The sequence below is a fragment of the Betta splendens genome, chromosome 8 (assembly GCF_900634795.4).
Source record: "Betta splendens chromosome 8, fBetSpl5.4, whole genome shotgun sequence".
NCBI classification, from domain to species: domain Eukaryota; kingdom Metazoa; phylum Chordata; class Actinopteri; order Anabantiformes; family Osphronemidae; genus Betta; species Betta splendens.
In genome coordinates this window covers 8,085,914-8,625,713 of record NC_040888.2, presented here as the reverse complement: position 1 = coordinate 8,625,713, position 539,800 = coordinate 8,085,914, and the positions used below count along the sequence as shown (strand labels likewise).

The 539,800-nt window shown below is 46.6% G+C and overlaps 32 protein-coding genes, 3 long non-coding RNA genes and 6 other non-coding genes across 87 annotated transcripts; 24 read left to right on the top strand and 17 right to left on the bottom strand.

Annotated features, from left to right (window-relative positions):
- Positions 1–5,153: 5,153 nt before the first annotated feature.
- On the bottom strand, positions 5,154–16,160 carry LOC114860764 (C1q-related factor). The gene is made up of 2 exons (XM_029159600.3): positions 14,976–16,160; positions 5,154–5,565 (listed from the first exon to the last, which is right to left on the bottom strand). The coding sequence occupies exons 1-2, from the start codon at positions 15,591–15,593 to the stop codon at positions 5,386–5,388; spliced, it is 798 nt and encodes a 265-aa protein (XP_029015433.1). The 5' UTR covers positions 15,594–16,160; the 3' UTR covers positions 5,154–5,385.
- Positions 16,161–18,182: 2,022 nt separating this feature from the next.
- On the top strand, positions 18,183–21,233 carry LOC114860610 (uncharacterized). The gene is made up of 3 exons (XR_003786638.3): positions 18,183–19,613; positions 19,953–20,111; positions 20,408–21,233. It is a non-coding gene; the product is annotated as an uncharacterized LOC114860610 (long non-coding RNA).
- A 20,763-nt stretch (positions 21,234–41,996) lies between these two features.
- On the top strand, positions 41,997–43,610 carry LOC114859798 (uncharacterized). The gene is made up of 3 exons (XM_029157788.2): positions 41,997–42,154; positions 42,336–42,444; positions 42,972–43,610. The coding sequence occupies exons 2-3, from the start codon at positions 42,341–42,343 to the stop codon at positions 43,408–43,410; spliced, it is 543 nt and encodes a 180-aa protein (XP_029013621.1). The 5' UTR covers positions 41,997–42,154; positions 42,336–42,340; the 3' UTR covers positions 43,411–43,610.
- Positions 43,611–44,192: 582 nt separating this feature from the next.
- On the top strand, positions 44,193–45,140 carry apnl (actinoporin-like protein). The gene is made up of 2 exons (XM_029157787.3): positions 44,193–44,433; positions 44,507–45,140. The coding sequence occupies exons 1-2, from the start codon at positions 44,330–44,332 to the stop codon at positions 44,961–44,963; spliced, it is 561 nt and encodes a 186-aa protein (XP_029013620.1). The 5' UTR covers positions 44,193–44,329; the 3' UTR covers positions 44,964–45,140.
- A 3,896-nt stretch (positions 45,141–49,036) lies between these two features.
- Positions 49,037–53,986, bottom strand: ramp2 (receptor (G protein-coupled) activity modifying protein 2). 2 transcript variants are annotated; one of them, XM_029157784.3, is made up of 5 exons: positions 52,315–53,986; positions 51,910–51,975; positions 49,947–49,979; positions 49,632–49,806; positions 49,037–49,549 (listed from the first exon to the last, which is right to left on the bottom strand). In XM_029157784.3, exons 1-5 carry the CDS (start codon positions 52,472–52,474, stop codon positions 49,300–49,302), a joined length of 684 nt encoding a protein of 227 aa, XP_029013617.1. In that variant the 5' UTR covers positions 52,475–53,986; the 3' UTR covers positions 49,037–49,299. The 2 variants fall into 2 exon arrangements, with proteins under 2 accessions (XP_029013617.1, XP_029013618.1); XM_029157785.3 differs by lacking the exons at positions 51,910–51,975; positions 52,315–53,986 and adding an exon at positions 50,102–51,903.
- A 756-nt stretch (positions 53,987–54,742) lies between these two features.
- ezh1 (enhancer of zeste 1 polycomb repressive complex 2 subunit) lies at positions 54,743–64,367 on the top strand. 6 transcript variants are annotated; one of them, XM_029157781.3, is made up of 21 exons: positions 54,743–55,336; positions 56,098–56,317; positions 56,475–56,600; positions 56,808–56,930; positions 57,131–57,248; positions 57,358–57,582; positions 57,683–57,785; positions 58,022–58,185; positions 58,262–58,353; positions 58,448–58,610; positions 59,527–59,711; positions 60,781–60,872; positions 60,953–60,981; positions 61,064–61,189; positions 62,139–62,317; positions 62,396–62,491; positions 62,585–62,666; positions 62,745–62,825; positions 62,908–62,992; positions 63,141–63,186; positions 63,278–64,367. In XM_029157781.3, the coding sequence occupies exons 2-21, from the start codon at positions 56,102–56,104 to the stop codon at positions 63,290–63,292; spliced, it is 2,346 nt and encodes a 781-aa protein (XP_029013614.1). In that variant the 5' UTR covers positions 54,743–55,336; positions 56,098–56,101; the 3' UTR covers positions 63,293–64,367. The 6 variants fall into 6 exon arrangements, 5 of the variants coding, with proteins under 5 accessions (XP_029013614.1, XP_029013615.1, XP_029013612.1 ...); XR_003786545.3 differs by having other exon boundaries at positions 54,745–55,336; positions 62,908–63,035; XM_029157782.3 differs by having other exon boundaries at positions 54,746–55,336; positions 62,908–63,035; positions 63,141–64,367.
- A 48-nt stretch (positions 64,368–64,415) lies between these two features.
- Positions 64,416–79,010, bottom strand: cntnap1 (contactin associated protein 1). Its single transcript, XM_029157778.3, has 24 exons — positions 78,290–79,010; positions 75,217–75,318; positions 74,940–75,133; positions 74,540–74,693; positions 74,148–74,351; positions 73,652–73,836; positions 73,414–73,563; positions 73,065–73,326; positions 72,803–72,952; positions 72,546–72,720; positions 72,363–72,469; positions 72,154–72,276; positions 71,792–71,995; positions 71,562–71,718; positions 71,355–71,482; positions 71,020–71,193; positions 70,693–70,911; positions 70,374–70,613; positions 70,064–70,303; positions 69,860–69,987; positions 69,685–69,778; positions 69,381–69,611; positions 69,244–69,288; positions 64,416–67,514 (listed from the first exon to the last, which is right to left on the bottom strand). The coding sequence occupies exons 1-24, from the start codon at positions 78,348–78,350 to the stop codon at positions 67,315–67,317; spliced, it is 3,927 nt and encodes a 1,308-aa protein (XP_029013611.1). The 5' UTR covers positions 78,351–79,010; the 3' UTR covers positions 64,416–67,314.
- Positions 79,011–86,702: 7,692 nt separating this feature from the next.
- On the top strand, positions 86,703–111,158 carry plekhh3 (pleckstrin homology, MyTH4 and FERM domain containing H3). 2 transcript variants are annotated; one of them, XM_029158054.3, is made up of 13 exons: positions 86,703–87,306; positions 91,729–91,784; positions 98,209–98,303; positions 101,117–101,299; positions 102,330–102,487; positions 104,208–104,331; positions 104,410–104,707; positions 106,191–106,398; positions 106,556–106,683; positions 107,058–107,178; positions 107,505–107,948; positions 108,026–108,217; positions 109,128–111,158. In XM_029158054.3, the coding sequence occupies exons 1-13, from the start codon at positions 87,172–87,174 to the stop codon at positions 109,287–109,289; spliced, it is 2,304 nt and encodes a 767-aa protein (XP_029013887.1). In that variant the 5' UTR covers positions 86,703–87,171; the 3' UTR covers positions 109,290–111,158. The 2 variants fall into 2 exon arrangements, with proteins under 2 accessions (XP_029013887.1, XP_029013888.1); XM_029158055.3 differs by lacking the exons at positions 86,703–87,306; positions 91,729–91,784; positions 98,209–98,303 and adding an exon at positions 98,327–98,768.
- A 181-nt stretch (positions 111,159–111,339) lies between these two features.
- tubg1 (tubulin, gamma 1) lies at positions 111,340–118,611 on the bottom strand. Its single transcript, XM_029158062.3, has 12 exons — positions 118,472–118,611; positions 117,423–117,657; positions 116,980–117,092; positions 116,629–116,796; positions 116,463–116,531; positions 115,149–115,228; positions 114,926–115,052; positions 113,850–113,936; positions 113,223–113,372; positions 112,981–113,133; positions 112,736–112,897; positions 111,340–112,278 (listed from the first exon to the last, which is right to left on the bottom strand). The coding sequence occupies exons 2-12, from the start codon at positions 117,469–117,471 to the stop codon at positions 112,081–112,083; spliced, it is 1,356 nt and encodes a 451-aa protein (XP_029013895.1). The 5' UTR covers positions 117,472–117,657; positions 118,472–118,611; the 3' UTR covers positions 111,340–112,080.
- Positions 118,332–124,483, top strand: retreg3 (reticulophagy regulator family member 3). The gene is made up of 10 exons (XM_029158056.3): positions 118,332–118,441; positions 118,526–118,781; positions 120,035–120,141; positions 120,523–120,553; positions 120,662–120,788; positions 120,944–121,028; positions 121,535–121,672; positions 121,782–121,861; positions 122,372–122,504; positions 122,595–124,483. Exons 1-10 carry the CDS (start codon positions 118,420–118,422, stop codon positions 123,140–123,142), a joined length of 1,527 nt encoding a protein of 508 aa, XP_029013889.2. The 5' UTR covers positions 118,332–118,419; the 3' UTR covers positions 123,143–124,483.
- Positions 124,484–124,605: 122 nt separating this feature from the next.
- On the top strand, positions 124,606–126,486 carry psmc3ip (PSMC3 interacting protein). The gene is made up of 8 exons (XM_029158066.2): positions 124,606–124,758; positions 125,122–125,222; positions 125,297–125,386; positions 125,461–125,572; positions 125,685–125,830; positions 125,936–125,989; positions 126,167–126,226; positions 126,307–126,486. The coding sequence occupies exons 1-8, from the start codon at positions 124,740–124,742 to the stop codon at positions 126,361–126,363; spliced, it is 639 nt and encodes a 212-aa protein (XP_029013899.1). The 5' UTR covers positions 124,606–124,739; the 3' UTR covers positions 126,364–126,486.
- mlx (MAX dimerization protein MLX) lies at positions 126,307–131,025 on the bottom strand. The gene is made up of 8 exons (XM_029158064.3): positions 130,847–131,025; positions 129,961–129,997; positions 129,714–129,803; positions 129,077–129,174; positions 128,903–129,005; positions 128,715–128,814; positions 128,160–128,361; positions 126,307–128,079 (listed from the first exon to the last, which is right to left on the bottom strand). Exons 1-8 carry the CDS (start codon positions 130,883–130,885, stop codon positions 128,023–128,025), a joined length of 726 nt encoding a protein of 241 aa, XP_029013897.1. The 5' UTR covers positions 130,886–131,025; the 3' UTR covers positions 126,307–128,022.
- A 337-nt stretch (positions 131,026–131,362) lies between these two features.
- On the top strand, positions 131,363–141,303 carry fmnl1a (formin-like 1a). The gene is made up of 26 exons (XM_029158053.3): positions 131,363–131,378; positions 131,771–132,224; positions 134,511–134,594; positions 135,401–135,487; positions 135,595–135,668; positions 135,794–135,874; positions 135,970–136,113; positions 136,424–136,529; positions 136,604–136,680; positions 136,809–136,902; positions 137,086–137,160; positions 137,240–137,350; positions 137,506–137,655; positions 137,739–137,840; positions 137,938–138,565; positions 138,659–138,783; positions 138,893–139,095; positions 139,183–139,417; positions 139,506–139,574; positions 139,654–139,734; positions 139,815–139,944; positions 140,024–140,187; positions 140,269–140,370; positions 140,451–140,546; positions 140,650–140,764; positions 140,847–141,303. The coding sequence occupies exons 2-26, from the start codon at positions 132,039–132,041 to the stop codon at positions 140,909–140,911; spliced, it is 3,384 nt and encodes a 1,127-aa protein (XP_029013886.1). The 5' UTR covers positions 131,363–131,378; positions 131,771–132,038; the 3' UTR covers positions 140,912–141,303.
- Position 141,304: 1 nt separating this feature from the next.
- On the bottom strand, positions 141,305–205,230 carry srcin1a (SRC kinase signaling inhibitor 1a). Of its 17 annotated transcripts, none has more exons than XM_055510918.1 (22): positions 204,721–205,229; positions 172,294–172,323; positions 171,195–171,571; positions 167,758–167,784; positions 162,978–163,173; positions 162,562–162,573; positions 161,961–162,256; positions 160,193–161,004; positions 159,993–160,094; positions 159,493–159,620; positions 158,409–158,429; positions 157,622–157,782; positions 155,415–155,590; positions 154,619–154,749; positions 154,152–154,299; positions 153,576–153,882; positions 153,242–153,503; positions 153,026–153,165; positions 152,748–152,900; positions 150,890–151,651; positions 149,331–149,453; positions 141,305–145,940 (listed from the first exon to the last, which is right to left on the bottom strand). In XM_055510918.1, exons 1-22 carry the CDS (start codon positions 204,740–204,742, stop codon positions 145,935–145,937), a joined length of 4,392 nt encoding a protein of 1,463 aa, XP_055366893.1. In that variant the 5' UTR covers positions 204,743–205,229; the 3' UTR covers positions 141,305–145,934. The 17 variants fall into 17 exon arrangements, with proteins under 17 accessions (XP_055366893.1, XP_055366888.1, XP_055366884.1 ...); XM_055510913.1 differs by lacking the exon at positions 204,721–205,229 and adding an exon at positions 203,523–204,253; XM_055510909.1 differs by lacking the exon at positions 204,721–205,229 and adding an exon at positions 194,312–195,101.
- Positions 205,231–211,162: 5,932 nt separating this feature from the next.
- On the bottom strand, positions 211,163–216,424 carry arf2a (ADP-ribosylation factor 2a). The gene is made up of 5 exons (XM_029159315.3): positions 216,280–216,424; positions 213,688–213,842; positions 213,475–213,585; positions 213,227–213,351; positions 211,163–213,150 (listed from the first exon to the last, which is right to left on the bottom strand). Exons 2-5 carry the CDS (start codon positions 213,830–213,832, stop codon positions 212,989–212,991), a joined length of 543 nt encoding a protein of 180 aa, XP_029015148.1. The 5' UTR covers positions 213,833–213,842; positions 216,280–216,424; the 3' UTR covers positions 211,163–212,988.
- wnt9b (wingless-type MMTV integration site family, member 9B) lies at positions 215,343–222,962 on the top strand. The gene is made up of 5 exons (XM_041071950.2): positions 215,343–215,435; positions 217,427–217,793; positions 218,317–218,570; positions 219,716–219,981; positions 221,130–222,962. Exons 2-5 carry the CDS (start codon positions 217,708–217,710, stop codon positions 221,589–221,591), a joined length of 1,068 nt encoding a protein of 355 aa, XP_040927884.1. The 5' UTR covers positions 215,343–215,435; positions 217,427–217,707; the 3' UTR covers positions 221,592–222,962.
- Positions 222,963–229,647: 6,685 nt separating this feature from the next.
- On the top strand, positions 229,648–233,014 carry gosr2 (golgi SNAP receptor complex member 2). The gene is made up of 6 exons (XM_029159873.3): positions 229,648–229,869; positions 230,125–230,189; positions 231,070–231,178; positions 231,400–231,532; positions 231,640–231,780; positions 232,130–233,014. Exons 1-6 carry the CDS (start codon positions 229,841–229,843, stop codon positions 232,289–232,291), a joined length of 639 nt encoding a protein of 212 aa, XP_029015706.1. The 5' UTR covers positions 229,648–229,840; the 3' UTR covers positions 232,292–233,014.
- A 230-nt stretch (positions 233,015–233,244) lies between these two features.
- gpatch8 (G patch domain containing 8) lies at positions 233,245–256,735 on the bottom strand. Of its 9 annotated transcripts, none has more exons than XM_055510618.1 (10): positions 256,583–256,621; positions 253,635–253,712; positions 252,807–252,842; positions 249,450–249,468; positions 246,538–246,610; positions 239,604–242,011; positions 239,010–239,096; positions 238,768–238,911; positions 238,546–238,676; positions 233,245–238,273 (listed from the first exon to the last, which is right to left on the bottom strand). In XM_055510618.1, exons 6-10 carry the CDS (start codon positions 239,628–239,630, stop codon positions 234,409–234,411), a joined length of 4,254 nt encoding a protein of 1,417 aa, XP_055366593.1. In that variant the 5' UTR covers positions 239,631–242,011; positions 246,538–246,610; positions 249,450–249,468; positions 252,807–252,842; positions 253,635–253,712; positions 256,583–256,621; the 3' UTR covers positions 233,245–234,408. The 9 variants fall into 9 exon arrangements, with proteins under 9 accessions (XP_055366593.1, XP_029015700.1, XP_029015699.1 ...); XM_029159867.2 differs by having other exon boundaries at positions 239,604–239,671; XM_029159866.3 differs by lacking the exons at positions 249,450–249,468; positions 252,807–252,842 and having other exon boundaries at positions 239,604–239,671; positions 256,583–256,735.
- Positions 256,736–258,070: 1,335 nt separating this feature from the next.
- On the top strand, positions 258,071–267,006 carry map3k14a (mitogen-activated protein kinase kinase kinase 14a). 4 transcript variants are annotated; one of them, XM_029159300.3, is made up of 16 exons: positions 258,071–258,181; positions 261,296–261,568; positions 261,652–261,733; positions 261,853–262,078; positions 262,417–262,824; positions 262,914–263,048; positions 263,143–263,272; positions 263,593–263,721; positions 264,632–264,736; positions 264,826–264,983; positions 265,069–265,219; positions 265,343–265,648; positions 265,723–265,820; positions 265,923–266,061; positions 266,172–266,272; positions 266,392–267,006. In XM_029159300.3, the coding sequence occupies exons 2-16, from the start codon at positions 261,310–261,312 to the stop codon at positions 266,551–266,553; spliced, it is 2,589 nt and encodes an 862-aa protein (XP_029015133.1). In that variant the 5' UTR covers positions 258,071–258,181; positions 261,296–261,309; the 3' UTR covers positions 266,554–267,006. The 4 variants fall into 4 exon arrangements, with proteins under 4 accessions (XP_029015133.1, XP_055366855.1, XP_029015134.1 ...); XM_055510880.1 differs by lacking the exon at positions 258,071–258,181 and adding an exon at positions 260,136–260,290 and having other exon boundaries at positions 265,926–266,061; XM_029159301.3 differs by lacking the exon at positions 258,071–258,181 and adding an exon at positions 260,136–260,290.
- Positions 267,007–267,307: 301 nt separating this feature from the next.
- LOC114860604 (apoptosis regulator BAX-like) lies at positions 267,308–270,287 on the bottom strand. Of its 2 annotated transcripts, none has more exons than XM_055510881.1 (6): positions 270,122–270,287; positions 269,417–269,465; positions 269,175–269,336; positions 268,956–269,091; positions 268,775–268,879; positions 267,308–268,677 (listed from the first exon to the last, which is right to left on the bottom strand). In XM_055510881.1, exons 1-6 carry the CDS (start codon positions 270,156–270,158, stop codon positions 268,579–268,581), a joined length of 588 nt encoding a protein of 195 aa, XP_055366856.1. In that variant the 5' UTR covers positions 270,159–270,287; the 3' UTR covers positions 267,308–268,578. The 2 variants fall into 2 exon arrangements, with proteins under 2 accessions (XP_055366856.1, XP_029015137.1); XM_029159304.3 differs by having other exon boundaries at positions 270,128–270,284.
- A 17-nt stretch (positions 270,288–270,304) lies between these two features.
- rps11 (ribosomal protein S11) lies at positions 270,305–272,391 on the top strand. Its single transcript, XM_029159305.3, has 5 exons — positions 270,305–270,457; positions 270,906–271,046; positions 271,234–271,309; positions 271,621–271,750; positions 272,199–272,391. The coding sequence occupies exons 1-5, from the start codon at positions 270,443–270,445 to the stop codon at positions 272,320–272,322; spliced, it is 486 nt and encodes a 161-aa protein (XP_029015138.1). The 5' UTR covers positions 270,305–270,442; the 3' UTR covers positions 272,323–272,391.
- On the top strand, positions 271,092–271,175 carry LOC114861221 (small nucleolar RNA SNORD35). Its single transcript, XR_003786764.1, has one exon. It is a non-coding gene; the product is annotated as a small nucleolar RNA SNORD35 (small nucleolar RNA).
- LOC114861222 (small nucleolar RNA SNORD35) lies at positions 271,457–271,540 on the top strand. Its single transcript, XR_003786765.1, has one exon. It is a non-coding gene; the product is annotated as a small nucleolar RNA SNORD35 (small nucleolar RNA).
- On the top strand, positions 272,021–272,104 carry LOC114861223 (small nucleolar RNA SNORD35). The gene has a single exon (XR_003786766.1). It is a non-coding gene; the product is annotated as a small nucleolar RNA SNORD35 (small nucleolar RNA).
- Positions 272,392–284,888: 12,497 nt separating the features above from the next.
- On the bottom strand, positions 284,889–284,960 carry trnac-gca (transfer RNA cysteine (anticodon GCA)). The gene has a single exon. It is a non-coding gene; the product is annotated as a tRNA-Cys (tRNA).
- Positions 284,961–285,203: 243 nt separating this feature from the next.
- Positions 285,204–285,275, bottom strand: trnac-gca (transfer RNA cysteine (anticodon GCA)). Its single transcript has one exon. It is a non-coding gene; the product is annotated as a tRNA-Cys (tRNA).
- Positions 285,276–285,503: 228 nt separating this feature from the next.
- On the bottom strand, positions 285,504–285,575 carry trnac-gca (transfer RNA cysteine (anticodon GCA)). Its single transcript has one exon. It is a non-coding gene; the product is annotated as a tRNA-Cys (tRNA).
- Positions 285,576–288,757: 3,182 nt separating this feature from the next.
- Positions 288,758–294,940, top strand: lfng (LFNG O-fucosylpeptide 3-beta-N-acetylglucosaminyltransferase). The gene is made up of 8 exons (XM_029158848.3): positions 288,758–289,338; positions 292,158–292,206; positions 292,372–292,474; positions 292,561–292,714; positions 292,792–292,877; positions 292,966–293,131; positions 293,288–293,373; positions 293,448–294,940. The coding sequence occupies exons 1-8, from the start codon at positions 288,907–288,909 to the stop codon at positions 293,512–293,514; spliced, it is 1,143 nt and encodes a 380-aa protein (XP_029014681.1). The 5' UTR covers positions 288,758–288,906; the 3' UTR covers positions 293,515–294,940.
- Positions 294,941–298,552: 3,612 nt separating this feature from the next.
- On the bottom strand, positions 298,553–314,636 carry ttyh3a (tweety family member 3a). 2 transcript variants are annotated; one of them, XM_029158846.3, is made up of 16 exons: positions 314,495–314,636; positions 313,849–314,067; positions 311,459–311,628; positions 310,289–310,400; positions 309,919–310,139; positions 309,113–309,208; positions 308,625–308,697; positions 307,953–308,028; positions 305,764–305,819; positions 305,169–305,261; positions 304,345–304,437; positions 303,502–303,638; positions 302,345–302,518; positions 301,923–301,998; positions 301,337–301,438; positions 300,338–300,468 (listed from the first exon to the last, which is right to left on the bottom strand). In XM_029158846.3, the coding sequence occupies exons 2-15, from the start codon at positions 313,972–313,974 to the stop codon at positions 301,358–301,360; spliced, it is 1,584 nt and encodes a 527-aa protein (XP_029014679.1). In that variant the 5' UTR covers positions 313,975–314,067; positions 314,495–314,636; the 3' UTR covers positions 300,338–300,468; positions 301,337–301,357. The 2 variants fall into 2 exon arrangements, with proteins under 2 accessions (XP_029014680.1, XP_029014679.1); XM_029158847.3 differs by lacking the exon at positions 301,337–301,438 and having other exon boundaries at positions 298,553–300,468.
- Positions 314,637–314,783: 147 nt separating this feature from the next.
- snx8a (sorting nexin 8a) lies at positions 314,784–322,080 on the top strand. Of its 3 annotated transcripts, none has more exons than XM_055510745.1 (14): positions 314,784–314,918; positions 315,885–315,951; positions 316,581–316,708; positions 317,337–317,466; positions 318,028–318,218; positions 318,352–318,472; positions 319,129–319,265; positions 319,390–319,470; positions 319,542–319,702; positions 319,839–319,968; positions 320,039–320,107; positions 320,518–320,667; positions 320,804–320,953; positions 321,084–322,080. In XM_055510745.1, exons 2-14 carry the CDS (start codon positions 315,915–315,917, stop codon positions 321,162–321,164), a joined length of 1,566 nt encoding a protein of 521 aa, XP_055366720.1. In that variant the 5' UTR covers positions 314,784–314,918; positions 315,885–315,914; the 3' UTR covers positions 321,165–322,080. The 3 variants fall into 3 exon arrangements, with proteins under 3 accessions (XP_055366720.1, XP_055366719.1, XP_029015150.1); XM_055510744.1 differs by lacking the exon at positions 314,784–314,918 and adding an exon at positions 315,554–315,776 and having other exon boundaries at positions 316,560–316,708; XM_029159317.3 differs by lacking the exon at positions 314,784–314,918 and adding an exon at positions 315,556–315,776.
- A 12-nt stretch (positions 322,081–322,092) lies between these two features.
- On the bottom strand, positions 322,093–325,444 carry nudt1 (nudix (nucleoside diphosphate linked moiety X)-type motif 1). Of its 2 annotated transcripts, none has more exons than XM_029159324.3 (4): positions 325,327–325,444; positions 324,324–324,484; positions 323,357–323,502; positions 322,093–322,445 (listed from the first exon to the last, which is right to left on the bottom strand). In XM_029159324.3, the coding sequence occupies exons 2-4, from the start codon at positions 324,473–324,475 to the stop codon at positions 322,273–322,275; spliced, it is 471 nt and encodes a 156-aa protein (XP_029015157.1). In that variant the 5' UTR covers positions 324,476–324,484; positions 325,327–325,444; the 3' UTR covers positions 322,093–322,272. The 2 variants fall into 2 exon arrangements, with proteins under 2 accessions (XP_029015157.1, XP_029015156.1); XM_029159323.3 differs by lacking the exon at positions 325,327–325,444 and adding an exon at positions 324,592–324,833 and having other exon boundaries at positions 322,097–322,445.
- mrm2 (mitochondrial rRNA methyltransferase 2) lies at positions 324,948–327,718 on the top strand. Its single transcript, XM_029159322.3, has 2 exons — positions 324,948–325,413; positions 325,981–327,718. The coding sequence occupies exons 1-2, from the start codon at positions 325,125–325,127 to the stop codon at positions 326,415–326,417; spliced, it is 726 nt and encodes a 241-aa protein (XP_029015155.1). The 5' UTR covers positions 324,948–325,124; the 3' UTR covers positions 326,418–327,718.
- Positions 327,719–337,635: 9,917 nt separating this feature from the next.
- On the top strand, positions 337,636–342,658 carry LOC114860617 (uncharacterized). Its single transcript, XR_003786639.3, has 3 exons — positions 337,636–337,773; positions 339,481–339,541; positions 341,414–342,658. It is a non-coding gene; the product is annotated as an uncharacterized LOC114860617 (long non-coding RNA).
- A 27,304-nt stretch (positions 342,659–369,962) lies between these two features.
- elfn1a (extracellular leucine-rich repeat and fibronectin type III domain containing 1a) lies at positions 369,963–415,157 on the bottom strand. The gene is made up of 3 exons (XM_029159056.3): positions 414,267–415,157; positions 386,186–386,275; positions 369,963–375,125 (listed from the first exon to the last, which is right to left on the bottom strand). Exon 3 carries the CDS (start codon positions 374,743–374,745, stop codon positions 372,391–372,393), a length of 2,355 nt encoding a protein of 784 aa, XP_029014889.1. The 5' UTR covers positions 374,746–375,125; positions 386,186–386,275; positions 414,267–415,157; the 3' UTR covers positions 369,963–372,390.
- Positions 415,158–437,703: 22,546 nt separating this feature from the next.
- On the top strand, positions 437,704–439,410 carry psmg3 (proteasome (prosome, macropain) assembly chaperone 3). Its single transcript, XM_029158943.3, has 3 exons — positions 437,704–437,884; positions 438,421–438,649; positions 439,126–439,410. The coding sequence occupies exons 2-3, from the start codon at positions 438,431–438,433 to the stop codon at positions 439,276–439,278; spliced, it is 372 nt and encodes a 123-aa protein (XP_029014776.1). The 5' UTR covers positions 437,704–437,884; positions 438,421–438,430; the 3' UTR covers positions 439,279–439,410.
- A 139-nt stretch (positions 439,411–439,549) lies between these two features.
- Positions 439,550–451,893, top strand: tmem184a (transmembrane protein 184a). The gene is made up of 9 exons (XM_029158937.3): positions 439,550–440,297; positions 440,513–440,734; positions 443,406–443,571; positions 444,316–444,406; positions 444,840–444,915; positions 447,873–447,964; positions 449,186–449,355; positions 449,436–449,633; positions 450,333–451,893. The coding sequence occupies exons 1-9, from the start codon at positions 440,295–440,297 to the stop codon at positions 450,560–450,562; spliced, it is 1,248 nt and encodes a 415-aa protein (XP_029014770.1). The 5' UTR covers positions 439,550–440,294; the 3' UTR covers positions 450,563–451,893.
- Positions 451,894–452,000: 107 nt separating this feature from the next.
- On the bottom strand, positions 452,001–460,240 carry mafk (v-maf avian musculoaponeurotic fibrosarcoma oncogene homolog K). Of its 2 annotated transcripts, none has more exons than XM_029158941.2 (3): positions 459,964–460,240; positions 455,597–455,674; positions 452,001–455,516 (listed from the first exon to the last, which is right to left on the bottom strand). In XM_029158941.2, exons 2-3 carry the CDS (start codon positions 455,639–455,641, stop codon positions 455,082–455,084), a joined length of 480 nt encoding a protein of 159 aa, XP_029014774.1. In that variant the 5' UTR covers positions 455,642–455,674; positions 459,964–460,240; the 3' UTR covers positions 452,001–455,081. The 2 variants fall into 2 exon arrangements, with proteins under 2 accessions (XP_029014774.1, XP_029014773.1); XM_029158940.3 differs by lacking the exon at positions 459,964–460,240 and adding an exon at positions 455,815–456,085.
- A 4,224-nt stretch (positions 460,241–464,464) lies between these two features.
- ints1 (integrator complex subunit 1) lies at positions 464,465–478,863 on the top strand. Of its 3 annotated transcripts, none has more exons than XM_029159447.3 (48): positions 464,466–464,655; positions 464,966–465,102; positions 465,206–465,496; positions 465,615–465,811; positions 465,935–466,072; positions 466,158–466,317; positions 466,415–466,520; positions 466,611–466,797; positions 467,016–467,161; positions 467,240–467,381; positions 467,520–467,696; positions 467,788–467,896; positions 468,020–468,140; positions 468,238–468,315; positions 468,403–468,560; positions 468,778–468,874; positions 468,956–469,047; positions 469,140–469,200; positions 469,276–469,473; positions 469,696–469,825; positions 470,076–470,255; positions 470,372–470,521; positions 470,609–470,788; positions 470,943–471,047; positions 471,144–471,311; positions 471,535–471,646; positions 471,818–471,976; positions 472,089–472,235; positions 472,326–472,424; positions 472,528–472,649; positions 472,758–473,012; positions 473,101–473,260; positions 473,339–473,470; positions 473,569–473,737; positions 473,908–474,031; positions 474,141–474,256; positions 474,375–474,462; positions 474,583–474,833; positions 475,945–476,074; positions 476,315–476,448; positions 476,556–476,748; positions 476,852–476,967; positions 477,044–477,153; positions 477,274–477,387; positions 477,482–477,552; positions 477,643–477,734; positions 477,855–477,964; positions 478,052–478,863. In XM_029159447.3, exons 2-48 carry the CDS (start codon positions 465,048–465,050, stop codon positions 478,165–478,167), a joined length of 6,546 nt encoding a protein of 2,181 aa, XP_029015280.1. In that variant the 5' UTR covers positions 464,466–464,655; positions 464,966–465,047; the 3' UTR covers positions 478,168–478,863. The 3 variants fall into 3 exon arrangements, with proteins under 3 accessions (XP_029015278.1, XP_029015280.1, XP_029015279.1); XM_029159446.3 differs by having other exon boundaries at positions 473,905–474,031; XM_029159445.3 differs by having other exon boundaries at positions 464,465–464,655; positions 472,528–473,012; positions 473,905–474,031.
- Positions 478,864–483,368: 4,505 nt separating this feature from the next.
- On the top strand, positions 483,369–485,431 carry si:dkey-43p13.5 (paired mesoderm homeobox protein 2B). Its single transcript, XM_055510891.1, has 2 exons — positions 483,369–484,217; positions 484,304–485,431. Exons 1-2 carry the CDS (start codon positions 484,167–484,169, stop codon positions 484,658–484,660), a joined length of 408 nt encoding a protein of 135 aa, XP_055366866.1. The 5' UTR covers positions 483,369–484,166; the 3' UTR covers positions 484,661–485,431.
- A 341-nt stretch (positions 485,432–485,772) lies between these two features.
- micall2a (mical-like 2a) lies at positions 485,773–493,211 on the top strand. 3 transcript variants are annotated; one of them, XM_029159297.3, is made up of 17 exons: positions 485,848–486,126; positions 486,228–486,276; positions 487,185–487,326; positions 487,404–487,570; positions 487,650–487,780; positions 488,085–488,534; positions 488,621–488,703; positions 488,781–488,841; positions 489,207–489,376; positions 489,445–489,546; positions 489,700–489,764; positions 489,925–490,048; positions 491,129–491,231; positions 491,517–491,590; positions 491,665–491,779; positions 491,858–491,904; positions 491,991–493,211. In XM_029159297.3, the coding sequence occupies exons 1-17, from the start codon at positions 485,984–485,986 to the stop codon at positions 492,068–492,070; spliced, it is 2,106 nt and encodes a 701-aa protein (XP_029015130.1). In that variant the 5' UTR covers positions 485,848–485,983; the 3' UTR covers positions 492,071–493,211. The 3 variants fall into 3 exon arrangements, with proteins under 3 accessions (XP_055366864.1, XP_029015130.1, XP_055366865.1); XM_055510890.1 differs by having other exon boundaries at positions 486,026–486,126; positions 486,228–486,584; XM_055510889.1 differs by lacking the exon at positions 486,228–486,276 and having other exon boundaries at positions 485,773–486,126.
- Positions 493,212–513,952: 20,741 nt separating this feature from the next.
- On the bottom strand, positions 513,953–524,387 carry LOC121202387 (uncharacterized). 3 transcript variants are annotated; one of them, XR_005897969.2, is made up of 5 exons: positions 523,618–524,387; positions 523,253–523,420; positions 522,837–523,104; positions 520,835–521,035; positions 513,953–520,756 (listed from the first exon to the last, which is right to left on the bottom strand). It is a non-coding gene; the product is annotated as an uncharacterized LOC121202387 (long non-coding RNA). The 3 variants fall into 3 exon arrangements; XR_005897968.2 differs by lacking the exon at positions 522,837–523,104; XR_008695392.1 differs by lacking the exons at positions 522,837–523,104; positions 523,253–523,420 and adding an exon at positions 523,461–523,537 and having other exon boundaries at positions 523,618–524,386.
- Positions 524,388–539,800: the final 15,413 nt, after the last annotated feature.

Genomic DNA, 539,800 nt, shown 5'->3' with positions numbered 1-539,800 from the left:
CTGCTTTATTTGTTAATCTTTTAGTATTGCCTGTTTCATATTTTGCTTATGACCAAATATACTCATATAATACTCATGATAGTACATTAGGTTATAGTACATTACTGATTGAAGACAGAACCTTTGGCTGAGTGTGTACGGCTGCTGAGAAGAAACCAGTGACATTGACAGGCCCCCAAAAAAAGCTTCCGTATCAGCAGCAGCGCCAGCGTGTTTGTGTGTGACTGCTCTGCGAAATCCGAACATATGGCATAAACGAATAATGGAATTGTCGTCGCAAACCTCATTACGCTGGCTCCTCTCCAGAGGTCCTTCCACGTCTCCAAATAAACACAGCAAATGCTCGTTTGGGTCGCGCGACTGCGGGGCCGCACGGCCCTTCAACGCGTCAGGCATCGGGGGGGGGGGGGGGGGGCGGCGGGTGGAGCTGCATGCGGGGAGGTGTTAGTCAGAAGAAGCAGCCGGCTGACGTCGCGCCAGAATCTGGTGGCCTTTCATTTTATCAGCCGTTTGGCACGAGCGCGTTCCCCCGGTTGCGCCGTCTCCCTCAGACATCTTGAGGAGGTTCTGTGCCTTATTAAGAGCTACGGTGGCTACTTCTACTCGCTCGTGTGTTCCATGTGCTCGCCCCCCCCCACTCTAGTGGGAGTAACGCGGAGGGCAACATCTCCTCTCCGACATCTGCCCCCGGCGACTCCGTGCTCGTCCACCTCGCTGCGGTTCCCGCCGTGGGCCGGCGAGCTGCGTCTGATGTCCGCTCACGCAACACACACACGCACGCACGCACGCACACACACACACACACACACACACACACACACACACACACACACACACACACACACACACACACACACACACACACACACACACACACACGCACGCACAGAGATAGATTCGCTGCAATTAGAGTCATATGGTGCAAACTCACTGCCTCCCACGATTCTAACCAATAAGGTCATTTTGTAGATGAAGAAAACAAACGCTTCCATTTCTGCAAGTAAATGTACTCCGTAACCTTGTCTCCACTCTGAGTACAGCAGCAAATTGAATCTGTTCTCCACCATTGTGTCTTCATCTCTTTCCCTCCGCAGCGGACGATTCTTCAGCGTTTATGAGGCGACGCAGGTAAATGCAGACTCAGGTGTTGTTTTAGGTGATGAGACGTTGAGCAGCGCTGTCTGAAAAGTCGGACCCCGTTTTAAGGCATCAATGGTGTTGTGTTGTTTGTCTCTGCTACATAATTGAATAGCATTAATACACCAAGTGCTGCCTCACAGCTAAGAAATGGTTTGATCTTCGCCTAAAGTGTGTCAGCTTTTTAGCCGCATTTGTAGCTTTCCTCTTCTTTGGTCGTGTGAGCGAAGCACCGGGGAGAAAGCACTTTAAAAGGTCACTAATGCACTCAGCCTGTTAAAGGGTGGGAAAAAACGGCCTGGTGGATGTTTGTGCTTCTTTCAAGTCTCTTTACAGCGAGCTCCTCCGGAGATGCGGCGCTGCAAACGCGTGGACGGCGCCGCGTTTTTTCACCGCCGAGGGGGCGGAGGACGCGAGGAGCGCTCACTGTGTTTCTGCCTGGAGCGAGTAAAAGGCCGGCGCTCGGACGCTTGTGAGCAAGCGTAATGTAAGCAGCGACGGAGGATGAGACGGTGGATGAGAGAGAGAGAGAGAGAGAGAGAGAGAGAGAGAGAGGAAGGGGTCGGAAGCGTCTGAAGTTCTGTGAGACAACTTTCTTCCTGCCGCGGCCGGGAATTTGTTACCGCAGCGTTGAACAGCACGCAGAGGCAGCGGAGCGGCAGCGCGGGGGTCGCGGGGTCACGCGGCGGGCGGCTCCGGCCCGGCCCGGCTCCCCCCGGCTCGGGGAGTGACTGCTCGGTACACCTGGGCTGGCAGCTCGGGCCCGCGGAGGGACACGCGCGAGAGGCCCCCTCCTCAGCTGCAAAGCGAAGTGACAGAGGGAGTCACGCGGGGCGGGAGGAGGCCACGCAGCGCGGCCGACAGCCGCAACGCGCGACGGCGCCGTCGTGGAGCGGCGCGCGCGGCCGTGCTCATTCATGCGAGTGCACGGGGGCGGCTCTGGGCGGACGGGGGGAAACCAGGCCGCTAACAGCTATCTGCTTTGCCAACCTTTGCCGTTGTCATTCCGGGTTAAAGGTAACGCGCGGTAAGAAGGTATGAAAATAGGTGGGGGGAAAAAAAAAAAAAAAAAAGCGGAACGAGACAAAAGGTCAGACTTGGAAATAGACCGAAAATGATGGTGCTGGAGTGCATGCGAGGGACGGTTGTAAAAGTTGAGAGCGCCTCCTCCCCTCCAGGCAGCTCCTGCCCATGGGTGCCGCTGCCAGACGCCTTCAATATGCTAAATAAAATTAAATATAACCATCCAGATAACATTAATTAACACCTTAAATAGGTTTTATTCTCACACCGGCGGTGCAGGAGCCTCCCATTATACTCAGACGGCTCGTTATTTAGCCTCGTGACAGACGGATGTTGAATTGCACGGGTTCGTTTTTGCATCTATGGCATTTGACGCGGGGGGATTGTGAGCTTGTTAGCAGGAATCACAGTGAATCATATGCATCCGACATGAAAGCGCTGCATTGTGTATTCTATGCACTTCACATTTAGGCAGTAAATAAGACTTCAAAGATGTGCTGTTGGGACCATTGTTTCACGTACAGATGCCAAATAAATACAGTGACGTGAAAATCAGATCATTCTGCGTCCTTGTTTCCTTTCACGTGACTGTTTTTGTTCGTCCGGCATCACCATCGCGTCCATAAAGGCGTTATTTACCACTCTGGGAGTTGTAATGCGCTTCATGAAACAGCTGTGTCACACACACGTTTCGGCGGCGTGACATCACACGCACGCTTCGCCGGCGTGGCACTTTTTATGCAGACGATGTTTTGCTTTTTTGTGGCAAAGCGGGTTGTTTTTGCTCTAATGCTGAAGTCATTCTTCTGCTTCAACAGATTCTAACACTAACAGAACATTTATACAGAACCTGAGCTGGTGTCAAATGCTAAAGCAGTGACTGATTTTTTAGTAGCATTGCATTCAAAGTAATTCACAAATGCTACTACCATTGGCTCTTTTCCATGGATCTGCACGTGATTGAGTTGTAATTGACCAAAGGGGAGTGTATGTATTGAATGATACCGGGGTTCTGCCTCCCCTAGGAGCAAAGCGGTGTGGCCCAACATAGCGGCTGGTGTCACATCCCATTCCTGCCAGGACCGAGGAATGTCCAGTTCCTGACACTTGTCCAATCCAAGTTATCTCAAGCGCGCTCCTCCAGCTTTACGCCAGCTAATCTCTCCTGACACCTCACACAGGCCCGACAGGGAATCACTCTACCCTGAAAACAATCCGGCCCTCCTCCCTCTCCAGCCCCACATCGGTACCAGCCACCCTCTTCTTCTGTCGCTCTTCCTTATATTCGTCTTCACCCTCTCCATCCCCAGACATGCCTTCCCCATTATGTCTGTGCTCCTCTCCTTTTCTCAAGTCCCCATCTGTCTTTGTCAAACTATATTCCGCCTCTCCTCCGTCTCGCCCAATCTTTCCTCCCCCTGTTTTTCCTCACTTCTCTGCGCCTCTGTTGATGACAATCTGTGAAAAAAAGATGCTGTGATTGCCCGTTGAGGAATAGCCTGCATTTCCTTAAGGACTTATTGATATTCAAAAGCTGCATTTTACTCCAGCTGTGCGCGCTCTTTATCTTTGAGTACACCTTTACAGATGGAGCAAAGCTCCAGAGGATCACTTTGGGAAAGTACAGTGGGAGTATAAACACAGACATCTTTCTCCTGACACCCATCACCCTAAATATACTTGTATTTTTAGAGGGGGAAAAAGAGAGACAAGGGACTTGCAGATATGATTCTTTTTAATGTGTTTACTGAGAGGCCATTGTTAAAAATCCTATTTAAAAACAGCACAGTTCCAGTTGTTTGCACTGCAGTTATTTCGGCTCACAGAGTAATTTGGGTCTTTTCCCTAATTAGCCCGTTCGGGCTATAAGAACTCTCCAGAGACAAGTCACTCAAAAAAATCCCATTTATTATTTAAATGTATTCAACAATTTCAAAAGATAAGATAGACAAACATGTCATAGATTTCATTTACAGGCTGTTTGTTCTTCTCATCGTATGTATAGAGGCTCTCCGCCCCGCGGGGCGCAATCTCATTGGCTGCTGAGTAGAATATGTGTCATTGGCTGTAGCACGGGAGGACTGTGGCACGGGAACGGTGGAGCTATGGCACGGCACATGCTGGGATGCAGACGCTCACGGCACAGACGCGCGACGGGCCCGAGTCACTCACCCGGTCGCTTTTGTTCTCAAGCAAGCTGCTGCCAGGCCGCCATGTTGGGTAAATAATGCCTGTGTGTCAGTGGATGTGCAGCAAAAGAACGGAGGACATCCAGGGAAGCTCAGAGACGCCCAGACTGGAAAACAAAAAAAAGTGCCCGTGTACTGTGCTGTTAGCGTGCCTGAACGCCCCCTCATGCCCCCCCACCCACCCCCACCCACCACCACTTCAGATTCCCGTCTCTTTGTGGCTTCCACTTCAGAAGCAGACGTCGCGTCGTTCAAGTCGGAGCATCTGCGTGGAACTGGAGCGTCTCAGAGAGGCGGCGTGAGGTCGAATCCGAACAGCAGCAGGACCGTGTTTGTGAGAAAAGTGCGAGGTGGCCTTTTTGTGGGATACAGTGCAGAGCGTATTGTCCACATGAACAACATATATACTGTACCTTTGCTGAACCAACGAGAAGGAAAAACACCCAGCGAAGCTGTAACGCGCTTCAGACAGAACATCCCCTCAAATCCACTCGAATCCCAGTCAAACATTGCATCTTCACAGAGGACAAATATATATTTCTTAAATCTCATTTGTGTAGAATATTATGCAGGTCTACCCCCCCCCCCCCCAAAAAAAAAAAAAAAACACAATCTAAGGGAAGTTGCACGGAACAACACTACGAGTTTCATCCCGCTGAGTCCGCTGGCAGCGCAGCCCGCCGCTGTGGAGGGGGGAGGTGAGAGCGTCCACTCTTCATTTTTCTCCTCGATGTTTCTGTGCAACGGAGCAGGGCCGAAGAGGGGAGACAACCCCCACCCCCCCCACACATCGCCCCCCCCTCCTCCCGCCGCGTCCCCCTCCTCCCACGCCGCCCCTCTCAGCGTGTCCTCGGGAGCCTCGCATCCAGGCTTGGCTACGGAGCCTGGATGTCTCGGCTGATGGATGCAAACCAGAGGTGTCCATGGTGATGGAGAGAGAATAAGGAAAACTATAAAGCATTCTGGTTTTCAACACGCAACCCTTCGTTTCCCCCGCGACGCTTCCCTGTCCGGCTGTCTCTGCGTCTGCCTGCTCTCAGTCTGCGTAGAGGATGAAACCAGAGAAGGTGCTGTACTTGTTGTTGTTGCCGCCGTGGGCTTTGCCGCCGTCGAGCTTGATGTAAACCTCGTCGCCGGCGTCCAGATGGAGGATGACGCTGTTGGAGGCGTAGTCGTAGTTCTGGTCGGCGTCCTGGGCGATGGCGCTGGCGCGAACCTGGGGAGTGGAGGACGTGTTAGTGGACGGAGAGCACGTCAGAGGTTTAGTTTCTCTCCTTTCATACAGACCAGCTACACTACAGTGCTACACTAAAACCCACATATTACAGTATATGTATTGGAAATAAAAACCAAGTGTGTGATGGGAGAGGACAGCAAAGGTGGACGATGCATTTGTGTTGGGAAATGAAAAGTCCTTTTCATAATGGTTTCTGAAATAGTAACCCACGCATGAAAAACACTTAGCAAACACAACAATGGCACGAAAAGTAGCTAATATTGAACATTGGGCATATTTACAGCATGTTGATGAAGCACAGCCGGGAGCGATGAGCATTGTTGGCTTAAAAAGGGAAAAAGATAAATGTTTGTCTGTGTGTCTGTGCGCATGTCTGGCTGCACTTATAATAATAACCTGTCCTGGCTAATTAAGACCTGCACCACAAACACTCTCTCTCTCTGGAGAGCAAAATGCGGCTCCGGTGCCAAATGGAAACAATAGCGGTGTCTTTTACGAGTGTTTTGTGACAAAGCTTCATTTCAGCGGTTACTACACGATGTTTTCCTGAAGATGCTGAAGAGCTGCTTCCGGCGTTCCTTTTGCCAAATGAAAACTGGAGCGAACCTCTCGGGAGACGCGCTGTGAAGGTCACGCGGTGCGTTCGTGGCCCGTGGTGCGTTCGAGCGTCCGCTGAGTCACCGGGCCTAATAAATGTGATCCCAGACACTAGTTGGGAGTCTTTAGACTGTGACACCACACCCTGGGTCTCGAAATAACAACAATACCACGGTAACCATGACAACCAATCGAGCCTTTTCATGTTTATTTGATGTCGCTGTTGCCAGAGTTCACACAACTCCCAGTAAAGTGAAAAATGAGTTTAATCCTGCTGTTTTTTGTTTTCTTATACATCACATTCACTTTAAGGGTCTTCTCAGTAGCAAGATCATATTCACAAATCATTTCAAGTCAAACACTTGCAAATAAAGTTATTTTTCTATATGTCCCACCTTAAATACCCACTGGTATTTTATTATTGTTATAAATATTGTTACAAATACAGTGCGTTGGTATAAAGCGCCAGACAGCGAAATATCTGCTCAATACAGTATCTCAGCGCCATCAAACAGTCACTAACAAGCAAAAAGCAGCCTAAATAAATTGTTATTTTCCCCCCGAGATGAAAGACAAAGTACTGTACGTCATTTAAAGTGGCCACTAAACCAATTAGTCACTTAGACCGGTCAGCGGGGTTGAATCAAAATCAATACGTTACGTCCACTTGAAGTGTTTTCTCGTGGCTCATTATTGGGTCCCTGCTGGCCTTTCGCTGCCTCCGCGTTCGTCCGCGCAGCTTTAAATCGGGCCTTTTCCAGCAGGTGTTGACAAGCTGGGCCAACAGGCTGCGTAAAGGACGCCCAGTAATTAGTTGGCCTCTTTAGGAGCACGCACATATCGACAGTAGTGAGGAGACGTGGTGCTGTTGCCAAGGTTTGCATGGAGCCTGAACTGAACCTCCTGACATCTAAATATCTATAAATCATAAATTATGAATACTATATTTGTGCAATTTGAAACTTTATATTTAATATTTATGCACATTTAAAGTTTTATGCTTTTATATTCTGTTTATATTCTGCTTCTGTCATTCAGACTCTGCTCTGGATGCTGTTAATTTTATTAAAAACGTTCTTTCTGTTTAGCCTAAAACCTCAGCTCATGCTTTGTTGACTTTTCCTGCTCTTGGTGGGTAAAAAAAATAAATTAACAAAGAAAATGAAAAGCGTGGAGCCTCGAATGCGACAGTTTGCATCAGGCTGGTTGAGACAGATGGTATTTAGAAAATGATAGCTTGGAAACGTGGATATTTTCACGCTGTAAATGATACAAGAGTTAAAAGCCTCTGATAGAAACAAGCAAAGTCCTTAAGGGAAGCGTTTGAGTGTCTTAAGTGCTTTTCTCCTGAGCAACACAATGACAAACAGACTGATGTACACTAGAGGCTGCAGCGGGTCAGCAAATAAAACACAGACTCTTCCCAGCATCGCCGCTGTAAAAAGCAGTTAAGTGCTGAGGTGCCACATCGGTGACACCTTGTTTTGAACCCGGCTGAACTGGACTTCATGCTCCGCTATGTTGATAATATTGCATTACTCAACCTCTCTCCACAGCACTCTATCATAACTATAATAGCTGCTTCTCCTGCTCTGTAGTCTAATCATCTGTTCACTTAACTTGCCTATTATGACTCTGATCACACAATGAATGCAGAGAATAACCAGAGCTCTGAATATTCACTAATGAATAATTGTTTGACCATCATAAAAATTGCATTTGAATTACTGCATTTGCTGAAAACCCTTCTTTTTAACTCTCTTTCTTAATGCGAGGAATGTATTATATATGATTATATAATATAATATTGTTATCCTCTGGATTTGTGATCAGATGTTCAATTCTTTGACTGATATTATTTATTTCCTTTTATTTCTTTTTCAAAGAGACGAGCTGTTTTGCGCCTTCTGCTCAAGGCGCTGAATTATTGAGAAGAGAGGAACAAGGTTGGCACTTCTTAACACTGTTTTGTAATCTGCGCGTAAATGAATAGGAGGAGGAGAGCGGAAAAGGAGAGCACCCAGCGCTGGCACGGCCCTTTAAAAGAGTACGTTCACAGGGAATGGTGGGTTTAGAGGAAGAGTTGAGTTCCCTCGCTATCTGTAGCATCTCACCTGGCATAAGTGTGACATCCAATAAGTAATTAACTGTGAGACAGATGGAATGAGACGGAGTCGAGTGGAGGGCGTCTGAAACGCACACACACACACACACACACACACACACACACACACACACACAGACACACACACACACACACACACACACACACACGGCTGCACAGTCAGGAAGTGCACTGTAAAGATTAATCCTGGTATTGAAATCGAGGGGAGGCTTTAAGTTGCGGGAGAAATATATGGAATATTGTACTTTTTTTTTTTTACTGTTTATCCTCTTGATTAAATCTTGCCCCGGCTCATATCGATGTGCAAACAACGCCTCCTGCTCTGATTCGGAGACGCCGGCGTCCAGTGCATATTAATATGATGTGATGTGCCCTGAGCGAGCAAAGTCAACACCATCTTATTAGAGGGGTTACTGCTCCGGGCTGGGTGGGGGAAGGACATGGGGGCGATGGGGGAGGGGGGTGATGACGGCTCAGGAGGATTTGTCAGTGGAGATTTTAATGAAACTTTATCACAATATTTGCTTTGAGGTGTTCACACGGAGCCAGGGTACATCCGGCAAAGTCACCTATGTGCAATGTGGCTTAAACCGTCCCTTCATTTGCTCTGGAGGCGGCGGATTTGAAGAGATTCTCCTTTTGCGGGAAAGAGGAAATATTAATGTAATGCGTTATTTTAGCTGAGGCAGACTGAGCGAAACCCTGGTGGAAATAAACTTCTCTGAAATCCTGCTTGTTCTAGTTCTTCCGCGATGATATTTTTGTTTTGTTTTGTTTCTTTGCTCTAATGGTTTTATCCCCTTCTGAGACTAACTGCCGCAGTCTAGGCCTCCTTCATTTGCTTTCAATGATAAGCACGCATGAATAAAACCTCTTACTATTTTTGAAATAATGATCAGGGAGCTCCTACTTCAGCTTCCTTTCCTCTTTTGTTTTTTATCTCTGCTGCGCACAGAGAGCTCGTTGGTGTTGGGGGGGGGGGGGGGGGGTTGTTTATGAGGCGAGGGCGTGAGTGCAGGATGTGCAGCCGACGTGCAGCGAGAGGCGGACGGGACAAACATCCGACCGGCGGCGCGTGACCTTGACACCGAAATATGTAGAGGAACTCCGGCAAAGCAAACAAAGCATGAGGCCGCGAGGCGCCGGCGATGCTAAATGAGGTGTCAGGCCGTGTTGTCTTCCCCGTGGCTGCTCGTGCGTGATCGCATCCGTCGTATCGCCGACGCGACGCTTTAGATTGAATTAAAGTCGGAGTGGAGGCGCTGGAAATCCAAGGCTCAATAGGACACTGGTAGGAAAAGGGAAATGTGGATGTAAAGTGGAGTTTATGGCTAAACTACTAACGCGCTATCGATGAAAATCCCCACAATGTAAAGTTGCATCAGTTGCGTGTGGTGCTGAAGTCTCGCTGGGACAGAAAATCCATCGTGACAAGGACGCGTCTCGTGGCGCCTCTGACAGGGATTTGTTGACTTGATGTCGCGCCTCCATTTTGGATCAACGAGTCTATTGGTCCTCCTTAAATCAAAGTGTACTGGCATCTAATTGTGTTTGAACGTCCCAGTCGTGAACGGCATGCTTAATAGCGGCTTAGGAGGCCCGCCAGCGCCGCTGAGCCCGGTCCAACTTGTCACCGCACCAGACACGCGTCGAAGCCGATCGAAGGTCGGGGTCGTCGGTTTGTCGCAGGTTTGTCTGTTGGAGGAGTCTAAGCGAAAACATGATAAGACGAGGGAAACGGCGAGAGGAGATTTGCCATCTGTCAGACTCGAGTACAAAAGGCCCCTGAATTAATTTCACCAGCTGTTCTCTTTGGACCTGCTCAACCTGCTTTAAAACACAATCATTTCCCTGCGCAGGCCTCTTTGAGAGATTGCTCACGGCGGCGCTAAAGGTGAGTGCGGTGCCGGTTGTGCTGCGTCTCGCTCTCATCCCCGGACCCGAACGCCAGGAAGCCACAGCAGCGGATCGAATCCAGACGGCTTCTGCCCAGAGCCACTGAAAAACACTCACGGGTCGGAAAAAGGAGGAATCGCCTCTGACCCGCAGCCCAGACGCTCTTTTCTTTCCTGTGTCAAACTCATCACGCTCAGTTAATTACGGAGACACAACCGGCTTTGGCTCGTGGGGTTGTCGGAAAAGACACTTTTATGGCCAAAAGCTCAACCTGCTCCCGCGCAAACCTTGATAGAACCCTGAGGCTCCGGGCTTTTCAATGCACACTCCTCTAAAACAAAGCGACGCCGTCTTCATAGTGGCACAACTGTTGCCCGTCCAGGATGCGTTAACGCGCATGGTTACGTAGCGGAGGCTGAGTCATTTGAAACCGCTGACTCGCTGCCTCCCTGTGAAGAGGGACGGGATAATTGCGGGTATCACTGAGGAGAGAATTCAGGGGACAGCTAAATGTCAGGGGCGTGGGGAGCGAAGAATAGAGAGATGTTTGCATAAGAGGGCCAGGGGCACTTGTCTATCCCCCGTACGGCCCTCATTATAATGAAGAAGCCTTGTGAGTCAACACTATAGCATCCTTGAGTCAGCCAGACACAGGAGACAGCGCATAGACTATTTTAGATGCTTAGTTTGAGTCCTTTAGTACATAAAACATAATAGCTATATAGTATTTCGTGAGCTAATTAATGTGAGTCACCAGTACAGTGAGTACTTACGTCGCTCCGCTGAAGGAGGTCGGCGTAAAACGCCTTAAAAGTAATTGATCTGCTGCAGACGAGCAGTGGGCAGCGGCGGAGGAAGTTTTCAAACTCCACCAATAAACGATGGATTTCTCCTCCGCGCGCGCGCCCGCGGACGACAGCTCGGTGTCGTCTTGACATTTCCAATCTGCGCGTTGCCTCCTAACAACACGGGCCAATCTTCATTTAATGGCCCTCGCACCTAATTAGGCCGCCTCTAATGTTCCACTCGGCAGAGTGTCAAATGCAATGTCCAATTACGCGGCAGATCAAGGCCAAAGGTCCGCCTCCACTGCCTCTCAGGCTGATTATAGAAGAAGTGCCATGATATACATCACACGCAGCGGCGGGGGGGGCACATGTAGATACGCGGGAGGGGATCGATAGCGCGGGCGAAGAGGCCGAGGGGGCGGTCTCTCCAACCCCTCCAACAGAGTGTCTCTGTTGCACCAGCCACACACACAGAGCTCCCTTAGTGCTGAGGTCTGGCCACAATGGAGAATAGCAGGTCAGAACATTTCCAGAATGCTAAAATCAATCAAGTCTAAGTGTCCGTTTGTTGATAACTCATGGATGACAGCGTCTGCTCCCTAATGAAGAAAATATGTATTGTAACAATATATTGCAACGTGTCAGTGAATTGACGAGCTGCTGGATGGAACCTCTTTCTGTTGTTCACACTGTTCATTAGGACATATGTCAATAATCAGACGGAGCGGACTTCGTCCAGATGGCTCCGCTCCCATGTTTAATGTCGAGATTGACGCTAAACACAATGTGTGGGTTTTATCAGGAGGCGCCGCCAGTGGCTCAAACCGGAGCGGCCCCGCGTTCACGCGCACCGCGGCCGAGGGCGAAGGCGTCCGCGCGGCCGACGATGGGCTGGAGATGAGACGAGCAACTCCTACACGGTGGAGGAAAACCCCATCACTGCGCTCTGAAGCGAACGTCAGAACCACACCTGGCGAGGTTGGGTTTATTCTGTCACGCTGCGACGCAGATTCTCAAGATTATTGATGGAGAATTCACCCTGCGACGCTTCAGTTTGGGTTTATTTTGAACCACTTTTTTCATTTAGGGTAAAAACTTTGAGCTCCTTTAGAAAGAGGAGAGATGGAGGGCAGAGCACAGTTGGGGTGGGTTGAGGCAGTGGGTCGGGAGAGAGGGGCAAGCGTGCACGTACCCGTGTGTGTGTGTGTGTGTGTGTGTGTGTGTGTGTGTGTGTGTGTGTGTGTGTGCAGGAGACTGCAGCGGTAATTGCTAGGAAGGAGCCATGTGCACGAAGGACATTGAAGCTTATTAAAGGAGGAGACAGAGTGATTATTCACTATGGTCCTCATGAGAGACTGACGCTGAAGTCATTGCTTTTAATTAACTCTGAAACGGTTTTGCGGATTAATAACAATATTAAGGAGGAGGAACAGCGAGGAGACGCGCAAACACCTCCTGGATCTGATTCGGGCTGTTAAATTACAATTAAATGGCCTCGATTGCACAATAGCACAATAACAATCTCTCTTTTCCTCTTTTGCTTCACCTCCTCCCACTCTGTCCAATAAATTTGTCTTCATTGTCACCGCTCTGACCCGTTGGACGTGTCCGAGACAGGCCGCAGCGAGACATTGATTTATTGGAAAGCGTTTAGAATTTGTGGAGATGCTGTAGCGCGGCCCGGCAGCAGCAGAAGAGACAGTGGAGCGAGTCTAGCCAGAAGCGAGTGTGGAGAGGAACTTGGAAAGCGGATAAAGTGTGCTGAGCTGAAAATAGATCCCTTATTTGTTTGTTTACCAGGAAGCCAGCTTTTTTTTTTTTTTTTTTTTTGGTCTAGTTTGAAAAGTGTCAAAGTTCTGGGGGACAATACTGCAATCCGCGTGTTGCTCTCTCTGCCGAGTGAAAGGAGGAAGCGGGGGAGGAAGAGGAGGAGAGGAAATAAAGTAACCCGTGGATGTCGGTGTTCTACGGCGCGGAGAGGGAGGAGCACGTGCGCTGCGGGAGCTGGGAACCTGCAGCTCCACCACAGCCAAACGATGATAAAACACTGGTATTGTCTCCAACCCACAGCCCAGCTCTTTGCTGCCTTAATGAGCTGAGGAGAGCGCCAGCGTGACCGCGGGGGCCTCGCTCTGACTCCCGGCCCTTCATCAATGATGTAGCGCGAGCCGGCCCAATATTTATAACCATTCACAGTCATTTACCCGGACCGGAGCTCCGGGGCCCGGCGCACGAGCCGAGCGGCGCACTCAGGACGGAGGAGGACGGAGGCAGAGACGCAGTCGCCACTTTATAAACAGCACGCGTGCCTCTGGAGACGCACACTGTGCTCGTCTAACTTAAGTACCCCCACACCCTCCTCTTGGGAGCACAATGAAGCGGAAACAGAAGGCGTTTTATAGGAACATATGTTCTTCTTCCCCTATTATATATCAATGTTTTTACGCCCACCCATAAACATTACTGTTGAGTAAGACATTATATAGAGGGAGATTGCTTCAAGTCGCTTTTTCTTAGTGGGAATGAACTTGTCGAGGGCGAAGGAATTAACCTCCAGCCGCTTTGGCGGGACTGCAAGTTCACGCCCCAGATGCCAGCTCTTATTTTATCCACGCACTGCACATCACGGTCCCACACACTTATTAGGTGGCTATTCCACTCGTCGGGGTGCAGAGACGGGAGCGTTTCCCAAATATTAAGTTGTGTTTCTCCGCCAGCGAGGAAACGGGTCATGACAGAGGCGGCGGAGCTGCGGCGGCAGATGACGGTGCGTCGATTTCATCTCGTTCCCAGGCTCTTTCTGACTGGAGCCAGCTGATAATGTCAGATCACGAACAGACCATAAATTAAACATTGGCCGCGACTCAAATGCAAAGTGAGAGGAGTGTCTGTCACCGGGCGCGTTTCTTAATGCTGCGTCTCCATTAGTACAATTCAGAGCGTAACGATGACGGTGGCAAAAAAATACAACGACGGTCTGGGAAATGTAATAGAATTAACCCCTTCAGTTGCTTTTACTTAACGTGCATTTGTTATATCTATCACAGGAGCACAGCGACAGGAAATAGTGACTCCAGTAACTGTAACATCGCCTCAGTTTTTTTTTTTTTAAGCAAAACTATTTCGGAGCCACTTTAAACAAAAAAGATCTGTCCGCTGATCGGAAAAGCATCAAACCACAACGGCGGACATTATAAACCTGAGAAGACCCTTATGGGCGCAAAATGAAATTAGCGTCCCATTAAAGCGATGCATCAAAGGAGCCGAGAATAGATCATGTACAAGTCCTAATGCTTTTTACGCGATCGCTCAGTCGGATGCAACGGAGACAGAAAACATAATACAGCGGATTTGGACCCAAACCCACGCAACAAGAACAGGAACAAGAACGATAATAATAATAATAATAATAATAATAATAATAATAATAATAATAATAATAATAATAATAATAATAATAATAATAATAATAATATAATCGCGGGTTTGTATTTGTATCAATCCTCGATTACAAGTCGATAAAACAAAGTTTTTCTTTCAAAAGCTGCCGTCACTCCTGTCTCGCTTCCCACGCTGATGATCCGACACAACTTCCACTCAATCCCACCTGACATTTGCTCCAGTCCAAAGAAATAACGGATCGCCTAACCGGGTCTCACATTTACAGACACCGTAGCCAGACTTGTCCCAAAACCGCGACCGTCTTTCGGATCGCGACACGCGCCGGCGCCAGGACGCATCGCGCGGTCCGCGACCGCTCCACGCGTCTTTATCCCCACCGCTGTGCGCGCGGGGCTTCGGGTGGAGACGCGCGCGCTCGCTTTTACGCTGGATTTCCTTAAAAACCGGCTTCTCGCAATGCGCCGATAGTTGAAGGACGGAGCCGAGGAGGAAGCGAGGGAGCGAGGGAGCCGTGAGCGTCACGGGAGACGGGCGCTGTCACGGGGGGAGAGGAAACTTGGACAAAGTTTGGAAGCACTCACCTGGCCGTTCTTGCAGAGATCTGCCCACATGCTGGTGCCGTCCCCTCCTCTCATCAGCACATGGTAGATGAAGAAGTAGGTGCCTGGTATGCTGCAGATGAACTTGCCTGAGATGCCGTCATAGTTGTTGCCCAGGTTGGTGACCACGTCGTCAAACTTGAGGATCTCATAGCCTTCGTGGGGATTTTTAAGACCCGCATAAAAGGCCACGCGAGGCACCGTGCTGTAGGTGGCCGTGCTGATAGCTCCGGTCCCGCCCAGACCCAAAATCCCAGTCCGCCCTTGATCTCCTCTGTCGCCAGGAGGCCCAGCTGGCCCTGGTGGACCAGGCTCTCCAGGTGGCCCCGGTGGTCCGGGCGGTCCAGGTTTGCCTGGCCTGCCAGGCTTCCCCTGCGGGCCCTGCAGCAAGGTGGAGGGTGGAAGCACGTTGCTGTGGTCGCTCAGCGCCTCCGCCTCCGCCTGGAGACCCGTGGAGCTGGTGCTGCTGGCCGGAGTGCCCTTGTTCAGGTAGGGGTCGCACACCATGCGGCAGGTGCCGAGCATCTCATAGTGGCCGGCGTCTGTACCCACAGAGCTGACGAGCACCGGGATGAGGACCACCAGCACCAGGACCAGCATAACCCCCACGGCAGCCGCCACCAGGGTCTTCCTCCCGATGCTGAGTCGGGGAAGGGGCTGCGCTGCCAGCGTGGGTCTCCCGGGGGCGGAAATGGTGACTGCTTGGTGTGGGGAGCCTGTCACCGCGGAAAGGGACCCGGAGATCCCGAGAAGAGGTGCAAGAAGAGCGGCGAGCGTGTGAGGGTGAGACAGAGACCCACATACACTTGATACACCTCACTGCTCCACTCAGTCACACTAAAGTAAGCAATCAGTCACTCACACATACATAAAGACTCGAGGAAGCCCAAGCATACACGGGGAGGCATTCGGAGCTTACTTACAAGCACAATCTGACTTGTGAAGAGAGGCAAGAAGGATGCAGAGCCCAGAGGAATGAAGTGAGAGACAGAGAGAGAGAGAGAGAGGGAGAGAGAGGGAGCGGGAGAGAGAGAGAGAGGGTGAGCGAGAGGATGAGGAGAGTGGGTGAATGTGAGAGCTACACAGCAGCCACTGCTCCTGTGTGTGTGCGCGCACGAGTGTGTGTGTGTGTGTGTGTATGTATGTGTGGCGAGTTTGTGGTGCCGGATTCTCAGGCTCGGCTTTTTATACGGCGATGGCAGCGGAGCCCCTCAACGCCCCCCGCCCCCCCCCTCGGCTCACTCGCAGAGCGAGGGGTTGCTGTGGTTGCGTCTCCTCCTCTCTCGCCAGATCACTCAGAAGAGGGACTCTCATCACGTTTCATCTTTTTTTTTTCTGCCTCTCTTCGCAACCACAAAGGGACCAACACAACCTCCCCCTGACCATTTTGCCCCCTCCCTCTGCCCCCCCCCCCCTTTTTTTTTTCTCCTCTTGATTTCCCTCCCCGTACCTACTTTTAATGCCGTTTCGCACTCCCCTTGCTTGCTCCTCTCTCTCATCAGCATCCAGCCTCTAAAAATAAAGACGGAGCTGTGGAAAGACATTTTTTTCTTCTTCTTCTTCTTCTTCTTTTCCTGGAGGTGGGTTCTGAAGACTCATGTATATGTGTACAAAGACACAAGACAACATTTAAATGTGCAATGCCAGGAAACGCTAGCAGCTTCTCAAATAAAAAAAAAGGTGTTAATTACAAAAGTTAATTCCAAGCATGAACTCTAAGCTAAACTGGACTGTTAGAAAGAAATTCAACCACAGCCTCACTTTTGAATGGAAACGTCCAATAGCACTTATTATTTTCCCCCATGTCAATAACCCTGCTTCTCCACCTGAATGCGCTGACACCATTTTTATTGGTCTTTTGTTGAGTATTGATTTCATGGCTTTTATCAAATTATGGGTCCTGGTTGGTAGCAAAAAAAAAATCCATATGCAGCCAATAATGTCACTTGTTTGATATTTCTATCGCGCAGAGTGATGAATGAAAAAAGTGCGAGAGCAAAGGACAAAGCCTGTGGATGAAACAGGAGGCGCGTGTTTGCCGAGCGGTCGGCGCCGGGCGTTCTTCTGGTCCGGGTTTCGCACAACGCGGGCACGGCGGCAGATGGAGGGGAATACGGCACCTCCATGTCAATACGAGCTGCCAGCGGAGGAAAAAGTGTTCATGTCAGCCGCGCAGAGGCGATGGATTGAAAACAGCAGAGGCGTGCGTTTTCTGGCTGCGCATCACAACGGTGGAGCCAGTGCAGCTGCTGGCACCACACACACACACACACACACAGACACACACACACACACACACACACACACACACACACACACACACACACACACACACACACACACACACACAATCCATGAATGTGCAGTTCAAGGTCACCCAAATCCAAATTATCTGTTGTGTTCGCTCCCTCACGCACTCAAATGCTCATCATCACTAAAAACTGCACATGTTCAGTGTATTTGATTCCCCCCCCATAAACACAGGTTTGGATAAATGTGCGTTGGAAGAGCGAGGACTTGAGTCCACGAGGCTTTTTCGACGATTTATTCCACCTCTCTTTTCAAACCGGTGTCACTGCGAGGCATCAGCTGCGCCAGCGACGGGTTGGACCGCGGCTCTGCAGGCGCCTGGTTCTGCCTCCGACCGGACAGTCTGTGCTTGAGCTGGACCGGGCTCTCGCGGCGGATTGAGACGGATCAATGCGCCCGATGCCCAGCTATTTGTCACCGGATCGCTCTCTCTTCATCATCATTTAAGTTGAGTCGCAAACTTATGGCGTTCCCCAGTTGGTGTCTAATTCATCACTGAGCTGAGTCGGTGAGACACACCGAAATAACTGGCACAGCAGGTGTCTCTGTGATGCATATTTGCCCGTTTTGTTTTATTCTTCATAACAGACATGGAGTTTGCCTATACGAGGGAGCACACACGGCCTAAATTGGTTTTGGGGTTTGTTTAGGGGGCGGCTGTTTGTTCTTCGCACCTGCCGGACGTAACTGAACTGCCAGCGAGAGCTCCGCGCCCCAAATCTCTAAATCTCTGAAGCGCTGAGATCAATGCACAGCGGAGAGGACAAACAGAGAGCGATCACGTTAAAAGAGAGATGAGGCAGATTGGGAGACAAGCAATGGAGGAGCAAAACGGATAGATACAACATGGGGGGGGGGGGGGGGGTGGTAGTTGCTCCGACAGCTCAGCTGTATGTCAGCGGAGCGGGTTTGTATGGGTGGATCGTGTTGGAACGTGGCGGGAGAGAGGCCGCGAGCGTCGGCGAAGGCGGGACGGATGTTTGTTTGTGCGTGCGGCGCAGCCGAGATGGATTTTTCACGGAGACGTCAAAATTTCAAAATATGCTTCAGTGCTGGAAGGGTGATTTGTGTCCTTGTTTTTTTTTTATGTATCAATATCAGTGTTACTTGGCATTTAACCCTATTAAAGTAGAGGATCCACCTGTGTTTCCTGAGGTTTTGCCACTGGGGGGCGGCTCAAACATGCTGCCAATTACAAATTATCATTAAACGAACAGAGGGTTGGTTCTGTAGCATCGGCGACGTATTGGTGGTGTGTGGAGAGGCTTTTGAAATACATAAGCCGGGCGGATGTGAGAACAAGGCGAGAAGAGGAAACCGCTGCCTCAGTGACGCTGTGTCCAGGCGTCAGCCACATCCAAACACACCTCAAACGGTTTTAATCACTTTGTTGTTCTCCCCGGTTACAAAGAGACCGAGAGGCAGAACAATTGTGTTTCCAAGAGTTTCTGAAGTGCACAGGGGGAATCCATAAAACATGGAAGAGTAGAAAGAAAGACTTTCAAGGATTAGATTTTTTTTCTTACAGGAAAGTTTAACAGGTCAAAGGAACACAACAACATCACAAACACACAAGCAAACACAGTAGATGCCTCATCTCTAGTTGAGTTTTTGTCTCTGATTGCTTCCCTTGTGTTGCTCCTGGCCGAGGCTTATCAAAGAGCTCCTTTCATAAGTGCCAGGATCAAGCCACTGCTGCGACTGCTTGGCACCCACTGAGGTGGTTTGGAGATGGGGAGGAGGAGGTGGGGAGGGGGGTTCAAAACAAGGAAGGTGCAGCAGAGGAAGTCGAAATTGAAGATGGCGAGCGAAGAAGAGACGGTGCATTTGTGCATTTAGAAGCAAAATGGATGAAAGGAAACGGCTTTGGGTTCAGAGAGACAATTGCGGATGGCGTGTGCATCGTGTGTGTCTGTGTGTGTTTACAGAAAGTGGGCACACGCACACACACACACACACACACACACACACACACACACACACACACACACACACACACACACACACACACACACACACACCTTTACAGGACACTATAGCCTGGTGAGCTCTTCATTTGTGCATTGTAGACCCCATTAACCCCTTTGTGCAATGATCTGCTTACATTTGCATGAATGCCAAATATTTACTACCTGAGAGCTAGACTTTGTACAGATGCAGTGAAAGTCTGAAAGTCCTTTCCTCCGCCGAACAGCTGATCCCTGTGAGTTGTTTAACTCTGTGTCCTCTGTGCAGACTGAAAAAAACAGCTGAGAAATCATGCGCCGGCCCTTTAACTGACCTGCTGCAGCGCCGGCTAATGTAATCCAGGTATTATGATGAATGTGGAGACTTGGTGTAATGTTCCCCATACGTGTGTGTGTGTGTGTGTGTGTGTGTGTGTGTGTGTGTGTGTGTGTGTGTGTGTGTGTGTGTGTGTGTGTGTGTGTGTGTGTGTGTGTGTGTGTTTCCGCGTGTCCGTGTGTGTGTGTGTGTGTGTGTGTGTGTGTGTGTGTGTGTGTGTGTGTATGTGTGTGTGTGTTTGTGTGTGTCCTGTGTTTGCGTGCGTCTGTGTGTGTGCGTGTGCATGTGTGTGTGTGTGTGCGTGTCTGCCTTTGCCTGCAGCGAGCAGCTTGTGGCTTCACTCAGTCTTGACTCCTTTCCCTGCAGGCTCCCAGAGGATGCGATAACCTTTCCACCTTGGCCAGGACTGCAGCGTCACTCACAGCATGAACTGAAAACTCTCCTCGCTAAACACTCCACATCGCTCGCTCCTCTCTGTCTTCCTCCCCCACACGCTCCTGATTTGAATACTTTCCTACGCGAAAGGTCACAATTTCATATTCTATATTCATTTTACAATAACATTACTTCACATTTCCCCTGACAATAGCTGAGATTCCTAACATTAAATGTGTTTCTCAGTTTGTGTTACAGTCTAGTCAGACTATTTTATGGATCCTATCCCCCTGTTAACCCAACAGTCCTTCCCTTCTTTATGCTCCATCTACTGCTACAAAGTCAAAATTCATTGTTTATGCATATCAATAACAAACATGTAACTGAGCGATCTCCTGAGCAGATAATAGATTTTTTTGTCCTGCTGTGGGTTTTTTATGACCCAGGGGAAGACCCAAGATGTGTTACTGCATCCAGGCGCTGCACATAAGAGCCTGTTGAAACCTCAGCAGGAGTCCAGCGAAGGCTCTTTGTGGCCCGGTCCTGCTCCCAGCCAGGCGAGGCTGCAGCGGAGGAACCAGCCAGGAATATTCCGTCCTCGGAGGAAGGGAGTACAATAAAGAACATCCCCAGAGGTGAGATAAAGGGAGCAGATGAAGATTGTTTGGAGCGAGGTGTGAAACCCCACGGGCCATGTACAAAAGGGTGTGTTTAGATGTTGTGGTATTCAGAAGGCACAGGTAGCCAGACTGTAAAAACACCCATTGTATTTAACTGTATGACCTGTTTATATGCTGCTGAGCCAGTAACAGCTGTTTTCCTGGTGTCCATCTGTGTAAATACACACATGGGCGTGTGTCCAGCTTGTGCTTGTGAATGGGATTTCTTAAAATGTAATTATTTTTTAATATGTGACGCAAATGTCCCATTACAGGCAAGGATGAAACCATGATTGTAACTAGACTGCTCAGTTTCAGTTTGTTTGAGATTACACATTTTATTACTGGAACGGAAACATGACTTTTCTCTACCGTTCTCTACAGACAGTTTTCAGATACAGTAGATATTGTGAGATGAAACTTATTAAAATTGAAAATAAGTATTTTAAGTAAATAAATGTTACTTTTGGATGCAACGTGCTTCTCTCTACTTTATACTTTATCACTTTATACATACAGAAATAATATTAAAAGACTTCTTGGCTGGTCACCCAACTGTACATGTACATTTATCCCTGAAACTTTTAATGGGCTTCTAATGATGAAGTCAATGTATTTGGAAATAAAATCTCAATGATTGATTAGATCACATGTAGAAGCTGGTATGTGTTGTAATTATGACAGATGTCATCCATTTATGTTTTCACAGAGTCTCTGCTCTCACCGGAGGCAGGTCTTGTAGCTATCAAGCTTTGAAATCATAAGATACAGGTTTAGAAAGTCTCTTTAACTTAAACATGGTTGAATAATTCTTCTTCTATTTCATTTGTCCTGAACCAGCTCACCAATAGTTTGACAAAATCGATCACTAATTAGAATTTTTAATGATAATAAAATGATTTAGTAGCACCGTATGCAGTTGAAGTGTCCACAAGCATTACACGTCAAATACCCATAGAAATAACCGCATAATATAGAACAACAACAACAACTAGTTAGAGTGACCTCATGTCTGTGCTGTTCTTGTGAAAGTTACACAATGAATACGTGTAGTGTCCACTTGGACTCACTGATGAACTGATTCGATTTTGGCTTCAAGTTAACAGTGCTCTCGCCTGTGTCCAATATAAAGCTGTGTCTCAAAACTGCTTGGAGGAACTATAACTTCTGAACTGAAGCTCCTGTGCTGCCAAGCGAAGCTGTAACTCAAAGATGGACTGATAACACTTTAGACTCTAATTAGAGTATGAGTCCGAAAAGAACTATAACTAGACTGATTGTTGGAGGTGAATAGGACGTAGTCAGATGATTGCATAGTAAATAAGAGCAGTGATGGGAGAGGTTTCCTGGATCTTTTCTCTATACTTATACTTGAAGTTTTTGTTTTGCATTCATTACCTTAGTGCATCACTGTCCCTAAAACCCAACACAGAGCAGAACACAGAGAATCTGAAATCACTGTAATTTATTCAAACTAAGACATGTATTCTCTCATAGAGATATTATTATTAAATGGCAAAGATATTGTGTACAGTAATAATAGCATTTCTCTTTTAGCCCAGTAACAAACAAAATTACACAAGAGCACAAAAGGTCAAGGTGTTATAAGGGAAAACAGATGCATAATGAAATCACCACATATTTCGCTGTGAACTCACTGAGCCTCCAGGAGCAAACCAGGAGGTGTGTGCGTGTATTTGTTTTGGGGGCAGAAGCAATAAAGCCGCTGAAAAAGCAACTAAAGACAGATCGCCAAAGAGAGAGAATATAAGAAAAGGCAAATATCTATATATCCTGCTGGAAGAATAAACTAGAAGTAAAATATGGAAGAAGTCACAGTCACAGCATTAATATGTCACGTAAACCTCTCCGTGGGCAGGATGGAGTCATCACCTCCTGTACCCACAGCGCCCTCTCTCCCCTCTCCGTCACCCCAGCCTCCAACCTCAAACCAAAGGCAGCTACTCACTCCCCTCCAGCTCACAGCCTCCGTTTCTCAGCACTCCATCCATGTAGCATTTAGTAATATTAAGTATGTATTAAGTCTGCTCGGTGAATCACTTGCAGCGTAAAGTGAATGTTAATAACCTGTGATTAAATCATTGTCCCTTAGGTCTTCGTGTCTGCAGGATCAGTTATATATCATACAATATAGCCATCCGGAAAAGGATACAGTACAGGACAAAGCATCATTAATATTAAAATAATTAATATGGATCCAGAAGCAGGAAGAACGAAGAGCAACATATGATTAGTAACGTTGTATCTTCATTAGGTCACAAGTTATTTATTATTAATCATTTGAAAATAAATACAGGAAATCTTGTGTATACACTCGCAAAGTCAGCATTAGAAATGTGAACTTATTTGACTTGCATCAGCTGCTCCACACTTCCTGCGCATTAACTGCTGACCTTGACCTTGAACGTGTCTTTTTAAGATTCAAATATCTGCTTCGAGAAAAAAAAAAAAAAAAAAGAGGGCTTCCCGTCTAGCGGTCATGTTTTTCAGCGAGATCTGCCGAGGTTCGTGAGTGAGCTGCCCACCTGACAACACACCTGGAGCCAGAAACGTTCCAGATTCCTCCTGCGAGACTGAGAGAGCGAGCGAGCGAGAGAGTGAGAGAGAGAGAGAGAGAGAGAGAGAGAGAGAGAGTGGACAGAGTATGAAATGAAAGGCGGTAGAAGGGGAGAGAGAAAGGTGGAGAGCAAAGGGGAACAACCCAAAAAGAAGTTGTACCCTCCCTCCTCCCTCCTCCCTCCCAACACCATGGCACTTAATTTAAATTCTGTAAAGAGACACCCCATAAATCACCTCCATTCTGACTAATGGCTTCTGCACTGAGGGAACACTCTCGCCTCTCTACCTGGAGACACTCAGCGCCGCCAGAAAATGCAGGCTACACTTGCTTTATGTGAGAGTCTCCACACACACACACACACACACACACACACACACACACACACACACACACACACACACACACACACACACACACACACACACACACATCCATTCTCACACAGACTGACAGTTTTTGAAGGAGTCAGCAGCACGACCGCCTCCTCCACGTGAGCAGCTTCCACTGGGGGCAGACCCCCCCCCCCACCCCGCGTTGCTCCGTAATTAGCTCGCCACAACTGCAGCGGCTGACGTCAGGCGTGTGTGACACGATGGCTGACCTTGGACTGGATTCCAAAGAAATCACCCAGTGTCGGCACACGACGAGCTCACCCAGATACGTGAGTCATAAACGCTCCTCTAAACGTTCTAAGTGCTGCCTCCATGGAGGGATTGGACAAAGCTAGAGGAAATCTGAATATTTTCAAAATAAGAGAAATATTTATCATTTTCCTCCGTGTGTGTGTGTGTGTGTGTGTGTGTGTGTGTGTGTGTGTGTGTGTGTGTGTGTGTGTGTGTTGGCCATGACGGGGGGGCCGTCTGTGGAGGACGGAGTGGGTCGGGGACAGCGTGTGACTCCTTGCTGAGGGCACTGGGTCGCTCGTGTTTCGTTCGCGGGTCCCCGTCAGCGGCGCCTCTCGCTCCCGGATGAGACGTTGCACCTCGGGGCCCCGTCTGCTTCCTCCCCGGCCCCTCGTGACCCGTCACTGCTCGTTTGCGTGGTGCGGCGATATGAAACGTACTCCTGAAACGTAGTCGTGCTAGATATACTGGTCACGTGACCTGGATGCCTCATGCCCCGTGGAGTCATCAGTGTGTACATGTATGTGTGTCACAACGTATTTGCTTTTCTTTTTGACCATAATGATAAACCAAATATACAAAGTTTCGGATTTTATTCATTCATGGCTAATAAAGTCTCTTTATGATGGCTGTTGTTCCATGTTAAAATCAAACAGATAATTATGACAAATGCTGTGTGCAGGTGCCCAATGATGGCCTTTCTGTAGACCCACACATCCACAGAGAGTGTGCGTTCAGCTCTGCAGGCATTTAGTCCACACACTCCAGATGAAATGGGCTAACACTTGTGCAGTGACCTGCAGTAACTGCCTCGCCTCCAGTAACACGGGTGACCCCCGGCTCTGATTGGGGCCTCTGATCCCTCTTGTGGGTCATCCATGTGTTTTAAAACTCTCCTACGCTCCTCGCCCTTCATCCGTCCACCTTTAGCCCTCCGCTTTAACCCCCCCCCCCCCCCACACACACACACCTGGAGGTTATGGTGGGTTGGCTAGACTCTGCTTCCTGCCGGGACCTGACAGAGCTTTAGAGGAGGTTTGAAACAACATGTGGTGTGACATAGATCACCGGGCTAAGGAAAAGCACCAGCCTTCCGGATCGCCAGAGTCACGGCTCCCTGCTGTTCCTTTTTATGTCCGGCTGCGGTGGAGAGATGTGAGCTTCTGGCTTTCAGATCCCGCCCACCTTCGCCAGCGTCCGTACCCCCTCGCCGCCCCCTGCAGCCTCAAACAGCTGGACGACCCGGGACCCCCAAACAACTGCAGAGGCCGGCCGCAATGATCCCTTACTCTGTTCAGCACCCATCCCACTGGCTAATAATGACTATGATCAATCATAAGCGATACTTCACTGCAAGAATATCGCATGAGATAAACGGAGGAGTGAACCCCCACCAGCCAAGCAGGTGTTGAAAACTGCAGCGGGAGTCATTTAGAGACATAGATTGAAGCCATTATTTACATACGACTCCTATAGCCTATATTTACATCCTCGTGAAACTCCCTCTCTTTTTTTCCTGTTATCTAATGGACACACACTTGAGTTTCTTCCTGTGAGTTTTTCCTCCTCGCTCTGAAGCACCGGTGCTGTAATCCAATCTCATTAGCCCTATGAATGGAAGGCTCTCTGTGTGAATCCGGTAAGGCTGGCTCGCTGTAATCTCTCTAAACCTGTAGGGTTAATCAGCCACGGAGAACAGAAATCAATCCATTTAATCAGTAAAACATGTGACAGAACGCCACAACTTAGGGATATAGGGAAAAATTATTGGCCAATTGAAATTCAGTGAAGAAAAAGGGAAGTGAAGTGAAGTCAGAGGGTGGTAAGAGTTAGAGAAACAGTGCCTTTAACAACTTAATGAGGCAATTATTCGACTTATTTGCGCTATGAATTTGAGTAGCCGGTGTAATTTGTTCAACAACAACAGTAACAGACAAAAGAAAATCAATGATTAACTATAAAACAGCCCTGACAATGAGTTTGACCGCAACCGACCTGTTGTGTGTTACAGATAAACAAGACTTGTCTGAGTATGTGTACGTCATGTTTGTGTCCCTCATCTGCACATTCCGTCAAGTCGCGTGTTTGAGGAATGAGGCCAGGGTCCGTCGAGAAGTGGAAGGTTTAAGGTTTGACGATGCCTCCGCGAGCCCATAATGAGGAGGAATGAGGGTCGCTCGCCAACGTTAACCCAGTAATAAAATCTGTCTTCCTTTAAAGGGTGTTAGAAAACCACAATTACCCCCCTGACATTTTTTTACTGCATGATTTATGAACTGAATATTGCATCTCCCTCTCTAACCCTTATTCTGGCTGTGGAGTAATAAAGGGAAGTTAAGGGGAAGTATTGATCGACTAAAAAGTAGCCTTTGATTTGCCACAGGCCTGCCGATGAATGGAGAGGAGAGGAGAGGAGAGGAGAGGAAGGGAAGGGAAGGGAAGGGAAGGGAAGGGAAGGGAAGGGAAGGGAAGGGAAGGGAAGGGAAGGGAAGGGAAGGGAAGGGAAGGGAAGGGAAGGGAAGGGAAGGGAAGGGAAGGGAAGGGAAGGGAAGGGAAGGGAAGGGAAGGGAAGGGAAGGGAACAGGGGCTTTGGACGTTATCACGCCATTCAATGGTCATTATCAGTGGTTATCAGCCCATACATATGAGCTAGGTGCTCACCTACCGGCTGGCACCGGTGAATAGGTGCAGTAGGTCGCCGTCATTGACCCGTAAGGTTGATCATGGCTCGGATGATTTAACCAGCAGGGTCAGTAGGGGCGCTGTTGAGCAGATGTTGTTCAGACGGGAGGATCGAAGTTTTTGATTTTGATTTATTAGCGAGCATAACTTAGCAAGTAGCTAGCTGTATTGTGTTAGCTAACTGTAACCTGAACCCCCCCACAATAACGTCCGAAAGCCGCTGAACGTAGCAACTCAGCTAGCTGCTAGCTGTTAGCGAGTAGGTAGAGCAGGCACCTACTGGCCCGTACGAATGCGCAGAAAGTTCAGAAATCAGAAAGTTCTGATTAGCCCATTCGTTACAGGTAATAACATCCGAAGCGGGAGAAGGAAAGGAAAGGAAAGGAAAGGAAAGGAAAGGAAAGGAAAGGAAAGGAAAGGAAAGGAAAGGAAAGGAAAGGAAAGGAAAGGAAAGGAAAGGAAAGGAAAGGAAAGGAAAGAATAGGAAAGGGGAGGAGGAGGAGGAGAAGCTATTGATGAGTTATTCTCTCCCACGGCCCTCCACCATGCAGTCTCTGGCCGTCTGGACACCCGCCACGTGTGAACAAGCTTTCAGCTCACATCATCTTCTCCACTTCCACCTATAATTGGCCATATGTGTCACCAGCACCCTGCTGCTGCCGCTGCTGCTGCTGCTTCTGCTGGAGGGAAGGAAAGGGAGATCACAGCTTTGACAAGGTGATTGTTGGATGGCTCTCGCTTTGACGTGTCAGGTAAAGCCTTATTTTGGCAAGCACTTCTAAAAGTTTGAGCCCCTCGACCACTTAAATTAGCCGCAACCTGTTGACGGCCGTCAGGGTGATTTTAACCTGTGTTTAACTAGCGAGGAAATATTGCCGTGGGCGGAAACTTCAACCATGTGTCCTTCATGTGTAGCTCTGACATAATGAGATATTTATACCTTCTCTAGAGGATATTTCTAGTAGGTTCCCATGTGGATGGAAAACGTACAGTTGATCAGCAGTAGGCCGGCCGCCGAAAAAGCCGAATGCATAATAGGCCAAAGGCATGTGGCATTCAGGGAGCATTCATTAACCTTTACTGCTGCTCCAGCAATTATCTGCATTAGGTAAAGCAGTTAGGTGCAGCGTGCAGGCAGGTTATCAGGTAAAGATAATTGGATAGGGGAGCCGAGCTCAAAGCCAAAGCACAAGTCAAATGCACACGCAACGTGCAATCAAATGTCATCTCCAATTTGCGTCGGAGTTTCCCCCCAAAAAAGTTGGCCGCGAACACGTCACTGGTGCCAGAGAGGGGTGGGGCAGGGGGAGGGAGGGGGAGGTCAGAGTTTGGACGAGGGTTCGTCACTCGTCCCTGGTCTAAATGGCAAACGTCACCTGGCGGCTGCGGCGGAGCGCAAGGGAAAGGTGAGCGCAGGGGAGGAAGGGGGAGGAAGGGGGAGGAAGGGGGGCGTCAAAAAAGGCTGCTAAGACGATTCCTGGCAGATGCTAAGTGGCGAGGCGGGTGGAACCAACAGCGATGGCGCCAAACGGAATAGCGAAGCAGCCAGCCTGAGGCGGCCGGGGTTCGGCCCCGGGGGAGACGAGAGGCGAAATACATGAGAAGCCAGATATGCACACACAGAAGGCGTAATGCGTCTCCACCAAGAGAAACGGACAAGGGGGGAGAGAGGAGGGGGGAGAGCGATTACTCCCGTGACCTTAAATTGGTTTCATGACAAATATATGACTATACGTGAGGATATTTATTAATTATTTCAGATGACATTAATATGAACCACCTACATCCCACATAGTGTTTTTTCACCTTCCTTTTCTCCTGCGTTAATTTATTTATAGCAGGTTACGAAAACACAGTCGAGGCCCGAGGGCTCGAGATGTCTTTGTGCCATCGACCGCTCACAGACAGCCTGCTGCGAACCTGAACCGGGTCCGAAGGTGCTCTAGAACCAGAACCAGAGGCCAGACAGAGGTCAGCGGTCTCTGCGCTCACGTCGTCCTTGTTGCTGCTGCTTAAAGATGAGATCACACTCATTTAAGTGTTTCTCTGTCTAAGCGATGATGAGTGAGCGTCTGCTCCGCTGGGGCGGATTCACTGTGCAACATGATGAATTAAGCTATTATCTGATTGTGAGGAGGAACGCTGGGGATATTTGGGATGTTTTCTTTGTTTGACACAAAAAAAAGAACTGATGGAATTGGGATGGAAATCAGCCGTGTCGCCGGCGTGAGTCTTGGCAGGCGGCACCTGCCGGCGTCCAGCGGCTCCGGAAGCAGAACCAGGCCGAGGCATCGGGGAGCCCGGCGAGGTGGCTGCAACTCCTTCTGAAGGAATGGCAGAGGAGGAAACTGGCACGGCGGCGCGGCGCGACGCGTGGGACCCGAGGAGACGGGTCACCATCTGCCGCCCGCCGTCGAACGCGAGCCCGTCGCGCCGAAAACACCGAAACGCCGGCTCCCTGCGTCCCTCATTGTTCATCTACTTCTGCCTGGCGTCCGTCATCTGTCAGCCCCCCCCAACCTCCTCCTCCCTTTTGTTTTTTCACTCCTCATCTCTCTCTATATATCTCAGTCTGGTCTGAAGATAGCAGAATCTGCTGTGGGATTATGTACTGTGAGCTGCTAATAATGTTGAAGAGCCTCCTGGGCGCCTGCTCCCGAAGCAACGGCGCAATAAAGCCAGGAGCTGAGAAATACATGGCTGCTTAATGGAAAGCGAAGCCGGCGGGCTCTATTTACAGGCAGCCTTTCTGCCTCGGCTTCTTCGCCCGTCCGTCGGCCCCCTTGGAAGGAGACCCGGCCGCTGGTCGTGGCGTTAGCCGCGAACCAGCGCCGTCTTCGTCGCGGTTCGTTTGCCGCGCTCAGTGCTGCTGCCCATTTTCCAACTATTCAAATCTTGCCATTTAGTTGGTACCATCTGTCTCACACCGAAGTCAGGACGGCTGTGACACAACAGGGCCACTGTTTTGTTGTCTTGCGCTATTTATTCCCCGATAATGAGAAATCAGCAGAGGAACTGGCACGGCGCTCAGCCCGTAAAGCCCGTCCTGGCCCATATGGCCCGTCTACAGGGGGCTACTTGACTCTGGTGACTCTGAGGCACAAGAAGCACAGATCTTGATCCACGCCACCATTCATCCTGGGTGAAACGGAATAAGTTTGGGAAACTGTGTCATATATTTACATATATATTTATTTCTCTGTAGTCACACGTGGCTTAACTGTCAAAAAGAGAGCTAGCGTAAACGTAGTTAGCAGGGAAATGGTCCCAACCGGCGGATAAATCTTCTTGATTGATCCTGCCCATGCGAGTCTCTTTGTTCCGGGCGAGACCTCACCCATGACACCCGAGAGTGACAGAGGTCAGTAATTGAGAGCCGCCGCTACACGGACCTTTTGTCACGCTTGCCGCATCAATTCCCCACGTGCTCTTCCTCCGATCTCCATCTCCCGGCCCATTGTCTTGCACGGACCCTTATTTCCCACTGAATTACCAGCGCCGCCCTCTCTCCACTCAGGATCCTCCCAGTCCAATGAATCTGTCAACTAATTGTCATGTTTGATGCTTCGTCTTCATCACGGCCGTGAGATACTTTACAGGATTCCAGTGAATCTGAATCCACTTCATTTTGTGCTTAAACCATGAGTTCAACCTTAATCACAATCCCACTAACTTTGCTCTTGGCATAAAATGCAGCTTGAATGTCTCTGTACCATTTCAAGTCAGCCCTATTTACGACGACTTTGTGAATCAGACGTGAATCATGGACAATCTCATCTTCCCCCCATTGTTTTTAGCTCGAGCAGCATTTTTATTTGCGAGTGGACGGGTTTGCGACACAGGGGGTGGCGACTTGCGGTACCAGCGCCGTCTGGAACAAAGAGCACGGCCCCATGGGGCTCATATAGGGAGAAGGTCAGGGCCCGCGATGAGCGGCATCGGCCGCCCTGTCTGAGACCCGTCTTGCAGAGCCGCCCCTGGTTCCGTTCTAGACGTTCCCCCGGTTCTAGACGTTCCCCGGTCGCTCCCTTCCAGTCGGTGGATGTTATCGTCACCGCCCAGCGCTCACCCTAATGAAAATGTATGGAGACATTTAAGTCACATGAAATCTATTCCTCTAACAGAGCACACATCCATGTTTGGTTCAAGCATGTTTTCCTCATTCCTCTATTTGACATGTTAATCCTAATTATCTGGGATGCACTTCAGGGAGGGAGCTCGAATTACGGCTGTCTTACTTGGACGCGTGGCTTAGAAACCTCCGGTACGGCTCAGTGTCCCCCGGTGCACAAGCCTTGAGCTGTTGACATTGACTCATCACAGCTTAGAGCCACATCCATAGCTGCGAGCCCATTCTCCCCGGAGCCCGGGAAAAAAATGTATTGTCCTGTGCTCCTCATTCATGCAGCATCTAAAAGAAATCACTGTATGAGCATTCCAACATGTGTGTGTGTGTGTGTGTGTGTGTGTGTGTGTGTGTGTGTGTGTGTGTGTGTGTGTGTGTGTGTGTGTGTGTGTGTGTGTGTGGCAGATTTGACTCGCAGGCTCAGACTTCCCCCGGATGCCAGTTATTATTTATTTTTCTCACCACCAGAGGTTAAACTTTAAGGTCAGCCGTATCGTCTTTTGTTGAACGCGAACCCGAAGAGGCCCCTCTCATTTCGGAGCGTGGCTGTATAACAAAGCGCCGGGCCGCCGCCGCCGCCGCCGCCTGACAGCGAGGAGATGAATTCCCCACTCAAAGTTAAACCACGCTGATGCGTGAATCTTACACACCCAATCAACCCCTCCTTTATCCCCGCAGCCACGTGAGACAGGCGCCCTTGTGCGCCGTGCGCCGGGGCTGAGTGGCATTTTAAACTGAGCCCAGCCGCTCCTACCTGCACCTGCATTGTGTCTCCAGAGCAACTGCTTTCCCATTTAGTGCCTGACAATATCCAAGCTTTCTATTCATTTCCCGTCTTTCAGGCGGGAGGAAATGAATCACGGGGCTGTCAAGGAGAGGCACAGGAGCAATAACGGCGGTGGGAGAGAAAAGAAACTTTGATATGTGAGGTTTACTCGCTCTTTATTCCCACAGACCCTTGGGATGTGTTGTGGGACATCACACTGCTAGACGCTGGCTGCTAAAGCTAACAGACCTGCAGGTGTAATTTCATCTGCCCGTCTACTTCTTTCCTGCCTCCGCCTGCGCTCTCTCGCTTCCTCCCCGTTTGCTTCACGCACGCTGTCTGACTCTCTGTCTGTCCACTGTCACTTCCATTACACCGACGTTGACTCGCAGTTTAGGCTTTTAAAGAAAATGCTATTAGGTCGAAATTACCTCACCAATCAAAACCTCATTATGTCTGGAACCAAATCGTACGTGCAGCCCGTGCACACATCACTGGTACTGAATATTAATCATTTATTTGAATTGCACACACCTGCACATGCACACAAGAACTCGAGGACTCTTACAGAATATTTTGTAGAGCTATGGAAGAGATGGGCACAGTCTTAAGCACAATAAAGTAAATTGGCTAAATGAAAAACTCTTCAAAGTTTATTGAACATTTTTTTTGTTTATTTAAACTGGTGTTATCCAATATTCTCGAACACATTTTCAACCAATGATTTAAGACATGATTAACAATCGACTGTATTTATATTCCTACTGTATGCACACAATCAAGGTTCTGAGGAGCCTGGGCACCGCGGTGCATGTTATTCTCTCTTCTTTGACAATGTGTTGGTGTGAGTTTTCCTATGAAGCCTGGTGCTTCACTTTCTCAAGCTCTCACCTCTCTGAGGAAACTGATATTTTAAGGTCTGCCATCTGCACAGGTGCCAAAGCAGCCTGGGAGTTCTACTGGATGCCTATAGATTAATCTTAGATTATTCCCCAGGTTCCTCAGGCTGAAGGATCGCTTGCCATGCACACGCAGACACACACAGACAAACACTTAATGATTTTTTTTTCTGGAGTGAACAAAATAATTAAGTAAAGCCTGCAGCATCAAAGTCCTTCAGTTAATGCTCAGAAGCCTGTGGGGAGGTGTAGTGGAGACTGTGCAGACAATCAAAGAAATCAAAAGCTAAGTGAGTGAGGAGGCTCTGAGTATTTATTCTCTAGCCTCAGGCTTTTATGTAGAGGGGAACTCTGGGGAATATCCTCATGTTCTTTGAACACCTTTGTTCTCCAACACGAGCAAAAGCTGCAAATGGAGGCTAAAGACCAGTGAAAGCTTTCAATATCAGTCATCAGAGTACTGTAGGTGCTGTTGCATGCGATTTATCACCGTTTTTGTCTCTGAAGTTTGTAGTTACTGCATGTTTTGACTTCTTGGCTTAATATTTAGTAACTGTATTAAACACACTTTAAGATGAGGATGTCAGTCCCTAAAGAGGATCGCAGATTTTCGACTGCACTGTATAAAACAACAACATGCAACATATATACATCAGAGCAGACCTGGAATATACTGGAGTTCTGAATACAGAGCAGTTCGGCAGCGTGATAGTAATAACAACATGGTGTCTGCAGCAAAACGCCAAGAGCCGTCACTTCATCCACAGCCTCTTTGCTGCTTGACGAGACTAACACATACAGTATCCAGCTCAAACCACATACCCACCAATTAATACTTCAGAATATTCCAAGCCTGTGATTTTTCTGTTCCAGCCATCTGTCTACTTGCTAAGCTGACTCGGGGTCTGCCTGGCACTTGCAGTCATTTGTTGATGACTAAGGAGGTGATTAAACTATCGCGGCGAACACACATGCAGGAACGGTTTCTGTTTCAGCTTGTTTACAGTAAGTGCAATATCCTCAGTATTTGCATTGGTGTCTTTAAAGTGCAGTTACATGTTGTACAGTAAGTTCCTGCTTAATATTGTGACACAGCAGAAGGAGCGGATGAAACATGCTTCAGTGGGAAGCAACGTGAACGCACTAAAGATGAGCCTGAATGTGTTTTTGAGTTTGTGGTTTTAATTGGCTGGAACTGATTATTCAGAATCACTTCTCATCAGTGTGTGAAATAAAAGTTTATGCTCTTTCAGTTAGACTTGGGATGAACTTCACGACCAACCCTCATGCTGCTGCTAACTGAACCACTAACTCCGGCCTTCGGGGGTGCTGTTGTTTAGGTCTGGTGTGTCTGCAGGTATGACATCACTTCCTGTATCTTGCTTCCTGCTTCCTGTTTAATCTTGTCAACTACTTACACCTGTGCTTGTATTTAAGCTCCAGTTCTTGTTCATGTTCTTTCTTGCTACTCTGTTTTATTAAGTGAGTTGTAGTTAGTTGGTCAGTGTGGCCTTTAATATATTTATTTTAACAATAACAAATCCTAGTCACGTAGCAGATACTGCTGTGACCCAAGCTTGCATTTATTGGACTTGCCACAACCATTGTGCTGTTTCCAAAGCAAAATGTTTAATTTAATGTGGAAATAAATAAAAAGGTTTATTTGCTGAACAAACTTCAATCACGTAACAGACAAAGGGTCTTGTTATGCAGATTTCCACAGAATAAATACAGGACTGCCAGTATAAAACAGAGTTTAGAAGTACAAGCAACACCAATCCATCATACTTGATATAGCAGGAAAGCAATATTATGTAAGACAGCACAATAACACAGCAATACAGCGAAGGCAGGTTACAGCTGGCTCCGAAGCTATAATAACAAAATATCCATTTTGAGCTCTGATTTGAGGAAAGTCTGTTTAATCATTTTTTTTTTGGCTTGTGCTCTTATGAGATCGTCTTTTCTGGACAATTTACAAGTTTGGCAAAACCAGCCATTTTCAAAACAAACAAAAGCACAAGCTCAATAAACCTAATAAATAATGACGATTTAGAGTAATTGTGCAACAGTAGGATGGCTTCTGTCCATTTGTTTAATGATTCAGATTTGGATTTGCCAGCTTTCTTTTTATAAGATCACCCTGCTGTTAAAGTTATCCATATTCAGCTTTTTTCGGAGCATATGGAAATCATTTTCCGTTACGTTCAGGACTCTGGATGATAACGGTGGATCCGCTGGTCAATACGCGTGGATCTTAAGACGCATTTGATTATTGCTGACTGGGAATATCTGAGGATCAATTGTCCTCATTAGTCAGGTTTGGTTTGATAAATGTGCTGCCAGTTGGTGTTTACCAGTTAGAACAATAGAAAGAAACTATTGTTATCGCCTGCCTACGCTGTAAGAAATAACATAATGGATCCAGCTAAAAAAGGCTTTTTCTTTATGCTTTTCCTCAAAAATCATTCATAATTTCAATAAAATTATTATTAAATGCAAATCAATATTATTTTCCTGAAGTAAAACTGTGCATCCATTCAAATCATAAACATTTTTCAGTGTTTCCAAACAGCTGTTTCTTATAAAACCTTAAATTATTATTTTGCATGTTCTTGATTATACAACACATTTTCAATTGGTCCAATATACTGTACACACATGCTTCAGGAGAATGACAGAGCCGCTTCCCTGCTGCGAATGTCATGTGTTTATCCAGAGGAAGTGGTTCCAGCTCAGCCGCCGACCTCATTTTGAAGTGGAGGCCTGCTGCTTTGTTGAAGTCACACTCACAGCGAGCGTTCGCTTTCTGCACGCTTTGCTTATTGTCACTCCGGCTGATTACAGGCCGGTCCAGCACATCAACGACTACTGCAGATTGAACCCGGGGAGGTTTCATTGTGTTGAGAACCGTCTGCATTCTGCTCGCGCCTGCTCCGAGTTGTCACATTTGTAGTTCGTTTGGCTTTCGGATTAAAGAACTCCAGCGATGGCGGGTTTTCATGTGCACTCACACTCTGTTAAGAATCCGAGTTAGACGAGGTCACAGCATCGGTATTGACGGAACCGTTTGTTTTACAGGTACTTAGCCAGAATGTGGCTTTGACCTCACGGCCTCTTTCGGGGCCCTGGACCATTCAGATCAATACAGGGAACGTGCCCATGAATGTGTGTGGCGGTTGTTGCTAGTCATCACCTTTCCCTTCAGGATTTGCCGCATCCTTTTAATCTATATGAATTAACAAGACTAATTATCAAATTGCAACAATACAGCTTGTACTTGTGTGCTGTAAATGTGTTTTTTTTTAGTATTGCTATTTTTATCTGGTAGCTTGCAGCCAATTTCTTGATACTGTATGTCTCATCTGTCAGTTTTTATTACTGAATGTTTCTTTTTTTTTTTAGAGCGACCAACATTAGAAGCATTCACTAAGCTGGATCAATAACCTGACTACAAAAATCCATTAATGCACGGGCACCCGCCACCTGTGACAGGAGGTGGCTCGGGTTGAACAAAGTTCAGTCTAGATGAAAGCTGCACCTCCTGGATCGGCTGAAATCCGACTCACGCTCTCCCTGTAAAAACGTAACACCCGGGAATTATCCTAATTTTGCCCTTCTCACACATCTGCCCCAACCCCCCCCCCCCCCCCCCCCCCCCCCCCCCCCCCCCCCCCCCATCTAGGTGGCGAGCCTGTGTTGCGCTCTCTCTGTGACAAATGACCTTGACACAGAAGCGGCGTAAGTACAGATAGAGCCGCTCACTTTATCAAAAAGCACAAAAGGGAAAGGGTTAAAAGAAAGAAAATAACCATGGAAACCGAGGGAAGAAGCCATCCATTGCTGTGTGCCCTTTTAAACTGTCAAGTAATGATTTAGGATGAGGTAGGGTGTGGGGCACACTCCCTTCCAACCAGACCCCATCACCTCAGGAGGAGGCAAAATCAGACAGCAGGAGAGTTACTGTGGGGGGGGGGGGCAGAGGGGATAAAAATGAATCCATACCAGTGCCTGGATGCATTTGTCCATCCTGTTACTCTAAATACATCGTCAGTCAAAAGTGAAATGTCACACCTTTCATCCGTTCACCCTGAGCCGCAGACTTTTAATTGCCTGGGTGGAAGGAAGTCTGATCGAAGCGGAGCCGAGGAGCGAGGCTTCGCCGGTGCAGGAGGGCCAGGTGAGGGGCGACGGTGGCCGGCACCAAGACAAGAAAGCAATAAAACTGATAAATGATGCCGGGGCACACAGATACTGAGACTGACCCCCCCCCCCCCCACACACACACACACACCACCACCACCACGTCTCCCACAGCCGCAAGCACCCCTCTTAGAACCCGCCCCCCTCCAACATCCACCATCTGTCTGTCACCTCTCTAGAGAAGTGGACAGCTCTTATTGAACACTCGTCTGTTTACAGATCATCACTACCCATTGGGTTTCGGATCAATAGGATATTACATATATATATATATATATATATATTTTTTTTTTCTTTTTATATATTTCTTATGAAGTGGGATGGAGCAGGGGACGAGGGGTTGTGTTGTGGAAGTGACTTAATAGCAAATTTTGCAGACGAGCTGATGGAAAATGTGATGACATGGGGATGATTTGGGCAAAGACGGGTTCGGGGGGGCGTCCATGTCTTTATGGAGAGAGGGAGGAGGCCTTATTGATCTCGCGTCCATTTTGTCTACAGCAGATCAGTGGCAAACAAGGACCCCGGTGTTTATTATTTAGTCAATGGGAGAGCGGGTGTATGGAAATGTACGGCCAACTGGATGTTGACGCTTCTGTGGCGCCACGGAGGTCGAAGGTCAAGATGTTTTGCACAGAGCAGAGCAAGCGCTTGAAGGACACGACAAGCATTAATTATTCACGTTTGTTATTTAGCGAGAACCAGCCCGCGATGCCGAGAACAGATTTGTTTTCATTCCAGTCTTTTGACATGCTGTTGAGAAAAACACACACACACACACACGGTTTCTCCCACTGGGACCGTTGTTTGTGTTAGAAATCATCCTCTCGTCGCGGCGCTGGTGACGTGCACGTGTGTGTTTTCGACGCTTCTCGCGAGCCGCTCTCCAACATCAGCCTGTGTTTACATGGATCTGGAATAAAGGACTACATGCATTTGCATGTACGTTTGAATAAAAACTCCTGTCTGCTCGCTGATAATTTAAGCGGAGCCGTCCGGCCTCCGTTGGCACCGGGGTCCAATGTGGGGGAGAGTTTGCCAGAACGCAAAGCACTCACCCGAACAATGAATGATGGATGTGGTGAATTCATCTGCATAGTTTGATCACACACTCGAGCCTCTAAAGTTAAAGATTTCAGACGAGCTGTGAGACGGAGAGCGATACTGTACGAAGGGGACCCCCCCCCCCACTGACGCTGCTGGATGGGTTTTAGTCATGCTGATGTGCTCCCACTTCCCCGTCCCCAGGAGGTGACACAAATGTATTCCTATTGCACGCGGCGCTATTGATTTTCCTTAGGTGGGGGGATTAATCCTCGCCGGGCACAAATCATGTGCGAAGCAGCCGTTCGGTCCCGCTCTCACCTCCAGTGCAGGACCCCGGACGCGTTTGATCGCGCCGTAATTTGAGCGGGCGGATGCGCCGGCATGCTCTGTCAGCTTGAAGCGCCCGTCTCCAGACCCTTGGCCTCTTAAACACACATTAGCACTACATAAACACACACACACACACACAGATTAATGTCAGGACTCTGAAACATACATACATTATACATGCAGATTAAAAGCCCAGCTCTCCACGCACCTACTCAGCTGTGTGATTTCCTCCGAGCATGTTCCCTTTTATTTCCTCCCCTCCTCAAAGTGGCACCGAATGTAATCCTCCCTAATGGATGTGTAATATTTACACTTATACCATAATCGCTTAAACATTCATTTACGGGGCCATATTTCGTTGTTCGCGCCGCTGACAGCCTATTCATCAAAAAGTAAATGTGCAGAACCTCGCGCCCCCCGCAGCAATCAATCAATATGCTCCTCTCCCGGCTCCCATCAGCGCAGATACGTCTCTGGCCAATATTAATCACTGTGAAGTTTGCATAATCCCCCTTTTCCCCTGCCCGTTCCTGTGGGTTTGAGGACCTTTACCTTTACAGGACGCTGTCGAGGACTGAAGGGATTAATCAGGAATTCCTCCTCTCAAGGCTGATGAAACGGAAGGTTTATGACGCAGTAATGGGATATTTAAAACAGGGGATATTTATAGGAAGTGATTGGATCACAAGGTGAATTGATTATCTGGAATTCGGAATTCCTCCGTTGAATTATTGTCTGTGGTCAATGTACGGATGACATTAAAAAGCTTCTGTTTTACATTCTCTATGACAAAACACGAGACTAAGCTATAAATCTACCAATTAAACATAATAAGCTAATAAGCTGTTCAGACCTTTTACCACTTCATACTGTAGCTATAGCTTATTAGAGCTTTTTACATTCTGAAATTTGTCGATTCCTCTAGTTCAGTTCCAAAAGCGGCTGCATTTCTGTGCATCATCCTACTGCATCCCACTTATCGTATTGATGACAAACTAATGACTGTAATCCTTCAGTCAAGAAAACATCTCTGCTCCACTTGTCAGACTCCTTGTGTGTAAACCAGCTCTAAATGAATTTGCTCATAAAGATTATTATTGTCATCACAAAAACGCATGCGCTGTATTTCAGATTCTAACCATGCCTGGGTTTATTACGTCTCCCTCGGACCTTTTGGAAGCAGACATGTAATGTAGTTCTGCAATCCTGAAACATATGCACTGTAGTCATTGCCCTTTTCATTTGGTCCCATCAGGCACACGTCCTGTTGGATTTAGATTTTCACAGAACAACTTGTTTAATTCAGTTTTGGTCTCATATTTGGAGACTTTTGTTAAAGGTTCGCTAACTGCGCTGGATCAGGAGAAATGATTAGCATCAGGTATAAGAGCAGAGATAAAGCGCTGCTGTGTGACTGAACTAAGTGTGGCCCAAAGAGTGAAGTGTCACTGATGTTATGCATCATTAGAGCTGCACGGTGGATGACTTCATATGCAGCAGGAATGTGAATGTGCCCATAAATCATGCGGCCTTTCTTTATCATATTTCACTGCATGATTTAAAAAAAATATGTCAACCTTAAGGTTAATAAATTATCACCGTTCAGTCTAAACATCCACAGAACAGCAGGGATGTGATCATCATTCTACAGTATGTTGCAGCTCTTTTTTTTTAACTCTGGCACAACTACATCAGAAGAGTGCTTTACCCTCATGGTTGTTTTCACAGATCCTAAGTGGGCGTTTCTACATCACAGCCCGTGATGTGAACATCACATGGACGTAAAGGAATTATTTCATAACCAGGATCGTTTGACAACCAGTCTGCGATAATGAACATAAGAGCTGGGGAGCATCCTTGAAAGCCTCCTACATTCAGATAGAAGAAATGATCAGTCACTTCCCACTTCAGTTCATAAACATCATTAAATAACTTATTTGTTTGATTATTTCAGTCAAACGTGGAACCGTGTCATAAAATAACATCATTTACTCCTGACCTGCCTGCTATTAATCAGCAGCCTGTTCCTGCGATACAGTATGTGGCGTGTTTCGGGATATTTGTGTTTCTTTCATTCTCGATATGTTGTATAAACAACACGTGCTGTCATAAAAAGCTGCAAAGTCAAATTGTAAACGTGCAAATTGAGCACGAAAACATCATTTGGTGGAACTGATTCTTCTGCTGCTAATCAGTGTGGGTGCGAATAATGACTCTTTTGTAGTGGAGTAAACGACGCCAGCCTCCTGCTCCACTGTTACATTAGCTTACAGCAACATGGAACTTCACAACAACAGCTGTATAACTCTGCACCTGCATTGAAAATGAAATGTCCAAAATATACTGATCACAGCTGCTGTTTCTCACCTGACCACCAGGGGTCCTCAGTCCGTCACCTGGCTGCTGCTGTAACCTGCTTCTCACAGAGAATTTAAACCAAAGCATAAAAATAATCCGTGCAGGCTCTAGCTTTGAAGTGTTATCGTCACATTGTATCAACATAATAAGAGGAGACATAAGACTAATAAGTGTTGTGTTATAGTGGATAATTGTATATAGCGGCTGCTAGCAATAAATTGCAAAATCGTAGTTAACATGTTTAGTCTTGCACGTAACACTTTAAAAGTCTCTGCATCCTATGAATGCAGTTTGTTGATTTTGCCTCCTTCCATCATCCTCTTAATTGCCTCGTGCAGACAGTAAGAGCGTGCAGAGATAACACTAGTGTGATAAGATACAACAGACCTGCTTAGCATGAGGAGGAAATCAGGCTCTGTTCTGGCATAAATCAGGTGATGCGTTTAATATAAACACACGTTTTTGTGTGTCATTCAGAATTAGATTAGTCTTAAAGCCCACGGTTCAAGACTCTTTGTTGTCTTTCCTGTTATTTTTGCAAGCGAGGGCGATGTATTTATTCCAAATCTTACACCTTTAACTGCTTATATCGCCCCTCTTTGCACTTCTAATCGTCTCTTAGACGACTTTTGGGGCGGCGGCCGTGCTCTTTGCACAGGACGCCGCTAAGGCCGCTAATGCCGAGCGCGTCGTGTTTGTGGAGGACTTCCTGCCGCAGCCGCTGGCTCGCCATCACAACGCAAACATTTACAGACAGACGTCTGTGTAGTGCAAATGCACTTTTTTTTTTTTTGCAAATGTATGTCTGGTGCCATCTGGTGACTTCAAACGCCGAAGCTCAACGATTTGAATCCACTTCCAGACGCCTGATGTATAGAAAAGAACAGCTGCCATAATATTACTTCAACTGGCTGGCGGAATAACGAACACATCTCAAAATACATAACGTCTGCAAAACACACTTAACTGGGGGATACGCCGGGGCCACGTAATCTTATGGATAAATACAGTACAACCCTGCACAGACGCCAGCGTTGCATAATGCTCCGCTTGCACAGTGGAAGCCGGTGTCTCTTCTGCTTTGCTCTCCAGTGGGAGCGGGGCTGGCAGTGAAGGGACGGATGCCAGAGACTGTGTTGAAATTTGTGACTAATGTAGGGGAGTTTCAACAAGCCAACACCTGTAATGAAAACAAACAGGGAGCTGAAAAAAAATGTCCGGGAGATTAAACTTTCATTCCGAGCGAGTGGGAACATAAAACACACCTCATCAGGAGCGCAGCGCAGGCCCCCACAGAGCGGAGAGGAAAGCTCGTTAAAAATATATGAAATGAAGCCAATTACCTTAAGGTTTAGTCTCACTTCTAATAAAACAATAGTTTCAGATGGAGGTGATGTGATCTCTGCAGGTTGTGGTTTTTGTGGCCTCTCAGTGGCCGAAGCTAAAGGTCGATGAGCGGGGAGACGTGCAGAGCGAGCCGAGCCGGTTCCAGTGTTTGTACAGGAACCCAAAACGCCCGCGTGCTTTAATCCTCCAGTCGGTGGTTCCAACTGTAGAGCATCAGCCTGTGTTCTCACTGTGGAGCAACTTCATGACCGCAGTAGGTGTGGAGGACACACAGTCAAACCCCATTATTAAATGTGTCAATAATACGTGAATGAGGTTAATAACTCGAATTATTATTGTTATTATCACTTTATTACTGATAACTGTTTATGCACACTGTGGTACAGTTGAGTGCAGTCGGAGCCCTTGTGCTTCAAACAGACAGTGTTTGCTTGTCTGGTGGTGGACACGCCTGTGCTCGTGTTGGAACGAGTCCTGTGAAGGTGGAATCACACGCTGGAGACTCCCTCCAGAACCTGCGAAAAACCGACTTGACGCTGTTGTCTAGCAGGATTGGAGCACATCTCCACAAGGTGACTATAATAATCTGACTTCGACTGTAGCAAGAGCATAAATGAATCATGTGTCTAGGTTCTTCTAAAAAAAAACTACTGGTACATTTGTTTGTAGCTCTTGTAAAATAGCAATTGGGGTGATTTCCTTCTTAACCGAATGCATTGGGACGTAAATACTTCACTCCTGTTCCTCTCGCAGACAGGATGCCAGAAACGGCGGAGGCAGTGTCAGCGACTCTCACCAGCAACAGGAACTGCACCGTGGAAATAACGAACGTCAGCAGCGGCTACTGCCTCATCAACCCCAGGTAAATGTGCAACACAGCACACGAAGAAGAACGCGCGTACGTCACTGATTCTACAGGTTGATCGTGTTCTTTAGAGTTCGTGTAATTAAGTCTATGAAGCTTTTGTAGAAATCCCCCCTCATCTTGGTTGTGGTCTGATCTCTGGAGAGTCAGGACAAAACAATAAAATGAATAAAAGCACTCATCTGCCAGAGTTTCTCGGCGCCTCCACATTTATCCGGCGCCGGGCGCGTCTCGGACGGCCGCTTCTCATGTGTGACATCGACTTCGCCGGGAACATCCGCCGATCCATCACGCCGTGACACGCGTCGCCTCATTGCGCATTGCATGCAGGTGCACTTGGAAGTGCACGGCGGCACGGTGCATCCATCAGCGCCGGGCGCTGCGCCCTCGCAAAGTGCGCTGACAATCTCCGGCGAACTTACAAAACTGCTTTTTTTTCCCCCGCTCGTCAAACGTGCGGGAAGCGTGACACGGAACTGTCATTTGCCTCTCGCTAAGGGACCGTCTGTCATTTCCCCCCCCAGGGTCTACATGTCGAGCGGCTTCTGCCAGCACCCGCCGCAGCCCACCGTGCGCGTGGGCCGCACCGAGGTGTGCTCCTTCACCAAGGACGACAACACGGCCACGGGCGCCGTGGGCCTGCTGACCTACGACCTCTTCCACATGCAGAGCCGCGCGTGCTCCGAGCGCCTGGCCCTCATGTTCTCCGTGCCCTTCGACCACAACCTGTACCGGAACCGGCTGGCGGTGGGCGTGCTGGAGCGGGCCTGCGCCTGCGACAGGGCCCTGTACGAGCGCATGTACGACGGGAAGGACGGCGGCGGCGGCGGCGGCTTCGCCCGCGCCGACGCCAGCGGCGGCGGGCTGGAGCACGCGGCCGCGTCCGTGGACGTGAGGGCGACCATGTCCACCGTCGGCAGAGCCATCGTTAAAGTGGAGCTCTTTGATAAAATGGGCCGGTAGCGCTCGGCCTGGGCGGTTCCACCCAGACGGACGTCGGGAGACGGGAGATGAGTGATTTCGCTGTCATCCCCATTTTGTGTCCGCTGAAAGATATCAGTATCTGACAGGCAGCCCATTGATTCTCCATTAGCTCATTCCTTGGGCTCGTGTACACTCCACGCTCCCTTTTCTGATTATGGTAATAAAACATCAAGATCCAATGGCTGTGTTTGTTTCGTGTTTTTGTCTTAACAGAGCGTGCTTTGATTATTACTGATGAACAGTGATCATTTTTTAATCTCTTAGCAGGATCCGTCCAATTCTAATGAGCAGCAACAGATGGAATATCTGCATAGATGTTTTTTTAATCGGCCTGGTAACAATATTGTTCTTCGCTGGCAGTGAAACACTCCGTCTTCGGCTAAAGTGTGTGTTTCTGTGTGTGTGTGTGTGCGCCATTTGCAAAGACTTTTCAACAAAAAAAAAAAGACTGAGTCTTGATGATTGTGTTGGCTTCTTTTTTTCTCTCTGTTGCACAACAGCAGAGGAATGAGACTCTCAGACCACCTCAGTCAGTCAATCACAAGCCACGTGCAGGAGAAAATGATTGTGCCGAGTGAATGATCGCGGCTTACGGAACAGCATGAGGCCTAGTCAGAAACAGCTGGAAACGCTTCAACTTAGGGCGTGCTTGTTTTACCCCAGAGGGGAAAAAAGCAAGGTTATTTGTTCTCAGCGTCGCTATTTTGCGTGCGGAGGGCGGGCGTGTACCGTCGAACTTGGGCCGGGCTGCAAGTGGGAGCGTTCACATCACCTTTAGAGAAGGGAGGAGGAAGCAACGCCAGCAGCGCCTCCCTTTACAGGTAGCTCCGCTCCCAGTCCGAGGTGATCCTCAGGGCGAAACGCACCGTTTCTCGCACAGACCCCACACACGGCGAACATGACGGAGTCGGCCGAGGCCGCGGCGGCGGACGTGACCAGCAAGCGAAGCGTCACCATCGAAATCTCCAACCTCACCGGCAACTACTGCCTCATCAACCCCAGGTGAGCCCTCGCCCCGGCCGCCGCCGCCGCCGGCGCCTACAGCCGCTCAGTGTGTGCGTCTGTGATTTCCCAGGGTGCACCTTGAGAACGGGGACACCTACAACCCGCCGCAGCCCACCGTGCGCCCCATGAAGACCGAGGTCTGCACCTTCACCAAGGCCAGCGGCAAGGCCACGGGCAGCGTGGGCGTGCTGACCTACGACCTCTTCGAGCGCTCGCGCAACGACTTCATCGAGACGCTCGCCGTCATGTTCTCGGTGCCGTGGGACTACAACCTGTACAAGAACTGGTTCGCGGTGGGCGTCCACAAGAAGGGCCGCGCCTGCGACAAGGAGCTGTACAAGGAGATGTATTACGAGAAGAAGCAGCAGGAGCACGGGTTCGTCCGCGAGGAGGCCGTCGGGTCGGGCATCAATTACGTGGGCGACTACCTGGATGTGAAGGCCACCATGTGTCCCATGGGCAAAGCCATCATGAAGGTGGAGGTGTGGGATAAGCTTTTCACACCCGTGGGTCAGCAGGCGTACTAGTGTGTGTGTGTGTGTGTGTTGGCTTATAAAGACAGGAGGTAAAATCCCCCCCGTTAATAATCACGATGATCTCTGCTTCAATAGCGTTTGCCTTCTTAAAATGGTTGAATATGGAAATAAAAGGATGAGTCACTGGAGGAGGAGGGCGCGCGGCTCAATAAACACACACTGAAGCTGCGTCTGTGTTTACCTTCACACAATAAACCTCTTCTGAAGCTGTTTGTACATGATCGCCAGCTCCTCGCGCTCACCCGAAGCTTTGTAATTCTTTAATTGAGCAGCAACCACCTTCCTTGATGTGTTATCTCATCATCAGAGAACTTGTTCGGTGCTACTGGCACGTCCAGAGTCATTAACCTCAGGAAAACAGGGGGTTCGACAGCGTGAGGCGCGGCATCAGCTCTTCACGTGCGCCACGGGCGACGTCTGCGGCTCTGCTTCCCGCCGCCAGGCTCGGGATCCATTCGCGGCAACAGCAGCTCCAGCCACGACGGCGCCGAGATCAAAGGTTCACGCTTAGTGTCACCGCTGCGTTTGCATAGAAGTCGAACACAATGCCAGGCGTGAATGTGGCCTGGTTAATCCCCCGGCACCGTCAGGTGGTGCATAGGTGGGCGACGCCGGCTCCCTGTGAACAGAATGGAGCACTAAGCACAAACCTTTGTTTGCTGGAGCCTTCAGTGTTTACTGTACCTGCACGTAAGTCTGCTTTCATGTTTTGCATTAGGCTGTTTGCTAGTGTTTGCGTCTCGGCCGCTACAGGTACAATGCGATCCGCCTGCTTTTGTGATCATCTGAGCAGATGTGGATGTTGTGTATCAAAACCATGTGATTTGTGTTGAAGTGTTTTTTTACGTACCCACGGCAGATCAGCGTTTGTGAAGCGAAGCATAAACGCATAAACCGCAAAAATGTTCCGCTTAATGTAGATCCAGTGAGGGAACGTGAGCAGATGTTGAGTAGAACAAATGAGGATATCGGTGGATAAAAACCCAGTTCGATTCGAGTAAACTTCAGGCCTTTGACAAAACAAGCTGCTTGTGGCCTGAGCTACAATACAGTCATCTTCATATTCCTCTCTTTTAATGTGCGGAGATGTTTATTAGAAGCTAGACGTTCCCTCAGCAACACAATGCGCTCTCAAACACTGCCATCTAGTGGCCAAACCTTGTATAGGACATGATCACAGCTCACTGGTGAACTGGTTTTGTCACTCAAACCAGTCAAGTCACAACCAACTCTAACAGATACTTTAAAGTTCAGAGTGTGCGCTTTAATCTCCTTTGTCCTTCATCACGAGGAGACTGTTGCAGCTCCCTTGTCTTGACATCCAGCAGGGCCTGGCTCTCCCCGATAGCCCGCTCCGTGTTCTGATCCGCGTCAGCCCGCAGCCCCGTCACCAGAGCTCTGTTTCAGGCCTCCAGAGATCCTACGGGGCCCGAACAATGAAATCAAATCTTCTGACGCTAAGCTGGAGCTACGTGTGCCCGGCCTGTTTGCTCCCGGACTTTTCCACGGGTCATATTTTGCGGCCTGTTCATGATTCCTTCAGATGAGACGAGACGCGCAAAGGTCACGTTGCTCTTGGCGGACTTTGAAACGCCTCAGCGTCATGTGCTGTAACATTACACATAACGTCTGGGAGGAAAGCGGGCTGCCGGGGTGTTTTCTCTGTAAAGCTGTTCTGTCTGTCAACAATCGGGAGGATTGCATGTTAAGGTGTCAGTGGTTTTATCTCACACAGTTCTTTGTTGTGTTCTGGAAGATGAGTCGAGTTAAAAGAAACTACCCTACTGTAACTGAGAAGAGAAAATTCTATCCAATAAAAAAAAAATTATTTTGTTGTTGTGCCTTAATTTTAGAGAACACGTTATAGTTACACAATATTCAGCTTTAAATAATGTACATTTTTTTTGTTTTCATGCACCTTTTGTTATCATTGGCGATCAAAGGTACTGTAGGACACCTCACCATCATCATCATCATCATCATCATCATCTTTATCTTTATCATCATCATCATCATCATCATCATCATCATCATCATCATCATCATCATCATCATCATCACAAACCAGATCAATTATTCTGCTGTCAGTCAAATGCTCAGCTGGCGGCAGGACGCAGCTCCTGTGTTTCTTTGGGTTTTTACGGCTGATTGAGCCGCTCATCAACGTACAGTCGTGCTGCGGGCTCATACGCAGCAGAGCCGGAGGCCTGGGTCTCACACAGCAAAGTAATTCCATGTGTCACAGCGAATGACTCGCATCAGTGGGTGCAAACTTTTCATTTTCAGGTCAGGTCACTCAAAGCGTCAGCATGGGCGCACTTGAGTCTCTCTCACCACTAGTATTTCAGAAAAAAACACCCAAACATAAATTAAATTAGGGGGCAGCACCGTCCCCTCACAGCAAGAAGGGCCTGGGTTTGATTCCCGGACTGGGGGAGTTTGCATGTTCTCCCCGTGTTCGCGTGGGTTCTCTCCGGGTTCCTCCCACGGTTCAAAACCATTAGGTTCCTTGGTCAAGCACCTGTGCATGTTCGTACATACAATATAATGGTTCAAGAGCGACTCGATGAATTATGGCATTAATAAACCTTCATCTTACAAATTGGTAATTAATAGTAATTAACAGATCTATTTTTCTTTATCTTTGTGCCGTGCAGTGTTTGTGCCCTGTGATCAGATCTATATATACCCCATCTATATATAGTAATACAATGTACAGTTATATAAATAAGAATAAATAAATAAAGTTGAACACATATAGTCTATAGTGTAAAACTGTTTAAGTCTCCTCAGTTTCAGTTCAAACTGGTCGTGGTTTGCCAGCTTTTTCTAATTTGTCAATCAAAACCTACCCCTGCCAGATTTTATATAACAGAGTATCTCTTGGAGAGCGTGAGTATACATGAAGTGCTGCCTGATGCATTTCAAAAAGGATTCCAGCCCTGCGGCTTGGAGTCGGCCCCCTTCAGTGTCAGCGCCGAGCGTCCGAACGGGGACCTATGGGATCGTGCTCAGATCATGTGATTTGTGTATAAGTTGATTTATCTCACAGTGTTATGTAATTGTGCTGCTGCAGAAAGATGGACTCATACTACGTTTCCCTGGTGACAGTATACTTAAAAAAAAGAAAACATGAACCACTAGAGGGCGAGGTTTCCTGACTGGAAACGCTTGAATTGTGCGATATGTCAACATGGACTGTTTGATTTTTGTACTAAACATGTTGAAGCAACATATTGTTTTGTGCAATAATTTATGTCATGTGGCAGCTGGCCTGGAGAACGGGTAATGTTTTCACAATCACACACACGCATACGCAAGCAAGGAGCCCATCCTCGCACCAAACCAGCCCGTTTCCACACAAAACGCCACGCGGGCTGACGCTCACACCCAAACGCAGGCCCGCCCTGCCATGGTGGTGCCAGATGAGGGCGTGATGCACGGCCGCCGCCGCCGGCGCCGCGGACGCTCCGGCCGAACAGCACCTGAGGCCCAGAGCGGTGCCGTCTGCTCTGCACCGCAGGGGGGCCGAAGGTGGGGAACCCCAATCCCAAAATGAGTAAAATGGAGTCAACAATTCAACTTAGATTGGATTTTATTGTATAAAATAGAAAAATACATATCAAAATGAATACAGTACACAGTGAGGGTACAGTAAGTCCTGATAGAGACAGAGAACAGTCTATAAATACATATTTTAGTCTAAATCTAAAAGCTTACAGGCTTTATGGTCCAAACATAAGATTATCCAGACATTACCTACATCTTTTGTCGTTGCTCAGTGTTCATCACCGTGCCACACACACAATAAAAAGTCTTTTGTTACGGGTTGGAGCTTCATTTAACTCGTCGTTACACGACCGTGAGAACGTTTTGGGAGGGAGAGTTTAGGACGGAGAGGACGTGTGTCTGGTGAGAAACAGACAATGCCAGGAAAGAGATCAGCTTTCTGGGCGTCTCCCATGTGTAACCTTTGACCCCCCCCCAACCTTTCCTGTGTAATGACTTACACATTGTGTGTCCTCCTCCCTGCAAACATAGTGCTTTTTCCATATATCAGACATGCGGACATCGTCGTGTTCAACACGGGTCTTGTCGCAGTCGTTCATTGAAAAGCGTCAACGGCGCACAGTGCATGAGTTCGTGGTGTCACAGCTCAGTCAAACGCAGGGAGTTTGCCCGCAGGATCTCGGCCTTCGTCCGTTGCTGGCGTCCTTGAAACCTCTGCTCCTGTTCAGGGTCACTGTGAGATGGAGCAGCGTCAGTCTGTGTTTAGCGCGAAAGGGGGGAGCGCCGTCTATAGATTTACATGGCGGTTAGGTGGTCGTCACGAGCTCCCGTCCCCATTCTTGGTCTTGAGCACCACGAGGCTGACCATGATGGGGATCAGGCAGATGGGGGTCATCGCCAGCGCGAAGACGACGGCCTCCGGTGGGTCGCTCAGCTCCTCCGAGGGGCAGTCCCTGAAGTACTCGTGGTGGACGTCCACGAACAGCCGCTCCACCTGAGAGTTGGGCCACGGGATCCGGAGGCAGTCGGACATCTCCTCCGTGCACAGGCTGAAGTTGCTGTAGGACCTGCGGAGCGCGGGGGACAGAGAGGGGCCTCAGACGCGTGTTCCATCGGGGAGCGCGGGGAACGCGGCGCTCCGGTACTCACACTTTGACCAGGCCCCAGCTGCACCGGTCGGCGCTCTGCAGCGAGCCCATCGCGCCCACGAAGTTGGCCAGGCACAGGTGCTGGTTCAGCGTGGACAGGCAGTCGAGGCTCGGCTGGCCCAGCGATTGGCACAGGTCACAGATGTCTGGGCATCTGTCGGTGGCGTCCCCGCAGGCTGTGAACCGATCGGCACGAGGGGAAAAAGAGGTGAAAAAGGCAACTTTCATGCAAATTATGAAACTGCGGCAAAGGTGCGTTTGTCTTCGGACCATCGTCGGGCTCTGGATCTTTACAGGACCCGGTTATGTCACCTACCGAATGGCTCCGGCGTCACTCCACGCGTGGGTTCTGAAAGAAGGAGAGGGTTTTCAGACTGACGTATTTGCCTCATTCCCTCCATTCAGAGCACATGTCAGCACAAAGTGAGCCTCCCGCTCGCGGCGGCGGCGGACGGGAGACCACACACTCACCGGAGAGGAAGGAGAGGAATACCCCAATGAAACCAAGCGCTCCCTTCATGTCAGAAAAAACGAACGGAGCTGCGCTTCCCCCGACTGGTGAGCGTGTACCATAAAGCTTAACCTCTTCGGCTCTGCGCGGCGAGGCATAACAGGAAACCCGGCAGGATGGAGGAGACGCGGGGTAACCGTCGGTTACCAGATGTCCAAACAGTGTTACCCGCGGTTACCAGATGTTCCTCGAAGATCTGTCTGACAGCCCCTGTGCCTTGGCAGGAGCTCTTCCCCTCTCCAGCGCACGTTTCTTTGGGGTTTTCTTCCTTTTTTAAAGGGGAGGAGGCAACAGAGATTGTCCTCTTCATTCTCCCAAATAAAAGAGAGCACACCCAAGCTGGGCTGGACTCACATCTGAAAACCCTTACTCTTTAACTCTTGTTCTGCTTTTTAGTCTCAGTTTCTCACAGTCGAAGGGCCTGGCCGGCGCACAGCATGGGATTTATTTGCCTTTTGGGCCGCCTCTGCCAAATAGGAAACATAAGTAAACATTTAGGGCTTAGCGTTTTTCGGGGGCGGCTGCGATCGTGACTGTGCAGGGCGAGCGGCGCAGACGGCCGCGATTTTCATATCTGGGTTAATTCCACCGAAGCCGGAGCACAGTGTTGAGCAGCTGTTTTAAAGGCTCGCCGCATTCGCATGCATGAGAAAAAAAAAAAGCCCTAATAGTTCCACCACAAGTGTGGGAAACGCTGCTCTTTGTTGTCCTGAGGAGCTCGTGACTGTTCCACGTCTGTGAGGTCATTGCTCACTGTCGCCACTCACCACTTCTAAACGCGCTGGAAAGACTGGGCTCCATTGATTAAGTGAAAAGTGAAATGTATGGCGCATGTTTTCTCACGGCCGAGCTTGTTAATTTATGTCACCGAATCCACATGCTGGGCCTCACACAACATCTGTTTGCCGAGCAGCATTTTGATTTAGTAATGACATCAGGAAATGTGTCTTTTCAGCGGAGGAGGAGCCGAGAGGTTTTTTTTTTTTTTTTTGTGGGGGGGGTGTTGGCAAAGGGAAGTAGGGGGACAGTCAGGGGAAAGAAAAAAAAAAAAAGAGAAGGTGCAGGATGACGAACAGCGAGAGCTCCAAAGTTCCAGTTGTTTCACAACCCGGAGTTCACGGGTCGATCGCAGACGTTGCATGGGGTGAATGACGAACAAACGCAGGAAGTGGAGCCAGGTGGGGGCCGCTCATAATGAGGTTTCAGTTAACCCCCGACCCCGAACCATTGGGGGGGGGGGGGGGGCTTGTGTCTACTGCTGTTGACCCCCTCGCGGGTGGAGACCTCCCCGGGAGTTTGTCTTGGACTCTCACGACACTACGCACGGGGAGATCTTGGCAGGAAAGCTGGATCTCCAAGCGTTGCTTGCAGGGTTCGTCCGTTCCAGGCCCGGCAAACGAAGCCCGAGGAACTGAGTCAAAACAACCCCACAGCGCTCGCAAACACACAGAAACTAGTTGTACTTGTAAAAGACGTGAATTGTATTCCTCGGGGGTCTGAAGGCAGGCGTCTGTGATTGAACCACATTTTCATTTTGAGAATAAGAACAAAACATTGTTTGGGAAATGGATGATGTTTCCATTAGAACGTGTTATGAAATATTGCTTTGTTGATCCTGTTTTTATCAGATACTTTACAGTGAAATTTAAGAAACATGTTTAAAATGTGAGTGAGGGGTTATGCTTGTTTTTCAGTTAAGTAGGAATGATTCACACATCCTAGTGTAGTAGAAATAGAGTGTGTGAAATCGAGTGTTTCTTTCACATACCTGTAGTTGTGTCAGGCTGCACAGTCACCTTCTCATCCACCAGACAAACCACCATCGTGCATCCTGCTGCAAGAGCAAGAAAAGGACAGCGAACCTGAAGATTACAGAATGAACTGAACTATGATCCTGAAGGAACCTGTTTCAAAAGTCTGGGACCGAAGCAAAGCTGAAGGGAAACGACAGGACGTGGACGCATCCTCCCTTTGTCTCGCATCGTTCAGCGGAACTCTTAATATGATCGTGACATGTTAAGGTCAAATTTTCACAAAAATCACTCTAAAATAATGATTCAACCAAAATAATGTAAAGAAATAATATAGTATAAAGCCTATCATGGAATTCTCTAAGCCCCATTGTTTTGCTGCAATAATAAGCAAGTACTTATATCATCAACCTTCAACTTACCCAAGATGAGAAGCGTCACAAAACCCCCAGAAGTGATATGTGAGGAACTTGTGGCCGTCATGTTGCTTGACAATGCTCTGTCCCTCTTCCCTGTTGGGTAGGAATTAAATATCTCAACCTTTCTGCAGGAAGAGTCTATTAAACAACAGGAAGCCCTCATTTCCGAGGATGGGCGGTTTCACCAGACAGAACAGAGAGCCTCTGATTGTGTCCACGCCGCTGTGGTCCATTAGTTCGCTCTCATCTCTCGCTCTCTCTATCTGCTGCTTTCACTTCTACCACCTTTGTCTTTCTCGGGAGAAGCCAGATGTTCTTTTGATTCGGAGTTTTATCAGTGCAAGCAATTTATAGACGCCCGTAAAGTTTCACGCGGCAGTGGCTCCTAAAAGCAGGTGACGCATTTTGTTTTTTTGTGAATACAGTATCTGAAATCTGCATCCTTGGTGAGATTTTGGTGATGTTTCACGTGAAAGGAAACTTGGAACATTCATTTTGTACTGAATGTAAGTTTCATCCCCAGCGGTTCTAAAGGCTTTTTATTCATAGAAATCTAGTACTTGATTGAAGCACAAATAAAACACAGAAGAAGCAGAGTTGGTCCTTTGCTCCATACATTCTTCCTTCTTCTCTCACAGTCTAACTCCACCACTGAGTTCGGGGTGTGTTTAGCTTTAATGGCAGACTTGGCTTGAAGCTGCTAGCCTCAACCAGAGGTGAGGGGTGGGCTGCAGAGGTCTGCTAAACTCCACTCGACCCAGGCTCCAGTGACATAATTCTAGGCAGTTTATCAGACTCTGGGCAGCTGCTGCTGCTGGAGCCGCAAAAATGTAATTCAACGTTATCAGAATATGAATTAGTAGCTTGCAAAAAACAGCCTCGCTGCGTTTCAGTAGCGTCTGTGTCGTGTGTTACTGCAGATCACACTTTCCAACCCCTCTTCCTGTCTCTGCAGTGTGGAAATCTGTCTTGCGGTGACCAAGTAATATATTAGTTTTTATCTGCGCTGTGTTGCACCATGCGTGGCTGACGACAAGCGCCCACTTCCCACCACGTCTGAGTTTGACGTCACGCTGAGCTTCTGCGGTAACAAAGAGGCAGCAGGGATGTCCAGCGTGGAACCAAAAGGGCTCGTCCGCGATGGGTGTTCTTCCTCAGCTGCTGCGCTTGGGACACGGCCAAGTTCTGGAGCGCTCGGCCAGAAATTGCTTCCACATTTCATTTTGGATAAAGGAGGCTGCTCTTACTTGATGTGAATGATTAGATGTTTTTTTTTCTGAACTCTACAGATACACGCTTAAAAACGTGCCAATCAAAGCTGCAAAGTTGCCAAGACACACAGATAATATTACACAGAATTCAAAACTTCCTGCGCACTTGTCTGCCGACGGCTGTTTGGCTTTTTGTTCACTACAGCTTCATTTAATGGTGTTTGATAGAGTGGGGTGCAACAGCAAACACAAGCAGTCGTGTCTGTATATATGACATCATATCAGAGCAGGCTCAGCTAGTTTCCTTTATCCAAGGTGGACGTGTGTATGAGCACATGCGGTCCCACGGTGAAAAGCGGCTGTTGAGCGCCACCCTGTGTCAAACAAGTCACATTTGTGTGGTTTCTTCCTTGGATTTGGAATAAAATTAACTAGTGACACTGACATTAACAAAAAAACTAATAATAAATAGACTAAGTTTTCAAACATACAACACTACCTGCATTTTTTTTTTTGCTGAGTATGTAAGAAAGTGTAAAAAAATTATAAAAACATTTTAGAAAAATAAATTTAATTTAAAGATTATGCTGAACATTTGGTGGCTGTTTTCCCATGAGGAAACTATCATGAGGTGCTGTTATTTGCCAACACTTTACCTGTTGTTGTTTGCTCCAATCTTACAAAAGGATGTGACGTTTGGGAACCGTACACAAGCAATTTTCAGTACAATCTGTACAATTATTTTCAAGGGGATAATGAATCTAAATCGTCAAATTCCTCTGCTAAATGTGGATCTGGGGTGTTCCGCTGTTCGAGGAGTGATCGATTCGAGAAATTAAATTGTGATTTAACCGTAATTTTTGTCACGATATCCTGTCAGTTTTCAACGAATTTGGAAATTTACGCGAAGTCCGTGAAGGCATCACTGGTGCGGGGAGCCACACAGGATCCACTGTGACGAGCGCAGCCTGGAGGAGAGGCGCGGAACAACAACGGGGCTGTTTAGCATCCGAGGGTCCAGCGGAATGTTAAGCAACCGTAGCTAGGATATAGTTTTCAACAATTAACTTTATAATTTTTGATTCTTATTTTTTTTTGTTCATTTTAAAATCTGCACGTTTATGAAATGTTTTTACATACTGTCCTGATTCTGTCTCTTTCCCCAATAAAATATAACGATACCATAATTATTATGTAGCACTTCTTTTAATGGTGGTGGTTTCACCGATTTCATCCCATCGTGTATTCCCACTTCGCTGCTCTATTGCCGATACGATTACCGCGGACAACCCGCTCCAACTTCTTCCCGAACCTGACGCTTAGTCGCCGACTGCGCCGCACACAGCGGCTCGCTGCCCGCACGCATTTAAGATGGTGATCTAGCTCCGCGGACAGTTGCATCAGTTCCTGTGTGTGCGCGTACATGGCCGTGCCGCGGCCGCTCCACGCTACTTTTTAATTCCCAGGACGCAGAATAGTAATAAATCCTCCTCGGCAAGGAAAGGCTGCGATCATAATAAAGACGTCACTCCGCCGCTCGCGTCGCCTCAACCGGACCAAGTGCGCAGCTATTTGTGAGCTACAACAACAACAACAACCTCCAGCACCATGCCCGTGGATAACGCAGGGATTTCTCAGAGATCCCCTCGTCGTGTGGAGACGATATCTGCGTCAGACCCGAAAACAGCCTTTAATTGTTCCGGATCTTTCTACTAAAAAAGAAAGAGGAAAAAAAAAAAAGAAAAAGACAGAGGGACTTGGTCGCGCTGCAGCCTCTTGTCGCAACAAAGAGGACGCGAGACGTGGAATTGAAGGTATTTAATAACTGCGACACTGGATGTGCACGCGCGTCCGCCACAGCGAACGCGTCGTCATTGTGGCGCTCGGTGCGCAGGTCTTCGCAGCGATCGCGTTTAAATGGATACTGTGGGGCTTCGCACGGGGCTACGGCTACAGGACGTAGCGCACTTCATGGCGTGTGCGCCAATCTTAGTGTTGGGAAAAATGACCGGGGGCAGTTTTTGCAGCGCACTTCAGGCCTTCGCACTTATCTGCCGCTGTGTTTGATCCCGGGGTGGGAAGTTGATGCTCATTAAGGCATTTACGAAACGAATCAAACTGTACTACGCACTTTTCTGCTCCGCTTCGTATTGCTTTTCTGAAGAGGCACGCCCACTCCGGAGCAATGTGGCTGCCCCGTGTTGTTGAATCCAAATGTGTTTTTTTAATTTAAGTTGCACAACATTTACATTGGGAGCGCGTTTGTTCCATATTCGGACAGGTACGTTTAAAACAGGCTAAATACACTACCGTCAACAGTTTAAAGCTTTTCTCTTTTTTTTTACATTACATGTTGTTTTGTTTTGCCAACGAAAGGGGGCGCTCGTTCAAGTACATTCCAGCTAAAGTGAATGGGGAAGTTTGAGGGAGGGAGTAGTTTATACTGTGTATGTCAGTAGCTAGGATGTATTATGATCATTCAACCACATGGAAGAAGCCCATCGACTGTTGAATATGAGCATAAATACTTAATTCTGATTGCAACTTAACCGTTTTGCCACTTCTGTTCATAAAGAATCATGGAGGAAACGGCTCCTGCAGCTCCACCTCCACCTCCACCTCCACCTCCAGCCCCGTCTCCGGCTCCCAGCGCTGGCGTCGCCCCACTGCCTCCGAGGCCTCAGCCTCCCTTCTTCATCCCCTCCCGCAGCCTGCTGGAGTGGAGACGGAGGGTCAAGTCCGAGTACATGCGCCTTCGCCAATTAAAACGCCTTAAAAAAGCCGAGGAGGTTAAGGTGGGTTGACGTCACCGCTGACTGTTCTGCTAATTTAAAAATAAACACTTTGTGTGCGTCACGTGGGTGAAATCGCACTAGGTGTGTGTCTAACTATGCGCCTGGTGCACGTGTCTTACAGGATGTGTGATGAGCTCTGTGTTCTGTTTGTTCCTAGACCTTGTTTATGTCCAACAGACAAAAGATTGAGAAGCAAACGAGTCTCCTCAACGCCGAGTGGTCCAAGCTGAGGATCCAGTCCATCCCTCTGTCAACATCTGCTGGAGCTCTGGCCAATAAGAAGGTGCGTGTTCGATGTGCTCTAATTACCAACTCATTGGTAAACATATAAGGAAAACTATCAATACAAGGAATGGATCCCAGCTTCTGCCCTCTGTTGTGTTTGCTTGGTGTATTTTCCCTGCTGGGGGGTCGGGCCGCGCGTTTACCCCCATGTATAAATTCCAATAATAACTGAGGATGACTCACTCCACATCTGGCGTCCGCACAGACGTGCACGGTGGAGTTCGGCTTTCCGGGGTTCAAGGCTCAAGCCGTGGCCTCGAGGTCGCTGCCGACGGTGGCAGGAATCCCCTTCATGTACTCATGGTCACCTCTGCAGCACAACTTCATGGTGAGAACTAAAAAGCCTCGGCCCACTTTACATTTGCTGCTTCCAGTTGAGAAGACATATTAATGAATGATAATTATTGTATTATAGAACATCCAAACCAGTCAAGACATCTGCTCACAGAACAGAACTAATGACAACTCAGCACCTTGGTTCCAGCCCTTTTGTGCACTTACTCTAGGTGACAGCCGTTTTATTTGTAGGTGGAGGATGAGACGTTCCTTCACAACATACCCTACATGGGTGACGAGGTGCTGGAACAGGACGAGGCCTTTTTAGAGGAGCTCATTGACAACTATGACGGTGTCCATGGGGACAGAGGTTTGTGCTCCAGCTGATTACGCCAACACGGCTCCTTCCATTACCCAACATGCATTGCATCTAATTTTAGCAGATCACATACTAATGATGTCACTGAATTGCGTCCCAGAGGGGGGCTTCATCAGTGACGAGATCTTCAAAGAGCTGGTGGAGGCCCTGAGTCAGTACTCTGACCACGAGGAGGAGGAGGAGGAGGAAGCCGCGACCCCGGCGGAGCCGGCGGCGAAGAAGGACGAGGAGCGGGCGATGCGGAGGAGCTCGGCGGAGGGTTCGGAGGAGTCCAAAGCGGGCGCCGTGGCGTTCGTGAGGAGGAAGAGGAGGAGCACAACGGAGGGTGAGCAAGACTCGGACTGCACACAAACCTCAGATATGGCCTGGCTCTAGTTACACAACCTACTGAGCGACCGGGCCTCTAACCTATGTGTCTCCCAAAGTGCGGGACTCGTCCGGCAGCAAGAAGATCCCCAACGATAAGATCTTCACAGCCATCGCCTCGATGTTCCCCTACAAGGGCACCATGGAGGAGCTCAAGGAAAAGTAAGAGAAGGGGGGGGGCAGTGAAAGCGGAGACGCGACAATGCCGAGCGGGGCCGTTGCTTAGCGTTCACCATGGAGACGGGAGCTGTCCGGGAGGAGAGCGAGAATGGCGGCTCCCTTTCAGGCGCCCTGAGTCAAAGAAACGGTCGCATCAGCATCTGAAAGAGCCTCGGTTGGAGGAAAAAAAAATGTATAGCCTCGCTAAAGAGCCCCCCCCCTCCTCCTCCCCCCAACAGGTACAAGGACCTGCTGGAGCCCTCCAGCCCGGTGAAGCTGCCCCCCCTGTGCACCCCCAACCTGGACGGGCCCTTCGCCAAGTCCGTGCAGCGGGAGCAGTCGCTGCACTCCTTCCACACGCTCTTCTGCCGCCGCTGCTTCAAATACGACTGCTTCCTCCACCGTAAGAGCGCCGGCGGGCGTCTTTTAGCCTAGCCAGCCGCTCCCCGCCGCGTAACTGATTGTTTCCGCCCGCGCAGCCTTTCACGCCACGCCCAACGTTTACAAGAGGAAGAGCAAGGAGATCCGCATGGAGGCCGAGCCGTGCGGCGTCGACTGCTTCCTGCTGCAGGTGGGAGAAAGTCCACAGAGGCCTCCTGCACGGTGTGTGTGGCCGTTGTCACTTCATCGAGTTCTGCTTTCTTTTAAACCCTGCGCCTGTGAAGAAAGGGGCGAAGGAGTTCGTCTATCAGAACATGTTACGGTCGCAGAGGTCCCGGGGGCGGCGGAGGCAGCAGCGTCCCACCAGCTCCAGCTGTGCTGGACCATCTGGCTCTGCTGAGGAAGGGAAGGAGGACGACAGTGACCGCGAGACCACCTCCTCCTCAGGTAAGAAGACATGGACGTCTATCTATGAGGCTGTTTATTAATGGGAGACTGCCCCAGACTTCAGTGAGCAACCGTACAGTAAAGGCACAGTGTTACTGAGACTCTGAGTCACCGTCTGACTGGACCAGTGGGAGGAACGTTTACCATAATGCGCCCCCCCGGTTCCTGGAAGGACCACGTGTCCGACCGTCTGCACCTCTTCGAAGAAAAAAAAAATTTGGCTGGAGATGATAGCCTCTAAATCGCATCCTGCGCTCTCTCGCCTCGTCCGTCCCGTCCCAGTACCGCGGCTCAGGCCAAGCAAAATAAACCAACGGTACGTTCCGCGCCAGCGTAAACACTTTGTCCCCTCTCGCAGTGGTCCCACCTTCATCATGTGACGCTGCAGGGGAGAACACCCCCCCCCCACCCAGAGCTCCCAGGTGGACGCTCTTTCCCTCGCCGGACGTCTCTGTCAGCTTTGGAAATGTGCTCAGCCAGTGACTCAGCAGACGCTCGCACACGTGTTGAGCTAATGTGGAAGAAAAAACAGATTGTGGAGCAGATTAATGAAGATACTCCAAGCTGGAGCATGTGGCCGCAGCAGCGCTGCATTCAGCCTGTTGCCAGGCAACGTGGAGCTCTCTGCCTCTGGCTGTGGGTGTACAGCATTAGTCTGAGTATCCGAAAAGCTAAGCCGGAGCCCGTGTTCCCTGTAGTGTGTCTGCGTGCACGCTCACGTGCACAAAAACGGCGTCCAGGAATAACAGAGCGTGCACCGACGTGGGGATAAATTACAGTGTGGATGAAAAGCCGTCCAACAGCAGATAATAGCAGTGTTCCTCGCTGTATGTCCTGCACTGTGTGCGCGATCGGGAGCTCGTTTCAAAGCGTGTCCGACACTTCCCGTAGTTCACTGTTTGTGTTGGTGCACCAGAGGGGAACTCGCGGTGCCAGACGCCCACCAAGCCGCGTCCTGGGGACGACGAGCGGGAGCAGCCGGCGTGCTGCGTGGTCCAGTGGAGCGGGGCCGAGGAGTCGCTCTTCAGGGTGCTGCACGGCACCTACTTCAACAACTTCTGCTCCATCGCCCGTCTCATCGGCACCAAGAACTGCAAAGAGGTCAGAACGCTGCTTAAATGTCGGGTATCGGATGTTTTCCTGGCTCGCGGTGGGCGGTTTAAAAGCAGAGCCAGGTATATTGTCTGTTCTCGTAACACAGAACTATGAGCAGCACACACGCAACCCGTAAGCAAGCTGGAAAACAAGTGGATTTAAGCTAAATGAGGGGAAAAAGCAGTAAAAGTGCCACAGCTGTGAATATCGTGGTGCCTCATCTGTTGTGTAGTATCTGCAATACCAGCTAAATGTGAGTAATAGCTCCTTTTTAATATGAGGCCTAGTTGTTTTGAAACAAGAAGTTGAGTCGTACGTAGCATTTTAGTCGCTATTGCGTCTTTGCACGTAATAACACACGTAACCTGCGCCTGTGGTTTTTATGGTGTGGATAATTAGGCTGACTGCACCCAGAAAGGCATGTGACACTATAAACAGGATGCAGACCAGATGTGACATCCCTCGCGTTCTGGTGCAACGCAGCCGTTCGGCCGCTCGTGTTCCTCGGACGTACGGTTGGCGAGCGGCGCGGCTGGAACAGGTAGAGCAAACCTGGGCCCGCGGGACATGAGATCTGTGGAGGCCGCACGAGCCCGTCGGACTTGGGCCCCGCTGGTATCCACAGGGCCCCACCCACTGGTTTACTGGGCAGAAAGGCTGGAACCAGCTGCATCATTATGCATGTCTGTCCTAGGGAAGAGGCCAAATGTGGGTTTTGGCAGCCGTGTGTGTGTGTGTGTGTGTGTGTGTGTGTGTGTGTGTGTGTGTGTGTGTGTGTGTGTGTGTGTGTGTGTGTGTGTGTGTGTGTGTGTGTGTGTGTGTGTGTGTGTGTGTGTGTGTGTGTGTGTGTGTGTGTGTGTGTGTGTGTGTGTGGTCAGATCAGAGCGTTCAGAGGGTTCTGATAGCAGAGGAGAGGGCAGGATGTTCTGTGGCGTGATGTGCTTTTCGGCTCGGGCTGCACCGCGTTACACAACACCAGCCGCTGTGGAGGGAGGAGGATTTCATCACAGCGGACCTCATTCGGGGTTTTTTTCCACACGCCGTCATTGTTCCCATTGATTTCGTCTGTCCGCAGGTGTACGAGTTCGCCGTGAAGGAGGTTCTGATTCATCGAGTCCCTTTGGAGGACGGCGGCATCTCGCCCCAGAAGAAGAAGAGGAAACACAGGCATTGAAGAAAACATAACCATTAAAGTGAAAGAAGCAGATGTGGGAGCGTTTTTGACATTTGTTTGTTGGTCTTTGCAGGTTGTGGGCGAAGATTCAGCTAAAGAAAGGTGCATAATGATCCTGATAGTAGGCACCAGTGCTCGTGGGTCTGTTGTGCCTGGCTGAGAGCTTTGTCCTCTGTTACTCCAGATAACTCGTCCAATCAGGTGTACAATTACCAGCCATGTGACCACCCCGACCATCCGTGCGACAGCTCCTGCCCGTGTGTGATGACCCAGAATTTCTGTGAGAAGTTCTGCCAGTGCGAGAACGAGTGTGAGTCACCTTTTTTTTTTTTCTTTTTTTTTTTTTTTTTTTTTGCGTGTTCGTCCCCACCCCTCACTCGTTGCAAATAATTAAGGAGCCTTTTGTCGTCATACTTTCCAGTAAAAGCTCTTCCGCGGCTTTAAATTCCTTTTCATGCCAGGCCACAATAGAGCGGGGCATGGGAGCGCAGAGCACATCTGCAGCCGTGAGAGGGGATGCTGTCCTCCGGTGGTGGGAGTGAAGGGGAGGGGGGCGTCTTTTGAATGGAGAGTCACATAACGACCCAGGAGTGCGATTTCAAACACGTCCACACGGTGGAGAAACCCTTTTTTTTGCTTTTCACCTCTGGGGAGCCAGGCGAAAAGCCAAATAAACATTTTGACAGTGGGATCCACCCCCCCCCTCCTCCCCCTCCTTCTTCCCGTAGAAGAGGAGAGCCGGGTCCAAACAGGAAGCAGCTCCCCGCTGCACATGTGTGTGCGCTCCGACGACTTGGAGCGAAATCAAAGGGCTTCAACAGGCTCTGTGCCTAATGCACAACATCATCTCCCAACATCAGTATGAGTCAGGCAGCTCCGGCTGAACACTGATGATACAGACACATAAAACCCACACAGCTGGGGAGAGGTGGGGGGGGGGGCGCTCAGATGGCACGGCATGGAGGACGACGGCTGTTTGAAAGGCCCCGCAACCGACAGTTTCCAGCAAAGGTTGCTGGAACCGAACTTGATTATTTTCCCTGCTCCGTCGGCCCAGAGGGCGTTGCGTTCCACCCTGCAGAACTGCACTTTGTGGCATCTGCCAGCAGAGGTCTCTGGCTGATGAGCTTCCCAGCTGGGCTCAGCCCTCCAGCTTCTGTGCTGCAACTGTATCGAGAGATCGAGTCATTTACTGTGATTCAAAGCGTATACATAATGTATTTCTGCATTGAGCAGGTGCGTGTCTTTATGCTTTCCAGGCCAGAACCGCTTCCCAGGCTGCCGGTGTAAGACTCAGTGTAACACGAAGCAGTGCCCCTGCTACCTGGCCGTGAGGGAGTGTGACCCGGATCTGTGCATGACCTGCGGCGCCGCGGATCACTGGGACAGCAAAGTGGTCTCCTGCAAGAACTGCAGCATCCAGAGGGGCCTGAAAAAGGTGGAGCATCGACGGGTTGCTGTAGAACGGGTCGTCTGTGGGCCAGAGTTCTAACCCGCCGCCGATTTTCTCTCGTAGCACCTGCTGTTGGCCCCGTCGGACGTGGCCGGATGGGGCACCTTCATCAAAGAGCCCGTTCAGAAAAATGAGTTCATCTCAGAATACTGTGGAGAGGCAGGTGTAGGCTGATTAAAAAAAATAAATAAATAAAAAAAGCTTTGCTAACGGTACTAAGGTTTGATGTATAATATGTGTGTTTGTGAGCAGCTGATCTCCCAGGATGAGGCGGATCGACGTGGGAGGATCTATGACAAATACATGTCCAGCTTCCTTTTCAACTTGAACAACGGTAGTTGTCCCTATGATGTAATAACAGACCCCTATGGAGCCATAATACAGAATCCTAAACGTGATCTGTTCTTCCCAGACTTTGTTGTGGATGCCACACGAAAGGGGAACAAAATCCGCTTCGCCAACCACTCCGTCAATCCCAACTGCTACGCTAAAGGTGAGTCTGCAGCCGCCACCGCCGCAGCCGCCACCGCCGCCGCGCGTCCGTAGCTGATGCAGTGTCTCGCTGCCGTTGACAGTGGTGATGGTGAACGGAGACCACCGCATCGGCATCTTCGCCAAGCGGGCGATCCTGCAGGGAGAGGAGCTTTTCTTTGACTACAGGTAGAGTCACGGGCCCTTTTTGTGACTCTCCACCAGCTTCAAAGTAAAATAAATACTAAAAGAAACCCCAGGCTGCCGTGCCGTGTGACTGGATAACTGGTTTCCACTCATGCTGTTGGCTAACGCTGGCTTCATCTTCTCCCAACAGATACAGCCAAGCCGATGCTCTCAAATATGTCGGGATAGAGAGGGAGGTAGAGATGACTTAGCGACACCCGCTGCCGCCTCCAGTAACCCCTTCTTTCCTCCATAGTCGCCCACTAATGCTTTTGTCCCTCTCTGCAGCAGCAGCACCTCTAGCTGACAAGAAACAGCCCCCTGTGCTGCACGTCCAGAAATAGAAAGTCCCCCGCTCGCTGTTTGCAGGCGCTCGTTCCTCGGCCTCCTCCTCCAGTGAACCCCCCCCCCCCCTCTGCCCAAAGCCACCCATCGCATAAGCCAAGCTTCTGAAACTGAACTATTTAAATGGAAACGCTATGAATTCGCACCCCCCGTCCCCACATCACTCAGTGTCCCCCCCCCCAGTTTTGTTACTGTACTGGCTTTAGTTTGACCGCTCAATACGTAAAATGCGAGCTTTATCACCGCGCCCGAAGGCGATCGGTGAACTGCATGTACTGTCTCTTGGAACCATTAAACACAGCGTTGCAGCATTCGCTTCCGTCAGACGCCGCTCTGTGCAGTCCCTCAGTATCGTACTGTGACGTTGACCCCTCGACCCCCGGCTGTTGATCGGGTCTGAGAGCTCGACCTGTCCCTCGAGTAAACATTTGCAGTGGCTCGCCTTTATGGTCACATAAGTAAATGGTGCATTTACAGCATTGTTCATGCGAAAGGAGAAAAAAAAATAATAGGCAACCAGACGAGAAACCGACTGACTGAATGTAACCTAGACGATGGCGGCGTTGATCTCATTCCTCTTCTCGCTTCACACATCACCCTGTTCTTTTGGTACTCTGACGTCTATATGCACATGAAGCATCATGTTTACATGCTGGTGAAGCCTTCACACCTACTAAGGCGAATAATTAATAAATAAGCAAGTCACAGAATAAATGTCTTCCTTTTTAAGAAGTGCCAAACGAGGTCATGCAGAAAGAGGCTCGACAGCAAAGGAAACAGCACAGAGAGGAAAACCTCTGCACGGCCAAAACCACAGAAAAGGCAAATTTAGCAATGTTTGACCAAATAATATTCCCCCCACATGTGAATAGAAAACATCATTTGTTCTGTTTTTGATTTTTTGTAAGTCCCACGTTTGTTTTTCACGTGCAAACATTAAAGCCCACGTTGAAAGGAGATGAGCAAAAAGGAGTTTACTGCTATGTACAGTGTATGCCTATAAAAAATAAAAGTTTAACTTTATACATTAAAACAGTCTGTGTGCGTCTCTGTGTGTTAGATCCGAAATCACACAAACACGTTTATTTCAAGCTTCTTTTATTGAGGTGACAGTTTGGCTGTGCCTTTTTTTAAACACAGTAATGGTCATTTACAGTGGAAGTAGTAACAAAACAAAAGTCAAGCTCATCGAAGAACAAAGAATATCCTAAGTTTCAGTGTGATCACAAACACAGCTGTTGATATTTCTGGTACATCTTGCAGAAGGATACAGATTGATGGTGTAGTGGAGTCTTAACCAACCTGCCTGCTCTTCACTCTGGTCCTTGACTTCACTAGATTGACATTGTGGTGAATTAACTATCACATACTGTGTGTTTCCCTATCAGCTGAAGTGAACCAGCATTCGTAGCACCTCCAGTACATGATGTGAACTCATCACACATCCTGTCTGAGCCAACAGCGTCTTGCTCGTCTACTCCCTCTGCTGGACCACAGCATTGGCTCCAGTGCATGTAGTCGGGTCGCATTAAACCTCTAACTTCCAGTCACGCTTCACCGACGCACAAGTGAGTTGGACAGCTGATATCGATGCACATGGTGACTTTTATTATGACTTATTGTTTCATACTGAAGTAGCGGCTGTCCGGACAAACTACAAATACAGCACCTCCTCCTTTGCTCCCAGTCAATCACACATGCACACGCTCCAGGGACCACGCTACACAAATAACAAGTGAGTTGCTAGAAAGTGACAATAAAAAGCTAAATGTTTCTCTACATATTTACTCTAGTTCTGCACAAATATGACTTAATGTGTGATCTGATTTTCATGCAAATCCACAAAACTGAGTAAAGGAACCCCATATGAAAGAGATGTCACTGAGATCCTTGTAATCTGAGAAATATTTGGATCCTTCATTTAGTTTCATGACTTGCATGAAAATATAATAATGTTTAAAGTCACATTTGCGCCTAAATAGAGTAATGGAAGGTTAGATAGTTGACAAACCCTCAGGAGGAGCTGTATACAGTATAATATGGACTTTGACTGGTGATTGTCTGTGGAACAACACAACCAAACCGCTCTGCTCTGTTCATTCTTCAGGATCATTCATCTTCACTGAACATTCTCAAAAATATAGCTTCTAAACGTCAGCTTTGAATCTGTACATATTTCGTATAGTAGTAACAAGTCGCGCCTTTACAGTTTATGCATTTTTTTTTACATCTACTGTACAACCTGTCAATGTACAGTACAAATTCGCACAGTCCTGCACGTCTGTAAAGGAAGAAACCGACAAAGTTACCTTTGGAGTTGTACTACACAGAGAGCAGGTACTGTACTTTCTTTATCCTGAGCATTCTACAAAAAAAACTACCATGAGTAATTTGACTTTCAGTGCCAAGCAGCTTACAATGGAAGCATGAGAGCAGCTCTCTCTACTGTAGCGTCTGGTAGTACATTACAGAGTCAGAGGTTTTACATTCAGATCACTCCATCAACTCGATTTGCATAAACAATAAGATTCAAAACGTTGCCTAACACAGTTTTTACGTATACAGTCATTACATCCTATTTGCAAACTAAACTGAGACATCAACATCACTGGTGGCCGATATAAGCTCATATTATTGCATGTTACTGCAAAGTGCGCTCATGCTCTATACTGTATATGCATAGCTGATGTGTGGCATTCTGCTATTTTCTTCACATATGCAATAGTGTTCTAGTATGGGTGAGAGTTGCAGGCCTAAGCTTTTGGCTGCGCCACGCATCCAATCAGATGTCCTTCCGCTGGAGAAGGAGAGCAACTAAACACATAGCAGCAGCAGCAGCAGCAGCAGCGATGACAGCACGATCAACTGTCCTACAGCTTAAAAAACAAACTCGAACGGAAGTAAAACTCGCTCTTGTGGTCCTCTGTGTGTATGTGGTCGCGTGTGCACTTGTGTGTGTTCGTATCTACGCCTCGCCGCACGGCCGCAGGGAGCAGCTAGTTCCTGGAAATGCTGGAAACTGAAAGGATGAAGAAGACTGGCTCTTGTTAGAGATGTCCGACAAGTCAAACATTTTTGTAGCACCGAGCTATTGGCAGCTTGACAACAACATGAGCAACCACACGACCCAAAGGAAGGAGAACTCGGGGAAAGGTCTTCAAGGTCACTCTGTCCATGTGAGCCATCATCTCACTGAATTGATTTTGACTTCTACACTTATGAATGTGAGAATCCTGGAATTGGCAAAGCTCCTACTGTATATCTGCTGCCAGCCTGTGCTGTTGTGTATGGCTAATGCACTGTTATAGGCTGAAATATAAACATAAGCGTACAGTATATACCCTTTACAATCCTTACAGTATGTATCATCTCACATTTTAAAGCTCCATGCTCAAGTGTTGTGCACTCATCACTTCCGTACAAAAACAAGCTCTCAGATGTGCTCGAACCCCGTATGTGTGTGAGCTATGTCAAAAATAACCCCATGGTCGATTTTAATCAAACTATAGATCCTAGATACGATAAACTGACAAAGTGAGATGACGACGGTTTTAGCAGGTTTTAAAAATGGCTCAGAAAATCAATACAGTTTATTTAATTCTGATGTGTGAGCTGCAGTAAAACATTCTTTGAAATCCTTTCCTGCCAGTGTCCGACTCGAACCCGATCTGAATAAGCTAGCGTGGTCAACTGGGGTCAAGCTTGCTCAGATGAGGCACTTCAGTTTTTCACCCTGTGACACAGTGTGAGACTTGCTGGCTGCTCACGCAACGCGGGGCTTGATTTGAACGTCGAACTCGCCGAGATACGGACAATGTGGAGCACCAGGCATCAGATCCCACTCAACCGAGGAAAGTTGAAATAAATAAAATAAAATAATTAGAAAACCTAAAACAGGTATCTATGGTTGTTGTAAGTGCTATTTCCCGCTCCCCTGTCCCCAGTCGAAACCCAACCCGCCTCCCACAGGTCCTGTGATGCTAGTCACTCCTGAATTCCTCTTCAATTTCCGGGAGGTTCTTTTTTTCTCTCCGCAGGGTTTCGGTCAGCGGCCTGGAGCTGCTGGGAGACTCCAGGTTCTTGGGCTCGTTGGTGAGATAGCTGCCCTTCTGCTGATACGCGTAGACGTAGATGCTGTACAGGCCGAAGAAGAGCAGCAGCAGCGCCAGGAGGACGATGACTGAAGGAGAAAGAGGAGAACATTTGAGGAAAGGAGGTTAAATGCTGTAGATGGTAGCTCACTCTGCTACTAGAGGTCACAGTTGATCATAAATGCTATACAATGAATGTTGACTTAGTTCAAAGCTGCTCTATCTGTAAAACACAGCTATAACGACAACAGTATAATCGCAGTGCATTATTACTTTCCTCTCATTTTAAAGTCAGACATGCACATACTGTCTACACGCTGTGAATCCCAACATGTCTCCTGTGGCTCATGTCTGCAGCTTCTACTGTGTGTTTGCACTCTGTGCCTCTTTAATAACATCCAGCCACCAGTGACATGGTTCCTGTCTTTTCTCGCTCTCATTACATAAACACAGACACAGTAGACTGGCTTGTAGATGGCTTCGTGTTTAGAGCTGCATAGGATATGATTTGTTTTGGTCCGTGACGCACCATGAACAGAGTGGCGTGAGCGTGACATAGGCCTAGATGAGCTTTTGAGTTGGAGCCTGGGACAGGAAAGCCCTCACCCACCCATCCCTGCCTTGAAGCTATTTCTAGCAAATGACTCAACCACCACCTCTGGGTCTTGGTACAACCAGAACTGTTATTGCTTGCAACAAGATGGCCCAGTAATTCAGGCTACTGCTTCAGCTAATGGTTCTCTTAGTTCAGGCCCCATCCCCTCGGGTCTATCCTCTCAGTGGGTATAAGAGAATGGATCAATGCGGTTGATGCTGCTACTACAGTATTTTTCTAGGAAGCATATACACCTAACAATTGACCTGCTTAGGGAAGAACTGAAGCAGTAAACTGACCATATGCTCCTTAAGTATCACAGATTTGTGCGTTAGAAAAACAGACTGTTCAATATTATCAGCTACCTTTTAAACAAGAGGCATAATTTTTCATCCTGTGCCGTATATTAGACGAGGACGATGTCTGATAACCAACGGGGTCCATTGCTGTGATGCCCGAACGGTGCACTAATCTTTAATGACATGCTGATTTCCTGCATTAGCATAATATCTCTGGAGCTGAATGATCTATTAAGCTGCGGCGTCTATCAATGATGAGCAGTAATCCGGGCCCATGCAGACTAAATATAGCTGATCCGGTAAAGGTCTCAGACAGGGGCTGGAGCAGGGAGACGCTGTGCTGTGCTGCAGATAAATCCTCAAGCTACAGCCTCTTCGGCTCAACAGGGGAATCTGCACTGCATTTCTGTAATCTGCAACACTGTGGTGCAGACTATTCTGTCCCCCCCGGAAATGTCTGCTTAAAATAAAGTGTTTAAATAGATTAAATAGACAAAATAAAAATACCAATTGTATTGTAAAATTATACTGCCTTTGTTATCGCCACTAAATATAACCATCAATAAAATACAAATGCTTCTCTTTTTTCTGATTTGTCCCACATGTAAAAACACTTTAGCCTGAAAGCAGGGCGCTTGACTAAATACTCAAAAGCCCACAGTAGAATCTGACAAACCTACTCTAATTTTGGATGAGAGGATTTTAGGAAGAAAGTAAATAGATTTTTAAATGGTGGATTTGTGTCATGTGGGACAGCAGGGAAACGGCGAGTGGAGCAGAAACGAGAATCGGAGGTTTAAATAAACTGCAAAATGTCAGACTGCTTGGTCGTATTTCAAATGCAGCAAATATATAGCAGAAATAATAGACATGCAAGGGTTGAGACTGAATAAAATGCAAGAGATATGTTTTTCTTAATCCTACCTGTTATCCAAAATAGACCCAGGTCATCATGGATATAAAAATACTCTGTAAGACACAGATAAACAGTTGTTTTGGGGATAAAGAGAAAATTATATTTTGCTTATACAAAGAAACAAACACTGTTAATATAACCTCACCTATGCCAGTAAACCAGGGGTCCACCTCCCACGGTACGTAGCCCAGCACAGGCGGGAAGGCACCGCAGTTGGACTCGGAGACGTAGCCTTGTGTTGTCACCGGAGGTTCTGTTTCATTGGGTCGAAACAGAGCCTTCAACGGGGCGTAGATGTTGTACCTCACTCCTGATATGCAGCCTATGAAGCCTGGAGCGTTGTGTCTCTGGATCTCATAGTCTATGTCACCAACCTCTGAGGGAGAAGATACAAGCATGTAAAAACAAACCTAATCCACAAATTTGAAATGTAAAGGGGTCATAGTTACCCATTACTCTGCCCAGAAACATTGACTTGGGTGAGTCAAACCTGGCATCCTCCACCAGCGTTATCTTTTCAACAATGGGCTCCATGTAATCCACCTGCAGGCAGTTTCAAATGTGTCATGGAGCTCTTAAAAGGAGAACCCATAGTGACTCAAAAAGTGTGGCGTAAGCATGGACCTGTGTTTTGATGGTTCTGTTGTGTCTGGTTATGTTGACGTAGTGGGGGTAACCATCCGCAAGGTTCCTACGCGTCAGCTCGTACTTGTGGGTTATGAGTCCCAGCTTATACCGCAAATCCACGCTGCCTGTGAGAGTAAAGAGAAGTTAGCAGGAACGTGGTCTATTTTTTTTCCTTCAATAAAGTATCCTCGCCTATTGTACCATCATTCTTGAGGATGACAGCGATGTAGTCCTGGACAAAGGAGCTGATGTAGAGCAACACCGCCGGCGTGTGGACAGTGCTGAAGCTGAACTCAATGTCGTCCGCCGTGTCGTTGTAGCCGAGGCTGAAGTTGTCGTAATGCGGGTCAACCCAGGTGGCCCACATCGCCTCGTCGGACACAGGCTTCTTCTTTATGTTGTACCGCAGCCATGAGCCAATTTCAAAGTAGGCGCCGATGTCTTAGAAAAGAGCATCACAGATTTAGACAAGATATTTGGTGTCTGTGCACTGCATTCAGTCTGAACTCACCTTTATGACAGTAGAAACCATCGAAGGCTGTGTTGTTACAGTCACAGGTGTAGGCCGCGTAGCCCTCAATGCACTGGCCGCTGTTTCTGCACGGTATGGTAGCATTGAGACACTGCCCAGTACAGTTTCTCCTTATACCCTGCTCCTCATTGACTTTAGACTCTAGGTCAATAGGCACGCCGTTCATCCGCAGTCCTCGGAGACACCCCAAGAAAGGTCTCAGGGTCCGGTTGGCTGCACCTAATGCAAGCAACAATTAATGCTTACACATTGTCTTTAGTGATGAACCAAGATTTCTAAATGTCCAGGGTCAACCTACCTACTAGTATAGGATGAGTAAACTGCATGGTGACAAAGGTTTGACCTGGGAACCGGGTCACAGCCCAAGGTTGATAATCAACCTTGATGCGAGCCAGTTTCACGTTAATCTCGGCCTGAACAAAGTGCCACTCGTTGTCATTGAGCGGCACGGGAGAGCGTAGGGTCACGTTAAGAATCCCGTCACCAACCATGAACACAAACACCAGATTATGGGTGGCTGGGAGGAGAAAAGCAGGAGGGGGAGATAATTGCAAAACTCCAAAGCAACTCTCTGACAAATGATGAAAAGGCCCACGCTAACAGAGAGACAGTTGGGCCAACTCACTGTTGAGCTCTAATCGAATGAAGTTCCGGAGCTGGTCATCCGAGTTCTCCAAGAAAACGCCATGGTCACGATAGGTTTTGAAGTGAAAGGAGATGTCTGCACTGGAGCCAGGCCTGAAGGTGGGGAAGGTTATGTAGGTGGGTTTGGTGAATGCTATGGTGTTCCAGATGTTTCCTGTAGAAAAGTGAAGTACTGTATAAGAATCTGTTCTGAAGCTGCTGTTGATGGGCTGGGTTATTCAAGCCACCCCACAGCAACTCTGAACATTAATACACGACTGCAGAGGGAACCAAAAATTCAGAACTTTGGACCCCATCACATATGTTAAAACTCACTGTCGCCATGGCAGCGGAGGGGTCCGACGGTGAAGCGTGCTTCGGAGCCGGTCCTGTTGGTGTCACCGACCACCACCTTTCTCACAGGCAGATGGTCTCTGAAGTCCAGGTAGCCTTTATCATTGTACCTAAAAATCCACAATTGGGATGTTACAACTCCAATATCAGGGTCAAATGCAGAATCTGTCCAGTGTAGCTTCTTCTCACCATTGCCTATAGTCTGCATCACAGTTGCACTGAAACTTGGGGTCGACGCAGGTTTGGTTAATGTAACAGCCGCACTTGTGGACTTCTCTGAACGTTCCACCCCAGTAATAATGAGACTCGTTGTTGCGGCCAATCCAGAAACCAAAAGGCCTCCCATCTGTTGGGTAAAAATAAATGTCTTTTCATTCTTATCTATTTACCAGTGCGGTGTTATGAGGAATCCCACTCACTGGGGGTGTTGAGCAGACGAGACTTATAGCACGAGTAGTCGATCCACTGCTCACAGTACATGGAGATGTTGGCCAGAGCAGTAACTTCATCCCAGGAGGCGTTCCAGTAGTTGACACTGCCGATGTATGGCTGGTCTATCGAACTCCCACTCACTTTGGTGCCTTCCACACGGTCGTGCATTATTACTGTCCACGCTTTATAGGCTGAAGAAGTGTGAGGTGTTATAAGTTGGAATAATGTTGGGTGTATATTTTAAAGTCCTAAATAGTTTCTCCACATGAAGCTTTTCAGTAAAAACCCATATTGCATGTAGTAAATACTGAACATATTGCTGATGAGGCAAGTGACGGCGTTTGCTTACACTTCATTTTGCAGTACACCTCAAATGGTTTCAGGGGTCCACTCAGATCCGGATCGATGGTATAGTTTCCCGACCAGTACTTGCCGCTGAGGCGGTAGGCCTCACATGACTCTTTATAAACCGCTGTTCAGGAAATGTGCAAAGTATTATTCCATCAGACAGAAACATAACACCGACCAAGATGAACAATTACATGCTACAACACTCACACATGTGACACACTTCTCCTTTATAGCCTGTGTTCTCACAGACACAGATGAAGTCGTCCCAGGACTGGATGCATCTTCCTTCGTGCTCACATGGGTTTGGAGTACATCTGTAAAGAAAAGACTCCAATGGGTTGCATAAATGTATGACCATGGCCGCCAAATGTGCACTGGGCCCTACTGTACCTGTCAGTGATGCCACAGGTGCCTAACAGCAGCTCAGCGTAGCGTCCCCACTGTCTTTGCAGAATAATGTCGATATCAAGTTGTTCGTTGTCTATAAAGATGTGCTGCATGCAACCGTGGAAGTGGTTCAGCTTGGTCTCACACTTCCTTATGGTGTTATTAGTCTTTGGACAACCTGAATGCAGGAACTCAAACGTATGAGCGGAACAGTATAGATTCACAACATAGGCGTGCAGATGTGTGAGTCTCCACCACACCTCCAAAGAAGTAGCGGTCCCCGGTCCGAATGGTGAAGGGGTTGGTGATCTTCAGCGGAGAGCCCTCTTCTTCATCAATGGTGAGCGTCAGCAGGTTGTCTCTGGCTGCCAGATCCACTGTGTGCCAGTATCCATCATTGAGCCGGTATCCTAGAGATTGGAGAGGCGTCTGGTGAAGTGGTTTTACTTAAACAGCTGCTGATGTCTACTGGATGAGCGGTACAGTACAGTCCTGCGTGCTCCAAAGCCTGAATGTTCCAACCTGCTGCAAACTGGAGCTTCTTCTTTCCCGGCTGGAATATAGTGACGTTAATCTGGCCCTCGCTCAGACCCAGCTCGAGGGCGCCCAGGTCGTCGGCGAACCGCGTGAACATGAGCAGGCCCGTGTAGTCCCAGGAGCGGAACTTGAACTTGACAAACATACGAGGCCTCCTGAAGAAGCCAGGCACCTGGAGGTAGTTGTTGGGCCCGGCAAAGGTCATTGGTTTGAGGAGGATGTCACGGCAAGCGTAATGCATCTTTTTCTGGAAGGAGGAACGAGATATTATGAAACACAAAGAAAATAATAAGAAAGTAATACTACAAGACAGTTGTTAGCAGACTAGCCCAACCTTTCGAGGTATGCGGATTTCGTCATCTTCTCTTTGAGCCTTGTCAATAATGTTTATGCCATTGATGAACACATTCTCCAGGCAGCCTCGGAAATTAGGTGTAGTGGGAAGGTGAGGCAGGTTTGGCTCTATCACTCCTCCTACGTACATCTGAGAGGTGCATAGAGACAGTCGTCCTCATTCAGCCAGAACTGTAATCCCTGTGTGGTTGGTGGATTTCTAGAGGAATAGAATGTACCTGTGTATCGAGGTCAAGGTGTGTGAAGTCTCCATTACAGATGGCTGTGACTGTGTGGCTGTCCACAGTGAAGTTCACCTGTCTCCCATAGCGCTTAATGGTGACATAGTGCCAGTGCAGGTCGTCAAGGAGGCTGCCAGCCGTCAAAGTAGTGCGACCGTTGACTTGGTGCACGACACTGCTTCCTGGGAAATAAAGAAATAAAAAATGATCAAAACAAAAAGGTGAATATATACTGTAACATGCTCCTCCTCAGGTGGATGTAATTGTCAAGTAGTTTAAGTCCACAAAGAAATCCCTTCTATCATTTTCAACCTAAAAGCTTTCCTCTTTATTGATTTCGCCGCCCACTCCTGCTCCGCTCTGTGTGTGTGAGTGTGTGTGTGTGTGTGTGTGTGTGTGTGTGTGTGTGTGTGTGTGTGTGTGTGTGTGTGTGTGTGTGTGTGTGTGTGTGTGTGTGTGTGTGTGTGTGTGTGTGTATGATAACAGCCTGTACCCAGGCTGATGTACAGGTACAGTCGGCCCTTCTTCAGCTCCAGGGTGAAGACGTCTCCTTGGATCCCCTCGCTGTGCAGAAGCAGGCCGTCCTGCTCCAGTGTCTTGAAGTTGATGGCGATGTGGTCCTGCAGCGTGCGAGACCTTTTCCCTGGGTACATGTAGACGACCGAGTCGTCGCCATTGTACTGTAGCACATAGGAATCTGCAAGATAGAGCTAAATGTATGAATGTAATCAGGGTGTGCTACAAAGGATTTAATGTTGTTTCAGATAAGACGTATTTATTGAGCATTTAGGGATTATCAAATATGAGTAAGTGCTAGGATTGTAAAATGCCCCTGAATCTGTATCAGGCGTAACAAATCCTGTGGCATCCGTCAGTCATTTTTACCATAAGGGCATCCAAAAAGCTCCAGCCTCACTCCGATCTTCCCTCCGTTCTCCGTGTTCCATGCGAGGGGCAGCAGACGAATGTGTTTAGCGGTGAAGGCGTAATGGAAGACGTTCCTCTTGATCTGATAATAATTCCAGTTCCCAGGCAGCGTCTGCAAATACATTGACACGAGAAGGACGGCGTGAATGACTTAATAAGCGACTGGAGATGAACCGATGATGAGATTAGCTTTGTCAGCGTTGCGAGTGAGATAATGAGTTCTGTCTTTGTTTCAGTGCCAGTGAGCGAAAATACAATACAATAATACAATAGAACAAAATTGAAAAGACAATCCTTGATTCTTCCCTGTTTTCGCCCACTATCCCTAAACCAGCCGCGCTGGCGGACTGACACCTACAGAGTTTCCTCCTTTCATGATGTACGGCGTCCAGGAATCCGGTCGGTCTCCATAGAGTAGAGTGTACTTGGTGACCCAGTCGTATGAGTTGAATGTGCCTTGGGTGGCAATGGCTAGCAATCGATACTTCCTGCCCAGGTTGACCTGTAGCCATGGCTGCCTGTCCCTAGGGGACGGGGACCAACCACTGCTCCCTGAGGGGACGAAAGAGGACCGTTACTGTAATGTGATGCTTTTCCTGGTGGATGGATGAAAGTGTAAAATTTCTATATCTTACCGTACAATTTGGCAAAATTGGCTGAGTACAGAAAGTTATATCTGGAGGAGGCCAGGAAAGAGGAGGCATAGAGGCTGGAGACCAGAGGATCAACACATTCTCCTGCAGTGATAAGTCAGAAAAGACCAAGGTGAGTCATGGCTTTAAAAGTGATACAAGTGAAGTGGTGCACAGCCTGATGAGAAATCACCAAGGGGTGATTAATTAGAGTCAAGTGTCTGCACCAAGTCTCCTTAGGGATTCACAAATAAATATATAAATATGCTGAGTTTTGCGTGGACCAAGAAAGGAATTGTGTTCCCACTTTGCTTTGCCTGTCAGTGCCTGGATCTCACTTTATTGCTGTGTAATATCCTGCAGATGCAGATTCATGGGCAGGAAAAGTCAAAGTTAAAGCGACACTGTTGCGGGACTGATGAGGGCATCACTCATCTGCCGCGTCTGCGCCGAGGGGCTATTACAACTGACCATAACTCAGTCTTATCTGGCCTGCGTAAGTGCCGTGGATGAATCTGCAACGAAGGCGAACTGAAGGCGCAAGAGCAACACTGTCTTCTTTTAGTGCCTATGTATGCTTTGTAATACCCGAAGAGATTTAATGCACCAGGGCGAACGTCTAGTGGGGTTCACATAGTCAGAGCTTATTTTGTAAGTACAATCCTCTCAGGATGACTGCAGCTCTGTGTAGAGTCTGAAGATGGAGGTGAAGGTGATTAAGCTCATCGGAGCAGAGCGTTCTGTGTAGAACTCAGAATTCAAGTCTGTGGGAGTCATTTTGCTCAATCTGTCGAGTCGCACGCCGTTCGTCGGGGCGGGAGGAAACTGCTGAGCAAGGGAAACGCGACCTTGTCTGCGCATCCGAACCCAGATCGTCAATAACACAGCACGCTGTTTTTCCTTGCTTTCCTTAAATAGCTTTAATAACAAAAGCTCATTTCCTGCTAAAACACTAAGACGTATGGATTTGCCTTGAATCCTCATTTAGTGCTACTGGGAGGAGAGTTTGACTCCATCCCAGACTGCAGCGGTTGAACCCAGGCCGCTGTCCTTTCGCCGACGCCATCGCACACGCCTCACCATCTTCCCCCCACCTCAACGCTGAACACCAACCGCCCCTCTGCGCACTGGCTGCATCCCATTACATCACAGGCTGCTCTCGCTCATCATGATGTTGCTATTTTTTACTGCCCCCCACCTCCACCACTGGGCGTTGTCATGTCGCAGCAGCCTCGGCGTACCTGAAGGCTGTGCCGAGCTTTCTGTGCCCAGGTTTTGCCTCCCCCTCGTTGCGATCGTGCCCCCCCCCCCCCCTTTTTTCCTCCCTCTCTCTCCTCTCCCTCCCTCTCTCTCCTCTCCCTCCCTCTCTCTCCTCATTCATCATTGAAGGCTTGTGGGGGGCTCTACGGCGCTCCTGCTGAATCATCACTCGCCTGTAACTGCTGGTCGGCGGTTCAGAGCTGACGCATCACTCCATACAGTATGCAGAGAGGCGCCTCCTCCGCCTGTCACTGCCCGGCCACGCGTGGCCATTGAGGGTTTCAGACAACAGCCGTGTCTGTGGACCACCTCCACTGAATGCAGATGTGCACCAGCTCATTTTAAAACATGGCGCCACACAGCTGCAGATATGAGCTGTAACGGTAAAGCATGTTGTGCAAATGGTGTCACTCGATTGGGTGGTGTCCAACTTCTGCCAATCCACATTCATGACATTCAGATTAAACAGGCTGTCAACTCAGTTTCCCTCCTACAAATGCAGCATCGGATGCTCACAATGACATAATGCCCACAGCATCAGACTGACATGTATGCTTTTAAATCACATCGGTCCAATTCGAGGTGACACACCCACGTCTTGCAGAGCCTCCACCCTGGCTGGGTCACAGTGTACTGGGATCTGAGGCTCTATTTTAATCTGGCACCGCTCCACTCCTCACATGCACACAGCAGATATGCACACAAAGTATGGGCAAGCAAAGCCAAGCCTACTTCCCTTCAATTAAGCTTCCACACCACCAGTGCAGTGTTTGCTTTCATCCTTTATATCACTTTGCATTACAGCAGGAGCACAATGCGACAGAGCATTAGTAGTACTGATAATAATAAAGAGCATTCTATAACTTAACAGGATGAGCTCATAGGTAGAAATGTAGGAAGACTGTGCATTTATCAGTTATTGTAATTCCCTCTAATTTGCACCATCCATAATTTCACATCACAGACCCCCCACTGTTTACACCTTTCAGTGCGCGTGACCGACTCAGATCGTCTGAGGACGTTCTGGCACTGACATCACCTGCAGGGCTTCTCGTTCCATATCCAATATTCGCCCCATCGCCGTTTACCCTAAACCCACCGCACCACGCGCTTCCCCGATCTCACAGCGCAGTGAATTCACGCTGTGCGGCTCGCGGTGCTTCGTGGACAGGTGACCGAAACGCAGGCTTCCCCAAAAAAAACTACTGCAGTGGGCTGGTCCCGCTCAGGACGCGGAGCCCTGCTCGTCCAGTCGCCACTTGCAGAATGTGCTTTGCGGATTTTTCAGCAGCGACATACGCCATCAACGGAAACCGGAGCTTGGACTGTGATAAAACAGCACGGATCGCCCTGGAGCGGTCGCGCTTTGTCGTTAAGCCGCAAACTGAAGCCATGCGGCGCAGAAACTTGCGTGCTTGGCCGAGAGAAAGCGCCGCAATGCAGACAGTCCAGCGCGACGGGGACCAGCGTGCGCACCTTCCGCAGGACCTACGCGGCTTCTTGTTGCACTTTTCTATGGTCCCGAAAAGCAAATTTGATTGAATGCGCATTAACCAGAACATATTATCTAATAATCTGCAAAGGAATACGCCTGGCGTCATCGCAATGGTCCTTGCCCTTCAAAAAACAGCGATTTGCCCTCCAGTGGTATTTTCCACTTATTACCGATCGTTAACCTGCAACTTTTTACCCAAATGATCACAAGCTAAGCGATGTGCAAATAATCCATGTGGACATTGACCTTAAAATATGCGGTTATGATTCAATTCTAGTAGCCACCCGGTAATAGATGAATAACTGCTGTTCTTTCACTTACGTGATGAGCAATGTTGAAAACCCAAAAACAAGAGGCATATGCTCAGTATTTTGCAAGTCATCCTTCACTTAGGGCACGTTTCTCCGTGTGGTTTATGTTAATTAGATCGTGGATCCTTCTGCAGCATCCTCTCGCCCCCCTTTTAGCCCAACTTTAACTCGCGCGGCTCCAACTCCTCTTGCCGGGATCTTGGGCAGCCTTCACCGGGGCGGGGACGCGCACCGGAGGCTGGTGCTGATGCTGCGCTTCGGCGAGGGCGCGCAATTCGTCTTTTATATCCTTAAAATTGATTTATATTTACATGACTGTCATGTAGCGACGCGGCTTCTGTGTGAGAAATGGCAAAGATGACTGGCTGGTGGGAAGCTCTGAGCCCAGTGGGGGTAAGATTGTGTTGCATCCCTTCCTCAGGCGTCTGGAGTTTATGACGCGTTTAAGAAAAGAAGGAAGAAAAAAACTTATAAAAGAATAAATGAACTGTATGAGGAAAATTGCTCAGAAAATAAACAAAAACACATCCAGCTCTTTTTTAGATGATCCGCAAACAGAAGGTTTTCCTCCTCTTCTTCTGTGCCCTGGCATCCTCTCCTCGGCTGTCACAGTTCTTATAGCTGCACTGCGTTGGTGAGCTCCCTGTCTCTCCAGGAATGGATCTGAGCTCGCCCCAAAAGTAGAATCCAAATCCTTAATGTCCTGTATTATGAGGGGACTCACACAGAACCACAGTGTTGCTGGGGCGTTTGCTCGACCTTGTCCAGGTATAGCCGGCTCATGCCAGTGCATTGACAAATATGCCCCAGCTGTGCCTTAACTCTCACAATCATCTCTGCACACACACACACACACACACACACACACACACACACACACACACACACACACACACACACACACACACACACACACACACACACACAGAGGGGGATGGGGGAGAGTAAGAGGGAGGCAAAGGGGGATTTGTGGTGATGGGTGGCACACTGACCACAAAATAAAAAGGCTTTGGGATTAAGAAGTGGGTTTATGGGACGGTAGTGTGTCTGTAATGATGTGAGATTGAATGGCTGGGCCAGTGTGGGATTTACTATGTTTTCAATCAAATCAGACTGTCACATTATAAGCTCCCCGCCTCTGCATGTCCTCCTGAAATACCATATCAGTATAGAATTGCATCTGCAACAAGCAGACAATGACGGAGACAAGATATAGTCATAGGAGTCTAAAGTAGGACATCAAATCAGCAGGGAAAGGAGCAGATGGGACCCAGGTACTGCAGTGGTATTTATTTAGGTAGAGAGCAAGAGACAGGTAAAAGAGGCTTCTTATTGAAAGTTAAATGTTATTTTAAGGATGCACTTAATCCAATAATATAGAATTTATTTTTAATATTTGACCCAATCAGTATACAACCACACATCTGCATCAGCACATACTGTGCATCCAAGACTGGTGTTTAAAGCGGATTACTGGTCGAGGAGGCCTAATTTAATCTGATTGGGTTAAACTACATCTGGATAAATCAACACAAAGGCTGAAATACTAAACTGGTAAATGAGAGCAACCGTGGGCAGGAATCCTAGAAAAAATCAAGGCAAATAAAAAATATTTAATATTCCACACTAGTAAGACGGAGCACATACCAAGTATGTTTTTATGTTTATATTGAATCATAACAAATCATTTACAAACAAAAGAAATTCAGCAGGTCAGTACATGATTATCAAGTTCTATTAGCCACATTAAAAAAATGTTTTTATTCTACTGAGTTTAATGTGACATGAAGATTTGCACCGTCTGACAGGTTTCTGTACTTTTGATTTAAGTTTATCAGCTATGATGTCAAACTGCAACTGACCACTAGATGTCAGCGATCGCCTACTCTTGTGTCTCTGCTTCTCACACCGTTGCAGCTTTTCCATCGATGGGTCATTATCTCAAATGCTTTTCAACACACACTTTATTCTACAGGTCTACATAAAATAGGGAAAATATAGGAAAATTATAAATGACAACAACAACTGAAGAGTCCTCTGAGACAAACATTTCTAATCTGCAAGTCAAATCTGAAGATATGCATCTGTGTTGAAACACAAACAGAGAGGACGAAGGCGAGGTTCGCCTGTCTCCCTATTCTTTTTAAAACACATGCACAAAGTCAAGCAAGTGGAGACTCATGACAGCCTTTCTCACAGGGATCCAGTATCAGATTGTCCCTTGGTTTGTTTAGCGTTGTGTGTGTTTTCCATAAGGGTATAACGTGCACTGAGGGCGCAAACAATGAAATGTACATAGAGACGCAGACGCTGCCACAAACACAACCGCGCTCAGTTTAACGTACGAGAGCGTGAAACTGTTGCTGATCTGTTAGCACGGCTCAGCGCTCCTTGTCATGGCAATGAGAGAAGGCGTCTGCCGCCATGTCGATCTGATACGTCCGCTGCACAAACAGAACAGACGGGTGCTGGTGCAGGAGCCAGACTCCAGGACAGGTGTTTAAACAGGGTTGTTAGAACCAGTCAGGTGTTCACACTCTGGCACGGACCCCTGCCGGTGAGAGCCCGTCCCCGCTGAGAATGAGCCCAGCAGGGGTCCGCGGGCCGAGTCCGACCTCTGATGACCCCCCCCCTCACAGTGTTAGCTTAACAGGTGTGTCCATGACAGTTGGACACACATAGAGAGGACAAATCAACACAACAGGCATGAGAGACGCATAAAATACACACAATTGGACCACAAGGAGAAAACATCTGACAAATGTAAAATTACAGAGACACACAATAGTGTAAAATGAAAAGTCCTTACAAATATACACACAAAATACACACAAGAGCCTTATATAAGATGTGTTACATCTCTTTCAGTCTACGGATTTGCTATTTATGGAGACAAGTGTGTTTGGATACAAGTCACATCAGTGCATGGTTTCTAAGTCATCACACATGCAGGAGATTGTTAATGAGCAAACACGCTGTGTGTTTACTGGAGACTCTGAGCCGGTGACACACACGGCTGGCCTGTGTTTGCCCGGCGCAGCAGACGAGCCACACATATTTAGTCTGCCTCCCGGTTTGTTTGCCCACAGCCCTTTTGCCTTTGTTGCCTCGCCTCGGGCTTTGTTCGGCGTCGAACCGCTGTCTGCGGCGAGCGGCTCCGTCCTCAATGTCCCGCTGCTGCTCCCTGAGATGTCTAGATAGACTCCAAACTCCCCGTCCTCGGTGTCTTCCAGCTGATCTCCACTAAAGTACCTTTGGCAGCGAGGGGCGCAGAACAGCTTGTCCTCTTAACGCTGGACCCGGTCCACTCGCAGCCTGCAGGTGGGGTGGGGGCCGGTGCATCTGCGGGGCAGCCATTTGATGGAAAGGAGGCCTGTTACAAGCCTTTAGTGTTTTTAGTGCAATTATGTCGTACAAGACTCTTGGAAAATGGTCGCTTTTAAAATGAAGCCCTGTGCAGAACGCAGGCCCAACAGAGCTGGACGTCATCAGCTGTGTTGATAGACTCCATTGTTCCCGATGATGGGCCATTAGCGAACAAGCGCTAGGCTCATGGGGAGTTTGTGGTATACAGTTTGAGTTCGTGTGTGTTTGGCTTAGGGGGGGAGGGGTGCAGAAATAAAATACGGCCCTGCTCCACCTTGCGAGGGTTCACCCTCCGCTTCCATGAATGTTGCTCTCAGAGGTCACGGCACCTAGCAACAGCCTGGATTAAGGCCGGAAAGAAACGTGAGACTACACACAGGCAGGCGCACAACATACATTTTCTTAAACACACCAAGGTTAAACTAACCCCACGCTGCTAGCGTGGCTTTTTTTTTTCTTGCGATATGATGACTGACCTCAAGTGCAGAGTGGCATTAAACGCATTTTGACTTTCCTGGGGGGCCGATTTGACTGTCGCGCATCAAATCACGGACTTAACGCCTGAAAACTCTCTCGAGTCCCGTGCAGTAAATAGCACTTCCACCATCACATTAGGCCTGATGATTCCCTAGTAATAACAAGTGAAGTTAATTTACACGTTTAAAAGGAACAATCATGATCTAGCTACTGTCTGTAGCCTTGGCTGCCTTCATTCTTGCTTTGAGAGGTGTTTATGTACAGTAGGTCTTTTGAGTGTTGACGATCACAGGAATGTGCAACTCCCTACTTTAGGGTGGGTTCCCCCCAATAAAACCACCCACAAATGGCACCAAAGGAATATAAACGTGCAGGGTTCTCTGTGAAACGCTGCCGTCCAGACTGAGGTAAACCCACGGGCACGTTTTCCACGTTTAGTAATTATACTGCTCGAAGCGGCTCTCGACGATACTGCCACTCATTTGGCCGCATTCAGTGAAAGGTGCTGGATGAGTACACCTTCATGCTCCGGCGCCGGAGCACACGGAGTGCGTGCGTGTGCACATTTCCAAATGGAAGTGAACGCAGACACCGCTAATCCGGCACAGGTTCCGATGTTGGCAGAGCCCCGTCGATTCTACAGTCGCGTACTTTCACACAGTCAGCATCCTAAAAATAACTGAAGGACTCTGGCTGTCTGCCCAGCCTCCCTAACTGTCAATAAGTTATCTTCCCTCTTGCACGAGCCTGAGTCCAACACCACAAGTTGAGCCCACGTTTATATTTTACTGTGGCGCACCATTAAAATTAAGGGGACATTTCCAGGAAGGAAGACACTTTATTAAAAAGCTTTATTATCCAGTGCCTTTTCCAGATCATCATCGAGAGGAGATGTTGTGCATACGTATGCGTAACCTTATCTGCCTTTTATTTTGATATGGAAATCCCTGACACTATGAGGGCACGTATGTGCAGTTTGTTTGTTTTGTCGGTTGTTATGTCTCCTCTCCGGGTTGTAGTCTCGGCCCACCTCACATTTTATCTGCTCTGACTTGCGATCCATCTTTTAAAGCCTACAGTCCTTCCCTCTGCCTGTGTGATTCCAGGACAAGTCCTCCTCGCTTCCCTTTTGATGCCAGTAAGTGATAATAAAGTTTTTAACGCGTCATATCTGCTTTTATTCTTCTCCACGGGAATTTCTGCTGTTTAAATTCCAGTTAAAACCAGCTGGCTGCTGTTTTTAAATTAAAAAAAAAAAAAATGGCACTCGTCTCTTAAAACCTGAGAGGCTCAGTTTGACGGGCAGTCAAACATCAGCTCCAGGAGTTCAATTCCCAATTTCCAGAACCGTGGCCATGGGACATCAGGCATTTATGCATAACATAAGTATACCATTTAAAGCTCAGTCATTATCATTAAAATTATTTATCCAGTGCATGTTCTGCTGAGGGCGGCCGTGTTGACATGCTGAGCCCGTGTGCACGGCGCTGAGCGCTGAGGGTTACTGAAATGCATCCAGGCAAAGGGGGAAATGGAGAATGCGAGGGGTTAACTGGGGCGAGAGGGTCAGGAGTTGAAGCGGGGAATGTTTTCCCCGGCCTGGTCTTTCCTTGACATGATCGTGTGTGCCACGCCGTCCCCGGGAACAGATGTGCCCACAGCCAGGGTTAGAATCACCTCCCTCCCTCCGTCGTCGCTTTAGCCCGGGCTCCACGCCTACACCCTGCCTGTCACAAATGATGCACATGCACAGCTGGATGTTGCACAGTGGGAATTTCAGGTCAAGTGCTGAGGTGGTTGAAGGGCTCTGCAGCCGCCCTATCGCCTTACGCGGGCCGTCACACAGCGGCCTTCTGTGCGACCCGCGCAGGCTCCGGCCTCTGCTGGAGCAGGAGACACTGGGACGGCGGTGGAGGGGGTGGTGGCACAGCAGGATGGGGGTTAAGTTCAATGCTAGAAGCTGCAGGGAGGAAATCCTGTCTGAGTCAAGGGTGAGGGTCACCGGGGGTCAGTTTCCTATCCTAAATCCTCCGCTCGGGCTTGTCAGATAAAACTCTGCTTGGTCTTCAAGACAGACACAACAACATCATGTTGGAGCATTTCTATGCGGGATACATACAGAAATCCCATTAAGATGAACTGTATGATGTGATTAATCATCACACAGTAGAGTGACTCAAATGAAAACACCCAAATGTAAAGCATTCACGCAGCTTCTACTATAAGCAGAGAGAGTTTACATCCCTTTTATCTGGTTCAGCCATATAATGGTCTGGCTGTGATGAGGGCTGCAGTGAAACAGGATCCTGCAGGCAGAAACTCAAAGGGAAGGAGTGAACGACACATAGCCACAGAAAGAGAGAAAGAGGATGGAGACAGGACGCAGCTCTGCTCTGTCTCCAATCATCTCGACATGTGTGACTCGTGTCTGCGTCTCCAGTGGAAACCCCACGTCAATTGCAACAAAAGGGTTTTGAGGGCTGGCGGAGAGGAAGTGGGTGGAACCAAGTCTGGAATAAAAAAAACAACATGGAGGGCAAGCTCTTATAACCACCACATCAAGATTATTAGGTACTTCACAGCTCTGTTGTTCCCAGCAGTAACGTCCCACCACGCTGCGAACCTTCGATGACTATTCTTTTACTCCGGATCGGCACTTTTCTGTCTTCTGGCAGCGCGGGCCCAGCCGTGCCTGGCCTGCGTTAACGCTGGGAGTCCAACCAAATCATCTGCCTTACGCCTGATCTGGTGCCTCAACCTGACACACTGTATCAGGTTGTCCTGCATGTGTGCGTGTGTGTGTGTGTGTGTGTGTGTGTGTGTGTGTGTGTGTGTGTGTGTGTGTGTGTGTGTGTGCGCGCACATGTGCCTGCGTGTTAATGGAGAATCATGTGTCATCTCCTGGAAACAGAGTAAGAGGAGGACAGAGGAGGGGGCGGAGGAAGACAGTGAGAGAAAGACTGGGCAAAGGTTTACAGATAAATGGAGACAATATCACTGGAGTTTGTCCAGGTGAAAGATGAAAAAGTCAGACAATATTTGAATGATAGACGTTATTGATCCAGCATGAGGGTATACTTGGACTGTGGATAGATGTCTTGCCTTGTGTGGAAGGAGTGCGTTTCTCTTTTTTCACATATTAGTGTGGGCTGAGGGAGAGAGCTCTAAAAATAAAACACATGTTCCTCCAGGTCTGTGGGAGCGAGGGCCTCCAGCGTATTGTTTTGGGATATGGGGGAGGACCGGTATCTGACCTAGAGAGCGATACTGTGGAGTGGATTCAGACAGACATAGAGCAGAGGGGAAGGACAGCCATGGTGGACGTGCGTTCACAAAAAGTGTCTGAGAGATATATGACAGGTATCCTTTTTACTGTACATCCTGAAGCCTGCTTCTTCTTCTAACTACTGGGTTACTGGGATGTGGGCCAGTGACTTAGTGCGGATGCTTTTGTCTCTCTGAGATGAGGTCAAGCTTAAGGGCCGTGATGCTGAGTACGCCCCGGCTGAAAAGGTGCATCCATGAGCCGGATTTATTGATTTACAAATCCCCCAAAGGCAACGGCGGGGATCGGGGTTAAAACGGTTTCCATTTAGAAAGTCCTTCTGAAAAAAAAGGCGTTTCCACCAACAAGCTGAGGCTGAGTGGCGTGGCAGCTCTCGCTTGGTGAGGAATGAGTTAAAGTCGACTGACTGGGGTGTGTGGGGGACGTTTACACACAGCTCAGAAGGGGAAATGAAGGGATATTAAGGGAGAAATGAGCTTGAGCACTGAGGGGGCTGCATATATCACGTGTCTGGATTTAGCACCGGTCCCCCAGCCTCCTACTGCTGTACCTTTGTAGACTGTTCAGCAAAACAGTGTGTGTGTGTGTGTGTGTGTGTGTGTGTGTGCGTGCGTGTTTGAGCTCATTAGGTTATTATTATGTTATATATTATTGTATAACATGTAAATGTTGAGGATGTACCAGTATGTCCACAATATGGACATAGTATGCAAATATCTACTGGCCAGTAGAGGAAAGCACCTACATAAAGTAAAGTCATTATCACTTACTTGTCCATTTTACACTATACTATATTGCTCCATAGTAAACACACAACTGCAGTTAATTAAATTATAGTGTCTGTTCAGATCAAGATATGTAACGTTTAATGAGTGTCATTTTAAAGAGTTGCACTATAATGATGATGATCTGGTTTGTGTATTTTGACAGGCAAAGCATAAATATAAGTCAGCAATTATGTTAATTAAGACTGGATTACTTGATTTATTTTAATTACAAGTCTATGAGATTAAATAAAATCTTAATCAGTCATTTTCAAAACTGGAAATGTAAATTCATTACTCTGTCACTTACATTATGTACGATTAGAAACTAATAATTACACACCGTTCTAATAGGAGTATCGCCGGGACATCGTGTTGATGTGTGTGATTTGATTACTATCGTCCCCTGCAGGACATGTGATGTCAGGGGCCTGTCGGTCCGGGGAGTGTCTGCGCTCGGCCAATCACGCGTTCGACTGGAGGCATGTGGGCGTGGCCTCCGCCTCTCACTATCCTGTCCCAGCTGCAGCACGCTTTTGTTCAAACTCCAGTCAGACAGTCGATCCTTCATAGAGCGGCGCGTACTACAGGCGTTTGTGTACCACCAGCAGCAGCAGTAAAGCCAAACTTCACAGGACTCAACCTCAGCGCCGGTTTCTCGCCGGGGCTCTTGAGGTTTTAAGTGTTTGTGTGGAACTGTTGAAACACGCACAGTGTGGTGTCGTGGGCCAAATTACTGGAGTTTAGCGCACGCGGAGGATCTTCCTTGAAGCAGATCTGTTGGAATATGACTGCTGTCACTCACCAGCGACCCGGCGTCTTCTTCGTCAGACATTAGGCTTATGCTCCCCATCCTCCTCCTCCTCGCTGGATGTCTGTGGAGACGGACTCCCGTGCGCTCTCACGCAAACCTTGGAGTTACTGGCGGCCCAGGACGCACCGTGAATGTTGATTTCACCGACCTGGAGAGCAGAAAGCGACTCGCCTAACCCGATTTGAATGCCTTTGCAAGTGGTTTGCTGGTTTCTGTGCTGCAGGAAGGGCTTCCGTTTGCTCGGACGGGACTATGGGGAGAAAGAGGAGGAAGAGTCTCTTGAATTGCGCAACAAGGAGGACCTGACTCCCAATGGACGGGTAAAAACTCCACCTGCACTAGACAGTGCTCCGCGGATGAATGCTTTAAGTGTCACTATAATGTATATGACTATAGCAGGTGCCATGTACGTCATCATAACACGTCATACATACAGGCTCATCTTCAGAAATAATCAGCTTCCTGCAGATACTCTTGCACTGATAAGAACATGATTAGTTTTTATTTTTGAAATGGAACCATCAGCGGCATCTTGTGCTCCTGACCCACATACTGAGTCTCTATAAGCTGCGATGCCCACATCTTATCTGTCCACTGTGTTATCTGCCTGACTCCATCGCTGATGCACTGCTGCTGCCTGATTGGACGCTTAGCTTCGCATGCTCTTAGAGCTAGTGGCCCAAAACCCCTCTGATCCCGGCTGCAAAACCCCATCGCGTTGAAGCGACCCTGTGTGTTTCGCCTCTGTTCGCTCAATTGCAAATAAGACTCGCAGCCCTTGTATTCGCTGTAATGTTAGTCATCTGATCGGGCACAGAGAGTTCAGCATTGTCCACCCGCTTGTGAGGGGGCATTGTTGCCTTGGATTGAGGTAGGCTCTTTCTGTAGGACCCAATGTACAACTCTTTAAGTACTTTCCAGCCTCATACTTACTGAAATTCCCCCAAGCATCTGATTTCTTCTTCATGTTGAACTTCCTGATTATGTTTTAGCCTTTAGGCCCCCGTGCAACAAAACAAAACTGCCTGAAACCATTACTTGCACATCCTGCTTGTCTGTTTTGCAAGCAACCAGTGCAGCACCAAGGGGATTTGCATGAAAACGTTGGAGACCGATATGTTGCACAGAGGTACGAGCTCGACAGACGTTCGGTTCTAGCAGGTATCGCATCAGAGCAGCATCTGTTGCTCAGGGGTAGGCCGGGAGGTGTTGCACTATTTTCCTAGGCAAACATCCCTGCCTTGGCCATAATGTACCATCTGCCTGCGCACCGGTGGTCACAGGAACACAACCGTGCTTCATATTCACTATTGGAACAAGATCCTTGCAGCATGTACCAGTAGAGGCTTCCCCCTTTCTGTGACTCGCTCAGAACGCTTATTAAATTACAGCCTGCAGTATGGTTCCGTGCACAGCATTGTCTTCCTGTGGATGGGTTTACTTTTGGTTTATTGAAGTGCAGATGTATTTTTGGACATGGAGAGATTCTGCAAGATGACCTTGATTGAGGGTTTGTGCTCTGGCCTACTTCAACGCCCTCTGAAAGATAGCTCATATACAGAACGTAAAGGGTGGCCGATGTCGACAACCTTATTTTCTTACTGTCGTAAACGAAGCCCAGCGTTACTTTTATGTATCTCATTGTTGATAAACTTGAACACATGCGTGAGCAGATAGTGTTTAGGATGTAGGACATTGTCTCTTAGTTTGGAAACACTGATGTGCCAAGCCAAGCTCAGTGAACTCGGTGTCTAGCTTTTTATTCTAAAGAAGGAACCACTACATTGATTTCTCGGTCATGAATGTTCATAAATATATATTGACTTGCTCCCAGCCATAAAAACAAATAGTCTGCCTCTATTATTATGACTAATAGATTTCCCCTTGGAGCCGTTTCGCCTTAATTAATCTTGTGGTTTGGGCCTGTTCAGGTAATCGGATTACTTACTTAATGCGAGGAATCACTTTATTGAATTCTTCAACTGGCCGCGTTTAAGCAAGCCAGTAAGTGAGCTGCTTCTTTGGTTGTGCTAAATTCTCCAACGTATGTTGAGCGTATTGATATCTTGATGCTGGCAGGTAAATATTTGACTTCCACAAAGGCCATTTGCTCCTGATCTGTGTTACAGATATTATCAGTTGACCCAGGCCTGGCTAACTGGGTCAGTGATTCTTGGTCGACACCTTGGGCTATGGACATGATTACACTCTAGAATCATTCCCAGGGAAGTTCGGTCATTTACCCAGAAAGCTCCAATCTGTCCAGAGCTTTGATACCACATTTTACCATAGCCGGTCAGACCTCCCTGGGTGTATATGTGAGTTTGCAGGGCTTCCTAATCCAGAAATACCCCATTTAGCAGGCCTCTGTCCGTCTGCCAGGGATGACCACAGTAGCCCACAGATCTGGAGTCTCCCTTGCTTAAATCATCCATCGCCTTCACCATAATCCTCCCCACATTTCCCCACATGTTGCCAGAGGATGTACCATGATGTGTAGCATCCACAGGACTTAAGTCATATGTGACACTGTTCCCCGCCAAAACTGTTTCGCCTGAGGTTGGAATCGTGAGTCAGTGCTGACGCCTGTGTAGGCTTAGCACTTAGGAGCGCCGAGCGCTTTCCCTCCGTGTTTACAGGCCTAATTCAAAGAAACTGCTCTGCAACAGCTGCCCAAACAGTCACCCCGAGCTGAATGCCTCCAGTGTAGGGACAGCAGAGCACTAATTATAGGACAGCACATCCGTCATTCTCTCTTCTTTCCATGTTTCCTACTGCAACTTTATTCAACTTGGATGCAACGTGAAGTCGCGTTCGCCAGCGGAGCGCCACCTCCTCGGCCCGACGCAGTTCTGAACCGCAGCGCGTCCTGTTGCCCGGCCTGCTACGAGCAGCGGGTCCCGTTCGCCGCCACTGCTGCCCTCTGTCTTCAAAGGTGTCATGGTACGCCGGTTTATATTTGGTTTCCGTTGCATCTCCGCCTCACCACCTCCAGGCCACACATCTGGTCTTCAGGCCGACACTGGCTGAGCCAAAGCATTTCCTCCTAGTTACTCAGCCTCCCAGGAGAGCTGAAGGGAGAGAGAGCGAGCATAGACAGAGGGAAAAGCGAGAGCGGAAGTCAGCCATGGAACGAACACATCACGACTTCTTTCCCTGCATTCTCCTCTCCGGTCTGGAATGATTCATCCCCTGCCTGTCCAAAGGGGGAGCTTTTGCCAGGACGCTGCACTGCACGCTATCCTTCTTCCTCATCCCACAACCCATTAGCGCCATTGAGGAGCTGTTTTCCCGTAAATCGTCACGCTTTGTGGGGAATTCCTCAAAATATTTTAACCCGATCGCCATGACTCATTGGTGCATTGATGTTTACTCGTCATGTCAGGGATTTTCAGCTTTGTAATTTTTGATGTGACTTGTATTGGTTTGTCGTTTTCAGTCGAGGCAGGCTGTCTGAGTCTTTCTTTTTTGGCCTGACTGAATCATTCATAGTGAACAGGCCGTGGTGGGAAGTGACCGTCCACACCCTGACACTGTTCACCTGTTCTTTCTCTGCTGGTTTGGCCTTTACAGTGCCTCTCCTTGAGTTAAATATTAATCAGATCTCATTATCCACGCTCCCATTTTTCCCCCGTTTGCCTCCAAATGTAAATATAACACGGCTTCCGCACCGGCCTATACGTTTACAGTTCATGTTTTCTTTGTTATTTTGAGCCATCCAAAAAGAAGCAGTGGACTGTTTTTGCAGGGCAAGGGCTATACTTAGGCTAGTTTGCCTAGTAGTAAAGTGTGGCGTGAACCGTGAGGGGGCCCAGGGCTGACCTGGATAATGTTTCAGGTAGGCCACCACCCCTGAGCTGGGCCACAGGTGCTGGCTCAAGGCTGTGGCCCACAGAGACAACAAGTCCGGCCGCGGGGACACACATCGCCGCCCTGCTCACCGAGGAATGGGTCTATATTGCGCACAGGCACAGCGATGTGTCATGGGGATTTCCAAGGTCAGGTCGGGAATCCAGGGGCCAGAGTGCCAATGCAAGGAAGCGTCCACTCCCATCGTTCTGCTTGTCAACCAGGAGCAATATCGTACATATACCAACTGATCCCATTCAAGAATGAGGGAATGTGATATGAGGAGCTGACTTGCTGTAAAGATAACTTTGCTGACCTTTAGAGTAATTAAGATCTGGCTGTGTTCATTGGCCGGTCATCATTAGTGCACATGTTTCACTATACAAGGTGCTGTTTTAAACGGCCCACAGGGTTCCGTGCCCCACTCCCTTCTCCCCAATGAGCTAACAGCATTTACCAGCAACTTGTAAAATGAATATGGATTAAAGGAGGAACGCAGCTGTTCCCATTATGAGTGCAACGTCCAGGATCAAGGTTGCTTTTAGGTTAACAGCCTTCTCAGGAAAAAGTGCGGAGCGCGAGTCTGGGTCGGGATGCACATGCTCCGGCACAAAAGATTCCTCTGTTCCCCCACTACTATATTAAATGAGGCCGTTTTGCATGCCATATTTCTCCCCACCAGCTCACCCCTTGCAAGTGAAAGCCAAGCATTACAGGAACAGAGCAGCTATGTGCTGGGGCTGCCAGGAACGGCTGCGTGCTCCAATGTAACATGCCCACTGAAGGCAAGCTGCTGAGCGATCTCTCCGGCCTGCGGACCAGTCCTGGGGACAGACTAGCGCTAAGTGTTGCATTATCATCTGTTTACCCTATCCTCTTTCTTCTGTTGACAGAGTCCAACGGAGGTGACTGTTTCTCAACCAGCTCACACAGCCAATGGAACAAACGGGTAAGGAGAGAGACATCGATTTTTTTTTTTTTTTTCTTTCCCCGTCCCCAAAATTTTAGGAAGCATTGGTTCCTTTTTCACTCGTGTACTTCCTCTGAGTGCTGGGCATTTCTGTATTTATCCTCAGGCAGGTCTGTGAGAATGTACAGGCCCAATCACTTGATTTTCTCACTTCCTCTGTAATATATGTCCTGTGTCTCATGGGCCTCTCACATGCTTCCCCAGCACATGTGCCTGTCCCCATATGCACACAATGCAGAAGGTACAGTCACATGTACATGTACAGATCATCTGGCATCAATAAATGATTGTGGTGCTTTCAACGGTCATGTTTTTTCACTAAGTCTTATGACTTTTTTCCCATCAAATGTTGCCTCAGCTCTTATTTATGGCCAGTGAAGCGTTTTCAACCTAGATAATTGTGCCCAATCACAGCTGTATATCTGGCTAACTTTATTCAAGTCCCACTAAATCTAATCAATTTGCTAGTTACAAGGCCAGAGGGTGAAACCGCTGAGGGGTCAGTTACTGAGAGTCACTGTGCGACTCATAGAAATCTAAATTTGAATGATCATGTGCTTTAAAAGTGAGCGTGCTCTGCTTCACTCACGCCTTATCATCCCTGCACCCATCAATCTCCACTGCTCATGTGGAGACAGCGGGCTGTGAGTCACGTCGCGCCCAGCGTGCAGGACTATCGGAAGATCCAGATGCAAATAAGAGGGTCCGCGTCCATTCTGGGAGCGTGCTCGTACAGGACGTGCCGTCTGTTGAGGCGCGAGGGGAAAGGAGGAAGTAAAGCGAGGTTGACTGGCTGGACTTGGTGACTCAGTCCTACCTCAGCAGCACACCCAGAAAAGGTGTGGCTCGTGTGTGTGTGTGTGTGTGTGTGTGTGTGTGTGTGTGTGTGTGTGTGTGTGTGTGTGTGTGTGTGTGTGTGTGTGTGTGTGTGTGTGTGTGTGCCCGAGGCCACATGGCATAATAAAGTGACTCTGAAGGGAGTGTGTTAAATGCCTCTCTGCAATCATCGCTTCGTGAGCTTGCTGCTTCATTACCTGGCCAGTTCAGCTGCAGGGAGGCCCGGCTACAGTGTAGGTCCCGATAAGTCCCATCATCCCATCATCATCAGGCCGATCTATGCTCTGCGTTGCCGACCTATTGAATTAATCAGCCCAGATGGAGACGTTAATCCCGAGCATTAGTTAAATGTCGGCTAAGATGTGAGGGTGATGAATATGGGGGATCTTTGTTTTCTGTGGCAGACGGAGGTTAACGCGGTAGTGCTCCGAGAGTTTGTCACGCAGCAGAGCCTGATGTGGTTAGAGAGGCAGATAAACCCGCCTTTGTTTAAACACACTGGCACCAGACGCACACACATCTGAGTGTGCACCATTGCAGGAGTCCTCCAGACTTGAGTTTTATATGTTGTGTGTCTTCTAATTGCGTACACATTACACTAGCATGCTGCAGGACACATGCACGGTATTATCTTTATTAATCATTTAGCACATCAACTGTCCTGAAGTGTGTGTGTGTGTGTGTGTGTGTGTGTGTGTGTGTGTGTGTGTGTGTGTGTGTGTGTGTGTGTGTGTGTGTGTGTGTGTGTGTGTGTGTGTGTGTGTGTGTGTGTGTGTGTGTGTGTGTGTGTGTGTGTGTGTGTCTCTCTCTCTCTCTCTCTCTCTCAGTGCCAAGTGAAGCCCGCTCTCTTTCCTACTGCCCTCAGATCTGTCTTACATCACCGTCACTATTTATTCATTCCACTTTCACTGCGAGGTCCCCTCTCCCGCTGCTGGGGCGAGGCACAGCAGGGTACGAGCTGTACCGAGCGACAAGTGGGCACTTGAGGACGTCTGCGTTTTTCCAGGTTTTCAAGGCAGCCGTCGCTCGGCGGGTCTCGCTTTCAGAATGCTTTTCACTATGGGGCAGCATGCAGGTTTGTGCATGAGACGCTTTAGGAGTGGGCCCCTGCTAAGGGCCTGTGTGAGTGTCCGTCGGCTTGTCTGTCAACCGTCCAACCATCACAGCCCCAGTGGACACTGTACGCGTTTCAATATGACAGTGACAACTTTAAGAAGGGGAAAAAGCTCTGTATCATAATATCTTTTTGCTGAGCAACACAATCTCTTTCAGTCACTTACTTCCTGTCTCTCACACACACACACACACACACACACACACACACACACACACACACACACACACACACACACACACACACACACACACACACACACACACACCTTTCCCTACTTTCTCAAAGTTTTCCCCCTCCCCTCTGCCTAGTCCAGAGCTTCTTGGCAGTGGTCTTGAATAAACAGCGTATTTTTAGCTGGAAGGTCATATAGGCCCAGTCTTAATCACCACATTCCCATTTTCCCACCAGCCCAGCTTCAGCCAGAGGCTCCTGCAGCCAGCCCATGCACAGCACTGTGGGGGAGGGGGTGGGGTCTGTAGAGCGAGAGAGAGTTGGACTTCTACAAAGAGAAACTGTGTTTATTTAGTGCTACATTATGACCCACTTTACGGAGGCTGGTCTCAGATAATGCTGTTTAGCCTTGGTGCCGGCTCAGATGTTTCATTGATTTGCAGCTGTCCTGTCTGCGCAGCACGGGAGCGGGTCATCAGCAGCGAAGGCGGCTAGTTTGAGGTCATACGCTCGAAGGTTGTTCTAAACCCATCTGGGCTTTTCATCAGATAAAGCTCCAAGTATTTCAGTGACACATCCGTCCAGGGGTCAGCTTTGTAACCGGGTAGGTTCTTGCGGTGAGAGCGACCCGTTTCTATGTCTCCACCATTTCCACTGCGGTCATCCGAGCCCAGGAGCAAGGACGCTGCTTTTCTGCCTTTAATTAGACTCTTGGCGTTTTTGATTGGACCCTGAACCGAAATCAATTACATGACGGTCCAGCAGCTACGACCAGACAAACCATCACTAACTAATCAACCCATTGTTCTGCTGATACTTGGGGGAATTTGTCACCATAAAGGGACTACAGACAATACAATGACCCTATTTAGTTTAGCTTTAACTTTGTGCTTTAGACAGTGTGGCCTTCACCAACATCTGATGACAGGAAATTAGTCACATAATCCAACTCTGCCAGAGTATAATTTAGTCTATTTGTTCAATTCAAAGCAAACACAAAAACCCTCAATCAGTCAATTAATGGTGTTTATATTATATGTTACTTAATGGTCGTAATTCATGATTTGCAGTATTTTGCCACTGAATTGTTGATGCCTGCATAGTTGGGGGCTTTGGTCACTGTCAGGATCTCCTGGTGATAAGTGCGAACAGATGCTGATGTAAGCGTTTTTTTCCCACACTGTTGCTCATTTTCAACATTCTGGTGCGTCTGCTGCCCAGCGATTCATAGACGGTGGGAAAAAGTCTGCAATACCTTGTACACCACATAGTTATTAACCCACACATACTCAGCTTCAGGGGCCAATGCAATGACTAGGTAGTGATGTTGCATTCACAGAACAGGAATCCTGGATAATTTCTAGCACATTGGTTTTAAAATCGATTCTTCCTCACGTAGGAAAAGAATACACACACACACACACACACACACACACACACACTGACTCCTGACCTCAAAGTGACACAGGCCCATTAAAGAACTTGATGAACAACTCCTGGGGCCTCCTGACAGTTTTGTTGCACCTGTTTGGGTGGGGCGTCACACCCTCGTACATGGAGTTTGGTGACCTCCTTTTATTCTGTGGAAGTCTGAACCTGAACACAGATTAGCTCGCTTTAACTGAAGACACGTCTGATTCTGATTTTATATAAATGTTAATGTTGTTTAATCGTTACTGCAGTAAGTAAGTAGGGTTTTTCAGATTCAACATAAACTAGTAAAAGTTATTAATAATATTAATGCTGTTTACAGTAGTAAAATTGGTTGTAATTCGTACTTTATGGATCTTTTTGATCCTTTTTAGAAACCGGTTTCATCTTTCTTTGACGTCTACTTTGTGGGACCGCCAGCATGTTTTTCATGTGCTACCTCTCGCTGCTAGCGCTGCTCATATTTTCTTAAATTGCATAAACAAATGACTCTGAGGGTGTTTTTCCTGTTCCCGGCGCTGCGCCTTTCCCTTTTCAGGCAAACGCAGCGACGTGTCACGTCACGGAGCAGCCAGCGTTCGTTCGGAGCGGGACGAGTCCGTCGGCTCCATCGTTTTTTTTTTTTTTTTTTTTCGGCCTCCGCGCTGCTGATGCTGATGAGAGGCAGACGCGGGGAGGGGAGCGCCGTCTGTGGATGTTCCCCCTGCTCTGTTCTCCGTGCTGTCTAATCCCCATGTCAAATTGTTTCCTGCACGCCACAGGAAGTCACCCACTAAAGGCCTCATCGTCACGGCCTCTGGTGGGACTTCTGGGAATGTGGGGGCGGGAGCGTTGGGGGGAGGGGGGTTGTATGGCTGCTGCACAGCTGTGGAGAGCCAGAGCCCCCACATCAGCAACCTCCAAATATTTACCACAAACTGTACAACATTTAGTTTACTTGTCAGGCATATTTTATACCGTTACACTTTAGACTGTAATGTGACTGGAAAACAAGTTGGATTGAATCATGTCGCGTGTTAAAGTGTCCAAATCAAAGAGTGTTTGCGTTCAGCGCAGGAAGCGGGCTGCTTCTCGGTGGCTGCGGGCCGCAGTGGGCTGTTGGTAAACGTGTCATCACACGTTCACGAAGTCGCCATTAAATGATGAGAAATAGATTTTAGGAATCTCGTCGTGGCACTTGACGCCGGCCTGGTCTCGAAGGAGAAATCTGGACGTCAGCCACTATTTGGACACAATGCTTATACTGATTTAGCTAAACCACCATTGAAATTGAAGGTCAAGCTAGTTTGTCCTGCTAAAGGTCAGAATCCGGGTTTGGACCTTTGTTCTGGTCCCATTTGGAAGAGGTACTAACAAAAGTCCTTTGATTAAACATGAGACTTTTTCAGTTACGGGAAGAGAAGAACAACTGTTGCCTACACTTGTGATTCGTATGTTAAAGATTTAATATTCTAAAATATCAGATATTAAATTGAGATTTATTAACTATTTATAACCTTTTCGTACTGTTCTTGACATTTTGGATGCAGTCATTTGCAAACAATAGTCCAAGCTGTTGAGCATAAACACCCCCCGCCGTGCACAGCAGTCTATATTCTCTACTATAGATCTAATCCTGTTCCCATTCGGGCAGCGTATCAGCTAACGGCCCGTCTGCATGCATGTCTCCGTTATGTAGCGGGAGTTATTAACGACCTCAAATAAGAGGTGTCCTCACATTTCTGTGTTTATTTTAATGCCTTTTAGTGGGCTCCGTGGATGCGGGGCCTCCGCAGGCTTAGTGGAACGGCCTGAGCGTCTGGGTGTAACGTGACGGGTTTCGGACTCTGTCCTTCTCACCTCTGCTTTGTGATGATGCCCTGGAACGGCCCTGGCGTATAGAATTTCCAGGCGTCCGAGTGAGTGTGTGTGAAGCTTGAATTAGAAATGCCAATCACTTAGTGTATGGATAATAGTGTTGCAGACAGGTTCAGGCCAGTGTGCACTTAAAAACGTGGCCTCTCCCCTGATGTAAGATGAGACAAAGCAGAGGGGATTATATTCAGACTTATTGATTATCGCTGCCTTCCGTGAGGAGGAACCTTCCGGACTATCGGATCAATAGCGACATAAATCTGCTGGCGAAGGAGTCTGTGACCGGAGGGCAAATATCTCTGGGGGGATGGGCTCGATTCACTTGCTGAGACATGATGCAGAGGAGGATGCAGGAAGGAGCTAAGGGTTCGTCACCTTGGTTTACATGATACTTAGACCAAGGAAACAGGGAAGATAAACAAGTGATTAGAAAAATAAAGAGAGGGAGAGATAAAAGCTTCAAGTTCTGGCTTGAGATAATGTGTACAAAGTCCGAATTTGGCCGGATCAAATGATGTTTTCGCTAGAAGGGAATAATTGTGAGGCATTAAAGGGGACAGAGAGCGAAAGAACAGCGGTCGGCTGATTTACAGATGTTTTTGATCTTTAACTATCCCAGTCTGTGACCTCTTGAACTGCTCGGCCTGACGAGCGCTGGCTGGCTGCGAGTCCGGCCGGCGTCTCTCTGTCACGTTTATTTTCAGTCGCCCGCTCGACTCGCCGGTCGAAGTGATAAAAGGGAGACGAGCCGTCCGCGGTGGCGGGGGGGGGCAACTGGGGAGACGCATATTCACGGAAAACCTTCCAGTCAACCCCCCACCCCCCCAACATGTCACCCCCCAACTAGGAGTATCTGTAGTTGGCATGGTGTCACACAGGAGGCTGGAGCGGGGGGTCGGGGTGTGGGGGGCGTGGACGTCGGCTCAGGCCCGACTTGAAGACTTCCAGTCTAGAGAGAGAGGAGCAGACCTTCACGTTGTCGTTCTCGCGCAGGCACGCGGTCCCCGACGTGTCCGACGAGATGAAGAGTCTGATCATGGAGAAAGCCAAGATGGGCCTGGAGGACGAGCCGGAGCTGCTGGTCAAAGGTGAGTGGGACCGTCGTAGGAACCTGCGAGCCAGTTCTAACCTCTAATGCTTTGCACCGATGCATCCAGCTGTTGTGCTCAGCTGTAGCGTTGATTGTCATGCTTCTAAAACACTGGATTGATTATTCAATTAGAAAACTCTATATGTGTGGAGGGAAATCCTCTCATGTTACTGGTTCCAGTTTCTTAAACAAATACAAACTTTACAGACTTAATCACTTTATTATTGCTGCTGGACAATCATCTTTACTTGGAGCCTCATCTTGTACCTCTGATATTAAATGAAGTCCTTGCAGGGCTGTGCTGCTGCTGTTTGTCTCATTAGACACACTGTGTCTTTTATTACCTAAACTGTCTTCTAATAAGCACTGTCGCAGCTCCATGCTGTGCTGTCGCCATGTAGCCAGCCCCTCTCTGACCACATGTGGACCACAGCTGCTCCCCGCCCCCACTCGCTGCGTTCATGTAAGAATAGCTACCGGCATGTCCGATGCTTTTGAGTAATGATCTCATAAGATATTTCAGTATGATTTTCTTTTTTTTTTCGCCCCCCCCCCCCACCCCCCACCCTCTCCGCTCTCCTACTGAAGGGAGCAGGAAAATGCCAGCGCTTGGATAAGTTACGTCCTGTTTGGACAGGCGACAGTCTGATTGCCTAATTCTGACAGCAGTTACCATGCGCCTCTGGCCCGCGCCCCCTCCCTGGCTGCTTCTGTCTTACTGTTGGAGTTGCTTTCCCTCCCAAACAAAGAACGGCTCTTTTCCTTTGGGCCACTGACTATATGGTCACTTTGATTTCAGCTTGAGCACCGCACCCCCATCCTTGAAGACTGTAGGACACCTCAGGGTGCTGGCTAATCCCTCATATGTCTCTCTCTGTACTACTGCACAAGAGTATGTGTTCAGGGGTCACTGCATTAGGGCCTTTGAAACCTTTTTTTTTTTTCCAGGGCATCCTCAGGCTACACGGGGCAAGCATTGCCCCAGCATCTAAAATAGGCCACCAACAGTGCAGATATAGACTGATGAGTGGAGGATGAATAGTAGAACTGATGAAGCGCTGACAGATAGAGATGTCGACGTGGTTTTATTGACATACTGTTGTTGATTTACTCCTCCAATGAAGAGCTCAGTGTGCACATGATGCGGGGCTTCTCATTGGCCCCCAAAGCGGCCAATGCGACGTCCGGAGCTGCCTTTTACTCGCGGCCTGGCGTCATTTCAAAATCTGGGCAATAAAGATCCAGCGCTTGGAGTGTAACAAGAGGCTTTCAGTAGAGAGATGGAAATCCTCCGGGAAAAACAGTTTTCTCAATCTGAGTTCGTGGGGGCAGGGTGTTGGCAGGTCAAAGGTCACGAATGAAACAAATTAAGGGCGGGCTGTGGCCCCCACGGGAGACATTAGCAGACTAGAGAGATGGGATCCAGATGGAGGTCCATGCGAGGGCTGCACAGGAGATCGCAGCACTGCTCCTTGTCTCTGGTTCTGTCTTCTCCTTATCGCACTGTTTAAAGGGGTACAAAAACAAATGCAGATGTGGGGTGTCCTGTGCCTGAGAGATAGGCGTCAAGGTAGCAGCTGTGTCTCTTGCCCAGTCATCTTGTTTGATAGACATCCAGTCTATTCAGCACGCTCAGCCCGACTTACCTCATGGTTTTTATTTATCTGGTTTTGATCCTGCCCCCTGTGATGTGGTGTTAAGTACCACCAGGGTGTTTTACTTTGGGCTATATTGGGTGGGTTTATGGTGAGTTCAAACCTGCCACTTATATCATATAGAAGCTCTCCGAAACAGGAAACAGCCGGAGAGGCAGAGCGTCCGCCCCCTCCTCTGTCTTTCATTTTTTATTTCGGAGTCGCAGCGAGGCGGTGGAAGCGTCGCGCCGCTTGGGAAAATGGGCTCTGAAGCAAAAAGACAAAGGCAGGGAGAGAGGAGGAACGGGGCGGATGAAAGCCGGCGTTGAGCGAGAGCGGGCCGAGCGCTGGCTGGCAGGTGGCGCGCAGCTTGCTAACCGCACAGGAAGCCGCGATGCCGGCGTGGCGTCAGTGCCGCGTTCCCGGGATGGGAAGCTGAAGGTATATTGGGCTAATTGTCCCTTTTTAAAGCAGCCCCATGCTCCCTCACATGGTCCCTCCCAGTCTAGCGCCAGTCCAGGTGTCCTGCTGTGCCCCAAACCCGCCCACCAGCCCTCTGAGTGAACTCTGACCCGCCGGCCGCGCTCGCTCATCCGCCCCGCTCCATCTGGAAACTTTTTTGGCAAACAGGTTTATTTATTTATTCTGGGAATACATATTTATTAGGAACAGATTGCCCACATTGCTTCGAGTGCAGAGGAGGTTCGCCGCTGTTTGGAAACAGCCGACCTCGTCTTTCCCAACCCCCGGGGGAGGACACAGCTCGGCCCGGTAGGATCAGCAGGCGTTCCCACGTCCTGCCTGAAGCCACAACTGTGTTGCACCCTCGGCCTCGGACCGTCGCTCTGTTCCAGCGCCTTTCACTTTCTTTCTCCCTTCATTCGTCCCTCTGTCAACCTCTTAAGTGGTAATTATGTCGACTGCATGCAGACTTTATTGCCTGTGCCATTAACCGGCTATATTTTTATCCCCTGCTATTAACCCCAGCGAGGCAGTCACATACAGACTACCTCAAACTTTATGGACAATTACATGCTGTAGTCTGAGTGAATACATGGTGAGGCGGCACTGGCTAAGAGGCTCAATGGACTTGAGTGTGTAGTTGTTTTTGTTTGATAGCATAAACCTGTAATTGTTTTGAAGCTGAGTCATCGTGTGACCCGTTTCTTATTCAAAGGGTGGCTGCTGCGGGAGGTGCGCGGAACCTGGATCAAGCAGCGCCGCTACTGGTTCGTGCTCAGCCAGGACTCCCTCGACTACTACACCGGACCGGAGAAAGGAGCCCGCAGACTGGGAACTCTGGTCCTCACCAATCTCTGCTCCGTCATCTGGCCAGACAAGCAAACATTCAAGGAAACAGGTGAGCAGTGCTGTCATAGCTGCATTGCTGACGCATAAGTCCGGTAAAAACCTGCGCTAGTTCCAGTTAGAGCGACCAAACGTTTTCTAAAATTCCTAGGAAGTTGTTCTGGGTTTTTTTGGTGTTCGTGACGTCCTGTGGTCCCCTTTCCCTTCCCATGGGCGCTGCAACGCTGAGCAAGTCTGGGAAGCCCCGGCTACATTTGGTCCAGTCCATGGCTGGCGTTTATTTCCACAACCTCACATTTGAAACTTCAACAGAAGCATCTTCGGCAGAAGCATAAAGAAAAGTATTCAATTGTGCGGGAAAAGACAGAAGATGACTTGGATTTTTGTTAGCGTTCTTAAACATGTCGCAGCCTCTGTCTGTCAATCAGTACAGAGAATTATGGTTTCACCAAACCACTGAAAATCTCCAACTCATTCTACAGAACCCAAGCATACTGTAGTTCTTACTAACTTGGGGGACTTTTCTAGATTTTCTACTAAGCCAACTGTTGCACAAACTATTGACTTCCTCTGTGCATTTTCTGGTCACCATGTTAGTTCCTTTTAATGTGCAACACACTTGTTGAACCAGGTCAAGTTGGACGTGAGCAGTGGCGTAAGCCCAGTTATACAACCTTGTCCTTTTGGCTTTGCACTGCACCCGAAACAGAAACGGAGCAGCACGTAGCCTCGAGTCACGTAACAGGAAAGCCTGACATCAGCCACGGGGCTGCAGATCCAACCAGGCTGCCTGGGCTGTGTCTGATAGTGGGAATCCCACCTTTTAGTCCAAGAGCAGACTCGCTGAGGGGTTTGACACTCGTTTCCTAGCTCATCTCCGCAATAACTTGTCCTTGTTTGGCTTTGGCGTGGTCTGAGGCTACGCCGGTCCTCAGTGAAACCAACAGAGGAAGTTAGAGGGATACGGGACTCTCGTCAACCACGCGGGAAGTCCCTTGCAGTGACCATTGCGCTCGTCTGTTCCCCATTTGCATGCATTCAGGTTGACTTCTGAATAAGTCCTGTAACACGTGTCCTTTCAGGCTACTGGAGCATCACGGTGTACGGGCGCAAGCACTGCTACAAGCTGTACTCCAAGCACTTCAACGAGGCCGTGCACTGGGCGTGCGCCATCCAGAAGATCATCGATACCAAAGCTCCGGTGGAAACGCCGACACAGCTCCTGATTCGAGACATCGAGGTGGGTCCCAGACACCGGGTCTACCTGCGATAACACAAACCGCTGCCAGGCTGCACGCACTGTATTGTTACCACAGAAACCAGATGGGAACATTGGCCCAAGAGTTCAAGGGTTCCTCTGCTTGCCTTCCTCTTTTGATATGACCTCATCTTCCCTTGCCACACCGAGACACAACTTAACATTCCTGAAGCAGAACAACCCGTTAAAGATAAAGGTGTTCGGGGAAATTTCGCTTTTTGGGTTTCTGCTCCCATTTAAAGGAGGCCCGTTTATAAAGGGCAGCCATATTTTTAGACCAGGGGTTGCTAGAGAACATATCGTGCTGGAATCTCATTGAGCAGACGGATGACTCATCTTGCATCAGTCTACCCCTGGGCTGAGGAGATGGGGCACTTTTGGCAGATGGAGGAGGGCTCAGTGAGAGGCAGCGGAGCCAGATAAGCAGTCCTGTGCCTGGCCTCTCGCCTCTGTAATCTCCCAACGAGAGTCTCTAATCTCAAAGAAAGTGGTTAATCTGCTTGCCTCCGTCTGCCCCTGTCTGCTGCGACGGGAGGGGCCGATCTTGTATTTTGGAGAAAACGATGGGGGGAAGAAACGGGGGGGTGCTTTTAAAGTGTTTCTAATTCTTTGTTTTGGATTTTCCCCTTGACTGGTCGGCACACTCTCGCTTACCTTTATAAACAGGCACACTTTTTCCGGCAGGAGAGGTATTTTCCCCTCATGCAATTGTGGGATTAAGATTCAACAAATGAGAGAGAGAGGAGGTGGTGGAGGTGGTGGTGGGGGGGGAACAGACGAGGCTTTGTGTGAACAGAGCTGCTCGGTTATCTTTAAAGCATAGATTTATGTTCTAGCCACAACGGGAGAAAAGGCACTTTTAGCCTTGACCCTGCAGGAGGGGGGGGGGTACATGAAAGAGAATAGTCTGTCATAAATCTGCCACATGTTACAGTTCTTGAAGTTCCACTAGACCCGCTGTTGCTGTCCGTGGGAGTAAAATACAGGAATCAGGGTCATTACCGACATCCACATGTCCTCATCCACAAGTAACTGGCTTCACATCTACTGTACTGATCCGACAGTGGGCTCGGTCTCATATTCAGTTCGTAGCAAGGCCTTCCCAGCATGCCGAGGGCCGCACGTGTCGGGCGGCGAAGGCCAAAGGGGATGGGACCACCTGTGGACCCTAATCATGCGCGTACAGTTCGTGACCATCATCCGGGATGCTGCGGTGCTGGATTTCACTGAAACGGAGAAGCCTGTCACCAGCGTGGACCCAACGTCTTGAGAGGAATCTGTCAACTTTGCCCCACTAAGGAGCGGGAGACCAGTCAGTACTGGTGGGGGGGCTCACAGAGTCAGAGGAGAGCCAGAGCGGTGGCAAAGTTACTAATGAGCAACAGGTGCTGGAGGGCAGTAGCCTGGAAGCCATCTGCGGCGCTGGAGGCCATCGCTCCACGCAAGCGCACGCACGCTAAACCCACTGACACCGGCGGCTAAAAGATAATGTGTCGGCCGTGCTAGCGCGCCTCGCTGGGTCATCACTTGACCTTCCTGCTGTCTTGAAAGTTGCCAGAGCTGGATGGTTGACCCCGGTCACCCCCTCCTGACAGACAATCACCCCCCCCGCTGCCTCGCCGTGGGGGTTTCCTGCTGGCATAGCGATTGCACATTGAAGTTTGTTGAATGGTCCCGTTTCTTACACGCACGTGTGCTTTAGGAGAACAAGTTCAACCCCGAGGAGGTGGAGAACATCTATCAGCACAACCCCATACTGAAGTACACCCAGGGCCCCCTGTACGCCCCTCTGCTGCCCTTCCCCTACGGCAGCCTGGAGCACACATGTAAGTGGGGGAGGCGTAAACCTCATACAGCGGGAAGTAATGACACCGACACCTCAGCTCTGCTCCGCTCCTCCACAGATCACAGCGGCAAAGGCTACGGCTCGGTGCGCGAGGAGGCCGTGAGGCTCTTCAACTGCCTGCAGCAGCTGGAGTCGGCGTGGGAGCCGGTCGCCATCATACAGGGCGTGCTGCAGACCTGCCTGGACCTGCGGCCGCTCCGCGACGAGGTCTACTGCCAGCTGGTGAAGCAGACCAGCCACGCGCCGGCGCCGTGCACCGCCGCGCGCCTCCGCTACTGGCAGCTGCTCACCTGCATGAGCTGCACCTTCCTGCCCGGGTCAACGGTGCTGAAGTACTTGAGGTTCCACCTCAAGAGGTGAGGCCTCGGAAAGGGGCGCCTTCTACTTTAACAATGCGGCGGGGTCAAAGGTCGATCTGACAGACGAAGGTGACTAAGCGGCGCGCGCAAACAGTGAGAACCTGTGGTGTAGACGGCAAACAAGAAGCAGGCGCCGACGTCGGTGACCACCGGTTTAGATATAGTAGCGTCACACGCCTTCGCATTGTTAGCGCGCCGCCCTGGACAGATCCGGTGTTTTAGGGCTGGATTTGCAGTTCCGAATTAGCAGCACGCAAACCTGAGCTAATAACCGCGCCAGTCTCCTGCTCCAGATTCTCTGCCTAGCGTCTGTCGCGCCCGTCGACCCGCTCTCCGTCTGTGTTTTTGCACTGGGGATCACCCTGCAGCTAATGGAGCCGTCGCATGCGACGGCGAATCATAATAACGCCGCGGCGCTCGCTCGCTCGCCAGCGTGTTTTGATACAGCTCGCCCGGCGCTCTCACGCACTCTCTCACTCCATGAATCAGTGCTGCGGTTGCAGCCGGGCAGGGCCAAGACTGGAGCCGGGCAGTGGGCCCAGAAACCCTCCTCCACTCTCTCCCAGTGCCCTGAGAAACCCCCAGGGAATGTCTGCTGTCAGGGAGAGTAGGCCAGAAGAAAGAAAGGCACAGAAGGGGGGGGGGGGCAAAGAGGGGTGAGAGAGGGAGAGTATAGCAAGGATCACAGAGACTCAGTGGAACATTCCTAATTATGTTTCAGCAGGACAAATCCCACCCTGTGGCCGTACAGTTATGAGAGCGAGGCATCTGTAGGAATGAGATGCCGCTGGATTCTGCTCGAACGGTCCCAGGTCCTATTGTTTGCCTCGAACAGAACCCTGTACTATAATCGTTCCCTTCCTACTTTCCCCCCGTGACTGGGCTCATAACACTACCGGTTCACACCTTTTCACAATCTGTAAAGTGTGTGAGACTTCAGGGTCCAGTCGAAGTGTGTGTCGTCCCCTCTTTTAGAACACACACACACACACACACACACACACACACACACACACACACACACACACACACACACACACACACACACACACACACACACACTGTGGGCCACTGTAGTTCACATGAAGCGGAAACAGCTTTTCCTGTGTCGTGCGTTCCCTCTTTTAATGTTTTCTTTGCACTTTTCCTCTCCTTTTGAAGGTTTGAGGAATTGTGGAACATTTTAAGAACCCTATGAGCTACAGTGAGAACGTTTGCCATTTCTTGCCTCATTGACTTTCGTGCGTTGCCAGCCCAAAGAAAATAAAGAACTCGGCTGAATCACAGCGATGATGTAAAGTCCATAATCACAGCATAACACTTTGCAGACTTGGAGTCACTGTTAATATTACTAGCATTAACATCTCCTCCATTCTAAGTGTTGAACACTCATTTTGCTGGCGAAACCCAGCGATTCTGAATGCGCTGGCGTGACCGCACACGCATCCCACTTTCTCACACTCTCGCTTTCCCCTCGCAGGGTCCAGAGCCAAAACCCTGAGTCCGAAATGGACAACTACGCGTCATTCATCAGCGAGGCTTTGCAGAAGACCAAGTGTCGGGAGTGCGTGCCATCGTGGGAGGAGATCCAGATGCTGATGAGTCGGCAGGAGATGCTGTGCACCGTGCATTATCCTGGCCCGGGCTCCTGCCAGCTCTACATCAGCTCACACACCACCGCCAATGAGGTCCGGGCACATTTGTTTTTAATGTATTTAGTAGCGCTGCATTTCTCAGAGCGTTCAGCTCCCCTCACGTGTTTCTGCTTAAGACGAATCCGAAGTCTTAACGGCATTTCGCTGAACGTCCGCCAACAACCCGTCTGCGCGTTTGTCTCCTCGTCAGGTGGTTCGGAGGATCCAGGAGAAGCTCGGCCTGCACCAGAGCAACAACACGTTCGCGCTGTACGAGCAGAACGCGCTGTGGGAGCAGCCGGTCGCGGGCAACGCTCTGATCGCAGACGTCCTGACCAGGTTCGGAGAAAAACCAACAAATACAGACACTGCGTAGACGTCAGACACAATAAAACCCAACAGACAGACGCTAGCAACTCACTAAACACTAGTCTACCAGGAATGTGTCACTCTCCAGACTCTTTATCTCAACATGTCCGGCTCCCATGCTGAATGTTATCCACTGTCCTTGATAAGAGGCGACCTTGTGTAGTGATAGTGGTCAAACACAGCGCCCCAGTGGGAAACCACCGCAAAGCCAAGGTGACGCTGATGTAACGGATGAGGCGACGGGGCGAAACCCAGCAGACGAGTGTCCTCACGGCGTTGAACCACGGTCGACATGAAACTCGGCAAACATTGTTGTGTCACTAAATGGCTTCTAACCCTCGCAGCTTCTCCAGCAAAGAGGCCGAGACCAAATCCCAGTGGAAGCTGTGCTTCAAGCTCTACTGCCTTCTGGACGCTGACGGCATATCAGTGGACAGCATTGAGTATCTCTTCCTCTTCGAGCAGGTAATGGGGCAGAACACGGCCCCGCGGGGGGTCGAGGCCCGCGAGATAGAGATCGCTGTCCTGCAGTGATTCATTCCTCGCATTTCGTTGGATTATTATGTTTTTACTTGGCAGTCATCGATGTCTCGTGGGCTGTAATTGCAATAAGAGTGTGTATAAAAAGCGTGACTAAGAGCACTGGCTGTAGAGCAGAGAGGGCAAAAGGCAGCCAGCGTTGGCTTCATTAGAGCATTTCTCCCGAGGACGCCCATAAAAGAGTTACAGGACAAAATAAAACAGGGTGGGGTGAGAAGGACTGACGCATTGTACCTGCTTATTCCCCACAGTGCCACGAGATGGTGGTGCGCGGCCAGCTGCCGGCCTGCGAGGACGACCTGCAGGCCTTGGCCGCCCTGCGGCTCCAGTGCCTGGTGGGGGACTTCGGCACGCACGCGCCGTGCCCCCCCCTGGACGAGCTGTTCCCGGCCCACGTGCTGGAGGCCCGCGTCCTGCTGGCCCTGGCCGCGCCGCAGGCCCCGCCCCCCTGCCCGCTGGCGGGGCCGCTGTGGAGCCACGCCGCGGCGGCGGCCGCGCGCAAGCAGAAGGCGGAGCAGGACCTGCGTCTGCGCAGCCGCTGGAAGGAGGAGGCGGCCGCCGTCATGGGCGCCATCTTGGAGCGTTGGAAAGGCCTGGCCGGGTACAGTCGCCGGGACAGCATGGCCGCCTACCTCGCCATTGCGCGCCAGTGGTCCGGCTTTGGATGCACCCTTTACGAAGTGGACTTTTATATTGTGAGTGTTGCTTCCTTGTAAGATTTTAAATCTTGCGTCTTCAGTTCCTGAAGTCACTCGAGTCTTTCTCCCTGCAGAGCTCGACAGGGAGCTTCTCGCAGAAGCTGTGGCTGGGCGTGGCGTCTACATCGGTGTCTCTGTATCGGCAGGGAGAAGCAGAGGCCTTGGAGTCCTTCCCCTACGGCCAGATCTGCTCTTATGGCATATCTGACAGCAACACTTTCAAGATAACAGCTGGGGATCGGGATCTGCTGTTTGAAACCACCAAGGTACGGTTTATGTCCTGTAATCAGGATTGGGCTTGTGCACAGTGCACGGCCTTGTGGCCTAGTGAGAGAAGCATGCTTTCTGCTCATGGTACCTGCCTCCCTCAGGCTCTCGGACCCACATTAAAAACAATCATTAATTGCGTCTAAATGTGGAGCCCTCGAACTGCCCCACGCCAGCCACAAAGGTCAAGCTTCCTGGCATTAAATGCTGACCGGGGGTGCGTTTTATTGCAGTGGTCAGATTAAAATATTAGGCAAAACATTTCTCAGAAACCTGGATGCGCTTCCAAATAGACCTTTTTTTCCCACAAGAGAACAAATCTCGTCTTTCATGGGGCAGAGTTTCTTGCATCTTCCCACACGGGACAAAAAAATCCCTATGTGATCTCTCGCGAGGCACAAAAGTGGCTTTTATTGGACGCTGAAGCAAAGTGAAGCGCTAACACAGAAAGGCTTCTGCTTTTATGGACGCGAGGCCTCGTATTGCTGACGTGAATTTGCATGGTTTTGAGTTGCTGTGTAGGCAAAGCAGAGGGAGCAGATTTCTGGGGGGGGGTGGCTATGGCCTGGATTGAAGGGCGAGGGCAAGATCGTTCCGGTTAACGTTTAAGAGTAGGTCAGGGTTGAAGCTCGCAGACCGTTTCAGCAGAGCACATTGCAAGAGTGGCTCCTGGTAGTCACTGTAGTGATGGTTTGGTACAGAGGTGCATTAACAAACTGAAGAGCAGCTGCTAATCTCAATCAGTCTAAGTGCTGGAGCATGCACACACGTGGGCATCAGCATCAGCTCCTGCAGGATCCAGCGCTTCTAGCAGCTGGTTGACATCACCCTTCTGCTCCCAGCTGTGACTGTGCCAGCTGGACACTCTGACCTCTCTCTCTCTGTCTCCCCCCCCTGTCTCTGTCACAGCTGACTGAGATCATGCAGCTCATGAATGCGTATTTCAGTGCCACCCATCGCCGGCGAGGCAAAGGGGACAACGCAGACGTCACCATCGCAGACAGCACAGAGGTGGGCTTCCCTCACCTGCCGACGCCCACGCTCCTGGAGCTGCCCTCGCACCCCGTGTGAGAGCGGCCCCACGTTTGGACAGAACCCGCCCGAGCACCCACCCACCCGCGCCGTCTTCCTCCACATGGCCCCCGAGAGGCCATAGCCCAGTCCTCCGGACCCCGCACCGCCTCCGCTGGGAGAGCGGCGCAGCAGCCAAAACAAAGAGGGGGCTGTTTTCGCTCCCCCGTCCGTGAAAATAAAACCCTCGCAGAGCTTTCCAGCCGGAGGAGCTGGCCGAGGGCGGCGGGAGGGAGCGAGAGGCCGAGGGGTCCGTTGTGCAAGTGAGTCCAGAAACCCACGGGAACCAGCGTGGTCGCTCCTGCCCCCGTCCCGTCGCACCAGCACCTCCGTGACCCGCACGCGGCCGCCCTCCTCCCTGCACAGACCCGCACCCCTGACAACGTGAGACATCAGTGTGGGCCTCCATCGGGGGAGAGTGGGGAGCAACAATACGCTGTGCTACTCCCCTCGTGAAAGCACGGCTTACAGTGAAAACACTACTTTTGCGAAGAGCGTATTTGAATTTCTGCCTTTCCTACGAGACTGTTGTCCCTCATGCACTGCTGGAATAGTGTTGGGAACACTGAATGACAACCACACACACACTCACACACGCTTGTGCCCTTATGCTGACTTGTTCTTCAGTTTTCACAAGCTCCCAGTCAAGCGTTACCTAGAACTGTTGCTGCAGTGAGCAATGTGAACTTGGAACTGGAACCAGATGTTGAACTCTGCAGCTAAGTCACTTTGGCTGCCACAGCCATATAGACTCTTCCTTATGAGATTATCAGTTGTCCCTGTGTGTGCGTATGTGCGTGTGTGTGTGTGCACGGCTGTATGTGTTTCATCCAGAAAACCATTTCCTGGATGACACATCCAGGATGCGGTTTAATTGTGTCTCACAGAAACCAAAAGCTTTTGGAGCTGTTTGTGCATTGTTTCCACCCAATGCTCTGATTTGGCCCCGGTTGTGCTGCTTGTCTTGGCTGAAGTCTGCAACATGGAACTCGGTTAACCGTTTGACTGATTGGATACTTTTGCCTAAGTTTGTTTTTATGCTAATGCAGCTCTGCTCTGCTGAAAATAACAGGTGCTTCTCTGTTCAATAATGTTTTTTTTACATTGGACATTTCATTTTAAAATTTGATTTGAAATCCCAGTAATTGGTGTCAGTGCCCAACTATCCCTTTATTTAAAGCAAAGACTTTCTAATCTGGCCATTGATGCTTTTGTATTATTTGGACATCTGCTTTTTTACAGTTGTTCTTGTCTTAAACGCAGACCCAGCGTTGACTTCTAGCTTTTGCTTTCCCCGATCCACAAATGTTTTTGGTTCTGCTTTAATATGTAACTCCTGTGTAGCTCCCCCAGTGTGTGCACAATTTGTGTACCCGTGTAACGCCAAAGTTTGCCAAGTCATGTGGACCAAAGAAGTTTTTTAGTATTTCCTTAAAAATAAAAACTAATCCTAAAGCAGAGAAGAGCCCCCCTTTAGATTGAATGACACATCCTGAAGACTTTTGTATAAGTTGTACACCTTATTTCATAGAAGTAGATGACATCTAGGAATCTTAGGCCATACAGTACTGTCTGCTACACAAACCACGTGCGATACCAAGCCTTCAAACTAAGATTCTGTCAGCAAGGACGGCCTCGTTTCACTATCTCCTGCTCACAAGCAGGTTTTGCTCTTTCTACTGCAGCTGCAGGCAGCTCTGAGCTACACGAAAACAAATTAAATTGAAGATGTTGCTTTGCATTAAGCTGTTTGTATGCTGCATGGTACCTTTTTATGTAATGCGTGTATAGTTAATTGCACTATTTGTTTTTAACTTGGAAGTGCAATAAAAAGGATAAATACTGTATGTAATTAAACATTTGACCATATTTTGCCTTTTGTTTTGTTTTCCCAGTTTCAGTTAGTGAAGTTAAACAGTTGTTTTCCACCACGTTTTTCCAAAAGGCTAAAGTTTTTGCCTCCCCCAACGCTTCTCTGGCTAAAAACAGTAGCTGGTTCAGAAGGTGCTGCAAAATACCCCCAAACATCCTGATATTAAACAAAAGAAAAAAAAAGCAATGTGTTTATTATTCATCATTTTAAACAGGTCCAATGAGAAAAGACAGTACAGACCAGCCAACAAAGGTATATTTACAGGCACAGAGATGTGTTAGAATGAGATCCAGCCCTCTTCATCTGTGCAGCGTCTTATTACAGATGTCAAGTGCTGGTAAAAGATCAATTTAAATAGAAGGTATGTTTACCACCACTTCTTTGGCCTGGAGCCAACTTCAACTTGACAGTCTCGTTTGTCTCATACAGCGATATATAATGAGCCATGTGTCAGCAGCAGACGGTACACGCACTGTGCCAGAAATGTGAAATAGAAAAACCTACTTTTATCATGCAATGCATTCAGACAGTTTGACTCATTATCCATTATTCAAGGCCATAAGCAAGATTTCACCTCAAACTGAGGACACAAAGTATTTTATAAAATTGGAACGAAACGGTGACACTGTAGAAAGTTTCAGATTATTTTGAGCAACGTTACAAAGTTAAGTACTCCATCTTTAATAATAACTATTAAGTTAAGGATTGTTTTATTATATAAACTGGCTTTGTGACTTTTCCAGTTGACTTATATTTTTTGGTATAGTACAACAGTGTCTAACAGAAACACGGTATAAGTCTATTAGTCTATTAAGGAGAGGCTTATGTGTGTGGGAGTAAAGGAACAAGAATTGAGTTACAGTTAACTAGCTAGGCATGTGTGCTGTTGGGACTGAGGTGCAAAACAAAAAGGTCCGTTTACTGTTCTTGCGTGCCCCAGGAAATGTAGTCTGGCCGCGTAGCTGCGCTGTATTCATCTATCAGCTGCTGGACGACTTCGCGGGAGTTGTCCAGCTCATCAAAGTTGTCCTTGAAAATGTCCTCCTTGCGGAACTGCTCCAGGAAGGCCTCGCGCTTGCGTAGCTTGTCGTACTGCCGGCAAGTCCGCTCAAACAGCTGTGGGATTGCATTAGAAAGACATCACAATGAAAGGCCTGGGAGGAAGGGGTAACTTCAAGGTTGTTCTTTGGACACTATATTTTGTATTAAACACTATAGTTTGTACACTTTTATTTTAAGCTTCCACATCACATGAAAATGAAAATTAATGAAATATAGGTTTTCCCTAGAATCTCCTTGAAAGACTGCAATTTCCCTTTGCTTAAACTTAAGACATAACCCAATGAGTAAAAACGTTTGATTTAGGTTACTGTATTGTGTAAACTTCATTTAAACCAAAGAAAATTCAGTATGTTTAGAAAATATTTAGACGGGATGAAAATGCAAAACCAGATTTGTGTGAATTTCCCCTTCAGCTTCAGTTTTAGAACAAAGCAATGCTGATTCAACAGAGAGGTTTCTGCTGTATAAACAGACACTGGAGGAGAATGTCATTCTTAAGTTGAACACTTACAGAGGAGATACTTGTGTGGTTGGCCATCATCAGACCACTGACTCTGTGGGCTGAGGGCAGATATGGGGACTTCCTTGACAAAGCTACCTGGATGCTAGCAGGACCCCAGGGAATGAAACTGGCAAGTTTACGTTCCCTGATCCTCTGGAGGCTTTTATGCACCTGCAGTCAAATTGGTTGAACTAAAATGAAATACTCTTCAAAACCCGTAACATTAATCAAGACTGACAGACTCCTGTTTCTACCTGTGTGGGGTCAACCTCGCCCTGGATAATGTTAAGGATGGCGATATAGCAGTGGCTCGGCTGTCGCTCTCTTCCTGTGGACACCATCACATTTTTGGGTTGTAGAAGCCTCCTCATCACGTCCAGGACTGTGGTTTTTCGTACGCTGGCAACCTGAAGCACATTCCAACATTTTGTAGGCATTTCGTATTTTCATTTTATTGTGTTGCTCTTACTTTCTATCACTGAATGAACAAACTTACGGACTGGTCAGTAGTGAGTGGTGTGTATCCAGTCATGAGGAAGTGGAGGCGGGGTGTGGGGATGAGAGATGCAATCAGGCCAATAAGATCGTTGTTCATGTAGCCTGGGTAGCGTAGGGTGGTGGTGCTTGCAGACATGATGGTGGAAACCTGAGTATGCAGATCGAGATAGACACAAACCTGATCAGGAGGATTATGGTATTACAAGGAACTGTTTCTGGACAGATTTTACTTTGTTGTTGTAGCTCCAACTAGTCAGACAGCTATCATCAGCTTTAAAAACTTTAGATCACATCTTGATCTACATGCCAAAACATAAATGAATCTTGGTTAATTAATAAAGCAAAAGCTTGGGAAAAATCTTCAGCTGCCTAAATTACCCAGCCCTAAAATAAGTGTGTGGCTCCTGTTGAGCAAGTTGACATACTGTTTGGAAAGTGCAGTCATGTGTGGCTTATTACTGAGAAAGCTGAAATCCAGTCTAACATGAAACTGACTCGCCAAACTAGTTGATGAGCCTTTTAAAAATTTAGCCAGTGAGCTCTGTGTCTGGTACAGTGCGTATACCCTGTTGCAGTTGGGTAGGCAGCACACTGAAGGTAAACACTAGTAAGGTCCGACACTCACCAGCTGATTGATCTGTGAAAACGAGGGGTTCTGGATATGCAGCCGGTCCGTGGCAATGCGATTTAAAGCTGTGTTATCCAACACCACCTTATGACCAAAGACAGACACAGGGCAGTAATTAGATAAATGAAAATAGGACACTCACTCTATAAAATCAAGCTGAAAGTCGATAGTTAGAGAGAGACTGAGAGGGTATTGAAGAAATGACGCAGTTGAGGAACCTCTTAAGAAGCAACCAAGTGTGCTGCTGTTAGACTCACTCAACAGTTACAACAGAGACCTATTCTTGGGCAAATTTTATTAGCTCTCCAGCTAATTTAATAAACATGAGGACATTATAAAAGACCCTGCAGGAAGTAGGTATTAGAGAGGAAACCCCATTAGACTGTCAGAGCATCTCTGGCTAATATAATCACCGACTTAATAAATGAAGCAAGTTGTAATCTGTGAATGCTAGTGCTGCAGCTTGCTAATTGGTTAATCTTCTGTACGAGTGTTGTAAAATCTTAAATGTCAAACTAGAAACTAATACATACACATGTGTCATATAATATCACATGGCAAAACTAATTCACCATTTTCTGATTTTATTTATTAAACCAAGACTGACCATCAGTCAGAATTTTATGTGATAAGACCTTTTGGCATCTTAGAGTTCTTAGACCCAAGCTTTGATGCATTCTGATTTCACTGCCATGCTCAAAAACAAATGAAATGGTTGAGTTGTGTCAGTGGAAAGCAAATATTTAAAGTTTAAGTGTTTGCTTTCAAATGACATGATTCAGTCGTGTCAGTTGTTGGTGGGAACGGCTCAGCAAAGGTCCAGGTTTAGTGTTTTTGAGTGCAAGATGTGGCATCCTTATACAAAAACAAAAGAAAGCTAGTTTTTTTTTTTAAATAATTTCTGTCTCAGCACATTTAAAATGGAAGAGTTTGGTTACTGTGCTGTATTTCAACTTGAGTAATGTTGAGTGGCACAAATAAGGATCAGGTAAAACATTTGAGGATGTCCAGAGCCAAGGCAACGAAAGAGTGATGTGATTAATCAACAGCCAATCAAGAGTGCCACTGCTCACCACACAATCTGCATTCTGGGTGAGTCGCTTCAGCGTGAGCAGCGAGTTGTACGGCTGAACAACCACGTCACTCATCTCATCTTGATTTGGGAAAACAGAGTAGGTCTGCACAAGCTTCTTTGGATACCTGGATCAGAAATATACAGAATGTCTACATACAGAACTAGATCACAAAAAGTCATCAAACTCTTCAAAAAAATTACTTTCATGTGTATTTTTTGACCTGTCATTAAGTTTCTCCAGTAAATAGGATCCCAGCCCTGAACCAGTTCCCCCAGCAATGGAATGACACAGGACAAATCCCTGTAGAAACAAATTTAATTCATTAATTTTAATTGAACTTTACAGCTCCAGCATTTGCCACGTGTGAGTGGTTTGCAGTAAACTCAGCAGAAAGCTGAATGTGTGTGGGTGAGCAAATGCCTCTCTTCCCCCAGCAGTTATATAAAATGAGAGTGCAGCCCCACCTCACAAATGGGCTCCCTCACCCCTTAAGACAGCCCTGTAATACCTGCCTTCAACACTCGCCCGGCTATTATCACCAGACGTTCTACACGCCACACACACACACACACACACACACACACACACACACACACACACACACACACACACACACACACACACACACACACACACACACACACACACACACACACACACACACACACACACACACACACACACACACACACACACACACACACACACACACACACACACACACACACACACACACACACACACACACACACACACTGCAGCTCAGCCCACCTTCCTATCCAATGGACATGTGAGTGCATACTAAATAATAATAACGTGGGGTCATAATGTGAATGAGTTACAGAAATTGCAGTCCTCAGAGGGGAAATGCGAGTGTTATTTTATGGGAAGGCTGAAGGTTGAAGAAAGTTCACCAAAAAAAGAAGCTAAGAATAATAGTGAGGCTTAGCTGGTTTTGAGATGACAGACACTGGCACTATTTAAACATGCCAAGTCACTGAGTTCTACTGTAAAGGCGTTTTACCACAAGACCCATTTGAACGTAAAAATTTGCCCTGGTCTATGGACAGGAAAGGGTCAAGAGACCACCTAGGTTACAGCTAGTTATTAAAAAAGGAACTGAGCAAGAGAGCACAAAGCAACTACAGAGATTCAGAATTACCACAAACAGAACTAAAATAACTACAATGTAATGCAAAATGACAAGAAATTTTAAATGGTTTTGGCTTTCAAAATAACTAGTGATTTAAAATCGCCACAGGAAAATAATAAGCAACCACACATAAATGTGACATAACCACAACATGATACAAAATGACATGTCTGTTCCCAGGACCTTTTCGTCTCATTAGGTCACTCATTCAATAAACTTATTGTATTAAGAACACTTTCCTGGATATTTGCTTCCAGGAAAGAAAGTTGCAATTTGCTCTTTAGGTTAAGTGCATCAGCAAAAAGAAAAACATTAGAACTCTACAAAAAAAATTATAAAACTTAGTGCCAATAGTCCCATAATCTACGGACATTCACTTGCCTCCAAACTGTCACTGCCATCTGCTTCTCGATCAATAATGTCAAAGATGTCTTCTTGGATTTTTTTGCCCTGTAGGAAAATAATTTAGATCAATCTAATTTTGTCTGTTCACCTTTACAAGATGCACCAAGTGAAATAGAGAAATGGCTCATTTTAAAGTGATCACCTGTGAATATCCACTCGCCCAGTTGTTTCCAGCACCTCCACCGTGCTCGGACAAGTAGATGTTCTCCGGGTTGTACAGGTTTGCATAGGGAGAGTTGAGGATGGAGTGGATCACCCTCGGCTCCAAGTCGAGAAGCACAGCACGGGGGATGTAGTGCTCATCATCAGCCTGTAGATTGTTACAAACAACCTCAGTGCTAATTGCTTACACTGTACAGTATATAGGCAGCTTTTGCTGCAAGCGCGCCATCTACCGTCAGTAACGATGAAGCGCCGCTGCTGCACACTAGCATCAACACAATGCGTGTACACAAAGATACGCTTTTTATGAATGTGTGTGTGTGTCACTTACCTGATAGAAGAACACGTCCTTCCTGTCTGTCCCTTCTGTCGCAAACTCCTCAACAATCCCCTCCGGGCTGATGCCATGCTCTGCACACAGCTGCTTCCAAAACTCAAAACCGACTAGAAAACACAACGTCTACGTTCAGACACATCATTAAGATGTTTATGAGCGGCTTACACACAAACAATATGTACAACGTGTTAGCATAACTGGACTCTACATCCTGCACCATTAGCCTACGGTGCTATAACCGTTAGCTAACATTCACTGCGTATCAGCCTATCAATTACAAGCTGGCTACGGGTCAACTTACACTGGCGCTGTCAATGCTTTTATATTGTAAACCTATGTAGCTTTGTGTTAGCATTCTAGCTAGCTAACTTTACTGCTGGACACTGGATAAAAAAAATATGCCATGCTCAATATTAATATTAATAACGCGTTCATACTTTGATTTCCACATTGGCCCAGTTGAAGTGTTATAATTTCCCGCGGCATGTTCACTCTTCAACGTCTTCTTATTTAGCCGACCTGCTAGCTGTTCGCCAGCTAAATAACAAGAAAGCAGACCCTTCTCTGCCCGCTCCACCAGCAGCTGCCCGCTCCTTCCCGCTTGGTGACGCTCCGAACGGGACGTCTTCCTCTGCCTAAAGCGGCGCCCTCATTAAGTGTTCATACCGCCACCTGCCGTATCGGAGAGGAAAAACACTGCATGTAAAAATACTGTGATTGTATCATAATTGTTATTCAATTATGATTTTGAGATTCAATGTACAATATTGTTTCATTCACAAAATACCATTGCTTTTCAACATTACATTAGTTATGTAGCAATTGCATCTCATCAAATCATCATCTAATTTATACAAAAAAGACGTTTTGTCGTTTGAATAAAACAATAATAATATCTGCTTTTCTGTTTATAAGCAATCTTAGTTACAATCACTTGTTAATGATTGTAACAGTCATTTTAAAGATTGGTGTAAATCGCTACTAAATACCCTGACATGTATTAATTTTTACTAATATTATAATATTTAATATTATAACCGAAATATATTCACTCCAAGATGCCCCTAGTAAAATATTAGTAAGTTGAAACGGAAATTATTCAATTGTGTTTAGAAACTAGGGCTCATCGACGTAAACAATGCCGGTTATACCCATCGAACGTAAATGCAGCATGACGCAGGCGTGCGTGCGTCCTCTGATTGGACGGCTGAGCTCTCGGAAAACAGGTTACGCCATATTGTCGATTCCGCGGAGAGCAACATTTTTGCAATGATGACAAAATAGTAGGTGTCAGGTAATTTTAAAACATTTTCGCGATCCCTATAACAAAGTGTTTGCTTGTAGCACACTCACGTGTTCATTATTAGAGGCTAAAACGATGATTCACTAGTTGTCCTTTGCTGTTAGATTAAATCTCTTAGCATAGCATGTGCTATGTGTGCTAAGTCTAGATGTTGTGAGTAGAGCCGCTCTTCACGCGCTTTACCTGTTTCCATTTAAGTCTTTGGCGTATGTTACAGGCTCGCTTTATCCACGCTAGACGCTAAGATGGCGCTCAACGGAGCAAATGAAGAGGCACCCAGGGAGGGCTTTTCAGCCGAGGAGGGATCCAGCGTCTGCCTGCGAAGCCGACCATGCTCCAGCGAGAGGGACCGTCAGGTGCGAGCTGTCAAAGCCGCTCTCCAGTCCACGTTAGGGCCCTACGAGCCCGTCCTCACCTACCTGCAGTCCGTCCTGGTGTGGGAGAGACCCTTTCAGTGTGTGCTTCTTTATATCGTGGTCAACGTTGTGTTCTGGTGAGTATCAGATCATGTTAAAGTAAGTAGACAGTGGTGGTCAACTTTCCTGTCTGTCGTTAGGACCTGTCAGTTCTACACCAGGTAGCACTAGTCATAGCTTTAAATATAAATTGTGTAACACATGTCTTTGAATGGCAGTCTATTAATATTAATTACTTTATTTCTAGTGTTCATATTAACCATTAGCTTATCAGAAAGTTTGGATTCCAAAAATTGGGCAATGCCACAATATAAAACAGTAAATCAAAGTTCCAGGTTCAAATGTTTACCCACTGCCATCTGAAAACAACTCAAAATTTTATTGAGTATATCACTGAAAAAATAAATAAAATGTTTAGGTAATGACAATATGAGTTATTAGTAGGGAGGTAGAGGTCTCACTTCTAATAATTAATATTTAAATAAACCTATTATAAAATTAACCCTAAATTTAATGCACTTGAGAAATTCTTTGTTCAATTTAAGAGGATTATGGCAATAGAGTGTAACTCTAACAGTTTTGGGCTGAATTGGGTGACCTTAATATTTTTTGTATGTTAGAATCACTGACCTAAGACAAGGAACAATAAATCTGGGCTGCCAAGCCTGTTTGTGGAGCTCAGGCGTGGAGCCATTATTTGATCAGGCCACTGGGCATGTCAGGATGTTGGTCTTCCATTTACTTTTGCTTCAGCACACACTCCACGGTGAAGCCTTGCACATTTATAACCCATAGTTATAACCTGACCTGACGAATAATGGAAACTCACATGGAAATAGGATGACAGTATGGGCAACATTAATCATCCAGTTAAAGCACCAAATGATAGAATCCACCACAGTGTAAACACTGTAAACCTACACACTAATTGCACTGATACCCCAAATATTAAAAGTTGTTGTTCTGCCAACAAATTCTTTTGTAAGCTTAATCTAAAACTGCTAATTATCAGAAGCCTAGAACATTATTGTGGTCAACAAAGCCTCGTGATTCTAAAGCAGATCGACACCATTAAGTATATTTCCTTTGTAGTTTTGCATGAGCAATCGCATTGGAGGTCAGTAGTAAAATTATATAAATGCAGAATACTGCAAATTATTTACATATAGTAACTTTGGACTTGTGTGAGTTTGACAGTGTATGTCATGTTTGTTCACTTTGCTTTTTATGACCTCCCCCATTACAAAGCTGACCACTGTTTAGGCAGAAGAGAGCGTGGCCTCAAAGATCTTCTGTGCAGTCAGCGTAACTTATGGGTTCATGTGTTAAGGTTCCTCGCCCTGACCTCGCTGCACCTGCTGTTCCTGCTGGCTTCTGGTCTTGCTGTGGTGGTCTGCATTGACACATGGAGGAACAAGATCTGGCCAGAGATTAGAGGTGCGGCAAGTTGCTCCTGTGGGTCTCTGAGATGTTCTGTTTTGCTTTCCATTTCTTTCAGTCTGTGGTGTCTTGGGTTCCTTTTGGTTGTCTCTACCTTTAGGTTACTCCCCCTATTTTCTGTGGTTTAATGCAGTACTTCAGAGCAGATGCACCCTCAGTCAGCAGTTTCGCTCTCCGAATTTGCTTTGCACCTGGAACAGTTTCTCTTCCTAAAGTTGTTACATACCCACTGTGCAAATTCTTGCACAGTTGACAGACAAGCTGAGGGAAAAATGCAGTGTATAAAACTATATATAAAGCACACCAGGTTTAAACTTATGTAGCTTGTGTAAAAACAAAATGAAATGTTTTATTTAATGTGATATTCTCTCTCTCCAGTGAGAAACTTGGATGAATCAGAAAACGAGAGGTTGGTGAAACACTTGCTTACTGTAATCAGCAGCCAGCATTGTCACAGTATTAAATGTGTACTAGGAAGGCAGATAAAATGTTCATGTAATATTGTTTGTTTGTGTAGTTGGGGCCTGGTGCAGCCTGGCATCCTCAGCGTACCAGAGCTGTGCCACCACTTAGCTGAGGCCTGGGTCAGTGGAGCAGTTCTCACATCCAGCGTGATTCAGTACAAACGAGCCTACCCTGGCAAGGTGACCACTTCCTAAATGATGTTCAAGGTTTTTCTGTGGTTCTAGTCTGTTATTATGTGACTCTGCAAATTAGTAAACTCTCCATATTCCCTAGTAAGCACTGACTGTAGTCAAGCATATACTATAGGTTGTCTCTCTTTTCTTTCTCCTGTCAGTTTTGCATCTTTACCTGCGGAGTGTTTGCTTTTTTGGCCATGGTTGGGCAATACATTCCTGGAGTGGCTCTCTCCTACTTTGCTGGTGAGTTAGATCAGCGCAGGCAGCTACAGAATCATCCACCCCATGGGGCCAAGTTAGTAAAAAAAGCTCAGTCTGACCTGTCCTATTAAAAATGCATGGACGGTGAAACTAGATCTGTGAGACTCCGGCACCAGGCCCTGGACTGTGAGGTGATTAAAGCCAGGCTTAGACACACAAGCCAGTAGTGGAGTAGGGGAAGACAGCCAGGCAGAAAGCTAAGGCGGCCATGCTAAGACCAGGCTAATCTCCTGACCTCCAACCAGTGTTTGCTGGAGATCTGGGAAGCTAAGACCTGCCAAGGGCCTTTGTCTGACATCTAAATCAAGCAGCAGCTTGTAGTTTACACGTCAAACCCCTGCTGCTCTCCGTGCCTTCCTGTCTGTAGCTCTGCTGATGCTAAACCAGCATATGGGATGTCTAGATAAAATTAACAAGGCTTCCCCTTTAATGCCACATCACTATTTCCTCTTCAGATGATTTAGTATTTTGTTCCTTTTGTCGTCTAGTCTTGGCTTCCCTCCTGGCTCCTCTGGCAGCTCATCACAGGGTTTTTCAGCACGTGTGTGTGAAGCTGGAGCCAGCCCTGCAGTGGCTGGACTTCAGCATTCATGGATACATGATGTCGAAGCCCATTGATAACCAGTGTAAGTTTTACGTCCAATTTGGAAACAATTAGCATGTTCCTGTGCAGTTGGTGTCATTCTGCTCGGTTGGTCATTTTTCTTTTTTGTTTGCTGATTGTCTTTTCTGCAGTTCTGAGGAGGTCGATCCGAGGTCCAGCTTCAGGTGAAGCCAGTGACAGTGAGGAGGAGCTGGCTGCTTTCTGCCCGACAGTAAGTCTGTGTAATCTCCAGCATCTTTCCATATTTTAACTTAGCTCTCACTTATTCTGTCAACATTCATGCGCGGGTTTTAGATCTTCATACAATTTACAAAAAGTATTTTTGTCAATATAGGTGGTTTACGACAGCTTTCTTTGAATCTGTGAACATTTCTAAATGTCTGTAGAGACATGTTTTCCACTGACTGTTAACTCGACTGTGACAGCTAATGTCTGTGTTCCTTTTATTAACAGGCTGATGTGATGTGAAAAATATACAATGAATACATTTACAGATTTAACACCACGTATGCTGGTACCTTATCACATAACAGAACATTTGAAGCCACTTCCTGTTAAAAACATTAAACTTGTGACCTTAAGAATGTGTGTGTGAAGGCTCTAGATGTTTGGAGAACAAAAATAAAGTGGAAGACAACATTTTAAGTGAAAGCAGTGACTTGGACTAGATTCTTGAAAAGAACCGAAGCATATTTAACCTTTTCATTCTGCTGTCTCCTAGTTTGATGACGCTGTTGTTGCTAAGGAACTTGCACTGACCGACTCTGAACACTCTGATGCCGAGGTGTCCTATACTGAAAATGGAACCTTCAATCTGTCCCGTGGCCAAACCCCACTCACAGAAGGCTCTGAGGGTGAGTGTGCAGATACTAAGAGTTGGTGATTGCCTTGATTTTTCTGTCTTCTTGTGTCTGACACTGGCTTCTTCTGTCTGCTTCGGTCAGACCTTGACAGGCACAGTGACCCTGAGGAGTCCTTTGCTCAAGACCTCCAGGACTTTCCCTCAATAAACCCTGATGCCACTCTGATGGATGACGATGACGACACAAGCATCGGACTACCTAGTCTAGGTCCATCTGGGCTTTCTAGTCACCGGGCTTCAGTTCTGGATGTGGATGCTCATTTGGACTCAGACCAGGAGGATCTCGATGCAGAACTGTCTCTCAGCGGCCTCCCACCCGCCTCTGATTTCACTGGAGACTTGGCTGGAGTCATCGCCAGCAACATGATCCAGGCAGCGTTGGTCGGGGCGCTGCAACCCCGGCCGCCTGCTGCTCAGCGCAGAGAGGGGCCTCCCAAAGCTGGAGCCCACAGAAGCTACCGCAAACAGTCCAGCTCTGAACTGGACACAGACTTGGATGGGGAGGACTTTGAAATGCTGGATCAGTCTGAACTGAACCAGATGGATCCTATTGGTGGAGGAGGGGCTGTGAGGAGGGGAGAAAGCCAGGGGTCTACCTTTCTGTCTAGCCTGCTGGGTAAACCACAGTGAGGTGTGTGTGTATGTGTGCGTCTGCGTGCACCACTGCTACTTTATTGGTGAATGTGTGCTGTGTTTCAGCAGTTCTGATTGGCATCAGTTTAACACTGTGAAGTATTCTATTTTCTGTCTTTCCTTTTCCCTTTACCTGTCAACTCTGAGCATATATTTTGTAGGCTGAGCAATAGGAAATGCAACAAAAACCTATAAACCCATACAGACAGTAAATAAACCAGCATCGTTGAGCCTCGTTGCATACTTGTAATTGTATGCAACCATGAGTTACAAGCATCATTTTTACTAACGATAGGTAACAGTATCCATGCAATCTTTTATACAAGGAGGTCCAGACATACAGGGCTATTTAACATAGGACCAAATATGACATTCCTGTTGGTTGAGCTGAGCCACGTTGCTTTGATAATGTCACAATAGAATAGCAGCAGTACACGTTTTGAAATAGACAAATCAACCCTTGTTTTTTTTCTGTCTCTGTCCTTTCAGGTAACGTGTGGGTTTATTCTGTTACACTATTATGTTTCAGGTGTAGAGAACTTGATTAGTATTTTAAAGAACAGTGGTGGATTCACACAGTGATTCTTTGCTGCCGTGATAAATTATAGTTTTTAAAAATTATTTTAGCTGCGTTCTGTTTGCTTCCTTTTGTTTTCACTGTCATATCTTTAGTTCAGTTTATTACTTTGAGAATTTAAAATTAGTCTTAAAATATCTGACCTAAGGGAACCTTTGAACTTTGCTGTGTCCCAGGGTGAGATTTTATTTTCTGTCAGATGAAGACTTTATTTTATTTCTTTCTTAAAAACAGCTCAATAACATATTGTGTCCGTGTTTAATACCTCGAATGAGTCCTCAGCTTTGAGTGTTTTCTTTTCAGAAGTAATGTTTAAACAAATGTCTTTTATCATCTTTGCATTTCATGTAGTTTTGTAATCAAACCTTTATTTCTTAGATCTTGTACAATTTTAATGGGGAAACATGTTTACATCAATAGTAACGTGCTTGCATCCTCTTTGAAGAATGCTATTTTTTAATAGAGAAAGAAACGCATTGCTTTGTTTCATTGGATTATTTTGACATGAAAATCCAAATCTGCAAAGGATTGGCACCGTAGAACAACGAATGGAGGTTGAAAAGTTTGCTTTGACTTTGAGGCTGGAGGAGACACGTGAGCAGGTAGATTTGAGCTGACCTGCTTTAAAATTGCGTTTCCATTCAGTCGGCTCCTCAGTTTGATGACGTCATGTGCAAAGTAGTGTATTTTCTTTTCTGGAACTTGGTTTTGATATGTTTTGATGTGTGAATCGTATAAAATTAAAAAAAAAATTCAATTAAGTTTTTTCTGGTGTTATTTACTTATTGGTGATTTTAGAATAGAAACAAAATACTAAAATTTGCAGTATTCCTATTGTACATTTAACTGTGGACTGAACAGCACAAAGTCTTAAGACCAAAAATATTCTACCGGCGTAGACCGGAAGAGAAGCTTATATCCGCGTGAGGCTCCTGTTCGTATATACGATCTTTCCTGTGACGCGCGTTTCGCGCGAAATCCGGTTTCTGGAGCTAATGTGTAGTGGACTCGTCGAAAATGAGTAAAAAGGATAACTGTAAGTCAGACGCCAGCTTATAGAGAGGTAGCGGCTTGCTAGACAGCTGCTTAGACGCATGTCACAGTTAACGGAAACTTTAAGCTACTTTATGCTAACTTTAACTATGCGCGTACGCTACGTAAATTAGCATCCCGCTGCTTGACGTCAGCTCTTGTGGCTAGTTTAGCTTGTTTCTAAATACGTGCGCTCTGATCATAACACTTTTATGTTAAAGATCGAGCTCTAAGCTAATATACAGGCTGTCGAGGCAACTGTTTACTCTTCTTTAGTGTTATGTGTATGCCGCCGTATGTTCTTCAAAGTAAATCCATGTGTTTGCGGTGTTCGCTCGTGTCTGAGACCCCCCGCTGTGTCCCACAGGCGGCCCGTTAATCCTCGCCTATCTGAATGAGAAGAACCGTCCCTACAGCGCTCAGGACGTCTTCTGTAATCTACAGAAGCAGCATGGCTTGGGCAAAACGGTCGGTGCTACTTCACACTGTGGGGCTGCTGTTGTGTGTTGCTGGGATTTGATCGGCTGTGTGTGTGTCTCCAGGCGGTGGTCAAAGCCATGGAGCTGCTGGCTCTGGAGGGCAAGATAAAGGAGAAAACCTACGGCAAGCAGAAGATTTATTTTGCTGACCAGGTTAGTGGTTTCATCTGAGACGCTATGGAAGCTGTGTGTAGTTGTGACTCAGCGACCGCTCGCCCTCCGCACAGGCTCAGTTCAAGGAGGTCAGCGATGCAGACCTGAAGGAGATGGACCGTCAGCTCTCGGAGCTCAACGCAGACGCGCATGCGCTGACACAGAGCTGCAGACAGCTGGACGCAGGTCGACGCTCCTCCAGCACCTAGTTCGTCGCATGCCGTTGTTTCAGTCAGCAAAGCACGTGCGTTCACCGTTTCGTTCAAATGAGCTTGCGTGGTAAAATCTCTGATTGCAGAGCTAAAGGAACTCACCAGTTCCCTGACAACAGAGGAAGTGATATCCGAGATCCAGCAACTGAAAGGAGAATGTTCTGGGTACAGAACTCGTCTGGAGAAGATAAAGTCGGCTGCAAATCACGTTACACCAGAGGAGAAAGAGAAGGTGGGGGACGTACAGTATTCGTGCTCCGTGCTAAAGTTATTGAAACCATCCATGAAATGCAGTGAATGTGTGGTTACTAATGATTATCACATTTTTAATCTACAGGTTTATAAAGAGAGGAACATCTATGTAAAGGAGTGGAAGAGGAGGAAGAGACTGGTAATGAATACGCAACTCAAACAAACCAAAGTAAAATTCCAGAATTCTGAGTAGTATCAAGTCTGAGTTGGACAGTTAAAGAACAAACAAACCATCACTGTACAGAATATTATGCATTCACATCTTTATTCAACTGTGTGGTGATGGAGTTGTTCCTGTAACGGAATCGTTTCTCAGGCTTCAGACATGATCGGTGCCATTATGGAGGGCTACCCCAAGAGCAAAAGGGAGTTTCTTGTGAGTGGAAAAAAACGGAACAGCGGTGAATAATTTACCTGCACGTGTTCGTAACAATAAACCTGCTGTCGCTCTCGCAGGATGAAGTGGGCGTGGAGACTGACGAGGACTGTAAGGTGACTGTTCCAAGTACGTGAACAAACAAAAGGATGCTGGCTCAGCTACTTTAGTACTGAGTAATGCTAAAGTAAGGACCCAAGTCACAATGCGCGAAGAGAGACGAGAAGTACATCTTTAATAAAAGGTTGAAATTAAACAAATTTGTAATTCAAAAGGTACATTTATACACAATAGCTTTGCTATTTGAGACACTCAACTCATCAGATACAAGTAAGGGATGATTTGTACTTTTTAGGCAGCAGTGGTTTATGTTTTGTATCCTGAGCCTACAGTGAAAATGAGATGTACATTCTTCATCACATGACTGTATGTAGCTGTCTGTTATTTATTAAATGTTCCATATAGCAACAAAACCTAAGCTTAATTACTCTAAACACAGCCAAACTCAACTTTTGCCACTGTCTTAACACTGGGGTTATAAAATTCGCTGCAGGTTTGTTTGTGCTCAAAATTATACACACAAATGCACTTCACGCAAACAATCTCATATGTCTATGAAATATTTATTTTTCCACTGATGAGAGATCCATCTCTCAGTACAGTAGTAACAAGTAGCTACAGAAACAGAACTGCTAAAAACAGAGCACAGAGAGGCAGTGAAGCTGCATGACCCTTTTCAGGACCTCTCCAAGTACCGATAGTTCTCAGTTGTGACATTTTCACCCCAGAGAGTTTGAATGAACAAAAGACAATGACAAAGACCGAAAATCACCTTAAATTATGACTTTGAAGGCACTTGACATCGGATAAAACTGCAATTGAACTTCTGCCTCCTCTCTCCATAATGTGCGTTTTAGCTCAACATAAAAGTTTAATATATAAACAGTGATTCACAAATCTTAGATCTGTATGTATCTATAGCTTTATCTACACTGCAGCATTCAACATCGCAGCTGGCCTGTTACAGCTGTTTCAATAAAAACCTCACTGTTGCTAAATGTAGAGTTTTTACACCTTTGTTAGAAAAGCATGAAAATCCTAGTGTGCACTGTGATGGCACAGCTAGAAGTTATTCTGCAGTAGTATGTTAATGGAGCATTGTCCATTGTGTGCTACAGTTGAGTGAGACAACGCAACATTTGTGCATTTAAGCCAAAAGAGCTTTTTGGTTCAGAATAAGGCTAAAGAGCTACACTTGGTGTCGGGTCCATCTAGTCTCCAGCTGGACGGACTTTTATTAAATGCATGGGAAGAGTCTATCTGAAGAAAGCTCTGATTCATTATTTTAAGAGGCAGCTTCAGTTTCTGCTGCTGTAGTGCAGAACAGGAGCAACAATAAACACCCACACTACTCTTTACCTGCCTTGTGTATTTACCATCAACACTCATTTCGGACTTAACAGTTAATGCAACTTCTGAGCTCGTATGGTTCCTCTGCATTTCATAGCAGAAATAAATAGAAATATAAACAGAGGCTGGACAAAATAAAATTGTTGATGTTGATGCAGGAACACTTACGATGACAAAGCGATCTCTTCTACATACAACTGCTCAAGTTATCCTCTCTGTCCAAGCGTGGGTTGAGGGTAATCCAATTGCAGCCAGGGATGAACTCCAGTAAGTGAGTGTAAATAGTGTGGTGTGGCCCAGGGCTGGCTGAACGTTTCAATCGACCCTGAGAGGTCAGCGCAAGCCCAAAGTCAATTTGTCAGACTTCAGTCCAGAGCTGCACTCGATCAATATAGCTGACCATTGAGCTGCTGGAGGACCCCGACAACAAATTCCCTCAGAGTCTAGGTAAAAAAAAAAAAACGTTTTTATTTTTTTAATACAAAACACTGTTTTGCTCTTATGGTCTCGTAAAAGCTGTTACCTGTGGCTTGCAGTGTTCCTCAATCCAGCTAAAAACACAGGCAGAAAGTTCCTGGAAGCTGTTCACTGACACGGAGTTACTGAAGGACTGGAACAGGGAGTCCATGATGTTCTGAAAGATGCTGAACTTCACCTGGTCAGACACTTGATCGTCTCCCTGCTGTGGGTTGTTCTGGTGGGCCTTCACTATGTGCTCATAGTTGCTGTGAAGAAACAGAAAAAGGACCACAATATAACACACATGGTACAACACACAAATATAGTAGAGGAATACACATTTGTCACACAGATACAGCTTCTAAAGCTCCAAGTCTCCAGTTTCTTATGGATCTGATAGCAACTTTATTAAATGCTGGGTCAACGGTGCTATTGCAGCATTTTTAATTCATGGGTCTTATTTTTGTGATTAGCATTTGTTATTCAATCCATCTAATAGAGTAGGTCTACATCCAGAACTTTTATGACTATGGTTACAAATGAACCATATTCACAGGTTGTAACCATTCTGCGATGTGCCAGCGAATGGACACGGAAATTTAAAAAATAAATCTCTCACGTTTTCATGATTTTTAGTGCCATCACTTCTTTTCTTAGCAGAGAAACTTCCTCCTCCTGCTTTTTCTTTTCCTTATGGAGAAAATGGATGTAGTCAATTGCTGAAAAAACAAAGCAAAAGCAATCCATCCATCAGTGATTTCCTGATTACACACACCCTCACAGCCATTCAAAAACACTGCATCTTACTTTTCTGTAGAACAGTAGCTTTGCTAATCTTCTGTGCACCCACTGCAAATTCTGACTGCTGCTGGCAGGTTGGGACTATTGACTGCAGGTCATCGTATCCTTTCTGAAGCAGGACCAAAAGTCACTTACAGCGTGCACCAATTCACACGGGCCAACATCTCATGACAGCCTTACCTTGATTGCATCCCTGCGTTTCTGCTCAGCCTGCGTGTGCGCTTGTCTACGTCGATCTTTATACGTAGTCTCATGCCGGTAGTCACTGTCTTCATCATCTGTTCAACAATATATGGGTCAGATTAGCTGTATGTACCTCACAGTCACATCAGCTGACACACTGACGCGTGCACTATTTGGAGCAACACTTATAGCACTGGAGTCATAGATGAGCTCCTTTCCTGCATTACAGAAATCTTGCCAATGGAATTCACTTTACTACAGTGCACACAAAGGAGCTGATTCATGGTTCAGTCAAGTTGTATTGATTACTGTAATGCACTAAACTGGTCGATGCAAAACATGCTGTCATCAGACAACCACCCATAAAATCAGCTGACGTGAACTATAAAAGAGCGATTCTGCATGCAACACAGTCCTCTGTGTAATCCTTTTATATGCCACTAAAGTGTCTACGTGACCATTTGCAGCGTGTTCTGTGTTGAGTAGCAGGACAGGTTTCTCTTACACGTAGCAGGAAGACAAGCAGATTCCAGAATCATCATTATGTGTGAAGTGCAGAAAGCAAAAGCAAGCTTTTGAACAACATGAAGAGCGACAAAATTCTGGAAACTGAGAAATGTTGGACAAATGATACCTGTATTTGGAACTGACGAGGCACTAGTCGAGCCGATGCTGTTCGCCCGGGACACTATAGAACCCTTTCGGGCATTTTCAGGAAAGAAAGCTAGAGAGCAGGACAGCACACAACACAACGTCTTACACGGCCAAACCAGAAATACGGACACACAATTTTAGATACTAGCGATACAAAATCATTGGCACATGGTGTTATTATCCAACAACACACAAAAAGGGAATAGTTATGGAAAGGGACTACTCACTAGGGTCAAAGCCGCCGTCGCTGAAAGCACCGTCCGTCTGCCGCGCCATCGCCAGACAACAGGAGATGGAAAAGGGAGGAAACAGAGGAGAGAAGCTGAAGGAACAGGCGTAAAGTGTGCGCTGCTCTACACGTGCTGACAACAGGCAGCGTGACAGCGTGAACCCCCACTGAGTATTGCCCTGATTCATCCCATTCACAGCATTCATTTAGTCCTGCAATCACAGGTCCACCGGCTGATCTAGGGCACTCATTTGTGCTTTACAAAATACATCCACTTTCCTACATAGTGTCTGATAAGAGTCATTTAACACTTCAAACTTTAATAAGAACCCGAATAAACACAAAAGGTGAGAAAAACCTACAAAATACGCTGAGTCTATGTTCTTGAAAACAATATATTTGTACAAACACTTACTAATACTGTAAATAGTATACTGCATTAATTGGGTAACAATCCGGATTATTCCCATTACTATTAAAACTGATTCATTTCTATATTAAGAACCAACTAATCCCCAGTGTCACATCGCCAAGCTTTATATTATTAGACGGACAGCATTTCAGTTTTAGCTAAAGCCCCAAGGCGTCACTTTTTAACAGGCTCAGGCGCGCGCCCGTCTACTTTCTGAAACACGTTTTGTTTACTCACCGTAACCAGCGTGCTAACAGCTAACGCGAAGAACTTCTAGCTTATGCTGTACGTCAGCACCGCTAACGCTAGCGTTAGCGCTAGCTGCCGAGCTAACAAAGCCTGCTCCTCCGAGACGTTACACGGACTTCAGCTTTGAGGCGAAGCAGCAGGTGTCAAGTGTCCGCTGTCACACAACGGACCTGCGGACAAGTTCACAAGTCAAAGTTGTGTTGTACTAGAAGCAGGTACTTACTTTCCAGTGGTCCTCTGGCGACGTTGTCGGGTCCGTCATTTTGGAATGTTAAACAACCAATAGCAATGTTGCCTTCACGTGTATCTTGGAAATCCTAACATCCCACATTAAACGTGTGTAAACAGTGACTCTACAGCCAATTTTGTGTCCTTGCACAGTGGTCAGTTCCCACAAAGAAACACAAAAAGTAAGGATCATTCAACATACATGTAAATTCTGAAACAGCTGATGGTAGAACTACTTGGCAGTGGTAGAGTTCACGTCTCTGGTCTTTGGAGGCTAAAAGCTCCAGACGTACCAGAAGAACACTAAATGCAGCACAGCAGCATGTAGTACGAGGCTTGAAAACACAGGGGGCGCTGTTGGACAGTGCTCTCTTCAATTAAGGCCTGTCTTCCGCCCTTGATTGACACCAACTACCTGTTCTCACTTGGAGGGAATTGACCAAAACAAACGTGATCCCTGGCCAATGCTCAAGTTAAGAGAGAAAGAAGAGCGTGAGCAGCTTGGCTGTAAAGCAGGCACAGCCATGGTAGAGTGATTGGACACATCTGCACCTGCTTTAATCCTCACGTGTTTCATCACGCTTTGACACAACCTTTCTTCCTTCTCCCATTGCTCTGCTTCTGCTACCTCGCTTTAATCCGTCCACCTACATGCACGATACCCCCAACGGTTATCACGATTTGGTTCCACCTCTCCTCCACCCCTGACTGTGTTGCTGTCATGCACAGGAAGTTGCTCTTCTGCTTTTGCGCTGCTGCGGTTTCTGAGTGAGTTACACAGGGTGTCACACTCCCCTCTCCTTCCTCTCACAGGCAGGTTTTCAACTCGCCAGAGTCGTTGTCGGCCAACTCGCGAAGAAAAAACGTGAGGGGGGTTTTTATGTGTTCATGTTTTTTTTCTTTTGCTTTACCCTCAAAGGTCCACTGACAGGTCGATGAGAGCAGACGCGAGGATGACCTACGCACCTTCATCACCCACTCTGTCCTCAGGACCGAGGCAGAGGCAGTAGGTTAACGGCTCCATGTCCCTCTCGCAGAAGACCCACAGACTGGCTCTGCTTTAGGCCCCCTCGCTCTCGCGCTTCGCAGCGACAACCTTTTCGCCACTTGGCCTTGGACAACGCTGATTTCTCAGGAGAAGGGGTTTGAGCACAGCTTTCCCCCTGGATTACTTGTGGAGATTAGTCATGGGGAATGCGGCTGGAGGGGGCTTGGAGCAGGAGCCGGGCGACGGCCGCGAGGCCCGCAACCCGGCCGGCGCGGCCGCAGGGATGAGCGACCCCGCACCGCTGGTGCAGAAGAAGCAGCCGGCGGCCCCCAAACTGCCCATGCCCCCGGAGGAGGAGCTGGAGGAGCGCTTCAACGTGGTGCTGGTAGGTGGCTGCGCGCGAGGACGCACACCTTCACCTCAGCCTCAGACAGAGCGCGAGCGTGGTGCCCGTCTGTGCCAGCTGGAAGAATTCGGCTGGTGCAAATGAGTCAGAGGGTGAATAATAACGTGGCAGACTGTGTGATTTCTAGATAGTTGAACTAAAAAATACCAAGTGTTCCAAGGCCTGTTTTGCACATTTTCTGAATCTTTGCTGCTGCCACGAAATCATTTAAACTGAAGGCAGATTGAATATGATCATTGCTCTTGGTGTAATTTGCAGTTGTTTTTAATGTGCAAATCTAAATCCCTGCTCATTTGAGGGCTACGGAGACAAAGCGATGTGACAGCAAGCGCGTTATTATCACGAAGCCGCCAGATTCACCAGAACAGTCCTCGTCTGTTTTGAAAATGTCAGACTAGGAACACGATTAGTCCCTGAGTAGGCAGCTGACTCCAAGAGGAAGTTGAGCAACGCATTTACATGACAGAGGCTGTGAGACCGGAAGACAACAGTTGCACCATCCTTTCAGCAGTATTACAACAAGGTGGAAAACAGCAAATGTCCTAAAGCACATGAGCATCAGAGGCATCTAAAATAACAATCAAACCATAAATTATGCTTAGCATCAGGTGCATGAAGCTACTTAAACAGCCGATTCTGTGGAATTAGTGTAAAATCAACAAAATGTTCAATGTCTATCTTTAATTACTTACTATGCTGCATAAATGTGTGACATCACAGACGGTGGGAGGAGCAAAGTCTCATGCAGGAAAACACTAATGTGTTAATTGCATTGAGCTCAGAAACGAGGCAACGAACAAACGTGTCACAGGAAATATTATTCTAATGTTTATTTAAGGAACACAAAGGAAAAAAAGTTATTCCAGGCATCTGTGGTATGAACTATATCAACTGGAGTGAGAAGAGTTGTTTCACAACAATGGACAAAACGTGCAACCACCACAGGGTTTATTATTTGTTTCTCAATGCCTGAAGACGTCTCGTGCTTTTTTAGAAAGCATGACATCATTTCCCCTTTCAATGACAGACTTCCAAAGTCATTTCTAGGAAGGTCATGTATCCCGAGTTGACCCTCTTCGTTGCTCGAGTTGCTTACGATGCTCATGGGTGTAAACATGTGTTGCGTCACTCCCTGGTTTGAACCTGTATGTGCCGAGCACCGCGGAGCCAAACCACCAGCGAGGCCCCTCCTCTGCTCCACCCAGAAGTCACCCCCAGCGCCGCAGCAGCAGCCGACAGGCCTGTTTCCGGTTCAGCTTCTTCTTCTTCTTTTTTTTTTTAAATTTTTTTTAAGGTGTGTAAAGGAAGCAACAAACCGCCGTTATACATCAATGTACATATTGGTGGATTTAAGGTCAACGCCCAGTGTCAGATAGAAAAGCTGCTCTGTGCAGAAAGGGATCGACGTCGATCTGTGTTAAGACCTTTGGAAGCTGAACACGAGAATGAGAAGTGACTCAACCAGTGATCAAAGCACAAACACAGACTGTAGGTCAGTGCTTTCATTTGGCAGCAGTTGCTAAGAATCACACTGTTTCCTCGTCATTCAACGTGTTAACATCTTCTACACAGACTCCTGTAGTTGTTCACAGGACTTGGATGACTCCAAGTCCTGTGACTTAAGCCATTTGACTTGGGGAATAACCTTTCTTACATGCATCCAACACAGTGTTCTGTAGGTGGAGACTGATACCTCAGAGTGAAAGCGTATGTAAAATGTCTTTTGAGTCAATCTGCACCAAGGCGTTGGTGGAAGCTGGTGTGAGGATTTCACTCTCAAAACCCCTTAAGAAAAGGATGTGCTATAATATAAAGGGTCAAATCTAAACTGTCGCTATAGTCACTGTATTTAAATACTTCCTAGTTCTGCATTAAAATAAATAGTCGATTCACTTTGATAAATGTGACACAGTTGGAGTATGACATGGAGAACATTGAAATACTCCAGTAAAGAAGAAATACCTTAAAATTAAGTAAGAAATATATATTTTATATTTGTTGTTGCTGGTTTTCACAACTTTTGTAACAGAATGTTACCTGACGACGACCAACAACACACAAACACTAAGTCATCTGTGCTTCCGGCAGGGAGTGAACACCCTTTGCTTTCATGTCAGTGTAAACTTGTGGTTTTAGAAATGATGATATTACTGCATAAACCGGAAAAGAACGACAGAAAGACATAATATTATTTACAGTAAGTCTTGAATGTGAAGGTGGTAAATAAAGCGTGCACTTAATTTGAAAGCGTTTTCTCTCTTCCAGAACAACATGAACTTGCCCCCAGACAAGCTGAACCTCCTGAGTCAGTACGATAACGACAAGAAATGGGAACTAGTCTGTGATCAGGTATGAATATCGTCTTAATTGTTGTGAGTCAGCGTCGCATTTCGGCTCCACGCGCTGTGACCTTCACAGAGTTGACGTAGCGTACGCGAGCGCCCAGCGTGGACGTGTTGTAGAGAGCAGAGGCCGCGCGAGAACCACACTGTTTCTGTGGCGGGGACGGATGGAGGCGTCGCCATGGAAACAGAGTGCGGTTTGTGTCTGTTGTGTTTGCCTGTCATTACTGGGGCCTGCTGATAAAATTAAAACTGGCTTCTTCAGTTTTGAAACTTCCGCTCTGCGCTTCAAGCTCAAGAGGCAGACGTAAGCGTATGAATATTATTATGTGCCAAAGTGACAACGATTAGAACCTGTAGCTTTTATCAGCGTCATCTTCTTATTGTACGATGTCATCTGGGTTCTGATCAACCAGATGACGTCATCGGAACTGAAAACACCTCCAGATGGTGTTATCTGGCGTGTGTGTGTGTGTGTGTGTGTGTGTGCGCGCGTGCGTGCGTGCGTGCGTACTTGTTTTTCCTGCTACGTGGGGCCCATGAACCATGTGTTTCCTGTCAAGGTGAGGCCACTTTGACAACGTGGGGACATTTGGCCGGTCCCCACAAAGTTTGAAGGCTTTTTTGATGGACAAGTTGTGATTTTAGGGCTGTAGTTAGAATTGAGTTTTGGTCCGGATTCGAGCAAAGATTTGATGTCTGCCTTTAGTTGTGACCGTTAGGGTAAGGGACTAGGTACGGCACTAATGTCAATGGTATGACCCCATGTAAATGTAAAAACACACCTGTGTGTGTGTGAACATTTCTCTTCAGGAGCGGTTCCAAGTGAAGAGCCCCCCGTCCACGTACCTGACCAAGATCAAGAGCTTCTACCAGGACCAAGGGGGGGTGTCTCGCAGGGTCAGACTCACGCATCGACTCCATTTTTATATTTGACACATCTCTAATTATCTGCCTTCACAATAATAGCTTGAGTTTCATGATTGCTTCTCTTTCGGCTCGTTTAGCATAAGAAAAGAATCCAAGAAGCAACTCAGGTTCTCAAGAACTTGGAAATATCTCTTCGAACAAATCACATTGGGTGAGTGTGTTAGGTTTGAGTTATTTCTGCTCGGATAGAAATCTCAACGCCACACTTCCAGGATTTGTCTGGTGCATTTGGGTCTGAGCCAGTTGTCGTTCTGTTGGTTCTGGGTTCTGTCGCAGGTGGGCCCAGGAGTTCCTCGACGATGAGAACAACGGCTTGGACGTCCTGGTGGAATATCTGTCGCACGCTCAGAGCGACGTGTAAGCGACGACCGGGCGTCAGGACGTGAAGAGGCTCTGACCTCGTGCTCATTCGTCTCCCGGTGACGTTGCTGTGCCATTTCTGAACTCCGCAGGTTCGAGGTGGAGAACGCGGAGAATGGCGGCACCTTGTCGGACAGGGCCAAGCCGGCGGAGCGCTCCATGGAGGATTTGACCAGGAGCTCCAGCAGCTCTCACTCCCACGGGATGAGCAGGGCAGCTCGAGCGCTGACCGTGAGGTAAGAAATGTACCGTGCAGTCATAGTTAATTGTGTTCTATTCATAGTCTGTTTTAGTTCTAGCTGTTGAGACCATGATGAATTCTTTAAAGACACTCTCCATCATCCACTTCTCGGATCTCCTGCTCATTTGTTGCACATTTTATTCTTCATTTTCTCCCACCTCATATCATACTTCAGCTGTCAGACGCAGGGAATGTTCTGTTACAAGCAATTAAGCCCACACCAGGAAGCTGCATATTTTTAAGTAAATCTTGGCGTCAAGTCAAAAAACGCATTAATTCATTCATACGCTGCATCCCCTCTATAGAATAACCACGCTGAGCAGCAAGATGCACAGGAAGTCCCACTCCTCCAGCCAGAGGGACGACGTGCACGTTTGCATCATGTGCCTTCGGGCCATTATGAACTACCAGGTAAAATCCTGCCACATTTCCTCTCAGCGTGAAAAAGCAACGCACAATGTTCACAGTTGACCCTTTCTCTTCAGTCTGGATTCAACCAGGTGATGACTCACCCGCGCTGTGTCAACGAGATCACCCTCAGCCTCAACAGCAAGAACCCCAGGTGTGTGCGTGTGTGTGTGTGTGTGCGCGCACGCGTGTGCGTGTGTGTGTGTGTGTGTGTGTGTGTGTGTGTGTGTGTGTGTGTGTGTGTTGCCCACCCGCTTTGTCTCACCCCCCCTCTCCTGACAGGACCAAGGCCCTGGTGCTGGAGCTGCTGGCCGCGGTGTGTCTCGTCAGAGGCGGACACGACATCATCCTTTCCGCTTTTGACAACTTCAAAGAGGTGAAGAAAACTGTTACTTCAGACTTCAGCTCTGTCTTCACTCAACTTCCTCTTTGCTAAATGGTTATAATTTTAGCTCATGCTTCTGTTCGGACGTGCATTTATACACTCATTTGCACTAATCCTCCCTCATCCGGGCAACAATTAAAGTGCATATTCTCATAAAGTGCTGCGTTTTCCCAGGTGAGCAAAGAAAAGAACCGCTTTGAGAAGCTGATGGAGTACTTCGTCAACGACGACAGCAACATTGACTTCATGGTGAGTAAGGTCTGGAAAAAGGCTCGCTGTGAATGAAGCGAGTGTCGAGCTGAGAGCAGTGTGTCTGTTTCCTTTCCAGGTGGCCTGTATGCAGTTCATTAACATTGTGGTCCACTCCGTGGAGAACATGAACTTCCGCGTCCATCTCCAGTACGAGTTCACGCACCTCGGATTAGACAAGTATCTGGAGGTGAGTACGCGACGCGTGGCTAATAGGGGTCAGTCTAAACTGTCTTTATCACTGGGCCCTGGAGGTAAAAGCTGCTGCGGCTTAGCCGATACCTTCAGATCCAAACTGTGCACGTGTTGCTGTGACGATTCCGTGCTTCATCTTCTGCGCGTTAGCATGTGAGGCAAACCGAGAGCGAGAAGCTGCAGGTCCAGATCCAGGCCTACCTGGACAACGTGCTGGACGTGGGAGCGCTGCTGGAGGACGCTGAGAACCGCGGTGGAGTGTTGGACCATGTGGATGAGCTGCAGCACCACAACGTGCAGGTGAGGCCCCTCACGGAGCAGAAGAGGCCTCGCGGGGGCCGCGAGACGGGGATTTCACAGCCGCTGTGTGTGCTGTGTTGCAGCTGAGCGCCCGCCTTCAGGAGATCGAGACCCACACGGGGGAGAGAATGTCTGAACTGGAAACTCAGCTCATGCAGGCGACCAAAGAGGCCGAGCTGCTCAAAGTAAGTGCTGCGGGAGCCTTTAAAGCCCGGCGGACTGTGTTCTGAAATCCCCAGCGTTTACTTGAGTCGCCCGTCTGTATTTGTCTGGCTTTTCCAGGAAAGCCTGCGAGAGTCCTGTTCCCAGGTTAGTACTTTGCAGCAGAGAGAGAGGGAGCGGGAGCTGGACAGGGAGCGGGAGAAGGACAGGGAGCGTCTGAGCGCCTCCCCCCAGACCCTCTCAGAGCTGGAGCAGAAGATCCAGGAGCTGCAGGACAAGGGCCTGATCCAGCTGGGACGCAGTCCCTCCGGAGGCCTGGACATCCAGGTGGTGCCCGTCAAAGTGGTGGAATATGTCCAAGTGCCCGCTCCTGCCCCTCAGCCCAGCGCCTCCCCAGTGTCTGATCAGCCTGCCTCCGCGCCGCCACCTCCTCCACCACCTCCCGCACCAGTAGCTTCTATCGGGATCCCACCTCCACCGCCACCTCCTCCTCCCCCAGCAGGAGCAGGCCCCCCACCACCTCCTCCTCCTCCACCTGGATCTGGACCCCCACCTCCTCCTCCCCCACCCGGCTCTGGGCCGCCACCTCCTCCTCCCCCACCAGGAGCCGGCCCCCCGGCTCCTCCCCCTCCTCCTCCTCCTCCACCCGGCTCTGGACCCCCACCTCCTCCTCCTCCGCCCGGCTCTGGACCCCCACCTCCACCAGGTTGTGGCCCTCCACCTCCTCCAGGAGCACCAAACGCATCTGGTGAGGAGGTTGACAAAAGAATGGGAGAAAGACTTTGGACTAATATTTATAATAACTTTTATTTGTATTACTTCTGTTTCTTTGTTTTCTCAGGTATGAAAAGTAAGAAGGCCATCCAGACCAAGTTCAGGATGCCATTGTTAAACTGGCAGGCCCTAAAACCAAACCAGATCACAGGCACCGTCTTCAATGAGCTGGATGATGAGCAGATTTTAGGGGTAAAAACACTAATCTGTTTTTTCTCTGTTTTTCACATGGGCTCAACAATTAATGTCAGAACCCTTGAAATACATAAAATGCCTTTTCTACATCTGCTGTCTGAATTAGGAGCTAAACATGGACATGTTTGAGGAGCACTTCAAAACCAGGGCCCAAGGTAACCCTGCAGACCTATCCAATAAGAAGAAGAAGGTGTCCCAGAAGGCCCCCAGCAAGACCTCTCTGATGGACCCCAACAAGGCCAAGAATCTGGCTATCACTCTACGGAAGGGAGGCATGGACCCATCTAAAATCTGCAGCGCCATAGAGACGTAGGTGCTTCTGTTGCGTCCCCCTTGTAACCCCCCCCACCCACTGCACCACACGCTAACTGCACGGGTCTCTGCTATTCTGTCCAGGTACGACCAGGAGTCTTTGAAGCTAGAGTTCCTAGAACTGCTGGAGCCCTTCATTCCGTCAGATTTCGAGATGAAGCTGCTGCTCAACTACGAGAAGGACGGTCGACCGATCGAGGAACTGGCGAACGAGGACCAGTTCATGCTGCGTTTTGGGAAGATTCCTCGTCTGAACCAGCGAATCAACACCCTCACCTTCATGGGCAACTTCCCTGAGACGGTCAAACGCCTGCAGCCGGTCAGTTTGGGAAGAGCATTTCCAGTTGAAGTGGACGACGACGAGTATTTAACCTGTTACATTTCTACGGTTTTTATTTCCTCCATAGCAACTGAACTCCATCATCGCTGCGTCCATGTCTATCAAGTCCTCCAGCAAACTGAAGAAGATCTTGGAAGTATGTCGGAGAAAGTGATGCACCGAAGCCGCTCCCTGTCGTGTGATTTTATTTGCATAATGCATCTCATGTTCCCCAGATCGTTCTGGCCTTCGGTAACTATATGAACAGCAGCAAGAGGGGAGCAGCGTACGGCTTCCGGCTGCAGAGTCTGGACCTTGTAAGCACCCATTCTTTGTCATTTGACCAACTTTTGAAGCTAAAATTGCTGTAATAGTATGTCATTCATTAAATGTTTAGCTGCTGGAGACCAAGTCCACAGATCGCTCGCAGACGCTGCTTCAATTCATCACTAACATCATTGAGGAGAAATACCCCGATCTGACTGATTTTCACACTGACCTGCGCTTCGTGGACAAGGCCGCCCTCGGTACGAGCACGTTCTTGGGTCGCTAGGTTGCTAAGTGTTGCTAAGTGTTGCTAAGCTCACCTCTCTCTCTCTTTACCAGTATCCCTGGACAGCATTCTTCAGGACATCCGCTCTCTGGAACGCGGAATGGAAATGACCAAAAAGGAGTTTCTGGTACAGGACGACAGCCCCGTTTTAAAGGAATTCATCAAAACAAACTGCGAGCACCTGGAGTCCTTGATCAAAGACAGCAAGACGGCACAGGTTAGCCTGAGGCGTGCTCCAAAAAAACAACACAATTCAGAATATTTTATTGCAAATATTCCCTCTGTCTCATCCTTTCAGGAGGCTTACGTCTCCGTGGTGGAGTATTTCGGAGAGAATCCCAAAACCACTCAGCCGTCCATGTTTTTCCCGCTCTTTGGCCGCTTCATTAAGGCTTACAAGGTGAGGACGAGGCCCAGCTGCCATGCTAGTCCCCCCTCTCTCTTAGCGCATTGCGTTTGACACTGTGCTCTCTACTGTAGACGGCGCAGCAGGAGATCCAACAGAGAAAGAAAGCGGCGAGTGAGAGTGCAGAGGAAAAGCAGTCGCCTTCTCCGAACAAGGCGGCGGCTCAAAAGGTTAGCGGTTAGCTCCTCGGTGTCGAGAAACGAAACGAGCACAGAATCACGATAACGCGAGCATGTAACGAACTAGCTCTGTTTGCTGACTGGCTGTTTCCAGGGGCCCGCGACGCCCAAGATGCCGCAGATGGACCTGATAGCGGAGCTGAAGAAGAGGCAGGTGAAGCCGCCGGTGCGCGAGGGGAAGGACGGCGCCCTGGAGGACATCATCACGGGTACGTGACGCCGTCTATTCATTGATACTTTGTCGTGCCTCACCACCTTCGCTTCAACGAGCCTGTCCTCGCTCCTCCTCAGATTTGAGGAACACGCCGTTCAGGCGCGCAGATGGTCGACGACCAGCGCAGCGCCAGGACACATGAGCCCTTTCTGGTCCAAGACGGTGTAATGTTATTCCTGGAATCACAGTCACGCATACAGACACACTGTATATGCAGATTTTCGACTATATAATTAACTATAAAGCTTTGTATATGTTTACATTTTACTGTTTTAGTGCTCTGTAAATAGAGTTTAAAATATTCTGTTAATGCAACAATACACAGATTTAATGCTGGATCTAAAAACATTTTCTTACTACTTTATATGCTATTACATTCAAAGTGTTACCTAAAACAAATCATGCCATCATTTCAAAATAAACCCATTTTGTACATGTGCTGAACCGATACGCTACCTGTATCCCAGTTTCCCGAATTTTACAGAATGACACAATGCAATTCTGACCAAGTATTAAAAAAAGTATCAGACATCACGACTGTACAAGAGAGCTGCACTTTATTGGACACACACCACAGCAAGTTATGTACAAAAGAAGGCAGGTTCAACCGCCCGCTGTCTTCTCACAGGAAAAACACACACGTTTCTCACAGAATATCATGGCATCCACACCGATAAATTAGTTTCTCCAGTATCAGTAGGCTTTTAAATTTATATTTCTATTATATTATAGCTCTATTTCCAGTAATGTTTTGTTCTTATATCACACTACTCTACAAATGGGAGAATCACTCAGTGGTAAAGAATTCACCGCCACTGGTGGCTTCTCTGGTTTGGGTGCGTTCTCTGGATCCTTCCAGATTGTCACATCTCTCTCACCATAACACCACAGTAAGACTGAACATGCCTTGCGTCACAGATACCAAAATAATGAGTCGTTCCTTCCTCTCGGCAAACCAGTAACATAGAATCGCTTCGTCTCTTCCCATCTTTCTCATCTTTTTGAGAAAACACGTAAACAAGTAAATTTTTTTATTCGACTGCACCGTGCGATAGCTTGAGATTATACATGCATTGTTTTGTATATACCTTTGAACCCATCGTCATAGCTTATTAATAAAACATCGTTTGGACATAACAATTTGTTGAACTCGCTAGGAATGACTGTCTATGTACAAGTCAATTTTGCTTTTCTACTTTTGATGCCAGGATTTTTAACATCCACACATTCATGTAAAAATCTCATATATACTATAGAATGTAGGTTCATCATTTAAAAAAAAAAGATACAGTGGCAAAGGAAGAGGTAAACCTTTAGATTCATACAACTTCACACATTAATTCCACCTTGGCGGTTTTAACATCTCTTGTGGTTTTTCTTAGCTGCTACTTAAAGTCGCTCAGTGCAACAACCGACTCAGAAGAAGCAACAGAATGTAATTCCTTCAAGCGCCCGCGTCGCTATCGTTCCTGTTCCCATGCAAACGTGACGCGGAGGAAGATTAAAGCCATCTAACGTCTGTCAAAGCGGCGGGACTCTATACGCGAAGCCGCTCGGGACCCGGCGACTGAACTTTCACAGTAGTCACTACAAGGTGTGTCTCCAACGTCACTAGTACCAGCTGAAAACACAAATACAGGATGGGGTAAAACCAAGGAAGGGGTCACGGGTCCACTAAATAAAAACCCTTGCAACAAAAAGGATAGTAGCAAAATATGCCCCCAAGCACAGGCACTGGTCCAGCTTCCTCCTCCACCTCAACGTGAACCTTTACTTAAGGAGGCAGAGGTGCTGACGAGCCGGACGAGCAAAATTCATCAAACCAAACTCAGAATCCCAGAATTTAAAAATGAACTCCAGTATATATTACAGAGGCTAACTGTTATCTATACAGATAGTTTTAAACAAATATAAAAATGTTCTGCGTATGAATAAATAATCTCAGTGTGAAATGTAGTATCTCTCTCAATGACTTAAAAAACAAAAAATCTGTACAAAATGGTCACTAATATATAAAAACTGAAGGGATGACATTTACAGTATATAATTGAATCTAGGCCTATATATATCACACTTTTCTTCACAATTATAATGTCATACACAAACATCTCACTTAAATATATTTATATATGTATATTTCTTTATAGGTTTGATTTCAAGTTTGCATGTTTTTCTGATTGCCAGGTGGCAGCGGCTGAGGGCCTCTGTCACGCGCCCTCGCAGCCCGCTAGCACTTCCAGAGAGGAGTGGCACGCGCGTCACAGAGGGGGGAGGGGGGGGGGGATCTCGAGGAAGGCAGCCGAGCGTGACCGCTTCCCTCGCTAACGCTCGCGCGTTTCACCGTGGGAGTGATGGATTCGAGCGTGGAACGGGCATGAGTGAGTGACTTCCTTTCATTCGGCTCCACTCGGGTTGTGGAACCCCGGGCTCGAAGCCGCCTGGCGGAGCTACAGAGCGCGCGGGGCGGGGCTCGCGATTCGCTGCGCCGCGCGAGCTTTCGGTTTCGCGGGCTGTCAGAGCTGGAGGGGGGAGGGGGGAGGGGGCAGGGGGACGTTACGGCAAATGCCACCGCGGCAGCGCCTGACACTGTGCATTTCAAGTGCTGTGGGGTTTTTTTTTCCTCACCCCCTCCTGTGCAACAAAAGGGAACAAGCCAATTTCTGCGGCTTCTTCTTTGGGCATATGTCTTATTCTGTCACTGCTGCGGATCCAGCGCTGTTTTACAAGACCAACTGGGGATTTCTGGCAAGAAAAGTCTTGGAGGCACTGGGAACAGACATGGTTGCAGGTCCTTGCAGACAAACACGAGGCGAGAGGTCCTCAAAGGCAAAGAGCACTGGCTCGGTAGAACTGCGAGGATGCTAATTACACGTCAGATGAAGCTCAGTCCTGATGCCCCTTTGCCAAAGACAGCAGAGGTAAAGGGGTCTTTGGGCCTTTTATCGCCAGTACTCTCAACAGAGACAAGGCAGGCGATGTAGCGCTCAAACACACGTACGCCACCTAAACGCCTCTCAATGCTTTTAATCTTAATGCCACAAAGAATTGATTTCTGGGTGGAATTAAAAAGAAAAAAATCAGCAACGTCTATGACAACACATGGCAGCGAGCTTCATAATGGTTTACACTTAAGGAGTTGGAGCCTTTGGTGTGCTTTAAATAAGAAGGTTCGAGTACAGTCATTGAGGCAACACGAAGCCCTAACATTCATACAGTAAATGGCCAAACATGCATGTACTGTAATGAACCCAAATTAGCCTGCAGCAATATTGGTAATGCGAGAAACAGCAGCAGTGATGCTTTTAGCTTTTGAGTTTGTGCTTGTGAGCGTCAAATGTCCTGTGCCTGAAAGGAACCACTGTGCTTTGTTCGTCCATGTTCTCCCCTCGGGCCCTTTAAGGGCCAGTTCATATCTGAACTCTCTAAATATGTGCTCATTACTATTCTACATCTTCCTCTACTTGACCCAATGCCAGCGCCGACGTGTGATCAATTTCACTACAGCGAAAGATAAATAGATCCGAACTTTGGAAGCTGTTGTTTTTTTTTAAAAAAAAAGGAGATTCACTTTGAAGCTCAAGAGAGACAAGTGTCCTGTAAGGAACTGTTTGATCCATCAGCCTGTAGATCAGATGTCCTGAAGGGGGAAATTACGCTCAGGTCGATATGGCATATTTTTACCAGAGTGCTCTTTATCAGTGGTGCAACAGATGGGACTTAAAAGGAGTCATCACACACACACACACACACGCAAACATACACACACACACAGACACACACACACACACACACACACACAAAACAACACTAGTAGAGTCTTTGTTTCTGCCAGCAGCTTGGCTTTACAGACTGGGTGTGTTACTCATCACTGCGTGTGCTTGAGTCTTTGGGATGGCTTGTGATGTCAGGTGCTGAAATGCCAGAGACAGCTACTGTGAAAACATCCTGATTGTCATAATTAACTAGTCTGTACATATATATTTATAGAAATTCAACATCTGTATTTAATACATTTGCATCTCCCCCTTCCGCTTGCTGAACTGTGCCTACGTTGCTTATGCTGAGACAGGATTGTGGGAATGTGCCGTCGGGGTTCGGTGCAGATAGGTATTTTAGACAGGTGACCCACATCTTCACACAGTGTGTACAAACAGAGGGAAACTATAGCACCAGTTCAGAGATTAAAAACATTTGATGCCCTTTTGACACGGAACGACTTTGCGACACAATCATCACTGTGATCTACTGTACGTTTTCTGAACAGGCTCACGTTCTGTGAGTTCAGCGGTTATTGCACCTCTATTTTCTATATTTAAAGTCACATTAGTCTAGATATGACATCTACTCCACCATCCCATCAAGTGAGGCTGAATATGAGACCGGGGCCAATCTTCTACCTCTGGGTCTCTGGCTCTGTTACTGTGTGGGAGAACTATGGAACCAGACCAGAGGAAAACAGTCAGACTGTGACTTTACAGTGCGCTACTACTTGACATGGCGACGTGAAGACTCTGCATATTAAACGGAGTCTGATGAAAAGTGAAAAGCATCCTTTAAAATACGCCGTCATCCTCCTTCCTTTCATCATCGGGAGCTGCCGCGGTTGAAGTCCTTGTTCGCGGACTCGCTGCCACTCTCGCCGCAGCCGCTGGCGACGGGACGGGAGGGGCTTTGACCGCTCCGCTTAGGAATGGGAGGAGGAGGAGGAGGAGGAGGAAGGGCTGCTGGACAGAGGCAGTGACGAGGTTCGCTGCAGATGCAGGAGCCGGGGGGGGGCAAGATGTGGACCCCCTTCCCAGCAGGGCGTCTGCTTGGCTGGATGAGGGCGCTGCCCCCTCCTGGGGGCGTGTCCTCAAAGCCATGGGCGAACGCCGCTGCAGGAGGGGGGGGCTTGGGGAAATGTCCGTTTGGGGGGGGGGCAGTGGCATAAAGATGTGAGGTTTTCAGGGGATCAGTGGGATATCATGAAAAGTGATGGGCCCTCAAGTAACACACACACACACACACACACACACACACACACACACACACACACACACACACACACACACACACACACACACACACACACACACACACACACACACACACGTCCAGAGATGGATGCACGTAGCTCTGTGGTCAGGTGAACAGGAGGCTGGAGAGGCTGGACACAGGCAGGCTGCTCACTGCTGCACATCCAGGTAGGCATCCGGGGGGAGGGGGGGGGGGGGGGGGGGGGGGGGGGGGGAGCACAGCGAGAGACAAACACAAAAGATTGTTATTTCTGTTGGTATCAGCATGTGTGATGCAAACCATGAGACACATGATGACTCACCCTCGGTGCACACGGTGCAACAGCAGCTTTCGCCACCTTTATTTTGTGACTCATTTTCAATGAATACTCATCAAAATGCAAAATATTCTGGCGGCCAGCATCGCATCTCCAGTCCCTTGATGCGATGCTGGAACCGGCCAGTGGGTGGCACTGTTCCAACAACAGGGAACCAGTGGGTTTCACACTCACATACGGGGCAGTCTCTCTTCTGCAGAAGCTGTTTGCATGTGTTTTGTGCACGAAACCGACCGAGCACAATGCAGCAAACCGCTGACGGGGGGGGGGCACGATAACGATAACAACAACAACACACCCAGCTCTTCAGCATCAGGCAAATTTACACCCGAGCTGCAAAATTCAACCCGTAAAAAAAAAGTTTCCGCCGCGGCGGTGGAAGTTTTTAAAAACGTTTGTTTTGGGATTTGCGCGGCTTAGTTCTGTGTGAGAGGAGAGCAGGTGCTCCGGTCCAGGCCGTGCTGCCGGGCGGCTTTCACCTGCTCTGCGGCGGCTCCAGAGCGAGTGCTGCCAAGCGTCCCCCGAGAGCGCGGCCATTGCTTCTGCCTGAGGAGCTCCTCTCAAGCCTGGCCGACACATTTATTCTGGTCTGTGGGTGCAGCCGGCGCCGCCCTTTATCTCGCGCTTTCAGAGCCTTCTGCAGAACGACGGCCTCCCTGGACGGGCTTCACAGCCCGACCTGGCGCCCGCCACCTTTAGCTGGCCCGTTTTACTGCCAGAAGGAAGAGGAGGTCGAATGGGAAATGGAAATTGGCTTTTATGGTGTAAGAGTGGTTTTACATCGTCACACTGGACCCGCACTGATCTGGTCCAAAGCCAGGAGAGACTCCCACTCCCACTATCAACACAGATGAGCAATACTGCTAATATGAAATGCATTTAGACTTCAAAGCAGAGGAGGTTGCTTAAACATATTCTAAAGAAGTAACTGGAAACAATAGTGATTAACTTTCTGGAACGATCGACGCAATGGAAAGTACCAGAGATGCAAAATGAATGGATGTATTCAGATTTATTCACGCGATGGTCGGGGTGCGAGGCAGGAGACCACTGGGAGACTCCAAAGCGCTCCGGTTGTTCCTTGAGCCGGTGCCCCATTAAATGTGCCCCAGAAACGTCAATTATAATTTGGGCCAGCGGAGACAAAAGAGAACGACGTGAAACCACCAGTGGGGGCTGGATGGAGGGTAAAAGTTTAGCTTGGCGTTTAGGGAGTGATGTGCGAGAAACTTTTAAGACTTCACCTGCAGCTGTGTGCGGAGCAGGGAGATCAACCTGGGTGAGCGCGTCTGGATGTCAGAGCAATAATATCATAAGTGCCAGCAGCAGGTTTGAACTCGAGCAGGGGATATATATTTTATTTTTCTTCAGAAAAAGACCTCAAGCCTCATGTCGAGCAGGAAAAAAAATAAGAAATAAACAGTGGGTGAAGTCAACATAGGTTCAGTAGAAGTTCTCAATCAGCTCTTAAAAGGCTCTATGCAAATGGAGCAGCCGCCTCGATAATTTGATGAGATGAGCTGCACGTAATCAGCGTGCTTTTTTTCCCAGCGTGGTTCGTGCTCAGCTGTTTCATTATGCCACATTTAGATCGAGTCTGTAGACAGTTTTTCGCTCCATCCATCTGGAAGCTGAAGTGTCAGGATCGGCGCTGTTCTCCTGCACTGGCTCTAAACGCGGCCAGGATGTAGCGCGCAGGCCTCCGTCCCCACTCAGGACATGTGGAATGTGCAATTAGCCGTCGCCGGCTTCCCTCATCCTTCATTTCATTTACAGCGTCTTCATTTTTGTGGTTTCCATTTTTAAGGTTTGTGGAAGAAAAAAAAAAAAGCGTGAACGTCACGGAGGAAAGTTTGGAGATAACAATGATTTTTATGTGAGTTCACAACCCTGACGACGGGGTCCAGCTGACCAGCCGGTGCAGCGGTGCTAGGCCCGATAATTGGGATCGGTTCTGTCACAGTCGTGGGCAAAGTTTGGACACAGTTCTGTGTTTTAAAAGCCTCCTCATCTGAGCATAGAGAGCGGAATACACTCTCATATGAACAGCAGCAACTGTTTAAGACACGTCTTAGAAAAGCATCATTGAAGACTTTTCTAAACAATTTGATTTAGAAAATTATAAACAATAAATTATAATAGAACCACACAAAAGATTTTATAAATTACAAACTAAAATCTTCCGCTGTCTCTTTAAGGACGGTGCCTTCGCACGTACAGTACAGCTCCTCTTCACAATGACTGCTTCGAACAGTTTGAGGACAAAGGCGCCTTGCTGCGTGCGAGTGTCACACTGAAATAATGGGATTAATTTTGCCTTCATTAGACAAGTGCAGGAATCCACTCTGCTTTCAAACCGCAGGGAGGGAGAGCGACGGGACCGGGCGAGGAGGAGAGAGCGCGCCTGAGCGGCGACGCGCTGGAGGCGGAAGGAGGCGAGCGCGTCGGGAGGAAGCGGAGGCGCGAGAAAGAGAGGGAGCTGTCCTCTTCATATTGAATTATCAGTGATTGCCGCCGACTTAATAGGCTATTATTACATAGCACCGCAGAGATTCCTTCCAATCTTCTCTCCGTCAAGGCAGCCGAAGCTCCATTACTCTCCCCGTGTTTCTAATCTCTCTCTCTGCGCCCGGCACATTTTTCTCTGCAATCGTCAAGACTGACTTTGTGTCTGAACAGCCTTTTCAATTCCATGCCCTATGAAGTTTTAGGTGCACTTCACTGCACCTGCAGCTTTTTTTTCACATTTGGCTGACGTTAAGCCGGCCCCCAGCACGGGCAGAGTGAGAACGCGTTCTTTTACCTTCACTGGACCAACGTTCTCCAACAGTTAGGTTTTATTCACTGAGAGACTTCTAGACAGTACAGAGGCACAACGGCTTTTGTTGTGATCCATTCCTCTGTACTGCAAATACTTGTTGTATAGATCTCAAGGTCATTGAAACTGCTTGTAAAAAAATTGTAAAAAAAAAAAGGAAAATTGTAAAAAAAAGTAAAATAAAAAAATGTAAAATTAATAAAAGAAATTGTAAAATTAATTTAAAAATTGTAAAATTTAAAAATAATGTAAAATTGTAAAAACAATTGGAAAATTAATGTGTAAAATCCCCTCTATATACTGTATAAGACTTAGAGGGCAGGAGTAGAGAAGCATATGGCACCTTTACACATCTGCTAGCAGGTCATAGTGAACTGGCCCAAACAGTGCTAATAGATGACGCCAGCGTACCTGCTGCTGGCCCTGCGTCTTCAGGAAGTCCTCCCTCTTGCCACCTTTACTGTGATCCGTCGCGTTCTGCTGCAGGTGCTTCAGCTTGGAGGCAGCCGACGAGTGGAGAAGTTTGTTCCCCGCCTGACGGGAGAGGAAGGGGAAGAGAGGGTGAGTCAGAGCGCGGCTGTACATTGAAGGCCTCCTCCCCTAAACGCAGCGTGCACTTCTGACATACATCACTACAGAGCCAAAGTCAAGAGCGATGGGCTTTTTTAGGGCTGGAGCGCGCCGGAGATCTTAAAAGTGAACTATCCGCTTCGCAGAGTTCCTCCATCAATCAGTAGAAAGTGACAAAGTGGAGACTATAGAGACGCAGCATCAGGACCGACGTTGCGTAGCTGGATCCACGAGGCAACGTGCTTAATGATCTCTCCTGCCGAGTTACTCTGTAGACTCTCGCTAATATGCACAAAAACAAATACAGTGCGAGACAAATTTCCACCCCACTGTGCCTCCTCTGCACACAGACACTGGCTGGAAGGGAAACTAATAAATGATTAACTATACTAGTGTCAAATAACCAAACATCCAAGGCAACGAGCCTCCCAGGCCCAGGCGTGTTCAATTTTCTAACGTGAAGTACAATTTCTATATATAGACATAAAATACACGGAATACTTCATTCTTTATTGATAGGCCCTCCTTGCAATCGTTGCAATATCCCTATTAAAAAGTGAACCGTGTGTCGGGGTGAATTTGGCAGGAGCGTGCGCGAACGTCGGACACGAGTGGGAAGAGCGGGTCATGTTGAAACGACGAGCGCCGTTGACGCCGGCCTGATGAAACACCGTGTGAAGACTCTGTAATCGTCAGCCGTGCCCACGGGAGCGCGCGCCGCTTTCACATCAGAGGGTCCAAACTCGCCGTGACGGCGTGGCTGCCGCCCCGGAGCGGGAGCAGCGGGGATCGCCACGCGCGCGAGCTGTCAAGGCGCCCCCTCGCAGCGGCAGCCGACGCGGCGGCGGCGGCGCGCGCGCCTTTTGATGATTGCTGATCTTTCGCTGCGTTGCGGGTCGGCCGGAGGTGAGCTCGCAACGTCTGGCAACGCAGCTCGACACGTGCTCATTAGATATTAACAAGGAGTGTGTTAAAAGTGGATATTAGCTTCGGCGCGTGAACGGGATTCAGAAAAACTACAGTAATATTACTAGACACCATTTTACATTTCACTTACTGATATTTTAGCCACATGTTCTTGTTTTGAAAAGACACGGGGAAGTTTGGCAAAGCTCTTGAGCAAAGAGTGGAAAAATAAGAAAGTGCAAACATTTGGATCGAAGGTTTGATATCAAATTTAAAAAAAAATTATTGTAGCCCAGCAGGAGATCAGATCTAATGCAAATCACACCAGACAAGAAGAGAAGAAGTCTGCTGTCTGTCCCTTGTGCCCGTTTCTGATTTCAGGTACAACTAGATGCCAATTTAAATCAGGGAGCAGACACCAGAAGCTGGAAAGCGAAGCTCCAGAGATCGGAGGACAGAGCAGGAGTCAGGGCAGCAGGCGTGGAGCAGTCAACCTGGCTCGGTGCTGCCGCCGCAGGCTTAGGTGGGACCGGCGGCTTCTTGGCGGCCATCTTGTCCGCCGCGGGGCGCCCGCTGATCTCCATCAAGGTGTTCTCCAGCTCGCGGATGGTCTCCTCCAAGCTGTCCAGCCTCCTATAGGCGCTGCAGCGGACGTCGCCTGCATCCCGCGTCGCCTCGGCGTCCCGCCGGAGGTTCAGAACCCGCTCCCCCGTCTCCGTCCCGCCTCTCAGCGCCTCCAGCAGAGCGCTCTGCGGGCCGGCGTGGGCGGAGGGCTTCCCTCTGGGTTTGGGCCCTGGTCTGGAGGCCGCCACAAGGGAATGAAGCAGCCTGTAGGCCTCTCTGGCTGTTTTAATGTTCTCAAAGAGCACCAGAATAGGCCGGACACTGAGTTGGCTATAAGGCACTTCCTCAGTGTCCTGGCAGATGGTCAGAGTCTGTAAGGCATCCCCTGCGGTTCTGCTGAGCTTCTGGGCCTCGAGGGAAGACATCGCCCTCACGTCCAGCTCCGTCAGCAGCAGAGCGAGCTCCTCTTTTAATTCCCCATGTTGAAAAGAATTACGCCCCTGCTCTCGTCGAGGGGAGCGTCCACATAAATCTCCCCCTTTTAAAAGCGGAGGCCGACGGAGCATGTTATGACCAGGCCGGTGCCGTGATGGAGCGTCCCCTGCGGATTCGTGCGGTAAATCTCCGACACAGCGCTCGGCGCCAGCGGGCGAGGCTGGCGACGCGACGTGAGGGACAGACAAGCGCCTTCCCTGGAAACGAGCAGAGCACCTAAGTGTTTACATGAAGCACGCACTCGACGCGTCTTTGCTGGAGCACAATTTAGCGACTTGAAGCGAGGCTGCAAACACACACACTTTACTGAATCCAACACACAACGGTGGAAGCACAGCAGAAAACCACTCGCAGTGTGTGTTTTGTGAAGGACTGGTGCATTCATACATGTTGATTGTGTTAACACTCATGCCAAGTGCTATTATTATTTCTATCAATGCAACAGAAAGCAGAGCCTCTCCTCTGGCAGATGTGTTTGTAAGGGCTCACATGTCAGATAGGTGGTGGCATGCACGCACATCAGTGAGACTGTGTTCGCTCCAGATGTTACGACAGCAGTGCGTGTGTGGGGGTTTCTGTTCGGAGGACAGTTAACAGAGGGCAGCAGTCCACGGCACCCGGGGGTCAGAGCGTTACCTCGGCGCTCGGGGCCTCACGGGGCCACAGGTCCAGCCTGCAGGGGGGGGCGCTTTTCCTGCTGTAGCAGCTAATGGGTAGGGAGAGGGGGGGGGGTGAGTCTGGCTCTCTCAAACAGCTGGGGAATAAAAAAGGAAGTTTCAAGAGCTGTCATAAAGCATGAGATAAGAACACAACGCCTGGCGTATGAAAAGCACTTAACGCCGGCTCTTTGTTTGGGTGAATTACAAGGAGGCCATTTCAGACGGGGTTCAAGCCGCCGTCAGCGTCCATCTGTCTGGCTGTGATCTGTGAGCCCTGGGTGATGATGTGTGTGACTGAGCAGTGTGTGATCTGTGGGCTCGGCTAGCGCCAGGGGCAGGGGGACATATGGCACCTGCTGCTTGAACATGTGGTAATGACGAGGAGGTATCTGCACACGCACACACAGGCACATAGACACACACGCGTGCGCGCACACAGACACACACGCGCACGCCCACACACACGCATGCGCGCGCACACACGCACACACACACACACACACACACACACACACACACACACGCACACACACACATCGTCAGCAGCAGATTGTGGATGTAACCTGACAACTAAAAACCGAGGATCTATCCAGAAAACTTAAGAGCAAAAATGCACAACTGATGTTTTGTTTACCTCCAGTTCTGCAGCGATTTTCTCCTCTTCTCTTTCCTCCTTGTCTCCGGGAGCCAGCGTGGGGGGTGTGGAAGCGGGGCGAGGGTTTTCAGACGCAGTCCTCCTCAATTTTACATGAGGCTTCTGACCTTCAGTCTCCTCAGACTCAGACTTCTGCAATCCCAAATGCGAAATCCCTTGAATAATTCTGAATATTTCATTGACAAGCAGATTGTTTTGGGGGAGAATTCCTTAAACAGATTCAAATACGTGTGAAAAGTGAACATTTCGTGTCCAACCTTTATACTCTTTCCGGGGATGAGGGGCTCTCCGCTGCGGGTGGTCAGGCCCGGAGACGACGGGAAGCTACGTCGAGGCGGCGGCGGTGGGGGGGATTTGGAGGGTTTCTCTGTGCGATACCGTGGCACGCTCAGCTCATCTGGAGGAGGGAGGTTCGATAAACAAGCGCATCGTGGCCTTTACTTCACGGTGAATCAGCGACCTCTCCCTCTTACCAGAGCCGCGCCGGGACCCGCCGTCCTTCCCGGACAGCTTGTGCTGGGGCTTGCCGGTCCGGTGCTCCGGGGTGCCCGCCCCGCCCTGCGGGTTCTGGGAGGCCGGCGGGCCGCAGGACGGCTTGATCTGCTTGGCGGCGAAGTCCAGGTCGGGGATGGCCTTCATGAGCTCGGCCTGGGTCTCCTCCAGCAGCCGGTTGATGTCCTGGGCACTGTACTGCGTGAGACTGGCCCGCTTCTCCTCCCAGTCCCGCTCCGCTGCCTGACAAGTAGAGCGACCAGTCTAAACACTTTATAAACACATAAAAAAAATCCGGAGGACGGTGACCCGTACCAGTCGGACTTCCACGGACAGAGCCTTGTCGGCAGCGGCGCGCCGCTCCAGCTCCTCCAGCGCTTTGCCCTTGTGCGGCACCGGAGGGTGATTGTCCTTGTGGGCGCCGGACACGTTGCCGTGGGCGCGGCTGAGGCTGGCGTGGGGGCTCCAGTTGGACAGGCTGTTGCCCCCGCCGAGGTCGTTGAGGGTGATGGGCGGGCTGGTGGGGATCTCGAAGTCGGGAAACTTCCGCAGGTCGTCGTTGTGCTTGGACGGGGGAGCGGAGAAGTCCTCCTGCTTCTTCCACACCCCCTCGTTGGCTTGTCTGGTGAGACACGCATCCATTAATCAGCTGGGATGTAATACCAAGCGACATGAATTATTCAGGACTTCAGAAGTGAGTGTCAAAAATATTTATAAAACACAAACTGTTGAGAAATGTGGACAAACTCCTCAACTAATCAATAGCCACAAAAAGAGGCCAATTGCTAACTATTAATCATCACATTTAAAAGTAGATGCATCCAACCCGATCCATCTTTACCGAAATCAATGAAAGCATCTAATATCTGAGTTCATTCCACCAGTTCGTACTTGCGCATGGCGGTGAGCGTGTCCGTTATAGTCTTGCAGCGTTTCAACAGGGCGTCGAGTCGGTGCGGCTCCTCTTTCAGGAATTTGACAGCCTCCACCTCCACCCTCAGCACCACCCGCATCTTGCTCTGCAGGCCCGGAAACTGGTCTGCGGGAGAGAGAGAGAGAGAGCGCACCGGGTGACGCACGAGGGGCCGTTCCCCCGCAAACGGCGAGACGCACAAACCTTCTCCTTATTTAAACAAGCAACACGTGCCAGTAAATGGCCGGGGAGTTCATTAAGACAGCGAGCGAGTCGCGCAATCTGAGGGGGAATGAATGTTTGTGACATACTGACTGTGGGTGAGTAAAAGATCATCAGCGCGCCGCTGAGTAATTAGCGCGTTTTAAACTGTCTGCCAGTGTAACGGCGGCGCTCTCTGGTTTGTGTTAATGCGCGGGATGTAAAATGAGCCGAGACGACTCACTTTTTAGCTCCGTGAGCGTTTCCCCCAGCTTCCTCAGCACAGTGGTCTTCTCCTCCAGCTCCTGCGCAGTCACCAGCTTGTGGTTGACAGACGACTCCTTCTGGATCTCCTCCACTGACTTCTCCAGGTCGCTGAGGCGGAACGGACAGAAGGATGAACACCAGGGAAGGTTTTTTTTTTTTTTTTTTATCTCAGAATGATGCTGTGTACGTTTCTGCAAAAAGCCTCGGCCAACAAACTGTCCCTCCGTCAACTGGACGCTAGATCAGCTGCTCCGGTGCCGAAACAGCTGAACCGGAGGAGTGTGGCATTAAACCGGCTCCAAAGCGCCGGCTGAAGTGAAAGATATCTGCCTGGGCGCGCGCGAAGAATCAAAGTTCCACGCACAATCCAGCCACGCGGTGAATTGGCCGCCGGCCAGGCGGAACGACAGACATCGATTCGCTGAGGTCATCTAACAGTTTCGACCAATTAGTCTCTCAGATGAGGAAGGAATTAGGAAGTCATCTGCGGCTAATAGAGAGATCCGCAAGTGATCCATGCGGCGAATGCTTCCACGTGAGACTGGAGGAAGTTATCGGAATATTAAATCTCTAGGTAGCTCCCGGTTGTGATTCTGCAGTCACTTGAATTAGTCGTGGGAGCGTCTCACATCTTAATAAGCATCTTGCTCCGTGCCATGCTTAATTAGACCGCACCTCCTTAGTCTAATTATAAAACAGATCTGTAATTACAAAACACATGACAAAAGCCATTTTGAAGTGTGCTATTCCCAAGTAATATAGCAAAGCCTTACTGGAGCTGCTGGATGATGAGCTCCTCCTCGTTCAGGTACTTGAGCCTCTCCTCCTCCACCAGGAGGCGCTGTCTCTGTAAAGGATCCTCCTGCTTCCTCAGGGCATCGGCCACGCGCACGTTCAGCTCGGCTTCCGTTCGCTTCAGCAGGGTCTTCACTGAGTCCTGGTTGTCCAGCTACACGCGCACACACACACACACACACACACACACACACACACACACACACACACACACACACACACACACACATTCCAACATATGGTTGTAGATAATGTCCACATAAAGCTGAGGGCATGGGCTGCACTCACCGGGCACTTGGAAATTAACTGTACCAAATCTCAGCCTACGTGGCCTCAGGAGAAGAGCTGGAAGCCTCAAATTGCTGCCGCCACAGCATAAGAAGGGGGAATTTCAGCTACTTAAGGCTTTTCAAAACAGATTTACTGCGATCGCACATTTTGTTTCTCTCATCCATGCTAGGTCAGACGGTGGCCTCTTGTTTTATTGTACAACATTCGCTGCGTTGTTATCGGAAAAGAACATTTCGCTCTATCCTTGACTGCTCATGCTTCAGTTATTGCTCGTGGTTTAGCCTTCGTATCAGACACTCGTGTTTTTGAAAGCACCCTTAGATGCTGCTTTTCTGTGTGTGTGTGTGTGTGTGTAGGTGTGCGTATAATGACACAGAAAGGCCGCGATGCCCAGGGGAGGATGGATGGTGTCCATGGCAGAAACACTGAGCATGAACCCGGCTCCCTCTCAGCGTTATGAGTGGAGTCTCGTACAGAAGTACTGCGTGTAATACAACTCCCTAAGATGAAAGTACCTGGTAAACAAGAAATATTAATAATTGACCAGCCTTATGTTGTAGGAAGTGAAGCAAGAGACCAATCTCAATGACATTACTCAGCATGTCTCATCGCATTGCTGCCGGTGACGAGAGATGAGATAAAATATTTCAAAATGTTTATTATATGAAAAAAAATGTTTTTCCTAAAATACTGGTGTTTAAGCCTTGGTATATAAAGGTGCTGTGCCCTCGCCCTCCCGGTGTCTCCTTCACCCTTCCTCTGTATTATTCATAAATCACATGTAAAATTTAGGCTGCTGGCCGTCGCCACGGGCAACGATAAGTGTGCAGGTGCGGGGGTCACGCTTGGCCACGCAGACAGGTAAACAGGACAAGCTCTGCTCCCAGGGAAGCCAGCGCGGAGCTGCACTGTTGCTTTCTGTTTCAACACTTAGTTCAAGAAGCCTACGTTGCCGCCGCCATGGGACAAACCCGAGCACCGCACGCCTATCAACCGTCACTCTCATCACGTGGAGGTCCTCCTTCCTCTTTTCCTCTTTCCTGAATCGTGTTAGCATTTAGCTCGCCGCCTCCTCCTGACGCCTCCTACAGTGATGCGACACAGTCTGGATCGGAGATAAGTCCAATAAATAAAGACCTCCTCTTCAATTTTTTTCTTTTAACGCGATATTTCATCTAATGCAGCATCTGTTGTGACATTCTGGATCTGAGGAATATGACCCAGCATGAACCAGGCTTTCTGTTCCTGTCATTAATACTAAAAGCTACAATGCTCCTCCAGTGTCACGCAGACCTGTGTTACTGATCGTGCAGACGTTACATGTCAAAGCTAATCCTCCTGCAAACTTAATAAGCTCACCAGCTCTACAGTACAACACCTGCACCTGCCAAGAGATCTGACAATATGACGGTACTATATTCAAATAAACACACCACTTCAGCTTCCTGTAAAAAATCATTTTCACTCGTGAAGATAACACTTAAGATAATGGCTCTTGGTTCAGTGAACATTTGAACCCAGAATTGCTGTCCTGGTTCCTCTGGATAATCCACTCTACGTGCCGTCAACATTTTTCACAGGGGCTATTCCTTTAGTGGGAAGCAGTTACTGTAATCACAGCTGTTCAGAAGTCTGTGGATTATGCAAACTAATCAGGGCCCAATTTCTGAGCTGAAGTTTTTCCAATGCACTGAGCACCACAAGCTAAATTGTATTTGCCTCGGTTTGATTGGGGCGGAGGCAGACGTGTACGGAAAGCCGTTTAGTTTAGTGTCATCTTATCGGCTGCTCCGTGTTTTAATCTCCTTAAAATACACATTCATATCACCAGTTGCAAACACTAATTTATGAAATCCTATGGATTGTATAGAAGGAGTATGGCGACATTTTTTACCTGTATCTTGCGCAGCTGGTTGAGTTGTTTGCGTAGGTCTGTGGCGCTTTGCTGCAGGCCGTTCAGGTGGAGCTGCATCTGCAGACGCCCAGCGCCGCTCCAATGGGCCGTGTTGGACGGCGGCGGCGGCATCAGAGCGAGAGGCGCCGACGGCGTGTGAGCTGCCGATCACAGAGCAGGACACGAGGGCCGTTGAGAGACACATGGGTTAGTTAGCTGGGCTGGGCTCTGGTGGGGGGGGGGCGCAGCGAGCCAGCATTGACACACGGTACGAACAGTGAACACAGACACGGCGTGTAAAGGCCCAGAGAAAGGTACATATACAGAACACCTGCATAGACACACACTGGTGCAAGTACAGTGTGTGAATGCACAAAAGTGCCATATTCACAAAGCTCAAGTAGCCCATCAGGAGGAACGTGGGCTCATGCTATTAGTCACTCACACAGAAGTGCAATTAGTCTATTCAGTGGTGACACACGGGGGGATGACCATGCTCTTATCTTAACACTGGGCTTTGTGAGAATGGCCACTGACTCCCCGGTTAGTTCCTTCAACAAAAGCAGCGTCTAGTCGGTGAAAACACAGCCCTCGGAAACTCCCAGAGGAACAAGCATGAACAGAGACAGGGCGAAGGGGTCCGCTCTGAGGGAAACCAGCCAGGAGGAAACGGGAGGAGAGACACTGCCAGCTATCCAGCAACAGCACACATCCAGACAGAGGGCGGAGCCATGAGGGATGTCTGACAGGAGGAATCGAGAGGGTGACAGTAGGAGATGGGAACTACCTTTGTGCTTCCGACGTCCAGCTGGAATGTAGAAAGAGTGAGCCGGTTACCGAGGAATTAAAGACAGAGGGAGGCTAAAAGGTTTGAGTTTAATGAATGATGATTCGGAGCAGATTTTTATTGACCGCTGCAATGAGTAATGGTTTGTAGAGAAGCTTCAAAGACAACTGTGACCTTGCCCCGTGAAAAGAAAATGATGAGCCCGATACAAAAATATCAGGACAATTCGAGGTTATATAAAAACAATATATATTGTTTAAGTCTATAAAGGTAAATGTTCTATCTCTCTGTTTGTGCATTTGCTACAGCAAGTCATATATGAAAAACGTAAACATTCAAACTACTGGAACAATGTCATTGCCAGAGAGGTTGTGTTTGCAGTCGTGCATGATGTTTGTTTGTTTAACACCTTTCAACACCTCAAAAGCTGTCATAAGGTACATGTCTATATTTTGGCAGAGCTCGACCAGCGTCTCCCTTCTGATTCCTGTTTTTTTGCGAAGGTGAGATAAAAATATCCCCGCCCTTGATGAATAAAGAAGAAATGAATGGCGGGCTGCTGTTTCCAGGCTTTAAATTAGTGCAACTTCCACAACAGGCGTTTTTGTTGTCAGCGTTGAAAGAGACGCTTAATGATGAATAAATCTGACGAGTTGCTTAATTCGTCAATAATGAATGAATGAATGAATGGATGAATGATTCAAAGGCTGGCATTACTGGTGCCTTTTGAACAGAAGCTGTTAATAATATTGTAATACCTGCTAGTAATATTCATAACCAAATACTCTCACCCTCAGGCAATCGCAAAAATCCCCTCAGCTGCATCTTCACCTCAAGCTGTTTCTTACAAAACATTACACACTACATTCATTCTCTTGTTCAGTCTGTTTGGGCTGGTGTGAAAGTGTGGTTTAGTCAGGTAAGTCCTTGATCCCAATGATGCCACCGTGTCCACCATCATCTGTAAATCTCTGTTTATAGTTAGTAGGAAGAAAAAGCAGTAAGCCGCGCAACGCAGCGTGGTTAGCGACAGCTACGCTAGTCAACAACAGCGCACAGGTCGCGTCTACTCTGCTGTACTCACTTCCGGTGGCAGAGCCATCGCTGTTGGTTTCGGTCTTCTCGCTGGAAGAGAAAGGTAATGGCCGTGAGAACTCCGTCCCTTGGTCCGGAGGGCAGCCCGCCATCATGCAGAGACGCAGCAGGCCACATCTGAGGATCAACGGCCACAGGGCAAGGCAATTACAGTGCTAACGCTAACGGCGCTACGACTGGACACTACGTGACTCCACGAGTTATTGTCTTGTTAATGAGCCTCGTTTGTGCTCGTGATGTTAATTCTGAAAGAGACAGCCGAGCTATCTCATACATCTATGTATCAGTACATAAATCAATAGCGCTGTATCCTGCAGCTGACGTTTAGTGCTCTGCACCTGTGCTGCGCTAGCATAAAGTATGTGTGTGTGAAGGGCTGAAGTGAGGCTGATAATGGTGCTGATAATAGCTTGCTGCTGCTCCTGTCAATAAGCTGGGGCAATATGTGTGCGCTTTAGAGGGTTAATGGATGGTAATGGAGAGTCTTACGTGCTGTCGCTGTCCGGCGCCCTGGTCAGCACACTCTGGACCAGGCCAGTCAGGCTGGCGATCTGCTTCTCCATTGCCTCCATGCGCTCCAGACGATGATCCCTGAAGAACATGCCCCAAAGTGCAGAGCAGACAATATCAGACGCTGTGTTTGCTTCATTTTCATGTTCATGAAAATCACAGCACGGGCTCATACTGACCTGCTACTGTCAGAGTCTTGCCCAGACAATGAAGGACCGAAGCCGGCTGAGGCCCTGCCACCCTCCCCAGGCCCAGCTGTCAGACACAGAGGGTCTGAACCAGAGCTGGGCCTTGACTTTGGGCTCTCCACAAACACCGACGAGGAGGCGGAGTCCTTACGGAAGGTCTGTCTGACAGGCGAGGCTCTGGGCGAGCTGGAATACGAGTCCCTGTCCCTCAGCTGCATGTCAGGGATTTTCTGTGGGGAGGACGGCGCCATGCGGAAACCCATCCCCAGCGTGGCTGAGGAGTATGTGTCGGAGTAGATCGAGCTTCCCGGTTTGTAGAGAGAGTCCTCCAGGTCTCCCTGAAGAGCAGCAGCGGAGTAGGTGCTAAGGGAGCGCACGGAGCCGCGCCGGTACAGGCCACTAGACACGGGGAAGCTGAAGGGATCTCCGATGGCAGCTAGCGACTGGGTGGAGGCGATGCTGAGGCGGCCCTCGTGCATCAAACTGTAGGGATCCGCGTACAGGCCCTCGTTCTTCATTAACGCCATGTTTTTCGCAGAGACCTCCTCGTCGGGCTTGACGTCGCGCCGCTCCAAGATGGCGCTGGGCGAGGGCGACAGTCCCGCGTTGGCGCCGTGGCCCGCCGAGAGGTGGTGCGGGTGCCGGCCCTGCTCGTGCTGGGGATGGGAGCCGGCGAAGGACGGAGGACGCCCGCCGCTGTAGGAGAGGCGGGAGCGGGACGGAGAACCAGAGGAGGTCGAGGAAGGGAGGGTGTTGAGACGGCGGGTCGGGGAGGAGTCCCGAGAGGAGTACACCATCTCCCTCTGAAACAGCAAGAAGGGATGAGAGTCATGACAGGTGATCTGGGCGGACCAAGCTGGTCAAACAGCCTCTTCTCCACCGCAGTGGTTTTCCTTCCACAAGCCTGTCTTTGCACAGTATCATAACAAGGCCCAACGCATTTTTCAACCCACAGTAGCCTTCAAAACATGAAAGAGCTCAGCACAGCCCTGTCTTTTTCTTTTGCTTCACGGCATCCCAGCAAACCTTGTCGTGCAAACAATGTAATACTCGGAAAACACTGGAGCATAGCAAAAGGAATTTGTCCCACTGAGCCTTCAGTGGTGATACATTTATAAGCTAAATGACGGGGTCTGGTTTGCTGTGGCAATAACCTGGATAAAAACACAAGGAGCGCCAATCAATGATTTAGTAAATAGTAGTGATTGACTTTGCAGCTTAAATATGATCGGTAATATTGATTATTCCTGCTTAAAATACTGCCTGTAACATTTGCTGGTATCAAAACTCAGTTCACAGGTGTAATGAAACCTGGATGGGTCTTTTTCTATATTTTAGTCGTGTGCTGCTGCTTATTCTTATTTTCCTCACATGTGCCGCCGTGGCGCTCCCCGCCTGCTTGCATGCGCAGCAGCAGCAGTTGTATTTTCAGTATTGAGTGAATAATGCAGATGGCAAGCAGGGTTTTGTAGCAAATTATTTATAAAAATGTTTCCCTCGGGCTTTCTTGATTTTCACTGAAGCAGAAACAGCTTCAGATGTTAGAAAATGCTCTTTTCACATAGGAGCGCGATGTTCTCGGCAACAGATGGTCCGCGTGAACGTACCGTAAGAGCGCAGATTTCCAGGAGGGATACCTGTTAAAGCGCTAACCCACATACATCCAACAGCCTGTTACCCCAAATGCATAAAAACAGTACTACTAATAGGACCACCAACACGTGTGCAGTGCAGGTTAGAGCTCAGACTTTCTCCTCACCCTCAGGTCTCCGTTAGCCAGGTGAGCGGCAGCGGGGTACGAGGCGTAGATGGGCTCCTTGCGGTAGATCTTGATGATGCTGCGATCCTGGATGTCCCGCACGTCCTCCAGCTCGTAGAAGACGTTGCGCGCCTCGTCCTTGATCAGGATGGCCGTGTTGGGCGACTTGAGCATGCCCGCCGTCAGCTTTTGGGGGAACATGTGCACGATGAGCGCATGCAGCGTGTCCAGGCTGCTGAGCTCGTGGGTGATGTGCACGCGGCGCGTCTCGTCGCCGTACTGCAGGAAGAGCACGCCTGGAAGAGAGGCGAGGCGGACAGAGGTGACTGCGAAGAACGGAGGGCGCCGCAAAGGTTCAAATGCGGGTTCGAAGCCCAACAAGTCAATTTTTCCATCCAGGATGAATAGTCACTGGCAGTGATTGAGTGATTTTCTCCGTTTGACAACTAATTTTTAAAGACTTTTCATGAACAAACTTCATTAATATTATATGAAAATGATGAATATTCCATTACCCCAAAATGGCCACACTTCATAGAAAACTGTCAGATGCTGCAACCATTCATTTTATAGGTAAAGATGAGTCTGATGCCTGACTAACCTGAAAATTCATCTTCATACACCATGGACAAACGAAACAACAAACAAAGCAAAGAAAAGACCAGCGATTAAAAGTCAGGAAAATTAAGGTTAACAGCAGATAAATGGGGACATAATCAAATAGACACAGAGGTTAGTAGATAGATGGAGAGATTTGCAGCCGTGCTGTTGTACTTGTTGCAGTCACACCATTTATTTTAATCGTATATCGTTAAAATATATTGGTGTACATTATGTAAAGAGAACTTTACTGCTCCTAAGATTGCTCTCAGCTACAAACAAAACAAAAAGTAAAACCAACTGCTGCGCTAAATGTGTCCGTAGTCAAGGTGTAAGTAAACAGACAGCTGCAAATTTGCCTGGAGTGCACCCGGCATGCTGTGACAGAGCCTGGCAACAAGCGCTTCGAGTATTAACCTGGAGACCGTAGCTTATTCTGGCTGGCGGAGCGGGACAGCGGCAGGCTCTGGCGGAATCGGTTCATCCGGTTGAAGCCGATGGGGATGTCGGCTTCCGACATGGTCTCCAGGGATTCGGCGGAGGCGAAGGAGAGCTTGGCGGCCTGGTCGGCGAGCCCGGACTGGGTGGACTGGGAGTGCCGCGGGCTGCGGCTCTGCACCGGGAGGAGACGCACAATGGTTTAGTGAGAGGTGAAATGAAGGCGTAGAGAATGGATTGGAAAGGGCCGATGGAAAAACAGCGACTGGAAAACAGACAGCGAGCGCACAATGAGACGCCACACAATGAACCCCATAACAAGATTAACTAGACCCTGACAATAGTTTAGCCATTTACTGGGAATTACAGTATAGCGTGACAACGCTGTTATGTAGTTGTACAAGCACAGAATCACCTGTGGTGGGCAAGCAGCAAAATTAAGCTGGGAGCTCAGCTCAGCGTCCGTTATGTCATGTTTGCTCGACTTTTACACATCCCATGTACAAGCGGCGTGTGCGGCACGGGGAGGAGAAGCCCGCGCAAATCCCAGCCCGTCTCCGAGGCTTCGTCCCGCTGGCCTGCGCTCAGGCGTCTCCCGCTGAAAGACTGTTAGTGCAGCTGGGGCTGAGCTCACTGAACTGGCTCCCTGATCCCCAGCGTTGCCGTGGAGCCTCCTCCGCCTCAGAGGCTGCTGTAATGAGCTCCCCAAATGCTGTCTGCTGATTGTTGGGACGGTAGGGGCAGACACATCCTTAGCCTCAGTACAGTAGCTGCACCCCCCCCCACAACCCCACCCACCCACCCCCACACACACACACACACAGGATTTCCTTCTCCTCTCCCCTCTCTGCTCAAGTGAAGCTGCAACACACATCCACCGTGGCGTTAATGAATGTAGTATTTAATTAATGTGAGCATCCGACAGAAGCGGCGCCACTGTACTGAACGCGCTCGCTCCCTCGCCCAGTTTGAATTCATTCATAAACAAACAAGACCACGACAAACATTCTCATGCATTCATTTATGATCTTGATTAGTGGGTAATAAGCCAGGAGACCAAGCTGCACACCATGAGTGTTTCACCAAATCATGAAGCTACATTTTTAATCCTGTATTAGTTTCCTCTGCGAGCATCCAGCCTGTGTCCTCCTCTCTAGCTAGCTAGCTATCAGCGCCACCGCTACTGTGCCCCGCTAACGCTCGCGCATCACTATGACGCTATACGCTAGCGCGGCTGTTGCTAATGTTAGCCAATTATTCTTGGAAGCTTATTGATTAATGTTAGTTGCGAGTTAAGCGTTTGTCAGTCAGTTAATTGTTGCACCATAGTAAACAGTAGCTCAACCAAACGGGCTAATTAGCTTCATTTGTGACACGGGCTAAAAACCCTGCCATCAAAACTGAACAATCTTTTTAGTATTCTGTCACTTTTCGTGTAAAATCCGGCCACACGTGCTTGGAATGAAAGTGCGGCATCCAGTGACTCTAGTGGCAGACACTGTCTGAGGAAGTAAAGGGAAGGTGATGCTGACAGATAACCCCCACCGTGTTTTCTAATAGGGTCATTTATCTAAACTGTGACCACACTGAACAACAGCCAACAGCCTCCAAGGAGCGGCGGCTACTGTAGCGTGTCATATTCTGCAGTCAAACAGGAGAGGCCCTAAAGCTAAACTCACTAAGAACAAACTGTACGTGCATACAGCACTAAAGAGTCGTAAACACGCCAAAAGGAATTGTTTTTTCTTGAACAAATCTTTTCATTTCTTACAGGGACAAAAAAGGGGTTTGTGAAGTAACAGTAGCGACATCTTCCAATGACGAATAAAAGAGAACTAAGAATACGGATCTGCTTGACTAAACATGCCGCTCATAAATGTCTGCAGATGAATTTAAAGACCAGCTGAAAAGGGAAAACTCAAAATAAATCACAGATAATATCTTTCTGAAATTTTAGGACTCTGCTGACGAAAGCCCCAGATTACGCTGTTCCTGACGGTCCAAGCCAGCTTCTCTTGTTACAACATGCTCCGGACGCTGACTTCCATATTGGCGGTTTATGTGATATGAAAACTGCTAATCTCCCCGTGCTCGTTTTGCATTGTAAATATTATATGTGAACGCACCATCTGGTCATGCATCTGGTCTTTGCCAGACATGACAGTGTTACACGCCACGGTGTCTGTGGCCTCCTTTGAGGGAAACCGGTTCCACCTCATTATTCCTCCCCGCGATCTTCGCGCCCTCTGTCCACTCCAACCTTTTCCTTTTACTGCGCGTCGGAATTTTTCCAACAGCACTCACTCGCCGTCGAGAGCTTGTCGCCATCGCCATAAAGGCGGAGAGAGGAGAATAGGATGCTCTCATACAGAACAGTAGGGAATGAAGTGGAAAGCAGAACACAGCAGCCTGACAACGGACCTCAGGCTACAAAGTACATTAAACTCAATGGAACCTCCCACCACGTTTTTCTGTTTTGTGTGCTTCCTACGCACACACACACACACACACACACACACACACACACACACACACACACACACACACACACACACACACACACACACACACACACACACAAGGCCACTCGGTTTTAAGGTCAAGGTGATAACTGTCTTTGTGTACGGCTTGTTGTTTCCCAGAAAAGAGTGTGAAACGTTTTAGTGGCTCCACAATCCCAGTTTCCACTTGGCTGCTGTAACGAGGTCTATTACAAACTGCAGCCAGCTTTGTTTAGTATTATTTTACATGCACTGGCAACCGATCCCCTGAGCACGAGGGGCGAACTGAAAGGCTGACGAGAGCAGCCATAACACGGCGAGCAACATTTCAGCGCGATGAGCTCTCCTGAAGCGAGCGAAAGTGCAGCCGTACAGTAAAAGTCGAGCGGCTGCTCCGTAAATATGCGTCCGGGGGATTCGGTAATTGGCTCCAAATACGAGGGTTAAGTCCTAAAGTCCAGTGACTGGCGCTTCATGTAGGAGCTGCTGCTGGCGCTTCTTTCTAATCTTTTCCTTGAGTGCAATAATTCCCTCGGTTAAGTGATATGACCTTCTGCTGGACTTGAGCGAGATTTCCTCAGCAACACAAATGTCAAACTGGAGTAATGTGTGTTAAATGACCAGTAAGTCTTTGGATCTAGAGTAATTATATAGGAGGAAGGCGTTGAATGGTTCGAGTCACACTCCTCAGACCTTCTCCCCATTTTGTTTGTTTCTCCTCAGACATCTTCCTGCTCCGAAATCACTTTGCCTGCGGTTGCCCATCTTCCCCTCCTTGCTTTTTATCCCCTGTCACTCATGTGTCCTCCTGCTCGACTCCCACTCTCGCTTTCAATTCTCCTTGAGCTGCTTTATGTCAACACATCTGCTTCTTCCTCAGTGTCTCGTGGCAAAGGCCGAATCCAGGTGACTTACTCTCGCTGTTTCCGTCTGACTGAGGGTTTAGCATCTATATTTTCTGGCTCTACTTGTAACCTGGCTTTTCTACCCGCTATAATGTTCACAGTAAGAAAAACAGCTCCTTAAATCGATCCACCTCTAGTTTGTCTCTTCTAGTTCTTCTGCTATGATTATTTCTCTACAGTTTTTTTTTCTCAACACTTGGGTCGATCGTGTGCCTTTACACACACTTTCCCAGCCACCAACACCCCCTGAGTCCTGTCTTTCTGTAACACCAGGAGTCTTCAATGCGTGAAACAAAATGCTTTGCCAAATTGCTGCAAATTGTGCTTTGACACAATTGGTTTGCTCAGAAGGAGACAGAGTGAATACTGTTGTTTTCAAGAGCAGAGAAGACACTACTGCACTGTAGATCTTTGTAGCTGATCTCTGCATCCTTCCAGGTTATTGTTATTAAAACGTGTGATGACATTCTGGCAATTTCTTTTAATAAACATCAAGCAAAGTCCTGATAGTGCTTTGAGTGTGTCAGTGTTTATATTCTGCAGGCAGATGAATCCAGGAACAGTGTTAAACCTTAAGTGTGAAGTGAAAAAAAAATTAAAGCGGGATGAGATGTCAACACAAAAGGTGTGAACTAGTGTGTGTGATGATTTATTTTGATTATTGAATGTTTGGCTGAGTTGATGCTGAAGCAAAATAAGCTTCTGATGCTCTGGGTATAACATCTAAAAGTAAAATAGAATGAAACAAAGATACAATACAAAGGTAATGAAGGAAACTGATTCTTTGCATTTGTCAACAGAAATTATAAACTGTCTAAGATAGTCTTGGTAGACATGAGACTCTGTGTGAAATGTTATGCAAGAGGAAAATGGCCCATTACAATGAGTTAAAAATAGATTTCCTCCTACAGTAAGTGATAAATACTTGTGTACATATTATAATAGCATGTCTTGATGTTGGCCTTCTCCAGTGTATACAATCCATATTTCCTGTGTTCAACCTGTGGATGAAACCCATTCAGCAGCCCAGCCATGACTCAAGCCCCCGCGCTAATGTCACAGCATTATTCCAGTAATGCAGCACATCTGAAAACGTCTTCTTAATGTCTCAGTCAGCCTGAGTAATGCCTCACCAAGGTCACATGGCTTCCAGCCATTAATGCTGGCTGACTGAAGGATCATAAATCCCAAGAGAATCGTTTTCGGCAGATTAAACGGAGCCGGAGAAGTTTAAGCTGTCGCCGCCACAACACCTCTACCAGAGCTGCACACACACGGACAAACACAGGACGGGATTAATGACAAACACACACACACACACACACAGGGACACGCAGGACACTCAGCACTGACCTTAAAGCTCCAGTAGTTGGGCTGTTGCTGTGAGGTTGCATCAAGGTCAAAGGGGAAAAGGCGGAGACACAGAAAAGGAAAAGTTAGATTAAGAGTCTATAACTGCATTGACAAAATCAGACTCGATATTTCTCATCGCCATCGGCTCCACAACCCCTTAGTTTGACTGTGTGTGGACTGCAGAGGGTCACTTTCCACGCAGCGCTGTCGTCTGGAGCCCGGAGAACCAGAAGAGGAACTGAAGAGTGTGGAATCGAATCAGCAAGAAACTCCGTCGTGGCCATGTTGGCGCCGCCGCCACCATGGGCGAGCGACTGCTCTCCGTCTCTCTCTCTCTCATTCCAAACGACAGTGCCTTTAATCCGTCTCCCGCACACTTCCTCATCGACAGAAAGGTGCTCGCGTACCAGTGGTGGCCTCCAGATGTGGGCCTTCCATCAAAGCACAGTCAACCCGTAGTCAAAAGCAGGCCAAGCCACTGATGGCCCAGATATGCCTCAAAATGACACAGAAATTAAAAAAAAATGGGCAGACTCCATGAATTCACTCTAATCCAAACTATTATTGTATTATTGTGTCTTATCTGCAGGCACTTTCAGTCCATTCAGCTTCACTTCTCCTGCAGCCACTGGGATTAAAAAAAAATGTCTGACAGGTGCATTTGATTTATGATACAGTAGCTGATGGTCGCCACCATAAACACAGGGTTATCTTGAAAATAAAAATAGATGTCAGAGGCAGCATCTGCCCTGATTACTGTATTACAGTACCTTACTGTAATCTAATTTTCCACTTAGTGTCCCCCACTTAGCCTTGATTTTAGTCTTTCTCGCTTGATGCTCTGCTCTTTTTCCTCACTCATTGCTTATTAGTGCCTCTTTTTTATGTTTAACAACTTTCAGCTGCGACGTATGAAATGCTGCAATTACAGTAATCCAAGGTCACGCGTATCGGGGCAAGAAGTTAAAAATGTACAGACTGCACCGGCTCCAGCCTTGAGTCTACAGAATACGGTTTAATTGAAGAAGAGGGACTTCTGCTCTTTGAATGGTAGAAAACAGTGCATATATCTGCCTGTCGGTCCTCAATGGCACAGAGGCAAGAGGGACTCAAAATAATACGAAGCATAATCTCAGCCTACGCTTCCTCTTCCCTACAGCATATGAATTTCTAGCACCATATGTATGTCAAAGCAATTATTATTACAGACGAGTCTTTGATGTGACGCTGAGGAGAATGTGTCTCTGAGCTACTAGCCGCTGTGCTTTTTAATGCTGAGCATTGCTGCTGTCCGGTGGAAACCTTGTACCGGCACCGGATTAAATGATGAAATGATACGAGGCTCGCGTTTAGTTGGAGCTGGAACGATAAAGGACCCAAAAGGAAGCAGGTTTTCATCGATGACATTAAACGTCAGGCGTTTCCACCATCAGCTGTTATTGGCTTCCGTAACCTGACGCTGCATCATTTGCGTGCGTCACATAGATAACGACTTGATTCAACTTTAATTACAGTATATGACTTCCCCACAAAGCAGAACAAGATGACGGGCGGCCGGCTTTAATGGAGCGAAGTGATGTGTGTGTGTGTGTGTGTGTGTGTGTGGGGGTCGTTAATGAGGCTCAGGTAAAGCAAACACATTCGTCTGATGTTGTTTTAACTGTGACTGCGACAGATGTGTGGAACTCGGACTTTGAGCAGCAAACACTGCAGGTACAAAGGTAAACTGCAGAGAACGTCGCAGCCGTCGGGTCTCTGTCCTGGCAGTCGACACTGCAACCATTCTATACATCCCATAATCCTTGATGACGGACACAACTCTTGACTGAAGCGCCGCTGCTTAGCCCTTATGTACATCCTGTCATTTTAAAACCTCAAGTCTGTGAGTGTGACGGACGTGTGTGCGTGTGCGTGTGCGTGTGTGTGTGTGTGTGTGTGTGTGTGTGTGTGTGTGTGTGTGTGTGTGTGGAGCTTGCTACAAGGAGGGATGGAGCCTCATGGAGTGGTGGGCTGCATTACCTGACCTGCATGTAAAGCAGCCCGCACTCACACCACCCCTCCTCCACCCCTTCGCTTTCTCATGTCGTCATCCTCTCGTGCACCCCCCGCCCCCTTTCTCCATCATTCTGACTCTCCCCAGTGTTCTTCCGGTCCGGTCTGGCGCCTAATCGCTACCGCAGCCTTCGTCTCTCCTTTTACCTCACGTGGCCACACGCGCGGCGCAACTATCAGACACACGCGCGCGCCCCGCGGACGTTAGCGCGCACTCCGCCTTTGTCTAGCCGCCGCTTCCGCCTCCGGAGCACATGCAGGCGGTCGCCACAACAACCACAACAAACACAGCAGGCGTGGAATCGGATCCCGGCTGGCACGTGCCCCCCCCCCCCCCCCCCCCCCCCCCCCCCCGCACACACACACACACACGCGCACGCGCGCTCCCAGTTACCCGTCCAGTCTCACCTGCAGTGCACCTGCGCCCGTCCACCACTCCAGTCCTCCCAGTCTGTCTGTCAGGTGCAGCAGATCCTCATCGCATTTGCTCTGCTTCTTCTATCCTTCCTCCCTCAATCTCCCGCTCTCTCTCTCTCCCGGTGCCCCCCCCCCCCCTCTCTCTCTGTCTCGCTTTCCAGTAGCACATGCGGCGGAAAGTCTTTATTTAATTCATTACGACACCAGCCGATTAACTCCTTCGCAGATGGGTGACTGGCTCCTGCTGGCGCTGGCTAATTGAGCGGCGGGCTACTCCAGCGGCTGCTCCGCTCCGCTCCTCCTCAGCCCCCCCCACCTCCCTCCCTCCCCCCGCCATGCCGGCCACGCGACGACGAGGAATGCCGGGCTTTTTACCTCCTCCAGTTAAAACGCCTCGTCACTTTAGGAATGTCCACGCTCTGCGCTCGTAGCTCTGCCTTCCGCTCATTATTCATCCATCGCTTCTGTCTATTATACAATTCCTCTTTCTTTACACAACCTGACCTTTGCAATGCGATATGCCCACTTGCCATATATGGGAATAGTTGCCACAGCAACTGTAGACTCCACCTGTCCTTTACCCGCCTTCGGTCGCTTACTAGCTCTCTCTCTCGCGCGCGCTCTCTCTCTCTGTCTCTCTCTATCGCGCGCGCGCACTCTCTCTCTTATCCCCCAATGTGCCGTTCCGTCACGTCATTACACGGAACTTACGTTTTTTTTTTTCTTAAACAAAGAGGGAAAAGAGGAGTTTATGTACAGTGTGTGAATGTGCGACGAGGGAACATTACCTCCAGATGTTTCAGGACTTAAATATGAGTTCAACATGTTTCTATGTGCGACTAACAGCCTCCTTTTACGCTTCAACTAAACGAGGAGCGCCACTTACAGAACTCAATGTACGCCTGAATAACAGCAAACGATCCATTCACATTAGACAGACGCCGGCAAACGAATGGGCTCGAACTCACCTGCTCCCGTGCGGCCCGTTCCGACGAGCCCCTCATGCTGGCGTGGGAGGGCGAGGGTGACGGAGGGTTGTGGTGCGGGCTGTGATGCGGATGCTGCAGCTGCTGCTGCTGCTGCTGCTGATGCTGCTGCTGCTGCTGCTGCTGGTACTTGCTCTTCAGGTGGTCCATGAAGGCGTCCCGCTTGCGCTCCATGTCGGCCTTGTGCAGGTTGGTCAGGGCCTCCAGGCTCTGGGCGGCGCTGACGGTGTGCCGGTGCTCCGACGTGTGCACCAGGCCCACGTTGGAGAAGCGCCGGGCGCTGTTGCCCAGGGTCCGGTACTCGCGCGGGTACTCCAAGTCATCCGTGGAGATCATGTGACTGCCACCGCGCTCGGGATCTGAGGCGCGGGGGAGGGGGAGGCAGAGGTAAGTCAGCATCCAGCAGAAATGCAGGGTGAAAATGTACATACGCACGGAACGAGCACACATAGGTGGAAACAAATGGAGCAGAGAGGAGGTGAGCGGGGAATAAGGCACAGAGGGGACGAGCGAGAGAGAGAGAGAGAGAGAGAGAGAGAGAGAGAGAGAGAAATGGGATGGGATGTTAGACTATTTGCCACCAGGACAGAGCGGTTCCCTGCAGAATTATTGATTTGAAGTTCTGAAGGGAAGAAAAATGAGAAAAATGAAACGCTTCTGCAATAGATCAAAGCAGAGGTTCAAACCAAATTTGTTTTGTTGGATATTCCATTGTGACACGTCTGCTTGTCACACTAAGCGCTTTTCATTGTTTCTTCGGAAACAGAGAGGCAACAGAAATGCTGGAAATTGAGGTGAGTGGAAGTCAGGTAAAAGAACACATCTGTCACTTTTGTCCTTTTTGTCGTTCCCACCGACTGTTCTTTTCCTCCGACCCCCGGCCGCCGTCTCGGCGTATTCTCATCGGCAGAGTTTGACGGACAACGCGGCTCGGGGTGGAAGGGAGAGAAAGGGGGAGACCGGCGGGAGGGGGACACTATGGTTACACTTAAAATTAAAAAAAAAAACTAAAACAAAGACACAACAGGGACAGACAGCAAAGCGTGATGGAGGAGCGGGAGCCGTTCGCCCGGTGAGTTACCTTGCTTAGGAAAACAGGCCCCGGCGTTGGCTGGAAGAGAAACATGCCCAGCGTTAATATGTGGGTTTGTGCACATGCATGCGAGCAAACACACCCGGGCCCCATCAGGAAAGCGCTATCGCCACATAATAGCGCTTTCTCAACAGAACAACAAGTAGTTAATGCATTGTATATGCATTACAATAGATTCATATGACTAACACATAGGAAAATGGTTGGAGATTCCTACAATAATGTGGACAATGGTACACGATTGGATCAGAGCAGGTAGAAACAACACAGCAGTTAAACTAAAGGCCTAATAGGACTGAATGAAGTGGACCATCTGTACGTTAAAGACTTTGGGGGGGGGCACCTCGGGGCAGGAGCAACAAATGGACTGTTAATGAACTCGGAGGAAGGAGCCGCCCGATGGAAGCTGCCACGCTCTCCGCTGGACCGACCTGAACACAGAGGACGGCCTGTCCGGGACCGAGGGGCGGCCACGATCCCCCGCGCATGCAGCTGCAGTGGAACCCGCTTCCGTGCTGACGCCCGCCGCGTTAAGCGGAGCCCATAAACCTCAGCGGGGTGAGACGTACAGTAGCACACCGGCCTCCTGGCTAATAGCATTAGCATGGAGCTCTGCACCACATGCCAAGGCCACTGGCCACATTCATCTGGCCCCCTCACGGCCCCCAGATCTCTGGTTTACACTTCATTAGGCTGGAGATTATTGTGCATCAGCTAACAAGGACCTGACTCCAGGGCCCCATTACAATGGCTGGCATAGCCGGGCCTATGTACCGCGGCTTATTATTGTGACCGAGCATCCACAGTGAGAAGCTGAATGGCCCGTTCTGCAAACATGAAGCGGGCAAATAGAATGAACCGAATGAACAAAACGGGATTGCAAACATTTAGCTCAATTTACACAACCAGAAGCTGATATGCTAAAGAAGTTAACGTCTTGCAATGGAGAGAAACGTTCTTTTCTCTCGTGGTGTGTTCTTGGCAGCGGCGTGGAACCGAGCCCCAAGAACCTTGGAAACTGCAGTTCGTGGATGTACTTTGCTGCATACATTAGCATCATCTCGAGCAGCGCGATGTGTGGGCAGCGGAGTAAAATAAATAGAAACGGGAACAGGTTATTCATCGTTACTTTTCTCCATTCACCGCCAGTATTTTGGCCACGTAAGCTTCGAGACAATAGCCCCCGACAGTCAAAACAATCAGATCATAAAGGAGCCGTGAATGACAACAAGAGGCCGCAATCAGCTGATAGGATCCGCGAGTCCGGCCAATGAGGCGCGGGCGAAGCCAGATAGGGGGACGCGCGTGGTCGAGAGCATCAACCTGTGCGTATGAAAGGAGTCCACTGCGGTGGGCGCTGACAGATAAGAGAAGACAAACAGGGCAGGAAGAATGACCCGCTCCGAGGAAAAGATACTGCAAGGCGAAAAAAACAACAGTGTAACCTGATCAATAAGCCCCAGGACCGAAGCAAAAGACTTTGTTTTTTTTATTTTATTGTAATTGCTATTTTCATTCAGTCTTTAATTCCTCACCTTCTCCCGTTGTGAGTCACCGCGCTCCACCGCCTTCAGCGGGTTATTTATATGCGTTGGGAAATTTAAGCCATGACAGGACGGGAGGCCTTCGCCAACCCACCCACAGCCGCTATCAACACATATACATAATAATAATAATCCACACCACATACTGTACAGTGCCGCACCTGGAGACGGTGTCACCGGCTGAACTGGGCCGGCGTCGCGGTGAGAATAGGCTCTGCTCATCACATGCATAAACACGGTACGGAGGAGCAGGAAAAGGGGATTTGGGTGCTTTGAAGGGTGTGGAATGAAGCACTGCTGCCCTGTATATTACTAGTCAGAGGAGGTGATGGGTGCAAGAAGTGCTTCAAGTCCACCGGAGTGATGAGAAACCAGCACCCGGCACGTGTGACCTTCGGAAGACGAATTGAAATTCATAGGTACTTCAAACATTTCCACCCTTTTCTTGTCAGACACAGGAAGAGGTTGATTCAACATAAACAGCCGAAACATGCAGTCGCTGCAGCAGCTCTCGCCTCTTCAACACGCGCCGCTTGAGCTGCGAGATGAATGGAGGCAGAGCGGGCTGTTAGGCGTCGGAGAAATTACGTGGGATCGGAGAATTTAAAAAAAAGAAATGCGATGATTTGAACGTCGCGTCATCTGCGCCAGTCGCTCGAGCAGAACTCTCTGTCCAGAACATCGTGTCGAGACGACTCTGAAGTGCGTTTTCACCTCAGAGCAGTTCATTTTAATGAGCAATAAATTCTGTGTCATTAAAACAGGCAGCGTTTTTAATCGAAAAGAAACTTTGAGCAAAAGTCATGATTTCTATGCAATGCTGATACTAATACTGTTTAATTTTATACTTTACTCTGATATGTGATCCAATGCCATTCATTTTAATCCACATACATTTCAACACCGTGTCTCTCTGCAGATGCTGTAGTTTACTGCGGGCGTGGCGGTTTCTCCTCGTGGGACGGCACCTGTGGCCGCGGCGAGGAATGATGGAGGAGAAAACAAATGGGTGAAGCGAGGAGGCGGGTGCAAACAGTGCGCGGCGAGTCTATTAGGAGCACAGGCCACAGGAAGTCAACCAGTCAGCGAGTCCATGCAATCCAATGGGAACAGTTCAAACCAATAACTAGAGCGAGAGCAGGCATGAGGAAATACGGCCTCCGATAAAACTTCCAATCAGCCTCTTAAACGGTGCAAGTCACAACTCGACAACCAACCAGGGGGAAATGTATTAAACCCTAAAGCGACAGCTGTGGGCCACGTTACCTGCTCTATGACCTCACGGACGTATACACAGACTTTTGGGATGTTTGGAGATCATCCGACGTCCAGCAGGACTGTGTTTTACTGCTGGAGCTCGCTATGAAGACACAGTGCTGTATAACCCTGCAGGCATGGGCACTCCGCTTCTTTCTCTCCATTAAGGTAATCTCTAAAAGCTCCGAGGCGCGGCTGTGCCAGGAGAGGGGAGTTAAAAGGGGTGAAATTGACGGCCGGGTGGTGAGAGCAAGCCATCAGATGAAGGTCAGCCTGCGAGTCCGCGATGCTGGTCGTAATAACAGGCCGAGGCAATCACGAGGCTCCGGGCTGAGGGAGACCTGACAACTGTCACACAGCTGTTGCTCCACCGGCTGATGGAAACGTCCTCCTGATCATTAAGGCGCCCACGATGACAGGTCTTCTCACCTGTTGCCCTCCCCCTGTCTGTCCCCCGCCCCAAGCCGCGTTTCCCGAGGCGACGCTGGTGAATGCTTATAAAGATGACCCGGTTAAATTGCAAAGTGCAGCGCGGCCTCACCGAAGCAATAACGCACAAACGGCCCTCAGACGACGAGTCCGCGGCTCCGCAGAGAGATCTCTGGGGCTGGAAACAATGAATATGTTTTTTTTGTTAATCAGCAGGAAAAACGTGAGAGCAAGCTAGCAGGTGGTGCTAAAGCTGCAGAAGATAGAGAAAGGAGCAGAACGGAGAGGACGCCTCTTTGTTTGACTTGTCACTGGGGTAAAAGGTGGCCGTCATGTTGTGCAGCTGCAGGTGAGGGAGCCTCTTAATTACAGCCGCTCGTCGTCGGTCCAGGTTAATAAGCGTGGGCGTGGCCGTGCCGATATCCCGACCACGCCCACTTCCGCTCCGCTGCTCTCCCCGTTAGGGAGAAACGCGCCGCTCTTCAGAAATGACAGAGCGATAGATGGACAGCGTGGAGCACGTGTGCCTGCACGCGGAGCCACTTCAAAGAGAGGCACATCCTCTGACACCAGGGCCTGAACCTCTGATCTCCACAGGGTGCAACAGTGAGCCACGAGTCGCTTGTCACCAGTGGAAAATGCAGCCCATAATACAGAACACAATACAGATTACATGATATGAAACATAACGATGCATAAAACACCAAACCCTCAAATGAATGAATTTCAGTCATTAAAAAACTAGTTTATTATTATTATTATTATTATTATTATTATTATTATTATTATTATTATTATTATTATTATTATTATTATTATTATTATTATTATTATTATTGGACCCTGTCACATTATTCATCACCATCAGAAAAGCCTCTTCCTGGCCGGTCCTGACTCCAGGTTTAGATTGCTGGTGCTGCTTCTGTATTACTGTGACTGGGTGGATCCCTGCTGGGAAAAATCAAGGCACCTCTACGCCAGCATTTCCCCGTCTGCAGTCTCACTGTAACAAACTGGACCTCCGTTATGCAGAGCAAAAATGAAACAAGACTAAGACCACACCTGGTTGGATGCGATGCTACTGTATGTTAGCTCACCTCACACTCAGCTGCTTTACATCTACCAGCACCTCAAACCGGACCTGTTGCCTGTTAATCTGCAACATATTTGCAGTATAGCACGGAGAGAGACGGGAATAATGCAGCAACAAAGCAAGACAAACAAACGCATCGCTGTCAGAGAGGCACTACTTCAATATGAGACAAAGGCCCAGTGTGCTTTCAAGCTAATCTCAATAGATTCAGCAGAGCAGCATGAAGCAGCGCACTGCTGAGCCGGTGAGCCCGGCGATGAAAGCCGGAGCAAAACAAAGCATGAAAGACTGATTTTGGAGATGGGGAACTGCCTCACCTGTGGTAGCATCCAAACGGCTTTGCTGGCCCTCACAAAGGCAAACGCTCATAAAACAGCGGACCAGGAGCTATTTATAAGAGCAATAATTGCTAGAGATGAGCAAACACGCTCGGCGACAGGACGATCGGAGGCAAAGCGAGGAGGGGAGAAGCTTCCGGAGCTTGTTTGCCATGCAAACAGGCAGACCTGAGGCGGGTGGGTGAAAACGGCCAATCAGGAGGCGCCTCGGAGCACACCTGGACCGGAACCGCACGGTGAGCACTGCAGCCTGGAAGGAGGCGCGGGCGTCGTCCAGAACGAAGAGGACGAGGACGAGGCACCAACTCTCTGGGGTCCAATGGGTCATTCGCTGCCCCCCCCGGCACCCCCCCAGCGGCTCCGCGGGATTAGCAAGCAGCCCGACGCGCACACGTCCACGCAGACACGCGTGACGCATAATGTGCTGCAAAGCACCCAGAGACTCGAACGTGACTGACAGGTTGGAATCTGGTGGAGCAGCTTAAGAAGCGGAGAAAATCGGAGGACGTAAACAGGAGATTTAAGAAGGCTCGACTCCTCCATCGGAGCCGATAGGCGCGGCGTTTGCATATTCATGAGGCGACGAGGGTTATTATCAAGGAGGGGGCAGAAGAAAAGGACATAGAAATCATCTCACCAACACGCTTCTGTTTTGTGTCCCTGTCGGAAATAGTTTGTAACATGAAATGGGAGCTTTGCTGCTTTTACAGGGCAGCTCTGCCTGTGTGTTGGCCGCAGGTCCGGGCCTCCGCCTGGTTCTCCCTTCCACAGCATCCCGTTGGTTCCACGCGGTAGCAGCCTGTTCGCAGGCTGCTGTCAAAACAAGCAGCATTAACGAGAGCTGTCAGAGCAGGACGCTCCGACACGTCCGTGTGCCTTCAACAACCAACCGCACAAGGTCAATGGAATTCCCTGGGTGACCAGCAAAACTTTGTAGATGTATAATAATAGGTTTTAATGCGTGAGAAATGTCAAAACTTGAAAAATGGAGAGGAGTGAAGTGGGAGGAAACATAGTAGCTGGGTCGTTAATTCAAATAAATAATGAAAGGCTGTTAAAAAGGAACGGTTTTAGACATCATAGACAGATCAGAAGGTTGTGAGCTCGAGATTTTCTAGTGATCGTGTAACGATGTGCCCAGTAATCAGCAAGCGGCCTCTGCTGTGGCAGCAGAGTTACGGTAAATGGGCTTTTTCTTTTCTAGCGAGCTCTGACACGTTTGTTTCCTCCACTCTCCGCCCCCCCCCCCCCCCCCCCCCCCCCCCCCCCCGAAGGAGCACATCTGTTGTCAGATTAGCCGTTCTGCGGCCGAGGGTTATCCATCAAAGTGGTCCAATTGTCCTAGATGCTGGGATCCATTCATCGCCTGCGTGTGCAGATTAAACGATTTAGCAGAATATGTGCAGGGACGATGGAGAGGCGCTAAATGGCACAGAAGAACACAGCCCTAGTTGATCTGCTGACATCAAATCTATGCACTAGCCCTGACTAGACTAATGGGCGTGCACACAGTGTCAGCAGGGGTTGGGCAGGTGAGCAGCTGCAAAGCATGGGTGAGGCTGGCAAAGGTCAATAAAGAGCACAAAGTGGTGATAAGCCCTGTGTGTGTGTACACTAGCCTGCGTTTGCTGCTGCCTGGAGGGGGAGACCTACAGCAGATCCTCCACCGCATCATTAAAATCACATGAACTCATTTTCACTTTGAATGGAATAATCCTGACAGCTTAATTGCGACGCCCTGTGCCAGAACTTTTCTTTAATTAAAAAGAGCTCCGAGAAACGGAGGGGGGGGGGGGGGGGGTAAAAAAAGGAAAAGGAATAAAAGGAATCAATCAAAACAGCCAGTCATTAGCCGGGATGGAAATGACAGCGGCTGTCGCTGCGCACCGGTCGCCATGGCAACGCGTCAGCGCCGCCACAAAGCCGCTGGTAAGTGGCCCCGGCCGCCCACGGCCGTCGACCCCCCCCCATCGAGCGTGCAGTTACCGGCGACACAAGCGATGGCGGTGACAGACACGAGGAGGCTGTGATCGGGTCGGCGTGAGTCGGATCCGTCACGGCGTCAGAACGCGCAGGCAAAGAGCGGAACCGGAGGGTGTGAGGTGCTGCAGGTGGTGGCTGCTCGCGCAGAAAAAGGCCGGAAGGGGCCGTTAGGAGAGTCCAGGTTAAACTACGCTCTTTCATCACGTCATGTTCTCAAATCACTTTCTTCGGTTTTAGCACTAAGTCCTGATGTAAGAGCGCAGTTACATCAGAAAATAGACATTTTGAAGCGGCGCCACAAAGACGCTGCTGCGGAAAACCGTGACACAAATCGGAGATAAAGTCCCGTCTGGAGCCTCGCCGCGGCTTCTGCGGCTGCGGCGCCCGCTGTGATCCCCGCGAGGGTGAGGATGAGCGGCACACAGCAGTCCCTAGTGGGGTGTCAGAGCAACTGCTTGCTTCGCCAGTGCCCGGTGGGTTTTTTTTGCAGCGCGGGGCCGTGGGGTCGCGCCACGAAGCCCGCTTAAAGAGAGGCCAATGAAGGGGATGTTTACAGCTGATTAATGTGAGGCTTTAATGCACAAACAGCAACTGAGCACCTCACGTGACGAAGCATTGAAATTAAAGTGAGTGGGAAAAATTGTTTTTTTTTTTTCAACTAAACAGCAAAAGTCAAGCGTTTCAAGTGCTTTAATGCAGAGATGCCTGATAGCACTCTGCATGATAAATAGCATCTTTGGTGCTGCAGCTCCTCTTCCTTTTATTTGGATTCACTCAGAGCATTGTGCTGGGACAATGAGGAACTGCGTTTCTTTATTCTGCATCGTTATTCCTCGCTCTGCTCGTGCCGCTGTGCAGCCTTGACCCCGGCACGCGACAAGAAAGACGTTCTCTTCTCTTCTGCCTTTTCACTGATCACGGGTTCATCGGGTTTTATAATATCCCTCTCAAGGGAGCGCGGCGTCGTCGTCGTTCTGTCTTTCGGAGGGGCGCCCCCGTCGTCCCCCGCGGACGGACGGGCCGTGGGGCGGGGCACGCGCGCAGGTGGACGCGTGGGCCTCGGCGCTGACGTATGCGGTAGGTGAGCGGCCCCGAAGGGAAGGAGGGGGAGATGACGAGCGAGACGTTAACAAGCTGTCAGTGCCAACACAACACAGCGCCCACTGCAACAACAGAAACAACAAAGACAACACCCCCTCCCTCCCATCCCGACTAGCCTGGCGTTAGAAACAACCGAGCGGGCGCGCGCACGGTTCCGCCCACGGAGGAGCGACACGAACCGCAGGTCAGACTCGGACCAGCGGAATGGAAAATAATTATCGCAGCGAGGCTTCATTTGAATGGCAGGTTTAGAGGGTTAGGGAAGTTTTATCGCATTCTGCTCGTCTGAGTTCATTCCCACACGGCGTGACACAGCACAGGCAGGATTACCAGACGATGCAAACACATCAGAACGCTTTTTAAAAAGAAAAAAACAAACAAACTGCAGTAATAGATCGATCAAACTGAAAAGAGACGCGTTCTAATATATCCATGGGGGAACGTGTTTTGTTTCGACCTTTAGTGAGGTTGTCAACGAATGAGCCAAACATTTAACAGTGGCTTTGCCTTTTTCTGGGTTAATTTACGTCTACAGGAGTCAAACGATAAAGATTCAAACATCAAGAAAGGTTTGATCAAAGAGCACCTTTGAATTCATAACTAATAAATATATCGCTTTAGTCTCTGGAGTCTCTCCGACAATGCTGCTAAGTATATTTTTAGTCACACGCTGGAGTGTGATGAGATCAATGCCGTAGCTGCAGGGCTGCGGTGGAGCCTCGCGAACATTTACAATTCCTTGATGCTCGGAGGACCTGGTAACATTTAAAATGGCATTTACGGCGAGACCTGGGAGCGATCTGATTGGCTGGCGTCTTAACGCCAAGCCCCATTCTGCCAATCACAGCCACCGCAGCGCGTGTCAATCTGAAGACGCACACTGGGTTCTTATCGCTTTAACAAACTGAGAATGCGGCTCGGTTTCATACAAACAGAGACATCAAGACTAATGTCTGATTTGGTGATCGCTCCCGCTTCATTCTCGCCACCTATGCAGCTCAATGAACTCGGAATCCGACGACTGTTAAGTGCTCTGCCTCGCGGCCCCCGGAGCACTTGGCCCAGCAACCCGTGGCGAATCCAATAGCACTAGGACTGACTCACAACCAGCTGACAGACAGGGAGGGATGGAGATTGACAGATACAGTGAGTGAGAGACAAAGGCAGCTGGAGATGGGGAAAGTGGGAAGCTGAGTATAGAGATGAATATGGGCGATGCAAACTGATCCATACAGTCACTGTAATAGTGTAAGGTGTTGGAACCCAGGTGACAAAGGGAAGTAGAGCAAAGAGAAGTGGGTCAGGAGGTGGTCGTTACATGAGGGGAAAAGAGGTGAAAACAAAAGTGAAAGAAACTGTAGAAAAAACGGGGCTAAGGGCCAGATGAGTGATGGGGGAGGAAGCGGCGGCGAGAGGAGGAAGATGGGGTGCGCGAGGTGTCCTCCACTTCCATTTGTCACCCGGAGACTCATTAGTGTTTGTGAGTGGGTGTCTAGTTATAAATAGGTTGCGGAGCGCGTGTTTGACAGGAGGAAGTCTCGGATTTGACAGCAGGACATTAATCTCACCAGAAGACGCCCGGCATAAGCAAAGAGGGAGGAACACACGGGTCTCCCGAAAACACGAGCGCGCCCCGCGCGCGGGTCCGCCGCGGCTCCACGTGCGCCACCACACGGCGCCACTGGGTTTAGATCAAGCGGCTTCTGTCAACTACTCAACGACGATAACTTCCCTCCATTTTGTCTGTGCTGCCCCTGCTTCCTGTTGGCAGACTGCCCCCCCCCCCCCCCCCCGGAGTTCTGAGCGTGGAGCTTTTCATGCCTCGCTGGAGAATTTGGAGACATTTCCCAGTTCTCTTGATGTACAACTTTTTTTTTTTTAGGTTCACCCTGTTCCTATGTATGTGTCGTTATTAGAGCCCCTGAACGCACCGTTTCCACTGCCTTTGAGGAAGAAGAGCGCCTCCTCGTTTCATCAGCTTCTGTCTGGTTATATTCTGACCTGATGATTGTGTCTCCTCCCTGGACAATTAGAGCTGATTCATACAAATGCAGCATCACCCCCCCCCCCCCTCTCTGTAAGCGTCCTGCGAGTGACCCACCGCTAATGCCAGCGAGGCGCTTTCTCCCCGCCGCACCGTGGATCCGTGGATGATCCGGACATAAAGCCGCCGCTGAGCGCGGGGAATGAATTAAGGAGGCTCAGAGCCAAATCTCAATCGCGACCGGAAGCCGCTGGCAAAAAGCGAAGCCAAAGCTGCTTTGAAGCGACCGATCATTACTAACGACTGGGTTAACGATCCGGTCCGCCGGCTCCTCTCCAGGAGTATCTGACCAGCGGTGAGTGATGAACCCCACACAGGCGCCGGAAAAGGCACGTGACGGGGACGAAAGTGCAACTGTTATTGTAACAAATGAACGTTTTCACCGTAGCAAAGGGGAAAATACTGACATCATGAAAGTGAGCGGCGGCGAAGAGCTTTACGACCCGCGTCTGGTTTCACGGAGCTTCGTAATGAGCTCGCTGTTTAGTGCGCACCTTAACCAGTTATGTTGCACAGTTTAGGGAACAGCGCGTAAAAATCAGACGCGCGACTCATTATCGGAGTAAATATAAGGAATACAAAGTAGCATCAACTGACAGGCGTCTGCGAACAAACCCCTGGAGGGAAATCAAAGTCTGCTGACTGACAGCCAGTCGTGGAACCTAATCTGTTTTTTATTCATTCTCGCTGATGTTTGCGAAGATTTAATAATGGAATATTACGAGCAGCTTTTTCCTCCCGTCACGTGTCATAGATGGTTGACAAAAAGGAAGATCTGTTGGTGTCGCGTCAGTGGCCTCTTCATCATCCACCTCCTCATCATCACAACCAATTTCACCCTCTCATCTCGCGCCTCTTCCCCGCGCATCGTTTGTTGAACTGGACTCTTGCTTGTTATCGCCCAGAATACGAGAATATAAGCTCTGTGGAGGGAATTAGCTCCTATTTGCCCTGTGCACCGAGAGAATCTGTCGAAGTAGTTCAAGTTGGATGCTCGTTAATTAACTCCAGTCAATTAACTCCACAAGAGAGACTGATGAGGCGTTCGGGCCATGAAACCATTGACATGTTGACAGTTTCAACATGCACAACTCATCCCTGCTCACTGGTCTGATGCTGAATGTTGGCTACTCTACGTCAGCTATTTGAAGTGAGACCAACTTTGCAGATGCTTCACATGTTGCATTTTAAATGGACAGAGGCCATATTTTATTTTTCCCAAGGCTGTAGGTACAGGAAGCAGTCACAATCATGACGACTGCATCACCATCTATCACCAGGGATCGTCGGCTGGGTGGACGCCTCGCCTGCAGCTCCCACTGAGTCACATAGCTCCATTGATGCTGACTTAAAAGACAATAGGGAAGTAGTGAAGTAAAGCAAAGCAAGCATCCATTGTCACACACACCTACATGCTGCCTATGATCCGTCATAGCAGTAGCATGCGTGCATCTACTCAGGAGACGCTGTACGAAATCCAAGCCTGAACAGAAATGTCAGCTCATGACGCTTGATCTCTTCCTATTCTCTCGCAGCCTTGATTCCTTTAAACTCATAATAAGAAGGCAACAGGATGTAGGTGTGTTCAGAGGAGGCGGAGGAGGATTGTCACTTCTTCAGGAAGTCTAATCTCTGAGTGTGTTAGTCTGAACCCAGCATCCCTCTGGTGTAACCTTCAAGGAGACTGAACTATGGGTATAATGAATAAATGATGGTTTCAACTCTGGCGGGTTCACTTGACCAATTACCACGAGGGCGGGGGGCGATTCTTCTCTGGAAGCAACAGGGACACACAAAACGCACGAGGAGCCCAATTAGCAAATCAAGGGTCGCTGCACAGGGACGGAGCACCTGACGCATGCGGCACAAACACACAGGTTTAAATTAGTGATTCAGAAGGTAAAGACGAGGAGGGGAGGAGAGGCTTTGGCCTCTATTGACTCAGAACCCCCGGGGGGGGGCTAATGAGAACTCACACACACACACACACACACACACACACACACACACACACACACACACACACACACACACACACACACACACACACACACACGCATTACTGTCACGCCGCTGTGGCGGAATGTGAAGCGATGCAGGCAATGAAGCCTATTTGTGGGTAGTGTCCTTTTAGGTGATTCATTAGAATGGTGTAATTGTGAGTAATAACCAGTCTTGCTGGAAGTTCACTCACATTACACAAAGCCAATCAGCTTCGAGAGCAAAAGCATCACAATCAGTGGCAGCAGAAGCGGCAACAACACGAATCAGCCAAACTAACACCGACTGGCTACAAATGATTTAAAACGTCTCACAGGGTGCACGGGAAGTTGTGACAGAGTTTGTGAAGGCGCTTGTCGTGACTGAGTCCTGGAGGAGCCGCCGAGCGTTTGAACGCGCAGGAGGCAGGAAGCAGCGCCAAAGCAGACGTACGTGACTGCAATGACAACAGCCGCGATCACACAAACGTCCTGCCACACACACACACACACACACACACACACACACACACACACACACACACACACACACACACACACACACACACACACACACACATCTATGAGCCAACGCGCCGACGAGAAAGGACGCAAGAGGCTAAAATGAATCACGAAACGGGACCAGGACACATACAGGGAGGAGAGGGGAGCGCTCCAAGTGCCCACCTGAGGGGTTCCCAGCATCCTCCATTCGCGCTGCTTCCAGCCCTCACTCCCCCACGCCGCTCTCTTCTAGGTCAATCCACCCCTCCGCCCATCTCCTCACTCACGCCTAGTCGCAGCCGCCTCACTGGGACACTGGCTTTGGCAGAATAGAATCAAAGTGGGAAGGCAGGGAGGGACAAAAGGATTGTGGGGGAGGCGGGAGAGAGGAGGGGGAGGATGGGGAGGAGGAGGATGGGGAGGAAGGACGGAAGGAAGCGAACCAGCGACGAAGAAAGGAAGAAGTAAGGCTGCCAGTTCTGAACATAGTTTTTTCTCTGTCTGTCTGATTGTGTGTCCCTGGCTGTCTGTTGTGCTCGTTCCCCCTTCTCTCTCTCTCTCTCTCTCGCTCCCATTTCCTTTATCATATACATCTGAGTGATTGTGCTAATCTCTCTCTCTAGGAGAGAATGTGGCTTCGCTGTGGCCTCAAAACTCCTCACTGGCCACTAAATGTGGACCTCTGTACACAGCTTGTATGCTGGAGGTCATGGACTTGTGTGTGTGTGTGTGTGTGTGTGTGTGTGTGTGTGTGTGTGTGTGTGTGTGTGTGTGTGTGTGTGTGTGTGTGTGCGCGTGTGTGTGTGTGTGAGACACTGTCTTGTCAGCCAGCCAGAGAGGCAGATTACTGACGCTCCACTGGCACGTCCCACTTCATCCTTCTCTCCTGTCACCCCAGCAACACCTCCGCTCCCTGCCTACTTCCCCTGTCCTCCCCTAGTCGCCCCCTCAGAGCCCCCCACCCCACCCTCCATCTGCCTCCACCATCCTCTCCCTTCCTTCTCCTGACGTAACCTGATAAAGATGCTTCAAATAATCATTTCCATCCATCTCCAGCATCTAACTCCAAGATGCCCACAGGACGATTCTTAATCTCTGCATCTGGATCTGCCCTAATAGAAGGAGCCCCATCAAAGTGCTGTACACACACACACACACACACACACACACACACACACACACACACACACACACACACACACACACACACACACACACACACACACGGCCCCCTGGGTGCTCAGATAAAGACAGCCAATCACAGGCTGGGGAAGCATGAGGAGCAGGGTGGTAATTAACACCAGTGGGCCTGGGCTGAGGTCCATGCTAACACTCCATCAGCAAATCACGCTGCTAAACAAGCATGGTTCAAATTTAAAACGGATGCTGTCCCTGCTCCTCTGAAGTGGGGACAATGTGTCGCTGTGTTCAATTCAGGGTTGATAGAAAGCAGGGAGAGGTCAAGAGGTCAAGGTCCCTCCGCTGCTACTTAATCCGTTTACATAATCTTAAGCCGTTTACATGTTGATTCAGAAACCTGTGCTCAGCTGCAGACCAGACACTGTCTACTGTACATGTGTGACACCCACAGAGACCCCCCCCCACGCCGCGCTGGCTGCACCTGCTGAGGGTAACAACGGCCACACGGAGCTCGAACACGGGGCTCCCGGGCCGAGTTCCCACCCGCAGACGAGCACCCGCCCTTTAAACTATCGACTCGGCCCGTGTGTGTGTGTGTGTGTGTGTGTGTGTGTGTAGGTGCGTCTGCCCTTAATGCTGCTAATGCCTCGCAAGGACAAGTAAACAACAAGTAAACAAAGCAGCGTTCCCCTCCTGTAAAGACACAAGCCTCTACCCACCAAGCAATTTAGCACCTACAAACACATACAGATGAGATATTAATGGATCACTGTGTCCTCTTTGACCTTTTAATTATTCTGATTTGTGTACGGAGCAAGTGTGCCGTAATTTCATTAGCATCTCCGCAGGTTTACTCAATGTTCCAGTGAAGAGGGAGCCGCGGCTCTGTTCCGCGTGCGCCTAATGATCCGTCCCGGGCGCGTGCGGACCCGCGTTGGTTGGTTCATTCGTTCGTTCGTTCGCCGTTGTGGTAAATCATCTGAGATTTATTAGCTCAGTTACCAGCAGTCAAAGCCTCTGACGCGCAATTATGCTCTATCAGCAAATAAATGATTTGGCCATTACAGGCTATAATTGGTTATGGAACAAAGGGTACAATATCTTGTCCGTCTCTTTGCAGCTGTTAAACACCGAGGACCCCCCCCCCCCCCCCCCCCACACACACACACACACACACATAGGGGGGGGGACCCTCTCCTCTGAATGCTCCTTGGAGAGGACCGCGACCGCTTCCTTCCTTCCTTTATCTTTCGAGTGAGGCATCTGGAAAACAGGCCCCCGTCTCCTCCTCTCTGCGTCGCTTTCAATCATCTCCGCGCTTGTTCAGCCTCCTGCCCCTCGCCGCCTTCCTCCGCACTCTCGTCCCCCGCGCTCCCCCTCTTTACGCCTGCCGCGTCTCGACCGTCTCTAACCGCGGCTTCTTTTATCGCAGCCCCGCGACGTTCCATTTCCATCTCCGTCCATTTGTCGACGTCCACGCCGTCTTCTACTTCCTCTCTGCCTCTCAGCAGAGGATGCTGGGACATCTGCGTTGCCCCCCCCCCCGCAGATCCAATATGGACAACAATGAATGCTTAATAGCAGACCTGAGGCTGACTTCACTTATGGCCTCTATAGTTGGTAACATAGAGTGTGAACGTGCAACAGGAGGCAGTGAAAGCAGCTGGAGAGAGTGTGTGGAGGACGGACGGAGCCGGTATCTGAGCGCCAAAGGGCGGCAGAGGCAGAACAGCCCATCTCCTCATACCCCGGCTCAGCCACGCAGGACAACTTCCTACTGCGGGGCCAGGCGACGCGCTGATAAGAGGACGGCTGAAGAAAAGGGGCCGATAAGAAATTGGTCTTGGAAAAACGCAGACGCTGACAAAATGGGAGAAGGGCCTGACACGAGCGCGGGGCGAGCGAGAGCTTCGAGAGGCGGGAGAGAGAGGACGGATGGATTTGTTGAGTAAATGGCTGTGAGCTAATCATGACGCTAACAGTAATGGATAGGCAGGGCCGTCCAGATTGCCTCATTTAAAGACACTTGAGTATCATTTAGGTAATCTCTCTGACGCACTCACAATAAATTTGACTCATGGAGCGGCTGGTGTGTTCAGGGACGCGCGGCGAGGACACGGCGCGATCCGACAGCGGACCAAAATCACAAAACAACACCATGTTTTCCCTTTGTGGCGCTTTATTGCCTGAAATTGTGGTCGGAGCCGACCTCGGGGCGGCACAGTGTGAGCGGTGTGGAAATACTGTAGCTCCATCCATCTCTGGCTGAGCTGACACGGTGTGAAGGAAGTGCAGAGAATCAGAAAGAACGCGAAAGAAGTATTTCCTGAGTTTTGCCTTCCTTTGATCCACAGCTGGAGGCGGAACACAAGAATGAACAGCGGTGACCCCGAACAACCTGAACACACACACACACACACACACACACACACACACACACACACACACACACACACACACACACACACACTGCTGCATACAGGCCGTTTCTTATTTATCTGTTTATCCCCATTCATCACTGACAGCATCAGGGTTTTGGATGTAGTCGCCTCCAATCACGGCCTCCCAGAGGACTCCTAACGTCTTATTCTCAACCCAAATCCAACATCATTGAGGTGCAGTAACTCAGCTTTATGCGACCAGGGCTCCCCCCAGAGCCGGGCTGCAGCGCCCGGTGACAAACAGCCCGGCTCTGAGGGGCTCGGGGGCCGGACCGACACATCCACATTCGCGCGTCCTACTGTATGTGTGTCAGTCAGCGTTCGTCAGTGTGTGGGTGAGATTCTCCGTCAGTGCGGCGCCGGCGCTGCTGCGTAGCATTAACATTAGATGTGATCAGTCCGCCAGGAATGCAAAGCAGACAGCAGAGCCATGTAGGGATGTTAGCTCTTTAAAGTGCAGCAGTGTAAGACAATGAGTGAATCACAGCGCTGTCTGTTTGTAGTGTTTTCACAGAGGGAAGGTCCCATCAGCCGTTTTCATTATTAAGGGCTGCTGTGACGGCACAAAGATGCAAACGGGAGGAGGGGGTGCGAAGGAGTGAGAGGAAACCCAGGCTTCTGTAAGCAAACAGCAGATCGTTTATTACCACCCTAGGAATCGGCGAGCGATGGATGCAGTCTGTTTGCTTCAGCGTCACATGTACAGAAACTGTGAGGAGCTTTCATGTCATGCACCACAACAGGACTGTCACCGCCAGTTTTCATCACCACCTTTCGCTCGCTATATAGAAAACGTATTCTAGTAGGAGGAGGGGGGGGGGGGGGGTAAACGAGCAGCTGATTATGCAGCAGGATCCCACTAAGTAACTGTGAAAAACAAACTCTTAAACTAAAGGGTTTGTTCTGCAAATGGTCTTTTAAAAATGCTAATTTCACAGGGATGGAGGACAAATTATTAATACGCGGTTGTGGAGCTATAAAATGAAATCACAGCCATTCCCTTGATGTTATTCTTTGGACCTAAACCAGAGGACACATATGCCGCACGAGGAACTTCACTGTGTGTGTGAAAACAACGCTCCCGAAGCATCGGCTTCCAAACGCAGACAGGGCTTTAATTCAGTCGCGCTGCTGTGCTACGTTAGCATTTCTGTGAAGCCGCCCTCTCAAGGTCTATCCATCAAAACTCCTTCTCTTATCACTGCCCAGCTTTATGATGAGGATCCCCCCCCCCCAAATCCTAGAAGAGAGGACGACCAGACTCAAATTAGCCATATTACTCCATATTAGCCATAAATTCTGCAGCAAATCCCAAAGATGCATTCAAGTAAATTAATTATGAAGACTTTTGTTGCACAAAGGACTACAAAACACTCGCATCCGAATTAGCATCAATGAGGTTTGGAGAGGGGAAAATGGGGCGCAGCGTTGTGTGACGTCCTAAGCAGCTTTTAACGACTGCTATAGACAGTGCGCGCGCGCTCCTGGCGCGGCCGGCGAATTAGCATTCAGCGCCGCAGCCGCGGGAAGTCAGTGAGGTCTGAAGGAGATCCAACGCGAGTGGGCCGCTTTTCCCGAGCAGGGGCCGGACGGGACCGAGAGACGCATCGATCGCCCATTGGCCGCACGGCGCTGCGCCCGCGCGCTCCGTCACCGTCGGCGGCGCGTGCCTGTCACTCCTCCCTTTGAGCTGTTAATTTGTGGAACTTTGGATCTTAGCATTCCGTCCCGCGCTCGTGCAGCCGTCACATCCAGGAAAGGGCCACTACATCAAACCGCTGCCATGGCGACATAAATTTCAGCTGCTCAGGAAGTAGAGGGAGAAAAGCGGAGCACGACTCCGCACTAATGTGTTTCTGCATGAATGTGTGCGCACCCGCGCACGAGCACCGCTGCGCTGTCAGAAGACTCATCAACCTTTACTATAATGTCACACTTAACGCATTCATCATTGCACCAACCTACACCCTGATATTGATGCGATCCATTGTGGAATGATTATTTCCAGAGTGGAAAATAACAAGGGCTTCTTATTGAAGGAGCTTTACGCCTTCAGCGAGCAGCCTTTTAACGGCTCCATTCAACGTTATCGCTGCGGATCCAGGCGCCCTTGAAAGCAAAACACAACTTTCCGCCGAACAAGACAATGAGAGGAGGATTTTAGGTTTGCGTCCGTGTAGACGCTCACTTGGACGATCTGCGAGCAGTGAGAGACGCCGTGTCGCTAATGACTCCGCTAATTGGCCGTTTTAATTGGCTGCGGAGAAGAACATCTGTATCAAACGGCAAGTTTAGAAAAAATCTGCAGTAATGAGCTGCTGTATCTGACGATGCCGTCTGTGAAATGCCACCGATGGAGCGAAGCAAAGAAGAATACAAAGGCTCCAACCTAAACCACCGCAGCTGCGTTTGTGTTCATATGAAAGCGTGGGCTCGCCCAGTCCTGTGCACGCGGGCAGATCTGTGTGTTTTATGGCTGTTATTGGAATCTTCAAGGTCCCCGGCCTTCGGCGGGCCCGTTATTGAATTTAATTTGGGCTGCTCATTTCTCTTCTGGCTGCGGCCACCGACCATCACACCCACAGCGATGCGCTGACAAAGCATGAGTCACTTTCACTAACACATCCTGGCTCTTGAGGAACAAGCTGTAATAAGCTGCGACAACAAAGCAGTTATTGTTAAAAAAAACCCCGCCTGATTGGGTCTCTGTGAAATGAAAAACGCTTTTATTAATATTAATTTAATCTCAAGCAGCTGATTTGTTATTGTAATCAACGCAGCCCGGTCTATGATTAAATTAAGTGCAAAACATTCTGATGGTGATAATAACTGTCACCGCTGACAATGGACACAACACAACAGCAAATCTAAATCCCACTGCAAACAGCAGCCAAGCCAGATGTGCCTCTAACCGAACGTAAACCACAATGAACTTGGCGCTCTCGTCTTCAGTGATGCGCAGTTAGCGCCTGCGTGTGCGCGTGGGGACGGACGGGTCAGGTCTGCCGCGGCGAACAAGCCGCCGGCGTGGGCGAGAGTCCGCCTGTTGACTGCCTGCCCGGCTCCGAGCGCGGCCATCTGGGAGCGAAATCTGGACAGTGTCACCGCGGAAGAGCTCAGCTGCGCGATCGAGAGCGGACGCAAGGTTTTTGCAACTCCCAGTTTCGTTTTGCCGCTGACAAACTGGGCAAAGTCGGGACAACGGTGGACTCGGAGACACGTACAGCGCCCCCTAATGGCAGGAGAGGGGCAGAGATGGGTTATAACTCTTTAGGCAAGATACCTAAGCATTTAAATGCCTCACCAGTTATTATGGGACTAGGTTCTGCATAGAACACCTGCACAGACCTGCTTAGGACTGTCTTTACAGCCTAAATCAACCACTAAGCACGAACATCTATTGGTTTCCAGCTTGCTCTTCTCTCATTTGACATCTCTGATTTATTCACCCATCCAGCGCCCGTCAACCTGTTCCCACTGAACAGCAAAGCAAACCAAGGCGAACTCCCCTGTTAACAGGTGGGTATAAAACACATAATCCCAGCCTCCATCAGGGGAGCTGTGTGGATTTATTGCTTTAAGCCCGACAGATCCGAGAAGAACTCCCCGGCCCTTAGCTGAAACCGCGCTTTCTGCCACGGCCCGGCCCTGAAACTGAGGGAATCACTTGCACTCTTTGCATTTTAGGGCAGGCGCTGTTGTTGCTTTGATATAGAATCAGTCTGTCAAACTAAACTAAGCCCATGTAACTGGTTTAAACTAAGACAAAGAGTCTGTTTATCTGACCAAATGGAAATAAATCTAGACACTGTGAGGAAAAAAATATTAGCCATCATCAAGTGTTTTTATCATTTGCTGGATTTCAGGATGTGTTTAGATCAATATCATCTACTCAAACAGAATAGATTTGCCAAGAGTTGGATTTACTGGACTCCGCTCAGATGCCATCCTGGTTAATCCTCCTTTCCAGCGCAGAGGTTTCTCACCTGTGCTCATAAGCCCCATTGGTCTCCACGGAGCCCGGCTGAGTCCTGATTGGCTCGCTCACCTGCCTGAATATTAAACAGGCCGGCTGATTCCCAGGATGCTGCGCGGAGGCTATTGCCATGGAGCCGACACCGAGGAGGGTCGTGCATGTGCTCAGTCTATTGTATGCGCTCTCACCAGAGACACTGGAGTGGGTCTAATCAGCGCTGGATTCCTGGGTTCACAGGACACAGCATCTGCCTGAATGCACATTATCGTCGCTGATGGCTGAAGATTAATACATTTAAAAAGCAAAAAGGAAAATAGGGATGTAATGTTGTGGGGGGGGGGCGCTATCACACGGCTTTGACCTGACTCATGTGCGTGTCTCCGTCTGCCCGTCCAGGGACGACGCGAGAGTGTGAACGTGTCAAAGGGAGGCAGGGTCACCCCCCCCCCCCCCCCCCCCCCCCCCCCCCCCCCCCCGCCTCCCCTCGCTGCCCTCACACCACTTTCCAGCTCCCACCCGCTCCCTTTTCTCGTCTGAGTGCTGATAATGGCAGGTTGTCCGTCACGCGAGGTCTGACCCAGATTCACTCGGGGAGAAGACGGCGCGGGGGGGGGCACCGCCGCCCTTCACCCACGGGTCCGAGCGGGGGAGGGAGGGGAGTCGTGGAGCGTAGCGGGAGCCCACAGCAACGAGTTGATGGGCCCAGTCGCCCTTATTAACGGACGGCTCCGTGGAGCGGAGGCCACTGGGACACTGTTAACTTGCTTACTGGTGTGAACTGGGGAGCCACTTTGATGTTTGCAGTCAAATCGAATCAAATTCAGGATGAAAATGTGTTACCGCACTGTTTCCATTTTCAGCCGAGCGTCCGTCCATCCCTGTTTATCGAGGAGCGTGCTGCTCTCTGCCGTCCCCTCCTCCGTGTCCTTCATTCGTCCTTCCATTACAGTGCAACTGCTGCGTGCCTCACAGATGGAGGCAGAGTCTGGGATTCCAGTGGCTGTGGGACGCCCCCCCCCCCCCGTGCATCTGTCACTTATCTCCATCATGCACACTCCCGCTGTTCCTCCCACCGTCTCCCATTCTCTACTTTTCCACTGTCACACGCAGCAAATTATCAATCACCCGTCCGTCACGCAGAGGAAATGAAGGCCTTTGTTTTTCCTAATTGTTCCACAATCTGAAAACGAATCCCGGCTGCTGCGTTATTAGGCCACGGCTACATTCTGCTGCGTTGACAGTGCATTGAGATAGAAAGAAGGGTTCTCGCAGAAAACGCAGGTAGCTGAGGTTGATGTCAGAGAAGAGGCTCCCACTCACAGCGTATCCTCTCACATCATTAACTGAATCTAATACAACTGGGTGCAGTTTAAGATATGACTCAAACCATGAATGATAATCGTGATTAATCATTATTTTCTTAATCATCGTCCTACAAATAATGCTGACTGACACACACACACACACACACACACACACACCCGTACAAGTTTTCTTTAGCTTCCTCCTGATTACGAGTGCTACAGCGGCAGCACTAATTAACAGCATTTGATTGTCTTGCTGCAGAGGTGGAAGTCATTAGCCTCTCTGCCTGTACAATGTCGGCAAAGGAACCAGCGACGGAAACAAAAAAACAGGAAGTTGTACATTTTCGTCCCACATTCCTCACCGATGATCAATACCTTCTCAGATTTTCATGTCGTCTCCTCCATTCATCCTGGTTCAGATTATTCCTGTGAACAATGAATGAGCACCAGAAGAATTGCCAGATCATGAAGGGCCACCAGTTACACACACACACACACACACACACACACACACACACACACACACACACACGTAACAATGGCAGAGATGTACTGTATGAACGCAGGAACAAAGAGAATCCAAAAGCAAAAACCCTGTCGTGTGAAATGTTCTCACAGGCTTCGCTTGGCAGACAAAGTGGGCCTGAATGATTTATGAGCGGCAACAGTGCTTGCCAGTTGTTTGTTTTAGATAAATGCTACACAAAGCAAAAACTAACAAACCTGATGATGGCAAACAGAAAAGAGATGAAAGTTTCTGGCCAACGGGGAAAAAACAGCACAGAAAACAGAGCTCCGCTTCTATTTCAGGTGCGCGTCCAAAGCTAAGGCCGCGGGTCCGAACGGGCCCGGGCCGAACCTGGCACTCACCGTCCACGTCGGAGTCCCTCCTCCCCAGCACCAGCACCTGGCTGACCGCCGGAGCCTCGGCTATGAACACCCGGTAGTCCTCGCCCACGATGCCCTCCCCCCGCACCGCCAGCACACGGCCTCCGTCCATCTGCTGCCGCGCGGCTTGGCCCGGTTCTGATCCGAGCGAGCGGCGCGTCGCTGCGGCACTGAAGCCGCGCGACGCCGTCCTCGCTCCCGCCGCAGCCTCACGCCTCAGCGGGTATGTTTATAGGTCTGGAGCTAGAGAACAGATGTGAGCACACACAATAGCCCGGCTCCACTTACTCCACTTGCTCCCGTTCCCCTTCTCCTTCCATACATTCTTTCAACATCTGCGCTCATCACCGGCAGCTCGCTTATTCACAGGCGGCTCCAGAGACGGGCGCCGCGGGCGACGCGGCCACTTTTCCCCATCCTCCCTCCTTTCTCCCGCGCTCTCTCGCTCGCCCTTGATCTCTCGCTTTTTCCATCTGCCTCTCTCTGGGTCTCAAAGGTTTCCCGTGAAAGGCCCGGGATGAAAGGCCGCCCTCAATGGGAGCGTGATTGCGGAGACGGCGGCGGTCGGAGGCGCCAGAACCGCTGCCTCCGCCCTGCAGAGATGCTCATCGCTATTGTCCGCAGCTTGTGCAACATCAGAAGCGCAGGCTCCGCTTGACGGCCCGTCTAGCACAGGTTAACAGCACGTGAATCACAGGATGATCGATGCCGAGCTGCAGCAGCAGTGATATAAACACGTGCTCAGATTGCCACGAAAATGCACTTAGTTACACACACACACACACACACACACACACACACACACACACACACACACACACACACACACACACACACACACACACACACACACACACACACACACACACACACACACACGTAGAGGAGCCGGTAGCACGCGAACGTCTGCAAAGTTCAGTCCTTGGGAGAGAGAACAGGACAAATGAGACTCCAATGGCAAAGCTGCTAAAAGGATGAGAGACTTATCTTTGGAAAACAGCTATGTGACAGCAAAAAAAATCGACTTTCCGTCCGCGTCTCTCAGCGATGAAAGGACGCGTTGTGCAGAAATCAAGGATCGGTTTAGCATTTGGGGGCGAAACTCCCATAAAAGCTGAGTTTGCTCCACGTTCTGCAGCGCGGCCTGAAGTGACACGCTGCTGTTGATACAGCTCAGGCAAATATCTAATATCTAACATCTAACAGGAATAAACCCTGACATAGGCTCAACATCGACACTGGATCTTTACTGATTTCACAACAAATATTAAAAGTTAAAAATAATGCAAAGTAAAGATTTAATATCATTCCTTCCCACAGCAAAAACACCCAGAACAAAAGGGAGCACTCAGTGTGTCTCATGTTATTATATTATAATAATAGCACAGCCATTGTCAGCCCTATAATAAGCAAGGCTGCTGATCGATAACGCAGCGTGATGCTGCTGTAATATAACCACGAACCTGCTTCATCTCAGCGTCACGACCAATGCAGAAAGAAAAAATGAAATCTGCCCAAAGACGCCGGAGTGAAAGTGATTAGAATCAATGGGATGTGACTGAAATGAATTGACCGTCATGCCAGACTCTGAGCAAACGTGTTCCTGTCACCAATCACCAGTTCTACACTGCAGCGAATTAGATTTCCAGAAGCTGGCGACAAGCTAATGTGTAAGGAAGGCGACGTGCAAACACTGACCCGAGCCCAGAATCACGTATGCGACAGGCCCTCGACCCCCTCCTGCTTATTGATCGGCTCGTTTGCAAACTATATTTAGCTCCAGGCCCATGAAGGTAATTATGTTTTAGAGAGCGGCGTGCAACACAATGATTATGATAAGGACGCGAGGCGAAGGTGATGGACCAAGCAGCTCCGTCCCGTGAGGAGGATTCGGCACAAGGACGAAGATACGGAGGATAGAAGACTGAATCCCCACAGCGTCTCCACCCACTGTGACCTAATCACGCTGAGGCTGTGGGGACTGACATCAGTCTGTACAGTCTGACTGGAAGTCTTATGAATCGCTTCAGAAGAGACAGACTCAACCAAACTTAAATCATCGCATCATGCTTCTTTCTGTATAGAAGCAGTTTGAACCTGTGTTCACTATGTAACAGCCTTCCTACTACAGTAAATGAAGGACAGCTATTTTTATCTGGTGCTGATCTGGGTTCAGTCTGTAGCTACTGTACAGTGTATCAACAGCTTAATGTCAGCCTGTATACAGTATATGGTCGCCTCCACAGCTGCCACCGCTCCACACCTCACTGCCCTGTGACTGTGGCGCCTGTGTATTATTAATGCACCGGCAGTGATGTTGCAACTGGTAAATATGCAGAAACTCCAGAATCAAACTCCGGGGATGGTTTCGTCAAGCTGGGATTTGACATCCAGGCTCCCGGGGTCCCGGCCGTGACACGGGTGAAGCCTCCTGCCGGGTGGGCGGCGGGACGAGGCGAGATGCGGCACCGCTGCGGTGGATGCAGAGCCCGGACCCGAGCGAGGATGCGGAGACGGAACCAAAAAACAAGCACAACAAAGCCCCGCGTGTCCCCGAACTCCTGCGTCATCCACCCATCAACGGAGCGGTGGGAGGAGGGGATCAATACTGACTCACGCTATGCCCGGGTAGCGGCAGGTACGTTCAACCGTGAAGAAGAGAAGGAGAGAGAGGAAGAAACCCATGAGGCGCACTCAGAACTCAGCTTCCATCTCCCGTGACCTCCCTCCGTTAGATCCCCCCAGTCCGAGATTCATTTCACTCTCATTGTTACCGTGACAACGAACAGAAAGGTCAAAAAGGTCAAACTCAGACTAGGCCAAATGCAAATATTCAAAGAAATGTGTGGGTCCACGGTGGTACTGTCGCGTTGTAGCCATGGGAGTGACCAGTTTGACCAGTTGAGTTATTCTCAAGGCGACAGCTCGGCGTCTCAGAGAAGCCTCATTAGTATTCAGCCACGAATCATCCAAATACAGGCGGCTGTCATTATCACAAACAGCAGAGGAGGGTGACACGCACCGAAACACAAACACTCCCGCACTCGGGGCGCGGGGGAAAAAATACACCCAACATTCCTCTGAGTAAAACGCTCAAAACATGGAGGAAGAGTAAACACTGGTGGTGAACTGATTTCAATAATTATGAGCCGTTATCAAGCGCAGACTGTTCGCTGATTGATTTCCCGGCTGTTGTCACTTTTAAGTCGTTTTTTACAGAAAGTCATTTTCCACAGCTTTCAGTTATTTTGCAAAAATCCCCTTAAGGTGAAATAACAGCGAAAAGGTTCCACGCGTTTCACATGACAGTGATACATGCTGCAAACCAAGGCCCATCTAAACAGAGCAGCGAGGCTTCACAGCCGAATCCAAACTAACTGCACGTTTTATAGCGATACAGTACTTGACATCGATTATCTATATGTTTACATTCTAACGAGCGCTGTGGTGTGACAGACGACGGGCCGCTCAATGATAACCGGGTGAGCTACAACACATCTGTCAATTTAAACCAGTTCTAATTTATGAAGGGCGTCACACCTAAACTCAAAGACCCACAGCAAACACGCGGGACGTGGATGAACATACAGCGCATAATTGTGTCTGCGTCCGAGGATAATTTCCTCTGCAGAGACGGAGACGGAGAGAACGTAAGAGACACAAAGCAATAACATGAGGTCCGCAGCGGCCCCGGCAACCTCTGCCTCCCGTCCACTGCTGGAAAAGAAGTCTTTTAATGAAACTAGTCGAATCCGAACAGCCCCCGGAGCACACGGCGCATTAATAATCCTGCCAAGTATGAATATTTATACACAGTTTCAGGGCGACGCGCAGTTGAAGTTGTGGGTTGTGAATGAATGACTGATTGATTGATTCCCAAACGCCACCTGCTGAAGCATCACATGGAACAGGTACCTTATTCAATAGTATAACCACCACGAGGATCAGGACAAAGGAACAGAAATATAAACAAATAAAACGCAAAAAAGACACAAAACCTGAATAAACACGCTGAGCCTTTGGCACCTTCTCACGTTTCTCACCTACCACTGAACACTATGAGTTGCTAATAGAGCAACATCTCGCCGTGGTGCTGGCAGCGTTCAGCTGAGTGGACCTGGAGGATCTGCAAAGGGTTGCCAGATCCTGGAGACGCCTATTGCTGCTCAGCAGCTGCAGGAGGGGATGTTTCACCATGACAACCTCTGGCAACGCTGGTGCGAGGAATGGGAACCACAACGAATACCAATGTGAAAGAAATACACGTGAATTATAAAAGGAAAGGGTCTCTGCATAAGAATATCATGATCCTCATCAACCTCTGGGCGGCTGTGGATTCAGCCCAGAAACAAGCTTCGGAGGCAAGCGGAGAATACAGCGGAGGCACAGGTGTGACTGCAGCGAGGCCAACAAACGGGATGACACCGTAATCCGGTTAATGCGTACAGTATCCAGCATTTAACCCCGGAGCGTCGCCCGTCACACTCGCGTTCCCCCTCTCTTCAGGAGCCGCACCTCCGCTGCCTCGACAACCAGCCTCCTGTTTCCTAGTAACTGCTGCAGGAGCGGCCAGGTGCCCGTCGGCCGCGTCCCGACATGTGGTGCCTCGGGTCACACCGTACTGGGTCTTTTGGGCTTCGAACCTCCACAGCTGCTTCATTAACCCTTTGTTGCAACGCCCGCGACCTCCAAGCGCCTCCAGCGATCGCCTCTGTGCGAAAACCCCATGACTGGACAAGGTCAAACGTCAGAAGGACCCTTTAAAACGCCAATGTCACACACTATGTAAAAATCCCTTGGGTTCCCATTAATGCCTCCGGCTGAGGAGACGGGTGCGGCCCGGCGAATCGATACAGACGCACAAGGCGCAGGCAGCATTCGATGAAACAGAGGTATCCAGGTCCGACTCAGGCAAAAAAAACACACGTGACCTTTTCATCCTCTCTGCTCTGATGGTTTACGGCAACGGGTTCGGGCTCATGCGCAAGGTTTCGCATGCAACGTTTTGCGAGTGCACACGAAATCCCTTTAAGTGCAACTAGACTGGAGGACAATGCACGTCTGTATCTGCCTCTGTTACGAATCATGACATGCAGGAGATAATGTGGCGGCTGCGTTCCCCATGAGAAGGGTAGCTCCTAGTGGGGAAAGGGAGGAAGGAGGAGGGGAAGGTTGCAGCAGAGTGACGCCGTTCACCTAAACAATTGTGCGTCTGACAGTAAATGTTGACTGAGGGAGAGCGGAGACGAACGTCTAAATCGCAGCGAGGCCCCGAGGCGGCGCGAGCGTGTTTGATATTTCAATTGGCACGGAATCTCTCATTACGGGCCTGGAATCAACCTCTAGTCTGAAGGCAGAGCGAAGGGCGAGGTGGGAGACGGCGAAGGGGGTCCGCCGAGACCCAGACCAGAATGAGATGAGGAATATTTGGATCCAGTCGGGAACAGAAGGAGGCTAATCTGCCCCAAATCACCAGAGCCCGCGCTGCCTGTTTTGTATTCCTGCCTTGAACATCTTGGGAATGAAAATCAGCAGTGATGGGAGGAGAACGTAGGAGGAAACGGTCTGAGCGAGAAAAGAGACTATTACTGCCTCTTCAAGCGCCGCCGTCTTCATTTCCTCCACCTCGTTTCTCCCTTTCTTCTGCGGAAGTTTTAGGGATCGGCTGTTTTCCTGCTGGCGGGTTCCCTCGCACTTCCAGCGCCTGCTTGTGAACTAGCGCAGATGCCAGAAATGAGTCTTTGGCCCAGAGCTATCTGAGGTGTGAGTTAAATCAGGCTCTCCTTAATTTAAACTGCACTTCAACCTACACGGTTCATGACGGCTCCGTTCAACTCACCTTGAACCCGCGCCTGATTTCAAATGTTTAACAATAACCACAGAAGAAGAACGGTGGTGGAATCTGAGCCCATCCGCTGCCTTTAGGCGACTAGCATCTGTAGCAGGAGTCTCTGCATCCAGTAGCTCTGTCTAATGAATGTCACTTATTCTAGGACACATAATCTGGCATCGCTGTCCCGCCCTGAGTGAACTGGCTGTGATTAGAAACGTCTCCAGCGCCACACTGCAAGTGGGACGTCTGCACCACGAATAGAGTCACTTTCATCAGATTCATTATCCACTCCTTCTCTGTTCTCACCCTCGTGGCTTTTGTCCCATGTCTAGTGTTTCATGCGTTCCCAGGTGAGACCTGACCTGAGAAAATGGCTGCAGGGAGGCCATCTGTCGGCCTCCATGTGCCCCAGTAGAGCACTGGTCGAAAGAGGAGCCTCCAAAATATTTAAAGCATATTTGAAATTATTATAGAAGGGCCGAAATGAATATCGCCAAAAGCCTCCATCTTGTACTGAATCAGGATGGGGCTCCAGCGAATAGATCAATGGGATGTCACCATTATGAAAATACAGACAGCAGGATTGGTGTCAGTCCTGTGCGTCTCTGTTGCCACAGGCTCGGTGGGTTCGCAGAGAGGGAATAGAAGGAAGGAAGGAGCCATTTCCCGACGAATGTGCATCTAAAAAGGCAGAATCGTTCTGTCTGAAACGTACAGAGCTACTAATCGCTGCAAAGAAGTGAGTTGTGAAACCTCATTATCCCGACTGAAGCTAAGGCAGCGAACAGGCCACCGGGCCTTTGAATGGTAAATAAGCAACAAATAAGAGTTTAGACGTGTTTTTCTCATTATTCGGCGGATGCTGGATTTACACGCGGCGTTTCGTCTCCTTCGCCGGCACAAAGTCGCCCTTGTACCCGTTTCTGAAGCAGTCAGCAGAAAGCTGCTTTTGATTTAGAGTCCATTTTGTTATGTCTGGCCGCGCAACGCCTTAATGCACAACAAGTTGTTTTTATGACTCACAGGCAGCCGCTTTCAAGGAGCGCATTAGGGCAGCGGGACCCGCCGCCGGATCACAGCGGAGCCACTACGGCGCCGCGAGCGGGGGGAAAAGCCCAGGGATCATGAAGTAAATATCGGCGCCTCAGTCCCGGCAGCTGTGAGGCCCGACCTGAGCTCACGCCTACAGGACTCAACTCAACTCAGACTGAGTAAAAGGTCAGAAATATTATCACATAATATATCACATAATAAAGGGAGGAAACACATAGAGCTCTTCCAGTCTAGTTTTTCCAGCACTGAACTTAGTGCTACATTTATATGAGTCAATGCTCATATTCACCTACAGTATATGTTGACTGAATATTGACAGACAACAGACGCATTCTGCAGGAGATAGTTCATCAAAAGGGAAAATGGGAGCTCTGGGCTGTGTTACGGCGCAGCATTAGAAGCATCTCCAGTTTATTACTGTTATCAAGGGAATTCTTCATTTGAATAATTATCAGGATCATTTTTATCACAAAGTCCTGCCTTGAATCATTAATGACCTTGAGGAGTTACTACGGTGTTTACGACTGCCGCGGTTACGGACTCATCGCATGCGCCACAAACCCCCGAAGCGTTCGAGCTTCACCCGCCTCCGCCCACGTTGAGCTACGTCCACAGGTGGACTCTGCTGGAACACACTTATGGTTTTGGTCTCATTCACAAGATGCTACGCTGGGTTGGACGGGGCACGGCTTTCAAGCCTCTCCACATAATCACTATCGCTTCCATCCTGCTCCGTGCGGAGGCTGTGCCCTGCTTTGTGCCCGAGCGTGTTAATATTTTGTTTAGCCGATTGACTTTAACATCAGTGCAGCCCGGGCGCTCGTATCCCCAGCGGGGTCAATTACTTGAGAAATGTCCCCAACACATGCGGCTCCGCTGCCATTGCATTGCATCATCGCCGGCCAATCGCGAGGCGGCACTCGCGGGGGGCTTTGTTTGGCACAAACCAGGGGAGCGAGCAGGTGCACGAGGACAAAACAGACGCCGCGCGCCGGGATCTGCGCGTCTGCACGCTCCCGTCAGCGGCAGGTGCCGACGGCTGCGAGCGGCTGTGGATGCGAGGGTTAACATACCTGCCACACACCCTGATCGACCGTAGCGTGTGACGTAAGGCCGTGTCCTTGCATGTTAGATGAACGTCTGACGTGACCCGCTGGAGTCCGCCTGTCTCCTGCTGCATGCTGTCCACGGAAATGAAGAGATGATGAGCTGCAGGGCAGGATGCAGCGACATCCATCGCGGCATCACTTATATATTGTCCCTTAATTCCGTTTCCATGTAGTTTACATAGCGGCTGCAGCGTGGGAACTGATGGTGTATGACTGTTCACTGAAACATTCATCGGAATCTTCAACGGTAAGAACGGCTCCTGCGTTTTGCACGATCAGCATCGAAGCCCAGAGAACGGCAGCCGAGAGGCCGTCGCATGACCTGCGGGACCCGTTGCCGGCGCCGAGCCCCCGCGCGGCCGCATCCCAGCCCCTCCCTGGGCAGCGCTCCGGCTCTGCCTCGCTGGAGAGGATCGGCAGGCAGACGGCGACGGAAGCCTCGGCCGGGCGACGCTAGGTGGAACGTGGAGGGGAGAAAACGGCCGGGACGCGCCGTCTCTGCACAAAGGCAACGCCGCCGGGCTAATACCGGGCTTAGCGCTTAACTCTGCCTAATCTATTCTGTACGGTTTAGCCCTGCAGCGGGAACCGGTACATACCATCCTAATGGGCTTATAGAGATGACTCCACAATATCCACACTGCTGGGAAGGGTTGGAAATGGAGCCACCTTACTGTAGGTTAATAGCATCAGTAAAGGAATCAAAACCACTGGGGTCCAGTGTGGAAGAAAGTCCTGGTTCCATCATTCAGTCTGGTTTTAACTAAACAAATGATTGAGCAAAATCCACGTCAGTCCCTTAAAAACACACACCGACTACAGACAGATGTGCACAGACAACCTTTACAGTAATAGAGCGAAAGGAAATCCAATATACACACACAGACCTCCTGTCAGTGCAAAGGTCTCATGCCACCGCAGCCGCGCTGTCCACCTCGGCCCGAGCCTCAAAACGATTTTTCTGAGTTTTCAGAGTCCGATAGGAGCGTCTGACAGGAGGAATCAAATAATAACCCGGAGAAATGAGGGATCGCAAAAGGTCACCGACGGAACAGATAAAGGTAAACACAGCAGCTGACAGCCGGCATCTGTATTCACTTAACCAAACTGCTCACGAGTGACCTGATCACCACAGTTCCCTGGTATCCCACAGCACAGCCGCTCGCTGCAATGACCCGGTTTAGAAATGGACTCCTACCTGTCCACCTATGGAGCAGCCCTTTTTTCGCCTTTGGTTGCTTGCCTTTCATTTTCCCCGCGTCTTTCATATCCTCTGCCTCCTGTCTCACTAGCTACTGGACCGTCCCCGAGCGAGAGGCAGGCGAGGGATGACGAGGAGGGGAGGGAGGAGGGAGGGAGGGAGGAACCGGTGATGAGGAGTTAGAGAAGGAAATGAAGGTGGATGAATTCCCCAACGTTTAGCGTTTGCTTTATTTCTGTGTGTTGATAGCGGACGTCTCAGTTCCTCCCTACTTTAACCCGTTTCTCCCTCCACTCTCTCGTCATCGCGTTGTCTCTACACACAGGTGTCGCGAACAGACACAAACGCGGAGCGCACAGCGCGGCTGCTTCTCAGCCGGGATTCGAGACCTTCAGTCCATTTATTCCACACGGCGTTGAAGCCTCACCAACGGAAGATAGAAAACAAGAGAGAGAGAGACGGAGGTCTGAGGGGAATAGAGGGAGCATCACATGAAAGAATTGACCCGCCCGTTCATCCGTTCAAAACACCATCCCCCCATACGCTCAGGCGCGATCTGCCTGTATCCCCTCATCATTCCACGCTAAACCCGTGTGTCTTCTTCTGCCACGGTGTCTTTTTTATTGTCTCTCTCTCTCTCTCTCTCTTTCACACACACGCCTTAGAGCTGTTCACTTCCCAGAGGTCGTCCAGGTGGCTGACAGCATCAGCTGCATCCTCTGCTCTAACACACACACACACACACACACACACACACACACACACACACGCAACTACACACATGACAACATCTCTCACTAGTCGCCTCCCTCTCTGCCACACACACACACACACACACACACACACACACACACACACACACACAGACTCACCCACCAGCACCACCTGCTACACTGATGGTACTTCTGCCCCCCCACCCCTCCCTCCACTTCCCCACACATGGCGCCTCCACCCAGTATTTCCGGCACCTCCAGCGTCCCACGCATACGTTCAACAGCCTCCCAACTTACTACCTATTGACTGATGCCGCCACCCAGCATCGCTCTCCTCCGGTCGGCCCAACCCCCCCCCCCATCCTCCCCCCACGCTCTCGCAGGAGTGTGACAGGAGGACGGCCAGCTGCTCGGACAGCGCGACACGCAGAACCATCAGAATAGCTGCTACACAAGTATGCAAGGAGATAAGGTTGACATGCCTTGGGATGGTGCATTGCCCATGCTGCGACACGGACCGCTGAAGCTGAAAGTGATCGCGTTTCCTGTTCCCCCTCCTCTTTTTTCCTCTCTCCTCCTCCCTCCTCCGGTCCCTCGACGTCTGCTCTTCGCAAAGTGCTGGCTCCCTCGCTCCTTCTCTCAGTGCCCGCGCTCCTATTCGCTCCTCTCCTTCTCCCGTCCTCCTTCCCTTTGTCTCGCTCTCACGCTGCCTGTTTTTTTTTTCCTCCCTCTGCTGGAACCTCCTTCGCGAGATGGCTGTGGTCCAGCGGCGGCGCTCCTGACGGCACTGCGCGCGTGCGCCTGCGAGCACGTGCGTGTGTGTAAGTGTGTGTGTGTGTGTGTGTGTGTGTGAGAGAGAGAGAGAGAGAGAGGGAGGGGTGGAGGTAGAGGGGCGTACAATTCAGCACTCTGAGCCTTGGGAGATGCTGCTGTGCATGCCGGTGCAGGAAAGCTCAGCAAAGAATGAAGCACAAATGTTGCCCATGATAAATTCACACTCCCTCACCCACTCTCTCTCTCTCTCTCTCTCTCTCACTTGCTCTCTCCATGCCTTATTTCCTCCCCATTACACATTATACTCCCTCTCTCTCTTAAAGAAACAGGCGGCACGCTGCATTGCTGCACGCCTTGGGCTCATCTCTATGATATGTTAATAGAGACGAGCCCAAGGACCGGGTCCTGTTGGGGGCTCAGCCGCTGAGGTAGCAGAGAGGTGGGTGGGGAAAGGCTTGAAGCATCTACTGTACCAGGAATGGAGGGGGGTGAGGGAGGGAGGGTGTTGCTGGTGATGCGACAAGTGAGAGAGTGTGGAGGGGGGTGGGGGGGCAAAAGCGAATACTCAAAAATATCCCCCAGTGACAACAGCAGCTAATGATGAAGCTGTGTTGGGCCCATGGAGGGGTTGTAGCTGATCGGCATGGCAACCAGAGCACGGAGGCAGGTGAGGAGGATGGGAAGATGCTGCGGGAGGGAAACCCAGCACGTTTGAGGCATGAGGCGCTTCACGCCCAGATGTCTGTTTGCCAGCATCGATTATTACTTATTGCTTGTGATACCGGGCAACTATTTGCTGCTAAGACAGACCACAACGCTGCGATATAGGAGCGTTTTAACAGCGCTCTTGAAAAGGCAATGGGGAAAATCCATACTGAAATCAATCATGCACAAAATTGCATGTGACAAACCAAGGACAAAATATGAGCTCAGAGTAGCAGAGAAAAGCCGACAGATCGAGGGAAATCACGGGCAGAGGCTGAGACCGGTGGAAAGTGCCAGGTGTTGACAGAGATCCTGAGCAGCACTGTGGCGCTGAGTGCGGCTATTCTTTGTGCGCCGCTGATTTAGGGAAGTTCTTTTGAGCGGTGACGGCGATAGTGATGGTGATGGTGATGGTGATGATGATGATGGTGATGGTGACTGTGATGGCAGGGTTGTACGAGAGGGAGAGAAAAGTGAAACACCAAGAGGCCAGAGAGATAAAAGGATGGAGGGCCTCTTCATGATGAGAGTGATTAATAATGGATGGGCAGGCTGCTCATGACTTACGCAGCGTACTGGTCCGTCCATCACATCCAGCTGTTTCAAAGGCACAGGGAGGATGAGGAGCAGCCGCTACACCTGAGCCATCAACTCAGATTAAACACAAAACTCGATTTTTTAGTATATCTGAAAAGAAAACAGCAAATATAGAGGCTACTAATTAAAACAGTATCAGCTTTCGATCCCTTTATTATCTGCAGCCTTAGCGTGTGTTAAACCTAATAGCTTTATTAAGCCTCTGTATCACATAATACACAACATGTGGAGGTAAAACTCCTCCAAGCGCGGACACTTGACAGCCTGAATTTGCTGTGAGCTCATTGTAAGTCTGATTAGTCCCAGCCCGCGGCTGCTGTGCGGGTAAACCATGTCCTACGCGGCAGCTAAACAAACGTAAGGCTGCTGCTGCAGGTCTAATAGACGGAGGGTCGTTACTGCAGGGCCACGGCGCGCTATAAGTCCGTCCCAGACATTGTTTAGGGACGCAGTCGTGGGGCTAAAGACGGTGATGCTGTGCTTCGCCTCAGGGCTTGTATTTTTCCCGACCAGGAAGCTGCTCGTTCCCGAAGTGCAAGTTGCTGAGTACGTAGCATGGTGGAATTGATGAGGCCTTTGCTACTGTTTTCAAAAAAAAAAAATCACTGCTCTTTTATTGATGCTTTCGAAAGTGCCCACACATACGGATGATTTTCTATAAGGCACAACTTCTACAAGCTTCGAAATAAGGTCTGAAAAAATATTTGGGGCGGTCCCTGAGGAGAAGAACAGATTCCGGTTAGTCCTGGTTGTCCCGCTTCCTTCTCTCCTCCTCTCTGAGCGCTCATCAACCCAGAAACTCCTTCAGCACATCCTGTGGCGCCACAGACCCGCACTTATTCCACTGGCCATCTGAGGTTATTAGAGGGGGACCGGGTGAGGATTATGCAAAGACAGCAGCACAACCTGGAGCTGCTGCTACTGTACATGTCAGGTAACTGTCGTGACCCATTAGTCATCCCTTGACCTTCTCATTCCGCCTCATGTGCGGGTGGTGACGCACGGCTGCACACAGCTGGAAGCAGTGAGACGCGCTGCCCGGAGAGGACGTCCTGCTCACGGCGACGGCGTACATTCAGGCTGAGAACAGGTACGTATGTGCCTGCATTTCCACCCTAATGGGCCTCGCTCCCGTTGGACCTGGGAGACACAACGAACTAGGACAGGTCCAATTACATGACACGAATTCATCACCTAACCATTTTAAACTTTGCAGACATTACCAAGAATGCATTCAAGACGACGACTCCTTTGGAGAGAACAGAGAACAATGTGTTGGAGCCTATGACCTTCACATTCAGTCCACCCATGCACACCTATAAATATGATTCTATTTGTGAAGATGAAGAGATACTATCATATAGAGCTATGAAATAGGCACTCTGGACATAATCAATACCTAAGAGATAATATTCATTAGCAAAACCCATCAGAATGTCAGAACAATCTGAGAGCGAAGAGGAAGCAAAAACCAAACAAAAAAGGGAAAACAGGGAAAAACCTGGAACTATTAAAAACCACAGACTCAAATGTGTGCAAAACAACAAACATGTTTACATCCCTAAAGCCAGTACACATTATTACCCTCTACCAGAGTCCACGGCTTCATAGAGCTTCTGAGAGATCGCAACAACAATGCAAAGGCTGCAGGGAAACGCACTAGAATTAAATCTATAAACACTGGGGATGCGCGGCTAAACAGACGTCCTATAGCATAAGGAAAGGAGCCCAAACATGTATCACACAGGATTCTACTTTACAGGTGCAAAAACGCGGGAGACTTCAGCACAAACTGAAGGAGGAATTTGTGCAGAACACACAGGAAAACCCATGAAAACTGATGACTTGGAAAAACCCACCCTGTAAAAAAGGAAGTGAGAAAATAAGGGATCGTTTAGCAAAGTCTTTACAATCGACTCACAGTTCAACCTGCAATGCCAAATGTCTCTCTGCAAATAATAAGTCACAATAATTCAGTATTGGCAGCAGCAGTATCTTTTATTATTTTGTGTTTATGGGCCTCCAAAAGGAACATTACACTTCAGAGGCATCAGTCATTCAAATATCTACCATTTTCTGGTATAGGCTTAGTTGGCAGGTTATTGTATTGAACTGTGTAGTTTTATTTATTTTGTCCAACCTAATTCTGGGCTATGACTACTTTGTTGTTGATCATTTATAATATACTGTTTTATTTTTATTGCACAGAGCAGGCTGCACCTAAGTAATCCATTAATCAAAAGAAAGAATGTTTTATTCTAAGCATTAAATACCCACGATGCATCAGATTAATGTGATGACACGTACCATAAATCAGCTATTTATAAATACAGATAAATAATAAAACCTGTGCTTTCACCAATCTATTTATTAGCTCATTATATTTCATGTATATTCTTAGAAACAAGTTGAAAAATTAGGCAACATACAATAATGCAAAGTAAAATATAGTAATTATAATTGTTGACACAGCTTCAACCCTTGTTTTATTTTATCATACTTCAAATACAAGATCTCAGGTTCAGCAATTTAATGAAATCAAAGAGTTCTTGAGTCCAATCAGCTGCTCAGATGCTGCGTTTCCATGGCAATTTGAGAGGCTAGAGATAATTTGTCTTCATATAAGATGTAGTGGGTGAACCCTGTTTCCTTTGGCACGTGTGGGTATATGGTCAGGATATGAAACACTGGGCCAGTCACAGCCACACTGCTGGGCACCTTCTGTGACTCCTGGATGCCAAGAAGCGCGAGTGACCGTTAATGTCACATGTCCACAAGGAGCAAAAGGGCCTTTTTTCTTCTAATGTGTAGAGGAGTCAATACTCAACCTTACTTTACTTCAACGCAGTATTGGTTACTGTCAACCCGAGGAGGTCACAGAGCACATTCACACGTCAGCACAATGATTCATTCATGCCTGGGCGAATAAAGGGTTAATGAGCTGTGAAGCCGGCGTGATGTCACGGACCAAGGTGAGGTTTGGCGGATCGTCAGGGAGCATCTCCCGGAGGTCAAGAGTAGTGCGGTGTGTGGGTTCTCAGCTGTGTGTGACTGTCAGAGTGTGTGCGACGCCGAGGTAACGAATGGCAGAAAAGGCGCCGCGGACGTAAGGTCAGAAAGCAAATGTGCCGATCCGGGGACGGTAAATTAGAGCCACGGCCCTGTGAGGAAATGATGGTCACCTCAGTGCAAGCTCAATGACAGGCAGGGTGCTTCAAAATGAGAAATAGTAGCGGATCAGGTCATCCCAACATGAAGGGCAAACAACAGGTCCATCCACCAGGAGGCGACCTCGAGGTCGTCCTCTGTTCAATTAACGCGCTTTAGTAAATGAACATCTGTGTCTCTCTCCACTCTCTGAGCTTATCACGGTCCACGTCCCGTCTCCCTCCCCGTGCTCTCCCTTCTCCATGTCTGCTCGGTCGCTCTCTATAAATACATAAGGTGCTGTTTCCAAGGTAACAACTCTATGGAGAATTGGCCACCTGAAATCTAGATTGAGTGGAAACGGAGGATTAACGGGGGTCTGCAGGCTCTGATCGCCAGGGAAATAGCCTTATCTCAGCGGTTGATGTCTGCCCTGCAGGACGGTCCCTTCATTAACAGCACGGAGACGTGTGGACATTGATTAGGGCTTGGAATGTGTTCAGTGTCATCTCGTTAGAGTATTAATAACACAATTGGCTGTATTCCTGGAAATGCAGTATTTGTAACCACCTGTGGTCACGTACCTGCAATGTGCATATAAATGATTAAGTGTTAGAAATACAATAAAATAGCATCCACTACAATATTAAATAAATATTAGACTGCAGCTTACATACAAATGCATTCAAAACCTGGTGGCATAGTGAATATTTTGCTTCTCCCACCAAAATACATCCTAATATTGGACAGTATTTACATACTAATTGTTGCTTATGTAAGCAATAAAAAACACAGCTTGCAAACAGTGACATTTATATTGGCAGCAACTGCATCCACTGACTGGATCCTCCATCGACTACTGCCCTGGTGAAACAGTACAGTGCAGCTAGTGGAGAGACTTGGTACCGTGAGTGTTTACTACCCTCTAGTGGCTGCGCTGAGAAACTGCAGAAGCAAATGAAAACCTTTGCATAATTGTTTTTCATATGTTCAATATCAACAATACAACAACGGTTGTCTGTCTAATGTGGAAAGCGATCTCATCTGAAAGATGTTTATAGCTGTTTGAAGATTGAGATTATTAAGGTGAATGATTCGTTAATTCAGAAATTATTTACAGGCAAACATATTCTTAAGACTTTCTCCAATAAGACTGCAGACTATATCCAAGGAGCCCACTGCTCTGCTAGACAGACAAACACATTAAAACGTGCAACTTAGTTGTGAAACTGTTAAAATTGTCACTGAATAAAAAGGTGCTTTTGTTTTCTCAATCCACAACGTTTGTTCACATTTAACATTGTATCACAACTCCTTTTTCAGCTTTCAAATATGTTTTTAACAGTACAGGCGCGCTGGCAGGAGTTCCAATTAAAAGTCTAAGGTGCAGACGGTAGACGCTGCCCGCCTGGCTTATCACTCAAATCTATGTTTGTATGTGTATTATAGATGTACAAGAGATCTGTTGAGTGACAAGCAAACACAATGTGTACAAGAGGGAAAACAACATGGGGAAAGGCGCCTCACATTCCTGACACCCATCACATCTTTGAGAAGATGAAAAACGCTCAGTACAGAAACTGTTGACAGTGAATGGCTGATACTATTCACACTTTGGCAGCAAACATACACATAAGAAACAAGAAAAGATTGGTATTTTAGAGTTAAACAACTTTTAATTCAAGGGGACTTACTCAGAAATACGTATGGAGGATTTGGTTTATTCAGTACCTTTACATTCGTTTTAAAGACGCTTTAATCAAAAGCCCACGTACAATAGATCTCTTTTTATTACAGTGCATTTATCAGATGTTACAAGATGAGCTTAAAAATAAAAGCGTAAAGGTACTTAAGAAATCCACATGCACATACCTTGTCATTTGTACAGAAAGCATCCTGAAAATTAAAGCTTCACATCTGAACAAGGGTAAGTGGATGGTGTCACGTTAAAATACATTTTCTTACACATTATATACATTTGTATTTCTTGCCGTATACTTAATTATGTAACGTATCCTATGAACCCTACGGACGTATAGGAGCTAAGATAACATAAGGACAAAGAAAGCCCAAGGGATTAGTCATTCGGTTACTAAATCTAAGAAAATATCCAGTTGGTAAAGAAAAATCAAAAATGGGAAAAGTCATTTCCCTTTGGAGGTCAGTGTGATATGACCTTAAAGTCACCTTCACTCAATTGGCGTGCGCTGTTCAGTATCATCCTGTTAATGAGGGGCCATTTGGGATCAACAGGCGTGTGGGGGAAGTCCTGCGTTACTAACCGGTGTAACATTCGACCATCTGCTGGTGTAGAGCACTGGGGTTGGTTGTCGTATCTTCAGACAGGCCTGTGTTGTGCAAGCTGATGAGGTTGCGAGGCGTATGTTGTAAATAACAGTAGGGGAAGTGCCCTGAAGAGACGCAGGGAGAACACCACGAAGCCCGAAGCATGACGAGGCGTTTACAGTGCTGAGTCACGCGACGGGCTGGAGCGAAGGCTTCCCATTCGACTGTACTGCGTATGGCGAACTAGTTAAGAGCATGTGTGTCCTCACAGGAGGGGGCCAACGTCACGCTATGCAGACGAGCACAAAACTCACTCCAACACAATGAACCCATTCTAAAACCAACCAATTGGTCCCAAAAGCTTTTTAAATCATAAGGCTGCACACCTGGCACGACAGCTCATGCTAAAGTAAACCGGGTCATACGTGCATTAACAGTAACAAAATACAAACAATAAAAAAAAAAAAACAGGCCCCACCCCCAAATACAAGACAATAAGACTACCAGTAAAATAAAGCCAGTGTGGGAGCAACACTAAAAAGGCCTTGTTGTTCCAGTTGACTTGCAGTTACACTCAAAACACCACCACATGTAAGAGATGTCAAAAATATGGAATGGGCTGGAAATAATGCACCTTATCCTAAAAGGCTAATAAAAATAAATATTATTGTCAGAATTTTTAGTTCCATTGGGAGTGAATTTAGGATTTAATTCCACTTCTATTCAAACATCTGGAGCAGATGCCAAATCAGCAAACATTCAGGGTTTGCTCTAAATGTCAAATAATCAAGAAACAGGAAACAGTGGTGCTGTTTCTGTTTGGTGCTGGCTGTAGACAAAAAGGTGCTGATGTCATTGGCAGATGAGAAAAAAAAAATTGACGTGGCCATTGTTGAGAGATGACTCGGGAGGCACCACCCAGTTCTTTGCTTCGTGGAAACCACTGTCTTTGGATGTGCTCACACTGGAGGGAGGAGGCCTTCGAGAGTTACTGTGTTCAAGGCACAGCAGGGCTGCTCCCACTTGGCTCACACACTCGTACACGCACGCATTCCTTCATCCATGCATCTGAAAATACTCATCCAAACACACCCATACAGTACACTAATGGAGGGGAGCACTGGCCAAAGGTACAACGCTTCAGAAAAAGAGTAAAGAAAAGAGGCAAGTGACACCAGAGTACCAGTGCGGCCTCCCATTACACTGCCGGCTGAAAAGACGGACAGGAGGGGGGTGATTGATCATTTTGCATTCTTCAGCTGGCTTGAAAGCCAGTCCAGACCCTCATAGAGACCATCCCCACTAGTGGCGCATGTGGCCTGGATATACCAGTTACGGTGACGCAGCGAGTGCAGGGCCAGCTTGTCTGTAATCTCAGCAGCGTTCATAGCGTTGGGCAGGTCCTGAAAAATCGGGAAACAACTGTTAATAGGTATGTACAAACATGTCAGTATTCTGAGGACAATGACAATAATTCACCTGTTTGTTGGCGAACACAAGTAGCACGGCATCCCTCAGCTCATCCTCAGCCAGCATCCGCATCAGTTCTTCCTTCGCCTCACCGATTCGCTCTCTGTCATTACTGTCCACTACAAAGATAAGTCCTAAAAATGGAAAAGAGTGGAGGTGTCTTTGAAGATAAAGGAAGTGGGCAGTAGTCTTATTGCATAACAAAATAGACTTATACAGGCTTTGAGCTTATGTGCAAACATCAGGCAGCCTCTAACCTTGGGTGTTTTGAAAGTAATGCCTCCACAGTGGCCGGATCTTGTCTTGACCACCGACGTCCCACACAGTAAAACTGATGTTCTTGAACTCCACAGTTTCAACATTAAAACCTGTAAATGAAGATAAACAAGTGTAAACCACAGATAAGCTGATATGGCACTGTATGATATCAGCGCAAGTAGTTGTGATAAGCTCATGGTGACTGAACTCACCGATGGTGGGGATGGTGGTAACAATTTCTCCCAGTTTGAGCTTGTACAGTATAGTGGTTTTTCCAGCAGCGTCCAGTCCTACCATCAGGATCCTCATCTCTTTTTTGCCAAACAATCCCTTAAACAGACTAGCAAAATTCCCCATCTTGGCTCACCTGCAGACAAAAGAAATGATGTCAATAGTCAGGTCCAAAATAATGTACCAAACTGCAAAGTTTTTACTTTAATGCTCTGTAGAAATATCAATTTAGTACATTTAGATTCTTGTTCATTTCTAATAAATGCAAAACTTCTTCATGCAGTTTTAAGAATATAAAAAGCTTAGGAAAAATTCCTCCAAGCCCATGGTATTAAGAAACAAGCCCTGAACTATTTGCCCTTTTAACACACAGGTCTGAATGCTCCTCCCAAGCTAAACAAACAGCAGGTAAAATGCCACCCAACACAAGCAGCACGGCCACTAATGGTGCACAGGCCAAAAGGTTTATTCTTCTATGCTTTACTATCAAAAAACATCATTAGGCTTGTGTTACTCACTCTACAGTTGCCCACAGGAAATATCAAACACATACATGCAAGCATTAAGGCGTACAAACCACATTTTAGCCTAGTTGTGCCTGTGTCCTCACCTTACCTTTCAGTTTAGCTTTTTGAATGTACTGTTCTGTTATGTTACATGTACAGAAACTATCACCATAAAAAGACATTTTACCCTCCAAAACAACCTTATGTCTATAAAAACAGCACCATATGCTCCAAGGCTTATTTAGTGATATAGTGTTTCTAATTATTATGCTGCCTTTTTTCCTCAAACCTACCCACATCTTTATACACCAGCGGTTTTAAGGATTTTACACACTGCCTGTTAACTAAGAAACTACATGTCGCTACTTGTGCTCAGCTGTCGGTTCCATCTTTAGGTAGATACCGCACAAGACAAGCACCACATTCTTCTGTTTCAGCAACAACACGATTGAGTAATGAAGAAAAGAACATATCCTCTGGCAGTGTTAGAAATTAACAACTGTATCTATTGTCAGTGAGGAATCCGATTGTGCTGCCTCTTCGACAACTCTTTTTTTTTTGCAGTTTAATTGCTGCCTGAGACTGCAAAATGTACAGTCTCAAAAAGCCTCAACAATCAGTGGCAAACAATGTTTTGACTGAATAAATGAACAGGTCAGTTCTGTTTGAACCGCAAGCTATCTCAAACCGCAACATCAGATGAAAATTTGAAAGGCGTAATCTTACTTTTACAAAACAATACAAAACATTACATTAAATTAAATAAGAATTGTTTAGTAGGTCCCACTTCCCTGTGCAGCACAAAGGGATTGGTTGAAGTTAATAATAAAGTTTGGGTTTAAGTGTGAGGTCAAAAATAGACATACAAAGACTTCTTTCCATATTCTGCATACATTTCAGCTTTAGTTTGTCATAACTGAGCTCCACCAGACAATGGAGTAATAAAAACACCTTACATACCTACAATGTAAAGCCCTAATAAAAACAATTCATTATAGTGAGTGTTCATTCGTTTAAGGTTCTGGCTCCTCGGACAAATGAGGAAGTGCTATTAAGCAGCTGATCCTTGGGGCAAACAGGAATGACAGGTTGATGCTAGCTCAGCAAGGCACAGGAGCAATAATTAGAAGCTTGTGGTGCAGTAGAGAATCAGCAGGAAGAAGTAATATTACAAGTGGGAATATTTTTTTTACCAATTAATAAAACTGATTAATAAACAGGTGGTAAGTAACCAAATACACTTGGAAGACTGTACTGTACTACATTCTGAGATACTTTATTTACTGGAGTATTTAATTCATGAATTGCTTATTTCATTCATTGTTACTAATTGCTCTTGTAGTTATTCAAAATCAGCTCCACATTTAAAAGCTTTATTAATCAAAGTCTCCATACTTTGAACCCTATTATTTTAGTAACTACAGATTTTTATTTGTCGCACGCTGCTGCTCATTTATAGTGTGACGCTTGATACGCTAATAGACTGCAGTTAACCTATTATTGTGGGCAACCTGCCCACTAAGTCGATTAACGTCCATAAAACAAGGCATTGTAGTCGGACATCACAATTTTTTAATTCTGAAAATTCGCTTCTGTGGTTAAATAGTATGCAAGTACCAGCTACCGAACTACGGTCAGTCTGTAGTTGTAAAACTGGCTAATTAATCTCTTAAATCCTAGCAGCTGAACGTGAACGTGCGGTGATGCTAAGCAGAGTATTACCCTTTGGTGACAGCTCGTTACTGTTAGCACGCTAGCTAGCGAGTCTGTTTACGTTTTAATCTATGCCGACGTTCAACCCAACTTTACTGCATAAACCATACATGACATTTCAACTACACTTCACCATTTAGTAGCGACATTTGTATTTAGCGATCGACCGCCAATGTTAAAACCCTCCAAAGCTAAAGTTAAACTGCTAAGGAAGGAGTTAACAAACTTCAAGGATCCGGCTTCAAGCCCGCACAACTTACATCAAACCCTTCGGTTTAATGGGTCACAGAGCTACACAACTATTCCAAGGGACAGTGACAAATACATGTTAGAAGTTTGAAATAATATATATACCTTTAGTAACGTTTCTCGATCCTTCTTTTCTGCTCCGTCTAACTATAAAATGGCGATTTCCGGCGTCGTCGTCTTCTTCTTCGTCATCGCTTCTTTCTCTTCTTCTGCTGATTATTTTTTTGGCAGTTGTGAAAGTCACAGACTTACCAGCGCCACCAAGCACACGGAGTGTGCATTGGAATTAAACATCTTTATCGCAGCTTTTGGAAAAGAAAAACAAATTAATTAAAAGAATATATAAAACATCGAAAATATTTGATGAGCATATAGACCAGACAAGTTAAAACATGAATAAGTTGACTGGAGGAGCAAAGCAAATGTAGATGCTTTAACACCAGTATACACTGTGGTAAAATTAAATAATGAACATCCATTCAAACTCTGTATGAGTGGAATTGTGGCACGTGCTGTTGCACTGCACACTTTATTGCATCACTGTATACACAAAATTATTACAATGTCTGCTTGCTTTATATCTTCCCAGGAAACCTGTTAGCTTAACACTGTTTTATAAGCAGATGATACTTTAAATTATAATTTATTTATAAAATTTATAACAAGCTTAAGCTTTGTGACTTGTGTCAACCTGACAGAAGTAACAAAACAAACCTCTGCATCTCCTTTTATAAACCCCCGTTTTTTACCCTATTTCTCATTTATTTCACAATTTAATGGCTCCTTATTTCACACATCTTCGGATTTTCAGTTTATCCGCTTAGAATCTGTGTATTTCAATATCCAATGGTGTTCCATGCTTAACCCACTAGATGGGGCTCTATGTGTTTTTTCTTTATTCGTTCCTGAAAGCCCTGTGAAGTGCAGAAGCACATGATCACTAATACATGCACAGGCTCTGGGTATCAATATAACATACCTATACCGTGCTCTCTAATTTCAGAAGACTTAAAGGACTTAATATTGAAGATGCTAAAATCTTTTTGACTATTAATACATTTGACAGCAATCCGCAAAAAATATTTTTTTTTATGAAACAATTATTGAAGATGAATTCACAAATTAAACACTGGGACAAAGCAAGGTGACCTGTTTTCCTGTAATATATCTGTCCCCAATATCTGAATGTGAAGTTTTGATTTCAACATCATACACATGGGCACAGGTGTAATGTAGATTCCTATATGTCCAGTCACTTCGCAGTTCTGTCCACCTGGGTGGCGTTACAGTGGGAGGGGACATGAAGTTCCACCACGGAGAAACTCCAATGACGGTGCGGCAAGATGATGTACCCCCCTCTCCGCCCCCCCTCCCTCTCCCAATGGGCACTGCCTCCCAGCGGACCACTAGGTCGGGCGCAAGGGATTGAAAGTCTGTGCATGTGAAGCTCCTTAAAGATGTGCGCCGAGCGTGCGGCACAGACTTTCTCCGTTGAAGAAACAGCGAGATGAAGAGCAGCGCCAACCCGGCACCATGCGCTCCAGGCTCCCACGGACCGCCTGCTTATTGCGACTCACTGCACTCTGCATCCTCCTCTCGCACGCCGCAGCTTATTTTGGGTCAGATAATTTCCCCTTTACTTCTGCCCATCGCATTCATGAATTACCGGTGCTGTTTCGTTTTTTTTAGAGGTCAGAGTGAGAAACCTTTCAGCCTTTAACCAAATTGCGCGCGCGTAATTGCGCAAAGTACCAACCGAACTAGTTGTAAGATTTTTTATTTTTTTTAGTTTTTTGAGGATTTGTGTATGCCTACTTTTATGAACCACAATCAGTGTGTTAATTTGAGATTTATTAAACCAGATTAAATTTAGTTTCCTCATCTTTTAAATTTATTTATTTTGATACGGTATAAAAGAAAACAAAACAACTAGAACTGTAGGCGACACAATTTTATTCTTATTTTTTAAACATGGTTTTACTTACTATGAGATGTACATTTTCAGTGGCTGCCGCTTGAATTTAACTTCGCCACTTCAATCGTGAAACAATGGCAGGGATAGATTGGCCTGCGTCAAATGTAGGCTCACATATTAGTATTTTATTTAAAAACACGCATGTTTTTTTTTTTTTATTCCTTCAGGCTGACAGGTCGGGAACCTCTGGTGCTTTTACCGGCTCCGTTCTCCAGCGAGCCTCCGACAGGAAAGGCCCACCTGAAGCAGTGTGAGCAGATGACTCTGACCAGGCGGCAGAAGAGGCTGTGTCGCAGGGAGCCCGGCTTGGCCGAGACGCTGCGGGAGTCGGTGCGCCTCAGCCTCCTCGAGTGCCGCTATCAGTTCAGGAACGAGCGATGGAACTGCAGCCTGGACGGACGGGGAAGCCTCCTGAAGAGAGGTGCGTCGCTCACCGGCCTCGGGTTCGGCTCGTAACGCGGTGTTTGGGTGTTTTCTTGTTTTGGACAGCTGGGTCAGTGTTTGTTGACGTTCACTGGGGAAGTGAAGCCAGAGCGTCCCTGAGCCGGACACCAAGACGGTGCCTGGCCCTGAAGCTTGACTATCTTAAAGCGGGCGATTATCTGCAGCAAATAGAAAATAATAACAAAACAGTAAGAGGGATACGCAAATTATTTATTGCCAGTTGAACTTTATAACAGTTTACAGACATGACTGTCAGCTAAAAGCAGACGTGGCTCTTGTCTAACTTTCGATATGTTGTAATAGTAGAGCAAGATATTATTATAACAACAGCATCAAATCAAATAAGAGTCTACAAAAACTGACACAACATCCACAGTTTTTGTTTTTAATGTTTGCTGCTGTCGTGTTAAATTATTTTAATTTAAGTTACATCAATCATTATCACATGAACTCGGTTCAAATAGAGTCACGCTGAGCTTCTCTGTGCAGTGTTCTGATCTAAAGGAGGGATCTAGTTGAACATTGGTTGCGAGCATCGATTAGCTGTACTCGATAAAAAGGGACGCTCCCCATAAATCACCATATTGCACGTCTTCGGGATCCTCCGGGCTTCATGCATATGGAGACCAGCGTGTGGGGGAGCATGAGCAGGTCAGCACAGAGGTAATGAGGGAGTAGGAAGCCAAGAAATGCGGTGTGGCGAAGAGCGCTCGAGCCCTGTGGTTATTTTTATCTCGGGAAAGCGCCCATTCCCAGAGGAAAAGGGTGGCGTGATTACCCACTTTCATCTGGGAAAATCCTTCCCAGACAAAATAATAATTAATTGGATCAAAATATACCCTGCTGACGGCTCGGTCGGGGCAAATAACAGTACAAAACCAAAAGGAAAGGTCAGAGCAGGAATTATGACACAAGCAAACGCACGCAGCCGTGCTGAGGTATAACATAGTAATTACTCTGTTAATATTTTGGCTTAAAGACTTGCTCAGGGGCCCAAAGGATATTTCGATTATTGTAAACTATGAATTAACCCCTTAACCTGCAGCACGCATCCACACTGCATGTATTCCTGCGTGCATTGGATTGTTGACTTCATCCTCGTGCGTTTCCCGTTGATCCCAGCCTTCAAGGAGACCGCCTTCCTGCTGGCCGTGTCGTCCGCGGCGCTGACCCACGCGCTGGCCAAGGCCTGCAGCTCGGGCCGCATGGAGCGGTGCACGTGCGACGACTCCCCCGGCATCCAGCACCGGGAGGCGTGGCAGTGGGGGGTCTGCGGCGACAACCTCAAGTACAGCACCAAGTTCCTCAAGAGGTTCCTCGGCCAGAAGAGGGTCAGCAAGGACCTGAGGGCGCAGGTGGACGCCCACAACATCAACGTGGGGATAAGGGTGAGCCTCAATAAATGTCGCTCGGCGCCTCCGGAGCCCGAGGCATTATGGGAACGAGCCGCACGCTCAATTAGCGGAGCTGCAATTAGCAGAGAGCGCCTCTGCCACGCTCCCGCTCCATTAGAAAACACAGCACCTCTCCCTGTTTGCTGCCGTCGTGGGCTCTGGGTCGGAGCAGACACGGAGGCTGCGGCTCGGTTGGAGCCAGGTGTTGTCAGGCATGACAAAGCTTGCTGCGCGGGCCTTCAGCAAATTAAAGGTCTCGCGTCAGAGCGAACGATTATAATCCTGGCCTCTTTTTAATATAGGAGCAGGCTTTTTTTTTTCCACTTACTGAACCTCGTTGCTCTTCATAAATCCGCCCAACGCTCACAGCCACAGTCGTGCGCTCTGAACCAGGAAGGGCCCCCGGGGGTCCGACTCCTGCAGCAGCAGCGAGGGCCGGTATCTTATCTCATCTTCACTCACTTAAATGTTATTTCTCACTTTACAATGAGAAGAGACCCCCCCTCCATCACCTCTCAGTAATGTTACTCTGAACCCCCTGAAGCATTCATACCAGAGCTCCTCGACCCCACGGTCCCCTCTGGCTCCCTCTCAGTGACCTGTCTCTGGCCCCCGCTGGGACAGCCGACTGAGTGATCGCACTCCCATCGCTGACCATTGGAGCTCAGCCAACTACCACCCGGCATCGGGGGCGTCATCGCCAACCGCTTAGCTACGCTTGGCACCTTCAGGCGCAGGAATTCTCATCAGTGTTTTCCATGAGCGGGCATGTACTAAGAACAGGGTGGAGAGATTCCACCGTCTGCGCTGTTTGTCACCTCAGCCTCAGGCTTCGGAGGGGGTGGGGGGGTGGTTGGGAGCACACGGAGCCAGTTTCAACACATTGAGACACAAAAATTGCAAGAGTTGTCCAAGTGAAAAATGTGAGGTAAATGAAATATGGCATTCTGAACAGGCCCCTCAATCCATTATGTCAAGCGCTTTGACTGGGGGAGCCGAAGGTGGTGCAGACCACCACGTAACCCTCCACTCACCCCGCAGGAAGCGGTCTCACCCTGTCCAGATAGAGCCCCCAGATAAGAGGCCGGGTAATGAATCAAGCTGAAGGCACTGACAGCCCTCCTCTCTGTCTCTGTGTTCAGGCGGTGAAGAGCGGTCTGAAGACGACCTGCAAGTGCCACGGCGTCTCCGGCTCCTGCGCCGTGCGGACCTGCTGGAAGCAGCTGTCGCCGTTCCACGACACCGGGCGCCTGCTGAAGCACCGCTACGACGCGGCGGCGCGCGCGCTGAGCGCCACCAACGCCGCCACGGGGGAGGCGGAGCTGGCGGGGCCCCGGCGCCGCGGCCACAGCCTCCGCACCGGCGACCTGGTCTACCTGGAGGACTCGCCCAGCTTCTGCAGACCCTCCCGCTACTCCCCCGGCACGGGCGGCCGCTCCTGCGCCAAGGACACCAGCTGCCAGAGCCTGTGCTGCGGCCGCGGCTACAACACGGCCGCGCGCCTCACCAGCCTGTCCTGCCACTGCCAGGTGCGCTGGTGCTGCCACGTGGAGTGCCAGACCTGCGTAAGGGAGGAGGAGGTCTACACCTGCAAGACGGCGTGAGGGGGGAGGAGGTCTACACCTGCAAGACGGCGTGAGGGGGGAGGAGGTCTACACCTGCAAGACGGCGTGAGGGGGGAGGAGGTCTACACCTGCAAGACGGAATGAGGGGGGAGGAGGTCTACACCTGAAAGACGGCGTGAGGAGGTCTACACCTGCAAGACGGCATGAGGGGGGAGGAGGTCTACACCTGCAGGACGGCGTGAACAGACGCCGAGGGGGGTCTGGGGAGGTCGATGGCAAAGCGTCTAGTCTCCGTTTTGAGTTGAGTGTCCACATGTAACGCTATGAAATTGCTGGTTGATGGCTGACTTTTGCGACTCCGCTTGCTCGCTGGATGCGCTCCGATCCAACCCTTTCTAGGAAACAAAGCAACCAAGCTCTTAAGACTGGCCTGTCCAGCAGTGGAGTGGACCCTCTTTCCAGTTGACTATTTATTGTATCAGCATTGTTATCGGTTGTGCTGCTGCTTATTACTTCGAACCTCTTGCGAGTGCCGCCGAATCGGCTAAAATAGCGTCGAGAGGAGTCTACCTGTCTGTCTTTCTGTCTGCTGTGGAGAAAAAAAAGCACTTACATCGCGCTTACATGTAACACAATGTTAGAAGACTCTTTATTTCTACTGTGTTGAAACAGAACCACTGGAAGCTTTGAGCGGTGGCCGAGGCCGCGCCACCGTGCATTAACTGGGTTTTATTGTATGGAACAACGCTGGGTTTCAGTTGCTCTTATGGAAATGTCTATGGAAATCACTGCATGGAGCCTAATGCGGGCTCGGCAGAACAAAGGGAAATGCTCGGGTCAATAGCGAGGGAACCAGCAGACGGTGTCTTTGAAAAACAAGGCACTGAAAAAGCCTGATGTATTAACGTACAGTCCTTCTCTTCTATTTCTCTATTTTTAGAGGCACATTTTTTTGCTATAATTGAATGTTTAAAATTAGCCATTTGAGCTTCAAAGTTCTCCCTCGGCCACATCTTTGTTCCAGAGGCCTTTGAAGCAGCCAATCACGCTCCTTTTGTTCCCTAATTGTTAATCAAAGCAAATCACCATGTCCACGTCCTGATGTGTGTCCATGTGTGCAGGTCAAAAGTCCTCCTTCGGCCCAAGGGCGTGTTTTCATTGGCCAGTTGATGTTATATATTTATGTACATATGAGATGAATAGAGCTCCAGGTATATGACAATGTGGAATTATGAATTTCTACCTCACTTCTTCTTTTTGGCAAACATCTGTAAGATTTACGAGCTATGCAGAGTTATTTCCTCTGTAGACGCACGTGCTTTCAAAGATCTCCATATTTCTTTAATGATATTGCTGCATTACGTTCTTATTTAAAACAGCTGAGGCTAATAAATGGCTACGTTTGTAAGAGCTGCGTCGTGTTCGTTGTGTCTTGTTCGGCCGCCGCAGGCCCTCGCTCCTCCAGACGCGCGCGCTCGTGCGCTCTCACAACACGCGAACCACACGCTCCGCGCGCACGCGCGCACGCGCGCATGAGGCCGGTGCACCTGCCCTGAGAACCCACGGGCACCCGGCGGAAACCACCTCCTGCCGTCCTTTTCATGCGAAAGCTCTGCGGTCTCGCTGCGTCACGTCACCCACGTCACCCCCCCCAACGCGCGCGACGCGCTTACAGGTGTTGCGCCTCTGGCCAGCAGCAACAGCCGCGACGACAGTCATAATGATGATGATGACAAAGACGGTGACTCGGAGGAATGTCGCGTTTGACCTCCAGAGTCCACCATTAAAAGGCTGCAATCAGCCACGCGTCGTGACGACGAGGGCCGCTCACGCGCCATTATCACTGAATCATAACCTGCCGTGGAGCTGCGGCACACAGGACGCTATTGTACGAGGTACTTAGGCTTTTGATGTTGCACCCTAATTGCTGCGATTACACATTATTATTTCTTATTAGAACATCAGACGTACAGGGAACGACTAAAATTACGTTTAATTACCTTAAAAATCAAAGATGATGGGGAGAATGACAACAAACAAATGTGAAATGTAAAACGAGGAACATTATAAGGTTTGTTAAAACTAAATGAAAGATATTTTCATTACAAAATATTATTCCAATTGTAGAATAAAGAAAAAGTCTTATATGTATAAATAATGTAATGCACTATACATTTTTTTTGATTGATGCTCAACGTTTGCTACAGAAAGTAATGTTTACTTTCTCTGGTCTTTTATTGAATAACTGAAAATCCTACGTCCTCATAATTTTCCCCTGGTGGGTAACAAAGATCAGCGACCTGAATACCTCAGACGCCTTCAGACGACTGGGTTCAAACAAGTTCTAACGCTCAAACCACGGCTCAGCCTATTAACCGGCCTTATTACACTATTGCAAATCAATATTTAACTTATTCCATCGATTAAAAATCCCCATTGCCCTCAGAGCTTGGGGAGACGGGCCCAGACACAGGCCCGAAGTCGAGATATTGAGGGACGAAGACGGAGGGATGAGAAGGGATGCTTCGTGGCACCGAGAGGCCTCTCCCCCGCTGCTGCGCTTGTTGTTTTATAATGAACTCCTAAAGCCTTCATTTCCCTCGCTACCCAGAGCGCAGGGCTGCAGCCATGGGGGCCGCCGAGTCCACAGCCAGACTCGCACGCACAAGCCCCAAGGGAGGCTGCTTTGATGGAGCGAGGGGGGGGGGGGGCAATAAGCAAGATCCTCCTGTGTGTGTGTGTGTGTGTGTGTGTGTGTGTGTGTGTGTGTGTGTGTGTGTGTGTGTGTGTGTGTGTGTGGTTCAGAAAGTCCTGACAAGTGACAGGTGAGGGCAGACAGGGTTTTTGCATATGCGTGTGTGTGTGTGTGTGTGTGTGTGTGTGTGTGTGCATATTTGCTGTGCGCACACCTGTGGTCACTTCGGGCGGGGTGGGGGGGTGATACCTGAGTGTGTTTGTAGTGAGCGTTTCCTCTGCGGGCCTCACGCGCTGCAGCTCCTCGCCGTCTCCCAGACAAACTCACCGACGCAGGTGACGCCTCCTGTGTCTGCGCTGGTCGGTTCAGGTGAAGGCTGCAACAAAGCACAGCTCCGTGCTCCGATGGATGAACACACTGAGGCCGGGCCGCTCCTTCAGATATGTTCCATATTTGTGTTAGACAAAACATAATATTCACAGCAACTTACATAGCTCTCAGGTTTATACATCACTCATTTGTGTACGAAAGGTGGCTGTTAACTGAAGCGTACAAAGCCAGGTAGACGCCTTGCTCAAGGACACAAAGCAAAGGCCCGTCCTGTAATCGGAACCTATGGGCCCCGGGTCAAACGTATAAACCCCACGAGACTTCCACCTCTGAAGAGCAGCCACTGAGATAGCATCAGCGCGGGGCCTAATCCCCTCACCCTGACACGGCGGAGAGGAAAAGGAGCGACGAAGAGGGAGGATGAGGAGAGGATGAGGAGAGAGAGGGGGAAAGGAGCGAGAGGGAGAGAGTCGTGCATACGGCATGGGGTAGGAATTTGGAATGTGAAATGACTAATGCAATTGCTCAACCCACAACAAGAACACGCAGTGCCTAGAGCTATGACAGGGCTCAGTGCATACCTTTACGGGGGGCCTAGCTTAAAGGCTGGGGGGCCGGGACGGCGGCCGACGTCCAGTCGGCGGCGGCTGATGAGACGTGTGGGTGTAAAGGTTCTGTGAACGTGTGTGCGTGTGAGCGGGAGGTTGAAATGATGGACGTCCACCTGACGGCAGAGGGACGATGAACGGGTAACGATGAAGAGGAGGAGATTAAAACCTGCTTTTTTGATAGGTAACTGGTTAAAGGGTCCAGTTTGTCCAGAGCCTACATCATATAGACCACATGCACACTGCTGCTGTAGTAGTAGCGCGACGTGCTGGAGGCTAAAGCAAAGGAAGTTCCTCAGAAGCTGTAAATGTATGAGTAACTTTCCGTGTTGTAAATGCTACTCAGCGAAATATCCTGGGGCCAAACTGAACAAACAATTTTCAACTTGAGCACGGATCGCCGTGAAGTTCTGCTACTCGTGGTCCCCAGAAGATGAACCGCACTGGGTTTGGTGATCTTATGAATGCATGAATACATTCTTTGTTCATCTTATGTTGAAAAGCTATTGACCATATACCTGCACATCTGATTCTACGTTTATCCTATGTCATAAGACAAATAATCTCATTTGCATTGTTTTGTTTAAAGTGCATTCATGCATTTTGACTATTGAAGTACTTTTACTCTGACTGTTTTATTTTTAGTGTGATAGCAGACAGGCTGATGAGCTGTGGAGATGCTCTGCATAGATGTATCGGTAACTCGGCCCGTCCACTGGTATCACCGAGGGGAGCCTGTTCCCATGCTGCCCTGCAGAAACACCTGCAGCGTAAACGCCGCGATAGCACACGATAAGACCACGTGCACCTCCATGAATGACTCCCTCTGCTATATGTCTGGAACTCCTCTGCTTTTCTCTCACAAAGCCACACACACACACACACACACACACACACGCACACACACACACACACACACACTGACCTCCATTAGAGCTGAAACAAAACTTTCCCAGATCAACAATGTCCAAACAGGGAAAACACAGATAAAGTGCAGAGCTGTGTGTTCTCTCAACCAGCAACAACTGTGAAAAATAAGTCTGGAATGTTGTCCGCGATTGTTTGTAATATCTGCGGCTGTGCACTCATGCCATCTGTTGGCTTTATTTCTAGGATTGCTCACACTTATTAAATCATCACTGTCATTCAAGAATTCCAATATAATAATATATCATCCCGATCTATTATGTTCGGAGTTCTGCGAGCCACACGCTCCGGCTGACTGACACATGGGATCATATGAGCGTGGCTGAGCTCGGTCCGGAGGCCGTGGCGTTGACGTCTGCGTTGCTCTCGTCCTCGGAGGTCTGGCTCCCGCAGGTGGAACGGCCACGGGGCTGTTTGTGCGAGCGCCTGACAGCCGTTTGATCGCCGCCTGCTCTCTGAGGTCAGGAGGGGAGGCTGTGGAGATGTACGTCAACACCGCGGCCACAGAGGAGGTCAAAGGAGCGGTTCAGAACCGCTGGGGCCTGGATTTAAAGATGAAACTGAAGTTTATAAAAGAAGAAGAAAACCCCCGTGTTATCGTTTCCCATCACCTTTTGTTCATCTTAGCTGCTCCATCGTGACCAACCACCACTCGTAGGCCACCGCTCCGTGGGCCGCTTTCCCACCAGGACCCACTGGGACGCTGGGAGCTTATGAGTTTCTCCCATTATCTCTGACAGGCCCTCATTTGCTTTCATTCAGCGTCTCATCACGGCTTCAAAGCCGAGCGGATCATCTCCCCCGGGGGCAGTGGGGAGATCAGCGTGCCTTCAAAAAAATCGACTTGCATCCAAAAATTGTTGACCCAGGGCGATTTTCGCTCCTCATAATTGGCCTCTTCGCTCGGCCTGTCTTGGGCAATCACGGCAGAGTTATGATGTATTATATTGCCTGGAAAACATCATTAAATATGTTGTGCAGAAGCGATTCAATAACGTATCATTTTCCCTTGATGAACAAAACAGTGTTATTGAGGGGAGTAATCACAGAGTACACAGGGTGCTTTCTTCCTCTGCTGCCATGTTGTCTGACATGGATGCAGCTGGAGCTGCGGCACCACGACGCCCGGCGAGCGGCACCGAACCCACGGCGGGTGAAAACGCCCCACGCAGCGTCTCCATTAGCAGCTTTCCTTTGTTTCTAATAAATCATAGGCAATAAAACGATACAATAACATGTGGAATTTATGAAATAAGCCAAAACATTATTAAAGGGGGGGTCAAATATGTTTTAAATTTTCGATTAATACTTTCGTAATGGGGTTTGGGCACATTTGGTGTTTTGTCAGCCAGTTCCAGTCGCCTGGAGCAGAGCTCGCACATGTGCTGAGCACTTGTTGGCTGCTTTGTGGCACCGCGCTAATCATCTCAATAAGGCCCAGCTCATCCGATGCACAGCTCTGTCACCAAACGAGGGGGGGGTCGGACCCACGTTGGTTCAGCTTCCTGACATTAAACCACGTGTCCACCTCTTCATGATCTCCCACCACCGTGATGTTTGCGTATCAATCCAGATGTGACCGCATGGGCCCCCCCCCCCCCGGTGAGTTTCTCCACACCTGGAGTCTGGATTCCAGCTCGGGTCTGTGGCGCTCAAGGCGCTCAAGTGCGGAGGGGGAGCAGTAAGCTCATGTCACGTCATCCTCGGGGCCTGAAAGGCAACGGACAGACAGACAGAGCGAACCCCCGTGACCCCGAGAGCGAGGGCGAGCGAGAGAGAGCGAGAGAGAGAGAGCGAGAGAGAACCAAATGGGCCGCATGTTCTGGTTCTCCTTCTCAGGAGTGGTTGCAGGAGGCCTTATTCCTCTGTTCTCAGCAGCAAGGGAGCCCGTGCACATCCAAGCGCTGCCCTGGGGATGTGTTATGACAACCAAAAACGGTGAACAGCGAGAGCAAGAAGTGGCATGAACGGATCCCAGGGCTTCTGACATGAGGGGGGGGGGGGTGAAAAGGACCTCTGTTGAGAAGTGTCTAGCCCCGAGATACACCCATCAACTCAAGTACCATCAGGCAGAGGAGGAAGAGCGTCTGGGCCGACTTCTGGCTGATGAAGCGGAGACCAACGGGCGCTTGTTACAGCTCACTGACCCAATTAGATGCGCCGTGCTTCACCCCCAGACTCACCGGTGCTCCCCTCCCAGGTCTGCAGACAGCTCAGGGATGGAGGGGGGGGGGGGGGGGTGCAAAGTGATTGAGATGTGGTTTTCGCTGGGATGCCAGGCGACGCCCTTCGGATGATCCCCCCCACCCAAACTAAATCACCAGCGGCCTGTTGTGAAACTGCAAGGTTTCGTTCTGGGAATTCCGAGCGCGCCGCTTTCACACAGCGCCGTGTGACACGGCCCGTGACAGGCGACTCCACAAACAACCTGTCTCCTGCCTCAGACGCCCTTACCTCACGGAGGAAGGTTTGATATCATTAGCTTAGGCGTCTCTGGCCGCGGGCGAAGAGGAAGCCTCGGGACGGACAGACGGGAATATTCTGACACCTACCTGTGGAAAATGAAGATTGACTAATTAGACCGAGTCAGGGCGAGCTGACAAACGCTAGCCCCGGGACACGTTTCCCCGAGTCTTTCCTGTCACATGTCTACATGTCAACAGATTACGCTGCGTGCTCTCAGAGGCTGTTTTGGGAGGGGAGAGGATCTGTGCTATCACACCTGTCAGCTATTGGGTGTTGGAGAATATCAAATGTGATACAAAAAGTAGCCTGAAGCGCAGCTAGGATTAGGCTGGGTTGGATAACGTTGACTTGTCCACTGCGGCCTTGGCCAGATTAAGTTCTGAAGGAATCAGAGGCCAAAAAAAAAAAAAAAGATTTCTGTATGTCCTTCGTGCAGCAACAATAACTTTCCCAGACACCCAGTGAAATCAGCCAGTACCTCAGTGCTAGTTTATTCTAATGATGCATCAATGAAGTGAGCAAAGTAAAAGGTTCAGTGGCTCATGCTTCCTGGATCATGAACTATTTGCTGAAGAGTTAATTATTAAAGGAAATAATTTAGATTATTTCAAAAATCACTGAGGTTGAAGTACTGTGGGGAAGTCATAATCACCCATGTGGTTATTTGACCGAGTCAAAAAATGGGTTGGGCAAAATTTGTAAGAGCGTCCCTTCCATCAGATCCGAGCCCCATGGTGGAGGGTCGTTCCTGCTATTGAACAATTTCTCACTCTTGATTTATGAATAATTAATAGCCAATAGCCATAAAAAACTAATCGCTTTACTGCAACATGGACAAGTACTAAAACCAAAGATCGTTAATTAGAAAATCATAAATATAGATTCTGTTTAATCGCGTGGTGTTTAAAATACGTTGCGTTCAGTCACAACTGGATTCCAATGCGTGTATTAATTATAAGTAACGTACGTCTCCGTATCACGCGAGGTGTGGGAGGAGGTTGTGGAAACCAAAACCAAGCACAGAGCTGTTACTTCGCTTCCAGCGTCAGGAAACGGAGGCGGAGTGAGCGCTCTTTCCGCATTTCACACTCTTGGGTGATGCTGCGGCGCTTCCGCTTTCATATTTCCGTACACAATCTCCCGGGCGATGACGTGTACACACTACTCCTGTTAGCTAGCCTGCTAGCTTAGACACTTGTCAGAATAAAGACGTTAGATGAAATAAAGCCGAGTGAGGAAGCGCGTGACGCGAAGTGGCTGAGATGGAAACGCTTTACCACCAGACAAACAAGTGAGTGCGTCTGTTGTCTGTGGGAACTTTCGAAGCCAATTAGCCAAAACAGTGGCTCCAGTGTTTTATTGCTAACTTTACATTCATTTCACTCAAAGCAGCATGGTGGGATTTTAGCCATTAAAGGGTTTCCAGATCTTTTATCTGATTATCGTGACTGTATCGGACATTTACTGAATATGAAGTTGTATTTGTGGACGGAGTGTGGGTTCCTCCACCTTGTTCTTCTGTTCTGACCCTGTTCTTCTGGATCAGGCAAATCCAGGAGGTCCAGTCTCTGATGGGAAACCTGGAGAGGACAGACCGTCAGTCAGTGCACTGTGAGTTCTGCGACTCAAATGTGTTGGTGGCTAAAATCCTATTAACCATCTTAACCTATAATCCTTTTATTTTATGGGGAATTTATCTTTTCAGATATTAACTGGGAAAGTATCTGGTATTCACTGTTTAAGTTTGATTCATTATTTTCTGTTTTGCAGTGAAAATATATGTCACACAAAACATAAATATAGAACAGTGTTATCATAAGTACAAATCCTACATAAACAGACATCTACTCAGTAGTTTCAAGCATCTAAAACTCCTGAAACATTTATATTATGTATATGTAAAATGAGTTTATATAAAACTATCCACTTTGGTGCCATTGTGATATTTGTGTCCCAGTCCTTAGATTTGCTTCTATTTGTGAGGTGGACTTTTTAATTAGGAAAGACCATGTTGTGGCTGCATGTTATTTCGCCCTGATTTAGCGACCATAGAGTGCCTGGTGTCTCCCGGGTTGATTGCTTCCTGTTCGTGGTGCCTGCCCGATCAGTTGTAGGCGAGGCTGGTGCCAGGGCAGGAAGCGGGAAGGTGGGGTGCAGTGACCGAAGCTGGGAGGGATTCTTCCAGATAATGGTGGGAGCCAGGCAGCAGACAGCGCTCCCGCTCCTCCCCTCTCCCAACGTGTGACACCGAGCTGTACTTCAACCCAAAGGACAATGTAGCGTGCTGTAGATAGCGTCTTCCACAGTTCATGATAGAGCGTCATTGCTTAATGATCATATATTAGATTAGTTGGATGAGCCTGAACAGTGGAACATTGTAATAGATAATTAAATTCAATTGTACTCTACTTGAAAATAATTGTTTATTATGTTGTTTTGTGGATTTTGTTTCTCTGATGTTTTTTGACCCTCTATTGTTTTCCTCTCGTAGTATTAGAGAATGAACTGCAGGCCAGAATCGACCAGATCTTCACCCAGTTAGAACGTCTGGAGATTGTGGCCAGCAAGGAGCCACCAAACCGCCGCCAGAACGCCAAGTTGTGAGTTTGGACTAAGTCAGTTGGAAAAGAGGGGGTGTGAATGATGAGACAGGCCTGTCCTGCTGTTTAGCTACACAGCAGAGTTGGGCTCTGTTATGTTAAGGGAAAGAAATAATCAATAACATTCAGGTGCAACTTTTAGTATTTCAAAAGTACCTTATTTGTCATAGACATTATTTGATAAGAAGTGAGTAAAAACCTAATTTGTTTCCTTTCCTCAGGCGAGTGGATCAGCTTAAGTACGATGTTCAGCACCTTCGGAGCGCCCTACAGAATTTCCAGCATCGCCGCTACGCCAAAGAAGCCCAGGAGAGGGAGAGAGAGGAGCTGATGAGCCGGACCTTCACCACCAACGTAAGCTGAACAGAGCCTGGTGTGACACACAAATGTCTCTCTCTCTCTCTCTCTCTCTCTCTTTCTCTCTCTCTCAAACTGTCGTTAATAACGTTTTTGTTCAATAGGATGCCGACACCTCCATCCCCATAGACGAGACCCTACAGTTCAACTCCAATTTGCACAACGCACACAGAGGCATGGACGATCTCCTTGGCAGCGGCAGCACCATGCTCAACACCCTCAGAGATCAAAGGTCCACACTGAAGGTACACGTGTAAAGACCGGTCGCAGCAGGAAACAGCATGTACTCTGGTAGACGGGTGCCTTCAGCCGCATGCTGGTGTTCACATCGGTCACAATACTCTTATTGTTCGTGTGCGTTTGCTCGGCTGATGGGTGAGTCCTTGTTTCCCAGGGAGGAGATGGTCTTCCTGGTTTTGCCTTAGGCCTCCTCTTATCAGGGTGTGCGTGTTGTGTGTCTGACGCTGTAGCTCGTCAGGGAGGGCGTTGGCGCCGGGCGTCTCCAGAATCGGAGGAATTAGTGTGGACAATCAGAATATGACCATGTAATGCCTCCATTGTTAAAACCCAATCATTGCTGTTTCCATTCTGCAGGGGACCCATAAGAAGATGCTGGACGTGGCCAACATGTTAGGTCTGTCTAACACAGTGATGAGACTGATAGAGAGACGAGCGACGCAGGACAAGTTCATCATGATTGGCGGCATGTTGCTGACCTGTGTCTTCATGTTCCTGGTCATCAGATACCTGGCTTGACCCCTGTTCTCCTGCAGCACATCTCCCCTCGTCATACGAAAAGTGGTGGAGCTGAATTTTTTAAAAAGCAGATCTTTTTAAAAGAAATTGTGCCAGGGTAATTTGCCATTTGAAATATTTTTAGGCACGTGAAAAATGACAGTATTTTATTCAAGCTCCAAAGGAACGTTCTGCTGCACATTCATTCAACTTTTTCCCTCCATCAAAACCACTGAACTGTAAATGGCTTGTGACTGAACTCTAACAGCTTCTTACAGTACTTACCTTTGTTCTGATTCTGCTTTTGCTTCCAGTGGAAAAATTCTTTGTCTACAAGTTTGTAATAGACACTTTAGTTTGTTAAGCATGTTTCAATACAGAAATGGGAAATATTCATAAAGCTCCATGTTATTGGTATTAGTATGTATGAGTAGGCTTGTTTTCTGTTTACTGTAGTCACTAATTCCACAGCTGAGACTAATGCTCCTGTACAACAATTCTGAATGAGTCATGGCTCAATGAATATGATTTGCTTTTGCCTTGTTCAAACTGTGTTACATGAATTGTTTTAGGCCCCATTGGTTCCAACTGGGTGTACTTAATAAACTGGTAACTGAGCCTGCTTCCAGTATGAGACATGGGATGAACAGGAAACGTCTGTGCATTTGTTACTTGAAACGCGGTTCTAGTCTCACTGTGTGAGTGATTTAATTACCTGAATAGAATAAAACATGTCTCATTGTCTTGATGTTTCCTCTTCAAATAAATGTGATTAGCTCATGTTAAATGTGTAGAGTTCTCTGTAAGAAAGTTAGGTGAGGCATTACTGGAAGCCAGACATTGCTTCTCCCCAGTGGTGTATTTAAACCCTTGACTATAATTATTTTTATGTCCAACACTGACCTCTGCCGGTTTCCAGTTCATAGGAAGGTGACCTCATCATTTTAGGTGTTTACATATGAATCTCAGCCAAATGAACTCAAGGTTTTATTTGCTGAAACGAGAGTAAGTCTTTAAAAATACAGAGTTGCTACTGTTTGACAGATTACTACCCTTCGCCGTCCCAGCCCGTCTCAGCTGAGATCGTTTAGAAACAACCTCGATAAAAATCGTACACCGTCGTTTATTAAAGTCGTCGTACTGCGTTTTTTTTCATCAGCAGTCTCAAACCCCTAGTGTGTTAATCGGTTAATCTACAGCAGTTTTATTTACAAACTTACACAAAAGCAAAAAACACCGTCCTTCTTGTGAAGGGCACTTTGAAAAATAATTTAAAAACAAAAATACCATTATTGCAGTATACTACAATCTTATTTGTTACACGATGCCAGAGCATCATCGTGATGTACAGATTTCAGTGCAATTCAATAAGATGTACCCTCAACACAGGGAACTTTGCCTCAGAGCATTAAGGATGTTAAAACTGCTGCATCCTTTCTTCTCAGTTACAGAAAGGTTCCTAAGTGACAGCGTCATACTGACACCACAGCTGTTAAACGTATATAGTCATCATTGGCGTTATTCTTCACATTACACACTGATATATGTACAAGGAACTGCATTACAAATCATATTTAAACCAAGAATTCAACAAAAGGGCAAGTAGTCATCAGTAATTGACATAGTCCATCTGAAGGTTACATTACAGAGTCAAAGCTGTCTGCGTCTAGAGTGATGGTGTTAGAGTCATTACCTATTTCCGGTCATGATTCTGCCTTTAGTTTGAGTTTTTACATCATTCTGGCTGCCAAAAGACAAAAACTGCTGGAATATACTTATGTGTAACAAAAAAGCTCCAGTGGTTGATCTGATTTGTCATTCAAACATTCTGTTAATACACAACAAGATGAAACATAAACCATTTTTTGAGGACATCTCTTCCAATTTACACCCTGTCATAAAAAAAGCTCACATTAGCTAGAAGAAAATGTTAGTGTCACATTTTAACCCAACACAGGCAGCACCACTTTGTGGCTACACCTTGCTGCACTATGTAGGCCAATAAGATGGCTGTTGAAAAGCTTCCTGTCTCACTGCCTGTGTGTTGTCACAGAGACGCCGTGTAAAATCCTGAACCAAGTCAGTGCAGGTTACGCCTATCTTCCAGTGCTCTGAATAATGGCCTTCACATGCATTACTCATGAGCCGTGATTCGGTGGGTGCTGAAGGTCCTGCCCTGAGAAGATGGGGTGTAGGAGCGGGTGGAGCTGCAGAGCTGCTGCTGCAGCAGCCTGCGAGGGCCGAGGTGTGAAGAGGGTTGGGTAGAGAGCAGCGTGGGGGACGTGGTGAAGCGCTAATGGGGTGTGGTGAAGTGCAGAAGCTGGGATAATGTGAATAGGCTGACCGGAGAGAAAGGCTGTTGGGTGGGCAGGAATCAGTCCAGCATGTCCCAGTGAGTGTCCCAAAGAATGGCCAAGGGAAGGCCCCAAAGGAGACAGGGAGATGGGCGTGAGGTGATGCTGGGGAATGTGGTGCACCTGGGCCAACTGGGCGTGTGCAGGATGGGGGTGGTGGGGGTGTGCGGGGTGGATGCCCATGGCTGCAGCCGTGGCGGCATGGTGTTGAAGGATGGCATGTTGCACCGTAGTAATCGATGTGCCAGAGGCTACGGACACGGTGGGCTGCTGAATGTGGATCTGCTGCAGCGCTGGTGGAGGAGGGGCAGGGGCCAGGTTGGCGGCTGCTGCCGCAGCGGCTGCGGCCGCCGCCGCAGAGGGGAAAGTCTTGACCTGCTTGGCCAGCAGCTGCTGCTGGATGTGCTGCTGTGCTGCCTGTTGGAGTTTGCTGTATTTCTCCATCTCCTCTGGTGTGAATGTGATTGGCTGACTCTCCAGAGGAGCCAGGCCATCCTCCTCTGGCTCCATTCCGTCTTCCTCCATGGTGGGCGGTGGGTAACCGGGGTAGGCATGCATGGCAGGCTGCTGCTGCTGCATTTCTGGCATGAGGGACTCCATCATGGGGTTCTGGGAAGGGTCCTGCACTGCTTCCCCTTGGTACTGGGGCATCATCATTGAAGCTTCCTGCTCAAACAGGGGCCGGGATTCTTGAAGAAGCTGGGTCTCTGTGGTTGGATGCTGTGGCTCCTCCTCCTCCACCACCACTGTGCTCTGTGGGGCCTCCTCAACCTTCTGCACTGGTGGGGCTGGAGGCGGTGGTGGAGGAGGGAACTCCCTTATAGGTTCTACTAGGATAATCTCCCCCTCAGCCTCGGAGCTTTTCCCTCCTCCTGATTTCTCGCTCTCATCAGATCTGGTTAGGGGAATAATGGGTTTTTTCCCTGCCTGCAGCTTCCCAAAAAGAGGTAGCTTTCCCAACGCTGGGGGTAGTTTAGGACCAAAGTAGCCTTGAGGTGGGTCCTTAATTTTGATGCCAGATTTTGTTCCTGTGGCAGAGTCATCAGAGCTCTTTTTAGACTGAATCTTTTCAAGCAGCTGCCGTGCAGTAAGGGTATTCTTCTGCTCTCCTGCATCCCGGGACCCCGGCCTCAGAGTCTGTGAGCTGGACGAATGGGTGGTGCGGTTAAGGCCTCGTGATGAGGACGATCGCGGCGACTGGGAGCGGTAGATGCGCGAGCGGTTGAAGTCTCTGCGATGCGTCTCGCTGTCCCCTCGGGTTCTGGCACCTCGCCTGCGGGCGGAGCCCTTGGTTGAACTGGAGGAGCGACTGGCGGAGCTGTGGCTCCGGCTGTAGCTGCGCCTCCAGGAGCGCGAGCTGGTGCTGCGGCTCCAGCTGCTGGAGCTCCTGGAGCTGCTGCGGTGGTGCCGCCGGTGCCTCTTTCGGCGGCTGTAGCTCCGCGAGCGCGAGCGCGACTCTTCCGACGACGACGACGAGTACTGATGTCGCCTGGACCGCCTGCGGCTCCGGCTGCCCCTTCGCTCGTACTCGGAGTCCGACGAGCGCTTGGAGCGCCTCCGTCTGCGGCCCTCTGTGCTGTAGTCGCTGTAGCTGTCCGAGTAGCTGCGGCTGCGGTGGCTGTAGGCGCTGCTGCCGGCCGAAGAGCGCTCCGAGCTGCTAGAGTACGAATGACTGTGGGAGGTTTGGCCGCGATGGCGCCGGCGGCTGCTGCCCCGTCTTTCGCCCCGTCTCGATGAGCGACTACAGGACCGGCCCGATTCCTCGCTGTGGTGGTGGCGCTGTTCTCGTGGACTCGACCTGTGGTGCCGTGAGCGGTGGGTGTTCGAGCCTCCTTCGTCCTCGCTTTCACTGCTGGGAGGTCTGCCAGGGCCGGGGCTCTTTTGGGCCGAGGTGGAACAGGAGGCACTTTGAGGTGCAGAGGAGTCCGTCTTCTGTCGCTTGGTGCCACCGTGCTCCTCTGATGAGTTGGTCTTGTCCGTAGCCTTTCCTGCTCCCCCGTCCTCGGCTCCAGGCTTGCTAGGCACTTCCTTCGTAGGACGTTTCCTCTTCCCCAGCTCTACCCCTGCAATCGCTGTAGCTCCTCCTCCTCCAGTGCTTATGTGAACCGAGGAGGATTTATCGTCTGACTTTGGTTTGACTTTCTCCTTTGCGTCACCTGTTGCCTCGTGTTGATCTCGAGCCTTGTTTTTGCTCTTCTTCCTTTTGTGTTTTTTCTTCTTCTTGGGTTTTTCCTGTGTTACTTCTGCGTCGCCCTCCGCCTCGTCTGCTGCTCCTTTCTCTTTACCTTTGCGTTTCGAGTGCTTTGCAGACTTCTTGTGTTTCTTCTTTTTCTTTTTTTTCTTGGCACTACTGTTGCCACTTGGAGGCTTTTGTTCATCAACTTCTGACTGGCCAAGCTCACCTTTTATCACAGGCTTTTCAGTGCTGGTCCCCGGTGTAGTAGTTACATCTGTTGAGGCTGCTACCTGTTGCCCCTTGTCATCAGCCTCTTCACAGGGTTTAGGGGACTTTGCCATTTTCCCACCACGTGCTCCTTTGTTGCGAGACAACTTGAAGTCAAAGTAGAGGGGATTACAGCTATAAGAAAGAGAAGGCTGAGATTTAGTAAATTCAAGAAGCTCAGAGGGCCACTGCAGGGTAGTGCTTTCATCTTTGCTAAGAACTGGGAAGAAGGGACCAGTGGGTACTTTAGGGCCCAAGTTGGAATCCAGGGAATCCTGTATGCTTTCTGGTTTTTCAGTGGGTGAAGACAGTACTGTGGAAACTGATTCTGCACATAGAGAGACATCCTCCATCTTCACTTTCGGTGAAGGAGGAGTTTGCTCTACAATAAGGGTTGACGTGACACTACCTTGGTCATTTTCCGACTTACATTCTGTAATACTGGATTCTATCTGTTCGGGACTATCTTGAACATTTTTCTCTTCTTGTATTTCCTCCTCATCATCTTCTTCATCTGTCTCATCATCATCTTCTTCTTCTTCATCATCGTCATCATCATCTTTGACCTGGCACTGATCAGTCGCCTTCATGAACAGCAAAAACTGGAAGTGAGGCTTCACCCGGCAGTGAGCAGGAGGTATGTAGTGATAGTACTGAGGCTCCTGTCCGGCATATCCTTCCTCCTTTTTCATCATCATCTTTAATTTGTTAAGCGTGGAAGCAAGAGAGCTTCCGTCATCAGGCTGTTGCATCTCCTCTGTCCCTGTTGCATTGCCACTATCTCCCCCCTCACCTCCTCCTGATACTGCCTTAGGGCTGTCTGTGCTGCAGCCAGATGTCTCCTCTTGTCCCGCAGGCTTTTCTCCATCCTGGACTTCTTCCTCCTCCATAGCCTCTTCTCCGTGATCAGCGAATACAGCAGCTGCAGTCTCTAGCTTTACCGGAGCTTTCTTGGCAAAGGAGAAGGACACGCTGACTTTGGATCCACTGCTCGGGGTTGGGGAGGAGGAGGTGTTCTTCCCTAGTGAGAAGCTGATGGCGGGGCTAGGCTTTGGGGAGGCCTGCTCAGTTTTTTCTGTCTGTGGTGCTTCATAGAAACTCTCCGTTAACGCAGGATTTTCAGTTGTCAGGTGGTCACCATCTTCTCCCTTTTCTCCATCCACAGCCACTGTGGTGGTTTTGAACATGGGTCCACTTCCTGGAGTGCTAAAACACAAAAACTTTGATTAGAGTCATTTTTTTTAAATCTTAAATTTTGTGTTTGTACATCAGAACTCTGTATATTCAAGCTACAAGGTTTAGTCTTCCTGTGAATCATGCCGTGTGACAGAACCTTACATTCTATTCTATAAATTAATTCTGTTTTGAATTATTTTGCCATATTTCCAAAGCCACACAGTTGTACAGTACATGGTTGCAGTGGCATTGCAAAATCCAAAATCCAGCCAGCAGAGGGCTCTCAAGAAACAAGTTCTTACTGGTCCTGCTGTTTCCTTTGCTCAGCCAGCTCATGAAGTCGACGCAGCATCTTTTCTTGCTTCTTTCCATCTTTACGAGAGCGTGACGACACGTTACGAGCAAACTCTCTCTGCTTTAACTCTTTAAGTCTCTGCATTACACAAAAGCAAGATGACAAACAACAGCCTGTAAGAAATCAAGGACCTCTAAAACTCAACACAACTCCAAATAGTAAACAATACCTGCTTATGAGCATGGTCGTAAGAGTTAATATGGTTGTCAAACTCCTGGTGTTTGGTGTACTGCTTATCACATAGCTCACAGTAGAAATTGGCTCTCAGGTCTTCCAGAGCTTTTGCAATGGCTTTCTCTTTTTCCATCTGGTCCTGTAGGTGGTGGAAAATAGAGGGAGTTAAATTGTTTACTTTTACACAGGTATAGAGCGAACAAACTATAATCACCAGAAATCACCAACTCCTCTTACCTTGTATTTTTGCCGCAGTTCTTCTGTATCTTCCTTTTCCACCTCAAGAACTCTTCTTTTCTCTGTGGCATCCTCTGCATAGTCCAGCTAAAAAGAAAAAACACAGAAGTTACACTAGAAACCCTCTTTAAAAGGAAAGAATGAAAATTTTGTAAATTATGGTAGCATTCAACAGCCAGTATTCACTGTGCATGTCTATTTAGGCCTGCCCATCTTAAGTAGGGCTTCAAGGGCATGAGTAAGAAGCCAGGTTCTGCATTTAGTCATTATTAACTTCAGACACTGCTTGTGCTGCTCAAACTCGCTATGCTTATATAACCCCAGTGGCATTATGCCTGGAGGTCCTGGGCTCAACTGTGTTTTCAAGCTGTAAATGACTCTTCCAGAGAGTCTTTGGGAATAAGTAGGTGTAAGCACGGTGGCTCATGACATTTGTTGCTCCTACACAGTAACTACACGTGCACAGCACATGTTTATGCTGGCATGTGAAAGCATTATCATTAAAAAGATCTACATTCTGTTCAATGCCTGTTGTGAATTATAGTTTACTACATGTTGAAACAAGAGTTAAGGTTAAAATAAACAGCTTCCTACCTCCATCTCCATCCGCCCCATTCCCATGACATCATATTTGAGGATAATTGGCACTGGATCGGTGCGTCCTGGAGGAAAAGAGACAGAGAGAGGAGTAAGTGAGTTTTTACATCTTGAACCAAGGGCTAGCTCGAAGACAGCCTGCTTTTAGAGCATAGGGTGCTGGGGTTAGAGAATTTTGCCTCGAAGTGCAAAGAGACCAGAAAGCTACAGTGAACCAAACACCAGCCATTCTCACAGCTTACTGCAGCCCATTTGGTCTTCTTGTGGCATGTGACCTGGCTGCTTAATGTTATTTGTCAACTTAGCTACGTCTATTGTTTTACCAGTTGTGAAATTAAGTCAAAAGCATATGAATGGTTTTACAGGAGTAACATTTTTTTTTAAAAAGCTGAAACAGCATTGTTTAAGTCTGTTTCTATATTCTTTCAGTGTCATTGCCTTGTCCACTACCCCTCCTCCACCTTTTTCACTGCTGCAGACTGGCTAAACCAGAATGCCAAGTTTTCAAAAGGACACTACAGCATGAAGGACCGTGTGAAGGGACTTGCAACAGGCCTGCGCAGTTGCCACAGCTCACTGCGTTGTTCCACTGCGACATCATCCCATGAGGACAACAAAGCCTTCCAACATTAGCTAAGTCCTATTGCATCATCTCTTTCCGAACCCCCTGCAGACTGACTGACCTTTGCAAGCCCCTTTCACTTTCCTGAAGTCCAAATATGTTTCCTTGTCCCAGGCCCCCTTCCTTATGAAGACTGGAACTGAAAGATTATTTTCCACTTTCTACTTAAACTACATTATGTAAGCTGTGAAAAGAGCTAGACCAGAAGGAAATTAACTGTAGAAAATAAACAAACCAAAGACAACCAAAAACAGAATGAAACATTAAAGATATAAAATATATAAAAAATCAAAACTACTTTGGAGATTGACACAGAATTGCTTAATCCACTCATAATCAGCCAAACAAAGCAGAGAGAAAGACAGAGTAAAAATTAAAAACAAAAAAAGGACACAAGCACTGAACTACAGCAGAGTATTGTCACAGGCCAGGAATCGCCATGGTGACAGTGCAAGGGATGGGGATACTTACCTGGTAAAACATGGGTATGGGTAGAAAGAGAAGGGAGGGTAGGACAGACAGACAGACAAAGGATTCTCAAAACAAAAAAGCATAAGACGAATTTGGACTAGTCTGCTGCTCCTGTTGCCAGCCAGATACAATAATCCATCTTACTGATAGTTATTATCAATTCAGTTTGGTTTCAGTTTTTTTTCTCCCACACATTAAAGTTAGCTTTTACCCCATACATAATATTCTATATATCCCATTGGGCATATAGAAAAACTATGAGTAGGTAATCAATCAAAGGTTCACTATTGTTGCCTCATCTAGAGCCAATTAAATTCACTAATAGAGTGACCCTCTAATAGAAGGTAAAACAGAAGTCTATACATGTCCACTGTCCCAGGCTGCAGATCCTAATATTGCCTTAAATATCATTGCATTTGAAGGCTTTTCTTTAACATATTGATTTAGTTGTTGAAATGTGGGCTACGTCCTGGTACTGTACATTCTTACCTTAATAGCCAGAGGAAGGTAAGAGAAAGATAGAATATAAATATCTCTTATGTTTATCTGACATTCCAGGGGTTCCCTTGAGAAACGTAGCCATCACAGCCCAATGACATTAATTGTGAATTCACAGATAGATGGGCACTGTAACATTTAATGGCCAGCCTGGACTCTCAGATCCACTGCAGTGTCTGTCAGCTGGGGCTTTCAACTGAAACCTGACTCCAATTGCATGGTTTTGAAAATGTTATTCAGCGGAAGTGAGAGGAAAGGGCTGATTGTGAAATTTGTACCTCACCAGACAAACTACTGATAGATTTGTATTTGTGCTCTGAGCCCTACTGTGGTAGAGAAGTGAAACCACAAATGGGGATTGGTGTGTTAGTCAGCCACTGCAGTGGTCTCCCTGAACCGAGTCACAAGCAAGGTCCAGAATCGAAGATTAATAAACAATTACAGTCATCCCAAACTATAATCAATCAACCTTTAAACAGCGTGACAACACTTCCATTCCAGTGGAAAAGAAAGGGACCAGACAAAAACAATGTGCATCTAAATCACAGGGTGTGAATCACAAGGTTTTTAAAAAAACTGAAAACAAACAAAATGACAATGTTCTAAGAGTAACATTTATGCATGATAATATACAAGCAGCAGAATGAGGACTAATACAAAGAGAATTGAAAGCCTATGTAGCATTGGTGTTCTGATGAGAGGAAAACAAAAGAAATGGGAGAAATTAAAGTAAAATAAAAACAATTCAATTGGGGGATAAAATAACATTTACCACTAAGTTTACCATCAGCACAACATGGGCAGGATCATATCGCTGTAAAAAAGAAACACCAATTGGTTAAGCAGGAAGATTGAGGGACATAGAGAAGGGAGGGAGGGGTTGGGAGTGTAGTTGTGGGGTTCAGGGGACTTCATTATCAGAGGGGCTCCTGAGATTCACCCCCCCCCCCCCCACCCCACATCCCTTCACTCAGGGCTAGGTGCTTACAGGGATGTCTCCTCACCACTCTACCAACAACTGGTCCCTGTCCCCGGTCCCTTAGCCTGGTGTCATCCTGCTCTAGTAAGTGGAATGCGTCCCAAAGTACATGCATCACGTATTTGCATTAGAAATGAAGAATACAAAAAAACAAACCCCATCAGATAAACAATTCTGAGGAAGCTGTACTGTGTGCAGGAACACTAACATGCTACATCTACTAATAGGTGAAGGAAGCGTACACTAACATAAGCAGTACATCTAAATGACAACTGTGCAGCTTGGGTTGTCGTACATTATTTAACTTGTGTATGTACTCTAATGAATGCCTATTGGGACAACCACCATTTTCCCCCTTTGAGCTTTTTGCCTCACGGACGCTTGTCAGCCCAGTCAGCAATTCCCCATGGCGTTCTTTCATTTCCTTGCTAGACTACAGCCAGCAAGCTCATATTGGGATATTAAACCCCAGAACAAGTGAACACATGACAAACACAAAATGTACCTGAGAAAAAATTCAGCAAGGCTTTGAACAGTGTTTAGAGCAGGTTCTGCATTTATATTAAAACATCAATTTGTTTACCAAAGTAAATTAAAAGTTTAAATGTATAGCATGATTTGGAGTTCACTGTGTTACTACCTCCAACACTGCTTAAAGCCCTAGGTGAGTGTGACAGTTTGAGGCAGGCAGGAGTGCACCTCTGGGACGAACATGCTGTGCAAAAAGGGCAAAGAAACGGGGGAGGATGGGAGCGTGTAACCATGGGGACAGAGACATTCAGGGTATAGAAGGGTGGTGAGGTTTTCCCTGTAAGTTGACTCTATGGCCCGTCAGTAACAGACGTACATCTCAGTCCCACATAATGACCTCACACACACATACACACACACACACACAAGTTTCACAGGTCTGGAGGTAGAAACAGGCAAACAAGCAGAGGGAGGAAAAGTTGTCTACTCGGCAAGCCATTCAAAGTCTGAGCCGTGGTTACAGCCAATCAGATACCCAACAGCAGCCACGGAAACTCAAATAGAAAAAAATAATCTAAAATATGTGGAGATGATGATTCTAAGGGATGTGATGGAATCAAACCTTACTAAATCTACCTTGATTTCAAGTGGATATTTTTGTTGTGTGTTCAAATCAAAGCGCTTAACTCTTGGAGCAGATTGAAATAAAGCTTTAGTGATTATGAAGCAAGGAGAAGAAAGCCGACAGAGGCCATTAGCCTATGGTACACTGTAAAAGGAGTGTTACATTGAGGTCAACTGCAGAGTGGGAGAAAGAAAACACACCCACACACACACTCACACATACTAACATACAGAGGGGATCCAACAAACCTTACCTAAAAAAGGGCAAAAAGGACAAAAGAAGAATAAGAACAAAGTCAATACAGTGAAAAACTTAAAAGGGGACACAATGCTTCACTTAAAAATTTAAAAACCTCTTCTGCTAAGGATGACTGGAAAAGAGGAGGAAGATTACAATGATTACTTCATCAAGATTCAGGGATGCAGTCGTTTTTTAACCTACAGTGAATTTCAACAAAGACATAGGGCCATTAATTTCTACACAACAACTGAACACACTTTGCTGCAGTCTCATCTGCCCACAAAGCAGGAAGCTTACATAACCACACATCAGTGGTGCCAGCGGCAAAGACAAGAGAACAGCCAGCCCCTGCAACTTGTTCTCGCCTCCACACAAACACACATCCTTATCATATCAAATAGACCTCCCATTCATCTGTTCAAGGGCAAATGGAAATGAACGGTGATGGACACTGAACTATACTCAAACAGCTTCATCGGCTACTCTGATCTCTACCCGTGGTCAGACTAAGAATAAGTATCCGACAACACTAGTGAATTAAGGCCATATATGTACATGGACAAGAAGCGCTATGGCAGCAGTGACACAGCCTAACAAACAGCCAGCCATTAGATATGTGTCTCTGGACGCTTACCAATAAACACAATGAAGCAGTGTCCCTCATGACTCACTGCACTGCCACAACAATTAAGAAAATACTTCAACCAGTTTAAACCACGAGCAGAGCATTTAGAAACAAATGCTCCAAACACAGATGCTATGCTGCAAATGTTTTCAGGCAGTACTGCAGAACGGTGTACATAGCTGGGCAAGGCACAGCTGGGACAGTGCGTGTTGTTGCCATGGTGGCTCAAAACTACTGATTCAACATGCCTTAGTGTTTTTTTTATGTTTTAACTCAGATTTTTTGTTTGAATGTGGGGTTTAATCTAGGTTATGTTTTTTAGATACTTGGCAAAGATGTTTGCATTTAATCATTTTCATGTTTTCACTATCAATGAAGTGAAGCAACAATCTCTAAAAGGGACACAGGACACAAATTGCTGAAAAGAACATATGACAAGTTTTCAACCAGAACATGTCATCCGTGTGAAGAGAAGATATAAATAATGTTTCTAACAACTTCATGCTTCTATATATATATATATATATATATATATATATATATAATATATATATATATATATATATATATATATATATATATATATAGATATATATATATATATATATATATATATATATATATATATATATATATATATATATATATATTCATTCAAATTAGGACATCCTATTCCCAGAACCATAAACATGAAGACGGAAATGACTCAGTGTTAATTTCCATGATGTAACTATGCCATCAACAGATCCAGCTACGCAGGGCAAGTTTGAACATACAGTAGACATCTCTATTTATTACACTGTGAAATTAAGTGACTCATAAGCGCTATAATTTGAATGTGCTATACACGTAGTTTGACAGAAAAAAGCACTGGAGTGATTCTCATTACTGAGCATAGACGTCTCTGCTGAGTTCACAGAGAATCATGCACTTAATTGAGTTGCAATTGAGAAACAAAAAAAAAGACAGAAAGAAAAAGATAGAAAAAGGCAAAGGATGTCAATCTAATGAAAAAATGTCATGGACAATGAGGGCATTCCAAAGGTTATGTGGGAAAACAAGCTCATTAGCCTGTTAGTGATGTCAATTATGGCAGAAATTATACATAATGCATTGGAAAAGAACACAGACAAGGGTAACAAACAAAGACAGTGAAGATCCTGATGGGCAGAGGAAAGCTGGCGAAAAGACAGGAAGGGGCTCAGCAGAAAGGAAACATGCCAGGCCTCCACTTCCTCAGAATAATGATCACAGTGGGTTTGAGTTGAGGTGCTGAGGTTGGCTAAGACCAACCCCTACACAGATCTGTTTGCCTGCCTGCAGTTACAGCAGGATAATGGCCGCTAGGCCTCCAGCAGGTTTCTTTAGGATAAAGCTTTCTATATAACACAGAATTCAATCAATGAGCAGAACATACACGACTAACCTCAATGTTAAAGGAAAAGAAAAAATATCTAGAGCAAGCATGATGTTAGTAATTATGAATATAGTATGTAATGGACTACAATCACTAATAAAAAAAAACAACACTTTATGACATTCAGCTGGAGAGCATCACATTAGTCGCGCCTAGTTTAAAAATCCAGTGAGATAATGAAACATGTTCCAGGATTTCTATTTGGGGGTTCACCCAGATAAGTGTACGACAGCTAGAGAAGCACAGAGAAATGTTTGACTAAACTGTAAATCTGTTGCTATGATGGTGAGGTAAAACTACATCAACAGGAATGTGCAGATATTGATGTTTCATCAGCACGTTTTGCATATTTTGCAGGCTCAGTCATTTCATGCAGATCTTAATATGACCTTAGACAGCACTGTGTCCCCAGTCTGTGACCACAAATGGAACCGAACCATTGCAAAAACATTCTGTCATTTGCATTTTAGTTCAATTGCCTATCATCCCTACATTGTTACAGAGTCTACCATGTGCTCCCAGAAAGCTCAAGCATGTAACATAAGATCTAAACTGGAGACAATTTAGGATTTCAGGCAACAAAAACATTGTAATCTTCATAAGTATGTGAAGCAACCATGCCCATTTTAAAATAAATAAGATCTTCATTATTTAATTCGATGTAAACTACTGTACATGCATCTTATAATACAACCCTGAATTGGCCCAGTCCATTATAAGACTGTTTTCCTTACTCTTCATGCTTTAGGAAACATTCGAAGGAGATTGATAGGAACAACTGGAATGATGTTTCTTAAAATAATAATTTATTTACCCAGCAACATAAGCAAAGTAGAAGGTCAGAGAAATGATGTGGGAAAAATAATATTTGCTAGTAAAAGAAAACCTGGAAATCTAAGAGGGAATAAAAGAATGACAGACGACAGTGGCCTAGTACCACCAGCATACAATGACTACGAGTATACATTAGAGTCAATCCTTACCCTGCATGGTTTTGCCAAGACCTTGTCCCAACTTCCAGCCATGTTTCTGAAGTAACCGGTGTCCAATGTTGTCCTAGCAGAGAAAAGAGAGGAGAAAAAAACCAAAAATATTCCAATAATAAGAGGAGCTTTTCCCCGTGGGCATGACCCACAAACACAAGCAAACTAAAATAAAACACTCAGTCCACATGATTATCAGCACAACCACCACCACCACCATCATCAGTACTGTCATTCACATCACCTACAGTGTGTAACATCAGTGTCTTCCAGCACAGGTATTGTTATGGGCAAAGGGGAGGTGTAGAGGGAAATAGAGGGTGGGAGACTCAGAGGAAGGGTCAGTTTTCCACTAATGATGGATATATCCGGCTATCTGTAGCCTGAAAACTACAGGGTACTATCCCACAATAGGAGTACAGTGTATTAATCTTTTAAAGCAAAATTGGGCATGAGCATTTCTATTCTTTGGATGATAAACACATCAAGTGACATCCACTGACTGAGAAGATACTATGAGGAGGAGAAAGAAGAGGGCAATATATGTACCACACGCATACATATATGAACCAGTAAAGAGCAAGATCTTAGTACACAAAGAAAAGTGACACAGAACAAGTATGGAAATCTTGCATTAACAAAACGAAGACCAGAAACTCCAAGCTTGCTGTGATTCCGTAACCATGACAAGGGGAGCACCATGGAACATATGCAGCTGTCACAAAGAAATATAGCGGGAGGAAGACAGAAGTGGAGCTAGTGGGCCTTGGATTACCATTACAAGGCCCATGGTGGACAGAATATGCACATTTAAGGGGATACTCAGGTGTGCAGGTGAAGATACAAAGACATTGTGTGCATATAGCCCCATTAGACATTCTAGTAATCGCTGTTGTATGTGTTCTTGAACTCCTTTAGCATCTCTGACCTGGTCTCAACTATGTTTCTTTTATTCTAAACCAGTGTCAGACCCTTTATGTTGTGTATGCGTGTTAACCTTTTTGTTTTACCAAACATAAACATGCTCACCGTACCTATAAATTCATTGAGGGTCTTTATGTTAATATTAACAATAAGTATTACAATTACAACCTAATGGGAACAGGCCCAGGCACCTAATAAGTCAAAGAGGCTAAAGTGCAAAAACAAACAACAGGAATTACTAGGACCCTGTGGGACTTAATGTGCATGTCTGAAATTGTTATATCACTAGTATGGGTCAGCAAGAAAACAATTTTTAAGTGAAGTGCAAGACCGTCCCACCACTACACACTACAGTACATCCTCAAGCACAAATAAACAGAAAACAATGAGATGTCTTAATAAGCGGTGTTGTGATTATAACTATACCAAGCGTTTCTAACATCCAAGTGCTGCATTCTACCAAAGAACATACAAACCAAACAGAGGATATTTATAATCACAAAGAGATTGACATCAACTTTCACAAACAGGAGGTGAAGGGGCTGGAACAAAACAGAAAAATCCAGCATGCAGCTTTTTGTTAAAGAGTTTTAACAAAAAGGGTCGTCGGTGTTAGCATTGTGAATGGTACACATACAGAAGAGGTGGGGGTGGGGCTGGTGGTGGAGAGTGGGTTAACAAAACTCCAACTGTGTTAGTCTCAGGTGAATCAGGCACAGAGAGTAAGCTGATGGCTCAGGACGGCTCAAATAGTTCTGTTTGACGAAGAGAACAGCACGGGAAGAACGGAGCAGGCTGAGCCATGTTGAAGTGAAGTTTCTAGGGTGGTGGAGGTGGTAAGCTGGGCTTTTATGGGTTAGTGCATGTGATGGGGAGTGGTAATCACACAGCGTACACTGCATCTCCGCCCAATATGTCTGAATTGCATTTGTCTGCATCAATTTTTTAACTGTGGTTGAAGCTGCGGAGCAAACTGATGCCATCTTAAGCCCCCATTTAACATTTTAGAAAAAAAACAAAAGCAGTACGGTAGTTATAAAGGAAGTTTTAACGACACTACATGTCATAACTAGATGCCAAAAATATGTTTCATGTTCACATCTAATTCCAGAGACTTTCAATTCCTGTTTTTGTTATGGTTTACGGTTTTTGATGAATGTTCATGATTGCCAGAGAATTTCCAGAGTAGAATGAGATAAGAGAGGTATCTGTTCTGTAACATGATAAGGTTGGGAGAGAACTACAGACAGGAGGCCTGCCTATACCACCCTTTGAATAGATAACTAAAGCTAAATCAACCTACGTATGTATCTGGACATGTTTTGGAATGCACACAATGAGAAGCTATGTGTGGTAATCTGCATTTTCCTGCCGGGTAGACATGAAATCCCTGTGTAGGGAAATACTGCAGAATTTGCTGCAGTGAACCCCCTCCCCTTCCACCAACACTTGGCATGTTTCAGTTTCTTACTGCAGTATTATTGTGCAACGACACTCTACACTTGAAATAGATCTTAATTGATCTAGGGGATTAGCTGATGTGAAGTTGGAGCCAGAAGGAAAATGCATCTTTATAAATACTTGTTTAGCCTTATACACTAGTTAGTTGGTGGCACAGTCTAATTTAAACCCATCTAATAATAATAATAATAATAATAATAATAATAATAATAATAATAATAATAATAATAATAATAATAATAATAGTAATAATAGTAATTATTATTATTGAGTTATTTAATTTTGAGATTTAAAAAACAAAATAAAATTGGGAAAGGTGACTGATGAAGCAGCAATTGTAACTGCTTACAGTAATAAAGACATTAGTTCAAAATGGGCTTTGCAAAGGTCAGAGGGTGGAGATGCAGTACAGACTGTGTGTTGAACAACAGACGAGTGCACCAAAAGAATAGACAGACAGACGGATGAAAGCAACAACGGCGAGTCCAACAGCAGTGCAAGTGGAGTGAAAGCATTTCCATACGAACCTGGCTTTAAAATACTGGGCTGTCAAAAAAACAGTCACACGTGACACAACGTAAGAAACCGGCCAAACGCTTTCAACTGCAAATCTGCTAGCTTCTCTAGTTCTTAAAAAATGCAAATGTTTCTCTGCTTTTAAACAAATATAACACTGTATACAAACAGAAAAGGTAGGCATGTCAACAAATCCACCAACTGACTGTTAATACAGAAGAAAGAAAAAATTGAAATGTTATCCAAACAAAAGAGATCTACAAGAGGGAGTGCTTTTCAAGGTTTCGCATTGTGCCATCAATCAGCACAGTGCATGGCAAAAGGTTTGGGTAAGGGAAGGGATATGCAGGGGACCCCACCTAAAAACCTCAGAGTAATTAGGAGTCTTGCTGCTTCAGCTTATACGCTGATTTTATATATATATGTGTGTGTGTGTGTGTGTGTGTGTGTGTGTGTGTGTGTGTGTGTGTGTGCCTCTAGGAGATTCCTCTAGGTTACGTTACAAAAGAGCAAGTGCTGTGGAACAGGCATACAAATCCATGTAACGTGCCAAATCCAGTGTGCAAGTTATTTTGGTTGACTGGTCCTAAACAGATCCGATATTGTGACGACAGACTTCTTAAGAAACTGTCTTGGAAAATGTGGGCGGCTGCAAATACTAATCATCCTTTCTTGCTTCCCTTTTTTTTTTTTTTTTTTTTTTTCTTGCTTCCCTGAGGAAAGTCTTTTGGACAGTGCTGGTTGCTGACAGGCGCTCGCTCTGCTGGTTCTCAGAAACTCTTGCAGCTCCCTTGTGTTTGGTGGCTGGTACTTTCCTGGTCAATCTCACCTACTATAGGTGTGACCAGATTCAAACTCACGACTCCCTCCTAGTAAAAAATGTTAGATTCTAATGATCATTTATTAAGTGTACACCGATGTTCAAAATGTCAATTTAATCAACTGAGTTAAGACTACAAAACAATAAAGCCACGGTGAGTAATGAGGAAAGGAAAAGTGTAGTGCACTTGACACCATTCTTAAATGACTCAAAAACACATACTTACCTCTTAATTCTGACGATTCAGTGAGGACACTAAAGGCCCACATATGCGGGATTGCCAAGTTTTGTTTTTAATGAAACAGACAAGAACCTCTTCTACTTAGTTTGAACTATGTGATCACTTGTTTGAGTTAATTTATTTATTTCTACTCTCACTGGTTTAAGACTGGTGGTAAACAAAGAGCCTACAGCATTGGAAAAATGTGGTTGAGGATTTTAAATGTGTCCCTTCTTCCCATCTAACTGGTCATAGGAAATTCATCAAATTATGTCTGGCTGAAATTAAAAGGCTACACAAAATTTAGCAACAGCTAATATACTTAATGCCTTAGTGGTTATGGTCAACATTACCATGCCTTACTGAACTTTAATAGGTTTATGAGAAAATTTGTAAGGACTGCTGTCTGGGTAAAAAGAAATATAGAAACATTTTTAAACCGACAAATTAATCTTCAGTGTGGCCTATGTACATGACAAGTCCTATGTGTAATGTAGTTTGCGAGCTCTGAGGTTGCCCACTGCATATCGGTCTGGGACAAGGGTTTGATAAGCAGAAGAAGAAAGGAGGACTGAAAGGAGCAGGACACATGGAAGTAATGAGTCTGGGAGGGGAAACTCAAGTAGTGATTAGGACATTAGGAGTGTGTTGAGAGGAAATAGTACTCAATGCTACCAAGTTAACACATGCAATGCAAAAACAACGTTAGAAAGAAAGAGCAAAGACCAAAGGGAAAAGACAGAAAGATTAAAAAGATCCCAATCAAGTACCACAGATCTCTAGCTGCCTATAGATCACACACAATAAATGGCAGGGGAGGGGCTCCAAGAAGCTAGGCTGAAGCATTCACCAGCAGCTCCACAATGCAACACTTGTGGACAAACAGCAGAAATTCTACCACCTCAAAGATTCGCAATAATGAGGCAGTGACCATCCTGCATATTTAACAAACTGCATTATGTTTGTATGTTTTCTCAAATAAGGCAAAGTGAAGAATACCCAGAGCCTCTTCTAGTAATAACATTTGGTACTGTTGCTTTTTAAAATTAATATAAAACATTTTTATTATCAAAACATACCTGGTATCACAGAAAATCATTACTATTAACATATATAGCATAGATCATTTCTAGTAACTGGTGACATCTATACTTTTCATGAACAAAATGTTTGCAACCTTCTAGTGTTCCAACACTAAACACTACTACTGGTGACTGGGTGAGGTAATGTCACCTTGAACGTAGGTGTTTTTCCACAGATGTGTGAAGAACTGCGTAATGCTGCAGCACAGCCCTCAGCACCCCTCCACAAATAATAGCGCAGGAGCAAAGAGCCACTCAAGCCAGGTAAGCAGGCCACCTCTCTCGATTTCAGTTCTGCCTCTGTACCGCCCACACAGAGTGGGAAGAGCAGCACAAATTAAACTAGAAAATTCTAGGTTGCCTTTAACTAAAGAAAATTTAAAAAACATATTCTCATAAATGAAAACTAATATATATATATATATATATATATATATATATATATATATATATATATATATATATATAAATACTGTGATAGCCATATCTTGGTCAGCGGGGATGACAGACTTTCCTTATTCTACTGATCAAACACATGTCCATATGCCTTGTAAATGAGCTTTATATAACTAACTTAAACTTAAACACATTTAGTGTCATTTAATGTATGTCTGACCCAATAGCCTACATAACAAAATAATAGTAATGGTAAAGTTTTTTAAAAAAAGTTTTTTACTTGTGTTTGCAAGGTTTATTGTTTAAATATGTAACCAATATGTATTTTCCCCATTATTGTTCATTGATATAGCTCATTCAAATAAAATATGCAAGTCCATCACTTCTCCGGTCATTTGAACTGCCAACACAATTATTTGGATCTTTATCTGGTTGATGATAATATAATTGCCTTAAAAAATCAGATCTATGTTGAGAGAGGTGACCCGGCACTGTGTAAGTAAGAGAAGTTTGGACCTGCTCAACACAGTGCTTCAGAGACAGAAAAGGAGATGGAGAGAGCGAGAAAGACAGAAAGGAGGGAGCTGCCTGCGCTATTATCCATGTGCCTCTTCAGCGAAAAATGCAGTCCCAGTTGCACAAGCACCATGCCAGCACAGAATGACAGAGGGTACTGTACACCGAATCACTGTGTAGTAGGGAGGGAGCAAGAAAGAGGTAGAGGTAGAAAGAGAGAGAGAGAAAAGATATAGTGTATGACAGTGGTGAAACAGAGAGAGAGAGAGAGTCAGAGAAGCGTTACAAGGACCCTAAAGATAGGAGTAAGAAAGCAGAGCGTGCAAATACAAACCGGGTCATTGCTGCTTAGCTAATAGGGGCCAATTCGCTGCAGGAGAGAAATGTCGAACACCCCAAGTTGTGTACAATAAGATAACTGTCCTATAGACAAAAACACTATACACTAACACACAAATTCTAAAACTACATATACACACGCTCGCTCAAACACAAATGTAGTCATTCACACAATCTAATGTTCCCTCTCTCGTTTGCAAGTAGAATAAGCACTGCCTTTTTTTTTCCATAAACAAATTTGAGCAACAAAAAGCGATGAGCCTTAGAAATGCAAGTGATAACTGACACCGTGCTTTATTATTTTCCATTTGTCCTTGTTTAAGATGTGGGCAAGCCTAAATGTCTGTTTGAACTCGAATAGGTAAATCACTAATCTGTCATAGGAATATCACTAATCTGTCATAGGAATATAACAAATTTGATAAGGACAAACTATTTTGAGAACAAAAAATGACAGTGCTTTATCCACTCAACACATACAGAGTCACTTCATTTTATAGTGTTAACAATAACTAATGGAAAACCCATTCTAAAAAAATTCAGGTATAACTATAAGTTCAACATAAGAACAGGAAATTCTAGCATATACAATCATTTTACTGGTGTAGGCAGAGGACACAGGAAGTGGGAAGGACTTTAAGGGTATTAATGGACATGAGGCGTGATTCTACAAGTTAAGTGAAGAGTGTGTTTAAGAAAACACTGGATGCAACTACGTGGAAAGAATGGATCAAGTAAAAAGGTATGGTTCTTATTCCTCCCTGGACCAATCATCCACTCTCACAGCTGGTCCAATGGTGCAGGACGATAGATGCAGCCTTACCGATTCGATAGGCTTGTCCAGCGATGCCTGCTCCAGCTCCAACTGGCCCTCTTCATACTGGTCAAAGTGATTTCCACCCTGAGTGACAAATATAAAAATCTTGATTGATATATATACATGTATACAGAGATATATATAAAAACAACGGGTCATCTTTGATTTAGACAGTGGGAAAATAATCTCCAATAACATGGTTGATTTCAGTATTTTTATTTCATGGAAAAGGTCTTTTAGTAGTGAGGGAGAGCTATTTATTTTACATTTAGGTCCATGCCCTGAGTGAAGCAGAGTGAGCAATGGGCTTAATTCATTTCATTCCCCCAATGGGAGCAGGCGACGATGGTTTTTCTCTGTTTTGCAGCAGACGAGAGATGAAGGTCATGTTTGTGAGTTTGTTTTTCCCCCCTGCACCTTCACATGAGCATAAAGAATCCAAAAATAATCCGTAGTGTTAAATTATTTACTAGCTGCTGGCAGTTTCAAAGAAATGGGACAAGTAAAAAAAAATAACCCACAATGCAGGACACACTAAAATGTATCTATATTTGCAACCTTTTCTAGCATTTCCTACAAAATACAGCAATTTGATAAAAAACAAAGATAACTTGGGCTATGCTATGCGACAAGGATTCACCCACTAAAATCTCCAGGTAATCTAGACTTGCTAAGATCAGCAAATTCTCAAATCAGCCCACAATAGCAAGGAGATTTGACACCACATTGGAAATCATTAATTTAAATGAAATTGGACCCTGCATCAGCCTGAGCGAAGCCAGGGATTATGAGAAGCGAAGATGCTTGGAATCAGCAGAGGATTTATTCATGAGCAAATCAATGGCTCTATACCCTCCGCCTTCCTGACTTTCTGCTCAAAGCACTTAATGTGCTAGCATCATAGCCTCCTTTTCCACACTTACATCTTATTTTGTGTGCTGCTTTGCTTCTTCTGCACCCTGACAATGAAGCACAGAATGGCCTTTCACCTTCTCCACCTAAATGACTGACATTTAAACATTAAATTTCTGCAACAACAAGTGAGGGTCGATTCGACCTGGCTCACTACAGCTCCACATATGCCCATTAACTTTGTTTCTGTAGCTTAGAATTAGCTACATGCTAAAAATCCAACAACAATTTAAATGATGAAATCAGACAGAGCTGTTGAACTGGTTGTGCAACATATATTAGGTGGACATTCTGTGGGTGTTTCCTGGTGCTGTGTTGCTTGGTAGCCAGACTAGTCCATAGAGTCAGAGAGAAACTTTCTGAATACTGAGCATATGAATCCATTCACAGCAGATCTCACACACAGAGCTCCACTGTGCTGAGCTGCAGCCACCCTAAACAGACTCATTCAGATCACACGGCAATTCACCTCCCAGTGACAATACTGAAGAATACTGAGTTCTAGACACCAACTCAGTGTCCGTAGAGGAGAAGTACTACTTGTATGCTTACTTTTTGTACTTGCACGTTAACATTGCTGCAGGAAACAGATAAGTATTTCCAAAACAAATGGCATTATTGTTGCAGAAACACTACTGTCATGGCAAATGTAACATGAGCGTAGAGAATTAAAGGCAAACATTTCCCTCTTGTTTGGTATTTTCAAACTCCTTGTATGAAACTAGTTTTACTTTGCAAACTCACTCCAAAATAATGTAAATAGGAACTAAACTGTTCATGCATTAACCTGTGACAGACAATGTGTACAGCAGAAGTACACACAAGGTTTGAGTTCCCATTATGTAAATTTGCTGGTCTGCCTTTGTGTACCTAAACCAGACATAAAAATTGCAGTGACAAATATTTGGCTTAGTCATATGCATCTATAAACTATGATTTTCATGTCACCTAAGAAGTCTGCATGACCAAAGAGGCGACATAGGGACTAAACAAACCAAGTAACAAATGTAAATATGGATTAAATGTGTCCTGTAGTCTTTTGCCTTTCAATGGGTGCGGTTCTAGATCCTAGATAGGCTGGTGAAAACGCAAACAGCTATACACATTGTTTAAGCTCAGCAATTTAACGCTGGCTCTAAATTCTAAATGTACCATGTGAAATAATTGCATGAGCATTTTAACTGTGTGAATGCGTGAAACAATAACAATGAAGTCTTTCAAAGATACAAAGCTGATTTGGTAGACTTTGAAATACATTTGGCCCACAAACGATGTCTTACAATAAAAAAAAGGACAAATGGGAGTAATAACTTAAACGTCACAAAAAATAAACACCAGAATAAAGTAAACAAAACAGCAAAGCAAAAAAAAACCCATCAGATATACAATTTGATTAGAAAAGAACAGCTAATGAGTGGCCAAGGGCATTTTGTTTTGTACGTTATAAGTGGTCTTCATGCGCTATTACACATTTAGTGTAATAGTACTAATACTCACTAGTTAAGACAACAGACAGCTGACTGCTGCTATAATCAATCGTGAGAAACAGCTGCAGCGGTCGTATTCTTGTTGTTAAACTAAACAGCCATTTCTAGTGCTAGCGACCCAAGCAACTAATGTGCGTATAGGTTAGCCATCTGTCAGCTAGCTGTCTAGCTAGCTATCGTAGTTAGCACATAACGATGATTAAACAAGACTACCCAAGGTCAATAACAAGCTAACTGCACCTGGGCATTTATTATATTGTTGTGTGATCAAGATGATTAACACAGACTAGTGTTTCGGTTTATAATCCAGATGGTTTTTAAACATAACGAGCAGTCGTAAACTGAACGTTAAGGAGGTTACACGCTAAAGAGCCGCAGTGCATTAGCGTTAGCTTAGCTAGCTTGCAGTGGTAGCGAACGACATCTAGACTAAAACGCCCCGTGTCGTTCGTAATATGTTCCAGGAATCATTGACCTTGATATCGCTATTTGACTGCTAAACCCTTTAGACGCATAACAATTCGTGCAAACGTTGACTCGCTCGTCACGTTTTACCTGGAAATCACGCTCTTCGTTGAACCTAGAAAATCTGTCGGCCATTTTCTGAACAGCAGCAGCAGCGTCTCTGCCGTGCCCGTCAGTGTCCGACAGACACGCGCCGCATCGGTGATGTGCACGCGGCTGGTGATTCAGCCCCTGTGAACTGACATTTCACGGTCCGCACCAAAACATTACAACATTATATCATATTGCTACGCTAATATCGCGTAGAAAATCCCACATTTAAACTTTGTATATAGCCTCGGTCAGCTGACGTGCAGAGCAAGTAGCCGGCCAGTAATTAGGACCATAAATATGTAGCCCGTTGCTTGTAGAAAAGTAAACATGTCTGGCGTTGTGTCCGAGTAACGACCCTGAACCGTGGGCATTGTGATGTGATGATGGAGCCATGGATGTTAATAGATGACATTTTGAGTTTCTTGTTCAAGTATCCTCAGATATTTGTCAACAGAGTTAATATTTCCATAATGAACCAGACAAATCTGGCTAATACATTATTTGGCTGATTTGTTCACACAATTATCACACCAGGCATTTACCATTTTATTTGACAATTATGGACTAAACGATTAGTAGCTATATCAGATGACAAGCCCTTTATTTATTTCATTTTATTCATGTGTTTTATGCATACTGAGTATGTATGTATGTATGGGGTGTTTAGTTTAAATTCAAAAATTGTACCATCACTGCTTGTTGTTTCATTAAAGTTTATGTCAATATATGCATTTCTAATGCATTCTATTGCGTAAAAAATAAAATAAAATGCTAAAATGGAACAATAAAATCTAATCAGCGTGTGAAACAGAAAAAACCTTTAACCAGTTTATGGCTCCACTTTGTGGAAACTTTGTGTCAATACATGTAAGTTTTCTCTATATTCTGCATGTTAAGTATGTAAAGGTAATAATTATTAAACAGTTAAGTAGGTTGTTGACATGGTATTTTTTAAACACACACTCCACATATACGTGTTTTTATGCCGTCCAGGAAATGACCACTTCCATCAGGACAGAAATGTTCTGTCACAGAGTAATGCTCATCTCTCAGAACAATTTGCTTTTTCCAGATTTAATGGTGCACAAGAGGTTTTTCACCACAATCACACTGTTTTCAGACTGTGGACAGGTTCGATCTTGTGGTAGTTATATTTAGAAATTTAAAACGTGATTATATGTAATAATAATAAATGTATTCATACATTTATCATGTGTTAGTGAATGACCCCAGTTTAAAAAAAGTTGCCTCTTCAGATGACTCTAGATTAGTTAAAAAACAAACTAAAAGAAACTAAAGGTTGAAAAACAAAGTATTTATTAAGTCATAATGTAAATGGTTTTACAGGTTTCAGCTTCAAAATAAAAGTCTGATCAACACTTATAAGAAGGTGCAAAATGTTTGTTTACGCCAAGAGACAGATGGGCTGCTGCTGTTAGTGAATCTTACTGTACATTGCTTTATCGACAAAGTCAATGTTTTAATATAAAAATGTAGTGCATTTTGAACACATTTCTTACTTTGAAATTAACACCGGAAACCTGGCAAGACAGCGATCTGATCGCTATCGGCCGACGCCTACCGACTGTAAACTCGGTAAGTAAAGAATTCGTTCAATATTACTCATAAACATAATATGTTTATATTGTTAAACATTTTTGTGTCCTCGGTCGCTTTGATCCTGTTCTGAGGCAGTGACTTCCTACGTCAGACATTCGTCCTTTGATTAAAAAGAAAAATCCGTTCTGACAAAGTTTGATGTGAAATGGCGGTTAACGTTAGCCTTAATGTGCCTACAAGGAAGTGAATCTTACTTCTCTGCACTGTCGACGTACACGCAGTATAAATACACATGTATAAATATGTACTACGTCTATACGCACTTTGGGAGATGCAGGGAAATAATCCAGATGTTGCTGTAAGTTGTTGTCAGTTTTATGTTTTTTTTAACCGCCCTTACGACTATTGAAGCCAGATGTTGGTTCAGTACTGGGCACTGGTGAGTGCTTTTGTTAGCCTCCTAAAAGAATAAAATAAGCCGTGTAAATATCAGAAGCTTATAAAAAACCTGACATTAAAACATATACAATACCTAAGGAACATAGTTTTTTTTCTTATTGGATAGTCATCCAACAAGAAAAGAATAAAATAAGCCTGTATGTAGCAGTTCTCAGAAGAGCCATTAACAGCTCTTAGTTTGGTTTGTAGAGTTAAACACCAATTTAGTTAGTTAGTAATAAAAGTGCTGCATGCTGTGTTTTTGCAGCTAAAGCAAACAGAAAGACACCAAGAGTCATTGTATACAGTACATTAACTTAATTATAACCTTTATTATGCTGCAGTGTTTTGTCACTGCTTCCTGGTGCCATAAATGTGCTGCCATCCTTTGTTATACATGAACTAAATTACCTGTAGCTTTTTGACAGGGTGCTGTCTTCAGCATTGTCTGTCTTTGTGCACTCTGTGGCCTACTTTAGATTGTGTCCCTTTTCCTTACTGAAAGCCTTTGGAATTTCATTAATCTGTGTGGGAGTACAAGAGAAACTGGCTCTGTGGAGCTGCTGACTGCATGCGCAGCTTAGCTAGAGGTTCCTCAGTCAAAGGTTTAAAGCGATCGCCGTGATCAAATGCAGTAATTTGACTCATTGCTGTGTCCATGCATTCAGCCATGCTTCCTTTCCTATTGCTGCTGCTGATACTTAGTACTGCTTTTGTACAGTATGAGTCTGTTTCTACAACCTGTAGACAGATCACAGGTTGTTGCCATGGCAGTAAACAGTTTCAATATCACAAAGGGGAGCAACTTCTTATTTGCTTATATCGGAGCTGCCTGTGTGGTATTCTGAATTTCCTGTGTGCTGTAGTGGTTATGATATGAGTGAGTTGTTTTGCTGTTAAAAAGAAAGGCAAGTGAAATTAGTATAGCTACGAAGATACAAAGTAAAGAAACAATAGCAAATTAAAATAAATGTGTTAAAAATAAAAACGAAGCCACTCACATTTACAATGGAGTGTGTGATTGGGTCAACTGTCTTTGCTGTTGTTTTGTTTAAATGTATCTAGAACTGTTTTCATGTCCGCCTATTGCAAAATTAATTGGTTAGATGTTTAAAGAAAGTATAGAACTCTTCACATAATAAAGCGTTGGCTCTTCCCAAAGAGCCAACAAAATTTATACATTATGTGGGTCTGTACACGTTTAGTGTTGTTCATTTAATAAGCACACTTCTTCTTTACCCGTAATTTAAAGTTGTTGCGAATCTATTATCCATTATTTGTAATTAACATAACAACCTGACCTGAAACAGAATATATTTGAGTGTAAATGTGCCTATGTGATATTCACAGGCTGCAGAGACATGACGTTATGCTTTTCTTACTGCCCATAGTCGATCATCAAAACAAACCCTCCTATAGTGGATGTATTCACCGTTAACAGGGAGTCAGCCAGCCCTGTTGGAGAGAGCAGAGGGGAGGGGGGAATATGGGGAAGTGAGATGCATTTCCCATAAGTTGGTGTCAGGCTGCTCCTCCCCCGGTTGGCTGAGAGCCAGCATCAGAGGCAGCGGCAGAGCCTGATACGCCACTGACAATCAGAGCTGCCAGCGCGAGGCAGACAAACACAGCACCTAGTTTTACTGATGTAGATACTGGGGGATAGAGGGCGGACGGGCAGGGGAGACATTGCAGGAGAGACCGGCATCCGTAAGTGAGTCTGAAAGCTTCTCGGGCTAACGTGCACACAGTTGTTGTTGTGGTTGTGTATACTGCAGTGGGGCTTTCTCTATTTCCTTTCCACGTAAATTCACTGGGGTGTGGTGTTTATGCTGGGCTTTCAGCGTAGCATGTTTAGGCGGAAGTCACAGCTGAATTGCTTCGATCGATGTCATTTTGCAGGGTATGAAGTGGTAACAAAAGGAAACAACATCACAAATTCTAAACAGCTTTTAATAACTTTTACCTGCAGGTTTTTTAAATTACTTATTGTAATCCAGAGCAAACCGTTTTTGGCAAATACTGGCAAAAATACTAATATTTAAATGTACACAAAAAAGCTGATTGGTTAGTTTTATGCCAAATGGATTGGATAACTTTAATGAACCCAGTACTGGAACATGCTGCAGCAGCATGCATGTGTGTGATGAACAATGCTGACTTACAGTCCTGCCGTGTTTTCTTGATCATAGCCTTCGAGCCACAGCCATTCAGCTGTCAAGGTCTTTATTGGGAATTCATCATAGTGTAATTTACTTCCTATGAGTAAAAAGGAGCACTTGCACGTAGCGACAGTTGCAACTGCCAAAACAAGGCAGGGCTCGAATTTCCTGTCTCTTCTGTCGACCGCAGAAGTTTTGGTTAAATCAGTGAGTAGCAGATCACAGAGCTCCTGAACTAACAGGGCACAGTCGAGTATGTTAATGCTTAAATGGGCTATAAACAAGCAGATGAAAATGCACTCAACTACAGAACAAACCCTGCCATTGTTTTACTGGAGGGTGCATTTGAGTTTATGAACTCCTCTGCATTGTTAAATTATATCTGTCGAATCAGGAAATTATATGATGAGCTTTATAGGTGTGGTGGAATTAGCAAAATGACCCATAAACGCTAAATAAAGATTTAGATGAAAAACCTTAATGTGACAGAGTCTCTTGTCCTCTTGCGTCATTGACTTATAGTTTGCTTGCGATGTTCTTTTTTTTTTCCTAGGTCCAGCCGTTAAAATGGCGGTGAGGCAAAGGATTTTCAACTCGACGGCACCTTTCTCTGGTTCACCCAAAGCTGAGCTTAAGGGGTCTTACCCATCCAGCTCAGCCCCTGACCAGGAGACAGAGGAGGAAGAAGAGGAGGGGAAGGACTGCAAAATGGGCATCACACATTTCTTCACATCACCGCTAATAAACAAAGTCCTGACACATGGAACTGCAGAGCAAGTGGGAACAATGCCATTGAAGACCTCAACCTTCATTGCTCAGGCTGAATGTAAATATGCCTGTTTGATTTGTTTCTTTACAACATAGTGATTGTGTTTAAAAAGAATTTGACATAAACGCTGATCCCCTCAGGTGAAACCCAGGACTCCCAGGAGTTTAGTCCGTCTTGTTCCGAGCGTTTATTTGTGCCCTCTCCCAACTGCTTCATCAGCAGGTATGACCTCAACTTACATCACTGCATGCCTATCACACCTCACGCTTGTTTACAGAAGCTACTCTGACTGGTTTAATGACACGCCTGGAATTAACATTGTTGGCACTTTTTCGCATCAGCGTTTGCCTAGAGAAGAACAATGTGGTGCATCCAACCACAGCCTCAGTCCAGGAGCCAAGAGTGTCATCAGGACGACTCACCCCCAAAAAGAAGAACAGAAAGAGACAGAGGCGTAAGGCAAGGAACAAATTAGAAACAGCAAAGAAGGAGAAGCAGCAAAACAGACACCGCCTACCTTCTGGAGTCCCTGAACAGGAGAGTGGAAGTTCTCAGGTCCAGATCCAGGTGAGGATCACTGTTATTCATCACATGTAACTTACACGTGTACAGTAAAGTATATATAGTACTATATAGTATTGTATATAGTATTAGTCTTGTATCATTAAGAGGTTTTTATTTGTGAGTCATCTTGAGGGATAAATTGAAACCGTCTTTGGCAGTTGGAGATTCAGTCTCAAGGCATGTAACATATTAATTTTCATGCTGTGGACGTGAATCACGCAGTCCAGACAATGTTGCCTCTTAATGTTTAGCCTGAATGTTTAGCCCCTGGGCAAATCCATGTGAGAATGTAAACACCATGTAGTCTAATTAACCATCCTGTTTGGTTGTTTTTACTTTAGGAGCACTTGCAATTTGGATCCAGTGACGAACTGAGTACTTCATGCTGTAGCAGCGTTGAAAGTTCAGAGGAGCAGGACAGAGGGCCTGCTCTCTACAGACGCTCGATCTACAGCACAGGCTCTAGCTGCACCCCTCTGCCATGGATGCAACTGAAGGTCTGCGAACCCTTCCCCAGACACCATTCCAGTGTCAAGTCCTATGGGGACTCAGACGACTCAGACTCCCACAGCAGCCTGGGAGACTGTTCGCTGGCCCTGGCCGGCCTCAGGGGCAATGTCAGTCAGGGAGACCGTTGCTATGCAGAGCCTTTTTCCAAAGACATAGTGAGGGAAGTAAGAGAGGAGGACGAAGAAGAGTTCTCAGCAGTTGATTCCGTTTGCAATGAGGGGATCATCTTTTACAATGATGTATGTTCCCCTGTACTTCAGCTTGCTTCCTGACTTACATCTGTTTATAATGTCAACCAAAGTAACTTGTTTATCACGTGTCTTAACAGAAAATCCAGCCTGTGGACTCTGAATACAGGGAGGGAAGAGAGTATGTCCTCACAAAGTTTATCAAGGAAGGGTCCTTTGGAGAAGTATACAGTGCAGAGGATATCAACACAGGCTTCAAATTTGCTGTCAAAAAGGTAAAGCAGAGCAAATCTGACACTGACACCTTTTTTCTATACACGTGCTATAGTGTGCCATGGTTTATCGTTTGTTCCATTGTTTTGTTCATAGATGACTCTGAAGAGATTCAGCAGCGAGGAGGTGGGTGCGTGGAGTGCCCTTAAATCTCCCCGTGTGGTGGAACTCTTCGGAGTGGTCAGGGAGGGACCTAACGTCATACTTTTGATGGACCAGAAATCTGGTAAACGCAGCACATTCTGTTTGTACTTACTGCTGCTGTTCATTTAGAGAAGGCCTAAAGTCGCTAAGTGCAAACACATGGACGTTAGGGGTGCTATAGGAATGTGGATGTGATTATTGTCACGTTATGGAGGTGGATGTGAATTATGCTCAGATTAGCCCAAACATTTATGAAGTGATATGTTTGATAATATGTATGTGTCTAATAATAAACACACCACATACGTTTGTCTTTAAACTCAGCTTCTGTTTTAGATGCGTCTTCGCAGATTAGATCTTATTCTTTGTCCTGCTCAAACTATACCTTTATTATTAATCCAGGCTCCTTGGGCCAACTAATAGTGGAGCGTGGCCGGCTGCCTGAGGATTTAGGCCTCCACTACATGTCTCAAGTGTTAACAGGAGTGGAGTACTTGGTGAAGAAAAGAGTGGCTCATCTAGACATAAAGGGTAGGTATACAAAACAGATATGTGGTTAAATGGTGAGATAATACACCATCAGTGTGGTGGTGTATTATTTAGTGTTGATCTAAAAAAAGTAACTAACAGGAAGGATTTATTTCAACTTGTGTTTAGTTTCGTAAAATTTTTGAGTTCAAGCCAAAGTTTAATTTTTCTTGTGTGGTCAAAGCAGTTATAAAAACAAAATGTGTCAGCTTGGGTTCTGTTTGTTGTTGTACCTAGTGGAAAACAAAAACATACAGGGAGAGTGAGTTGGCTTTCTAATTAGCTCTCACCACAGGATTTAGTGTATTTTTGCAGCTGTTGTGTGGAACACAAGTGTCATAGATACACAGATACAGATTTGATCTTCACCTGTGTGAAACCAGACTACCACAGAGAAGAGGACAGGCTGGGAATTTCCCACAGCGTGACTCACCACCGGTCTTTAGAAGCGGCGCATGCGCACGCAATCAGGAGAGCAAGAAAGGGAGCAGAGAACGGTGCGCGCACAGCGAGAGGGGGTGGGGGGGCAGTGAGAGAAGAAGAGAAAAGTAGAAGGACAGAGACATGGCAGATTGACCAAAGTAAAGTTGGGAAACTTAAAAACAAAAGGGGAACTGAGTTGGAGTAGGAGGAAAAGCAGACTGGAGCTGGAGAGGAAACGAGGAACGTGGCTGTGCTGCTACAGGCGCCACCTGGTGTCCATTAAACCTGAGAGAGTGAGGCAGTAACTAAATCTGTTTGCTGCTTGTTCATTCTCTCAATATTTATTCCCCCTTAAGGTGTTTTTACAACAGCTGCTGTCACAGACACCTTTATGTCTTATTTAATATGCCTGGTTTCTAACGCGGTCATAAATACTCTAGACTTTGAATAAACTGTTATAGTTGAAACTTATTCATCTTGTTTCCCACAGCTGAAAATGTTTTGCTGTCGGGGGACGGTAGAGATTGCTTCTTGTGTGACTTTGGTCATGCTGAGAGACTAAACAATTGGGGACAGGGCATCAGTGGATCCAATGGTAAACGTGTAACTCTGATGTATTTACAAGGAATTGTTGTTTATCCAGTAGCATGTCTGTAATTTGATGTTTTTCCTCAAACTCAACAGAGCTAAAGGGCACAGAGACCCACATGGCCCCTGAGGTTGTAAAAGGGGAACCACGCGGAGCTAAAGCAGATGTGTGGAGCAGCTGCTGTATGTTTCTGCACATGCTCAATGGGTGTCATCCCTGGACAACATACTATACCTGCAGGCTTTACCTGAAGGTAAACTTTAAAACTACACTACACGCATCTCATCACCTCTTCTCTGTATGGAAATAATAGCGTCTACTGTTTGTTATGGGTACAGATCGCCAATGAGCCTCCCCCTCTGAGAGAGATCCCACCTGACTGTAGCCGTCTCACAGCTGAGGTTATAAAGGCAGGACTTCAGAAGGATCCGGTCAAAAGGGCATCAGCGTCAGACCTAAAAGTGAAAACTGATATAGCTCTGAAAAAAGGTATGTAAGATTGCACTTAATGTGCAGGTAAATCGCTCAAAAATGTAAATGCTGTGTTGGTCTGTGTTAAACTCCAACTTTTAAGTGTCCTGTATTAAGTGTTAACGCTTTGTGTAATTGCAGTTGGAGGCCTCTCTAGCCCAGTAAGGGGACCCTACATTGAGCCTGTGTTTATTGCCAGCAAACCCCCAGACTCCCTGCAAATCTTGAATGGAAGTGTTGAGTATGAAGAGGAACAAAAACACCAGGAATCTGTGCAGAAGCCAGGCAGGTGGATCAAGAAGCTGTATAATGACAATGAAGCCTTGGAGGCTGAGTCTAATGACACAAAGCCACGCTCGCTTTGCTGTCCGCAAACTCTGAACTTGGAGTCAAACCACAAACGGGGCAACAACATCACCAAAATACCTGAACATGAGCTACTCAAAGGTGAAGTTGTATTTTATTAATTTATTTTCATTCTGCTTATTTTCCTGTGTCTAATTTAGTATATGTCTCAACAGATTTCTACTTGAGCAGTCTGTCCCAGCCCCAGTCTGCTGAGATGCAGGAGCAGCTCTTGTCTGGCCTCAGCAGTGACTGGGAGCCATGGGACAAAAAGGTACCTGAAAATAACTAGTGGAATCTCTTATTTGCACCTGCATCTCCCAGTTATAATGGAACCATATATGATGTGACAAACCCCTCTTGTTTTTTTGTTTAGCAGGACTCTGGCCGCTGGTCCCTGAGCCCAGTAGACAACTTAAGCTCTGGTGTCTTTTCCTACAATCAGTCAGATGTGCAGGTCTTCAGTATGGATTTGTTGGGTCACACGCAACTGCCACCACCCTGTTGTTTTGAAGGTAGAATGAAAAAAAACAACTGGTATTTAATGAACCAAAAAACTAGTTAGTCTATAACCCAATGTTAACATAGAATACAGTTTCCCTCACAGTATGTCTTTCTGTCTTAGGGGTGGATGTCTGCATAAGGGACTTCAACAGGAGAAGTATCCGGATCAGAGAGACCCGGCGGGTGAAGGTTGGCCACATCGCTACTGGAATCAGTGATCAGGTAGAGAGAGATCATATAGCAGCATCACACATTTAAACAGTAATTAATGCCAATGTGAACAAGTGCTTATGCACTGTAAGACAACACTTATTTAAAGCTTATCTATGTGTCGTCTCTAGATCTCAAGGAGGGTTTTCACTCTGGAGACGCAGCAGGGCCAACACATTGCTCATGATGAGGAGGTGCATGAGTCTGGTCTTGAGCTCAGCTGTGTTCCCGCTGACGACTTCAGCCCTTCCTGGAAGTGGAGGATAAGAAACGGCATACTGGAGACACGTTAGAGACCACTGCTCTCCTTCCCCATCGGCCAAAGTCTCTCCTCATCCGTTGGTCATTTTTCCTTGAGCTGATTTTAATGTAAATGCTCCTGCATTTCTAAAGCACCTTTCTACTTAGTGCTCTGTCATATACTGGTGACAGAACTGCTGTGCAGCTTATGCTGATACCATGCACAGCTTGGGGTTCAGTGTCTTGCCCAAGGACACTTGGGCTCATGACTTGGGGAAGCCAGGAATCAAGCCACTGCCTCTCCAATGCGACTTTTAACTTGTCTCTTTCTGTGAGGACCATATGTTTTATCTGTGAAACACTTTATTACATTGTGCCTCATGTTTAAAATACTGTGATGGGGTATTATCCCATCATTTAGCTTTTTTAGCTTATTGTAATATTTACATGTTCTAATTGTTTGTTGCATGCTTTCAAATAATCAATAAACTTTACTTTGTGTGGTATTTACCTAAAATTTATCATATGAAGTTACACTAAACTGCTATCACTTAGCAATAAATCTTTAAATATTATTGTGTTTACAAAAAATCAAAAATAGACCCTAAAGAATAGTGACTTACAAGTCTAACCTAAGCTGTATTGACATTCATTGATCTCTTTCTGGGTCATGACATTGTTCCCAGTGTAAAACATTAATGATGTGTTTCTTACTAAGGCATTTTATAAAATTATGGTCATGCAAATACAGTATAATAATACTTAATAACAATATTCTTCATTAAGTAATTATGGCTTATCACTTCATACAGTAAAAGTTAAAAGCTTTATTTTAACATACAGGTCACTGCAAAAGAGATTTTCAGAAACACATGGAAAAACTTTTTACTTTACAAATGTGATAGTAAAAAGTAAAAATCTGAGAATATCAAAGTGACTTGCGATTAAAAAAAACACCAAGGCACTGACAAACAAGGAAATCGTATGAAAAGCCTATTGTCGTGTAGATAAGATTGCAGTTGGAATAACTCACGTAAAAATACAGTACTTGGAAAAGGTGTAAAGTGAGGTAATCTGTGAGCAATCCAGTGCTTTCTGCATCTGCAGTGCAAATTCTTCCAACGACATCAGGAAGCATCGGTTCATGTATTGCGGCTCCATTCACAACACATTAAAAACCAAAAGTGAGACTTATAAGGAGCCACATTAGGTCGAAATGCCTGAAAACAGCATATGGCTAAATTTACTTTAAACTTTGTAATTTTCCTGAAATCACGTGACTTTTAACCATGGGATGATTGATGTTAAATGTAAACAACTTTGTATACAAGTGGCACTTTTATCATTTGCTAAAATACAGTTGAACTGTGTATTCATGAAAAAGAAACAATTACTTGGTATCGCCTATATCCAATTATAAGAAAAGATTTCCTCATTGTATAAATCATCCTTTTCATACATTTCAGAAACATTTGCAAAAATATCTTTAAATTGTTGGGTAATGACCACCTTCCCACTCACTTATTGCCAGCAGATCATTCCAGATTTTACACCAGTGAGCATTCACAAAATACATATGAAGATGGAATTTCTAGCATACAGACACCAGGATGATATGGATGGAGCTAAAGGGAAGAAAAGCAAGTTGAATGGAACCAAAGCTACCAGGAAAACAATGCAACGTAGAACCTCTTAACTTAATCACAACATATCGGTCCGTACATCATTTAGGACAAAAAACAGAATGTAGTGACTTATTGTTGTTTGTACCAAGTAAAAAATAAATTATTTTAAATCACTCCTCGACTGACAACCTCTCCACCACCCCCGTCTGTGCATACACCACTTGTGGCATAGGAATCATGAGTATGACAGTCCAACTCTTGAGCCCTCAAAGTGAAGAGGAGGTAAAAACAAAAAGGTGATTCTCCTTGTCCACATACAAGTTTCCATGCTCAACTTGTTCATGTCACTATAACTGTCACTAGAACTAGTCTCTCAGACTAGTTCTTTTTGCTTTTGTTCCTTTTCTCTGTTCACTTGCAGTTCTTCCCATCTTTCTCCTCTTCACACATCCCTTACATCTTACGAATGACTAGAACAGTGGTAAGAACACCGGCAAGGAAAACCCCCACCGTCTGCCATGTGGGAGTGCCAAAGTGGGAACGAATACCCTCCTATAAAACATAAATAGAAAGGTAGACAGTATATTAACATGTCTTATTAGAATTAATAAATTATGTTTTCTAGCTGCAGAGTTCAATAGCTTCTTACCCAGCCACCTTGCTCTGAGATCCAATTGATCACATATTCTCGGAGGTAGTCAAGGGTCCAGCTGATGATAGTCCTGATTATATCAGGAATATGGGTCACAAGAGCCTGAGACGGTGCAAAATGAAATTATTATATTTATTTAAATAAATAAATATTTTATTTGTGTAGCAGCTTAACTTACTTTGATGACAAGTCGACAGGCAAAGTAGAAGAGTGCCACCACCCTGCCCCAGTTAAATCTTCCATCTGAGAAAATCTCGAAGGCGACTTTCATGAAAATTTCTTTTGTGGGACTAAGTGACGAGTCATCAATCATACTGGAGAAAACATTACAGTTATTGGTAAAACTTGTCATTTAATATTTCAGACCTTCAATCTGATGAACAAACACAAACTTTACCTTTGAAGTTCAGCATTTGCATCCAGCTCATCGCCAATCTGCTGCAGGCAGTGGGCAAGCCTCTTGTGGTCATCAGACAGTTCTCCTCCACCGAGCTGCTGCCTGGTCACTACAGCTTTGCCACCATCGCCATCATGCTTCTGAATCCGCTCATAGATGAAGCTGCACAGGCAGACACAGATTGAGAAAGACTCATTTGCCACTACACGTATAAGAGGAAGAAGTGTACAGCATTTACTTACTTCTTTAACAAAACAGCTCCTACTTCCAGTATCTGCTCTTTGGCATTTCCTGAAAAACAAACAACAGCGATTTTAAATAACTAGATTTTTCGTGCTCTGAATAAAACGATGGTTGTACTTTCGCTATAATGTTTACGGCGTAATAAAGGACAAGACCATATTTTATTGACTGATAGTGCGGATTTACATGTTCGACCGGTTTTTATTTCCGCTGTGTTCCTGTACAGAAAGACTCTGTGAGAGAACAACAACGCACAGAGGACGCACACAACAAAACAGGATGCTACTTGTTAGATAGCGCAACTAAATGTTCCTCCTTCAGTTAACGTCATTTTTCCTGAGTTGCACAATGTGATGGATAACAATAAATAAACTAATCTACGTAGAAACGACCGAGGTAGAAGATTAGGCTGTATACTTACACATGTTTTATATTATTTTAAGCACAATAGCTAACTCAATGTTTCAACGGTATCTGAGTAGCCTTTCAAGCTAGCGCTAAAAAGAAGCGTAAAGAAGCGAAAGTAACGTTACGCTAACATGTAGCTGTTTTGCTAATCACAACTCAGTTACTCTTAGTATAAACAAACAAACTACAGCCACCAAATAAGACCCAAATAATAAAGTGTGAGATCATCTGTTTCTTACTAATTGTTCGCGACGTTGTCACGAACTAATTTATGTTCAAATATTGCTGAGTCTTACTGGTACCTTGATCACCTCCTCCTGGGTTTGAGGCCATCTTGTTGACTGTTTAGATCGCTGTACTTCCGTTACTGGTAATCATGTGACGACACGTATTTTTTTGCGGGAAAAGCAATTGCATTTAATCGATTTCACAATCCCCACGAAGTTTGACGTAATACGGTGAATTGAAATCAGCGGTGATGACTTTGGTCAAAATGGTATAGGTTTATAGATGTAAAACTGTGTGCCTCGCCTTTTCGCACGCGTCACTTCCGGTGTATCGCTGTCTTCCGTCCGTGGCGCGCATGTTCCGGCCTCTTTACGACTCGGCTGGCAAAGATGGCGGATGTACAAGTACGTTAAGCAAAACGGCGTGGTGATTTTAAGTAGTTATTAATAGGGTTAAATAGCATAATTAGCCGTACGATGATAAGTCTGTGTCTTAGCTTGTTTTTTAATCCATGTCCTGTGACTTCTAAAACTGCCTCCGAGATGTTACAATTAACGATTGTTGTCGTTCTCTATATCCTCGTGTGCCGTTCTGTTAGCCGGCATGCTAACATTTTAGTTAGCCTAGCCCGCTGACTTGTGGCCTGTCCACATAAAAGGTGTTTTGCATTTATTTTAGAGATGGCCAGCCACAATAAGACTCATCCAGAGAATATACATACATGTCGTGCCAATATACGTTTTACTAAGAGGAAGCGGTAGTTACCGAGCCCATACAGCAGTATGTGAAAAGGCATGGTCTTGAAGCATGACTTCGTAGCTTGGCGTTAAACTCAATCATTTTTCTCCACAGACCGAGAGGGCTTATCAGAAGCAGCCCACCATCTTCCAGAACAAGAAGCGTGTTCTTGTAGCTGATGGTGGCAAGGAGGTCAAGGAAAAGCTCCCCCGTTACTACAAGAATGTCGGGCTGGGCTTCAAAACCCCAAGAGAGGTAAACCATGGTTTCTGTTGGGTTATTAATGAGTTTTTATCTAAATGCAAGTGATGTTTTTCTCACGATGGTCTTCCTAACCTGTACGGTTCTGACGATAATGCCTATTGGCAACGCTGATGCAGCAGAAGCGTTTAAGCAAGTTTATGTAAACTAGGCACCCTTCTAATGTTCCTGTTTCCTCCAGGCTATTGAAGGCACTTACATTGACAAGAAATGCCCCTTCACTGGAAATGTCTCCATCCGTGGCCGTATCCTCTCCGGTCAGTTTGTTAATGTGTTTTCATGAACACATGCATTCTTTGTTTGCTGTAACAACCTGCTGTGGTTTAATTCCTCATTTCTGCATTTAATCCTCACCAGTCTCTGTAGACTATGACCATGACTATGGTGCATATTTGTCACTCTTCTGCAAATGATGTTTTTCTCACGATGGTCTTCTTAGCCCTGTGGGCTTTGACGACAGTGCCTATTGGCATTACTGATGTAGTATAGTGACCAAACTGGAAAAATTCAAAACTGATGCTCCAAGTGCCTTTTTCTAACGTCTGTGTAATTCTGATCTACTTAAAAGGTGTGGTCACCAAAATGAAGATGCAGAGGACCATTGTTGTTAGACGTGACTACCTGCATTATATTCGCAAATACAACCGCTTTGAGAAGAGGCACAAGAACATCTCTGTACACCTGTCACCTTGCTTCAGGTACTACACCTTTCATGTTTAGAGCTAGTGAAACATAATGGCGTATTAGTGCATAGTGTTGACTATCCAGTTTATGACTTGGAAGCTTCACAGGAAGTGTATAAAGGATTTAGTAATTCCCTTCAGACTCTTGCTTCAAATATGCAATTTCTTATGAAAATTCAGTGCAGTTCTGCTGTTGCTACCAAACCAGGTTGAAGTAATCACCAGTTTGAAGGCATTTGATTGGTGGATTAAGTTAGATGTCTTAAGTGAGCAAACGTATTTTGCTGCAAATGATGTTTTTCTCACGATGGTCTTCCAAGCTCAAGAGGCTCTGACGACATTGCCTTTGGCAAACGCTGATGCAGCTTAGCTTTACACATCCTCCAGCTCCAATAATCTAGCTATCGGTTTGGCAGGAAAATGCCCCAGTCATCAGCTAATGATTGTCCTGTTTGTTCTGCAGAGATGTGTCTGTTGGAGACATTGTGACTGTTGGAGAGTGCCGGCCTCTCAGCAAGACCGTGAGGTTCAATGTCCTCAAAGTGACAAAGGCCGCTGGAGCCAAGAAGCAGTTCCAGAAGTTTTAACTGACCATGAACAGGAAAGCTTCTCCCTGGTTAAGTTGTCACTGTCAAATAAAAAAAATCTTGTTTAAATTGTCTTTTGATTTGTTTCCTACTTGCATATGCGCGGTCGGTTTTCCTTTCCCTGGTGTCTGACACCTTAAGTTACCTCATCAATGGCCACAAGATGCTGCAGTTGATCATTTGGAAGATAAAGTTTAGTCTAACTTGTGCCTTCATGCTCAGAAAGAAACACAATGAGGTTGAAAATATTTTGCCCATTGGGAAATGTTACCTTTTAAAATGAAACCCTAGCAACTGTGTGGTGTTCTGATGTACTGCAGGCTTCGTCAAAGTAACTAAGCTGAAAGCCTCTTAGTAAGTTGCCACCACTTGTTTTCTCCAGACTACCTCTTTTTTTGAGTTCACCAATGGTAAAAAATACACAGAACAACTATATCAGAATAAGCTTTATTGGCTATGTTTGCACAAGACAAACTATTAATTGAAAGCGGTCAAACTATCTTTACTCTTTTGGAATGGAACATTATTTAAATATTAACTACAGCCCACTGTCACATATGGTGATTGCACTGAGTCCTTGCTCTATGTGAGTGACAAGCTCAGAGACAACCTGGTGGAAGAAGCTTATTCTGTGTGGTGATGGTAGGAGTTAAAACAGTTTATGGGTTGTTAGCAGTGATGCTGACAGCCTGTCTTCCGAGACTGGGCTGGTACAGGTGTTGGATAGAAGGAAGCTCAGTCCTGATCTTTCCTGCTGACCAGACCACCTGCTGCAGTCTGTGGCTGAACCAAACTACAGGGTAATGGCGGTGTAGAAGATGGCAGCAGATTGAACTTCCTGTCTCATGAAGTGCAGCCTTTGGTGGGACATTCTCTGCACAGTGTCTTTGTGGGGGGGGGATTCAGGTCCTAGAAACCTGAATGAGTCCACAGTAAACGCTGTTATTGTGGATGGGGAGGGCAGACAGTTCCTCCTAAATTCCATCATCATCTCAACAATCTTAAGTGTGTTGAGCTCCAGCTGGTTCTGCACCACCCACTGGCTGTATGCTGACTCATCAATGACCTGGATCAGCCCAACATGACAGCCATGTTGTCTGCATACTTCTAAAGTGTCACAGACGGGTTTCCTGAGGTGCAGTCGCTAATGTACAGGAAGAAAAGCTGTGGGGAGGGGACGCACCCCTGCGGAGCGCCAGTGCTGATGGAGCAGGTGCCAAATGTGTTGCTTCCCAGTCTCACCTGCTGCCTCCTGTCAGGAAGCTCCTGAGCCACAGGTTAAACTAACTGTCCACAGTAAAAGAGAAAGCTGGGGCTTAAAGATTAGAAGGAAAATTAAATAATCTGAATAAATAAATAAAAAGCAAAATTAGACAGTTGATAGGATATTCAAAAAAGTTTAATAATCCCAGAGGAAAATGAACAGTTGTGTGTAGGTTTAAGTTCTATTTATTCTTCTCATTAACTTGCTGAGACAGGAACTAAAGTAATTGGAATCCGTTAAACCGGGTTTTATTACTGTAACCAGATCCAGTGTGCACGTTTGTCCAGTAGAGGGCAAAGAAGCACAGCTTTTGTTAACAGACAACTCCTTGAATCCCAAAACAGACAGTGACGTCTGCAGTTGTAGCCTGAACGATATGCCTAAAATCCAGATCATCCCAATCAAACACAACAAGCCTGGATTATCGTGTTTTCATTGTCTGCCTGCGTCAGCTGAGTCATTTGCATATGTCCTTATTTCAATTTGCAAACATGACAGCTTTTCTTTATGGGAATCAGTGTCAAGGCCCGCCCCCACCCCTGTTCACTCACTCAGCCGGGCCTTCTGTCTGCTAAATGCCACGGCAGAAGCATCACTATTAACATAATGAAGCTTTGGATGTCTCTTTCCCACTGCTGCACTGAATGTTGGCCATATGGCGAGGACCTGAATGGGAGAAAGTGGTGAATGTGAGCTGAGGCGTGTCATTTAATGATTAGCTTCCTTAAATCTGTGGCTTTGCTTTTGGAAAACAAATATTTCTCCAAATTACTGTTGTCATTTTGTTTTTGTTGTAATAACAGAAATCCCAGCTCTGCTCCAGTGTTTGCCTAAACAGCAGTGACTTAGCTTGAACCACAGTTTGTCCTCTTTTGTACTTGGGGCTTTCCCAGACACCGCAGGAGGGTGGGAGGGCCTCCACATGAATACAAGGACCGTGGATGAGCAGATGACCAGCAGGGCCACTCGACCCACATGGGTCCATCCACGAGGGCTGAGGTCTGGTCCCTCAAAACGTCGGGCAATCATAACGAACCCAAGGTGAAAAGCTGTGATGAGCGCTGTGATTGATCCTGACTGTGTCTGCCTCGCTGCACATTCCTCCAGTTTGTCGACATATTTACCCAGTGTCTTGGCGCACGGCTTGCAGCCGTACTTATTTGTGTGTTTAGTGGCACCAATGTTAGCCCCCAGAGTCAAACCGGCGAGGGTAATGGCCACTGTCCAAACAGAGGCCTTCTGTGGGCTCAGCAGGGGGTCTGACCTGGAGGAGGGGACCCGTGCTCCGGCTTGTTTGGAGACTGCCAACAGTTTCAGCTTCAGACCTGATGGTCTGAACAGATGAGCCTGCAAGTTTGAATAATAAATGTAGCTTTAATAGAAACACCTTCATATCTATGAAGCCTTCTCATTTATTAGTAATAACAACAACTAATATTTGTTTTCTGTTTAACTGAACTGAGAGCCGTGTCATGTTTTTCTCCTGTAATATAATATAACACCTGTGTCCAGCGGCTCAGGGCTCTGATGCCCAACAGGAATGTCATGGGCTCCTCTGAGGGTCAGCCGTCGGTCACCCGGCACATCTGGACTTGTCATCATTGTCCAGATCTGCACAAAGACGACCGTTCCCGACCGGTGTCCAGCGACATCCTGACGACAAAACCACGCATTGTTTTATGCAGACACCTCGACACCTCGGCGTGTGCGCGGGCTGAAATGTGTGTTTACGCGTTAAAGCTGGACTGTGACGGTGCCGCCGGGGTCAGTGAGAGTAGATAGGGTGGAGAATGAGCGTGTCAGCGTCAATTACTTTCAGGTCAGGGGTCGTAGTCACGGTCACCGCTGCGCTGATCTCCACAGCTTCTTAACTGATTTTAAGTGAGTGACCAGATGTGGCTGCTGCTCTTCAGTTTCATCAAGGAAAAAAAAACACTGGTTATTTACAGGCAAGTCAAAATGATCTGAAGGGGAAAACCTCACACCCGACGGCCCATTTATTTAAGCGTATCCCTTACAAGTGATGATTGACCGCCGCTCACCTGCTCGTCTGGGCCGAGGGGCCGACGGGCGAGGGGCTAATTTAATATTGCCGCGTTCGGCTGCGTGCGTGCTCGTCTGTCAGGCGCGATTCATGACTCAGCGCCGCCGGATCAAAGTGGAGGCTGGTGCCGGCAGGTCACGGGGCGGCGGCAGCACTCTCCTGTCACGTCCGGCACGGCTGTCACACCAGCAGCCCTGGGGGGGGGGGGGGGGGGGTACCACCGCTGAGTGATGGCCTCGGGCCAAAGCTGAATCCAGGCTACATCCGTGATAAGCTACTATTATTATTGTTATTATGTGGGGCTTGACTTTTACACTTGACCTACTGTAGCTACAAGAAGGAGATTTTCAAAATAAAACACAGTGCGTGTGTTTGAGACTCTAACAGAGGGACCGTAAAGTGTCACCGTCCCCTCCCCAAGCGGTAACAGGAGAGACCCGCAGCATGGCCCCACGGCACCAGTGTGCGCTGCCATTGAGCAGCTCCTCTGAAGCAGGAAATCTCGGCCCCGGCAGATGGCGGGGCCGCGGCCCCAGAGGCCCGAGGCAACGCTACACCCTGGGACCCGGATACCTAATCACGCCCTGTTGAGTCTCTCACCTGCTGCTCCGCCGCTCACAATGTTATCTCATCTCCCCGGCCCTATTGTGGCTCGCGGCGCGGGTAATGGCAGTTGAGGGAGCCGCGCATCGCTGGCGCGGAGGCTCCCGCTCCCTGGAGAGCGGCCGGATCCTGGGAACTCTCAGAGTAATCGATCCCGTCGGCGGATCCCGTTTCTTGTCGCGGGGCCCGGCAAACAGCTAATGTGTTGTTTGAGATTAAGCCGCAGATTGCTTTGATTTTCGGCGCGGCCACTCCTTGAAGGGCCCTTCCAGGAAGAAAAGGGGCGACGGCGACGTTTGACGCGAGCTCAGCTCAAGCGGCAGCGTTTTCTCATGCAGCAGAACAAAGCCCAGCAGCGTAAACTCCGACAAAAGTGTCTACAATTACTTTTAATTCGTTTAGGGATGTTCTCTTGTTTTGCCACAGTGGGAAAACATTTCCACTCTTTCACCAGTTCATAAAGTGCCAGAGGGCAACTCGGCCGCCTTGGCTGACCACACTGGGTCGTATATTGAATACCCAGCTCTCGACACCAAACCACAGTGCTGTTGCTGCCGCTGTTGTTGTTGTCGTTGTCGTCTCTTTCCTTCTATCCGCTGCGTCAGCTTCCACTCGAGTCATCATGAGAAATCGCCCCGTTCCGGTTCCTGCGTGAGCTCCGTTCCCACCATCACAGTGGGATGCCGTCGCTGTGGCCCAGTGCTCGTCCTGCGTGAACCTCTTCAGAGCCATAGATGGGAAAGTGGCCTGCTCTTAAGAACAGAAGGGCTGTTTGTCATATAAATACATGATTCCACATCGCGTCCAGATAAGATCTTTGTGTGGGATTTACTTGTGTGTTTTAATGTGTGGACACTAACGGGGTAATTTTAGTGAAGCCAGGAAGTGTGGAGGAGACGTGTGTCGTTACCAGTTTCTGTATCAACAGTAATATATCTTATTGTTTCTGCAGCCGAGGAGAGAACAAAGGAGATGAAATGAAAAGAACGTGTCCCCGCAACAAAACTGTAAAGACTGTAGTCACTAAACCGCCGCGTATCCACAACACAGGTGATGATTTTCTCTGAAGGTCACTTCCCTCCCACCTTTGACACCTCTGCAGTTCTGGAGAGGCAGGATATGAGTCAAAACGCTCTACATTACAAAAGACCAAAAGACTTAGAGACTCACATAAGTGGGCGTTAACGTCAGTCCCACCTTGTGTGCAGAACATACAGGGTTTGGAAAGGTTTTCCTCTATTCAGAAAAAGCAGAACTGACATTTAATGAAAGACAACTTAGATGGAACGATGGACAAAGACGCTGTGATCAGCTGATTTATCTGTTGCTTCAGTTTGGATTTTGATAGTGTGAGATGTAAGAGTGTTGTTTACATGCAGTATGTTGGTGTATTGACATTCATTCTGGGCCTCTATGTCGTCATTGGGTATCATGGCCCCGTCTGATCTTGTTTTTCCTCCTGTCTGAGAACCAGACGGAGGGTCTCGCTGCAGCAGGAGTCAAAGTGACACCGCTGATAACCCCGCGCATTGTGCGTCCCGGCCGCTTCGCGGCGGCGTGGAAGAAAAGCGCGGCGGCGATAGCGGCAAATCCCAAACACGCACCCAAAGAAAAAACAAATCCCACATTTTTGTCCCGCTAAAACAAACAGCCCATCTCCTTATCGGACGATAGATTGCATCTGCGGGACCACCACAATTCAAAGACAGGAAACCGTGATGTGTTGTAATGTTTTGCCTCGGGGACTCTTGGCATTTTGCAACTTAAAAGAAAACACACTACGTTAAAAGAGCTTAAAGACTGTAAACAGTGATAGTGAAGTTAAATAATTGGCTAATTTATCTTCCTGCTGTTCAGTTATTTGTTCATATGCGAAGCTTTTATAAATGAAACAACACAAACTACTCGGTTTATAAAATGTATATAATGTATATCAGTGCTCAGCACCAGGGAGTTGGAGGCTCCTGCTTAACTTCTATCATCGCTGTGATGACAACGAACCCGACTGAATCAATGTTAAACGACAAAATTCTCCATCAGGCAAATCAAAGGCCGCTCTGCGTCCCGGCGAGGGCCCCCCGACATAAACAGCCATTTGCTGAGCAGCAGCGTACACTTCCCCTGCTTCCTGAGGGGATCGGGCCACGCATCAGGTGGAGCCGGGTCCTGCAGGCACGTTCAGCCACATGTGGATCCCAGTGGTCCTTCTCTCAGCGTGCTGTCGATTCAAACAGTGAACGGGGGCTCGGAGATGTGGACACATCCTGGTCCTCATCCATCTATTGTTGGAGCAGATGGCCACCTTTTAGCTTTGCTGTGTGTGAGCCATTAAGTTATTCAGAGTCCTGAGTGTTAATTAGACGGAGACCTCTAGATTCGCTGGCTCTGTTCTGGTTGTTCATCAGCTACTCCTCCATCCTCTGTAAAAATCAAGACGCGCGCACGCTTTCCCACCATGTCCACTTAATTCGGTGGCTTCCACAGCTTATTTCTGATTTCCTGCCGCCGGACTACAGAGGAATATTTCTGGTGGCAGCAGCCCAACGGCAACAAACAGCTGACAACAGGACCCGTCAGCGCCGCGGGAAACGTCCGAGTCAGTTTGAGAAGCCGCGGCTCTGCACGGGGTGCGTTCGAGTCCCACTGCAGACTCGCATTCATCCACTCACGTCTTACTCGGTGTTTTTCTTAAAAGCTGTGCTCCAAGGGAGTTTTTTTTATACACTATGTGAAACAACCACATTTCACAGGCTGGTTCACAAGAGCATGAAAAGATCCTGAGGTCAGAGCCACAGGATTTCAGCTGAGCTGTAAAATGTGGATAAACTCGCTTTGACGTCTTGTAAAAGTCTGGTAAAGTGGAATAATTAGGACGTTCTCTCCCAAACTGACATTAGTCTTCTACATAAGTGAAACGTCCTCAGACTGATCATCGCCTTCACACACATGAGGAATCCGAGCTTTTTGGTGATAGAACAGGAACATGCTCCACAAAGAGATTCTCAACTTGACAAGAAAGGAAAAAACACAGTGAGGAACCAGGACCACGTCGTCATGCAGAGGTCGGGGCAGGCGACCTTTAAGGACCCCAGGAAATCTGGACGTTTTCCGTAAATACGGCGAGAGACAAAGACATGTCAGAGGATCTAATCAGAGAGGAAGGAGCTCCTCCTCGCCTCCACCTCTGCTCCAGCAGCCGGGACGCTTCCTTATTAGTGTTGGCATGCGGAGGTACGAGGCTACCTGTATCCTTTCTGGCAAAACGCGTGGACTCGGAGACGCGAGACAGAGTGGAAGCGGAGGTCACGGTTGTTTCTGCTGCCGTTCCTGCATTTATTTCAATGTAAAACTCACAGGAATTGCTTCGTATGGTTTTTTTTGTAATATTATGTGTTTTCCACACACCAGCTGAAGGTCACGGTTTGTCCAGAGCCCCTTTTGTTCAGCCTGATCATTTTAACAGCGGGCTCCGACCCCAGTAATGTTATACAAACGTCACTTTGCGCATAAATGGCGGCTCCTGTGCCAGAAGCGAGCATGTGGCCTGTGTGCGCTGCCAGAGGGCCCTTTGTGGACGCACAGAGGCCTCTGGTCAACAGGGTCAGGCTCAAGAACACGCCGAGACACTGAAGCGACGCTCCCGCTCACACACACGTCTAAAAAGCTTCTGCAGGATGTTTCACAATCTGTTGTTTCCCTCGAGCTATTTATTACTTGATTTGGCTCTTATGCAACGCTTCGAGGAACAAAGTTCTATGTGTTAGGGCGTTTTATTAATTAAAAAAACGCCACCAGAGCAGATGTATCACGTGGGCTTTATCAGCAGTGAAGCTGCTGACGTTCAGGCGGGCGGTTTATTGCCTGCGCTGAGATAAACAGGCGGTTTGATCAAAGAGATCGCTGGAGAGTCACATTCCTCCGCAGTCGTCACCTCAGAGGAAGTGAGTCGCGGTCCGGCCCCAGCGAGCGGCCAGGACAACAAGCGGCGCTGCTTTTTCATCGCTCGTATTCCTGCGGCTCCGAAGCCCTGCAGCTGAGCTCATCCCCAGACATTAAAGTTTCTTATTATAGTCCCTGTTTGTTGGGAGATTTACTGTTGTGTTTGTCTTACCCACAGAGCAGAAAAACACCCAGGACGGAGCGACGCGGAGCACATACATAAATATTGGAAAAACACTGTGAGCATTTGTTCAGATTTAGGATCTGGATATTTAAATAACATAATTACATCATGAATCCTGATCATCTGTTACATGTATCAAACTTGCTTACATCATAAAAAATAACCTAATAGTGACATCGTTCATCAAAACCTCAAAGTTAATGCTTTGATAGTTTCAGAAATTTAGTTTTATGAAGCATCAGAACTAAAAGCCCTTTTCTTACATAGCTGTTAAATGATATGTCATTATGTAACCAAGCATGTTAATAATAATAATAACAGTTTGGTAGTAGTTCAGAGCAGATGTTTGGGGTAAGTCTGACCGTGGTGTGAATCTGAAGCACATTCTGCATCCTATAAGCTCTCCGAGGACGAATAAAGGCTTGTTTGTCTGTGAACCCGAAGCCTATACAGTCCTGTTTCATGACGCGGCCGGCTGCCATGGAAACCAGCGTCACAGATCCACCCTCTTGCTCTGACCCCTGTCTTTGGGGGTGGCACACTTTCCCCGGGGGACTTCACACACAACATCTGCCCTGTCTCCTCCACGCTAAACCCTCAGACCTTCTGGACGGCCTCCTCGCATTAAAGGCCAGCCGCACACACCTGCTGGGGGGGTCAAAGGTCATCGCCAGAGCACGACCAGGCCACATGGGAGGCACGGCTCCCTTTTTTAATCACTATGAACAAACACTATGAAGTGGACATTAAGGTTCATACTGAACTTTCTGAAGGCAGCATCAGACATACACTCACACATAGTCTTCTTCGTTGGTGTAGCGTCCGGCGGCACCGCTGCCTGTGGAGACAGAAGGAGAGGGCGTTCCCCGGGGTGCTCTCTGAGCTGCCTGCTGCCTTGCTAAGGCCCTAAAGGAATCACCCAGCCCTCATCAATCTGCCTCCACATTCCACAATGGCTGACAAAGGGACTGCGCTCTCTCCGCAGCAGATGGCCTCGCCTCGGGCCGTCCACGCCAAGCTCCCATTGTTCAGGCTGCAGGGTCTGGTGCTGCCCCTCCCTCTGTGTCAAAAGAGGATACTGGGGTGCAGGAGCTTAGCGTCGCTGAACGCCTGTCTGATATTTCATGCACTTTGGTATAAATTGTGAGCCATGTTGCTGAATATGTAATTCCAATATTTAAAACTGATCCTTGATGCCACAGAACTTCAGTGATGCTGTATTTGATCTACTTTTGTCAAAATACATTTTAGGGGAAACAGCTGTTCTTTCAATTCTACAACATAGTGTTTTTTGTTTGCTTTAGTACGACTTTAACTGCAACACAATCGCATGTGCAGCTTATGTATCACTGCAGGACCAAACCAAGCTCCAGATGTAGGTTTGAGCTCAGATAAAGTTACACAGAGGATTTTTTTGGGGGGGTTAACGCCACTTTTTGCTTGTAGGTCTTGCAACAATTTTATTGCCTTTTCTGTGTGGCGGGATGTGAAGTCTCCTTTATGATGTGGGATTCCTTGAACGTGCTCAGTAAAAAGACGCGGGGGCTTCCACTGACTTCATTGAGCCATTAACGTAAAGCTGCCTGCCCATTAGGGAGCACGCAGCTCTTTGCACAGGCAAAGAGCACGCATGCTCTTTGCCTGTGTTTAACACATCTGTTGTCCCCTGTGTCTGCACAACCTCCAGACAGGTCTGTTCACACAGATCCTTTTATTTGGCTCTGAAAAGCCCTATGAGGCTGATAGATGGTCTTCATTCCAGTGGAAAAGGAGAGCGGGATAATGGGAAGAATGGGGAGCCACCGTGGCGGCGCGCCCCCTGCTACAAGCCCCTCCGCGTCCTTTTAAAGCGGCTCCTCTTAAACAGTCTGATGTTGAGCCTAATCATGTTGAAAGGACAAACCATGTCTAAGCACGTTTTATTTCACTTAATAGCTCAATAAATAAAAAAAGTGGAAATATTGCCACAAATCTATTACTGATATCAGCTGTTTTGGCGACTGAACAGTTTTCCTTCTATGACGATGATGATGATGTTACCTTCTTCTTCTCATTCCTCACACACTGAGGCCTGGACAGTGTAACGGGGTTCATGGGTGCGGCGTGTGTGGAAGGTCAGAGGATGTTTACTGCAGCGCGTCAGCGTCACTCATCAGGACAGTGCAGGGATGAAACAATGTCCTATTTAAAGATGGCTCCCTGCTATTTCTGAACTGGAGACAAGGCCAGAGGAGGTGGGATGGAGCGGGGAAATGTTGTCCATTCAAGGCTATTTTAAGCCGACTTCATAAAGTAAACCCTTAGCGATGCTGCTGACAATGAACCCAAGGATCTCCATACGCCTGTTTTATCAGCCAGAACGGTCACCAAGGCTTTAACCTGTGGTCCAAGCTTCTCGTCTCTGGCTGTTAAAGCAGGAGGAACTCACCCAGCGTGTCGTACCTCACGAGATGCTGACGCCGGAACCTTCTCCTTGATGTTCCCTACTTCATTGTCCGTAAATCAAAATAGACACTTGTGGCCAGACACAATGGGCCGCATTGTTGCCCCCGCGAAAGGGGAGCATGTGCTCGGCTAATGCCGCGCTCGCAGCAGCCAGCCTCCGAGACAACTTCTGCATTCAGCCTTTGATTAAGGAGCGCGGTTATGCATGGGTGACTTCCTCCAAGGTGCCTGGAGGTTGTGGGAAAGGGTCAGCGAGCCAGTGCGGGGGGCCGGTCCTACCTCAGCGAGTAGGCTAGCACCACAGCTGACCCGCACACAATGCACGGACCACCGCTGGCCTTTCATTGTTGTCTTCAGGGGGTTTGTGTTGTGCTGTCGGTGCGAGGATGGAAGGCACAAACTGGTCTTCTGCTTGTAAATCTGAGGCTGTTTGGGAGCGAAACGTCTCTGTTTGAGAATCACAACCCAACCTGCACCTGTGGCCGTCCCCCATGGGAAATCAAGCTGCTTGTAAGCAGGACTAATGCTTCAGTTTCTCACGGATGCTGCAGAAGCCAAACGGGGCTCACTCTCCCAGACGCCGGCCCAGAGATGCGTTTGTGGCAATCTTAAATCTTCACATTCGCTCAGCTGAGAAAGCCTTGTCTTGTCTTGACTGGCTGACAGGATGATTTGCATTTACAGTTGGAAGTTTTGTCAGCAGGAAAATAAATTCCTGTCTCCCTATTCTTCCCATGAGCTCCTGACAGTAGAACAAGGCCTCGGCTAATCCATTTAATATGAGAGGATCAGCCCAGTTGGACCCACCACAGGGGATAAACCGCTGCTCTGTGGGATGGAAGCTGCTCTGGTTCCTCGACTGGAGCCGGGCCAAGAGTGGTGCCAGAAATTAATCCCAATGACAAGCGGCATTGCCGCCTCCGGCCGTCCAACCAGGTCGGATGTGAGCGGCTGGAAGCAAGGTGTGTGTGTGCCAACCTGTGTGTGTGTGTGTGTGGGGGGGGGTCCGGGTGATGCAGGACTTCCTGACAGGTGGGATGCTGAATGTGCTGTATGTGGCAAACCCTGCTTGGCCTTATTACTCCTCTCACTCTCATCCTTTAATACGGAGGCCTCCTGTCACTTAACGCCAGATTATCTCATTTTAATAGCAATTACCAAATCATTACAATCTAAATGAATGAGATCACAAAAACACTGACCTCAATAATCATCATCAATTTGCCTATTTGATACGTTTAGTAAGGAATAATATAAACTGTTTTACACACATTACATGAACCACTGTGTGTTCAAACAATTTCCACAGTGACTTTGACAATTAGCCACAATTTACTATATTGTCTCCCAGTGTTTTCACATGGCCATAAAGTAATTCAGCGTCCCTACAGTCACATCTGCTTCTCATTGTCGTGGCTCCCTAATTTGTGTGGCCTCTCATGTTGCTGTATATCATCCCGCTCCCTGCAGAGCCCGCTCTCGGTAAACAAAAAGCCATGAGTGAACTTTGCCTCTCTGCGCTGCAACAACACAAACTAAGAACCCACATGAGTCATAAAAGCAACAAGAGGCGGGAGTCTCGTCGTTTGGGGGTGATTGATCTCTCTGGCTGCTAATAGACCTCGCATTCTTTAATATGTCGGCGAGCAGCAGATGTGCTGTGTATTAGGGAGCCGCTCGTCATCGTTATCTGTGAGACTCAGTGTAAGTATAAAGCAGTATATTCCACAGCTCTCTGTTCACAGAGCGGCTGACGAATCTCCAGGCCTTCCTTTGTGCTAGTTTCCATTTGTTTGGTATTTAGAGGCCCAGGAAGTAAAGGGAGTTGGCTGCATCCCAACAGGCTGAGTAACCAGATCCTCTGAAGGGACGGCAGGTAGTATTGTGAGGGCTTTCTTCACCTTCCTACATGAAAGCTTACAGCAGGAGGTTTTCACAGCATGGCTTTAGTTGAACTGAGGTACATTAAGGGTAAAACATCCTCCAAAGTAAATAGCTAACTGTGTGTCAGTGTCCTGCTAATCCATCATATTTTCCTTGATTCATGTTTGCATAATAAGGGAATGGTCATAACACTCCATGAGTTGAGGGGGCATCCGGATTTGAACCGGAGACCTCTTGATCTGCAGTCAAATGCTCTACCACTGAGCTATACCCCCTGACATGAGGCATCAGTAATGTCTGCAGCAGGGAAGGAACAAGGGATTTACAGTGGATAAAGACAAGCTAAGGTACATTAAGAATAAAAAAATATAAATCCTATGAATACTCATAATACTGAATACTAAAGTTGTGTACAACTATCCTGGTTGTATATAAACAACATGTTTCCTTGATTTAAGGACATCATCATGTTTTCCTGATTCATGTTTCCATAAAAATGGGAAAAATACTACAGGTTGAGGGGGCATCTGGTATTGAACCAGAGACCTCTTGATCTGCAGTCAAATGCTCTACCTCTGAGCTATACCCGCTGATACTAGCTCAACCTGATGTCTGCAGCTGGGATTTACAGTAAGGATAAAGACAAGCTATGGTAGAAAAGAAAAAAAATTGTTAATCCTTTAAATATGAAAACTCATACTACTGAATAATAAAGTTGTGTATAACTATCCTGGTTGTATATAAACATTGTGTTTACTTGATATAAGGACATCATCATGTTTTCATAAAATTGGGAAAGTACTTTTACCCACAAGTTGAGGGGGCATCCGGATTTGAACCGGAGGCCTCTTGATCTGCAGTCAAATGCTCTACCACTGAGCTATACCCCCTGATAGGTGGCTACTGTAACCATCATATCTTTCTAATATATAATGCAGTTGCCTTCATAGCTAAATGTATGTCCACAGATGAACTGTAACAAAAGGGAGGCTGCACAATGGACGCACACAACGCTCCCAGAGTGTAACCTCAGCAGTTTCCCACCGGGGCCTCGGTCTCGCTGCAGCTCGGCTGTGCTGCCCCGTGAGAGTCCAACACATCAGTCTGGTTTGTCATTTTCACAGTATCAGATCCCACAGCTCTATTCTTCCAGCACAATACACACACAGATCGTATCGGCGCACCTCTTCATGCTTCTCAACATAATAAAGCCCCGCATGTAACACTGGTGAGAAGCGAGACAGCGAGCAGGAAACCATGACCCCCCCCCCCCATCATTCATAATTCAGCCTGTCCAGTGGCTTCTTTATACAATTTGGAGCCACAGTAGTGAGACTGTAAAAGACTAGACGAGGCTAGAGGCCGACCAATTTAATGTGCCAATCATCCCAGAGCAACAAGAGCCGGCACAAAGAGACAGTGCTGGGAAGCATTAGACTGACAGAGTGGAAGTAGGGCAGGAGCAGGGGGCGATGAGCCTGAACAGTTATGCAAATGGCCCCAGTTCTCCCAGTTATAGAGAGAGTGAAGAGTGAAAGGGGAACAATTATGAAGGGAGGGGTGGTCTTTAAAGTAGGACATCACGCACCAGCTGTGTGCTTCCTGTTCTCACTGGATCCGCAGAGTCATGTTTTCCATCCGAAGCCGAGGCCTCCGAGCGCCGGAGATGCTTATTTAACCAAGAAAATGAGAATAAACTGTATCGCTACGGACGCGTCAGCTAACAGTAACACAGTGATAACGCGATGTGACTCAGCCTGTGGCCCTCCCCCCTTCCTCCCCCCTTCCTCCCCCCTTCCTCCCCCTCCCCTGCAGTGATTCACACATTAGTTGTATTTAAATGAGAAAGAGCCTGATAAGCGGACAGACAATTAAAAGCACCTCCGCGACTCCACTGTTCGCTCTTTGTCTGCTGGGAGGAAGGTGGTTTCAGGCCACAGGCACTGTGGGACCTCGCCAATGGACACAATGGGCCGTTACCACAACACTGGAGCTTTTCACAGGCTGTTTAATGAAGCCACCAACTTGTCACCTCCCAGAATGTACTTTAGACGGAAATACCTCCAAGCTGTCAGCGGCTCCTGGAGTCCCACGAGTACTGGGTCGGCAGAAACACAAAGGTTTGTCAGGAGGAGAGACTTGTGTTGGTCTAAAATAAAGCATGACGTCATCAAGCTGCTGTTGTTTTGATTTAAATGTGGTTTCCATGCTTCCATCCTTCTGCACTCTTCAGGTCCTGGTCCTGAGTGAGGTCCACTGAGCCGGACAGGTCCTCTCCCTGCAGATCAATGAAAACACCTCCTATTTATTTGTCCGAACCTTCTGAGGCCACGGTCCCCGGCCACGTTCTTCTAGTGTTGCATGAAGGCGGAACCCGAAACCGAGTTCTAACGAGGCCGCCCCGTCCCCTGGCTCTTACTTCTGGTGTGACCCGAAATCCCATTAGAGTTATTAATGTGTCCACGATGGGAAAATAAACAGAACCCAAGACTGATGCCACTGCTCCAGTTCCTCAGAGGGCGGCCTGCGTAACCTGAACCCCGGTTCTAAGGAATCAGTCGAAATCACAGCTGCAACAATGCGGTGAACTTGAATAAAAAAGTGTATGTTCAAGTAATATTGTAATTTGACTGATCGATGATCTTTTTTTTTGTTTGTTTAACACGTTACTACAATAAATAAGAAGACCACTTCAGGATTAGGACACTGACATAAAACAGCAGGTTCAAGCGTGAAAATAAATAAATACTTGACAAAATGGAACCCATCCAGTGGAATGTTTAAAGGAGCGACATTTTTATTAAACGGAAATATTATGAGTCAAAGAAGGATGTGGATTGAGCTAATGTCTTCCACATGTGTGAAGAAGATGCTCACACGCCACGCAGCTATCGAATTATAGCTGACATGAAGCAGAGCTGAGGCCACACGTGTTTCCAGTTTGTGAACCAGAGGCGACGACTCTCGGTGCGGTCCTCGCGTTCATGATGATTCTCGACCTGCTGTCGACTGTTGTTTGTGGGTTTGTGGGCGCCACAGTGAGGACGTCCAACCTGCCTGGAATTCACTGGACGAAGCTCCAAGATGAGTTGAAGATTTGGGGGGTGAGGGTTGAAACCGAAGGGGAGGCTGGAGCTCAAAAGACCCTGGAAAAGCGTATTTTTTCACTTGACAGTTTAACAAGTGACGTTGTTTTCAGCATTTTTCAGCCCAAAGGGCTTAAAGGGCGATTCCAAGGTGGGACGAATGCTCTGCTGGCCCAGTAGAAAGCGGTGGTCCATGGGAGAAGAATGGAGGCCACTGGGACGGCCCCTCCGCCTGGTTTCTTACAGTTGCTCCTCACAGCCTTTCTAGCCACACTTTCAGAATGTGAACAAAAGCCTGCGTCAGACCCACAAAGCAGCGAGGCGACTCATGTTCTGTGTGTCCCGGGGTTCGAAAGAACCCAACACCTGGAGGTTTGAGAGTCCCCTTGTAGACGTTTGAGGCTTTTTAGCCAAACTTTGGACATGAATATTCTCCGGAAGACGTCGAGTCAGAGATAAATTTGCTTCCAAAGATATTTGAGTGGATACGGGCTGGTGCTGGTGTGTCTGGTTTTACTGGGAGCCGGGTGAATGGCTCCAGCTGCTCGCCGCTTCCTTTGGTCTGCGTTCCCAGCAGCAGACGGGCCGCAGTTGGACGAGAGACCATTTGAATAGCAAGTGTTGAGGAACGGCCAACTGTTTAGAGAACGCACAAGGTCACTGGAGAACAATAGTGGCTGTTTCTGTGGTGAACACCCGGTTCACACTCAGCTCAGTTCAAAGGGCTTTAAAAACAGTAGGTTGAGTGGAAGGTGGAGGACGGGAATGCAAAAAGAATCTAGATGTTCGTGTAAATACAATGTAGTCAGGAGCAAATTGAAATTAAAAAAAAAATGAAACCGACACATGCACACGCATTTAAGCGGACACGCGCAGATGAAGCGCTGTGATTGCTCCCCCACTGGCTGCCACGCTGCGTTCAGGGACCTCCCCCGAGGCGTGGCCAAGACAGAAGCTTTTATATTTCCCCTTGTGACAAATTACTCATTTGCGTTTCAGCTGCGCGACGGAAGGGAGCCGTTATTTATATTTTTGTGTTTTTAAAGAGAAAAAGAAAAAAAAAAAACAACACATGGACTTTGCGGTGGAGATTATTTTAGTTTCTTTATAATCTTTAGTTATATTAGGTTTGGAAATGTTGAAAAGCAATGGGAAGAAGACGGCCGTCTCCGTGGGCAGCGCGGCGTTTGTGTGCCTGCTGCTGCTCCTGGTCGCCGTGCAGCATCACCGGGTGCACGTGGCTCCGGAGTCGGATGGAGAGGAGGCGAGGACGCGGCCTCCCCCGCGAGACGCCGCGCCGGAGGAGAGGGAGGAGGGAGGGGACGCGCGGCCCGGGGGCGCGGGCGACAAGAAGGGGTTCTCGGCGTACTTCACCAAGCTGACGCGCGGACGCAGGGACGCGGAGGGTCCCGCGCGCCCCTCCGCCGCCGCCGCCGCCGCCGAGCCGCCTCCGGCAGAGGACCTCAGCGCCGATGACGTCTTCATCGCCGTGAAGACCACCAAGAAGTTCCACCAGTCCAGGCTGAACCTGCTGCTGGACACGTGGATCTCCAGAAACGCGCAACAGGTAATTCGCCTTTTCATGCGTAATCGTGAATACTGCGCACACACACCAAACATGCATATGGGAGATGACGGACTTGCCTATGGGCCGATTTCATTGTTTGTGAATAATAGACCAATATACAGACACAGGTGTTTGATGGTTCCTCTACCACATCTGGAGCAGCCACACAACCTTCTGCCGAATTTCCTCTCCTCTGTCACTTTTTATTCTCATCTGAGTGATGTCCCTGAGAACGGACGGTTTCCCTCTCCTCTCTCTTTCAGTCCCCCCCCCTCCTCTCCCCACTCTCTATTATCCCCTCTCTTTTTGGGTGTCCCCGTGAATGCCCCCGGTGCAATGGATGCCTCACAGCACCGGCTCCAGCGCTGTCCCCCTTCCAGCGACTAACAAAGCGTCTTTCTGAGACGGGGAAGAAAAGCCTTCCCAGCCCCTTGTGTCCCCCTCTCTCCATGGGAACGTGGGAGCTGAGTCTGGGTCAAACGCACTAAGGATGGGGAGACGGGGGGGCTTCGTTGAGGGGATGCCTGCGGGGACAAAGCACCTATAGGCAAGTCTGTGCTGGGAGTGAAAATGTGCTTCAGAAGGCTGGATGTGCTCGTCTTTTATCTGAAGGATCGGTGATGATGTGAGAGCAGATTTAAGATGCGTTTAAGATGCAGGGAAATGGCAGAAACACCCACTGTCCCCATTTGCGGAGATGCAATTACCTTCACGCTTCATGGCAAACCGGGCCGCGCAACATCTGCCCGTATGCAAAATGCCTGCGCTAATTGCTTGTAATTGCCGCAGTGGATGGTGTTGGTTAAGCCGGCCGACAGAGCTGACAGCAGGGTTCGCCGGCGGGCAGCTGGTGGGTGGCTGTGCGGGACAAAAAAAAAAAAAGGGGGGGGGGGGGCGCCACAATGCGGGAGGGAGTTCCTGGAAGGAGGGTGCCAGGTGGTCGGGACAAGCGAACAAAGGCCGGCCCTAATGCCGGCCGCATGATGCTCGCCGTTCCCACCGTCTGCTCACGGGCCCCTCTCCCCGGGCCCGGCTGCGATTCCCACGCTCGGCCGACGGGCCGCCTGTTTACGGCTCACCCTTTCCGAGCGGCGCGCTCGCTGGCTGGGTCTGCGCTGTTGCGGATCCAGTCGTTATCTCGGGCTGTTTACGCGAGAACAAGGAGGGCAGATTATCTCTGTGATAGCGGCGTTGACACAATAAATCCTCATCCTTGAACCCATTCAAGGCACAAGAACGTCCTCCCATGTGCAAAGAGTTATCACCTTGGCAACCCTTTGTAGATGGATTCGTGATAAATGTGTGGTGATTCAGCTTGTGCCAGATGTTTAGGAACTTCTGACGAACCTCATCCGTGTCATGGACCCTCTCAGCCTCTTGCTGAGCTTTTGTGTTCCAATAATTCCCCCCATGCAAACGTACGAGAAGTGCCTGGAAGGCTGGTGACAGAAGGGGAAGGGTGGAGGTGTCTGATAGAATAGGGGGAGTCTGGTGCCCTTCCTTCCCGTGCAGCTGGAGACAGCCAGCCGGGCACCACGCTCGGCCCAGACGGGCCCTTCCTGTGGTCAGGAGGACACCCTGGCCTCCATCCACTCCTCGCCCTCCCGCCTCTTATCTCCCCTAACCTCACCTTCCAGCTTTTCTGTTAGCCGCGCGGAGTAAGTTAGTGTCTGTGTTGGAGACAAAGGCGGCAGACGCGCTCTTCTCCGGGAGGTTGCACTTCTTTTTAGTTAACTCTCGCAGCTGTATGCAAATGCTGGCAAACATGTATAGAATTTACCCAGTGGAGACTTTACCCAGCTTGGAAACTCGCAGCATTGTTCCATTCAAGCGGCTCCGGCTCAGAGGGGGAAGGAGGTGAAGGGGGGTGAATGGCCACACACGGATCCTGATTTTACTAATCAGCGGTGAGACCCCCCCCCCCCCTGCCTCTCTTCTTTCTTGTCAGCGCCCTGACAGCTGCCTCGGTGATTAGGCCGTCCATTCAGTGGGCTTTAAAGCAAAGAGCGCCTGCTCTGTAAACGGGTCGGGCACCTTTTCTCCAACCCCGGAGCGGGAAGGCGCCGGAGGTCGGCCCGGCGGACCTGCGCTGGCTGACGATCCGGGCCGGGGCAGCGCCAGCCGGCGTGTACGGACACGTGGCGCAGATAAGGCAGCGGCAGGTGCTGCCTCACCTGAGGCCAACGGTAAACAGGGCGCCGGCGGTTACAGAGCCGGCGGCCTTTTCATCACCGCCTATTCACCGGCTTTTGCACCTGCTCAATGGGACCTATTACGAGGACAAGTCTAACCCCCCCCTCTCCTCCCTCGCTTCTTTTAAAGTGTCTTCCTGCACCGTGCCCTTTGTTGTTTGCCCCGTTTTATGACTAACTGCTACAGTTAACAGCCCTTTTGAATGGCGTCCGCCGCACAGCAGCCGCGGCAAGGCGGCTCGTGTCAGATCTCGGGCGGCAGCATATTCGTGCGACAGTTTTAGCGGCGTTCGACACGTTGAGGCCCGGCAGCAGGTCCAGCGGAGGGCAGGGGGGCGGACAGTCTGCCTCGGCCTTTGTTCCATGTCTGGGATGCTCCGGGGCGGCTGCATCGTTGCCATGGAGAGGCTGAAACGCCGCACAAAAGGCCTTTATTGGAGCAGGGGGCTGTTTAACTCCGCTGCATAAAAGACGGGATGATTGATGCTAATCACACCAGGCGTCATAGGAGGAAGCAGGACGTCGAATTGGATCGTGTGACCGCTTCACATGAGCGGCTCCAACCACTTCATAGCGGATTTTATAGAGCAATGACACTCACGCGTGATCTCCCCCGTTTGTTCACAGACGTACATCTTCACAGATGGAGAAGACGAGGAGCTGAAGAAGAAAGTTGGTGAGTTTGATGATGGGAATAATGATGCACATTGTTCAACCAAATCATTTTAAGGTCATAAAAAATCAGCTTAGAGCTTTTTTCCCTTCATGAAAGATTGTTGTAAAACACATAAAGCCTTCATTGATGCTAATCACCCTCCTGTTGCCTTCAATGTCGCCTCAGGGAGTCGTGCAATCAACACCAACTGCTCTGCAGCCCACAGCCGACAAGCTCTGTCTTGCAAGATGGCGGTGGAGTACGACAAGTTCATAGAGTCCGGGAAGAAGTAAGCGTCGCGCGTCCGTCTCCTTCAGGTGCCGATTTTCACGTTGGCTCGAGCGTCGCGCTCACTCGTCTGCTCTGTTTGTGCAGGTGGTTTTGCCACGTGGATGACGACAACTACATGAACGTCCGGACTCTGGTGAAGCACCTGTCCCAGTACCCCCACACCCAGGACATGTACATTGGTAAACCCAGTCTGGACCGGCCCATAGAGGCCACCGAGCGGTTCGGGGACAACAAGATGGTGCGTAGATTAAAACAAGGATTAAACATGATAAACATAATATTTCAGGCATTAATCAGATGAAATTACTCTTTTAGAAACCAGTCAACTTCTGGTTTGCTACCGGAGGCGCAGGCTTCTGCGTGAGTCGGGGTCTGGCGCTGAAGATGAGCCCGTGGGCCAGGTGAGACGAGTGGCGCTGGTCGGGGGGTGAGGCTGGTTGTGGGGTGAGGCGTGAGTCATCACCACTGACCCGCTCTGTGTCTCTGCAGCGGCGGCCACTTCATGAACACGGCGGAGAAGATCCGTCTGCCCGACGACTGCACCGTCGGCTACATCATCGAGTCGGTGCTGAAGGTTCCCCTGACCCGCAGCAACCTGTTCCACTCCCACCTGGAGAACCTGCAGCAGGTGTCGAGATCTGAGATTCACAAGCAGGTGTGTGTGTGTGTGTGTGTGTGTGTGTGTGTGTGTGTGTGTGTGTGTGTGTGTGTGTGTGTGTGTGTGTGTGTGTGTTTGTGCGCGCGCGCGTGTGTGCGCGTGTGTGTCTCCATCCCCCTGTCGCTCATGTCTCTGCTCTGACGTCTCCTCCAGATCACCCTCAGTTATGGGATGTTCGAAAACAAAAGCAACATCATCAGCTTGAAAGGGGCTTTTACTGTGGAGGAGGATCCATCCAGGTGAGGTTTCCCGACACATTCGAGCCGACTCTTTCCCGCGGCTGTGCCTCTGACCTCCTCCCTCTGTTGTCCAGGTTCAGGTCTGTGCACTGTCTGCTGTACCCAGACACCCCCTGGTGCCCCCCTCAGGTTGCCTTCTAGGGACGACCGCTCCTCCCTCATCCTCGTCCCCCATCGCGCCTCGGTATCTGAAAGGCTCGTGGGGACCAGTGTTCGGTATCGGACCGCGCGGCTGCTGCCTTCTCGCTGCAGCGATCGCGGTCTTTAATAGTTTTACTGGGCTGCTGTGCGGCCTCATTTCGGGACGATTTCCTCCTGGCCTGAGCCATGACCTCGCCCCACAATGCCCGGGCGGAGGCCTGCGGCTCCGGGCAGGAAGTAGCTGTCAGCATCAAGCTTTGCAGGCGATACGTCGAGCTTCGTGTTGTATATGTTGCTTGTAAATGAATCTGCAATTCTCATAGAATGTATTCTCTCATATTGAAGCCTTCGCGCCAGCTTTATTAACCTGTTTAGCTTTTGGAAGTTTAAAGCCGTGATAGTCTGCATGTGTGGGCTGTTTGGCTTTTAACATTGGGTTTACTTTAGGTCTTTTAACTCCGATGACTCCGGATAAACGCTCTAATATGAAGATGTTGTGTTTTTTAAGTTAACAGTGTTATTTCTGCCGTAACCCTGAGCTGGCTGAGAGCAGGTTCGCTTCCTTTGGAGACCTAATCTGAGGTATATCAGGACAAAGCACTTTTACCTTATGACCTAATTTATGTCTTTTCATGACATGCTTCAGATTCGTGTCCAAACTAACAGAGAATAACCCCTCAGAATCTCACCATTTTGTATTTAAAGACTCTCATTGCATTGGTTACAATCAGGGAATCGTAATGAGTGGACAAGATTTCGACCTGGGGTTACAATCAGCTTTTGAATCGCTTTCGTAAATGTATATGTGTTCGCTGAAAGATTGCACAGTTGAGTTTTATATGAGCTGACGTTCGCTCCTGGGTCGACTCCCGCGTCCGGCGCTGCAACAGGCGCTTTAAATTCCAGTAAAAGAAAAAAACGGCGGCGTCCACGTAACAGGCTGTGTGTAACCTGAGCCTCCGTCTGTAATAGTTTGCACAGGAGCCTAACGAGGCCGTCTGATCCCGCCCTTCTCGTTATTAACGCCAACGTGCTGTGTTTACACACAACAGCGCCTATTTACTGTTGAGACCCGTGACGTGGGAAACGAACAGGAGCAACGTCAGCGTTTCCACACGGAGGTGTTCCTTCACCTCCGTGTCGCCTCTCACCCACATTGGGTCGCGCTGTACATCTGAATCACAGTATTGTGTACTGTGTTTAGTGACTGTATATGTTTAGATTGTGCTTAAATACGCTGTTAATGACTCGGATGTGCTTTTTTTGTACTGCTTTGAATGACTGTGGTGTTTATTCTCCAGTATCTGGAGGCTTTGAACAGTTCATTCCCAATTCGGACTTCTCAGGGATTATGAGCTGATCCTGGTGTTACCCACTGTGGGACCCGCTGTGGGACCTGAACTTTAAATAAAGGTGCATAACCTGACATTTCTAGTCCTGTTTTGACTTGACTGAGCGGCTCTTTTTTCGCAACAGACACTTTTATGCAACTTCCTAGAAAGGACCATAACTTCTCCTCCAGTGCACAAGTCGCCAACTTAGTGAGAGACATAAAATCCAATTAGACATTAAACACGACCTCGTGACACTTCACAAGGCAACCGAGCTCTTCCTCCCTGTGCCCGAGGGCAGAAACTGTGAAGTTCAGCATTTAGATTCTCCACAAGTTGTTATTAATGTTTCCTTCACATGATACTTTGTCTTTGTGGAATAAGTACTAAAAGGGCTAGGATATCTTACACAAACTTCAATTCATGCTTTGCTCTCTTAATTTCATTAAACCCGACAGAACCCTTGAACAAGACACAAACATCCCCACTTTCAATTAAAGCAGAGCTTTCTAATCATACACTGTAACAAGTGGTTAAAATCTCATCATTTATTGATCATGTTCGTCTTCAGCTCGCTAACAGGACGAGGAGGCTGATCTCTCTTCTGTCTCTTCACCCATGGGAAAACAGGGGAGTGCGGCTTAAGTGGAAACCTCCTGTGTTATTAAACGAGCGAGCTGCGAACGTGCGAACAGCAACAGGATCAGCAGCAGTTTGATCCCTCGCCACAAAGGCTTCCATGTAAATATCAAACCGTTCGAGTGCCGGTTTAATCTGATGCCGATCTTCAAAAGCTCAGACTCTCATCCGTAAGCAGCGTTTTCTGTAAAGTTCAACTGCATGAGATCCAGATCAGCCGTCTCACCTCGTCCTCGCAACACAAACATCTGTCACATCTGCGAGCAACTTCCAGCGAACGGCAGTCATTACGCGTGATGACTGTCGTGGTGGTTTTTTACTGTTTGTCTTTTCTGTCAGGTTCCCGAACCGGCGGCTGCAGGATAATAAACACAGACAAGCACAGAATTAGGTAGTATTTATCCACGTCCTACATCAAAGAGGGCATTTTAACAGTTCTCCAGCCGTTAACGGCATCATTTCATCATCATCATCATCAGACATGACTGGTCTTGAGGATTTACAGTGTAAGGCAGGTGTAAATGTGCTGCTTTGCATAAGAGAGAGAGAGACTGAACAGGCTCCAACCTTCACCTGTCTGTCGACGTATCCGCTCATCACTCACTGGTGAACGATCCAGTATCCAAACGTCTGTCGTGCTGTGTCTACGCAACAGGAACGACCCCAACCCGAATAAAGGAGCGTGAAGGGTCCTCTGTCACCCTCAGTCTGACAAACGTCTGGGCTTGACAAGCGTGACTGATCAAATCTGCATGAGAGCAAGGCTAAGTTATTGTGTACATCACAAGCATCGTGTAATTATGTAAATATCATGCAGGTCAGGTCAGGATCAGAGCATGTGATATTTTCACGGATTTCACTTTAAGTTCGTCTGTGATTTCAGGCCTGTGTCAAGACGGAATCGCCAGAAACACTTACGTAAACACAAACACCTGCGCGTGCTTTCTCGCGCCTCCCGTCAGCGCTCTTAAAGGAAATGAGAAATTTCACAACTCCGCAAAGTGTCTTTGTCTTAAACAACGGGTTCAACCGTCTGTGAGAAAGAAAAAAGCAGGCGAGCGGGGCGGGTGGGTTGGAGTGGGGGGGCGATGTGATGGAGCGCGGACAGGGGGACATTCCTCACGGCGCAGGGGATTACAGAGACGCTGGCCGCTGGCGCATTGTCTTCATGACTCCCCCTGCGCTATATCAGTCAGTCTCCAATTAACAGCCTGCATTGTCTGCAGGATTAGGAGCCGCCCGACGGCTCCCTCCGACCCACAGGCAGAGATCTCACGGCAACTGGCGCGGGCCCTAATCCTGCCCAACATGTGCTCCAAAGGCCGACCAAGTGGGAGTCCGCTCTAATCCAGGTATCACATATCCGAGCTACACAAGGACTTCAAGTTTGTGGCGAGCAGCACTTGAGCACAGGACTTGAGGAATTTGGAGCGGGACCAGACTGACTGGCGGAAACTGACCGGCAGAGTTTTCTCATGTAGCTTAATCTGCAGGAAATGACTGGGTTTAGGACCAAGCATTGTGTTTTTAAGATCCAGTCCATCTGGGCCGGATGGGGACACAAGTCACATAGAAATTGTTAGTATTAAAAAATATATATTTATAATTCAGTTTCTTTATATACAACTGTTTTATTTAAATAATTTTTGATTGTATGTGTGTGTGTTATAAGGTTATAGATCAACTGAAAACCTATTTTTTTTATTATTGCTGTCTTCACTCCTAACCATGACCGTCCTGCCTCTGAGCTGACGTCATGAGGTTCAGGTCTGCTGTGGTTCAGCTCAGGTTCAGGAGGCGGTGGTGATCCGGGGGGTTCCGTTCATCCTTCACTGGGTACGTGCTCCGTCTGACTCGTCTGGGTGACGAGCACAAAGGATGAGGCGAGGTGAGAATGAGGTGCACACACGGGGCCCCGCACAATGACCCTCAGATGCATCTTTTCCTGAGTATGGACAAATATTCCATGGTCGGATCAAAGGGGAGAAAGCGACCAGGAGGTTTGTGGATTCATTAGATGCTGCTCAGCCATTGGATTCAGGCTAATAGGCTCCTTGTGTGTCTCCTGGTCGTCATGCAGCTGCCTGGCACTGAGAGGCCAGAGTTGGAAAGAGGTCTGTGGTCCAATCACCTGGCAGAGAGCCCAGCAACACTCAGGAAGTGTACCCCCCCCTCCATCTCCCTCCCTCCTCATTCAGCCCCGCACCTCAAAGCATTAGTAATGCATTCCTCCAGTCCAGCAACAAGCAGGGTAATTCAATTTCCTCAGCAGCAAGACCGTGTGAAATTTCATTTGCATCTCGGGGGCGGCGTGTAAGACGGGTTTAAAAGCCTCGCAGCCTCCGTCATGCTCCGCTTGTTTACCACATTGTTTAGCGCGGCCCCTACAATAAACAGCAGGGGGCCGATGATGTAATCCCCACATTCGTTTGATGAGAAATAACTCCGATCAGACAGAATATGGCACATTGTGGATAAAGGACAGACGTTTAGTCAGACCTTAGCTGTGGACAGTTCTCTTCCTATCTCACTGCAGACCCGGAGCCCGGTCGGACCAAGCAGCAGCTGGACGGGGAAACGGAGGAAGTTGACAGCACCAGACTGTTGGCCCGGCGCTGACACTGACCCCTCGCCTGCTGTCGGTCAGACACACAAAGATGCCTTTCTGCCCCGCATGCGAGCCTGCGGCTGCCACTGCATTACAACCAGAACTGCCCCAGCGCAGCCAAGTCACCTCCAGTCACCAACATGACCTTCAGTGGGGCTTTCAAACACAGCATGAGTAGGTTTAATGAGGAATGGAGTTTACCTGGAGCGGATTTTGTCCAAATCTTCGTTTGTTGTGAAGTCATTCCTTTTCTTTTTACTAAACAGGAATTATATAAATCCTGTAGAAACAAACCTGCACACTAATAATTGTAAGTTGTATCAAGTGTGCAAGTGTGTGATGTAAAAAGGCCAATGATCGGTGTGTCTGTGAAACCAGGGAGTTGAGAGTGAAGTTCTGCTGCTACCTAGTGTCTGTTTCTGGTCACGATGCTGCGCGCAGAAACGACAACGTGGAGGCGAACAGTTAAGGTTCGTTTAATTTTAAAACACGGCATTCAAGCTCAATGTAACCACAGGTTGTACAAGTACATATTTAGAGATTTCAAAGTTGTGATTTTTTTTCTCCCCAGAAAAAAAACATAAACAAACTTAAACATATTATGTATTTAACACATTCACATTAATGAAGTCATGCCCTGCTTTCTATAAAAAAAGAAATCCATATTCAAATACAGTAAAAAATGTTTAAAATGTGAAGTACAGACACAACAGCATGTTTTTTTGTTCATTTTGTAAATGTTTCTGATCTGTACAGGCTTGAATAAGAAATAGAAAGAGTATGACTACTACTAAAAAACAGAGGTTGCATCAGTGTAATAATGAAAATCAGGCTCATTTTTTGGTCGACTGCACGGGCCGCCAGGAACTGTCAGCTGTACAAGTAAAAAGAGAATCAGCTAATAGAGTTGTGCTTCAACCTGTTGGCACAGTCTCAAATTAAAAATAAAAACTAAAAGCGCCGTTACTGGTCACGAAGCACGTCTAAGAGAAGCAAGTTAAAGAGGCAGCAGTACAAAGATCTCGCTCCACGTCTGAAGGATCGTCATGCGTCGACAGGGACAGTGGTTCCAGGTGATGCAGAGCCCTTCGCGTCGACCGCTCTGCTTCCAGGTAGAAATGCTAAAACACATTTGAGGCCAGGCCGACGCATCCGATTCCTCCGGGAAACACTCTAAACTGTTTTGTCTAACGTGTTCACACAAGATTGCCTTCAAATGCCTGTTGGGATGATTAGGGACAGGATTACGTGACTCTAACCTGCTGCAGTGTGAACCAATTCTCTGCTCTGTTAACAGAAACACAGAGAGAATAACGAGCAGTCTGGCAAAGAGCGAACTGAAAATTCACTTGAAACGTATGTTGCAGGAGACAATGTCACACATTCGTGTCCTGCCCTCCGCCGCTTTAATGTCGTTATTGAAAAGGCTGTTAAAAAAAAGGCTTAAAACAAACACCCCCCCCAGCTGCGCTTCCATCATGAAGCTTCTCATCAAATCCTCTGAGATGGTCACAGCTTCGCAAATTACAGTCCCTGCTGTGGAAAAGTGGCTCGTCACTGTATTGCTTTTGAAAAGAAAGATTCAATTTCAGACCTGTGTCGAGTGCAACGCTTAAAGAAAACTGGTCCCGGGCTAAAGATCTGATGTGGAATGCAAAAACAAGCCAGTGTGCAGGTGCACGAGAGAGATTCAGTAAATCAACATTAGGATACACAAATATCAGATTTGCATTAGAAGCTTCTTCAGTAGAAAGAAGACTGGGATGTTGAATTGGAAAATCAATCTATGTTTTACTGTGTGTGTACTACTTGTGTATGTGTGTGTGTGTGTGTGTGGACGCAGTTAAGACTGTTGATTCCTACATTATTCATGTGTAAGGCTTTTTGTCACTCTGCCACTTTAAAGAGTGCAGTACAGTACAAAACAACACAACGACCAGTAGTTTATAAGTGTTAGTCTACGAGCACTTCCAGTGTCCTCCACAGCGCGACGTCCCGTTAGACGTGACAGTGTACCTGTCGTGGTGCATTAATCAGAAGAGACACACAAAAAAGTCCAACCTCCAGAACAGATAAACTCCCAGCACGGCTTCTTTTTTCCTGCAGTCGAGGATGGTGGAACCTCCAGAATCACGAGAGGGTTCTTCCTCAACAGCACGTGTGGTTTTTCGTTTTCATTTACAAGCGAAGGCAAACAGTTTATGGAGTGAAGGTGAAGTGACTGGATGAGGGGGGGGGGGGGGGGGGGGGGTGGTGATTGAATGTGTGGAGACGTCAGAGAGAAGAGTCCAGTGTTGTCTAGTGCGCTGGAGGGGTGTTGGGGTTGGGATCTGGTCGGCTGTTGGCCAGGTACTTTGCTCGCATGCTGGAGGTGTACTATAAAAACAAAACCACAGGGGAAATTGAAACATGAATTTACAGTATCACTTTTTATCATTAAAAGCAGAAAGTGACATCAGTGACATGTCACATTTAAGTACGAGTCATCCAACAAATCTTCCAAACTAGTTACTCCGAAGCATTGGAATCTAAAGGGGCATCGAATGACTCTCATACAAAATGAACACAGATACAGCTACAGAGGAAAAAAAGACAGAAATACACAGTGTATTTGAAAGTACTTCAATTTGCCATTGACCTTCGTGCATTTTGGGCTGAGCTGCTCATTCATGTACATTTAGGATGCACCCATGCGCTTTATAAATATACGAGAGAGGAGGACAAAAGGCTGCATTCAGACTTTAAAACCTAATGGTACACATATGTTGTGGTTCCCCTTCGGAGCCATTTGGACAGCCTAAAGATGTTCCTGCTGAGCATCTGCACTGATGCACTTACTGTAAAGAAAAAGAAACCTGACCCTGCTAATTCTGGGTACTGAATTTCTGCAAGATCAAACACAAAAGCAATGTTTTAGGAAGTGTTTTGTGTGTTACAAACCCCGTACCCATCCTGAACTCAATATGACTGATAAAACCCATTAAATATGCTTTAACACATCAGGAAGATGTTGGGATGGCTTCATAATCTGACTGGTCAACTCTGGTACAGTGCTGCAGGGGACAAGGGATCATGCAGCCTGGGTCCAAAGGAAACAAACAGCAGGTGGGACACTCAGTAAACTTAAGAACAAGAGGAAGTGGGGTTTCCAGAAGCCCTACGTGGGACTGAATAGGCGGTGTGGAGCTGGGAGTTTGGGAGGTGGAACAGGCCGGCAGGTGGATGAGTCGGGCATGTTCTGTACCTGTTAGCATAGCAGACGAAGTTACCAAAACGATCTTGAACTCTCCGAAGGCTTTAACTGCCAGCAGTGACCGCTGTTACTGTCCGCGGCAGTCAAATACAACTGTGTGGGTTCGCAGAGAAGAAACGACAAGAAGAGAATGTAGAGAAGATACACAAAGCAGCGTCTGGGTCGAGGCAGACACAGAGGAACCGGGGAGCGGCAGGAGGTCTGGTAGAGGGGCCGGGCTCGGGAACGCAGGAGGGAATAACGGAGGCGCGAACACTGGTTCAACATCTGCTCGCTATTTGATACAGTCTTAAAACATTTTACTTTGATAGAAAACATTTAGAATCTCACACTGTTCATGACCTGAACCCATTTTTGACAGTGTCAGTAAAAGATCCTTGAAACCAGCTCACATGCAATTGTACAGACTGAGTTCATCATCAGTTCATTCTTATAATTGTTACTGGTCGTGAGTCGGGATCCACTGGTTCCACAGTTCCTGAAATATGTATTTTACTCAGTCCCTCACTAAAAGCCGCCAAATGACCCACAGGTTCTTCTATACTTCCCCAGTGTTTACACGGAATATGACACTTACCGAGGGGGGAGGAGACTCCCGTCCGATCAGCGGCGTGTTTTCACAGCGGGAGTTCTGGAAGTTGGCATTCTGAGCCCTGTTGAATTAAACATGCAGTGAGCTCCAACACAACAGACAATTCCCAAATATGAAACAAGAAACTGAAATTGTGAAACTCTTAAAGTTGGATTAAAAATACTGATTTAAAAAAAAAAACAAATTGGTGAATCCCCTCCCCCACAATCCCCATAATAATAAGTCTCGCTCATGAGAGAGCAAGCTTTGGGTTGTACAACATCACTGCTGAAGAACAACAGCTGCATGTGCCACAGAGAGCTGAGCATCTCCCTGGAGGCATATTAATGAAGTAGTATCAGACGCAATGAGCAACACTCAGGCATCTCCCACCGATGCCTTAATGTCACTGATCATATACCACTTACATGTATTCCGTGACGGGTGCATTGCTGACGGTGTGAGCGGCTGCAGGGATGGAAGTTTCGCTGCCGTAACTGCTGCCGCAGCTGTAAAGACTGGGCATGTGGACCCGGTAGAGGTTGTCGTGGTTTTGCCTCCCTCCGTGGCTCAGGGACTCGTTCTCGCTGTCGTCGTCACTCCTGCAAAGGCGACAAAAACAATGTGAGACCACCACCACCAGGGGGATCCCCCGGCCTACGAGCGCCATGACAAAGGAGCACAGAAAAGACATACGGTCACTCTTAAGATTCATCTGTTTACGTCAAACACCAGAGCCACAGTTGACTTTTACTGGAGTCTCTTTACAGTCATTTTGGCTCAATAGCGTTTGATGGAAAACAATACAGTGAACAGTGGGACTGTCAGAACAGCAACAGTGGCACAGAGGCCTGTCTCCCCCTGGTGTTCATGGCAAGCACACTCATTTTCCTGCACATCACAACAAGATCAGAGAATCCCATTCACTACATTTAGATTAGTTTCAGTACTATTGAAAAGTCATATATTCAAATGCCCTCACAGAATAAAACCCACAAAGAAGAAAACCTAAGTAGCACCCGCCGAGAAAAATAATAGGAAGCTCCAGCTGAGATCAAACCGATCAACCTGCCCTCTAATTAGGCCGAATTAACTATGGGACACAGCTAAAGGGATGGCTGTGCTTGCAGACGCCCTGCAAACCTTATCAGTCGCTGATAGGACCAAAAAGCACATCAAAACAATTTCACCCCTCAGCTGTAGAAAGTTGACACCATTCCAGGCAGTGGTTGTGTTAGATTAAGGCCAACCCTGTTCAATTAGGAAGCATAATGGGAAGGTATCTATTTGAGGAAGCAACTGGAGCCTCCTGGGCTCGTCCCAGTGGTAAACAGATGAAGCCTTTGAGCAGCAACCAAACATGTTTTCTATCTGTATAGATTTTTTACTCAATTACTGTGCCACACTCCGATGCTGTACAAAATGGGGGTTCAAAGAGCTTCTGTAAAGCCATAATTAATTGATAGGGTTATCCTCCTGAATTATTTCTAACCATATACACTGCTCAGCCAACAAACTAAAAGCTTTTATGCTGGTTGCGATGTGGTTGTGAGATGTCAAGCGTACACAGCAGTGAATGACTTACCTTTTGCCTTTCCATGTGTGAGGTACACTGCAAACAATTGAGCTAAACATAAGCGCGGTGACAAAGGAGAAGAGCACGAGGTAGATGAGCCCTTCCAGTCCATCATAGCACAGACCCGTCATGGCCTGGACGTAGTCCTGCAACAGAGGGAGGCTGAGGTTACGCAGCAGTCTACTTCAAAAATAAGAGGGAAAGCAAAACAAGAACACACAAATGGTAGAAAGAGTTGAATTTCAGCATGTGGACTGGAACAGGGGCTTCAAAATGCATCCACTGTGATTTCTCATTTAAACTAGGTCAAACCAATGAGAGCACAGTTGGTGAACCAGGAAAAAAGCAGCTCATTTTCACCTTGGTTTGAAAGGAAGCACTCGGCTCCACATTATCATGACGGAGGAATCTGCATGCGGTGCTCAGCAGTAGGATTTCAGATTCTACTGGCTCTCTTCTAATTATCATGAAATAATAGGCTCTGGCCCAGTAAGGCGAGGAGGAGGAGGAAGCAACAAGGCAGCGCTCCGCTTGCAAGTGTGCGCTTAGAATTTGGATCCCACCGAGGGACAGTCCTCCAAAGCCTAGTGATGGCCAAGTACTTACAATCCAGCCAGTTTCATAAATTGTACACAGCCAACATCAGTTGGACAAGAACTCTGCAGGAAGGCAGATGTTATTCAGGGTGACAGGTGTAGTCAGCTGTACCAGCATAAAATAGGGGCTTGCTTTATACAACTAAGCTGCACTACAAAGATGTCGCTATGCATCAGCGTTGATGCCCTTTCCTTGAACCAGAACCGGCATGACACTGCAGTAAGAATGTTTGGAGGTCTTCTCCACACTGCTCACCATGTGCAGGCTGCGACAGTCCACCAGGGCAGTGAGCTGATGAAGACCGATCTCTGTGGTGTTCAGAATCCTCTGGATCTCCTCCAAACTTCCCTGGAAATGAGACAGGAGAAGAAATGAAGAATCTAAACTCCTGGAACAGACCTGACATAAACATCTACTCTGGCATTGAAGCAGCATCTAGGAGCTGAATAAAAGCCTTAGGCAAACACTAAATACTAAGCATGACTCTCATACATGTGTAGTGGTTTCCTGTATGTCAAAAATAAATGTGTTCATGTGAATTGAGAAAGTGGAGGAGAAATATTTAGACACACACTATTCATCTGACAAATGTTAGCAATGTCTCTTATCAATATACAGCTGCACAAAGCAGCTCCAGCTGAAAAAGCAGATTTAATGTCTAACTCATTTTCATGGGCCGCCTCCCGCCCTCATTACAATTTCAGCAGAAAACGCATTAGATGGCCTGATAAAAACATTTCCACAGCCTCAGCACGTTTCTCTGTGTGGGTCTGTGAAGTGAAAGATGCCTCTCTCTGTCCCCAGCGTCAGCTCTGATTTGGGCCTCTGTCAACTAAGAACACGGACCCACACAGGACAATACCACAGTGGACCATTGAAAGCCAAATGCAGCTAAATGGACATAATACAGGTCCCAGGTGGGCTGTCAGCAGATCTTTATGTGAACAGGTGCACTGCTATTTTCTACAGGTCAATTGTTTTGTCCTGTTCACGGGGGCCGTCAATCACAGTGAATGCCACAGTAATACAGGGGAGCCTGTGGGGGAAGAGGGGAGTATTTTTGGGAACAGGAGACATACCTTAGTTTGTTTATACTCTCTGGTGGCAGAGCGCAGCAATTCAGACACATCATCCTGCATCTCCACTAATGCTTTATGGCTCCCGGAAAGTTTCTGAAATGAAATAAAACATCATTATTGTTGAATAGCTCACCTCGACTTAATTTTCATTTTCGCCCAAGAATCGTCTTTCTTTGTACTCTAGTCTATTGACACATAGACAGAACATACATCACTTCTATATAGTGCTTCTTTCTAAATGGATGCCCAGAATTCAGAAGAACTCAAGGTTTTCACTTATTCGTGCAAGCTGCGTTAAATAAAACGCATAGTCCATTAAATGAACCTAGACTCAGGATGAAAGCTACGTCTCAAGCATCATACATACATTGAAGCAGAAGTGTTCAGCTGCTTCTGGCAGTGGGGCAAGTATTTTACTACTGCATGGGAAAAAGTCACCCTTTGAGGCAGGGGAAGTGACTCACAGAGGATCTATTATTGTCTGACTGTTGAGATCTGCCCGTTACTAAAATACTAAAATAATAGAGCTGGTTTTCATTTAACTTGTTGAAAACCTCAACAAAAACAAACCAATGTGACAACATATGCAACAAACCTGTTGGTAGGGGTTGGTTTGCTCCAAACTGCACATAAGGTAGTACTGCAAGATTTCTGGGATTGGAGGAAGAGAACATGTAAGCAGAGACACTTAAAGTCACGCATGAGGACCTAACTATTATGTTTTAATGGAATAAGGTGAAGAAGCTATTTCAGAGAGCTCTAGAAAAGGTTTTTTAAAGGAAAGAAAGCCTTATTTTATAGATCACAAAAGAAGCGTGGTTTGTATTGGAGCCACTTCAGTAATATTTTATGCTTCATCCCTATTTTAGGATTCATCCTTCCGAGCTTGGCCCAAGTTATTACTTGTTTTCTTCTAGGTTAGTGCTTAAGAAGCCATGTGTGCTCCTTCTCTCCTGGCCCATTACGGCTCCACTGATTGTGCGACTGTGCACCCGCGGAGTTAATCCAAAGCTCTGGGTGAAGCGTTCCGACAGAATTAAAATCACACGTGCTGCAGTAGTATGAATGAAGGAGCTGTTCTCGTGACACAGCGACGCGGCCAAGAGGCTTCACAGCCGTTGGTTAGATATAAGCCTTATTACTGTGCACCGCTTCCTGGGAAACAACATAAACAACTGTTGCATCACGTCTGGAGCCGCTGTGAAATTCCAACAAGACCAAACTTGTAGGCTGCTCACAGTGGAGCCGTTTAGGCCGTTACGTGCGATCACAGCCTACTTATTTTCTCCAAACCACATTAAGGGGAAGGAGTTAATGAGAAACCCACTCAACGTGACTAAAACTCTGCAGACAAGCTGCGAGCGGAGCACGGCCAACCACCCGACACATGGTGCGAGTGACGTCCAGACGCGATGCTGCGTCAGGAGCTCCTCTCCCCACACAGCTGGGCATGAGAGGAGAGTTTCCGGAGCAGCGAAGTAAATATCGAGCGGGCGTCATACACCCACGAACATAACTATCAGGAGGAGAGCATTTCCTGGAGCCTGGCTTTTGGTGATGAATAGAAATGCTGAAGCATCATCACAGGGATAGATTTTTAGAGATCGTTTTTGAGGCATTCTTGTTCAGCATAGCAGAAAATTTTGAATTTGTTCTGCTCTTGACTCAGCAATGAAATCTGATGGCACAAACCTGATGCTTGTGGTCAGATTTGATCACAAGCTTCATCATCAGGTTTAACATTTTGGCAGGATGTGGGAAGTCTAAACTAAATGAGTCCAGTCAATACAGTATCAGTCAGTACCCAATCAAATATTGGGACACACTGATTTACTCCTTATGAGGAACTGCTGGACGCCAGATGTCAACCAACCAAACAAATATTCTAGCACAAGTCTGACAAATGAATATTTGTAAATATACCGTAAGGTCCACAGATGTCCTGCATCACTATTCAGAGAAGGCTGCTAAACTATTAGAATGCTGATACAGTTGCTGCGACTTGGCATCGGGCACAGATTAACTCTCACTCTCAGTCTAGATTATAACCATGTGTCTGACATAATTGCACAATGTGGACAAGGCAGGGGAATGAAAAATGACAATCAGGGCCATTGAAATGATGCATGATCTAGAAAATATAATAGAATGCAGGAGAGAAGAGGAAAGCAATAAATCCAGTGAAGTAATAACACACTTCATGATATCCAGAGGTTTTTCTAGGGCAATTACAAACAGACATGAGCTGCAAAGGGAACATAAACAAAAGTAAGTTGTTTTGAAGGCCGAACAATTTAATGTCAGATAATATCTTGGGGATTAATCAGCTGCTGGAGATTGTATTGCAAGAAGGATTTATTTGAATTGCTGAATGTGTAACATGTGTAACGAAGAGTTCATAGAACCTAAAACCCTCGGTCTGCATGAATCAGCCCCGGGGCAGAATGCTGCTTCATCACAGTGCAGCTCAGTGCGCAGAATAACTTTGTGCTCATGCTTCAAGTCAACCATTCATTACATCATTTACAGTTGGAAGGCCAATTGCTCCTCTGAACTTACTGAACGCTCAGTTTGTGTATTCAGCAAACATAATATTTCAGCTAAGGAAAACCAAAAATAAAAAAAACAACCAAGATGCAGAAGAGGCATCATGTGTCTCATCCTCCCAACTTCCCTATTCGCTTGCATGCTCTCCTTCACAAACAGGGGTACATTTTTCCATAACCATCATGGACCAGATTGTGCAACTACTGAAGCCATGTTCACTGTCCATGTAAACCTTACCTTGATTGATGACTCCGTACTGTTGTGCCACTTTGCTGACATACATGTCAGGATCCACACAGAAGTCACTTGAGGTCTAGACAAGCAAGAGAAACAAGACTTTAAAAAATGAGTCAAGCTCTAGTGACAGTTTCGCTTTTTCAGTGAAGTGAAACGAGTTCACTGGCGCTATTCTAAAAGCAGTCGCTGTCGACATGAGCTATTGTTGCAGCTTTAAAAACACTTTCACATTTTGAGAAGGCGACTGTAGCTGAGAGCGTACAAAGTTTCACACAAACTAAATTAAGCCCATTTAGGTGTGAAGTCTGATTCATTTGCAGAGGAGGAAATCCCCCACATGGATATTTGCATTCAGCACTTTGCATCCTTGTGAAAAATACATTTAATATGCACGTTTAATATTTTCAGAACATTTGCATGTTGTATTCCACAATGGAATATAAAATGTATGCTCATGTATTGTTATTACAGAAATGTATTTGTTTCAACAAATGTATGGTACTTTTTATTTGACTCAGTGAAGTGAAATACAAAAGGATGGTTTACATGTGCAGTCACTAGCACTAAATAATCATGTTCAATTTCAATTGTAGTCTAATTATCTAAATTGCCGTGCAGAAAACTGTGCTGTCAACCCTGAGAACAGAATCATCCTCTGGTGAGGACACTTACCACAGACAAAGCCAACTCCAGCCCCAGGGAGACCCAGCTGATTATCAGAGCCACTACACCAAACAAGCACACCCTGGGGAGAACAGGTGGAGAGCTGAGTTCTTCTGACCAACAGTGATGTACATGCAGCGTAGAATAAAAGCAGCTTTAACAAATGTCCGCTAAAGCAGAGCTGCAACAACTGCTTAAATGATAGCATTGGACAGCTCATCTATATAGAAAACAGCATTTTTTGGCATTACTATATTTCAGTTGTATTGTGTAAAATTATTTAAGGAAAAACTAATAAATGCATGTTATTATCATATCAAACATAAGAGTTTGTAATTGACATACTGTATAAATGAATCTATCTCAACAAAGCTGAAATGACATAGAGCTGGCACTCTGATGTACTATAAATGGCACGGACAACATTTAAAATTATTTCCTGGGGCGGGTTCTTTTCATTTTCATCCTCTTGTGACCATGATGAAGATGAGACTCACCCTATGAGCATGCCTTTAGAGTTGCGAATGAGGCCAAACAGCACCAGAAGGCAGATGAGGACATCGAACAGTAGCAGGCTTATGTAGCCCAGCCACCTGTGAAGACAAATCCGTCACTAGCACCAAACGGCAAAGAGCAGCAGAGGAACCCATGTCCCAGTCAAGGAGAAAAGACAGCACTCACAATCATTTAAAACACTTTAAGAAATTATTTAAATTCAATCCTTCCTTTTTTTAATCAATCAACTGCTATTGAAATTGGGTTAGCCGACATGTGACCTCGCAAACTCTCATCTTGCATTCACTACGTATCTGCTACCATCTCTGCCTTGGATTATTGTTAGTCTGTGACTCTCTGCACCATTTGGTGAACACTGGGCATCCATGTAGGCAAACGTGATGCCCTGTAGCATCGCTACGCCACCCTGAATATTTTATAACAAACTGGAAAACACAAGACAGATTTGAGATTCTCAGCAAGCCTTCTGCTTAAAGAAATGCCCAATAATTCATTCTAACTTCTGATTCACTTACATGTTGTTGTAATTTGGAACCATATTAAACACAAGAGCCCTAGTCAACACAGCGTTACCTTTCAACAATATATGAATTCAGAGACGAGAGAGTCTTCACAATACTGTTCGTCTGCATATAACATTTATTAAAAATGCAGCACATCGGTCATTATTTGTTGTTGTCTGTGATGCTCCTTTGCTTACTGCCACTGCTCCTACTCTGCCTCATCAGATAAGAGCTGAATACACATTCTATTGTCCTTCCTGTCCTCTCCACTCCTGCAGTCTTACCTGTACCAGTCATAAAGCTCCATCTTGACGGCCAGGTCCTCCAGGGAGATATTGGTGTTGTCCCAAAAGGGAATCTCTACCATCTGTCTGACCAGCTCATCCAGCTGGCCCTGCAGCTTTTGGATGATAGACAGGTAGTCTGCATGGCGCGCATACTGGCCCTCAAGATGTTGCAGATTACCATCTACCGTCTGGTTCAATGAGGACGTACTGTTGTAAACCTAAAGTCAACCCAGGGACAAACAAGGTTGTGATGGAGATAAGAAAAGGATTCACCAATAGCCTCTGGTGCTTGGAAAAGCCAGCTATGCAGAAGGCAGTGAGCTGGTGTTGAATTATTGAACATCCTAATTTTTGATACCAGTCTTACCAGACTCTGCACCCCAGTGATTGTGCGGTTAGCATGGCGCAGGGAATACGTCAGCCGATTCACTCCATCGCAAGTCTCGCCGTTCCCATAGAAACCGACAGCAATGCCAGCGCTGAGGGGGAGACAAAAGTAAGGGAGGGGGGACAGGGGTGGTGAGGAGGAGAGATTAGCTAAAAAGACAGAGAGGAGACAGACAAGAGAGCGAGCGCGGGGGACAGCGAGGCAGGGAGAGAGGCGTGTGAACTCCACATTAACCCTGTCGGTTCGGGCCCCAGTCAACGGGTTCCTTTCAGCTTCAGCAGAAAGACTCCATACAGAGCCATGGAAACACAGAGGAATGGACCAGCTATGCCCCAAACCGCACAATATGGCTGACAAAGGCTGCAGTGAGGAAGAGGAGCAGGTCTCATAGCACAGACACCAACAACTTAGGCAAAAGCTTCCATATGTACATCAAGAAAAAGAAAATATCCAGTGCATTTTATTCTGTTGGCGGTCTTTTTATATAATGGGAAAGCTGGTATGCTTAGTAATTGTGCTTGGTGAATGTCTTTTGAGTTCTCTGTCCTCTGAGAAGCAGAGAGGGCTCGGGGCCGATGTCACTTCCTGTGCTGCAGCTGTTGTTCCTTCTGCTAACCCCGCTCTACGCCAGTGGATTTTATCCAGCAGGACGATGAGTGGATCACTTCAAGCCAAGTCAGACAAAGTCTAACAGCGCTCAGCAAACAGCACTTTGTGAATCGATGGGTAGTCCCTCTTCCTGGAGGGCTGTTAATCTCTTCCTCTCACAAACAGTAAAGTGAAGGGGCCGTCCCGCTACAGTGAAACACTGTGAAAACTCTGTGCCACTCTTCCACCGCAGGACGTTTTAACATCACATACCAGTGATTTAATGGATGGTGAAAGCCTTGCAGTGCTTCAGGAGGTCTCAGTGTCATCCTTGTCTAGTTAGTGGTCCAGTGATTGAAATTAACACTGAATTATTAATATGATTAGAGCTTCGTAAAACGTTATCAAACCTCATCTGTATTCTCCGGTGACTCGTTAAAAACAGGACGGCAACATGAACCATGACAGAAAACATGTAGATGCTATAGTGGATTGCTATAGTATGCCTGAAGGTTGTATTATTCTCCTATGCAAACTGGGCATACACAAGCACACACTCACCTGCAGACGAGTGTTGCGATGATGACGCACCAGGCCGTGCAGCAGCAGTCGGCGTTGGGCTGCTCGTCGTCTTTGTTCCGACGGCAGCACAGCCAGATAGAATAGAAGAGCAGGAACAAGAGGTCGAGGGCCAGACAGGCCAGCGCCATGCCCCCCAGTAACATGATGGACTGATGGAGAAAAGGAGAGCATAATGGAAACTTTAATGTTGACTCCACTTTTACATCGATAACCGTGAGGATAATAGACTTTCAAATTATCCCACGGGGTACAAACACAACACAGTGCAGCTGCAGAGCTCCGCTGGTTTCGGTTCTGCCAGGTTTAAATTTGCATCTGTTTTGTGTGCACATTTGTAACATTCTTTACACTTGAAGCTTTATCTCTTCATACAATCTACAGTAAAGCAAAAGAAGAAAGCTGCTTCTGATGTAAATGTAAAGTAAATACTGAGCTAACTGTGGACATGATCTACCAGAGGAGGCTGAACAAGCCACTTATAAAAGACAATAAAGTCAAATAATCCCTGAAACCGTGGCAGAAAACAATGGCAATATGTACAACCTATTCCACTGATTAAGATCACTCTACACTGGCAGATTTTCTGAGCTAGCGGCAGAGAGAGAGCGAGATGTTGTGCTAGTTAAACCTCTCAGCCAGCAGCAGTGCTTCCTATGTAGGTCAGACAGAAGACCTCTGTGTTTACTGTACACTCCTGGGGATTGACAGCTGGGCCAGATTTCCTTTCTGACACTTCAGTGGTTGAAGCCCATCTTGGTGTGACACAAACAAGTGCGATTGTCTGAGCAGATATAAAATGCCAGTGGAAAGCTTGTCTCTCGCATGCTGCTCTGCACATCGAGTACAACGGCGTCGCCCCCGAGTACGAACATATGATGCATTACATGTTGCACCACTTCCATAGAATCTGCAAATCATCATGAGCTTACAGCGAGCTATGCCGACGGCTCAGTCATCCGGGAAGGTCAAGAATTAGCCCTCAAGCCCAAAAGCACCACACTGACAATGATTAACAGTTTGTCATCACAGCAGGTTACAACGTTTGAGGTACTAAACTGACCTAATTATGACTGTGTGTGTTGGGGAACCGAGGTGAACTGTGCATTAATGTTTCATCTGTCCCATTTAACAGTGACTTTGCTTATGTTCAGCTTCTTGCTGTTCACGGGCCTTACACACATCAACAGCTGCAACCATTATCTAGCCAAAGAACACTTCCTGTTTCCTACCAGGAAGAGACTCAATCATCCCTGAGAGGGCCACACAACAACAACTCCGACGCCATACGGCGGTGGTGATGATCGTCTCCTGGAAAATGTACACCAGAGCCACCTCCTCAGGCAAAATAGGCTGAATGACACTTTGAAATGCCCCATTTGCCTGATCTCCAGCCTTCACATATCACAGATCAACCAAAGAAAAGTACATGGGATGTTTATACTTATAATGCTTGGTCTGAACGGGCCTCAGGCTATCACATCACACGTCAGTCGACAATACATGCCGGGAACGTGTCTTTTGATTTCTCAAGAATAGATTCACTTCTGGATTTTCTGAGTCAGACTTCCCCAGTAAAAGAGAAGCATCATTATCTCATGACTCCGAGCCGTCTGCTCATTTGTTACACAACTAGTATAACCCAGTGTCTAGAACGATTCTTTTTTTTCTAAACTTACCAACTATACACTCATCACCCAGTCTATTAGGAAAGTGTCTAAAGAAATGTGGCAATGACACATTAAAGAGCTCAAAATCAACAAAAGCTGGTTATTTAAATACACACAACTGCTGAGACAAATAAAGTTGTATTATACTATATATTATTGTGTTTATGTCAAAAATAATGACAGAACAGATTAAATAAATTCAATAGCTGAATCAGCTGTTTACACAGACTTTCAGTATTAGCCAACTTCTGACAATCTGGCTACCACAGATTTCTTGCTGATTGTAACACAAAACAAGGCGAGGTTAAAGCTGTGCTGTTTGGCATGGAAAAGCCCAACTCTGCCAACCACGTGACCCTAAAAGGCTCCAATGTTGAATAATTATGTTTTTAATTTCTCTTAAGCATATTAGAGGGATGTGGCTGAATGAGGCGGCCTGGTTGGTGTCACACAATGACAGCTGGTGTCTGGGAAAGGCCAAGACTTGGCTAAAACAGACACACACAGATGGTGACATGGATCAAGAGGTGAAGGACAGGTTACTGGAAGGAAGGACAGGTGCAAACACACCATATGCCAGTGACAACCGCTAATAACTGGGTTGAAGCTGCAGGCTTGCGGGAGCAGTACCATCACAATCAGAGTTATTCTCCGCCGTGGTGCGAGAGGTGACACCAAAACAAACACGAGGGCGTCGCTTACCTGTTGATACGTCCAGTCATCGGGTCGGAAATCGCTGCTAGTCTGCTCGAACTTGAAGTTGAAATGGGGGAGCCTGTGCAGCAGGGTCACCCACCACGGCGGGGAGAAGCTCACCACCGCTGCCATGGCCGCGTAGTGTCAGTGGGATCCGCTCCGGAGGCTGGCGACGGTAGGGATGCTCGAAGATGCGAGGAGGGGAGACCGCCGCATAAAGACTGTCTGCGGACACAAACAGGAAGCGGCGTCAGGCTGTGGCACGGGCCAGCTAGCTCCGCACCAAGTCCCACCTTGGCGAACTTCTGGTCCGGTTCAAAAAGTCCTGCCTTGAACACCCAAACGGCACCGCGTGCATACTGTACACCAAACCTATGACGTCACGTGTTTTAGCACTAACGTCGGCAGTTACTAGCACGATAGCTCGACGACTTCACGAGGGCAGTTGTTTGCTAACACCTAGTAACCCCCACTGACCTGGGGATTAGCCGAGCTAGTTAGCTACATGAACTGGAAACTTAATTCAACGCCGAGCCGCTTGCTACTATTCTGGTGTAACGTAAATAAGAGCAGCTTCTACGGACGGAACCCCGAGAGTTCCGGTCCGTTTACATTGTGGGCAAAAACGGAGCTCGGTTTAAGCTAGTAGTACCTGTAGCGAAGCTAGCGTTGACTCGGCTACGGTTAGCTGGTTTAGCTGCTGGTTACTTCAGTCCGCTGAGACTCATCAACTCTTTTGTTCCTCTTGGCATCTGCTCCATCACGTCCGGCGTTCGTCCACTTGTTAAATCCTCGCTTCAGCCGCTGCGTCTTCTTCCGCCTCAACAGCGAAGACGTGCCCCTCCGGCTAAAAGCTCCATCCAGGTTTTATTATTGGTTTGTGTGCGTGTGTGTGTGTATACAGTCTGGAGCCGACGCGGCGACTGTTCAACGACGATCACTCAAGTTGCAGCCTCCCCCGGTCCGACCCGACCCGCACAGAGCCCACCTCCCCGGTTCTAAACAGCGCCCAGCAGCGCCACCCAGAGGGAATCTGGCGTACAGCTGATGAGACATTCACAGTGTGTCGGAAATATGTGAGACGAGGGAAATATGAAATATCCAGTGGCATCAAACAATCAATTAAAAAAATAAAATAACAATTCTATACTATGTAACTATTTTTAAAGATGATTTCAAAACATTTGGGATATTTTAACTATTAGTTAAACAAAATAAATTTGTTGAACTACATTTATGTTTATATTTTATAAGTCATAGAAGGAAATTGTTATAGAGATGATTTTAAGATAAAATTGTTTTACCCTAAGCTAAGTAACCTGAATGGAAATAAACAAGCACCCCCCCCCAAATAAATTAAGAGTTTTAAATTATTTTTGAATATGAAAATGCAAATTATAAGACGTCAACCTGGGGACCTCTGGGGCCAAGAGACAATCAGGTTGGTCCAGTTGGTCTAGATGGAGAACTATTTCTCAGAAGCACCATGGCTTATCGCCATGATAGAAAGTTTACAAATATTATACAAAACATTAGAAGACAATTAAAAACAAATGAGTCCCTTTTTATAGCTTCTACACGTGATTTCAAAATCGCAACTGTTTATAATAAACTTTGCATTTTGGGCAGGCAGCCTTTTGAAATGAAGCTTTAATTTACGAAGTGTAATTAAATGCAACATCAGTTAAACCCCACATACTACTTTGAAGAAGGAGGAACATATAAAAACAAAAGCAAATTAAATTGCACAAGTGAAACCAGGAAATAAAAGGCTCAATCATTATTTTTCAGATTATTTGCTGGATTGTAAGAGGCGCTCTCAAAGCTGCTGGGTTTAAAAGTCAAGGGCCAGCGCGTCTTCTCTTCTCGCCTTTAAAACGCTGAAGTAATGATCGGCGCGTCACCGTGACTTAACTCATTACACACCCAGGCGTGTAAGTGTCACTTTATAACGCGTCCCTCCAAGTCTTGGACTTTCACCGGCGCTACCTACAACTTTAAGATGTAAATGACTTGTGTTTTTTTTTTTTCCTTTTCTGCAGGAAATCACATGGAGGTGCTCTCGTGCTCACATGACGGTCCGCACCATGGCAGGAGGGATCAATGAAGGTACTGTGTCAAAACCCCTTCGATTGCGCGGACGTTCATCTTCGCGCTTCATTCGTTTAATACTTTCACGTTTAATTTCGCGTAACGCTGTCGGCAGAGTCGAAACCCTGCGTTGAAATGCGTCTGATCGCGCTGCGTGAAGTCGCAACGTGAACTGACCAGTAAGAAGTTTAGGATACGTTTTGATCGGAATGAGGTCCATCTTAAAAACGCGACGAGTAGATGATTTATTTCAGATTAACACGTTGGAACAACAACGAGTGGCGAATGATCTATTATTATTACTGTCATGCAAGAAGTATAAAGTTTGAGTTTTTTTTCTGCCACGTGAAACCTGTCAGCTGGTTATTGCAGCACTCCAGCAGTAGGTCTCCACATCAAGTCACATCTACTGTGACTTGATTGCATTTTCCCATTGTCTTATGGTCACCAAAAATATAAGCAAATAAATAAAAAATGACTACAGTGTGTGTTTGGATGGGAAATGAACTGAAAAGTAAATAGCCCCACTAAAACTAGTCCTCGGTTCCTGAATTGAAATGATTTTTGAGCGGTTTAATATAGGCCGATGGCCTGTTCGCTACTGCTTTTGTGGTGATGCCATGTAGGTGTTGTTCCTCCTTTTTTAGGCTCGGTTCCTGCCTATTACAGAGAAGTGTATGAAGCCGTCCGCTGTAGGACAGATGAACGGGTCCAGGTTGAAGTCTTCCAGCGACTGCTCCAACGGTCGGACCTCTCCAAGGCGCTTTTAGTCCAGGTGAGGAGCTATCACCATAATTGAGGCGGAAACTCAAGCTCTAATGCGCCAGCATGGTGCCGCACGTAAATTTAGCTTCAGATGCAACCATTTTAGTTATTAGTCACAGGGGATTGCCGTTACTGGGGTTATGCACTGAGCAAAAGGATTTTTAGTGGCAGTGGCATAAATAAAGGAGAAATAATCACTGGTGATTTAAATAGATTTATAATCAGAGGGGCAAGTCAACAAGTTCAGCACCTGAGGATTAAGTCTATGACAATCAGGGTCAAATATTTACTTCGTGATAAAACATTATCTTATAGGAAATACAGATAGTGTGAATATAGAAGCTGTGTCTTATCAACAGGAAGCTGATAGCAGCTTTATATTGACTGATTATAGACTTTAAGGAAACTTGCAGCAGTCTGTCAAGTTGTTTATTGCTGGAGTATAGTTTCTTTTTCACAGCACGTCTTAATGTGTAGTATTCTGTGGTAGGCTTCCCTCATCCTGACCCCTCCGCGTATCGTCCCTTTTTGTGCCTAGTCAGGTGTTTTTTGCGCCGAGGAATGTGAGCCACAGTCGAATTTGGATGTCAGACGGAGAAACGCTGACCTTCAGGTCAGACTGCCTTTGTCCTTCTCAGATTGCCGAGCATGTTGACTGCACCGACGGATTCCTGAGCAAGTTGTCCCTGTATAAAGCGCTTGCCTTGATTGCACTTGCTCAGCAGGGGAAGCAGCCAAGCCCCAAGCTCCTGGAGAACTGCATACAAGGTGGGTAGTAGTAGTAAAGGCTTCACTGAATGAGTAGCTTGTAACTGTTTATTGCTCTACTGTCAAGCTTTGTGGCCTCTTATTGGTTTCCGTGGGCTTAAAGATAAATTCTTATTAAATGTTTTCTATCAAACTTGCATATTAGTGTTTTAGATCAAATTTAGATGGACGATTATGTGCTTCCTTCTATTGGACTGTGCTGTATTCTGACAGTGGTGCTGTAGCTATGTTGAAGTGCTGCATTCTTTTACTAGTCCCAGTGTGGGGAGATGACAGGGGCGTGTTTATGGTTTTCATAGAGGTAGCTATTATGCTTGTCGGATTTAGATCCGTTCCCGACCTTCTGAGATTATTTAAAGCCCCCGTGTGTTATTTCAGGTGTAGCTGCGTGCCTCTGTTGGCGTTGATAAATAAGAAAATGAGTATCCCTGAGACAAATAGAGTCATATAGAGTAGGAAACACTCATTCCTCATAGTTAGGACATTTAGTTTATTCTAAATGTACATATTTCATATCCTTCACAATAAAAGCACGAAACGATAGATGTATGTGCACGACAGAGTTACCAAAACCTCAGCTCGGGGAGCCGAAGGACCTGAGCGCTCTGAGGATGCAGCCGGCTGAGGACGACCCTCTGACACTGTCACAGACGCTGGATCATCTTATTGCCAGAGACCTGGTGCAGGTGGAGCTCATCCCCGAGAAGAAGGGCCTGTTCCTGAAGCATGTGGAGTACCAGGTCACCAGCCAGGCAAGGCTCCCCCTGCAGCTACCACACATGAAATAGGCTCTTTAAATAACATCAGACCTATGATGCCTTTTACATTTTTCCTGCTTCACCTCATTTTAAAATCACTCCCTCTTTTTCCTCTTTGGACTTTTAGCGTTACAAAATGTCAGTTTACAGACGTTACAGCGATTTCGACGTCTTCCACGAGGTTTTGCTGCAGAGGTTCGCCTACAGAATGGTGCCAGCACTGCCGCCTAAAAGGATGTTGAAAGGAGGTATGTTGTTCCGTCTGGGTTTCTTTGTTCCCACTTTGTGCACTAAAATCCTACATTATTTATGAATATTTTGGATGAACGTATATTTCTGTCCTTGGACTTATTACTACTGCGATCATATTCTCTACTCTAACATCCGCTGCACATCATGTTCAGAAATGAAATGCTCAGTTTTGCTTTACATTGCTTTCACTGAGACAAAGGTCATGACCGCTCTTTCCATAAGCAGTGATGTGTAAAATAAGCCTCAAGAATATATTGTAGCTTTCAATTCAGAATTACGGCGGCAGACATATGTATAAGGAGTATTTGTAACATATAGATCAAACAAGTCAAATAGATGACACATACCTATATATCTATACACACATCTATAGATCTCTATCTCTTTTCTATATATATATATATATATGTCTCTATTCTGTACTTCTCTTGTAGTGATAGATAAGATGCAGCTTTACGGGAGATAAGCTCAAGTGAGAACATTTCTAAAAATTCCCCACATGCCATCTTCTTGTCCTACATTACCCACAATGCAACACAGCCACGGCAGGTTATTCAGGCTCCTGTTGTTGTCCTTCTGTGTCTGTTAATGCGCCAGGTTTTTCCTCACTAAAATAATTTCACACGTTTTGGTCTCTGCTGCGTGTTCACAGTCCTGACCTCCATCTCTGAGCGGGAGTTTATTGAGGGGAGGAGACGAGGCCTGGACAGGTTTATTAACTTGGTGGCGCGACACCCCTTCTTCTCGGAGGATGAGCTGGTGAAGACCTTCCTCACCTTCAGTGGCTCTGTATGTTTCTGTAACCCGCTGCCTCTTTGGCACAATAAGCACGCTATATGGCTCACGATGACTGACATGACTGATGACTGATGACGCATCCTGTTTCAACAACCCTTTTCCTCTTTGAAAACAGGACGTTCAGACTAAGCTGCGTGACACTTACAAGAAAACAGGTGACGAGTTCATGACCAACAGAGTTGCAACCCTGGCTAAGGTTTGTCTCACGCACATAATGAAAAGACTCATTATCGCTTATAATTCAAATCGACCAAATCCTTTCCGTAGGAATATCTCCCTGCTGACATCCAGGCTCAGTTCTCAACGAGCAGGGAGCTGATCAGAAGCATCCACTGCAGCTTCAACAAACTGCGCGACCGAGCTGAGAAGATGGCGGAGCGCTCCAAGGAGAACGCCACGGACCTCCTCCTGTTCGGCAGAGAGCTCAGGTATTTCATTATCATGGCTAAGGCCCAGGCTCCCTGCTGTGAAAGAGGTTTAAGACTAAGAAAACAAATAAGGTTCAAATCCTTATGATGCTTCTGTGCTTGAGATGAGTTTGTCTGTTCCAACCCGTCTCTGCAGCGCTCTGGGCTCGGACCCCACGTCTCTCCCCCCCTTGGCCTCCTCCCAGAGCACCTGGGGGACCCTGCGCCAGTCCCTCAAGAGCCTGTCGGTGGAGTTCGCGGTGCTGTCTGACAAAGCGGCCCAGCAGGTATGCCCCCCCCCCCCCCCGGCGCTGCACGGGGGCAATAAATGTTTCACGCCGATGTTTCTGTCCTCAGGGAAGACGAGAAGAGGATGATGTCGTGGAGAAGCTGAGTCTGTTCCTGGATTTGCTGCAGTCGTACAGAGTGAGTCAGCTCCGCTGTGCTGTTGCTGTGATCAGACATGAGGTCCGCCTCCGGGGGGTCGCCGACCTTTCCGTGACGGGAGGCTTCTTTTAATGAAGTGGATCAACACTGGTGTTGATGCAACCGGCCAATAAATCACTGCTGGTTTCTGATAGAGGCACAACGAGGAGCTGCACGTTTAGAGGAAACTCAGATGCACTGTAACTAAAGCCAGCACAGTTATGATCAGTAACAATGCACCTACTTGAAACCAAGCAAGTCTACCGCCCTTGGAAACGCTGCTTTAGAAGTGGGCGGCTTGTTAAAACTGAACAAAGCACCAAGTGGGCTGATAAAATTGCATATTTCCTATCGCCTCTATTCTATGGTAGTTTCCCAACTCGTGCTTTTATTTGACCGGTTCCCTCCAGGACCTTTGCGAGCGTCACGAGAAGGGCGTGCTGCACGAGCACCACCGGGCGCTGCACAAGTACGGCGTGATGAAGAGGCAGATGATGAGCGCCACCGCTCAGCCCAGAGAGCAGGCGTCCGTGGAGCAGCTGGAGTCCAGGATCGTTCAGGTGCCAGAGCTCTCAGTCAGCGCTAACAAAGGCTGTGGGTCCAAACAGGACTCGCTTCTGTTGGTGTCAGCAAACTGACCCGCTCATGGTGAAGATATTAACGCGAGGCGTTTAATGTTTACCTGTTGTTTCCTAGCAAGAAAACGCCATTCAGACCATGGAGCTGCGTAACTACTTCTCCCTGTTCTGCCTCCATCAAGAGACGCAGCTTATCTTCGCCTACCTCCCCATCACGTCCCACATTCTTGGCTCTTTCGTCAACTCCCAGGTCCAAGGCCACCGAGAGGTGAGGCTGCGTCGTGCTTTACATTCCCCTCCCTGCGTTTGCATGAGGCGGCTCATAAAAAGACAAATAAAGCGCCAAACTCCCAACTGTGTGCAGCTAAAAGTAGCTCCATACGATTTGTTTTCCTCAGATGGGACAGGTGTGGAATGAACTCCAGCCAAAGCTCGGGTGTCTCTTCAGTGGTAATAACGGACTCAAGCCCTTCATCTGAATTTTCAACCCACACATGCTGTAGAGGAGAAACACTGACGATAATCAGAAGCTGGACACCTCGTCTGTCGCAGCGCACAGTCACGCATAACTTCTTTTTCCTGTTGCATATACATGACATTCACTAAGAGGATTTTAACGTACGAGTTTCACTATCGCCTATATTCATTCTCGAGTGGAAGGGACAGTGTGTCAGTTATTTTGTGCTTTGCTTAACAAGGCCATAATTTCCGAATCAAATCTTGTCATCAAGGCAACAATAACCTGTAATGGACAAATGAAGGATGACTCCAACGATATTTATATAATTTTATATACCACGATTGAGATATTTTCACTTTGTCTATAAAAGACTGGGATTATTTTAAATCTCCACCTATAAAGGTTTTACACCAAGAAGTGACTATAAACACATGTATATTTGATACAAATTTTAGACTTTTGTGACTAATATTATTGTGTAGTGGCATACTTTATATTTTTCATGACCACATGTTTTTTTCTTGTATTGTTGTATGTATTGTTTCTTTGCTTAAATGGTTTGTGAGGCTCTATTTTCTATTATAAGCTATAAAGCCTGATCTCAGACAGTTGAACTCACGCAGGCCAGAATATTTGAAATGTACCAATAAAATAAATAAAATGTCAGGAACAAAACACTAATGCTATTGACTTTGTCCTAAAGATAATTGACAAAGAGATTTAGGCCTTAACACTCCAAACAGCACCTTAGCTGCAGCTCTATTGTAATATGTGTGTGTGTATATATATATTACAATAATAATCTGGCAGCTAATGTTCTGGGAATCACTTCAAAATATGAAATTTCACAAACCATTTTACTTATGATTACTGTGGATAATGTAAATATATTCTAAAATAATTAAACTTCTAAATTAAAATGACAACTGAAGATGTTTTTTTGGTTTTGGCTTTTATTTATGTGTGAAGTTTTGAGAGAATATGAACTATTCAGCTCAAGTACAAACCGTTTCAACCTGTAGCTTTTGTTTACGCGTGAATTTAATGTAGATCCTCTCATAAATGAAACTGAACAAAGACTACTGAAGAGATGGATGTTTGGCATAATAAGTACCATCAGTACTTCCTCACAGCTCCATCACCTCCTCCAGTTTATGGCTGAGAATGACTTCGTGACCCTGAAACTTAAAGTATCCAACAAATTTCTTCTTCTGGAGCAACAAAGGGAACCAGAGGATGTCGTCAGCCCACATCTGACTGAAAGGGATCTGGTCACGCTCGAACCACTGAGGCCTCATTTCTGTTAAAACAAGAAAATAATTACTTCCCATGAGCAAACTCGTGTTTTATTATGTGCCTTGTGAACCTTCTAGAGACTCATGGAGAATATCACTTTGTGCCACCTCCAACTCATCTCAATTACTGTCTACTACATAGAGGGAATTATTAATAATTGACTAAAGCTGCACTGGGATTCAACATTAAGATGTTGTCAGATGGTGTTATTAATATATGGCTGAAATAACACTTCCAACTCATTCTCTGCTATCTAAACAGGAACCTCTCATCTCTGGCTGAAATGTGGTTTCACGCTGTGCCCTGAATGAGGTGGCTTAGGGGAAACGTGTGAAACTACCATTTTCTAATTAAAACATTTTTATGTCTTCCCTTTTTCCTTTTGCAATATCCACATCCTCTCTTACTGGCATATATTATGCAGGGGGTTTCCTCTCTATGGAAGCTCTCCTGTAGGACTGAAAATCATGTTTTAGCTAAAGTAATAGATGTTTTAGGGACTGCATCACCTTCTTAATGATTACTTACTAACCATTTAACACCCTTTCTTATTAATAAGCTACTTAAGTTACTTGTTTATTTAAGTCGTTGCTGCCTGGATCCTCTTTCTTTGATTTGGCCTTAAAGGTTAAAAGTGTCTTTTAAGGCTGCTGTTCATTTATTATCCGTAGCTGAGACGTTGCTAGAAAATCTGAATGTTTACTAAAATACCATTTAAAGGAAGCTGAGATTAAGAGGAACCAAAACTTTGCAGCATTACAGGGGGTTTTCACACCAGTTACTTGGAAATATTTAGACCAAACATAGAAAGAGCTTTCTCAGATTAAACCCTATCCCCAATAAAACACACACAGATTAAACTAGCACACAACCCACCTTCCTTCACAGTTCAGTGTGGTGCAGTGGAAATCCTACCGTCTGATTCTGTTGGTTCTCCATTGTAAGTGTCAGCTCTGTAGATATGGACGTCGAGCAGCTCTGTCTCACCGACAAATTCAAATTTGATATTTCCAACCTTCTCCATAGTGTCCGCTGTGAGACCACTTTCTTCATACAATTCTCTAAAAATAAAAATGTCATACATTTTTGATCTAGCGCATTTCCTTTTAAAACAAGCTCAGTAGACTTCACACAGACACTAAAAGCAGCTAAAAATAAGATTGTGACAAACTATGTATTTGTGTCAGCCAGTCGAAGAGACAAAGTCGTCTATTTCCACTGAGACAACTACAATAACTGAAGAAGAACAATGTGAGATGTGGTGGTAAACTCTAAGTCTTCATGCCTTCATAATAAACTGTATCTACATGGCAGAAACGCAGAGATGTCTTAAATTATACTACATGCAATAGCTGTACATTCAAGCTCAACCAAAATTGTCAAAATAACACAATATTTAGACTATTATATTCACTTAACTTTCGATGTGTAACCACCATATTCCTGAGAAATCACTGATTTATTCAAGCTTTTACACAAAGCAGGTCTGTCTTTCATGTCTGTGACAGAGCCTGGACGCCTTCAGGGCTTCCTTCCTTTGGAAGCAACTTCCTTCAGATGATGGATCACAAAGTGTCCACATTCAACATTAATTTACTACCTCAAACTCACATTTTAGACTTTTACTAGGCTCACATTTCCCCCAACACTATCATTGCATTTTACAAAAAAATCACAAATCAAACAAACCTTGACAAACGTTTTTCATTTTTCCATAGACAGCAAAACACAATTTATACTGAGGGAGGTTTGAATATTGATTTTTTTATGTTAGTTTCATTGTTTTTTACAGACACTTGTAGCTGTGGAAGTATGTGAATCTTCATCCCTATTTACTTTATATAACATGGGAGAAGCCACTCAGTTACATTTTTGATTTTACCTTTTTGCAGCACATTCAATAGTCTCTCCGGGTTGAACTTTGCCCCCAAACCCGTTCCACTTCCCAGCCCCGAATCCGCGCTTCTTCATGCCCAGGAGCACCCTGTTCGGCTGGACCACCAGAACCAGCGTCAGCAGCTTCGAGCGCATCATCTCACCTGTCTGAAAGAGGAAGTGGGGAAATCTAAGACTTACAGTACATGAACAGAACGTAAACATTGCATAAAGCAACACTAGCTGGGATTTTAGTCGTGCGGTAACACACGTACCCGCAACTCTATGCCCAATAATCTGAGAGGGCGCAAATGTGACACGATCGATGATTGGGGACAGTTTAAACTCTTTTAGAGGATAACAGTAGGTCCAAAACATTGAATGACTCCCGCGTGCAGCCCCGCAGACGTCCTCACATGATGCGGTGATGCGTAAAAACACGGATAGGTTTCATCAACGCGAGACTGGTAACAGCAGGCCCATCATTTACTGTAAAGATCCGACTAATGTGTTACTGGGTGTTCTGATCGACAAGAAACGTTGGACGGGTCTTTTAGTCAAAGCGACAACAGCGAACAAAAAATTAATAAACCACAATCTGACTAAAACATACATATAATTAAATGTATGCTGCCGATAATATTATTATATTTTATGTAAACACTGGCATGCAGGAAAACATTTCGGATAGGAACTATAGTTGTTGTTTTGCAGACAGGGGACACGTATAGTAGTTACACATTAGACGAATGAGTGGTTTACGCGTGCGCAGTCGGTCACGCTGTACACAACTTATACCACGAGAACAATGTTGTCCTCCCGTTTTCAGATCAGGTCCATTCACTCCTCCGCGTGTTTAACGAAGACGCTAAAGGGTAAAACTCCAGCGGAGCAGCGCTGGTTGGCGCGGCAGCTCAAAGACCCGTATGTCAAAGCGTCGCGCGAGCAGAACTTTCGGTGCCGAAGCGCGTTCAAGCTGCTGGAGATAGATGACAGGTTCGGGCTCTTACAGCCGGGACACAGCGTGGTGGACTGCGGGGCTGCGCCTGGAGCCTGGAGCCAGGTGGCGGTGCAGCGGGTCAACGCAGCCGGAAATGGTGAGGGAGGGACGGCTGGACACGTGTGATACATTAGAAACATCTTAGTCATAGGTTTTCGTACTGACATTTATTAGTCAGCCTTCACACATCTGCCGATATAAATCTTATGAACTGAGGAGGATGATGTGTGGACATAGATAGAGGATTAAAAGACATAAAAAACAGTTGGATTTCAGAAGGAGTGGAAATTTGCAAGTTCTTTACTTAAATGTGTTGGAGTAAAGTAACATAATCTGTAAACTGTAGTTCAGTTCTGATTACCTACCAAAGCTGTGTTTCTTACAATAATAAGAAAATTACATATACTTTTTTTATTCTATAATGTATATAAACTAATAATGTGCGTGGCTCTTTGTGTAATTAAGGATCAGAGAGACAAACAAGCTGTGAAGGGTTTTTGAATAAGAATAATAAGAACAAGAAAACCTTTAATAGTGTAGAATGAGTCTTGTTTTATATTTAAATAGGCAGTTCTCAAGTTTTCAGCTTTACCTAAAAGAATAAGAATGCCATTATTAGTCCCACAGTCCCATCATCATCCAAGTGTTTTTGTTTTCATCCTAGACCCAGAATCTCCACGCGGAACTGTGGTGGGCATCGACTTGCTGCACGTTCCACCTCTGGACGGAGCCCACTTCCTGTGCAGCCACGATGTCACCGACCCCGCCACGCACGCCAAGCTGCTGGAGCTGCTCCCCAACAACCAGACCCACGTCATCCTGAGCGACATGGCCCCCAACGCCAGCGGCCTCCGACACATGGACCACGAGAGGCTCATCACCATGTGCTTGTCTTTGATAGACTTGGCTGAGAAGATTTTGCAGCCGGGAGGTTCGCTACTGTGCAAATACTGGGACGGAGTCCGCGTTCATGAACTCCAGCAGAGGCTCTCGAGTGTGTTCAGCAGTGTTCGCACTCTGAAGCCCAACGCCAGCAGAAAAGATTCGTCGGAGAGATATTTCCTCGCTAGGATGTACAGAAAGCCAGTGAAGTGGCGGTGACTAATTTCCTCTGAGCTCTGTGTGTTTTTGATGAGTGAATAGTCTTATAGTGGTGGAGAGGCTCAATTACCGGCTTTAATCAAAAGGTGGCACTGTTGAGTTATCAGTCAGCCTCTCAGCAGGGTCCTGCGCTCCACACGCTGTTGGTGTTGATCCTCATTCCTGTAAACTCAACACAGGAGCATCAGTGTGTCAGTAATATGTAAACCTATGCAAGAATCACGAATCTGGGATTCCTCAAGAGCCCAATGATGTGTTCGCTATAAAGTTATTGTTTGCCCCACAGTGTTTGTTCCACGCTCCGTTTGGTATTTGCCTCGTCGCAGAAAGCCATTTACCATTTCTGCTTATGCTAATAATTTGCACTGCCAGCCATGTAGAAATATGTAACCATTCTCTCATTGAGAGCGTACGAAGGCAAAACCCAACGCGTAAGAGCCACATACAGCATGACTAATGGGAAGTGGGACGATACTGAAGCTTGGCACGCTGCGAGTGTTGATGGGCTCTGCTCTCTGACAGCTGAGAGATGGCCATTTCCTGGGAAAATGTGTTCTGGCCAGTGCGCCCAAGTTCGTGCTGAAAGTCGGCGCCGTCGCGCTGCAACGCAGAGAGAAAGTCGCTCGGTTTGTTTGTTTCTGTACTTTCTTGTACTGATTAGATTCAGTTCCGATCAGAGTTTTGAGCCACTTTGAAGAAAAAAGCTGTTTATTAAATGCCACATAAATCTATATACAGATTCATTGTACAGACTGTGCTACGGCAGTTATGCCTGCAGTGTGTGCAAATATATACATTTGTATAAATATACAAAGGCGACGTCCACAGGGATCTTAGCACAACAATTGTGACTTATACTGTAGGTGTATTTTCCTCCTTAACAGCAGCTCTTGTGCCATTAACGCCGTATCCTCCTCCTCATGTCTTTGCTACAGCAGACGTTAGACAGAGATAGGGACTGACGTGCAACACGGACCCCAGCGGAACCGGGTTGTTGTTAGAGGTGGGCACCTCAACCCCAAACGAACACAGAGCTGAAAGTATGCGTTCTGGGTTGTTATGTACATCATCAGTAATATTTCGATCGCATATTACTGTGATGCGTTTTCTTTGTGAAGCCACAATCTCAACATTGTGATCCAAGCGTAAGAAAAAGCTAAAGCAAAAGAGGACGACTACAGACTGAGCCAGCTTATAAAGATGTTAGAAGCTGTGTTTTGTAGTTATTGCTCATAAGCTATTGTTGTTAAGCTGAACACGCCAATGTTCAGGAACCTAGATGAAATAAATGCTGAGTGACGCGTGGCATTGATTTATTGAAGCTGGTGGAGCTGAGGTTCACTTGAAAGTAATGACTCTCTACACCCTATGAAAATGTAGGAAAAAATATATATTCCCTGGCCTCCACATTGGCTTTAAATCATAGACAAACACACACGAGGTCTAGAAGAGGTGACTGTAGAGGAGGAGGCCACCAAAAAACACAATAAAGCATCCCAGAGAAATGGGAAAACAGTGGGAAAGGTCAGATTAGTTTGCCAGCTGATCGGTTCTGGAATAAGATTCTTTGGGGTGATGAAAACCAGAAGGATGGGAAGAGTAAGCGTTTCATTCTCTTTCAGTGTTGACCGGTGTACCAGACGTGCTTCTACAGACCTTCCCTCCTTCCAGATCAATGCTGATTTCCTCCAAGCTTGGAGGTAATTTCCTATGAAAAGGAACTGTCAAATTACAGATGAATTAACACTGTTATTCTAATCCAATTTTTTTCTAAATGAATTTTTTAAGTCTGACTATTCCACAAAATGAAGATTAGAAGCCTCATCAAACATGAATTTGCATTTATGGCAGAAAAGGTAGAGATGGTTCACATGAATAAATTAATAAGGCAGCTATTTGGCCTTTCTGTCTCAGGAGCAGCGGGTTTAATACAGTATGAACTGAAACATTCATACCTCTTGGTCAAATTAACTGCAGAGATGAGGGACTGACCTCTAAAGATTATTGTTTGCAGTGAATGGGAGCAGTCATGCCTGTTGATGAAGCTGATAGTGAAAGATGTGAACAGATGACCAATTTTACTTCTCATTACTTGTTGATTATTCGGCCCTTTGCTATTTAGATTTAAATTATTCCAAAATTACTGTGGGATTTATGTAAATTCCACCGGCGCCGAACACTCGGGCTCAGGATGAATGATGATTCAATCATAGGTTAATTCATTCCTCTCTGGCCAGCTGCAGGTTCAAATGTAAATATTAGTAAGAAACGAGAGGGAAACAGTTGGAGAGTCACCAATTTTAAATTCCAACCGTGATTTATGTAAACCATATATGTTTATAATTGGCAAATGTTATTTAGGGCCTCGAAATCAGGAAATAGTGATCTAAGTGCAGTCTGTGCATTATGACACAGTCTCAAAAACAGGTTATGGATAAAACAGTGTCCGTCTCAGTGGGTTCTTATCTCTGTGCTGGCTGGTGTTAAAGGTCTGCACTAGACATTCAGTCAGAGAAGCTCATGAATGCCTTGTTGTATTGTTCCCCCACCTGCATCCCTTTATTCAAGCTGTGCAGCTGGACTTCAAAACAATTTTGGAAATATCATCATTTTCACACTGAAATAATGTGTGCGACACGCGCAGATTTGCATTTCGTACGAGGAGCATCTTGAATTTCGCTCTGTCTCAATAATGAAACCCACCAGTCTTTTTTTTTTTTCTTTTTTAATATTGACACCGTGGAAGTCTCAAGTTTACAGGAAATTAAATAGACTGTAATATCATTTCTAACCATCGTGCCATTCACTCCCTTGGCTGACCTGACTTACCAGAATGAATTGCCCGTCTGACAACATTCATCACTCGCCGGGTCTGTCCCTGAACGTTAGCAGGCTGAGCCAAGCAGGCGTTCACTCACACAAAGTAATGACTACTATTATGATGATAATTTTATACCATTGCCACAGATAAATGAATCTGAAATCACAGACCACTGCGATGACTGTTTTATTGGAACATCTTCTGGTTTATGATGCAGATACCGTTTGACTCAGTGACACTGAAATGCCGTCAGGTTTCTCAGAGGACGTGGGAGTTTAAAACGAAGCACCGACGCCCCTTCAGACACGATACTGAGGCCGCGGCGTTCTCACGGGTCCCACGACACGTGCTGGAGTCCGCAGGTGCGTTTGTTTGTGCCTCCGTGGTGCGATCAGACAAAAGGACACATGTCACTGAATAATCGCAAAAATCTCCCGTTGATCTTTGCTCCGTTCGAGGCTGCTGCAGCCGCGCAGAAAAATGTCAGGGACATTATTGAAAACAGGGTGAAGGATGGTTGAGGGAGGAGGGTTAAAGATACAAGGGAGAAACAAAACACGGGCTACGGGGGACAAACAACGCGCACGGTGATCTTTACATCCCCACGTCTGCTGACATTTACTGGCAGCAACGGAAAATTGATGACACGAAGAGCAACAGATAATAACTATATGTTAACTTTTCTGTTGCAAAACGTGTTTCACAGAGGTCACGAGGTTTTAGCGAAACCAAATGAAAAAACATTTGTAGCAAGATGTGAATTATGAAGCCTGTTGGAATGTAAAAATAGTTTTAAAAGATAGAAAATCACTATGACGTGATAGCAAGAATCAATGCCATGCAAATACCTGCTGTAGTCTTAGGACCGGGCCCAATCACTCACATCACACTGTGAGCGCTGCTGGTTTGGATTAGAGAAGTTAATCTTCCAATCTTAGTTCATATTTAATCAAGGCATCGTCATCATCTCAGGGCGAGCAGGTTATTGGCTCAGGGAGAGGTGCTGTTGAAAGCACAGCAAAGGTCCAAAGCTGCGGTCCCAAACGGTGAACCAGGCAGTAAATAATGAAACAGGAGCCAGTCCGTTAACTGTCTTGATCACGCGTCAGGTTCCAGCGATCCGTTGTTTGTGCGGATAATTCACCAAAGCCTCATGCTGCGCTTTGGCTTCCTGCTTCAGAGACCCCCAAAAAAAGTTCCCTTTTGCTTTTTGTCAAACGGAACCCAAGTTTTAATTGGATCTTTGTTTTGGTCTCCGTTTAATTAACTTGTCACGGGACAGGTGGGCAGGCGTCCCGGGGGGACCGGGGGCCGCTCTGCCGACTGGTGGACGGAGGAATGAGGGAATGCAGCGGGGAATGCGGCCTGGACAGATGGCGCAAGGGCGGCTGTTTGACGTCTCACTTCCATCGGACAGAGCTTTTCTTCCACTTACAGAGATACACACTTGTTCCCAACAATGTGAAATGTCTTAGTTGTTGGGACCGAATTACCCTTGTTCCTAATTATCTAAACCTTCCAAAGGTCGGCTGGGATGCAATTAGAAAGTCTGGAACGATCAAATCCGCGGTTCCTCCGCTTTGCATCTCTAATGCCTCCATCTGGACGATCAGAAAGCGAGAGCGGGAGCAGGGGAGCCTTCGGGGGTCCACGTGCTCGTTAATCTTCCTGACGACGCTGAAGGCATCCGGAGCCCGGAGGCGCCGTGTTGGGTTGAGTTCTACGTGGACGGGATGAGCCGGTTGCTACGGTCGACTCGTCTCATTCCTGGAAGGGGCCACAACTCACCTATTGGGGGGGAGTTGCCGTTTTACCAGGAGGGGAGGAGGACGGCACTTTTGGCAAGGCATCAGACGCAGAGAGCGACGAGCAGCGGGGGGCTGATGAATGTAGAGGAAAAACACGTCCCGGCTGTTGCGCGGGATGATTGAATTGTACTTGTTGCCGCTTTGGAGCCGCGGCCGCTTCAAGCTGCGTTTTTAAATATGCATCTCATTTGTGAAGATGCTGTGTTGACATGAAGGACTTTTCAACTTCAAGATGGTCGCGGCGCATTGTCAGCGCCAGTGTTTGCACACAATAAGCCGCCAAAACAAACAATGCATCACTCAGTCGCTGTGAAGCTACAACCTCTCGCACTGTGCGTGTTTCCCACACTCGTCGTTTTTTTTTTTTTTTTTTGAAGTTCAACCCGCTGCTGCGGTGTAAAATGAAACGCGAGCCAGTGTTTCCTGCTGCATAAAAACACTGCGGTCACCTGGGATTTGAGAAAATCTTCTTCACGGCTTTGGGGAGTTTCTTGCTAAGAATCTGTGGTTGAGTCACAATTGAAGTTAAGTTATTTCACGAGATTATTTACGAAATGAAACCGAAAACACTGGTGACTGACAGAGAGAAGAGAGGAGGCCACTGAAAGAAGGATGCTGTGGGGCTGTTGGTCTGGAGGCGTTGGGAGGTGAAGGGTGGCCTGATGAAACAACGGGCAGCACCTGAGCCCCATTAACTCTCTATCTCCGTCTCCACCCCCCCCCCCCGCGTCACCACACGGTGGCTCATCTTTGGCTGCTCGGGCTTCATTTTATGAAAATCATCTTCCCCTGCCGTCGTCTCCTTTTCATTTCTGTTTCTGGTGCAGGGGACTCGTGGCTGGCGCCGCCATGTTTGAAGCGTCCTCCGCTCCGGCGCCGCTCGCCTCCGTCTGCAGGACGAGCAGGGAAACTCATTGTCTCCAGTTTTATTGTTCTGATTTGGTTTCGGGATTGCTCCGGCGCCCGTTCCCTTCGGCTAAATGAACACATTCTGGCACGGTCCTTTGGTTTGGAGAAACAAAATGGAAACGAAGTGGAGAGCCCGGCCATAAAAAAAGAATGGAAACATGTTGCCTGAGGAATAATTTTCTGGTGTTTTGGGCTCGTTGCTCTGAGCCTCTTTTCTCTTTTCCCGTGGGCACTATTGTTGTCTTACTGGGCTTGGCCAAGGTTGATGAGATGGTGGGTGGTGGTGGTGGTGGAGAGGGGGGGCAGGAAGTATTTAGACAGTTTTTGACTGAAAGGAGGCCAATTTACCAAAATGATTATTTACAGGGTTTAGTTTAAAAGTCCTTTACTGCCTCTCTGCCAACTTTCACCTTTAAAGGTGAGCGAACTTGCTGCATTATCGTCGTTTCCCCCGGTCGCAGGCTTCAGCCTACGTCTACGTTACGCTGGGTCAGTTCCAAAACGCTGTGCCTCACCAGACCTTTCACCAAGCGAGAGGCGCGCCGGCAGTAAACAAGACGATTCCTGCACACGAAATATTTACAGCAACAGAAGAAGCGGAAAAAACTCCATCTTAGACTGAAAGGGTTGTACCTGAAAATGCTTAAATAAAGGCCTCTGTGATGTCATTTATTTAAAATCTGGAAGGATCTTACTTTACTTTGACTTCTCAGAGAGTCAGAAATGAGCGCTGCTGTGTAATTACCTCCTAATGCATTCATGCATTCACCAATGAGAAGCTGTGACTTTCAGTTGGTGAATAGATAAACTTGAGATTTTACAATTCGAATGTCAGATACGTGTAACATGTAACGTTCATGTAAATAAGAGGAATGCATTCATTAGGTTGCTTTAGAACTGAAATGCTTATTGTTTGTATCTTATATGAAGGTGTGCTCTCTTTAAAAATAAATACATCTTCAACATGGGCTTCAGTAATAACTCATCATATTGTAAAAGGCTGTTTACACTCTATTTGGCTTTCCTCTTTGTCCCCCTAAACACCTGTAACGACCTCTGTTAGGTATGTTGTGCGACCGATTCACCACCATTTTTCACACGCTGTTATAGAAAATTGCAGCGGATAATTTCCTTGACCGAGTCTTAAACTAAAACTAATGGAACCTAATGGTGAAAAATCACCATTGTCAAGGCAGCCGAAATGAAATGATCTCTCATCATGACAATAGCTGTGCAGGTCACGCTGCCCTTGTCTGTGTTACCATTAGTTTACCTCTCTGAACCTCCCACATGCACAGCAGTGAGGACACTGTATCGACATAAACCTGGCGCATGTCAGTATCTGAATGTGTTCGATTCCGTGTGCTTCACATTACATGGAATTACTGTACTTTTGTGGCTGTGTTAATTATTTGTTATATAAAATAACCGAGTTGCAATTTTGGCCACGACTCCCTCAAATCATCATTTCTGACTCATAACTGGGTCGAGGCCAAACATCAATATGCATCCGTCTAGACAGCACAAGCGGAGGAGTGTCTGCAGCGCTTCTGCAGGAGCCGGCGCACAACGCAGAAATCACCCTTCTAACTTGTGTGACCACAAATTATTGCCACCACTTTGAATGACACGCATGCCTCCTCGGGAGAAAATGATCTGAGTTACACTGGAGACACGGCCGACAACAAACTCGCCCGATGATCCTGTTTCCTGCTCTTTTGTTTAGTTCCTCCCTGCAGCCGGCGGAGGCTCGGGCCGCAGGGTAAGGTGCACTATTAAGAAAGGTCCGTCTTCATATAAAAGCCTGCCGTGACATTCAAGCCTGTGCATGCGGTGCATTAGAATACCTTCATCATATCCATAATTAATCCTTATTTCTTCCTCCAGCGGCTCTGCCTTATATGACACAGAGTCCACTCCTCTTTGTGGCGGTTGTACTTTGTAATGAGAGATGGTCGCTATTAAAAGCAGACGTACACAGGGTCATAGAAAGGTCATGACCCCAGTGGGACGACACACAGTCGCAGTCTGAACAGTGACTAAAAATATTGCAACAAAACTTAGTGCCAGAGCAACAATAGGTGTGTACTGTTCATGATGATGATGATGCCATTGTGAGACTGTTAGCATGCTAGTGTTAGCATTTAGCTGAAGCAGACGACCGCGGTTCCCATTAATATATACTTCACCAGCTTAACATTTGGGAAACTGTTTTAATAACTCATCCTATAAACGGTAACAGACAAAAATGTGATCCGTTCCTTGACTCAATATAAAGTCGTTTATCAGCAGTCGAAGACTGATGCCGTTTATTCTGAATGATTTTCTTCCCAAATTGGGTTTGTGTTGAATTGACTTTTAGGGCTAAATTATTTGCCGCATTTGATTGCTTTTCTTAATAGGATATGTGCTCGGCGTGCGAATAAACAAAAACAAAAATGAACAATGAGGCAAAAATATTAAGCTCGCCTAAAACGGCGCCGTCTGGCCGTCCAGATAAATGATTGACAGCTGGCTGCGACAGGCTTGACGGCAGCCTGCTGGAGACCGGAGCGCTGATGTTTAATGACACTGATGAAAAGTTTATTCCATCGGTTTCTACACTCACGAAGGCAAAAAAAGTCCTTGCCCTTCGATTTTAAAAAAGCCATTTAAAAACACAGCTTCAGGTTGAAGAGTCAAAACCATGGTCTGAAGTAAAAGCCACCCTCTTGCAGACTCCATCACATTAGCTGTAACTCACAATCGCTGTTAATGCAGCAGCTTAACGGTCCTTGAGAGATTTGGGACTTTGTTGTTATGGATATCAGAGAGAAGAGAGGCTCACACTCACACAGAAGAACTGGTTCATTATGAAGTGAGCAAAGTCTGAAAGTCATGGGAAAAGCCGCACGAGGCTGGATGTTCTTTTTTAATGAAGGGAGCTCGTCCTCTGCTGCAAAGATCATTTGGAAAGATTTCACGCTTTAAAATGGAAACAATAGCAAAGCCCTGAATTCAGTTCAGCCATGCTGCTGTGATAGAAGTAAATGGTGAGGCTGTGCTATGAAACATGGAGCTCTCGTGTGAGGAATTCACCAGCTGGAGGTAACAGGTGCTAAAAATACAAGTCAAGGCCACGTGACTGTTTAACAAACAGAAGAGCCATTGATTGAAGCTGGAACTGAAACACGCCCATGAGAGTGGATCTGAATGAAGTGAGTTAATCAAAGGAGCAAGTTGCAGACAGAACATCTATAATATCGATGCTCCATAAATAAGAGGTATGTTTTACCTACAGTAAGACAGGCTCCTTGGTTACTGAGGCATTACAGATCAGCGCATTATGAAAAGTACACATCATTATAATGTTGCTGATCTGTACTGACACCACTTTTCATTTATGGATTGATCCTGTGTTTAAAAAGGACGCACGTGGTGGAAAATAGCTTGATATTATGAGACAATGGGCTCCTTGCGCGGCCTGCAGTCACGGCAATGACGCAGCCGCGTATTAAAACGGGGCCTTTTTAGTCCCGCGACGCCCCATTGGCTTCACATTTGCTCCCAGAGAGGACACAGAGTGATGCTGATGAGAGGCAAATCAAAAGTAAAACATGATGTGAAAATACGGTGGATTCGTTACGCAGTGACTCTCCTCTCGCGACCTTAGACGTCGTTGTCCTTGAATGTCTGCACTGGATGTATAGCAGACCATCATAAGAGCCTCTGCATCACATTAACGCTACGGCTGTACATTTATTTCGTCCTTTTTTAAACATAACGAGGCCAAAATAAAATGCTGGCGTGACACCAGGTCCTCTGGCATTTAAACTGGCCTAGGCTGCTTTTCCACATTTCCCTTATCTCAGTGACACATTTGAGGCGGACTGATTTCCATCATGGGAAACTATGGCGCGAGCCTGCTCACGGACTCGCCAGCGCATTCCAATATGACAATCAGGCGGACCACAGCGCTGAGCCACAGAGCAGCCGCGTCTTCTCCGCAGGAGAGGAGCTAGATGATATTGGTTATCTATTGGGACCAGCAAATTGAAATGAAAATAAGTATTACAAGTAGAGCATCTGCCTCGACGGGACGCCAGCACGGTTTCAAGTCCCTCAACTTGATACTTGGCAGAAATGGCGGTGCACAGTGTATTGATTGTGTCGCGCGTGTGGCGGGATATCTTGTCTCCGAGCCAGCGGTGCGTCGGTGTTCAATAATACTGTGTCCTGATTATGTGTGTTCATCCAAATACATGAGTGATGTACCTGAAAGTCGTTCCTTATCACGCGGTTCACAATGGGCCACCTGGGTGGACACACACACACACACACACACACACACACACACACACACACACACACACACACACACACACACACACACACTGCTGTCCGTCTTCTTTTGGCCTCTGGAGATTGTTTGCGTCTTTGCACAAAAAAGCAATTGCAAGTTATGAAAAATATTAATGAAATGTCACTATTAATCAGTGTAATTGTAGGCGGTGATTAAGGTGAAAAAAGGAAGATGTATTATATGATCTGGCGTGAAACGTGGCGCTGCTGTTGCACGGTGGTGTCAATGCGCAGTCAAGCCTCCGAGTTTATGATTTCTAATGTGTTTTTGTTTTTAAATGCCCTGTCAGGGATGATTTATGTGGCTACTTTGAGAGATGTTTTGTTGAGATTCAGCGGCAGAAAATCAGGTGGCATTATCCATGACAAAATTGAAATTAGCTTATTCTCCATCATCACACTGGATGTGCAATCACAGTGCTGATGGATGAGTAACCTAATATTGAGAGGCCGGCCTTAAAACTTGAGCGAGAGAATTACAAACTATTTTGGTTGAGCAATTTTTCGTGTTCCCTTAATTGAGATTTCCAAACATTGCAAAACATTATGATTGTCAGACAAGTGTTACGGTTTAGGCCAATAATTAATTGATATACTGATATGAATATTTTTTTCCAATTCAACATATCAACTTTGTGTCATGTCTCAGGTTCTGACATGCTGGTTCCTCAAAGTAAAAGCTGATTTCATTTTTTTGAATGAAATAAGCTATGTACATGAATATTTAAAACTTCAATTGTGGATTTAAAGCAGTTTTCATTAATATTTTATCAAAGAATCAGATATCTGTTCAAACAGTAAGTGATTATGTAGTAAAACCCTTAGCTTTACTATTTTGGCCAGCCACAACCAATATCGCTAAATCCCAGCATTCACTAACTGCCCAGCCCTGAATGGAATATGAAACATATGGCTAGACATTATACGACTGAAAGCTTTAAACACAAACGTTAACAAAATGGAGTGTTGGTGCATAAGCGCAGGACGGAGCATTCACATGAAGAACGCGGTGATCTGATATGGAAAGTTAATGTGAATTTAATAAGTTCTCCCAAGTAGTGGGAGGACAGGAAGGGAAATAAAAGCTGTATGAGGCAAGAGAAGGGGCAAAGATGGCCGGGTTTCAAGTCTGTTTAAAGGTGGAGGGACTCACAATACAGATATTGTTGTTATAATACATGACACAACACAGAAATACCTGGTAGTATAATAAGACAGAGTAAACAGCCACTACTGTAGCCCCGCCCCCAGTCAGGTGCTGGCAGGGGCGGAGCTTCAATCAACCAATCAGCCAATCAAAAACATGCACCTGTAGCTCCTTCAGAGACAAAGGCTCCAAATCACAGCTGAGGCCTCAACAGCTTGTTCCCATTTTCCACTGTCTGTGGACTTCATCCGTTCACTCCACGACTGTGAGTGGAACTGTTTGCTGGTGTCTGTCTCCTGAAGATCGTGGCTTCTCTCCAACAAACTTACTGTAAGTGCACATTTTTACTCCGAGACATTTCAGCACTTAGACATTGATGCTGCAAGTGGGAGTTGACTCTGGTTTCTACTGACTGTTCTTAAAGTTAACACTACTTAACCTTGAGCTTGTTTTCATTTGGATGATGTTAATGTGGCTTTGCTGCTTGTGTGGCGTATAGTATTTCTCATGTTGCCTCTTATTAAGGAGGATATAAACATTATAGGGTCTTCTACATAATAGCCGCCCTGTTTTCCAGCTCAGCTTCGCTGTATCTGGGTTCGTGCACGTGCTCCTTTTACTCCAAACATTTCTGTATATTGCTGCTGACGCTCACCTGCTGAGAGTTAAACGTCTTGCTTCATGAAACGAATACTGATGGAAATGAGCGGCTCCATGGTGCTTTTCAGACGTATCACTGGTATGCTGTAGATTTCCTGCTGCAGATATTGAGGTGGTCCCACTCTCGCACATAGAAGATGCCACTGTACTGTTTGTTATTTGACTTATTACGTATTGTCTCGTTACAGGATATTCATGTACGATGAATTTGTGTATCTGCTGCTTGTTAATTGCTGCCGCGGTTGATTGATTGTTTATTGCATTTTATTTGTCAAATAATCCATCAACTATTTTACAAGTAAGTCGATTTTACGATCCGATTAATTTTCCACAAACCGTGGGCCGTCTGAAACGGGTCTCCATCAATCACCACTAAGGAGCGTGGCCCCAAACATGTATTCTAATGTAGCAGGCTGGTGACCTTACTGCTCTAATAATGAGTTTAACAGCTACAGTACAAAGACAAAATATACTAAAAGGAGCTCTGGGCTGATCTGAAGCATCCAGTGTTGTCTTCACACAAGCTAGTGATGCTGTGGTGGGTGAAAGGAGCTCCGCACTCTTGTTTTTACATCTTTATCTTTTAGCATTAATTAAAAAAAAACGCTGGCAAATATCGTGTCTCGCAGCGATCTCGTCGTTAACCTGGTTGATTGCCTCGGCTAAATGCGACACGTTGTCGGCACATTTTAAGCTCCGGTCGTGCTCCAGCAGCAGCTTTTGACAGCTTAATATCAGTGCGGGGGTTTCCTGTGCGCCGCTATGGTTTCCTGTACAACTCCAGCCTCTCAAGGCTTTGAATGAAGCCGTCGCCGCGCTTTCATCATCGGCTCTTGATGGAGGCCGAGAGGTGTCGCAAAATTGTTCCATTTATTGCTTTGAAGAACAACAATGCGTCCTGGAATGTGATGGGACCTTTACGCCCCCCTCCACATTATAGCAGCGTTTTCATGTGGTAGAAGAAAGTCTCAGAACTTTGGGTCATTTGGGACATTATACAGAGACGACAGATTTCTACCATAGTAAAGAAAACACACAAAGGATATTTTAATGACCTAAATATGTGTCGTCTCAGGATACTTTGATCACATCTAGTACTTTTTTTCAAACTGGCTTAAAGAGAGTATCTGTAGTGGATCTAAGCGGACTATGGTGTGTATATAGGGTACTGCAGAAAACAGACCAGCCTGAAGCTGTTGTCCAATTAATGCGCGAACAAAACCAACCTGTCCTGCAGCCATTTCCTCTGTTTCGTTCTCAGACTACATCCATTTGTCCACTTTTTTTATGCTGCCTAAATCCAAAGGACGCATGCCCTTTGTAAGATAAACATTCCCCCGATGAGCCTGTTGTGTGAAACAGTTTCTTTTTTTCTAGTTACCTTCTGCATGCAGTAACTTGACTGTGGTAGGACATTGTTGGTCTAAGCCATTTGCAGGTAATTGTTCATCTAGTTTGTTCCTTGACACCGGCTTCAGTTCTACTCTTGGTTTGGTTTAATAACCTGTTCTCTCTGTGCTTTGGGTCAGGACTTCTGAATAAACACATCTCCCTTCTGTAGCACAACACGTTCACGCTGCATTATTCGACTTCTGTGTGACGCTTGACACATCCTTCCATCACATTCAAGGCTGAAGCACTTTGATGTATGTTTCAGCCAAGCATCCACGTAGATATTATTTGGGTTATTATAGGTCATCGAGTCCTTGCACCACACTGAAGCCCTTCAAACCAGAGGACAGACACAGTATGCGTCTGCCGATGCAGGAGGGCCAGGGTGTTGAGGAGGTGGGGGAGGGAAACCACCTGTTGTGGCTTTTACTTTTTTTTTTTTTTTTTTTTTAGTGGGAAAAATGTATATATGCGTGCATGCTTATAATTTATCAACCTTCTGTATCTAGGGGGGAAATAACCAGGTACGTCCAGGCATCTACAAGAGCAGCGTTGCACTGCATTAAAATAGTACGAGGGTCTAACAGTGGTGCTTACATTTATATTTTCAGTTTATGTGTCTCCTTCGAGTTGAGTTCAGAGACACCGACGTGAGCACATGAGAAAGGCTTTGGCTGATATAGAGCCCTGGGGTGTAAACGACTTCAGCTAATTGCTGCATTTAGACGCCCAGCGTGGCTGAAAAAGGAGCGTGCTCGGAGGGAGGGAGGAAGAAGCTGCAGGTGCAAGGATGACGATAGAGTTCCCCCTTTTATTTCCATTGTAAATAAAAAGCGGTATAGACGACGAGAGACGCGTAGACCGGCTTGACTCGTGTTGATTGAAGCGCAGATGAGGTCTCTCAGCAACTACAGCTGCTACAATCAACACACTTTCTTCTGTTAAACCTCTTTGCACTTCCCCTCAAATGATGTAGGAGAAAAAAAACACAAACATGTCGCTTGTTACTGAAATAGTCCGTCATTTGTCAGAGATGCTGCGGAGAAGAACCTTTGTTAGTCTTGTAAATAACTTGTGTTTGCTGTGAGAACCTACATTACATTCATCTTCCACATCTTTGTGACCGGCTAATATTAACCAGGGACCAGGAAAACACTGAAACCCAAGACAATGGTCCCCTTTTTTTGTTCTCTTCTAACATCATTACAGCATTTCATTTGCAGCTTCCAATGTTTTCAGCTAACTGCAGCCATTCACTGAATTACAGCAAGTATAGTGAGCTGTTTAACCATTTAAATAAAAGACTGAGTCATGGCGACTGGACCCTGGAGGCTCAATTATGTAAAACTATTCATCTTGTAAATGGAAAGTATCGATCGTATTGATGTTAACGTAGGGATGTGAGGATGTCCTCCGGAAAGTTGCTTACAGAGAGAAATGACTGGCGAGTTGTTGCTACTATTCCACTTACTTATTCCACTTAATTTTCCTTTTCAGAACACTAAAGAGGAATGTTTGCAAATACAGTTGTGAAATATTCAGTGTCTTATGTCACATTTGTCTTTTACACCAACACTTGTATTTATTCAAATACTAAAAAATTGTGTCTCTGTAAATAGATCAGGTGATCATTACATCATTGTAACGGAAATGTGGTCAGATCTTTCTCTAGTACAGTTACAGCCAAATACATTCTATTGAGACCATTTTAGAGGCATCTGAAAGCAGAAAATAGCCTGATTCATCCCAGACTTATTCTACAATGAGCCTTTAAGCATCCGTCATCCCCCAAAGCTCCTGAAGCAGCTGGGGAATTCTCCTTTCTGACAGATCTGTTTATGTCGACTGCCTTATGAGATGAATAATCTTGAAATCAGTTGCTCGTTAACAATGTTTTTTTTTTTTTTATTATTTGCAGCTTGCAGAAATGTCTGACAGGAACCTGCATAAGAACTCCTGAGAGATGTGTAAATGATGTGAAGCGTCTCCCTGTGGTCAGCCCACAGGGCCAGTTGTGTAACTCGCATGTTTATTCCCACCGCTGCTTTGTGAATGTATTTAAAAAAATAAATAAATAAATAAAACACACCTTTTTTGAAATAGCCTCGATACAAGAGTGTGTTGAAGGGCTCCGCGTACTGACTGTCTCCTACCTTGTTTATGCTGAAGATCAGTACATCGGCGCCCCTTGAACTCTTAAAATGAAAAGGTTTTCAAAGACTCATGAATTGCACAGTAAAGTTCAGGCGAACGGGGTCCTTGTATCAGCGCCCCCCCCCTCCTTTATTTTTTTTTTATTTTTGCTGTGTCTGTAAACCTTTTATCTGCAGATTCACAAGTGTATCATTAACTGGCTGGTTCCTCCATCATATTATCACACTGGTAGAGTGCTCTGAATAGATTATTCATAGTGCCTGATAACTGTGTGGGATGTCTGTGTAGGAGTGGGGGCAGAGGCAGGATCTGCAGATCTACTGTAGCTCGACAACCACCAGCAGCTGACGCCTTTATCACATTTGTTACAGGGGCCTTTGGCGGAACCATCGTCAACTTCAAAGAAGTAAAAACGATCCGAGTTCTTGCTGCCTGTCCAAATCCTTATGACATTAGTTTAGTTTAGCCTTTTTTAGAATTATGGTCGTAAATAAAGATGAATAATTAAAATGCAGTCAATCCTGTTTGTGGCTGGAGCCAGTACCAGCTGTCACTGGGTGAGAGGCTGGACACCTTTTATCACGTTGACAGGCAGCAGTTAACTTGACCACACACATCTCTCTGCTATTTTTTTTTTTCTTCACATAATGATGTGATTTTTGTGTCTCGTTTCCGTTTCACGACGCTGCTTCCAGTTGATTTTATTGCACCCCTGCGCCATGAATAAGCCTCATGTAGTCGACTGTAATTCAACCGAGCGCTTTCCCCTTCAACATACAGTGCGCGCCCGCGGCGCTGCTCATTAGCATTCATGAGGCTTTTTTTCAAGGGGCCGGGGGACTCGAATGAGATGTAATCATGTTTTAAATTAACACAACAAAACTTTTAAATACGGCGCTCATCAAGGGTCAAACGGAGACGAAGCAGCCAGGTAGAACGAAGCAGGTGGCGGCGGGAAGGCCGCGGCGCCGAGCCGATCCGAGCCGGGCCGGGCCGCGCGGCGGGAATGCTAAACAGCGGGCCTGGAATTTGAATAGCGTTCCTGTTAATCAACAAGACTGACAACAGGCAGGGTGAGCTCTAGAGGACCGGGAAGAAATCTATTAACATACAATATGTTGTCGTGCTTGTTATAATGGAAGGGCTTTGGGGGTGGGGGGGGCGGCCGCATTGTTCTCTCCTCTGTCGCTTTAGTTAATTGCAAATCGGGAGCCTTTTAAAGCAGGATGCAAGTTGGTGCAGTTTGACAGGCCTTCGCGAAGCCTTGAACTCCACACGCCGGGTGAATTGTGTCTCTGGGTAATCCTAATTGAACGTATATATTGGCCGCGCGGCTTATGTTGTTTTGGCACTTATTAATAGGACACTGAAGGGAGAAATTCTAATGCGGTTTCTACAATTGAAATCAGAGATAAACAAAGAATCCAGATCTCTTTGGCCTGTGGAGGCCAGTAATGCTTGACTTGTCACTATAGCTCCTTTTAATTGGGCCCTAGGTGTAGACAGAAGGGGGCTTAAGGGACTGACTGGCTTCAGTTTTCAGATCTATTCTTATAATGCAGTTGTGTTTTAGATTTCACTATCTTTTTACATTTAACTGACAAAATGCAGTGGATTTTCCAAATCCATTTTGCCAGATAGCAGCTGTTTATCTACAGGTGCTGCTTCCAAGTTATTAAAGTTATTTATTGATGCTATTCGTTGTCTCTGCGTTTTAGGTCACTTAAAATGATGTCTGGCTGCAGTATTTAGGATCACAACAAACCAAATCCCTGAGGAAAAACCTTCTCCTGCACACGCTACACATCCAGATCATGCACAAAACAAGTGTACAGTCATTTATTTCCTGATTCCTTTGAGGAGGCAGCTCGGAGACCCCCGAAGAGCGAACGCAAACCTTCACGCAGACTCATTAAAGCCTGGACTTGAATATATGTAGCGGAGCAAACCCAGCGTGACGCAAGTCCTCCCGGCTTGTGACAGGACGCTCACGCGTCCGGGTCCCAGAGAGGTTTCACCGCGGCCTCTCATCCCCGCGGCAGACAGCGCGGAGTGGCAGCCCCGAGGGACGGCCATTCAGTCCTGTCTGCTCACTGTCAGACGCCTCCTTCCACCCGGCGCCCAAACTTTCGCGGTTGCACGAAGCCACGCGACCTCCTCGGCCCTCGACGCCACAGACTTTTGGAAGGTTTGGAAATGTGGCCGTTCGTGTTTGAAGAGAGGGTGTGAAGCTGTCAGCGAGGGTTGATTAAAGCTGAGATGCAATCTCCCCCTGGCGACATATGAAAACCTTTTGTCTAAAAATAGCCCAAAAAAAAAAAAAGCCAAGCGGCCAATTTGATTTCCATGAATCTGTCACAAACATCTTTGTAACAAATTTTGCCATTTACCAGTTTGCACCAAATCCTGGCCACTGCCCTGGACTCTTAGTGGAACATGTCATTATTGTTACTCAGGTTGACTGAGTCATGGCAAAAATAGTCCACGGATCTAATGTGAATTTTACATGCTGTAATAGTAGGGCAAAGGCCGGAGGAGGTGACGTTTTCCATTTAGTTTTGCAGAATTGGCACCTCAGTTCAACGCTGGTTCACTGATATGGATCCAGAAGACTCCACATTCAACTCTAGTGTTCAGCTGAAACTGTTACCTGCTTCTTCACTCATCCTTTAAGGCTCTGAATGTCCCACAGTTGATCGAGCTAGTTCTCAAACTTAACAGTAGTGTCAGCAACGATCAGAGGGGAAAACAATGGTCAAATTTTAAACGTATCCACACAAACAAACGTGAGCCGACCTCAGGTTCAGTGGAGAGAGATCCAAACGGCACCGATGAACAAGCTGAACACGTGACCCGTGCACCGGAACAAATGACTGCTCCCACCCCGGATGCACACGCTCACCTGCAGGTTCATAACCCGCAGAGCAGTGTCGTAGCACAAAGCTGCACCTTCAGCGTTTTCAAGTCCGGCAAAAAAAAACTTTATTGATGTCCGTTAACAATCTCTGATATGCAATCTTGCCAAAACCAATTAAGCTGCAGTAAATCTGCGTCTAGAATTCCCTCATCAGAATGGAATCACTTTTCTGAGGCTCACAGCAGGACTTCCTCAGTTAATTAATCCCCGCAATCAAAGGCCTGATGAAATACACGTAAGTGCCGCATCCCGCTCCTCCCAGGACGGCGGTTAACAGGGCTGTTCCGCTCTTATTAGCTCTGCAAGCGGCGGATCAGCCGGCTCCCGAGCTGAAGCCCCAAAAGGCCACTTTAAGCCAAGTGTTGCTCGTAGGAACTGAACCGAATGTGAGAACTGCATTGATCAGCGCTGAGCATGCCGAGGTTCCGCTGGTCTAGGTCTGTCCTGTAAAACTGCTTTCAGACCCACCAAGACATGGCAGGTGATCGTTTTTGTGTCGTTTTTGATAAAAAGTTGGTTCAGATGATTCAGACAAAGCACGTTGACTGTTTATAAACCTCGGCGGCCAATTTAGTTGGCACTTGCGAACCTAATTGATTGGATTTTAGAAATGCTCCCTGATGCTGTAGTGTCAGTAAATCCACTGGTCCTCACAGTAGCTGCTTCATCACTGATGCAATAAAGAGGGCGAATACGCTTGGACAAATCAATATAACTCATGATGCTAAATATTTCGGAAAGATTCCGACTCTGTGGCAGATGCATCAGCTCAAATCCTACAAAATTTAAAATATTAAAGAGGAAAGGGCTACTGAACCCGACAACTGGCATTAACAGAAAGCGAAGGAATGACTGGACGAGAGATGGGAAACACTCATTAAGGCTTATCTCTTGACCCAGGTTTATGGCAGTATTCTGAGTTTTGCCCAGGTTCTGGTCTGGACACAGACAGGAGCTCTATTGATATTGATGGAGAAGGCCGTGATGTTCACTTTCACCACATGTATTCTCCCAATTGGGATTTGTTGCCAATGCACAAGGCAAATAAAGGCAAACTGCTGCTGGTGGTGCATGTAAAATAAACAAACAATATTCTCATTTGTGGACACATTCACTTCTGCAAAGCAAATCTAAACAGTAAAGCGCCTCAGCAGGTTAATGGAAGCACCTGAAACTACACAAAAAATACTGTGACCACCCGCTTAATATTGCAGCATAGAGTCCACTTGGCCCTTGAAGGGGTGCTGTAGTACAGATCTATCAGAATCCATCTTGGTTCAAGATCAGGGGAATATGGAGCCAAGTCAGACTTGTTCCAGAGCAACTTTGTGTATGTGAACATTATCCTGTTTGAGCCAAGCAGCAGCTTGACAGGAGCAACGTCTGTTGACCATCAGCATAAACATTTATAATGTAGAACTGACTGACAGCTTGTGGCATTTAAATAAGCAGGAGAAACAGTCCCTGCTTTAAACTTTGACGTTGAAGCCACTTTTGGAGAAAAAGCATTTGGAAATGTACAGCATTAGTGTTTCTAGTCCATGAAGGCTTCAGTTGAATCATTAGTTTCATGTTAAAAAGTTTAGTCAGGAATGTTCCACTTCCAATATTCAAACTAAGCAGGTGAATGCAGAGACACTATAAATTACCATTTTATTATTGTTGTCATGACGTTACGGTCGCTAATTAAATTGAAATTATTTTTACTATTAAAGGAATAAAAATTACATCAAACAAGGTCAACTGTGATAAAAACGGATTAAAGAAAAAATGCAATAAAGAGGTTCTTATTTTATGTTTTATGACAATGTGACTTATGGATTTTAATTGTACGTACAGTAAACAATGTCAAACCCAACGTTATCTCATTCGTTCTATTTGCCGCCTCAATATTTTCCAATTAGTTTTATTAGTGACGAGTCTTTCAACAGTGAAAAGGTTTCAAAGCGTTTGTGCGTGCTACAGGCAGACAAAGGGAGAAAAGGCAAAAGGTCCGTACCAAAGAGAAAATTACGTGAATTAGCGCAATTAATCCCACTGACCCGAGTCATTAAACACGAGAAGTGAGGACTGCGCAGTATGGAACCATCTGTCTGCTGTTAATTCCATGTGTCAATCTGCGACTGTTCGTGTTCATTCTTTATATTTGCATTAAACGTGGTTTTCCTCCGCTGTTAGCGCTTCACAGCTGATGGACCAACACAAAGTGGCAGAGATGCACAGTAGCTGGAAACACTTGCTGTTAAACCTGTCAACTGTGTGATGCTTGTACAAGTAGAAACCCTGCATTTCTTCTTATTTGGGGCCAGATCGTCTCAGGTGTATCTGTTTTGTCAGGCTTTTTTTTTTTCTCCAAAACTTCCATTGCTGCTAACGTGACCCGGGGCTAAACACTGGTATTTGTGTCCTGAGTATTCTGTGACAAGGGAATAGTTTCCAAGCTGCAGAGCTGTATTTGAGGAGGGTGAGGTTGTCTCTGTACTGAACATTCAAACAGAAGCTGGAGAAAAACCTAAGAAAGTAGAAGAAACTAAAAACGAACAGCAGCATAATCAGATGAGTATTAGTTATGTCAGTGATTCTAACAGTGCATCCACTGTTTAATGATGCTAGAAGGTAAAATTTCAGGACAACCAGTGGTTAGGATTCATCCTCCTGGGACCACGAATGTGACGATCCATCACAGAAATGTTAAGTGTTGAGATGGTGAAACTCATCAGGATTCATCTTCTGGGAACCACGTCTGTACAAAATGTCATGCCAATCTGTCAAATGGCCGTTGAGCTTTTAATCTGGAGGAGGTCGCGTGGACCGATTTTTGGACCGACGCGTCGAAGCTGTCGCTGCCTTTGAGCAAGTTTTTAAAAGCGGTTCCGCGTGTTGTCGCTGGGCGTCGGCCTCTCGCATCCTTCTGCCTCCTCTTTAATGGTGTTGAGTTGTTTGTTGAGTCTTTCTGCACAGTTCCTACACCCGTTTTTTGTTTTGTTGTCGATTTTCACATTCACTCAGCCGCTCAATCACTTTGGCAGCGTCCTGTCACTCACCATTGCACTTGGACCTTCATTCAGCCGCGTATTAAATTATCTTCTACCTGCAAGAGTGCATTTGTCATCACTATTTAGCTTTGACATGGCGCGACAGCTGTGACCAAACATTGTTTGCCTGCAAATTAGCAGTCGATGCCTTAACAGCACGGTAAAAAAAAAAGGCCTATAAACAATAAAGCCCTTCAGAATAAAGCAGAAAACGTAGAAATAGAGTAATAGAAAATATCCAATTCCCTGCTTTGTTGTAATTAGCATTTACAAGGACACAGGAGTTTTTAATATTATGAAAATCATTTCAGACACTGAAATGTCAGGGGCTGAATGCAAGACGAGGCGGGATCACTGCACACAAGGGACGAGTGAGACCGGACCGGGTGAGTGCAGGTTTCTGATGACAGCTGCAGTAAATGCTTTTAAGGAGCTGTTCATTGTTGTTCATAGCTTTGCGTGTGGCAGAGGAAATATCAAAATGTCAAAAGCAGTCACCTTTAAAAGCAAAAGCTTTGTTCTTTTTGCCACGTCAGAATTTAGAACATTGCTTCCATTGTGCCGGCAGGAGAATAGAGATTTTTTATTCTTCTCTGATTTAGAATGAATAAAACCAGGCCTGAGACGTTCGTACCCTCAACCTCACGACGGAGCGAGGCGGCCTTCGCTGAGGCTTATCGAGCCCAGCTCAGGGCGGCCTCCTATTGGCCGTGGATCATTCCTCCGCACCTTAATTGGCGCCTGAGCTCCGTCGGGCAGCATCCGCACAATTATACGTATCGCAAATCTAAATCTAAACAAGCCGGTGGTGCACGGATTGGATTCGCAAATGGTATCGATCCTCCTGGTGAAGAAGTTGACAGGTAGCAGAGAGCTGTCCAGACTGAGACATCACTCCGATCCAGGCCGGTTCCTGTCTTCTCCGCTCGTTTGGCCGATCCTTGTCTGCTGCCCGATTTTTAAATCCATTAAATGAAGTATTCATCAATCTTTAAAGCATTGCAACCAGACGCGCTTCAGTGATGTTGGCTTTGGGTCGTTGGTGCAGAACATCACATGCTGGATATTAAGGCGATATTAGCAGACAACCTAAACTGATTGGACTGACATTATTATATTTTATTAATAGCCTTAAGCTCAATTCATCATCATTTCCCATGTCTGACCCGTTTTGCCAGCTGTTTAAGCACCTGATGGATGGAGGAGCCTGTGGATGGGCTTTGTGCTGCCCCCCCAACACAGACTGACCGACTTAACCGTAGTCTGGAGCGTGCACCTGTGACCTGGCTGCAGAGATTATTCTGTGTCTCTGTTCATCAGGCCAGAACCGTCTAAACCTCAGGGCGCGTCGGCCTCGTCTGACAACACGCAGGAATGTCACGTCAATACGCGCTGCGCCAAATTCAATGAGCTCAGCTCAGCCTTGAAATGTAAGAAATTGGGTGTCTTTGCAGGCTTTTCCCGTGTTCTCCACGAGTGCTGTGCCTTTTCTATTACTGATCTTTCCTTAAGAGGCGTGAGCACATCGTGTGTGTGTGTGTGTGTGTGTGTGTGTGTGTGTGTGTGTGTGTGTGTGTGTGTGTGTGTGTGTGTGTGTGTGTGTGTGTGTGTGTGTGTGTGTGTGTGTGTGTGTGTGTGTGTGTGTCAGTCACCCGCTCCTCAGCCTGATTCATGCCTCAACGACCTGTAGCTGATCCGTGCAGTGATCTCCTGCCTCCGCCTGCACTTTGGTGTTATACATCTCTCTGGATCTAAATTTGGGTTGAGATTATTATTAATAGACAGGAGTGTGTTCATAAAGCTATGGTACAGAATCTGTGTGTTTCCTTCTCCGAACGCTTAATTCAAGGACTAGAATGTCCATTCTGTTGCATTAAACAGGGCAGCAGTAAGTACAACAACTCGGCGCTGGAGCACAAGTTAATAAGCTGTGGCGCTCAATGCACATTTTTGTACTTCTACACACTAAAGTGTGCGTTTGTTCACCCTCCACATCAAAGTTTCTGTTTCTGCCTCTGTGTAATTTGTACTTTTTGTCCACGGTCTGGAGCGCCGGCCTCTTTCCGCTTCGCAGCGCTCCCTCCTATGGCGCCGCCGCAGTAAACTCTGGGCTGTAACTCCGGGTCTGCGCGGCTCTAATGTGCGACCGGGGAGCGGCTCCAAATTGCACAACACCCGCTCGTTTCTGCTGTTCCGCCGTGATTTTGAGGCGTTCTTCGCTGAGGATATACAAGGCCAATAAATGCGACGTCAACAAGAGCGATGGCGTTATTAAATGTGCATAAATATATAAAGAGATGTTTCCTTTTGATTTATTCAATTAATTGTCTGGCACAGATCTGTTTAACTTTAGATTACATGTGAGCAAATAAAAGGCGGAACGGAGCTACGTCCGACTCCCGGGGCGGCGTCGTTATTGGACCTGAGCTTGAATGCACTACAGAGGATTCGATGGATATTGGTTCTGTTGGAGACAAATCCTTTTAGCAGCTGCCTCTGCGTCTGTTGGAGATATATGAAAATCCATATATTGCATGAGCATAAACCTGTTGGTTGTGTCTGTTCAGTGCAGTGAGAAAAGGCCCAGGCTCTTTGCCCGCTCTCAGGACTGTGTTCCAAAACATTTGAGCCGCAGACGACCAGAGGCGCCTTCGGCCAAGTTTGCCTTTGGATCATGTGAAATTGATGCGAGGCAGACACTGATCCGTGCTGATGGGACAACAACAGAGACGGTCGTCGGAACCGCGCCTCCGAGCGGCACCGCCGTCCGCGTCTGTGGGAGGTCGCGCGTGCGAATTGAAGGCGGCGCCCGAAGAGTAAAGGGCGCGGCCGCGTTCGCGACTCCAAGCGCGTAGATCAAAGCGGTGCGCGCTGCCTTCAGGGACATCTGGAACACACGGACCCGTATCGGTCGAACCAGAGGAGCCTCTCGGTTCCTCCGTGTTACAGTACAGCTCGTGCCAAAATATTCCTCCAGCTCTCATTTCACAGTATCCCTCGAAGCACAAACCAATAGCAGGACAAATCATTAGAATAATTGCTTCATGGACGCTACAAGTCAGACAGAAATTAAAATGGACTTTTGGAGATGAGCCATTTGAGCTGAACCTCATTATTCTCCCTAATTGTCATTTTGGATCAATACTCTTCGATAAAGATGTGAATATGAGCTTATTGAGCATATTAAAACATGCAGGTTGGGAGACTAGTTCAAAAGCTGTCACTCCGTTCCCAAGTGACTCCAGTTCCGACTCAGCTCCGGAGACGTCTATTTGACAATAATAACACCGTCCTTGAGTTTTTAATTCCTGACTATTTCCAATTCTCAAATCTCAGATGCAGATTTGTGTTTTCACACGTGAGGCCCCCGAAGCGGAGACCCAATCTCGCTCCACTTAATTTCAGCCAGCGGCGGTGGCTTCTGTGAGCAGACCTAAAATATTCATGGTTCCAGTCCGTGTCTAGAAGCAGCTCCTGTCTGGACCAACTGTACGGTGTCACAGTTCACACTCACTGACCCCCTGACACCTCTTCACCCCCTCTTTTATCTAAACAGAGTCTATGTCACTCGATCCCTATTGAATGAGCCAGTTTCAATTTCACTAGTGCTCAGTATCACCTAATTTGATGGTCTGTTTGCAAGGATCATTTATAGCAACAAGCAGGACTCATGATCCGCATTAAGATGCAGGACCTGGATTCATTGTTGAGATGAGCCTCAACAAGTGTCTCTGCCCTCACCGGTTGTTGTACATGACGATCCGCGAGCCGTGCTGCAGATATATGTAAATGGGACGACTGCTATTGATACTATTAAAGGCCGTTGCTCTGAGTCGCGTGTAGTGATGATGTCGCCGAGCCGACGCTGAAAAGGATGATGGACTCTCTTATGGACACGGGGAGAGGGGGAGAACAATGCGCGAGGCCTCTTTAATTATTAACACTCTGGCATCAGCCTGGTCCAGGCGGGCGCCGTTAACCTGCTGCTTAGCCTTTCACTAACAGCAAGACGCCATAGGAGGTTCTCAGGCCTCTAATGTGCTCTGCAAAGTGACGCCGCTCCGACCACTGAGAAAACCCATTTTCATCATCATTGTGACTCATGTAAATTCTAACTGGGGAACAAATTGCCCCAGACACTTGTAAACTACCATCTGGCTCCGTTGTCATCAACACAATGCATAAATAAAAAAAGTCATTCAGATTTTCATTTTCCTTTTTGTGGCGCGTTGCTTTCATGGCTTGTGACACGTCATTTTAGCGCGTCTACGCATTTACATAATAATCCTAATATTTACACGAGGTTCGGGGAGACTCGGTATTTGATTTTTCCATCGCACAGATGTTTTGTTCAAGCCGCAAATTGTAAAAGAAGCGTTCGCCTGAACACAACAGACATTATTCAAGTGCCTTCGGTGTAAAAACAATGAGAGCAGAAGAGGGAGAACGATACTGGAATAACAGCTAAACCCTGGAAACAGACCTGACGCGGAGTAAAGGTTCCACTGTAGGTTTGTTCACCTGCCTTCAGGTACATACAGTACAGATATATTATTATATTATTCTGATATATATTTCACTTTCAAACACAAAACACCTTTAAACAAATTATTTCTGAATTTAAAGAGCCAAACAATGAGTTCTATCTAAAATTGAGAATGCGTTTTAACAGACACTGTACACACATCCTCCATCTTGTCAAGATGCCACAAGCGCTTGATGAGTGGAGGATCAGAGCTAGTGAGGAAGCCGCGCTAATAAGGCTGAAGCACAGAGGAGTGTGAGGCCGTGTGATGCTGAGACGAGGCCGTTGCCACGCTGGCTGACCCTGCGAGGAGCAGGAGGCCCGGCCCCTGAGGTTAATTAGTCTGGACAGGCATCGAGGTCCACCGCGGCCGCTGCACCAGTTAGCATCCCTCCGTCTCCCTGGCAGAAGCCTGACAGAATATTGACACAAATACGCGTCAGGATGTCCTTTGTTGTAAACGGTGCTAAAGTAAAATACAATACAATTCCTGAAGTCGGGAGCGAGCTGGAGGAGAAGCATGAAAACCCCGGCGACAGCTCAATTATCCGCCCATCAATCAGTGGGGGATGTGATTGGCTCTGTAAATGAAGCTGCAGTCTTGTGTTGAGGGAGATCGATGGCCCAGCGGTGTTCTCCGGTCCGGCGCCGTGGTCCTGGCCCCGTCCACCCTCACGCGTCACTGAGGGGTTTTTTCTAATCACGTGAGGAGTTAAATACGCGAATGCGCTGTAATTAATTTTGAGAACGTGGCCGTCGCTTCAGGATTCTTATCTCTGCTCGTGTCCAGATTATTACACATCCCCAGCGTCAACGTTGGAATCGCCTGGTGAAATCTCATTAAGCCGTATCTCAGTCACTGATGAATGTGTTAGTGGCGTGACTGGCGAATTTCACCATTTCAAGGAAAATCTCGAGTTGATTTTGAGGGCGATGGAGAGACAGAAATGCTGGAACGTGTTCAATGAAAGGCTGAGAAGCCGAAACAAACTGACGGCCGATCGAGCTGCAACAGGTCAGTCACCTGAGCAGGGATGAGGGTCTGAGGCGAAATGGGAAACTGGTCTGGGGTCAGATCAGTCACGTCGCACCCCGTTTGAACATCAGATTCAAAATGAGCTGAAACGATAAAAATGTCTGTTTTAGCATCTGACAACTTTTTGATCTATTCTGCTTTCTTTGAATTTTTTTTTTTAGCTGTAGAACTCGTTCCTCATTAACACATGGTCTCACTCGCTGTCCGTTCTTTACCCTTTACGCTCCATCATTTCTTACTTCTTATAGTAACCTGGAACCTGCCCCAGAAACCTTTCCTGCCTGTGTTTACTGCCTCGTTGAAAGGTTTTCATACAGCATAAATGTGATGGTAATTACCTATAAAGGCCATAAAACCACAAAAGGGCATTCTTGACAGAGGCTACGAGTGCGATGTAATGGAAGAGGTAAGAGTCAGAGCTATACATATTAGTGATGGGAGGTTGGTTGGAAATGCCATTATCTATCATGGCTGAGAATGGAGAGCTCTCACAGCCATTTCTAATATCACGGCCCGCGCTGAGCCCTCAACATTACTCCTCATCTCTTGTACATCACAAAGAAGATAAGGGTGCTTTTAAGGAGTAATTTGCTGCCCGCTGCTTTTTTTTATTTTTTTTTTTATCTTGGACATTGTCTGCAGTGACCCTGAGCTCGCTGCTTCCTTCATCTGGCTCGTCCCGTTTTGATAATAGTGACTCCAGTGTTTAATCAGAAACTGAACTAACACTGTAATTATAGACTCCTCCATAATCTGTACCCTTCATATCATACATGATGCCGCATTGCTCCACTGCACCGTTAGGATGTGCACAATATAGAGCCCATCACTGGGAAAAACACACACACACACGCAGCCAATTTGACAACTTTTGTTCTTGCTCCTATTACGGAGAAAATAAAATCCCACCACATGATGAGAGGGGAAAAATGAGTCATCTCTACTTTGAAGAGAATCCTGAACCTTTGTGACGAGACGGTGTTTCTGCTTCTCCGACAATCAAACGCAAGCAGGTGTTGCGGAAACGTGCCCCTGAGCAATCACCTCCATTGACTTGCATTAATAGCTCATCAGCTGCTTTTAGGAATTAGAATTCACATTCATTCATTCATTCATTCATTTATTCATTCATTGAGTTTTGATGCTTAAAAAGACTGAGCTCTAGTGTCTGATAATTAAAACTTAAACACAAATGAAACCGGAGCTATTTTTGCTCAGTTCTTGCGTAACCTTCTGTTTAGCATCCTAATAAATGCACTGTAGCTGCAGTCTAACGTGGTCCCGTTGCCCGACAGCAGCCCTGCATTTCATCGAGTTTAGTGGCTAATGCACTCAAACCTGGATTTGGCCCCGAGCTCGTGAACCTGGCTGCTGTTGTTGGCTGCTGCTCGTGGCCACGAGCGGCGCACACCGGTGTCTGAGGACGCGGAGCTGAGTCACCGCCACATCATATCATTTGGACATTAGCCTTTAGCTTTTCTGGCGGCTTCCCCAGACAGAACCGGGAGCCGGGGACAGACTGTCTTGGGTTTTAAATAGATATCACCAGGAGAAGTTAAAGTAATGACTTTATATTTGAGTTAGAATGAGTGTACGTGCGCTGTGAGGCAGGCGTTTGTCTTTTTTGTTGAGGTTCCCTCTCCTTATCCTGTTTTGGACCGGGTTGTGCTCTTCTGTATGGCTTCTTCCTCACACAGGATCGCCTTCATCTTCCAAGAAGATGCCCATTTGGAGTCAGTAGTTTAATCCACAATTGCCGACGCTCCAGATACTCGACTAGTTCAAAAGGCGGTTGGTTCTAATCCAACACACTTCATCAGGTCAGAGCTTTTTTTTTTTTGGCTGCACCCTTAAATGTCCAGTTTTCCCCCCGAACGCCCCCTGATTTCCCCGGGTGGGGTTCTCCGCTGAGAACCGCCGCGTACACGTGTGAGCGGCTTCTAATTGGCTGCGCAGCTTTCGCTTGAGGCAGTTTATGCCAGTTAGCGGAGGGCGGAAGGTAAAACAAACGCAGAGGGAAGTCATCCATCAAAACCCGAATGCTGCAAAACTAATTATTTGACGAGTCCTCAACACCAGAGGCTTGATTACCTTTTCATATGGACTTGATGTTGCACATTTTCTTTTATTTCCTCCCCTTCGCTGCAAAAGTGGAGAGAACCCGGTGAAGATGTGTCGGGAACATTGCATTAGCTCAGAGATAAAATGCGTTAGACAAATACTGCGATATGACTATGTCCCGTGAGGTCCGACTATGATTCGGCATAATTGCGAATCAGATGAACGTAATCGCGCAGGATGACAGTTTTTATTCGCCGTGCACAATTCGCACAGCGATCTGGCTCCGCGCTTTATGTCCGTGCAACACAAGCAAACTGCTCGGCTCCTCAGCCCATCTGCCTTCATTAAGACGGAGTGGGACGCCTCCCCTTCTACAGTAATTGACATGTGGGTGAGCAATGGCTTACGGGGGAGAGTTTCCCAGCCGAGCCGGCTGAGAGGGGGGGGGGGGGGTATCAAGACCCAATCAATATTGATGGCAAACGGCCCAAAGCAGAGGCGGAGGGAGTTCCTGCTTAACAGTCCTGAGGCGAAGGCTGAGAGGCTCCGTGGGCAGCGCTGGGAGCTTCAATAGCGCGGCGTCGATGAGCGCTGCCCACAGGCCCCTCACGCCCAACTTATTAATTGAGGGGGGGGGGGTACAATGCACAACTGTCACTGCACGGCTGTGGTTCAAGCACAGGTCCATTAGCCGGGGCAGGAAACATCGCGGGCCTGTGTTCTGTTTGCCCCCCCCCCCCCTCTCTCTCACTTTAGTTTAACACCCATGGATTTAGGAGCGCTTGAAAAATTCAAACCCCCCCGTCTCCCGTGTGGGCCTGTGTTTGTGCGCCGCATCCGCCAGCATCTTGTTAGCGCGCTACATGATGTAGAGGTTGCGGGGCGCGGGAGCTTTGTCTTCCGTGAGCCCGTCAGTCCGGCGTTACTCGCGAAAAGCCGCGTGATTTATCTCCGAATCTATTATCAAAATGAGTAGGCGGAAACCAGGGCTCATAATTCAATTGACACTTTATGCTTTTTCTCATTGGGAGCCGGGGGGGAGGGAGGGGGAGGGAGGGGTGAGACAGCCACATACAGATCCTGAAATATGGCTGCTGACAAAGCCTCTAATAGAGCTACTGGCCTACTGAGTTGAAACACACACACTCACACACACACACACACACACACACACACACACACACACACACACACACTCTTCTCACTTTGAAAGTATCCAGCTGAGCGTGGTTGAAAGTGACAAAGTAAATAAGCTGCTCGGTGTGTGTGTAACAAAGCTCAGGAAGCAGCCAGTGCACATACATCTTGATGGACAGGCACTCGTACTGTAGGTGGAAGTGAGAACAGATGATATTTAAGGCAGCACTTTCCTCCTGAACGCGTTCTGCCCGCAATGCATCAGCGTTTTCCCCGAAAGGAAGGCGATCGGCTCGTGGCGCCTCTTTCATCGCCGTGTTCTTCATAGTCGAGCAATCAGAGAGGCTTTTAACGGCAGCGGCCATCTTTGCTCGTCAGCACAACGCCACGGTTCCTCATGCACAGTTCGGAGTCTCAGCTTCGCGCGCCTCGTGTGAACACGGTGTCTCTGGCTCCAAGCACCACTGTAATTAGCGGTGGGAAGTTAAATCGATCACATGGAGCTGTGCGCCGTGAGACCTGCACTCTGCTGTTGGATCCAGGTGTGTTGTAACAGCTGTGAGCCCGTAGCCTGTTTAGACAATAGTAAAGCCATCAGACACGTCTACCTGCGCTGCTGTGATGTTGGGATGGGATGTGTTTGTTGTGAGACATTTGCACGTACAGTAGATGTTGTAGCCTGTTTAGATTTTGCAAAGCTCGGTTTATTAGATGTGAGAACGCGTCGCTCACTTCACCCCTGAAGGCCGAGAGGAGGAGGAGGAGGAGGAGGAGGATGGTGAAGGTCTGGACACATGGTGTGTTGGCGCGACGCCACGCTTCACCCTGCAGGTTCAGTGAACGCATCGTTCGTGGCCTGCATTTACGACTGATGGGATGCTTCTCATAGTAGTGTTGGTTGTAAAGCTTTCAAAAAGGCAGAAACACAAACTGAAGTAGAAAAAACAAACAGGTGTCTGTTGTTTCAATTGGAATCTAAAAGCCGACCTTTAAACAGGTTTGTACAGTAGTTATAATGAACCTGTTTAAATCTACTGGGCTTTACTGTGAATGCTCATGTGTGAGCTGATTGGTGTCACAGCGTGAGGCGCCTTGTTTCACAGCAGCGCGGCCGGTTCATTCCATCAGCTGCATTTACTGCATGTTATTAAACATCTGCATGGCATCAGCGCTGATTTAAATGCTTTGGGCTGGTGCTTTAATATTGTTGGAGTGAGTGTAAAGCTCACCAAGCCTGTTAACATCACGATGCGTTCACTGGCATCGCTGCAGCTTTGAACTGGACTGTTCTGTAGTGCAGAGGTTAGTGGGGCTTCCACGCGTGCGTCCGAGTTCAAATCCCAACCTTAGAATAGAGTTTCAGCATGAATTAATGCCACTGCGCTGGGGGGAATATAATATAAATGCTTTTCACGGGGGCTGAAAAGGTCACTTTGCGAAAAAAAAACGCAGGCCACCTACAGTATGTGATGTTGAAACATCCTAGACTGATAATTTCCTTTGAGACGTTGTACTTAAATGCAACGCGAATGTTCAGATAGTAAACATAATTGTATTGGCAGGTTTGAAATAACCTTGGTGTAACTCAGGAGGCTTAAAGGTCCCAGGAAATGAAAAATGTCTTTTCCGGAGTGTTTTACTTCTGCTCCTTGGAGTTTTGTTCCAGCGTCCATCATTATGTCAAAAACATGTACTGTATAAAGACTTGTGTTTTTTATATCTAACACTTACACATTTACACTGTGAAATTGTCTAGAATGTGAGATTTTGATGGGAATAATGCAGAAAGTCTAACAACAGGAGCAATTTAGCTTCTGCTGAGTGAGAACTTAAATGTTTTCTAATCCTCAATTGAGTTATTCTTTAAGATTCAGTCATATACATATACACCTATAAGCAGTTACGCATCAATCACCATGGCTTTTACTCCACCACCATAAATATGGATGTGTTTCATGACCATTAGATAAGGAAGGATAACTTCTTCAGGAGTTTTCATTTTATTTGTTTAGGCTCAAACCCTCACTGAGCCGACAGTGACAGCTTGTCCGATATGTTGGACAGCTGACGACAACAAATTTAAAATGCAAATGTCACTTTAAGTAGATGCTAAACCTTTGCATATTCTGAAGAGGGAATAGCTTCCACTTGGCTGTGGAGCAGCTGACCAGACAACTTTCCAAATATTTATGAGCCAATGCTGGACTGAATAAATCAAGCTCTTAGCTTATACTTATATTTGTCTTTTTTTATGATTATTTATTCTGGTAAAGTTGGGATCCTGGTGGTGCAGGTGTTCAATCTCTGACCTTCTTTGCAGCTTAACAGAAAAAATAGAAATAAGTAATTTGTTGACCTTCAAACCATATTTTATAAGTTTTAGCCATCAACATACTTTATTATTTGTCTGTAAAACCTCAGATTTTCTAACTATTTTCATTTACTGTACTATTTTGTGCAGAAATGTGGCCTAATAAATATTATTACATGTTCCAATTATTAGGATTTTGATAATTATGTTTTTGTATTAGTTGTTTAGTTGCTACTGGAGCAGACCGCTCAGACTTTAGTTTTCAGGCTATGCAGTACACTAGTAATAACTCAGTCATACTACATATTGTCACTTAGGGCTCATGTTTCCTTACCTGCTGCAAAAATAGTAATTTAAAACCAGTTAAAGTCAAGGTAATGAAAGCAAAGTTGCTATAATAAGCTAAAGTGAAATTTTTTAATGAAGGTTTGTCACAGAAAGATTAGTTTCTTCCTGTCAAAGTCAGGTGACCGCAATAATAGTAAAAGAGTCGTTTATCACTGGCAGTGACATCCATTAATTAGCAATTTGAACCAAATACTTATGGAGCAATAATTAGACTGCTAATCCTCAGACAGCACGTTTCCAACAGAAATGTACAGCAGCAGGAATTAATTCAGTAACCTGTAAAAAATAAAAAAATAAGGTTAGTCAAAAAATATTTAAGTATCCTTTGGCCCAACTAATGTCAGAAACAGCTGATACCAAAGTCAAACAAGTTTCTCAGACCTACATTGGGGCTTTTAACGTGGTGGAACCACATGCACAGCTCGAAAACAGCAGGTGGTAAAAGTAAAATGAGAGATTGAATGCAGGTAATGAATCACGTGACCAGTAGGTAAAGCAGAAACGAAACAGCACTGACCACAGCTGGAAGTAACACCAAAATAAAACAGGAAGTGGCATCTTAAGAGTCCGGAACAGTGACAGGAAATAAAACAGAACAAAACTCGTTGAGAACTGGATCTGACACAAAAACCACAACAAACCACATGATCCGTGTTAACCTAAAAACTTTTTTATGGCTTGAGCATTAGCAACATAAAATATTTGGTGAAAAGTAACCAAATACTAAAAGACATAGATCCAAGATGGAGATAGAATCGTTCACTTTGATGAGGAACTGTCTCTTTGTGTGTAGGACACACAAACATTTCATCTTCATGGAGGAAGAGCTGTAACTCCCAGTGTCTCGGTTAAATCCGTCGCTTTGTGATTCTGTCTGTTCTGTGGTGAGCGCTGGTCAACGGCTCCGGTGTGAGAGTCCGACAAGCTTGTAGGGTTCACCTCCATGTCACTTTTTATTCCTCATGCTCCAGCTGCCAAGTCAGTGTCACGAAAGGGCAGAGCTGGTTCATTTGAGGTCGGCGTTTCACCACATATCGTCTGGTTTGTGCAAAAAAAAAACAAAAAAACAAGTCACTAATCCAGACTTTTTTTGTTATAGCCTGTTAGAATGTGGAACATGTGGGTGGAAACAAAGCAAGAGAAGCCTCAACTAGAACAATTCAGACAAGAAATAAGACAGAACACTGAAAATCCAAAGTGTCTTATATATATTTTTCTAAATAAAAACAGTAAAAATGATATATTTTAAATAATATATTTTGTTCAGATCCATCTCATCTTTGAATGAAACTAGACATGTGTTGTGGAAGTGACTGCAGAGGCTTTCACAGAGTGGGAGGACAGGCTCACCATTCTGGAAAGCATGTTGTCTTTTAATGGCCTCGCATTTTGAAAGTCTTAAGAGCTTTGACCGTCTCGTTAGGAAACACGCTGTGTGATTTCAGGCTGTATATGAAAGCCCCTGTAGTTCAGAGTCGAATGAAGAGATTTAATCATCTTCGTCCTCAGTGAAGAGATACAGTGTACACACACACACACACACACACACACACACACACACACACACACACACACACACACACACACACACACACACACACACACACACACACACTTCAATTTCACTTACTTTTAAATAAATAAACAATTTATTTTATTAGGTGTGTGTGCATGTGTGTATATTGTTATATTTCTATCTAGTGCTGCTAAATAATCAGTCATTTGTCAATAACCTCCCTCTGCTTTTGACTGATCTGAGGATACAGCTTTTACACTGAAGCATACGGATCCTACAGTAGATATTATCCTCACTGCTTCTTTACACCGGCTTCTCCAAGCGACAGTAAGTTCATTAGATTTAATATTTTTACTTGTGGTACTGCACTTTCACAGTATTTGTGTCTTGTCTGCAGTTTTTTAATGCCACAGTGTGTCACCAGCCAGTGTATCATGATAAACACAACCTGCAGTATGTACCTTTAGTGTTACTGTAAAAGCATTATTGCCTATGTAGTTAAAACCTGAGGAAAAATGAGGATTTCATTCTACCCTTGCAGCATTTCTCATAAATCAGAGGTCATCAAACGGAGAGAGCGACGCTCAGAAGGGTTTGCAGCGAGGCATTCATCTTTGCTCTGCAGGTGTCGGCCGTGTCAGCCGCTGCCCACACACGGGACACAACGCTTGAGCTCAAACCAGCTGTTTTCTATGTGCTAGAAGTGCGCCGGTGTTCACGAGGGCTTGAAATTAGTACCCGTCCGCCCTTCAAATGCAGTTAAAAATTAATCATTCATGCAACTTTGCAGGTGAATGTAACACAGAGGCTTCTGAAAAGCTGTATCTCTGATTTTAAATTGTTTTGGTCAAAAACCCAAAGATACAGTGTTGGACAGAAGCTTTTCATCGCACCGTCACCTTGGAAATGCAACAAGCACAAAATATTTTCCTCTAGTAAACAGTGAAACAAAGTCTGCTGTAAGAATCCTTTTCATAGAGATCTGCAGCACGAGTATCTGCCGTAGCAGCTAAGTAATACTTCAGCTCAACATAAATATACAGTGTTAGGCCCGAGAACCGACAGCAAAAGGCAGTAATTACAGTATATAATGTGTGTGATTACACAGTGGTCTGACAGGAGGAAAACTTCTCCTTTCTCTCCATTCATGCATGTTGGTCGCCGCTGAGCTTTATGGCTTCACAGCGTGTTCCCACAACTGTGGTGCAATAAAGCGACACCGAGCTAAGACCGCTCCATCAAAGCTATGTGCCATTATCTGAAATTAATCAAGTCCCCTGGAGACATTCAGAATCGAGTATTCATCGCGGCCACGGTATGAAAGTGTAATGAAATTTATTAGATTTAAGATGGGTGTGACCCTATAAGAATAATATCAGAGTTATTGAGTTTTTGTTCGTCTTGGAGGATGAAAATAGCTTTCCATCTACCAGACATTTATTCTTCTATTCACTGCCACACTAGAGGCTTTGATTTCAGATAATTTTCCCTAGAAGTTAGTCACAGCCAGTGAATGAGAATAAGAAGGCACTTTTGCCATGTTGGTATTGGACAGAAGCTCCGTGCTTGTTTACTCTGTGTCCCTTTTATTGTTGCTCTTCACCTGCTTAAAGATTAGAAAAAGGGTCGGGGTAGAAAAAGCTAGAATATATTTGTTTCTCGCTGTCACTTCAGCCCCTTCCCGCCTGTTTGAAACGTTCCAACAGCTGCATGTGTTGCAGGGACATTTGAACCTTTGTCCACCTACACTGGTTTTTAAACCGACTGCAGCCAGGATTTAAAACATGAAAGCGTGGCGTTCAGAGGCGTCGGGGCCCCTCAGTGACCCACGCGTCGACCTGAGCAGTGAATTAAAGGGAAATGAGTTTCCCAACGTTCCATTTTGAAAGCGTTTGACATTAATAGTCTGGTTTAGTCAATAATTCGGCATCATATTAGCAGGAATCTCCGCTCTCGCTGCTGCTGTTGCGGTTAATTAGCGCTAGCAGCGCATCGACTGGGCTGTGCTGGGTTCGGCTCTTATTACTAAAGTCTTCATCCTGTTAAAAATGCGTCTCGCCGTTTGTCAGGTTGCTTTATCGTTTTGGATCTTTCAGACGTTATTGTACGGCAACGTGGAAACTGACGCCGTGACTAAACCAGCCCCGTGTTAATTACTCTCTGTGATGAGCCTTTAGGGTTCGCAGCAGTGCAGTTACAGCATTACAGTAAGCTAACATCTAGTCAGTGATCAATGAAAGAACAGTAAATGATAATGATATTGTGTATTTGTCAACGCAAACATACAGAACATAGATTATGTCCTATAATCATTACATAATCAATACATATCACAATCAGCTTTTAATTACATAAGCTATTTATGTAAACTGTTGTACAGGCTGAAGAATCAATAGACAGAACCCTATAATTAACTAAGGCTACTGAGGATAAAGTTCAGTTCACTTTAAATCATCACAAGGCACTTTACAAAGTAATGTTAAGACTTTACAGGACGCCAAACTACAGCTGTCCCTTACTTGAACTGCGCACAGCGTTGTCTATTAAAGCTCAGGCTTTCGTGCAGCGCGTTATTTGTCCTCCTACTTTCATTACGGCTTCACCTCCTTCTAATTAATTGCCGTAAAGGGGGGTTTCGCTTCAAAGTCATAGGTAGAACAGTCACACTGTGGCGCGCAGACGAGGAGATGGCCCAAACACCAGCAGTAAGTGCCACTTCGGTTTATTTTGAAAAACTCAAGTGGTCGAACAAGTGTCTTTAATGATGTTCCAGCTTTTAGCAGCTTTTCTCCAGGGAGTGGCTTTGACTTTTATGCCTCTTGATAATTTATCCTCCGCTATTCATTTGCTTTACTAATGAGCATATCTCAGCTGTTTATCTATTGATGGCGAATCACAAATCTACCTAATGTGCATTTGTCCTTTTTCGGGGAATATTTATGTACAGTACCAAACACGTTAAGCAAGAATCGATAGGAATATATTAGAGGTGCCTCCTACGTGTATTTCAGCAAACAAACAAGCAGCAGGTTGACACATGGTTTGAATTAAAAGTAACATCTTCACCTTTCCGGGCTAACTGTCTTTTAAAGCAGGCTTTTTTTCCACCTTTTTTATAATTTCCCCTGGGCTTAAATTGGAACAAACACTAAAGGGAAACAACGGCGCGGGAGACACATGATGACGTTCAGGTTCTACATGCTGCTCTTAATGCGCCTTAAATGACTGTGGCGTTCGGAGCATGTTGGAAATAATTGACATGTTATTTAAAATGATGGATTATGTTGGGGAGGAGTTTGAAATTTTAATGAGCGTGTCAAAACAAACTGTGGGCTCCTGGAGGAGCGAAGGAGTAAACAGCTGTGGGGAATAAGGAGAATAAATACACGTATATGAGCTTCAGCCGCTTGATTTCAACCAACGTGATCCTCACGTGTGCATGTGTGTTTACACGGGCCAGTCCCACTGAAATGACCTGAACCAGGCCCATGAGCCGCTGCCACCCATTTCAAGTGGCTTTCGTCAAAGCGGGTCGTTGAAACATTAGCAGACCTGAGGCCGACGCGCTGCTGTGTAGGAGTCTCAAAGTGTGTGCGCGCATCAGAATTCCAGCGATTAGTCAGAGCGGCGGTGGGAGTAGAGTGGCGGGGGGAGACACAGGTGCAGCGACAGGCGCTCAGGTTCTTTTATCAGCGGGTGATTCACGCCGCATCGGCGGATCACCCCAATTAAGTCCTTGCTCTAAAAACGCTCTGTTCCGGCAGGAAGCTGGAGAGAACTTTAGACGCAGCCCCGACTGTGGTTGGAATCGAAGAGGAGGTTCGGGGGGTTTATCCTGGTCTTGATCACATCCTGCACTATCTCACCTCAGACTAAAGGGCTTCTGTTCAGCCAGGAAGGAGCTGTTGGAGGAAACGCTCTGTTTTACCTGGATGCAGTTTAAGCGAAACTTGCGGCGCTGGACTTTAGGTCGACTGTAGGTGCGAACGCGGGGCCAGATGCATGCTGGGAGCCCGCCAGCGTATCGCCGGGCTCATACTGACCGACAGACAAACGGATTCACACCTGCAGGCGCTTTCTTTCACCCGTCCGTGGGAGGAAACCGGAGCGGCCCAGAGGAAGCCCACAGCCGGGCTCGCGCTAGAACACAGCGGAACCGACCCGGAGCGTTGTTTCTTTGCACAAAAGCTTAGGAAGATTGGTTAACACTTGGACTAGTAATGGATTTGTTCGCGGCCACCTACAGGAGCTATTTCCGCGGAATTCCGATGTCTCTGCGTGCAAGGGGGCATAAAATGAAGAACAAGGCTTAATTTCAGTCCCAACGCATGCGAACGCACCGCTCCCCGCTCTGATGCGCCTCATTCTCGATTCAGCAGGAGTGTTGTTTTTAACTTGACTGCAGATATGCTTCAGTCCAAGTCATTCCCCCCCCCCCCCCCCCCCAACTTTAAGAACTCCTTTAAAAAACTCCTTAAGAAACTCCTTTAAGACTCGTTTCTCTCACATTAGTTTGTCCCACAACACAAAGTCAAATGTCTAATTTCTCCTCCTCCTCATATGTGTGAGCAACATTCAAGTGAATCTCAGTGACCCTTCAACCAGAGAATGAAGGTCTCCAGTTTCTTTGTAAGAACATTTTATGTTAATACTTCCCTTTGGGAAATTCAAGCAAACACAAGAAAGAAAACTGATCACAAAAAGCAACAATTCATTCTTCACTCAACAAAAGTGCAACTTATGCAAACAGATTACAGTAAATACAGTAGATGGTTTGTAGCTGAGTGAATTGTCACTTCCTTCCTATTGAGTGTATTCTCAAAAGCAGGTCCTCAGCTTTTGCCTGCACTTGAGCCACTTGTGTGTTTTGGCTTCTGGTCTGTGACCGACTGGAATCCTGGATCATCCTCCAGCGTTCGCTGTGTTCGGTCCCCGACCCTGTTTAGCTGCAGAGCTGGAACGTGACGCGCCTCCGACGGCTGCATTAGCACTAAGTCTCCTTCACTCTGATTGTGCAGATGTTCCATTCATGTTCATCAACGTCTTCATTTCCCAATGTTGGATTCATGTTTTAAAAAAGCAGCGCTGAGCGTAATGAACGGGAATGGCTCATACAGTAGCAGCAGGCAGAGCGAGAGCCGCCGCTAATGGAGCGACGCTTCCTTCCTTTTTCTGAGGTATAAAAAAAAGCTCAGGACAATTGATATAATGGAGTTTGGTAAAAAGAGCAGAAAACGTATCAAGTGGATGATTCTGAAAATGCAGTGAGACATCAAGTTTTAATAGACTGAAATCTAAGCTATTCAACATTCGCAATCATGAAGTCTCTGCCTAATTTCATTCTCTTGTGTCTCATGGCAAAAGCTGCACGTTTCAGAGTCAACAGTATTTTCATTTTAAATATCTCAACTACAGACATGTTGACATTCGCTATAAATTCCTTTGAATTGTACTGCACATTTTTGGCCGTTTAGTGCATTTAAGAGCCATTTATTGACAGGGAGTGAATAATGCTGAAATGATGTCACTATCAGGGCAATCACCGGCGGCTTCCAGAGGCTTTATGATTGCTGGACAGATTAGAGGACTGTAGTATGCATCAGAGCCTCATCCAGGAAATAACAAGTGCCTTGGCAATCAGAAACGCATCCTCCAGCAAAGGGGGGGGACCCTTGTGATTGCAGCGTTTTGAGATTAAAAGACATCACACTGAGCACATGGTGAATTTTCCCATCGGGACAAAAAGCACCAACAAAGTGCGAGGGGGCGAAAAAAAAAAAAAAAAAAAAAAAGAAGCAGAGATCTCACTTTGCGCGGCATCTTCGCTCCGGATCTTGTAGCGACACATCCAAAATGCAGCGCGGTGTCGGAGCAGCAGCGGGACGCCGGCATCTGCAAGCAGCCGCTCATCCAACAGCTGATTTATTCCCCGGGAGAAATCTGAAACGCCCCATTATGGAATCACACTCCAGTCTTTGAAGCATGTGTCGTTCTCCGTGTTGCTTTTCTTTGTACACGAGGTTTGAAAAGACCCCAAATGACCTGAAGCGACTGCAGCAGTTCTCACTGCTCCAGCTCCACATAGCGGGTTGTTCAGGGGATTTAGTGTCCCAGCAGTGAATGAGCCAGTCTCTGTACATTGACCAGAAGCGTTTCTACTCGACTAGACAGATATTTCAAATCCTTCCTGATAAAAACATGAGCAAAAACCATTTTAAACCTTGTTTGTTCGCTAGCAGTTTTCATCCTTCCTTTGCTGCCACTTCGCTGCTTTTCTTGGCGTCTCACTGCCACTTGTGGATCAGTTGGACAGCGTGAAACCATTGGCGGAGAGAAGACGACGCTGGTGCAAAATGACTTATGACTTTAGCATGTCAGATATATATATATACATATATGAGAGAGAGAGAGAGAGAGATATGAGAGAGAGAGAGAGAGAGAGAGAGAGATGCAGGTATAGTATGTGCATATGAGCAGCTCTTTGACAGTGAGCAGAGCGACAGCACAGACTCTATGTCTGGATCCAAGTGGCCGTTAAAGTACGTGGACCAGTGAGAAGCTGCAACTGCTCCAATCAGTGTGTTATTCAAACAAACGGAGAGAAACTGTGTGGGTGGGACCATGTGTAGATGGTTTCAGACAAATACCGGAATAGTGTATTTGGATTTGTTTCAATCAAAGGCAAGTGAACGCCGCGGCCCACAGTAGCTTTCAGGACTAAACAGAGGTTAAATACAGCTGTTTCTTTATTTATAGACCTGATCTTTATATATAAGTAATTCAAATCCATAAAACTAAAAGGGGAGTAGTTAAAACCTGTGTGTGTGTGTTTGTGTGTGTGTACATGTTTTTCCTGCAATGTGGGGACCGTACACCATGTTTTTGCCATCAAGGTGAGGACCTTGATCAAGGTGAGGACCTTGTGCGTGTGCCCTCAGCCTCTCGTCTCTACTCCAGATATCAGACGAGTTTTGGGGGAAAAGGCGTCGTCCAAAGACACAGGGACGCGACAGGCAGGCTCATTATCACCAGAAGCGAACATGTTCTGGAAACAGACGTCACGTGACCCGCGTGGGCGCCTGCCCTACATACGCGTGAGGACTCTTTGATTTGGCGTCGTAATGAGCCGTTTGGCCTCCGCCGCCCCGGCGTGCCGTGCGCTCAGCACTTCTTCTTCTCTTTCCCACCAGTCGTCACGGCTGCTCATCTGCCGGAGCGCTCACTCGTCCTGCTCGGCGCTCGGCCGCATGTTGATGAGCGGCGCCCGCGTCGCCGTGGCTTCTTGTAATCATCCATCAGCATAAGTCTCCTTTTGACAAGAGCGAGGCCTTTCGGCAGATCACAGGCCTCCACTCCGCTGGCTGGAAACGTGCACCACACGGCGGCGAGGTGACGACTCACTAGCTTCCTGTGAGGGTCTTCCTGCTGTGAAGCACTTAGAGCTTAGCTTTACTTTAGTAAAAGCACCAGCAGTGCAGTAAAAGAGGCTACGGTACATCCTGATCTGCCGAGTGGCACATTTTAAACGTTCGACTTCTTTCTTTTGCTGCTGAATGCAATGTATTAAAACAGGCTATTAGCAAATCTCATTTTAACAGATGATGGAAGATTTCATTTGTTTTCCCCGATGCTGCAGCATCAGGTCCTTGTCCGTGTTGGAAACTCTATTAGTTCCTCTCATCTCCCTCCCAAAGCAGCTTAATACGACCTCGATCTGTTAATTATCCCAGCGACTGGAGCTTTGATCTCCGTTCACCGATCTCCCTTCCTTTAACTGATCACTCACATCCAATTAGACAAAATGGAAAAACTGAGAACTTGATAAGCTCAACTCTGAGTCTCAGTCGTGTCACGTCCAAGGATGCTGTTTGCGTTCCACCTTTTATGATCTTTAGCCTTTTCTCCTCCTCACTCTCGCCGCGATGCCGTGTCCCCAAAATATTTGTTCGTTCAGGATCAACATGAACCCTCGGGGCAAAGCCTTCGCTTCGGTGACCACTGTACCGTGCCCTGGCTTCTCAACTGTGACGTGATGGAGTCTGCAGCTCGCTGCTCAGCCGGCGTTGCGTCTGGAGTCACTCGCTCACGTTTAGTATTCCCCGAGTACTACACACTCAGTGGGCTGTTAAATAGTGAACAAGGGTGTTTAAAAGCCTGTAACAGGTGGGATTCTGGGCGTTGATGTGTGGAATGGCCAAATATTAACCAACGTTTGGGATCAGTGCTTTTTCTATGCTTAATATGTTGAAGTGTTTATGGCATTATTGGCATTGAACTGTGTTCAGTGTAGCAGAGCCACATGTCCTGTTAATTAAACTGAAGGATGTGGTCCCTCCCTGACAGTATTTATTTTAATTCAACTAAGACTTCCTACTTCTAACGCTTTGGTGCAGTACTTGAGCCGCTCTAAGATTAAGTGAGGTGTTATAAGTCGAGTCCAATGTGTAATTTCCATCTAGACGTGCGCCTCTGTTGTTCAGTGATGTGAGTAACGACAGCTAATCAAAGTCGATGCCTTCCCTGGTCCTCCCTCTCGGCAAGAGGATTGGAACTGAAGGCGGCCAGCGAAGAACTGTAAACAAGCTATCAATAGCGACTCAAGCATGAGTATATTGTTATCGGTTTGTTGAAGTTCATTACGTTTCTACTAAAAGCAGTTCTCCGGTTGTCGAGCTCACGTGTTCCGGTGATTTCGTGCAATTTCTCGTCACCCGGCTGTTTTTTTTTTTTGTTTTTTTGTTTTTTTTCGTGGAACTTGGCGACAACCGCAGGATGTTTTGCAGATCGTCTGGCAAAGAGGATGCGACACACCAGCCGGCGTGAAATGAAGCAACCTCACAATGTTAAAGATGATTATTACCAGACGTGAAACGTTCCTTTATCACGTCTGTTGTGACGACAGATACCTGCTGCAATCGCGTCGTGTTTACTGAAGCTCCTCCGGCTGCGGTGAGATGCGTTTCTCCATTTATGACGGCTGTAAAGAGGATGAGAAGCTGCCATAGGGCCTTAGATTTTAATAATTCAAAAGATACTGTTTAGCTAAAAGTACCACCAGACTGCAGAAGACACACGAGTAAACACCTGCATACATACAGGGTACCTTTCTATAATCATAAGCTCTTGACTCGTGGCTCATTTATGACTGGAGTGCACTAAAACGTGCCTGTTTACACTGACATGTCCAGCTGAGTTTACAGTACGTTACTGTAAACTGGGAATAAAAGCTGTGAATATATGTGTGTGAACCATGAAGCAGTAAACGCGTTTTAATAGAAGTTGAGCAGGTTGTTGTCCGAGTCAAATTCTTTACTGTATATTGTTACTCTCACATTTTGTCCCAACACCCGTGACCGTGGCTGCAGAAAATCCTTCGTGATGCTCCCAAAAATATGATAAAGATACTCAAGATAATAACGATACTGACTATATGTGCACCCTTAACTTTATTTCACAGTACTTTGTCTGAAAGCAGGTAACAGAGTAATAGGAAATAAAATAATAATAAAAAAAACACATCTTGTGCTCTTGTTTGTTTTGATAAGTTTTAACAACAACTGCTGATCTCTCTAGACGTTTCCTCAACACTCTAAAGTCTTATTGGACACAGAAGTGCTACAATATGCAGTATAAAAACAGGTTGCTAAATAGCTAAATGAACTACGAACCTGACCGAAGATCATGAAATGTTTTTTGTAAAAAAGAACAATAAATGGAGACTCGTCAACAGTGCCAACATGGAAAGAAAACAAAAGGAAATTTACAACTGTACACGTATCCCAAAAGGCTTAAGGCGGTTGAAATATTAAGTCAGACAACCAAGTTAACACGTTAAGATGCTTACATAACACATTCACATCAGGCCCACGAGTGCATCACTGCACATTAATGAATAATAATGACAGCATTGTGACATATGACGCGGATGCAACACACAACTGTTACTAATGGACTCAGCAGATTAAAAAACCTGCTCAAGGTTAACAAAAAATAGTTTTCCAGCGTTTTAGTGTATAAAAACTGAAAATACTGCTCTCACAGTTGTTGTGGAAATGCAGAAACTGATTTGCATTAATTTGATTTGGAAGGTTGCTTCAGATGCATTCACTTGGTTTAATTGTAGTTGTTAAACCAAACAAAACATCCATGAAGAAAAAGAGGGAAAGGCTTAAAACCAATACATTCGACGGGCAAAAGTCTCAAAAGAGCACAAGGGCTGGTTTTAAATGTTTATGCAGAGAATTTACCTTGAAGAGCTGCTTCCTGTTTCTTAATGAAGCCACATACTAAAGAGACAGGACGTGTCGTTATTTTATAAATAGGTCGGATGGTTGACAGCTTTTATTGCTCATTCATAAATATGCGAAGAAACACAACATGAGCCTGTTTGGAATACGTTATGTAATCAGTAGTAATAATAAAAAAGCATTAAGTCTTACATTTTTCTCAAAAAACATTTTGTGATATACAAATTCACAGCCAGTAAGTCTGAGGGTTCAGTTTCACATTCTCAAATTTGACTCTAGCATGTTGGTATTTGTCTGGCAACTTTTCCTAATGTACAAAAAAGATTTAACAGCCTAGCAGTTAGAAATAAAAAGGAAACGCTCTCGGCAAGCAGCAAGGCTCTATCGGAAAATACAAACTGCTTTCCCTTCTGATCAGACGTATGCAATATGCAGTAATACACTGGAAGAAACAGTGAAGCAAAGAAAAGTACAGTAGCTTAAAATAAATACTTCTTGGAAATATACATAAAAGCTGCCATGGACAGATCAGGAAACGGTATCTGTTACATTCATTCATCGGGGAATCTCGCAGGGAAGAACAGCTGTTTGTGCACCTAAGCGACGGGTAACAGAGTGCACATACATTCCCGCTGAAGCGCTGAACTCATTGATATTAGGCTTTCAATGCGATATCCCGTGTTTGGGTATTAGTGTTTCTCCATGTTCCCACTCTTGAAGACGTAACTGATACAATAAAAAAAAACAACAACAAGAAAACGTCAGCATGGACCTACCGCTGTCATGGTCACACGATTCCCACACAGACTTGTTGTAAACATTTCAGATTTTTCTACTTTGGTACTAAATATATAGATGATTTAATGATACTGATGGCTGAGATTCATCACAGCATGAAATATACTGCACCTGGCCTGCCTCGAGTCTGTCAGAGTCCAGCGAATGATCAAGGGGCTTTTAAAAACATCTGTATTGTAAAATGCATGAATAAGCTTCAAAATGAACCAAACGCAGGTGATTATGGTTGAAATGATGAGAAGCTCTGACAGGTTTCAAGTGGGGACATGCTGTTCTTTAGCTACCGGCTCATCTAAATGAACAACACTCCGTATATGAACCGGATTCAGTCGCTAATACTTTTCCATTTACACGGCAAACATTGCAAATATAGAAATCCACGTCTGTACATAGCTTTGTTGGACTAATTATTTGCAGGGAGACAAGAAAAGAAGTTATGTTTTGAATGAAAAGGTTCAGACAGTTCTTCAAAAAAATATTGAGGTTTCAGTAGACATATCTTCATATAGTAGATTCATATTACACAACAGCAAATCCACTGTCACAGGACTTGGCCATGCGATACCCAAAAACCTAAAATCCATTGTAACATATATATTAATAATTTGCAATATATTTTGTCTTTAATAGATGAACGTTTTCCCAATGAATGCTTTACATAATGTGAAATTTGAAAGAATCTTCATCCCCCTTTTCCTCGCAGTCAAAAGAGAATGTAGCACACACAAGAGAGCAGTTGATTATAATATGGACGTTTCCGGTGAGGGTCTTGTGTCATTTTCTGTACCGTTTTAAAAACACCTAAAGAGCTTATGATTTATTCTGGGCCGATACACCTTTCCAGTAGTCTAAAATATCATGCAGGTCCTCATCCTTTGCAAACTGGACTTTCTTGCGCAGTGCGTGGCCCGCGGCCATGTACTCCTCGTCTTTGTGCCGTTTCCGGTGGAGTCTGAAGCGCTCCCAGATGCTGTGCGAAGGTTTGCAGTAGTACTCGGGGCTGGAGGAGTAGCTTAGGTTGTGGTACTGCGACGACAGCTGGGAATACGCTAAGTCTCTGGAGCGGGAGTGAGTCAGCGGCTCCAACATGGAGGCCTTGTGGCCGTCGGGTCCCTCGAGCTCCTCTATCTGGGCGTCGGGATACGAGTGCCGGTGGTCGCTGTACTGGCGGATCTTCTCCGCCTCGGCCCTCAGGATGGCGGCGGCGGGTGTTACAGTGAGAATGGTCTCTCCGGTCGGGGAGGTTTTCTCGATGTACTTGGATTCCGAGCGGTAAGGCCGGGGGCTTCGCATGGGCCCTCCCGTGGCAGTGCTGGGCCGCTTTGGCGACGCGTCCGAGGACCGGTGCCTCTGCAGAGAGTGATGGTAGCTATCCTTGTACCCTGGGGACAGAAGACCGGATTTACTCTGAGGGTGTTCTGATATTAGCACGAGCTGGGGCTCTGCTGTGGACACCGCTCCCGATTTCACTCCTTGAAAAGAGGTGGACTCAGACTTTAGAGCATCTATGCAGTTGTTGATTATCTGATTGACTTTATCCACCTCCTTCGCGATGGTGGAGATCTCGGCGACTGAACCCTGGCTATTCCCGGCCATTCCCATATCGCATTCCCTGCGCTCGTGGTGGTCCACGCTTCGTACCTCCATGTAGTTTCCCTTCATCATTTTGGGCGTGTCGCTTATCTCCTGAAATTTGTACTGCTCCATTTCACCTGCCGACGGTAAGTATGGCATTCGCGCCATGCTCTCCCCGGCCAACAACTGCTTCTGCGACATGCGAGATATAGTCCCCCCTTCCAGCTCTTGGCCATATTTAAGCTCCATGATGTTTTTCTTTAGGTTACCTGCCTTTTTGTGCTTTTCATCCTGCTGCCGCTTTCTTCGCAAGCAATAGTAGACCACTCCCAGAAAAATGACCATGCTGAAGAGACAGCCTAAAATTGTCATTATGTAGTGAGTAGCAGTTGCGTTGTTAACAACCCTGTCCTTTCCACTGCGGGGCCCAGTGGGAATCGTCAGACAGGTGTGGTTGCGTCTCAGAGAGTTGCGTATGGAAGCGACGCAGTATGTGTAGTTAGTGTGGGGCTTGAGGTTTTTCAGGTCGATGTCCTCCTTCATTCTTATCAGGTTTTGAATATCAGTAAAAAAGCTGTTGTTGTACAGAACCAGGATGTACATCTTCTTGTAGGGCTTTGGGATCTGAACTGTGATGGTGGCTCCCGTGTTGGACACGTGTTTCAGTTTTATCATTGGGTTTACTTCCACGTCACTGTCGGTCGTACTGATGTACGTGATGTTTTCCGGTTCGGTGCCTGAGGGACAGTCATCGAGCCCGCACAGCGTTGAGTCTGGTATGGGTGTCATGGAGTCAGTGGGGACGGGGATAAAGGGCGTCACGTAGTCATCAGTACACACAGTGGTGAGCATGTGAAGAGCATTGCGATATGTTGGGTTGTTGGGGTTTTGGCTCAGTAAGCTGTAACCAGAGACGCCGGGTGGGGAGTCACAGGCCATTCGCTCGTTTGTCCTGTTCGGGAAACTCGAGAGCCACCTGACGAAGCCAAGTAGTTCGCAGGAGCAATTGAAGGGGTTGGTGTACAGTTCACAGGTGGTTAGTTTATTCAAACTGGTAAACGTGGACCCGTCTAACTGCTGGATGCGGTTCATGGAGAGGTCAATGTTCTCTATGTTTGGGCATTCCCAAAAGGCATTGGGTGTCACAGTCTCAATCAGGTTTGCCTGGAGGTAGAGGTACTGCAGCTTTCCTAAACCCCTGAGGATCCCCTCGGTCAGGTTTCGCAGCTTGTTGAAGCCCATTTGAAGAACTTGCAGGTTAAACTGAGCAGAAAAGGCCCCGTCCTCGATGTAGGAGATTTCATTCTTTGTCAGGTTCAGGTAGGTCAAGTTGGCAAAGCGACTAAGGGAGGAGTAATGGATGCTTTTGATTTTGTTCTCGTTAAGACGAAGGTCCACGATGGTGCTGTTGATATGCTGTGGGATGGCCTCATAAGGTGGTTGGTTTTGGCTACAAATAGCGAGCCATACAAAGCCCTTTTCACCTTCAATCAGCCAGCAGTCCCCACTGACGCCGCCGATATTAGTCAAATACATTATGGCTAAAGACCAACACAAGGCTCTCGTCACCATATCTGAGCTGCAGGCCATTGGTGCTTCTGAGAATCACACGCAGGGCCAAGAACGATGAGAAGAAGGCGAAGCCGCTGTGGTTACAGTACAGATGTGAGTAGATCCAGATGTTTAATCAGCTGGATGTTCAACTCATCTCAGGCCCAGAAACCGCCCTTTATCTTGTCTCGTCTTCATCGATGGACGGTTTTGTCCCCATGTACCAATCCGACTGATGTTGTTATCAGCCCCAATGCAGCCCCGCTTTCATCAGGCTTTGGAAGCTGTTGCTAGATTTCACCGCCTCAGGTCGACTTGTGCTTTTCTCCTTAGAGGTTACCATCATTAAACGCTCTCATCCTGTTGTTTCTGCCACTGTCTTCCCTCTTGTGTCGATCTCACGTGCACCGAGGAATAACCTGCAATGCAGAGACAGAGAAAGCAAAGGCAACATTAATTACATTTTTTCAGGGCAAAAATACTCTCGTACTGTATTTTGAAGTGTTGGACTCAGGACCCGGGATTCATGTTTATTGCAAGTTGTGCTTGTTCGAGCCCCGACAATTATTTTGTACACAGTTTAAAGGCTGTTTGCAGTCTCTGTGGCAGGCTGCTATTAAAGGAAACTCCTGGCCAATTACCGCCTGACAGGTTGGGAAAAGCAGGGTCCCTGTTTTCACACCATTAACCTGAGGCCTGTCAGATGCAACTAAAGGAGCCCAATGATAAGAAGCTGCATTAAATCAATTACACACCACGTGAAGCGACACCTTGGATCAGCGGGTTTGGATTTTCCACTCTAAACCTTCACACCCGACTTGAATGTTTTTGAACTCTGAAAATAGTTTTAGATAAACTGTGTTCAAAAAGAATTTAGCATTTGACATCAATACTTCATAATGTTGGGCTGGGCCTAAATTTATTTTCATCTTTTCAAATCACATTTTCAAACCATATTTAATTGTAAGCATTGTCTATAAGCTGCTCACAGTCGACACAAGCGACTACACAACAGGGACCAGCATGTTGATAGCAGGAACAGTTGTGACAGTTTGTGGCGCAGAGAATATACTTCAAGTTGAACCCCCACCTGTTGTGGACGGTTTGACCTTTACTTTACCACATTACTGTTGTAAGTTTCCCATCATGCAGCGTGTCAAGTAACAATTCCAATGTGTGCTAGCCATCACTGGATAGAAATCTTCACAGTCCTGTTTTGTAGAAATTATCGTCATCATGTTTAGTTCATATTTCCAACTATATTCAAACATTTGCGTTTGATATTCTATATTAAACTAAACAGGGCATGCTTAATGACATCTGACCAACTTCAGCCTGTCCATACTGCACATTACTGTAAAACGCGCCTCCTTGGGTTTAATTAAAATCCATAAAAGGCTGCATTTTAAAAACACGATGCCGTTTTTAGCCGCGGGTCTCCTTGGTTCCCATAGTACTAGGATGTTATTTACAATGGCACTGAGATGAGCTGGTGAAAGCCCTGCTTGCCTATCGCTGTCCAGATAAAGAGCAGGATTGAATGCCGCGGTGGAGGACGCCGCAGCAGAATGTCAAAGGTGGCCTGTACAAAAAAGAGCAGTGGCGCTGAAGACGAGCGGGCTCTCGGAGCCCCTGGGAGGAAAAGAGCTTCCAAATGAAATGTTCCATGAAATGAATATGAAAAACACAGCTCTGCAGAATCTGTGCCAGAGACTCTCTTAAAGAAAAACTGCGCCTTGTTATTATTCCCCACTCGGTGACCTTTATCGCAAACGCAGCGCGACGGAGCGGGCTCGCGCGACCCGACCTCCGCTCCATCACGCCGCGCCGCACGCGCCAAGGTCCTTCGGCGGCTAAATGGAAGTTTAAGTTAAACCCGAGAGGTCCTCCGTCGCTTAGAATGCATTGGCTGCGTTTTGTTTATCCACGGTGACTCAGTCTAGTGATTCACAGCCTCGCGCGCTGAAACCCATGCATAAATCACAGCCAGGCTAGTTCCCTTTTGTTAGGGTAAACACGACAACATGCCGCATGCCCGCCGACAGGTGATAATTGTAGGCTTCCTTGACCAAAACGCAGACTTAAAAATCCAGAAATGTCCGGAGCCCCAAGATGTGAAGGGGAAAACAAAGCAAGAAACCCCATTAAAATTGATACTATGTACTACAGTTGCATTTAAATCCTATATTTTATATTTAGATCATGGACTGGGCCTCGGGCAGCCGGCCGTGTGTACTGCCTTATTAGAGCTTAGGTCTGTTTGCCACCACAGACCAGCTTTCCATAATGGCAGCAATCTGTATGGTCCAGTGCTAGCCCAGAGTGCAGCAGGCCAGAACACCCAAGGCATCACAGCCCACTATATTCCCCTATCAGACACAGGCAGCCATTCCACAGTCTCTTTTCCATTTAGGCTTTATGCGCTGGGTAATGAAGGCTTTTCTTTTTTCCCCTCTTCTGAGGATAACCTATTGAAACCCTGCTCTTAAAGAATGATTCAAACGCAGCCTTAAATTTCTGTTCCAGTTGCTCAGGGCCTCTCTGTGCTTCACTTCGACTCAGTAAATCATCTACTCCTTTTTTTTTTTCACGGCGAAGCGGCTACAAAACATCACATGCAGCTGCGAGATGTGATGAAATGGAGGTGTGCATTTCATGGAGTTATAGCTGTTTGGCAGCATGTAACGGCTATATTTCAGCGGGGAATCAGCCTGTTTTTTTCCCCCCCAGTGGAAAATCACATAAGGTCAGGAGTCTTGAGGCAGGTGTCACGATAGTGACAGGTTTCTTAAGTGAGGTCTTTCAGCAGCAGCGGCCGGAGTCCTCAAATGCAAAGCAGCGCCGCTCCCACTCTCTGCGGCTCAGGGCCTCGGGAGTTCTCCTCCATCACGAGAGCCAGCGCTTCAAGGTAAACGACGCCACGCGGAACAGAGGTCCTGAAGCGAGCGCGTCTCTCTCCCACTCCCATAACGTATGCACCTCACCAGGACGCCGCATCGCCGCGTTCTCGGGCTATCGCCGCCTTTCAGTCCCCGTCTGTTTGTCAGTGTCTGTCCAAACAATTTCGCCGCGCATACTAAACGAATACTTTCCGTTCCACCTCAGAGCGTCTGCTACGACGCCGTATCGAAGGATCTGTTTGTGCTTTTTTTCATGCTGGAGCCGCTGCTTTTTCTTGTTTTCCCCGGCGCTCCCTATCTGGCGCTTTGTGGCGGTGAAGGTGCCTCGATCTCTGAGGACCCTTCTCATCCATACCAATGACCGGCCTTTATTTGATGTAATTGGAAATGCATGCACCTCTTGCTGAGAATGAGAAAAAAACTAAGGACGGGAAACCAGAAGGGAGAATCAATTGAGTTGAAAGGTACTGCTTCTCTTGGGGAAGGAAAACATTGTACTCTGTGAGATAGCGAATTACTTTAGAGGGAAGGAGAAAGATGGCACACATACCCGAGTTATATCAGAGGATATTAAACTCATAGATTAATTACTTAGGGAATATTGCCTGGAAAAGAATTAATGGCCTTGTCGTCATTGAATGGTATTTGCTCAAAGTTCAGCGCTTTCCATCCGTAGTGATATACTTGTTGCTTTTTCAGTAGACATGGACTCAGCAAATGGATTTTTTTTGTGTGTTACTACAACTGAACTTCTCTTATAATTGGAAAGTATTATGCTCCACCTCGATACGCCACCTTCATTTGTTTTCCAGACAGAGCCTTTTATTCCCACATGACAACCGGGGGTTTCTTCCCCTTATCCACTGCTGACACACAAAGCTTTCAGCACAGTATTTATCTCAATATGACCTCCTGAGAAATGAAATGAAGTGATGAATGTAGTGATTAAGGTAGTGCTTTTAGACTTAGAGCAGTTAATCCCACGTGGCTCGAAGATCAATTTGAAAACAAAATTTCCTAGAAATTAATAATTTAACTGTTTGCTTGATTGACGCAATAATTATTTTGAGTATTGTTACTGTACATATTCAAAATAAAGTCACTGTATTCATTTATGTTCATTTATATTTTCTTCCTTCAAAATTGTGCTAAATATACTACATGCATGTTAAAAATATATATTTTCCATAGTTTTTGCTGTTTAGTTTTGTAATCTAACGTCTCAGGCTCATTTAAGTTTTGTAGAGATTAATGAAGGACAAATAACATCTTACTGCTGCCAATTAGCAGGGCTCCCAGCTAATTAACTGCAAATTTGATTCAGAATACTAAGTAATGCTGAAGTGTGGGTTGATCTCAATTAATGCTGATGATACATTAGTGCTAAATGTCAAATAACTGATCCCCTTCAGATAATTAAGGCCTCAAGTGCAAAGGTCGAGCTGGTACAGACATGCGCAGGGCTCATGAATTAGAATCTGCCTCTCGGTCCGTTTGGAAAGTTACTCTCAGCCCACTTACTGCTTGTTATTCCACGCAGGTGTCATACTTTGTAAAACTTTAAATGACTTACTGCCCTGCCATCTCCTGTAAATTCCCAATATCTCACTCTATTGTTCTTCAGTGCATCAAGAGTCCTTCAGCAGGCTCGTGGCCTAGTGCGGTTCCAGCTTAGAGGCCAGCGAAAATCTCATTACAAAGTAAAAGCCCCGCTTTGGCTGACACCTCTTATAAAGATGATAACCATGGAGAGCGGCAGGGAATCCCGACGCTGACGGACACGGCGTAGATGCATCGGTGAAACCGTGCAGGAGACGTAAATCAGGCCTGCGCAGGACTGCATCCTGCTCAGCGTGGTCGTCTTGATGCGGTCCACATTAAAAGCGTTTCACTAAACCAAAAGAACCCGGCTGCGCGGAGCATTTATCAAATGGACGGCAGCGACGCTGAGCTTGATTCTGTACATTTGAGAGTAAGATGCAACTTGGAAATAACACCTGAAGGTTTAAATGCAATTTTCCAGGCCATCAACTGACCATCAGCCTGGCAAGCTGGTTTGGCCTCGGAGCCAAAGCGTCTGCCAGCAGTGTCTCTGGCTGCTGACTCATGACATGCCAGACTCAAGCGGGAGCCACCGCGCAGCCCCGACTGTAACAGAAACTTACAGAAGCTCGGCCTTTAGCTGAATCTATTCCTCTCCTCGCTGTCAGCGCCTTTATGTTCATGCAGTAATTGTGTTAATGCTTCATATTCAGTGAAATAATAAAGCTGGGAAGCATCGGCGATAAGACAGCTATCTTTATCTCCCCGTGCCCAGCCAAGGTTCGCCCACCAATTAACCTTCACATAGTGACTGGAGCTAATTCAATTATGCGGCATTGCAGAACGGCGCTTTTGACGGACAGCTCAACCTGCCTCGTTGTTGTGACTGACAGGAGCCGCCATCGGTTGGTCTGACCTGACGGACTGACACATTCAGGAAGAAGACATTATCACTGGCAGATTAGCTCCACAGAAGAGGCTTGTGAGATACAGTACGTTTAGGTTGAATAAGCTACATCTTGATGGCTTGGTTTGCTTTACAATGTCCTGTCTGGACTCTCACATCGGGGTTTAAACCGTTTATTTTACTTGTGGCTGGAACGTATGAAATGAGGATATTTACAGTACATTATTTCTGAATGCATCAGAAAAATGTCGCTCTTCTCAACTTGACCTACGGTTGAGTTTCTAGAAAACAGTGCAGCTCACTTTGTTTATTGTTGTGCATTTCACAGCGCTACTGTAGTCTCACTAAAACTAATTGCCTTCGTTGATTTAATCTTAACTGTGTATGCAAATGATGCTAATTGGCAGACCTGTTGCAGAGCACTGCCGTCGAGTTTCTCATCTCTTCGTGATCGAGGGAAACTCCCTGGATCAGCTGCTGCTGCTGTGGGTATTTATATATCTGTAGACTTTATACATGTAGATATTCTGTAGACCAGCTTCTCATTTGCTAATCCCCCCATGCTTTGCTTGCAGCCGTCTATCCAATCCTTTAACAAACTTTCATTAAGCATTGCTTAATAAATGTGAGGCTTCGCTCATTAACAAACGCCACTTTACGTTGCCACCACAACATAATTGGTTTCGTAGTGTATGACGTTTCCAAGGAACACCTGGATGTGGAGCTCAGACCGGTTGCCTACAGCATGACATGCACACGTGTACATGAAGTGTGTGCTGCGAGGAAACGCGTGGGTGAAGGGCCGGGGGACGTGACTCTAATGACTGAGAATCATTAAAAGGGTATAATCTAAAGAAGCAGATCGAGGACGGATGGATAATTCTGTAAATGCACAACACTTTTAAGCTGTGTTTTAATGACTTCATCATTGAGATACATGATAAGCACTTTTTTTAGTGACTTGGGGAGTAGACAGGCTTCCGCCATCGAGGAGAGGGTGATTTTTCAAGGAGTTTTAATTTAATTCCAAAGGTGTTTCCTCCAGTTATTAAAACACTGTTGCCTTCTTCCACCATCACTCAATGGTTAATAAGCAAACACGCGGCCCCGATTTGACGCACTTCACCCAAAGCCGCATGTTAAAACACACCGTACAAACAACAAGGTTAAACACGCCTCGAGCTCGAGCCGACGGACAGTAAACGCAGCGATTTCCAGCGCGACAACTCAGCGGCAGCCCTGGCGGCGGTAAATAACCCGCAGGTGAAGAATGAGCCGCTGGCTGGCGGGTTATTAGCTCTAAATGCATGACACCTAGTTTCCAGCTAATGAGCTTTAGCAACAATAACAATTAAGGACAGCAACAGCTTGGACTGGAGATATTAGCATGAGGCTATAGGTGGTGGTAATGAGACGACGGACCGCTGGACGCCGATAAGTAGAACCTCACTCTCAGATAAAGACGCCTGTGCAGTTTCCTGTGGATGGCGGCTTTTCTGTCTTTGTGGTTGGGTGCATCTGTGTAATCTTTCCCATTTAGTCTCCTTCGTCACCTTGTTGAGCCTCTGTAGTGGACTGTAATTTAGTCCGGAGGATATGTTGTGCTACGCGTGATCGATTTGATCTGGGCATTGAGATGTGCTGTGTGATGGAGTGCTGTTGCGACACACTGAGTCTTCGCCGCCGAATTCCGGCGTCCGTCACGTCACATTGCAGATTATGCTCGATGTCATGACTTGATTGATTTTTCGACGAATCTTAAGAATCATGTCGTTTTTTTTTGTTTTTTTTTTTCACGGCCCGAACGCGGCCTCTGTGGCGGCTGCAGCCCTGGACGTCCGTAATCCTTTATGCAGCGCTGCGTTTGAGCCACAGTCGTGGCAGATAACAGCAGATGCAATATGAAGAAGGTGTTTTAGTGGGTTATTTAATCAGCTGTCACCATTTCACGACCTTCTCATTTAAGGTTAATAGCGACTTCATGTTCCTTTCTGAAAGCACACTGTGCAGCACGACTCCCCCTTTGCCGCGAACCCGCAGGGAGGACTGGAGTTGGACAAGGTGACACAATATGAAATCAGTCTGTTCTTGCAAGGGTGTTAGAAAATCCCCGACTCTGCCGACGCCGTGATTTGATACATCGACGATGGGCATGAGAATCAAAGGGAACAGGAGAGCGCTAGCTCGCGCCGCGGCGGCGGCGATGTCAGGGGAAGCTGTCTCCGCCTTGAAAGGAAAGCTATTGTTTTTGACAGGGCGGATTCTCTCAGGCGCAAGAAAGGGCAGAGAATGCAACGGAGAGCTTGTGGTTAACTATCAAAGGAATGAGACCCTGGTTTTGATTTTTTTTTTTTTCCCGTGTACCACAGAAAGACTTGAAGGAGATCTCAACGTGAGATGACAGCTTTACCACAGGGAGGACTCTTGTGCCTGTTAGGTTCCCGGGATGCAACAAATGAAGGCTTTAAATTCTAATGGACATTATTGGAGATAAGCCGACATAAAGCGCTCTGATAACATTATGTAAATTCTGTCCGAATTTGCATTTTTATTGCTGTTGTCCTTTTGCATTTACTTCTGCACATGCACACGAGCAACAAGGAGTCTTCTCTTAGCGGGTTGTGAAAAGGGAACGGCTCCTTTTGCAGGAAAATACTTCAGTGTGAACAAGTGGGACAGAAGCCATGTCGTGTCAGCGCCGCTACGGTTGTCACACCCATAACATTCATTTCCAGCACCCCTCCTCGTCTGGCAGGTGCTTTTATTAGAATAATGTGAATAGCTATTTAAATAAACAAACACATTAATGAGGTCTTTAGCAGCAGGTGCTATTATCATCACACAGACGTAGAAGCGATTCTCGCAGCTGCCGCTTCTTGTAACGTACCTGCACGTGGGCGTCTAGTCAATAAATGCCATTTGTGTCGGCACAAGAGGAGGTAGAGGTTAAAGGTCATGGGACAAGGAGGCATCGTTTCGCAACTGAGGCATCGTTTCGCTGATTAGACCTATTCTGCGTATACGGAGTTCAGGTGAAAGGGGCGAAACGAAGGTGCGAGTTGAACTGTGACGCGTTATTCAGGGCTGTGAAATGAGCAGATGATTTTATACTTTGAGAATGTGTGAGCAATTCTCTTTACGGAGGGATTTAGGGCTCACAGTGTGTTAATTTCCCTCTCTAAACGCCACGGTGTGGCACAGAGAGGATGAATGAGTCTTTGTCAGTGTTGTGTCAAAGTCCTGGCACATTACATCTCAAGACGCTCACTCAGACACTGATCCTAATCTATAATCCATTTAAAGATGCAATTTTCTGCTTGAGAGCAATCTGCCAAAAAGGACGAGCGCATAAAGAAGCACAGCGGCGGCGAAACCTACAGTATGAGGTCACTTCCTGTTTAATCAGAATCCCTGTACAGCAGATCATGAGCGGTGTTATCCAGTAGATAATGTTTTGCATACATAATAAAAAGCAGAGTCTGCCTCCACCTCGTAGGCGTGATGTTAGCGCGGGAGATTAAAGGCTATGAGAGAGTGCTTCATTAAATGATGTGGTGACAGTTTTTCTTCCTGGAAGCTGCTGCCTCATGTCCTGCGATCGGATTATTCAGACTAAAGTGAACTTCAAAAGTCACCAGACGTCATAGATAATTGGGTTTGCACCATAAAATAAACTTAAAGAGACTAAATAAAGCAGCTTTTTACATGAGGAAACCTAAAAACAGATGGCCAGAGAGCCTTCTTTAAAGGTGAGTGGATTTGGGTTTCAATCCTACTCCGAAGACGATAAACCAAAGCCTCGATTATCTCCCCTTTTCTGGCTCGCGAACACGCCAGGCGTTCAAAACAACATGTGCATTAAAGCCGCGGCTCCCTTTGTCCCGGCGTTGACGTCCGACCGGCGGGAATGAGTGACGCGCAATAAGAGGGAGCCATCGAGGCGCCGCCATCCGAGAGGAGACAGGTGCCGTGGCATTTTATCGGCGACGTGGGGGGAAAAAATCATTAGAGAGGTTGTAATGAATGGCCTGACAGCTGTCTGTCAAAACTCTGCAGTCCTGCTTTAACTCCCGCTCATTTTCTCCATGATTGATTCGCTCGTTGCTAAGTCACACCCTGTTCACCTCTGTAAGTCTTTATTAACCAAATATAGGATTTAATTAAAGGAACAAGAAGTTACGAGTCTGTTTTATTATCTGGACCCACTCTGTGAATTTCAGCTTATTTAAAATATATGGGGGATAAAGGTGGTTGGTCTTTCATGAAGACAACGAGTTCCATTCTGGGAAATGCACCAATTAGAAGTGAAGGAGAACCACAGAGGAGTCCAACAGCTTCCTCTCAGCCTTTACCCGATATCGTAATCACAGGAAAGAAGCAGCGTGAAGCGGCCGTCTGGTCCTCTATGATAAATATGTACAAGCAGTGGTGTGGCCGTCCTGACACCACTGCAGAGCCCACTGCAGCCAGTGCCGCCTGGTTAAAACGGAGCCCAGCAGCTGCCAACTGTCCAGATGTTTTGTAATGGCTTTATGCGCACGATTGAAGGCTCCCCCCGGATCCATGTCGCTCACGGGCTAATCCATGATGCTCTTTACCGTAATCCATTCAAATAACTCTTCATCAATTAGGAATCCAGATTGACCGAGGCCCTGGCGCCATGCGGCCTGGTGGGAAGTCCAAAGCTGCCGTGACGTGGGTGCGATCGGGACCACGTTCCTTTGATGCTCGTCAACATGCGCACAAATTGGATAACACGGATGATTTAAAGGACAAAAGCAAAAGTTTCTAACTTTGCAGCTGCAACACTAAATCTTTAAACTACAACGAGTCTGGATTACATGTTGTCCGTCCACACTCTGTACAAGTCACTGAAGTAAAAGCCGGTATTTCTGCAGAGAAAAGGGGACACGGCTCTCCTGAAATGATATAGCTTTGGAAACTGTGTTTTTTTGTAATAAAATAATTAAACTGGGACTCTTTGGTCCCTCTCCAGCTCTGGACCCACAGACTTCACGCTCATGAGCAATAGCTCTTCATCTTTAGTCTCAATGACGGTGGTTAAAGCCCAGTTGCACTATTCTGCCCGACTGGTTTAGGGGTCGCACAATAGAGCGTTTACACTATAGACAGTCATTATAGGAGAAATGTGTCCAGATAAGAACCCTCCCTTCGGCCGGACTTCAAAGTCAAATTCAATTAAAACCATTCACTTGACCATACAATTGATGCGTCCGGTGGGATTTATGCACTGCTTGAAGTCTAAACCTGTCGTTTCTGACTGAATATGTACAAAGCCTTGCTGCGTCTTCGAGCTTCAGCGAATGTCCAGAATGTACGTAAACTCAGATAGCTCGAAACGGAGAAAAACTGAACTCCATCTTTGGTAACTGGGGACAATAGAACGGAAGATTCCATTTAGGTTCTTTGACACACAAGTTAAGAATGTGATTTAACACCGGAAGTAAATATCGCCCCAGCTTCCCTTCACTCTGAGGGGTTTTATGGGTTTTATTATTACTACCCGCTGTCCATCTTTCATCCAGTAAAACAAACAGCAGGAGGTGAACCTAAGCTCATGACCGGCGCCTTAATGAGGCCGCGGGGCTCGGCTTTACATCACACTACAGTGAGTCAGTGGTTCTACTGTAGGAGATTATGAAAATATGTTGCGTGAGGGTGAGTCAGTGATGACTCAGGCTCTAAGGACGCAGCTCTGTTGTGAGGGGTCTATTAATTAGCATGAATTGTTCAGTGTGCACGTCCGCTGTACGGCCATCAGGCCGTGTCATGGCCCCGCCAGTAATGGAACAGTAGAAAGGCGGGAGCAGGACGTGCTCCTCACTGAGATTACATAGATATTGGAGTCAACTATCTCCTATGAGACTTCATTCTGTCTGGGAAAATCCCCTAATGCCTACAGTTTAGTTTAAATCCCAGGTTGAGACAGGGAACCTGAACGCAGCACGGACGCCCCCCGGTCACATCGAAGCCGTCCGCTCCCGGGATGATGACGTGTCCTTTGAGTGACTCGTCTTTGGCACTGTACCTGTCATATGTATTGACCTGTGGATTAGTGATGGATTCTCTGTGATCCTCTTAGGGGGCGTCTGCTCCCGCCCGCACTCACCTCTGTAACCCGGGGCGAGGGCCTCGGAGTGAGGGAGCATCCCTGGCGTCCTGCAGCTGGGACAGATGTTCGCGGACGTATCTCCTTGAACTGTGAGAAAGGTGGGAGAGAAAAGACCAAAGCCGCGTTAGTGTGTTTGTTTCTAGGCCGTTTAGTTGGTCGAGCTCGGAACGATCTCGACACTTAATTTAGTTGAAAAGCTTGTTCAGGCTACAAACGCCTTCTGGCAGTGCGGTCAAAATGGATTCAGTCGCATGAATGTTATTATTTTTTTTTTTTGGGCGGTCTCATTAACCTTATCTAACAAAGCACAAGTTAATGAAACCCCGTGTCTTTTGCCAAAGTTAGTTTTACTAATTAATCAAACATCAGCTCTGCCGCATCATTAATGAGTCGGCGTAAAGCGAATGAGACTGTGCCGCCCCCCGGGGGGGGCATGGGCACAGCTATATGCATTTTTATTGGACGTTAAACCAGAGGCCGGCAACAAAGAGACACGGGTGTTTTGTATTCACCACAATGAGCGAAACAGAAACCAAGCGTGATTTCTTCATCTTTAATAAATGCCTCATCCTCGCCTTTATGATGCCGTTTGCCAAGTCTCTCGTATGCAGGGTGCAATTTTCCCACCTACATAAATATTAATGCCCGTGTAAGCAAAGCTCCAGATTACCGCACTATCACTATTAATATTTCTGCTCCTGCAAAACGGCTCCGCGCGTGAGTGCGTGACGCGCCCGTATCGGGTGAAAGCAGCGCGGGCGCAACTCAATCCCCGACAATCAGCATTGGGAATCTGCGAAAACGGGCCAGATTTCCAGTCCATGAAAAGACAATGGATTCAATTAGCCGCTGAGGCTGCTATTTGCGCGGCGGTGAAAAGGGCGGTGGCTGAAGTGGCCCGAGGCAGCTGCCCTTCAGTGAAGGCCTGCGAAAACACCCAAACCAACCGGAACCCAAAGAAAAGGGGACTTTGGGAGACTTCAGCAGTATTCTTTTAATTACTCATCATAATGACTCCATTTAGCTCCTCAATGGCCCGTTTTGTGGCGATGAACAGGCATGGGAAGCTCGCCGTCCTTGGCAGGGTCAGTCCTGCAGCTGCCCCCGCGTCGGCCGAGGGGGATTTTTCTCCTCCTCACCCACAAGACTTATGAAGCGAGTAGCTGAGGAATCTGACTGTACCTCCAAACAGTCACACGTGTCCGGCCGGGCTTCTTCGTCGCCAATGAAGCGTGGCCTGAATGTCGGGCCAGAGGGGGATTCAGAGGAGCTCATTATATGGAGGCGGATAATTACTCCTAATGAAAGCTGCTGTGCATCAGAGAGATGTTTGTCGACCATAAATTAGCACTTAATACCTAATGAGGCAGCCGTAAAATACTGAACATATCAGCGAATGCTCCTAGACTATGTTTTCAGCCAGATATGATTTGATTGTTCATTTTGTTGAGTTATGACGTGCTGGTGCTCAGAGCAACACACACACACACACACACACACACACACACACACACACACACACACACACACACACACACACACACACACACACACTAGTTGAACGAATGCGCTGAAATATGAGACGACGGAATGTAAATAATTATCTGTAATAATGTGTTTAAAAAATATAATCTCCCTGTAAACATGTCATATTCTCCAGTTCTCAGGCGGTGGGAGGACGCGAGCCGATTGAGATCACCTCATCAATGTCACCTTTTAATAAAGCTGTGGTCGCTGTGTCTTACTGCAGGATCAGATATTATGACAGACATAACTATTGAACAAAGAAGCTTAAAGTCAATGTTGCGTTGAACTCTGTGGCCATCGCTTGAGTTGTGGCGAAGCTTTTGCACCGCGCGAATCGTCGAACCATAAAGTTCACGACCATAAAGTAACCCCATATACTGTAAGTCACATGTTATTTATTGTCATAAAGCAGAAAAATGTTTCATTCTTCCAAGTTTAGCACAAAATAAACAAGAATTCATATGATTGTTTAAAGGCAGTGCGTCGTTTTGTCATAGTGCAGCATGATGCGTTGACTTTATCCCTGTTTGAAGAACTGTTTTGTTAGTTCCAAGTTATTTTTCATGATTTATTCATTTATCATGTACCTATAGGATCATTTGTCCGTGTACTGTGCGAGATAAGTGAGTTTATTGCCCCCATGAGGGTACAACAACAAAACTACATTTGCTCAGCCACAGAGGTCAAGTTCTCACTCGCTTGCTTGTTATCCTGCAACATTATTGATTCTGGAGGCACTGGCTGGTTTTATATTCAGTGTTTATGGTGGAGATGAATACGGTGGAAGTGTCCTTTTTCTCCGGCGTGACCGTCGGGCCCCAAGCTCGGTCTAAGCCAGTTACAGCGCTGGGAACATTCACAGGTCCCAGTCAGAGGAACGTGAAGGAGTGGATTAAAGCATCAGCGCAACACCGGTCCTGTTGCTCTTCTTGGGACGTGATGTACGTGACGATGGGTGAGGTTGAGGAGAAAACAGACCCCCTGCTGGTCTAGAGGAGCTGAAATCTCAAGGATGCTGACCCGGAGCGCTGCAGGGTTGAGCGCCGGCACCGGTCTGACGCCGGAGGAGCGAGGCCAGAAATAGCTCACCGCGGAAACTGTGATTTAAATCACCGCCAATTCGTTCTGTCCTGTCGACTTCCAACCAGACGACTTGTGTCGCACTGGGGCAATATTTCGTTTTTGTGCATAATTAATGTTTCAGTTAATCCATGCTAATGCAGCCTTAAGTGGATTTGTAACACATTAGGAGGGGGGTTTTAGACCCGATGCTCAGGACGAGTCGTACGAGTGCAGGAAGCAGTGAAGACGTGACCCTCGTCTCCTTCCTCTGTGCGAGAAAACCATCTAGCCGCTTAGCGACGACACTGGCACTTAACGGTTGCAGCTTAGAGGAATCTCGGTGTCCAACGGTACATTCCGCGGTTCAGTTTGTTCATTTCTGCATTAAGCTCATTAGGAGCAGCACACTGGCTCCGTATCTTAGCATGGCTCCATTAGCGCCAACAATGGGGGCGATTAGCTGCTACGGCCCTTATCTGCCCCTTGCTGAGTTATCGCGACGTTACGTTCCTTTGTCGACCGGTGTTGGGTCGACGTTGGACGCGGCTCAGGCGCGGTTTCACGTTTTTGCTTTGTGACCTGAAGGATCAGCAATAACAGCCTCACCGTATCTGTGGAAGAGGCCTGTATGTAGAACACGCTGATCACCGTGCAGGAGTCCACACGCGGCTGTGGTCGGAATGAAGGACTGTCTGTATACTGAAATAATCAAGCTGCCGAAATAAATAATTAAAGGATAACATGATACAAAGGAGCATTACACCCACGGAGGCTGAACGCTGTAAGGAGGACTATGCAAATGTGCAGCCTTTGTTGATTCTAATAGTTTTGTCTGTGTTTATTCGTATCACGTGAGCCTCTATAGTAGATGTCGAGTCCTTGTCTGTTTATAGTATATTTATAGCTTGCATTGCTTCCACATTCTGAATGTTCGAGCTGTCTGGCAGCTACTGTTTGTAGAAAAGCTGAGTTCGGCTTCTCCTCCTGCCTCTGGTGGGAGGCATCCCAAGTGTTGGTCTCCCGGGGCGAACCCAGTGGGCCTCAGGTGCTTCCAACAACCATCAGAGATCTGGAGCGCGTCCTTAAAAATGCATTGACCTCGGCACCTCCCGCCGCATCCGGTTCAGGGAACATATTCAAACAAATCTGTTCTGTAACTGTAAAAGGGGGGGGGGTTGAAATTGATGATATTGGTTGAAATGCAGATGCATCACACGAGTCCTACGCCGTCGCCGGATCTGATTTCTCATCTCGCCCGAGCACGGTTATAAAATCCACTCAGGTTCCTGTGATCTTATAATGTATTAACCTTGATTCGTCGAGCTGTCAGTCTTAGAAATGCCTTCGAACTGTGGCAGCTGTGGTGGAGGAGGGTGTGGAAAGGCATAACAAATCCATCGGGCACAGCAACACGGCCCCGCGTGAGCAGCGGCAGCAGCGTGATCTGAAGTAGAGGGTGCCTGCGTGAACCTGCCGTCTCCACGCGCAGACATTACCCAATAAAATAAATAAATGATAAGTTATTAGATTTACACACTATCCTGTAACGCTCAACATATTCAGTTACGTCTCAGCGACTCTGGCCCCCGTGTAGAAGCAGAGAGCAGCGTGACTCGCTCCCTCTGTGGGGAATAACACAGTATGTGCTGCAACAAGCCTTAAGGACACACACACACACACACACACACACACACACACACACACACACACACACACACACACACACACACACGCACACACTCCACTTAAACACTTGCCCATGTGCATGTACACGGCAAACTTTGAAATTGCCTTTCTATAAATAGCCACGCAGTAATACTTACAGTAGCCTCAACCAGAGCAAACGCTGGCTACAGTAAATAACACATTTGGGGGCAGAATGGGTTTCCTGATAGCTTCCTATTCGTCCACTCATTCAATATTAAAGCGGCGTGGCCTGCCTTCTAGAGCGCCGCTAATAACAACCTAATGGCTCTGGAGAAAAATGGAACGTGGCCCGTCGTAGATTCAACATTTAAAGTCGCTTGCTAAATATTTGAGCTCAGGTTTAGACGTGTGGACACCAGTTTATCATCTCTCCCCAGCGTTAGAAGTGGCTCATTTTTTATTGTATTAAATAAAACCTACTAATATTTTTTGGGAAATGATTCGACTGCCTGACATTTATATAGTGATCGTTTCATTTCAATAAGCACACTTAGTTTTGCACAAAGGTCATTTTTAAGATGATAATGAGTCTGAGTATGAGTATAAAATACTTTGCAACTACTTCCTTGATCCTGTGATTTTTCCGTTTTTTTACCATCTCATGATTCTTGTGAGTATTTTAATATATTCCATTAAATCCTTCCTCTAAGTGACGGACCTCTGTTGTTTCGCCGAGTCGGAGCTACGCACTTAACCTTTGGCGCGTCGGAGGAAACGCTGCCATCGACACTTCATTTGAGCGGCGCATTCGTAATCTATGGCTGGAGACATTTCTGTGCTCGGTGAACAGATTGGACCCTGAGGTACCGAGGCAGGAAAGCTATTAAGTGGCACAAACACTGGGGCTGTTTTGTTTTGCCTTGGGAATGATTTATTTAATGTCTGATCTTCACGTCTTAGTCTTTTTTTCTTCTTCTTCTTCTTCTTCTTCTTCTTCGCTTCCAGCGCCGCTCTGAACAGTGATGAATAATAACCCGAACGGCGATCTCTGACCACGACTGGCCTCGCACCCGTGCACGCGACAAAGACGTTAATGTACCAACGCGTCTGCTCCGCTCTCCAGGATTGTTCATCAGGGACGTCTCGCGGAGCACGGGGATGACTTTTTTCCGCGGCCAATGTCAGATGCCTTGAGTGACACGGGCAGTAATTTATCATTATGTGCAATAAGTGGGGTAGAATGAAAAGGATGACAAGTATAACAGGGGCCTTTGCTTGGTCCTACTCCACTGGCTCTGGTGCTTTCAGCACATTCTCTTTAGGGCAGAGAGGCCATTATGTGCAGGCTTCTAGGATTACAGTACCTCCCAGTCCCAGATACTCTTCAGGAAATCACTGTACACTTTGACTATGGAGACGCATCCAGTCATGGACACAAGCACGTGCAGTAGTAGCATGTAGATCGGATTCACAGTAGAATAAGACGACCTCTGGAGATGTTGAAATGACTCTGCAAATGTCCCTCGCCCCGTTATGAGCACCTCTCAGGGACGACTCCATTAAACGCACAGTTAAGCCAAATCTCGCATTTATACGATTCTGTGTAATCATTAGACCTGCTTCCATGTTTTAACCCCAGAACAAACGCGCTCCTGTCTTATAGTTGAAGTCGGTGGATTCCATCTAGACCTCAGTGTTTATAGGACCAAAGGTATAAACTTCCATAAAGATGAATTTACGGGCTCAGAGGAGACTTAGAGGCGCGTGAGATGCGAGAGCTCGAATTTGCTGCATCCCCTGGAGAGGCCCCCCCTGGAGGCTGCCATGTTGTTTACGGAGGCTGTCAAACATGACAGAGTGCTATAAAGTTTATTATTAGACGGGTCGAGATGTAAAACCTACAAGTGGAGACGTTTAGTAACACAGCAGCTGATGCGTGTGACGTGACAAACGGCCCGACCGATCCCAGGCAGTTTCCCAGAGAACAGAGTTTCAGGCTCCTGAGGTTATCACAGATCCCTGACTCGACCCAACATGAGGGAGAGAGAGAGACGTTAGCTCCATTATTTAACGCGAGCGCTGGGACCCTCTACGCGCCCCGTTCGTTCACACATCCAACACCCTCAAACGCAGAGAATCAATTTGGGGGCCGTGATTCCCGCGACTGGTCATTAATCCGCTCATGAATATGGAGCCGCTCGGGCCTCATTGGCTCTTTTTACAGTAACGCGAGTAGCAAAGCCTCGGAAAATCTCCCCCGACCGCCGCGAGCCTGGCTTTCCAGGTGAGAGCACTTTATTCTCCCCCGCTCCCCTCTGCAGCGAAGCCCACTCAATAAATCACAGCGCCGCCCCACCTTTACTCTGCAGCCGCCAAGACACCGGCGGCGGCGGCGGCAACGGCGGCGAGGACAAATTGTCATGACTCAGCAAACTCGCGACTCCGAGGGGTTCGTTTTCTACTTCATGAATTGTAAAGCGCAACCTGTGTGTGTGGAAAACAGCAGAGGGGGAGGAGCGCGTGGACACTCGAGTGATGCTGAGTGACAGGTCCCGTAATTGTCTCCTTCACATGAATTAAATAATTAAAAAGGGGAAAATGAACAGACATCATCTATAATACAGGGAGTAGAAAGTAACTTGAGCTACGGGCATGTAGTGCTATTGTTGTCTGAGAGACCTGCTCAAAACACCTGGTGTAAAATTCCACGGTTCCATTTACAGCTTACTGTACAAACAAGGAGGAACTCTTAACAGGAGCCTGTGAAAGTATAAATGTCCAGAAAGGGGTCAATAATAACCATTAAAACAGAGGAACATGAACGATTTATAGACCTCTGCTATCATTTCCCTCAATCAGCACTTGCGCAGGTTGACAGGTGTCGGCACCGACGGCATCATTCACTGTCTCGGTTCTGATTGGCTCTGCCAGAGTTTAGTCATCACAGGCTCCGGGCACTTTATCATGGGTTATAGCCACAAAGGCTGAAGCCAGGTAGTTAATTCACGTCGTTGGACTATCATTGTCAATATGATGAATTCCATATCAAGCGCAGAAGCTTTATAACACCTTAACAAGTGATTCTGCTGAACGTCAGGCTCATTCCAGACGGGACGGGACGACACTGAAATGCTTTACAGACATTTATAACGGTTGGAAAAATCTTGGAAACGTACAATAATACTTTAGAAGAGTGATGATAATGTATGTGTACATTAATACAGTCCTCGCTTAAAATACCTACAGCATGTGAGTCACCGAAGGATTGAAGTGTATTAAATCCCAAGCAGCAGCTCATTGCTCATTGCGCAGGATTATTCACACAGTTATTCAAGCAGAATTTATAAGACGGCTAAACTTTATCCGCAAGTGCTCATTATTGCACTTTTAGCTCATTCGTGTTCTTCCGCTAGCCCCTGAATTCCTCCATCTGTTTACGCTCGGAGTTCTCAGCATCCAAATGTGACGGATGACGGCCGGATCTTTTCGTTCTCATCGCTTGATCGTGAATTAGCGCCATAAAGTAGTTGAGAGTCGGAATAACTCTGATACAAACTCCTCTTGTTCATATAGAGAAATGGGCATGACACAGTTCATTATCATTAAATTGACAGAATTTTGACGAAGATGAGGTAATTTTCTACTTTTTAAATTGCACGTTTTAGCCTTCACCACCTACTGTATCTCACATTCATGAGGACCAAACTAGATGCTATTCAGCCAATCACTTAAAACTGCACCAGATCCACAAATACAACAATTTAGTCTTGAATCCTATAGCAGTGTGCTTCACACGTTTGCAGGTATTCAAGCAATGACTCCTACATTACCTGCATTATGTTTTTCCACCTTCACTTTACACGCTGAGGTTAATTTCTCATTAAATATGCTGTAGCACAGATGCAGACCCAGTTTTCCCCCCATCTCTTCCTGATGTTTTTTCCCTCAAGAGGACTTCCTATCTAATAGGACCTGAGTGGTGAGTGGGATTCTTTGGGGCATTCGTGTACTGTACGTTGACCTTGGACAACCTAGCAAATAACGTTGGAAGTCTTGGTTTGTGGTTCTCACAGCACAGATGTGTGTATCATGTCAGGAAGCCGCGCAGGGCAGCGCAAACTGCCATCTTTAAAACTAATTAGGGAAGCTGCTGATTTGGTTATCTATCCCGCACTGAAGGTGAGCTTTTATGTTCCTGAGCATTTAGATTCGTCTTATTCCGTATCTTCCCCTCGCACGCGCCCGGCGCCGCCGGCTGCTTCGGTGCAGCGGGGGGGTTTTGCCAGCATCCGGCTGCATCGGGGGACGAGATGACTGCGGCAGATAGCCGGGCTGGAGTCTCAGCGGGAAACACCATGCGCTCGCTTTGCTGCTTGTTTGAGTCCTTAATTAAACAGCGGCGGCATCGCCTTGGATCGCACGCGTGCGCGCAGAAGCCCGACTTGTGTCCTTTCTGGACGCACTCAGCTCCGGCTCCGTGATTTAGACACGAACGGCCTCGCGCCGTCTGTTCGCGCCGCTGGTTCCGCAACCTGTCCAGCCCATATAGATTTCCTCCCGGCGTGTCTGATGAGGCGGCAGCCGTCCGTCAACACTGGCATTTGTTGCACAGAGGCATAAGTGTGTGGAGACAGCTGTTGTTCTTCTCCATGGTCACAGTGCTGATCGGTTCACTTATTAAATAGTAGTTAAACTCTAAACCCCACTCCCTCAGGTTCAGCTCTGGGCTCTTCTTAGAGGCCAAATCCACTCATCGCGTGGCCCAAACTGATCCAAAAGCATTTTTCCTCCAGAAAAGTGAGCCTAAATTATGTATAAGCAGCCTTTTTACCAGAACATGGTTCCCGCTTCGCTGTAAGACGTGCACGTTCTCCGTCTGAGCCGCCATCATGTGATATAAACGCAGCTTAATACAATTAGTCCGACATAATCAAGCGGTCACAGGGATTTTATAGCCTAATCGAATAGGAAAACTCCCAGACGTTATCCGCGGGACAGTAGTTTAATTTCATTTCCGTTTGGACTTTAATTGACGCCGTGCGGTCCGTCGCCTGCCTCCCGTCCCATGTCAGCTCGCCGTGTCGGACTTGACCCGCAGGACTGTGTGTGCCTCTGCCAGCCGCCGCCTGATTGGTGCTTTCTCCCACATCTGCTGCTGCTGCTGGCCGCGTTCCTGGGCTTTGGTTCCCTCTGTCCACCTCCAGAACCTTCCTCAGCCTGTTGCCAGCTTGTACCGTTGCTGCACTACAGTATGTGCTGAATCCTCATCTCCAGTTATGTGATCCAGTATTTAAATATTTTCAATCTTTCATATTGTACATATTTCTTAGTTTTTTGGTTCATTTGTCTTTGGCAGCTCTGACTTCCTGTTAACAGTTCATCAACAGCTGCATAACGTGTTTCTGGGCCTACTTTACCAACGAACACGCTCTTTATTACAAAATTCATTCCCTCAGTTTATAAAAACAGATTACTGTCCGATGCTTTCTTTATTCAGATCCATGGTGCAATATAACTACAGTAAATACAGCAGCAGTGATGTCATACACTCTATACTGTACTGTACCAACGCTGCTTTTTCATTACCTTTTTGGCTGGAGATCAAATCTTTAAGTGTCCCTGCCCTGATCATTGCCTCGCTGCAGAGCTGGAGAGCTAAAGCGGTGGTCGCTCTGTCAAAGACTCTATCCACAGACGAGCAAAATCGAACCGCATTAATTGAAAGGACGAACCTCGTCGGGGCGGCGCGCGCACTGCTGAAAATGGAATTCATCACATGGAACGTTGGACAAAAACCGGAGAACTTAAAAGCATGTAGTAACAGATATTATACTAAAATAAAAAATGTCTTCAATTCCAAATCTGTGTCCCATCTGTGGAGGCCGCGCTGTAACAGCTGCCTCCTGGATGAGGTTAACGGCCCTGAAAGCAGCACCGCTGTACGTGAGCCTCTGGCGGCTGAACGAACGCTGCATATTAGCGAGGTATGATAATAAATGAAACGTTCTCCCGAACACCCCATTAGCGCAGCTTATCTTTTTTCAGCCTCCGACAGGCAGCAGCCGCCGCACAAAAGCCCACGAGCGTCTGCCTGAGAATCCAGCTCGTCCCATACAAATCTGGTGCCGCGCATGCCCGCGCTACAGAAAACACCTGAAGAGCTGTTTGTTGATGCCCTGTGTGTGTGATTGCTGCTGGTGGCGCCTGCTCAGGTTCTCACGGAGGTTCTTTCAGTTCTCCACCTTCGCCGAGGTGATTGGAAAGATTGGACTGCACTCACTCGCTTTCCAACAACAAGCCGACGTCCACTATCTTCACGCACGATTCACACTGTTGTTCGCGCTTTTGTATCACCTGAGACCCAGAATAGCTCTTGCGCTTTAACACGGATGTTGAGAGTGGAGCGGTCAGAGTGGACTTTTCGGGCCGCCGTGCCTGTAAACGTGAGAACGGTTCCAAGTGCACGTGTAGGAGGAATTTAAAAGGTATTTGTCTCCGCTCCTGGGAAATCCAAATGCCTTCACTTGGGCTCCATTATTTATGAAAGCGGAGCGTCGGGGCCTAAGTGTGATCTGCAGCACATCGCCCATGCCTCTTTGCCATGTGTCATTCTACCTGGCTGCACCTCGGCCACCCTGAAAGCCTCCGCGCTGGAACAGCCCTAACATAGTATGTGGAGGTCTAATGAGACTCCACTGCGCTGTACTTTACGCGGTGGCTGCTGAGACGTTCCTCAGGTGAACGATTCTCCTTTCAAGCCGCGTGACGATTAATAAAGCAGTGGAGCCGTGATGTGACGAACATTACACTCCTTCCTTGCTTGAGGGTTGTAAAGTACCCGCTGCTCAGTTTGCAGAGAGATCCTGCAAAACAGCAACAGTCGGTCTTTTAAAACATTAAGTCCAGTGAAATCCTCACGGGCGTCTTATTGGATTGTTTACAAAGGAAAGGTTATGGCTTTAATTTAAAGAACCAACGTTGAGGGAGGGAGTCTTTCCTCTAAGCACCGAGCAGAGACCACTGCTCACGTGTTCGTGGAACTACATTTTAATGCATGTGCAGTATTCACACAGGCTTTTTAAACCAGTCAGCATAAAGCGTTCTGTGCTCCCTGATACAAAGCTACAGCGGCCTCCGAGTAACAGAATTCACTTTATACTCACTTAAAGACAAACACTCGCTGGTGGAACTGAAGCATGCAAGGAGCTATTTTTGCGGCCGGTGACTCATCTGCCGCACATCAGGTGAAGCAGGTGACACCGAAACGAGCGATCGGATGCTCTGAGACGTCCTGAACGAGGCTTTGCCGGTCTGCGGACGCGGCCGCCTCGTCGCCTGGTGCCGCGTGGGCGGGAGAGACCCCCCGCTGGACCGCGAACGCCCACGTGTGGAACGAGGCCGCTCACTCAGCGGCGGCGCGGACACGTTCCCGCGTGGCTCGCTCTCCGTTCTGGGGTCGGACCGAGTCGCGGGCCGTCCCATCCGACCCGTTAACGCGAAGGTTAAACAGCCGGAGCTGCACCGGCCCAACTTCAGACATAATTACGTGCTCTGCCAGTATCGTGCCTGGAGGCGCGGTAATTGCACTTTGCTACACAAACTTCAGAACCGTTGGCGCTCGCGGGAAACGGGTCCCACGGGGCGGCGCCGCTTCGACCCGACTGGTTCAACATATGCAAATTTCCCCTGAGCAGGGATTTGGTGCCAAAACTGAAGCATCTATTAAAAAAAGCTGTGCTCTAAACGCGATCGTAGACCTAGTGCTTTTAAGTACTGTAACTCCCGTCGCCATGGCAACCCTCATCAGTCAGTTGCACTTAATGAATCCTTTAAAACAATGGATGCAGCAGGACACGCACCTCCACATGACTCCAGTCACTTTGTCCCATTCCATTCACCTTAAAATTCACCAACTAATGACTTCCTGAGCTCCATCCTCTCCACAACCACATCACTGCTGACGCTCCAATCAATCCGTCGGCCTCACGCTCCATCCTTCCCTCACTCTTGAAGGAGACTCTTGAACTGTACTAACTGTATCATTTGTCCCCCAACCTGGAGAGGATTTTCTCATTTGAAGGGTTGCTGTTGTTTAGTGCAGGCTGTGACAAATGCCACTATCTGACATTCAATTGATTTGTTGTAAATATCGTTTTCTAAAAATCTATATTTTGCCAGTTCCCTCTGGTTGACATTTCCAAGCTATTAATGTTCAACTAATGCAATTAATGCCAATTAAACCCAGATCCATTCTCCTTTGCTGACTCACACAAAGAAAGACATTTACTTTATGTACTCAAGTTCTACACTTGTCTAGTGGGCGAACTATAGTTTCAATGCAGCATTTAATTTTTAATCCATTAAAATAAATACTGAATATAAAGCCTGTCATCATTGACTTATATTTGCCGCCACGGCCCAATAAACATGGCTGATTCATATTCTGGCAGGAGCCCCGGTGCCACGCGGTGCAGCGTTCACGTATGCAGGTGCCAGCGCCGTCTCACCTACAGCATCGTATTGCATTGTTCCGGCTGAGTCACAAATTGCAGAAACACCATTTTCCTCCGCGCTCGCTTAAAAGCGGAGCCTTCCCGGCAAGCCTGGCGGAAGACAAAACATCCCCCGAGCAGGCGGCAAACCCAGAGGAATATTGTCCAACAAACAGAGCTTCAAGAAGCGGAGCGAGTTTTTTTTTTTCACACCGGCGCCGGCGCGAAGGAAAGGAGCCGACTGTCAGTTGGACGAGCCCAACAGCTGATCTGTAGGAAGATGTTGGTCTTCTCCAACAGAACTGAGCAACGCTTATGTCTGCTTTCCCCCATTATGTGGAGCCGTCGAGCTGCCAGGATGATGCACGTCCATCACTGTAACGGGGAGAGAGAGAGAGAGGACGGGCCCGCGTCTGTCAGGAAGTGGGAGAAAAGGCGCTTCGGTGCGACAGTCGGCTGCTTTCCGCCCCGTGGCCCGTCCAGCCCGGAGCTGCGGCGGAGCCGAATAAGCATGAGGGACAAGCGTGTTATCTGTATGTAGGTCGTGGCGTAGCGTGTCCTGTGGAACCTCGGGGTGGGACGCCTGCTTAATGTACCATACGGAGCGGGGGATTCTTCGCGTGGCGCAGGAGGACTCGCTGCAGGACTGGGCTAGTCTGTCATCACGGATAACTGTCGCCGTGCAGGATTCACAATACGAGCGGCGGCATTTACTAAAACAGCTCCACGCGCCGCTTTTGACTTGACCCTGGAGCAAAGCGCTTGTCTTAACATGGTATGTTATGTTCGTAGCAGGAGTCGCAGGCCCGAATTCAAAAAAAGGTGTAAGACAGACAATAGACAGGAGACAGGAAACCTCGGGACTATTAAAGCTTCCTGCTGTCAGCGAGAGCCGGTGCTGGAGCTCTCGGTGCTGGAGGTCTCTATAGAGAGGCAGGGGCGCTGCGGTGTTGCGGGGCTGAGGCTCGACAGCCTGCAGGCGGCAGCGGGAGAGGCCTCCGAGGGCCGAACTACATCTCGGACAGCACCCGCTGAGCTCAAGCTGCTGCAGGTTCGGGTGAAAGTTCTGCGTGTACTGTAAAGAAATCCCAAACTGTTCGGGATCATGAAGACACAATACAGAGACGGAGTCTTTGTCGAGGATTTTCTCTCTTATCCTCTACACAAGGCTGGAAGACAGAGTAAAGGGGATTTAACACGGGATTCCAGTGTTGCATGTTATTCTAACGAACACTGGAGAAATCAATTTTTATTACTCTGGGCCAAAATCGTCCTCTGTAAGAAAATATGCTCATTAACTCGGCGGCTATGAGCTAGATTAGCATATTGATATTGCACTCTGATGATAGTATGATAGTTGGTTTAGCACGAGACTGGAAACACACAGTGTGTCGAGCTCCGTGCAGTTAAAGCCCAAAACATCTGTCAGCATCACTAAAGCTCAATGTTCAACCTGCTGTGTTGAGTTGGTGCAGTGCACCTGAAGAGTCTTCAGTTTCTGTTTATGTGGGGGGGGGGGTCAGGTCGCGGCCAGAGGCCAGATGGGCAAGTCGGATGCAGATTTGTGATGAGCTCACCTCCCAGAATTCCGAGCTATTTTATAAAAGCAGAAACACACAAGCCCTGGACTGTCTCAGTGTTTTCTGTTGAACTATAACATCCTCTGTGTTGACTCATACGCTGGCACTCGGCGTGAGCTTGGACACATTAGATCTGCGATAGCACTAAGGAAATGGTGTCAACCTTGAGGTGGGATATGCCCAAGGCTGTGTTGACTATCAGCTGATAACAATAGCTGCCGAGTTTTTTTTTTTTTTGCTACTAGTATCACTTGATCCTCGCTCCGACGCGCAGAGCATCTTCTGAACGTGACACTGGTGCATCAGAGGGGAATGAAAGGAGCAAAGGTGTAAAGAATCATATGTCTTTGAATTATCTCGTGACATAAACGTGTCCATTCGGAGGTGCAGAGCCGTTGCCAAAGGTGTCGATTGCGTTGCACCTGCACCAGCAGCTCAACGCAAACAGGTCACGTAAGCTCGGTCACCGTGGGGGGTCGTGGCCGCCGTGAAGTCAGTGGGATTACCTGGGGGATTAGGAACTCTAAGTACTACAACAAAACGGCCGGAGAGGGACACACTTACGCCCTGACGTGGTTGAGGCCAGTTGAACGGCACCGGCAGTTTGGACCTGATTGCCTCCTTCACCTGCCGCTGCCCCCCCCGCATCAAAATACGACTTGAAATCATCTCGCTCGCGATGAAAATCTCACGAAAGCAACCCAGAAATCCACTTAGTCCAGCATATTGAGAAAGCTTCACACCATTTAGGGTGTAATCAGCCCTCAGCTGATTAGATTCCAGACCCCCGTCCATGAGACTGTCATCAGCTTAACATTTGGCTTGAAGCTGTGCAAATTATGGGAGGTGCTGCTTGAAGGACCGGCTCCTCGCTCCCCTAATGAAACCTTTTCGTGAGCGTTTAGGGAACGGCACAAAGTCACAGGGGGATTAGAAAAGTCCAATCAGAATCTATAAAGATGAAAAACCCCTCTCCTGTAGCCGGAGGACCGATACTTACAGTTACCGTGGTGTCATGTTGATGCACGGCCCCTCCTTGGGTTATAAATAGGAAGCAGAGTTGGGTGACTCATAAATAGTTTGTTTGAACTATTACATTAAGAGTTGTGACTCTGCTCCGGTCGTGAGAAATAAGAAATTGATCTCTGGGAATAAAATATCTTTATCACCACGTTTTCCAGCTTTCATCCAAACCCTTCAGCCGCCGCCCACCCCCATCCTCATGTATATTAGTAAAACATACTACAGATTGAATGAGATGTCAGGCAAATATCTTCCTGATCGTGTTAATAGTGGAGAATTTAGCAGCCTAAAGACCTCTCAAACAGGGCTAATGTTTTAAAGCTGCTGTCTGATCTCTGGCGGTCCCACGCAGGCGTATCTGCTCTGAATATCTGAGGCTCCACAGCGCGTGCTAATTGGAGACCAACTCTGAAGCCCGCAGCTGCTTTCGGCTTCTTTCAGAAGCCGGCACTGCCACGGGTTCCGCTAAGGCGATGCCGACGCTCAGCCGCTTCCATCAGGTTCAGTGTGTTATTTTAATTTCATTTCACCAGAGCAGGAAGAAATATGGGCAGATGTGGACACTGGACACTGGACACTTTTGACCTCTTTTCCCCGGCTGTCGTTCATTTATTGCAAACTAGCAAATATTATAACAGAGAAATTATATATGTTAAGCCAAACCACAATATTTATATGATTGAGTGGTTGTTTTTGAGTGATTAGACTATGACATAGAGTCTGCAGTGCCTCTTTATACTTTGCATACACACAGACAACTGTTTCATGATGAGCAGTTCGTGCACCCTGTCTCGTGGAAATGGCCTATTTAAACTCATAAATTTCCAATTCCACAAACTAAATGAGCAGAATGTTATTTCTTTCTGCTCGGCGAAGAGTCGAAACGGGACGTTCTCTGTGAAATTCACCGTCGGCGGGGTGTGGCGAGCGAGATGATGTCGAATAAGAGCAGACACGTAGTTTAGCGAGAGGCGTTCGGGAGCGGGGAGGAAAAACGAGGGCTGAAACAAAGGTGAGAGAGGGGGAGAAGGGGGGGCGATGAGGTGTGTGTGTGTGTGTGTGTGTGTGTGTGTGTGTGTGTAGCTGAAGGATAATATGGCCACCGTGGCAGGACACACATCTCGCATCGCGCTCAACAGGTGGGTCAACAAGGGGCATCTCAAACAGGCAGGCGGGAGCTTATCTTAATTCTGAAGGAGAGAAAATCCAAGATCCCATCCACACTGACTCGCTGTAATCGATGCTGACAGGTAATTCACAGGAGGGCTTACAGCTTGCCGGAGTGGCTGAGTGCGTGTGTGTGCGGCCTCGGCGGCTGCCGCACCGCGCTCGATTCTTACACATGTCCACATAGGTTATCAATGCAGGACTCGAATGCGAATGGATGCCGGGTGACTGTGTTCTAGTAGCAACAATCCCACAATGCTTTAGGGATGAAGTGTTGCCATGGACACCGTGCTCCGTGTGTGTTTTTATTTATTTTAAAGGCTTTAGTTTTGTAAATGACGCTGAGCTAGCTGCTAGCTTAGCCTCCAAGGCCTCGGCCTCCTGCTCCTCCACAGGTCTGTGCCTTTCAGCACTCTGAGTCAATAAAAACAGTGTAAAGAGGTGAGTGATCCTCCCATTTGCCCATTTAAAGCTAATGCGGGGTTCTGGGGTAAAATCAGAGGCTGCAGGATCTACAGGCTAAGCCAGAGGATAAAAGTGCGTTTGGACAAGAAAGGGAAGTGTGATGGCTCATGGCTGTGTATCCAGAGGCCTAGCGAGCGCTGGTCCCTCAAAGCCGCCGCCATCATCGCCCCACGTCTGCACAAGGGCTTGTTGAGCACTTCCACAACAGCTTGTTTTCTAATACTTGACTCGTCACTGAAACCAGCCCTGCAAAGGCTGCAAAGGAAAGTAAACTGTGTGTAGACACAATGATATTTTTGTGAATGTGAGATGTAAATCCAGATAAACCTTCCGCTTCTCCTTTGCAAACAGCGGCAGTCGTGTGCACGCAGTGAAAAGCAGCAGATGCAAAATTAAAAGCTCCGTCTTGACACAGAGTAATTACTGTACAGGATGCCGCGTGATTACTAGAAACACTGGAGGCCACTGATGCTGTGTGCACGACTAGACCCAAATCCTTGCACACGCGCCAACGATGTAATACAAACGATGCTACTTGTATGAAAGAGAATGAGTCATGACAAGTGAGGGAGGCCTCATAGGGGTTGCATGCTACAGTATGTCATCCCCAGGAAGCCCAGTGTGGTCAGGGCTTCCAGTGGTTTACGACGCACATAAATGCAAATGAAGCATGGCTACAGTGGAGGCAGACACCGTCCTTTTATGCGAATAAACGCCGGGCAGAAACGGAGCCGTCGTCGTTCTGTTATGAAAGATGCTCCATTCTAATTTGAGCGCGAGATAAAAGGAGGCAACTGAGGGGAAAACACAGACACTGAGCTAATAAAATCATACAGATGTTGCCAGCAGCTTTTATTTAAGCAAATGAATATTCTACTAATAAAGTAAAGGTTGTTTATGCATGTAATCAGATGAAATTAGCTCAATATCGTATTAATCTCATGAGCTGAGTTGCTTTCGCCGGTAGTAGCTGCTACACAATGATCAAACCAGTTCTATCAAGTTAGCCTCTATAATAGACGTTATGTGCGTACATACTGTAACAGGAAAAAGCCCAGTATATATCATATAAACACATACGCTAGGTCTAGTTACAGGAGGCATCTTCAAAGGCTCCCTTCACAGGACACTTTTATGCAAAGGAGTGAACAGAACTTTTATTCTGCATCTATTGTACAGGTCCTTTTTAAACGTCTGGCCCCAGTGACCTCCCAGATCACCCACAGCTCCCAGTTCCGTCCCATCAGCCTGTACTGGCCATGCACTCGCACCCAAACACTTTGAGAGCTCTGACGCGCTCGCCGCCCAGACTTTGGGCGGCTAATTCATTTTCACCAGCATCCGGTGCTCGATGTCATCACCGTGAACACGGTCCACATAAAACATTTATGTAACATGGCACATTTTTCTCTCAGGTTTGACACGCGAGCCATAATTACTGTGGAAAAGAACAAGTGTGATTTGAACTGCTGCACATTATATTCCGCAACATGAACCTATTTGACATGTACAAACTGCAACTCTCTGGTCTATTGATTCTGTAATTCATATCATTTGCTCTTTGACTAATCTTTTGTCTGTGCTGTAGTTGTCTCCAAGACTCTTTATTTACCCAAATACCGACAATCCTCGAACAGTAAGAGTAATGAAAAGCGAAGGACCCGCTATTTTTCATTTAAAGTACGGGGACGCTGGCATGTGGCACTCGGCGTAAGCAGTTAGCTGTGCAAATCAGATTAGACAGAAAAGGATCCAGTCAGTCAAGCCCGGACCTCCTAATAAAGCGAAGCAGAGCTCGAAATTCATCACTGTGGGCACTTTTCCCCACGGACATATCCACTTCCTCTGATGTGGATTTGTACGCTGGTCAGAATGGATTATACTTTTTAATCAGGCTCATATCTTAGAAGACTATCAGGGAAAATTAATTGAAATTTCAACCTCTTTTATTCTGTGATTAATGTAATTATAATAAACCTAATTTCGAGTTCCATTCTGTATTACAGCGTTGTCTCACACACATTTCTGTGTTTTTTTTCCTTTCTTTTCCCTTTATGGAAATGAATGATAGCATTACGTTAGTAATGAATGATTAATGCATAATATTATTGATTGAAAGACCACTGAGCGCCTCGTGAGTGAGTGCCGCTACAGCTCAAAATCCCGCGGCAACATCAGGGGGATTGAACGAATGATTTCGCTCCTTTGATCATTTGCAGGATAAAACGCGAGCGTCCCTGGAGGCGCAACAGGAAGTGGCCCAGGGACGGAGCGCGAGGCGGCCGGGACTGACGTCTGAGGGGGCGCACCTGCAGGGCTAATAAGCGCCGGGGCCCTTGAGGGAGGCCCCTGTCCTCACATGGATCACACGGCGTGGGCGGTGGCAGGCCTCGCCGCTCGGTCGGAACACTGAGGCGGACCCTGAAGAGCCCGAGTGCGGTTCGTCTCGAGTAAAATCTGCGGCTCCGTACGACATCCTGCTGTAAAACTATTAGTAGAAGCCCAGCGGTCTACAGAGCAGATATCTTTTACTGATATTCCCTTTAAACACTTTTCATTTCCCCCCCCGGGGCCGAGCTGAGCTCCACTGCTGCATCCTAATGGACAGCGTGTCTGCTCTTAGAAATGTTTCCTCTTTCTCAAACTCGACTGTTCGGCGGTGAAGAGTCCTCTGGAGGAAGGACGCCGACCCGGGTATTCATCGCTGCCAGGTCATCAGGTGCTTCCCTTTCTGAATCAAGTCACTGACAAGTGGTTAAAATATAAAAAAAAGCTCGTCCTTGATTTTTTTTTTTTTATGTGAACTGCTACAAATCTGAATTGGAGTATTTGCACAGTACATTATTTTATTATATTATTTGATGTCAGCCCGCAGCCTTTTTTTCCCGCGTTAGTTTCTCCCAGAGAACTTGAAACACTGTCGTGGAAAACCATGAATCTACAGTGCAAGCGTCCACGAGTGCACACTTCAGTTCCAACCAGTGACCATTTCTCAACCCCTCGATGCAGCACCAGCAGCGTTTCGATGAGAGACCCCGAGAAGACCTGTTTTCTAATCACTGCCTCCAGTGCGTCGTTGAATTTAAAGCAGCCACATCTGTCCGTGGACATATTCGGCGCCTGTACAGCATTTTGCCCCAAGTGCTCGCGCTGAGTCCGAACCTCGACTGGTTCTGACGGCCTCAGCGCCGTTCTCCATTTCCCTGCTTTTAACACCTCTCGGTGCATCTCGCCCTCAGTGCTGGTCCGTGAGCCACAATGGCAGGAAAAACGCCTCTGAACGCGCAGCGGCGTGCGGTGCAATGCCTCGAATATTCAGCGTCGAGGCACAAAGTGGAAGCCGCGTCCTCCTTTTTGGCGGCGCCGCGCATGTGTGTGCCACGGGATCCATGAACGCTGCGTCTTAGCGCCGATGTGTGAAAGCAGCTTTACAGTACGGCCGCTTCTGGGAGAGGACGGAGTCTGCCCTCGCATACAAAAACACTCCTTGTCCCCGTGGCTTCCATTGTGGAGGCTTTAACAGCGGGTGTCCGGGAAGCACAATACACTTCCTGTTTTATACAGACGAGAGTCTGCATAAAAAGGCCCTAATCTCACACGGCTCATTTTATACAGAATGCATTTAGAGAATCATAAGAGAACCTAATTGTACATTTTCCTCATTGTGCCACGGCTCCTTGAAGAATCCCTAGTGCTGGTCTTAAGTGGAGAACAGGCTTTACACATAATCTCCATATTTATTTGAGGAACGACACCTCACAGGCCTGACAATCTGGCTCCTCGGATCCCGACGCTCCAGCCGCGGGCGATCGCCGGGCTCAGCTGATTCGGCCGCTCGTCTAATGAGCAACGTCGGGGCGCGAGCGGGGAAGACAACAGGTGGAGGAGGGAGATTGATGCGCTGCAGCCGGGGACGGAGCGCGCTGCCAGCCACCTGTCCGCCCGGATAATAATCATTAGAAAAGCAAAAAAAAAAAAAAAAGGTGTTTACGCTGCCGAGGACGTTCGCCTGTGGTTTCATCAGCGCTGGGAGAAAGAAGTTCTATTCGTGCGAGATGTTATTCATCTGGCTGTTGTTCTGCAACATGTGCTCTCCGTGTGGCAGGTATCCAGGTAAATATTGATATCTTTCTGATTAGCTGCCAAGAAAGGTCCTGCATCCGTTCTGAATCACGATCTGTGGTATTTGGTAACGCCGCGCTCAAAACTTGGCACATTGCAACCCTGGCTTCATTGCTCTGAGCAAATAAAATGTATATTTATAATTTTCTTCCTCCAGATGAGTCTATCTTTGCAAGTCTACTGTATCTTTTCTGCTCTGCACTCAAACCGTCTTATTCCCCATGTAAATGCTCCGTTTAAGTCATCGCAAAGATACAAACAAGTGACTCAGTGGGATTTTCTGAGAGCCCTAATTAATTTATCATCACTGTATAGTTGGTTCCGGGTCCCCGATGCAAGTCCGCGTGCAAAGCAGCCACACCGAGGCATTTCCAGACCTCATTAGACGGCGTGGAAATCCAGCTCTCTGAATAATTAGCATGGTATTAAAGCTTGTGATAGTGTCGGCGAGCAGTAAGTCAAGTATGCGGCGGCGCTCTCCAACATGAGTGTTATGGTACACCGTGGCCCGCTAATGGTGTGAACGCTGGCACCTTTTCCTAAGTAGACGCTAGCATGTTTGCTCCAAGTTTGGAGGCAGTTGCCATGGCGACGGTGTCCCGTCTTCGCTTCCACGCTGACAATCTGCAGCAATAGCCAGCATCGCTGATTAAAAAGGAACTTAGCGCCGTGGAGGCCCGCGAGGAGCCGCTACGCGGGCCGTTGTTGCGCTCCTTAACCGTGACGGGACATGTGCTTAGGTAAGCAGGGATCTCTGGCGGGCTGAAACTTCAAAGTCGTACACCATCCTGACAGAAGTGCTTAGAGGCTTTTAAGTGGGGGGGTGCAGGGATGCATTAGAGGGATGCTGGCAGCTCGCGCATGGTGTAAGTCAATAGCTCTCGCAAGATGTTTTGCTTAATTATTTTACTACAACGCTGACCTTCCCTCCAGCACCACAAACGAGGTCAGCCACAGGCTACAATGACTGGACATATGGCTGCTGCAATTATTGATGAGTCAGTCACCCTATTATTTACACAGCTTGTTTTTCAAGCTGCCATATTGTCCTTCTTTGCGTCTTGACTGACTCCACTTGCTGTGATATTGCAAGGCATCGGTCCTGCACTTGAAGCACAGTCAAACCGCATTGCTTTACAACCCCCCCCCCGTCTGAGCGAAAGAACCTTTAAGCACCTTGAAAATGAAAGAGCGAGGGCTTTGTTTTGGTCTCTCAACGTCTTCGCGCGGCCGAGACGCAGAACTTGGGTCGTTAAACAGATGCTGGCGTTGTTGTGAGATAAAGGCCGTCTGCTGCAACAGCTGCACACTGAGTCAAGAGCCTGTTACTGCGGGAAGCGGGGAATCATTCACAATAACGTGGTCCGACCCTTTATTGTGAATGAACATTAAATCTACATGTCAGCGCGATGCAATAAACAATATAGTGTATGCGCTGTAGACGCGGTAACGGCTCCACGGCTCGCTAGGATTTACATCGGGGGTCTGACAAAGTCAGCAGCTTCACATGCTCAGAGGCTTTCAGCACCTCACTGTGGCAATGCTGCTGTTTCAGTCAGCTGGGTGTTTGTAGGAGTTCATCCATGTCATCCATCAAACCTTTGCATGATGTGATGATGTGAAGGGATGAGTCCTGGATTGATCGTCTCATTGCTTCGCGTTGGGCGTATTTAAAGGCATGTTTTTAGTGTCTGGGGGCAGCTGGGCGCACAATAATGCGCTTACACAATCAATGCTGGGTTAAAAAGTAGAGATATTATCCAACAGCACTGATTCAGCTGATTTAGAGCAGCAGAGGTCCATGTATTTGTTTTTGATCAGTAAAAGTACACGCCTGGCATAAAGGCTGTTTAGAGAAAAACCTGCACTCGGTTCCCTTTGGAAAAATCACCGCAGACTGTTTCCAGTTGTTTGATCACATCATGAAACGTTTCATTTTTCTTTGAGCATAAACGACACCGGATTAAAGGTGGGCCAGAGGTGGGCCAGGGGCAGGAGGAGGAGGAGGTCCGGCTCATTTGTGGGACTTATCACACAGTTAATCCATCGTGTCAGGAAGCAGCTACGTTCAAAGAGTCCAGCAGATAAACAATGACCAAATCAGATGTCCTCTCTCTCCACTGCGCAGCCCCGTCGCTGCGGGCTCTTTATTTGCATTTTAATAAAAAAGTGGCTTTAAGTTGTTTATAGTCATTGGAGGTAGCGTTCAGCTTAACACTGAATGGCTGTGAGCCTCCTGTGGCCTCCTCCTTTAAAGCTCCGGCTCGTTGTGTTTTTCCCGATCAAAGGTTCTCTAACCCGTCCTGCATCAGATGTTACCTTGCAGCTGCTATCGAACAAAAGTCCTGCAGTTTGAAGTTTTAAATTTCAATTAAGCAGCACAAATGAATGAAATATTTCCTGTTTAAAAGCCCAGTTTTTCGAAGTAAGCGAAGGGGTTAACGCATCATTAGAGTCGCACTGGGACTGTGTACAGCACCAGATTTATAGAGTTACTTAACATTCATAGAGAGGACAGCCATGCTGTATTGATTATGATAATTGACTTTTGGCACCCACTGACCTCCAACCGTTTTCCTCGCCGCCTGATGAAAAGCATTTGTAGCGTGTGGGAGCGGCTTTATTCACAGAGCATCTGTCATCTTCAAAGGTCGTTAGTTTAAATCTCATAATTGGTAGGAAACCATAAACGGGCTAATCACGCCGCGTTGCCAATCAGGAATCTAATCAGCTGCGTCTACTACCACTATTTGTAACTGAGCAGAAATCTAATTACCAAAACAATACATTTATGTCTCACAGGGAAAAACAAAACATTGACTCTGCTGTGTAAAATGGCTTTAATTTAATGAACTGGCAGCCTGCAATCTGAAAAATATTTCTCTTTTTGGTGAACTTTGAACGTCTCGGACTTTACAGACTTTACTCTCTGGGTTTTGTATTACCCCAAGGAACCAATTAATGTGATTGGTGTCCTGCCTTTTCAGCGAGAGAGAGCGAGAGGGAGTTTATTCATGTGGGTTTCAAGCACCCGAAAGCTTCTTTGTGTGATTTGGAACAGACGGTGCGAGGACTTCCTTGAAGTAGCTGTCAGTCACTAAAATGACAGAAAACGGATCGAGTACTACGCTGTCATATTTATAATTCTTAAGATGTATTTCAAGCTATATAATCAGCGCCGCTGCCCCGGCCTGTTGCTGCAGCTCAGAGAAGTCACGTGACCAGTCGCCAGATTATGATTAATCATTTCCCACAGGATGCGTCGTCATATTGTTTTTACGCTGCTGGTCTGTGATTTATGAGGAGTAGTTACAGCCTGGAAACATTCTCACATTCAACATTTTCTATTTCTTTGTTGGGGGAAAAAAGTTGAACAGGCTGAAAAGGTACTTCACTATCGCCAGTGTTGGAGATTATTATAAAACATGCCATTTGCTTAGCAGCGTACACGGAATAAGGCATATTTTATACATCAGCTCATGAAGTCAAATCGATGTGTGTGTTTGCGCGGCGTATTGATTTGTGGAGTTTAAAGCACACACAAATGTGTCGCACGCTGGCAACACAACCCCACATTAGCAGCGGCAGCGTGTCGCATCCCTACGAGCTCTCACTCTGTTTGTTTTACTGTGACTTGAAGCCAAATCCGCTCCCGCGGTCGGGCTCCGACCCGGCGTTAACGGGGCCCGCGTGCGCCGGATGTTCATCAAGCAGAGCGGGTGCCTGCAGACACGCCGCCGCGCCGGCGTCTAATTGCTTCGCCGAGAAGATGAGACGGAGCGGATGCTGGATGTGCCTCACTCTGCCATTCGGCGGGGCTTGTTTACTGAAGGGTCTGGCCTATCGTACGGCAGCCAGCAGGTGGCTGGGGAAACTACGCGCTGACGCCCCTGGCTGGATTAATTCCTGTACACTCCCACATTTATCATGTCTGATTCACACCCTTGAGTAAATCCCTACATGTCCAAGTTCATCCCCACAATCTGTCGGCGGCACAACAGCTCACCGCAGATTCCCTCTCGGAGGCTCAGGTTTGGGGGGGGGCGCGCGTGAAAACGGCCGTGAGTGGCAATCATCCGATTTTCTACCCACTTGTCGTCAACATTTAATAATAAAGGAGATGAAAGTGCCCTGAGATAATGGTTACACCTGCAGAGTTTTTCCTTCCTGTAATGCTCCTGGAATCTGGAGGCCCATCGCTGCCACTTTCAATGGAGTCCCCTGAGTAAACGCAAATGCATTCTTTCCTGAGATGAGCCCAGGCCACAGCGCTGTGAATACAACGCGCAGTTAATGGCTCATGAGCTGCTGATTCAAGGTGATGTGCGCTAATGTTTCTCGCGTGCCTTCTAGGAGATATCATCTACAGTGGGTGCTTTTAGTTTTGCAGGGGCTGAATGAAATGTGCCACGGGCAGCTGCGCTCGGTTTGGGGCTTTTCTTTGGCCTTATCTGCTAGTTACAGCCTTTAATCGTTATTGGAAATCCTCAACCAATTGCCTTCCTTCCCTGAATGTTAAGTTACTGTCAGGAGCGCTTCCTTTTTCATGCCCGTTGTCCTGAGGCGCAACTGTAGTGCCGGCATTGAGCGCAAGGCCGTGTCCTTCACAATAAAACGCCCTCACAAGTCTGGCCACTGCAGGAGATGAAATGAAAGTAAATTAGGACCAAAGCTAAATGTGTTTCCATGCAGCGGTTGCGATAAAGTATGATCATTACCACAGTGTGTATGTTCAAAGATGAGGAAAGATGGTTGATCATCACATCATCAAAAAAAAATCTCTGTTTTATGATTTATAAGTATTGTGGAATTTGAAAAACTCTAATAAATCACTGAAAAGTAACTTCCACCCTTGGTTTTTCACAGTAAAACCCACGATACATGTTGCCAGTGGAATGCTTTTAATTTGAAACGATTGGCAGTAACTTAATTCAACTTGGATCGTGAAACAGTTACCACAAAGAACATTTAGAACCACAATTCTGGATCGCATCCCCAGTTTTAGACTAGTTTGATCCAGCAGAGTAGAACCTACAGACGAGCAGCTACAGATGTTCAGCTTCTGTAGGTGAAGCTTATACAGATGTTTTGCCAGAAATCCCCCTTCCCTGTCGTTTCCCCCTGTGACTCATTCCGTGACCTTCCCGTTCTCCACCGCTGAGGAGAGAAGCCCGTTCTCCCGGTTACGGAGCAGCCGAGCGCCACCTGGGACGCGCGGCGCCCGGGGCGGCGCAGGACGCCGCCGTCTGAACGCGGCGCCGGCGCGGAGCCGCGGAAGTGCGACGCGTCACGCTGTTCCGCCATATGTTCCTGCCGCAAATCCTGACTGGGCCCTTTTTAATTACACACGGTTAACTGTACAATCGGAGCATCGAACCGCTCGAACACGCAGTCGGTCAGGCCTCAGTAATGATGTGAAAACAAAACACCGACTCCCTCGCGCTCAAAATGAATAACGAGCCGCGGAATGAGCAACAAAGGATGGATTAAAAGCGGATCTGTGTCCTTTTTGGGCCGCTGGTCTGTAATAGGAAGCAATGGGGAAGCTGGAGATGGAGGAACCACAAACAGCAGGTCCAATTCTCGCAGTGCACCTTCACAAACTTCCCTACGTCCCCATGAGATATCTGTCTCTCTCCAATGGCAATTCATCGAACAGGGCGGCCTCATCTTCTCCAGTCCTCACCACCATGAGAAGCTGTAATTCATGTAATTCATTCTCTGTGTCTTCAGCGCTCACTCGCTCTCTCTCTTTCTCCCTCTCTCTCTCTCTCTCTCCTCCACAAAGAACCAGGCTACAGCAACTTGCATACAAAACAGCTGACTCAATCATCCAGCTGCATAATCAAGATAAGGGAGATGGGGATGTGGGGGGGGGGGTGAAGGCTAACGCGAGAAGCAGCTTCAGCAACAACAGCAAAACCAAGATTTTCTCTTCTCCGTGCTGTAACTTTATCCGGTAAAAGTTGGACGATTCTGATTCGGGCCGATAGCGAGGGCCGATCTTCAGCTTGAAGTGACACATGCAGTTCTGGGGGTGCGGAGCGGGAGGACATGCAGCAGGACCACGGTGTGGAGTGGAGCCACAGCATCGCTGTGTGGGCCTGTGACCGCAGGTGGAGGTTATATTAAAGCTGGCACTGTTTCAGTGTTTTTCAATAGGTTTTCGACTACAGAACCAGCATCACCACCTCCTCCTCCTCCGACAGAGGATTTGGGCAGACTTCACTTCCCTCAGCTTGCTCCACATCTTTAAAATTGGGCTCGTACCAATAAAGAAAATCCATACGAAGCCTTGCGCAATTCCCATAAATCAGTTCTAGCCTTCGCCATATAGGATGCGTTTGCCAGACAGATGGCACAAATGCAGCACAATCCTCAGCTAATCTGAGTGAGACTGCACACGGCGGCTGTACGGTTAAGTACAAGACAGTGTAGCACAGTAACTCCTTCAGGTCATGCAATGTGCAAATCATTCACCAGTTTAACAACTGGATCATTGTGTTGCATTTATAAATCTGCCGTCCTGTTGCAGGACTAAAGGCTGAGTCAATGTATGGACTAGCAGGAGATATGAATATACAGTATTTATCAATTAAAATTGGATAGGTAGCCTTCACATTAGCATAATATCAACTACGAATTGCAAGTACGCCGCATAAAAAGCAGCTGTGATCATTTAGGCTCAGAGATAAACTCCATTAAAAGTATTTGCAAAATACGCGAAAGAAAAGTGTCATGTCCCGTTCACGGTCCAGCTCATCCTGCGGCGAGATCACAGAAAACCAGCACAGAGCGGCACAAGTGTGCGCAAGTTGCGCGCCGCCTCTCGTCGGGTCTCCGCGCTCCTGCACTTTGTTGTTTACAGCGCATCCCCTCAGTAAAAAAAAAAAAAGGCACCGTTAAGCCCAAAGACGCAGCGTTATCCGGCCGTGGCGCGTTCAAAGTCCGCCACGTTAAAGCGCAAAATCCAGCAACGCCGTAGCGGCTTACCTGCGTGACGACAGCGGAGCGGCAGCCTCTTCCCGACGCAAAGCCGGCAGCTTAATATGTGCCGCCGCCAACACGGAGCATATTCAAGAGTCTGGGCAGGATTGCGTTGGGTAGCGCAAAACAAAAATAAAAAAATAAAAGAATCCCAGCTGTCTGTTGTCGGTCTGGAGATGCACAGAGCAGCGGCTCACTGCGTCAAGGGACGGTCTCAAAGATCCATTTAGCTGTGAGTGATTTAATTCGGGGCTGAGCTCCTCTCATCGCTCGCCTTTACGCGCACAGACCCGCTCGGCTTTTTCTATTACGCCGAGAGCTGACACCGGCGTTTAAGAGCGCACTCAAACAAGGCGGGCACTGTAGGTAAGATGTCAGCGCCGCTATCGCCGCGGAGAGCGCGCGAGACGGGAAGAAGCGCGAGGGGGGGACGCGCGCGCCGAGCGCATGTTGATCCTGGCGGAGGCAAAGTTTAAATCTCATAACAAGATTGTTGCCGCCGCGCGGCTATAAATGGTGGCGAGCGAGCGCGCGCCGCGGACGCCGGGGAGGCAGCGGCAACTGAGCCTGAAACGCAAAGGCGTCGGTGTGTTGTAAAAAGCCTACATTTCTACTTAATGAAGACAGTCGGGCTACAAAAAAAAAAAAAAAAAAAAGAGGAGCTGCTACGTCACGCGGGCTTTCAGGCTCGAGGAGCCTATCTGCGAACAAACTTTTTTTCCCCGACTGTGGGCTGCACTATCGCGCTGGAAATGCTTTTGAATTGCTGGATTTCACAGTTTGGTTGGCGGTATGTTTAATTTGGCTTTGCATGAAAGAAGATCTCTTTTTTATTGCACAAAGGTCCATTGGTCCCACCGCCAGGGGGCCCCTTAATAAGCTAAATGCCTTTAATACAATTTGACACGTTGTGCTACTCTGTCTTCAAAATTCCTTTCTTGGAACTGCATATATATATATATATATATATATATATATATATATATATATATATATATATATATATATATATATATATATATATATATATATATATATATATATATATATATATATATATATATATATATGCAGCATTCCCTTTGACAGCACCAGAGTAATATTGATGCTGTCTTTATTTTTTCTAAATTCTAAATTCTTATGCCCACTAGTTTATTGCTTTGAATGAATGAGTCATGACAGCAAACAGGCAGGAATAAGACTTTATGGTTTATTATTTATTATTTATAGCAGTTTCCACTGAACACATCTCGTCTGTACCTCAAGGGTTAAACCCAAAGCAGCCTCCGTGCAAATGCAGTCGCAGATTTAATTTATAGAGAGTGCAGCCTGATGTCCTCTGTAATGACGTAGTCTGGGGGATGACCCGAGCGAGTGGGGAAGCGGCAGCCAGGCTGCGGATGCTCGTCTCTGAGAGGGAGCGCGTGGCCGTGCGAGGACTTGGCACCGACGCTGCCGCGTCGCGTCTCATTGCAGCAGCCGCGTCGGAGCCGGTGGGACGTGGATGCAGACGGCTCGGATCACGGAGTCACATCGTCGCAGCCGCAGCACCGGGAGTGACAGACGCACTGGATCGCGCTCCCTAATATCTCCGTGACCCCCCCGGGGCAAGTCTGATATGTGACCCCATACCGTCACACTGCAGCCGAGTCAAACTCGGGCTTCACTTATTGTGTCTGTGATTTCTCAGTTGGACGTTTTCCAACTGAGTGACTCCTTCATGTGCATGTTCATTTTAGTCTACTGAATATTTAAGTACGACACAAATAGATGTTTTATCACAATAATAGAGATCTGTTCTGGTCATGACTCAGCAGGAAGAACAGCAACACACGTGACTCCTCTGTAATGGAGAGAATTGTCTAAAAGATAAAAAGCGGCTTCGACGCTTGTTTTGCATCGGCGTGAGCTGCTAAGGCTTCATGTAAATCCAGGGAAACTGCTGCAAATGAAAGGATTAGAGTGTCACTAAATGAAGTCCAGTCAGTCTGGGTGGAGAGGGAGAAGAACCAGATAGGTGGAATGTATTATTCAAATCCTTCATTTAGCGGCTAAGCCAATTTGATGCTGAGGCAAGTACCAGAGCAGGCAATAATTCAGGGGAGTGACTGCCGGTTGCTATAATGGAATATGTGCTGTCAGTGAGGGGCTGGAGGCCGTTTGACTGGGGGGCAGTGGGACGGACTTCTACAGCTGCTTTAGCCGTCGCCGTGTAATGAAAGGAAGGCATGTTGGACCGTCTTATCCCAGAACACACCCAGTACAAGGAGAGCGGTGGGGAAGATGGTGCTGTACGTGACGTCCTGTTAATGCTGCTCCTGCCTTTCGTCAGTCATGCTCAGTGCCACGAGTGAAAAACGTGACCACGCACGCACGCACGCACGCAGAGACCGCGTGAATGAAGCGATGACGGGCATTCACATCCAACCAGCGTCTTCCGCGTAGCCATCCGTTGCTTTGAAAAGGTTAATTAGGTTAAAGTGGGTCTAATCAGGAAGTATCAAAAGTACTCGGTATGAATTAATGGCCTCTGGGGCTGGATATCAAACGACATTATGGAAATGCTTCTGATGTCTCTACGTCTTTGCTGTAGATGGTGGGACTATTTTCAACCATGTTTTTCAAGATCACCACTGATTGTTTTCGTTTGCTTTCTTGATGAATTCCTACTTTTATTGGTGAAATGTAGACAATGATAAATGCACTGTTACCCAGAGCAAAACATGTGTTCAGACAGTGTACAAACCTAAAAATAACCCATGTAAGAGAACAATGGAGAACGCAGCAACCAATAAAAACTAATCAGCTAATAAGTGTAATAATGTAATTTTAATCTGCATCAGATAAATGTGGTCCACTAAGATTTAACCCTTTCATGAATAATGAGGACCTAAACCAAAATTTCCTAAAGTGTATTTACTTCTCTTTAGGAATGAAAAATAATGAAAAAGAATAATAGGATTGGAGCTTTAGAATCACTGTCCACTGTAGTGACCACTATGAAGTGACTGAGAGGTGAAGAGGCCCCAACCTGGACTCCTCAGGTCCAGTACCACCAGTACCACCAGTTACTATGTGCACAAGTGCATATAACGCTACGACGATGCTGTGAAAGCCTTCGTGCTATCAGTACAGTTCGACCCGTGCTGCACCGACCAAAGCAATGCAATGACGGAGCTAAGTCTGCAGAATCATTCACATGCACGCTTCAGCAGGTAGAGCACTGAGTGGGACGGGTTACATCATGGATTCCCTGCGTTGGGCCTTCGTGGGAGAACCATTGCTCACGTAATGATTCCTCCCTCATTTCTTTATCCCACAGAACTTTTAAATTGCACTCGCAACTAGACGGACAGTTCTCATTCACGCGGGCTCGGGTTCGGCTTTTGCTCCGTCGAAATATCAGTCACCCGTCAACTAAGACGGCGAAGCCAATTTGAGATGTTATCCTCTTATCGGCGGCTCCGCAGCAGCAGCAGCGAAACGTCGCCGAGGCTAAGCATTAGCATGGGTGAAGTTTATTGTCTCGCTCTGTGCTCATCATCCACCAGTCAAGGTGTCAGACCCCCCCCCGAGAGCCAGAGAAGAATTAGCGCGTGGCTCACGCTCGCGCTGTAATTTAGCGAAAGCGACCCCTCCCCCTCCCCCTTGTTTCCTGTGAAGGTATTCGACGGCGCGGGTACCGGCAGAGACAGACGGGAGTGTTTGCCCACGCGCGGGCGAAGCCAGCCAACGCTCGGCGAGGAGGGGCCGGGGCCCCGTGGTGGCTGCCTCAGCGTGACCGCTGGGATAAACACACCACCTACACTAAAAGCCTCACCAAAGAGACGCGGCCGCTCCAAACAGCTGTGACACGCCGTCTGCAGCCCGACTCTGGAACCAACACGGATTATTTATGCGTTGGATGGATGAAAAGGGCTGAAAATACTTCCCAGCCGAGCTACTCGAGTTCAGGCTGGAAATGGAGCCCTGCGCCTGTAAATAGTGTCCGGCTCACACGGATACACTTAGCGGGAGGCCACGGTGGGAGTTATTTAGACGGGAGATGCAAGACATATATAATTAAATGACTAAGTGCCCGTGTGCCTGCTTTGGTCACTTCGCTTTCGCTCCTCGCTCCATTAGCGAGCAGAGGGCGAAGGCAAATAGGCCTAGAACGGTGTTTTGCATGTAGCACTGACAAGAATAGGGGATCATTTACTCCATTTATGCATTTTTATGATTTCACACTACAAGATTTGGAACAAACTTCACAGCACCTCTGCATTTGCCCTTTGAATGCAGAGTGATCTCCAACTAGTTCACATTTTAACAAGCTTGGCTGCACAGTTACAGTACGAAGGCCTCTATCTCAACCAGCTTCCACTAGTCTACACTCATACTGGCAGCCTCATCATGGACCCGAGGGGGGGGGGGGGGGGGGGGGGGGGGGGGGGGGTGGGAGGGGTAATTCATTATTCATTAACATTCATGTAACTAATTTATTCTTAACCTAAAATGTCTTAACAAACATCTCGAGTGGACAGAACAGCTGTAAAGTCACAGAGTGGGCAGGATGTCCACACTTTCCCCTGTGAGCTGGACCACAGAGCAAAGGATGAAGGTCTGATGAACCTGTGCCGTGTGATGCTTCAGTACATGACACATCTACCAATCGGTATTTAGCTACAGGTGTTGGTTGATGTCACTGTATGTTATTACAGTATCTGACGTGTCACCCTCACAACATTTCACAACATTTGATACGCAGTTATACAATATTAATATTTTTGCATCTCTATAGTGAACTACTGAGCTATTGTTTTTCTTCAGTCCTATTAATTTTGAAGCAGCTTTACAAAATAAAACCAGTGTGGAATATAAACATCCATCGGACTAATAATATATGTATGAATGCTGTCGTCCCACGCAGTGCTTTTTTTTTTTTTTTTTTCATTCACAACATCTGACTCACGGTGCAGGATGTAAACAGACCGACGGCGGGCAGGGTCAGAGGTCAGGCCCGCGGGCCCAGGCACACATGTGCTTGCGTGTCCGCGGCTCCCTCACACCGGTCCGTCTGCGGGCGCCCACCAGTCTGCATCTGCAGCTGCAGCCAGGGAGCCGGGCCCCCCAGAGCCCCATCCATGAGAGAGCTGAGCCCAGCAGGCAGCCCACACAGCTGCCGCACACCGACAAAAGGACACCCGCCCACGCCGTGTTGTCCGAATGATTCCCCAGCTCACGTAACGGTGGAAAAAAAAAAAAAAAAAAAAGAAAACACAGCAGATTGTGAAGTGTGTGATCGGCGGAGGCTGGGAGAGTGTTTATAGAAATACTTGCCGGAGTTTCTGTGAAACTTTTCATTGCTGGCGGAGCCGCCGGGATGAAAAGAGGAGGGCGGGAGGTTGTGAGCCGCTGTGTGATTTCTGACTGGTGGGTTCCGACAAAAGGGATCGTGTCCATGAACTCGGGCTACAGTAAAGTTCCGTTGAGCGACGCTCGCACGCAAACGGGCGGAGTCTGAGCATCGCGTCTGTCTCAGCTCACGTCTTCCACATTTAGCTGGACTCCAGAACCTGTGGAGCCTGACATAGTAATTACTGTTCATTCACAGGGTTTATTAATAAGTAGGTGATATATTACTGTATATGGAAGCATTTTGCCAGTTAAGGATGTAAATGACCACATGCTTTATAGTGATACTAAGCGTTTCCAATTGCGGAGTCACCAGAGTCTGTTCTGTGGAGAAATCATCATCAATCATCTTAAACCTTTTAAAAAGCTGTAGTTGATTTGGGGATTTAAAGAATCCTGGTCTCTTCAGCTCTACATGTAACAGTTAAACTAGAATATATACATATATAGTTGTCTGTGATTCACTCCTTCACTCACGACTATTGACCCCACTAATGTATTGAGTTCTGATGGTTTGGAGCTTCTCTCATAACAACGTCTTACTTCGCTGACCTCCACCTGCTACAGCCTCAAACTCACACAGATGTTTGTATGTGTGTGTGTGTCTGTCCATGTGTTTGTACAGTACAATGGCTGCACTGTGTCGGTTTTGTTGACACTATCGTGAAATATTGATCACTCCCCGGGTCCCGCTTGTGTAACTCTGGATTATTTAATGAGCTACTTATTGTACTGCCTGACAGCCTCTCCGCTAATACTCCGCCGGCGTCTGAGAAACCTGCTCTGAGCAGCATGAAAAGTTGGACGGATGCTCCCGAGGAAGACATTTTAATATTTCCTACCGCCTCGCTCGCGTTACATCATTTGTTTACGGCAGAATGGGAGACTAACACCTGATTCCTGCCGGCTGGAACATCTGCGCACGCTCCATAATGCTTGCGCTGCAGTGTGTCTGAACTATTTTGATTAGGAGATAATCAGGCATCGCTTCCTGAAAGAGCCGCTCGCAGAGGGGGAAAGGGCTTTGAATGAAGTGACTCCAGCTCTGGGAGGTCCCTTAAAGGAGACTCGACCGGAGCCCGAGGAGAAAGTAAATCATCGGCGTCTTTGGAGCCGTTCTCAAAAGGCATGCAAAAGTAATGTTTTTAATAATTACTGTAGGTTTTTAAAAATTACAGTAACCCTCTGGTACTATTCAGGGCGCCAGGAAGGTTCCTGAATGCTACCACATGCAGTTTCTGCAAATGTGTGGAATAATGAGCGAGTATGAGAGCGGCAGCTGGTCCCGCAGCGTCCAATGAGGAGCCGGCGAAAGGCCGCGTTGCATCGCTGCGAAATCATCGAGCATCACACTTTCCAAGGGCGGCTTTTACGTCAAGTTTCACCAGTGACTTTGCATCAATTCCTTTATGTTAAAAGCATCATACTGACCTGGATTGTGAAACAGGAAGGATTTTAATGCTTCATGAACCGAGGCCGGGATTTGAGGAAAGTGGTCTTCACTGCCTTCAGATAAAAGGTCACTCGCCAAAACAAAAGAACGAGACCACCGCCGAGGCCAGAACTCTGAAGCCTCGTCTCCCTCTGGACCGGAGTTGAGCTTTTTACAGCTCCGCTGACCGAGCCGCTGGGAGGATCCTCAGCCTGGAGTGGGTCAGAACGGGCCTGTCGCCCACCCCCATCCAACACCTGCATGAGCTCCACTGAATATTTCATGTAGGTCAAGGGCAAAAAAACTCCTGTTCACCAACACACTGAATGCCAGAGCAGCTAATGGGCAGCAGAGTGTGCGGTTTTTTTTTTTTGTTTGGTTTTTTTTTTCAATCTGATAATTGGATGAGTGGTTTTTATTCAGCTATTCGACATTTAGGTACAGTTTCAAATATTGCTTCCGCTGCTAGGATCGTTTGAGTCGTCCCCAGAGCAGAGAAAGCCGCCCGCGTGTACAAATAAGACCCCTTTTATTTCGAAATAAATGGAGGCTGATGGGTAATGTTCGCCATTTGCGCTCTTCCCCATTAATGATTGTCTCTCCCACGTATTTTTACAGCTGCGTCGCTTGATAACACTCCAGGGGAACAGATGTGTTCAAATGAATTTATAGAGATCTCTGATGTGAAAGAGATGCCTCTCGCATCGCTTTCCTGTCAGTCCGCCCGGCGCCGAGTCATCAGCTGCGCGGAGAGAGGTTCAAAGCCCGGGAACAAATCATTTCACAGCCGTGGCGGAGTTAAACAGCACGCACCAGCCTACACAATAACACACCAGTATTCATTATTATGCAAATTGCTGTGGTCTCTTTAGGGGCTCCATGATTTCATTTTCAATTATACAGTTTTCTCTGTCACCCTACAAGTTTTCCTTCCCTCCTTCATTGTTTCTTGAACATCAAATCCGCAGCAGCCTGGGCATTAAATTAAAGTCCAAATGGAAGTTTCAGAGGGTGCCTTAAGAGTATTTGGATGTAACACCGAACCAAGCAAATTCCCATTAAAGGATTTGTGAAAACCTGGGTGCGAGGACGCAGGCTGCAGGCGGCTGCGTCTCCCTTTCTCGTTTTATTTACAGTTCACATTTACAGGCATGATTTAAGCCTGTTCAGGCTGGAAACTAAAAAAAAGTGGCTTCTTGCGCTCGCTGCCCGGTGACACAGACAGTCCTAAAATTCAATTTAACACTTTTTTGCCCAAAACATTTGCAGGGGATTTGCAGGACAAAACAAGCAGCACAAGCGTTGCTGTAATGCCTCGCAGGGGTTCAAATCCCCCCTGAATAAAGGCACACGGGCAGCTAACTGTACTACGTGATAGTTGTCAGATTGGAGCGCATTGTTGGACAAACCTCCTGGCAAATACACACGAACCACGACAAGCGTAATGACTGCGCTGGGGTCAGTTTAACAGCGATCCATGAGCGCGTCCTTTCTGACTCGCAGGGTTTCGTGGCTGTTTTAAATGTAAAGTGTTTGTGTGTCTTGTTACGGATGCGCGGACAAATTATTCATCGTAAGAGCATTTTGACGGTCCTCGCAACTTCAAAGACTGTTTGAAGCTTAAGATTTGGTTTCCAGGCTGAGGTAAGAGTTTGGATTAGACATTAAGCTGTGATGCCTATGGGTAAAGGGCCAGACAGCATTATGAGAACAGTGTGTGTGTGTGTGTGTGTGTGTGTGTGTGTGTGTGTGTGTGTGTGTGTGTGTGTGTGTGTGTCTAATGTCCATCACTTTGATTCAGTCTGAAATATCTCAGCCACCATCGGATGGATTACCATGAAATGCGGCACGCACATTATCGTGGGCCTGGGGATGAATTGTAATAACTTTGGTGATCTCCCGACTTTTCATTTAGTCCAATCATCAGGCGGAAACTTGAACTGATCCGATACCTCGCTCAGAACATATCCACAGAAATGTATTATCCTCTGCCTGGCCACTTTATTAGGTACCTCGCCAGCGAGTCTGCAGTTAATTTGACTCCTTTCTTATCGCGCCGGTTGTAGAAGTTAAATGTCTTGTAGCACAAGTTGAGGCAATCACAGTAAACTGACCATCAGCGGTTCATTAAAGCTACAAACCTGACACCGTTCGGTCTCCATGGCCTGACGCCAGAGGCCTCTTTTATTTAATACCCAGCAAGAAGTGCAGTCTGACCACCGGTGTCTGCCTCCCTTAAACCTCTTAACCACTTACATTGCCCGGTGAATATATATGAGCTGGAAGTCCCACAAATCATTAATAAGTCACACTCGAGGTGTGGGGCCCTGTGGAGTAGGCACAAAAAAAGCCGAGGCGATCGGGTCTCCTCATCTACATACAATCAATCTGCGCGCTGAGCCATGAGGAGGTTGAAGACAGAGGTGGAGGACTTTTCAAAGGGCTTCATTGTCTTCGCCGACACAGGCAGGAAATGAATGAGTGGTTTGCGAGCAGCCAGTCGGCCGTCGGCCGGTGGCGCCAGCCTACATGCACCTGCCCCGGGCAGCGCGGGCGGGTTCGGACCAGATGTCGGTCTGGGAAGCCCGGGCTGCAGCGGTGCGTTCACTGCCTCCACAGAAAAAAGGCAAAAAGCCGGCGAGGAGCTTCCCCTCCGTCTGAGGACGATGGATCCTTTCCTCCCGAAAAAGAAAAACAGACTCATTATTCTGATGAGAAACAGCTGGTCTGCTGCCAATTAGGTGCTGAATTTACATTATTAGAGGAATTTGCTGCTGGCACCGACGCGCTTCTGTTTTTTCTTCTGCGCACGGGCCGAGGAGGAAAATTGCTTCCCCGCGTTACGGCCTCCTTGTCCACTTTATACCCGTGAAAAATGGGCGTTTGGCAAAGCTGCGGAATAACAAATTGGCAAACGGGTATGAAAGCGAATGGCTTCACGTGGCAGATGGATTGAAAGCCGTCAAGTCTGATGGCGCTCGACCAAGGCTCCAGTCTGCAGCGCATCCAGGGTTTAAAATCAATAACCGCGCGGGCTTCGTTGCACAGATGGTATTTTCATCCATTGCGAAACAATTTATGTGACACCACAAAACTTTAACGTCATCAAATCCATGTTGAGGCCTCTGTGATATGAACTGAGATCCTGCTAGAGCCTGAAAGTTAGCGTGCTAATAATGACGCGAGGGTCTCGAAGGCTAAATGAGAAATGAGACCTTGTGACCTCTCCTCACGCTCCTGATTCTGAATTCAGGCGGATCTTTTCGCTCTTTGGGGAAGGTCACGAAGGTGACAGAGGTAGCGAGCAGGAAAGCATTTGAAATGATAATTTGATCTGCCTGAAAACCTTGTTGTCATTTAAATTCATCAATATGTTAAAGTTAAGCTCGATTTTTTGAGCAGAATGAGCTTTAAGTGCTGGTGGTTTGGGAGGCGCTGGCTGGAATCAGGCTGTGACCTGTTGGAAGCTGGTCAGAAAACAACATGAAACGGCTGCGACATCGGTTCTGCTTCTTTCTCCTGGTTTAATGATTCATGACGGCAGGAGGTCTTCATGTGACCTGAAGGAGTAGCGCATTTGATTTCATTCTGCATTCGTTTTGTTTTACCTGATTGCACTATTTCACTGTGGCAGCTTCTTTATCTTCTTTCATGTTTTCTCATTATTTTGGATAAAAAAACGAGCAACTTGTTGATTTTTCTTTTACTTGATTTTTGTGTTTACTCTGCATCCACCTTGTCAAACAACACGTGTTCAGCTGCTTATCTGCGCTTTTCCCCTTCAGATTTGTGAATCTGCAGCAGCCAGCGTGTGTTGCGTCTGTACACATCCTTCACGTGTGTGCGTGTGTTAGATGTGCATCATCTTTACAGGTGTACTGTTATTGCAGAAAGGTATCATTACACTGGTTTAATTACATATGGGTTAAAACAGGCAAGGTAGAATATTACGTTTCATCTGGTATAAGAAACAATGAGCATTTAAACTGATGTGACTCTGATCTCCGTTCGTTGGCTCCAAATCGCTCACACGTTCCTCACAACTGCAGCCGTGTAAACTTTTTTGCCCGAACTGACGTGACGATGCGACGCACATTTCTCAGCGCTTGTGATTCCGAGGGGAACCTTTGGAGGGAATTTCATATTGACCTGAAAATGATACGTCCTGGCTCTTTCCTCGCTCAGCAACACGCGGCTTCCAGATTAAAGGCTGCCTCCAGCTCTTCTAAGCAAGACTTTAATTAAAAAACACTTATGTGCAGTTTTTTTTTTTTCTTTTTTTTGCCATCGATAATTATATTCCGTGGCAATCAAATGAACTAAGCTGCCTCAGTCGCCACACTAGACCCACATTAGAAACACTTAATTATGAATACAATACATGTGCAAACGCGGGAGAACACGGCTGAAGCTCAGTTTAAAATGAAAAAATCAGTGCTAACATTACATAACGTTCCTCTCTGTAAAATATTGGTGACAGTAAACTCAGCCTCGTTCATTGAATCGCATGTCGGTGTAATTTGGAACATAATAGTATGCTCGCGGTCTGTGTCTCACCCTTTGTCAGTCTCTGCTCTACATTTATGCATTATACAAACGCTTCTTTGTGTCGGAGGATGTGCTTTTTAAAACCATTGTGCTGTTGAGGTGGCGAAAAAACAATATTCTAATCCTATGAGCACGTAGGTGCGGCATCGAGGCTTTTGTTTTGCCCAACAACAGGCCTGCCTCTAATATGGCAGCACAGATGGTGCCACAGAGCTTGAATATTTACGCTCGGTCGGCGCCCGTCCGCTCGGGCCAGAGTCTCAGGGAGATTCAACGGAGCGGGTCAGAACCGGTCAGAGCGGGTCAGAACGGGCTTCCCCAACGCTAACGCAACAAGAGTCAAGTCTTATATTCCACACACTTGCTGGCATTTTTTCAAATTAAAAGCACGGCGGATATTTTTTGGAATTGCAAAATGACCCTTATTGTGTGAATCTGTACAAATACTGTATGTATAAACACTTCAACAAGGAAGCTTCCGGTTTGCTTCATCCTGTAAAGTATTAGACAGAAGAGACATCCTCTGGAGGGACTTGATCCACTTTTAATATCATAACATTAGTAGCTGTACATGACGAACCCCATAGACATCCTTTTTTTCCCATGACCTCCACTCTGCTGTTCTGCCAACAGTTGTAACTTAACACAATTAACGAATGGAATTAGATGCTTTGATGGTGCATCCAGGAGTTGGCACTATGAAGTCGTGAGCGTGCCAACAGGAGCCGAGGACACGGGAGCATCAGATTCTAGCGTGCTGCATTAGACATGCAGAGAAATCTACGTTTCTCCTTAAAAGGTGACGTTAAATATCTAAAAATGTCCTCCCAATATAGTGGCATCCCTCATGAATTATATAACGACCATCCAAATCACTCACAATTCACAGCGTGAATTCCTCTCACCGCGCACGTGCCAAAAATCATTCCGGAGTCTAAATCTTTTCTCTTTCCCCAAAAGCGCGCACATCCGCCCACAACACCTCGGAGACTCTAATCTGTGAAGTCATTAAGATGTCTCGTTTTGCTCTAAAGTGCACTAATGACAGCGACACTTAATTGCCTGACATGGTAGGTTTAATTAAGGATTCCTGCCCAGGCGACAGCCACTCCAAGCTTTTAGGCAATAAAATATTGGTAATGGTATTGAAATTGCGTTTAATGTGCGCGTTCTGGGGCGGAACCTGGGCGAATCTGCTCCGCGTTCTCATCGACGGAACCGGTATGGCCTCCAGTAATTCCCTTAGATTGTTCCCCTGGAGCGCGGCCCAAGGCTGAAGCCCACTAACGTCCGAGCATTACTGCATTAAGACCGGGCTCCGACCCGTTGGCACGGTGTCGGGTTATGCAATAGCTAATCATTGTGAGTGCTCGGCTGCCTCCATACGTACAATAACATGACGCGGCCACGCTGGGGCGCAGCGATGGTCCAGCAGCTTTTCACAGTTTCACAGTTAATCTTGTGAACTCTTAACATAAATTGAGCATCTATGTCAGTATAACACCTGACTGCACACGTAAAGGCACAGCATAATGAAGCTCCCACGCAGCCATTGAAGTGCACGTGAGGCGATAAGTCAGATATGTATGAGTCGAGTCATTACTGGATGGAGTGACGGGTGGGGGTCGTTTTAATTTGGACCACGTCAAGATTAGGATCAGGCCTCGAGGAGCGGCGGCGACGCGGAGGGAGGGAGCGCGTGAAGGCGGATGATCGCTCCAGGAGGCGGCAGCAAATCAATTAAAGCCAGGTGGAAAGTGCGTCAGTGGAGCCGCCCGTCATCGCGTCATTACTGCCCTCATTACTGGTGCCCCCCGCATTTTGCCTGTGCAGTCAAGAAGAGTCAAGTCTCCTTCAAAGTGACTCCCGTGACTCACTTCAGCGCTCGCGACGAACCGAACGGCGAATTCCAGGCGCGTCGGCCCAGTCTCCGCGGGCACGCGGCGCTTCACTGCGTGAGCGGAGCGCGATCTTGTTCCGCCTTGCAACGTGGTCTGGATGAGGTTGTTTTTGTGATCGGCCCACGGCTTTCTGGGGGAAAACAAGCGGGAGCTGCTCGTGGACGTGCGCGCCGGTGGGCTGCAGCCCCGAGGGGCTTCACCGCTGCTCACGTGAAGCACACGCCGATGTTCACTTGATTCAATGAATATGAACTCAATGAAAATCTCGGTTGCACATGTGATTGATCTCCTTGTGCTGCTATAGAAGCCGCTATTATGAATATTCATAATATGCTAAGTTATATTCCAGCTAATAAACTAAAGGGCGCTAAAGTGGCAGTTAACCTCAAACGCAACATTTGAGTTTTGATTTGCATGTTTTTCACTTTCAGACGGGAATAAAAGTGCGTCGACACCTGTTGTCGTGGACTCAAACGCTGATTGGACCGACGCAGTCGCAAACGCGGCGCGGAGAACGGCGACGTGCGCTCGGAGGTCGCGGCGGCGACGACGCGCGCGCACACTTTACTTTTTGCCAGCGCAAAGACGAACATCTTGAAACATAAAGAGACTTTCAAGTGCGACGCCATAGCAACGCGGCCGCCTGTGCTCACCTGTTCCTGCCCACACATGACTCAGTGCCTGTCATCCGCAGCAGCGAGCCTGCCTTTGACGCGCAAACCGCGTGTAAAATCATCAGAGAGGTGAGCGACAAAAAGGGGATAAAAATAATAAAGGAGGAGCTGCGCGTTGCTCCATTTAAGGTTCCACTCAGCTGACGCCGGCATCCATGCGGCTGACACGCTGCAGCCACCGACTCCGCGTCTCCGGGGGCATTAGATGAGCCCACAGACGCGTTTCCTTTTAAGCCGTGCATATGAAGTCGTAGCATCTGTCAGGAGACGGGAGATAAAAAAAAAGTCAGTTCCATCATACCTCACTGATTACTAATGACACAAACTGATTATTTATGCGCAACTTGAGGCTTAAATCAACCGGCGCAAACAGATTTTATCGCAGGTTAGACAGCAAAGGTTAATATTCATCGGCTGCAAGATAAATAAATGAAATAAGAATGATAATAATTACAAGGCGCCTGCTTGTTGGTCTCCCTCGAGGCTACGCTAACTCCCGTGGTTTGAGACATGGATTATTCATAACTACGGTTCCATCATTAGAAGTTTCTAATTAATTGTTGAAGAGCTATGGGGGCCTGAACTCAGCTGGAGCAAAGTTAACATTTTCTACAGCTTCCCGGGGACGAGGTGCAGAGAATGTTGGCGTTTGCCTTTGGTGGTTTTATTAAAAAAAAAACAAAACACACACACACAGACACACATTTCGTTGGAAAGACATTAAGCGGGTCACATTCCCAGAGAGAGATCTGTGGCTTTGTTGCAGTGGGAGCTGTCAAACATCCTGCTGAACAGAACATGAAATTTACATTGAGAGCCGGCTTAATTATTACTGCAAAAGCTTTCAACCTGTGGCAACTAAAGTATATTTAGCTCAGGCAAAGGTCACTGGCAAGTGACTAAGGACCAGCAGTAACAGAGGCTGTGGTGATGGTCCTATGCAAGCATCCACCAGGTCCCACTCCAGATCATTAGCTCCTGTTGCCGTGCCTGAAAAATACCAATGCTATTAAAAAACTGATCTTATTATCACTCATGTACTTATTAATAAGAATATATATATTCACAAGTCCGCTACTGTATGAGTCAGAATGTCTCTTTTTCTATAAATGCGTAAATGCAAAACCTTTTTTGCCTTAACGTGATACAGCCTGATGAAAAGCACTGACCTGGGGTCAGTTGGAACGCTTGCTTGGTTGGTTCTTTACAGTCAACTCCGTGTCTCTAAGCAAAGAAGGGCGAATTCACACTGCACAACTGTCATTTCAGCTTCACTTCTTTGTAAGAGAATAATGAATGTTTCTCATATATTATCACACATTCATCCAGACGTGTCGCGGTTGTGACATAACTGTCCGGTAATTGCTCATTTCACAGCAATTTAAAACTGGAGCAAATGAGCAAATGTTACATTATTCAATAAACATTATTTTGTTTTCTGGGTCTGTTTTCAGGTTTCGGCTGGTCGGGTCCTGTTGTGTGGACAAGCACGTGAATGACAGCAGTTGGGACATGATTTCATTTTGGTGCCGCATGGTTCGAGGGCTATTGCTTAAATTTATCCTCCTTTTTGGAAAAATACCGAACAGCGATTGTTGCCTCGAGTGGAATCTTGACCCATTCTCTTTAGGTTTATGTCATTTACTGCGAGAGTCCTCATTTGAATAATTTAATAACAGAAATGCCTTTCAGTGGAAAGTAAATTAGAATGTGAGAAGGATACCACCGAGGGGCAGATAAGAACAGCTGAAGTCAAACACAATGTTCCTGTTCAGTGAGCACATTAAACCGGCAGATTTTTTGCTCTTTGTGTGCGACGAGCGCCGGACAGAGGCTGCATGTGAAGAAGCAAAACCCTTGAACCCTGGGACGCCGGGAGTCTTTTCAAAACAGAGTCTAAAACCCAAGCAAACACCACCGAGGGCCACGGAGGCGCACACCTCCCCAGCCTCATCAGAGCTGCTCGCTCGCTCTTTTTCTCTCTCTCTCTCTCTCTCTCGCTCTCTCTCTCTGTCTCTGTGTGTGTCTCTCTCTCTCTCTTTCACACGCACACACGTTTTTAACTGATTCTCCGAGGCCGTTGTGCCGAATGATGACAGAACACTTCTATTCTGAGCTGCACCTCCCATGTTGTTAGCTCATAGTGCAGCGCCACAGCAGAATTAGCAATCAGGTGTGTTTGCAAAAAAAAAAACCACAAAAAATCGTGGAATCCTTGAGCAGAATTTGAACGTGCACTTCAGTAGGTGTGAGTGTAGGTGCGTAATGGACAGTTTAGTGTAGTTGGGACGCTGGGCGTGAGGTTCGAGGGTGCTCCTGCTTGTTGGATCCCATTTGAAGGCGTGCTGTATAAACAGGCGACTCCGAGCGAGCGTTTACCTTAAGGTGACGCCGCCGCCAGTCGTGAGCCAGATGTGCGGCTCGGAGTGAGTCACCGACCTCAGAAACGCGGCGGCCGCATTCGTCTCCGCTGTTCTTGTGAATCATTTATATGCTTTTTTTTTTTTTTTTTTTTTTGCAATAAGCTCCACACACAGTCGCTTATCTGGAAGGCAAAACGCAGCCTGAGGGTTCCTGGAGTTTCCAAATGTCATTAAGCCACAACCCCCCCGATATAATCAGATCTTGATGTTAGATAATCACGTAATCAAAAATTAAAGAAGTGGTATAAATAATTGAGCGCCCTCCCTTTGTTCCCGGCTCCCATGAGAAGCTAAAACAATAACTTTGCTGACAAATGGGAGGCGTCCGGCTTAGATTAATGGAAGGCGGGCAGAGTTCCCTGTCCTGAGCCCCCAGTGTGGTGGACTGGGTAACGTATTGTGGCTCCACAGACCACTAATGGGATAGAAAGCCAATTTGCTGCTGCTTTCCATTTCTCTCTGTGACCTTTTCTCAGGTGTGTGTCTCTTGCCGTTCTAAATAATACCAAGGCGGAATCACAGAGCTGCCGCCGTCCCTGCTCTCAGTCTTCACCAAATGCCACCCAGTCGTCACACGCGCAGGCCCAGATTGATGAATGAAGTCGGGGCCGCCCGCCTACAAAGACACTGCTGCGTCACCGTAAAATATTGTGCCCATTATGTCTCATGAAAAACAATATCCAAATGGCCTCGCGTGTTCATCCCACAATAAACCGCACAGCAAATGTGCGACTGTGGGCAAAATGGGAAAACGGCTGCTGTTTCAGAACGAGCATCCTCGTTTCGAATTAGCATGAAGGAGTAAGATCACCCCCCCCCCCCCACACACACACACACACACAGTCACGTTTTGACATTGTTCTCGTGCGTGTGCGTGTGAACAGCCATCGCGCCGGTGACAAATGATGCAAAACGACACACAACAGCATAAAAGTGAACGCTGGCTCCCGAAAGACGCCCCGGTGCCAAAACGCAGCCTCCTTATTGAGCCCGCGCGTAGATTACAGATTTAATTTCCCCTGCTCAGACCCAAATGCGTTTGTTTGTTGTTGCCTTGTTTGTTTGTTGGTATTCATCTAATATTCTTAAGGAATATTAGATGAAGAGCCGGCAGCTGCAGAAGAATGTTATGAACCTGCCTCGGCAGCTTTCTACTGAGACCACATCTGTGATTAAAAGGCACCTTTGTCTGCAGACAGAAGCCTTTTCTCGGTTCCTCTGCCTTCGTACGTGGGGGCAGGTGACGAGCTTCCTCCCGGTCTGTGATCTCTTTCCTCAGAATCCAGCACTGTTGCTTTCTGTCGCTCCCCAACACCCGCACTGTCGTATCGGCGCATCCGGATTCAGGACGAGCTCTCACAACTGTAGTCGAGTCCCGCGCTGCGCGTTGAGCTCCTGGTTTCTTGGCCTCTTCGGGGAGTTGGAAATGTCTCAGCATGTTCAATTAAAGACCACGTCATTAAATATGTAGCCACCCTCGTCCTGCTTTGTAGCGAGCTGCTCTGGATTCGCCTGCTGTTGCGTCGTACATAAATCAGAGCACACGTCGCTTTGATTATTCAGATTCTCAAGGAATACATAGTAACAATAAAAAGTAGCCTGGCCTTTGGATTTCAACTACAGGTCAGTTTTAGATCAAAAATAGAGAGATCGTGCTACTGTAGAGTTTATTTGGGAGCGTTGAGATGAGAGAACACGCTCCTGGCATTCAGACACGGCACCGACGCGGTGATAGTGAGGAAGGTGTAGCACGTTCTGGAATCTGCAAATCACCTCCGCTGAAAGTGAGAAACGCACAATGACTTTCTAGCGCCTTTTTCTCGGCAACGACAGCCATTGACAGCGTCTCTAAATGAGTTTGAGGCGTCGCCGTGCTCTCCGTTGCTCCCCGTGGTTCCCACGGTCATACTTTGAGCGCAATCCTCGAGCTACTACAACTTCAATAATGTATTTTAAACTCTATGCAAAACGTGCCTTGTGTTTCCAGAATGTCCTCAATGGCCTAATTTGAAGGTGTGGGGCAGCGGCGCACACAAAACTAGCAGCTGCCATTCGAGTCCAATTCCTGAGGCGCCATTTGTGAAAATACATACTTTTCTACTTTTAATTTACATTTAATATTTCAATCAGGGTTTACTTTGCATGTCATGCTGTTGAATGCCATTATGAATTGTTTGGAATATTACATTTTTCAGCTAGACTGCTACGAATGCCTCCTGGCAGTTCTGATCTAATGAGGTGCTGCATCACAGGCCAGGCAGATAATCAGTGGCACAAATTAACAAAGTTCTGTGAATTAATCACGTGACGCATACGTGTGAAAATTTAAACAACACTAAAGGGCACATTACTTATGTTTCATTTTATAGAGTCAGATGGAACTGATTACTAATAATGAACTCATCAGCTAAATATGATCAACTATTTAGACGGTGTTGCTGAGACCCATCAATATCTCCTGGCTTTGATGACATTAATTTCATCTTCTATTAACTACTATAATTTCATAATTGCCCACGTCTGGCTCTCAGCCTGCTACTCAAACGTGCACGGACGTAGATAAACTGCGTTAAGGCCTAACGAAGGTCGTTAGTGATGATCAATGGTCCCAAATCCAGGACGGAGGCCCAAGAGCTGCCGCACGATGCGTGTCAGAGGCGGAAACGCGAGGCGATTGATGCCCGAAGCACCTGTGAGATGAGGAGCAATTTGTTTAAGGGAAGTCGTCGATGCAACGCATTATTCAACCGCTCCCGTTCAAAGGGTGACGACGCGCTCTTTCCATTCCGCGAACAGACGAGCAGCAGCGACTAACGAGAGGCGAACAAGGACGTACGACAGACGCTGACCTGAATACTGAGGAGTCTGCGGCGCTGAAGGGGTTAATGCTTACATAACGACCAAAGGACGAGCTTTCACTTGCAACATGATGGAAATATTAATAGTGCCCACGATTCCCACCGTGGCTCAGGTCTAGAAATGACCTTCCCTGAATAGTTGTGGTTCGTGTAAACACTCAACATGAACTGCGGTAAATGCAGATCTGTCATGTGTATTTTACTCTATACTGTGTGTGAGCACAACAGCAGACTTCACATACTGTCGCTTACTTCAGCCCACGTTTCTCTCCATGCGTTAAAATGGCCACATTTATCTTTTCTAATCTAATGACGTCACTTAAATGCATGGAGAGTACAATAAGTTAGAGCTCCAACACAGTATGTGACAGTGACGCCAACATTTTACTGTACTTATCAAAGTGATGCATTATTCATAATCATTTGCAGTGGCTACAAAGCATAATATATATAAACACAAACTTTGGGCCCAGTTAAGGTGTTTTACAGCCTAATCGGCTCAAATTTGGATTAAGAGATTTCCTCAGCACGCTACGTTTGTTTCTAGCAAAGTATTAACTTCATAGCTTCTTGAAGTACAACCTGCTGTACTTCATCTTTGGGTGGCGCTGCTACAAGCTGGGTGCCGATTTGTACATGTCTACGCTAAGTGAAGCCTTTTGCCTGTAGTGACATGTCATCTCAGCTCCTGCGCGATGTGATGTGAGAAGCATGGCATCGTGTAACAAAGCATCTCCACACGGAGCCAAAGCCTCTCCTGGCTGAAGGATGTTACGGTGCTGATTTACTGGGTGCGTTCCTGGAATGCGGCGAGGAGCCGAGCCGAGACTCTGTGGGAGGTGTTTTTCGCTGCTCCTCTGATTTCTGCTTTCCTTCTGTCACTTACGATCCATTCAAGCTAAGAGGAAAGCTGCAGGAACGCGTGTTTCGCCGAACGGCGATATCACCGTTCCGGTGATGTGCTTTGCTCCTTCGTTGACCTTCGCTGCTGAGAAGCTGAAATGCATAGGGTTTTTCTTTGCACCGGTCGAAAAGTGAAGCCTTCGAAGATTTTAGTAAATGAACAAAACTCAAGGAATTGAGTCAAAAATGGTTGCAGATACATAAGTGATAAGAGTTCACACAGTCACAGTGCATTACTACAGTGCTGTTTGTTACCCTCTTAAGTGAAACTAGCCCCAGTGGCTGATCCTACGTGGAATGTGAGCAGTTTCCAAATGTCATGGTGGAGTCTCTTTGGAGATCTATCTGTAATACAGCACAGCACTCTAGTGGCCACAAGGGTAATAATTGTCTATGTGTGTGTGCGTGTGTGTGTGTGTGTGTGTGTGTGTAGGAATGTGATTTTTTAAACATACTGCGGCTTAGATGTTTTTTTTTTGCTTTTTTGATTTTACAAAAGCACGTGTGAAAGAAATGTTTCATTTCCGCCGTGACTGATACATTCGCGATGACCTTATATTAAAGTAGTTGTCATTCAAACCCTGCCTCCGTGGAAGGTGTTCTGTCTGAGGCAAAACGGGGCCTGATGAGCCAAACACATTCAGACGACTTAAAGGCAGAAGAAATGCTGGGTGCTGATGTGCACCAAGTGCCGCGCGCAGGAAATAAGATATTTTTATGTGAGGTGACATGTTGACACTGACTTGTGTGTGGTGTGTGTGTGCGATAGACAGACGGAGGCAGAGAATACACTTAAACAGACACGGAGACGTGATGCGTTTGCGAAACTCGCAACCCTGAGGCACCATTAACTCTTTTGGAGAACGCGCGTGTGAAATGTGTCACGGTCGAGCGTTGGTTTTCTGGGTGAAGCCGAGTCTCGGCGTTTGGGATGTGGCTGGCATCTGACGCATGTTTACCGCCCAAAGTGAAACGGCATCTCTCAAAGATGTCCTCCAAAAGAGAAAAGTGCCTCTTGCTCCCAAATGTGACATCCAGAGTGCACGGTGATAAAAGCAAGTGTGTTTAAACTACCAGCAAGAAAAATCAGATGCCTGCACTGTATGATCTGAAGGGCTTCAACTGGTAACATGTTAGAAGATTGAGATGGTTAATGGTTAGGATAAGACGAGGAACGAGGAAAAAAAACAATAACTAAATTTAAGCAAAATTAGTATTATAATGAATTAAACTATTGCTCATTTTCCTTGAAAACAGCTCGAGGACCCTTGAACCCAGGGAACAGCCCCTGTTCACTGTAATTCATTATGCAAAGCAAGACCACAGAAATTCAGAAAGACATATGAAAGTAGAACTCATTACAAAGCCTCTGTGGTGTTTCCCATCATAAAACCTGTATGAACAATTTCCCTCAGCAGCAGCTGACATTTGAAAAGCTACAGAGGTTCAGCTCAGATGAAATGAACAGATTTCTGACAAGTGGGGACTGTCTATTCTATTATCAGTATAAACATGATATTCATTTAAGCATCAGTGTTAGTATAAAGTGTAATATGAAATCTAAATAAAAAAATGTGGATCATGCATTCTGATTGACTCCAGCTGCTCTAATGTGTTATCACATCTGAAACCCCATATTTCTGTCCATGCTGTGCTGCAGGTGATTTCTTGAGGACCATGCATTGATGCTCAAATATTGTATATCGGCATTAGCATTGCAATTTTGTTTAGATCAAAATAATCAGCCAAGGACACAGATGGTCAGCTAGGGAGTAAAGGGGAGCGGTCTAACCAATTTCATACCCACTGCCTCCTACTCAGAGCGCATAACAATTCCGCTGAGCCGGTTGTATTTGACATTGTGAATGTCTCGTGTTCACAGGGATGGCTCCTTTCAGATCAGCCTGATGCAGCACTTGCAGACTTCAGTGAAGCCTCACATCCACCTTAAAAATATGTCATGCAAGCACTTTTGCTAACAGTAAAAATTCTGCCCCTGTAGCTGTAAAAGCACATGTAACTGCTCTGCTCGGTCAAAATGGAAAGGGAACGCCTAACTAGCCGTGCGTGGCCTACATGCAGTATTGATAACATTTGGAAGCAGTTCAAATGCCAGGCAAATACCAATGCTTAGCTCGGTTTCTCACTGACTTCTGTCTCCTGTTCCAAAACTTGGTAAAAGTCCTAAACTACATTGTGAATCATTTTGTATGGAATGTACCAGACATAAAGCTCAATAAAGCTGTTAGTGCCTCGTGTTTGTGCTGTATTTTCACCATTTCTCATCTCCCCCAGTAAACAAAGGTTTCAGCCTGAGGTTTAAACTGACACAACTTATAATAAAATGCAGTGTGGAAAATCAAATAAAGACTAGAAAGCAAGACTTTATCTGCTCCTGAAACTAATGCCCCATTGGCAGTTAATTAAAAACCTCCTGCTGCTGTGGTTTCATGTTATGGATGAGCTCTTTCTGTTACCTACAGTAGTATTGATTAAAATGTACCAGGACAGATGATCGGCTTATGTTTGAACATCATTATTAAATCATTCTCAACATCAAATGTATATAAATTTGATATTATTGTGTATATAACAGAGTTATATGAAAATTTTACATATCTAATTATGTATGTAAGAATAAACTATTAATGTTTTTTATCTATTAGCTTGTGAAACAGCAAGCATGAGGCTCAAACAAACAAATCAAATAAGAAAAGACTTTGCTATTCATTTTTTATTTTTTATTACTTTCACAAGTTTTAAATTGGACATATTTGTTTAACCCTTTGACCAATGTTATTCTTGTTTTGTTCTATTTCAACCTGTAGAAGGAGTACAGATCTTTACATTGCAGTATGTAGTTTAACATGAATGTGCTAAAGCTCAGATTCCCAACTGGTCCTCCTCATATAGTATGTGCTCGTGTACTTGGGCATGATGCTGAAGCCCAAGTTGCTGGAGGTGGATTAGACTTCTTGCTCTGTGCTGCTGTGTGCATTGGGTACTGCTGAGGTTAAACAAAAAGCACTAAAATCACAGACAATCTTACAAATGCAACAGCTTCTGAGTGGCTGAATGCTGAAAGCAGAAAATCTAGTTTTGACCAGCATACAACAAATTGTTTTGACAGTACGAACTGAAATATTGTCCTCCACGTTGTACTAAATTATATATAGATGTACATTATTGGGCAAACAGGTAATCATAATTAGCCGTAAACACTGCGTTTGCTGGAAAATGGGACCTGTGGCAAATAACAAAATAACAGCGCTGTCGAGAGCGACACACATTCCGGATGTGACGTCAGGCACGTCAGGCACGTAGCGTGTGCGTGCGAACGCTCAACGGAGGCGCGTTTGTTTCGCTTTGGCTTTGGGAGCGTGGATGACTGCGCTACTGCTGCTGAGGCTGATAAAAGTATAGCGATTTGATATATCTGCATTGCACAGAGACAAAGCCAAAGGTTGAGGACTGCCTATATTGCACAGGTGCTTGAAATGCGTTCTTTTCGATTAGCTTACCGAGGCTAAAACTAGCCGTGTAGCTAAGTTAGCCATGGCATGCTAGCGCTGTCCCATTAGCCGTGCGCTGACTCAGTTAGCCAACAGCTTGTCACTCTTCAGATGGTGGAACGTGTATTTTAGTCAGGACATAGCTCTTTATATACTTTAGGCATTTGAAAGCCTTTAGCGACCAATGCTTTGTTGGAAGTGGTGTTTGTGTGACGTCTGTTGTTTTTAAATCATGTTTTATGAAGTATTAATATTTGTGTTTCTAGGACTAACATCAAATAAACGTAGAGCTGACATAACATTCTGAAGTATACTATTACCTATTGAATTAATGTGTTAATGGAGCATTTTACATGTTTAGATTTACCATAGCTGTTAAACTACATATAGGCTTCAGGAGCATGTGATGGATATATTTTGTAGCCTATCCATTAAATGATTACTACACTGGCAGATAAAATGAGATGACAAAATGTATTTGATCTTGTCATATGATCTCTCTTTCTCCCTAGGATTTACAAAATGTCCTCTGCTGAGCCTATCATCAGATCAAGGCAGACAGAGAAAGAAGTCAATGGTATTTCAACACAGGTCGTCTGTACAGAGTTCAGTAATTACATATTCATTGTTATCACACAGTATGGCAAAATCGGAACATTGGTATCTGTCACACCTGACTCCAGATCCAATGATATCAGCACTCCAACCTTTTCCACCAAAGTACTGCTGGGCAAAGATGAGGTACATCAGACAATATTGTTCAACTAAGTATTATATCTTGTTCAGATAGCATCAGACAGTCTTTGCGCAACAAAATTCATTTCATGCTGTGAAATGGTAGATGAGATTTTGACCTGGGCTATATTGAATGAATGTGTGCATCCTGAGAATTCATTGATCTATTACAATTTACACAGGAAAACCTTTTTCATCTCTGCATGAGCATTTAATATTTTAACTGTGCAATCGAAGGATCACCAGTAGAGAAAAATATTATTGATGTTTTTGATGGTGAGTTTAGAAGTAGAGACATAAAGTATTTTTCTAGTGTTTCTTTTGCTGTGGTTATTTTTATAATACCATGACAAAATTAAATACCTTGAATTGAACATGCATTTTGACCATTACAGTACACGTGTGATGCAGAAGAAAGACAGGCTAGTGAAAACATGCAGGACTGTTGGCCTCTAATAACAGTTTTACTTTTCTCTTTTCAGCCACTGACACATGTCTGCGCCAAACACCTGGCGACATTTGCATCACAAGAAGCCAGCAACAGGCCTGTCTTATTGGGACTAGCACTGAAGGACTCTTCCATAGAGTCAATAAAAGAAATGAAAGAGATCATCAAAAGTTGTAAAGTTTGGTAGAAAGCCAACAAATTGGACACAAAGCTTTTTGGACTTCCCCAATGCCACCCTTAATTTCATTATTATATTTTGTAATGCAAATATTAGAAATTGTGTCATGAGAATTTTGAAATAAATTCAGGTATTTTCAAAGGTTGTCTATTTTAATCTTTTTGGCAAAGGCTAAAACATTCTGTACTTATTTCCTTCAGCACATTACTCTGTCGCTCTAATAGTCATGTTATCTTGCGTCCAGTAATATTGGTAATTATTAGCAATGTAGTAGCAATTAGTATTAGTATTACTTTTATTACTATTCTCTCTGTTCTCTCTGTACTTGTGTAATTTTCTCCACTCATTACACTTGATTGAGCAACATACCATTTGATTGTCTACGGTGCAGTTAATATGAACATAACCGATTCACCCTCCTTCCCCTTTTTATAGCTTATTTATGTAGTGACGTCATCTTCATTGTGGAAGATTTCACCTTTAAGCCTTTGTGCAGTCATGCTTCTGGTTGTAAAGGAACAGGGTCGATAAGATTAGGTTAAAACAGTCATTAAACGTATAATGTCTGTGCGTCAGGAAGGAAGCGTGATGACGACACGCGAGGGACCGGTCACGTGACGTGCACCTGTGCCCTGCCCGTTCATCGCTGTCGCTCCTTTGACGCGCCGCCTAAGGACATGTTCAAACGCACTTTGTTTACTCTGAAGGTTTGACTTTGCGCTGGTTTCGCTGAGCAAACGCCTTCGCGTCTTTTAACATTTGCACTCGAGCGGGTTTCGGGGAGGTTTCCTCTGAGTTTGGAGGCGCGCGCGCCGCGCGGACTTGGACCTCGGCGCGGTACCTGTTGTGAACAAGGAAGTGCGGTCCGCGTGAAGCCGTCGCTGGCGCTGGTAAATGGATTTCCGCGCCTTGGCTGGCCTGTGTAAACGGTGATTTACTTCTCCATGTTGAGCCTGGAACGCTGACCTGAACCCGGACTGTTTGTGGACAGTGATCGAGTAGACAGTTCCAATCGTCCCCGGGACATGGTGAGCGTTTGTTTACACTTAAAGGCGGATGTGAACGCTAAAGTCGTTTTTATCAAGACTTGCTTTAATAAAACGTGGGGGTTCTAATGTATTTAAATCGCATTACTATATTAAGTGTAAAATGCTTAGATGGAACTTTTAAGATCACTCCTCAAAGGCGGGTTTTACGTTTCACCTGAACGCGCTGCTGTGTGTTTCTTCCGTGTCTGCCTCAGGTGAATGTGTCTTTCGTGGACATGGAGGCGTCACGCGATAACGACTCTTTCGTCCGCCTGCCTGCACCGATCCTCCCAGACACGCCAGGCCTCTCCAACGTGACCATCATCCAGACGAGCAACGGCTCCATCATAGAAGACCAGATATTCCTCAACACCGTCGCTGCCCAGGCGCTCTCCGGCATATTTGTGTGGTCGGCGCTGCTCATAACGTGTCACCAGGCGAGTCTTGTCATCGCAACAAAATCACAGCACCTCAAAGCACCGTGCTCTTACAAATGCAAATGTGTAATAGGAGACCGTTGGAGGCAGAGACTGCTCCACCTTTTCCAGAGGACAGAAAAATCGTCTCTGTCCATAAAAGCAGATTACATTACAGCACAATGCAGTGGCCTGGCTTTACCTGCTGTACAGTTTGTTTTCATGCTCCCACTGATACTTTGTTGCCACTTGCTTCCTGCCAGGTATTAATCTTTCAGCTGTGTGGCTGCCCTGCCCCTGTGCATTGTGGGAACGCTTTGCTTGCTTGCTTTGCAGCTCTCCAGATTAAAATGGATGAAAATCCTTTAGTTGATTAAAGGACAATGAATGCGCAGAGACTGCCTCTCTACGTGGGAGAGACAATGACGGGAAGAATAAATGGCTCGACGCGGGCCACCTTTACCCAGAATCCATTTCAGCGCAGCTGTAAATGAGCGCTTCCTCTTGTGTGAGTGAGTTACCCACCGTGTGCAGATGATAGCTTATCATTATGATTTTATCATTTGCTGAGAGTGCGGTGGGGTGCCGTGTAGTATCAGCAGGGAAATCAATTGATATTGAGATAGCGTTTACAGCCTTTTTAAAGAATGAGGCTGTTATTTTCTCTTCGCCGGGGCTTTAATGTGGTGCTCGTGTAATAGCACAGAGATTTAGTCATGTGTTGGAAATGCTGTCCAAGTTCCTGGGCTGGAAATTACATTCATGTTTACACACATCTGGCCATAACTGTCTCTTTTTATGTGATGTAATTAGACAAACAGTTGTTTGTGTCAGGTTATTGACCCTTCTTCAGTGTGACGCGTTTCCCTGTGGAACCTGTTTAAAGAGTTATTCGCTTTCAGAACATGTAGTTCCTTCGTTTTTAGTATTTCTGTTCTGCAGGGAGAGTGGAGCAGATTTGCATTAGCCAATTGTTTTGTCACGGAGAGAATAAAATGTTCTGCAGTGCTGTTGTTCCATATGACTTGGCTCCAGAGGATTGTTATATACTCTTACCCAGAATACTAAATGCAGATAAGCAGCGACCTTGGCTGCTGCTCGCTGTGAAATCACTAGTGCTTTTTTAGTCTGCTAATCAGAGTGTGGCTCCACATCTTGGTGGGTTTATTGGTCCTTGTTGCGATCCCAGCCATCTGGGATTAAGAGCACCAGACTGGACCTATCTCTTTCTGTATGGCTGCATCACACTTTTCACATTGCACTTCAGACAGTCTGCACCTTCACTTTCTGTTTAAGTGTGTGTGTGTGTATATTTTCTTACAAGTTGGGATTCCTCCGTCCTAAGCTCTACAGTTAAGACAGAAATGCATCTAAGCTTTATTTGCATTGAAATCATGTTCCTAAATTTGCTCAGGACAAGCAATAGTTTTTAAAAGCTTTTTCTGCACCACTGCATCCATCTGCACAAGGACAGTAAAGCTGCGACAACAATTTGGCCTGGATCTGCTAATTATGTATTTAAATGGATCCTGTATGTGTTAGATTAAAGTGCATGCATATGGTGACAGATTAAATTAGCAAAGTTTTTAATGTTTTCTTTTTATAGATTATACTTTGCATTGGTTCAGCAATACCACATCTAAGCTTTGTCTGAAAGCTAAAGGTCATTGAAAGTAATCGTTTCTGAGCGTTTTTCTCTAAATTCTTTCATCTTCGCTACCTTTTATGGGACTTTTATTGGCCCATGTAAGAGAGTTGTGCATGTGTCCATTAAAAACTAAAGGTGAAGACCTTTTATCAGCTCAGTGGAAAAGGTTTATGCACCGAACACACATCTGGATGTAATGTCAGCTTCTGTGAGTGTGTGGCTTACAAGACGAGGTGTGGTCGCCGTTGGCCCTATGAAATATGAGCTATTACAGCAACATTTTCATAATCCTAACTCAAAGAGAGATTTGATTGTTTTGGTTGCGTTGATTGTTTGTTTTGAGCTCTTAGGAGACACTGATGTTTAACATTGCTCACACTCGTGTACACTCATTTACTACTCATGTACAGTAGTAGACGAGTAGGAGGGCTTTTGGAAAACTACTACATTACACTAATAATAATGTAACTATGCCTTTGTTACATACAAGCAAAGGATAAACAAAACAGGAAATAAAGTAATGGCTCTGGTAAATTAGTCATGATGCAATATAATGTGGTCCTAAGTAATAAAATGGTCATAATCAGTGTTTATTAACTAGTTAAACTACCTTTGGGAGTAATAACTTCTAGCAGTTGTATCCAGTAACTGTATATTAGTTCTGCACCATTTTGCACCATTTTGTGTTATGTGTTCTGTAGACACCGACTGTAATGGTTCACATACATCATTGTGTACACAGAATTTCAATTGGGCCGAGGTCTGATCCTGACTGGGCCACTCAAAAAGGTGGATTGTGTGTCTCTGAAACCTTTGGCTGTTAGATTTGCTCTCACCCTGACCGTGTCCTGTACTAAAGTTGGGGCTTTCTTTGAGGCACCGCTGATATCTAGTGCTGTTTGTTGATTCTGCTTGTCAGGAACTGCCATGGTTTCAGTTTTATTCCCATAGCGCTTGAGTAGATTTATCACCAGTTTGATGAATGTGTCAAATGCAAAAAATCTTCCTGTCAGTGATTTACACTTGCTTGTGTTTTTAATGTAGATCTACACACATCTGCGATCCTACACCGTCCCCAACGAGCAGCGCTACATCATCCGCATCCTGTTTATCGTGCCAATTTACGCGTTTGATTCCTGGCTGAGCCTGCTCTTCATCAGTAACGACCAGTACTACGTGTACTTTGATTCTGTGCGAGACTGCTACGAAGGTAAACATCAAAGCCCCCTGTTCGCTGCTGGAGAGATTTAGCTGGTCACAGTTTCTCCTCTTTATCATTTGAAGAGGCTCCCAAGGGTGGAAAGACGAGCGACTCACCAAACTAGTTTTTCACACCAGGCATTGTTCTCAAGTTGACCCGAGGCGATACATTTCAAAGAGTAATTTTAGGAATGTTTTGTGTTTCCTTTTTTTTTTAAGCTTAAAATCTTAAAGTTAAATTCAACATAAACCTTAATGATGATACTATATGACTAAATAGTTTATATTTATACTTGTGTTTTGAATACCAAAGCAATGATCACCACTGGTGAAGGTGAAAAATATGAGAGAAGCAAAGGCAGTAAACATGTTATTCAAGATTAGGTTGCAGATTGCAGGTTGGCCTTTTTGTGGCTGAAAGAAGCTGAATAGCACCAGCAGCCACACCTAAAACATAATGAACCTTCTCTTGACTGGACACCATCTGCATTAGCTTCACTTAATCCCTCCTAAAATAGCAACAAAGGATTAGGAAGGATTTCCAGGACACAGAACCCTTGAAAGCAGCTTAATGTAAGGACTGAAACATTTTATGGTTCCAAACTGTAAGACTAATTATTTTTTTATCATGTGAGCATTCGTTCCTCTGGAATAATTTTTTAATAAACTTTTAGATGATGGGGAATTATTCCACAGTTATTATGGTAGGATGAAACAGTCGTTTAAAGGTTCTACTCCCCCCTTTGTCTTCCAGCATTTGTCATTTACAATTTCCTGAGCCTGTCCTTTGAGTATCTGGGAGGAGAGAGCGCAATCATGTCAGAGATCCGAGGCAAGCCCATACAGTAAGTCCGGTCCTCAGCCTGGGCATGTGTGTTGACCATCAGTTAACTTGTGCTTCCCATGGTTTTAAGATTCACTTAACTTTTCAGGCAATGTGTGCTTCACTGTCCTTGGATTAATAGCCACGTTTTGAGTCCTGGGAATAAACAGCTGTTACTAATTTGTAGCAGTCATCCTTTATGTCAGAGCTCTTGACCAGTCACGATTGGGGTGTGTTGCATGACTGACTCAGCCGCAGGCAGCAGCTCCCTGCCACAGTCCTAACACAATGAACACATGATCTTGAGCCCTGATAAATTTCCTTTCTCTCTGGGTGTTTCCTCTTTTACTAGTCTCTCAATACATATACAGTGCTTTTTATGTTTACTCCTGTTTGGACATTTCAAGCTCCACATGATGTCATGTCTCATCACTCCTCTCCCCCTGTTCTTGCAGGTCAAGTTGTTTATATGGAACGTGCTGCCTTGTTGGAATGAGCTACTCCATCGGCTTCTTAAGGTTCTGCAAACAGGTGAGATTCACTCAGTTCTGTTCAGTTGTCTCTGCTCTAGAGATGCTTCTTCAGACCAATAGTTTTATAACTATATACTATATAAATATACTACAAATACTATAACTTAACAAAATACTAATATGCCACCATACATTTGCATTCTGCCTCGGTTGCCATACGACATCAAAGTGACAGCTGTTATAATTGGCTGTGCACATTTTAGTGGATAACATTTAACGCTTTAAAGAAAACGAAACAAAAGCAATTGAGGCCAAGTGAAAGGCGCTTGATAATAAACACTGAGAGATGATATGAGCTGTCAGCACAAAGCTCCCACTCAGTGTCTTGGGATGCTGCACAAGCTCCAAGTGTAACACTGATGGAAATTGGAAGTGAGAGTTATGACTTCAAAACAAAATACGTGGTGAAATATTTTTTTTTTTTGTTGGTGGCGTATGATGAACGCTTGATGTCACGAATCCAGCTTGAAATGGTTTTTAAAAGAAAACCTTGCACTTTTTCTCTCGTGTCTAGCTCACCCTCATTGTCATGCATTGAGAAAATAAATGTGGGTTTTAAGGTAAAGTCACATGAAGCTGGGAATTATCACTATTTGAAATTGTTGTTTTAATTTTTTTTTATTATTGTATTGTACATGTTGCACTGAATTGGACTGATCACAATGATTTCGCTTGAAGTTTGAAAACATCAGTGAAACCAGTTTCACAGCCTAGAACTAAACAAACAAATAGCTATGAAAATACCAAGTGGTTGGTTTGGATCTGAATGTTTCTCAGAAGGCGTTTGAGAGTTTCCTTGGGGAAATTCAAGAAGGGGCAGCAGCCCAGGCTCATATCACGCAGTCTGCAGTAAAATAAAAACCGTGACCTTGATTAGTCATGGATTTTATAATTACACATTATCACTTTGGATATATTGGATAGATGTGGTGCTTTGTTTGTGAAGCACAAAGCAGAGGTTGTGCTTAATTGGCAGTCAGAAGAAATTTAAAAATAATTTCTGTTTATGGTTTATAGTTGCCCCCCATGAGCTGTTGCTGAACCCACTGTGGTGAACTCTGAAGTGGTTAATTATTTAAACCGAAAGTAGGAGCTTTGGGCCATTTGGAGCTGAGAATTCTCAATTAAACATTAGTTGCTATAATAATGTAAAACAAAGATGTTGTACAGTAAATTTAAGTGAATTAAGTCATTGACAACATTGACAACATAAAGTCCATTACTTGGCCTGGCAGCCTATAGAGTCTACATGCATGGGGGCATGAGTTATAACTAGCAGGCTACATTCATTGCATTGAGGATATTTACAGAAGTTAGAGCAAACATAAGCCAAGCAAAGAGTAATAAATGCTTCAAAGTTAATCAGTAACAGACATTTATAGTTTTCTTTTATTAGCTGCTCACTCCAGCTTTACTGTTTGCCACTTTTGGTCCACCAACGCAACACAGTTGTCACTACTGGGTCTCATGTGCTAAAGTATGAAGACATCAGTGTCAAATGCAACTTTAACAATGAACCCATTCTGTGTTTTTCATGGGCTTTTAACTATTCTAATTGATGTTGGAGTTTAACCATTTAGAAAACATGTCGATTTGCCTTCTGACTCGGTTTAGGTCTGAAGAGCGATAGCACTTTAGTATCTGTCTAATCAATGCAGGGGGTGAAACAACCGACCCGGCTGTGTTTAAAATCCACCTCTGCTAATTAACACAAGGCACCTTGTTTGTTTAATCTCTACCAACACCACTCAATATGGTTATGTCAGAGTCACGTGGTAGTTTTATGGAGGGTTATTCATTGTACTGCAGGTACTAGAAAGACTCGCCAACCTAAAACAGCACCTTTTTGTTTTTCTTTAGGTCACGTAATGAAATCAAGCAAAATCTATTACATTTTGTTTCTGCAAATGACCACAAACGGATTTCATGGTTTTAATACTTTTCAAGAAAACAAATAAAATAACTGGAGTTTAATTTACTGCACTTACACATGTGAATTTAATTTAAAAACACACCTGAGCATTCAATCAGTATTGAACTTTGCTTCATTTTATACTGTATACTGTAGGTAGTTAAATCATCCAAGAAGACAATTCCTTGAAGTTAGAATAAGCCACACATGCACTGGATCCATTTCTCATACAAAACGATCAGCCAAGAGACATAACGTAAGCAGTGAAGTTCTTTTGAATTAGAAAAGACTGTTTATTAGTAATTGTCGGAGGACTCATTATTAGAGCTTGTGGTTTTTGTTTGTTTCAAATACATCTGTAACATGACTTCATTTCAATTGGTGGATATTTTGTCTTAATAGTTTCATTGCTTCCACTAGAATGAACACGTTTAAGTTAAGTCATTTGTATGGAAATGCTCAGGGTTTTGTTTTGATCTAAAGATGTCTAATGTAGTGTGTTTACCTTTACATAATGTCTTAGTCAGTCACTTAGAGGTGTTAAGATTATTTTCTTAATTTTCTTTGGATGCTGCCTAGATACAGTAACAGTTTCCTTAGCTTTTATATTCTGTATGTTTTTTTTTTCTCTTCTGTCCAGATCTTTTGGAAAAAATGCCTATTTTCCATATGTCAAATTGTTCCACGGAAATGTAGTATGTGACATTTGTCTCGAAGCAGGTCTCAGAATGAATGCAGTCTCCAAATGGATATACTCTTTGTTTGGTTGACTGTGCTGTGTATGCACATATACAGTACATAGAGTGGCAGACAGTCAAATACACAGCTGCTGTGGTAGTGGGAGGAAATAGCTACTGGGTCAGTTAAAGGCACTGAGAGACAACAACAGCTGCTTGTAGTCAGTCACCAGCTACAGATTCAATTTAATTAGATGAACTATCATATTCTGACATCCTCCTCCGTTAGTTATCTGAGCTGCCTCCTCGTTCACACTGGCCTTCCTTGTTTGCCTGTTTCATTCTGAATCGTAATTTGTTCTCCAGGCGACTCTCCAGTTCTGCGTTGTCAAGCCCATCATGGCCGTCATCACCATCATTCTGCAGGCCTTTGGCAAATACCATGATGGGGATTTCAAGTGAGCAGCATCTCTTTATTCCACTCTTCATGTATCCTATGCACAGCGTACTGTAACATTGCCAGCAGGCTTTTTTGTCATCCAATGTATGTGTTCAAGAAAACACTGCAAATCAAGCTGAATGCTTGCTATGAATGTTTGGACTCATATTGCCTTTGTTTGTAGATTTAAAGTGCTGGGTTGAAACTTCCCAGGTATCTGCCCGCACGTTGTCCCAGTTGTGTGACTATCCTAGCCGTCAAATTCCCATATATCACCTCTTGGGTATTGTTGATATTGCGAAGCATAATTCAAGAGGGTTGGCAATAGGAGCTAACAAAGTTAGAGCGAAGCTTTTCCCTAAGTGTAGTAAGTGTGAAATGAAGCCTTTCATTCTGTAGCAAGTCACATCGTTTCATTTGATACTTGTGTCAAGTGATACAAAGGCTGGGAACAAATTATAGACTGACAGATTTAATCTTTGAGCATTTCAGGACTTGTGATGAACCTTTAAGGGTCTCCGCAGACTATGGAGAGGGTAGCATATTCAATAAAAATGCCTTTATCGCGTAATCAAAAGCTTTAAAGCTATTTCTGATGCTCTTCGCCGCCTCTCTTTTCAGTGTCTCTTAAGTTTCAGCTGTAGCAACACTTCTTACTAAACTAAAGACAAACTCAAAGTTCAATGACGCCATTAGTTTTTGTGTCTTAAATCCTTTTACTTGCACCAGAATACCGATGATTATTTCAAAAGCTTAGCTTTCGGGAATAAAAATTCCTTCATGTCTTTCTTAGGCTCTATTGCAACATCATAATGACTCGCAGATTGTTTACTTATACGCTTTTAGCCAACCGTGCACTCAACATTGCATGGGAGTAATTAGTGTAGTCACAGCTGAATCCTCTGAACCGCTCTCTAGAATGCAAAGATGGTCGACAGGCGGGCTGACAATGACATCCACTCAAACCTGCCATTGAAATGCCATCTACAAACACCTTTTATTAAGCGGTTGTTGATATAGGAGCACGTGTGCAAGCTGCATTTCCATGCGTTCATTTAATATGGGTGTAAATACCATCACATTTAAGCCAGGCGTCATTTCATTCAGCCCAAAGTAATAAATGTCAAACTTTGGAGAACCTCAATGACCTGAGCCCACCTCCCCCAACCATTCGCTCACACATTATAAATTATTATAAATTCAGCACATGCACTACTAACTGTGATGTTGTCTCCAATAGCGTGAATGGAGGATACCTGTATATCACCATCATCTACAACTTCTCAGTGAGTCTGGCCCTCTACGCTCTCTTCCTCTTCTTCTTCGCGACAAGTGACCTGCTCCGGCCGTATGAGCCCGTGCTCAAGTTCCTCACAATCAAATCCGTCATCTTCTTATCCTTCTGGCAAGGTAATTACCCATTACCCCCTGTTTTTATTTGCTGTCTTGATGCTAGTGAATAAACATTGATTTGTGGTGAAATGCTGTAGGAATGGTCCTTGCCATCCTGGAGCGCTGCGGCGTCATTCCCAACGCGCTGTTCATCGACGGGCACGACGTCGGCGCCGGCACCGTGGCCGCAGGCTGGCAGAACTTCATCATCTGCATTGAGATGTTCTTTGCAGCCATCGCGCTCCGATACGCCTTCACCTGCACCGTCTACCAGGAGAAGAAAAATGAGGTTCCAGGTGAGTGAAGTGAATGGAGGGCATGCAAAAGCAACTGGACCGATCATTTCTCCTCCACATGTGGCTCAGGGGACAGTTGCCAGGTGGGAGAGGAGCATAGGAAAAACTAGAAAGGACTAAGTGTCATTTTCCTCTATTTCCTCCTCTTTTCTGTTTGTGTTTGTCTATGTTACATCAACGCTAGTTCTGCTGCTGAGCCTCCACCTTCAGGTGTTTGTGTGGGCGCAGATTGTGCCAAACAGTCATTTACTGTTCCTCCCCTGCAGCCCTGCGGGGCAGACAGGGAGACTGTAAGGAGAACGCAGCAGACTGTGCCTAACTGCTCTCCAGCTTGTCCTTCTGTCAGCCGCCTCCATAGACCGATGGAGACGACTCTACCAGTGACCCTGAAACAGAAAGCTGACGCCCTTTTATTTCTGGGATGAAATTAACCTGACTCACAGCTGGGCACGACGGGGTCACCTCTGCACCAGTGCCTCAGTTGTGTAGAGACAGAAACATTTCTATTGTTTTTAAAGCACTTGTGATCCTTTTAAAGTATTTTATGTTTTGTGTTCTTATTGCTTTGATGTAGGTTTAGATCAGAAAAAGGATTTAGCTACTTTTGCGTTTAAATGTCCAAATTGATGTTGTTTCAAAGCTGCAACAGTGATCACATATGGCATATTGTTCCTCTCTGTCCCGGTGTCATTCCTGCAGAAACCATTCCACAAATGCAGAGCATCTCCAGTGGGCTGAAGGAGACCATCAACCCAGGCGACATGGTGCAGGATGCGATCCACAACTTCTCCCCAGCTTACCAGCAGTACACCCAGCAGTCCACACAGGAAGTGGTCCATCCCAGCACCAATGGAAACATGTCCACAGGCAACAAGAGCTCCCGCAAGTCTGACAAGATCATGCTGATTACCTCTGATGATGAATTCTAGATGTTTTCCTGCCACATTCAGGTGATGGTTATCATTACCAGTGGAAGTGCTGGAGTAGATCCAGTTTTGTTTTTATTATTCCAGTATTTATGGATTGAATGAATGATTTTAACAGCCAACAACAGGATGGAAACAGCGACCATACATAGAAGCTCTCCAGCATCACCTTCACGTTTCAGAAGTCCGGGGCTGTGTGTTCTCTTTAAATCAGATATTGGATGTTCGGCGGCGTCTCTGATCCGGATTTTGTTTACGTCATTATGTCACCGCTCACTCTCTGGACGTCTGAAGTGCGTTCCCCCTGATTCATGCCTGTTCCAAAGAGGAGATGATTAATATGTGACTCCAGGTGGCTGGGAATGACACTTCATAGACTGCTTCCCGCATCTGCTGGTTTGAAGTATTTGCTGAGCATTCCTCTGCATGGCTTCCTGACAAATGAAAGGAATCTCTCAAAGACTCATTCATTTGGAGCAGACACTTCAAACTGCAGACTATAGCACTTCACATTCCTTTGTATCTACCATAGCATGGACAAATTGGATAAACCTGTCTCCCACAAAGTGGGAGTTGCATCTTTCTCATTAATTTTCCCAGCATGCTAAAGAGGTACAGTAATTCAGCAGACGACCAACAATGAGTCTTTTTGCAACTTCTGCACAATGAAAATCACTTCAGAAATGATTTGGGCCCATTCAGTTTCTGCACACTTTGTGTTCTAGACAAAGTTGTATTGGCAAAAATAGCAATTTGGCCAAAAACCTGAAATATGTGGAATTGGGCAGATCATGCTGTTCTTTCTGAGGGAACCCACAAAGTTCAGAACGACCACATCTTGGACCTGGGCTACCAATCATGCAGCATTAAGGCAAAACTGCAGGTTTAACAAAACCAAATTTAAAAATGGGCCTGAATCATTTCTGTAAGTCATTTTTGCAGTGATCGTCATTTAAGATTCCATGTTCTTGGGATTTATGTAAATAATCGTATTGTTGTGAATTGCAGTGTTTTTGTATAAAAAAATATTTTTAAATTATAAATTGGAAATTAATGTTCAGTCTGTGTGAGGAACCATTTGCTGGGTCCTTCTACTGTATTGTCAATTTATAGATTATCACTCTCCTTTTGTCACAGACATATACTGACTGTAGCTTTCTAGGTTCGGTACACTAGGTACCAGGACCACTAGGTACCATTTTGTATATAATGTATAAGTTGTGGTTTGTTGAACTGTAATATCCTCTCGTGCCAATGACAGCTTTGTGACAGCTGTTTTTCGCAAGCATTAATTTACATTTGGATACAAAAATATATAAAGTAGTTGGGATTGATGTCTTAACACTGTGTTGGTTTTGTTACTCAGTGTGTAGTTCTGTATAAGAAGGCTTTATTTGAAATTAGAAGAACAAACATGGGGAATAATTTACCACACATTAAATCAGAGCAGAAACAAATTCAGGTTTTATTTGTACATGAGGGTAGTTCATTAAGAAAACGTGAAAATAAATGAATGTTAAACCAAAAATAATTTAGGTGTGTTTTAATAAATGTACACAAATCAGTAAAATAAATATAAACTGTCTGAGCAGAATAATGGCAGGGTGTGGAGGGTGCACACAGTACTACTGTCCATGGTTACAGTCATTAAACATCTAGAATAAAGAAGTCCATTTAGCTCCAAGTACAAACTGAACATAGAAACAGCTGCTGTTGTTCCAGCCTTGTAAACCACACACACATCCAACGTCTTCCTTCTGTCAGTGAGCTTTGTTTTCTGAACATCTAAGCACCTCTGCTTTTTTGATCTACAGCTCTAGAAACTACACGGTGCTTTCTGCATGGCTAACGTCAAACATCATAGCTTGTAGAGCTGGCTGGGTGTTAAAGCTTATTTCACTCATTTATATTGCTATGATTTATATGAAAATGTTAAATTATAATGGATATCTGAAACAATTCTGTTCCAGCTTCGGGACACAACAACAACGGGCTTTGCTCACTTCAGTCGTGGCAGGACCAGGTTCAGTAAACATCTGTGGTAGGTAATGTAACACTGTATCTCTGCATGATATTGTCATAATATTTTTAAAAAGTCTACGTTCTAAGAATGACACCACTTTTTGGACAAATGTTTGAATGTTTTCTGAGGTGTGTTGGAGAAAATGAATGAAATTGGTGATTGGCTGCTTCACTGTGTAGGATTAACAGTAATTCACCTGGAGAGAGGTTTGTCTTTTTACTATGGTGCAGAAGCAGAATACATAGTATTGGCCTCATGTCAAAACACAGTTTTAAAAACATTGCAGGATTTGGTTTTATAAGATCACGAGTCTGTCTTTGTCATTTATCTATACGTTTGTCTGACTTGATCTGGGTGAATAGCAACTTTGGAATCGTTCTTGTCTTAGCAGTTGCAGTCGAAACTCATCATGATGAGAAACTGTCAAATTAACTTTAAATGATGAGAAACGCTGCGAGTTTGTGACAAATGTCTGCGTTGACATGCAGACGATCGCTCCATGAGGCGAGCTTCATGCTGTTGACTCTTTAATAACAGTGTGTTAAAAGGCCTCCTTGTTTGTTGTGTATCTTTGACCACTGCCTGCATGTAACCCAAGCGTGTCCAAGCTGTGGTGAACAGACGGTAAAGATGCTGAGAAGAACTATTCATGGGGAATAAATACTCCAAAAAAAAACTTAAGTTCTGAGAATAGTTTTCTCATTGTAAATGTGAATACAATGTTTTCAAAAGAAGTTCAGCATCAGCATAATTAGACTTTAAAGAACGATTACATCATCACACCACTCCCAGGATAGCAAAGGACATAAATATAGAAAAATATGTAATATATATATATATATTTTACCGTTAATGTATATAAAACTAGGTATCGGAAGGAGAACATATGTATCAACGTGGAAACAAAGTGAAAATACAAAATGAGAGTAAGAACACAGCAATGCCCCTGCTTCAAAACAATCACAGCAGGTTGTACAGCAGCAAAGGTTCCCCATTCTGTTCTTTGCAGCAATGGAACAGGGGAAGAACAGTCATGTCCTCTTAGCCAAGAGAAGATCCTGACGTGAACCATCTCTACTTCACCCCAAACCTAGGAATGGGTCCTCAGTAAGAACAGCTCGATTTCAAGTCAAAGTCATGTTTAAAAACGCCTCAGAAATGTACAACCGCGGCCTCTAGAGACGGGCGTCAGGGAGTTCTCTTGCAGAAGAGTGTGTCAGAAAGCGGAAAGCCAACGTAAAATCGGTACGGTTTCAGAGTGACCAACACCGGCAGCAGCGTTTCTCACGACCCGGCACTCGGAATGATTTCTGATTGGACGGAGCAACGGCAGTGGGAGCGCTATGCATTCTGTAATATACAGGAAGTACGTTGATTCGCCTTTCACTCATAAGGCCCGCTCGCATTATTACTATATCCAATATGGATTACCTACCAGAGAGTGGCATAGGACATCAGCCAGTATGTGCTGTGGTCACACTATCTGTAGTAACTGAGTGGTCACACCACATGTGAGCAGTTTGACCCCAGAGCTGTCAGAGGAACCGCTTGCTTTGTTTTTACTGCATCTTTGTAAGTGCTGGACAGTTACAGACTCTGGACGGCGTCAAATGTTCCAAGAACCAAAATCTCCTGACTACAATTTTAGTCTAAACAATGCAGCGAGAATGAGAAGACACGTCGACGTCTTCGACGGCGAGGCCGAAACATTTTGAACCAAGTCAACAGTTTTAAAAGTCAAAACAGGAAATCTGATTTGCCTGATGCAGAGCGTTTGCCAATAGGCTGATGACAAAGTAGAAATGGTCCTGCAGCGGATCCATTCTAGCAAAATGTAAGCTGCACAACAATGAACGACAGAACTGAACTGAGTCAGAATGTAAGTTTAAAACTGTGGTGTTTGATGCATAACAGCGTCAAAGGAAGGAATACGAACACTGCGCTTTGACTAATTGAACCCTTTGGCCAAACACTGATCAGTTCTCGAGCGCGTAATGAAGTGCTCTCCACAGAACGCGGCGGCTCGGGCTCAGAGCCGACCAGCGCATCTGGTGTTTGGGTCGGAGCTGCTCGCCTCCTGACGCAGAGGCCGAGATGAGAAAGCGCCTGCGTTGGTCACGAAAGGATTTTCAAACATCATCAACAGCTTCACTTTATGCTGAAACAATAAAGAAAATTGGATTTTGGCAAAGGCTTCATAAACGCCTTCACTGTCACAAATGTACTATTTGAATCTGGTGTTTCTGCTTAATAACAAGGTGAGAGCTGCCACATTAAGGCATTCAAAGACCAGCACGTCTTTATCAGTCAGGGAGGGCCGGGGGTCAAAGGTCAAGGGGTCATAGAGGCCCCAGGGAGGGTTTGACACAGTGCACAGACAATGTAGAGTGTGTAAGAGACAGGAGAAGGGAGACTGTGAACGCAGCATAACATCACAAAGAGCCCGGAGCGCCGAGGCCGGGTCAGAACCGGGACGGGGAGGGCCCGGTGCAGTCGGCACTAGGAGGGCGCCGAGAACGGCGTCTGGCTGGAGTTGTGGTTGGCCGACTTGACGATGGTGATGACGCTGGTGGCGGCCACCTTGCCCGGCGAGCAGGGCCCGCGGGCCACAGTCCGCGCGAAGCACTGCAGCGCCTCGTACTTGGCCCGCAGCGCGTCCAGCTCCAGCCGCATGCTGGCGTTCTCGCGCGCCAGCTTGTCCACCTCGCGCTGCAGCTCCGTCTTCTGCCGCTCCAGCTCCTCCTTCTGCGTGACGCGCTTGATGCGGCAGCTGGCGGCGTAGCCGCGGTTCTTGAGCGTGCGCCGCCGCTGCTTCAGCCGCACCACGTCCTCCTTCGTCAGCCCGCGCAGGTGCTGGTTGAGCTCGCGCACCGACATGGCCACCAGCTCGTCGTCGCTGAGCGCCGGCGCATTCTCGCCCGCCTCCCTCTTGACCTGCAACGCGGGGGCAGAGGCCTCAACACCGGCGCCGGACGGGGCGACAAAGGGGGGCGCGTCACTCTGTGCGGACTCACCTTTAAAGCTTTGCTCGTCTTGAAATGAGTCGTCATTCCCTGCATGCAGACAAATGGCCAGAATCTTCTCAAAAGACACTGAAAATGAGGACAACGCAGTTTTAATGACATTAAATGAAGCCTTTATTTCTGAAGGAGATTTTTTTTTCATGGTTCTAGTAATAAACCGTCTGAGTTTGTCATCTGTCAAACTGATTTATTTATTTTAAGTGTGTTACCCCGCTTTCGCCAGCAGGGGGCAGCATGGGGCCTTTAGACGGAGAGCAGAGCGGGGCCGTGGTAATGTAGTTCACTAGACCAAGACCAGATTGGACGCAAGCGACGCTGCCTCGCCGTCGTCACACGCCTTCGCCTCTAGGCCCAGTTTTTTAGAAAAGCCCCTCTGCGCTCATTACGTCGGGGCGCGTGTTTCGCAGACGGCCGCCGTGGCCAAGAAAAGCGCGGACGCTGATGCGTGATCCTGTGAGACTCACACGTCCCCCTCCCTTCACCCCCCCCCCCCCATTTCAGGCTCCATTTCAGCCCCGCAGAGCGGCCTGACTGTGAGCGCACTGTTCCGTGCTCCGCCGCTGCCATGGCGACGCCCTGCGATGGGCGTGGGAGTGTGAGTCACGTGGTCACCGAAAGGGTAAACAAGTCTCATTCATAACCGCAACACGGCCTGGAACCGGCACAAGTGAGCAGCGCCGACCAGCGCTGGTGCCTGAAGGGCACCCGGTGGGGAATGCATCCGTGCTCCCTCCCTTTAATTCGGCTGGATGCGGACGGTGTGTTCCTCTAATCAGACGTCTGGCTCTGAACGAGCACCGGCACCGTCTCCCCTCATCCCCGGCATTAAAACGCCAGCAGAACATTTACAGTCGCGCTGAACTTTACAGGGCAGCAGATACGCATGTGGAACATTCCTGGAGATAGAGTGTCACACACGAATACTTTCCTTTATAGTCACCCGTGTATTTTCGCAGTGAGACAATGCCGTCTATCGATTCGGGGCCCTCTCCCACTGGCTGGGTCCTCTTACGCTGGGCTTTCCTGAGCCGCTCCATGCCCTTATTTAACGCGCCTGGATATATTTAGCCCGCGGCGCCGACGCAAATTTCTGCCAACTATACAATTCGAGCGAGCGCGTTACGCGGCGATCCCTCAGTTCAAACGTCCAAGCGGGTCAGATGCTTTCGGAATCACGGCTCTACAAAAATGCATTGTCCCCAGCAGCTAGACCTCAAAGTAGAGCTGGAAGAGATGAGATGAAATTATCTGTTGCCTTGATTCAGTTTGTAAAACAAATTGCACAGAAATACATAAACTTAAAAAAAACTAAATATGCTGCAAATTACGTCATTACGTCACGGGGGTGGTCCCCGAGCAGACTCATTGCAAACATCATGGAAAGGGATGCGAGGCCTCCAAGAGGTCAGGACACGCTTCAGGCATGTGTTTCAGGCATGTGCTCGTGTTTTTGCAACTCGCAAGAAAAAAAGGGACGAGGCTCCCATCGAGCTTCCTCAGAGGAAAAACAGCAATTACGTTACACAGACAGATCCGCTGCTCACAAGTCCGCCACAGACAAGGAAAACAGATTTCACAACAGTGCGTGGCTTCTCGGTTTTTGGCTCCTATTGGGATTTTTCACAGCAGTAAGAAGGAAAAATACCTCCCGGGAAAAGCCACACATGACGAGTAAAGAACAAAAGTGTGCCTGAATGCGTCTTGTGGGGCGCTCGGCCTTTTAGGGGGGAGTTCAGACGGTCCCACTTGTAAAACAACGGCTGCAAAATTCACAAAATGCCTGGAATTCAAGAGGCGTCTCACGTGGTTCACTCGCCCGAACGAATCAAAGCTACGGTCTGTGTGCACGCGCGAAAGTCGGGAGTCCAGCCCGTCTCAGCGTTTCGTTTTCAAGATGATAATCTGATGACTAATAGCCGAACGTGCCATATGCTCGAACCCTGAGGGACTCCACCGACCGACTGTCCACCCGAACTCTTATTTCGTAACGCGCTTGTTTGCGAATCCAGTGTTGTGTTTGATGCGGAGCGGCTGCTTTGTTCTCTGCGCGTGCACGCCGCTTTGAAGACGAACGGGCCCGTTTCGAGACAGAAAAACACAAGTGGGATGGCGTGTTTGATGAGGCCGCGTTTTTAAAGTCGGGCGTCACGTTCAAGGCCCTTTAGCTCCGTCAGGTAACTTACGCAGACGCGCACGCCGCGCGCGCTCACGCTGCATAGAACGCAGAGCAGCCTGCACCGAGGCAGCCGCTCCACAGACCGGGGCGCGTGGCGCTCCTCGCTTTCTCCAGCGCAGCACATTTGGTGGGATGTTATGCGGAGGAAATGGAGAGCATAGCTGAGCGGTGAGTCACGCTGTTTACTGGTAAAAGCGACGACCGGCGGCAGGGAATCACACCCATCCCAGTCTGACGTTTCCTGGAAAATCCCGTTGTTTCTCTGGGAGACAGGAAAAGTACAGAGAGCCTTGGATATGGTTGGCATGACCTCCGGAACGTTGGTGCGGAAAGGGAGGAGAGGCCTCGCCGAGGATATTGTCCCACTCAAAGAAATGCCAAGAATGCAAAATAAAAGAACCAATTGACACCTGTCGAACGGGAGATGTGAAAATCTGCATAAATCACCAATAACTCTTGTATCCAATAACTCTTATTTCCAAAACCAAGATTATTTGGAAATAACCCTGTAAGTGACAGTGACGTGACCATTGGGATTGTTGGGGTTTGCTTGTTTGTGTTGCTGCCAACCTTCACTTTGAATCGCGGTGGAATCCGGAAGTGAACAGGTCAGCAATTAAATCCGCACGTCAGCGCCACGGGGAGTCGTCGAGGAACTCCCGGTCCCACGGATCTCAGCCGCACCTTTGGCGCTAACGAGGAAACAGCCGCAGGTTGAGGCGCCGCGTTTGCGCCAGGGACGCGGGAGACGGCGGCACGCAGACGCGCGTGGGCGGCGGGGAGTCGATCTGGACGCGCGCCCCGCCGGCCAGTTCACACGTTCGCCTGTTGTTGCCCGTCTGGCGTGTCGGGCTGTGTAGAAAATCACTGGCCTCCACGGTCAATAATCATGACCTTTTATTTTTCCACCAGTAAAAGGAGCGAAACACACGGAGCGGTCGCGTTCCTTCTGAGTCATCACATCACTAACCACAGCTATTTCACTTTCACAATACTCCACCACAAAAACACTCCGAGCTCCGCCACTTTGATCCATCACCGCTGACCACCCGACTGACAAACAGTGCAGAAGTGAGGACAACCCGAACCCGAACCCGAGCCCGCGTCTTGGGGGGGGGGGGGGGTCTCCCAATGTGCCTCGTCACTGTCACAGGTTATTGTGGTGACGACGTGGGTCAGCCACTGCAACTTCTCCATCCAAAGACGACGTCATCGCTTCGGTGACTTAACCACACGCGAACCTCATGACAGGGGAGTTCGCCCGCTCCCACTGCCCCTGAACGCAGCACAGCCTGTGCGCCCACTGGAAGCACTGAACAAGGAACGCCTCTCGGGCACCGATCTGTGACCATCTGACTGAAACAAGTGACTCAAAGACTAATAGTTTCCATACTGAAATCACAGTGACCTTAACTGAGAGTTACTCACCGGGAGTGATTCAAACTTTATTATTATTTAAGCCATTAACGTTCATTTGTACAAAATAAACAAAATGGGCCTTTTTTTCCCATATTGGGATAAATCTTTTGCCGCTGCTGCTTAGTCTCTGCTCGTTCCCCTGTGTAGGCCAGTCATCGTGCCCTTTGTCCCACATGTCTAAAATGCAGACCACGTGTTGTTTCCAATGTCAAAAGTAGGGTAGCATTTTGCGTTGCAGACGCCTATAAAAAAGTCCGCGTCTAAATTAAAATGAACGCCCAAATTAAAAGTGATGTAAAAACACGAATATGAATCCGTTTCAACAGGCCGATCGCCAAAGTTCCTTTCACTTCCATTTCTCCCAAAATCAGCATCATCGACTGAGCCAAAATAATAAGATAACGCTCTGCAACAAACCCAACACTAGCAGTTAATCTTTTATAACGAGCGCTCATCGGTAGATAGTTTACACGCTGTGTTCTGAACATGTTTTGTAACATTAACCTGTAATGTTAAGTAACTGCAGCCTAACTGTGACGTTATTAATAATAGACTCGTTACTAGTGCGGCAGAAAATGTCTCAAAAGAAGTTTTACTGAAAACATATTTTCATATTTTTGTGATTATTGTGCAATATTTTTATTGTTACCTGCTTAATTCAATTATTATAATAACCTTATTAAATTGTTTGTTGAAGGAAAACAAATACATTAGGAACAAAGTGATCAGTTGTTTCAAGAAGATGTTATAATTAATTTTTTACCTATTCTTCCTCCACTTCTCTGAGCCTTGAGACACTTTTGGACATTTTGTAACGTTAATCCGACGCAACACGTGTCCGCGAGAAACAATCCACAAAGTCAACGTCGGCTTTCGTCGCAAAGAGATAAAAATAAACCAAAAACTCGCGTCCAACGCGATCGGCGCGTGTGGCCCCAAAAAACACGAGCGCGTCTGCGAGCGTCAACACGTCCCCGTGAGAACTTGAGCAAATTTAGAAAGGAATGTCAAAACATCTTCACCCCCTCCCCAGAAAACAGCAGCCTCACCTCTGCGGACGCGGCCGTTCCGTGGGTCGGAATGCGCAGGAAAGTGGCGGCGTGGATTTCCGTCAGAAAGCGTCCGAGCGAGCTGACACGGCGCGTGGAGCGTCCAGCGGACGGGCAGCGGCGTGTCCTCGTACGAAATTAACTACAAAACAACAACAATGTACCAACATTCCACGCTCTGCTTCCGCAAGCACTCACGTCACCGATTCCTCGTGACCGCCCCCTCCATTCATGAAAATAACTTTGTGCTGACGTCAGTCTGGGAAGGGGAGGGGGGAGGGGGGGAGAGAGAGGGGGAAGCCAGAAATAGAAGACAGATACTGCTGCCGCCTGCTTTTGCTTACTTCACAAAACTAATCCGTACGAAGTCGCGACGCGTTGCCAGGTTTGGCAGAAAAAAAGTCGAAAAAGAATAATCGCGAAATCCCCAAAGTTTCAAGGAATAAACCTCAACTTGTTGCTCTCTCCGCGTCCTCACCCCCTCCTCCGAGTTACGCTCGGATCTCGACTGGGAGCTTTTCAAAAAATGTGCATTAAGTGGGAGAAAGCAGCGACCTCCTCCCTCCGTCTGACTGGAGCGCAGTGGCATTCCATTCCCCAGGAAGGTATGCGGAGTAGCAGCCCACAGTCACAGGGCCGCGCTCGGTTTAACGTCACAGGTTATTCTGGGTAATTAAGTACTTAATGTAAATATGTTAAGTCTTCTCAGAAACGTGGACGTTAGTTTATGGGATGAATGAGGAGACTGGAGCCTTGAGCCTGGTCCAGAGACCTGCTCCGTTCAATCAAGGCCACAGTGAGGACGCTGCACTTTTAATGCTGACTGGACTGAACACGCTATAAACTACAGCTGAGCCTATTCATGTCAGACCAGCATCTCACCCAGTAACACCTGTACGTGTCGTAAAGTCCAACAGCCACAGTGACAGGTCCAGCTTTTCAGAGAAATCCTGAAATATTTTCTTTTCTTGTGCCTGAGATTAAATTTTCAAACTGTTTGATGATGGAGGAGAAGGACGATACAATGTAAACTAAGAGATCTTTTAACGAAGAACTAGTGATTTTTGATTCTAACGGCTTGTAATCGCTTTGTTTTTTTGCCTGACAGGCGTGATGTAAGTTTGACCTTGAGTCGTAGGCATGACTAGTACATGACGTGTAAATAGACAGTGCGATGGTCAGGGCCAAGAGAAATAAGAACTTTAGCGTTTCAGTGACTTCGTTCCACTGTTTTCATTAACTTTAGACCAAAACAGTGGAAACTGACTGTTCTTAGTCACAAGCGGAATTGTCCCTAATCCAAACCAGAACCGCTTCCAGCGAACACTGACTAATTCCTGGGAATCCACCGTTTGAGCTCGGGCTTTGTGCTCACAGCCAGATTGGCTTCAGGTTCGGTTACTGTCATGTTTTACAGCCGGTGACTCAACCTCTTCCTCTAAATTGCATGTGGAATCAATCGTTAACCCGAGCTGGTGGGCCGCTCGCTTTCATCTGCACTAGAGCATGTGTCAAGTAAAGAAAAAAAAAAACGGAACTAGACCTCATCAGATGAGAGAACGGCTTTGTGCTCTGGTGAGCTGGTGTCATGGTTGTGTTGACCACAAACAACAACACACTGTTTCCTTTACGTCGCGTTTCTGTGAGAACGAGCAGCTGAGCGTTGGCAGCGCTCCGATGGAATACGTGTAAACAAACTGTTTTCTGTCATTTACGGTAATTTACCGAGTAAATTCTATTTCTAGCAGGCAGAAGTGGATGATAGGAAAAGTAAAGTGAGCTCGAGTACATTATAAATATGGTTTGGGATGAGATTGACTTAGATTATAGCACATTTATGTAAAAAATGGTGAGATAAGTTACTAGTTACTAATACTAGGGATTCAATGAGATTGTATAAAACTGAATTAGTTGAAATGAGCATCTATTAGATGAAACTGTGTTTGCTGGTACATCATCTTTTCTAGTTGAGACTTATCATATGATGGGATCGGTTAACATTAGATTAGGTTCAGGTTGAGGAGAGATTAGAGATTAGATCAAACATCCACCAAACATCTGTTTGACCTAGACTTTTGACCCCATGATGACTGGACTACTTGCTCAGCCTCAGCCCACTAGTTTGGAATGGGTTACAATATGCTGTAGACATGATGAGACTATGATCATAATAAGTTTGAGTAGATTGTGATGACGACTATGAGGAATGTGGCAGACAAGAAACCCAAACTTTGAATCAAAAGACCATATTTGAAGTTGCTGAGGAAAGGAAACCTATCAGACGGTGTGTTCTGACCTCGTAGCCGCCGTCGTACCTCCCAGGTACCGTCCGTCTGGAGCGCATGTACTGAAATGACCTGAAATACACCCTCTCCAGTAAGACACAGCAGCAGCATGTGCAGCAGACCTGTCCGGGTGTCGTCAGACCCGCGCTGTGGGGTCTGCACTTCCTACCCACCGTTTTAGTGTACAGGAAGTAACACTGACTCACTAATCTTACTTCTCTCTGAGTCAGAAATCTGATCTGGCACAAAGACCCCTGTTGTTGTTGATGTTTTTTTTCTTCCAAATGTTCCAAATTATTAACTAGTGAAACCACGCAAACGGTTGAAACGCGGCGACTAAGAGCTGCCAAACAAAAGCAGACTGTGAATCTTAACGGCCCCGTTCTGTCCCTCGGCGCGTTCTCGCATTGTTCGCGGGGCGTTTGACTGAGAATGTCGGACACGTTACGAAGCCCCTGGCACCGCGTGGACGCTGTGTGATTTCAAAAAATAAGACAATTGTTTTTGCAGATTTGCAGACTTCCCACATGACACAAGACTTAATTTGGAACACTGACTGAACATTCCACTGACTTCACCAAAATGTGTTTCATATGAAAACACTTTACGTAACCAGTTGGCAGGTTGGAGCTGCTGCATGGGAACGAGCCTGGTGCAGTTACAGTAGTAGTGAGAGGTGGCAGGTCTCGGATCAGGCCACAGACTGGTTTAAGGCTGATGTTCAGCTTCTGGAGCGCAGTGCTTGAAAGTTACCTGATTTTACTCAACGGTGTCGTCAGAGCTGAGTAATGTTGAAGGAATGAGCAAATCACTGCCGTTGACCATGGGCGGGACTAAATATGGACATTATTAAGGGCTGTAAAGCTTTGATGGACTCTGTTTTCCTCAGGCATGGAAAGTTTGAAAGAATGAAAGGAGTTGCTGGGCTGAAACACTAGAACACCTACACTAGAAAACGAGAAAACCTTGAAACCTTGCATTTGTGTTGTCTAAACGCGTGACTCACTGTCAGATGCTTCTCGCTTTATGACTCAAAAACAAAAGAATCTGAACCTTGGTGAATTAAATGCCCCCAAATTACATTTGCATATGTTGCAGCTATTTGTCATCAGGTTGGTTTTATTTTATCGCGCTATTTCCTCTTGAGGTTTGTGGATGGAGCCAACAGAGCTTGATTTATTGAGATGTTTCTTTTACATTTGAATTTGTACTGTAGTGAGCTAGAAGTGCCACATTGAAATGATCACTTTGTGCAGTAGAATGGAGACTGCTGCCACCACGTGTTAAAGCTCTGAACTATGAAATCAATGTGCAGCATCAGCATCAGACTTTTTTCAGCACATCAGCACATTGCGATGGGCCAACAGGTCCTTATTTTCATAAACAACTTTTCTCTGCCGACAGTGACATTAATGGTGTCGCCCCAAGTACTGGCTCCACCAAATTAAAAGCAACTGTTCTTAAAAATGTTTGAAATGTCTCTGCAGAGGTGTTTCACGCAGTGAACCTGATGACACCTACTGGACAACTCTTGCTATTGCAGTAAGGAACTGTGGACCACATCATTGCTAATATGCCTAAAGTTTCTTCATTGTATTATGTTATCTAGTGAATCTATATGGAAGTAAATTATGTAACCAAGTAAATTAGTAACTTCAACAGCTTTTTAAACTAATTAGTTCTGTTTGTCTGCAAATCTTCTAATGTTAGCTGCTTTATGCTGAATCACCATTTGAAACATAGGTGGTATATAGATATAGATATATAGATGGTTTCTAATTTATTTATTTTCTATTATTACGAAAAAAAACATTTCTAGTTAATACTGTGTCGAGTTAAAACTGCCTCGATGTGTTTTCAGTGTGTAATAGACGCTCCTGGACACTAGGTGGCGGTGAGCACAAACATGTTGGCCACTAGAAAAAGAAGAAGAAGAAGAAGAAGAAGAAGAAGAAGCAGAAGCTACTATCACTGTCTGTCTGTTAGCTTTGAGACGGCTAACAATACAGCGATAAGATTGATCCGTTTAATGAAAGTGGTTACATGTTACAAGTCTTTTTATTCAAGTTTATGTGTTAGTATCTTAATGGCCAGTTGCTGTCGGCGCTACACAACGTTATGGTAAATAACGCTAACCGAAATGTAATTGTTATGTAGCATTAGCTACGTTTAGCTGTATATGATGTATTTAGCCTGTTGGCAGTATTTATTCATTGTCTACAACGCTATTATTATATTATTGTATAGATTTTTGGGAGGAAGTACATACGACCTTGTGTCTGCATTTAGTTTGTTTGTCTAATGTTATTAATCTTGTGTGGTCGTTTGTTATAGAAATGTATTGATTATTTGCCCAACTTTAGAAGCAGGGCTAACGCTAGCTTAATGTGATTTGGCTTACGTGGTCTATCCTGTCTTTCATTCTTTTCAGATATAAAGAGTCGTCAAATTTAGGTAATGACAACTGCGGAACTAGCTCTGAAATTGATTTGGATTTGTGCCTGTTACACAAGATGAATCGTCCCAAGCCTCCAACTCTCAGGCGCCCCAGTGCTGCAAAACCATCAGGTATGGGGGCAGCTGTGAACAGCTGCCTTTAGGTTCCTGGTACATGATTATGACAGAAGTAAAGTTGATAAATACACATCTTGCTAATGTCTTTGCTTTTAAGGTCACCCCCCACCAGGAGATTTTATAGCTCTTGGATCAAAGAGCCAGGGAGGAGAGCCCAAAGCCCCGCCCGTCCTCCTGAAGCCACCATCCACTGGTTTACCTGCAGACCGTAAGAGAGAGACGTCTTCCACTATACCGTCGTCTTCAGGGCTGTCCACCCTCGCCAAGCGGCCGAAACTCTCCACTACCCCTCCCGTCAGTGCCATTGGACGACTCGCTGATGTTGCAGCTGTGGACAAGAGGGCAATATCGCCCTCAATAAAGGAGCCGTCTGTGGTACCTATTGAAGGTACATCAGTGACTGTCTGAGATAATCTTCCAAAGAATACATTGAAAGTACAAAAGCAAAATTTAACGTGTTACCATAGTTGGAAGAAAAGTTAAAACTCCTCCATTTATTTTTCTAGTGTCTCCATCGGTGCTGTTAGATGAGATTGAGGCAGCAGAGTCAGAAGGAAATGATGATCGCATTGAGGGACTGCTGTGTGGAGCGGTAAAACAACTGAAACTGAACCGGGCCAAGCCTGACATCACGCTGTATCTCAGTCTGATGTTCCTGGCAAAAATCAAGCCCAATGTTTTTGCCACTGAAGGGATTATTGAGGTGAGATGGCCGATGCAGTCATTATGTAAAATATATGTAAACTTTGGGAAATTTTCAGATCTATTCTAAGGATTTCATTGTCTTTTTATTAGCTAACACGAGGTTTTTAATTTTTTTTATTAGGCTTTGTGCAGCCTTTTACGTCGGGATGCTTCAATCAATTTTAAAGCAAAGGGAAACAGCCTGGTGTCTGTTCTTGCTTGTAATTTGCTAATGGCAGCCTATGAGGAGGATGAGAACTGGCCAGAGATTTTTGTCAAAGTGAGAACACTTTTTAATGCAAACATGTATTCTTTTATTGTTTTTTTAAAGGTGTATATGAACGCTATTGCATTTGTCAATTCAGGTGTACATTGAGGACTCCCTGGGTGAAAGAATCTGGGTGGACAGTTCTCACTGTAAGAATTTTGTTGACAACATCCAAACTGCTTTTGGCACAAAGATGCCCCCAAAGAGTATGCTCCTGCAGGCTGACACCGGCCGCTCTGGCGGAGACCTCAGTGCAGGTATAGCGTAATGAAAAGACGCGCTGGCTTGTTCAGACTAAGAGTACTGATGCAGGAAAGATGACTGATTGGATATATTGGTTTTTTAATCTTTTAGGCAGCAGTCCTCATCCCTCAACCCCAGATGAGGATGACAGCCAGACTGAATTGCTCATTGCAGAGGAGAAACTCAGCCCTGAAGATGAGGGGCAGGTTATGCCAAGGTATTTATTTTATTCTAGATAAACTAATGTGATTTGTGTAGGAGTTTATGTTCAGATTTAGATTTTATTCTACAATCTGTTGCATTGCAGGTATGACGAACTGGCTGAGAGTGTGGAGGACTATGTGCTTGATGTCCTGAGGGATCAGTTGAACCGCAGGCAACCGATGGACAATGTGTCTAGAAACCTGCTTCGTCTGCTCGCAGCTACTTGTGGCTACAAAGAAGCACGACTCATGGCTGTGCAGAGGCTGGAGATGTGGCTCCAGAACCCAAAGGTGAGAGGATTATTATTATTATTATTATTATTATTATTATTATTATTATTATTATTATTATTATTATTATTATTATTATTATTATTATATATGCCAATCACAACTATCAGAGAGCAAACCTAAAGCTAAAACAATGTATCCACTATGTTTCTTAGTGCAGTTCTTTTTTATTTCAGTGTAATAAGTATTACAATAACTTTTTTTGTGTGTGTATGCAGCTGACTCGACCGGCTCAAGACCTTCTCATGTCCTTGTGCATGAACTGTAACACCCATGGAACAGATGACATGGAAGTCATATCCAACCTGATCAAGATTCGACTCAAACCCAAAGTCCTCCTCAACCACTACATGCTGTGTGTCAGGTCGGCCGAGTCTCTGTGCCGTGTTTATTCTGTTTTGCACTCAGCAACTGACACTAACAGGTGTTTGTGATTATCCAGGGAGCTGCTCAATGCACACAGAGACAACCTGGCCACTATGGTGAAGCTGGTGATATTTAATGAGCTGTCTAATGCCAGGAATCCCAATAACATGCAAGTCCTTCACACTGTGCTACAGCACAGCCCAGAGCAGGCCCCGAAGGTAAAACTAGAGACTATGAAAACAGAAATATTAATTTAATACCTCGATAATGTCTGTTAATATTAATTTGACTTGCTTTGAGTTTAGTACTTAAATTGAGTTATTTAATTAAAATCCATCTTTTCTTTTTTCCTGTAGTTTTTGGCGATGGTGTTCCAGGACTTGCTCACCAATAAGGACGATTACCTTCGTGCCTCTCGAGCTTTGCTGCGAGAGATAATCAAACAGACCAAGCATGAGATTAACTTCCAGTCCTTCTGCTTTGGTTTAATGCAGGAGAGAAAGGAGGCCAGCTATGTGGAAATGGAATTCAAAGTATGACCATATAAAAATACATTTTTCATGGCTATTTACATGTCACATTTACACGCTTCTCTGGACTGTAAATTCTTTTTTTCTCCCACAGGAGCGGTTTGTTATTCAGGTGACGGATTTACTGACCGTCTCCATGATGTTGGGCATCACTGCTCAGGTTAAAGAAGCTGGCATTGCATGGGACAAAGGAGAAAAGAAAAGTGAGTGACTGACATTTGGTTTCTTTGCGTGTTTATTATTAGTTATTAATAAACACGCATTATTATTAATAGTGTTATAGGTAATTACTGTAAAGTTGTGTGTGTATGTGTCTTTTTTTTAAGATCTGGAGATTTTAAGGTCATTTCAGAATCAGATAGCTGCCATCCAGAGAGATGCTGTGTGGTGGCTTCACACAGTGGTTCCCACCATCAGCAAAGTTGGTGCAAAAGACTATGTCCACTGGTCAGTGTCTGAACGTGTCCATTCTGATGGTTGGTCAAAGGACACAGTCATGTCCCACCAATATGTATTCATTATCTTGTGCTTCTTATGTTTACAGCCTTCACAAAGTGCTCTTCACTGAGCAACCTGAAACCTATTACAAGTGGGACAACTGGCCCCCTGAAAGTGACAGAAAGTGAGTTCTCCTCCCCAACTTAGAAATCAAGCTTTTGTTTGTTCACTGTGGCTAAAGCAAACTGATGTGTTACTTCCTTTTTTTTAGTTTTTTCCTTCGCCTGTGCTCAGAGGTTCCTTTGTTGGAGGACACATTGATGCGAATCCTGGTGATCGGACTGTCTCGTGATTTGCCCCTGGGCCCAGCGGATGCCATGGAGCTTGCGGACCACCTGGTTAAGAGAGCTGCTGGAGTTCAGTCGGATGGTATGTGAAGCTCCACTGCATGATCCCCCTTAAAGCTGTGTAAATGACTCACTGTTAGAACCTTTGAACAGTTACTATAAATAGTGTTTGAACTGGTATATTGTTATTTACATTTTAGTTGGTAAAAATAATTCTAGGAAAGTTTAGATGAGATGTGATTTTCAGTGTAACTGTTGCACACTTGATGCCATAGATCTGACTCTTTCTTCTTTAACAGACCTAGAGGTTCTGAGAGTGGAGAGGATCCAGCTCATTGATGCAGTGTTGAATCTGTGTACTTACCACCACCCAGAGAACATTCAGCTGCCAGCAGGGTATAAAAAATGTGTTTTCAGAACACTCACTGCTGTTGTTGATCTCTAGTTTCTGAAATAACAAATGGCTTAACATTCAAGGTACCAACCACCAAACCTGGCGATCTCCACGCTCTATTGGAAAGCATGGCTCCTGTTGCTTGTGGTGGCTGCATTTAATCCCCAGAGGATTGGTAAAGTCAAATTTATGTCTCATATAGACAAGATCACATTTCACAATATTAAAAAAGGAATTGAACTGTGGTATCTGCTTTTTCTTTTTTAGGCCTGGCTGCCTGGGATGGGTATCCTACACTGAAAATGCTCATGGAGATGGTTATGACAAAGTAAGTTAGTATGCACAGACTATAACATAGTAACACGCCTGCTGAAACTTAACACGTCTCTATATGATTCCATAGTAACTATAGCTACCCTCCTTGCACCATTGCGGATGAAGACACGAAGACAGAGATGATCAACAGGGAGCTGCAGATTTCTCAGAGAGAAAAACAAGAGATTCTGGCCTTCGAGAGCCACTTGGCAGCAGCCTCCACCAAACAGACCATCACAGAGAGCAACAGTTTGCTGCTGTCACAACTTACAAGCCTGGACCCACAGTAAGATCACTGTATTTATGTTTTCCACCCAAAATTGTGTCATTTAAGCGTTGCAGCTGCATAAAGTCTGCAGACAAGGCAGTAAGCAACTTGAGTTTGAGAAAGTTTAGTGAAACTTTATCGGCTGGACAGTTTTATACTTGACCAGCTGCTACTTTTTTAAGATCTAGGTAAAAGATGTTCTGGGATTGCAAAGTTCATGGGTGTTTTGTTTGTACTCAGGGGCCCTCCGCGTCGACCTCCGCCACAAGTCCAGGAGCAAGTGAAAAGCCTCAACCAGTCTCTGCATCTAGGACATCTCCTCTGCCGCAGCCGAAGCCCAGACTTTCTTCTCAATATTATCCAGAGACAGGTAGTGTCATAGAACCAGCAGAGAAGTCTGTGGAATATTATGCTTGTGTTATAAACAGTGAAGAAAATAACAGATCTGAACATAATCTAGCCTTCCCTCTGTAATATGAAATAAAGCATCCTTTTTAACATTAGTATGGTAAATCAGTTTCCATATATAAAGTCCAGAAAGAGCCATGAGAATGATTTTGTAGTAAACGTAGTAAATGGTGAGAGATTTTCTGTCTGACACATTTTCACCGGTTTCACAGGCTTCATCTCAGTCCATGCCATGGTTGGCAGATCTGGTTCAGTCTAGTGAGGGGTCTCTGGACGTGCTTCCAGTGCAGTGTCTGTGTGAATTTCTTCTGCATGATGCTGCGGATGACAGTCTGCCAGTAGAAGACGATGAAGAAGGAGAGAGCAAAGAACAGAGGGCAAAGAAGAGACAGGTATACTGACCTGTTAAATCAAACACATTATTATTTCTATATAGATAATAAAGTTTAATCTTTGAATAGATTGGGGTGGAAGCTATATGTTAATGTTTGTTATGTTTTTCTGTTAGAGACAACAAAAGCAGAGGCAGCTACTTGGACGACTCCAGGACCTATTGTTGGGTGCTAAGGCTGACGAACAGACAACATGCGAAGTGCTGGATTACTTCCTGCGTCGTCTCAGCTCTTCTCAGGTGGCATCAAGAGTCTTGGCCATGAAGGTACCTGACAGACAATAGAGACTCTCTCTAGCAGCATCGTGTTGCAGATATAAAATGATTTCCTGTACATTGCATTCGTGTGTGCAGGGTTTGTCGTTGGTGCTGACTGAAGGAGGCTTGAAAGATGGAGAGGAGAGAGATCAGCCCATGGACGATGACTCAGCAGATGCTGAGCTTTTGCCAGGGTATCAGTGGCTACTGCAAGACCTCCCAAAGCTCCCCCTGTTTGACAGTGTCAGAGGAATGACATCCACGGCTCTGCAGCAGGTCAGTGTCTGAGTGTAGAAATAAAGGATAAATAACGTAAATGCTGATAACCGGTCACGCTTACAGCATCATAGTTGTGTGGATGAAAAACAGAAGCACAAATTGAACTTTAGAGTGAGTTTGTGAAGCATGTCTTTTTTTTTATTCTCTTAAGGCTATTCACATGGAGACAGATCCTCTGACGATCAGTGCCTATCTCATCTACCTCTCCCAGCATGCACCAGTGGAGGAACAGGCTTCTCACAATGACCTGGCTCTGGTATTGACATTAAAACATTACATGCGTTCCTCTAGCCGCTGGTGCTTTCATTGAGGGGTGCTGGTATAAAATCTAACGCCGCATCTCTCCCTGCAGGATGTTGCCCGACTGATTGTGGAGCGTTCCACCATCATGAACAACCTGTTCTCTAAGCACTCGACCCGGCCCGAGTCTGATGCTGTGCTCTCTGCTTTCCTGTCCATCTTCTCTGCCTACATCAGGAGAATGAGGAAGACAAAGGAGGGCGAAGATCTTTACAGCTGGGTTAGCAACAACTAACTAAACCACATTGTGATATAAAATTAATTTTATTAAACACTACTGCTTTTAATGTAAGACTGAGTTTAAGAAAGAATAAATACAATAGAAACCAATAAGTAGGTGCAATTCTCTACTCAAGATCTCCCCCTCCTTGATGTCTGTCAGCATTTATTGGAGAACAGTAAAGTATCTAGTAAATGTTTAGAGACACTGTTTATTTTTCCAGTCAGAATCTCAGGACCAGGTGTTTCTCCGCTGGACTACAGGAGAGACTGCTACGATGCACATTCTTGTCGTGCATGCTATGGTTATCCTGCTGACTCTGGGGCCGCCCAAAGGTAGTTCTGTACACAATACAATGTGTGCTTTAACTATTTGGTTGGTTAACAGTTGGGAGCAGATATATGTTATTTGACGTTTGTGTGACTACAGTTGAATTCCTGTGGTTGGTTGTGTTTGGAGCCTTAATAACGATTCCCATGCTACCACTTTTTAAACAATATTTACAGGAGAGAGTGATTTCTACAATCTTTTGGATATTTGGTTTCCTGACAAGAAACCTCTACCCACTGCCTTCCTGGTTGATACCTCCGAGGAGGCTCTTCTCCTTCCTGATTGGCTAAAACTGAGAATGATCCGATCCGAGGTCTCTCGACTAGTTGACGCAGGTAGTTTTTTTTTTTTTTTTTTTTTTTTTATAATGCACAAAATTAAATAAAAGGTTGCTCACAGATTTAAATAAATATTTGTTTTTAATGCACCAATGTGTTTTTCACTCAGCTTTGCAAGACCTGGAGCCTCAGCAGCTGCTGCTCTTTGTTCAGTCCTTTGGCATTCCTGTATCCAGTATGAGTAAACTCCTGCAGTACCTGGATCAGGCTGTTTCCCACGATCCACAGAGCCTTGAGGAGAACATCATGGACAAACGTAAGCTCAGATATTTTACTCTTGAGACATTTGAACTCGTTAATAGTCGTGATGTTTAGCTGACCTTGTTTTATGGGTGTCCTGCCACAGACTACATGGCCCACCTGGTGGAGGTTCAGCATGAGCGAGGTGCCACTGGGGGGCACACTTTCCATTCACTATTGAGCGCCTCTCTTCCTCCTCACAGAGGTCAGTGTTATTATTCATCAAAGCATTATGTGCAATTAAACATCATATTACATACACTTATTATTATTTAGTTATTCCATAATCTGCCATTTCCCTCATTCAGACTCTTCTGACAAAAGCAAGGCCAAAGTTACTGTGGAAATGCCCCACAGCTCTGTGATGAGAGCTGCCAGTCAGCTTCCTCCAGTCAGGCCTGATGACGATCTCACTGGCATGTTGCTCCAGGTGGGATTTGAGTTTGCAGATTTCTTGAAAGTCTGTAATTTTCATCAATGGATTAAAAAAGCCACCTCTGTGTCAAATTTGGCTTGTGTTTTTCCGCCTCTGCCACAGATATTCCCCTTAAAGGTGGACCCTCGCTGGCCTGGACCCCCACCCAGCCAGCTCTCCCTGGCCCTGCAGCAGGCTTTGGCTAAAGAGCTGATGAGAGCCAAGCAGGGGCAAATTCAGCAGGGTGGATTATCTTATCGGCTCCTTCAGGCCATCGCGGCCCTGCTCACCTCCACCCACGCGGGACCTATTGTCATGTCGATGCACCGCAGTCACGCCCTCTCCTGTCCTCTCGTTCGTCAGCTTCACCTTTACCAGGTAGCTGACGATCAACCACACAGTTTTGTGTTGGATAATAATAGTATTTTCTTCTGTTTCTCATGCTTATCGTATATTCTTCCCCCAGCGACTCGTGTCCCAGGACGTTACCTTCTCATCGCTATTTCTCAAGGTCATTGTTGAGATGTTAATCTGGTTAGACAACCCAACTGTGGAAGAAGGGCCGCTGAAGACGCTGCTCAAATCCTTTGCTGGTCAGAACGCTCACAAACACAGGCACAGTGATGGTAAACCACCCGTAATCTCTTTACAAGCTGGATAATTCCTGTTGATATTAGCAGTGAGTGATGGTTGTTGTCGTGCAGTCCGTACAGCATTCCTCCACCTGGCTGAGGCTTTGGCATATCGCAGAGATACTGAGGTGCCACTAAGAGCTGTCATTGCCATGCTGAAAGCTGGTGAGAGGTGTAACGCAGAGGCTGAACTCATCAGCAAAGGTATTAATGGAATGTAAACATGTGTTGAGGTTTTGGTAAAGTGTTTAAATACAAATTTAAAATATTCAGTGCTAACGGAGTGTTTTGTTGTTGTTCAGTATTACATGGGCTCATGGAGGTGAGGTCGCCGTATTTAGAGGAGCTCCTGTCTCTGTTGATGACTGTGGGTACGCAGAACGGGACCGCGGGCCCCGTTGCCATGGTAATCTCCTTACTGCTCCAGGAAAACGAGGAGCGAGCTGTGAAAAAGGAAGCAGATTCTAACAAGTGAGAGCTGTGATTCTAGTTTTTTGAGGATGAAGTAAATCAGCTTTTAATTATATGCATAGTGCTTTGCCGTCACATCATGATACCACTGAGCAAAGTCTTCATTAGGGCTGCTGGAATTCAGTACATGTCCAGTCCCATTTTCATCAAAGTAACTCTTTTGCCAGCAGCTCTGAGGTGACGAAGTCAGGACTAAGCTTTGGGCTCCTGGTTGATTGGTTGGAGCATCTCGACCCCGAGGTCACATCCGTGTGTCCAGACCTCCAACAGAAACTGCTGTTTGCCCTCAACAAGGTAGGATAAGCAGTGCCTGGAGATAATGTCCTCCCCTTGTCTTATCACACCGGAGTAGGTGTTTGCCTGGTGATACTGATCATCCTCTTTTACTGTTTGCCTTTTCCAGGCACGAGGCACTCCCGCCTACAGACCCTATCTTTTAGCCTTGCTCACACATCAGTCAAACTGGGCCACTCTGCTCCAGTGTATCGGTGCTCTTCTCAGCAAGCGCAGAGACTACAAGTAAGGGTTTTATTTTTCAGTTTATTTTAAAGATAAGATAATTCCTGCAATAACTTGTGTTTCTGGTTCATATTAAATGTCAGTGAGGAAAATATTTTTTGATGTTAAATTTCTTAAGGCTGGATCCATCATCAGCTTTGGATTTCCTGTGGGCATGCAGCCACATCCCTCGTATCTGGCAGGGACGTGACCAGAAGATCCCTCAGGTACAGGCTCCGTAGACGAATATCCCCTTTACAAATCCTGTGCTTGCTTCTGCAAATATAAAATTCAGATTCAGTTCAATTTATTGAAACCGAAGTGTATTTTACTTTTTGCCTGTGCAGAAGAAAACGGAGAAGTTTGTGCTGCGTCTCAGTTCGGAGGAGCTCATCAGCCTGGTGGACCTGATTCTATCGGAGCTGGAGCTGAGCGCTCACAACTCGCCACACAGTGACAGGAGCAACACAGAGCAGGCCTCCTGCTCCCTCATCCAGTCGAGGCTCCCGCTCCTTCACTCCTACTGTAATGGAGATCTGGAGAACATCAAGAATATTTCCGAGTACCTGATCAACTGTATAAAGAAATGGGATGATAGGTAAGTTGTCATTTAGTTTTTTAAAGTGTCAGTCCTTATCTGTGACTGTAATAATTTGACTTTTTTCTGTTTGTCTTTTGTGGAGAGTCCAGATATGCAAAGTCATTTCGTATTGTTTTGCTGTGCTGATAAACTAGGGCTAAAGCTCGCTAGATTTTTCTTCTCAGCGCAGATGAACTTTTCAGACTTCCTCTGTCAGCCACAATGCCGTGGACCAGGGAAAACTCGATAATTAGGTCTATTGGTGTGAAATTAAAACCAGTAGAAGTCGTCTGTGCTGTGATCTCTTTAAAAGCTCAGTGTATTATAATGAAGCCATGAGGATTAAGGCTGAAGCTCTAAACTTGCCTGTGTTGTGAATTCCTGCACTGACTTAGCTGTCAGAGATCAGGGTGCAACTCTTTGTGGAGGCAAACCCTCCTTTCATGAATATGTCTCTAGTTATTAAACCACTTTAATGAGGAAACTTTGGCCAAGGTCAAGCAAAATTAGCTTTCGAATTACAGTATTTTAAGTACAGCTAAGCTGTCTGGTAAAATGGTGCTAGTGAAAATGTGGCAGGATAAACCCATGTTGAAAGTAAAGGGTTTTGGCCTTGTGTTGAATAAACACTTGATTGTATGTTTGGCATTCATCTCGCTAAAGCGCGCTGTCAGATAAGCTGGTGTTTATTCCAATTACACACCAGCTATTGAACGAAGAGTGGACTCTTTGCTCTTGGTCAAGGTCGCTGAGATTTGCTTAATGCATAGCTGTAATAAACTTTTCAGTTAGTGCATCATTTGAGCCTGACAAGAGTCTTAGCTAGTAAGAGGATTTTATAAAAGCACAGTGACTTAAAGCAAATACCTCTGAATTACATTACCCCATTTATGTGCCTGCTTTGCATTAGTGTTTATTAATCGTTTCTGCTTGTAAACAGAAGAAATCTGAGTTTTAACTCTGGTTTCCAATCGGTGATCTTCCTGTAAACATTGCGAACTGGAGACATGATAGTTTTACTAAACGTCTCGATGAACCAACATTAGAACATTATTGTTAGTCATTAGTGGCGTGGTTCTAAAGAATAGCATATAATTTACTGACCTTCTTGTTCATCTTGACTTTTCAGTGCAATGAGTAAGCGTTGCCAGAACCTGCTGTTACAGATCTATCTGCACTTTCCTGAGGTCATCCAACACATTACTCTACCTGAAGGCACCTTCAGCAGTGGAGGAGCCGCAGACGGGAGCAGCTGCAAGGTTGAGATTTGTTTCAGATCACCCATTTTAATCAAAGTCATTTGTCTCTGGACAATATTTAATTCCCTGCAACCTTTTGAAATTGATTTATGTTAGATGCAACTTCTTGTACACAGGAAGCAGATGTGAAACAAAAAATGTATTGCTATATGATTAAGCCCAAAACAGAAGCAGCACTCCAATTATACATTACAAGAATTCATGGACACTGATGTTTCTGTTTTCTATGTTTTCTCTAAGCTTGATGTTCTGGTCCACCGCCTGGTCACCCTGCTCGCAGATGTGGGAGAGTCAAAGTCTGCCGAGGGCCGTGTGTCTGATGCCAACCTTGCCTGCAGGAAGCTAGCGGTGTCACACCCCGTTCTTCTGCTGAGGTAGAGGAGGGAAGAAGCCCTTCGCTGTAGCGTTTATAAACCATCTGTGCCGTGTGGTATCGCAGACGAGGGTTCAAGCAGCTCACTAGTCTCCTTTTCTTCCTCAGACACCTGCCCATGATTGCAGGGCTGCTACACGGCCGCATTCACCTCAACATGTACGAGTTCAGGCAGCAGAACCACATGACGTTCTTCAGCAACGTTCTCGCCATCCTCGAGCTGCTGCAGCCGCTTGTTTTCCAAAGTGACCACCAGAGGGCGCTTCAAGACTGCCTTCTCTCCTTTATGAAGGTCCTACAGGTAACAGACTTGCTGTTTCGGCTTCTAGTGTTTAAGATCGAGACTAGACAAGTTGTTCTTTCAATGAGCTGCAAATGAGACACTGTGCTCATGCAACTTCCAGAGGACTCGTTCTCCGTTGGTGTTCATCAACAAGTTTCTGCAGTTCACGCAGAAGTACATAACACACGACGCAGCGGCGGCTATTCCTTACCTGCAGAAGCACTCGGACATTTTGCAGTAAGTGACAACGGCGTCTTTTTAACTAGTGTTGTTGTGCTCCTACAGCTTTTGATGCAGATGCTTCTCCTTTCAGGGGCCTGTGTGCAGAAAACCCAGACTTGGTGCAGCTAAAGTCTTTGCTGGCTGGTCTCACTTTGCCGCTGCGGAGCTCTTCTGTAGAGGTCACAGCAGAAGAGAAGGACGGTAGGAACTACTCCCATATCATATGTTCACAAAAGTGATAAAATATCAGTATCGATCGCATGTTACACATTACTGCATAGAAATGAAAAATGTCAAGTTATTTTTGTTGATGTTTACCAGATGATGTGTCCACTGGTTCCCTGGCCCTCGTCAACATATCGGCCTCGGTTTCACTGAGTGCGGCCGACATGACGATGTACCTGAAAAAGATGTCAAGAGGAGAGGCAGTGGAGGGTAACTAACAAAAAAAACAAATCTGCCGCAGGGTTGCACCTGTAAATTCTGTATCATGAGTAACACACGGATTTGCTTCACCTATCTGCTACAGACGTGCTGGAAGTGTTGACAGAGGTGGATGAGAAGTCGAGGAGGAGCCCAGAGATCATCCAGTACTTCACAGTGAGTCATAAACACGAGGCAGCCAGAAGCCGAAGGTTTAACCTGGCACGGTGTAACCCATCGATCACCACTTTGTGTTGCTCCATGTAGAACGACCTGCAGAGACTCATGGCTTCCTCTGAGGAGCTGTGTCGGAACATGGCCTTCAGTCTGGCTCTGCGCTGCATTCAGAATAACCCCTGGTAAGTCAGCAGCACACAGGAACTCAAAGATGTTAACGCCACAGTGATTTGTCGATGCTTGTTTATTAGTCATTTAAATACTTTCTACTTGTCACTGAGTGTACGTTGTCTGTCATGCAGCCTGGCAACAGACTTCCTGCCGACTTTCATGTACTGCATGGGCAGTGGTAACTTTGATGTGGTCCAGACAGCCATCAGGAATCTCCCAGAGTATGTGCTTCTGTGTCAAGGTACGAAGTGCACTATTAGCTGGCACGAACGTATTTGTAATGCATTTAGTCCTGGCCAGAAGTCACATGTCTGTTTTTCCTTTCTAGAACATGCAGACATCTTGCTCCACAAGGCGTTTTTAGTGGGAATCTACGGACAAATCGACACCAGTTCAATGATCGCAGAGTCCATGAAGGTCCTTCACATGGAAGCAACAACATAAACACAAAGTGCCCAACTCTGCATCCAGTTCCATACAGTGTCATTCACTCTGTGCATTCCAGTGTTAGATTCTTTTATTACCTTCAGTTCAGACGTCTCTAACTGGACATTAACAAACTCACAGTGGTTCAGACTGAAGGCTCCTGGAATGAGCTGCTCGCCACCAGTAATGTGATGAATTGGTGACTTCAATGAAAGTATTAAATTTCCCTCAGACTTATTTTTAACTGATGATATAGTAATGCATTAACCATCAGCGATAACATAGTTTGATATTAGGTAAATGGGGATTATACGTAAAAATATGAACAGCACACATAAAAGCAGGAATATTGTAAAAATAAATCATAAATCAAATTTTTTGAAGGAGATTAAGAAGGAGGAGATTTTTATATATTTACTGTCACAAAGTTACCATTTGTTACATTATCTGGCAGCGCAGCCCTCACGGTAAATGGTACAGCTTCCTATTTCTATTTACTTATGAAATGACATTAGTAAAGTAAGATACTTTAACTTTAAGCTGCACTTGAATGTTTTGAATCCACATCTTTTCAACAATTGACAGATGATTAAATATAAGAAGCCAGATCAGTCCTGTGAGTCCGTTAAACAGCTGAAATAAGAGCTTTAAAGTCACGTTGCTTTACTCTTGCACTGAGCGCCGTTGGTCAACTGAATAAAACAAGTTTTGGAATATGCTTTTTTTTCTACTTCTCATCCAACTCTGACAGTTAATAGAGTTATGTATTTCAATGGAGATATTTTACCGCTGTTAAATTGGAAAACGGTTTAAAGTTGAAACGGCAGAAACACAAATTTCACAGGAACCAATTATTACCTTTCAAAATAATATTTTAGCAGCTCAAACAAGATTGAGGGGAAATAAATGAAGCCCTTTGTGGTTTTTCATTTTCCTGCGGTAATTCCTGGAGCCTGATAAAGCTGCAAACAGCTGTCATAGGTATGCTGGCTCCTCACTGATGTGTAACAGACAAATTAAAGGAGCAATGTGCACGCTGTGATGGAAACCGCTTTGCCATGAAAGTGTGAGTTGTTTTGCCCGGTGCCGCTGACTGCATCGGCAAAAGGCTCTTGATGTGGTCAAAGGGAGACGCTAAACAATGCGCAGGCATTGGAAAGTGGTCGTCCCCGTTGATGCTAAATTAACCGTGGTGGTAATTGTCCGGTCGCGCTGACCAAAGGCCGCTTTGAAGGTGTGATGTTGGCAACGCGGCACTGCAGCTCAGCCTGCTGCCGGTGTTGAGTTACACAGGACGTGGATGGTTAAGGATGAGACATGTCCACACTGGTGGGTCAGTGGAATCTGTCCTCCAGAGATTTAAACGCGATAAGAAAGACTCAGTTACACATGAAAGCTGCTTTATTTATAGTAAATGAAGCTTAGTGTATGTGTTGCATTCAAACCCAAGATGGGAATAATTCTATATGGACATATGTCCTCTCAGCCCCCATAATGTCCCTTAATCCCATTTAATGAATATGTATCCACGCATCCATCCCTGTAATTGTTCACATCCAAGCGCGTCCCGCCCGCGGAGCCTCTCGCACGCCGCCGCGTTCCGTGCTGCCGCCGTCTGATGCATTAATTGCACCTGCGAGGTGTCCGGTAACGAGCTGAAAGCCCTGTTTGTGCTTATCCATCAGCCGCCCGCGCAGGCCTCCGCGGCCCGGGCCTCTTGGTCGGGCGCCAGCATCCCATTGGCCCGGGCCGCAGCGAGGCGTGACAGAGACGAGTGACGGCTGAGGGGGAGGTGGCGGTGGCGGTGGTGGGGGGGGACGGCGCTGACGGAGCGCTGACAGGCTAACGGCCGCACCCGCCAGCGCGGCTGAGCTCGCGCGCATCTGGACGGGATGCAGACGTTCCAATGCATTAAAGCTGGGAAGTATATTCAATCAAGTCAGATTGCTATTATTAATGCTTCTGGGTCGTGACCTTTGGGCGTTCCCAACAAAAATGGCAGCTTGGCCTCCGTGGGCTTTATGTTCGTATGCACGGATGTGTTAATAGTCCAATAAGGCCTCGGTCACGGGGGACGTCTGTGCAGGAAACAGGAATGTGAGCGTCTGAGGCTTCTCGGTGTCTCTCTCCACCGCAGGAGGGGCCTCCGATGTGCCGCTACCTGCCCGCGCGCATCTGTCCGCTCTGCGTCTGCCTCTCGACGGCGCCCTCGCCTCAGATCCCCTCCTCTCCTCGCCACGCTCCGCTTGCGCTCGCCCCGCGTGGAGAAAAATGCGCACCCCCCCCCCCTCTCCTGCGCGGCGCTTTGATGCCTCAAGTGTGATTGCTCTCGGATTGTCGCCGCGTTCCCTTGAAGGTCTTGGACATGAAAAGCGGGTCGGGCTCTCGGGTTCATCCGGCGACCGGTGATCCGGCACTAAAACAATCAGCCGGGCTCGCTGTGGGATAGTGTTACCGCAGAGAGCACAGCGGATTCCTCAGCCATGAAATACTCTCCTCTTCCAAGTCCCAAACACATTTTAGGTGCGCTGATTGAATTATACCAATCCACGCTCCCATTAATAGATTTTAGCTTAAAGTTTGTGCAGGCATTTCACACTGAAATCCATGTGCAAGCAGCTGGAGAATATGTCCGCGTGCGGCGTGTTTGCACAGAGGTGGACGAGAGAAAAGATCCAACATTTGTAATGAATTAAAAAGAAATGAGAGCAGTAATTGCAGTTAAGATTGACCCAATCTGATAAGTATGATAATGTGACGCGTCATTAACGGCCGAGGCATAAGTGACAACCCTTAAGCTTCACTTACACTTTCATTAAATATTGATCTTATCTATGCTCATTGCCGTTCCGGCCTGCAAATTACACCAGATAGATACATTCCCATGACAGCGCCGCGGACGATAATCATCCATCTCCGTGTGACACTTGGCGGAATTCTTGTTTTATTAGCCAAAGTGCAATTGTAGCGGATGAGAAAGAATAATATCTGCGGCGCTGGCGATCTCCATTATGTCACAGTGTGCTTTATCACACCGAGGCCGTGAGTGTGATAGTGGATCCACTTCAGCCATGTCTGTCAAAAAGCCTGGTCCGTTAACAGGGGCCAAGATTTTCACACTAAAGCCCAAGGAGCGTTTTTTTTAGATGATCCAATACAGTCATGCATTGGTTCTGATTAACCAGCGTTGAGCAATGAGGGTCTGCGGCAACTTTGACAATAACATAACAACTTAATAATTAAAAAACAAAGTCAATCAATTCAATTGCACTTTTCTAAAATTGTCTGACACATTGACATCAATAAAGACTTTATTATAGTTTATTTCAGTGACTAAACGCTTCAAGATAATAATCACTGGATTATGACCTATTTTAATGGAGCTAATCCTATAATTATGTTCTAATCTATGTTCTATTTTAATTGATGGAGGCTGTTGCCACACTACACGTTTGCAACGTGGAGTAAATTTGTCTTCCGCACTGATTTGACAAATGAATATTTCTGTGAGCACAGAACTTTCCTCCTTTACCTGCTGCACGGCCTTTGACACGTGTTTTGCACTCCTACTGCAAAACACACACACACACACACACACACACACACACACACACACACACACACACACACACACACACACACACACACACACGTCTTCCGAGGGACTTTTTCGTCTCCTCGCTCTAATGAAAGCAAGATCACGCCGGTGCATTTCGGACTAAAAGGTGGCTTCCTGAGCCGGTGTTTAACGAAGGTTCTGCACACGATAAGATAATTGCCATTTTAGCTGTGGATCTGAGGTGTTACCTTGTCATCCAGGGAGCTGGAAACAAGCAGAGCCCAATAAGGCCTGACATTAGCCATTACTATTGTTGCCTTAATGCCTCCTTCAATTATCCGCCAGCAGCTCTTTTGAGCAACCACTGACAGAACCTCCCCCACAGGTTTTTCACCAATTTCGTCCTGATTATGTGGATCAATGGGCATTAAAGGGCCCCAGCGCAGACAAACACTGAGCGCAGGGGGGTGGGAGCAGGGCTCCACTTTCAGACAGAGCAGAAATCCCTGTAACTACCTGTGTGCCAGGGACAAACGGAGGCATCTATTCAGCCATCAGTCCCCCCACACACGCTGTTTGTTTAGCCCCGACTCAAAGCAGACGCCCTTAAACCTGTTTGGCTTTTCTCCGATCGTCCGATCTCAATCAGTTGAGATTGTCCACCATTCATTGCGGCTGCTACCATGTCTAGGTTGAGTCCAAATTGTTATTTAAGATTCCTTAAAGTTCTAACGAAATAAAGTTAATATAGTTTTTTAGTTTCAAACAGATGTTCTCGCAACATCAGGAATCAAATTAAAGCCGAACCTCATGTGAACGTCAGCCTTCAGCCTCGTGAGCTTTGGCGAAACCCAAACGGGTCGACCCCTAATCCGACCCCTTCCCTGCCTCTAAGCCATTAATTGAGTGTTTGAACAGGTGCAGATGAAAAGGGGGCCACAGGTGAGGCCGCAGTGACCACCCTGTGACTCACCTGAGCTCCGGCCATCAAAGCCTCGCAGGCACCGGCGGCGGCGCTGACAGCCGAGCTGTTGTTCCTGACGGGCGGCTCCCGGGACGCGCTGTTGGGCGATATCCTCGGATTAATCCACACACCTGTTATTTAATTCACACAGATGGCGCCGGCGATCATCTCATCACAGATCCATCAACGCTAAGCTGAGGGGCGAAAAAAACCCTGTTCTAATCTTTCTGTCTGGGTTGTTAATGTGTTGATGTGTGTGCTTTGATCTGCAATGGGGGGAAAAAAAACTGTGTTTGGTGTCTGCGTGCATTACAGCAGGAGTAACAGTCATTTGTGAACGTGTTACACTGATTAATATTTACAATCCCGGTTTTATTCTGGGTTTGAGGCTCTGTCACTGTTTTAAAAGTGTGTTTATGAAACCTTTTGTTCCGGGTCGCAGCAACTTGTGTTTTCATTATGCCGCATTTGCACCAATTAGCCGTTATTATTATATTTCACAACTGCTAAACAGGCAAGCGTGGAGTTGTTTGGAGCGAGTAGCTCCTGAATGGACGTCCACCTTCGCTTTCAACGCTGCGAGAGTCGTCCTCGTCGCCGACCGAAATCCTAGAAGTCAAAGATGTTGCGACTTGTCCCTGGCAGACAACAAACCGAGAGACAGACGGGAGGATTTAATGCTGGGAAAGTGATACAGCAAACAGCGATGGGGCAATGCGGATGAAGACGCCCCTCAAACCGAGCCCCGCTGGCTCCTCATAGGTCACGTGACTGAAAGGAGGGGACAAGAAGTGGAGGAAAGACCAGAAATCCAAGGTGAGACCACCTCCAGCACCTCATACCTGCAGCGGAGCTCCCCATCGCACACTCGGGACACTGGGATGCGTTTCCGCCTCCACCCAGCATCCTCCTAGGACTCGCTTCCACCCTCATCCGTGGACTAATGCTGAACGTCGGACCAGCTCTGACATGTTCAGCGCCGGGCAGCTGGTCTCCACTCTCCTGCCCGCGGTTTTCCACTCGCCCGCGGCCCCCTTTTTCCCGGCGTTCCCGCACCGGCTGGGCTGCTCTCCCATCCTGATCCCGGGGCCCCTCCTCAACTACGAGTCCCTGAGGAGCTACCTGCAGCCGGAGCCGCGCAAGGACGCGCTGCTGCTGGCCGGCACCGGGCCGCTCCCGGAGGCCGCGGGTGAGTCCGGCGCCGCCCGACTGCGGCGCCAATGTTTACAAAAGACCGGCTAACGGCTCGTGACTAACAATCAATTATCACGCGTCAGGCGTTAACGTGTGCCTGACGACGGCGGTGCTAATTAGCCGATCTGCGGCCAATTAGCTCCTCGTCACCCGTTGGCGGCGGCGTAATTGGTGCTCGCGCTGCGCTTTCCAGATGAACAGAGGCCAGTGAAGCAGCGGCGCGCCAGGGCCAACTACAGCAGCTGGCAGCTGGAGGAGCTGGAGAAGGCGTTCGAGGCCACCCACTACCCCGACATCTTCATGAGGGAGGCCCTGGCCCTCAGGCTGGACCTCATCGAGGCCCGAGTCCAGGTGGGCGAAGCCGCGCAGTCGCTCGATGTCCCCGGCGCGGGCCGAGGAGGCGTTCCAGGTGTCTCAATGGGAACTTGTGCTTCTAGGTTTGGTTTCAGAACCGCCGGGCCAAGATGAGGCGGCAGCTGAAGCTCCAGGGTCAACTGGCCCGCCCCCGCGGGACCGGAGGCGCCGGCGGGGCGCCCGAGGAGGCCGGCGGGCGCTCGAACCACGCGGGAGGCTGCGGCGGCGAGCGCTGGCGGCGGCGGCGAGCGGAGGACGGCCCGTGGACCCCGCGGCCCGAGACCCGGGGAGAGAGGCCCGAGGGCTGGAGCCCGGAGGAGCGGCGCTCCTGCAGCATCGCCGAGCTCAGGGCCAAAGCCAGGGAGCGCGTGGCCGAGATCCACGGCGCCGCCAGCGCCGAGGCGCAAGCGCAGGAAGACGGAGCCACGCGCGGCCATTAGTCACGGCCCTTCCTTCCTGTTGGTGCAGAACCAGGAGGAAATAACCGGCTACTGTATGAAATCACTGAGGAGCTTTAATGTTTAGTTGTTAATTATACTATGCTGAGTGTTACAGTGTCTTCATGGTCCTCCCAGCTAACTCTCGTCTTTATGTTTGTAACTGACCCAATCTATGGGACGTTTCTGAACCCTGTATTTATAAAGATGCTGTTCTTCTACCCGTTTCCTGCTCTAAATCAAAAGCACGTATCACGTCCGGGGTCGTGAGCGGAGAATGAGGCGACGAGCGCTGCGTGACCGTGTCGTGACACAACAGCAACAGGATGCGGCCCGGCCCGTTTCCAGATGAGCCGCTCGTCCCTGACCTCTCAGGTCGCCTTCGCTGACGGGCAGGATGTCCGCACGCAGCCGCACGTCCTCACAGGAAACACGGGAAATAGCTGGAGGATGAAATAACGCTCACTGGTTCCACGCGACCTACTTCAGACGTGTTCAGCTGCTGTAGCACGAATGCTGTTTCCACCGATTAAGGCAAAATAAATTACTTTGATGATTAATCATCCTATAACACAAAACAAGAGTGATGATGCACATGTTATTACCTGGGAATGGTACAAATATTCTAAGTGTGTATTCGCTGTACATTTGACCGCATGTCTTGAACCAGTGCAGCTTGACACCGCCCCCTACTGGGCGCCAACGTGTCCTCAGACAGGACGGAGATCCACGGCTCCGTTTGAAAAATGTACACTCCTCTCGCTGTGAGAATTAAACCGCTGAGTTTGGATGTGAACACGTCTGTTGACTGGAGTTATTTGCTGTCATTTCCTGTTACACTGACTATGACGATGTCGGGTTGAAAAAAGATCGCGACTGTTCCCTGACATTCCGTGGGACACCACAACACGCGATAATTAGGTCAGTGACAATAGCTGCTCTCAGTTAATCCCCAATTAGGCCAAAGGGACATTCTCTAAGTGGTTCCCAGGCTGCAAACTGGGCTAAAAGGGTTTTTTTGGTCCTACGAACATCATTCATTTAAAATGCAAATACAGCAGCACCAATTCGCACTTTTCACTTTCCTTCGCTTATTGCTTTAATGTCAGCAGTCGGCGTCAATTAGTGTAATGAGCGGGCGAGACGCTCGCCGCAGCCGCGCAGCGCTCGTGCAAAGGGGGGGAGCGGAAATAGGACGCAGCTGCGGCGCAGCACTTGACCGTGAACGCAGCAGCGGAGACGCTTTGTTTGCGGCGCTCCTTCCTCGCGGCTCCTCCGCGTCGACGCCCGCGCCTGTTGCTCGGTTCGCCCGGACTCGCCTCCACCATGGCTGCCATCAAGGCTCTGGAGCAGTGGTGCAAAGTGCAGTGCGACGGCTACCGGGACGTGGCCATCACCAACATGACGACCTCCTTCAGGAACGGCATGGCTTTCTGCGCGCTCCTGCACAAGTACCGGCCGGACCTGATGTGAGTATCCGCGCGACGGACGGGAGAGGAAAGGGCGACGTGGTGCGTTCAGGTGTCCCGGTTGAGAAACTCGTTGAAAGTCGCGTTCACTGTGCTTGCAGAGACTATGACTCGCTCAGAAAGGAGGACGTGCTGGAGAACAACAGGCTGGTAAGATGTCAAGTTGTTTCACTCCTCCTAAACATCAGCAGCGCACACATGAATTTTGTGCTTGGCTTGACATTCATGCTGCAGAGTTGAAGTTTCCACCAGTTTTCATCAATAATTCCTGTCTTTTTTTCAAATCTCTATGCACTTGGCCTTGTTTGTTTCCACGGTAACCCCCACGCCGCCCGGCCTGTGCTGACGGGGACTCCTCCATTATTTAGTCGTGCTGTTTTCCCAGCGTCCTCCGGGCGTCACGGACCCCCACAGGGCGCCTCGCTCTCCTCCCTGTAACGACTTCCTGCTTGTATTAGGTGAAGCTGGCAGTGTCAGCAGCAAACCCAAGCCCGGGGGGGGGGGGGCATTTTCCATTTTGAATGAGTGTCACTCGATCCACACGGTGATGTTCACTGCAAAGATGCTGCTCTTTGTAAACCGTTTGTTCTGTCTTTGCACATCTGGGGTGAGAATAACCTTCAGTGAGGGTTTTGGAGAACAAGCTTTTGGTTTATTTGGATCCAACTGTTGATCGAGCTCCCTGTACTGAAACATGTCGCCAGCGTAGTAACTCACACCCCTGTATATTTCATGAATAGTGTCGTGTTTCCAAAAGGAGCTTCTGTCACCAATTGTTTCTTACTCACTCACTTTTTTTTTTTGCATTGATGTTGCAGACGTAGCTTTTTTTTTTGAAGCTGTGCTTGACATTTAACGAGCACGGACCTGATCTGATCCTGAACAATGGGCTCACAGGAAGCGGGTCATTCATTAGCTCTCACAATAGAGCTCTACTATTTCAAGTAGATGACGACGTGTGACATTTTTACACACTGTGTGTGTGTGTGTGTGTGTGTGTGTGTGTGTGTGTGTGTGTGTCGTCGATGGCTGTGGATTAAATAGTTTTCTCTTCCAAGGCTTTTCAGATCGCAGAGGAGAAGTTGGGGATTCCGGCTCTGTTGGACGCTGAGGACATGGTGGCTTTAAGGGTCCCAGACAGGCTGAGCATTCTCACCTACGTCTCCCAGTACTACAACTACTTTAAAGGACGGCCCCCCAGTAGGAACACGACTGGTCCATAGCTCTAATGTCCGGTGTCGCAGTGGTTTGATGGGTTTTTTCCCCCCTCTTCTCAGCCGGAGGTGTAAAGAGGCCAGCAGAGGGCTCCAAGGAGGAGCCGTCAGAGAAGAAGAACCTCCCGCTCGTTGCCAAAACCTACGTGTCCAAAACTGCCTCTGAGAGTCACGCCGCCTCCGCCGTCGCAGCTCGTGGCTCAACCAAGCCGAGCGCCGCTGCCGCTCAGGTCAGCGGTCGCCCGCTGTGGGTTTGATCCAAATATATGGCGGTGAGGTGTGAACGTCTCCCGCGCTTCCTCCCCCCAGGAGGCGCGTTCGTCGGCGCACGCCAACCGAAGCGGGACGCTGACCAGCAGGTGCGCGGCCTGCGGCGGCCACGTTCACCTGGTTCAGCGGCACTTGGTGGACGGCAAGCTCTACCACCGGAGCTGCTTCAAGTAAGAGGCGCTGTCACGCAGGTCCGGGCGGAGCCAACGAAGCCGAGCACCACATTAAAGCCCGGATCCATAAACGTTTTAATGCTCAGTTTTGGTGTTTTGTCACTTTTATCCAGGTTTAAAACGCCCACAGCCTCCACAGTAATTATAGAATTAATTGTAACGCAGTGAGCAGAAAGTGAACGCCTCTCACGGTTCAAATGAACACCGAGCATCATCGCGTTCCTGACGGAGCATTTATTAAAAACTGCATTAGCTTGTGCATCACCGGTGAAGTTTAATGTCCTCAATAAACTTCCACCAGATGCGTCGAGTGCTCCAGCGTCCTTCATCCAGGAGGCTACAAGCCTGGGAAGACCCCCGGAACCTTTTCCTGCACCGCCCATCAGAACCGGTGCAAACCCTTCTCTTCGGAGCTCGGCATCGTAAACGGACCCGTCAGTTCGGCTGTCCGGGCCGTCGGTGCCAGCCGGGCCCAGCTTCCTCCCTCAGGTCCCTCCACCCGGCCGAGCCCTGACCCGGTGCCGCCCGGTCCCAGCCCGACCTCCGCGTCCTGGACGGCCTCGGCCCAGAAGACGCAGGCGGCCCGGCAGAGGTTCTTCCAGGCCGCGCCTCCGGCCGCCGGGACCCCAGGCGGCCACAGGAAGCCCGACCTGGTCCCTGACGAGAGGAACGGCGGGAAGAAGCTAGCGGAGGAAAACCGCAACAATAACAACAAGCGCCGGTTCAGCGTCCGAGCGGCAGCGGACGCGTGGTGAGCTCCACCTGCAGTCAGCGTCTTTTAGTCTGTTTAGTTCAGTAATGCCGTCCATCATCCACTGGGCTTCGTGCGTTCTGCAGGTCGGGTGAGAAGCCCAGTTCAGCGGGGTCGGGAGCAGAGGGCATCAGGGCAGGGAGGCAGGAAAACCGCACGAGGCCGGCAGGTGCCGCTACCTTCGCTTCATTGTACCATCAGTCCATTGTTATTCGCAGCCCTGTTTTAATTGCGTTTCGTTTCCAGGCCCATTGTGCCGCGAGTGGCAGTTTGCGCTCGGACCGGTGAAAGCCGAGCCACGGCTAACGTGAGTACGCTCGTCCTCCTGACAAACGCTGCCACTCCGTGAGTCAGCCTTGTGAAACCTGTGCACCGTCTGCCTTTTGAAGCATTCCTGACCACTCAGCCTGTTCACGCTCCAGAGTTGACTGGCTCAGGGCGCAGCCGCTAGCTCTGTCCCCCGTCCTAACGGGCCCCAAGGAGTGCCGCGCCTGAACCTTTCCTACTGTTAACACTCTCATTTCTAATTCCTGCTGACTGCTGGTTCCTACACTGTTATCCCCCTCCTCTTTATCCTATCAAAATAAAAGGTGAGGCTTTTATTTTCATTCCGACTCTCGCGTTGCTCATGCTAAATATTGGTGTGTGATAAAAGCTCGACCTGTTTTACAGAGGCGCCGAATCTGAGCTCCAGAGGGTTGAAGTCGTGTCTAACATCTCCGACTCTTCAACAAGTGTGGCTACGGCGCCAACGGTACCACCTGTTAGCTGGACTCCGTCAGATCCGGCACGAGGCAGAACAGTATCTCCACCAGAACCTCCTTTCACATCTGCAACCTTGGGTAAATCTTTGATTGTAGTATTGTTACTGCTGCAGGTCCACAACCCACCAACCTTATCGTACTTGTAGGTTTCAAACCTGGCAACCCTCCTCCTGTGAAGGCCCCACCCAGACCGCCAGCTGTTGAAACTGTTCCAACAGAGGCTCCATCCAATCACGGAGCTCCGTCAGGTCGGTTCTGGGCCCTTTAAACCCCGTCACTGAAGCCGTGCAGATTGTTTGTCGTCTTCATTTCAGCAGTCATTGTTTACTGGGAACAAATTAGGTGGAGTCGCACGTGCTGCCGTGAAAGGACTATCTAATCCTATTTTATCTACCTCCTAGGTGCTAAAAAGGGAAAGTATTTGTCACCCACCAACACCTCCAAGACTGAAATGAGGTCACCCTCTGTAAGTTCCTCCATTAAGTCTCTTAAGAGATTAATTAACAGCCCTACGAGTATGCTTTCATCACATTCCTCAGAAAAATGACCTCCTTTACATCGAAGTGGCCGAAGTTTGCATTCCCCAATTAAAATCACGGACTCTTAGGGTCTTCGTTTTGTATCAGGTGGGGTCTTCTCACGTCCCGGCGGAGCAGATTGAGAGGGAGCTGAGTGAGATCGAGAGCAGCTTGGCTCGGCTGGAGAGGGACGGCGTGGAGCTGGAGAAGCAGCTCCGCAGCTGTGAGGAAGGTACGAGCTGCTTTTTTTCTCCCTTTGCTTTGTTTACATCCTTCAAAGTGTCAGAAAAGGGGCTTTTTGGAAATGAACCTTGCACAAACAGCCCGCTTGTTCCCAATCAGACGTCCGTGCCCACGGTCAACTTCGCTGTCTTGCGGTGAATGACCTCTTCAGGAAACTTTGACATTTTATTGTATTTGTGCAAACTGCCGAGTCCCTGTGCAGCTCCGGTGTCTCTGGTTGCTTTACACAGAACACACACCTAGCGTGTGTGTGTATTGGATTTACCTTCCATTTCTATTACTGTTTCTGCAGCCAAATGAGGTGAAAGGCGCAGACAGCCCACAGGGATGTTGCTTCTCTTTAGAGGTGCTGGGAGTAGGGGGCCTGATTGCCTCGCTCAAGGTCAATATGACTTGGGTGTAGTAATGTATATTCTGCCTGATTGCGTCCTCCCTCTCTCTCTTTTTTTTTATCCTCCTTTCTTTACTCACCGCCCAGGAAGTCGTGCATGCAATTGCTTGGTCAGTATTTGACATCAGATGCCACCTAGGAGATCATCTCCCTCTCGGCTGGAATCTGTCCCTACCAAACCAAACCCTGGCAATGAAATCATGCTTCCACACTGTGAATGTGGATCCAAAGTGTGTTTTGGCTAAACAGTCCCACTGTTGGGTTCTGGCTAATGTCAAGCACACGATAAACGATAACGGCATGTGTCTAACCTGTTGATGTCTTTGCTCTGGGACTGATGACAACCTGCAGCGGAGTGCAGATCTGTGCATTGTTAGCCACTCGGGTCGCGTGTAAAAGTGTTGACATGGTCCCAGGAGGTGATTCACCCTCCAACCCAACAGCCAAATTAACCCGAAACCTAATTTGTTATTGTGCTTAATGTTATTATTGTGTAACTAATACACTGCAGTGAAAACAAAGAGCTGCCGTGGTAAAAACAAAACGAGCCACGCTTCTGGTTTGTTGCAATGAATAAAAACCGATGTAAAGTGTTGTTTCAGTTCAAATCAACGCCTAACGGGTCTTTGTTACACCCTGATACCCGGTGAATCCCTAAACGAGCTGTTCTTTTTGCAGAGGGCGAGGGGGACGTCCTCATGGACCCGCTGATGGTCGACTGGTTCAGCCTCATTCGAAAGAAGCAGATGTACATTAGAAAGGAATCCGAGCTCGTCTACATGTAAGTTCTCTTGGTGGTTTGGTTTCACTACAGCCTGTTTACATTAGGGCGAGAGTCATTTTAATTGCATACAATAAGCTCTTATTTTGAAATATTCTCCAGTGGTCCTCTGGGAGTTTGCTTAGTTTTTCCTTTACAGCTAAACACTGTAGCTAGGGATGGATCAGGCCTATTAATTATCAAACCAAGTGTAATTGCTCACATGTTTTGGGATGGAGAGGTAACGCTCACACACCGGCTTTGCGTTCTTTGTGTGTGTGTGTGATCGATGACCACGCGTCTCAGAGCCAGGACTCAGGATCTGGAGCGGCAGCAGCCGGGGGTGGAGTGGGAACTTCGGCGGCTGCTGGAGAAGCCAGGTGAGAGGCCACAGGTGCGGCGTCCTCGCCGTTGCGCGCGTCGCCCGCTAAAACGCCGGCGTTTGGCACCGCAGATCATTCAAAGTCCAGAGAGGAGCAGCAGCGGGAGGAGGCGCTGATGCAGAGGCTGGTGGAGATAGTGGACGGACGGAACGCCATCGTGGACGGTCTGGATTTGGACCGGCTCAGGTTGGAGACCGCGTTTACACTGTACCGGTGCTAAAACCAATCGATGTGCTCATTACTTGTGCTCCTGATCACTTTTAGGGAAGTGGAGGAGGATCAGCAGTTGAATGAAATGATGAAGAACCTCCGTGAGTATTTCACGTAGTGGCTCCGTTTCAGACATGATGTTCAAATTACGAAGCTTCGTAATAATTTGACTTGTTTTGGTGGAAAGGTGTGAAGAAGGCGAAAAGTAAGAGGAAGTCGTCCATCTCCAAACTGTTCAGACGAAGAAGTAAAAGACGCGTGGAGTGATCCTCCAGGCTCTACTTGTAGCTAATTTAAAGTTATTTGTGTTTTTATTGCTTTTTAAACATTGTGGTTTTATATCATATGCTACAGAGAAAACCAAAGATCTAATGCTTTCACAACTGTTTGAGTACATTTCGCTTCATGTGTAGTTGTTTAGTAGACAGACAGATTCACCATCACTTAATTCTGGGTCACTTGAGGGTCACATTACTGTTTATGAACACGTTTGTCACAAGGTGTCACGTTTTTTTTTTTCTTTAGTGTTCAGTTATTTAACGTTCAAACAACGGTTAGTCACAGCTGCAGTCTCACAAAATGCCCCGATCTATGGTTACGCCTCTTATGCAATTATTGTGTATTTATTTAATTATTGATTCGAAATTATTATTTTTAACTAATTAAAAAGCACTTGGTCAAAATATTAGCTGTTAAAACCATCAACTATGGTGGCGTGTGGAGTACATGGAGAACACTGGCTGTTCGCATGCAAATAGGAGTGAGAATAAATGTGTAATCCTTCAACTGTCTGAAACCAAAATGAAATTATTTCAGCATTTATTTAATAATGGATTTTAACAAATTTCCTGTAAGGATATTAGCTGGAGGAAAAGCCTTGACAATTAGGTTTGAATGGCTGCGGAGAGCCACACATGGAGGCGGGACCGGCTGCGCGTCTCCGGCCGTGCTGTAGGTGGCAGCCTGGCTTTGCTCAACGGCCGCGGCGGCGCCTCCGAAATCCAATTCGCCACAGTCACCGACAGTTAATTTCTTTGCTAATTTTATAAATGCTGCAGCAAATGTGGCGCTGTGCTGATGCAATAATGTTACGTGGAAGCGGATTAGAGGGAGCGGTAGCTTATGGCCAGGGACGGCTTTTAAACTATAGGTTGTATGGAGCGGTTTATCTTCAGACCTGTCTTAATTAAACATTACTCTACTAATATGTGCATCAAGCGCGCTGCACCTGAGCCGCCGAAGCGCTCAAACAACACGTGGCGCCACTCGAGCGGCGCAAGTAGCGTTTGCGGTGTTTATGGAAACCTGCTGTAATGTTGCATCTTATAAGTGTCACTGAATTGTGTTGCTCTATTTATAGTACTTTTAAACTTGAAGTCTGTCGTCCAATAAATCCTTTTACAGATTAGCGTGCGCGAGCGATTGAATTATTTACTTGGGGGACGGCTTCCGTTGGCATTTAAACGCGTCCCTCAACTTTTTTTTTTTTTTTTTAAACCACGTTACAAGCTTTTACCGGTGAACGTCGCTCCATCGACTGCCAGGATCAGACGCCGGTTCCAGTAAGAAGGCGACAATGCTGCGGAGCCGCATCCGTGGACGCTTTCATCAAAGGCGTCAATGTATCGCAGCTACTCACAAACTACATATCCCTCATTTTGAGATGCATGAAATTGTGATCATGAACTTGGAACGCAATCTTTGTAGCGGAGCAGAGTTGGGGATGATACTGGCGCAAAATGCCATGTGTGATGTGGCTGACAGTCGAGACTGGATGTGTGATATTAGAGTTAATTAAAGCTTTGCGCCCCATCTACTGCAAATGCTTGCACTTCTGCAATTAAGAATCAAAGGCGAGGGCTTAGTGTCAGGGGGGTGTCTAATACATGGTTTTAACAGGAATGGGACCTGATTTGCCAAGCTCCTAGCGACAAGCATTAACAACAGCCTCAAATTAGAGGGACATTAATATTCATAAGTAAAACAATTCATCCTGTGAATGTGTGATGAAATGGAATCCTCTGAGGTGAGCTCTTGTGTCCAGGCTGCCACCGTTCATTAAAATATGCCATTACCCATGAAGTGCTTAATCTTTATGAAAGGGTGGTAAAATCTGTCTGAAATGCTCCGACAGAGAGGTGGAAATTGTGCCATTGTTCAGCACCTTGCATTATGTTAATCCTGCACATTTAAGTGCGATGATGTCAAACAGTGGCGGGTGCCACGCGTCTCATTAGCCGCGTTGTTTAGACTTCCTGTAGGAGACGCACAATGGCTAATCTGCGCTCGTGCACACCGACATTAGCCGGGTATTCTGCTAACAAGGCATGATGTTGTAGTTTCGCTATTGTGTGCTGTCACATGCAGCTCCCTGTGTGTGTGTGTGTGTGAGTGTGATTCCAGTCCCTGCCAGAGTCGCTGCCACTAGCCTGTAATTATGATCCTCGAGGTAATTTTATCAGGCTCATTAGCTCTGATGAGTAAACGAGAAGTGTGCCTCTAATTTATTGGCCATCTAGGCTGGAGACTTAATTCTCATCAGGGAGATCATAATATTTGTATAGAGAGACGGATATACAGTACATGTATGCTCAGTCACAGGGAGCAACACTGAGTCAGACTTTGGTGACTTAAAACCTATAATTACACTGGTAACAAGGAGTTGGTTTGGATAATTGGCCATGCTAAAAGTATTTCCATGGCCGTTGTGGGGAAGTCTTTGTGATTTCAAATGAAAGCTATTGTTTGTATTCTACTGAGTCTTGTGGCTTTATCTTCCTGCACAAAATTAGATTCTCACACCTCCTGCAAACGAACAAAATTGCATTGTTTTTTTGTTCCCCCGCGTTCAATGGGAGATGATCCGTTTTCTGTGTCAGGGACTGTGTTAAGGCAGTCGGGGTAAATAGGCTCATAATTTCCAGTGTGTAGAAATTTGCATTGAGGGGAAATTATGCATGCTGGCGAGTGGAAATGGAATGTATAAAGTGCATGACTGGTAGACTTGACAAGTGCAGCTTTCATCCATCTCAAATGAATAATTTTCACTTCCCTTAAACATCCTTAATCCAAGCATGTTATCAGCGGGCGTGCAGGATTCTGCCAGACTTTCTCCTTAACGGCACAGCAACTTTCAACTTGCCTGAGATCCTGCACTGCAGTTGCTTACCACATGGTCTTAGGGACTCGCTCTTATCCCTTCCCGCTGGTTTTGTGGATCAGTAAAATTCCTTCCAAACACAATATATACATAACGTGAGTCTTAATAGATAGCAGAATGTCTCACTCTAGCCTCCTCTGTGCTGCCTCAGAGGTCGACTTAATGCACTGTATTTTACCTCTGATTCACAGTGGCTGAGGACTCGGAGGATGAAAAAAAAAAAAAAAAAAACGTATTTGCTCACTGGCCCTTTGTCCTCTATTTCAAATTTCACTGACATGCCCATCCGTGCTGGTGTAACACGGTTTGGAAATCCATATGGCCGTACAGGAATAGAGGAGGGTATTTATGGTGAAGTCGTCATTTATAGCAGGTTGCTTCATTTTTAGGGACATTTTCTTGTCCTATTCAATTAAATCCCCACTTAATGACGCTTTGCTGTGGCAAATCCCCTCCCTGTACCCCAATCCTTTTAATTTATGCATTGTCGGATGTTGTCTAAATACTAACTGACAATAAACAATTAAACGTGTAATTGGTGTTTATGCCGCTAATCCTCGTGATAGCCTCTAATATGAAGGGTTACCTGGCTATTTTCAATATCCACTTTCACAGAAGCCTCGGTTTGTGATAAGAATATTAACCTCATCAATTTCAGGTAACTTTCAACGCTTTAACATCTTGTCTTAAAGACCTTCGTGTTAGCAGGAGTCTCAGCCTTGGCATTTAGTGACATTTTAAGCCTTTTAACAGAATCCAGACAGGGATTTGCAGTTTCCACCAAAGGAAAATAATTTATATCCTTCTTTCTGAGAAACTGTGGGTAGAGGGATTAAATGCACCAGAGAGATTTGTATGTGGTGCAAGTAAAACAATATTGTGACTCAGTTAATACATTTCCTACCTCCTGCTTTCATGCTACGAGGAAGTCAGGAGTTGTTACTCATCGGGCTGAAGTTGGCTTTGATGCCTTTCTTGTTTAATTTTCTCATTTTCAAGGTTTTAAGTATATAAGTCATAGCGATGACAGCACCGTGTACCTGAACTCGTCTTATTGCAGTGCTGGGAGGCACCATAAATAAGCGTCTGCACTGTCTGACGCAGTGAAGGGTCTGACCCGGGCCAATTATTTCGCATTCCTCCTCTTAAAAGCCTTGGAACAAGCAAACGCTTCCACCCCACTCACACTCGTATTCAAATCGTAATGATGTCCTGTGCAAGGGGAGGAAAAAAAAAACACAGTTGTGAATGACAGTTTAGAACACAAAGGTCCTTTTCTGTGCGTTGGATGGGTTGTGCACTGTGTACTTGCCCGTGCGTGTGATGGCTGCTGTGTAGTGGAGACACGCAGGGCTCTGTTCTCTCTGTGGGCAGGCAGCTTTGATGCACAGCCTCTCTTATCTCATGCCTGGCAAGGTTAATGAAGTGGTGGCACTTTTGGAAGGAAGTAGAAATGGGATGAGTAGCAGGGACCAGAGGAAGCTTGGAGATGAAACATCCTCCTCTTAGTGGCTGTAAGTGGCAATTTTGGTGAATTACATAGACAATAAGAAAAAGGGGTTGTCATCCTCTTAAACACAACAATCGCCTGAATCGGGGACGCTTGATTGCATCGCTTTCAGCCTCGTTCATATGAAATTACATTAACATTTAGGCGCCTCTTGTAATTTGATCTGCAAAGCGGCCCCTTCATGAGGCCGCGTTGGCGCCTCTGTGCCGCCGTTCCAGTGAGTTTCGCAGCGTTTCGGCGCACGGAGCGGCGCTTCCCGTCGCACAAAGACACATCACGGCGCCGCGAAAACCCGGGGACCGACTTGTGAAATGCTAAACAGCCCGGGCTGTTGTCTGCCTGCGAGCGTCAGATTGCGCCCGGGCTAAATTGGGGAGCTCATGGTTTCCAGCGGGGTGCAGCCGGCCCCGGTGCTTTTGAAGGACTTCTCGGCTTTTGTCGGGGGGGCAACAAGTCTCACTTAAGTGAAAGACTTGGCTGATTTTATTTGTAATAGGTCTTTTGGAGTTGGCTCGTGGTTCCAGCTTAAACAAAGGGCAGAAGCGCCGCCCTAATATAAATATAATAACAGGTGATGTACTGCTAATGCGCTGTATTCCTTGGCTTTTGGGTGTTAATATTCCTATTCCCTTTGCATCTATAAGAGCTAATAGGTAAACAGTTCTGAATGGAAGAAATGAAGCAGGTCTACATGCCAATGAATTAGCATATAGATGAGTTCATCTCATACAAATAGTGCTCTTTTGCCCAGAACTCCCAGTGCTGAGCAAAGATCATGTATGTAAAGTATGCATGCAGAAAATGTAAATTAATCCGTTTCAATCATCATTCAATCTAATAAGATTTTTTTCGCCCCCCCCCTTCTCTCGTTTGTCCCTAGTTACTCAAATGCCCAGAAATCCTGAAAGGTCGATCAGCCCGTTCCCCGTAGAAGCCTAATTGTTTAACTGAAATAAAGGAGCGGGGAGAAAAACGAGGCCCACGCGGGAAAAAAAAACACACCCAGCAGATGTAGAAACTGATGCCAATTACAGCCAAACGGCATCACTCGCACGCAGATCAGACAAAGGCTGAACATGAATAAAAGGACTTCAGCCTCGTCGAAATCAAATAACACTCCGCTCTCCCGAAGCAAAGATCCTATGAAAGCGGTGGCGTTGACCGTGTGTTTTGGATTTGATCCTCAATATTGTAATTCCATAGACAAACAACCACCTCTGTGAAATATTATTTTGTTAAATAGCTCTTGTTAATGTGCTGAAAGAAGCTTATAGAATTGGGTCAGCTAATTAAGCAATTAGTTTACTTCAGCGCTGTGGTCAGGCTGTTGCTAATCTGAGGCATTGTGCGCTCAGATCTGCCCAAACGGAGAGGCGTGCGTGTCCGCGTCTCCCGTCCCGACCGACAAAGGACGGCGTTTGAAGCCATCCCTTCCCCTCAGCACAAACCCGAAGGCTCGTCTCTGCTCGCTAATGCTCACGTTCCTCATGCAAATCCCTGGAATTTAATAGGTTGTTTATTGTCTACTTAATATATTGAGACATTTATGTAGTGCTGTTGCAGTGTTTTCTCGCTGCACTCGGAGTTGTGTTAACACACGCGAAATCCCAGACAGATTAGAGTTTGATAGCATTAAAGCCGCGGTGGATGTCGCTGGCTTTTTGCAGAGCCGCGCCACGTGACTTTTCCCGGAGACGTGTGACGAGGGCAGAGTTAAGCAGCGTGACTGGAAAAGCGCTAAATACATCAGCGGTGTCGTTTGATTCAACTTCCTTCTCTGCGAGCCACTGAGTCGTGGATTTCTCCCCGTTATTTTTACTTTCTGATACGTTTGCCAAATGTAAACGTTGGTTTTAATGTTGTGTTTTAGAGGCCGAAAACATTCTCAGCGCTGTAAAATCAAACTTTTAAGTGTTCTCATTGTGGCTTATGGAACTGAGCACAGGCTGTAATAACTTAAACCATGACTTTCCTTAGACTTTACACACGTCTGCTCCTAAAACCGCAGCTTTCATCAACCCACAATAACGTCTGACGCGACTAGATGGATGCAAATCCATGCACACGTCCACGTTTCACCTCGTCATAGTTCCTCAAGTTGGGAACGTGCACAGGATGACGCATTAAGCGTCTGTCTGGGTAACATATTGCTCCTCCTGATTGCCACGCGCTGCTGAATGAATGGTAATTTTGCCATTTCCAATAGTTAAGAGGTCGCGATGCTATGGAAGTCTAGTATACTTTTATAATATACTATGCTAATAGCATTTTGATGAGAGAAATCTGAGTGAGAAGTGTACCTAATTGAAGGAAAAGGCTTGAAATGCATTGTTAACGGGTCAGAGGGACACCACTTATGGTCATGATGATGATATGCAAGGTGTGGAAATGCATTTCCAGTCTCCCTGGCCGGCGCCCATCAGTTTCCATTCAGAAGTGTGTGCACTTGTTCATTAAGCTTATGCATATCATCAGCCGGGCGCGCTCATTCTATCAGGCAGATATGAAGGGGATAAAACGACGTGAAGGATGGAAATTCAAACAACCATTCTCATTTGCAAAGGTCATTAAAGCCTGGCATACATTAGAAAATCTGCTAATTATGAAATGGCTTAACTCCACATTCAGTGGGATTATGTCTGCTCGTTTAGAATGTGTTGATCCCCTCCCTTTTCTCGCCACAGGACAGCTGATGTATGGGAACTAATGTATGCGCTGAACTAACGTTGTCGGTGCTTGTCGGTCATCTTGACGGACTGCACAAAGTCTGTAAAAGTGACTGTCGTCCGCTGAATGGAACGACAACAAACAGAGCTGAGATTTAGAGCTGCTTTTCCTGACGAGCTTCATCTCTCACGTCACTAAGGTTTTTTTTTTTCTTTTAAATCAACTGTTTTTCAGTCAATAATATATCAGACTCGTTCACTAGACGCTTTATCAAAATAGGAGGTTTCAGGCCAAGGTCTTAAATCAAGAGGGCGTTTGCTCCTCGAACCTGAGCTGGAAACTGGTTCCACAGGAGAGAAGTGTTCATGGATCTGCCTCTCATTTAGAAACTCTTTACTTTAGAAAGTAGTCCAATATGTGAGGATAATATGCTATTAATAAATCACCTCCTTTAAATCTACATCAACGTGTGAGACGTGGGATGTGCTGAAATACTGGCACAAAACTAAATTCTAGTCAATTTTTAACAAAGAAATTTACAAACTTCGGCATCAACTGCTATAAAACACAGGAAGGCTACACGCCGATCGCTTGTTGCCACCATTCCTGATGAACGCAGACTTAATTAAAACAAATATTTGCATAAACAGAGAAAACTTCAGGAAAGTTTCATCTTCATCCCGATGTGTATTTGTTCAAAGCTGTGTTATATCAATGTTGCCATGGTGGGAACTCAGATTACATGTGGTTTAATAAATACAAAGTACATGTGTAAACAAATACAGTATATGATCCGCTCATATATAATATATACTGTGTATACACTGTGCTATTACACTGGTGGTAATTTTACCTGTCTTGTGCAGAAAATATTAAATCAATACTTTGATTTGAAATTTGAAGGACTAGCACATAAAATAAAACTTGAGGATCTGGTTTAATACACGGTCCTGTGTTTCTGTGACATGCTGAAGGTTTGATTTTACTTTTTTCTTTTTTAGCTCTTATCCACATATTATGACAGACAGACCGGACCTTTCAAAATAGCCCCCACATTGTGGACCTTGTTGGATCAAATCATTTTGAATTTGGTCTATTTAATAATCCAATTGCCAATTAAGACAGGCGGCGCTGCTTAGATCTATAAAAGGTTAATAAGCCTCAGCTGCAGTGTGTTTCTCTTGGGTAAATGTCACTTAGACGTGGGCCACCATGGGTCAAGATCTCCTTCCAGATCTAAATTTAATCACATAGCATCGCCTGGCCCCATCCTCACCCTCATTAGTCCTTGGCTCGTGCAGGAGTCTGATCTGCCCTGTTTTAGCCCTGGCACCCCGGCCCCCCTGACTCCGACCCACACGTGCCATCAGCCAACAGCATCCACGCACGTGGAGATCAGCTGAGGCCCAGCGGCTCCGTAGATCTTTGTCTGTGCACAACTCGTGGGTCTGCAGGAGCGCTGCGCCCGCTCCATCACGCGGCGCGATCTGTTGTCTGAGCGGTCACCTGACGCGGGCCTGTGCCACCTGTCGGCCTGCCCCGGATAATGGCAGGATGACCGGAGTGATTCAAGCAGCCGTCTCATCTTAATTATGTCCTCAGAGTTTAATTAACTAGCTCGTATTGGCCCCAAAAAAAAACAAACTGAAAAAACAAACAGACTTGAATCACTTGAAATCGCAGCCGCCGAGACAGAACGGATCGACGTGAGATTATTGTTTTGTTTAAAGCTGCTCAAACGCACGAGGTGCGTCGTGATGGGGAAATCCTGAGAGGCCGTGCATGATTAGAATGGATACATTTCCATATTGTTTGTGGGAGTAGCAGAGAGGGAGCGCTGTCACGGAGTGTTATGAATATGTCCCTTCTTTCACTACTGTACCCTGAAAAGATGTCATGGTGTAAGGAGTCCATATGGACCAGAATGCAAAATCATTTAGTTCTGAATGCTAATACGAATTACGCACAAAATGGGTAATAATTCTTCTGCCCTACAGAAATGATTAACATAATTCTGATAAATAGGCAGATGGCAGAACGTGTGAATTGAGGTAGATTTATCTTAATTAATATCTTGAACCTACTTGGAAAAAGGTAAATGGCTCCACCGGGGCCAGAGATGTTCCTCTGTCTTGTGTGCGTATCTTTCTCATGGCCTGACATGTAGTAGTGGCCTGAGGATATTAAGTTGCTCTCCAGGTATGCATCAAACCCAAGCAGGCTGCTGATAATGAACATATACCCAGGCAACGAGCAACAAGGCAGACGCACACACACACACACACACACACACACACACACACACACACACACACACACACACACACACACACAGACACACACACACACAGACACACAGACACACACACACACACACACACACACACACACACACACACACACACACACACACACGCACACGCAATCAAATCCACCGGCTTCTCCAAAAAAAAAAAAAATGTTTTTCTCGCAGTTTTCCTTCCGGTGGCTGCAATCAGCTGCTCCCATTAATGACTAGTTTCCTGCTAACACGTGAGCGAGCGCTCAAATTTATTGCTTTATTGCCTGTGTTGAATAAAGTGTGAATTTCTTTTACTCATCACAAATTAAGGCAATTAAAATGTTAATTATTACAAGTAGAAAAGGGACAAAGGAATTCAGACAAATTGATGTATTGACGTTTTTTTAATTAATTCATTCGGGTTCCTACTGTGTTGGATAATTATGCTTAAGTGTTTAATTACATATTTTGATGGGATTCTCAATTACTCTGGCTTAATAAAATATTATTAGCTCGTCTCCCAGGTTCTAGGCTGTGGAGACAGTACTGGTTGATGTATTTAAATAAAATATTAGATTACAGCTGCTTAGGATCTGTGACAGGTCTTCAGCCCTCAATCTTCACTAAATCTCTGTTAACCTGGGAGCCGCTCTTCACATCAAAGTTTGACACGGCCGCAAACAAACAATGTCACATTTGCATATTAATTAGTGGCGGGCTATCTGCGTGGCTGATGAATTCACAGGCCCGTTCCTGGGGCTCGGCAGCGACCCGCGGCCACAGTGCCGCCTCGCGGCTGCTCCGGCGCTTGGCCCGGCAGAACAATGAAGAATTGCCTCGACCCGAAGGCTAGCCGACCCTCCCCGTCGCGGGCGTGATAGCTTTTATTACGGCGCCACTGTAAATATTCAATATCCTTTCAGTGGCTGTGTGTCTTACAAATCAATTTGCGGAGTCATGACATGCGATGCGAAATATGCAAAGCACAGATAAGTACCTAGTTGTCAGCCATCCAGTGATGCTCAGTCAACCTCCTCTGTCAGAACGCACATAAGGAACGATGGCTGCCATCTGCTTGCCGTGTGAATTATCTCATTTAAATCCTCTAAAGGTTATTGCAAGTGATCCGTCAGTTTTGCGGCTCGTGTTACAGAGCTACGGGAGCGGGGAACATGTTTCTGCTCCGTATTCCAGGCTTTCTCACTTCCAACGTGCATTTTCTTTCTCTTTTTTTTCTTTTTTTTTTTGTTAATGTGTGTTTTACATCTTATTGTAATGAACAAGGATCGCCGGCGATGGCTCAAAGGCAAGAGCCTATAATTAGAACACAGTTCAGCTGGTTAGCAGGTAATTTACCTTTAGGGGGAAAAGTCTAATTATTGTCTTTGAAAAGCTAATTTAGCGTCAAACACTTCAGGTGTCTTTTCCCCTCTCCTCAGCAAAGGGAAAGGTGTCCTGGAGCACTGGGCCTGAGCCATCTCGTGTTTCTGGTGCTTTCACTGTTTTGTGTTTATGTGGCCGTTTCCTATAGCCATCCTCTTCACGGGCCTCTTCACCTTTGTTTCCTGCAGCAGGTGTGTATTTTTTTTTTTTCCGTGCGGCCACTCCTCTGACCCGCCGATAAACGCTTTTAACAGGCCGACCCGTTTGCTGGCAGATGGTGTTTGTGAGTGACACCGGCTCCCAGCAGAAGCGAGCCCAGGGAAACGGGCGGCAGCGGAGTCTCTGTAGAGCCAAGCAGGCTTGGTTACCTGACGGCATATGCTCTGCTGTGGCCTGCACCTGCAGAAGGACGGCGTTCACACCCCGGTCCCCGGACTCCGCCCATGAGACGGCTGTTAATCACAGCTCGCCGCTCGTTCAGGCGCTTTGAAAAACAGGAAAAATAACCGAGTAACTTGGGAAAACGTCGCTTGTGGGCTTTTTTTTTGCCGTCTGATACTCCTTTCGTGTGATGAAACCCGAGCTCTGTCCCCAATCCGCACATGCACATATTAAGTGGGTTCTTACAGTATATGAGAAACTAAAATAAAAAAGTGTACATGTGAATTAAAATGTGGCGTTAAAGCCCGGACCGGTCTTGTCTGGCGCTCACTCTGTTTATCTCTCATTGTGATGTATTCCAGCCACACCAGCAGGGACTGAAGGACAAACAGTGTCTATAGCCACAGGGATCAGTAACAGGTCCACTGCTAAAATATGTGCAACGTGTCAATAGTCTGGAGCGGCTCTGTCCAACTGGAAGCCACTGAACTGCTAAAACAGAACTGGTGATTAGGACACAGTCGCCCCAGTCGGAGCCAATTCAGATGTCTTAGCAACCCTGGGCACGGCAGTTTGATCTGCCTTACTGTCATTGATTCACATGGCTTCCAGCTGGAGCAAAGATCCCCACTGAAGCGTGAGATAGAAACCTCTCCATCTTGGCACATCTTGGCCGGCCCAATCCCCTGCAGGCCATTAGAGATAGAATATGTTGTTTTCTATTTTTTTTACCCCCTCCAGAAGAAAAATACAGTCTGTCTTCATGCTATAACAGCCATTACTTAATTGTGCCGGATTTTCCGACCAGAGTGTTGCTTTAATTAAGCAGCTAATTGCAATGTAGCTCTTGATTAGCTTTGGGGGATGGGAATGTTCAGACAGCCTGATATGTTGTGCACACTTCAGAATCATTTACAGAAATTGAAGCTAATTTCGCTCTCTGTCTATTGCTGCATTAATTTAATTTGGGTTGCTTTTAGCTCATTAACACTTCTAATTAATACGTTGACATCACTATTAAGATGTCTCTTTGAAATTGGTGTCTCCTGATAATCAGGATGGAGGAGGCTGACGGATGGAGTGAGAGGCTGACTGGAGAAAACGTGTAAACTCCTTCAGACTGGAGGGGAGGGGAGCGGCGTCCTCGTTTATAAACCTCTAATACTGTATCATAGTGGACACTAATAGGAGGCGGTGGCAGTTGACTAAATTGGAAATGAAAGGATTGCTGATTGTTTTAAAATGTGTTTGGGATTATTGTACGTGTGTGTGTGTGTGTGTGTGTGTGTGTGTGTGTGTGTGTGTGTGTGTGTGTGTGTGTGTGTGTGTGTGTGTGTGTGTGTGTGTGTGTGTGTGTGAGGCTCTGGGGAGCCGGGGGCCGAGGTGCGTCAGGGCCAGATGCCATACGCAGCTGAAGCTCACGCCTGAGTAGCTGTGTGTTTGGGTTTGTCATTTTAATGAGCAGAATTTAGGGACCGTGGGCTGGTAACGCCGCATGAGGAGCCCCATTACATTACCATCACTTTAACCAACCTCCACTGACTAGTGCGCATTACGCAGGAAAAATGTCCTCCCGTGTAATTCTAGAACAAACATGGGCGTGTTTAATTCGCGTGCGGATTTGAGGTTTTAAAAAATTTTCCGATTCTATTTTTGTTTCATGTTGTGAACATCTAGTGTTTCCCTTTCGGTTAAATACCCAAGCAAATAGCCCGTAAATGAGTTATGATTGGCCATATTTAAAATGTGAAACAATACTCTAACCCATTATTAACCTTTTGTGGTTCTCGGAGTGAAATTAAAGCTGAATTATTGAGCCTGTTAACACCAGGAGGCTGAACTCTGCTGTGGTTTTTCTCCATGTGACAACCAGCCGCCCCTTGATGTGCACTGAGAAACATCACACCTCTCTGATTGACTTCCCCTCATGTTGTCTTCTATTAGGTTCCATAAGTAGAGAAATAAGCATTGATCGGGAATGGATTCAGTTATTCGGCGTGACAATCAATAGGGGCACTTGTTTTTCCTGTGAAGTGCTTTCTTTGGCCGGTCCCAAGTTTTCCCGAGGACGAGCCGCGCCGTAGGAAAGCCTTCTGTTTAGCACTTCATTAAAACTGCCTGTAATAGGAGCCACTGGGGAGATGCTCCCTGCATCGTGTGTAAAAGCAATCAACATCTGCATCAATTAACCCCTTCGTCCCCCCGGGGCCCATTAGGAAGAGAAACACCCTTTAAAGCTGCATATGGTTTTAGCTCACAATGGAGAGTGAACAAATGTAATTGCTTGTTTGCTTTGCTTTTTTATTGTTTGTACATTTTAAGAATATATTCATTAGATATTTGTCCAGTTTGAAGGGCCGCGTTTAGATTTGGAGCTGTTTTAGGAGTGGATCAGTGAACTGAAAAGGAAATCACAAATGTCAGCAGAAAAACAAATAGCGAATTTAAAAGCTAATTACTGTTGCAAATAAATATATTTAATTGTTTTTTCCCTGGAAAAAGTAACAACAACAACAGTCTCACGCCTGTACTGTTATTGACATTTAGGGTTAAGATGCATTTTATCCAACTTAGGTTCAATTAGAGTGAGCAGCAACAGAGTGGACGGCGTGGAGATCAGTATTGACAAGAAGTAGGAGGAGAATTAGTCGTTCGCAACCAAGAGCAGGTTTGAGGAGACATTTTATTGTGAAAAACCTTGTAAACACACATCTGCACGCTGGAGTCAGATTTTATTTTGTACCGCGCTTCTGCGGCTCAATCGCGTATTCAGATATGACATTTGAGGCCACAAATATGAATAGAGGCTTTTTTCTAATTTACAGGAAGTTGTCAGAGTCGTGTGTTATTTCATCAGGGACTTAAGATGGCGCGGGCAGATTCGCGTAATTAGACACAACTTGTTTAATTTTAAGTGCAATATGAGATGTTTAATCTTGGAGTGAGTATTAGGCTGGATTTTACCAGTCTGTGTGATTAAATGTAAATGAAAATCGTTCTGGATAGGACGACCGGCACAGTGCGGAGCTCTACAGAGGACTGAAGCGTAAAACCTTTATTTATTTTCATAATTTACAGGAATCGACGTTGCTCTCGTCACCTGTCTGCGTCAGCCTAAGTGTTGATCCCCCGGTAAACAGGAAACAGCTGAGCCTCGATAACAAACCCCAAACCAAATCAAGAGTAATAAAATCACTCATTTTGGTTAATGAGCATATTAACAGCAGAGGTAGTGTTTAAGCACAAACAAGAACAACAACATTAATAATTGCAGGTCTCCAGTGCCTGGCTGATGTAAGCTTTAATAATTAACAAGTCTTTGTCTCGCTCCCCAGAGGCAGTACTCCTATTATCCAAGTAAGTTACAAACGAGTAATTACGCTGTCACTGGATGGTCACAACTGTTTACCTCAGAATATCCCCTGGTCCTCATTTAATACCTGCCTTCCACGTACACGCATGCAGCTTTACCTGACAGATGCCTCCGTTAAAGACAAGACGCCGCATTTCAACTTGTTTATTTCACTTTTTCTCCTCTCATTAGAGGATTACTCCTCTTACCTCCTGTGTTTACATATTAGTGCTAATCCAATTGAGTCAACAAGGGCACTTAGTGCAGGCTATGAACTGAGTCTGAGGGACTTAAAATGGGAGGGGAGGGATATTAATTTACTTTTTTTCAGATTTCAGGGCTTCCAGGGAAAATAGTTTTGAACATCTGCTATGACAAATGAAGCATTGCGAGAGAGCGTGCTGTCAGAAGGGAGGCTGAGCTGCCGGAGCGAGCGCTCGGCCTGTAGAGGGAGCCCCTGGTTGTGAGTCTGTCCGAGCTCTACACTGGCACAGTTGTAAAGTGTAAACTGGATATTTTTATGAATTTTACATAGGCTTCGGGGAAACACGCTGTAGATCTATTCTACTTGACGTGAATTCTGTTTTTTTTTCCCCTGCATTTTCATCGAAGACGCACTGGAACGGGTCAAAGTTCACGTTTCAGGAGTGTAGCACGACTGATTAGAATAAGAAAAGTGCCCGGTTACGTCTTAAAAAGGATTTGATGTAAGTGCAACAATTTCTGCTTAATGAGGATCCTGCTCCCTCGACTCTCGCCGCGCCGCTCCCCTCTCTGCAGCATCATCTCCATAACATCGACCATGATCTTTGACCCTGGGGCCGCCCCCCCGTGTCAGCTGAAACTAATTAGCCTTTGATCGCCGGCGACTGCACACAACACGAGTCACGCCAGTGAGGCGCCGTTGCCACGGGACCTGGTTGCTACACTGGTGCATAAAAAAACCTTGGTGCGAGGATTAAACATCATCTAAATTGCAGGACAATATATATATTTATGCATGTTAAAATAATTGCATGTTCCAGTGTTGATCTGAGATCAGGTGGAGGATCATCAGCCACATTTGCTGTGGCTGAACCAAGATACAGTAGAAGAAAGAGCCTCACATGATGCAGAACTCAATTAATATGTCTTGCAGTGTATCGACTCATTACAGAGCCTGTATTTGTTTAGTTGAACCATTTATCTTCCCCTAATTAGCAATGGATCAATATTACAATTGATTTTGCAGTATGCTCGGAGATTCAGTGAAGGAGTTAAAAGCATAAAAAATGCAATTCAGCCTGACCATTACACACAGACAGAGACATGACAGCTGTTACATTGGTGTCAAGAACGCACATCAGCGGCTGATTGCTGGGGAACGGCGTCATTTAGGCGCCCAAATAAAATCCATGCGTGTGAAAAGGCAGAAATAAAACTGAGCTTAATCAGGTTTGTGAGCAGAAATAATCGTCTTCAGCCCGAAGGAGGGCAAATCGCAGCAGTGGTTGACGTCTTAAAGGACACAGAATGACACGTTGGGTTTTGTCAAAGGTGCTTTTTTTTCCCAGGTATTTTTTTTTTCTGTCATTAATCATTCGCTCGTCCCTCTTTCTCCGGGGCTCAGAGATGATGGCAGCTAATTAAGTAGTGGCTGGTGTCAAGTAGCTACTGCAGGAGACCACGTCACACAGGGAGCTGCTTTTGAAAAAAAAAATGAATAAAGCGCTGGTTTTCCACAAACTTGCATTCTTTCACCTGTTTCTTTGAAACGCGCGCCATCTTTCCAAATTCTCCCGCTGCAAAATAAAGAGCGGCAAATTGTACAGCACGAAGGGTTCAGACATGCAGGCATGCGAAATGCTTTGGCTTTGTTCACAGTAAGCTGGTGGAAGACAGAATTTGGCAGAGGGAGTCGAAGCATTTCAGGGGAAAAGAGTCAGAACAGTGTCATAACAAAATGAGCACGCTTGTTTTTTCTCCCTTTAGGAAGTTAAGCTTCCTAAAGTAAAGAATTTGTATTTTATTGGGGCATTTCTATAAAATTTAATTGTTTCTTTTTTTTTGAAACAGTGAACATTGAGCTTTGTGTGTGGTAGAACCAAGCCAGTCAAGTAACACCCATTAAAACCTAATTTGCACCTTTAGGCAGTTCATTAATATAGTGAATGGTAGAATCACACCAATATAGTCTGTCCTCACCTTAGGGCACCGTCTCTATTCATCAAAACACACACACACACCCTGGTTTCTCATTCTCGCCCACATTAGTCACCATTGCTGAGCTAAGAAGCAGCACTTGTGAGACAATAGACGTGCGTGTGTGTGTGTGTGTGTGTGTGTGTGTGTGTGTGTGTGTGTGTGTGTGTGTGTGTGTGTGTAATGGCCCTGGGAGGCCCGGCCGCGTCATCACTGCTAGCGCGGATGCCCAACGAGGCCCGGTCCGGGCTTTAAAAGGGCCATTCCGCTCAAACGCGTCGTATCTGCATTCATCCGTCCACAAAGAAGGCTGGACGTAAGCAAACGCACACACCCCGAGGCCACAGCACGCCGGCTGCAGTTCCGCCCTCCGCCGCCAGAACACCCCCCCCCCAGCGGACCGTTCTGTCTAGCTTCTCCATGAATTTCCCTTTCTTTTCATCACTCGCTGATGTCCAGCTGCTCCTGTCAACACCTTCTTACAGCAAGCAATTCATTGCAACACACTGGCAGCTGAGGCCCCCGTGATGAACTTCAATCTGCCGTTTGCAGAGGGGGCTTCACCCTGAGTCAGGCTAATCAAGGGAAACACCCCCCTTCCAAGAGGGAGGGCGTCCGCAGACAGATTGAGCCCAAGTTACCCCCGTAATTACCCTGCCACTGCCCCTCTGCTGCAAGCTGCTGCATCCGAACACACACTTTGGTGATTACTTTCCAATCTGTTTAACAGTGAACAACAACAAGCTATGTGCTGCCATTGCGCTCATAAACCACAACTTTTTCCTTTTTTCCCCCTCCTCCTGAAAACATTCTGAAGGGATCAGAGGACCAGGCGTTTTGTCAAGCTTGCTACGGTAACACGGTGCAAATGCCTCTTGCCGCGGGTTTCGATTATTTCCAACTCGGTGCGGTCCCCCGGGGGGAGGTTCTCGGGGCTTTCTGAATTTTATTAAAGCCTCTACAGCTGATTACTTGGAGTGAGGTGCACAGGTTGGCGCATTTTAGGAGTGGAGTGGAGGCCTGACAGGGTCATGTTTAACATGTCCACAGGCAATCAATTCACCTTAACCCCTCCTGGTACTCCAGCCCTCTCCACCTAAGCTGTCCTTAATAACCAGGCAATGGCGAATTACTGATAAGGCACTGAGGTCTCTGACCTATATATCCCTCGCCGTATGTATCGGGGAGAAAGCCGGCCTGAAAGAAGCGCACGTTGATGATGCATAGAAATGGTCAAATTAAACAATCGCACCCGGAACGTCGGTGAGATCCACTCTTGTTCCGTTGAGAAGACAACGGAGTGAAACGCGTCACACGAGACGCATCGCGTGGCTTAAATGATTATTTAGTGGACACACAGTAGCTGCGTGTTAGTGTCAGATAGGTGGTGATTAAAATATGTAATGAATGCCTGGCAGCAGCAGAGGTGATTAATATCTCCTCCATTAATTACCCTCCTCGCACATGGCTAACGTTAACACAGTTTATCTTTAAAATCACACAGACGTGGTGTCGCTGCAGCGTTCTGGCTGGGCTCCTTCCACTCTGGAATCCTCCTATAGCTCAAGCTGGTTACACTGCATTTCTCTTACATGTCAGTGACCTCTGTGTAAGTTTTTACTTAACAACCATGCAGAGGGTTCTACATTTGCCCTCCTATGACAGTGACTAATTGCCCCGAGGATGCGGAGCTGCTTGTTAGGCTAAGGGAGGATCCTCCTGCACTTCACCCAGCTAAATTCATTATTTCCCCGTTTCAATTCACTCTACCTTAAATTATAAAGGTTAGAAAGCCGCTATATGAGGAGTTTCTGCCTCTAATTGTATGTTGCTAATTTTCCATGTGAACTTGCTCCCAGTTGTGCTTTTCAGCACCGGTGCCTCACACACTGTGCAGGGAGAGACCAATTTATTGTATAGCAGCGATCTGACAAAGCGTTAGTGTGTATCTAACTTTAACAGTCTAAGAGCGAGACTCCACTTTTTTTTTTTTTAGATGAAGCAGTTAAGGTCATAGATGCTTCTGTTGAACGAATGCATTTTCGTATGAATGAATGAAAGCTGTGTTTTACAGGATTTACAGTATTTGCGTGACACGGGGGTGTCTGAAGTGTGATTTCAGCTGTCTGCGGGTTTGTCGCCAGCTGTCCTGCCTCTTCCCGTCTCAGGAGTGGAGGCCTCGTCTTCCCGTCCCTTTCCCAGGTACCTGTGCAGCTGTCAGGGTCGCGGCTGTTTAGACAATTAAGGCCGTTAGTGATTCACTAACGCCCTCTGTCTAAGAACATCAATCTGCCTGGACGGTGTGCTCTCACATTACCACCCTGCTGTTTTGGTATTTATGCCCACTGTTTACACAGAACACGCAGAGGGGGGTCCTCCGATCAATGCCATTATCTTTGCTAATGCTGCCGGTGCAGGTCCAGCGGACTCTCAGCAACCCTGATGAACGGAATTAAGGTGTGCTGCATCGCACACGGAGCGGCCGGCCGGCGCTAAGTGCGACGCCTCGTTTGTTTTGTGTTGTGTTACCTAACAGCCGGTTTTCTTCTCCAGGATCCCCTTCACACACACACACACACACACACACACACACACACACACACACACACACACACACACACACACACACACACACACACACACACACACACACACACACACACACACACACACACACACCTTCCCTTGTGTTCAGCACCATTTCACCCCACCTTCCCCCAACCTTTACTGCCCTGTGCCTGTCCCTGGACAGGTTTCAGCATATAAATTTGAAAATGATTTGTCCTGCCCTCTTAATAATAGATGAGAGAGCAGAGTCAGGGTCCCTTCAATAAACTCCATCCTCGCTTTAATTAGTGAACAAAAAAAAAAAAAGAGAAGAAGAAAAAACGCCAGGCCTGCTGAGAACTCTGGCTTTGGCTCTGTGTTAGTAATTAAAACTGAAACCACCAAAAGGAGAGGAGAGGAGAAGGCTCTATTTTTAACGGGCAGGCTGTTTGGTGCTGAGTGCCCGTGTAAGGTTCTGCAATAAAGAGTGATAATGAAGGTGTGAGACCTCTGGGGGCTGACTGGGCGCTCGCTACAATGGCTGCTCTCACACCAGACTGAAATACAGGGAGCAATTAGAGAAGGCAGTGCATAGACTGGCCACCAGAGATTAGTTAACACCTCAGGAGCCGCGCTTCAGGACAGGCACATGCTTGTTTTCCTCTTCTCTCGTTCTGCTTTCAAGATAACGCGGCGAGGCCTTAATGATGAGATTTATTTTATTCGACTGGCATCTCACGCGCGTCGGGTTCCAAGCGGAAACCTTACGTGTCGCAGGTTGTCTAGGTAAAGAGGGGGTCATTGATTTTCTTTTTTTTTTATTATTATTATTATTTTGAGATATTTTCCTGTTAAATCATCCACACTCCTAATATCACAGCAATATCTCTTGCTGTTGGAAGCCGGAATTTTCACTCCAAGTGTGTTTAAACGCCACGAAAAGCTGCCTGAGTTGGAGGAGACCTTAAGCCCAAGAACCAATCAAGAGGACATTGTTAATGGAGGCCACATATAAGCCGTTAAGCCAGTATATGCATAATGTTATTTAATTGGAGTCATAAAAAGCCAATTAACCCCCCCCCCTCTCTCTTGTCCACTCGCTCATTCTCTGTCAAACCTGTGAATGTGTGTGCACGTGTGACAGAAACAGGACGTGCTGTTGCATTGTTACATAAAACACTGACTGACATATTATTATCCTAAAGTAAAATTTAAAGGCAGATTCCTTCCCTGTTTGTCTAAAATCAGTCCTGTTGAAATGTTACAGGGAAAACCCACAAAGGCGTTGGGCTCCGTGTGATCACGCTTCCTTTATACCCTCTCATTCTTAGAGAATATAAGGATTTTGACAATATATTTGCTCGCAGGAAAATAGCAACAGTGGGCTGCAATATTGGTTCTGTCAGGCTCAGACCATTTAAATTTCAATGCTGGTAAGCGTGTGTGTGTGTGTGTGTGTGGGTGGGGGGTGGGGGGGTGCAGACACTGTTAAATATGATGCTTGAATGAAAATCTAAACCCTCCAATACCTCTAAGCAATGTAACTCAATGAGATGAATTAACTGTAAATGCCTCATTCTCTGTGTGAGTGTCTTCCAATTTAAAATCTCATTATTCATATAAGATCCTGAACAAGGTGACTCTTAGGATAGATCGAATAAGTGAAGATAATCTTACCGGACAGTTTTATGCAAATAGGGAATGTATTGAATCAACTATGAGGAGAATGGGGAATCAAATAAGCTAATAAAGTAAGAGTTAGGATGAAAAACACCATGAATAATGTCCCGGCGCTATCTCAGCCCGGTGCTTACGCCGCTGCCTGCGAAGTTACAAAGTGTATTAATTCAAAGGGTGCTGTCATTTAATGTGCATTCTCTTTAGTTTTGCAGTCAATGAGCTCTTCACTGGCGCTGAATCAGTGAACTGCTTAATCTCTCTCTCTCCCCCCACAATCTTCAAATCATCATCATGAGTTATAATATCTTCATAGACCCCAACCTCCCCCCCCCTAAATTACAGAAGGGTAATTCACACGCAGGTGATGTCGGCTGGACTCATCGCTCCGAAGCAGTTAGTCGGGGTTTCCCCCTGGAAGACCCTGAGACAGAATAAGCACTAATAACTGTTTGTAGCAGAGGTCTATCGGAGCAGGATTGATTACAAGCCGTCCCACACAGGGCTGCACAGGTCTGCGCGGGTTCATCCATAATTCATAGTATAAATAATGTAACATTCATTACACGGAAAATATGAACTTTTGTTATGGTTTGTGTTGCAGACATTCTGCTTATAAAGGTAACATACTCAGCGCTTTAATTTGTTCCTTCCCCCAAGGGTGAACTCAAATGACAAACGCAATGATATAATTATAGAATAGCCTCACAGACAAAGCATGTAGATAAAGGGACTCGACGCGACGGTGGCTGCTGCTCAAAGGGGGTTTATTGTACTTCTAACCGCGCGGGCTCGGCCCTGTCCGGCGACTGTGCTTTAGAAGTCAGATTACCTATTTACGCTCGCTCACACGCACATAATTGCACCATGTTATTAGCGCAGCTTTGGCTCCCTTTTGCACTAAACTAAAAGCGACTGAGTCGGTCGTGGCGCAAACAGGAAGGTTTTTTTTTCCTTTTACTACTCTCGCACTCAAAGCTGAGGCAATTTGCTGCTCAAAGAAGAGGACGTTTTTAGTTTTTTTTTTTTTTTTTTTAATGGATTTGCAGGATTTGTAGCAAAGACAGCTGTGTGTCAACGGCTCTGAGGCTACTGTAGGCCTACCCATCACTCCACATTAGGAGTCCTTTGAACATAAGTATGTTTCACTCTGACATGGTGACACGCCGTGTGAATCAGGGGATGTGAAATTATACACATGCGAGCGCAACAGTGGAAGGGGGAGATAAGGGTGGAGGAGAAAGCTGGGAATTATAAGGAAGATCGAAAGAAAATTATGTGGGAACTAATTGCAGGATGGAGATGTACATAATTTGCGTTAGTTAGTGAGTAAGTTAGTAGATGTGATGAAGTTGGGGCATGAGGATGTGGAAGGGAGCGGTACGAGCCGCCGTGAACCCGACGCAGCGTGATGTGCTGACGGCCCGGCTGTAAATATGTCAACGTGAAGCGAAACCTGCGGTGAGAACAGGAAACCTCTGATTCCTCCCTCCGCACCCGTCTCCTGCACGCTGACCGAGTCCTCCTGCATCCAAGCGGCTCAAATCCCCCCACAGCGTCACCCATGAGCCTGCCGCGACGCTTACAGTGATTTACTCCAATTATTTCAGTCCCGTCATCACACTGGGCCACGAAACCTGTCCGCAGCACAGGCCCCACTTCCTGGCTCGACTTGATGGGTTATTAAACACTTCTGTCAATAAAAAAGCGTGGTGAATGCTAATTTATGAGGCCTCCATCGATAAATGACCATGAAGCCAATGCAAATTAACCTCCAAATGTCATGGGAAGCGCCGGCGCCACTGCCGCTACTGTGTGTGCTGCAGGTAAAAGAGGCACAGAGGCAGAGGGAGCTGGACACGCAGAGCACATGTGTTAAAGACAGTTGGTCACAGACTGTGTGACAGTCCGTCCACTGATAGACCCGCCCGCTCAGCACCCTCCGGATCCTCAGAGGCCTCAACCAGAGTCTCTGGTTGATGGTTTGGTTATCTTAGCGGCTTGTTGAAAGTCCATGTCCCATTATTAACACATCGTTAATAGTAAAATGGGAGTGAAAGCAATCACTGGAGCGTATTTGTGTTCATACTGTCAACAAATCCCAGCAAAATCAAATAAATGTTGTCTGTTTATCCAAAGCCATTCGCTTATTTCCGTTTGTCTCAAAGAAATCATGTTCCTGCCAAGGTCTGTCAATCACTTTAACAATTTAATCACGTTTAATGACAGTCACGGGGCTGTGATGAATCATGGGTAATCACAACTTTCAAACACAAGGATTTGCTCTTATTATAAACGTGTGGCGTTCACTAAGTGCAGTAAATGGAGCTCCTCACAAATGCTTCACTTTGGAGACAAGCGCACGCCGGCCGAGGGAGACGAAGCAACCTGAGCATCACTGTGTTTGTAGATGAAGACTGCGTCTAACAAATGCTATCATATGTGATGGTTATGCCATTAATGCTAGTGTCACAAAACCCAGAGAGTTGGAGTTTTGCTTATAGGAGGGTGTGAAAAACGCTCCTAATTCTGTGTTTTTCATGTTTGGATAATACACAATTATGAATTCATAGTCTCTTAAGTTGTGCTTTTAATATTGCTTTGTATTCATGAAAAATAGATTTGCTTTCACGCAGAATTATGTATGCTTTCAGAGAATATCCTGTAAAATAAAATCCATTAGTGTAAAAAAAAAGGGAGAGGGAAATGCAAAAATTGTAATGCAGTGAATCATTTGCCATTAACCTCACCTGTTATTTTATGGCAAGCAGGGTTTGCGTTGGTCTAATAATAACTTCTCAGATTAGGATCACAAAAAAAACAGCGACACTCTGACCCTCTATCCATTATGCACCGAACTTTGGAACATTGGGCTTTTTAAATTTTTGCATTTGTGATGTTTCAGCTGTTCCGGGCGTCGGGCACGCGGCGAGAGAGAGGCAAAAACATGACGCGTGACGCCGCGCTGTCACGACGGGTTGACGCCGCAGCTCATTGGGCTGCGGATGCGACGCTTCGACGTGGGCCGACGAAGAGGAAGACGCTCTCCCGCGACTTCCCCGTCTTCCTCTCAATGCCCGTATCAACGGGAGTGTCAACAGTGAGCCCCTGTCAGCGCCTCGCGTCAGATAGTCACAGGGAGCGGAGCTGAGTTCACGATGCTCGTGTAAATCCCCGACTGGGCTGCGATGTGAACAGATACAGTACGCAGACATCTGCTATTCCCATAATACGATTATCTGCTTATTCCAAGACAAACATCACTTCAAGAGCATCATCACAGGCTCACTTATACCAACGCACACAACCATCACTTGTTTACTGCGCGCTGACATTTGGAAGCCACCGATGTATGTTTTTCTTCAATGTTAATGTCCACATCTCACAAATATGAAGTAGCCGACCAGACGTGCTCTTTAGACACGCGTCTGAGCACAAACGCAGCCGTTTATTTGCAGAGCAGACGAGCGTCTGCCGCAATATTGCATTTCTGTGCATAAATTGCTCATAGGAACGCATCCGATGGATCCAAAAGTTTGTTCCTGGCTCTTTCTTATGGACTCACACATGCTGCACAGCCTCAGCTCTATCGCAGTGGGGAAGTTATTAATTTGGTTGATATTGATATTGTCCCTTTGGTGTCAGTATAATGGCTGAGTTAAGTTAGAGGGAAAATCAATCCAAAGCACATGCCGGATGCCGATGGTTTTATATTTCCTCAGCCCTTATTGCTGTGCTGAAGCAGAGACAGTGTTTACGGCTACGTGGCCATAAGCTCCCTCTGCTTTTGATGCAGACGTTCCCTCTTCCCAACAACTCCACGCAATCGCTGCTGACATTTGGCAGCGCTGAAATGAAAAGGTTATTTCCTCCCGCTTTAATTTCACCTGTAATATTCTGTATTTCCAGCGTATGTGGTTATATTGGTGCTTTCCCGTCGCTTTGGCGGATCCTCCAGCAGCGAGCGTTGAACGCTTGGATGACAATGTCAGACACGGATTTGCTTTGTTCACTTCAGCGTTGGTGGATGTTTGAAGAGCAGCGATGCGCCATCGCATGCACCTGCACCTTAAGGCCTGTAAAGATCTATGCTCTAAGCAACAATGAATGCAAACTAAAACACTAACAAATCTATAGAAAGCTCCAGATCATGTTCTACTGATGCTCTACTCGTGTTCTACTCATGTTCTGATACACTTTTCTGTTTTAATCTGTGCATTTAGTTTTTTTTCAACTACTTTTCTCTGTCTCTACTGACAAAAATATGATTTACAGTGACTTACAGATGGAACGTTGCCACTAGAGTCCGTAAATAAGACCAGTTCTACTGTGATCATTATGATAGAGTCCCCCACACTCGCACACACAGGCAGACAGAGGCTGATACTGCACAAATCAGCTTGCTAAAACACCCTTGTTAACATTTTAAACCTACAGCATCATAAAAGGTGATGCCAGGGAATTTTGGACTTCCGTCCCCCACCACCCCCCACCCAAATCACACACTCTTGATTTGCAAGTCCAAATCTAGAACATAAATAGGGGCTTCACGGCAGCAGCATGAATCCAACTAAAAAAATCCTGAATAGATTTTGAATTTTAAAAGCGAGATCAAATGAAAATCACACAAAGGCACCAGCAAGTGGAATTGAAAGTGTGATACAGATGAGGGGGGTGTTGGGGGGGGGAGTACGGATGAAAACAGGATTAGACTCCACAGGCCTGGTTCCCACAGATTGCCTGAAATGGGGAACAGATTTAAAGCAGGTACTGTGTGTTGACAGGTTTGGGTGTTTTTTTTTTCACAGGCATTTCCCTTTGCCTCTTTTTTTCCAGCATGTCTTACACATTTAACTAGACCCATGTCAAAACCTGTTTACATGTCATGAAAAGAAGCAGAACATGCTCAAATCGGGTAAGCCACTGAAGAAGAAACTTGGATGATTTGACAGTTCGAGTCTCTTTAATATTTGCCCACTTTAAGCGGGCTGAGACAAATGACGCGTCGCCGCCGCCGCCGCTCTGTTAAACGACGTTGTAATTGACGAATTAAAATAATGCCGTGAACTCTGCTCTTGTCTACGCGTGTGTCGCGCCGTGCAGCGGTTCGAGGGCCCACGTTGTTGTGCCTAGAAATGAAATACGGCGTTCGCCCGTATGTCAGCAACTTTCACAGATTAAACTGTTTCATGTTTAATGGGATAAGGAAGAACATGAGCTTCTATCCAATCCTGGCCCAATTGAGTGTTTTTAATGCAATTTGTCAACTCCCTCTGCTAGTGGGATTTGTTCCATACTGTTAGATGTGGGGGGGAAATTACATACAGTAGTATCTCGGTTGAGTATTTTGCTTGAGAGATTGCTCATCTGGCAATATTAAAGCTACTTAGTATATGTTTGGCTGCCGTGAAGGAAATGCAGTTAACTGGGTTTTAAGCTCCACTTGCAGTTTTTTTTTTATTTTTATAATTTGCTTGATGCCGTTTGAGGGGTTTTATTTTACTGCTTGTTGTTAATATAGAAGTATATGAGGCAGTAATAACACGGCTTGCTTCTTTCTAAACAGGAAAGTAAACACAACATTCACTTAACTTATATATGATTCTGAATGTCCAGATTAATCACAGGCTTGAAGCATTAATGTACAAATGTCTCACTGGTTAATGTTAACAAATACTCTCCCTTAAGGCCCCTATTAATAATTTCATATTCTCTCCAAATATTATTCTATCCACCTGCTGCGTGTGATCCTACCCCCCCCCCCTCCCTTTTTTCCTCGTTTTGTGATCATACATAATTTAGTCCCTGGCCACATCTAATAAATGATGTTGACATATGCTCTTGCAGAGAGAGAGAGAGAGACAGAGACAGAGAGAGAGAGAGCCCTGCCTGGAAGTGTTGCTTGATAAGCTTCTTTGCATTCTCACTGGATCCAATTTTGCCCTATCAGTACGTGAGTGTGTGGCTCCGCTCACATGGTCCACTAGGCCTCGCAATGTCCCGAGGCTTCCGATTAGTGAAAACGGTTGGGGGGAGGGGTTGATTTGTGTAAAATTCAAATTTGTCACCAATAGTATGTTTTTTAAGGGGGTCTTCTTTTGATTCATGTCCCTGTGTGTATATAAGTATGGTTGAATTTTTTGCCACCTTTTACTAAAACTCTCCCGTTGCTATTGTTTAGAAATTAGGTTTGGAAAGACAGTTTTGGTGTCAGTTCTTGTAAAAGGTTGACGATGCCTAATAGAGAATTACATACAAACTATTGTTTTTGGGCGGGTGGGTGTGTGGACGTGGGCGTGGGGTCACGAGCCGCATTCACGCCCACAGTGCTGCGAGCGCGTGGCGCCCACGAGCCAACAAACTGAGGAAATGGATTAAAACACCGCAAGTGACTTTTAAGTGCTTACATCCAAAATTATTGTCCATTCTCAGCCTGAAAAGAATTCACCAGCACATCACATTGTCCACAACCGGCATCTGCCTTCTCTAACCAGCCCAGAGTATGATGAGAATGAATCAATTCAATCAATTCTCCTCCACCAATTGTTTGTTGTTTTTTTTCTGCTGACCACACCTCAAGGATTAATATTTGATTAGCCTTTAGGAGAGGTGGAAAGTACTTATTAACCTTATTTGTCAATCTGTCAGTGCCACTGTGCCGAGTGTGCCTTGCGGCGGGGAGCGCCGGGCCAGACGGGGGAGGGGAGGGGATCACTTCAGGGAATATCATGTCTTCCCTGTGACTGCTCTCCTTTGGATGTTTCATCATAATTATCCATTTTAGGCTGCTGCCACAAGCATGACATTCATTTCTGCAGTTTGAATAAATTTGTTAATTGATATTATGATACGTGGTCCCACAATTACGTAATGGCATTGATGTTCAGCTCCTCTTTCCTTCCTCCATTTGGCCAATTATGCCAAAATCCTTTCACAGGTTTACGGTTACTAATTTTATTCATCACGACTGTTTGTAAACAAACAAGAAAGGAGCTTGTTGCCATTCGGGGTCATTTTCATTACGGTCCATGAAGACAAAGCATTTGCTCATTTTGAAACTGATGAGTAAACTTCCACACTGTAAGCAGTCCTTTTTTCATTAGTAATTTTAATTAAGTCTTCTGCACAACACTGAAATTGACTTTATGTATAATTGTTCATTATACGTCTTGTTTTCTACAATGGGGAAATTAAGGGGCCTCAAATGGATGAATCTGAGACATGATTAGTCTTGTTCATCCCAAATGTGTAATTTTTTTTTAATGCCTGGCGTGAGCTTTGCTGCAAAGTGAAATTGATACTCGGTATATGAAAACATTTAATGAATTGCCAATTCTGTTGTCAAAATCAAGCTAACAGATATTCTGCGGGGAAATTTGAGGGGAGGATGCGCGTTCGAGCGGCCGGGCTTTGCGGTAAGACAGCGATATTGATTTTTTTTTTATTGACAATAAAAACAGTGTTTTCCAGAATTTAGAAGACTAAAAAGAATAAGCTCTGCTCCGACGCGAGGAAGCCAAACAGGCTCACACCTTATTTAATAACCAGCGGCTTTATTTGCCTTTTGTTTACAGGGTGCAACTCTTGCATCACAGCCAGGGTCTGACTATCTCTGCCTTTAAAGTGCTTGGGTCTGAGTCTGGTTGTGTCGGAACGATAACACCTCCTCGTGCTCATTGGAGGCCTCGCGTATCCGTCTCCTCCACCTCTATGTTATCTGTGATCCCGCGCCCCCGTGCTATCGAGCTCAGTCAAAGACCATCCCATGGTTTGCAGTGTTAATTACAGATCCTTTGATGTGATAGAACACAGCCCTGTAGAGATTGATTACTCTTTGAGCTAAGTTGTCTTCCAATTACTTAGACAATTAGACAACTAATTAAAATACTTACCCTGTGCATTGAAAGAGGAAGAGGAGCACTGCTGTGAGGAGCTCCCTTGATATATGAGCTGCCAGGGATTCTCAGAGTGTCTCAGTGGAGGAGAAGGAGGCCTGATGTGCTGACTGCAGCTCGGAAAAAGGCCCAAAATGAGTCTCTGCAGCAGATGACGGTGATGTGGAAGGAGCATTTGGAGCAGCTTCCCACTTCTAGCTGTTTGAGGATAAGGATGTTAGATTAAGGAAGAAATTATGTCTTACACCAAAGTCTGTATGTCAATCTTAAATTATAAAGTATTCAAAGTTTGACTGAGCCTTATTTCAACTTGGAGCTTTCTACTGATAAATAATAATAAACGTTTACAAGCCATGTCACTATGAAAACAGTTAGTTAGTGACTGTAATTTAAGGGAATTTCGTTCTCTGACAAGAGAACAGACAATTTATTTCTGAGTCTCTCGAGAGGCTTAAAATTTATTCTACAATTTAACAGCAAACCGCTCCTTCAGTGTTATCAAATATTGAATATGTAACTCATTCACTTGCAAGCAGCAGTGGTGTTTGGTGTGTTTCTTTCCGTATCGTGGCCGCCGTGTATCTGGCGGATTACTTCTTGCAGACTGCGACAAACAGAGTTAGGAATTGTTTGTGCTTCCGATGCTGAATCGAATCAGCCCGCCTGTCTGACCCATATTGTGCCACCGAATAACGACAGAGGAGCCGTGCGAACGGCGAAGAAGAAAATTATCCTGGCAACTCTTAGGAACGCACTCACAAATGTTTCCAGAGATGCTGTAATTATATCGGAGACTGACAGCGCCCATTGTAGTTCCCAAGATTAATTGCAAGGCTTGTGTGAGTGTGAAAATCCGAGCAACAACTAAGTTTGACTGCCAGAGGCGACACCAGTATTCATTCTCCGAAGGGTGTTACTGCCGAGTGTCACCGAAATTGCAAGTCGTTTAAATGTACTGGAAAAAGTTTGTTAAAGAATTACTGTATGCACCAGAAATCATCCGAGACTCATAGAATGTTAATCGTTAATGTTTTGTTTTGTTACCATTTACAAAACCTCTGAGGCGTGGATTGACGTCAGGTGACGTAGTAGGTGTTTTTCCTAGATGACCTAATAATTTTATAATTATTATTATTAATTTGGCCTATTCTGTAGTTGAAAACTTATAATAACCTGTGTCACTCTGGGTTTGCCGGGTCACCTCCTTAATTTGGCTCTACACGCCCACAGAGGGTAAAGTTCCGTGTTGTTTTTTTTTTCTCCCGACTGACGCTTGTCACACTTTTTGTCACGTCGCTTTAACCCCAGCTGGGCAACTCCATTATTCCTCCCCCATTGTGATGGTAATGCTGCGCTATCTGAGCAAGGGACAAATATGCAAAAGGACAATGGGGGATGTAGACACACATTCAATTTATGCATCCATAATTGCTTTTGATGATGTCGATAATTATGCTGGACTCGGGAGAGTTTTTGCACTGGTCAAATTACAGAAAAACCTTAAAGCCGCTGCATTTCCTGACCGACAGGCCTCGTCAAAGTAAGGTTTTAGCGATATTTTGGAGCCAACAGCGCTATTTTAGTTTTGTTCTCTACTTTTGTCTTTTAAAAACACATAGTATTGCAGCTTGGAAAGTGTGAATTCATCACTGGGACTTGGAGTATTTCTCTGACACTGAAAATAATAACTGGCAGCAGAATTATTCCTTGAAGAGCAGCTTCAGAGCCCTCGGAAGAAAGTTTTGTGGCGGCTGCTGAAGCTACAGCGATTTGGGTTTAAATCAAAATAATATTAGATCGTGACAAAAGTATGTTTAAGTAATACTTAGAGAGTTTTTGTAAAACAAGTGATTTGGCTGCTAAACATCAGCATCAAATACTGAAAGTACTGTAGCTGCACTGTCTGAATGAATTTAAATCAAGTTTATATCAAGTGAACAGCTGTTTAATGCTAATCTCAGACTCCAAAATAAACACTTGTGCGCATTCTGACATTTACCTGATCCAAACATACAAAGCTCCGAAGCCTTCTTCGTCCAGGATCTATAGATTCAGGCGTGTCTGATTGAAGTTGTTGGGGCAGGATGGATCGAAAGCCCCTCTGTGATTAGGAGGTCAGCGAGTCCGAGAGTTCACACTCACCTTCCTCATCCTCTAATCACTGATTATATCAAACAATCTTAGCACCACTTAACCTGCGCAGGGGCCCTGATGTGGCTTGGCATGCTCTGTCTCTACTAATCAATCAGCTTCAGGCCTCCCAGATCCTGGATGCAAATGTGTGTTACACATTCAGCTCAAGGTCCCATTCGTGGTTGTTTTAGTTAGACATTAAAGCCTGAAAAGACTAACTAATTTATCATATAACAAACTAATGAAGATAATCTATTGAAAATATGAATACAAGAGACTAACTTAAGAATGTTTTCGCAAATTCCACCGTAGAGACGTGCCATCGTGAGAAGTCCTGCTGGTGTCTGTCATGGCTGTGCCAGTTTACTGTCACTGGAGAACTACAGTATGTCGATCGGGACACCACAATTTAAGGGTCTCTTGTTTTACGACGACGGCTGCGTGCCTTCGCTAATAGAGAAACGTAGATGTAAAAGTCAGTATCATTTACCTCTGTTGTCACAGCAGAATAGAACGCACCGATATCGTTATCAGTCACCCAGTGAATATGATGCAGGCAATTAAAATCTGGTAGTGTGAAGATTAAAAGGAAAATGACATGTCACAGTCTCCAGTGGTGGCAAATATTGAAAGCTTGCTGTACTCACCTCTGCTCCACTTCCTACATGATGTCTTGGAGTTCAGCATGTCTATATGAGCAGGCATTTTCTTGTTGTTTAAATTTTTTTTGTTTACCAACTTCCCGTCTGCTTTTCTTTGCTTAATTAATCATGGATAACCTGTTTTACGGGAGCTTTTCCGCCATCACACAGCCACTCCGCGAACTTCCGGATTGTCTGACATCAAGCATCCAGACTAGTGTTGCCAGATATACGATAATTATCGTACTTATAAAATAGTTTTGGGGTCTGTACGATCTACTTAAAGTCAATATACGGTGGTTTTGACATTGCCGTTCATTATGACTTGATGTCGTTTTGATTCACGCGCAGATCACCAGAAACTGTTTTCTCTCGTACCTGGTTGGCTCCCCCTCCCTGTCAATCACACCAACAGCGCCGCTGATTGGTTCAACGAGCTGTTGGGTGTTGTTTGCGCAGTTGCACCTTCCATCTAGCATCGCGACCATAGCAAAAAATGCGCAAACATGAGTTCAGAACCGACGCAACTTTCAAATAAAAGTCTCTTGTGGTGGATGAACCAAGCGGCTTCATCGGCCTGTGAAAGAGTTGGACGCTACGTTTCAGGGATCAACCTCAACCTGTTGCTGGGAACGAGGCTAAAGCCTTTTGCCGCTTCTGGTGTGTTCAGGTTATGTCGGACATTACAGCGTTATGAAAAACGTGTAAAACAAAACGCATCTTTAGCACCAAAAGATGAATAAATAAATTGTTTAACACAAGTATCCAAGCCACTGTGTTTCTTCTTTAGGTTACGTGCCCATAGAATATGTTTGTCTTTAAATGCACTGTGATTTTAAAGTTAATTTTAGTTCATGATAGTTTGGGTCAATATACGATCCCTATATATATATATATAGTACCATATTTCTTCGTTTCCCATCTATTAACACTGAGCTGCTACTTGTACAGTGAGTACTTTCTGGACCTCGTCCAAACAATGAAGGCGCAAAAAGTGTCACATTTGCGATGGTGAATTGTTACCGACTCGAGGCGAACTTTACCGCTTTATTGCTTCTCGCGTCATTAAACGGCGCCGTTTTGTTTTGTTCTAAATGTGCATATAACGACGCTGCCGCGGGTCCGTTTCATTGCGAGGAGCGGCCGCCCGTTCCACGCGGCACCTCGAATCCGCCGCTGAGGCGGAGCGCGTAATGTCCCTTCCCCGCTGCTGCGTCCGTGAAGGCGCGCGGCGGCGGCTCCATCTTCTGAGGCCGACCGGGCCGCTCATGAGGGGAACATAAACTACCGCGCAATATCCCATCGTCTCCGGCCACTTAGTTGGCCTCATTGTTAGAGGTTATTTTGCCCTTATGAGCGGCAGAAGGTGCTCAGTGTCAGAGGCAGGTGATTAATGGTTTGCTGTGGCCGCCTCCTGCTGAAAAGTGCACACTCAGTCTAGACTGAGATTTTCCTCTATCTGGCGCCCAGTTGAGGAATTTGAAATCCCGCCAGGCTTTGTCCCCCTTGAACTTATCCAACGCTGATTGGAGGATCCTAATTGATTTTTAGGCGGGAAGTATTTTCAGCTATATTTACTTCTCTCAATGCAAATCAGGCCCAATTAGCCGGACAAACGGAGACGTGTGGCACATTGGAAACAAAGAGGATCTGATTTCTTTTGCGATCTGATTTCTGGTATATTGAATAGTAGTGACGGCGAGTGTCAGTGTCACAAACATACAAACGCGATTTGCGGTGTGTGGAAAATGAGCCAGTTCTGCCTCCTGGTTGGCGCCTTTGACAATTCCTCAAATCTCCTTGTATTTTGAGCAAAGACCCGAGGAAACGCTCCTGCATAATGAAAGCGGCGCTCGTCTCCTACGAGGCTCGCTACAAAACAGGAACCAAATAATGAATATGTTTGGTGGCGGAGGTGCTTCTCAGGGATGCCGTGTGCTCCTGGTGTGAAAAGCAGGAAATCCACCTTTGTTTCCTGACCTTTACCATCAAACACTATTCTTGTTTCCAAATCCCTCCGAGTACAAGAAACAAACCAGACACTGCTGGGGCCTACATGACTCAAATTATATCATTTGTCCAATTTGCTATTGTTTCATCCATGTCAGGATAATTTGCTTTGGGTTCCTCGGTAATGTCTTGGGTTTTGTCCGCCCCCCCGAGAGGCTTTCTATACAGCGCGTGCCCTAGATAGAGTGTTTATCAAGCGCTCCGTGTTCTGTCAAGTTGACTTTCCAACCATGATGCGCAGATAAATTGTACAGTTTCATTTCTCCGGGCAATCTCCAGAGGAATGCGCCTGGGAGCGCGACAGGAGCCTGTTTACCTGGGGTATTAATTGGGTCAGAGTTAAAAGCGCGGCGGAGACGGCCTCGCCGAGGATAAAGACGAGGCAGTCATCATTACTCAACACCTACTGTATAATGACAGCTTCATCCCTCCCTCAGTAGCCATCCGGCTCCTAATTAATCTCATCATCTCTCCAGTCAGTAGCCAAACAGATGAAACATATGTTATCATGGCCACTGCTACTGTTGAACCATTTCTCCTGCAAAGTGGATCCTGGAGCTGCCTTTAGATTTTTTTTTAAGCAAGAAGCCAAAGCAGTCTCAAAGATTACAGATTTGTTCACATCAGCCACCTTCCGCTTTTTTTGCCTCATGGTGTGAAGCATCATATTCCTTCATATCTAATTTATTTTCAACGCTAAATTGATTCGTCAGTGGATGTCGTTTTTTTCCCCCATCTCATCACAAAAGGCTTCACTGTCTGTGTCAAATTTTGATATGTGGTCGCAGCAAACTCATTAATCAACCCGGGGAGTTCTGGGTTCACCAGACAGCGGCAGCATCAAAACCAAGCGGACCCCCTTACAGCTACGTCCAACCCCCCCCCCCCGGAACCGCATGGGCCGCATTTCCTGTGACGACTGCAGCTAATAAACCGGGAGCGGTCGGCGCTTCTGGCCGTTAATGACGCTCGAAGTGTTGAAACACCATCTTCCGCCTCATCTTTTGCAGGCAGGGTGTCATGCCTCTCCAATTAATTGCTTGCTTGCTAAATGTATCTTTGCACATTATCTTGTTCTATCTTTTGATTGCACGAGCTTAATCCTTATCATAATTGGAGTTGCACGCTGCCACTGGGCCAGTCGTGTCTCATACCAAATTAGGCTTAAAATTGTTTACTGAAGTTTGGATGCTGCTCGCTTTAACTATGAATTTGTTATCATAGAAACCAATAATGCTACTGGCCCCCAGAAAACACAGATATGGTTACGTTTCGAGGTGGTACCTTCTGGTTCTTTTTCATTTTGACAGGAGATGATGTGCTTCCACGCTCCTCGCATGTTTTATTAGGTCTTGATAGCGCATGAGCAATTCCCTGAGCAAACAAATCAGTCCACTCAACCATCAGGGTACCAGTGAAGCTAGTCCTCCCTGGAAGTGTTTTAAGTCCCAGGCAGAGCACAAAGAGGAATAATAATCATAACCATGAATGGGCTACATGGGTAATGGAGCACCACCTCCGCCGTAGATTGCCGCTTGCCATGTGAAGGTGTTTTCACACATGTTGTGAAGGTGTTAGCACATTGTAAAGGCAGCGAAAGGTCAAGACAGCTCCTATAGTCATTAGCAAACCTCAAACGTGATGCATTAATTCAATCAAGCCCCTTGTTTCACACTTAAGCACTGTATATTACTATATATATATATATAGACTTCCTTATATATAATTACTTCACTTGTGCTGGAGGCAAATGTTATATAGTGAACGTCCAATTAGCTGAGCACAAAGAAAAGGTCTGGATTTGGAGTCTCTTATTTGTTACAGGTTTAATCTTTATTTATGGCTCATGAATTTGAGCTAAATTTACAATAATTATCTGAATGTCTGTGCTAAGGAGCAAATTCACACACTACAAAGCAGGAAAATGTTGACATATAGCTGTTTTGTCACATTTATAAGGTCTTTCTAAAGACATTTTCTGCCGTGGTATTTATTTTAGGAGTTTCCTGCCCTTCGTGTGCATACCTGTGGTGGAGCGGCCTCTTTGTTTGCAGATTGTACCTTCTAAACAAGTCCTATTTGCTCCCACCAGTATCTGTCAGCTCACTCCCCTTCCTCTATGTGTGTGTGTGTGTGTGTGTGCGTGTCCACTTGTGCATGTGCAGCATCTCTTTCCTAACTTACTGCAAAAAAAAGTGAATGTGTATTAAGTAAGTTTGGCCATGAGATGAACTATATTGGATTAAAAAATAAGCACACAGCTCCTCTGAGGATTTTCAGTTTATTTTGGCACAGCCAGAGTAGAAAAGAACAGTGATGAAGTCAAGTGAGCAGTTTTACAAGTTAAGACAAAAAAGGCTGATGAAATGAGTTTTTCCTCTGCAGCCGAAGCACAAAAGCGCACTGTTGGAAGTCATTCTGTAAACTCCACTCATGCAGCTTTCATGACCCCGTGATCTTTAATGAATGGGTTATGCTATGGGTATCGTACCCTTTTATTGATCTCAATTAATGGGGTTTGGAAGCCGCGAGCCTCCCCTCTCGCTCGGCGCCACGTGTCCAGCTGCAGGTCCAGCTTTAAGACAGTATTGCAGGTTCGTGTGAAAGGTATTTCTTCTCCTCTGCAGTCTCCACGGAGGCATATTGGCAGACGCTGTTTGCTCTGTTAATTAAATTTCCTCTTTGCAGCAAATGAGGTCATATTCCACCATTGCTGTAATGTCTCTCTCATGTACAACAAAGGCAATGCAGAGAGTCCAGGAATCTTTACTGAAACAATCAAGTATATCACTGTTTGTCTGCGGATCTATATTTTTGAGAAGCTTCACCACGGCGAAATTTGATGCCACTGTGTGTGTGTGGGTTTTATTGCTTCAATTTTACAGACAGTTGGGATTAATGTCAGTCTCAATAGCTTCAAGGAAAAAAACGGCCAATAATGTACGTAGGAGCCTTTTTTCCATTATTCCCAGACTATAGAGGATGAAATCATTTGTTCTTAACTCAGCTTGCAATATTGTTAAGATTGTAACAGCGTGCCATTTAAAATGCCGTTCATCATGATTCATGTCATACTGGCTTACTTAGGGAGGATCTCCTGGGTGGCTGTTTGTGCCAGAATCGTTTTTCTGAGCTATAAATAAGTCTATGTTTTATTCTTTTTTTCCCCACATGAATGTGATCCTGAATGATTTCTTCTAAACGTGGGAAAGTGCTTGGAGTGTGTGTGTGTGTGTGTGTGTGTGTGTGTGTGTGTGTGTGTGTGTGTGTGTGTGTGTGTGTGTGTGTGTGTGTGTGTGTGTGTATTTTCACGAGCAGCTGTGACTGACACTGGCGGGGTTAACACGGGACATCTCCCGGCGCCTTATTTGTTTACACGGGTACACGCTGTCACGACTGTACTGTAAATACGACAGTAGAAGAAAAGCTTTTGAACCGAGTTCCTCCTCTAATTGGAAATGTTCACTTGCAGTGAATGAGTTGGGGCGCGACGATAAGTAAGCAAAAGTGGCCATCCAATTAAACAGCCGGGCGAATTTGCATTTTGATATCCCTTCTCTTTCTTTGGCCATGTCTCTTTTGTTAAGAAATGCTCAAACTGAAATGAAATCAAAGGTTTTTATTTACCTCTTCTCTGCTCTTAATACAAATTTATTTCTCTGCCTTATGCAGATATGACGGCGTCATTTCATGAAACCCTAACGTGAGTCTCAGACAATTTTAATTACTTCAGAATTTAGCATGACCAAAACTATTTGGGACTGTCTGTGGGCTGAGGGGCTCAACAAGTGAAAGTATTGCAAAGTGTCAAAACAAAACAGTTGATTGCATTCATTATCTATGATGCTTCGAAAAAACACCAATGCCATTTTAAAAACGTAAAATGAAGTATCGGTAAATGCAAGTCCATGTTTTATAGCAACTGTCTGTTTTCCTACTAATAAAACCAGAGTGAGATGTGGGAAACATGAATCAGTCTTTTATAGTCTTATAACCATGACTGTTGCCTTAAGAGATATTAAAACATGTATTTGCACATTTCTACTATGAACTTTATATTACCTTGTATGAGTCGACTCTTATAATGAAACAACATAATGAGAACAATAGCTATTTTAAAATAATGGAGTACGACACCAGAAGGAGGTTCACTGATGTGCATTTCCATAACAATGCTCCTTGTAGATCCTGCAGATGCCTCTGACTGGTGTAGTGACATTGCAGAGATGTATTATACACCGATAAAGGCCTTGACAGGGGTTAAACTAATAACTGTGTGTGGATAACATGTTCTTGCTCTTTCTACTTTGACTTCTCCTTTCTCAACACAAAATTGACCACGACAATGTAAAGAAACCACCGAGTTGTGCGTTATTGTCGTTTCCTACTGATCAGACGTATGTTAGGTTTGAAAATACTGAGCTGCCCTGAGGCTGCATGAGATGTTCGAGTTCACGCGGCTGGAGTGGCTGGGTTCTATATGACACAGAGCAGCACAGGCGTCCCTAAAATGTGTTTTGGGTTTAGTTTCACACACGTGGTTCTGTAATTTCCTAATTGAAATTAAAAATTCAATCTAGAAAAGGCCTGTGCATACAGAGCAGTGTGAAAGGGGAGGATATTATGATTGGCCCACAGCTGGAGGTGAAGCATAAAAATCATAGGCTGTATGAATTAATTAAACGGGGCCCAGAGCGTATTCTCCCAAGGATCCAGAGTTTTTAGCTGTGGCCCTTTGTGATATGTTTGACTTTGTGGAATGAGGGGAAGGGACATATGGTATAAACTGCAGCAGCCTGCTGCAGTTTACTGCACAGGAAGGTGCAGTAAAATTATATCAGTTACTCACTACTCACGCAATTGATACATCACACTGTCCCTGTTGAGTCTATGTGAAAAGCTTTGGCTCCTGTAGTTGACAGAACCTGGGACTTTCACTCCCCACATCGATCCCAATCACAGTTTCTCACTAGGTTTTTCTGTGGATGGAAGTTAATGTCAATCATCAGACACAAATCCATGCAAAAGGCCAAATATTGATTGCTCACGTGTGCTGGCACTTACATCAACAGCTTGGACATCCTCTAATCCAACAAGTCATTTCTGTGGGTGTTAGATCTGAGATTTTCACTCTAAACTATCACGTTACAGCTCATGTAGAAAACGAATGACGTAAAATGTGGTTGATAATATCAATACACTGTAAGTCAGCGTGTGTGAGTGTGTTTGAGGGGCTAGATTTCCCATGTTTACACTATAATGCTATTTCGGTGCATCACTTGTATTGGTACATCGCGATTAAATGAATGAAATATATTAAAAACAACCATGAAACACAAAAAGGAGTCCGGCAGCAGTCTGAGTCCGGACAGTGTTTTGCTCGGGCCGACGCTGAGACCGCGTGGAAGATTAAAGTGGCTGATAGGAAGTCTCTATTAAATTTGCATTAACACATTGTGTAAATCTGCCGATGATTGCCTCGCAGAGACCCCGCGGTTCAGCGTGCCATCCCCAGCCTCTGTACACTGGCCAGATGGCCACTTCAGAATGAGATTGACACAGTGTTTCAAACTGATTTCATGCTAACTCTCAGGAGAGCCAGGCAGACCATCCGTTCTGTTGGGAATCGGGATTACAAAATAGCCAATTAAAAAGGAAAGTGGTGAAATCTTGGCCTGATAAGGTGCAGATTAAATCGGTTATAGTTTATTAGGCAAAATTACTTATTAGCAACTATTCCTCTCCAAGCAGATTTCCATTACTAGACCAACTCCTTTTTATCTACACTCCTTTATCTGATGGCTGCACTCAGTAATAATGAATCCTCCAAATAGCAATTATGACACCAATTGGAGAGCATTTCCTCATACATGTCATTTAATCTCCATTATGGCTTTGAAATACCCAACATCTTCTAAATCTGTGTTGAAGGGAACAGCTGCGCTTGACCTCAGTTCGACAGCTCAAATAAAACAAAGGAACAAACCAAAAAAAAAAAAAACATCCCAAATTGCTGCCATTGAACCTAAAAGGAAATATTCATGTCAGATTCCTGTCCCTGTTTACCCAGCATCCATCATGTGCCCACCCGGGTGCCACGTGTAATTACTGCTGGAGAATGGCTGAGCAGATGCGAGGGCCGTGGGTGAGGCCGAGTCGGGAGAGGCGAGCGGGTCCCAGCGTCCCCCGGATAGCTGGTGGCGGCCGCGCTCTCCCAGGCATCTGTGCAGCACCTGTGGACAGACCGGCGCCCCACCTGCTCCCAAACATCAGCTGTCTGTTGTGCCACTGAAGCCTCGGGCCTCTCCTGCAGCCTGCTGAACCCCCCCCCCCACCACACACACACACACACACACACACACACACACACACACACACACACACACACACACACACACACACACACGCGCGCAGGTCACACAGGTTCATGAGAAAGCCCCCGGTAAGCTTTTCTCACCTTCCACTAGTTCCTGCACATTAAAGCTGTCCTCCACTGGTCTGGGGTTGATCTGCTACCTGGGACTTCCTCTGACCCCGGCGCTGTTCGGCCGGCCTCCTTAAACATTGTCAATCTCGCACCGTGCCTCCGCTATTGGCCGACTGCAAAGCACACAGGCAGTTTATTATACCTTCCCCTCTTTGCTCAGACCAAACAGCGAGCTCATATCTGAAGGCTGACGCTGGATCCCTTTATTCTCTTCTAAGGGCCCAGAGCATAGTCGGGGAATCAGATTGATATAGATTGAATTCTTACCCTGCCTATTGTGAACAACCATTTGTATTCATGAAATCAAAGTATTTACGTCTGAGATGAGCATCTGCTGTGTATCGTACACATACTGGAAGCTGAAGTGTTGATAACATGAAGCAATAATACGCGATCGCATTTCCATCTCACCTTTCATCTGACAATCCTAAAGCCCCTTTACTTTGTGCGCCGATAACCGGTCCCCTGCCGGTACAATGCACACGGGGTAATTGCAGCCGGCGATGAGGATCCGTTAATTTTTCAAAAAATTAGACCAATGTGGCCTTGACAGTGAATTTAATACCTGTGCCTCTGAATGCTAAAGCAGATATTATTATTATTTTTATATCATGCACTGAGCCCGGTTGGCATCAAGCAATCGTTTCCCTCGAGGCGCCTGGAAGAGTCATTCTGTGATTACTGGGGAAGGGTTTGAATGTTCACTAGCTTTCATTCATTCGCATTAAATGCAGAAATCAACATTTTGATTAAACATATCATCGACGGCCTTTTTCCGCTGTGGATGATTTACCTTGAGCTCCACTTTCTAAATGATCCTTGTGTGGTGAATTTAGCATATTCTCTGCAGGAATCGTGCAAAAGGCCACACTCTGCAGTCTCAACACCGAGGCCCCGTCGCAGAAGCATCAGCGCTCGGGAGCCCTGGCTGCCGATTGTTGGCAAGTCTTAAAAGTTACAGCGCTCGCAGTCCATCAGGCTGTCGGCCACATTGTTTTAATCTGTTGTTGGCGTATCCAGGAAAAAAATGGCTTCAGCTGTTCTATCAGTTCAACAAAATGGCTTAATGAAAAACTGGCATTCTTTCATTGGCATAATAGCATATGTGATGCTGCTGCCTCTGGTAATTTTCATATGCATGTTCATATGTTACGCTATACGGGGAAGAGAGGCGCGGGTGTTGGGGGGTTGGTGGGGGGGCTTCAGCTGTCACAGCAGAGGCTCCCGCTGCAGATATTGCGTTGTGATGAGGGATATTGGGAGACCCTATTTGATTTCATTAGACGGGGAAAAATTAGATGAAAGTCCTGATCTCGGAGGACACTTAGCGCTGCCTCTGGCAAATTGACAGACGTAATGCTGTTTGATTTGCAACCAAACCTGAACAGCTGACGAGCAAATGAATGTATTTCACAAACAGCGCATTTGGTTAAACAAACGATTTTCCACTTTATTGATTGATAGAGGAAACAATAACGGGGAAGATCGCGTGGTGGAAGCCCAGCATGACTAAGATGACATCACATGTTCGTTTGATTGCTCCAAAATATTCAATTTAGTCTGTTTGTGTGTTTTTAATAAGTTGAAGACTAAATAGTAGGTTGAGTTTTATGTTATATTGCAAAAAAAACTATTTTCTGTTTTCTCCTCTGCACAAATAAAAACTCAACCAGTATTCTTTACTGATCATTACCATTTCTGCAGCTTCTCCTGCTCTTGCTGTACCTTTGCTGTGCTAAATCTTTGAGCTAATGGTCCGTCCTATGCACAGTGGCCTTTTGATGAAGACAATCGTGCCTCTTTGCTCAATTACAGAGCACATTTGGCAGCCCACTGGCCTACACCCAGATTTGTTTTCGCCAGTGTTCTGGTCTGAGTGGTTGTCAGGGTCTTCTTTATTCATCCGTAGCTGACAATCATACTTTATTGAGAATGGAAAAGTGACGGCTAATTGATTTTACAGTGATACCGATGGAGAGACAATGAATGTGCCATCAATTCAATCCGCTATTTAATGGTTCCAATTTAGTCTGTAAATGCTCACTAAACTAATTTCACTGGGTGCAGCAATCTGAAAAGCTATCATATCACTAATCTTCTCCTATATATTCATAAGGAAAAGGGAATTTAGCCAATTCCAAGGTGTGGAGATGATCTGTTAGTGTAGTGTAAATGTTTAGAACGTGGCAATTGAGTTCATTTATAAGGATATGAAAAGTTTTATTGGCAGGGTCAGTGGAGTGGAACTGTTGGATAATAGGCAGTTACCGAGGAGTGTTTGAAGGCTATGAAGCATAGAGATGTAGGGAATAAAATGCTGGGACATACCGTAATCGGAAGCTAAACTGAAATTCTGAAACGGCACGGCTGTTAGATTCCCACTGATAAAAGGTTCAGTGGCAGAGGCCATTGCTATTCAACCATCTATTTATTTTCCTCCGCGCAGGCTCTTCAATTTTGGCCAAAAGTGGGAGGCAGTGAGCCGCATATGCCAATGTGGTGCGAGATGGCGATGCGGATGCAATGGGCTCGATTTTTCCATCAGAGCATTTCCCAAACCCAATCATCATTGGATATGACTTTGAGTTTAGGGAGAGAACAGGATGTTAATATGGCTATTGGCTCAATAAAGGGGAAAGACACAGTAGTCTTTTAAAGATGAGTTCATTCAATTCACAACACAATTCAGCGCCCATCAGTGTGACCCCAATACTTCCTCTCCTCCTTCTGTCATTTCCTTTCTCTTTAGCTCCGTCTCCACATTTATTTTTCCCTCTTGGCCTTATGTGGACAAACACACACGTTTTATCGCTTCCTGCATTTCTCCAAGGTCCTGCCTTTGTTACATATTTGCCAGAATTGCTTTTTTTTTCAGGGTGAATGCGTTTGAGGTCAACATCCGAACATTTAAAAAAAAAAAAAAACTCAGCCCCCTTCGCTTTGGGTAGCGCGTAACCTGAATAGATTTCAGCGGGGACGTCTCTGATCACATTCTGTCACTATGGAGAGATCCCATCTGCAACCCCCCAGAGTGTCACGCTCTGCTCTGTAGTAAAGACAATTCCCACCCTGCTGCTGTTTGTTTATGAGCTGCCGTTTAGACATCCATTTAGGCTATTTGAGCAGTAATGTATGTTAGGCTAAATAGATGGAGTCACGCTTGCTGAATTGGCGTTTTTCCTCTTATCCACAATCAAAGTCTAAGATAGGATCACCCGTTGCCTTTGTCAGATGAGTGTGCAGAACCAAATAGGTGGTTATTTCCTTTTTTTAATCTTAAACATGAATAAAATGGCAAAGACAAACAAGCGAGGTCTCCGAGGACGGCTGCAGTCTCTGCACAGCTAACGTGGGCTATTATTGTCAAAGAGGGGGCTTCCACTTTGGGATCCACAGGCACAGGAACCGCCGCTGTCAGAGCTTCATGATTAGTTTACTGTGATATTCCTCGTGGAGACGGCAGCCCTACATGCATGTGTGTTCCCATGAGGAAGAAATGTAAATATGCTACATATATAGTTACCATAGAGACAACACTTCACCCTACAGCGGCCTTTATTGAGCCTCCATGAAATATTGATGAAACCCCCTTCTTTCACTATCTCCACTTCATTATTCATCTCCTCCTTACAAACAGTGACAGAAGATGATGGGTCAACAAATATCTCTTTTTTTAATAAAACTAAAAATTAAACAGAGACTCTATTTACTGCATACGACTGCATGCATAATTTGAGTATTTTAAGTTTAATGTGTAATCCTGGGCAACATCTTGCGGCTCGCCTTTGGTAATTTCACTGAGGTGTAAAATCATTTCTTTATTCATAAATTAAAATTGGAATTTAATAGGCTCTTCTTTCTTTTCTGGGGAGTTGATTAAAATATCCATTATGAGATCAGCTCTTTAGTTTCTGTGTTGTGGATTACTTTTATCTTGGCAGACATAAATTATGGAACTCTGCTCTCTGAGGTAATTGCCTAAATTCATTGTCCCGCTCCTTTCAGCCTCATCCCTGCAACACTTCCTCCTGAAGTTTCGATCCAAACCCAGATTTAACCCTTTATCGTGACTTCGGCGCACAGAAAATCCGCTATTAAACGTTTTATTCCTGATGATCGCGCGCACACGTGTTTTTTTGGTCGCTGGCGTTTGTTGGCCGCGCTCGTGTTTGCGCGGGTTCACATGAGCCAGTGTAACTTGGAAAGTCGCCTACAGTTTGTCGGCGAGAGCAATGGCACCGTGACCTGAATTAGAGGGCTGCTGGTGCCAAATCAGGATGCTGCGATGGAGGGAGGGAAAATACCTTTAATCCCTGACAAACAAGCATCTTTGGCTGAGAGTGTCTTTTTTGTGTTTGGTGGTGAAGCCATGTGAGGGCCAGGGTTAAACAGAGGCCCCTCAGTAGCCAGGGGAGCCCAGCTCAACACAGATAAGGGTGATCATGCTGAAAATGACTCATAGGTAAGACCCCTATCTCTGGATACCCAGCTAGAACAAGCTTTATCAAGCCTCTTCCTGAACTGGATCTTAAAGACCTAACTGCATGAATTCCCCTCGCAAAAAGGTTATAAAGTGAAGCAATGGATGCTTTACTGCTTTTCAGACGGTTTACCTTGAGCCACGTGGACCCGGCATCGCCAGCGTAGGTCATCTCCGACGCACAGATCTCACTCTTTATTTATCTAGTTATTTATTTATTTTCCAACATTCTCCAACAAGGATTTGGCACCGAGGAAAAATGACTGGTTGGCCCGGAATTTAGATTTTAAACGTTCCCCCATCTGGCGCATATGATAAGGTTCTCTCGCACCATGATAATGCTGTGTTTGTTTGGCTGAAACGTAAATAAATGAAAAATAAAAGCTGATGTTTTTTTCCTTTTTTTTTGCTTTAGATCCCTGCTGAGACCCGGTTTTGCGCCTCCTCTCCTGTAATTTCATTTCAGTTCAAAAACGATGGCAGCTGCTGATTGGGGGGCCTTTTACTTCCCATTATATCCGTCTGCTTTACTTGGAACACAGTGTGCGCCAAAAAAAAAAAAAAAAAAGCACCCGGCTCAGGTCATCTGAGTGTGTGGTGCTTAAGTGCACAAACCTCATTTTCAAATTTATTTCAATAGTGGAGGAGAGATAACAGTGTTTCAGTGAATCACGAGTATTCCCTTTCAAATCACATCATCCAAGTCCCAACACACTTGACTCTGGATTAGAAGAACCAGATTAAAAAGCTCAATTTAATTAGAGTGAATGGATAGATCTACCACTTGAAAGAGCAATAAGTAAGGTCCCACTTATAGAGAGATATCTGCTGGCCCACTGAGGTCTACACACCCCAGGTAAAATTGAAGATGTAATCTTTCCAGTGCAAGAATAAACTCCTCTGGCTGCCAGGCGAGGATACGCAGAGCCTCATGATGTGCCCTGCTTTCCAATCACAGCCTTGTAGCCTTAATGTAGATCAATTATAGGACAGAAAAGTCACTGTCACATATGATTCACAATATCAATTTCATGCTCTTGCAAACTGTTTGGCAAGTGTTCCCCTCTCTTTACATCTGCTAACCAAACGGAAGGCAACGTGTCAACGCGGAAGACAATTTAATGGTGTGACAGTTAACCAGCGAGCGCGATGTAGGGGAGATTTTCCCAGCAGTGACTGTCTGTCATGGCCCCATATTTATTTATTTGCCGCGTAGCCTCGCACAAATAAAATGTCACATCTCATTTACACATCCCATTCCTTTTTTGTGATGCAAAGATTCGCTTTAAATGCTAACTGTGGGGGCCACCCGCGCTGATTAAAGGCCCCTTGAAGCGTGCTCCAATAACGCCCGGGGGGAGGGGGGGGGGGGGGGGGGGGGTCTCCGTCGGAGGTGTCGGGCAGGTAACATTCTTTCTGGCATATTTGCTTATTTGCTTTGGGGCAGAGTGTCAGAGAAGAGGGTTAATGCCACCGTTACATCCGTCCATTATGTAATATGCAGTCACAGCTAGCCGCTTGTTAGCTTAGCATGACGACTGTGAACAGGGCCTGTGTAAGTGTGTATAATATGAGAGAGAAGCGTTGCTTTATTGTAAAATGCTGGGTTTAAAAATAGTTTAATGGACAATAACAAAACCAAAACATCCAATACTAGACACATTTTGAAGAACTGATGTTTTTTGCTATCAGACGTATCATGCGGCGTCTCAGGAGGAACCGCTGAGCCTCCACTGTTGTCCACTGTCCTCACAGATTACCACACAACACAGGCCACTGATTTCCACGCGCTCACACGGGGGGCCGAGCCGCGGTGCTCTCAAGAAAAGGACAAGACGCGCTCCTCATCCTCGGAGGCACAGGTTTTTTGAAAATAAACATGCAGCGGTGCCAAAGCCATTTCACATTCTGAAAAGGCGACAGTCCACTAATCTATGAATAGGGCGCCCAGGAACCCCGGTGACAAATGTTATCTCAGTGTGGCATAGAAGGTTCAAACCCATTCAGCCCCTGACTCACAGGCCAGTGCTAAGATTATGTCACCATAATCCCCAGGCAGGCTTTTTGTTGCCTAGATGGGCAGGTGATTCTATGTGTGAGCAAAACAGCCCTGCAAGGGCAGCAAGGAGAAATTATTATTTATTCTTGGCATGACAATAGAGGTTTGGACAGTCGGAGTGTTGTCATATTGTATGTGCACATTTGAGGTTTGGGGAGATGTAATTCCAAAGGTATAAAAATACTGAAGCAGATGGATTATGTTTTCGCACCGGGCCCTACCTTTTACCCGTATCAGTCAGGATGGAGCAGGGAGGCGGAAACAAATGGGTTTTTTTTTTTTTTTAGTTGATTGATAAAGTCCGCCTCTCGGTGGGTAAACATTTTGTCGGTGCGGCGTCAGGTAAACAAGCAAATGGAGACGCAGGGGAGGTGGGAAGGGGTCAGTGTAAATGGCACCCGCTGCTCCTCTGATCCCAACGGGAACGCGACTTTCGGGGGAAAAAAGTCCCTTTTAATTGATTGCCGCGCGGCTAACGCTAAGCTAAAAGCAGCTATTCCCATCAAAGCTTGTTTTCCCACCGCCCATGAAGGAACATTGCCCCCAGTTCGCTAGCAGCTACGTGGGCTGTACCCGCCAGGCGCTCCGCTGTGTAGTTTGCGTTGCTCTACATTTTAAACAACGTCGATGCAGGATGAGGTCACTCCATGGTTGTGATCAGTGCAAAGGAAAAAGTTCCCTCGTACGGAGAAGGTTGGAATTAATCGCCGGACGCTCAAGGACAGAGAAACGAGATGTCCAGAAATAAGACGGGATTAATTGAAAATCTTAATTACTTTCTAAGGGCATAAACATCTCAATATCAATTAAAAAGTGTTTCCACTGCACTTAGAGGATATGAGGTGCAGCAGTTAATTAGATGTAGAGACTGACGGGTGAGCTCACCGGTTTTCAATATAAGCCCTTCAATTGAACCGCTATGATTTAAGGGCATAAATAATACATGCGAGGCTTTGCTTTCAGACTTTCCGAGCATTTTCCTACCTGTTATGTGTAAATGTTCAGAGTCACTAATTCAAAGTTGAATAAAGTTGAAGGTTAGATAGATAATATAAGGCAAAGGCGTATTCCGGTTATAATTCAAGTTTCTTAAATTATAGAGTGCATATTAAGCAGAGTTATATGACTGGGGCCAACAGGGAAATAATATCCT

Excerpts from the sequence above, each read along its gene's own strand:
- LOC114860604 (XM_055510881.1), bottom strand. The coding sequence starts at position 270,158 with ATGGCCTCAAACCCAGGAGGAGGTGATCAAGGTACCA. Across the intron at positions 269,466-270,121 it reads AGGAGGTGATCAAGGTACCA|GAAATGCCAAAGAGCAGATA; the intron begins GTAAGACTCAGC and ends TTTGTTTTTCAG. Across the intron at positions 269,337-269,416 it reads GGAGCTGTTTTGTTAAAGAA|CTTCATCTATGAGCGGATTC; the intron begins GTAAGTAAATGC and ends CTGCCTGTGCAG.
- snx8a (XM_055510744.1), top strand. The coding sequence starts at position 315,915 with ATGACGGTCCGCACCATGGCAGGAGGGATCAATGAAG. Across the intron at positions 317,467-318,027 it reads CCTGGAGAACTGCATACAAG|AGTTACCAAAACCTCAGCTC; the intron begins GTGGGTAGTAGT and ends TGTGCACGACAG. Across the intron at positions 319,703-319,838 it reads CTGTTCGGCAGAGAGCTCAG|CGCTCTGGGCTCGGACCCCA; the intron begins GTATTTCATTAT and ends CCGTCTCTGCAG.
- wnt9b (XM_041071950.2), top strand. The coding sequence starts at position 217,708 with ATGCGCTCCAGGCTCCCACGGACCGCCTGCTTATTGCGACTCACTGCA. Across the intron at positions 217,794-218,316 it reads CACGCCGCAGCTTATTTTGG|GCTGACAGGTCGGGAACCTC; the intron begins GTCAGATAATTT and ends TTATTCCTTCAG. Across the intron at positions 218,571-219,715 it reads GGGAAGCCTCCTGAAGAGAG|CCTTCAAGGAGACCGCCTTC; the intron begins GTGCGTCGCTCA and ends CGTTGATCCCAG.
- mlx (XM_029158064.3), bottom strand. The coding sequence starts at position 130,885 with ATGACGGACCCGACAACGTCGCCAGAGGACCACTGGAAA. Across the intron at positions 129,998-130,846 it reads CGCCAGAGGACCACTGGAAA|ACGGACGGTGCTTTCAGCGA; the intron begins GTAAGTACCTGC and ends ATGGCGCGGCAG. Across the intron at positions 129,006-129,076 it reads AACGCAGGGATGCAATCAAG|AAAGGATACGATGACCTGCA; the intron begins GTAAGGCTGTCA and ends GTCCTGCTTCAG.
- ttyh3a (XM_029158846.3), bottom strand. The coding sequence starts at position 313,974 with ATGGCAGCGGTGGTGAGCTTCTCCCCGCCGTGGTGGGTGACCCTGCTG. Across the intron at positions 311,629-313,848 it reads ATGACTGGACGTATCAACAG|TCCATCATGTTACTGGGGGG; the intron begins GTAAGCGACGCC and ends TTTCTCCATCAG. Across the intron at positions 302,519-303,501 it reads CACACATGGAAAGGCAAAAG|GAGTGACGACGACAGCGAGA; the intron begins GTAAGTCATTCA and ends TCGCCTTTGCAG.
- map3k14a (XM_029159300.3), top strand. The coding sequence starts at position 261,310 with ATGGCGGTGAGGCAAAGGATTTTCAACTCGACGGCACCTTTCTCTGGT. Across the intron at positions 264,737-264,825 it reads GGGCATCAGTGGATCCAATG|AGCTAAAGGGCACAGAGACC; the intron begins GTAAACGTGTAA and ends CAAACTCAACAG. Across the intron at positions 265,821-265,922 it reads GGGAGCCATGGGACAAAAAG|CAGGACTCTGGCCGCTGGTC; the intron begins GTACCTGAAAAT and ends TTTTTTGTTTAG.
- LOC114859798 (XM_029157788.2), top strand. The coding sequence starts at position 42,341 with ATGCCAGAAACGGCGGAGGCAGTGTCAGCGACTCTCACCAGCAACAGG. Across the intron at positions 42,445-42,971 it reads TACTGCCTCATCAACCCCAG|GGTCTACATGTCGAGCGGCT; the intron begins GTAAATGTGCAA and ends TTCCCCCCCCAG.
- ezh1 (XM_029157781.3), top strand. The coding sequence starts at position 56,102 with ATGGAGGAAACGGCTCCTGCAGCTCCACCTCCACCTCCACCTCCACCT. Across the intron at positions 56,318-56,474 it reads AAAAAGCCGAGGAGGTTAAG|ACCTTGTTTATGTCCAACAG; the intron begins GTGGGTTGACGT and ends GTTTGTTCCTAG. Across the intron at positions 61,190-62,138 it reads CTGCCAGTGCGAGAACGAGT|GCCAGAACCGCTTCCCAGGC; the intron begins GTGAGTCACCTT and ends TATGCTTTCCAG.
- micall2a (XM_055510889.1), top strand. The coding sequence starts at position 485,788 with ATGAGCGGGCGAGACGCTCGCCGCAGCCGCGCAGCGCTCGTGCAAAGG. Across the intron at positions 489,765-489,924 it reads CTGAAATGAGGTCACCCTCT|GTGGGGTCTTCTCACGTCCC; the intron begins GTAAGTTCCTCC and ends GTTTTGTATCAG. Across the intron at positions 490,049-491,128 it reads GCTCCGCAGCTGTGAGGAAG|AGGGCGAGGGGGACGTCCTC; the intron begins GTACGAGCTGCT and ends TTCTTTTTGCAG.
- gosr2 (XM_029159873.3), top strand. The coding sequence starts at position 229,841 with ATGGAAACGCTTTACCACCAGACAAACAA. Across the intron at positions 229,870-230,124 it reads CTTTACCACCAGACAAACAA|GCAAATCCAGGAGGTCCAGT; the intron begins GTGAGTGCGTCT and ends CTTCTGGATCAG. Across the intron at positions 231,179-231,399 it reads CGCCGCCAGAACGCCAAGTT|GCGAGTGGATCAGCTTAAGT; the intron begins GTGAGTTTGGAC and ends TCCTTTCCTCAG.
- plekhh3 (XM_029158054.3), top strand. The coding sequence starts at position 87,172 with ATGCCTTTGCAAGTGGTTTGCTGGTTTCTGTGCTGCAGGAAGGGCTTC. Across the intron at positions 101,300-102,329 it reads GCAAACATTCAAGGAAACAG|GCTACTGGAGCATCACGGTG; the intron begins GTGAGCAGTGCT and ends GTGTCCTTTCAG. Across the intron at positions 107,179-107,504 it reads ATCTCTTCCTCTTCGAGCAG|TGCCACGAGATGGTGGTGCG; the intron begins GTAATGGGGCAG and ends TATTCCCCACAG.
- arf2a (XM_029159315.3), bottom strand. The coding sequence starts at position 213,832 with ATGGGGAATTTTGCTAGTCTGTTTAAGGGATTGTTTGGCAAAAAAGAG. Across the intron at positions 213,586-213,687 it reads TACCACCATCCCCACCATCG|GTTTTAATGTTGAAACTGTG; the intron begins GTGAGTTCAGTC and ends CTTCATTTACAG. Across the intron at positions 213,352-213,474 it reads TTACTTTCAAAACACCCAAG|GACTTATCTTTGTAGTGGAC; the intron begins GTTAGAGGCTGC and ends TTCCATTTTTAG.
- fmnl1a (XM_029158053.3), top strand. The coding sequence starts at position 132,039 with ATGGGGAATGCGGCTGGAGGGGGCTTGGAGCAGGAGCCGGGCGACGGC. Across the intron at positions 135,875-135,969 it reads TCGCACGCTCAGAGCGACGT|GTTCGAGGTGGAGAACGCGG; the intron begins GTAAGCGACGAC and ends TGAACTCCGCAG. Across the intron at positions 140,371-140,450 it reads GCTTCATTAAGGCTTACAAG|ACGGCGCAGCAGGAGATCCA; the intron begins GTGAGGACGAGG and ends TCTCTACTGTAG.
- gpatch8 (XM_029159866.3), bottom strand. The coding sequence starts at position 256,627 with ATGGCCGACAGATTTTCTAGGTTCAACGAAGAGCGTGATTTCCAG. Across the intron at positions 246,611-253,634 it reads TGGACAAGCCTATCGAATCG|GACAACATTGGACACCGGTT; the intron begins GTAAGGCTGCAT and ends TTTCTCTGCTAG. Across the intron at positions 238,274-238,545 it reads CAAAGGAAACAGCAGGACCA|CACTCCAGGAAGTGGACCCA; the intron begins GTAAGAACTTGT and ends TTTGTGTTTTAG.
- tubg1 (XM_029158062.3), bottom strand. The coding sequence starts at position 117,471 with ATGCCGCGGGAAATTATAACACTTCAACTGGGCCAATGTGGAAATCAA. Across the intron at positions 116,532-116,628 it reads GGGCGAGTGGATATTCACAG|GGCAAAAAAATCCAAGAAGA; the intron begins GTGATCACTTTA and ends ATTTTCCTACAG. Across the intron at positions 115,053-115,148 it reads CTGGAGAAACTTAATGACAG|GTATCCAAAGAAGCTTGTGC; the intron begins GTCAAAAAATAC and ends TTTCTGATCCAG.
- ints1 (XM_029159445.3), top strand. The coding sequence starts at position 465,048 with ATGAATCGTCCCAAGCCTCCAACTCTCAGGCGCCCCAGTGCTGCAAAA. Across the intron at positions 468,316-468,402 it reads CCCCCTGAAAGTGACAGAAA|TTTTTTCCTTCGCCTGTGCT; the intron begins GTGAGTTCTCCT and ends CCTTTTTTTTAG. Across the intron at positions 474,032-474,140 it reads TGCTGTTTGCCCTCAACAAG|GCACGAGGCACTCCCGCCTA; the intron begins GTAGGATAAGCA and ends TGCCTTTTCCAG.
- mrm2 (XM_029159322.3), top strand. The coding sequence starts at position 325,125 with ATGTTGTCCTCCCGTTTTCAGATCAGGTCCATTCACTCCTCCGCGTGT. Across the intron at positions 325,414-325,980 it reads GGTCAACGCAGCCGGAAATG|ACCCAGAATCTCCACGCGGA; the intron begins GTGAGGGAGGGA and ends TTTTCATCCTAG.
- cntnap1 (XM_029157778.3), bottom strand. The coding sequence starts at position 78,350 with ATGACTTGCAAAATACTGAGCATATGCCTCTTGTTTTTGGGTTTTCAA. Across the intron at positions 72,953-73,064 it reads GAAGCTCCAGTTTGCAGCAG|GATACCGGCTCAATGATGGA; the intron begins GTTGGAACATTC and ends TCCAATCTCTAG. Across the intron at positions 69,988-70,063 it reads TGTCATCCTCAAGAATGATG|GCAGCGTGGATTTGCGGTAT; the intron begins GTACAATAGGCG and ends TTACTCTCACAG.
- elfn1a (XM_029159056.3), bottom strand. The coding sequence starts at position 374,745 with ATGGCCTGCAGCTCAGATATGGTGACGAGAGCCTTGTGTTGGTCTTTA.
- psmg3 (XM_029158943.3), top strand. The coding sequence starts at position 438,431 with ATGTCCTCTGCTGAGCCTATCATCAGATCAAGGCAGACAGAGAAAGAA. Across the intron at positions 438,650-439,125 it reads TACTGCTGGGCAAAGATGAG|CCACTGACACATGTCTGCGC; the intron begins GTACATCAGACA and ends TTCTCTTTTCAG.
- nudt1 (XM_029159324.3), bottom strand. The coding sequence starts at position 324,475 with ATGATGCGCTCGAAGCTGCTGACGCTGGTTCTGGTGGTCCAGCCGAAC. Across the intron at positions 323,503-324,323 it reads ATTGAATGTGCTGCAAAAAG|AGAATTGTATGAAGAAAGTG; the intron begins GTAAAATCAAAA and ends TTTTATTTTTAG. Across the intron at positions 322,446-323,356 it reads AGAACCAACAGAATCAGACG|AAATGAGGCCTCAGTGGTTC; the intron begins GTAGGATTTCCA and ends TTGTTTTAACAG.
- lfng (XM_029158848.3), top strand. The coding sequence starts at position 288,907 with ATGTTGAAAAGCAATGGGAAGAAGACGGCCGTCTCCGTGGGCAGCGCG. Across the intron at positions 293,132-293,287 it reads GATCTGAGATTCACAAGCAG|ATCACCCTCAGTTATGGGAT; the intron begins GTGTGTGTGTGT and ends CGTCTCCTCCAG. Across the intron at positions 293,374-293,447 it reads GTGGAGGAGGATCCATCCAG|GTTCAGGTCTGTGCACTGTC; the intron begins GTGAGGTTTCCC and ends TCTGTTGTCCAG.
- psmc3ip (XM_029158066.2), top strand. Across the intron at positions 125,387-125,460 it reads AGATTTATTTTGCTGACCAG|GCTCAGTTCAAGGAGGTCAG; the intron begins GTTAGTGGTTTC and ends CCCTCCGCACAG. Across the intron at positions 125,831-125,935 it reads CACCAGAGGAGAAAGAGAAG|GTTTATAAAGAGAGGAACAT; the intron begins GTGGGGGACGTA and ends TTTAATCTACAG.
- mafk (XM_029158940.3), bottom strand. The coding sequence starts at position 455,841 with ATGCTGCCCCCTGCTGGCGAAAGCGGG. Across the intron at positions 455,675-455,814 it reads CCCCTGCTGGCGAAAGCGGG|TGTCTTTTGAGAAGATTCTG; the intron begins GTAACACACTTA and ends CCTCATTTTCAG. Across the intron at positions 455,517-455,596 it reads AGACGAGCAAAGCTTTAAAG|GTCAAGAGGGAGGCGGGCGA; the intron begins GTGAGTCCGCAC and ends CCCGCGTTGCAG.
- retreg3 (XM_029158056.3), top strand. The coding sequence starts at position 118,420 with ATGTGTGCTAAGTCTAGATGTT. Across the intron at positions 121,029-121,534 it reads GGCTCTCTCCTACTTTGCTG|TCTTGGCTTCCCTCCTGGCT; the intron begins GTGAGTTAGATC and ends TTTGTCGTCTAG. Across the intron at positions 122,505-122,594 it reads ACTCACAGAAGGCTCTGAGG|ACCTTGACAGGCACAGTGAC; the intron begins GTGAGTGTGCAG and ends TGCTTCGGTCAG.
- tmem184a (XM_029158937.3), top strand. Across the intron at positions 444,407-444,839 it reads ATCCGAGGCAAGCCCATACA|GTCAAGTTGTTTATATGGAA; the intron begins GTAAGTCCGGTC and ends CTGTTCTTGCAG. Across the intron at positions 449,356-449,435 it reads CTTCTTATCCTTCTGGCAAG|GAATGGTCCTTGCCATCCTG; the intron begins GTAATTACCCAT and ends GAAATGCTGTAG.
- srcin1a (XM_055510909.1), bottom strand. The coding sequence starts at position 194,441 with ATGGACGGAGGCCGTGTGCTGGCGGTGCGGGGGGAGGGCATCGTGGGC. Across the intron at positions 172,324-194,311 it reads GAGGGACTCCGACGTGGACG|CCAACGCCGGGGCCTGTTTT; the intron begins GTGAGTGCCAGG and ends TTTCTCTTCCAG. Across the intron at positions 153,166-153,241 it reads CGGGTCCCGGCGCGGCTCTG|ATGAGCTGAGCGTGCCACGG; the intron begins GTAAGAGGGAGA and ends TCCCTCCTCCAG.
- rps11 (XM_029159305.3), top strand. Across the intron at positions 271,047-271,233 it reads GCTTCAAAACCCCAAGAGAG|GCTATTGAAGGCACTTACAT; the intron begins GTAAACCATGGT and ends TGTTTCCTCCAG. Across the intron at positions 271,310-271,620 it reads CCGTGGCCGTATCCTCTCCG|GTGTGGTCACCAAAATGAAG; the intron begins GTCAGTTTGTTA and ends TCTACTTAAAAG.
- apnl (XM_029157787.3), top strand. The coding sequence starts at position 44,330 with ATGACGGAGTCGGCCGAGGCCGCGGCGGCGGACGTGACCAGCAAGCGA. Across the intron at positions 44,434-44,506 it reads TACTGCCTCATCAACCCCAG|GGTGCACCTTGAGAACGGGG; the intron begins GTGAGCCCTCGC and ends GTGATTTCCCAG.
- si:dkey-43p13.5 (XM_055510891.1), top strand. The coding sequence starts at position 484,167 with ATGAGGGAGGCCCTGGCCCTCAGGCTGGACCTCATCGAGGCCCGAGTC. Across the intron at positions 484,218-484,303 it reads TCATCGAGGCCCGAGTCCAG|GTTTGGTTTCAGAACCGCCG; the intron begins GTGGGCGAAGCC and ends TTGTGCTTCTAG.
- ramp2 (XM_029157784.3), bottom strand. The coding sequence starts at position 52,474 with ATGAGGGCTTCCTGTTGTTTAATAGACTCTTCCTGCAGAAAGGTTGAG. Across the intron at positions 51,976-52,314 it reads TGTGACGCTTCTCATCTTGG|CAGGATGCACGATGGTGGTT; the intron begins GTAAGTTGAAGG and ends TTGCTCTTGCAG. Across the intron at positions 49,807-49,946 it reads AGTGACGCCGGAGCCATTCG|CCTGCGGGGACGCCACCGAC; the intron begins GTAGGTGACATA and ends ATCGGTTCACAG.
- LOC114860764 (XM_029159600.3), bottom strand. The coding sequence starts at position 15,593 with ATGCTGGTCCTGGTGCTGGTGGTCCTCATCCCGGTGCTCGTCAGCTCT. Across the intron at positions 5,566-14,975 it reads ATCTCTGCAAGAACGGCCAG|GTTCGCGCCAGCGCCATCGC; the intron begins GTGAGTGCTTCC and ends TCCACTCCCCAG.